At 39.6% G+C, this 576,716-nt stretch overlaps 1 protein-coding gene across 4 annotated transcripts; it reads right to left on the bottom strand.

Annotated features, from left to right (window-relative positions):
• Positions 1-134,055: 134,055 nt before the first annotated feature.
• ZEB1 (zinc finger E-box binding homeobox 1) lies at positions 134,056-438,919 on the bottom strand. Of its 4 annotated transcripts, XM_081100687.1 has the most exons (11): positions 438,795-438,896; positions 366,914-367,068; positions 347,377-347,519; positions 239,064-239,264; positions 180,836-180,895; positions 172,115-172,276; positions 159,153-159,355; positions 152,947-153,052; positions 141,337-143,147; positions 136,722-136,902; positions 134,056-136,588 (listed from the first exon to the last, which is right to left on the bottom strand). In XM_081100687.1, the coding sequence occupies exons 4-11, from the start codon at positions 239,152-239,154 to the stop codon at positions 135,978-135,980; spliced, it is 3,225 nt and encodes a 1,074-aa protein (XP_080956813.1). In that variant the 5' UTR covers positions 239,155-239,264; positions 347,377-347,519; positions 366,914-367,068; positions 438,795-438,896; the 3' UTR covers positions 134,056-135,977. The 4 variants fall into 4 exon arrangements, with proteins under 4 accessions (XP_080956813.1, XP_080956811.1, XP_080956810.1 ...); XM_081100685.1 differs by lacking the exons at positions 347,377-347,519; positions 366,914-367,068 and having other exon boundaries at positions 438,795-438,919; XM_081100684.1 differs by lacking the exons at positions 347,377-347,519; positions 366,914-367,068 and having other exon boundaries at positions 180,836-180,898; positions 438,795-438,913.
• Between the last annotated feature and the right edge of the window lie 137,797 nt (positions 438,920-576,716).

Genomic DNA, 576,716 nt, shown 5'->3' with positions numbered 1-576,716 from the left:
TATCCTGTACAGCCCTGTGGCTTAGCCTCCCCAGTCTCCTGGGCCCTCTAGGTACAACTCTGCATGGGCTGTGAGCACAGTCTTGTTGTAGTTGAGCCTTGATTGCTGTTGGCATCACTGGGAGGAATTTACCTCCAGGCCAATTGGCTGTGAGGACCAGCTGCAACTACGGAGGAAGAGCTGCTATGCAGGAGACACCCCTTTGGAGCAGGACTTGCTTCAGTGGGGCTTTGGTGCTCACTCAGTCTGTTCCTTGAGTGTGTTGCTTGTGGGTGTGTAGAGTAGTAATCTGGTATGGTTTGAAACTGTCCACCGGGCTCACTGGCTCTCAGCAGGTGCTACAGAGCAATCTGCAGATAGCTGCTACTTGTGTCGGGATTGGAAGTGCCCAGGGAAGGCCCAGGTGTGAATCAAGGCAGGCTGTTGCTAGTGCCTGGTCTGGGGCCTCTTATTGATAGGTTTGGGGCATGCTGATGCCAGCTGATGCTTGTTTGAGAGATTTTAGAAAAGTCTGAAGCCTAAGCCAGGCTAGAACATTCATATGGAAAAGATGCTGCAAACAGCTTGGGTGGGGCTGCCAATTGGGTGGGGTGGGGTCTCAGAATTACCAGGGCATAATGAACAGTCTGGGCCATGCTGATGGAAACTCAGATAGGGTTGCCAGTCAGCTCTGTGATGGGGAGGTTCCAGCACAGGAACAATGACTCCTGTGAGCGCTCCTGTCTGAGAGAAAGCTGCTCCAAAGTTCTTGTCCTGATGCCACATAATCCAGTTCCTCTCCAAATGTCCCAGGTTCCTTTTAAGCTTCCTCCCCAGTGCTGAAGCTCAGAGGGATCAAGTCTGAGTAAGCCCATGCGCTGGCCCTTTAAGAGGTATTCCCTGGGGTCAGCAGCCTGGTGTCACTCAATCACAATCCCCACAGGTTTTTATAGCCCGAAGTTATGGTGCCTTCTCTTTCCATCTTTGGAGCCCTGGACTAGGGAGCTGATGTGAGGCTTGGATCCCATGGTTTTCACGGGAGGCCTCTGTAGCAGAGATATCCCTCCTGATTAAAACACACCACATGTGGGTGTTAGACCAGACCCTTTCACACCTCTGCTCCTCCTACCAGTCTAATGTACTTTTGTTACTTCTCTAGTTATAAGGCTTTAATTCAGTCAGATTTCAGTTAGTTCTGGATGATGGTTGTTCTGTATTTTAGTTGTAATTTTGATGTGGTTGTGGGAGGTAGCAAGTACTGGTGTTATGTACATTGCCATTTTGGTTCCTACTCTTCAACATTTTATTTTTTAGAGAGATTGATTGACCTGATCTAAATTTGGCAAAATGTTAACATCTATTATCTCAGGTGTTTAAAATGTTCTATAATTTTTAAAGTATTGCAGATAAATAACGAAAGTTGAGAAAGATGATGTCCTTTATGTTAAGGTTGTTCCTCTGATTCTGACACCAAGGTCACCTGGGTACATGGAATTCTAATTAACCCTGCTCTCCTTAAGGCCATTGACATGGCTCTAGGCAACCATACATAGGTGTTTCTAGTTCTATTTTTTAAAAATTTATCTTTATTGTTGAATGTATCAAAGATGTTCCTTTTTTTATTTATGTTGGAAGATCTAATCCCACTGTATTTTATTTAATCAGGGCTCTCTCTTTTGCCGAGAGTAGAGGGCATCAACTATTGGAAATGAGCCCTTGCCCACAGTCAACCACAACATCATGCAGGTGGGAGAAAATGCAGGCATCTCCTTGATCAGATGATGGGTGTATAATGGGCAAAAAACCCTCCAAGGCTGGTGCAAGCATAGACATTTATTAACACAGATAAGTTTTTATTGAATTAAGAGGGAGCACTTAGAAGGAAGAATCTAGAAGTAAAAGGATTAAGTCACTTTGAAATATTTTTCTTATATCAAGTGAGTCAAGGGAACATAAGTGCAGCTATCTGATTCTGAGTAATTCAAGCCCGTATGGAATGGCAGCCTTCAAAAGCAAAGGAAAGCATTCATGGGCAGTTGCCAAGAAAAGCCTCTATTAGGAGTCAGAAATGATCTATCTAAAGGACATTTCTATGGCCAGAATACAAGAGAATACACTACTCTGATAATAAAGGAAGGTGTTGTGTAAGGTACCATTTTTATTAATAACTAGAGGCCCGGCGCACAAAAACTTGTGCACTCAGGGGGAAGGCGGGGTCCCTCAGCCCGGCCTGTGCCCTCTAGCAGTCTGGGACCCCTTGGGAGATAACGACCTGCTGGCTTAGGCCTGCTCCCGGGTGGCAGAGGGCAGGCCCAATCCCTAGGTACAGCCCCTGGTCGGGCTCAGAGCAGGGCTGATTCGGGGGTTGGGGCACCACGCCATGTCACACTCAAGGCAGGGTCGATGGGGAGGTTGCGGCGCGACCTCCTGTCCCTGTCACGCACAGAGCAGGGCCAATCCGGGGGGTTGGGGCTCCGTACCCTGTCATGCACAGAGCAGGGCCCATCAGGGGATTGGGGAGCTCCCTCCTGTCATGCACAGAGCAGGGCCCATCAGGGGGTTGAGGAGCTCCCCCCTGTCACTCACAGAGTAGGTCCGATAGTGGAGTTGGGGCACCGTCCCCTGTCACACACAGAGCAGGGCTGATCAGGGGGTTGGGACGCCGCCACTGTCACACTCAGGGCAGGGCCGATGGGGAGGTTATGGCTCTACCCCGTCACACACAGAGCAGGGCCCGGGGGGTGGGGGTGGGTTGTGGCCTCACCTCCTGTCACACACAGAGCAGGGCCGATCAGGGTGTTTGGGCGCTGCCCCGTCATGCTGATCCCAGTGCTGGGAGGCCTCGCAGCTCCGCTGATCCCGGTGCTGGGAGGCATATTACCCTTTTACTATATAGGGTAGAGGCCTGGTGCATGGGTGGGGGCCAGCTCATTTGCCCTGAAGGGTGTCCTGGATCAGGATGGGGGTCCCCACTGGGGTGCCTGGCCAGCCTGGATGAGGGGATGATGGCTGTTTGCAGCTGGTCACACACTTTTCAGGGTGGGGGTCCCCACTGGGGTGCCTGGCAAGTCTGGGTGAGGGGCTGAGGGCTGTTTTCAGGCTGGGGGTGACTGAACTCCCAAACGCTCCTTTTTTCCTTTTTTTTTTTTTTTTTTATTCTGGGCCAGCTTTAGCTTGAGGCTTGGCTCCAGTTCTTAGGCCTCCACTCCTGAAAGTAGGTTTCTGGCCTTTGCTTACAATGTTGCGAATCTGCTGGCTAAAATCTGGCGGTATTTGTTAAAATGTTTCAAACTGCAGCTCAGAGGCCTGCAGCCGCAGGCAGGCGGGGAACATTGGTTTCCTCCGTCACTGAGGCAAGCAAGCCTCATGTTAGTTTCAAGCTGCCTGGCTGCCGGCCGCCATCTTGGCTGACAGTTAATTTGCATATCTCGCTGATTAGCCAATGAAAAGGGTAGTGGTCGTACGCCAATTACCATGTTTCTCTTTTATTAGTGTAGATAATATAATATTTTAGCCCTCGCTGGTGTGGTTCAATTGGTTGGGTGTCATCCCATGCACCAAAATGTTGCTGGTTCAACTCCTGATCAAAGCACAGGCCCAGGTTTCAGGTTTGATCTCTGGTAGGGGGCATAGAGGAAGCAGCTGATGGATGTTTCACTCTCGCATTGATTTTTTTATCTCTCTCTCCCTTCCTCTTTTTCTACAAATCAATTTTTAAAAATCTTAAAAAAAAATAAGTACAATGTTTAAAAAAAAGTGTTGATATACTTTTTGTCATTAATAAGCTGCTCATTCTCAGGGTAGAATATAAATATCCATCATCTTTACCACAACCCTATGGTGGTCATTATACCCTCGTTGTGTAGATAAGGCTGTGGAGCTCCAGGGAGGTTAAATAATGCTGGGGTGGGAGAGGGGAGACTCCAAGGTGCCACCACCTTCAATATCTTCACCTCTTTCCACTCCTTCTCTTCCCATTCTTCCTCTCTCTCCTTGTCCCCCTCTTTCCCCACACTCACTTGAGACTCTCTTAAATGCCAAGCATCTTTGGCTCACATTCTGAACATGAAATTGTGTGTGAAAGACTGGTGAATGTGTACTGAGCTGAGGATGCCTGTACAAACTGCTATTTCTATTATTGTATTTCTCTTTTCCAAGATTTCTAATTGGTTCTTTTTCCTATCTATATTTTCTTGATTCATTGCTTCCTAGTTTTTTGTTGTTTTTAATCCTCACCCGAGGATATTTTTTCCATTGATTTCTAGAGAGAATGGAAAGGAGAGGGGAGGGGGAGAGAGAGAAAAAAACATCAACGTGAGAGAGACACATCAATTGGTTGCCTTCCCCATGAGCCTCTAATGGGGCTGGGGAACCTGCAACCAGGGTACATGCCCTTAACCGGGAATCGAATCTGCGACCCTTTGGTCCTCGGGCCAACACTTTTACCATTGAACAAAACTGGCCAGGACAGTTGCTTCCTAGTTTTGTTGCACAAAGTCTTATTAATATTTTTGGTGGCCTTCTAGGGTTTAAACGTGTTAATTTGAAATTCATTTTGAGGTTGCCTCTGTTACCTAAATTCACAGAGAGTGGGTTTTGCTGCTGGATATTGAGTTTGTGGGAGCACTTCTTAGAGCTACATTCCCTGTATCCTTCAGAACTTTGGTTTGCAGGGCCATATGAATTGGGAAGTTTCTGAGTTCCCTCTCCCTGGTTTTGTGGCTTCCTTCGCCAATCACTTGATATGGCTTGTATTCCTGACCTGGGACTCTGTTCCTTGGTGACAGATTCACCCAGGTGAAGTCCTTCTCTGCTCCTCCCCAGCTATGCTCTGCCCTTCCTGCCTCACTCTCTCAGGAACCAGGCTCGGTTTTCTATGGGGAAAGAGAAGCTTTCAGTTTTCAATCCCACTTCCCTCTATAACTGAGCTCTGGCCTTCTCTGCCTGGAGCCCCACAGACCTGTGATATCAATACTCACTACTGCATGTCTGTTTACTTACTAGTCCTTGGATATGTTTATTTTGGTTCTAACTGTGGCCCTGTTTTTTTAATGTAAAGAAAATTTCATTTATAACTGCTATATTTGGAAAGCAGAGGGAGATTTGAAGGGTAAACTCACAATATTTCCTTGACCTGAAGCCCCAAAGCTGCTATTATTATTATTATTATTATTATTATTATTATTTTTACTTTTTGAACAGGAATGAATGTTTTGTATAACTATTTTTCCTGCCCCCTACTATTTTTTTACTTTTACCCAAAAGTAGAATGCAGAATATTCTCCACTCCTGTGGAAAATCTCAATTTCTGAAGATATTGGCAAGATGGTTTGAATTTTTTCATATTTTTATGATCGCACATTCAACTATAATGGGTGAAGTCTGACCCATTCCTGTATTAAGAGGACTAAAAATTGGAGGAAGGGAGAGAGGGAATAAGAGCTGCATTCCATGCCTTATCTTTAGCATTTGCAAGAAACATATAAATCTATTCAAAATCCTGAAAGCAGGAAGAGAGTAGTAAAATCCATGTGTTCATAGGAAAGTCCACGGCTGTTTACTTTGCAGTGTGTCCTGAAAAGGGCCAAGAAGTAAATAGCCAGAAGGGAGGTCACCTGGGGGGGCTGGAGAGGAGCCAGTGGGGCCCACTGTAGGTCCCCTGGGGCCCACCATAGTCAGTTGCCCTTCACATGCTTCTCCAAGTTTCCTGTGTAGAGAGTGAGAAGGTTTGTGAGCAGGATATATAGGTGGTCTGCTCTAGGCCTGATATCTACATCATGTCTGGGGTTTACAGGATCTCAGAGCTGAGGAGTCGGGGAGACTATTCCTACTCGGCTGCTCTCCACTTTCCACAATAAAATAGATAAACCATTGTAGTTGGCCTGTCCAGGGCAGCAAGCAGCATGTGCAAAGGCCAACAGCACAGACCCAGGAATCAGAAGAATGGGGTCAGCACTGAAGCCCTGCCACTTACTGCCTGTGAGTTAGGCCACGCAGTCTCCTTAGGATCTCAGGCTCCTTGACTAACAGTAAAATGGGATTAAGCACCTGGCTTGCGTGAAGGCTTTTGTGAAGATTAAGGGAAGCATGGTAAGCACAAGGCAAATACTCAATACTGTGTTACTCTTGTTTGCATTGTTTTATCACCTGGGATCATAAAGGCATTGCAGGAAAATTAGAAAACCAACATTTTTTCCCCTGGACCAACTTCCAAGAACTGAATTATTCCTGCCTCACTCCACACCCCAACTGGGGCACTCTTTCAAATTAATCTCATGATTCTAATTGCATGTCTGTGTCTCTTAAGGTTTATAGGGTCTTTTTTGTTTGTTTGTTTTAACTTTATTTATTTAAAATATAATGTTACATACAAAAAACATTAATATTTCAAGAAAAACAATTTTAAATATAGTAATGTTACATGCACCAATTATTCAAGAAAAAGGGTCAGTCTCTATGAGGTCTCCACCTTCGGTCCTCAGGTATCAGGGTTCTCTCCTGTGAGTTTTCCGTTGATTATTCAGGAAGACTTTCCATATTTCAGTTGTAATTCCAGCTTGTTCCTGGGAGCATGTCTGTGCCAGGTTTATTGGGTCTTGATTTCTACTCTGAGTCCATCTGAAAAGTTGCTGTTTTCACAAAAGTCAATTAAAGAACCCTTGTCTCCATGGGGTGAGGCCTCTGAATCCCTTAGTGAACCAGAGTGTCACCAATTCCCCACTTTTTCTGCACTGAAAAAAGACCCCACCAAAGGAACCACTAGTGACCTCAGCTCCATGCTGCTGAGGCTGCCAGCCCCATCCCTCCCACCCTTGAGGCTTTATTCAGAAAATGGGAAGTGGGCCTGGCTGGAATGGATCAGCGGTTGTATGTCGACCTATGAAGCAGAAGGTCATGGTTTGATTCCCAGTCAGGGCACTTGCCTGGGTTTCCAGCTTCATCCCCAGTGGGGTTGTGCAGGAGGCAGCTGATCAGTAATTCTCTCTAATCATTTGATGTTTCTATCTCTCTTTCCTTCTCCCTTCTTCTCTGATATCAATAAAAATATATTTAAAAAAAGAAAATGGGAAATCATTTTCTTCACAAATTTTCATGAGCTGTGTGCCACCGTTTTATTATGTGAACCATATTTGTTGAGAAGACTCACACAATACCTCTGTCATGACCCCCAGTGTATAGGTGTGGGAGGGTATATTTGTGGATGCTCGCAAATATATTTCATCTATACTTTCTGAACCCTATGGATGTAAATATGATTAATTCTCAAATATGATTAATCTTATTTTAACTGGTTGTAATTTTTCCATTAGCAAATTATTGCTTATCTGCATTGATTGCCTTTTTTCCTCTTTGACTCAACAAGTCACTTCCCCTAGTCAAACAACATTCAGAATTAATTTTCCTCCAGCTTACTTGAAGTTTCTGTTTTTCTAATTGGACTATGGAGGCCCTAGGGTTCGCAGGACCAGGGCAAGTAGGAAGTGGCCAGGGAGATGAGGTCACCCTACCTCATTTAAATCAAGTCAGCCCAAGTTTTGTATAACATATTGGACTTCATGTTAGATTTCACTTGAAGGAATAATTCTACTATTTCAAAACAGTTGTTCTAGTGCATTGCATGTGTGCCCATACCTCATGGGTTATTAGTGTATGAGTGTGATTAAAATAATGTAACTATTTTAGTGAACTCATGTCAGAGGTTCCCCTTTGAAGTTATCACTTTAAGACACTGCAGACTTATGCCAATGATGTTACACTTTCTCAAAACATTTCTGGCATTCTAAAATCATTGATTTCTAGGCAAATTATATATTCCTTTGTGTATTTTATTAGAGACAAAACCTGTTACATAAAATGGGGACAAAAATAATGTTTCTTCTAGTGTCCTGATGAACAAAAAAATACAAAATTTAATTTAAAAAATGTAAAATACTAAACAAATTTTATATTTAAAAAATTATCTGAGGGTGGATTTAAATTTCTAAAATGGCCCCAAATCATTCTGAACTAAAACTATCATATAAGATGGATAGTCAAGCAAGTACTACAGTAAGTGCTCCAGAGATAGGAGTGAAATGGGGTTGACTTTCTTGGTAGTTTAATGCTAATGCTAAAGACAATTCCATAAAGGCAGCTTTCAAGATTGAAATAATATTTCAGGGCAACAAGGATGACCCACAGTTAGTGAGGTGGAGGTGCTGAAAATGCCCTTGTATGGTATTAAAGAAGAGTCAACATTCTTTAGAGTGGTGACTATTAGAATGAATCTATTACATAAGACCAGGAGGTCTGGGAACTACTGATAGACTCACCAGTGACTGTCTTTTGGGCCATGGTTGATGGGAGGAGATACTGTTTTGGAACTGGATTCCCCATATCAACACATATGACAAAAGTCCATACTTCTGAGTCCAAGTAGCAGCACTTAAACTAACTGCTTGCCTGCCTGATGACCCCTAACTGCCTCTGCCTTGGCCCCTGCCACCTCTGCTTCATCCGGAATGATGTCCAGAAGGTCATTCGGCTTTTATAATAAAAGCGTAATGTGCTAATTAGACCGGATGACCTTATGGACGTCCTTTTAGATGATCTTCTGGACGAAGCCGGGGCTGTGAGGGAAGCCTGGGTACCAGGTGCCAGAGAGAAGCTGGTGCCAGCAGCTGGGGGAAGGAAGGCCTAATCATGCACAAATTTCGTGCATCGAGCCTCTAGTAGATATATAAAGAGAATGCTTTACCCAATAATTAAAAGTAATAAACATTTTTTTCAAGCATATATGGAGTATTTTCAAAAGGTGATCTCACATGAGACCGCCAAAACACCTGAGAAATACTAGCACTCCAGAACTATCCAGCCCACATCTCTCAATATGGTGCAATGAAATGAGCAAACAAATGATAGAATAAACATCTCCAAATTTTCCATGTATTTGAAAATGTTAAAACACTTCACATTAATTTATGATCAAAGAAGAAATCATTTGGAAAAAGGATTGTAAGCGGTAGAGGCAGGGAGACCAGTGATGGTGTAATTGGAGGAGAGAGGGCCTCAAATTTTTGGAGGCTCCACAGGAGGATGAAATATAGTAGATATCTAATTTCTGTGGAATTATTCCTCTGGGTTTTTCAAGTTCCATTTCCCTTAGTTCACTCATAGCAGGAGTGTAGCTAAGGCTTCAGTAGAGCTAAAATCAAAGTCAGTGCTCAGAGTTTCCTTTCCGTATTGGAGCTAAGCCCAGTTCAGCATCCGGCTAGTTTAGTTTGTCTTTCTCCACTGCACTCCATTAGTCTATTGCAAGTGGGGTCCGCATGGCCATGGGCTATAGGGCGAATGCAAGAGAATCAATAGTGCACCCCAAGCAACAAGAGTCCTAAGAGCACAAGAGAGCAAACTCCTTTGTTCAGGGGATTATGTATTCCAAATCTTTGCGTGCTTGTAGAGGCCATGCCCATTCTGGCCAAACATCTCTTTCCCCAGTTGTGATTGACAGGCAAGAATCATCCCCATGTCACCCAAACTTTACTGGGTATGTGTCTATCTTCCCTATGTGGTTTCCTCCCCCAGTGTTTTGCAGGGAACATGCCTATAATGTCTGGCATTCCCTTTGCTCCTTTCCTGTTATTAGTAACTAGTTAATTACAGTGGTACCAAGGGAACAACTGCAGCAGTTCATGAAAGAGATGATGGCAGCTTGGGTTAAAAAGGCCATGAATTAAAGAAAAGAAAATGAATAGATCTGTGATATACTGAGAAGTAAAATTGACAGAAAGGAAACGCTCTGTCTGTGGCTCTCTCCCATCTCCTGACTGAAGCACGAATCTTGTTACCCCTGCCATCTACTTCTAGCTTTCAATGCCAATGGCATTGCAGTTGTGCCCAGGAAAATTCAGTGCTTTGGCATGCAGTGGGGCACCGTCTGACCCACTGTGAGACATTGAGAGGGGCCTGGATCTCTCCCTTCCCCTTGTCCTGCCAAATGGGCTGCTCTGCACAGACCTCCCCACCTCCTCTGAAGCTCTTGAGTCTGAGAAAAGCAAGTGTGTGTGGCCGAATGACACTAACTCTACTCATTTCCATGGAGCATTCCTCTAAACCAGTATGAAGCTGGTTGCTTATAGAAAATCCTTTTCACTGCTGAAGCAATGTTATAATGAAGGATTACATTCTGACCAAGATCTTAGTAGCAAAGAACTCATAGACACGATTCCTCCACCATGTAAATATTATGCAATGAGTTTAGTTACAGAATTTAGAGATTACCTAATCCAATCTTTTTACAATTAGACTAAATGTTCCATAAAGGTAATGGTGTTGGTTTTCTCACCACTACATTTTCAGGTCTTAACACAAAGAATAACATATAGAAGAGGTTTGTTAACATAAAAACATTCAAACCTGTAAATAATTTTTGTGAGTTTATTTGAGCCAAACTGTCCACATATGCTGGGAAGCAGAACCTCAATGGATTGAGATAATGCTCCGGAGAATGGTGGGTTACATCTATATTTATACATTGCAATCAAAGGAAGGGATGTAGGTGGGTTACATGAAATCCATTGGTAATATACTAGAGAGGTGGGAGAAAGCAAAGCGGGGGGGTGGGGAGAACCCCTGGGATTGGATAAAAAGTAAAATGATAGACACATACTTAAGTGGGTGCAGAACAATTAACATGATAATAATGAAGGAATTTGTGGTATCTGTCCTGGCGCCCAGGCACATTAGGTTGTGCCCCAAGCGGTCCAGAAAAAAGGAAGTTACAAGTTACCCAGACATTTCAAGGGTATGTTATTATGGATGCAAAAAGACAGATAGGCTCAGTTAAAGTAAAGGTTGACCTTGTCAGTGAAGATACCGGCTTGGATGTAACTACTCACCTTAACTCTTTTTAGTTAAAGTTTAATTTCAGACCATTTTTTGTGGTTACTTTAGGTCTCTGAGTTTGCAAGACTACCATGCAGGTTAGAATGTGGCCCCTTTCACCCACAGGTTCTAACTGTGTTTTCTTAGATTATGTCTTTGTCTATTTGGTATCCATTGTCACTGGGCCGATTATCTTACTAAATATATTTTCTCCTCCTGGCTCTTTTGAGGTATGATTGACAAAATTATATATATATGACAAAATTGTATTATACACTAGAGGCCTGGTGCACGAATTTGTGCACCAGTGGGGTCCCTTGGCCTGGCCTGTGGGATCAGGCTGAAACCGGCTCTCTGACATCCCCTGAGGGGCCCCAGACTGCGAGAGGGTGCAGGCCAGGCCGAGGGACCCCACCAGTGCACGATCAGGGCTGGGGAGGGACATGGGAAATTGGCCAGCCAGGGAAGGACCACAGGAGGGCTCCAGGGCATGTCCTGCCCATCTGGCTCAATCCAGATAGGCCAGACCCCAGCAGCAAGCTAAACTACCAGTCAGAGCATCTGTCCCCTGGTGGTCAGTGCACATAATAGCAAGTGTCGAGTGGCCTTAGCATATCATTAGCATATTATGCTTTGATTGGTTGAATGGCTGATGGGTTGACCGAACACTTAGCATATTAGTCTTTGATTGGTTGAATGGAACACCAGACTGGACAACTTAGCATATTAGGCTTTTATTATATAAGATAGTAATATTTTGACATATAGGAAAATAATTACCATAATCAAGCTAATTAACACATTTATCATTTCACATAATTACATGTGTGTGTGTGTATGTGTGTGAACATTTAAGATCCTGAGAATTTATTCATATTGCATAACTAAAAGTTTGTATTCTTTGACCAACATCTCTCATTTTCCCACCACTCACCTGCCAGCCATGACAACCAACATTCTCCTCTCTGCTTTTATGAGTTTGACTTTTTAAGATTCCACATATACGTGAGATCATTCAGTGTTTGTCTTTCTGTGCCTGGTTTATTTTACTTAGCATAATGTTCTCCAGGTTCATCTGTGATGTTGCAAATGACAAGATTCCCTTCTTTTTCATGGCTGTGTAATATTTCATTGTATATCTGTACCACACTTTTTTTTATTGCCTAAAGTTTTACATATGTCTCCTTTTCCCCCAATTGACCCTCTCCCAGCCATTCCCACCCCAGCAAGCCCCCACAACCCCAGTGTCTGTGTCCACTGGTTATGCTAATATGCATGCGTACAAGTCCTTAGGTTACTCTCTAACCCCCCTCCCCTGCCTTTTGTCTCTGGATTTATTCTTATTCATCAAATTATGTTGATCATTATATACCACATATGAGTGAGATCATGTGATATTTATCTTTCTCCAACTGGCTTATTTCGCTTAGCATAATGCTCTCCAGTTCCATCCATGCTGTTGCAAATTGTACCACAACTTTTTTATCTGTTCATCCACCAAAATACTAGTACACTTGGGATGTTTCTATAGCTTAGTTATTGTGAACAATATTGCAATAAACGTGGTAGTCTAATAGTTTTTCAAGATAGTGATTTTGTGTCCTTTGGAAATATACCCAGAAGTGGAATTGCTGAATTATAGGATAGTTCTATTTTTAATTTTCTGAGGAACATCCACACCATTTTCCATAATGGCTATACCATTTTACTTTCCTATGAATAGTGTGCAAAGGCTCATTTTCTCCACATCCTTATGTTATATAACCATTCTGAAAGATATAAGTGATATTTTTCTTTGGTTTTGATATGCATTTACCTGATGATTAGTGGTGTTGAGCATTTTTTTCATATGTCATTTTGGCCACTTGAATATCTTCTTTTGAGAATTAATGTTGCAGATAAGCTGTCAGGCAGCACAGGAGAATTAATCAGCAGGCACTCATGAGGATATTCAGAAAAGTAGCCTTTACTGCAGATTGCACTAGTGCCATGACTCAGGGGAGTCAGTCTCCAAATCCTGAGTGATGAATATGGACGAAGCTTTTCCTTTATACCCTTTAGTTCCTTTGTCGCCAAATATGGATCAGGCTTCCAGATCCTTCATGGACTTTGCAGCCCCCCGCTGCCCCCCCCGCCCCCCCCCCCCCCGTGAGTTGGGATGGGGAAGTGCGACCACACCCAGAGGCTTGCCAGAACTGGCGCCAGGCCCTCCAGAGATTGTATATGGTTCATGGTTTATGGCCTCTGTAAAATGGGAGTATTCCAGGAAACAGGTTCTGCAAGGCAGGAATGGAGTTTGATAAGAATGGAGTTTATCTGCCGAAACTGGTTTGGCTCAGTGGATAGAGCGTCGGCCTGCGGACTGGGGGGTCCCAGGTTCGATTCCGGTCAGGGGCATGTGCCTTGGTTGCGGGCACATCCCCAGCTGGTTGATGTTTCTCTCTCATCGATGTTTCTGGCTCTCTATCTCTCTCCTTTCCTCTCTGTAAAAACTCAATAAAATATATTTTTTTAAAAAATGGAGTTTATCGGCAAGCAAGAGTATGCGTCAGAAGGCAGGTTACTGGCACAAATTCAGGTAGCTAGTCCCCCAAATGTCTTATTTTCCCCTTCACTATCTATTCAGGTCCCTTGCCCAATTTTTAATCAAGTCATCTTTTTCTTGCTATTGAGTTGTTTGTATTCCTTATGCATTTTGGGTATGTGGCTTGCAAATATTTTCTCTTATTCCATAGACTGTCTCTTCACTTTGTTGACTGTTTCCTTTGTTGTGCAGAAATTTTCTAGTTTGATTCATTACATTCATTTATTTTTGCTTTTATTGCCCATGTTTTGTTATTATATTCAAGATCATTGTCCAGATCAATGTCAATAAGCTTTTTGCCTATATATTTTTTTCTAGTAATGTTATAATTTAGTGTCCTACATCTAAATTTTAATTCATTTTGAGTTTATTTTTGTACATGGTGTGAGACAAAGGTACAAGTTCATTCTTCTACCTGTTGATATCCAAACACCATTTGTTGAAGAGATTATCCCTTTTTCCATTGTGTGTTCTTGGCATTTTTGTTGAAGATCAATTGATCATAAATATGTAGATTTATTTCTGGGCTCTGTATATCTATTTTTATGCTAGTACCAGACCATTTGGGTTATTATAGATTTGAAACCAGGTGATTTGATTTTTCCAGCTTTGTTTTTCTTGCTCAAAATTGCTTTGGGTAGTCAGCATCTTTGTGGATTCATACAAATTTTAGGATTTACTTTCCCATTTCTGTGAAAAGTGCTATTGGAATTTTGATAGGGATTGAATTGAATCTATAGATCACTTTGGGTAGTATGAACATTTTAACATTTTAATGAGATCTTCCAATCCATGAACTTGGGACATTTTTTATCTTCTTCAGTTTCTCTCATCAATGTTTTATAGTTTTTATTGCACAGATTGCTCACCTTTTGGTTATATTTATTCCTAAGTATTTTAAATTTTTGATGCTATTGTAAGTGGGATTCTTTTCTTAATCTTTTTCAAATAGTTAATTGTTAGTGTATAGAACACAACTGATTTTTCTATGTTGATTTTTTTATCCTGCAACTTTACTGAATTAGTCCTACAGTTGTTTTGTGCAGTCTTTAGGGTTTTCTACATACCAAATCCTATCATTTGCACATGGTGACAAATTTACTTTTTCCTTTCCAATTTGGATGCCCTTGCTTTTCTTGCTTGATTGCTCTGGGTAGAACTTCCAATACTTATTAAATAGAAGTAGTGAGATTTGGCATCATTGTATTGTTACTGACTTTAGAGGAAAAGCTTTCAACTTTTCACCATTGAATATGATATTCACTCTGGGCTTGTCATATGTAGCCTTTATGATGTAGAGGTACGTTCTTTCTATACCTCAGTTGTTGAGGTGTGTTGTTGTTTTTTTGTGATTGAAAGTGTTGAGTTTTGTCAAAGGTTTTCTTTTGTATCTATTGCAATGATCATATGATCTTCCTTCATTTATTCTTCATTCTGTTAATATGGTGTATCTCACATTGATTCGTGTATATTGAAGCATCCTTGAGTTCCAGGATAAATCCTACTTGATCATGATATATGATCCTTTTAATATGCTATTAAATTTGATTTGCTAGTATTTTATTGAAAATTTTTGCATTTATGTTCATCAGGGATATTGGCCTATAATTTTCTTTTCTGATTGTATCCTTGTATGCCATTGGTATGAGGGTAATACTGGCCTTATAAAATGAGTTTGGGAATGTTCTTTTCTCTCCAATTTTTGGAAGAGTTTGAGAAGGTTTGGCATTAATTATTCTTTAAATACTTAGTAGAATTTACCAGTGAAGCCATCAAGGCCTGTGCTTTTGCTTGCTGGGAGGTTTTTGATTACTGATACAATCAATCTCCTTGCTTGTACTTGATCTGTTCAGATTTTCTTTTCCTTTTTTTTTTTCTTTCTTTTTTGTTTGCAGTAACCAACTTTAATTTAAAAAAAAAAAATCAAGGAGAAACTAAGATGGCGGCATAGGTAAACACCAGGAAATTGCTGCCTCCCACAACAACTTCAAAAATACAATGAAAAGACAAAACGGACATCATCCAGAACTACAGAAAGGCTGGCTGAGTGTAAATTCTACAACTAGAAGAAAATAGAAAAGCACACTGAGACTCAGGAGCTGCGGAAGTAAAGTGCAAAGGTACGGAGGCTCCAGGGCGCATGCAGAAAGGGGCTGGTACCTGAGGATGCAGCTGTTTTTTTGAATCAGGAGGGAGTCACAAGCTCCCGACTGCTCTGAACTCTGGTTCTGGGAAGTCTCTGGGGACCCAGGACTCATACGGGGAGAAACTGGACTGTCTGGCAGCAGGAAGAACTCTGAACTTGAGGGCGGCTTTCCCTCAGAGGTGCTTGCAGCAATTATCAGGACACTGAGACACGCGGCCCCTTAGGGCAGGGCTGAGGACCAGCCATAGCTGCTTGCTCGGCCCTTTGATTCTCTGATACACCGCCCCACCCACTGGCAGAGGCTTTTGCATATGAATGCCCTGGCCCTTTGCAACCTGAAAATTACCTAACAAATTGCAGCTGGGCCAGACAGACCCAGAACTTCCAAGAGAAGGCCCAAGGCCCCACAGCAGCTTGCATTGCTTCACAGCTGGGCCTCATCAGGGCACCTCCAAACTCCAAAAAAGGAAGGGGAATCTGCAGTTCTCTTCATAGCTCCTGCTGGGTAACCTCAGGCAGAGGCTAAATTAGCACCTCCTTAGATCCAAGAGCCAGTGTACCCAGTGGTCAGAGAGGGGCCATCCAGATTACAACTCCTCAGATCCATAAGGGACACACTCAGGGGGCAGACTCAGTGAGCACCAAAGCCCCACTGAAGCAAGTCTTGCCCCATAAGGGTGTCTTCAGCACAGAAGTTCTCCCACTGCAGACACAGCTGATTCTCACTGCCAATTGGCCTGGAGGTCAATTCCTCCCAGTGATCCTACAACAATCAAGGCTTAACTACAACAAGACTGTGCACAAAGCCCACAAGGGGGTGCACCAAGAGTGTTCACCTCAGGTAACTGGGGAGGCTGAGCCAATGGACCCTACAGGACACCTAGCACACAAAACCACTCTACCAACACAGGGAAGAATAAAAAAATGCGGAGACAAAGAAACAGGTCACAAATGACAGAAATGGAGGAAAGCAAATGACTGGATATAGAGTTCAAAACCACGTTTATAAAGTTTTTCAAGAATTTTATGGAAACAGCCGATAAATTTAGTGAGACCCTGGAGGATATGAAAAAAGACCGACTAGAAATTAAGCATACACTGACTGAAATAAAGAATAATATACAGAGATCCAACAGCAGACAAGAGGATACCAAGAATCAAGTCAAAGATTTGAAATATGAAGAAACAAAAAATACCCAACCGAAAAAGAAAAAAGATTCCAAAAATATGAAGATAGTGTAAGGAGCCTCTGGGACAACTTCAAGTGCACCAACATCAGAATTATAGGGGTACCAGAAGAAGAGAGAGGGCAAGATCTTGAAAACCTATTTGAAGAAATAATGACAGGAAACTTCCCCTACCTGGTGAAAGAAATAGACTTACAAGTCCAGGAAGCGCAGAGAACCCCAAACAAAAGGAACCCAAAGAGGACCACACCAAGACACATCATAATTAAAATGCCAAGAGCAAAAGACAAAGAGAGAATCTTAAAAGCAGCAAGAGAAAGACAGTCAGTTACCTACAAGGGAATACCCATACAACTGTCAGCTGATTTCTCAACAGAAACCATGCAGGCCAGAAGAGAGTGGCAAGAAATATTCAAAGTGATGAATAGCAAGAAACTACAACCAAGATTACTTTATCCAGCAAAGCTATCATTCAGAATAGAAGGTCAGATAAAGAGCTTCACGGATAAGAAAAAGCTAAAGGAGTTCATCACCACCAAACCAGCATTATATGAAATGCTGAAAGGTATTCTTTAAGAAGAGGAAGAAGAAAAAGGAACTCTTACTATTTGCCATAGCATGGATGGAACTGGAGAGCGGATAAATACCACATGATCTCACTCATTTGTGGAATATAATGGACAACATAAACTGATGAACAAGGACTGATCCAGAGACAGAGAGGCATTGATTGGACTGTTGGGCCTTGGAGGGAAGGTAGGGGAGGGTGGGGGTAAGGGGGAAAGATCAACCAAGCATGTAGGCCTAACCAATGGTCACGGACAACGGCGGGGGTGAGGGCATGAGCAGGTGGGGGGGTGGGGTAGCGGGCAACGTGGGGATAAGGACACATATGTAATATCTTAATCAATAAAAAATATATTTAAAAAAAAATCAAGATGCAACCCAAAGCTTTACTACTGTACTGATTTGGTCTAGAGATCATAGATACGATTCATCATCTCTTAAAGCCTTGTTTTTTATTAGCTACCAAAAATTCTACGGAAGAAACAATTTATTGAACGAAAATGCAGTTATTTTACTGTTCCCCCAAACTGGATTACTACTGTCAATTCCATGTGCAGAAATGAGCAAGAGAATAACCAGATAGTATGCTTCTCAGAAGCTCTCCTCCTCTCCGCTCTTGGGAGAGGCCCTGGAAACAACAGGTGTGTGTGTGGGGCGGGAGGGGGTGGGAGTGGGGAGGGCGGGGGGGGGGGGGAAGGGACGCTCAGGGGCTGAGCTCAGGAACCCCAAGGCTAACTTCTGCTTCAGATTTCTGGGGGCAAGGCCCCAGGGCGCCTGCCTCTGGCTCAGAGGAAGTGTCCCAGGCTGACTCCCTGGCAGGGCCTGCTGGCTTCAGGCACCTCATAGCTGGTCCTGTGCTTCGCAGCTCCCTCTCAGCCCCCCTTTGTCGCCCCGCAGGAAGCCGTGGTGGACTTTGGGGCGCCTGCTGATGGAGGCTGAACAGTGTGGGGACGCCCTTGTCCTGGTTCCTCAACCCCAAGGCCATCAAGTGCCCATTGACCGCCTCGACCTAGCAGTGCAGCCTCATCTCCTGGAGCTGCGCCAGCAGCTGCAAACTAGACTCCTATTTTTGTATGACAAGGCTGTAAGTTTCTAGTAATTTAGTCATTTTTCTAGGTTATCCAATTTGTTGGCATAAAATTTTTCATGGAAGTCTCTTAGGATCCTTAGTATTCTTGTGGTATCAGTAGTCATGTCTCCTCTTTCGTTTATAATTTTGTTTTATCTCCCTTTTATTAGTCTAGCTAAATATTTGTCAATTTTATCTTTATGAAAAAACATTCTTAGTTTCATTGATTTTTTTATTATTTTTCTGATATCTAATTCATTTATGTCTGCTCTGTTCTGTATCATTTCCTTCCTTCTGCTAACTTTGAGCTTAGTTTATTTTTTTAATTCTTTGCAGTGTAAAGTTAAGTTTTTATTTGAGACCTTTCTTAATGTAAGCATTTATTTCTATGTTGTGTTTCATTTTTGTTTGTTTCAAGTTAAGTTTGATTTTCATTTGATTCCTTCGACCCACTGATTATTTAAGAGTGCACTTTTAATTTCCACATATTTGTGTGTGTTTTTCAAATTTTCTCTTCTTACAGATTTGTATTTATATAAGATACTTTATATGATTTCAACCTTTTTAAATTTATTAAAGACTTGTTTGTGGCCTAACATATAATCTATCCTGGAGAATATTATATGTGCACTTGAAAATAGTATGTATTCTACTGCTGTTGGATAGAATGTTCTGTTTATATCTATTAGGTCTATTTGCCCTAACGTGTATTTCAAGTCCAATGTTTGCTTATTGATTTCCCATTGGTCTAGTAGGCTATTGAAGTCTACTTCCTTTATTAAATTCTGTCTATTACTCATTTAATTCTGATAATATTTGTTTTGTATATTCAGATACTCCAATGTTGCATACATAAATATTTACAATTGTTATATCCTCTTAATGAATTGACCTCTTTGTCTCTGGTGACAGTTTTTTTGACTAAAATCTATTTTGTCTTGATATAAGTATTGCCACTCTTTCTCTGTTATTGTTACCATTTGCTTGGAACATCTTCTATCTCTTCACTTTCAGCCTATGTGTGTACTTATAAGTACATGAGGATTCTGCTTCCCATAGGTCTCCCAAAAGCTCCATGTCCTAATACCACCACAGTGGACATTAAGTTTCAACATGTGAATTTGAGCGAAACATAAGCATTAAGATTGTAGCATGTGGGTTAATGTGAAACTTTCCTTTCTACCCTCTTCAATGCATCTTTTTAAAATTTCTGTGCTCAACTCAGGTGCTGAAAACTCTTACCTGGATTCCTTAACTCTCTTGAAGGTATTTTCATTTGTGGGTGGTGGCTCACACTGATGTTTCTGTGAGGGACAATGCTGAAAACTTCTATTCTGCCATCTTGATGTCGTCATGCTTATTAACTGTATTTTCTTATTTTTCTGCATTCTTGATATTCTGGCATTTGTGGATCTTACAAATCCTAAGAGAGACTGACTTTCCCAGGACCAGACAATTCTTAGAGCTAGCAAAGGACTTGGTTTACTAACCATCTTTCATATGCCAACCAAACAACCCCAAGTCTGTAGCTCCGACTACTTCCTCTCATACACCAAGCCAATATTTTCTCTGCTCTAAATCATCCCAGGCCCAGGTACACGGCCATTAGAGACCATTTCCATTGCCCAAAGCCCACTGGAATTAGTCCATTGAGTCAATCCCAAGCTCTTTACCCTTCTCTGTCTTTCCTGCAGAAGCCGCAGTAAAGGCCACTGATTCAAGCTTTCTCCTGTCATCTTCTTTCTGACCATCCTGATGCTACCCTTCTGATCCTGCTTGGAGGCTTATGTCCTTTTCTCTTGGGAAATGTAAGTAATAAATTCTTCTTTCAATGGCATTGACCTCTCTGTGTCATCTCTATAAATTAAAATACCACAGTGCATTTTAGAATAGAAGGTGCCTAATAAATATTTGACTGTCTCAATGAATGAAAGAATGAATTAATGAATTAAAAATAATGTCCAGTGATTTTTTTGGAGGGGTAATTTTAAAAAAAAATTTTATTGAAAGTTTTACATATGTCCCCCTTTATCCCCAGTACCTCTTCTAGCCTGCCCATGCCATGCACCCCAGGCCTTCACCTCATTAATGTCAATGTCCATGGGTTATGCATATAAGCATATAAGTCCTTTGGTTGATTTCTTCCCATCCACCCATCCTTTGCTTCCTTCAGAGATTCAACAGTCTGTTCCATGATTCTGTCTCTGGGTCTATTTTGTTCATCAGTTTATTTTGTTTATTTGAATTCACATATGAGTGAGATCATGTGATACTTACCTTTCTCTGAATGGCTTATCTCGCTTTTCATAATAATCTCTGGGTCGTTCCATGCTGTCTCAAAGGGTAAGAGATCCTTCTTTTTCACTGTTGCATAGACTTCCACAGTGCAAATGTACCACAGTTTTTTTGATCCATTCATCTACTGTTGGACACTTGGGCTGTTTCCAGATCTCAGCTATTATAAATTGTGCTGCTGTGAACATGGGCATGCATACATTTTTTCTGATTTTTTTGTTTTGTTTTGTTTTTGTTTCTTAGGATAAATTTCAAAAGTGGGATCACTGGGTCAAATTGCAGTTATGTATTTAATTTTTTGAGGAAACTCCAAACTGTTTTCCACTGAGGCTGCACCAGTATGCATTCCCACCAACAGTGTACTAGGGTTCCCTTTTCTCCACATTCTCACCAGCATTTGCCACTTGTTGATGGTAGCCATTCTGAGAGGAGTGAGGTGATACCTCATTGTCATTTTAATTTGTATCTCTCTGATGATTAGTGACTTTGAGCATTTTTTCATATGTCTCTTGACCATCTGTATGTCCACTTTGGAGAAATGTCTATTTAGGTCCTTTACCCATTTGTTAATTAGATTGTTTGTCTTCCTTTTGTTAAGTTGTACAAGTTTCTATATATTTTAGACATTAACTCTTTATCAGATATATCATTGACAAATATGTTCTCCCATACAGGGCATTCTCTTTTCATTTTGTTGATGGTTTCTTTTACTGTACAGAAGCTTTTTATTTTGATGTAGTTGCATTTGTTTATTTTCTCCTTAGTTTCCCTTGCCCTAGGAGATGTATCTGCAAACATATTGTTATGAGAGAGATGTCTGAGATTTTGATGCCTAAAGTTTCTTCTAGGATTTTTATGGTTTCATGACTCACATTTAGGTCTTTTATCTATTTTGAGTTTATTCTTGTGTATGGTGTAAGTTGCTGGCCTAATTTCATTTTTTTTTTGCACATATCTCTCCAATATTCCCAATACCATGTATTGAAGAGACTTTTTTTACTCCATTGTATGCACTTGCCTCCTTAATAAAATATTAGGTGAACATAATGATTTGGATCAATTTCTGGGTTCTCTATTCTTTGTTGTATAACTTGAAACCTGGTATTATGGTACCTCCAACCTTGTTTGTCTTTCTCAAGATTGTTGCGGCTATTCAGGGTCTTTTTTGGTTTCATATGAATTTTTGGAGTATTTGTTTTAGATCTATGAAATATGCCATTGGTATTTTTATTTATTTATTTATTTTTTTATTAGTTAAGGTATTACAAATGTGTCCTCATCCCCCCCATGAACCCCCAACCTCCCCCTCTGCCCCGCACACTCATGCTCCCATCCCCCAATTGTCCATGTCCATTGGTTCGGCTTATATACATGTATACAAGTCCTTCGGTTGATCTCTTCCCCTTACCCCCACCCTCCCCTACTTTCCTTCTGGGGATTGATAGCCTGATCGCTGTTTCTCAGTCTTTGGATCTGTCCCTTTTCATCAGTCTATGTTGTTCTCTATAATCCACAAATGAGTGAGATCATGTCGTATTTATCTTTCTCTGACTGGCTTATTTCACTTAGCATAATGCTCTCCAGTTCCATCCATGCTGTTGCAAAAGGCAAGAGTTCCTTCTTTTTTACCACAGCATAGTATTCCATTGTGTAGATGTACCACAGTTTTCTAATCCACTCATCTGCTGATGGGCACTTAGGCTGTTTCCAAATCTTAGCTATGGTGAATTGTGCTGCTATGACATAGGGGTGCATATATCCTTTCTAATTGGAGTTTCTGGTTTCTTGGGATATATTCCTAGTAGTGGGATCACTGGGTCAAATGGGAGTTCCATTTTTAGTTTTTTGAGGTTGCTCCATACTGTTCTCCACAGTCGCTGCACCAGTCTGCATTCCCACCAGCAGTGCAGAAGGGTTCCTTTTTCTCCACATCCTCTCCAACACTTGTTGTTTGTTGATTTGTTGATGATGGTCATTCTGACAGGTGTGAGATGATAATGCATTGTCGTTTTGATTTGCATCTCTCGTATAATTAGTGACTTTGAGCATGTTCTCATATGTCTTTCGGCCTTCTGTATGTCCTCTTTTGAAAAGTGTCTATCTAGGTCTGTTGCCCATTTTTTTATTGTATTGTTTATCTTCCTTTTGTTAAGTTTCATGAGATCCCTGTAAATGTTGGAAATTAAACCCTTATTGGTGGTATCATTGGCAAATATGTTCTCCTATGTAGTGGGTCTTCTTGTTGTTTTGTTGATGGTTTCCTTTGCTGTGCAAAAGCTTTTTATTTTGATGTAGTTCCATTTGTTTATTTTCTCTTTAGTTTCCATTGCCCTAGGAGCATTATCAGAGAAGAAATTCCTTCGGCATATGTTTGCAATTTCGCTGCCTGTGGATTCCTCTAGTATTTTTATGGTTTCCCATATTATGTTTAAGTCTTTTATCCATTTTGAGTTTATTTTTGTGTATGGTGTGAGTTGGTGGTCTAGTTTCATCTTTTTGCATGTATCTGTCCAATTTTCCCAACACCATTTATTGAAGAGACTGTCTTGACTCCATTGTGTACTAGTACTCTTGCCTCCTTTGTCAAATATTAATTGGGCATAGTGGTTTGGGTCGATTTCTGGGGTCTCTATTCTATTCCATTGATCTATATATCTTTTCTTGTGCCAGTACCAAGCTGTTTTAAGAACAGAGGCTTTGTAATACAGTTTGATATCTGGTATTGAGATCCCACCTACTTTGTTATTCTTTCTCAGGATTGCTGCAGCTATTCGGGGTCTTTTTTTATTTCAGATGAATTTTTGGAACGTTCTTTCTAGATTTGTGAAATCTGCCGTTGGTATTTTAATAGGGATTGCACTAAATCTATAGATTGCTTTGGCTAGTATGAACATTTTAATCATATAGATTCTACCAACCCATGAACATGGTATATTCTTCCACTTGTTGATATCTTCTTCAATCTCTTTTTTCAATGTCCAGTAGTTTTCTGTGTACAGGTCTTTTACCTGCTTGGTTAACTTTATTCCTACGTATCCTAATTTTTTTTTGTTGCACTGGTAAATGGGATTGATTTTTAGTTTTTCTTTCTGAGAGTTCATTATTGGTCTAGAAAAATACCTTATTTTTGGTTGTTAATTTTGTATGCTACTACATTGCTGAATTCATTTATTAAATCTAGTAGTGTTTCGGTGGAGTCTTTAGGGTTTTCTATATACAATATCATTTCATCTGCAAATAATCAGTTATACTTCTTCCTTTCCAGTTATGTTTATGATGCCTTTTATGTTTTCTTCTTGTCTGATTGCTGTGGTTAAGACCTCCAGTACCATGTTGACTAAGAGTAGTAAAAGTGGACACCCCTGTCTTGTTCCTGTTCTTAGGGGAAATAGTTTTCATTTTTGCCCATTGAGTATGATGTTAGCTATAGGTTTGTCATATATGGCCTTTATTATGTTGAGGTATGATCCTTCTATTCCCACTTTGCTGAGAGTTTTTATCAAAAATGGGTGTTGCATTTTGTTGAATGCTTTTTATCTATTGATATGATCATATAATTTTTGTCTTTCAATTTGTTTACATGATGTATCATGTTTATTAATTTGCAAATATTGTAGCAGCCTTATATCCCTGGAATAAATCCCACTTGGTCATATTGTATAATCTTTTTAATATATTGCTGGATTCAATTTGCTAATATTTTGTTTTGGATTTTAGCATCTATGTCCATCTATTCTCTTTCTTCGTACTGTCTTTATCTAGTTTTGTAATTAGGCTAATGCTAACCATGTAAAAAGAGCTTCAATTTTTTGGGAATTGTTTGAGGTGAATAGTTTTTAGATCTTCTTTGGATACTTGATAAAACTCCCCTGTGAAGCCGTACAGGCCTGGGTTTTGGTTTTCTGGGAGTTTGTTTGTTTTTTTAAATTACTGCTTCAATTTCATTAGTAGTTATGGGTCTATTCAGGTTTTCTGATTCTTCCTGATTCAGTTTTGGAAGATTGTACTTTTCTAGAAATGGGCTTTTTTAAAGGAATATGTCCATTTCATCCAAATTGTCCAAATATAGCTGTTCATAGTGTGTTCTTACAATCCTTTGTATATTTGTGGTATCAATTGTTACTTCACTGCTTTTGTGTCTGATTTTATTTACTTGTGTTCTCTCTCTCTCTCTCTCTCTCTCTCTCTCTCTCTCTCTCTCTCTCTTGAATCTGGCTAACGGTTCATCAATCTTGTTTATCTTTTCAAATAACCAGCTCTTGGTTTCATTGATCTTATGTATTTTTTTTTCTTTTTCTCTCTATGTCATTTATTTCTGCTCTGATCTTTATTTCCTTCTGTCTACTTACTCTGGCTTTTCTTGTTGTTCTCTTTTGAATTCTTTAACTTGTAGGATTAAATTATTTTTTATTAATTGCCTTGTTTTTTGAATTAGGCCTATAGAGCTATGAACATCTCTCTCAGGACTGTTTTTGCTGTGCTCCAGAGATTTGGGGTTGTTGTGTGTATCTTTTCATGAAGCTTATTTCTTTCTTGATATAATTGGTAACCCATTCATTGATTAATAACATGCTATTTATCCTCCATATGTTTGAGTGTTTTTAAGTGTTTTTATTGTAGTTGATTTCTAATTTCATCCTCTTTTGATCCAAGAAGATGCTTCATATGCTTTCAATCTTGTTGAACTTGTTAGGAGACTTAGTCTATCTCCTAACATGTGGCCTGGCTTTGAGAATGACCCATGTGCACTTGAAAAGAATGTATATTCTGGAGCTTTGGGGTGAAATGTTCTGTAAATGTCAGTTAAATTTTTCTGATCCAGTGTGTCATTTAGAGTCACTGTTGTTTATTTATTTTTTTCTGAAAGATTTATCCAGTGAAGTTAGCAGGGTGTTAAAGTCCCCTACTATGACTGTATTGCTGTCAATCTCTCCCTTAAAGTCCTCCAGAAGTGTTTTTATATATTTAGGTTCTCCTATATTGGGTGCATGTATGTTTACCAGGGTTATATCCTCTTGTTGGATTGATCCCTTTAGTATTATTAGTGTCTTTTATTGTCTCTTGTGGTGATCATCATTTTGAAGACTATTTTGTCAAATATGAGTATTGCTACCCCACCTTTTTTTCATTTCCATTTGCATGGAAAAAAATTTTCTGTCCCTTCACTCTCACCCTATGTGAATCTTTTGCTTTAAAGTGGGTATCTTGTAGACAGCATATGTTTAGGTCATGTTTTTGTATCCATTCAGCTACCCTATAACTTTTGATTGCAGCATTTAATCCATTTACATTTAAGCTTATTATTGCTAGGTACTTATTTCTTGCCATTTTAATTCTTTATGCCTATGTTTCTCTCTCTATATATTTCTTCTTATTACAGTAGTCCCTTTAACATTTTTTACAGTGCTAGTTAGATGGTGATAAACTCCTTTACCTTTTTTTCCCCCCTCTGGGAAGCTCTTTATCTATTTTCAATGATAGCTTTGCTTGATATAGTCATCTTGGTTTCCGATCCTTGCTTTTCATTATCTTGAATACTTCATACCAATCCCTTTTGGGATGTAGAGTATCTGATGAGAAACCTGCTCTATGTAGGTAACAAATTGTTTTTCTCTTTCTGCCTTTAGGAATCTCTCTTTGTCTTTAATTTTTGGCATTTTAATTATGATGTGTCTAGGCTTGGGCCTGTTTGGGTTCCTCTTGTTTGAGACTCTCTGTGCCTCCTGAACTTGTGTGACCTTTTCCTTCACCAGGTTAGGGAAGTTTTCTGCCATTTTTTCTTCAAACAGGTTCTCTATACCTTGCTCACTTTCTTCCCCTTCTGGTACTCCTATAATGGGAATATCTTTACATTTCATGTTGTTCCACAGTTCCCATAAGCTGTCCTACTGTTTTTTAATTGTTGTTTTTTTTTTCTCTTTGGTTCTCTGTTTGAGTGATTTTTTTCTACCCTGTTTTCTAATTCATTGAACTGATACCTGCCTCCCCCTAATCTGCTGTGTATTCCTTTCAATGTGTTCTTTATTAGTGCTATATCATTGTTCTTTTCTTACTGGTCTCTTTTCCTAATTTCTATATCATTTTTCATGCTGTTGAGCATACTTGTAATCATTATTATGAATCTATATATCTGATAAATTTCTTATCTCCATTTGATTTAGATCTTCTTTTGAAAAATTCTCTTGTTCTTTCATTTGGGGCTTTTCTTTTATCCCCCATTTTGGCTACCTGTTTGTGTTTGTGTTTATGTATTAAGTAGGCCTGCTATGACTTCCAGTCTCTAGTGCAGGACAATGTCTGATGCTGTTTGTGAATGGCCCTGGTTACCCTATTTGGAGCTACCAGAAATTTACAGCTGGTAGATCCCTCTGCTGGGGCTGGGTTTCTTTGGAAAGGACCAGGATGTGCACCGTGGTCTGCTTTTCCTAGCCCAGGGCCCAGGAGGAGATGAGGCAAGACAAAGCCTCTGTATTTGACTGCAGTCTGATTTTCATTCAGTCTTGATTAGTCTCAGGCTACCAACTACAGCAAGGCATAGACTCCACAGGGTGAGGTGAGAGGTTTTACAATAGGGTGGGACAATGGCTTCCTCCCCCCAGGCAAAAGCTGTCTGGATGGTAAGGTCTGCCTGAGAAAGATGTCCTCTGCAGTATGAGGGAATTACTGAGCACAGGAAACTGGGGCGGCTGCCTTCTGAGCTCTAATCCCAGAGTCCCCAACCCTGGTTTTCCTCACAGAGCTACAGTCCACTATGCCCTCCCTCTACTGGAGCCCAGGGTGAGTGGCTGCATACAAAATGCTGTGTGGTGGGCTTTTATGTAGGTGCCTACATTTCCAGCCTTCTCTCCCTGGCAGAGAGCAACCCTGCTGATTTTCACAGGCAGCTGTTATGTGGGCACTTTCCTCAGTTCTGGCACTTTTGAATGGGGGTCCCAGCTTGGGCTTTATACCACATTGTTCTCAGTAGGAACACACCACAGCTGAAATCCCTCTGGAACTTCACCTGCTGTCTGTGGGAGCCTGGCCAGCCCTTTGGCACCTCCACACTTCCTAACAGTCTCCACTTTCCATCCTTGGTTATCAGGGTTCTGTCCAGCTAGTTTTTAGTTGATTATTCAGGATATTTTTTCTGTATTTTAGTTGTAATTCCAGTTTGGTTATGGGAGAGTGTCAGTGTAGCTTCCACTTACTCCACCACCATTTTGCCACCCCCATGTCCAGTGATCTTAAGTAGCTTACCCAAAGTCACCCAGCCCAACAACAAACAAAAGCTAAAACTCTTGATCATTACACTTTTATTTATTGCTGCCTTCCTTTGTGCCCTAAAATAATTGTCATATTGATGTACAAGGAGCTGGCTTTAATCTAGGAATACACACAGCCAAGAAAATACTACCCTTTTGAATCATTAGTTTGACCTTCCTAAATCATTCTTTCAGGCTATCACAAATAAAATGAATATTTCTTTCATAATTGTATTTGCTTTTTAGAATTTAAGAGGTTTCAGTGATTTTTTCTTTTTTATGTTTCTTGTTAAAAGTTGTGTCAGGAAGAGTTGAATGGAAGTCCTCTTTTTCTTGTAGTAGTTGCCTTTGAGCAAGCAGGATCCCACGGATCAGTTTTCTCAAAGGCAATTATTGCATCTTCTGAGTTTTGTGTGTGTGTGTGTGTGTGTGTGTGTGTGTGTGTGTGTGTCTGTTTTTTGTTTTTAAAGCTTTGCTGACTAAATTCAGTGCAGAGGGCTTGGGAACAGGGTCTCCTGAATCTTTTCATGTTTTTTCATGTTATTTCTGTTCTTTACCATGTCTCACTACCAAGGGCAGTATGAAGGGTGAAAGTGAAGGGGAGTCAGCAGAAGGAGGAGGAAGGGAGTTAATAGATTGAAGACCTTCTCTTGGGGCATCGCTTCCCCTCATTGTTACCTTTATAGACGAGGCCCACAGGGCTAAACTAAGGAATGACTGAAGGCCTTTAGAACTGCTGTTCTATGAGATAATATGATAGTATTGAAGAATGAGAGCAGTGAAATGCAAGCTAGAAATCACGGACTGTGATTGTTCAGAGAAAAGTCTTCAGGGAAGAGAGACTTGGGTTTGAATTCTTATATATGCTGAGTAAGCATCAAGTATGCTCATATGTAAAATAGGACTAAAACATCCAGTTTTCCAGTTTATTCTTAAAGTTAGATGACATAGAAATATAGAATCAATCTGGTGCTTATAAAAAAGTAGTAGTTGTTTCATTTCATAGGCAAGTCTATGGAGATTTGACAGTTTTGCAGAAAAGGCCTTGTAAGTATGGTGGTAAGTATGGGGGCTCTGGTATCTTCCCAGTGCCAGATAACTCTAAATTTCCAGATTCAGAGACTGCATAGGAGAGGAAAGAATTGAAAATTTGGACACACTTGTAGAGTCTCTCATTCCCTGAGCTGGGAGATCTAGCAGATGTTGATCTTACTCCTGTCTTCCTTGTGTGTGTCCTGGTACATAGGTTGGCTATTCACCAGCTAGCATAACAGTTAATGGGATGTGTTCAATCCCAGGAATTTTATAGTCAACAAACCATCCAGCAAAACACTGAACAGACTTCATTGATCACCTACTATTCTTGTCCCTTCTCATGAACCAAATGAGAAGCTGAACTTTTCTGGAAGCAAATAGACTGGAAACCATCTGCTTTTGTCAAGGGTTGAGATTTTCCTAGAACACTGTGGAAAAGAGTCATTGTTGACCTTAAAGTCAGTGGTTTTTTGGACTTTCCAATACAATTCAACTAAAGGCCATTGAAAAACTTCAGGAGGGATGGTAGAACAATGTGATTTTCAAAGCTATAGATTTTGGAGATTTTAAAAAGGCAATCATCATCCTGTTGAATTATCTACAGCACTTACAAATAATTTTGTCTTATTTTCACAAATGTTTATTTTTAAAACTAAAAATAATATATGTGCTTTTACTTTAAACCATATATAAAAAATAACTCAAAATGGATTAAAGACCTAAACATAAGATGTAAAACTATAAAACGCTTACAAGAAAACATAGGGGAAAAGCACCATGACATTGGCTGTGGCAATAATTTCTTGGATGTGACACCAAAAGCACAAGCAACAAAAGAAAACATAGATAAACTGGACTTCCCCAAAATGAAAACTTTTGTGTATCAAAAGACACAATCAACATAGTGAAAAGGCAACTCGTGGAATGAAAAAAAATATTTGAAAATTATATATATCTGATAAGGGACTAATATATAGAATATATAAAGAATTTCTCCAACTCAACAACAAAATCAAACAACTAAATTAAAAAATGGACTTGAAAAAAGATTCAGTAGTCTTTTATCCAACCAACATATGCAAATGGCCAATAGGCAGGTGAAAAGATGCTCAATATCACTACTCATTAAGGAAATACAAATCAAAATCACAATTTAATACCATTACACACCCATTAGAATGACTATTATTAAAAACAAAATAGCAATTGTTGGGAAGGATCTGAGAAATAAAAATCCCTGTGCATTGCTGATGAAAGTGTAAAATGTTGTGGAAAACAGTTTGGAAGTTCCTCAAGAAGTTAAACATAGAATTACTATATGATGCAGCAATTTCAACCCTAGCAGAATGATTAACAAACATTGGAGAGAAGAGATAATGGGGAGTTATTGTTTAATGGATTTCTGTTTGGGATGATGAAAAAGTTCTGAAAATAGTAGTAGAGATTGTTGTGCAACATTGTGAATGTACACCTAATGAACTATATACTTAAAATGGTCAAAATGATAAATTTTGCTGTGTATTTTTACCACAATAAAAAAGTAGGCCTGGTACATGGTTCCTTGTTGTGTTGTATTTTGTGCCTTTAAATCAACGCAGCAGATCCAAGCAACAGCAACCTCCTGAGCACCACACCCTCTGCTGAGGAACAGCAGCTGTACATGAAACCTCCCCCCACCAGCCAGAAGAGCCACCATAGCTGTGAACAGCACCCACCAGAGGAGATGTTGCCAACTGAAGAGCAGCTGCTACCGCAACCGCCTGAAGAGCAACCACAGACCAAGGAGTCACTGCCACCCAGGGAGCAGCCACTGAATGACTCAACGTCAAGATATGTCAGTGAGATCAAACATGGCTAGACAATGAAACCCCCAAAAGAAAGAGAAGGAGGACTCTCCAGAAAAGCAGCTAAGTAATACAGAGGCATGCAACATGACAGAAAAAGAATTCAGAATAAGGGTCCTAGAGTGCATAAACCGGATGGAGGAAAAAATCAACAACTTCTGCAAAGAGCAAGAAGAAACAGATGAAAAAATCAATAACATATGGAAGAAGCTAGAAGAAACAGATGAAAAAATCAACAACTTAAGTAAGACCCAAGAAGAAATGAAGAGTGATATAGCTGCAATAAAAAACACCATTGAAAGTATCAACAGTAGACTAGGAGAAGCGGAGGACCGATTTAGTGAATTAGAAGACAAGGAAGCAAAACACACCCAAAATGTACTGCAATTGGAGAAAAAAATTAAAAGACAGGAGGAGAACTTAAGGGAGCTTTGGGACAACATGAAACGAAACAACATACGAATAATAGGGGTGCCAGAACAACAGAAAGAGGAACAAGGATTAGAAAACCTATTAGAAGAAATAATATCAGAAAACTTCCCTGAGGTGGGGAAGAAAAAAGTCACACAAGCCCAGAGAGTCCCAAACAAGGTGAACCCGAAAACACCCACACCAAGACACATCATAATTACCATGGCAAATGTTCAGGACAAAGAGAGAATCTTACAGGCTGCAAGAGAGAGATGGAAAGTTACATACAAGGGATCTCCATTAGATTATCAAATGATTTCTAAATGGAAACACATCAGGCCAGAAAAGAATGGACGGAAATTTACAAAGTGATGCAAAGCAAAGGACTGAATCCAAGAATACTCTATCCAGCAAGGCTATCATTCAAACTTGAAGGGGAAATAAGAAGCTTCACAGACAAAAAAAGGCTAAGGGAGTTTATCACCACCAAGCCAGCAATGCAAGGAATGCTAAAGGGACTGGTATAAAAAGAAGAAATAAAAAGCTCAGAAAGAAAACAGCCACACAAAAAAAAGAAATGGCTACAAACAAGTACCTTTCAATAATAACTTTAAACGTAAATGGACTAAATGCTCCAAACAAAAGACATCGAGTGGCTGAATGGATAAAAAAACATGACCCATACATCTGCTGTCTACAAGAGACCCACCTCATTAGAAGGGACTCACACAGACTGAAAGTGAAAGGATGGAAAAATATCTTTCAGGCAAATGGAAAGGAAAAGAAAGCTGGGGTAGCAATACTTATATCGGACAAAATAGACCTCAAAGTGAAGGCCATAACAAGAGATAAGGAAGGCCACTTCATAATACTAAAGGGATCAATACAACAAGAAGATATAACCCTGGTAAACATATATGCACCCAATGCAGGAGCACCCAAATTCATAAAAAAACTCCTGGAAGATATCAAAGGAGAGATCGACAACAATACAATCATAGTAGGGGACTTTAATACACCACTGACAACACTGGATAAGCCCTCTAGACAAACAATCAGCAAAGATACAGCAATCCTAAATGACTCACTAGATCAGATGGACTTAATAGACATCTTCAGAACACTTCACCCCAAAGCCAGGGAATATACATTCTACTCAAATGCTCATAAGACATATTCAAAAATAGACCATATATTGGGTCATAAGCAAAGTATCCCCACATTCAAGAAGATTGAAATCATAAAAAGCGTCTTCGCAGACCACGATGGCATAATATTAGAAATAAACTACAATAAAAACAACCCAAAATACTCAAATACCTGGAAGCTGAATAGTATGCTATTAAATATTGATTGGGTTACCAATGAAATAAAAGAAGAAATTCGAAACATCCTGGAAACTAATGACAATGAAAACACAACAATCCAAAACCTATGGGACACAATGAAAGCAGTCCTGAGAGGGAAGTTTATAGCTCTACAGGCCTATCTCAAAAAACAAGAAAAAATGGTAGTAAATCAGCTAACTCTACAGCTCAAAGAATTAGAAAGAGAGCAACAAGAAAACCCCAGAGTGATCAGAAGGAAGGAGATAATAAAGATTAGAGCAGAAATAAATGACATAGAGACCAAAAAAACAATACAGAAAATCAATGAAACCAAGAGCTGGTTCTTTGAAAGGATAAACAAGATTGACAAACCTCTAGCCAGACTCACCAAGAAGCAAAGAGAGAGGACCCAAATAAACAAAATCAGAAATGATAGAGGCGAAATACCAACAGACCCCACAGAAATACAAATGATTGTTAAAAAATACTATGGACAGCTCTACTCCAACAAACTAGACAACCTGGAGGTAATGGACAAATTCCTAGAAAAATACAACATTCCAAAACTCAATCAGGAAGAATCTAAAAATCTCAACAGGCCAATAACTATGGAAGAAATTGAAGCAGTTATCAAAAAGCTTCCATCAAAAAAAAAGCCCAGGACCAGACGGCTTCACAGGGGAGTTTTACCAAACATTCAAGGAAGAACTAAAACCTATCCTCCTCAGACTACTACAAAAAATCCAAGAGGAAGGAACACTTCCAAGCTCATTCTATGAAGCCAGCATCACCCTAATACCAAAACCAGGTAAAGACAACACAATGAAAGAGAATTACAGGCCAATATCCCTCATGAACATAGATGCCAAAATCCTCAACAAAATCTTAGCAAATCGGATCCAGCAGTACATCAGAAAGATCATACACCATGACCAAGTAGGATTTATCCCAGGGATGCAAGGATGGTACAATATCCACAAATCAATAAACGTGACACATCACATAAACAAATTGAAAGAAAAAACCACATGGTCATATCAATTGATGCAGAAAAAGCATTTGACAAAATTCAACACCCATTTTTGATAAAAACTCTCAGTAAGGCTGAAGTAGAAGGATCATACCTCAACATAATAAAAGCCATATATGACAGGCCCACAGCCAGCATCATGCTCAATGGACAAAAACTAACACCATTTCCCCTAAGAACAGGAACAAGACAGGGATGCCCCCTCTCACCATTCCTGTTCAACATAGTACTGGAAGTGTTAGCCATTGCAATTTGGCAAGAAGAAGAAATAAAAGGCATCCAAATTGGAAAAGAGGAAGTAAAACTGTCCTTATTTGCAGACGACATGATATTATACATACAAAACCCTAGAGACTCCATCAAAAAGCTACTAGACTTAATACATGAATTTGGCAATGTAGCAGGATACAAAATCAACCCCAAGAAATCTGAGGCATTTCTATATACCAATAGTGAACTTTCAGAAAGAGAGATTATAAAAACAACCCCGTTTACCATCGCACCAAAAACATTAAGCTACCTAGGAATAAACTTAACTAAAGAGGTAAAAGACCTCTACTCAGAAAACTACAGGACGTTGAAAAAAGATATAGAGGAAGACATAAACAGATGGAAGAACATACCGTGTTCATGGATTGGTAGAATCAACATCATTAAAATGTCTATACTACCCAAAGCAATCTATAAATTCAAAGCACTTCCCATTAAAATACCAATGGCATACTTCATAGATCTAGAACGAACTCTCCAAAAATTTATCTGGAATAAAAAAAGACCCCGAATAGCTGCAGCAATCCTGAAAAAGAACAAAGTAGGTGGGATCTCAATACCAGATATCAAGATGTATTACAAAGCCACTGTTTTCAAAACTGCCTGGTACTGGCACAAGAATAGGCATATAGATCAATGGAATAGAATAGAGAGCCCAGAAATTGGCCCGAACCAATATGCTCAATTAATATTTGACAAAGGAGGCAAGAACATACAATGGAGCCAAGATAGTCTCTTCAATAAATGGTGTTGGGAAAACTGGACGGATATATGCAAGAAGATGAAACTAGACCACCAACTTACACCATACACAAAAATAAACTCAAAATGGATAAAGGACTTAAATGTATGACAGGAAACCATAAAAATTCTAGAAGAACCCAAAGGCAACAAAATCTCAGACATATGCCGAAGCAATTTCTTCACTGATACAGCTCCTAGGGCACTTGAAACTAAAGAGAAAATAAACAAATGGGACTACATCAAAATAAAAAGCTTCTGCACAGCAAAAGAAACCATCAACAAAACAATGAGAAAACCCACTGTGTGGGAAAATATATTTGCCAATGTCATATCTGATAAGGGCCTAATCTCCAAAATTTATAGGGAACTCATACAACTTAAAAGGAAGCTAAACAATCCAATCAAAAAATGGGCAAAGGACCTAAATAGACACCTTTCAAAAGAGGACATTCAGAAAGCCAAGAGACATATGAAAACATGCTCAAAGTCACTAATCATCCGAGAGATGCAAATCAAAACAACAATGAGGTACCATCTCACACCTGTCAGACTGGCTATCATCAACAAATCAACAAACGACAGGTGCTGGAGAGGATGTGGAGAAAAAGGAACACTTGTGCACTGCTGGTGGGAATGCAGACTGGTGCAGCCACTATGGAAGACAGTATGGAGTTTCCTCAAAAAACTGAAAATGGAACTCCCATTTGATCCTGTGATCCCACTTCTAGGAATATATCCCAAGAAACCAGAAACACCAATCAGAAAGGATATATGCACCTCTATGTTCATAGCATCACAATTCACCATAGCTAAGATCTGGAAACAGCCTAAGTGCCCATCAGTAGATGAATGGATTAGAAAACTGTGGTACATCTACACGATGGAATACTATGCTGCTCTAAAAATAAAGGAACTCTTACCATTTGCAACAGCATGGATGGAACTGGAGAGCATTATGCTAAGTGAAATAAGCCAGTCAATGATGGAAAAATACCACATGATCTCACTCATTCATGGATAATAGAGACCATTATAAACTTTTGAACAATAATAGATACAGAGGCAGAGCTGCCTCAAACAGATTGTCAAACTGCAGCGGGAAGGCTGGGGAGGGTTGGGGGGCAGGAGGTAGGGGGGTAAGAGATCAACCAAAGGACTTGTATGCATGCATATAAGCATAACCAATTGACATAAGACACTGGGGGATAGGGGAGGCTAGGGGACTGTCTAGGGCAGGAGGGAAAAAATGGACACATATGTAATACCCTTTGTAATACTTTAAGCAATAAAATTAAAAAAAAAAAGAAATTCTAAAATGTAAAAAAAAAAAAAAAGTAATATGTGTAAAAGTTAAAAGCATCATTCAGACTAACATATCTCATAGCGGGGTGGCAAGAATGCAAAAAACCAAACAACTTATATTCTTACTAGAGGCCCGGTGTGTGAAATTCATGCATGGGGGTGGGGGTCCCCTCAGCCCAAACTGCACCCTCTCCAATCTGGGACCTCTCGGGGGATGTCTGATAGGGCCTAAACCAGCAGTCAGACATCCATCTCACAATCCAGGACTGCTGGCTCCTAACTGCTCACCTGCCTACCTGCCTAATCACTCCTAACTGGCCCCCTGCCAGCCTGATCACCCCTAACCACTTCTGCCTGCCAAACTGATCACTCCTAACTGCCCCCCGATCACCCTGGTTGACCCCAACTGCCCCCCTGCCAACCTGGTTGCTCCCAACTGCCCCCCTCTGCCAGCCTGGTTGCTCCTAACTTCCCCACACACCAGCATGGTCACCCCTTACTGCCCTACCCCCCGCCAGCCTGGTCACCCCCAACAGCCGCCCCTGTCAGCCTGGTTACCCCCAACTCCCCCCCTCTACCAGCCTGGTCACCTCTAGCTGCACCCCCTGCCAGCCTGGTTGCCCCCAACTGCCCCCCCTGCCTGCCTGGTTGCCCCTTACTGCCCCCCTTGCCAGCCTGGTCACCCCTTACTGCCCCCCCTGCAGCCTGGTTGCCTCCAACTTCCCCCCTGCCAGCCTAGTTGCCCCTAACTGCCCCCTGCTGGCCTGGTTGCCCCCAACTGCCCCCCTGCCGGCCTGGTCACCCTTCACTGCTCCCCCTGCTGGCCTGGTCATCCCTAACTGCCCCCCTGCTGGCTTGGTTACCCCCAACTGCCCCCCTGCTGGCCTGGTCACCCCCAGCTGCCCTCCCCTGCCAGCTTGGTCTCCCCTCAGAGTACCCCTGCTGGCCTGGTCACCCCCAACTGCCCCCCCTACCTGCCTGGTCACCCCTCACTGACCCCATCTGCTGGCCTGGTTGCCCCATGCAGCCTGCTGTTTGGTTTTTTGGTTGCCCCTCACTGCCCCTGCTACCAGCCTGGTTGCCCCATGCAGTCTGCTACTCAGTTGTTTGGTCATCCCTCACTAACCTCCCTGCTGGTCTTGTTGCCTGACAGTCTGTTCGGTCGTCTGTTTGGTTGTTTTGGATGTGATGGCCCCTAGCTCTTTATATATATAGATAGATATGCATAGCCCCTGAACACAGACAATCATGTGATGAAGGCCTAATGAGGGGGTTAGGGTCTGGCTGAGGTAGGGGAAATAGGGGACATCTGTAATACTGTCAAAGAAAAATAAATAAAAGCATCATTTACTACAAAATTGTATTAAATAAGAAGGGAACATCTTTCTTCTTCTTTCTCCCTCTCCTCCTAATAAATACTTTCAATTATTTCTAGTGGTTATGTCCATAATTCTAAATCACCTGCGTATATTTCTATGCCTCAATCCTCCCACTGGAGATAGTATTTGAGGCCTCCTCTCAAGGATGGATGAAGGATTGGGTGTACTTCCACTAACTCCCGCCAATCCTCTGCCTTGGTTTCCTGATTTTTTTTTATTTTATTTTCTAGAGGTTAACTTTTAACTTTAAATAACACACTTAAACTTTCATATTCTAAAGCTTTTTAATATGAAAAATTTTAAACATATACAAAAGTAGAGAGAAGAATAGATTAAGCCCCTATGTACTTAACACCTAGCTTCTCTTATGAACCCAGAGTCAATCTGGTTTCATCTATATCCCCACTCACTCCCTTCTACTCATTATTTTGAAACAAATCTTAGACACTGAATCATTTTATTCTATAAATATTTTAATATGTATTTCTTAAAAATAAGGACTCAAGAACACACACAACATAACTGCAATGCCATTATCACACCTAAAACAATGAACAGTGATTCCTTAAAAGCCAGTTAATGTTGAAATTTTGCTGCCTCATATTTTTTCTCAGTTTGTTCAAATGAGGTTCCAAATAAGTTCCTTACATTGCAATTGGTTGACATATCTCTTTAGCCTCTTTTAATTTATATGTTCCTCAGCCCTCTTTTTCTTACCACTGCAATGTAAGTTGTTGAAGAAACTGGTTTGTTTGACTCGTAGTTTCCACTGTCTGGATTTTGATGATGGTATCTTCATGGTGTCATTTAACATGTTTTTCCTATAAATTGGTAATTAGATCTAAGACTTGCTCATATTGAGATTTGATTTTCTGGTGAGAACATTTCATACATATTTTTTTTAACTTCCACCAGGTACTACATCACATCTGGTTGTATAATTTTAAAATAATTCCAGCAGCCATTGCTGACCATTGCCTAGATCAGGGGCGGGGAATGTTCGGCCTGTGGGCCATGTAAGACCCACAAAATCATTTGGTCTGGCCCTACCAAGGCAGTAGAGGTGAATTAATTAAATGTTTGACCAAATATAGCAGGATAACTTTTAAGTCGATAATTTTTTATGGCCCAGGAATTATGTTATAAATATCCAAATGGCTCTTGGCAGAAAAAAGATTCCCCACTTCTAGCCTAGATCCATTAACTCATTAGGGGTAATGATGGTCTCTCAATCCTTATTCTCTTGATAGTTGGAATGCTTCTGTAAAAAGAAACAACTGAAATGTCCTTTACTAGATAATTGAACAAAGAAAAGGTAGTACATATATACTACATGAATACTACTCAACCATAAGGAAAGATGAAATACTGCTATTTGCAACATGTATGAATCTTGAGAATATCATGCTAAGTGAAATAAGTCAATCAGAAAAAGTTAAGAACCATATGATTTCACTCATATATAAGATATAAAACTGAAAGCAACAAATGAACAGACAAGAAAAACAAACAAAAACTCACAGACACAGACAATTGTATGGTGGTTACCAGAGGGAAGGTGGGTGAAGTAAAAGGGTTCAAATACATGGTGACTGAAGATTAACTTTGGGTAGTAGGAACACAATGCAGATGATGTATCATAGAATTGCATACCTGAAACCTATATAATTTTATTAACCAATGTCATCCCAATAAATTTAATAAAAAAAGAAATTTCCCTATTTGACTATTTGGCTAGCCTAAGATACAAGAAAAAGCAGAAGTAATTTCTTGTGTCTCTTTTAATGATGGTAAAACTTGTTTAATTACTAGTTTTAAAAATAATGAGTTGATTTAGTGGCATCCTCTAATGGGCACCATTGAGTTCCTTTTTCTTTTATGATCACATTGAAACCCATATTTAATGTGTTTCAAGTCATTGCATTTAAATTCTTATGATGTTCAAATTGTCCTGTCTTTGGCCAATAAAGGCCTCTGCAAATTTGCTCCTGAATATTTTGACCCAATTCCAAGGGTCTTTGTTACCTTCCTCATTTTCTAGTATGAGTAGATGTTCCAGGCTCATGTGACACATTTTCTGCCCATGACCAGGATTAAACATTTCTCCAAGGAGTTCTGGTTATTTTTAGTCTACTTTTTTTTTTCTTTGACCATCTCAATTTCTGTCAACTATAATATTACTTTTACACATCTTCAAGATTTGTTAACATTTGGTACTGTGAGCATAATTAATCTTTCTCACTTTGTCTATAGGCTGGTTATAAAAATTGTAAACCAAAAGCCAGCATTTGCAAAATTACAATTATATAAATACCATCTAACCTCATTAAGAATGACTAGATCCATTGCAAAGGAAATAAATGTACTTCTAATACACTACACTGGACCACTGGAAGGAAATCTCATAGCCAAATTGATTCTTTTTACAATTATAATCATTTGCTCAATGTCATGCCACTTTTTATTCTACTTCATATTTGTACTGTGATGTTGTGTGGTTATTTTCCCTGAAATTTCTAGCTGTTTTGTTTTTATTATTGACATATTGATATGCTCTTATCTAACTAAAAATTTATTGGTTTCTAATCATAGAATTGTGTAACGGAATCCACTTGCATTTTTAAGGTATATATGGTAGAGTTTTTTGATATATCTCATTTTATTTATTTTTTTATTTTAAAGAAAACTGCTTGAGCTTTAAAAATAAGTTGTTGCTCATTGGTCAGACTTTATTTTAATTTTTATAAATATTCACCCAAGGATATTTTTTCCATTAATTTCTAGAGAAAGTGTATGGGAGGGAGAGTGGAGAGAGAGAGAGAGAGAGAGAGAGAGAGAGAGAGAGAGAGAAATCGACATGAGAGACATATTGATTGGTGGCCTTCCACATGTGCCCCTACTGGGGCTGGGGAACCTGCAACCAAGGTATATGCCCTTGACCAGGAATCAAACCCATGACCCTTCAGTCCAAAGATGGACACTCTAGCCACTAGCCAAACTGGCTAGGGTTTGATACTTCTCATTTTAATTTTGACCTATTGTTTCCCAGACCTGTTGCAGATTTTTGAGCTAATATTATTGTCATTGAACTCTTAGGTGATTTGCACTTTTCCTGGATCACAGATATTTCTCTTTCTTGGATTCCTAGTTTCTATAATAAAACACATTTTCAAATGTTTTTTTTAATTTTTAGAAAGGTTTATGGAAGATAAACTTTCGGATTCCTTTCTACCTGGAACTATATTATTTTTATTTCCTATTTGATTCATAGTTTGGCTGGGTATAGATTTTCAGGTTTAAAATATTTCTCACCCAGGACTGTTAATGAATTTCTCCATTGTCTTCTAGCATTTAGTGTTGTCAATTATAAATCTTACGTTTACTTTAGAGACAGCTTTTGGTAGTAGACTACCCACCATCTAGCCTTTCCTTCTTCCCTTATTTCTTCACAATCCCTGATGTTGTTCAAGGGTTAAGACCATCGTTTTGAAGAAGAAGGCCTTCTTCCCTACCCAATCATGGAAAATCCATTCTTTTCATCAGTGATTGATTCAGGAATAGGCTTTTTTATGTTTCTCTTTGAGGATTTGAGGATTTGAGGATTCTAAATTGTTGCAGTCATCCTATGACCATGAGGAGAAGAGCAAAATGTCACAGATAGCAGAGCAGAAAGAGTGAAAGAGTTGGAATTATTGATGAAGTAATTGCACAGTTGAATTAACCAACCCTAAAACTACTTTACACTGTAAAATTTTCATTTGTAAGTATATTTTTATTACTTAAAACTCTTATTTTGAATCATTTGTACCTCAACATGGCTGATTTTTGTGTTAAAATTATTCAAGCCGAATTTTTGTGTAATCTCTTCTTCATGAAGAGATAGGGAACTACAAAAAAGGAAAAAAGGCATCTTTACAATAACTTTGATAGGCTTGTAAAGTAGAAAACGCTTTCAAGAGTTAATTTAGTATATTGTCCTGACTCTAAGCAGGCCTGATGAGAAACTGCACCATAAAATTGCTTCATATGCTTTTCATAGACACAGAAATGTCATCACCACCCTTGCTGTAGTGTATTCCAGTATGTCAATGCCAAGGAAGGAGGTATAGTGTCAGAATTTTATCCTGAAATAAATGTGGTGGCATTTTTCCTGCTTGAATAAGTTTCTATTAGTATGTGGAGGCCTTTCTTGCTGTAGGAAAATCAACTAATGTGCAAATTTACAAAGTAGAAAGATTCAGGGAAATGAGAGTTTGAACTGCAGAAATGGCTGTCTCACAAAATGTTTCTAGAATGTTTTTTTAAACTCACCAAATGGATTAAAAATATAACTTAATTTTGAAAATAAAAATCCAAAATACAACAAATGTAATGGGTAATTTCTTTTAAGTGATAATGCTGTCAAATTTACAAACTCATTTATTATGTAGTAGCTATTGGGAAGCCTCTATTTTCGGAGTGGTGTTTGCCTTCTCTCCACAAGTGACCTCCCTAGGGTGGGAACATGCTCAACTACCCTAATTTCTTCCATATGGAGGCCATGGCCATCCGCAGATGTAAACCACGTTTTCTTGACATGCAAATCCCAGATGATGCTTTGAATTTAAGGCCCACTTTACATGCAGATTTCTAACACATGTTGTTTAATTTTTTTTTATTGTTCTTCAATGTACACTCATTGTCATATAAAGGGTAGATAAATTCATAACACAAAGAAAAAAATTATCATAAACCAATGACTGTTAACACTTTGAAAATTATCATTCTAAATGTTTTCTAGGCATATTCAATTATATGTATAACTTTATTTTTTTTCTTACAAAAATGATCTTGTACTCTGTCCTGCTCAGGACTGCTCAGCATCTTGCATGTTCATGCCTTGGATGCTATAGCTTACAAGTACTTGGACGTACCCCACATGAGCTAAGACACAGGAGCCCATAAACCTAACATGATAGTTAATTACTGTTCACCTACATAAAGGGAAGAGCAAGGGGGCTACTGGACCCAGAGCTGCCATGTATTGAGCACCGACTTTTTGCTAGTTGATATTCTACACGTGTTATCTCCACTTCTCACACCTATCCTCAGAAATGGTTCATTACCACCTCTTTGTAGATGAGGAAATTTAGATTGTCTGAGTCAGGATTTAATCTCAAATTTATTTGACTCCAAAGGTAGTATTTTCTATAGCACTACAGTACTTCCAGCTAGGCAGCTGCAATAACCTCCAGATAACAGGGACCTGGTGTCGAGGCAGCAGGGAGGAACAGATGCTGCCCATGGATGAAGATAAAAATGGGGATGACGGTAGTTACCTGTGATGGACTGAGAGGGGGTGGACAGGGGCTGCTTTCGTGGACAGTGGGGGGGGGGGATGCTAGGGGCCAGGATTAAGCCTCAGTGGGAGAAGTAGAGTCTAGGATACATGAGTTGAGAGGCAGAACAAGTTCCTTTGGGCAAGGCTGGCCTGGGGGAAACCACAAGCTAAGAACGTTTGGTTCCCACCCATCTGTAAAGCCCTAAAACTTGCCAGATTCCTGCAGCTCCCTCAGGGCCCCAGACCCCATGCCTGAGTCTCTGGCCTCCTTGGGCAAGACAATCTCAGAGTCTCCTGCATATCACATGAAAACTCCCACATGCAGTAGTCAATCTCTCAGAATGCTTTCTCTGCTAGAGCTAACTCAAGAATTGCATTTGTATTGTTAGGTTAATGGATATTATTGGCTCAATGTATTCTCTCTCCCACATACTTGCATTTTAACAGCATTATTGGTACCAGCTGCTGGAAATACAAAGATGAGCCACCTTCTCTTAAGCACCTCATTATAGTGGGGAGACATAACATATAGTGAGGATAACATGATACAGGGGATATAATAGAAGTAATAGAAGTATGTGCAAAGGTTTTGTTGCCTTTTTTTTTTTGCCCCTGGAGAAAGGTGGTTGAGTGTAGCCCTGGAAGGAGATGTTTGAATGTGGCTTTGAGAAATGAGTAGAAGATGTATACCTAGCAAAGAGTCATGAGCAGGGAAAGTGACATAACCAATGCCTGGAAAAAGTGATGGCTTCTGGCTCTGGCTCGATGAAGAAGGCAGAAGCCAGTGGTCTGGAATGGACTGCAGAGGGCCTCGTAAGACATTAGTATGATCTCTTGTGGGCAGATGGCCCATCAGATTTAAAACTATTTTAATTAGGGGAGAGACTTAATCTGATTTGTGTTTAGGAAAGATAAGTCTTGGTAACATGAGGAGCCTGGATGAATTATTTGGAAACAGAGAGAGACATATTCCTGAAATTTCAGTAATAAGGACATTTTCAGCAGATGATGAAGGTGAGTTTGGATCCAGGAGGCCCTTTCTGATGAGAGAAGGGTTCTGATGAGAGATGACTAGCTCTGGCCTCAGGAAAAGGAAAACAGCTTTGAGGAAGTGGGGGGCTGGGGGGATGGGGGTGGTGTCTGATTCCCAGGAAGGTAAGAGGAGCAATTCCCCTGGCTCAGGAGCTGCAGGGGCTGAAGACCTCAGTTACTCCTGAATGACAATAAACCCTGGGACTGGCCAGTGGGAGGCTGTGGATACTGTTCCAGTGTTTGCTTTTTAATGGCATCCAAGCTTTGTAAAACTCTTCTGTTTCCAGAGATGGGAAACAGCACAGGAAACAGGCTCTGGGGTGATTTTGTCAGGACCTGGGCTGGGAAGGTGCGCAAGTGTGCAGGATGGCTCCATCCAAGAGAGAAGCCAGTCACAGACTCTGGGGAACCTTCCAGGGGGTGAGTGCTAGCATGGGCAGGCTGTGGTCTGCCAAACTCCTCTTGGGCGGAAGTTGGTTTTAAAATGCAGTTAAAGAGACAGTGGCACATCCTGGTTAAGAGCAGGGACTCTGGAGCTAGACTGTGGATTCAAATCCTAGCCCTGCTGCTTCTTTCCTAAGTACCTTGGGAAAGCTACTTTATGTCTCTGTGCCTCGCTTTTCTTATCTATAATATGGGCAATAATGATACACATGCTGCAGGTTTGTTGTGAGGATTAAATGAGTTAATACACCTACAAACTCAAAGCAGTGAGTGCCCTGTGACTAACATGTATGATGAGTTTGCTTTACTAGAGACTCATGGTGACCTGAGCTCTGAGGAAATCACTCTACCAGACTCACCCAGGTGGAAGGCTCTTCAATCCTCCCTCCCTTGGGCAGCAGCTGCAACCTGAAACACCACTCTTCTCTCCCTGCACTTCCTGCAAATCCAAGGACCAACTGATGCCTAGACACACCCAATTAAAGGGCTGGGAGGTGCGGCATGGCACTCTGCCCTTCCCAAAACCCATATGGCCAGGAGAGGAACCAGTGCTACCCAGACTGTCCAGCTGTACCTGGACCCCACTCCTGTCACATCCCCCATTGCCTGGAACTTCAAAGTGGTTTATTTTTCCTCCTGCATTTGGATTCCTAAAATATTTAAAGGGGTGTGTTAGAGCAAAACAGCCATAACTTGCAGTCCTTCTCTCCAGATTAAACAGGTGCATAATCCTTCTTTAGCCAAGCTCGTCAGCTGCAGCAGCTGGGAGCGCCCCATCTCGGTGGCTAGGCTTTCCTCCTGTCTCTGGGGCTCCCCAAATTCTCCTGTGTTCAGAGCTGTGACACTCCCAGCTGTCGTGGCCCAGAGCAAAACATCACACTTCCTCACCCATCTTAGCTGTGAGAGTCTAAGGTAAAAATGAAAAATATTTTCTTGTCAGCAGATGCCTTTGGCTGAATTCACATGATATCCGTGGAGGGCTATCAGTGTAAAACACACTGTGATGGTCATGTGGAGCCAGTTAGGTGAGCTCTCCTCTTTCTTCCCATCTGAGGGGGTCCTGCTCCCACATTAGGGAGTGTTCCCTGCAGCATCTCCTCAGGGACAGAGACCTGCTCAGCCCACTACAGGGCCTTGAGGAGGTTTGGCCTGCACTTGGGCAATGCGGGCTCATGGGTGTGTTTTCTGCCACTCCTCCTATTTCTGCAAGTTTCACAGTCATGTTCTAATGATAACAATATTGTCAGAGAGGCCTAGTGGCCCTTAGGGAATTTCACTGAGGGGTGATGATTGATGGGCCCCAGGATAGAGCCTTGGCCCACATCAGTCACACCTATTGCCTGGCTCTGAAATGGGCCTATTAGCACAGCCTGACTTGGATCATTTGTCTTCAAGTACCAGGGGATTTTTCAAACAGTTGTGGAGCCAACCATTTCAAAAGGGAACACAGTTCTGTTTTAGGTAAGACTGATACATTCCCAATATGCTCCAGAGTCCAGGTTCCCGATTCCTGGAGTGCTGGGCAGGGCCTGGTCCTCTTCAAGCCTGCTGTGTCCCTTCGGTGGGTGGCTTCCTTTCTGCCTCTCCTCTTGCAAATAATTTCATTTAGAGTCACTGAGGAACTCAAACTCAGGGCACATTTAGATGGAGGGCATTTTCCTCTCTTCCTGTCTCCCTGAAGACTCCTTCCTGTCTAACCCTGGTGGGAGTGGAAGAGCAGTGCTTGGTGCCAAAACCTGGGCCAGGACGGATATTTCTCTCCACAGATGCAAATCATTTTCATTTCTTCCTCTGCCCTCTTTTCCCCACTCCCTTTCTCCTGCCTCTTTCTCCTTCTACCTCATTTTATGCTTTTTCCCCCCAGGGAGACCTTGCTCTGAGGAGGGATGAATTTGGGTCTGGAGCAGTTACCTGGCCAGTGGTGTGGGTACCAGAAAACAAGTGCAGGAAGTCCACAGGGTATAAGAGACTGGTAATCAGCAAGACACAATTTCTGGTCACTGAGAATAGAGAGGGAAGTGAAAGTAAGGACTGAGGAACACAGGGACCCTGTGAGAGCCACAGAGAGGCCCAGAGCATGAGTAGGGAGAAGGGGAAAGAGAGGGATGTGGCCAGGGCTCCAGGACCCCACTGCCTGTCCCAGTACCATAGAGCCAAACTCATGCCTCCATGATGGGGCTGGGACTCACCACTGGACCTGGAGGCTGGCACCCCCTTTTCTCCCTTATAGAACTGCCAATCCAACTTAAAGCAAAGGGCCTTCCCCATTCACCCTTCCCACCCTAGTGCCATCTGCAGAGAGAGGGGATCAGCCAGTATGGAGAGCACCCCCCGGCTGCAAGAAGCTCCCCTCTTCTTCTTGCCTAGGATTGAGGCCACAGATGCCTCTGGTAGATAATCAAGGGCCAGAGGAATTTAGGACTTGCCTGGTGTGGTTCTGTAACCGGACAAACAATGGGTTCATGCTGCCTGTCACTACAGAGCCAATTAAGCAGAGGCAGGATTGAATCACATATGAGCGTTTATTCCAATACTGGTGGCAATATGGGAGAACAGCAGGTCCTCCACAAAAATCTGCTCTTCATCCCACCATAAGCCAGTTGCTTATATTGGGTAAAAGGACAAGAGATTACATAGGAAAGTAGCCAAAGGGTATGGCAAATGGGTAGGTAACAGGTAAGCAGAAGGCTGGGGATCTTCAAAGGGCTTAGTGATATGCAAAAAGGGCTGGGGATCTTCAAAGGGCTGCAGACTCTGGTTTCTGCAGCAAAGTTGTTCATCTTTCCATGATAATAGACAGATCCAAATAGGGAGGATGGGCTGCATTTCCAGGTGAGCTCTCAAGTCCAGAGTGTGACTGCCAGCCAGGTTAGAATATGCTTCTTTAATCACAATAAAACAACCATGGTTAACAGAGCATGATTAATATGTCTTACAATTCTAGCTGGTTCCCCAACATTCTATTTCTGCCCCTATCATTTCCCCATTGCTATTTTTTTATCATCTCATATCTATGAAATTAGTTTTAGAAGAAAGACCCTATCCTGTTGGACTGCATTTGAAGTCAATTCCAAAGGAAAAAACCCCTTCCCATTGCTTTACCTTGGAGATGGTTTCCCTAATTGGTTGACTGTTGTTTTCTCTCAATTGAGAATTGTCATAAAGATTAAAATAGCCCATTACTTTAAATTCCTCACCATTATGGTTAGGCCATGACAGCAATAGGTATCCCAACTCCTACTAGGCAAGATGTAAAGGTCCATTCTACATAGGTTCCTCCATTGCCGATTCTCCAGAACAGCCTCCATGACCTGGCTCAGCTCTTGATTTATCCTATGTATAGCCCCGGAAGTGGCATTCAGGGCTTTTACCATGTAACAAGCCAGCTGGGTCACATCTACATTAAGGGAGCCTACAATTACCAGCATAACAAACAAACAAAAAAATAGTTAAAGCAATATATTCAGCAGGGCTCCACAGGTGGAGATCATCTTTGCAGTCTGGTGCCAAAGCCATGAGAAGGTCTCTTTTGGTTTAGACCCTGTGATGTTTCTGAGGCATAAAGACAGTTTTAAGGAAGAACCCCCGCCGCGCCCCTGCCATTTTGTTGGCAGGGATATATGAATAAACAGTTACCCCACATATCAGAAACCAACAGCCTACAGTTTAGTATATCCATTACTATAAGAGAAGGTGAAATTATCAGAACAATTCATATGGTAGTTATTAGATACTCGAAGACAATAACTAGCACACCCAGTAAAACTCAGACATTCACCTCAGGAAGTTACTGCAGTAATCTTTAGAGAAAACATCCCTACATCCTTTTCCCAGACAGTGGCCCCCAACTTATAAAGGACCCAATCTATGACTTTCTTCCCAAAATAAATAGAATAATCCTATCTAATAAAGAGGTAATATGCAAATTGACCATCACTCCAACACACAAGATGGCCGCCCCCATATGGACACAAGATGGCTGGCAGAGTAGGGCAGTTGGGAGGGACCAGGCCTGAAAGGGAGGGCAGTTGGAGGTGATCAGGCTTGCAGGGGAAGGCAGTTAGGGGTGACCGGGCCAGCAGAGGAGGGCAGTTGGGCGCAACCAGGTCTGCAGGAGAGGACGGTTGGGGGGAACCCAGGCCTGCAGGGGAGGGCAGTTGGGGGGGACCAGGCCTGCAGGGGAAGGCAGTTAGGGGCAATCGGGCCAGCAGGAGAGCAGTTAGACATCGATCAGGCTGGTAGGGGAGTGGTTAGGGGGTTATCAGGCTGGCAGGCAGAAGCAGTTAGGGGCAATCAGGCAGGCAGGCAGGTGAGCAGCTGGGAGCCAGCAGTCCTGGATTGTGAGAGTGATGTCTGACTGCCCGCTTAGGCCTGATCCCATTGGGCAGTCGGACATCCCTCGAGGGATCCCATATTGCAGAGGGTTCAGGCTGGGCTGAGGGACACACCACCCTGCACGAATTTCATGCACCAGGCCTCTAGTTCTATATATTAACAATAGGTGTCCCGACTCCTACTAGGCAAGATGTAAAAGTCTGCTCTACATAGGTTCCTCCATTGCCAGTTGGAGTGGTGAGAAACATGTCTCCGGGTCCCATCCATTTCTCCTCTGGTTGGCCCATCATCCTTGCTCTGCTTATGTCTGTGTAACTGCCTAACACATCCCCTCAAGGATCTTGGCTCTGAATTCTTTCATGGAAAAGGGACATAGAGTCTCTCCTGAAACTGCTTCGTGCTGAGGAGGGATGGAGGTTTCTCTCAGAGCCAAGAGATCCTTGCTCTCTGTATGATGAGGCCTGGACATGGAAGGAGGTGGCAATGGTATCTAGAGGTGGTATTCTCTAAGTGCTAGTAGGGCTTGTATGTAACGTGGTGGAAACAAACTGTGTTATAAAATTTAGTATTATTGGGCAAAAGTTAGCACAGCAAGAATTACAACAAATCATCTGGTGGGAAAGAAAAAACATTTCAATTATAATAATCCCTTTTTGAAACACAATTTTTCCCTGTAAAATAACCCTCATTTTTATTAAAGAGTCAAATTAATACTGATTTATTTACTGGATTAAGTCTAGTTGCAATTTGGTCTGATTGTTTGCATGAACACAATAAGGTCATGCTTTTAAAAAGCATGATTATATAGGATTTAAAAAAATATACCAGTATGTGTTTTGCTGGAATCTCCTGGTTAAGCTTTAATTAGTCCCACAGGGCAAAGAAGCTGTGTCACCTAGCTGCCATCAGGCTTGCCTGCAATAATACCTGTATACTTGGGTGAATTCCACAAGTTTGAGGCCCCCAATTATATCTTGAGGTTCCTTCCTTGCTATCTCTCAGGAAAGTAACCTTTGTTCCTTACCTGGAAAGACCACCATGAACCACATGACCAAGCAAAATACCAGGCTTTTTCTAAGGCAGCGGTTCTCAACTTGTGGGTGGCGACCCCTTTGGGGGTCGAATGACCCTTTCACAGGGGTCGCCTAAGACCATCGGAAAACACATATATAATTACATATTCTTTTTGTGATTAATCACTATGCTTTAATTATGTTCAATTTGTAACAATGAAATTGGGGGTCACCATGAACTTGAGGAACTGTATTAAAGGATCGCAGCATTAGGAAGGTTGAGAACCACTGCTCTAAGGTGTTCTTATTGACCTCATTCCCCCTAGAGTGCCGGGGAACAAGATCATGCTCCTCCTGTCTTTCGCCAAAAGTGCTGGGAGCGCTATTGACTTCCTCCTGCAGGGTCACTATTAGATGCTTTATTGACAAATGGCACCTAAGGAAAATCAGCAAAAATGCCTTGGCAATTTTAGCATAGTTCCTAGGATATTGGTTGACACTTAAAGGGTTAAAGCTTTCTGGTGACATCTAGACATGTTAGATATGACATTCCAAAGCCTTAGTTAATAAAACCATAATTGGAAACTGGTCTTGTTCAATTCATGCAAAGAAATGTATGACCATCACTCACTCATCAAGAATTGCCAAATTCTGGAGGGGATCAGGTAGGGTGAAAAATATATAATTTACCAATTTTCTCTAAAAATGCTTCCTCATATCCGAAAAGCAAGAAGTTTAAGAATCAGCAATACTTTCAATAAAAGTTATAAAAGTGATATAATTATTTTCAGTTCACTCTGTCCCATAATCAAAATTTGTTTCTCCTGATTTTTCCTGCCAGTACTTTTATAAATTCAGATACTCTATAGAGTTCTAATAATTTTCATTTAGTTCAAAGGGGATGATCTGAGAATTTCAGAGTCCTCAGATGATGTAACATTTTTCCAAATGCATTATAACAAAAACAGTGACTGTCTCTAAATGACAAGAAATTTAAAATGACATGTAATCTTGTCCATTATGCAAAACACAATATTCCACAATATTATAACTAACTAGTGGCCCAGTGCACAAAATTCGTGCACATTAAAAGGGAATTAATTAGAAGAAATATTTTAATATTGCTATTTGCCCTTTCTCTATAATAGAACTGTCAGAGGTGAAAGAAAATTAGTAAAATGAATATGAAAATCTCCCTCTTGTCAGAGTCTGGGGCATGCCACAGGACCCAGAGTCAAGTCCCTGCCCACCCACGCAAGCCTCGAAATCATGCAAGATCCAGACCCGGCTGACCTCACCCCTGTCAAGCCCCACCGATCGGGGGGCAATGGCCTCAGGTCCCCTGGTGCCAAGGCAAAAGGGCACAAGGGCACAAGGGCACGAGGGCGAGAGAGCATGCTGATCATTTGCATATTAACTCTTTATTATATAAGATAACAAGTAGTGACAAATGAAAGCATATCAGAATCTATATATATAAAACCCTAAGCAACCAGCTGACTGTTCGACTGTCCAACCACCAGCTATGATGTGCACTGACCACCAGGGGGCAGAGCTCAATGCAGGAGCTGCCAAGCTGCAGTGACTTGGCAGCTGCAGTTCTCGGGTGACACACCCAGAATCAGAGAAGAGAGAGCTCAATTCTAGAGTGTGTCACCCGAGAACTGCCCTCTTGCAATCTGGGACCCGTCGGGGGATTCCATCCTGATCCTCGTAGGCCAGGCCAAGGGACCCCACCGATGCATGAATCCATGCACTGGGCCTCTAGCCATTAGCTCCCTACTTTAGGTCTGGCTCCCCACCGGGCCACTAGCCCATTGCAGAGATCATGGGTCTGGCCCTTACAGAAACATTTTTACTCAATTAGCTAAAAGATGAGACATGCAGAACCTACTGGCTGTGGCCCCGACATCTGGCACCTGTGATAGCCCATCTGCTTAATATTGATTTCCAATGGAGGTAGCAAATTTTCCCGCTACCACTCTCGACTGGGAAACCAGCTGCAGCTTCTCTCCTTCTGGATGGACAATAGTACCAGCAGACAACCTTTGGGGAGGGAAGGAGGCAAAAGAGCTACTCAGGTGGGAAGAAGGAGGTTCCTGCCACCACAGGACTCCACCTGGGTGGAAGGACCTGGGCGGGAGCCTGACATTGAGCAGGGTCCTGCCCTAGGCCAACTAGATTCCAGGCTAAGTAAATCCTATTTGCTAAATAATTGCATTTTGCAGCTAAATGCCCACAAGTGGTCAGTTACTGCCAAATTTAGGGTAAAGTTAGATGAAAGAAGTGAGACAAATACAGAGACAACATGACATAATATTGGGAGAAGAGAGGAGGGACCCCGATTATGGGGTGCATCACCTGAGAACCACCCTCTTACAATCTGGGACCCCTCAGGGGATGTTGGAGAGCTGGTTTTGGCCTGATCTCCACAGGCCAGGCCAAGGGACCCCACTGGTGCATGAATTCATGCACTGGGCCTCTAGTCTATTTTAATAAAATGCATATATAAATAGAGCTGTTATTATTTCTTTATTTGACAAAGTTTCCCAAGTACCTTAAGTATAAAATTTCCCTTCATAAAGGGAGAAAACAAATCCTTGAGGCATTCCAGGGCCTATGCAGTGATGGCGAACCTTTTGAGCTCAGCGTGTGAGCATTTTGAAAAACCCTAACTTAACTCTGGTGCCGTGTCACATATAGAAATTTTTTGATATTTGCAACCATAGTAAAACAAAGACTTATATTTTTGATATTTATTTTATATATTTAAATGCTATTTAACAAAGAAAAATCAACCAAAAAAATGAGTTCACATGTCACCTCTGACACGCGTGTTATAGGTTCACCATCACTGGCCTATTGGAATGACCTAAAGCCAATTCTAGGTAAAAAAAAGTTTCTTAAAATTCAAACCCTGGGAAGGTTGTCAAATTTATTTTACCAAAAGGTAAAATATCATCATCATTATTATGAAACAGTATTAGACTGCATATTCATTCAAAGTGACAAAAGGGTATTAAACACAAACATAGGCTAGCAAAACTTTAGTTCCCACAATTAAGATCACTTTTTAAAGTAATTAAATATCTGATTAAAATAGCACAATATATAATTATTTCAATAATTTATAGAACTTTTGCTTCCTAGGCAAATACAGGGAAAACTTTTTCCCTTTTAACAGACTGGGAAAGTACTAAACACATTCTGCATTTGCTTACTTTATATTCACTTATCTAATTTTATTATTCAGATTACTTATAATTTCCTTTTAAGATTTCTCTTCAAAAACCTTCTATTACTGAAACCATATAATTTCTTTCCAATTATTTAGAATTTTTGACTCTTAGAAACCTTAAATTTTAGGTGACAAGTAAGTACTTAGATTTCTTAGATTAGCTATACATTCACATTTTTAAGAGATATAGCATATTTTCCTATGTATAAGATACTATTTTTTTCCAAAATCGTTATACTAAAAATCAAGGGGCGTCTTATACATGGAAGTTAATTGAGGAGGGAGCCATGTGTAGCTGCCCATACCTTGTCAAACAGGCTTTCTCCAATCATGAGCCTTATTGCTACTGACATCAACTGATGCTGTAATTGGAGGTGGAGGTGGAAATTGTGCAGATGCAACAGGGACCAGAGCATTCTGAGCCAATAAAGATGTCAAAAGATAAAAAGATAAATACCAGAAAGCGATTGTCTTGCTGTGCAAAATTCAAACTGAATATAATAAACTCTGCAAAAGGGCATGGAAATAGAGCTGCAGAGAGACAATTTGGACCTCCTCCTCCCACTAAATGTATAATCAGACTGTGGAGAAAACAGGAAGAACAACTTCTTAAGATACCAAAAAAAGAAGAAGGCCTTAAGAGAAAAACCAGCAAAATGGGCAAATTTGGAGCAGAGACTTAAGACTTGGATTATGGAGCAGCGCCAGAGTGGCTTATGTGTATCAACCTAGCATATTCAATGTCAGGCAAGAATGTTTGCAAGAGAAATGAACATTGTTGATTTTATAGGAAAGGCAAAATGGTGCCTCAGTTTCATAAGGAGAGAAGGGTTGGCCATGAGAACATGAACAAAGTTAGCTCAGAAAATGCCACCAGTTTATGAGGATGATTTCACATGTATAAGCACTGACACAGAAGACAGCAGTGATACAAAAGAAGTTGAAGAAACTGATAAGTCTGGAACTAATAGTGATGAAGGAGAGAGCAGTGATGCAACAGAGGCTGAATAAAGTGAAATGTTGCATAATATCATAGTACTGGTATGGAAACATTACCTGAGGTAATAACTAAATAAAAGTGTGTTCTGTTTTATGTTTAAAACTAGTGGCCCAGTGCATGAATTCATGCACATTGAAAGGGAATTAAATAGCAGAAATATTTTAATATTGCTATTTGCCCTTTCTCTATAATAGAATTGTCAGAGATTAATGAAAATTAGTAAAATGTATATGAAAATAATATATAAATTTATTAATAAATAAACAATAACAACATGATATAACAACAACAAAGACATGATATAAAAACAACAAAAGCATGATATAAAAACAACATTGATACAAACAATGACTGATAAATTGATTAAACTCATTCTAATATCTCCCTGAATACCACATTAAGAGTAAAAACACTTGCAGAGTTATTGACTAATTTCCCTTGTAATGAGGTATTTACAACTTTAACTCTAATATCACATGCTCTTGGACCTCGAGAGACAGCAACATATAACTGACCATGTTCAAAAGTGAGTTTAGGTAGGAATATTCCTACTCTGTCTAGAGTTTTTCCTTGTGATTTATTAATAGTCATCACAAATGCTGGCATCATGGGAAACTGGTTTCATATTAATTTTAAATGGGAGGCCAATGTCAAATGGAGACAGATCAATTCTTGGAATCAGAACAGCCTCTCCCTCTGCAGATCCTGTTAATACTTCAGCTTTGATTATGTTAGGTCACAATCTTTTGATAATAAATCTAGTATTATTACAAAGACCCCATTTACTATTAAGAATTCTCAGTAGCACGATGATTGCACCCACTTTCAGTTTTAATTTATGACACAGCATTCCTGAAAGAGTAATACGATTAAGAAATTTGATGGAAAATTTTCCTTTTTGGCATCATCCATTGAATCGATGGAATCATCACTCAAATAGGTGTGAAAATCTCCAGCGAGTATATCCAAAATTTCTTCATTTAATTTATGAATGTGCTCATTTTTTGGACAAAGAATCACACACTTAGATATATTTTTAATATAATCTATAGATATACTATTTCCAAAGGTAGCTTTAATAACAAATCCATTACAAATCATTTCATGGGGGATTGCAATAATATCCATTCCTAAATGAAAATTGCTATCAAGTTTGCCATCTCCAAGTTTTACTAACCATTTGCTATAAGCAGAATCCTCTGATCTCATATTTGTTTTAAGAGACAACTTTCTGAAACATCCCCAAACACTAGAGTACTTTAAACTCTTTTGTACTATGACTGATCGCATAGCATGTGGCACAACACTGAGACATTGTTGAAAATCCCCTCCGAGAAGGAGAACTTTCCCACCAAATGTAACATTCAAATTCATAATTTCTCTTAACAATCTATCTATGGCATTTATAGCATGACTGGAAGCCATGGTGCATTCATCAATAATGAGAAGTTGGGCCTCTTTAATGGTTTTAGCAACTTCACTCTTTACATTGAATCTAGAAATTGAAGTTTCATTTAATGGAATTGGTAATTTATATTGGGAATGAAAGGTTCTTCCACCAAGAAGTAAATTTGCAGCAATTCCTATAGATGCTGTGGGTAAAACAGTACCAACATAACCTCCAATATAATGTATTAAAACTTTGTAAAGATACTATAAAGTATACCATGCACTCGGGGGGGGGGGGGGTCCCTCAGCCCAGTCTGTGCCCTCTTGTAGTCGGGGACCCCTTGGGGAATGTCCATCTGCCAACTTAGGCCTGCTCCCTGGGGTTTGGGCCTACGCTGATAGTCAGACATCCCTCTGGCAGCCCGGGAGCTCTTGGAGGATGTTCAACTGATGGGTTAGGCCGCTCCCCACATGGGCCTAAGCCACAGTCGGACATCCTTAGTCATGCCAAGGAGGCAGGAGAGGCTCCTGCCACTGCTGCTGTGCTAGCAGCCATCAGCTTGTGGCTGAGCAGAGCTCCCCTTGTGGGAGCACACTGACCACAAGGGGAAAGCTCCTGCATTAAGCATCTGCCCCCTGGTGCTCATTGCACATAGCAACCAGTCATTCCTGGTTGTTCCCCTGTTAGGGTCAATTTGCATATTACCCTTTTATTATATAGGACTAGAGGCCCGGTGCACAAAAATTTGTGTACTCGGGGGGGGGGGGCAGTCCTTCAGCCTGGCCTGTGCCCTCTCTCAGTCTGGGACCCCTACGGAGATAACGCCCTGCTGGCTTAGGCCTGCTCCCAGGTGGCAGAGGGCAGGCCCAATTCCTAGGTGCAGCCCCTGGTCAGGCTCAGAGCAGGACCGATTGGGGAGTTGGGGTGCCACCCCCTGTCATGCACAGAGCAGGGCGATCGGGAGGTTGTGATGCCACCCTCAGTCATGCTCAGGGTAGGGCCGAATGGGGGGTTGGGGCACCATCTCCTGTCACACTCAAGGCAGGGTTGATGGGGAGGTTGCAGCACCACCCCCTGTCACGCACAGAGCAGGGCCAATCAAGGGGTTGGGGCACTGCCCCCTGTCACTCACAGAGCAGGGCCCATCAGGGGGGTTGGGGCTCTGTACCCTGTCACACACAGAGCAAGGCCGATCAGGGGGTTGGGGCGCCACCCTCTATCACTCACAGAGCAGGGCCGATCAGGGGGTTGGGGCACCGCCACTCTCACACTCAGGGCAGGGCTGATGGGGAGGTTATGGCTCTACCCCGTCACACACAGAGCAGGGCCCGTGAGGGGGGGTGGTGGTTGGGGCGCTGCACCCTGTCACACACAGAGCAGGGCCCATCAGGGGGTTGGGGCACCGCACCCTGTCACACACAGAGCTGCAGGGCGATCAGGGGGTTTGGGCGCTGCCCCCTGTCACGCTGATCTCAGTGCTGGGAGGCCTCGCAGCTCCGCTGATCCCAGTGTTGGGAGGCATATTACCCTTTTACTATATAGGGTAGAGGCCTGGTGCATGGGTGGGGGCAGGCTGGTTTGCCCTGAAGGGTGTCCTGGATCAGGGTGGGGGTCCCCACTGGGGTGCCTGGCCAGCCTGGGTGAGGGGATGATGGCTGTTTGTAGCTGGTCTCACACCCTTCAGGGTGGGGGTCCCCACTGGGGTGCCTGGCCAGTCTGGGTGAGGGGCTGAGGGCCGTTTTCAGGCTGGCGGGCGACTGAAGCTCCCAACCTTGCCTTTGTTTCTTTTCTTTTTTTTTATTCTAGGATTTATTTACCTTCTATGGCTGTCACTGGAGCTGAGAGCCGGCTTTGGCTCTGAGGCTTGGCTCCAGCTCTGAGACCCTGAGACCTCGGCTGCTGAAAGCAGGTACTGGGTTTGTTTGGGTTCTATAATTGAAACACTGTTGCGGTCCTGCTGGCTGAAGCCCTGCTGGCTGAAAGCAGGTTTCTGGAGTTTGTTTAGGTTCTATAATTGCAACATAGTTGCTTAGACTGCAACTCAGAGCCCAGCAGCGGTAGGCGGGGAACCTTGGCTTCCTCCATCACTGGAGCAAGCAAGCCTCCTGTTCACTTCAGCTGCTTGGCTGCTGGCCGCCATCTTGGTTGGCCGTTAATTTGAATATCCTGCTGATTAGCCAATGGGAAGGGTGTTTGGGTTATGGTCAATTTGCATCTTTCTCTTTTATTAGATAGGATACCCTGATATTTAATAATTTTTATTATTTAACACAGCAAACTTCAAAGTTTTAAGTTATCAGAGAATCTGAAAAACTATTTTTAGGCATAAAATAATCACTGGAAAGCTTTATCATAAATCCTTCATTTTAGTCATATCTATTTATTATGTTTTTTTTAACAACTTGGAGATTTTAAAGCCAATTATTATTACCTAAGGCATTTTCTTTTTTTCTTTTTTTAAATACATTTTATTGATTTTTTACAGAGAGGAAGGGAGAGGGATAGAGAGTTAGAAACATCAATGAGAAACATCGATCAGCTGCCTCCTACACACACCCCACTGAGGATGTGCCCGCAACCAAGGTACATGCCCTTGACCAGAATCGAACCCGGGACCTTTCAGTCCTCAGTCCGGTGCTCTATCCACTGAGCCAAACCGGTTAGGCCCAAGGCATTTTCTTGACAAATTTTGTAACAGGGATAACTCACTGGCCTCCAGTGGTTTTAATGTGAAAGTATTATTTTATTTTTCTTTACAAAAAATCAAGAGTGCCCCCCCTACCCCCAACTGCTGTTTCTGCAACCTGCTAAAGGGCACTTCTGCAGATCTAGTCCTCCTAGGAAAAAGACTTGGGATAAGAAGGTTTTATTTCCCATACTAAAGGCCCAGTGCACCTAGGAAATTCATGCACAGGAAGGGGTGGTCCCCTCAGCCCAGCCTGCACCCTCTCCAATCCAGGACCCCTTGGGGGATATCCAACTGCCGGTTTAGGCCCAATTCTAGGGATTGGGCCTAAACTGGCAGTTGGACATCTCTCACAATCCGGGACTGCTGGCTCCTAACTGCTCACCAGACTGCCTGCCTAATCACCCCTAACTGCCCCCCCACCAGCCTGGTCACTCCCAAGTGCCCCCCCTGTCGGCCTGGTTGCTCCTCACTGACCCCCCTGCCGGCCTGGTTGCCCCCCACTGTAACTCCCCCCTCCCCCCACGAAGCCTGATGCTTATTCATTTGGTTGTCCCTCACTAACGCTCCTGCCAGCCTGATTGCCCCACACAACCTGCTGCTCTGTCATTTAGCCGTCCCTCACTAACCCCTCTGCTGGCCTGGTCACCCTACACAGCCTATTCAGTCATCCATTCAGTTGTTACGGATATGACAGCCCCTGGATCTTTATATATATAGATTTACAGGTGTGCCCAACCTATAGACAAGAGCTTCACACCATGCTCCTTGTCTGTCCAACCACAGAAACCTCAGAAAGCCCTGCATAAAACAAACACACACACAAAAACAAACAAACAAACAAAAAAACCCACAGAGGCCGAGCAATGTCTCTTGCCCCAGAGGGGATCAAGCTAAGGGATCGGAGACCAGGCCAAGGACCACTGGAGGTCTCTTGTCATTTGGAACTAATCAGGCCTGCCCATACAAAAGGCATTACAATGCCTCCTGTGCCACACACAGTACACACAGTACTTCCTTACAAGGAAGCCCAGATGGGAAGCAGCCACTGCTTTTCATGCCATAAAAACACGTTTGATTCCTCCTACAAAAATCCTTGATTCAGCTTGGGTCTTAGATGAGATGATGGGGATTTGCTGAGGCTGCGGCTGGGACGCAGAACAAGAAAATTTCTGGCAGCTCTGCAAATAAGAGTCCAGGCCTCAGCCCTGGAAATTCCCAGTCCAGGCAGCAAATGGAATCCCCAGTACTCACCCCAGGGGAGTTCCTGGTCGCCAGAATATGTAACCAGACAAACAATGGGTCCATGCTGTCTGTTACTACTTGAGCCAATTAAGCAGAGACAGGGTTGAATCATATATGAGTGTTTATTCCAATACTGCTGGCAATATGGGAGAACAGCAGGTCACTCATGAAAATCTGCTCTGCACTCCACCATAAGCCAGCTGCTTATATTGGGTAAAAGGACAAGAGATTACATGGGAAAGTAGCCAAAGGGTATGGCAAATGGACAGTTAACAGGTAAGCAGAAGGCTGGGGATCTTCAAAGGGCTTAGTGATATGCAAAAAGGACTGGGGATCTTCAAAGGGCTGCAGACTCTGGTTTCTGCTGTGAAGTTGTTAATCTTTCCATGATAATAGACAGCTCCATGTAGGCAGAATGGGCTGCATTTCCAGGTGAGCTCACAAGTTCCAGGTGTGGCTGCCAGCCAGGTAGAATGTGCCTTCTTTAATCAGAACAAAACAATCATGGTTAACAGAGCATGATTAATATGTCTTACAATTCTAGCTGGTTCCCCAACATTCTATTTCTGCCCCTATCAGTTCCAGCAGTGTCTGTGAAATTGAATACTGTCTTCTTTATCCCTTCCCTTCCCTTCCCTTCCCTTCCCTTCCCTTCCCTTCCCTTTCCTTCCCTTCCCTTCCCTTCCCTCCCCTTCCCTCCCCTTCCCTCCCCTTCCTCTTTCTTTCTTTCTTTCTTTCTTTCTTTCTTTCTTTCTTTCTTTCTTTCTTTCTTTCTTTCTTTCTTTCTTTCTTCTTTCTTTAAACTGGTTCTGGTTCATCTTACTGGGTGCCAGGAAGCCCTGATGGGGATTAAGCTCTATGTCTGCCTCAAATCTGTCTCTGTAGTGAAAAATGTTCCAGTCTTGGGGATGTCAGCCCAAGCATGATCTTCAAGAATGGCATAAGCAGGCTATCCCTTACTATGCCTCCCTGATCACCATCTAAACTGAGTGACCAGCATTTGCTAAGTCCAGATGCTCCCTTCTCCTCTGCCATCCTTCTACCTGTACCCTTCCAGAGTTTGAAGAACTCAGAACATAAGCACCCTACATAACACACATAGTGGCATGCACACACATGTATGTACAGACATATTCTTTATGAAAGCAATCATAACCACATTGCAGAATATTTAGAAAACAGAGAAGGGGAAAAAATCCTTCATGATCTCACCTTAGAGAGCTGCAGATTATTTGGGAGTATTTCTACCTACACTTTTTCATATGCAAATGCTAATTTAAAACAATTGTAGTTTAAATTCTCCATACCAGTTTGTGTCCTCTTTTTCTCCTTTAACATTTTCTTTTTTAATCCTCACTGAAGGATATACTTCCATTGATTTGAGAGAGAGAGGAAGGAAAAGAGAGAGCAAGAGAGGAACATTGATCTGTTTGCTCCTGTCTGTGACCCAACTGGGGATTAAACCTGCAACCTAAGTATGTGCTCTGAACTGGAATTGAACCTGCACCCTTTTAGTATACAGGACGATGCTCCAACAAACCAAGTCACCCAGCCAGCGCTCTCCTTTAACATTTTTTTCATAAGAATTTTAGATGTTGTTTAGTCTTGAGGAGGAATATAGGGGGCAACCTGTGGGGGAGGGGGTTAGCAATCTGAATCTGTGCCAGTGACCAGTGTCCTAGTGCACATTCTTCTTGGCCTATAATTAAGTCACTGCCCTTTCCTTAGGCAGTAGTCGGTTTTCCTGGGTGCTCCCAGTTTGTCCAGGGACCATGGGCTGGGAATTTGGCAGCTTGACCAGAAAGGGGGTTGCTGGTGCCACCCAGGCCAAGCATTTAGGTACAATCTAACTTCCCCATTCTAAATGACTCAGGAGGGGCTATGAAAGCCCGCTACAAAAGCCCAGAAGTAAGGAAACAAAGAATTTAGAAATATATTTAACAAGTAATCTCATTGTATAAGTTATTCAGGCTTTGGATCTTCTAATCCCCTGTGCAGCGCTGCTTTAAATAGAGGGTTTTTTTTTCCTGAATCTCCAGTACTCGTGTATTTTCTGGTCACCTAGTAACTTCTGCAACAGTCTTAACAGTTATCATTTAAAATGAAATAGTAATATTTCAGGAAATGGATGTACAATGGATAACATTCCCACAAGCTGTTTTAGACATTTAGGTATCTCTATTTTCTCAGTGCTCCAAGTAATACTGCCATGTAGCTTTTACCACATTTTGAATTCGTCTCTTGGAGAGATGAACCCCAAGTTTCATCTTTCTTACATTAGTCCAGCACCACAGACTAGGGTGATTTTTCATCCCTGTGCCATCAGCCACAAGGAAAACTGGGCTAGAGAGTGTGGATGAGTCAGGGAAGGCCCACGGCCACTGCTGGGGCAGCGCAGCCCCTTCCTTTTGAGGGATGCCACAGTTCACTGTGTCTCTGGAGTCCACGCCCACTATTCCCAGTTGGCTGAGCTCTGGAGAAGTGGCCTTAGCTGGGGCTGCCGAGGTGGGTTTTAGAGGGCATTGTGGCACTTTTTAGATGCACTGGGTGCCTCTCAGGGTAGGTCACCTGGCCACCTCCCCCTAGTTCCTCATGACAATGGCACAAGGATTCTCAACATCAGACATTTTGAGCTGGCTAGTTCTTTGTTGTCAGGAACTGTCCTGTGCATTGTTGAGTTATTAGCAACAACTCTTTTAGTAGAGACCAGTTGCATCTTCCCTCTTGAACACTCCCTTCTCACTACACACATATACAAAGTCTCTAGACATTTTGTCTGCCATTGGGAACCAGCCCAAACCCCTGGGCCCATACCCTGGCCTCTGGTTACCCCTGCAGCAGCTCCCTTTCCAGGCCCCATTTCACAAGGTAACCTCAGCATCTGCATCCTCCTTCCCCTCCTCCTTCTTCATGCTTAAATTCTCAGGTAGGGGAAGCCTGCACTCTATACTCCCCTCCCCGTGGTGGTCTTCTCTGTGGTCCCTCACTTCCCTGTGCAGTACCTCATGCTGGTATGTGGAAACCCCCAACTGCTCATGTCTCCTCAATAGCAGGTGAGCTGTCTGGAGCATTAGGGTCATCTTTGAACCCCTCAGGCCTAGGAAGTGGACATGGAAAATACTTCACAAATATTTGGATTGGAAGGAAGGAGGGCAAGTAAAGGGGGGTAAAGTCACTTTGCATAATAATTCAGGACACTTTCATGATCTAGTTTTGTTTGTTTGTTTTGGGATGGGGAAAGCCTGCTTATGACTTGCTGACTCTTTTTTCTTTTGAATTGGGAGAGTGCAGTAGAAAGGAGTCACAGCCAAGCTTGTCTACCAACCTGGGGAAATGAAGAGATGTGATGACCCCGTACCTACAAAAGCAGCTGCCCCTACAAAAGTAGCAGAAGGAACTGCAGTGACATATTCACTACTATAATTGCAGCAGTGTAATACCCAATAAAGGTATATTCCTCAGGCCTCTTCCTCATTGAGTCTCAGTTTTCTAATCTGAAAGGTGAATGATAAAAATGCCCACCTCGGAGATGTCAGTGGGACCAAACATGTGGCTCAGCCAGCAGTCCTGGGTACATAAAAAATGTTTGGCCTATGTAATTGAATCAAAGTCAAAATCTGGTCTTTAACATCTGTGGGGTCCCACTCAGCAGCTGTAAAAAAAATTGGCTATCATGTAACCATGAGCAAGCTGCTGAGGGTTGCATTTCTGGTCCCAGTTCACCTCTGGACAGTAGCTATGAGGACATCCAGTGGGCCACAGCTTGCCCTTCATTTACATTTTCTAATACCTCAGAAACACTTGCCCTTTCTACCTGTTCTCTCCATGGGTTATTCTCTGGTCCATTTAGGAGTCTCAAGTGACTGGACCCTTTCATTCCCTGGCAGATCTCTGACTCAGGCACTACCTTTTGGGAACAAGACTTTCAACAGTGGCACTCCTTGAATGGCATTTTGAAGCCTACCTCTGCTCCTCGTATTCTGGGATTTGGCTCCAAGGAAGTGATAGGAACAGTAGTGGCAATAAAGTTCCTTTGTTCAGCAGGGTATTGTAATGCCTTTGGGTTCCTGCCCTCAGAGAATGCTACTGTTGCTGCTGAAAGTCTGAAATGGCCAGCATGGAGTCCAAGGACATGGAGTCCAGGGTGCCTTTCAGGATGTTGCCAGGATAAATATATCTGAGGTTTCAACATCAGAAAAAGCTGTGCTTCCTCTAAATCATGAGGTTATTTTCTTTTGTCCTGTAAACAACATGGCTCTTGCAACTGATTATTTTCCTTATTGCTTAGGCTGCTAGGTAGCTCAGAGTCCAAACTGTGTCCTGCCTCACTGCACCTGAAAAACAACATTTATTGTGTATTTCTGTGAGGTCATCCAACCTTTATTTTTCTGTTCATGTTTTCCTCAGTCCCTCAGTGGTTTTTACTGTTCCTCTAGAAACCTGCTTTCATTAGTTTTCATCTCCTTTCCTCACCTTTTGCCTCTGAGAAGTGCCTTCTCTGATTTGGGTTTACCTTTGAGGCCTTAGCCCTGGGTCACATATTAGTCTGGGCACCTCCCAGGACTGAACTCTACTGTCCATTCCTTCCTGGGCTTCTTTAATTGTCACTATTTTTAAAAATCTTTATTGTTGAGAGCATTACTGATATTCCCCAGTCCCCTCCCCTACTGTCCCCCCATACCCCTGCCCCAGGTCTTTACCATCCTATTGTCTGTGTCCATAGGTAATGCCTATGTGCATATATAAGTTCTTTGGTTGGTCTCTTCCCTCACCCTGTTCCCCACTTCCCTCTGAGATTCATCAGTCTGTTCCATGTTTTCATGCCTCTGGTTCTGTTTTATTCATCAGTTTATTTTGTTCATTAGATTCTTTGTTTGTTTATTTTTATTTTTAGATTCAATTGTTGATAGATATGTATTTATTGTTCATATTTTTAATCTTTTTTATTTTTCTTCTTATTCTTATTCTTAAGGAAGACCCTTCAATATTTCATGTACTATTGGTTTGGTGGTGATTGGTTTGGTGGTGATGAACTCCTTTAGCTTTTTCTTGTCTGGAAAACTCTTTATCTAACCTTCAATTCTAAATGATAGCTTTGCTGGGTAAAGTAATCTTGGTTGCAAGTCCTTGATATTCATCACTTTGAATGTTTATTGCCACTTCTTTCTGGTCTGTAAAGTTTCTGTTGAGAAATCAGCTGACAGTCATATGAGTGCTCCCTTCTAGGTAACTAACTACTTTTCTGTTGCTGCTTTTAAGATTCTCTCTTTGTCTTTAACCTTTGGCATTTTAATTATGAGGTGTCTTGGTGTGGGCCTCTTTAAGTTCATCTTGTGTGGAATTCTTTGCACTTCATGGACTTGTAAGCCTATTTCTTTCACCAGGCAGGGAAAGTTTTCTGTAATTATTTTTTCAAATAGTTTTTCAATTTCTTGCTTCCTCTCTTTTCTTTCCAGCACCCCTATGATGCGAATGTTGGTGCAGGGCAAGAACTGGGGGGGCAGCTTTCTCCCAGACAAAAATTCTGGCCGAGGTCATTGTTCCTTGGTTGAGACCTCCTCCCCCTCCAGAGAGCCAACATGCACGAGCCATATCTATGTCTCCATCAACCTGGCCCACACTGTTTGCTCTGCCCTGGTGATACCCTGAGATCACCCAATTTTCAGCCCCACCCAAGCTCTTTGCAGTGGCTTTTCCGTATGAATGACCTGTCCTGGTTCAGGCTTCAGACTTCCCTAAAATCTCTCAAACAAGCAGCGGCTGGCCTCAACATGCCCCTGACCTCTCAATATGTGGCCCCGTGCCCCAATATCTCTTGATAAGTGGCCCCATGCTTGGCACTAGCAGTAACCTGCCAAGGTTCACAGCTTGGCCTCTCCTAGGCATCTCTACATGTGCACAACACACGTAGCATCCATCTACAGCTCACTCTGTAGCTCATGCCAGGTGGCCCAAGCAGGGCACAGGCTGTGGCTGTCTCTGCACCTCCCAGGAGGCCCAGAGTCAGTGCACCCAGTGGTCAGCTTCAGACCAAGCCAAATTACAACCCTACCATATCTATGAATGACACACTCAAGGGACAGACTCAGTGAGCACCAAAGCCCCACTGAAGGAAGTCCTGCTCCAGAGGGGCATCTCCTGCACAGCAGTTCTTCCATAGTCACAGCTGGTCCTCACAGCCAATTGGCCTGAATGTCAATTCCTCCCAGTGATTCCAACAGCAATCAAGGCTCAACAGCAACAGGACAGTGCACACGGCCCACAGAGGGTCGCATCTAGAGTGCCCAGCTCAGGTGACTGGGGAGACTGAATCAGCAGGCTCTAAAGGACACCTACTACACAAGGTCTCTCTACCAATTCCAGGAGACATAGTAGCTCTACCGAATACATAGAAAAAACACAGGGAAGCAGATAAAATGTGGAGACAAAGAAACATGTCAAAAATGAAAGAACAGAAGAAATCTCCAGAAAAAGAACTAAATGAAATGGAAGCAAGCAATCTACCGATACAGAGTGCAAAACAATGGGTATAAGGATGCTCAAGAAATTTAATGAGAACTTCATGGAACTTAGAACTTCAGTGAACTTAGTGAAAACTTCAACAACATAAAAAAGGACCAGTTAGAAATGAAGGATACACTAATTGAAATGAAAACTAATTTGTCAATATTTTTATGCAGATCACTACCTAAAGGAGATGGGTCTCAGTATTATATTTGTCAGCCCCTCTATTTTTCTAATCATGAACCAATTACCTTCCATCTCCCTCTCTGCTTTTGTGAACCTGTTGTCTTTCTGGCTCCCACAGGTTCTAAACACCATCATTCAGTGGTGCTATGAGTGATTAATCTGTGGCTCATTTCCTCCCATCTTCCCCAGAGTGTGTGCAGCACCCATTCATCAAGATGCCCAGATAATTGAAGCAATCCACCTTTGTCAGTTCTCTGGGCAGTGAGGCTGTCTGTGAGATCTGTGGTGTTCAATGTAATTACTCCTTCTGAGCCAATCCCTGGGGCTCCTCTCAGTTCCTGCAGATCCCCATCATCTTGAGTTGTATTTCCATAAATGCTTCTACCTCCTCTTCACCAAGTCCTTCTGTGGACTTTAAACCTAGACTGGCTTTAGCAACATTCTTACCCTGATCTGAGAAGAGCCGTTTTCATTAAAAGAATGTTTTCCCGCGAGGCTTGGAGAACTGAAATACGCTACTGAAAGAAAGATGATGAGATTTTTAAAGCAAGTTCTAGGGAAAAGACATAAAGTGGGTCTCTCTTGAGAGACTATTATAGAATTAAATGGCTTCCCCCTATCCATCCCCAGTACAAGGAGAATTCTTGAAAGACACCTTATAAGTCATCTATTTCAACTTTCTTCTCAATTCCTTTTCTGGGATACCATTTCTTAGCATAAATCCTCTCTAATTACACATTCATTCATTCATTCATTTGCTCATTTCAGAGATATCTATGACTCAGGGCATCATATGAGTATAGGCAGCAACAGCAAAGAAGTGTCCCCCCTGGAGGAATGGCATCAATATTGTCTGTAGACTGTCAAGTTAATAAAAACAATAAATATCACCAGGTGTTTTAGGGAAATATTCTGCAAGGGAGGCTTTCAAGGGAACATATATCTTCCAAGCAAGGCCAATCAACAATGGTAATGAAACAAAGAGACATAATCACTGGGATAAAGAAAACCTACAAGTATATAGCCTTATAAATTTACACCATGCAATGAAAGATCTGAAACCGAGTATTAAACTAGGTGTGTAACCCAGAAATATTTTTCTCTAGAGACTCAGAGAATTTGAGGTTGTTAATACCCTGAAGCCCTTTGAACATAAAGACATGCAGAATCTGGCTTCCTCACTTGGAATTCAAGTCTTCCAAAATATGAACCCAACTTTACCTTCTCATAATGGGCTACATTAGCCTTTAGAGGTCTAATTAATATGTTTATGGCATCTCACCTCTGTCCTCCATAGAAGTAAATACAAAAAATTACTAAAAACATAAGTACAAAGCAGTCCAACTTTTTTCTGATTTTTCTCATAATGTTTTTTAAAAAAAATATCAAATCATAAGTTCTTAAATAAAAATTTTTGGTGTCCTTGCTATGTTGATGGCCTGAGTATGTGTTCAGTTTGACAGAGGATAATCAAGCATTGTCCATTGTTTCCCCCCAAGAACCCTCCATTCAATTCAGCCTGAACTTTGTAGGCTCTTGGAATTCCTTTGCATCTAGAATCTCCCTCTTTCTTCTCTGGTTACATAACTCCTAATTTTATCTAAGGTCCTGCTCAATTCCCAGACAAGCAATATCACCAAGCCCTCTGCCAGGTGAGGAAGCCTCCATTGACTATTCCTATTTGCCTCTGATTCCCATAGAAAGTATTGCCATATCATTTAATAACACACAGTTTGTGACATGCCTCACATTGTTACTTCATGCTTATATTTCCTTAATTAAAAAAATTGCTTATTAGATCAGTGGTTTATTATAAAAGGATACAACTCAGGCCCTGGCCAGCATGGCTCAGTAGTGAGAGTGTCAGCCCGTGTACTAAAGGGTCACAGGTTCCTTTCCTGGTCCCGGTTGGGATACATGTGGGAGGCAACCAATTGATGTGTCTCTCACTTGGTGTCTCAGTCCCGCTCTCTCTTTCCTCCCCCTTCCTTCTTCTCTCTTCCTTCCCGCCTTCCTTCTACTCTCCCTAAAAATCAATAGAAAAAAATATCCTCAGATGAGGATTAACAACAACAACAACAACAAAGAGGATGCAACTCAGAAATAGCCAGATGAGAATGATGCATAGGCAAGGTATGAGGAAGGGGCACGGAAATTCCATGACCTCTCTCCCAATCTCTACATGTTTGCCAACCTGGAAATGTATTTATTTTTCTAAGTGTAACTGTATTGTTTTCATAATGAGCCTATGAGTTTTTGAGGGCATGACTCGGGTCTGACATTTCTGTCTCTTTCTTTGGAACTGTTCATGACATAGACAGCACTCATATTTCAAAAATGCTTACTCTTTGAGTCAGTACATCCCAATTTGAGGAACAAAAAAAGACTCACTTTAGAAGCAGAAATGTTCTAAAACATTGAGAATACAGTCCACTTTATAAATATTCCACAGAAGTTGGTGATTACTTGGTGCTAATGGAATGGTAAACTAAAACTTATAATCAAGCACTGATTAACATCAAAGTAAAACTACAAAACTTAAATGTCATAAAAACTTTTAGACCTTCAATTATATATCCCTAGCTCCACTTCTGTCCTCACCCCTCCTCGTCGCCATCCCCTTCCACTATCATCCACATTTGAGAGACACTGAGCTAAGTCTTGCAGAGCTGTTATCAAAATAGCAAAATAGGCCTTAGCTGGTTTGGCTCAGTGGATAGAGCTTCAGCCTGTGGACTGAAGGGTCCCAGGTTCAGTTCCGGTCAAGGGCACATCCCCAGTGGCAGCCAATCAATGATTTTCATCATTGATGTTTCTATTTCCCTCTTCCTTCCTCTCTGAAATCAATAAAAACATATTAAAAAATAAAAGTGAATTCTAAGTGTTTTTTAAAAACAGCAAAATAGTTTACTCATTGATGCCTTAGTTTCTTTCAATTATCTCACTAGATGAGTCATTCCTCACTTAGGAGCGAACCAGGAGAGTGGGCACAGGCCAGTTGCACTTTTATGGGGTGAGAGGAAGGTTGGAAAAATGTAGAGCTTTAGATAAATACTTAGTACCTTTAGATTTGGGCACAGCTTTAGCAGGTCAAACTTCTCTATATCAGAGCACAAACCAGGAAGAAGTTATTAAGTGAAGTGTGAGTTTTAAGACAGAAAAGGTGGTTGCTGATGCCAGGTGCTGGAGCCAAGAAGAATGAATACTAAGAATTGGGCATAGCTTGCAATGCACTGTTCATCAGGAAAGAGGGAACATGAGAGGGAGCTGAACTGCAGCAGTAGGTTGGGTACTATGTAGGAAGTGAGAAATTGCAGGTAGAGAGTTTAGAAGGGACTCTTGAGGAGGAACAAGATGAAAGAAAGCTTTTGCTCTTTTTTTTTTTTCTTTTTGGATAGGAGATGAGCATATTTATAGCTGAAATGACTGAAGATTCAAGAGAAGTGGTGCAATTGATGTAACAAGAATGTCCAGGGTGGGGACTGAACCGAGAGTGCAGGAGGAGAAATTTCCCAGAGGCCAGAGGAAAAATACTTTTCCCTCAGAGACTCAGGTAAATATCCTTGTCATAATGCATTACAGAAGAGGTTTTTGATATAAGTGGGAGAAACCAATTTAAGCCTGTTAAGTAAAAAGAAAACAAAACAAAACACAGAAGCATGGCTAGGCCTCAGAAACATCTAGAACCAGGAGTCTCCATGATGTTCTCAGATCCTCTCCATCTACCAGATTCTTCTCTCAGGCTGACAGGTCCTCAGCTTCTTCCATCTGGAGAGGAAACAAGGCTGACAGATGCAGCCATGGGGAAAAGACTGGACCAAACCTCTTGGCCCCAACCCCAAAATTCTAGGGAAAGGCTTTTACTGGTCTATCTCAAGTCTTTAGGAGCCCAACTGTGGGTCAATAAATTGTTGCTAGGCTATGGGGAGGAGGTCCTATGTAAGCACATGCCAGCACCCATGAGACCACACAGATGGAGTGGAAAGAGGGCAGTTTTCACTGAAGGGGGGGGGGGGTCCATTAATACAGTATATACAGTTTGGAGGTGGAGCAGTTTGGAAAATCTGAGATGTTCATACATCTCAAGTTTATTTTGTTCTTGGCAAAGTTAGTACCTTTGTCAAGCAATAGGGGATAGATGGAGATTCCAGCTAAGAAGGTTTGGAGAGCTATCATGTGAAAAGAGAAAGCTAACAGAACAACTGAGCGACATTGAGAAGCATTCAAGGGTAGAAAGCATAATTGTGTCATGGGGTCAACCAGATTGATTCACTTGAAAAACATTATTGATAACAATCTCTATTATCTCCCAACATCCTGGATATAGTGTTGCCAATGGAAGTAGGGACCTTTTGTGGAGTTGCAAGAAAAACATTTCCAAGTACTATGTATGGGAGGATAAGGTACAGTGGTAAGATTTATTGTAGTGGAAATAGAAGACTGCCTCCAGGTTTCTGGTATCTTATCTCTGTCCATCCCACTCTGGAAAAAGTCCAGCCTTGTCTTCATCAGGCCCAGAAATAGGGCCAGTGTCCAGAAATTCTGTGCCCTGCCAAAGCTTAGTCCATTTCAGCCTCTATCCCTGTCTAGCTAGTGAGTCTCTCTGTTCCTAGCTGCACTGTGCTCCAGCCAGTACTGCATTGCTATACCCAGGCTTGCACTTGGAGTCTGCATTTGGAGTTCATGTGGCTGCTAGGTCACATGGCTGCTAAGGAGAGAGAATGCATGAATGAAGAGGGCTAGCATGCATTATAAGCAAGAGAGAGAGAACTTTGTTAAGCTTTGATTATATTATCTCAGGCTTCCAAAGGACAAGGTTCTTTTTCAAACTAACCAATCAACTTCTCAATCCTTTGTGGGCTGGTGTTGGGCCCTCCCCTAACCAATTCATTTCCTAGATCTCCCAGGGTTCTGTGTCTCTTATCTAATCCAAACCTTTTCCCAGGCTAGACAGACAAGTCCTTATGGTCGCCATCTTGGCTCTTTTTGTGCATGTGCTTACCTCCCCTTCACCCCATAATCCTGGCAAGTGGACTGGTTGTACCCTGTGGAGATTGAAAAGTCAGCCCTGCCTCCCTACATGGGAGAAGTAGGGGTGTTAATCCCCTTGGTGGTGCAATGCTGTGGTCCCCTGGGATGTCTGAAGCTATAAATTCCAGACTTAATCCAGCTTCTTATCTGAGTCAGTTCCCTAGTTGATTAGGCTTCTTAATGTCTGATTCCCTTTGCTTACTTTTTTTGTTAATATCCAGCTACCCATGCTAACAATAACACCAATAAAAACAGATAGCTGGGCTGATCCAAGGTTAGGGAGTGGAAATATAGATGCTTCAGGTATAGAGGGTGAAAGAACTGAAGTAGAGAAAAGGGCTGAGGTAGGTGAAGACATGTCCACAGAAGGGGACCAAGGGCTGATGAATACAGAGAAGTCATCAGGGTTGAGCTAACAAACTCTTATTTCATTGGTGCCTCTTGTGATGGCCCTTCCCAATGGAGATGACCCCTCAGGTAAGGTGAACACAACCTGGTTTGCTCAGGAAGTTCCATGTAATTACCAGTGGCACCTCTTTTCATTACTGAGAAGTCCTAATTTGGATGCTGAATCACTTGGTCAGTCCATACGGGGCCAGGTCTGAAGTGACTGGGGCACATGGTCTCTCAGGGCTGTCTTTTCTTTGTTGGTCATAGCCCCAGGCCTGATGATCTGGAAAGAATAAACCCTGGCTCTCAGCCTGCTTCTCTCCTGATCCCACCAAGGGAAATGGGAACTCCTGGGAGTTTCCAGTGCCTGAAGATTTGGGGTCTACAAAGAAAGAATCAGAGACAGAAACAAAGCTACCCTGACCTATCTTGATGGCTCACTGCAGAGAGAGGCCATATAAGTGGAGGCTGGAGGAAACGGCTTCATTCCTTGTTGGCAGCAGGTGTGGAAATGCTGTTCATATTCAAACTGTATTCCCCAAGGCTCTCTGATATACATAGAATGACTCAGGGCAGGGAGTCCCAGAAACCACTTCAGTTATGACCACCCACTTCAGTTTTTCATGACATGAAAAGAATGCCATGCTGGAATTGTTTCTGTTTCCACCACAGTGCAGACCAACGATGTCTTGAACATAGTTAATTCTCAGTATATACTCACATGATGGAATGGGTGTCCTCTTTAGGGCAAACTGGGGCTGTCCTGTCTGGTGGGTATGAACTTGGTTTGCAGAAGAACTAAATGGGCAACAATATACCAAGGAGATGGAGCAGGTGAGGATAGGGAAGCAAGCTGTCAGGACCTAGGCCAGAATTCTTCCCGATCCCAGCTGGTAATCAGCTTAAACCCTAATGCACAAGGATTAATAACCAGGGCAATTTTATCTTAGTCAGATTGTAACTACAGATGTGGGCTTATTGGTTGAAACATTTCTCTCATTCATGAAACATGATGACTTGGGTTGTCAAAAGCACTATTTCCTCATGAGCTTGCTATTGGGTGCAGCCTCCTCTCTTGGGCTGAGTGGGTAGATGTCTGTGTTCTTGCCTGTTGGGTGAGCTGACATTTCACTTGACCAATGACAGAGGGGAAGGGAAGGTGTGTGTGTGTGGGGGGGGGGTGGAGAAGGAGACTGGGGTGTCAGCGTGGGTGGGCGCAGAGAGGCTGAAGGGAAAAAGACTCTTGGAAAAATTCTAGGATTCATTGCAACCACAAGTCCCTAAGGCTTGAGGGATGGGGAGGCAGTAGGAGGAGGGAAGAAGGCTGAGAAAAGGAGATGCCCCTGAGTGTACACTTGCGCCACTCTGAGACAGCAGGCACCCGCAGACTTAGTGTGGCAAATGGTTGGAGGCTCCAAAGCCTGGAGACTAAAATCATCAAAGTGCTGTTGCTGGTAGAGCAGAGATGAAAGGCTTCCCAAGCCAGTCAGTGATGTGCTTTGAGCTTTTATGTGGGCAGCCAGCATGGGAGTGTGGAACTGGAGACATGGTTCTCTCCAATTGCTGATGTCTGAGTCTGGTGCTTTCCTGATGAGCCCAGTGGACTTTCAGGAGTGGGCAGGGCCTGGGGTGACCGGGCATGGTCCCAGGACAGGTCGGGGGCACATGACCGCACCTCTCCACCTTCCAGCCAGTGTCTGGGCACTTCCTCTTGCCGGCCAGGGCAGATGCCTGTTTTTCCCTGCAGACAGGCCCCCGCCAGTCTCTGCTCCACACTCCAGGCCTAGCCAGGTCCACTCACCTTCACAGGACCTGGGCCAGTTGCTTCCCTTTCCATCCACCCCATCAGCCTTCCCCTCTTTTCAGTCCCAGGCTGAAGCTCCTGCTCCAGGAGAAGTTAAAGCTTCATTCCATGTGCTTCGTTCCAGAAACAAAAAAAGGGTTCTTGGACACCTTGAGAGGAAAGCAAACTGTCTGACATTCCCACTCAGAACCAGAGACAGCATTGGACTCAGGAGTCCTGGAGGGTAGGAGAAGAGGCAGAGAGGCTGGCTGCTTTTAATAAAACTTTCTTATCTTTTTTTCCCTTTCCTTTCCTTCTTACCTAGTGTCTTTAATTGATGTCGCCTCCCCTTCTCCCCCCACTCTCTCCACAGCGCAAACAATCTGGAGCCTAAACCTTACCCCCACAGCACAGGGCGCCCAGAACCACCTCTGAGCTAGGGAGGCCCAGCAGGCTGAGCCTCTGGGGTGGGTCTGGGGTGGGAGGCTCACATCGCCATGGCAACTTCTTCCCGTGGGAATAATGAGCTCCTGAATGTGCAGCAAATTGGAAGGGGACCTGCTGAGTGCCAGATGGGGCTTCAGGCAGGCGCAGGGACAGTGGGGATGTCTGCAGGGCTGAGAGTGGGAGTGGGGGACGCGACAGAACCTGACAAAAGACCTAAGCATGGATGCAGGGCTATGTGTTTCCTCTGAGTCAGAGGGGGCCACACTGGCTGGACACCTGACGCACTGTGCTCACCCATTGCTGCTAGTTACCCCATGGATTTGCTGACTTAGAACAGCCACCACCTAGCATTGGGCTGCGCTAAGTGGGATGGTTTTTTTCTGTGGCTCTGTTCTAATCCGCCAAGGTGGGGAGAGAGACCAAAAGCACTGTTGAGAGAACAGGAATTTGAGCTATGGAATTCAGTTCTGTGTGACTACGGCCATTGATTTCTTTTTATGTGTTTTAAAGTTTGTTTAAATGAAGGAAAAAGTATAATTTTTTTTCCAATTCAGAAAGGTATAAAGAAAAATAAAAGAAAATGACCCCAATTCCCAGTTCTTCCACCCAAAGATAGCCTCTGATAACATTTCGTTGTTATCCTTTCAGGTTCTTTCTGCATACATATTCACGTATCGATGTAAGTATATTTACAAAAGTAGATTACATAGACATGATGTTTTGTCCCCTGCATTTTCACTTAACTTACCACAGACATGGAAATATGGGGGAAAAAAACTACATCATTATTTCTAGTGGCACCATAGAATTACTATAATTTATTAACCAACTAGAGGCCCGGTGCATGAAAATTCAAGCACTGGAGGGGGGCTCCCTCAGCCTGGCCTACCCCCTCTCACAGTCCAGGAGCCCTCAGGAGCAGGAGGCGACCTGGTGATCAGGGGAAGGCGACACCCCATCACACCTCTGCTGCTGCCACTGCCGGCAGTGCAAGCCTCAGCTGGCTCTGGTTACCTGAGCCTCTAGCAGCCCTGGGCAGCTGGGCAGCTGCCATCTGAGGCTTGCCTGAGTCTCAGGCTGGCCCTAGGTGGCTGGGGGATCTGAGGGTGGGTACAGCCGCACTGTGCACTTGCCACCCACCCCCCCTCCCCCGGCAAGGCTGAAAGGACCGGGGACTCCTGTGGGGTTGAGGGGACTGGGCACTGCCATATTGTGGTTATGGGAGCCATCATCTTTGTGCTGGTGTGACAGTCAATTTGCACATTCCCTCTTTATTAGATAGGATTTGCTATTGCTGGAAATTTAAATTGTTTCCTAGTTTACACTCTGCTACATGGTGATAAAGCTCCTTATATATACAATTTTACACACTCAGTCTGTTAGTTTTCTTAAGGTAAACTTCTAGAAGTATAATTACTGGGTCAAAGGATATGGACATTTAAAATTTTGAAGCACATTTCTAAATTTGGGGTCTGTAGATATTTTAGGAGCCAGTAGGCTTTATTTTTTCTTTAATTGGTGTTGGGAAGACAGGGACAGGTCCATAAAATACGGTGTCTTGGTTTATATTTTCCCTAAAGCATCATGTGAAACAAGAATTTGGGTGTAATTAGCTTTTTCTAGAGGTGATCCAAGAAGCAGTCTAAAGGGTAAACAATAAAAGGTATGCTAATGAACAGGTTACTACTCTGGTTGACAGGGACCCCATCCCCCTGGGGACCCTCTGAGAGATCATAGTAGAACATTCCTCAGAACTGACCCTCATTAGTTTCTACAGAGCATTAACTCTCTTCAGATCTTCTGACTTTCTTCACTGTTATTTGAAAAATGTCTTCAGGTAGGCCAAGGGGACATGGCTAGAGAACCTACAGCATCAGTGACACACGAATTATTACTCTTTTCTCTGAATTCAAGCCAAGGGGTGGGTTTAATCCTGGACAAAATTGCATGATGGATTAACATTTTCATCATCACTTTCCCCTTCCATTTCTGTTTCCTTGGTGCCAACCCCTGCTGCCCAAGGCTCCTGAGGTATTTAATTCTCCAAGACATATCAAAAAGGTCTTCTTGGAGATTTACTTATAGTGTTTGAAACAAAATCTGTCACCTTCCAGGAATATTTAAATTTTAAGACAGGAGCCAAAGTGGAGAATCATTCAGAACCAAAGGAATTGGTGATAATGCTGGCATTTCAGGCAGCTGAATGCATTTCTGGCAAGGGTGCCTCAGCCTGCGGCTGGTCCAGCAGAGGAATTCTGCTTGTCCTCTCCTGACCTGCAGCAGGTGAGTGGCAGCAGGAAGTGAAACAGGAAGGGTGAGTACGGAACCTGCTTCCCTTGCCTGGATGATACTCACTGGCTTATGGATTTTAGAAAATGAGACCATTGTTAAGAAGAGGAATGAGCAGGTAGAGAGAATAAAGAAGTATCTCCACTGGTTCCAGGTGAAATGAAGCACTTGAATGAGGGACTTAGAGCCTCAGTGTCCATCTTTTCTTCCTATAGTCTTGTTTGTCCTTCTTATTCTCTGGCCCCTCTTTCTCAGCATGATTAGGGATCCACTATTTTTCTGCCTATCCCCTAATGCTCATGCTACTTAGAGCTCTCTCCTGTACCCCTTTTTCCCCAGCTGCACATGCTCTCTGGGCAGCCAACGTCCTGCCATGGCTTCACTGCTGTCACACACAGATGCCACCCAGATGGCTGTCTAGCTCTCTCGGGTGCTCAGGCCCCACCTGCCCAGAAGCTGAGGGAATCTGGGAAATGGGAGGAATCTTGGGACAGACATGTATTTCTTCCAGTCTGTGTGTTCTCTGATTGAAATTTTTGAAAGCACTTGTTTCCAATTAAGTTGTGAGCTGCATAAATTCAAGGGCTTTGGCTTTTACTTTCCTGATTAGCTACATGCGGTAAACAGCAGACACTGACTGAATTGATTCCTGTGAGAGTTTCTCCATCAGCCCCATTACAGGGATGTGAGAGAATGAGGTCCTGCCCTGTGCAGGCACCTTATTTTTATTGACACAGCCCCCTCCAATCATCCACTTACCAATAACCCTCTCTACTAAATCTAGTAGACTTTCTCAGCTCTCATTCTCCTTGCTTTCTTTGAAGTATCTGTTTGCTAGTTGCACTATCTTGAAACACTATCCTTTCTTGGCCTCCATAACATTTCACCCTCTCAACGTTCTCTGTCCAAAGAACTGTTTCATTTTTTCTCTTAAACATAGTTCTCCCCTCACAGTCCATCCTTTGGAGCAGCATGAGGTAGTGGAAAGAATGCAGGTTTGGGAGCCACGGTGACTCTATTTGATTCTGGGCTGCATCATTTATTAGTTGGGTGACCTCTCTGAGTCTCAATTTTTTCCACTCTAAAATGCAGATAATCATTAGGTCTGAAGATATTGTAGGTTAAGGGTGTAATTCAAAGTAATTGCTAAATGATGGCAGTTATGTGTGTTCTTGTGTGATTCTGCCAAACATTACACAACTATGTGTTGACCCATGGCTCACCTCTGGGCTGAGGAGTGCTAGCACTCTCTCTCTGTCCCTGATTTCTCTCCTGCATCTGGTCCCTGAATCTACATATCTGCTAAGTATTTCCACTTTTGATATCTTGCCACAACCCCAGTATCAGCCTGCATAAACCATCCAAGATTTCTCCTGCCAGGATTTCTATAATTCAAGTGTGTACACTGCTATTTCCCAGACTCGCAGGCTTGAAAATGTTGGAAGTGTCTTTAGTTCAGCCATAACGTTTGCCTTCCATATTTGGAAATAATGATTATTATTGATAGAGTGCCTCCTCTTTGCATTTCTCACTTAACCTTTTGAAGTAAAATATTATACAAATGAAGCCTGGAAAGGAAAAATAATCTGCCAGAGGAGTGAGTGGCAGAACAGGACTCAGATACAAATCCTAAGCTTATCTCATTTCTTGGAGATTTCTTCTGTGGGAAGACTTTTAGCCAGGCTGGCCCCAAGTCCCACTAACTCAAAATGCTTAAGTCTCTCCATCTGAAAAACAAACCGACAAACATTTCCCAATGTTTCCCTCTAACTCCCAGCCTTCTCTCACCTTCTTTTCACAGATAAATCATTGAAAACATGTACAGACCTATAAGATTACCTTATTTTCTTCTCTTTGGTTCCTCAAACACTGTAGTTTAGCTTTCACCTTCCCTGGAATGGGTCTCTCTAAGGTCACTTGGTCCCCATGACACTATAGCCCTCTCCATACACGAGTCTTGCTTAACCCTATAAGAAGGCCTTCTTCCTCACAACAACCATTCCTTTAGTTTCTCTCCTGGATTACTTTCTATCTCTCTGACCATTTTGTCCTAGTATTTTTGGCTCAGTTATTTTCAACCTTTTTCATTTCATGGCACACACAAATTAATGACTAAAATTCTGTGCAACAACAAAATTATATTTTTTTGCTGATTTGACAAAAAAAGGTATAATTTTGATTCATTTACAAATAATAATAATAATAATAATAATAATAATAGTAATTACCTACTATTTTTGCTGCAAAGTGACTTTTTAAAAAAATCAGGTGCCTACCATTAGACCTCACAGTACACCTACTACATAAGGACACCCTGGGAGTCATAGCATATCAAGCTAAAACATAGAAACAAATACAAAGAGGCAGCCAAAATGAGGAGACAGAGATACATGCCCCAAATAAAAGAAGAGGAGAAATCTCCAGAAAAAGAGCTAAATGAAATGGAGGCAAACAATTTATCAGACATAGAGTTCAAAGAAATGGTTATAAGGATGTTCAACGGCTTTAGAAAGTACATAGAAACCATTCTTAAAAAGCAGTCAGAAATGAAAAACATTGAAAAAAATACATAGTATCTTGGAAGCAGTGGATAAAACCAGCGATTTGGGAGATAAGGTAGAAGAAAACGCACAATCAGAGTAGTAAAAAGAGAAAATAATCTACACTAATAAAAGAGAAAAATGGTAATTGGTGTACGGCAATACCCTTTTCATTGGCTAATCAGGGCTATATGCAAATTAACTGCCAACTAAGATTGGCAGTTAACTGCCAACTAAGATTGGCAGTTAACTGCTGACAAGATGGCGGCTAATTTGCATATGTAGGCACAATGCAGGGAGGCGAAAGGGAAAGCAGGAAGAAGTCCCCTGCCACTGACAGTGATCGGAAACCCAGGGGAGAGCTAAGAGCTGGGGGGCAGGGCAAAGGCGGCCCTGGGGCCGCCTTTGCCCTGCCCCCCAGCCATGATCAGAGAATCAGGCCCCTTTGCCGCCCTGGCCAGTGATAGCAGGAGTAGGGGTGGAGCCAGCGATGGGAGCTGGGCACGGTCGAAGCTGGCAGTCCCAGAAGCTAGGGGTCCCTTGCCTGGGACTAAAGCGGAGCCCACGATCGCGGGGCCACTGCAGCTGTGGATCCCCGCTGCCCGGGCCGGATGCCTAGGCCAGAGGTGTTAGGCCTGGGCAGGGGCAGAGCCTGCAACCGCAGCGAGCTGGGGGTCCCCTGCCCAGGCCTGACGCCTGGGCCAGAGGCATCAGGCCTGGGTGGGGGGCAGAGCCAGGGATTGGGGGATATGATGGTCCCCTTGCCCAGGCCTGAAGCCTGGGTCAGAGGTGTCAGGCTTGGGGGGGGGGGGTGGGGCAAGCGATCAGAGGGAGATGGGGGTTCCCTGCCCAGGCCTGATTCCTGGGCCAGAGGCGTCAGGCTTGGGCGGGGGGTGGAGCAAGCGATCAGAGGGAGATGGGGGTCCCCTGCCCAGGCATGATTCCTGGGCCAGAGGCCTCAGGCCTGGGCAGGGGCCAGAGCCAGTGATCGGGGGGAGATGGGGGTCCCCTGTCCAAGCCTGACACCTCTGGCAGAGGCGTCAGGCCTGGGCAAGGGGCCAATCAGGCGATCAGAGGGTGATGGGGGTCAACGCCTGAGGGCTCCCAGTATGTGAGAGGGGGCAGGCTGGGCTGAGGGACACTCCCCCCACACACACACCCAGTGCATGAATTTCGTGCACCGGGCCCCTAGTATTTAAAAATAAGGATAGTTTAAGGCAGTGGTCAGCAAACTGCTGCTCGCAAGCCACATGTGGCTCTTTGGCTCCTTGAGTGTGGCTCTTCCACAAAATACCACGTGCGGGTGCACACATACAGTGCAATTGAAACTTCGTGGCCCATATGCAGAAGTCGGTATTTTGTGGAAGAGCCACACTCAAGGGGCCAAAGAGCCGCATTTGGCTCACGAGATGCAGTTTTCTGACCACTGGTTTAAGGGATCTTTGGAACAACATGAAGTGTAACAATATCCACATCATAAGGGAACCAGAAAGAGAAGAGAGAGAGCAAGGGACTGAGAACCTATTTGAAGAAATAATGACAGAAAACATCTCTTACCTGGTAAGGAAAAAAATACACCCAAATCCAGGAAATGTAGAGTCCAAAACAAGATGAACTCCAAAGAGGACCACACCAAGACACATCATAATTAAAATGGCAAAGGTTAAAGACAAAGAGAATCTTAAAAGCCACAAAGAAAGACAGTTACCTACAAGGGATCTCGTATAAAATTATCAGCTGATTTTTCAACAGAAACATTTCAAGCCAGAAGGGATTGGCATGAAATATTCAAAGTGGTAAAAAGCAATGACCTGCAACCAAGACTACTTTACCAGCAAAGCTATCATTTATAATTGAAAGGGAAATAAAGATCTTTCCAGACAAGAAAAAGCAAAAAAGGTGTGTTTTGTTTTTTTTTAACCACCAAATAAGTATTACAAGAAAGGTTAAAGGGCCTTCTGAAGAAGGAGGAGAAGAAGGAGAAGAAGAAGAAGAAGAAGAAGAAGAAGAAGAAGAAGAAGAAGAAGAAGAAGAAGAAGGAGGAGGAGGAGGAGGAGGAGGAGGAGGAGGAGGAGGAGGAGGAGAAGGAGAAGGAGGAGGAGAAGGAGGAGGAGGAGGAGAAGGAGAAGGAGAAGAATAAGGAGAAGGAGAAGGGGAAGGGGAAGGGGAAGGAGAAAAGAAGAAGAAAGGAAAGGGGAAGGAGTTAGAAAAGAAGAAACAAGAACATTTAAAAAATGGGATGGCAATACATTCATACCTCTCAACAATCAATTTAAATGTATATAGCTTAAATGCTCCAATAAAAAGACATAGAGTATCTGCATGTATAATAAAACAACACCCCCAGCCAGCATGGCTCAGTTTGATTTCTGGTCAGGGCACATGTCAGGATTATGGACTCAATCCCCAGTAGGGGACATGCAGAAGGCAGCTAGTCAATAATTCCTTTTCATCATCGATGTTTCTCTCTCTCTCTCTCTCTCTCTCTCTCTCTCTCTCTTCCTCTCTGAAATCAATAAAAATATATATTAAAAAACAAAAACAAAAACAACACCCATATATTTGCTGTCTACAAGAGACTCAACTCAGAATGAAAGATACAGAGGCTAAAAGTAAAGGGATGGAAAAAGATATTTCATGTAATGAAAAGGGAAAAAAATGGCTGGAGTAGCAATACTTACACCTGAAAAAATAGACTTTAAAACAAAAGCTATCATAAGACACAAAGAAAGGTACTACATAATGATAAAGGGAGCAATCCAGCAAGAGAATATAATCTTGTAAACATTGATGCACCCAACATAAGAGAACATAAATATGTAAAGCAAATCTTGATGTACGTACATAAAGGGAGAGATTGACAGTAATATAGTCATAGTATGGGATTTTAACACCCATTGACATCAATAGATAAATCTTCCAGACAGAAAATCAACAAAGAAGCAGTGGCCTTAAATAACATACTAAATCAAAGTGATTTCATTGGTATCTTCAGAGCATTTTACCCAAGAGCAGCAAAATACACATTCTTTTTAAAAATATTTATTTATTTATTTATTTATTTATTTATTTATTTATTTATTTTATTGTCAAAGTTTTGCATATGCCTCCTTTTTCCCAAATTGGCCCCCCGCACCCCTCCCCGCTCCCGTCCCCCCGCCAGCTATTCCCACCCCGGGTAAGCCCCCACCATCCAGTGTCTGTGTCCATTGGTTATGCTAGTATGCATGCATACAAGTCCTTTGGTTGTTCTCTAACCCCCCAACCCCTACCATTTGTCTCTGGATCTATTGTTCATCAAATAATGTTGATCATTATATCCCACATATGAGTGAGATCATGTGATATTTATCTTTCTCCAACTTGCTTATTTTGCTTAGCATAATGCTCTCCAGTTCCATCCATGTTGTTGCAAATAGGAAAAGTTCCTTCTTTTGTATAGCAGCATAGTATTCCATTGTGTAGATGTACCAAAGGTTTTTAATCCACTCATCTGCTGATGGGCACTTAGGCTGTTTCCAAATCTTAGCTAACATAAATTGTGCTGCTATGAACATAGGGGTGCATATGTCCTTTCTCATTGGTGTTTCTGGTTTTTTGGGATATAGTCCTAGAAGTGGGATTACTGGGTCAAATGGGAGTTCCATTTTTAACTTTTTGAGGAAACTCCATACTGTTCTCCACAGTGGCTGCACCAGTCTGCATTCCCACCAGCAGTGAAGGAGGGTTCCTTTCTCTCCACATCCTCAACAGCACTTGTCATTTGTTGATTTGTTGATGATAGCCATTCTGACAGGTGTGAGATGGTATCTCATTTTTGTTTTGATTTGCATCTCTCGGATAATTAGTGACTTTGAATATGATTTCATATGTCTCTTGGCCTTCTGTATGTCCTCTTTCAATAAGTGTCTATATAAATCCTTTGCCCATTTTTTGATTGGATCATTTATCTTCCTTTTGTTAAGTTGTATCAATTCTATGTAAATCTTGGAGATTAAACCCTTATCATAAATTGCATTGGCAAATATGTTCTCCCATGCAGTGGGCTTTCTTGTTGTTTGTTGGTGGTTTCTTTTACTGTGCAGAAGCTTTTTATTTTGATGTAGTGCCATCCTTTTATTTTCTCCTTAGTCTCCATTGCCCTAGGAGCTGTGTCTGTAAAGATATTGCCACGACAGTGGGTGGGGCAGGGAGTGATCTACTAATAGTGGAGAGCTATGAGCAGTGTAAGGTGGGGCAGTGAGCTATGAGTGGCAATGGGCAGGGCAGCCAGCTGAGGCAAGCGGAAGCAAGCTACTCACTGACGATTTTGTGCGTGCTGGACCTCCTGCTGGTGTATACAAAGACCATAGATTTCTGGGTGTTAATTTTGTATCCTGCTACATTGCTGAATTCATTTATTAGGTCTAGTAGTGTTTTGGTGGAGTCTTTGGGGTTTTGTATGTACAATATCATATCATCTGTGAATAAGGACAGTATTACTTCTTTTCCAATTTGGATGCCTTTTATTTCTTCTTCTCTTCTGATCACTATGGCTAGCACTTCCAGTACCATATCTAACAGGAGTGGTGAAAGTTGGAATCCCTGCCTTGTTCCTGTTCTTAGGGGAAATGAGTTTAGTTTTTGCCCGTTGAGTATGATGTTGGCTGTTGGTTTGTCACATAAGGCTTTTAATATGTTGAGTTATGATCCCTCTATTCCCACTTTGCTGAGAGTTTTTATCAAGAAAGGATGTTGGATTTTGTCAAATGCTTTTTCTGCATCGATTGATATGATTATGTGATTTTTGTCTCTCAATTTGTTTATGTGATATGTCACATTTATTGATTTGTGGATATTGTACCATCCTTGCATTTCCAGAATAAATCCCACTTGGTCATGGTGTATGATCTTTCTAATGTAATGCTGAATCCGATTTGCTAGAATTTTGTTGAAGATTTTAGCATCTATGTTCATCAAGGATATTGGCTTGTACTTATCTTTTTTGTGGTTTCTTTATCTGGTTTGCGATTAGGATAATGCTGGTTTCATAGAAAGAGGTTGGAAGTGTGCATTCCTCTTGAATTTCTTGGAATAGTCTGAGGAGGATAGATTTTAGTTCTTCTTTGAATGTTTGATAGAACTCCCCTGTGAAGCCATCTGGATCAGGTCTTTTGTTTACTGGAAGATTTTTGATCACTGCTTCAATTTCTTCAGTAGTTATCGGCCTACTCAGGTTTTTTGATTCTTTCTGATTGAATTTTGGAACCTTGTATTTTTCTAAGAATATATCCATTTCATCTAGGTTGTCCAGTTTGTTGCAGTAAATTCATAGTTTTTTTTCATAATCATTTGTGTTTCTGTGGGATCGGTTTTTACTTCATCTCTTTCATTTCTGATTTTGTTTATTTGGGTCCTCTTTGCTTCTTGGTGAGCCTGGATCATCAATCTTGTTTATCATTTCAAAGAACCAGCTCTTGGTTTTATTGAGCTTTCTATTGTTATTTTGGTCTCCATGTCATTTATTTCCACTCTGATCTTTATTATTTCCTTCTTGTAGTTGATTTCTAATTTGATGCCATTGTGATCTGATAAGATGCTTGATATTATTTCTATCTTCTTGAATTTGAAGAGACTTTGCCTGTGTCCCAATATGTGGTCTATCTTTGAAAATGACCCATGTGCACTTGAGAAGAATGTATATTCTGTGGCTTTGGGGTGAAATGTTCTGAAGATGTCAATTAATTCTATCTGATCTAGTGAGTCATTTAGGATTGATGTCTCTTTGCTGATTTTTTGTTTACAGGATTTGTCCAGTGTTGTTAGTGGGATATTAAAGTGCCCTATTATGACTGTATTGCTGTCTATCCCCCGCCTTGATATCCTCCAAAACTTTTTTGTAATGTATTTGGGTGCTTCTGTATTGGGTGCATATATGTTTACCAGAGTTATATCTTCTTGTAGAATTGCTCCCTTTAGTATTATGAAGTGGCTTTCCTTATCTCTTGTTATGGCCTTTACCTTGAGGTCTAATTTGTCAGATATAAGTATTGCTACTCCAGTTTTTTTTTCTCATTTCCATTCACCTGAAAAACCTTTTTCCATCCCTTCACCATCAGTCTGCGTGAGTCTTTTGTTCTGAGGTGGGTCTCCTGTAGATAGCAGATATATGGGTCATTTACTTTTTATCCACTCAGCTACCCTATGTATTTTGATTGGGGCATTTAACCAATTTACATTTAAAGTTATTATTGATAGGTACTTGTATGTCACCATTTTTATTCTTTATGGCAGTGTTCCTTCTCTCCTTCTTATTTCTTCTTTTTATAGCAGACTCTTTAGCATTTCTTGTATTGTTGGTTTGGTAGTAATAAACTCCTTTGGTCCTTTTTTTTTTGTCTGTGAAGCTCCTGATTTCACTGTCAACTTTAATGGATAGTCTTTCTGGGTATAGTATTCTTGGATTCAGACCCTTGCTTTACATGACTTTGTATATTTCATTCCATTCCCTTCTGGCCTGATGCGTTTCTGTTGAGAAATCAGTTGATAGTCTGATGAGAGATCCTTTGTAGGTAACTTTCTATCTCTCTCTGTCAGCCTTTAAGATTCTTACTTTGTCAATGGTGTTTGCCAATTTAATTATAATGTGTCTTGGTGTCGGTCTTTTGGGGTTCATCTTGTTTGGGACTCTGTGAGCTTCTTGGAGTTGTGTGAGATTTTTCTCCTTCCCAATATCAGGGAAGTTTTCTGTCATTATTTCTTAAAACAGGTTTTCTATTCCTTGCTAATTTTCTTCTCCTTCTGGCTCCCCTATTATGTGGATGTTGTTTCATTTTGTGTTGTTCCAAAGTTCCCTTAGGCCAGTGGTCAGCAAACTGCGGCTCGCGAACCACATGCAGCTCTTTGGTGCCTTGAGTGTTGTTCTCCCACAAAATACTGACTTCTGCCCATGGGCCACGAAGTTTCAATCCCAGTGTACATGTGCACCCACATGTGATAGTTTGTGGAAGAGCCACACTCAAGGGGCCAAAGAGCCACATGTGGCTCGCAAGCCACAGTTTGCCGACCACTGCCTTAGGCTTTTGTCCTGTTTTTTAAGTTTTTTTTCTAGATGCTTCTCTGCTTGCGTATTTTTTTCTACCTTGTCTTCTAGCTCACTGATGCAGTCCTCCTCTTCTTCTAGTCTATTGTTGATGCTTTCTATTAAGTTCTTGTTTGCAGTGATGTCATTTCTTCTTAGTTCTTCATTTCCTCTTGTTTCTTACACATATTGTTGAATTTGTCTTCCAACCTTTTCAGTGTCCTTATGCCCATTGCTGTTAATTCTTTCTCTGATATATTCCTTGCCTCCATTTCATTTACTTCCTTTTCTGTCGATTCTTCCTTTTCTTTTGTATGTGGGCCTTTTCTTTGTTTCCCCATGATCACTCCTCTCTAGGTGTCTGGTTATGTAGCTCTATCTCTCCTGCAATGACTTATTAGCACAAAATACAACACAACAAGACACAACACACAGGGCACCAAACTCAAATGTATTCATGATACTAAGAACCCCAAATAAAGGTGACCACCAGAGAAAAGAGAATTAGGGGATAGAAAAGAGTGCAAAACTGATATTGAGAAAAGGAAAAATTTTAAGAAAAAGAAGAAAAAAGAAGAGGGAAAACTCTATGTATATGGAGAGAAAACTCAAATAGAACAACAACTAATCAAAAAAATGAAACAACAAACACCCTAATGAATCTGAGGAGGCAGAGGTTATTTCCAGAAGGTAAGGTCAAGGAATTGAATGAATGGGGAAATAGCCACCATTCAATATAGAGGAGGTAGAAAGAGAATGAATGTTTAAGAAGAAAAGTAAAAAAACAAAATACACACACAGAAGAGAAAAAATATATATATATATTAAAATTATATATATAAAAGAAAAAAAACATAAAAATTTTTCCCCTATCTTTAATCTATCTATTGATGTAATTGTCTACTATTGGTAAAGGAGACTAGAGAGTAGATAGGCCTGAGTTGGTGATTGGAATTAATTAGGCTATTAGTAGAAGAGGAGAATAAGCGAGGGGAGGAAAAACTGAAGCAAAAAAAATTAACAAACTATAAACAAACAACAAGACAGAAAGAAAGAAAAAGAAAAAAAAAGGATGAAAAAAATTTGGCTAGTGAAGAAAGAGAAGAGAGAAGTGTGCATGGACTTGGAGCAGGGAAGAGGAAATTATATATATTAGTAAGATCAATTTTTAACAGGGAGTAAAAAGAAAGGATATAGAAAAACTAAGGCAGCAACAGGGTAAGAGAAACAGGGTGAAAAAGGGGGAAAGTGAAGAAGAGAGTGTTGGCATAAAGGAAAAATTGAGATAGAGTAAAATAATGCTAAGGGAAAAATAAAAATAGAATGTAGAACACTAATCCCAAAATAAAATAAAATAAATAAAAGTAAAAATAAATAAAACTTTAAAAAAGGTAAAATAATAGTAGTAATAGTAACATTTAAAAATAAAAATATAATAATAAAGAAGTAAAATCAAGTGAGAAAAAAATTAGTTACTTTAAGTAAATGATAAAAAATAAAAAAGTGAAGTAGTGATGGTTGTTGACTTCCTCTACTGCTCCACTTGGCATGTCTGTTTCCTGTCAGGTAGTCAGCACTGTATTTGACTTCCCTGCTATCCACCGCTCCTCTTTGTCATAAGCCACAACCCTTTTTTCAAGTAGGCAGGATCTGTCTGCTCACTTTGTTTCTCAGTTGTATTTACACAAGAGTCAATTTCTGACACAACCCCTGGGTGGTGGTGTTTCTGTATTAAAATCTGGGGCTAAAAGGCCCCTCTACCCAGAGTTTAGATTGTACTTTCCATGCCGCACTTATACTGGGTTGGAGGGACAGACTGTCCCAGAGCTGTTTTCCTGTTCGTCTCTCCCCACTCTGTTCCCCAGTTTCCACAAAAACAACTTTTCCCTGCAGTCTTCGTGAGTGGTTTTAATTGGAAGAGCCTACGTACTGGTCTTAGCAAGCAAAAGCAAGGAGTTTAAAAAGTAAAAAAAGCCAAAGGAAGCACAGACTTGTACCTTTTCCCCTGGCACTGTGCATGTCTTTTTCCCCTTGCTCTGTGCAGCCAGTACAGAACTTCAGGCTGCCTTTCTGGGCCCAGCCTGAATATCTAGAGTCCCCTTCTGCCAGCAGCCCTGTGGATCCCCTTCCACATTCGAGAGCTACACTGACCCCAACAACCGTGGATTTTGTGGGGTGCAGTCTTCCTCTGAGACTTTAGTCCCACTGCATGTGTTTCTCCCTCCAGCCTAGATCCCAGATCTCACCTTTCTCTAGGTGAGGCAATAACTGACATTTCCGTCCATGGATTACCTCACCAGCTGTGTTTAATTTGCCAATTCCAGGTGGGTGTTGTTTGATTCAGCTGTTCCTTCTTTCTGCTCTGTGAGAAGGTGCAGGGACCACCTGCGTATTCAGCACCGCTTTGTCTTCCCCTGGACAGACTTTTTAGGTGCCTGCAGTTGGGAAGGCTATAGTCCTGGTGTTCATGGGTTTGCAGCTGAGGCAGCTGGTCTCTGGGTGCTGTGGTTGTAGGGTCCCAGGAGGTATCTGAGGTCTCCCTGGCTGAAGGCAGTGCTGGGCTTTTAATTATAGCCAATCTCCCTTTCAAGATGGCGCGGTGCACAGAGCCAGCCACTCCAGGAGAGATTTCAGCAGCAGTAGAGGTTGACCCGCCAAGGGAGCCAAGTCTGCTAGTCCCCAACAGTCCTGTGGAATATAGCTATCCCTCTCTCACAAATATAGACACTGTCCACACTTCCACGCACTCTACTTTCATTTTCTCACTCGCACACTATCTTGCAGCCTGCCATCCCATTGGCTGCCATCTTGGATCTCCTTACACATTCTTTTTAAGTGAACATTTTTTAGGACAGGCCACATGTTGGGATACAAAACAAGTGTCAATAAATTTATGCAGATTGAAGTAATATCAAGCATCTTTTCTGAACATAATAGTATGAAACTAGAAATCAATCACAAGAAAACACAGAAAAACATGGGGGGGGGTAAATTGCATCTTACTAAACAATAAATGGGTTAACAATGAGATCAAGAAAGAAATCAAAACACACCTTAAAACAAATGAAGATGAGAATACAGAAAGCCAAAAATCCAAGGGACACAACAAAATCAGTCTTAAGAAGGAAATTCATAACATTACAGGCCTACCTCAAGAAGCAAAAAAAAAAAATCAAGCAATCTAACTTTACATTTAAATAAAATAGGAAAAAACCCACAAAGTGAGTAGAATGAAGATAATAATATAGAGCCTATTCCCATTCAGGGCCTGTGTTGTGGGCTCGATTCCCAGTGGGGTCATGCAGGAGGCAGCCAATCAATGATTCTCTCTCATCATTGATGTTTCTATGACTCCCTCTCCCTTCCTCTCTGAAATCAATAAAAAAAAAATCTATACATTGCATAAATAAAATGAAGGATAAAAATCATATGATGATATCAATAGATGCAGAAAAAACATTTGGTAAAATCCAGCACCCATTTATGATAAAAATTCTTAGCAAAGTGGGAACAGAAGAAACACACCTCAGTGTAATAATATCCGTATATGATGACCTCACAGCCAACATAATACTCAATAGGCAAAACCTACAAGTGTTTCCCTTAAGATCAGAAACAAGACAGGGATGTCTGTTTTCCATACTCTTATTCAACATAGTACTGGATGTCCTAGCCATGACAATCAGAAAAAAAGAAGAAGAAATAAAAGGTATCCAAATTGGGAAGGAAGAAGTAAAACTGTCATTATTTGAAGATGACATGATACTGCATAACGAGAACCCTAAAGATTCCACCAAAAAATTGCTAGAACTGAATTCAGTAGTTTCATACCATTATGTTCAGATAATGACTTCAGTAGAGTAGCAGGATACAAAATAAATATTTAGCAATCCGTTGCATATTTATACACCAATAATAAACATGCAAAGGAAAGGAAAACTAAGAAAACAGTCTCATTTATTTTTTTTAATTAAATCTTTATTGTTCAAATTATTACATTTGTTCCTCTTTTTTCCCCCCATAACTCCCCTCCTCCCAGTTCCCGCCCCACCCTCCGACCTCACTCCCCACCCACTGTCCTCTTCCATAGGTGCACGATTTTTGTCCAGTCTCTTCCCGCATCTCCCACACCCCTTTCCCCCCCAAGAATAGTCAGTCCATTCCCTTTCTATGTCCCTGATTCTATTATGATCACCAGATTATTTATTCACTTGATTCTTAGATTCACTTGTTGATAGATGCATATTTGTTGTTCATAATTTGTATCTTTACCTTTTTCTTCTTCTTCCTCTTCTTAAAGGATACCTTTCAGCATTTCATATAATACTGGTTTGGTGGTGATGAACTCCTTTAGCTTTTCCTTATCTGTGAAGCTCTTTATCTGACCTTCCGTTCTGAATGATAGCTTTGCTGGATAAAGTAATCTTGGTTGTAGGTTCTTGGTATTCATCACTTTGAATATTTCTTGCCACTCCCTTCTGGCCTGCAAAGTTTCTGTTGAGAAATCAGCTGATGCCGGGAGCTGGTCCATGCTTGCTGTTTCAAGGGACCTGGCATATATGGCATACTGTTCTTAATATGTTTGCTCACCTTCTAGGCACTATGTGTTTTAACCAAGGTCTCTGAGAAAGGTTGTTTCCCCAGGTAGGGATTTTCCCCTGAAGTTAGGGAGGGAATAAAACCTCTTAACTAAGTGCCAGGTGGGTAATTAATCACTTTAACTACGAACAATCATGCTTAAGCTACATAATCTTTACTCCCTGGAATGGAGATAAGAAACGCCCTAACCTTTGAAATAGAGATTGATAGGATTGAATCAACTGGTATAAATACAGATGTAAGAAGACAGAACGAAGAGAGACAGAAATTGTCACAGAACCTACACAGAACGTTCTCTAGAGACAGAAGAACTTTGCTGGAGAGAACATGGCAAAAGATCCTGGACTGAACCTGACTACAGAAATTGGCAAGAGAACCTGACTAGAACCTGGTGACTGAACCTGGCTGGAGAACCTAGCGAGGGAACATGGCTACAGAACCTGGCTGGAGAACCTGGAGAACCTGACTGGAGAACCTAGCAAGAGACCATGGACACAGAACCTGGCTGGAGATCCTAAACAGAACTTCGCTGGAGATCCAGACCAGAACTTGGCTGGAGATCCTGGCTAGGCTGCTGATCAACTGAACGCTGTCTCCGTGTCATTCCTTCTTCGCCAACTCCATCCACACCTTTGGGGACCCCTGGACCTGCTGGGGTTGGACCCCGGCAAGCTGACAGTTGTATGGGTATTCCCTTGTAGGTAACTGGGTTTCTTTCTCTTGCTGCTTTTAAGATTCTCTCTTTGTCTTTTGCTCTTGGCATTTTAATTATGTGTCTTGGTGTGGTCCTCTTTGGATTCCTTTTGTTTGGGGTTCTCTGCGCTTCCTGGACCTGTAAGTCTATTTCTTTCACCAGATGGGGGAAGTTTTCTGTCATTATTTCTTCAAATAGGTTTTCAATATCTTGCTCTCTCTCTTCTTCTGGCACCCCTATAATTCTGATGTTGGTACGCTTGAAGCTGTCCCAGAGGCTCCTTACACTATCTTCGTATTTTCGGATTCTTTTTTCATTTTGCTTTTCCAGTTGGGTGTTTTTTGCTTCTTTGTGTTTTGAATCTTTGACTTGATTCTTGCGCTCCTCTGGTCTGCTGTTGGGTGTCTGTATAATATTCTTTATTTCAGTCAGTGTATGCTTAATTTCTAGTTGGTTCTTTATCATAACATTGAGGGTCTCATTAGATTTCTTGAGGATCTCACTACATTTATCGGCGGTCTCACCAGCCTTTTCAAGGGCCTTACTAAGTTTATTGGCAGCTTCTAGACAGTTCTTGAGAGACCTTAAAAGTGTGGTTTTGAGCTCTATATCTTCCATTTCTGACATTTGCGTCCTGTTTCTTTGTCTCCGCATTTTTTTTATCTTTTCTTGGTGCACCCCCTAGTGGTCTTTGTGCGCAGTCTTGTAGTTAAACCTTGATTGTTGTCGGTAATACCAGGGGTGATTTGACCTCCTGGCTAACTGGCTATGAGAGTCAGCTGTGTCTGCAGTGGGAGAGCTTCTGTGCTGGATCTCTAGGGCGGTGCTAATCTAGCCTTTGCCTGAGGCTATCCGGCAAATGGTGCTGCGCAGGGCTTGGGCGGCGCGGGTCCCCGGGGATCTACAGGGTGGGCTGGAGTGAGCAGTTATGGCTGCTCTCAGTTCCGTCCCTAGGGGCTCTGCCTCTCAGAGTCCCAGCAACTGCTGCAAACCTTGGAGAGAAAGCTGCCTTCGAGTTCTGACCTAAGCCAGACAGTCCCGCTTCTACCGTTTGAGTCTGGGTCCCTAGAGACTCGCCTGGATCTGGAGCTCAGAGTCTGAAACTCCCTCCCGATTGAAAACAACAACCGCGCCCTCCGCCGCCAGCCCGTTTCACGCGCGCACTCCGCTCCTGAGTATTTCACTTCAGCACTGCACCTCCTCTGAGTCTGGGTATGATATTCTCTTTCCTCCTAGTTGTAGAATTTCCACTCAGCCAGCCTTCCTGTGGTTCTGGATGATGTCTGTTCTGTCCTTTAGTTATATCTCAGAAGTGGTTGTTCGAGGCAGCAATCTCCAGCGTTAACCTATGCCGCCATCTTGGTTTCTCTCTGTTTGTGTCAGAAAACAGTCTCATTTATGATTGCATCAAAAATAAAATACCGTCCTTAGGAATAAATTTAAATAAGGATGTAAAAGACCTGTACTCAATGAATTATAAAACACTTAAGAAAGAAATTGAAAAAGGTACAAATAAGTGAAAGCATATATCATGTTCATGGATTGCAAGAATTAACATCATTAAAATGTTCATACTACCTAATGCTATCAAGATACCAATGGTATATTACAAAATTAGAACAAATATTCTAAAAATTTAAATGGAACTACAAAAGGCCCCAAATAGCCACAGCAATCTTGAGAATGAAGAGCAAACTTGGAGGTATCATTACACCTGATATAAAACTATACTACAATCAAAACAGCATGGCACTGGCATAAAAACAGACATAGAGAGCCCAGAAATAAATCCACATCCTTATGACCAATTAATATTTGACAAAGGAGGCAAAAACACATAATGGGATAAAGATAGTTTATTCAATAGATGGTGCTGGAAAAATTGAACAGATACATGCAAAAAGAAAGAAACTAGACCACCTTCTTATACCATACACAAGAATAAGCTCAAATGGATTAAAAATGTAAAATGTAAGACTTGAAACCTAAAACTCCTAAAAAAGAAACATAGTAAAATCTTGAACATTTCTCATATTAATTTTTTTTCTGATATATCACCCTAGGCAAGGAAAACAATAGAAAATTAAACAAATGGGACTACATCAAACTAAAAAGTTTCTGCACAGCAATGTAAATCATCATCAAAATAAAAATACAACCTACTGAGTGGGAGAACATATTTGCCATATTTGTGGAACAAGGTCTTACTATCAAAAATTTATAAAGAACTTATAGAACTAAACACCAAAAAACAAACAAACATTCTAATAAAAAAAGGGGGGGGGCAAAGGAGCTGAATAGACACTTCTCCAAAGAGGACACACAGATGCCCAATAGACAAATTAAAAGATGGTTAATGTTACTAATCATCAGATAAATTGAATTAAAACCACAATGAGATACCATCTTACACCTGTCAGAATGGCTATAATCAATAAATCAACAAACAAGAAGTGTTGGGGAGGATGTGGAGGAAAGTGAACCCTCATGCACTGTTGGTGCGAATGCAGGTTGGTACAGCTACTATAGAAAGCATTATGGTTTATATCAAAATATTAAAAATGAAACTGCCTTATGACCCAGCAATTTCACTTTTGGGAATATATTCAAAGAAACCTGAAACACAAATTCAAAAGAATATATGCACCCCTATGTTTATTGCAATGTTATTTACAATAGCCAAAATTTGTAAAAAGCCCAAGTGTCCTTCAGTAGATAAGTGGATAAAAAAGCTGTGGTACATTTATACAATGGAATATTACTTGGCTGTAAAAAAGAAGAAATCTTACCCTTTGCAACAGCATAGATGGACCCAGAGACCATTATGCTAAGTGAAATAAGCCAGTCAGAGAAAGACAAGTACCATATGATTTTACTCATTTGTGGAATCTAATGAACAAAATAGAATAAGAAACAAAATAGAAACAAACACATAGATAGAAAACAGACTGACAACTGTCAGAGGGGGGATGTGTTGCAGGGCTGGGTAAAAGAGATTAAGCATAACAAAAACAAACAAACAAAAACTCATAGGCCCAGAAAACAGTATGGTGATTTCCAGAGAGAAAGGAGGGACAAGGGAGGCAGAAGAGGGCTTATGAGGATAAATGGTGATGGAAGGAGACTTGACTTGGGGTGGTGAATGGAATATACAGATGATGTATTATCTAATTATACAATTAGAATTGTATACCTAAAACTTGTATACTTTTATTAACCAACTAGAGGCCCGGTGCATGAAAATTCATGCACTGGAGGGGGTTCTCTCAGCCCAGCCTGCCCCCTCTCACAGTCAGGGAGTCCTCAGGGGCGGGAGGTGACCCAGCGATCAGGGGAAAGCAATGCCCTATCACACCTCTGCTGCTGCTACTGCTGGTATTGCAAGCCTCGGCCGGCCCTTGTTACCTGAACCTTGGGCAGCCCTGGGCGGCTGGGTAGCTGTCATCCAAGGCTTGCCTGTGCCTTGGGCGGGCTTTGGGCAGCTGGGGGCTGAGGGGACAGGGGTACTCCAGAGGCAGGCACATGGAGCTGAGAGGACTGGGCACAGCCATCTTATGGCTGTGGGTACCGCCATCTTTGAGGGTAGGACAGTCAATTAGCATATTCCCTCCTTATTGGCTGTGGGTGCCACCATCTTTGAGGGTGGAACAGTCAATTAGCATATTCCCTTCTTATTGGCTGTGGGTGCTGCCATCTTTGTGACAGCATGAGGGTCAATTAGCATATTCCCTCTTTATTAGATAGGATGTTTGTCACCTTAATAAAATCAATTTAAAAAAGGTAAAAATATATTAAAATTTATTTTATTTTATTTTTTTAAAATATATTTTATTGATTTTTTACAGAGAGGAAGGGAGAGAGATAGAGAGTTAGAAACATCAATGAGAGAGAAACGTCGATCAGCTGCCTCCTGCACACCCGCTACTGGGGATGTGCCTGCAACCAAGGTACATGCCCTTGACCGGAATCGAACCTGGGACCCTTCAGTCCGCAGGCTGACGCTCTAGCCAAACTGGCTAGGGCGAAATATATTAAAATTTAAAATCAGGTGCCTGTATTAACCAATCAGATGCAATCTTTTTTATTTTATTTATTTTTTATTGCTTAAAGTATTACAAAGGGTATTACATATGTGTCCTTTTTTTTTCCCCCGCCCTTGACAATCCCCAGGCCTCCCCTACCCCCCAGCTTATTATGCCACATGACTAATAAGATACAATTTTATTATATGACCAAAATATTTATGGTTCAAGATAGGGCATTCACAGTGGATGGTTATTGTTGTGTTGGCTGTTGTCATTTTTTATTTGACAATCTAATGGAAAAAAGGACAGTGTCCCTGTCTAAACAATCAGCTATTACATGTTTTAAAAATTCTTGCAACACACGGGTTAAAAATCGCTGGTCTAGGCCATCTTCTCTTTTCAAACCATGTATTCTCCCTGGTTATCTCATTTATGCCTGTGCCTCCAGTTCTCACAAATGTATTGATGAATCCCCAGTCTTTTTCTCTCTAGCCTGGATATCTCCATATTCTCCTTAATATCTCCATATTGATCTGACTGTGGAGTTTCTACCCTGGATCCATCATGTGTCAATTTGACTGGGTTCAGATATTTCATTAAACATTATTCTGGGTGTGTCTGTGAAGGTGTTTCTGAACAAAAATTAATATTTCAATACATGGAGTAAAGCAGATTGCCCTCCCTAATGTGGGTGGGTCTCATTCAATCAATTGAAGACCTGAAGAGGACAAAAAGGCCTACCCTCTGTCCTCTAAAATGGAACTCCTCCTGCCTAACTGATTGCGTGAGGACACCTGTCTTTTCCTGCTTTGAACTCAAACTGAAACATTGTCTCTTCTTGAATCCTGGTTTGAAATTTACACCATCAGCCCTCCTGGGTCTCAGACCTTCATATTCATACTAGAACAACGTCATTGTCTCTCTTGAGTCTCCAGCTTACTGACTGCAGACCTTGGGACTTATTGGCCCCTATAATCATGTGAACCAATTTCTTGTAATAAATCTCATATATAGACATGATAGGTAGATAATAGATGATAGATACATAGATATATAGGTAGATAGAAGATAGATAGAATCTCCTACTGAGTATGTTTCTCTGGAGAATCCTGACCAGTACCTTGTTCAAGTTACTTCTTTAATCTCTCTATGTCTCTTTCCTCATCTTTAAAATTATTATAATAATATTTATCTCATAGGGTTTTTAGGAAAATTAGTAAAGCAAGTTTAGACTTAGTGCATTAGTATATGATATGATTTCCATAACGCTTTGCTCTGATTAAGATGATGATTAGCTCTATTTGAATGTCTCATAGGCACCTCATACTCAGTATGTTGTAAACTGAACTCATCTTTTCCCCTTCCTATCCTCAATTGGGACTCTTAAAAGAAGGATCTAAGACAGGATATGAGTGTATGAGTTTAATTGAGGGAGCATTCCCAAGAGACAGGAAGTGATGGAAAGAAGGAGGATAGGGCAGGGACAGAGCTAAGCATGGATGAGATCTCAACTGGAGTATAGTTTCATCCTACAGGGAGCTGTGAAGGGTAAAATGTACCACACAGGTGCTTCCACTTTGAATCAAGGGAGGGTCTGACCTTTATACTTCTCTGTCAGTCAGTCATTGGCTATGGATTGCCTCTGTCAGGGGAGCAGAGAAGTTATCTGGAGAAGGGGCAGCTGTGACCCATGAGTAGCCAATTTTCACAACAGGTGTATGCACTGACTCAGTAAAGGGGATTTGGATTGGGGAGCAACAGTGTCCACTACAGTCCACCCCTTTGCATTGCTGAGTCACTTCTCACATTAAATTCATTCCATGGAGAGACAGCTTCTCCAAATTCTGGTTGGTCACAACTTCTAGGAAAACTTAAGGGTTAGAGGGGTAAAATACAGTCTCTGATAGTACAGTTTGTCTAAGGCCAACTGAAACTTACTGTCTTCTTTCTTCAACACTCATTCTAGATTGCCCTCCCCCTTAGCCAGAACTTAGGTGACTTACTTGGCGGGGTGATCCAAGTCTCATCTCTGAGTGGTCTAAGACTCTGGTCCCCATGCTCTTATAAGATCATGGTTGTTATTGTTCTTATCCATTTACAGTTAAAACTGGAAGTGGGACTACCTAGAGACATCTCTAGTAAATAACGTGACTGTCAAACATATTCTTCTTTGCCTCCATTATATAAGTACTAGAGGACCAGTGCACAAAATTCATGCATGGGGGGGGTCCCCTCAGCCCGGCCTGCACTCTCTCTAATCCGGAACCCCTCGGGGGACATCCCTCTAGCAATCCTGGACCACTGGCTCCTAATCGCTTACCTACTTGCCTGCCTGATCGCCCCTAACTGCCCCCCCCCCAACACTGGCCTGTTTGCCCCTCACTGCCCTGTATGCCGGCCTGTTTTCCCCTAAGTGCCCCATCCCCTGTTGGCCTGGTCACCCCTAACTGCCCCCCGCTGCCAGCCAGGTTGCCCCCAACTGCCCCCACCCTGCCAGCCTGGTTGCCCCTAACTGCCACCCCTGCTGGCCTGGTTGCCCCCCAACTGCCTCCCCTGCTGGCCTGGTTGTCCCCAACTTCCCCCCTGCCTGCCTTGTTGCTCCTCATGGCCCCTCCCGCTAGCCTGGTTGCCCCCAACTGCCTCCCCTGCTGGCCTGGTTGCCCCCAACTGCCCCCCTGCCTGCCTCGTCGCCCCTCATGGCCTCCCTGCTGGACTGGTCACCCCACGCAGCCTATTCAGTTGTCTGTGCAGTTGTTTCAGTTGCGACAGTCACTTAGGCTTTTATATATATAGATAATCCCTTCCATAATGGTAGCTCATTTTCTTTAAGTGCTGATTTACATAATAAGGTTGCATCTGATTGATTAATTATTGGTATCAGAAATCCTTATACATAAGTATAGGCACCTGATTTTTTAAAGTCACTTTGGAGCAAAAAGGGTAAGTAATTACTATTATTATTATTTTTTGTAAGTAAATCAAAATTATAGCTATTTTTGGTCAGATTGACAAAAATATGATATATTTTTGGTGTGCCACAGAATATTAGTAATTAGCTTATGTGTGCCATGAGATTAAAAAAACACACAATTGCAAATCACTGGTTTAATGGGTACAGAATTTCTGTTTAGGATGATAAAAATGTTCTGGAAATGGATACTTGTAGTGGTTGTACAACAATGTGAATATATTTAATGCCACTAAATTGTACATTTAAAAATGGTTAAGATGAGCTCTGACTGGATGGCTTAGTTGAACATTCTCACTAATATACCAAATGTTGTGGGTTTGATTCCTGGTCAGGACACATGCCTAGGTTGCAGATTTGATCCCAGGTTGGAGTGCATATGAGAGGCAACCGATTGATATTTCTCTTTCACATCAATGTTTCTCTCTCACATTGATGTTTCTCTCTTCGTGTGTCTCTCTTTGTGTCTCTCTCAAATCAATAAAAAAAATAGGGGGGGGGAGGATGGAAATGGCAGATATCTGTAATATTATCAACAATAAAAAATATATTTAAAAATAAAAAAAGAACAAAAAAATATCCTTGGGAGAGGATTAAATAAATAATGGTTAAATGATGCCATTTAACCATAATGGTTTTATGTTTTATATATTTACTACAATAAAAAAGTTATATAGCAGTTTCATTTTTTAACTTTATTTTTATTGTTTACACTACTACAAATGTCCCCATTTTTCCCTCCATTGGCCCTCTCCACCCAGCCTTTTCCCTCCTCCTCCACCCTGTTCCCTCTGGTCAACACCACACTGTTGTCTGTGTCTATGGGTTATGCATATATGTTCTTTGGCTAGTCCCCTCATTTTTTTTTTCATGTAGTCCCCCCTCTGACAGCTATCTGTCTGTTCTATGTCTCTGTTTCTATTTTGTTCGCCAGTTTATTTTGCTCATTAGATTCCACATATAAGTGAGATCATATGGTATTTGGTCTTTTTCTGATTGGCTTATTTTACTTTGCATAATAATCTCCACATGCATCCATGTTGTTGAAAAAGATAATATTTCCTTATTTTTTATGGCCATATAAATATTCCGTTTTGTAAATGTATCACACTTTTTAATACACTCATCTACTAATTGGCCACTCGGCTGTTTCCGGATCTTGGCTAATGTAAATAACACTGCTATGAATATAGGGGTGCATATACTATTTCCAATTGGTGTTTCAGGATTCTTAGGATATATTTCAGAAGTGGGATCAATGGGTCAAAAAGCAGTTCCATTTTTAATTTTTTGAGGAAATTCATACTGTTTTCCACAGTGGCTGCACCAGTCTGCATTCCCACCAGCAGTTTACTAGGGTTCCCTTTTCCCCACATCCTCACCAGCAGTTGTTTGTTGATTTATTGATGGTAGCCATTCTAGAAGGTATGAGGTGATATCTTCTTGTGATTTTAATTTGCATCTCTCTGATGATTAGTGACTTGGAGCATTTTTTTTTCTCATATGTTTCATGGCCATCTGTATGTCCTCTTTGGAGAAGTGTCTATTCAGGTCCTTTGCCACCTTTTTAACTGAATTGTCTGTCTTCCTTCTGTTAAGTTGTATGAGTTCTTTACATATTTTGGAAACTAACTCCTTATTAGGGTCTATCATTGGCAAATATGTTCTCACAGACAGTTGGCTCCTTTTTCAATTTGTTATGGTTTCTTTTGCTGTGCAGAAGCTTTTTAGTTTGATGTAGTCCTATATGTTTATTTTATCCTTTGCTTCCCTTGCTCTAGGAGATATATTGGCAAAAATATTGCTATGAGAGAAGTTTGAGATTTTGATGCTTATGGTTTCTTCTAGGATTTTTATGTTTTGAGACTTACATTTAAGTCTTTTATCCATTTTGAGTTTATTCTTTTATATGATCTAGTTTCATATTTTTGCCTGTTATCTGTTCAATTTTTTTGATACCATTTATTGAAGAGACTCTTTCTTCCATTTTTTAAAAATTCTTCCCCCCTTTGTCAAATATTAATAGACCATAAAGGTGTGATTTTATTTCTGGGCTCTCTCTTCCATTCCATTAATCTATATGCCTGTTCTTATGACAGTGCCAGACACTATTGATTACAGTGGCTTGGTACTATAACTTGATATCAGGTATTATGATGTCTCCAACTTTTTTTCTTCTTACTCAAGATTTTTGTGGCTACTTGGGGTCTTTTTTGATTCCATGTAAATTTTTGGAATATTTGTTCTAAATCTGTGAAATATGCCATTGATATCTTAATTGGAGTTGTGTTGAATCTGTAGATTGCTTTGGGTAGTATGAACATTTTAATAATGTAATTCTTCCAATCCCCCACATGACCATGGCTTTCCACTTATTTGTGTGTGTTTTAAATTTTACTTTTATTGTTGAGAGCATTACAGCTCTCCCTCATATTCCCCCTTCTGTTCCCTCCTACCCAGTTCCTACCCAACCTCAGGTCTTCACTGCACTATTGTGCTATTGTCTGTGCATATAGTTCTTTGGTTAATCTCTTCCTGTCCCATCTCCCCCCACTTCCCTCTGACATTTTTCAGTCTGTGCCATGCTTCCATGTCTCTATAATTATTTTGCTCGTCAGTTTATTTCATTCATTAGAGTCCACATTTAAGTGAGATCATATGATATTTGTCTTTCTCTGACTGCCTTATTTCACTTAGCATAGTAATCTCTAGGTCCAGCCATGCTGTCTCAAAGGGCAAGAGATCCTTCTTTTGTTCAGCTGCATAGTATTCTATTGTGTAATGTCCTATAGGGACTTTAGGAAAGGCTGATTAATTCATTTGTGTGCTCAGCACCTTGAAGGGCACTCTGTTTTTCTGTTGCAGGTGTTCAGCCTGGGGGGTGAGGAGGTGGTGTCTAATTTTAGGTGAGCCTGAGGGTAACCACACCCCCTCAGGAGTCACTTAGTGCTTCCTAGATTTCTGGAATCTCCACTGCCAAGGTTTCTACCTTTTGGAAGGATGTAGCCCTAGTCCACCACCTCCCCACACATATAATTGTTACCTGCACATATAACATCAACTGACCATTGTCCAAGCAATTTTACTCGCAGATAAGAGAGAATGACCCACACAATTGGAGAGAGGAGGGCAGTTTCTTCCACCTCTGGGGATCTTGTGCATCTTGTGTCTTTCAGCAAAACCACAATTGTCCCAGACAAATCAAAGTTATTAATTTTGAATAACTACAATTCAGGAAACTGTCATCCTCACTTGGGCCTGTCAGTCCTACCTGGGTCCTAAGATTTCTCAGCTTTCCTCCACCTGGGTGTAGTAATCAGCCCAGCCACCTGCACTGCCAGGCCCAGGCCCAGCCTCACAGTTCCTGAATGCCCCTTATTATCTGTTCGTGGCTTTCGTTGTCCGAGGACACCTCATTCCCATCAATCTTCCCTTTGTTACTGAGGAGCTTAGATTTAGCTATTGATTTTCACACATTTTTGAAAGTTCAGACTTTGTGAAGATGAGGCCAGAGCTGTCTTGTATATGTTGCTCAGCAACTCAGAAAGCTGTTGCATCTAAAGATATTTCCGAATTTGGAAAAGGAGAGAAATGAAGCCCTGCATGGTATCCCTGGATTGTTGTGGGGCAAGGACAGGACCTAACTCATCATTTTGGGTAATTGAGTGTGAGCTTCCTGAGGGCATCATTGTGTCTTCTTATTTCTGAATCCCTAGCACCTCTGTAGGGCCTGGCCCAGAAAGTGCTAGATAAACATTACTGGGCAAATGCAGAGAGACCTTGAGCTCAGAGACAGGCCACAGAGCAGCAAAGGCTGTGCCCAAGAGCCTAGAGCAGCGGTTCTCAACCTGTGGGTCGCGACCCCTTTGGGGGTCGAACGACTCTTTCACAGGGGCCAACTAAATACATCCTGCATATCAGATATTTACATTACGATTCATAACAGTAGCAAAATTGCAGTTATGAAGTAGCAAAGAAAATAATTTTATGGTTGGGGTCACCACAACATGAGGAACTGTATTAAAGGGTCATGGCATTAGGAAGGTTGAGAACCACTGGCCTAGAGTCTTGGGTGATAGGGGATCCAAAAGTGGTTGCAGCTCAAGCAGAATGGGTTCCAAGACACCAGCTCAGCCCCTGGGGCAGGACTTTGGAGTGGGGAGCTTTAGCTGAGCATTTGCTCTGCAGCTGCCCAGGCCTGTGTGCCAGACCAGGAGGCTGCAGGTTGTAACAGGTGAGCACTGTGCCATAGAGGCCCCGGGTGCTTTGGGAGAGTTGACCAGGAGCCCTGCACCCGGCAGCTGTCTGAGGCTCTTTATTTCTGTATCACCGGCTCTGCTCCAGGCAATTGAAATGTACTGGCTGGCCCTAGTAACTGTCACCATGATAAATAAACAGCAGAGGAATCCTGGATCACAGCTGGCTCTCTTTGGGGGTGGCTGCGAGGGAGACATGTCCACATGTTGGCACTACAAGGTGGTCTCCTGGGGCTGGGTGGAGGCGAGAGTGATCTTGGAACACCACAGAGATGAGCCCAACCATTCATTGTGTGTAATTAAATTGAGTTAATTTCATTCTGTGACACAGAGCTGGAGAATCAGTGTTCTAAAAAAATGTTATTATATTATCTCATTTTGTGTAAATGTCATCATGATGCAGCTGGAACGGGAAGAAATGACATTTTTGAGATGTTCCTGGTACCTTAAAGGGATTGTATTCTGTTTCTGCAGCATTAAGTCAATCTAATGCCAAGGCCTCAGGAGCGGATGAAGGTAACATGTTACACATACATAATCTTCCACAGACTAATACAAAAGTGCTTTTTCTGGATAAATCTAAAAACTGAGTGAGGGGTGCTGAGAGCTCAGATGAGCACACGCCCCTGGGCTCTGGCATCTCTGCTCATGAACCAGCTGAGCCATTCATCTTGCCAGGTTTGCCCCAGAGGGGAAGTGAGCGAAATGAAGAAATGAATCCAGGCAGCCAAGTTCTCCTTTTCATCATTGTCTGTCAGTGGCTCTGTGAAAGTAGGTGGCCATCAGAGATGTGGCTGGAAAAAAGTAAATGGACAAAATAGAATGACCACATGATTCTTTTCAAGACATGGACACAAGATACACACCAAACCTCGGTACTAGGAGAGGTCAAAATCTGGATGAACTCAGTCAACTCTTCTAAGAGCTCCAGAGAAAAGGCCCATAAAAACAAAAGCAATAGGGAGAGTCTACTTCCTGGGGAGAGCCTTCTGGGTCTTTCCATCTAGGCAGCCCTGCCTTGAAGGATGTGAGCAGGTGTCCACAGCCCCATTGTCTTCCCTTGCTGGAATCCACCCACCACCTCCACCTCTCCTAGAAGTCTCTTATCCACTGAAACAACTCACTGTGTGACTGCCTTCTTCACTGAGGGCATAGTTATTGGAGGTGCTCAAGTGTTCCTCAGGGGCAGTGGTTGCCCTGGGTCAGGCTCCCTAAAATAATAGCCGGGTGGAGGAAGTTTGCCTTTCCCCCAACCGCTGAACCACTGCAGGGGCACCCCCAGTGTGTTGGCTTGTGTGGTCCTGCAGTTTTCTGTGTTAGAACAGTTGATGATGGATTCTTAGATCTTAGCAGTAAATAAGCAAAAAGGAAAATATCCCCAGCTTCCAGAGGAGGTGTTCCAGACCCTGAGGACCACACGTGTCATTTTTGTGATGTGCTTACATTTCCCTGTGTGACCTCATTGCCCCTTGTGATGGCCATGTGCTGTGTCATTGGGAAGATGGCCTGTTGCCACCCAGCTTCATCCTCCCCTCCTCCAATCATGTTCCTCTGGCAAGTCATCAAGCCACTGGATTTCACAGAAACATGTTTTAGGCCTGAAAGGGACCTCAGATAGTAATTTATATTTGTTATGTTACATCATTTTAAATTGCTTTCATGAGGATTTTCTTATTTCAGCATAAAGATTGTTATCTTCCCCACAGAGAGCACAGACCAGGACACTGAGGGCGGAGAGGGTAAGTGACTTGATGAAGGACAACCTGACTCTACTTCATGCTCTCCTTGAAGTTTTAAATCCCAGTGCTCCTCACCCCCAGCTCTCACCTTCCTTGTACTAGCCCCAGCCTAAGAGTGGGTCACATAGCGCTGAACAGGACTGCTAGGGGTGGGGGTGAGGTGGGGGTAGAGAAATAGCATTATGCCTCTAAACTTCTGTAACTTGAACCAGGGTGTTCGCAGCAGCAGCAGCAGCAACAGCAGCAGCTGGTTCGCCTGAGCCCTGTCCCAGCTGGAAAGTCCTGAGGTCTTTGCCTAAATGTCCTACCATGGGAATTCAGGGCACAATCAGCTTAAACACAGACCTAAAATTTAGAAAACCTTGAGTGAAGTTTATGACTCATGGGTGATTTCATTATTTCAAAATACCCAGGAGCTCGTTTGTGCCATGAGTCCTATGGTCCAGATGCTTGGGGCCCTTTAAACCCTTTCAGACAGACAGACAGTCTCTCCCATTGGGTCTCTCATCCCTCCCCTCTTGGAACTGGGTCACATTGAGGATGAAGTGCCCAGGACTATGCTGCTAAGTGAGAACCTGGGTGCTCACCAACCAGGATTAAAGGAAAGTGACTTGTTCCTCAAGCCAGGCCTGACTGACCACCTGCACTGCCTGGTTTGATATGGATTTAATTCATCCTGAACAAATCATCTCAGCCAGCCTCTTGCCTCCTGGAGGAGACTGCAGAAGTCATCGCAGGCAGGCGATTCTGTCCTACTTTTGAAGAGCTGTTCAGTGAGCAGTTGCTTTCATGTGAGGACACAGATGAAAGACACTGGTTTGTGATGCTGCTTCCTGATGTTGTTTGTTGCTAACAGGCCAATGGATGGACAGTGACCTGGCCCAGCCTGGGTGTATTGTGTTACACTGAGCTGCCGTTCAGCAGGATGGTGGTGCGGGTACTAATGCAGAACTCTGGCACAAAGCTGATACATAACCCTTAACTCTAGAGTTAAATGGGAGAAGATCTCAGTGCCCCTCCAAGACAAGACAACTTTGCCCAGAGCAGAGAGATTCAAGCTGGCATTCTCCCCACACATGGGAAGCTGGAGTTTTTACAGAGCCAGGTGTTCTGGTCTACACAACTTGGCCATCTCATAGTAAGCTTGGGTGCTTCTATGGGGGTTATTCAAACAGGGAGACCCTTTTAAATGTTATGCTGATGAAGAGACTCAGCTCATTTTTTAATGGGCTTTGACAGCAGAATTGGGACTGTGGCCATCACCAGTGGCCACAGTGTCTGCAGCCAGCTGGACAGGTTTTGGGGGTGTCAGGCTGTGGGTAGACTCCTTAATGCTCTGGTGGAATGGATGCTCTACAAATACCTTTTTGAAGGGTTCAGATGCACATACACCTCTCCTGCCTCCTTCCCTATAGCATTTTATCAACCCCTACACATGCTGCTGTGCTGGTTCTGACAATTTGTATCTCTGATTTATACAGATAAATTCACTGTAAGAGGTCAAAATCTGGCCTTTATATACTCCAGAAGAAGTCATTCAGGGGGTTTCATATGTAGAAAAGTAAAATATTGTTCATTTTCAGATTTTATATATGCACCTTTGTAAAATATATGATTATTTCTGATTCTATTTCTTTTTTCCCAACTCACTATGTTTTCTAGACTGCCTCCTGTTGTGGTATGCAGGTCTATTTTGTAGCGTTTAATACTGCACAGAAGTCAACAGTATGCAATCCACATGGTTTCATGTTTATTCTCATTGAATAAATACTTCAATTTTCTAGCTTCCTGATACCACAAGCCATGCTGCAAATGCTCTCCACCTCTTTGAGAACTTCTCTGGTTTATGTACACAGAGGTGGGACTGCTGGGTCAATAAGATGGGCAGATTTAATTTTGCTTCGTGAGGCAAGGTGGTGGGACCAGTTTATTTCTCCATCAGCAAAACAGGAGGGTTCCTGGTTTTTTGGTTTTTTTTTCACATTCTCACTATGATCTAATTTGGTCCACCTTAACTACCCTCCTCCCCCAACAGGTGGATGAATGCGATCTCATTGTTTTCATTTGCATTTCTTTAATTATGAATTTGGGCATCTCTTCATATTTTTCCTATTCATTTGTATATCCCTGTCATTTATACAGTGCCTATTCACATCCTTTTCCAAACTTTTCTTCTTGTTGAATTACAGACTTCTTCTTGTATGTTCTGGACATGTCAATTTTAGATATAAAAAATATCTTTTAGTTGGTTATATGTCAATTAACTCCAGTTAAGGTATCTTTTGTGAAAAAGAAATCTTTAATTTTATGTAGTTAAACATTCCATTTTTTATTTTAGGGTTTATTCTTTTGAGTTCTTATTGTAAAACAAGCTAGTCTCATCAGCATTGAAAACCTGTTCTTCCACAAGTTCTTTTCTGCCCTTACATCACAAAGATATTCTACATTTTCCTCCATTAGCTTTATTGTCCCTCTATCCCCAAGTCAGTGATCTTTAATCCCTCTGAAATCAATTTTTATAAATGATATGAATAGGAATTTTATTTTTCCATGTGGTGAATCAGTGTTCTCACCATCACCTACTAAAGAATCTGTCCTTTTCTCGTTTATTTGTGCTGCCTACTTTATCATATGTCAAATGCACACACTATTAAAAGATAAACTGAGCTCAGCATATTGAAAATTTTAAGAGTTTATTTGAGCAAAAATCTATTGGAATTAGAGAGCACCAACCAGGAAGTGGTTAGGGACACTGTGTTAATAGCAACTATAAAGACTTATAAAGTGCAAAGCAAAAAAAATTATTTGTGGCAATAGCTTAAAGTATAGTTGGCTATTTGTGACTGGTTGTCCTTAATGATTTCTTAACCCTGAGACACTTATAGGCTATAGCTTCCTTGTTTAACTATCATATATATATATAATTGATTTATATATCATATATAATATTTTATTGATTATATATAATATTTTTATTCATTTCAGAGAGGAAAGGAGAGGGAGAGAGAGATAGAAACATCAATGATGAGAGAGAATCATTGATTGGCTGCCTCCTGCATGCCCCACACTTGGGATCTAGTCTGCAACTCAGGCATGTGCCTAATGGGGAATAGAACCATGACCTCTGGTTCATAGGTTGATGCTCAACCACTAAGCCATGCCAGCTGGGCTTGTTTATTTTAACAACACACACACACACACACACACACACACACACACACACACACTGGGTTCTCATAATTTATGGCAGTTTTCCTTTGCTATATTAGTGAATAATGCTAAATTAACACAAAAATTGTGAATAGGAAACTATTGTTCTTAGGGAAAATACAAGGTTAAATTACTGTGAATATCAAGTCATAACATTTTTATCTACTAATCAACAAACAACCTTGTTTTATATGTGTTTCTGTTTAAAGACACCTTATTTAACAGATATTTCTCAGAAATAATTAATTTCAGTCTTTGAATAATTTAAAGCGAGGGGCTTTGGAAGCCACTTGAGTTCTACATGTTCATTTGTCAACATCCTTGGAAAACAAGCTAGTCTCATCAGCATTGAAAACCTGCTCTTCCACATATAACCTCTTTCCTGTATAACACTTAGAAATAATTTTAAAATCCTTCCACAGCCTCCTGATCTGCAGAATCTGCCCCTCCTGCAAGTTTAACATTTTTCATGCTGCCTCACCTTTTGAAACTTGTGAGGCAGCCAATACCGGCCAAGAAGTGTTTAGCACTTTCCAGACCCTGGATAACATGAGCGTAATTTCTGTGTGTGTGTGTGTGTGTGTGTGTGTGTGTGTGTGTGTGTGTTTTGTTTTTTTGCCTCACAACAGTGTCTTTTCTTATGGGTCATCATCTCATGAATCCTTAAATGTAGCTGCTTTCCACTTCTGTAATTTCATCATGCCCTCCCTATTAACACTCTACGGAGCAGCCTCATGTACAGATTGGTGAATTTCCTTTTTCTTTTCCTGGATACACTGTATTATTGATTTCTTAACATCAAACTCATGGCCAGCAGCACTATAACTCATGCCTGAAGGAAGCTTATGTAACACATCTATTTTTCTCTGTAAGGCACATCTCTCTGGATGGCACTTCAGCACTATGTTCGGGAACCATGTTAAATACTGAAATTACCAACAGAAAGCACAGAACTGTGAAAAACATGGCACTAAATAGACCATAGCATGGTGCTTGTTAACAATATGAAGCAGAAACACAAGGCAGAGTGTTAGCCTTGCTTGCCTGCAGCTGGCACCATGCACATCCAGCAACTCAAAATTGTCAGCACTCTGCACATGCTGCCAAATGACCCCTAAATTGCTGTGACTCTTGATTTGGGGGTTACATTTTGCCTAATAGCAAGTTCACAAATATGGAACCCACAATTAATTAGGATCAATTATATATGTTTCTGAGCTCTTTTTCTTTTTTCTCCCTTTGTCTATTGACATGTACCTATACCACCACCAAATTTTACTACTGTAGTTTTGGATTGTGTCAATATCCAATAGGATAGATTTTCCAACTCTTTGCTCTTTTTTATCAAAATTGACCTTCTTATTTGTGCATTTTAACTTTTCCATAAACATTTACAGTATAGTTTTTTAACCTCTCAAATAATCCACCTCTGAAAAAAATCCAGGTACATTGCATTCAATTTACAGATTAATTAGAGCAAGCATGTCAAACTCATGGCCCACGGAACCCATGTAGCCCACAATAAATATTTTTAAAAAATATATATTTTATTGATTTATTACAGAGAGGAAGGGAGAGAGATAGTCAGAAACATCAATGAGAGAGAAACATTGATCAGTTGCCTCCTGCACATTCCCTACTGGGGATGCGCCCGCAACCAAGGTACATGCCCCCGATCTGAACAGAACCTGGGACCTTTCAGTCCGCAGGCCAACTCTCTATCCACTGAGCCAAACCAGTTAGGGCAACACAACGAATATTTTTTCAGCCCAGCCAATATAATAGTATATAAGAAACACTTTAAAAAGTTTTGTAACTTAATTTTTATAATATCCTGTTGTACATAATTATTAATAATGAACTACAACATTCGCTAATGACTGATTACTATAATCGTGTTGCATTCATTTCCCTTACATGCCTTATGTGCAGGTGCACCATTTCTCTCCACGAATACTGACAGCGAATATTTTAGCAGCCGACTGCCACATCATTAGTCTTGGACTGACTTGTTTGGTGTGAGCAACAGGAAATATTTCGCTTTTGGAGAACAAGAAAAAAAATAGGTTTATTTGCGTTGCGCTTATTAATTTGTGCAGTAATTCAGCGTTTGGTAAGTTAATGTTCAAGGAAAAATATTAATTTTTATTAAAATGTCCTATTATTTTATGTTCACGATTACTCATTTATTTCAGCCCTTTGTATTCAATATGTCTCTATCAAAATAAACCTATGTTTCTATGAAAATTGAAGCTTTTGTTTTTTTTGTGGCCACATAAATTTAAACCTTGTTTATTTGGCCCGTGTTAGCCTTTGAGTTTGACATACTTGAATTAGAGAATAATTAACTTTATAATATTAAGTCATCCATCTATGAACATAGTATATCTCACCATTTATTTGAATGTTCTTTTGCATAAGTTAATAGTATTTATTTGTTTACATAATTTATTAGAATATTATAATTACTGTAAATATGAATGATATCTTATTTTCTATTTTATTTCTAAACTGGCTATCATAGGTAAAAAAACATTATATTAATTTTTGTGAGTTGATACTTTATCTTGCAATATTGGTAAACTCTCTTATTTTTGTAATGTTTCATCTAATAATCCTGCTGGGTTTTCTACGTAGACTATCAAATCTGCAAATAAAGACAATTTTATGTCTTCTCTTTGAATTATTTTAGCTGTTGTTTTCTTTTCTTGTCTCATAGTGAGTGGTAGTACCTCCAGATTTATATTAAATAGTGATTTTGATGGTAAGTTTTTCCAGTCTTTAAGATTTTCCTATGAAGTATGATATTTTGTTGACTACATTGATTTTTTATTTTTTTTTTGGTATTTAGATTTTGTCAAAATAAGAAAGTACTCTTATATTCCCACCTTTCTGAAATTAAAAAAAAAAATAGGTGTTGAATGTTCTCTAGTATTTTCTGCACTTATTGTCAAAATAACATGATATTTTGCCTTTAGTCCTTAGTACATTAGCCCTTAAAGTGACTACTTTTCTGTTGCATGCATTTCCAGGATAAACTTATATTGATGCTGCTGTGTCATCAATCAACACCCATTGGACTTGGTTAGCTAATATTTTGTTTAGGGTTCATAACTAGAAAGAACTGTTACTTTTCTTGTACTTTCCTGATTCTATTTTAGAATCAAGCATACCAGAGGGATATCTATTACTTGGAAGTTTGATAGAATGCACCCATAATACCTTTGCATAGTTACTTCAAGATGTTATAATAAAAATACCATAGACTAGGTGACTTAAACAACATTTATTTCTTAGTTCTAGAGGGTAGGAAGTTCCAAGATCATGGTGTCAGTAATTCAGTATCTGGTAAGGACCTGCTACCTGATTCATAGAAGGCCATCTTCTTGCTGGGGTGTTTTTAATAAAGAGCACTAATCCCATACATGGCAGCTCCACACTCATGACTTAATCACCTCCCAAAGACCCTACCTCATAATACCTTCATGCTGGGGATTAGGCTTCAACATAGGAATTTCAGGAAGATATAAAAATTCAGTCTATAAAAATACCCTATGGGTCTGGGTACTTTTGGAACATTTAATTCAATTCCCCTAAACATTACTGATCTATTTAATATTTTACTTTCTTCTTGTGGCATTTTAAAGTCATTTTGGTTGTTGCAGTATAACTGACATATAATGTTGTATTAGTTTTATGTATACAACATAATTATTTGATACTTGTATATAATGTGAAATGATCACCACAAGTTTAGTTAACATCCACCACCATATGTAGCTACAAAAATTTTTTCCTTGTGATGAAGACTTTTAAGAACTATTTTCTTAACAACTTTCAAATATCCAATGCAGCATTATGAGCTATACTCACACACTGTGCTTTACTCCCCAGAACTTATTTATTTTACAAGGAAGTTTTACCTTTTGACCCTTTCACTATTTTCACCCATTCCCATTTTTAAAAATTTTATATTTTTCCAGAAATTTACTAAGTTTGTCTAGACTTTCTACATTTGTTAAGGCTAAGTTTTTGATATTTTTATTATTGTTATATCTCTGTTATGAAGTAATTGTCTTTTAATCCAACATTTACTTGATTTGTATAATTTTTATTTATTATGCAATTTTAATTATTATTTAAAAATTCTGTTAACATAGAGTTGGCATACAATATTATATTAGTTTGAGGTGTACCACATAGCAATTCGACATTTATATACCTCATGATGTGATCACCATGATAAGTCTAATAACCATCTGTCACTGTGCAGATTTATTATACTAGAGGCCCGGTGCCCAAAAATTTGTGCACTCAGGAGGGTCCCTGAGGCCAGCCTGTGCCCTCTTGCAGTCTGGGACTCCTTGTGGGATGACCACCTGCTGGCTTAGGCCCACTCCTGGGGGATTGGGCCTAAGATGGCAGTCAGACATCCCTCTGGCAGTCCGGGAGCTCTTGGGGGATGTCCACTTGCCAGCGGGGAGCAGGCCTAAGCTGCAGTTGGACATCCTTAGCGCTGGTGAGGAGGCAGGAGAGGCTCCCACCACCACCACTGTACAGGCAGCCATCAGCCTGGCTTGTGGCTGAGCAGAGCTCACCCTGTGGGAGCTCACTGACCACCAGGGGGCAGTTCCTGCATTGAGCATCTGCCTCCTGGTGGTCAGTGTTTGTCATAGTGACGAGTCATTCCCAGTTGTTCAGCTATTAGGGTCAATTTGCATATCACCCTTTTATTATATAGGATAGAGGCCTGGTGCATGGGTGGTTTGTCCTGAAGGGTTTCCCGGATCAGGGTGGGAGTCCCACTGGGGTGCCTGGCCAGTCTGGGTGAGGGGCTGATGGCTGTTTGCAGGCTGGCCAAGCCCCCCAGCAGGGACCCTCACCCCATGAGGGTGTGGCCAGCCTGGGTGAGGGGCTGATGGCTGTTTTCAGGCTGGCCACGGCCCCCAGCCACCCAAGTTCCCAGTGGAGGCTGGCTGGAAGCAGATATCTGGGATTTCTTTATCTTCTATAATTGAAACTTTGTTGCCTTGAGCAGAGGCCACAGCCGGCCAGGGTAGGCGGGAAGCTTGGCTTCCTCCATCACCAGGGCAATCAAGCCTCCTGCTTGCTGCGGCTGCCATTTTGATAGGGTTAATTTACATATAGTCGCTCTGATTGGCTGGTGGGCATGGCTTGGGGCATAGCAGAGGTGTGGTCAATTTGCATGTTTCTCTTTTATCAGATTAGATTATTGACTCTGTTCCCTCTGCTATACATTACATCTCTGTGCCTTATCTATATGTATAAAAGACTAATATGCAAAGTGTCCCCTCGGGAGTTGGACAGGAAGGTCCGGGAGTTCGATTGCTCGCTATGACATGCACTAACCACCAGGGGATGGTGTGGAACATGGCGGGTGACCAGTGGTAGCAGCAGGGCACTGAGGGAGTGAGCAAAGGAGGAGGTGGGGAGGCAGGGAGGCAGGGAACCTGTTGCGCCCTGATCACCGGCTAGGCCTAGGGACCCTACCCATGTATGAATTTCATGCACCGAGCCTCTAGTTTATTTTATAATTGAAAGTTATTCCCTTTAAGCTTTTTTCTTACACAGTTGTCCCAGAGGTATGTCTACCTGATTAGACAAATTCATTTTCTAATATGCTTCTACTGGCCAAACAAGATTTAGCATTCTTTAAAAATCAGTGAAACCTTTCTTGCTTTGGTAGTTCTTGCTCTCTTTTCAGATTTCTTTGGGGATTTTTCAAACCAGACTTCTCAGAAGTCATATTACAGTGTATACATTAAATATAACTTCATAGCTATGCAATAGAAAAAATATACCAGATCCCTTATTTCTCCACTCACAGAGTTTTGGGAGATTAGGACCCAGGGGAAATCAGGCTACTATCAAATAACCACATAAAAACAAAATTACAATTATGGTAAACTCTAAAGAGTAAAGAACGGCAATGAGAAATGATACAAGACAGTCAAGTAAGGTTTCTCTGAGTAAGTGATAGAAGTTAACCTGGTGAGGAGGAAAAGGAACAGCATTTGATATAGAAGAAACAGCATGAACAAATGTCCTAAAACAGGGAGTCAATCTGATTAAATGAAGAGAAAGACTAAGTAAATACTTTCAGATATTCCCGTACAAGTCTGAAACAGTGGCAATGTCTGTACATTTTAGACAGAGATGTATTGAGAAGAAGTCCTAGGTTGTAAACTACAAAGGATATGCACTAAAGTTGTAAAGAACTGAAAGACAAATTGAAAAATATAAATCTTATTTTCATCTGAAAAATATAACTGCAAAGATATATTTTAAGAACTGATCATACCCTCAGAAAACACTCCTCTCTCACTACAAATGCCATAAAAAATATTGTCCTTGGAAGAATTCATCAAACCCAAGACCCTCCGGTGCTCAGGCCAACACTCCAACCACTGAGCAATGCTGGCCTGGACAATATTAATATATTTTTAACTTACAAAATAGCACTTGCTTTTCATTTGAGTGAAAAGGCGCTGATTAGGAAATTTTCAAATCTGCAACAAGCAGACTTCCCAAAGAGTACAAATTCAGCAGCAACACACCATGACCAAGTGAGGAAGTGGTGTGCACATACTGGCATTTCCGTTTGCATCGTGACACATACCAGCCTTTTCGTTGGAAGATAATACCCACCTGCACTAAATATCTCCTGAAGTGGAAAAGCTTCAGATTTTCTTAAGGAATACAAACCTCAACTGCCCCACATGTGAGTGTAGGCTAGAAATCAGCCAAAACGAAAGAGCCAAGAAATAGAGAGAATGTGATTTGCAGCTTCTGTTCCAAAGAAGTTGATGCAAAATAATTTGTTCGTCCTAAAAGGGGTTTAATAGATTTTTCCCTTGACACTTTTAAGCATGACATTAAGCATGACAGAAGCCTTATTATGACCATAGATTTAGTAATGTGACAAACAAATTGCTTTGGTTATAAAACCTGAGATTGCTTCATTTGATTTTGCAGCATATGGAATTCTTGGCAAACCATTTCACATGCAGCATGCCTTTCTAATCAAAACTAGTGATTCCCTTTGTCACCATTTATTCCATCATTTTCTGGTGGCAAAACCTTTAAGTGTCATATAAAGGCCAAGTATCATAGTCTGAAATACAGCTCCTCCTTCACCGCACGTCCTGGCCTGCTACCCTTCATTATCCTACAGCAACCTCATGGGCAAACAGTGTGTGCTCTTCCCTGAATGCGTCTCCTGCCTCCCTGTCTCTGTAGTTTATGAAATGCAGCCTTTTCTTTCTTCCATCTTGGCCTACTGAAACCTTTGTAATTCTTTCAGCATCAGCTCAGAGAATGGTGCCTCCTGAAAGCTTTACATGGTCTTTCTAATGTTTCCCAAACTGGGTTTCTCACAAAACCAATCATATGATCCTTTGCTTTCTGGGGAACCACAAAACAAAAACAGCACCTTATGTGCTCCCAGAAGCCACACAGTAAAGCGATCTGTTAACGTTTGCTCTGCTCAGCAGTTCCTCAGCTTATTTAACCATGGAATTCTTTCCCCCTCCCAAAATAACAATTGACATCCCAGAGAGCAGGCAGTGAAAAATGTCTCCCTGCTACACTGTTCCCTATTCTCACATCCTTATTTATTCATCCAGTGAACTAATATATATTAACCACCTACTAAATGTAGAAAAGGATAAAAATGACTAAGACATAAGCCTTGACAGAAGCTTAAAGACTGTTAAGTGCCATGAGAGAATTGCTGATAAGAGGCTACGGAGGCTCAGGAGATGAAAACCATTATTTCAACCCAGGTAAATGTGTCCGTCTGGGTTCTTCAGGAAGCAGATTACAAGTCAGAACCGATGTGCAAGGATTCTATTAGGAGGTACCAGCTATGAGAGCATGGGGAGGAAGCTGAGAAAACCAGGAAGAGCAATCAAGCCACCAGAGAGCCCAAATCTGAATGCAGGAAAGAGGGATTGAGAGCTGGGTGGGTGTGTGTGGAGTCCAAGGAAGCTTTGGCCAGGCCTTTGGAGTTCTCCAGCCAAAGCCAGCATCAGAGCTGTCCAAAGCCTTCCAGGAACAGGCCTGCCTTAGTGTTACTGTCACACTCGGTCACTGGCTGGGAGAAGCCCACTGGCAGTGTGGTCGCTGCACAAGTATAACAACGAAATCCAGAGTGTCATGGCATGTGTTTGAGGTGTACTCCCACGGTTGCAGCAGGGAGTCAGGGGAGACTGTAGGAGCTGGCATTGGTGCTTGACCTTGATAGAATGTTAGCACATGGAGTTGGGAGAGAAGAGTGTTCCAGATAAGAGGAGTAGCATGAGCAAACACACAGAAGCAGGAAAGTATATAACTGTCTGTAAAACTGGGAATGCTTCACTTATGGTTGGAACTTCAGATATGGGGCAGCAGTTACAGAATATAAGCATGGATTCTGGAGTCAGGTAGCCTGGTTTAATATCCTAGCAGTTTCCCTAACTTGGGTAAGTCACTTAACATTTCCTTGTTTGTTTCCTTACCTTTTTTATTTTTTAAAAAGATTTTTTATTGATTTTTAGAGAGAGAGAGGAAGGGGGAGGGGGAGAGGGTAACTTCAATGTAAGAGGGAAACATCACTGGGCTACCTCCTGTGTGCCCCTTACTGGGGATCAAGCCTGCAACCCAGGCATGTGCCTCTTATCAGCACTTCTCTCATGGCACTTAACAGTCTTTAAGCTTCCAGCCAGGGCCAATTTCATTTTTTTTTTTTTTTATTGTCTAAAGTTTTACACATGTCTCCTTTTTTCCCGAAGGACCCCCAGCCATTCCCACCCCGGGTAAGCCCTCACCGCCCTAGTGTCTGTGTCCACTGGCCAATTTCATTTTTATTTGTACTTCCCTCCTTACATTTTCACCCATATTTTATGTAGTTGTACTCACACTATTTATATATATTTTATCCAAATTTTCCCACTGAACTTTGTAAACATGTTTTAAATTTCTAACTCTAATTTCTAGATTTATCACAATTTATTTAATCATCTTTCCCTTATTGCTTACAAATTTGTTTACATAGATTCGTTATATATTCCTCTTTAGAAGTATGCTGTAATAATCTCTAATTTATATTAAGAGTTTTTGGAGTCTAGCATTTTTAAAGGTAGATTTAAAAATGAAATTATAGGATAAAAGATCAAGATACTCTTTTTTTAAAACTTTAAATAATATTTTAATCTATGAGTGAAACTGTTATTGATAAGCTCCAAAAACTGCACTTTTATAGAACAATTAAAGAGTGAAGCACTTTTTGTCAGTGAAATGAGGTAGTCATTGTCATTGTCTTCTACTAGGCTTGAGGCTTGATATCTGAAGAATGCTAATGTTTCCTTTTAAAAAAATTATCTTTATTGTTGAATGTGTTATAGATGTCCCCTTCATGTTTTGTTCCCATTGACCCCCTTCACCCCTACTCGTTCCTTCCAAGCCTTCACCACACTATTGTCTATGTCCATGGGCTATGTATATAAGATACTAGGGGCCCAGTGCACAAATTCATGCACCTTGAAAGGAACTGTGGGCCACGAGGCTGCGGTAGGCACAGGGGCAGGTCTCGGTCCATCCTCCAGCTTCCTGCCTGGCCCCTCCAGCCACGGCCCCCGGTCCCCTGTCCCCTGTCTGCCATCAGCCCTGCTTCCGCCACCGCTGCTCCCATGTGCTGATGGTGCTGGCCCCACTAGCACCCGCTGATGGCAAGGAATGATTGGGGCCAGTGCCAACAATAGGTGCTAGCGAGGCTGGTGATGACAGTAGGTGCAAGTGCTAGGTGGGACCATGATGGGCAGGAGCAAAGAATTTTCAGTATCCACCAGAGGCTCGCCCCGATGATAGCGACCAGTGCCCAGCCTTGGCCTGGTGCCCCTGCTCACCTGCTCCACCATCCTGCTGCGGCCAATGCTCACCATGTTCTGCGCATGCCTCCTGGTGGTCAGCACACATTATAGCGACCGATTGCTCAGTTATTCTGGTTGTTCCACCATTCGTCTATTTGCATATTAGCCTTTTATTACATGGGATAAGTTCCCCAGTTAAACTCTCCTCCCCATTTACCCCTACCCCCAACTTTCTTCTGAAATTCATTGGTCTGTTCCATGGTTCTATGTCTCTGGATCTATTTCGTTCATCAGTTTATTTTGTTCATTAGAATCCACATATGAGGGAGGTCATGTGCTACTTACCTTTCTCTGTCTAGTTTATTTGGCTTAGCATAATACTCTCCAGGTCCATCCATGTTGTTGCAAATGCTAAGAATTCCTTCTTTTTTTTTTAAGCCAAGGTGTAGTATCCCATTGTGTAAATGAACCACACAGCTTTTTAAATCACTCATCTGCTGATGGGTTCTTAGCTATTATAAATTGTGCTGTTATGAACATAGGGGTGCATATATTCTTTCTGATTGGTGTTGACAGGCTCTTTTGAATACAGAGGCTTTGTAGCATAGCTTCATACCTGGTATTGCGATCCCTCCAACTTTGTACTTCTTTCTCAAGATTGCTGCAGCTATTTGGGTTCTTTTTTGGTTCCATATAAATTTTTGGGGTGTTTGTTCTAGGTCTGTGAAATATGCCTTTGGTATTTTAAAAGGAATTGCATTGAATCTATAGATTGCTTTGAGTAGTATGGACATTTTAATGATGTTGATTCTACAAATCCTTTGATTTTTTGGTGTTAATTTTTTATGCTGCTACATTGCCAAATTTATTTATCAAATCTAGTAATTTTTGGTGGAGTCTTTAGGGTTTGCTATACAATATCATGTCATCTGGGAATAATGACAGCTTTACTTACTCCTTTCCAATTTGCATGCCTTTTATATTTTCTTCTTGTCTGATCATTGTAGCTAGTATCTCCAGTACTATGTTGAATAAGAAAGGGAATGTCCCTGTCTTGTTCCTGTTCTTAGGTGAAATGGTTTTAGTTTTCTTTTTCTTTTGGTTTTAGTTTTTGTTCATTGAGTATGATATTGGCTATAGGTTTGTCATACATGGCCTTTATTATGTTTTGGTATGATACCTCTATTTCCACTTTGCTGAGAGTTTTTATAATAAATGGGTGCTGGGTTTCTTTTTTATTACAACTAATATTTTTTATTTTATTTTATTGTTTAAGGTATTACAAATAGTAGTAGATATGTCTCCTTCCCCCCGCCCCCATTGACCTCCTCCAGGCCTCCCCACCCCCCCAGCATTTGCCCTCCCTCCTCACCCCCAGTATCTTGTGTCTATTGGTTGTGCTTATATGTATGCATACAAGTCCTTCAAGCTGATCTCTTATACTCCCCACAACCCTCCCCTGCCTTCCCACTGTAGTTTGACAGTCTGTTCAATGCTTCTTTGACTCTATTTTTGCTCAATAGTTTATAATGTTCTTTATATTCCACAAATGAGTGAAATCATGTAGTATTTATCTTTCATTGACTGGCTTATTTCACTTAGCATAATGCTCTCCAGTTCCATCCATGCTGCTGAAAATGGTAAGAATTCCTTTTTTTTTTTTTTTACAGCAGTGTAGTATTCCATTGTGTAGATGTACCACAGTTTTCCAATCCACTTATCTGCTGATGGGCACTTAGGCTGTTTCCAAATCTTAGCTATTGTAAATTATGCTGCTATGAACATAGGGGTGCATTTATCCTTTCTGATTGGCATTTCTGTTTTCCTGGGATATATTTCTAGAAGTGGTATTACAAATGGCAGTTCCATTTTTAATTTTTTGAAGAAATGTCATACTGTTTTCCACAGTGGCTGCACCAGTCTGCATTCCCACCAGCAGTGCAGGAGGGTTCCTTTTTCTCCGAATCCTCTCCAAAATTTGTCATTTATTGTTATGTTGATGATAGCCATTCTGACAGGTGTGAGATGGCACCTCGTCATTTTTAGCTATTCAGGGTCTTTTTTTATTCCAGATGAATTTTTGAAGAATTTGTTCTAGATCTTTGAAGTATGCCATTGGTATTTTAATGGGGATTGCATTGAATTTATAGAATGCTTTGGGTAGTATGGACATTTTAATGATGTTGATTCTACCAATCCATGAACATGGTATATTCTTTCATTTGTTCATGTCTTCCTCTATTGCTTTTCTTAGCATCCTGAAATTTTCTGAGTACAGGTCCTTTATCTCCTTGGTTAACTTTATTCCTAGGTATCTTAGTTTTTTGTTGTTGTTGCAATGATAAATGGGATTGTTTATTCAATTTCTCTTTCTGTGAGTTCATTATTGGTGTATAGAAAAGCCATAAACTTCTGGGTATTAATTGTGTATCCAGCTACATTGCCGAATTCATTCATTCATTCATTTATTTATTTATTTATTTATTATTTATTTATTTATTTATTTATTTATTTTTAAAATATGTTTTATTGATTTTTTACAGAGAGAAAGGGAGAGGGATAGAGAGTTAGAAACATTGATCAGCTGCCTCCTGCACACCCCCCACTGGGGATGTGCCCGCAACGAAGGTACATGCCCTTGACCAGAATCGAAACTGGGACCCTTGAGTCTGCAGGCCGATGCTCTATCCACTGAGCCAAACCAGTTAGGGCCGAATTCATTTATTAAGTCTAGTAGTTTTTTGATGGAGTCTTTGGGGTCTTCTATGTACAATATCATGTCATCTGCGAATTAAGGCAATTTTACTTCTTTTCCAATTTGGATACCTTTTATTTCTTCTTCTTTTCTGATTGCAATGGCTAGTTGAAAGGTTTTTGTTTTAGCACTTTGAATATATGGCCCCCTGTCTTTTGGGCTTCAGAGTTTATGATAAAAAATATGCTTGTAATCTCATTAAGGGTAGCTTGCATGAGATGATGTGCTTTTCTCCTGATGCTTACAAGATTCTCTCTTTGCCTTTATCTCTTGATATTTTGATTATAATGTGTCTTGGTGCAGGTCTCGGATTTCATCTTACTTGAAGATTATTGAGCATCTTGGCTGTTTGTATTCATTTATTTCAACAAGTTTGGGAAGTTTTCAGCCATTATTTCTTCAAATATTCTCTCTGCCCATTTCTCTCTCTCTTATCCTTCTGTGACTTCCACAATGCATATGTTGGTTCAATTGATAGTATTCCATATGTCCCTTAGGCTCTGTTCACCTTTATTCATTTTTTTTCTTTCAGTTTCACAGACACAATAGTTTCCATTGTCCTATGTGGTTTTCTTTTCATTTAATCAAAAGTACATATATATTTTTACATTCTGTATTATTTTGTATTAATTTCAGGAGTACAACATAGTGATTAGACAATCATATACTTTACAAAGTATTCCCCTGATATTCCCAGTATCCAAATGTAACCATACCTAGTTATTACAATATTATTGACTATATATATATCCTATGCTGTACTTTTACATCCCTATGACTATTTTGTAATTACCAATCTGTACTTCTAATCCCATCACCATTTTCACCCAGTTCCCAGCTCCTTTCCCCTCTAACAACCATCAGTCTATTCTCTATCTGTGAGTCTGTTTCTGTTTTATATTGTTCTTTAGATTCCACATATCAGTAAAATCATATAGTATTTGTCTTTCCCTGACTGACTTAGAATAATATCCTCTAGGTTCATTCATGCTGTGCAAATGGTAAGATTTTATTATTGTTTTCTGGCCAAAACTAATATTCCATTGAATATAGGTACCATCAATATTTTATCCACTTGTCCACTGATGGGCATTTGAGTTGCTTCCATATCTTGGGTATTGCAAATAATGTTCATTCATTGCAATGAACAGAGAGGTGCACATATTCTTTCAATTTAGTGTTTTAGGTTTCTTTAAAGATACACCCGGAATGGAATTGGTGAGTCATAAGGTAGCTCCATTTTAATTTATTTTAGGAACAGCCATACTGTTTTCCATAGTGGTTGCATTAATCTGTATTCCCACCAACAGTACAGTTTCCCTTTTCTCCACATTCTGACCAATACTTATTGTTGATTTATTGTTGATCGCCATTATTATAGATTTGAGGAGATACCTCATAGTGGTTTTACTTTGCATTTCTCTGATGATTAGTGACTTTGATCATTTTTTCATCTTTATGTCCTCATTGGAGAGGTGTCTATTCAAGTCCTTTGCCCACTTTTAAATTGAATTGCAAGTTTTCCTCGTATTTACTTGTATGAGTTCTTTATACATTTTGGATATTCACCTCTTATTAGAGGTATCATTGGCAAATATGGTCTCCCATTCCGTAGATGTTTTTTCATCTTGTTGATGGTTTCCTTTGCTGTGAAAAGGCTTTTTAGTTTGATGTAGTCCCATTTGTTTATTTATTTTTGTTTGTTTCCTTTGCCCAAAGAGATATACCAGAAAAATGTTGCTAAGAGAAATGTCCAAGATTTTACTGCTTGTATTTTCTTCTAGGAGTTTTAGGGTGTCAAGTCTTATATGTAAGTCTTTAATCCATTTCAAGTTTATTTTTGTATATGGTGTAAGAAAGTGATCTAGTTTCATTTCTTTGCATGTGTCTATCCAATTTTCCCAACACCATTGATTGAATAGACTGTCTTTACGCCATTGTGTGTTCTTGCCTCCTGTGTCAAATATTAATTGACCTTAAAGCATGTATTGATCTATATATGTCTGTTTTTATGGCAGTACCATATTGTTTTAATTACTAAAGCTTGTAGTATAGTGTAATTTCAGGTAGTGTGATACCTCCAATTTGTCCTTCTTTCTAACATTGCTGTGGTTATTTGGGATCTTTTGTGGTTCCATACAAATTTTTGGATTATTTGTTCCAGTTCTGTAAAACTCACAATTGGTCTTTTGATAGGGATTGAATTGAATCTAAATTTTGCTCTGGGTAGTATGGACATTTTAATGAAATTAATTCTTCCTCTCCATGAGCACACTATAGGCTTCCATTTACAGCCAAACATCGGTTCTTGAACATCTTTCATCTTGAACAATTCATTTCTTGACCAAGTTGTTTGTGGAAAAAATGTCTCAGTTGTTGAATAAAACTTCAGTTCTTGACCTGACAATTCTTTCATGCTGATACCTATATGATCAGTCACGGGTTTCTCAGACAACACAGAAGAGAATGTGTGAGTATAAGTCAGTTTATAGCTAAATCTCACATTGTTAACATCTCAGAAATTTGTACTGTGAATATTTTCATGTTATTTTGCTTTAGTTTCTGCTTATTCTTATTAAACTACAGGCCCAGTGCACGAATTTGTGCATGGGTGGGGTCTGGCCAGACTGGCCCCAATCAGGGAGGATCAGGGCTGGGCCTGTCAGGAGGAGAAGATGGCAGGAGGTTGGCTGGCTGATCATGGCCGGGCCAGCTGGGGGAAGGAACCATGAGCAATTGGCTGGTGGACCCCATCTCCAATTGGGGTTGGGGGTCCGATTGGGGGTGGGCCTGGCCATGGGGAGGGGCTGAGAGTGGTGGGCTGGCCAGCCCCGCCCCCTAAATGGGGTGGGTGGGGGGTGCTGATCAGAGGCCAGTGTCCTGGTAGGGGCCATGTGTGGTTGGCCTGCTGGCCCCTCCCCTGATCAGGGTTGGGGGGATGATCTGGGGTGGGGCTGAGTGGGGGGAGGAGTTGCAGCCAATCAGGATGGTGGGGGCCCATCGGGGGCATGGCTGGCTGGGGGCAGGGACTTCAGGAGGTTGGCGGGCTGATGGGGGTGCAGCTGGTAAAGGGGAAGGAAGGGGGCATTTGGCCGGCAGGCCCCACTCTTGATCGGGGTGGGAGAGTCCAATCAAGGGCAGGCCAGCATGGGGGAGGGGCTTCATCCCCTGATTGGGTCTGTTCACTGTCCACAGTGGGCATCATGGCAACCAGTTGTTAGGTCATTATGGCCGTTACTGTAGCTGCTTTTATATATATATATATATAGATATATATAGATATAGATATAGATATAGATATAGATATAGATATAGATATAGATATAGATATGTACTGTAAGACACCATGGATCCTAAAAAGGTTAGTGATAGCAGCAAAGTGAACAGGAAAGCTGGGAGAACAATGATAGAGCTTAAAAAAGAATGATTGCAAGTAGGATAGAGGTGTTCGCATGTCTGATCTGGCTACCAAGTATGGCATGGTGAAATCAATGATTAGCACAATTTTAAAACATAAAGAGGCCATTAAGACCGCTGATTTTGCTAAGGGTATGAGAGTGCTCATGAAATGATCACAAGCAATTGACAAAGTTTAAAACAGGGAGTCATTTGGGGGATCTAGAAAGAAGTAATTCATATTACAGTATTTCTAATAGGAAAAATGATTCAGTTTTCAAACAAATCAATTCTCAAACAGACTTCCAGAACAAATTAAGTTTGAGAACCAAGGTTCCACTGTTTTTGTATCTCCTTTAATTTATTTCTTCAGTGTTTTAAAATTTTCTGAGTACATATTATTTACCTTCTTGGTTAAATTTATTCCTAGGTAGTTTATTTATTTATTTTTGATACAATTATAAATGGGATTTTAAAAATTTTCCTTTTTGACAGTTCATTATTGGTATATAAAAATATAACTGATTTGTAAAATTAATTTTCTATCCTGTTATTTTACTGACTTCATTTATTCTAGTAGTTTTTTGGTGGAATCTTTAGCGTTCGCTGTATACAGTATCATGTCATCTGCAAATAATGACAGTTTTACTTCTTCCTTTCCAACTTGAATGCCTTTTATTTCTTATTCTTATCTGATTGCTGTGGCAAGGACTTTAAATACTATGTTAAGTAACCATGGTGAAAGCAAACATCCCTGTCTTGGTCCCAATCTTAAGGAAAATACTTAAATAGTTTTTGCCCATTGAATATGATGCTGGCTGTAGGTTTGTCATATATGGCCTTTATTATGTTGAGGTATGATCCCTCTATTCCCACTCTGCTGAGAGTTTTTACCATAAACTAGAGGCCCAGTGCACAAAAATTTGTGCACTCAGGAGGGTCCCTCAGCCGGGCCTGTACCCTCTTGTAGTCTGGGACTCCTTGGGGGATGTCCACCTGCTGAGTTAGGCCCACTTCCTGGGGGATCGGGACTAAGCTGGCAGTCAGACATCCCTCTGGCAGCCTGGGAGCTCTCGGGGAATGTCCACTTGCCAGCGGGGAGCAGGCCTAAGGTGCAGTCAGACATCTTTAGCGCTGCTGAGGAGTCGGGAGAGGCTCCCGCCACCACTGCTGTGCTGGCAGCCATCAGCCTTGCTTGTGGCTGAGCAGAACTCCCCCTGTGGGAGATCACTGACCACCAGGGGGCAGCTCCTACATTGAGTTATGCCCCCTGGTGGTCAGTGTGTGTCATAGTGACCAGTCATTCCCAGTTGTTCTGCTGTTAGGGTCAATTTGCATATTACCCTTTTATTATATAGGATGAGTGCTGGGTTTTATCAAACGGTTTTATTTTGCATCTATGGATATGATAATGTGATTTTATATTTCACTAGAGGTCTGTGAAATATAAAATCACATTCGTACACCAGTGGGGTCCCTCGGCCTAGCCTCCAGGATCTGGCTGAAACCAGCTCTCCGACATCCCCCAAGGGGTCCCGGATTGTGAGAGGGTGTAGGCCAGGCTGAGGGGCCCCACCAGTGCACAATCGGGGCCGGGGAGGGACACGGGAAGTTGGCCAGCCAGGGAGGGACTGCAGGAGGGCTCCAGAGTGTGTCTGGCTGGATTCGCTCATTCCTGATTGGCCAGACCTCAGCAGCAAGCTAACCTACCAGTCGAACCTCTGCCCCCTGGTGGTCAGTGTACATGATAGCAACTGATCGACAGGTCAACTGTATGCTCTCTGATGGTCATTGCATGCCATAGCAAGAAGTTGAATGGCCTTAGCATAACATTAGCATATTACCCTTTGATTGGTTAAACGGATGACTGGACCACTGGACACTTAGCATAATAGGCTTTTTTAAATTTTTTTTTTATTGCTTAAAGTATTACAAAGAGTATTACATAGGTCTCCTTTTTTTTTTTTCTCCCCTTGACATTCCCCCAGGACCCCCTACCCCTCAGTGTCTTATGTACATTGGTTATGCTTATATGCATGCATACAAGTCCTTCGGTTGATCTCTTACCCCCCTTCCCACTCCCCAACCCTCCAAACCTTCCCGCTGTAGTTTGACAGTGTGTTCGATGCTGCTCTGTCTCTGTATCTAATTTTGCTCATCAGTTTATAATGGTCTTTATTATCCAGAAATGAGTGAGATCATGTGGTATTTTTTCTTTCATTGACTGGCTTATTTCACTTAGCATAATGCTCTCCAGTTCCATCCATGCTTTTGCAAATGGTAAGAATTCCTCTTTTTTACAGCAGCATAGTATTTCATCGTGTAGATGTACCACAGTTTTCTAATCCACTCATCTGCTGATGGGCACTTAGGCTGTTTCCAGATCTTAGCTATGGTACATTGTGCTGCTATGAACATAGCGGGTGCATATATCCTTTCTGATTGGTGTTTCTGTTTTCTTGGGATATATTCCTAGAAGTGGGATCACTGGGTCAAATGGGAGTTCCATTTTTAACTTTTTTAGGAAACTCCATAATATCTTCCACAGTGGCTGCACCAGTCTGCATTCCCACCAGCAGTGCACGAGTGCTCCTTTTTCTCCACATCCTCTCCAGCACTTGTCATTTGTTGATGTGTTGATGATAGCCATTCTGACAGGTGTGAGATGGTACCTCATTGTTGTTTTGATTTGCATTTCTCAGATGATTAGTGACTTTGCGCATGTTTTCATATGTCTCTTGGCTTTCTGAATGTCCTCTTTTGAAAAGTGTCTACTTAGGTCCTTTGCCCATTTTTTGATTGGATTGTTTACCTTCCTTTTGTTAAGTTGTATGAGTTCCCTGTAAATGTTGGAGATTGAACCTTTATTGGTGATTATATTGGAAAATATGTTCTCCCATGCAGTGGGCTTTCTTGTTATTTGGTTGATGGTTTCTTTTGCTGTGCAGAAGCTTTTTATTTTGATGTAGTCCCATTTGTTTATTTTCTCTTTAGTTTCCAATGCCCTAGGAGATGTATCGGTGAAGAAATTGCTTCGGCATATGTCTGAGATTTTGTTGCCTTTGGATTCCTCTAGCATTTTTATGGTTTCCTGTCTTACAATTAAGTCCTTTATCCATTTTGAGTTTATTTTTGTGTATGGTGTAAGTTGGTGGTCTAGTTTTATTTTTTGTATGTATCTATCCAATTTTCCCAACAACACTTATTGAAGAGACAATCGTGACTCCATTGTATGTTCTTATCTCCTTTGTCAAATATTAATTGAGCATATTGGTTCAGATCGATTTCTGGGCTCTCTATTCTGTTCCATTGATCTGTATGTCTGTTCTTGTGCCAGTACCAGGCAGTTTTGAGAACAGTGGCTTTGTAATACAGCTTGATATCTGGTATTGAGATCCCACCTACTTTGTTCTTCCTTCTCAGGATCACTTCAGCTATTCTGGGTCCTTTTTTATTCCAGATAAATTTTTGGAGAGTTCGTTCTAGGTCTGTGAAATATGCCGTTGGTATTTTAATGGGAAGTGAGTTGAATTTATAGATTGCTTTGGGTAGTATGGACATTTTAATGATGATGATTCTACCAATCCAAGAACATGGTATGGTCTTCCATCTGTTTATATCTTCCTCTATCTGTTTTTTCAACATAGTTTTCTGAGAAGAGGTCTCTTACCTCTTTAGTTAAGTTTATTCCTAAATATTTTAATTTTTTTGGTGCGATGGTAAATGGGATTGTTTTTTTAGTCTCTCTTTCTGTAAGTTCACTATTGGTGTATAGAAATACCATAGATCTCTTGGGGTTAATTTGTATCCTGCTACATTGCCAAATTCATTTATTAAGTCTAATAGTTTTTTCATGGAGTCTTTAGGGTTTTTTATGTATAATATCAGCTTCCAAGTGTTTGAATTTTTTGGGTCGTTTTTATTGTAGTTTATTTCTAATATCATGCTGTTGTGGTCTGAGAAAATGCTTGATATGATTTCAATCTTCTGGAATTTGAGAAAACTTTGCTTGTGACCCAATATGTGGTCTATTTTTTAGAATGTCCCATGTGCACTTGAGAAGAATGTATATTCCGTGGCTTTGGGGTGAAATGTTCTGAAGATGTCAATTAAGTCCATCTGATCTAGTGAGTCATTTAGGATTGCTGTTTCTTTGCTGAGTTTTTGTCTAGATGATTTATCCAGTGATATCAGTGGTGTATTAAAGTCCCCTACTATGATTGTATTGTTGTCAATATCTCCTTTGATATCTTCCAGGAGATTTTTTTAATGTATTTGGGTGCTCCTGCATTGGGTGCATATATGTTTATCAAGGTTATATCCTCTTGTTGTATTGATCCCTTTAGCATTATGAAGTGGCCTTCCTTATCTCTTGTTATGGCCTTCACTTTGAGTTCTCTTTGTCCGATATAAGTATTGCTACCCCAGCTTTTTTTTTTCATTTTTATTTGCCTGAAAGATATTTTTCCATCCCTTTACTTTCAGTCTGTGTGAGTCCCTTATTCTGAGGTGAGTGTCTTGTAGACAGCATATATATGGGTCATGTTTTTTTTTTATCCATTCACTCACTCAATGTCTTTTTATTAGAGCATTTAGTCCATTTACGTTTAAAGTTATTATTGAAAGGTACTTGTTTGCAGCCATTTTTATTTTTTTGTGCCATTTTCTTTCTGAGCTTTTTATTTCTTCTTTTTACACCAGTCCCTTTAGCATTTCTTGCATTGCTGGCTTGGTGGTGATAAACTCCCTTAGCCTTTCTTTGTCTGTGAAGCTTCTTATTTCCCCTTCAATTTTGAATGATAGCCTTCCTGGATAGAGTATTCTTGGATTCAGTCCTTTGCTTTGCATCACTTTGTAAATTTCCTTCCATTCTTTTCTGGCCTGATGTGTTTCTGCTGAGAAATCATTTGATAATCTAATGGTAGATCCATTGTACATAGCTTTTTGTCTCTTTCTTGCAGCCTTTAAGATTCTCTCTTTGTACTGAACATTTGCCATGGTAATTATGATGTGTCTTGGTGTGGGTCTTTTCGGGTTCATCTTGTTTGGGACTCTCTGTCCTTGTGTGACTTTTTTCTTCCCCACCTCAGGGAAGTTTTCTGATATTATTTCTTCAAGTAGGTTTTCTAATCCTTGTTCCTCTTCCTGTTGTTCTGGCACCCCTATTATTCATATGTTGTTTTGCTTCATGTTGTCCTATAGCTCCCTTAGGCTCTCTTCCTGTCTTTTAATTGTTTTCTCCAATTGCAGTTCAGTTTGTGTGTGTTTTACTTCCCTGCCTTTTAATTTGCTGATTCGGTCCTCTGTTTCTCCTAGTCTACTGTTGAAACTTTCCATGGTGTTTTTTTTTTTTAAATATACTTTATTGATTTTTTTACAGAGAGAAAGGGAGAGGGATAGAGATTTAGAAACATCGATGAGAGAGAAACATCGATCAACTGCTTCCTGCACACCCCCTACTGGGAATGTGCCCACAACCAAGTACATGCCCTTGACCGGATTCGAACCTGGGACCCTTTATTCCGCAGGCCGACGCTCTATCCACTGAGCCAAACCGGTTAGGGCTCCATCATGTTTTTTAATGCAGCTATATTACTCTTCATTTCTTCTTGATTCTTACACAAGTTATTGATTTTTTCATCTATTTCTTCTTAATTCTTACATAAGTTGTTGATTTTTTTCTCTATCAGTTTATGAACTCTAGGACCCTTATTCTGAATTCTTTTTTGACATATTGCATGCCTCTGTTTCACTTAACTGCTTTTCTGGCGATTCCTCATTTTCTTTCTTTTGGGTTTTTTTGTCTACCCATTTTTGGTTTACCAACTGATCTAGATGTCGAGTCGTGCAGGGGGTGCTCCTTGGGTGGCAGTGGCTCTTCAGGCTTCAGTTGCTTCTCAGATGGTCGTGGTAGTGGCTGCTCCTCAATTGGCAGCAGCTCCTTTCGTGGGTGCTGTTCGCAGCAGTGGTGTCTCCTTGGGCTGGTAGGGGAGGCTGCTCGCACAGCTGCTGTTCCTTGGACAGAGGTGGACTGATCACGAGGCTGCTGCTCCTCAGATGGGGGAGGGATGAGCATGGCTGCTGCTTCTTGGACAGGGGCAGGCTGTTCATGTGGCTTCTGCTCCTCAGATGGGCGTGGACTGCTCTCGTGGCTGCTGCTCCTTGGATCGGGGCTGGCTGCATGCTGCTGCAGTTCCTCAGTTGGGGCAGGCTGCTTGTAAGGCTGCCACTCTTTGGACAGGGGCAGGTTGCTTACAGGCCTACTGCTCCTCATATGGTTGCAGGCTGCTTGCTCAGCTGCTCCTCCTCCGATGGGGGACAGGCTGCTTGCATGGCTGCTGCTCCTCGGACAGGAGTGAGCTGCATGTGCAGCTGCTGCTCCTCAGATGGGGGCGGGATGCTCATCTAGCTGCTGCTCGTTGGACAGGTGCAGACTGTGTGTGGCTGCTGCTCCTTGGACCAGGGTGGGCTGCTCAGGGTTGCTGCTCCTCAGATGTGGGCAGTCTGTTCATGTGGCTGCTGCTCTTCAGACAGGGGCGAGCTGCTTGGGTGGCTGCTGCTCCTCGTACGGGGGCAGTCCACTCACCCAGCTGCTGCTCATTGTACAGGTGCAGGTTGTGTGTGTCCTCGGACCAGTGTGGACTGCGCAGGGCTGCCACTTCTTGGATGTGGGCAGTCTGCTCATGTGGCTGCTGCTCCTCGGACTGAGGCAAGCTGCTTGGGCGGCTACTGCTTCTTGAATGGGGGTGGACTGCTCGTGGTGCTGCTGTTCCTTGTACGAGTATGGGCTGCTCACCTCGCTGCTGCTCCTCGTATGCAGGCAGGCTGCTCATGCAGCTGCTGCTCCTCGGATGGGGGCAGGCTGCGTGGGGCTGCCGCTCCTCAACTGTGGGCAGGCTGCTCATGCGGCTGCTGCTCCTCAGATGGGACAGACTGCTCACATGGTTGCTGCTCCTTGATGGGGAAGCGGGCCACTCACACAGCTGCTGCTCCTTGGACAGGGGCATGCCACATGAGGCTTCTGCTCTTAGGCCTGGGGCAGGCTGCTTTCGGGGCTGCTGCTCCTTGGACAGGAATGGGCTGCTCACGTGTCTGCTGCTCATGTGATTGCAGTGCTCTGGGCTAAGGTGTTGGACCAGTCAGAGGGGAGCATGCTTCAGAATTCTCAGGAGCCAGCACCCAGGGTGGCTGGAGACTCGTTGACCATGTGACCACAGCTGAGGTAGCAGGTCCCTGGCAGGGGTGTCTGTAGAGTCCCAGGTGTTATCTGAGGGCACCCTGGGTGGAGGTGAGGCCTGGCTTCCAGTTACAGCAGCTCTCCCCTTAAAAAGGCTAGGCTTCTGAGGATGAGCCGGCCTCCCGGTACTGTTTACAATGGTAGCAGAGGCTGCCTAGTTAGGTGAGCCTGTTTAGCCTGCCCCTGAAGGTCCTGCGGGATCTAACTGTGCCTCACTCACATACACACACACATACTCCACATGACCACACACTCCTCTTTTGATCCTTCACTGACTCATGCTCTCTCCCTCACTGCCACCTTCTTCCTGCCTCTGTAGTTGGGTCTGGAGTGTTATTGACCCGTTCGTGGATGGAATTTCTTCTCCATGTGTCTGGTTATGAGGCTCACTCTCTAGCACCTGGCAAGACAGGATAAAATTCACCTCAATAAGACCCAACACAAAGGGAACAAAGCACGAATATACTCACGACAATAATAACCCCACTATAAGTGACCACCTGAGAAAAGAGAATTAGAGGCGAGAAAAGAGAGCATAAAAGATATATATATATATATATATATATATATATATATATATATATATGCCACAGAACCAATAGATAAACAAAACACACACAAAAATAACAAAAAATATACAAACAATACATACACCAAACCTCCAGCAAAGAGGGTGGGGGCAGAATCTGTAGAGGCTGAGCTTATATACAGAAGATAAGGTTAAGAATTGAATGAATATGGGGAGGATCTCAGTTCAGTATAGGGGAAGTAGAAAGGGGATGGGTGGATAAGAGGAAAGAGAGTGAGAAAAAAATAATAATAAATTTACAAAAAAATTATTTCAAAAATGGTATAAAAATAGCAAATAAAAATAAAATAGAGTGATGGAAAAATAGTGTGAAAAGAAATGGAAAATAAAGCAACGAACAAAAACAGGAAAACAAAGAAAAAAGAAGAAAAAAAGTGATAATAAAATAATAAATAAAATAAAAATAAAAATGAAAAAGTAAAGTGTTCCTTTGGCTGGCTTAAGATCTCAGTCTTCTGTACTGTAGTGTTTCTCAGGTTCCAGTTGCTGGGACTGAAAGTCTCTCTTTAGTCCAGCCCCTTTGTGCTTTCAGGGACTACTTTGGTTTTGTTTTTTTAAACCTTTTACCATTCAGGGTGGAATCTGGGTGTGGCTGTATTAGTTGCCTGGATACTGGAGGGAGGGGCTATCTCTTCAGGACAAAATGGCTGCCCAGGTCCCAGGCTCAGGCATGACTCAGCACCAAACTCACTACCACTTCTCCTGGGCCCCCCTTTCCCCCCAGATTTCACAAGTCCACAACTTCTCCCACATCCCAGCCACAGCTTAAGTGTCTGTATCTGAACTAGGCTAGGCTCAATGAAGAAAGGCACAAGCCACAGAGGCCGGAGAGGCTGCACCTCTGCGCGCTCCTCTCCTGCCGACACTTCAGCCTTTCCTGACTGTGGACCCAGATCTAGAATCCCCTGCTGACCAGCAGTTCTGTGGACCTTCTTTCCACAGTCAGACACTGTGCCTGTCCCAAGGGACGTGGCTCAAGCCGGTGCCATGTGGATTCCCTCTGACCCTCAGGGCTCAGAGGTCTGGCAGATTATCCTTCCCAGAGCCTTGACTTTACCTTTCTCCAGGGGTCCTCTGCCCTTCCTGGCTGCAAACTGTCTCCCAGTTGAGTCTCCTTTGCCAATTTGGGCTGGATGTTATTCGTTTCAGCTGCTCACCCTATCTGCTCCGGGACAAGGCTTGGGACACATCCGTCTATACCACCACCATTTTGTCTCTCCTACTTAACTATTCAGGTTATCCATTTCTTTAGTGAGCTTTGATATCTTGGGTCTTTCAAGAAATGTGTTGTTTTCATCAAAGTTGTCAAATTCATTGGCATACAATTCATAGTGTTTTCTTTTTATTCTTTTACTCTCTAGGATCTGTAAGAATGTCTCCACTCTCATTCATGAAGTTGGTAATTTGTGTTCTCTTTTCTTTGATCTATTTGGGTAGAGGTTTATCAATTTTATTAATCTTTTCAAAGAATCAGGTTCTGATTTCATTGTCTTACTCCACTGTTTTTCTGTTTTCTATGCCATAAATTTCTCTTTTATTATTGCCTATTTCCTGCTTTGTTTTATTATTATTTTTCTAGTTTATTAAGGTGGAAGCTAGATGACTGAGTCTTCTATTTGTTTCTAATAGAGGCATTTGTTATAAAATTTCTTATATGCACTGCTTTTGCTGCACACAAGTTCTGATATGTTGCATTTTCATTTAGTTCATATTTTATAATTGTTATCTTAATTTTTAACCCATGGTTCACTTAGAAATATGCTGCCAATATCTAGTAATTTGGGGGAGGGTTCCAGATATATTTCTGCTAGTATAATTCTTTTGTATTTCGAGACACTTTGTTTGCAATTTTTTTGAATTTGAGAGTTGGTTAATGGTCCATAATATGGTTTCTTTTTATGAACAACATGTGTTGTTGGGGAAAAAAATGTTTTTGAATGGAATGCATAGAGCAGAGGAAATGCCACTTTTTTTTTTTTTTGGTTTCAGAGACAAAGTCCATATTGTGATTGTCCTGATATACACTCCCATTGATCTTAAAAGAAGAAATGTGTTCTAAGTTTACATTTTCATGTTTTCAAGGCAAATCTTAAGTTTTCACATAGATTTAAAAAATCTCATGCCCCCTCTTTTTTTTTTTTCACCACGTTATGAAATGTATATTGGTCTTGCTGACATTTTCTACTCATATTCTTTAAGGCCATATTAGAGATTAGAGTTTATATGTAGATAGTGTAAGGTATTCTTACATGAGATGTGATATAGGGTAGTTAAGAGCATGAATCTTAGAGTCAGATAGGCCTGTGTTAAAATCCTTATTCTGATACTTAAATTATAAGTGTTCATGGGCACATGGTCTTCAAATTCTGTAAGGCTTTTGTGAAAATTAATTTTGATAATAGCAGTGAAGCACCTCTGCATGGCACAAGTAAATAACATATGGCATTGTTAGTACGCATTTTGAGGGAATACTGGGAAGTGTTCACACATTTTACTTTTCAAAAACTTTTCTGATAATGCCTAGATTCCTGTATTAGCCATTTATCCACATGTACTAAGCACTGCCCTCTCTGAGCTTCTTAGTACAGTTATTACAGTATGAATGCCTCCCAAGAAGGAGTATTTATTCTTATTTCCTAGCCCTGTACAATGTATTTATTTATTAGGTAGCTGTCCTTAGTGACAGAAGAAATGAAGCAACCTGACTTTAAAGAGCACTTAGTGTGAAGCTATAAAAAGGGAACTGAGTCCTAAAATAAAGTCTACTAGGACTGGTCTTTCACTTCTGTGGGAGGGAGTCATATCATATATCCACAGGCCCTGAATACCTGTGTCATGTAACAAGAAGAAAAACACCAGAAATACACCTAGAAATAAACTCTCAAATCAGAACAGTCTGACAATAAAAAAGTGTAATTTAGTTTTTGTCTCTTTTGTCTAGTGTAATAGGACCTGAGTAAGAAAATTATTAAATTTCTGGAATCATTTAACATATATATTCTCGATTAGAAGCAGAATAGTAGTGTAAACACAGCTAAGCTATCTTAACATGCAAATTATATTTTCATTCAATGTTGTACTTACTGGTGCCAAGCACTCTGCAAGGCACAGAAGATCTGAGAGTAAATATGGCAGACATGGCCTCTATTCCTAATGGGGAAGAAATATGAATAACTGCCTAAGAGCTATTATAAAAAAGGTACAAGGAGGTGTGGTAGTACAGAGGAAAGGCTTCCCTGGAGTGACCTGAAGGATGAGAAGTCATGGGATAAAGAATTCAGGATTTCAGGAAGAGGGAGGAACCTCTGAGGAGGCCTTTAGTTGTCAACTCTGACCTTCCCAGAAAGAGCCCCAAGAACATCCATAATTTAGTGATGAATGTCTAAAACATTTAGTTTGTTACCCACACTCAGCCCAAGATAAATCAAGTGCAGAATGACAGTGTAATACCCCATTTCACAGAGTTTTCCAAAGAAAATCTTGAAAAGGATTAAAAGATGACAGCAGGTCAGGCTTGTTGATGCATTTTATTGTGAGATGGGGGAGTCTGGTAAAAAACTAGAAAATGATCATGGTGTAACAAGGAACTTAAAAATGAAGAGTCAGATTTTGCAACTTACATACATGAATACAGGAACAAATTGGCACAAAATGTTAAACATTGTTCCCAACACTGTTTATATAAGGTTATCCTAATTTGGCTTACTAAGGAAATGAGAGTTTTATGGTTAGGCTATCTCTTAATAAAACTGCAGAGCATCATGCTATTAGTCACACAGTGAATTTCAAAATTTAAGAGTTTTATATTAAAAACTGGGTAAAGGTAAAATGACTTGATTGTAGTTGTAAAACTAATACATTCTCATTTAAATTCTTTTCTACAGTCCCAAGGCAAGTATAAATGTTAACATAACACTGTTAAATCAAATCTCAATGCAAGAGAACCAATTGCATCTCTACTTTAAATCTTATCAACTTTCCAAATTTTCATACTAAAATATATTATTGTATTAATACAAACTACAGTATTATACACTACACTGTGTAATAAATAAAGAAATATAAAAATAAGACACATAAATATAAAAGTTTTCTAAAACTAAAAGTACATATGTCAGTAAGAAGGGTATTAATACTGCCAAATTTGAAGACATACAGTACAAAAATGTTGCACAGATCTATAAACTAAAAGAAATAAAATAATACTGATAGGTAAAAATCAGCTAATGTTGTTAATAAACTGGGTCCATAATAACTAACATTTGGAAACAGTTATGAGACAAATAACAATGGCATGTCCATGTCAGAAATGCAAGTACATGGATTAAGCAGATTAGAAAATTTCCCTTTCATTTCTGTAGAGAAATTCTGAAAGTCAATTAACGCAAAATGGATACTGAGGAATTAAAAGATGAAATGTCCCAGTGTTTCAGTTTCTCTGACAGTCAGTGGTTAAGTTTTATTTTGGAATTTTGATAAAACAAACAAATCAACAAATGCTAGTTATTGTAGGCCACACTTTGAATGAAGGCGGGTTAGAGCCTTAAAAATACTGATAAATGGCACTTACAGCACACAGGTCTTGCTTAAGGCCAAAGGAGATACAAAGCTTCATATCATATCATATCCTTCATATTTGTTACCACATACTCAAACACAATTACAAACACTGATTGTGAAGACTCTGCTGTCCTTACCAGTATTAACACTGTTAGTCCCTGCAATCAGAACCCAATGACAATCTTTTGAACTCTATTTTAAACCACATGAGTAAGAAACTTCTGTCCTTCTCTACTGGCTGCTTTCTTAAGGCTAACAATACATTTTAAATGAGAATACACTCTACTCTGACATCTAAATATTAGAAAGTACTACCTTTGAGACTGAATTTATAAAAGGTAGTTAGCACAATTTGGAACTGCGTTATACTTCTCTATGAAGGGGATTTTGTAGTGCAGAAGTTCTCACATTAAAAAAAAACATAATAAAATACTGAAGTGGATTCAGCATATGTTTACCAATAAAAAATTATAAAATTTCTCCCAATTGTACAGCTTAAGAATAAACCAACATAAGAGTGATAACTAATACTGATAAAATGAAACAGTGCTAGATGTTTAATCAGTTTTCTTTAACCTGTTACATCTTTGCTTTCTGAGTCATTAAAGTTTTCTAATCTGCTTCACGTTTCAAACTTGTCCCTAACTTTGAAAAATGCACGAAAAATTACTAGGTCTGAGGTTCAGGCACACCTGGATTTTTTTGTGTTTTTTTTTTCTTTCTTTTTTTTGTATTTTTTTTAAATTTTTACTTTACACAGTAGTGAACAGAAATCACAGTATTCAGGTTACTGTGTTTCCATGAAAAGCATGTATAATATAGAACAAACTTCATTACCAATTAGAATTTATTTTCCTTCTAGAAAAACTATTAGGCTTCATTTGTTTTTTCTTCAGACACTTGCTCACTATCCTCACTTACTTTTTGTTCTAAGCTGCACACTTGATTTACAGCTCCATCATCCTTCACGGCACCTTCAGTTTTTGTTTCTTCTCCCTCATTCTCTGCTTCTTCTTCCTCCTCTTCCATCTCTACTTCCTCCTCCTCCTCCTCTACCTCTTCCTCCTCCTCTTCATCCACTTGTGGTTTTTCACATTCTTTTTCTTCCTGCAGTTCTTCCATGTCTTTATCCTCTTCCTCCTCTTCCTCTTTTTCACTGTCTTCATCCTCTTCCCTTGTCAAACTCTCTCTCTCATCTGAGTCGACCTGTGAGGGAGATGCCCTTGTACCAACATGCTCACTCGTTAGGACCTCAGGTCCTGCTTCTTCCTGCTCAGTGCTATCACGTTCCTCTGCTTCTCTCTTGCAATAGGAGTAGCGATGATTCATGTGTTGAGAATAAGACCCAGAGTGTGAGAAACGCTTTCCACATTTGTCACATTGATAGGGCTTTTCTCCAGAATGTAATCGCATGTGTTCAATCAAATGATGTTTGTGTTTAAATGCCTTTTTACAGATTCCACACTCGTGGGGTCTTTTACCTGTAAAAAATATGACAGCTATGAAATAGAATGGTGGTTTTAAGCAAATAAAATCCTTACAAAGTATTTCACTTCAGATTGTGAAAAGGGTTATAGGGTCATTTTTAAAAAACTGTTAGGTTCATCAACATACCTGTGTGTTCATATTTATGTCTCAATAATGAGCTACTCTTCTGGAATATCTTATCACACAAATCACAAGCATACATTCCATTTTCTGTCTTCCGCATTTTCTTTTTGGGTGGTGTAGAATCAGAGTCATTCTGATCCTCTACATTTGATACTCCTTCTGAGCTAGTGTCTTGCCTTTCATCCTAAAGAAAAAAAAGGAATAAGAAAATTTAATTTAAATTTAAAAGATACAAGAGACATAAAAGTATAGGTTAAAGAACTACTTTGATTTATACTTTCAACAACTTGATCAAAGCAAGCACACTGCTTATCACTGAAAATGGGTTCCATCAGTGGGGTTAGATGAGAGGTGGGGGCTGATGTAGATGAAAGTGAAGTTGGGGGCAATACAGTCACAACTGTAAAAAAAATGTGGTTAGGTCAACTGGCACTGAAAGGAAAGGACACCAAAAAGAAAACATGTAAAATGTGTAGTAATAAAATTTACTTAGTTCCCTGTGAATCATTACTTCATCAGAAATTTGCAGAAAATTTTAACTTTAAGTTTGTTAAATAATCACTAATATCTAACTGCATCCTTTACTTTCATCTTTTTATCCTGGGTTTCACTAAGCAAAAATTAAGATTATATTTTTAAAGGTGGTCTTCAAACTGTATCTTTTAGAGCTTCAAAGTCCTGTGAACTAACCTCTATGGTCTCCTTGAAAAGAGAGTTTTACTCTATCATTTTCTAAGGAACAAGAGGAAAAACAATGCAGGCATATTTTTAAACAAGAATACTTGTTAGTCAAAATGAATCTTTAGAATTTCAGTGTAATAAAAACATTTCAGGGAGGTCCAAAGGAGGAACCAAGATGGCAGCAAAGGTAAACACCTGAACTTGCTACTGCGCACAACCACATTAAAACTACAACTAAAAGACAAAACAAATATCATCCATAACCAAGGGAAGGCTGGATGAGTGGAAATTCTACAACTAGAAGGAAAGAAAAAAGCACATTGAGTCCAGTAAGAGGTGCAATGGTGTGGAAGTGTGGAGGTACAGAGGCGCACGCGAAAGGGGCTGGCAGCTGGGTACGCTGTTGTCTTTTTCAATCGGGAGGGAGATACAAGCTCCAGACTGCTCTAAACTCCAGTTCTGGGCAAGAATCTGCGGACACAGACTCATAACAGAGAGAAACCGGACTGTCTGGCATCAGGCCAGAATGTGAGGGCAGCTTTCTCCCAGAGGTGCTTATAGCAGTCATTGTTCCTGCACGGGGTTGTGGGACACAGAGACCCAGGGACCTATCCGGGGGAGGGCTGATGGGCAATCATTGCTGTTTGCTCTGCCCTGGTGATTCCCTGAGATCCAACCCCACCCAATTTATAGTCCCCACACAAGCTGTGTGCAGAGGCTTTTGCATACGAATGTCCTGACCTTTCTCTGCCTAAAAACCTGTCAAACTGCAGCTGGGTCAGAGAACCCCAGAGCTTCCAAAAGAAGGTCTAACGCTCGTCAGCAGCCTGCATTGCCTCACAGCTGGGCCTCATCTGGGCACCTCCAAACCACAAACAAAGAAGAGGAATCTGCAGATCTCTCTGTAGCTCCTGCTGGGTGGCCTCAGGCAGTGGCTAACTTTGCACCTCCTTGGAGATCCAAGAGCCAGTGTACCCAGTGGTCAGAGTGACACCATCCAGATTACAACTCTTCACATTCATAAGAGACACACTCAGGGGGCAGACACAGTGAGTGCCAAAACCCCACTGAAGCAAGTCCTGCCCCATAGGGGTGTGTCCAGCACAGAAGTTCTCCCATTGTAGACACAACTGGTCCTCACAGCCAATTGGCCTGGAGGTCAATTCCTCCAACAGCAATCAAGGCTTAACTACAACAAGACTGTGCACAAAGCCCACAAAGGGGTGCATCAAGAGTGTCCACCTCAGGTAATTAGGGAGGCTGAGCCACTGGGCCCTATAGGACACTTAGCACACAAAGCCATTCTCTCAACACAGGGAAGCAGCCAAAATGCAGAGACAAAGAAACAGGTCACAAATAAAAGAAATGGAGGAAAGCAAACTACTGGATAAAGAGTTCAAAACCATGGTTATAAGGTTACTCAATCTTCTAGAAACCTCCAAGAAATATAGTAAGCCCCTCAAGGATATGAAAAAGGACCAATTAGAAATTAAACATACACTGACTGAAATAAAGTATAATATACAGAGATCCAACAGCAGACTAGAGAGGATCCCAAGAATCAAGTCAAAGATTTGAAATACGAAGAAGCAAAAAACACCCAACTGGAAAGGCAAAAAGAAAAAAAGAATACAAAAATATGAAGATAGTGCAAGGAGTCTCTGGGACAACTTCAAGCATACCAACATCCGAATTATAGGGGTGCCAGAAGAGAGAGAGCAAGATAAAAACCTATTTCAAGAAATAATGACAGAAAACTTCCCCTACCTGGTGAAAGAAATAGACTTACAAGTCCAGGAAGTGCAGAGAACCCCAAACAAGAGGAATCCAAAGAGGACCACACCAAGACACATCATAATTAAAATGTCTTTTGCTAAGGGCAAAAGACAGAGAGAATCTTAAAAGCAGCAAGAGAAAAACAGTTAGTTACCTACAAGGGAGCACCAAACAGTTAGTTACCTACAAGGGAGCACCCATATGACTGTCAGCTGATTTCTCAACAGAAACCATGCGGGCCAGAAGAGAGTGGCAAGAAATATTCAAAGTGATGAATAGCAAGAACCTACAACCAAGATTACTCTACCCAGCAAAGCTATCATTTAGAATTGAAGGTCAGATAAAGAGCTTCACAGATAAGAAAAAGCTAAAGGAGTTCATCACCACCAAACCAGTATTATATGAAATGCTGAAGGGTATTCTTTAAGAAGAGGAAGAAGAAGAAAATGGTAAAGATAAAAATTATGAACAACCAAGTGACAACAAATACATGTCTATCAACAAGTGAATTTAAAAATCAAGTGAATAAAAAATCTGATGAACAGAATAAACTGGTGAATAGAATAGAATCAGGAGCATAGGAAGGGAGTGGACTGACAATTCTCGTGGGGAAAAGGGGTGTGGGGGGTGTGGGAAGAGACTGGACAAAAATCGTATACCTATGGATGAGGACAGTGTGGGGGGTAAGGGCAGGGGGTGGAGTGGGAACTGGGTGGAGGGGAACTATGGGGGGGAAAAGAGGAACAATTGTAATAATCTGAATAAAGATTTATTTAAAAATAAAATTAAAAAAAAAACATTTCAGGCAGTCTCAGGGAGATAATTTATATAGGAGGTCCGCAAGTAGGATAATCCTACAGGGAGCTTGTAGTAGAATTGGTCTCCTAAGATTCTTTTATGTCTTTTCTAATGTCTTCCATTCTGTTACCTCTAAACCCACAAATTTTCTAAAAGTTTAAATGTTTTCCACAACATTTCTTACAGCTTTGTAAGGTAGGAGAAGAGCAGTCATCTGTCTGGGTCATTTCTGAGCTGCCAGTGAGTGCTAAGTAAGTTGGCTTCACTTTCACTGCTACTTGATATAGTCATAATTAAGTGAAATGTTAGTGGTTCCCCATCTATTATTAAAAGGTGTGCATACTATTCTATACACTAAAAATTTAGATGAATTTACTGGTCATATGAAAAGTTTTTTTGAGTTATCACAAATTACAGAAAACCCAACTGGTAGCAATATTTAAGGGGAGGATATTAAACACATTTGAACATGTTTGGATAAAGGATGAAATAACTTTATTCAATAAAAAAGTGATGGGAAAAAATGGAGAGACATGTTAGTGAAAACAAAAGTCTGGACAATGAAATACACCACAATCACACATAACATTTTTATCCAGAACTATCATGAATTTTGGGAGAAAGTTAAAAAGAAAAAATGTATATAGTGATTCACAATCATATTTCCTCATATATATTAATTATTATATAACTGAACATTGCTTAATTATAGGTTCATAAAATGATCAGTAAATTTACTAGCTGAGGTCTTAGTATACTTAATTCGGTTTAATTAAAGCCTTTTAAAACAGAATTCTTAACACAAAAACTGACAGCTAAGTTTGCTTGTTGTGGAATGTCTGTGAATGGGAACATATTTCAATTACTAATGATCATAATCAAGGCAGAAATTAGTATAAAAAGAGAAGTCCAATTAGTGAGTATTCAAATATTTTTCTCTGTCTCTAGCTTCAAACAGTCAAGACTTTAGTTGAGACTTACCAACCATTTTTCATAGTAGACTAACACTTTAAACTTTAGTTGATAACTATACCTTGGATTAGGAAACAACTAAAGACAAGATGCTACTAAGTTAAAGCAAAAACTCATCTATTTACTTTTAAAAGTGAGTTCGTAGCAACCTGCATGGCTCTAAAAAAATTCATTTTCCAGTTTTATTTTGTTCATTTCCAAAATGTACAATATTTCTAAGCTTAAAATTTCCACTTAAATGTTAGAAAAATATCACATTTTCCAAAATTCTGACTGCTGCTTGTTAAAATAAATTTGTAATATTGATAAATAAATTTAAAAAAAGAAATAAGTCAAACTATCATTTTACTAAACAGATTTGGGAGGGAGCCTTTTTTTTTTTTTTTTTTACCTGATTTCCATTTGGCTGGATCACTTTCAAGGGTGGTTCCTGGACTGCAGGGCTGACTGTAGTGGAGTATGTGTAAGCCACCTGGGGAATCAGAATAGTCTGCTTATTGGCAGCTAGTGCTCTCAAGCATGGAACACTGTTCTGGTCAGCAATGGCCACGATTGTGGGTAACTGGGCAGTAACTGTAGGTATAGCAATATTTATGGGGTTGGCACTTGGTGGGATTACATTTACAACTGGTACTGAGTCTGTAATACAACTGTCCTTTTGTGGCTCCTTTTTTGCACAAGACAAATTCAAGGGTTCTTCCTGGACGGAATAAACACTGTTGTGGTAAACACTAGTGACAGTTGACCTTTCCAATAATTCTCCCTGTTGCTTTGGTAGTGAAAGATCAAGAGGTTCTACTTGTGGCTCTTCTTGTGCACCTTCTGCTGTGTACAAGTAACCCTGTGCATTTCTGGATGAAGAAAGGTTTAGAGGTGATGGGGAAGATGTAATACTTCTGGAACCATTGATGGTTGATCCCACTGGTAAAACTGGAGAGTTAGGTATCTTCATAGGACTTTGTAGATTTATTGTGCTGTCCTTAGATTCATTTGCATTTGTAGACTGAGGATGATCATTATTCTTTGCAGAGACATTTACTTTGCCTGGTTCAGGAGAAGATGGTTCAGAAGACTGCACTGAAATCTGTCCAGTTTGCATCTTTTCAAACCACTTTTTTACTACATCCAGTGGTAGGTTTACTGAATCAGCAATTTTTGAGAGCTCTTCTGCACTTGGTTGTGCATTCAAAGCATAATATGCTTTTAGAAGAGACAAGAGGTTCTTTAACGGTGGCTGACTGGGAGACAAATTGCCATCTCCAGAACCTGATGAAGCAGAAGACTCAGGTTTCTCAGCTTCTGGTGTAGGGAGTGGAGGAGACTGAGCAGGCTGCTTTAGGTTATAGTGCTTTAATTCTGGAAGTGCATTAATATCTCCTGGACAATCGTCACACAGAAGGCAAGTGCTATCATTCACCTCTCCTTCAAAGCTTTTGTCCTTCTCAGATTTAACAGTAAGATCTTCTGGTAACTTTTCACTTTTGCAACTGTTTGTTGGGACTGGATTTTCTTTTTTTAAATTTTGAGGAACAACTTGAAGTTGGCTAGGCTGTTCAAGACTGTAGTTAATGATAATTTTGGTTGTTCCATCTTGATCAACCAAAGGAAGACTGATGGCTGAAATAACAGAATGGCCACCTTGCTGTATGGATGAAGCACTGATTGTTTCTTGTTCTTTGGATGCAAGATTGGCTTGATTATTCTCCAAAACTTGCCTTATTACATTGCCATCTACTGCCACTTTAAGTACATTCTGAATATCACTTAAATTGATACTTATGGGAGACACCAAACCAACAGTTGGCAGAACAACAGCTTGCACCACACCCTGAGGAGAACTGGTTGCCTGTAATGGGCCACCACCACTAAAAACCCCATTTTGTAAAGGGGTTGAACAATTGATTCCTGAAGCAACCACTATGGGTTTGAATTCATAATCCACAGGTTCAGTTTTAATTTGGTTTACAGAAAGCTGTTCTTGAAGGGGTTTATTCTCTATCTTTTGTCGTATTTGTGGTCGTGTGGGACTGCCTGGTGATGCTGAAAGAGATGGTGAGGAACACTGAGACGCCTTGAGTCCTGTTCTTGGTCGCCCATTCACAGGCATCAAGCTGATACATTTCTTACTGCTTATGTGTGAGCTATAGGAACCAGAATGAGAAAAACGTTTCTTGCAGTTTGGGCATTCATATGGCTTCTCTCCTAAACAATAACAAAAATATATATATTTATAAATTTTTGTTTCCACATTTTCCGTAAAACAAACATAACCATTTAAAAGGGTTTCCATGTATGCTTGTGGTACAATTTTATTTAAAATCATTTTAAGTTCAAAACCCACATAAATGTTATAAACACTAGTAAAACATTCGTCTGAACTACATGTGCTAATCAATAAGAGAATATTCTCTGCATATGTGTGTAATATTTCTGCTAACCTTTAAAACTTCAAAGCATTCTCAAATACCCAAAATACATTACAACCTACTCTTCCAAGTATTTTTTTCTTATTCTGTTTCACCAATGTATGTAATTTTCTGTATTTCAATCTACTTAACCACCTGTAGGATAAACTATTAGAGGAAAGAAAAGTAAATGAAATATCCCATAAAACTGAACAAGTCTGAATATCTCTGACTGTATGAATCATGTAAATACCTCTTTCCTATATCTATAAGGTTTCATTGAAAAGATCTTTCTCAATGGGAATAAAACTATAAATATAAGGTACTTCTATAAGCTGTAACTTATTAAACTGGGATGTATGTACTCCCAGAGATATAAGGCAATGTTCTAGTGGTTATGCAAAGCAACTTGGATTTCAATTTAAGTGACACTGGTTATGGTAACTTAAAATATTTTTATATTAACACACAGATTATACTATGTTGCACAAATGCAACTTGTAGAGGCCTCCTTTCAAGTTGATTTCCTAGACCTCCCATGGCATTTATTCTTGGCTGTTAGGAATACTTCAGTAGAAAATTTGAGAAGCACTGAGTTAAGTGGACTATTTCATACAACGCTAATTTTGCACGTATTCATTTATAATTATAGTTCATTACTTTGTAAGTTAAAGGCTACACCAGTTTCAGAAGTAAGACAGAAACTTCTGGGTATTGTGTGCCATTTCTACCTTGCACCTATTATAGTGCAGGTCACAAAGATGCATACTAAACCTTTTTTTTTTTTTTAAAGATCAATGAATGGCTAACTATAGAATTATGAAATGTAGTGGTGCTGATTTATCCACTCAATATCAAAGTAAATCTCTTTATATCCCCCCTTTTTAAAAGAATTAAAATAAAAGCAGTGAGAACGTCAATATAAACTCTCCTAGTTATGTGATTTTGATTTGTCAAGTTTAAAAAAAGTGAGTTATGTTTGCTCAGAAATTTGATTACTTGAAGAATCTGATATCAGAATTGAAAGGCATCCCCAATAGAGAGTTTATTTTATATCATACTTGACATTTGATATTCTCTTCTCAAACTCCTTTATTAAGAGGAGGTTACTGCTGCTAGGCAACTCTATGAAGATGGTCCAGTTTGGTCTTGCTGAGGCCCATGGATTTGGGTTCAGAAGCTAGGTCTGCCACATACTATTTTCTTAACCTTTCCAAGCCTCAGTGTTTTGGTGTGTAAATAAATGTAGATATCCCCTCACTGGCTTATTATAGTTATACTAGTGGCCTGGTGCATGCATCTGTACACATTGAAAGGAAATTAAGTAGAAGAAAGATTCATGCGGTAATTATGTTACTGCAAAAAATTACATGTTAAAGTAGTATGTATAGTAGCTATATATATAAAAGGTTAAGTGACTGACCGCCTGTCCGTCTGACCGACCGGCTGACTGGTACATATGACATGCACTGGCAATTTAAAAATAAACGTTGACTCACACAAGGAAAATTTCCCCATCGACTTTCTTAATAGTATTACTCCCTCGGGAATTCCATGTCATAAATTAAAATTGAAAGTCGGTGCAATCATCACGCTACTGAGAAATCTTAATAGTAAATGGGGTCTTTGTACCAGATTTATTATCAAAAGATTGTGACCTAACATAATCGAAGCTGAAGTATTAATAGGATCTGTGGAAGGAGAGGTTGTTCTGATTCCAAGAATTGATTTGTCCCTGTCTGACACTGGCCTCCCATTTAAATTAATTCAAAGACAGTTTCCCGTGATGCCAGCATTTGCAATGATTATTAATAAATCACAAGGTCAAACTCTAGACAGAGTAGGAATATTCCTACCTAAACCCATTTTAGGACATGGTCAGTTATATGTTGCTTTCTCTCAAAATCGAAGAGCATGTGACGTTAAAGTTAAAGCTGTATCCTCCCCTACCTACCCACTGTAGTTTGACAGTCTGTTCAATGCATCGTTGCAGGGGAGCAATGGGGGGGGGGGGTTAGGTAAGAGATCAACCGAAGGACTTGTATGCATGCATATAAGCATAACCAATGGACACAAGACACTGGAAGGGGGCCGGTGAGGGCATGTGCTGGGGGGTAGGGTAGGCCAGGGGGAGGTCAATGGGGAAAAAAGGAAGTATACTACTATTTGTAATACTTTAAACAATAAAATAAAATAAATTTAAAGTAGTAAATACTTCATCACAAGGTAAATTAGGCAAGCACTCTGTTTATACTCTTAATGTGGTGTACAGAAAGATATTAGAATAAGTTTAATCAATTTATTAGTCATTGTTTTAACAATGTTGTTTTTATATCATGTTTTCATTGTTTTTATATCATGTCTTTGTTGTTGTTATATCATGTTGTTTATTAATTTATCAATTATTGTTTTTATCAATGTTTTTATGTCATGTTTTTGTTATTTTTATATCATGTCTTTGTTGTTTTTATATCATGTTGTAATTGTTTATTAATCAATGTATATATTATTTTCACATACATTTTAGTGATTTTCATTCATCTCTGACACTTCTATTATAGAGAAAGGGAGAATAGTGATATTAAAATATTTTGTATTTTAATTTAATAATACTATATTATACATATACTATTTTGACATGTAATGTTTTGCAATAATGTAATTACCACACGAATCTTTCTTCTAATTAATTTCCTTCCAATGTGCACGAATCCATGCACTGGGCCACTATTAGTATTATAAAATTAAAACACCCATGTGATTGGCACCAGCGAGAGCTTTATATGTATTGCGCATGCGTGAGTCAACGTTTATTTTTAAATTGCAAGTGTGCGTCATATGTACTGGCAGGTCGGTTGGTGGGACGGTTGATGAATTAATTGCAATGTGGTTCACATTGAATGTCAACAAAAACAACCAAATTCAGGATTGACAATGACAGATTAAAACACATGTGTGTGACTGGCACCAGTGAGAATTTATATGTTTTGTGCATGCGCAAGGCAGCGTTTATTTTTAAATTGCCAGTGCGTGTCATATGTACTGGCTAGTTGGACAAACGGTCACTTAGCCTTTTATATATATAGACTAGAGGCCCGGTGCACAAAAATTTGTGCACTCGGGAGTGGGGAGGAGGGGGTCCCTCAGCCAGGCCTGTGCCCTCTCACAGTCTGGGACCCCTCGAGAGATAACAACCTGCTGGCTTAGGCCTGCTCCCGGGTGGCAGAGGGCAGGCCCAATCCCTAGGTGCAGCCCCTGGTCGGGCTCAGAGCAGGGCCGATTGGGGAGTTGGGGTGCCACTCCCTGTCATGCACAGAGCAGGGCGGATAGGGAGGTTGTGATGCCACCCTCAGTCACGCTCAGGGTAGGGCCGATTGGGGGATTGGGGCACCCCCCCATGTCACACCCAAGGCAGAGTCGATGGGGAGGTTGTGGCGCCACCCCGTCACGCACAGAGCAGGGCCAATCAGGGGGTTGGGGTGCTGCCCCCATCACTCACAGAACAGGGCCCATCAGGAGGGTTGGGGCTCAGTACCCTGTCACGCACAGAGCAGGGTCGATTAGGGGGTTGGGGAGCTCCCCCCGTCACGCAGAGAGCACGGCCAATCAGGGGGTTGAGGAGCTCCCCCCTGTCACTCACAGAGTAGGGCCGATAGGGGAGTTGGGGCACCGCCCCCTGTCACACACAGAGCAGGGCGGATCAGGGGGTTGGGGTGCCACACCCTGTCACACTCAGGGCAGGGCCGATGGGGAGGTTATGGCTCTACCCTGTCACATACAGAGCAGGGCCTGTGGGGGGCAGTTGGGGTGCCGCACCCTGTCACACACAGAGCCACAGGGCGATCAGGGGGTTGGGGAGCTCCCCCCATCAGACACAGAGCAGGGCTGATCAGGGGTTGGGGTGCCTTGCCCTGTCATGAACAGAGCGCGGCAGATAGGGAGGTTGTGGCCCCGCCCCCTGTCACACACACAGCCACAGGGTGATCAGGGGGTTTGGGTGCTGCCCCCTGTCACACTGATCCCGGTGCTGGGAGGCATATTACCCTTTTACTATATAGGATAGAGGCCTGGTGCATGGGTGGGTGCCGGCTGGTTTGCCCTGAAGGGTGTCCTGGATCAGGGTGGTGGTCCTCACTGGGGTGCCTGGCCAGCGTGGATGAGGGGATGATGGCTGTTTGCAGCTGGTCACACACCCTTCAGGGTTGGTGTCCCCACTGGGGTGCCTGGCCAGTCTGGGTGAGGGGCTGAGGGCTGTTTTCAGGCTGGCGGGTGACTGAAGCTCCCAACCGCTCCTTTTTTTCTTTATTTTTTTTATTCTGGGCCAGCTTTAGCTCTGAGGGTTGGCTCCAGCTCTTAGGCCTTGGCTGCTTAAAGCAGGTATCTGGTTTGTTTGGGTTCCATAATCGAAACACTGTTTCAGCTCCAGCTCTGAGATTCAGGCTGGCTGAAAGCAGGTTTCTGGGGTTTTGTTTAGCTTCTATATTTGTAACAATGTTTCAAACTGCAAGCTCAGAGGCTGGCAGCGGCTGGCAGGGAACGTTGGAGTCCTCTGTCACTGAAGCAAGCAAGTCTCATGTTCGCTTCAAGCTGCCTGGCTGCCGGCCGCCATCTTGGCTGGCAGTTAATTTGCATATAGCCCTGATTAGCCAATGGGAGGGGTAGCGGATGTACAGCTAATTACCATGTTTCTCTTTTATTATATAGGATAAGATAACACAGTGAAACTCAGGGTGCTCTCACTAAATGTTAGTGATTCTTTTAAAAACCATTCTACTGAGATACAGTTTCAGTCAGTTTGGTATGATGCCTACTTACTTCTCTGTGCTAGTTTGTCCTAATGCCACACAGAACAAGTCTGACTACATAAAATACATAAAAATAACTAGAATGTGGATGTACATAGTTAAGTGTTCAATACATGTTAGTTATCATTATTTTGGGGAATACTCTAATATTTTTTTGTTAGAAAGTCTGTAGAACAATTATTTGAAAGCCAAAGTCACTATGTTTGTTAGAAAACTACTTTCTAACTTCATAGCTTTATGGTGTATAGCTAAAGTACATCACTTAATTTATCAATTTAGGTTAGTGTTTGCAGCTATCAAACCCTGGAGGTAAGTTCTGCTGCTTAAAGTTAGATGTACTATGAATATTGAGGTTTTTGTTTGTTTGTTTGTTTTGTGTGTGTGTGTGTGTGTGTGTGTGTGTTTAGGGCAGAGATGGGTGTTCGGTTACATCTGAAGTAAAAATTTTCCAAGCTAAAATTAATATAAGGCTATGGAACAAACCCAAGTTATTTTCTGGGGAGGATCATAGCCCACATGCAGGTGGTATTTTGTCTCACCTCAGAGTAGAGGTGTAGTAGCCTCTTGCTCATTACAGCTTAATTCCCCCATGCAGAGCTCAAATGATGGCTGACTCAGGACTCTATAGAGGGTTCATTTTATGTATATCACAAGATAGCAACAATCAGTATAATTTTAGGAAGTATAATTGAGGACCACGATCCTTAATACTTTTTAAAAGTTTACTGAAGGATATGCAGTTATCCATTATTAGATACTCTGAACAGTGCTTTTAACACTATGATGAAGGACCACTTATGTGTGTTTTTTTCATTTTTTGTTTTAAATTTACAAACTACTATAGATCAACATTGTGTAAAATGGAATGAAATCATCACAGCATTGTCTTGATATATAACAGTTTGTAAATGCTTCCTCTTGTTTCTATATTTAAAGAACTGGTAATAACTAGCTTGCAAATTGCTACCAGTTCTGGGGTAACACTGAGTACCCCTGCTCAACATTTTCTTTTGGAATAAAATAGGCTATCAAAGAGCTGTAGACTTAGATTGTTCAAGTAGCCACCCTGGAGAAATGCTTTTTCCTAATTGTACTTTGGTGAAATATCACTGAATTGTGTTGAAGAATATTATATTAAAAAGAAAATTCTATCAAATTCTCCACTATATTAAGTATATTTCTGAGGATGATATAAATTGTAGTTTGCTCTTTCTTCTTTATGATGCTTCAAGGAACAAGTTTCTCTATAGACTTAGTTATCAGGAAAAAGTGTGCTTTTCCTAGCAACAGATTTCTTTTACTCACAGACACTGGTCTTGCGTTACTGATTGCAGGTTTCTTACTGCCTAACCCTCAGAGTCTAATTTGTGGTCTACTTCCAGGATGTGCAAGGGGTTTCAGAGTATTCCATCACATTTGTTACATGCCTGTTTTACTTCCTTAACTTTATTTTCCTTATACATTTCAAATTAAAATTTGTTGCTGTATTAAAAATATATAAACCTCTTATTAAATAATTTTAAGAACAAGACAGATATTAATATGTAAAGAATGAGCAGTGCAGAGTTCTGTGTTCCATGACATGGCCTAAATCTGCATTAGTTTTTTTTAAGATTTTTAAACTGAATGTTAAAGAGAGAGGAAGGGAGAAGAGGAAAGAGAGAGAAATATTGATGTGAAATGAAATACCCATTGGCTGCCTCCTGCATTCCTCCTACTCAGCCAGGGTTCAAGCCCATAAATCCTAGCATATGCCCTGACCTTTTGGTGCATGGGAATGACATTCAGCCAATTGAGCCACACCACCCAGGGCTGCATTAACATTTTATTTAATTATTTTTATTTATGTATTTATTTTATTATTTATTTTATTTTATTTTATATATTTTATTTTATTTCCAGAGAGGAAGGAAGAGGGATAGAGAGATAGAAACATTAATGATGCAAATCATTTATTGGCTTCCTCTTGCATGCCCCATGCTGGGGATGGAGCCTGAAACCCAAGCATGTGCCCTTACCCAGAATCAAACCATGAGCCACACCGGCCAGGCTGCATTAATTTTTTAAACAGCAGCAGCATATTCTTAGCTTAGATAAAACTCTTGACCATTCAAACTCGTAAAATTTTTCTGTAGGTACTACATACAGTAGCTCCCTACTTACTGCTTGATTGATACTGACTGTTGAATATACCAATGCAGGATCATGTGATTAAATATCAACTTGCTTCCAGACCTGTATTATAATCTTTGGTATGAGCCATGCTTCCCAGCTGTGTATCATCTATAGATTTGACAAATTCTGTTACTCAACTGCAACAGGACCATATGACATTCACTTTTACATAAATTTTACTCTAAGCTTTATTTTCCTTCCTCTTCCCCATTTCAACATTTAAAAAAGCTCTCTCAAATTAGTTGTAACTCTATCAACTTCAAATCACCTCTGGTAGGAAGGGAGGTTTATTAAAAATATACTAGAGGCCCATTGCACAAAAATTTGTGCACTCGGGTGGTCCCTCAGCCTGGCCTGTGCCCTCTCACAGTCTGGGAAACCCTCGGGGGATGACAACTTGCTGGCTTAGGCCCACTCCTTGGGGGATTGAGCCTAAGATGGCAGTCTGACATCCCTGCAGTCCGGGAGCCCTTGGGGGATGTCCACTTGCCAGTGGGGAGCAGGCCTAAGCTGCAGTCGGATATCCTTAGCACTGCTGAGGAGGCAGGAGAGGCTCCCACCACCACCGCTGTACAGGCAGCTGTCAGCCTGGCTTGTGGCTGAGCAGAGCTCCCCCTGTGGGAGTGTACTGACCACCAGGGGGCAGCTCCTGCATTAAGAATCTGCCCCCTGGTGGTCAGTGTGTGTCATAGTGACCAGTCATTCCCAGTCCTTCTGCTGTTAGGGTCAATTTGCATATTACCCTTCCCAGGAGTGCCTGGATTAGGGGCTGATGGCTGTTTGAAGGCTGGCCATAGCACCTTCTATGTGGGGGTCCCCACTGGGGTGCCTGGCTAGCCTGGGTGAGGAGCTAACGGCTGTTTTCAGGCTGGCCACACCCCTTTCAGGGAGGGAGGGTCCTGCTGGGGTGCCTGGCCAGTCTAGGTGAGGGCCGTTTTCAGGCTGGCTAAGCCCCCCAGTGGGGACCCTCACCCCATGAGGATGTGGCCAGCCTGGATGAGGGGCTGATGGCTCTTTGCAGGCTGGCCACAACCCCCAGCCACCAAAGCTCCCAGTGGAGGCTGGCTGGAACCAGGTATCTGGGATTTATTTGTCTTCTATAATTGAAACTTTGTTGCCATGAGCGGAGGCCACAGCCGGCTCAGGGCCGGCAGGAAGCTTGGCTTCCTCCATCACCGGGGCAACCAAGCCTCCTGTTTGTTCCAGCTCTGTGGCTGTCGGCTGCCATCTTGGTTGGGTTAATTTGCATATAGTCACTCTGATTGGCTGGTGGGTGTGGCTTAGGGCGTAGCAAAGGTATGGTCAATTAGCATCTTTGTTTTTTATTAGTGTAGATTATTGATATGAAAACAGAAGGTAAGAAATAGAATCCTGTGGCAGGCTATAAAAGAAAACCTCTACTTTCCAGAAACATTAATGTGTGAAAATAGGTGTTTTTGTAAGAATCTTGGTTTGAGAATTATTAAGTGATGATATTAACATTATTTAGCCCCCAATGAACAATACAGTAAAATTTTCAGAACATTTGAAGTTCCAAAATAATATACAGGTATCACAAACTACCCCTCACAAAGTCACCCAGCTGTACTCTTTTTGTAGGGTGATGTTTGTAAAATGTAAATGTTAATATACCAATTTTCACAAAATAAGCAATGTGCAAATGATTTCCAACTTATTAGCTAACAAATTTTTTCATTAAAATTACTTAAATCTAAAATTGCATATCAAAATTAATTGGGAAACTAACATTTTACAGGCAATGTGGGGTGCTAATTTTTCTCTATAGCTTTTGTTCAAATAGACCCTCTGCAGAAATGCAAATATAGTTATATTTGTTTTTTTTAATACTTATTTATCTTTATTGTTGAAAATATTACAGATGTCCCCTTTGTTTCTTTTGTTTTTCCCACTGACCCACTCCCCCTATCCCAGGCCTTCACCACCCTATTGTCTGTGTCCATGGGTTTTATAAAGTTCCCTGGTTAATCATTCCCCACCCCTCCACTCCTGCCTTCCCATCTTTGTTTTTATGTTTCTAAAAGAGACATATTATTTTATCATATAATCATATTCATTTTGTAAGTAATGATTTAGAAAATGATGTGGAATAGGAAGTTGAAATGATGGGAGACCCATTTTTCTTTTCTGTTCTCATTAATACTGCAGGTTCCCTCTCCCCTCATGCTATCTTCCCTTGCTGACTCCACATCACCCCTCAGCATTTCCTATCTGGAGTTCCATTTCTATTTCTGTTTTGTAAATAATGTCTTCATCTTATTTTATTGTGCAAATTGTACCTCTATATCCTTTTTCATTCTTAACTGTGCAAAAGAGGCCAAATAATTAACATTCATCAGAAAGCTGAAGTGTTTTTAGGTTGTACGTGTATTCTGATAAGGAAATTTTGTGTGAGTCATATTATATTAACTTGATATACCTTAGTCAAAGATTAAACCTCCATTAAAATACCATCTATAAACTGAAAATTTCTCCAGATTCATCTGCATCCTAAAAGAAAGCAAGAAGTTTCTAATCATGTGTGTAGATCACATGTTATAATATTTATTTCCATGTATGCTATAGTATTCAAGATGTAGGAAGATAACAAATATTTACCACTGTGGATTCTTAAGTGCTCTTTTAGATGATGTTTATATTTGAAAGCTTTTCCACATTCAGTGCACTTGAATTTACGATTGCCTCCAGACTGCGTCACATGTCTCTATAAAAAAAAAATGGGTATTTTATTTATAAAGCAAAACCAGCTTTAGACATAAAGAACATCCAATTTGCTAAAATGTTCTAGTGATTATTTTGTTTCTTAAAGGCCTCAAATTATAGCAGTTACAAAAACCTAACACTTGAAATATTACCAAAAAGGAGGGTGATATTGAGAACAGAATTTTGACATAAAGAAAAATCTACACTTTCTAATTTAAAGTATCAGAATCATACTTTATAAGCAATAATAGTATTTGGCAAAAATAATATATACATTATGAGGAACTGCAGAGATTATCTCATTTGCCCTCTAATTTACAGATAAAGAAATTGAAGTCAAGAACATTCAGTAACCTGTCTAAAGCAGTTACTCAATAGAAAAACAAGATCTCCTGAATAGGAGATAAGGCCAGGCTTTTTAAAAAGGATTTTATCCTCTTATATGTTTGATATTTCTAAATTGTACATCCAGGACCCCTCGGGGGATGTCTGACTGCCAGTTTGATCGGGCCTAAACTGGCAGTCAGACATTCCTCTCACAATCCTGGACCACTGGCTCTTAATTGCTCACCTGCCTGCCTGCCTGGTCACCCCTAACTGCTGCTCTCCCCCCCCCCCCACCGGCCTGTCTCTCACTGCCTCTGTGTGCTGGCCTGATTGCCCCTAACTGACCGCCCCCCCCCTCGCTGTCCTGGTCGTCCCTAACTGCCTCCCGCTGCCAGCCAGGTTGCCCCCAACTATCCCCTCCCTGATGGCCTGGTCGCTCCTAACTGCCCCCCGTGCTTGCCTGGTCACCCCTTACTGCCCCCCTGCCAGCCTGGTCACCCCCAACTGCCCCCCTGCTGGCCTGGTCACCCCCAACTGCAACCCCCGCCAGTGGTTGCCCCTAAGTGTCCCCCCCCCCCGCCGGCCTGGTCACTCCATGCAGCCTGCTGTTCAGTCATTTGGTCATCCCTCACTAACCCTCCTGCTGGCCTGGTCATAGGTAGCCATCTTGTAAGGGTGTGGAGGTTAATTTGCATATCACCTCTTTATTATATAGGATAGCTTTCTTTCTCATTCATCAAATCTCCATTTATGTATTAAAAATATATCCTACACCTATAATCTTAGAAAAACACTGCTTGAATTGATTTGAGTTTGAAAAATCCCTAACTTTGTGAATATGGGGGCCTGGGATACAAAAGTGTTAAGAACCTATGGGAACAAATTTCTGAGACACAGCTACTTCCTTCACAGTCACTGCCTGGAGGAGTTGTATAGATTTCTTGTTTCAATATTGCAATCTCTTCTTAAACAAGCTCTCATATCTTGTTTTGGGTTATAAAGCTCTACATAAAAAACAACTGTTCTCCCCGCCCCCGAGAAAACAAACAACCCCAAATTGCTTGAATTGAATCAAATCCTGCTCAGAAACCTCCAAAGGATTCCCATCAACCCCTGAATACAGATTCTGAGTCTACAGATTCCAAGTTCATAGCTCCTGAGTTTGAAGGCTTATTCTTTACCAGTTCTCTAAAAGTTCCTGCCTAAGTCATTTATTGAGTCTGTTTTCTGCACATTCATTGTTCTTCTCTCTCTCCTGGCTTTGATTTATACTATTCCCTATTTCTTGGCTATGTTTCCCTTTAGTTATGACTTTTAAAATTCTACCTATCTTTCAAAGGCTAACTCAAGTACTACTTGCCTCATGCTCACTGAAACTGGAATATCCTTTATTTTGTCTTTCATGTAGGAAGGAAAGAAAATATGTACTTACTATGTATCAGGCCCTACTTCATTCAAACCCGTGGCTTAAAATACTGAACATATGATGACAACTCCCACATTCATATCTTTAGACCTTTCCCTTCAACTCCAGACTCTTATCGTCAATTGCTTCCTCGATATTCCTTGATATTGGAAAGTGATAGGCATCTGTTAACATGACTAACATTAAACTCTTAACTTCTCTCCTGAAAAACAGTTCCTCCTCTAGTGTTTCCTATTTTTGTGAATAACACTTTCATTTATTTATTGCTTAGGCCCTGAACTTTGAAGTAATCCTTGAACCCTCTCTTTTTCTTATGTCCTTATCCATTCAATCGGCAAGCCAAATTAATACATTCTGTATCCAATATCATTAGGTGATAGTCTGTCACCACCACCAAGTTTAAACCATCAACTACCCCTGGCCTGGACTTTAGCAATAGCATCTCCCCTCTTCCATTTTTGTCTCTCTTGACCTATTCTTTACCCAACAGTCAGTGTCCCCTTAAAAAAAAAATGTTAATGCCTGGCTGGTGTGGCTAAGTGGTTGAGCATCAATCCATGAATCAGGTCACAGTTCGATTCCCCATCATGACAGCTGCCTGGTTGCAGGCTTGATCCCCAGTAAGGGATGTGCAGGAGGTAGCTGATCAACAATTCTCTCTCACCATTGATGCTTCTCTCTCTCTCTCTCTCTCTCTCTCTCTCCCTTTAAAAAAACAAATAAATAAAGTTAAAATTCAATATCCTTCAAAGGCTTCCCTATCACACTTTGGAATAAAATCAAAAGTCTTTATTGTGGCCTATTCAAAGAGCTACATCATCTGCCTGCCGGGCCTCACCTTCTTTTTTCCCTTTGTTCACACTGGCTTCCTGACTGTTCTTTGGTGGCATCAGACAGGTTTCTGCCTCAAGGCCTTTTCATGCTTCAGTCTGTTCCCTTTGAGTGAAATGTCCTTCCCCCAATCATTCCATGATTGGCTTCTTCATTTCATTCAGGTTTTAGTTCAAATGGCACATTCTCATAAAGGTCTCCTTACCCTCTAAATATAGTGATTTTCATCACTTTCTATCCTCTTACTCTATTTTTCTTCATACTACCTGTTTTTTATATTTTATATCTGTTTCATATCACATTAGTACGGGGTAGTGCAAAAGTAGGTATCCAGTTGTTCATATGGAAAACACAGTAATAAATAATAATCCTACCTAATAAAGAGGGAATATGCTAATTGACCCTCATGCCATCGCAAAGATGGTGGCGCCCACAGCCAATAAGGAGGGAATATGCTAACTGACTGCCCGCCCTCAAAGATGGTGGTGCCCACAGCCACAAGATGGCTGGCAGGGGAGGGCAGTTGTGGGCAACCAGACCAGCAGGGGAGGGAAGTTAGGGTTGACTGGGCCTGCAGGGGAGGGATGGCAGTTAGGGGTGACCAGGCCTGCAGGGAAGAGCAGTGGGAGCCACCGGGCTGGCAGGGGAGGGCAGTTGGGGGCGACCAGGCCAGCAGGGGAGGGCAGTTGGGTCAATCGGGCTGGCAGGGGAGCAGTTAGGAATCCATCAGGCTGGCAGGGGAATGGTTAGGGGTGATCAGGCTGGCAGGCAGAAGCAGTTAGGGGCAATCAGGCAGGCAGGCAGGTGAGCGGCTGAGAGCTAGTAGTCCTGGATTATGAGAGGGATGTCCGACCGCCCATTTAGGCCAGATCCCTATCGGCAGTTGGACATCCCCTAGGGGTCCCAGATTAGAAAAAGTGGAGGCTGGGCTGAGGGACACCCCCCTCCCACCCCCCGCAGTGCATGAATTTCGTGCACCAGGCCTCTCATCTATAATAAAAGCATAATATGCTAATTAGACTGGACATCCTTTCTTCCAGACAAAGCTGCAGTGGGTAGGGGCCACGACAAAGGCAGCAGAGGCCCCCTGGCTGTGGTGGCAGTGGGCGGAGGCTCTGCCGCAGAGGCAGGGGCCAAAGTCCTTGGACGAATTTCATGCATCAGGCCTCTAGTACAAGAATAAACTCTGTGCTTTGCACACTCATAACTGCAAACCTACTTTTGTACTACCCTGTATATGTTCCCTACTGTCAGTGATTTTGCTCATTCTTTTCACTATTGTGCCTTTAACACCTAGAAAGGGCCTGACACATAATAGAATATTTGTTGAATGAATAAATGAATTCAAATATTTGTTGAATGAATAAATGAATAAGACATGGAAATGCTTACCTTTAAGATGTGGCATGATTTTCAAAGGCCAGCATGCTAGACATTCTACCTCTAGCTTTCTGCCTCATAACTAAATTGTTTCCAAAACCTCCCAATTATATTTCTGTACCTTATTGGTCCCAAAATTTATTACAATTCCTTTCTGACCTTAATTGACCACACACTTTATATATAAACCTACTACCTCTGCCGCCATTAGAAAAATCATCAAAAAGGGGGTTTCATGCTCATCAGAGATCTTACGATTTGCTTTTATAATGGCATCTCCTGCTTTCACTATCAGCTCTGCCTGTCCTTTGACAAAGGCCCTTGGTATAGAGCAGTGATAGTGAACCTTTTGAGCTTGGTGTGTCAGCATTTTGCAAAACCCTAACTTAACTCTGGTGCCGTATCACATACAGAAATTTTTTGATATTTGCATCCATAGTAAAACAAAGATTTATATTTTTGATATTTATTTTATATATTTAAATCCCATTTAACAAAGAAAAATCAACCAAAAAAATGAGTTCGCGTGTCACTTCTGACATGCGTGTCATAGGTTTGCCATCACTGGTATAGAGAGTATATGGGGGCAGCAGTTACAGGATAAATCTGCTCCCCAAATTTCCTTGAATATGCTCTTTTCCCAAGGCCCATCTATACTGTGGTTACCTGAGGAGTCTCAGATAAAAAGAGCACTTGTCTATATTGTTCCTAATCCTATATAATAAAAGGCTAATATGCAAATTGTCCCCTTGACCAGGAGCTTGACCAGGAGTTTGACCAAGGGGCAGGGCTGGCTGGACAACCTTCCACATCCCTCCTCCCGGCCAGGCCAGCCCAGCCTGATCCCCCTGATCAGGGCGGGCAGGCCAGACCCTCCCCCCGCCACCCCCCCCATGCATGAATTCATGCACCAGGCCTCTAGTAAGACTATTACCATCATATGGTAAATAGATGGTGTTTGTGTTCAGTAGTTCCTTCTCTGTACCAGTTTTCTCCTTTTGGTACTCTCTCCCATTTCAAGTGCTTCTTCACAAACTTAATCATTAATCTATCTAAGGCAATCTTGGTCCTATAGTACCTGATTTGCCAGTCCCCAACCCCCAATCTTATTTTGTGAGTGTTGTTGCTCAAGTCCTGAGAAATAGGCTGACCATGTTCAATAATTCTTTTTCTATAATTTTTTTTTGTTTGGTATTTTGGTTTGGCTATCATCTTAGCAAAAGGTCTAATTTGTTGTCTATGGGACATATGATATATGTTAGGTACATTCCTAGGGCAAAGTTCATAGAGACTCATGTATATAGATATTTTCTCTAATATAAGAAAATGGACATGTGCCCCAACCACACATACAGCCTTGACATACCCCATGCAGTTGAATAGTTATTTGATTTTTGAAGTTAGATTTAATGATATTCAGTTGATTGTTTATAGTTGATAGTTATTAAGACCTTATAAAAGAAGTACAACTGGGAAGGTTCTTTTACTTTAATTCTTAAGTATAGAGCCAGCAGTTTACATGCTACTTAATACTTATAGAGTAATCTTGGTTTATACCTCTAGAAATTGAGGTAATGTGACAAAGAAGTAGAATAAACCATATGAAAATTGAGTCTTCAGAATAAAAATATATTGGAATCTAAACTTTAGATTCTTAGAGGAAGCAACTTCCCTTATTTACTAGAGCTTATACTGAGAATAAAGAGTCAGTGGTTCACAAAAAAAATAAAATTTTATCATTATTGTCCTTTAAAATTTGGTCAGTAGTAAGTCCTGTGATTTATGTAACCAGTATTTATTTTCCTGCACTGAACATTTTAATACAATGCATTATGAAATCTAGTTATAAACTTAAGAGAAATATTTGTTATAGTATAAGCAAAATAAATAAATTGAGATGAAAGGGATCTTATCTGAAAAAGAAATACTTAGTTAGCTTTAAAATCATGATCACATGTGATTTATAACTCAGAAGTAACCAGATAATTAAAATAATCACTTTCACTTTTATAAAGCTGCATAGAAGACATTATCTAGTACATCTTTTTAACTTTTAAGTATATTAAAACCCTTTCCTTCTATGGAGAGATGAATTCTCAAAATCTGGAGAGCTAGTGAGCTCAGTTATTTCACTTACTTGATCTCTTCCTGATTTATGTGATGTCATATGACGTTCAAGTTGGGTTCTGTATGCAAAGGTGTAACTGCACAAAGAGCAACTAAAGTTATCTTCGTTCTTTTCATGGCGATATTTAATGTGTTCTTTTAGAGAGGTAAAGCGTTTATAGCCTCTATCACAATACGGGCAGGTGAGTAATTGGGAAAATGCATCTGGTGTTCCTGTAAAAGCAAGATCATAAATTTTAAAAATTGAAAAAAAAATCAGCATATTATATAACTGTCTAACCATTATGCTATATACCTGAAACTCATATAAAATAATATTGGATGCCAACTGTAATTGAAAAATAAATTGTAGAAAAAAAAAAGTTACCAAAGCTACCAGTGAGTCCTCCTTAAGCTCTATGCAAGATATTAGGCTTCCCAGTTTATATGTGATCCTCAGAACAATATAATGATACTCACTTTATTTTATAAGTGCAAACATGAATAAGGCTCAGAAAGATTAAATAACTTAAAAGTCACACAGCCAGTAAATGACTAAGTCAGGATTCAAATGTTTGCTGTCTGACTTTAAAATCCCATTTTTTTTTTCACTAAACTCTAATTCTTTTCCTCTTTTATATGGTCAGACAAAAACAAGAAACAAAAGTAAAATTAGAATGTACGTTACAGTTGTAAATGTACACATATTAATGGACTTGTATACCATAACAGAATCTTTTTATAGGTAACAATGTCATTACTATTTATTTAATGTTCATCCTTTCAAATTTCAAAATGCGTTACTATCTTCAGAGAGTAAGTAGTACATAGCTAGACTATTTTTCTAAGACTCATTGTAGTTAGGAGGCCATATGACCATGTTTAGACTAAAAAAAATGCATGTATTTTGGAGAGGGCGGTGTTAGTAGGAGCCAGATCTAGGCTTGGCCCATAAATATTTCTTGTGCATGATTATTCATCTTCTTCCCCCCTACTGAAATACAATGAAAAATTATCTGTATAATTTTATATGAGTGAATAAACATAGGATAGCTTTCAGAAAAAAGTATTATGCATAAATTGGGCTTCACTAAATGAACAATACGTAATTTTGGAACCGTGTAACCTGACAATCCTAAAATGTAGTATTACTTTGTCAATTAATATTATTTTATCTTTATTGTTGAGAATATTACAGATATCCTTTGCCCCTTGTTCCCCCTTCATCCAGTTCCCATCCCATCCTAGGCCTTTGCCACCCTATTGTATGTGTCCATAGGTAATGCATATATGCATATGAGATCTTTTCTTCCTGCTCCCTCCACCCCGCCTTCAAACTGAGAATTGTCAGTCTGTTGCATTTCTATGCCTCTGATTCTATTTCATTCACCAGTTTATTCTGTTGATTAGGTTTCTTATTAGTTTATTTTGATTTTTAGATTGAATTGTTGATAGATATGTATTTGTTGCCATTTTTAGTTCATATTTTTTATCTTTATATTTTTCTTCTTCTTCCTCTTCCTTTTCATTTTCCTCCTCTTCTTAAAGAATACCCTTCAATATTTCATGTAATACTGGTTTGATGGTAATGAATTCATTTAGCTTTTTCTTGTTGGTGAAGCTCTTAATCTGACCTTAAATTCCAAATGATATAGAGTAATCTTGGTTGTAGGTTCTTGCTATTCATCACCTTGAATATTTCTTGCCACTTCCTTCTGGCCTGCATAGTTTCTGTTGAGAAATCAGCTGATAGTTATATGGGTGTTCCCTTGTAGGTAACTAACTGCTTTTCTCTTGCTGCTTTTAAGATTCTCTCTTTGTCGTTAGCCCTTGGCATTTTTATTATGATGTGTCTTGGTGTGGTCCCTTTGAGTTCCTCTTGTTTGGGGCTCTCTGTGCTTCCTGGACTTGTAAGTCTATTTCTTTCACCAGGTAGGGAAAATTTTGTGTCATTATTTCTTCAAATAGGTTTTCATATCTTGCTCTCTCTCTTCTCCTTCTGATACCTCCATAATGTGAATGTTGGCTATGCTTACAGTTGTCTCTGGGGCTCCTTACACTATCTTCCTATATTTGAATTCTTTTTTCATTTTGCTCTTCTGATTGGGTATTTTTTGCTTCCTCATATTTCACATTGATTTGATTCTTGGAATCCTCTAGTCTTCTGTTGAATCCCTGTGTATTATTCTTTATTTCAGTCAGTGTATGCTTAATTTCTGACTGCTTTTTTTCCCCATGTGTTTGGTATTCTCACTAAGATCCTTGAAAGTCGTACTAAGTCACTTGAAGGTCTCATGAAGATTCTTGAGTAACCTTGTAACTGTGGTTTTGAACTCTGTATCCAGTAGTTTCCATTTTTCTCATTTATGACATGTTTCTTTGTCTCCACATTTTGGCTGCTTTCCTGTGTTTGTTTTTGTGTATTGGGTAGAGCTGCTATGTCTCCTGGAGTTGGTAAAGTGGTCTTATGTAGTAAGGTGTCCTATAGGGCCCAGTAGCTTAGCCTCTTCAGTCAACTGAGCAGGGTACTCTAGGTGTGCCCCTTGGTGGGCTGTGAACACAGTCTTGTTGTAGTTAAGACTTGATTGCTATTGGTGTCACTGTGAGGAACTGACATCCAGGCCAATTAGCTGTGAGGACCAGCTGTGACTACAGTGGGAGAGCTGCTATGCAGAAGACACCCTATGGAGCAGGACTTCCTTCAGTGTGGCTTTGGTACTTACTGAGTCTGTCGCTTGAGTATGTTGCTTATGGATGTGTAGAGTTGTAATCTGGTATGGTCTGATGCTGTCCACCGGATGCACTGGCTCTTGGGTATCCTTGGAGGTGCAAAGTCAGCCACTGCCAGGGGCCACCCAGCGGGAGCTACAGAGAGAGCTGCAGATTCCTCCTATATGTATTGGGCTTAGAGGTTTCCAAGTGAGGCCCAGCTGTGAAGCAAGGCAGGCTGGTGCTAGTGCTGAGTCTTGGGCCTTTTATTGATAGATTTGGGGCTTCCTGACCCAGCTGCAACTTGTTTGAGAGATTTTAGCAAGTCTGAAGCCTGAGCAAGGACAAGCCATTCATATGCAAAAGCCACTGTACACAGGTTGGGTGGGGCTGCAAATTGGATGGGGCAGACTCTCAGGGAATCATCAGGGCAGAGCAAACAGAAATGGCTTCCAGTTAGCCCTGGACCCAGGAGTTCCTAGCACAGGAACAATGACCCCTTTGAGCACCTTCATCTGGGAGAAAGCCACCCTGAGTTCCTGCCCTGATGCCAGACAATCCAGTTTCTCCTTGTATTTGTCTGGGTCCCCCAGAGCCTCTCCCTGACACTGGAACTCAGAGGAAGCAGGACCTGGTAAGTTCAGTTCATGCTCTGGCCCTTTAAGAGGAACACCTGGGCCTCCAGCAGCCTCTATGTCACTAAACCCCTATCCCCACTGGTTTTTACATGCCATAGTTATGGGGACTTCTTTTCCAAGCTCTGGGAGCATGAGCTGGGAGTCTTATGTGGGGCTGGGACCCCTTGCTCCTCATTGGGGGGTCTCCACAGAAACAATATCCCTCCCAATTAAAGAAGTGGCACTCGTGTGTGCTGGTCCAGCGTTTTTCCATGCCTCCACCCCTCCTAGCAGTCTCAATGTGCTTTCTTCTTTCTCTAGTTTTAGGACTTCCATTTAGCCAGCTTTCAGGCGGTTCTGGATGATAGTTGTTCTTTATTTTAGCTGTAATTTTTATGTGGTTGTGGGAGGTGGTGAGTACAGGCATTTATATACACTACTATCTTGGTTCTCCCCAGTTTTTCTTTCTTTTCTTTTCTTTCTTTCTTTTTTTTTTTTTAACCAAGTCTGTTTTATTATGAACTTCCCTCTCAGGACTTCTTTCATTGTGTCCCACAGATTTTGGATTGTTGTGTGTTTATTTTTATGTTTCCAGAATGTTTTTATTTCATCTTTGATCTCTTTGGTAACCCATTAATTGTTTAATGGCACGCTATTTAGCCTCCATGTATTTGGTTGTTTTTTAGCATTTTTATTGTAGCTGATTTCTAATTTCATGTCATTGTGGTTTGAGACGATGCTTGATATGATTTCAATCTTCTTGAATTTATAGGGACTTAGCTTATGTCCTAACATGTAGTCTATCTTTGAAAACGTCCCATGTGCACTTGAGAAGAATGTATATTCTGTAGCTTTGGGGTAGAATTTTCTGAAGATGTCAGTTCCATCTGTTCTAGAATGTCATTTAGGATTGCTGTTTTCTTATTGATTTTTGTAGTGTCTTTATCTGATTTGGGAATTAGGATAATGCTGGTCTTGTCAAAAGATCTTGGAAGTCTTTACTCATTCTGATATTTTTAGAATAGTTTGAGGAGAATAGGTGTTATTTCTTTGAATATTTAGTAAAACTCACCTGTGAAGCCATCTGGTCCAGGACTTTTGTTTGCTGGGAGTTTTTTTAAATTTCAATTTCATTAGTTGTTATTGGTCTATTCAGGTTTTCTGATTCTTGCCGCCATCTTGGTTCCTCAATGAATATTATTCAACTAAGTTTTCCATATTTGATTTATTTCTTCAAAGAAATAAGTTCCTAAGTGACACCTTATTGTAAATGTCATCTCTACCTTCATTTTGATTTTCTTCTAGGAAAATAGACCACCAAAGAAAATTTCATAACAATATAAAAAAGTTTCATAAATATATGTTACCTTTACTGAAATTCAAACTTATATAAATTAAATATCTTGCTCAAATAACAGCCTACATATAATAGACTGAGCACCTAACTCGACAAAGCTAGGTAAATATGCTAATATATGTATCAAAATATGAATATGAATATTTTATTTAATAAATTAAAAATCAAACAACTAAAACTCCCAAAGTTTAGGATGGCATCTTTCATTAGTAAGGCAACTGGTACCAGAGAGTTTTCTGTTGGTGATGACTTTAACATGACCCATTTCTTTGGAGACTAGATTAGCCACATGATGAAATTCTTTGGAATCATATTATGTTTTGTCTAGTATGAATTTCCTATTTGTACTGGCAAGTGAGAAGTCAACATTTGACACATTCTCTTTGCCAGACTGCTAGTCCATCCTATTAACAATGGCAAAAGTCAGAGTTCACTATTTTAAGTGTTCATTATTGGCACCAGAATCACAATGATTTCCATCACTCAAACTCAAGCTGCTTATACTCATAGTGTTAGAGAGCTGTCTGCTCTCATTTTTTATGTCTTTTTGGCCTTCATGATTAACCCCGCTAATTAATAAACAAAATACTAGCCAAAACCGGTTTGGCTCAGTGGATAGAGCGTCGGCTTGCGGACTGAAGGGTCCCGGGTTCGATTCCGGTCAAGGGCATGTACCTGGGTTGCGGGCACCTCCCCAGTAGGAGATGTGCAGGAGGCAGCTGATCGATGTTTCTCTCTCATCGATGTTTCTAGCTCTCTATTTCTCTCCCTTCCTCTCTGTAAAAAATCAATAAAATATATTTAAAAAAAAATAAAAAAATAAACAAAATACTAATATTTTGTAAAATGACAGGCTGCTTATATAGGGTGTCCCCCCCAAAATATATACAGGCACTTTGAATAATTAAAAAGGCAGTTGTTTTTTAAAATACATGTCATTTTCAAAATTGAGCTATCAGCTGTCAAAGTGTGTATACTTGGGACACCCTGTATTTTAACAGCAAGTAATTACCTTCATAAATCAGAATCTATTGAATTTTTTCACATATATAAAATTTGAATTTAATCTTTATGTCACTAGCATGTATAAAACAATAAAAAAGTAAATCTAAATATTTGACATTATAAGCAAGTTATAGAATGCAGGTTTAAAAGTTAAGTGAAAGTTTTGTTTCTATTTTTGAAAATATTGTATTGTTTTTTTAAAAAATACTTTTTTAGGAATAAAGGCTTGTCATATAAGGAAAATACCTTTTAGAATTCCTATAATAAACTGAAGGTAGCAAATGAATACTACTAAAAAGGCAACCTTCTTGGTCATTTTAAAAACTTTCTATAATTTATTTATGCATCTGTGACCATTGATATACTTATCTAAAAAATTAAATGTTTTTGTATCTTCCTCTTTCTTTGGTAGTTAGCATAACATTTCAGACTGATAGTGTTATTTGATATAAAATCTTTGAAAAATCTTGATTTGCTCCCCACTAACTCAGAATTTTTGAAAATCAACCTACTGGAATAAAGTTTGCCTGTTCACAACTTAGGAAGTGAACACGGAGGGCATGTTTAACCTGCTAAACTCAAAGGGCTTGTTTAACGTGCGAAAACTTTAAAAATTGAAGAGTTTCTGAAGATAATAACTTTTTGTATTTAAACAGATGCTACTGGTGTGACAGACTATCTATTGTGAAATACTCTATTAGCAGTCTATATATTATACTATACTAGCAGCCCGGTGCACAAATTCATGCACTGGTGGGTCCCTCAGCCTGGCCTGTGCCCTCTCGCAATCCAGGACCCTTCGGGGGACGTAAGACTGTTGGTTTTGGCATGACCCCTGCAGGACAGACCAAGGAACCCCACTGGTGCACAAATCCATGCACTAGGCCTCTAGTATGCATATAAGATCTTTGGTTAATATCTTCCCACCCTTCACCCACCCCCTTCCCTCTGAGATTCATCAGTCTGTTCCATGTTTCCATGCCTGTGTGTTGAGCGTCTGCCTCCTGGTGGTTAGTGTGCATCAAAGCTACCAGTCGAACGGTCAATTAGGTTTTTATATATATAGATACCTAAAAGTAAGGAATACCTGAATTAAAAATATGTTTTATAATTTAAATGTTGTACTAAACCAGAATGGTTAGGGCCTCAATTTTTATGGGATTTTACTGTGTTGATTTATAACACTGAACTTTACAAGGTTTAACCTTATTTGATCTATGCCAGCAGTCCTCAATATGTGGGTATTGACCCCTTTGGGGGTCGAATGACCCTTTCACAGGGGTTGCCTAAGACCATCGGAAAACACATATATAATTACATATTGTTTTTGTGATTAATCACTATGCTTTAATTATGTTCAATTTGTAACAATGAAAATACATCCTGCATATCAGGTATTTACATTACGATTCATAACAGCAGTGAAATTACAGTTATGAAGTAGCAGCAAAAATAATTTTATGGTTGGGGGTCACCACAACATGAGGAACTGTATTAAAGGGTCGTGACATTAGGAAGGTTGAGAACCATTGATCTATGCAATGGAACATTTCTTTTGTTTTAATTGTTTTCTTTCACCGAAGCTTTTTGAATACTATTTTGTTACATATATATCTTACATATATACATATGGGTTTAAAGATTTTATATTTCCTTTTTATGTTTAAAAACATAACGTTCTGCTTCTATAGGTGAAATGTTAATACATTTTATTTAGGCGAATAAACAACCAAGAAATCAAAATGGAAACAGTGGGGCTATATATCCTATCTAAAAATAGACAAAGATGCAAATTGACCATACCTTCACTACACCCACCATTGGCTAATTAGAGCAATATGCAAATTAACTGCCAACAAATATGGCGGCTAATTTGCATATACCAGCTGGGAGCGAAGATTGAAGACATTGTAGAAGGAAGCCAAGCAACGGAGCCGAGGTAGTGGAGACGTGGAGACGGGCAGGAGAGAAGCAGCAGAGATGGGTGGGAGAGAAGCGGTAGAGACGGGTGGGGTAGGAATGGCAGAGAAGGGCGGGATAGGAACAGCAGAGACAGGAGTGAAGTCCTATTCTTGCAGGAATCTCCCTGCAAATGGGCCTCTAGTATATATATAAATCCTAAGTGACTGTCCGACCAGTAGCTATGATGTGCAATGACCACCAGGGGGAGATGCTCAATGCAGGAGCTACCGAGCTGCAGTGACTTGGAAGCTGTGTTTCTTGGGTGACACATGCAGAACCAGAGAGAAGGGAGCCCGATTCCAGGGTGCATCACCCGAGAATTGCCCTCTAACAATTCGGGACCCCTCAGGGGATGTCAAAGAGCAGGTTTTGACCCGATCCCTGCAGGCCAGGCCAAGGGACCCCACCAGTGCATGAATCCATGCACTGGATCTATTGTCTTAAATAATGAAAAGGTAATATGCAAATTGACCCTAATGGAGAAATGACCAGTCACTATGACACACACTGATCACCAGGGGGAAGATGCTCAATGCAGGAGCTGCCCCCTGGTAGTCAGTGCGTTCCCATAGGGGGAGCCCCGATCAGCCACAAGCCAGGCTGATGGCTGTGAGTGCAGCAGCAGCAGTGGGAGCCTCTCCTGCCTCCTCGGCAGCACTAAGGCTGTCTGACTGCAGCTTAGGCCCCGCTCCCCATAGGTGGACATCCCCCGAGGGTTCCCAGGCTGCCAGAGGGATGTCTTCCTGCCAGCTTAGGCCCGGTCCCCCGGGGAGCTGAGGGACCCCCGAGTGCATGAATTTTCATGCACTGGGCCTCTAGTGCTATCTAATAAAATACAAAAAGGGTAATTAACCGTACCTCCGCTACACTTCCCATTGGCTAATCAGCGAGATATGCAAATTAACTGCCAACAAAGATGGTGGCTGGAAGCCATGCAGCTGAAGCAAGCAGGAGGTTTGCTTGCTCCAGTGATGGAGGAAGCCAAGGTTCTCCGCCTGCTGCGGCCTGCTCTAAGCTCGGAAAGCAACAGCTCCAAAAGCAACAAAGTTTCAATTATAGAAGCTAAACAAATCCAAGATACCTGCTTTCAGCCAGCTACGACCTCAGAGCTGGGAGTGCCAGTGAAGGCAACAGAGTTTCAATTATAGAAGGTAAATAAATCCCAGAATAAAAAAAAAAGAAAAAAGGAGAGGCTGGGAGCTTCAGTCACAGGCCAGCCTGAAAACGGCCCTCAGCCCCTCACCCAGACTGGCCAGGCACCCCAGTGGGGACCCCCACCCTGAAGGGGGTGTGACCAGCTGCAAACAGCCATCAGCCCCTCACCCAGGCTGGCCAGGCACCCAAGCGGGACCCCCACCCTGATCCGGGACACCCTTCAGGGCAAACCAGCTGGCCCCCACCCATGCACCAGGCCTCTATCCTATATAGGAAAAGGGTAATATGCAAACTGACCCTAACAGCAGAAAAACTGGAAATGACTGGTCACTATGACACACACTGACCACCAGGAAGCAGACGCTCAATGCAGGAGCTGCCCTCTGGTCAGTGCGCTCCTACATGGGAGAGCTCTGCTCAGCCACAAGCCAGGCTGATGGCTGCCAGTACAGCGGTGGTGGTGGGACCTTCTCCTGCCTCCTCAGCAGCACTAAGGATGTCCGACTGCAGCTTAGGTCTGCTCCTCGCTGGCAAGTGGACATCCCCCGAGGGCTGCCGGGCTGCCAGAGGGATGTCTGATTGCCAGCTTAGGCCCAATCCACCGGGGAGCAGGCCTAAGCCAGCAGGTGGTCATCCCCCCCCGGGGTCCCAGACTGTGAGAGGGCACAGGCCGGGCTGAGGGTCCCCCACCCCCCTGAGTGCACAAGTTTTTTGTGCACCCGGCCTCTAGTCTATATATATAAAAGGCTAATATGCTAAGTGTCCGACCGTTGGACTGGTCGCTATGATGTGCACTGACCACCAGGGGGCAGGCACTCAATGCAGGAGCTGCCCAGCTGCAGTGACTTGGCAGCTGTGGTTCTCAGGTGATGCACCCTGAAACCAGAGAGGAGGGAGCCCAATTCCTCGTGGGGCTGTGCAATTCCACCTTCAGCTGTGGGTTATGTAGTTCCTGGAGCAATGCCGGCTCCGAATCTGGTTTACTGCACACTTGTGTTTGCGTTCCATACCCTGTATGACAGCAACTTTGCAGAGCATCCTCTTGCACTCGGGATGTTGGAGAGCCATTTTTGGCCCAATCCCCGCAGGCCAGGCCGAGGGATCCCATCTGCCAGCGGGATCCCTCTCACTCTGCAGACGCTGGGGAGATCTGTGGGAGGTTGGATCCAGGGCGTGTCTGGCCCGTCTTGCCCAGTCCTGCCCCACTGGCCATCTTCTAATTAATTTCCTTTCAAGGTGCATGAATCTGGGCACTGGGTCAGTAGTAGGATTATAATGCCAATAACTACAGACTCTCCAAATATACAAATATTGATAATCAGCACACTGTCATTAAGCTGAAATGTAGTGTTCCCAGGGGCAATAATCTATAGTGTTCATATATGTGAACTTTTGGCACAATGGAAAAAAAAGTTCTGAAGTACCCTACTTCTATTTACTTTGTCACTGATTTAGTTACAAAAAATATCTCTATTCTAGAGTTAAACTTCTGTTTGTTCTCTTTTTTTTCATGGTTTATACCTGATTTAAGGAAAGTAGTTGAATTTATGTTGTTTTTCTATACCATCTTTCTCAATTTCCTTCAAAAATTTAAAAGTTGATTGATACAATGCCATTTACATTAGCATCAAGAAATGTGAAATACTTATGTAAAAGCTAAAAAAATGTGTATGAAATTTATATGAGGAAAACAACAAAACTCTGATGAACAAAATCAAAGAACTAAATAAACAGATATTCCAACTTCATTGATAAGGAGACTCAATATGGTCAAGATGTCAGTTCTTCCCAACTTCATATATAGATTCAATGCAATCCCAATATATATCCTAGAGGGTTGTTTTATGGATATTTATAAGTATTCTAAAGTTTATATGGGGAGCCAAGAGGTCCAAAATAGCAAACACAATACTGAAGAAGAACAAAGTCAGAGGACTAACACTACCCAACTTTAATACTTACTATAAAGCTATAATAATCAAGACATGTGGTATAGACAAATGGATCAATGAAACAGAACAGAGAGCCCAGAAATAGATCCCCATAAATACTGTCAACTGATCTTTGACAAAGGAGCAAAGGCAATACAATAGAGCAAAAACAATTTTGTCAACAAATGTAATAAAACAACTGAACATCCTCATGCAAAAAAAAAAAAAATTGAATCGAGACACAGACCTATACACCATTCACAAGTATGAACTCAAAATGGATCACAGACCTAACTGTAAAATGCTAAAACTATAAGACTCCTAAAAGATAAGAGGAGAAAACCTATATGACATTGGTTATGGTTGATGCCTTTTTAGATACAACATTAAAGGCACAATTTATATAAAAAGTAACTGACAAGCTACATTTCATTAAAATTAAATGCTTCTGCTCTAAGAAAGATAATATGAAGAGAATTAGAAGACGAGCCAGACTGAGAAAAAGTTTTGCAAAAAACACATTTACTAAAGGATTATTATCCAAAATATGCAAAGAACTCTTAAACTCAATAAAAAAAGTCAAATAACTAAAAAATGGGCCAAAGACCTTAACAGACAGCTTACCAAAGAAGATATAGATGGCAGATAAGTATGAAAAGATGCTCCACATCGTATGTCATCATGGAAGCACAAATTAAAACCACAAGATACCATTACACATCCATAGAACACCCAAAATCCAGAACACTGACAGCACCAAATATTGGTGAGGACGTGAAGCAACAGTAACTCTCATTCAGTGCTGGTAGGAATGAAAACTGGTACAGCTACTTTGGAAGGCAATTTGGCAGTTTCTTGTAAAACTGAATATATACTCTTAGCATACAAATCCAGCAATTGTGTTTCTTGTTGTTTATCAAAAGGAATTGAAAACTTATGTCCCTACAAAAATCTGTGCATAGATGTTTATAGCAGTTTATTCATTATTGCCAAAATTTGGAAGGTATCCTTCAGAAGGTGAATGGATTAATAATCTGTGGTGCATCCAGACAATGGAATATTATTCAACACAAAAGAAATGAACTATCAAGCCCTAAAATGACATAGAAGAATCTTAAGTGCAGATTTCTAAGTGAAAAAAAGTCAATTTGAAAAGGCTACATATGAATCCAATGGAAACATAAAGATGAGTGGTTGCCAGGGGTAGGGGAGATGGGGAAAGATGAATGAATAGGCAGAGCACAGAAGAATTTTTAGGTTAGTGAAACTACTCTGTATGATATTATAATGATAAATACATGTCCTTATACATTCGTCCAAACCCATAGAATGTACATCACCAAGAGTGAACCTTAAGGTAAACTATGAACTTGTAATGATTATGTTGTGTCAATGTAGGTTCATCCTTGTCAAAAAAGAAAAGTACCATTCTGGTGATTTATGTTGATAATGGGAAAGGCTTATGAATGTGTGTGGGAAAGGGTTATATGGGACATCTCTGTATCTCTGTCTCAATTTGGTTGTAAACACACAACTGCTCTAAAAGCCTTAAATAAGTTGATTATTTGACTTTAAGCTACATATATCCATTAAAGTGAGACCCTGGAAAAATCAAATCAGATTAGGATCTTACAACTTGATATATCCTTAAACATTCTAAGTAATGTCCTAGCATTTGGTACAGATTTTGCATACAACTTCTTAGCAAGCTATTTTCATCTGTTTCCAGTTCATGAAGGAAGGGCAGAACGAATAACAGCTTATTTCTTTTCAGTAGATTATGAACACTTTCTTACTGCATTTTATTACTCTTTATACAGTGGCTGTTCATATCAGAATGGACTAAAGCAGATAGAGAAAAACCCGTTGTCTCCAAATTAGTATGTTTGAACCAGACAACCATGTTTTGCTTGCTAGAAGAAGAGTGGAAAAGAATCAATGGGTAGTAAGGGTTATTCTAATTTCTATTTACACTACTTGCTGCCATGTTAGAGAATGGAAATCAACTTCCAGGCACTGTTCTAAGCATTTCATATGCAGTGGCATTACCACTATATACATTAGATGCCACTAATATTACACTATACTGTTATTATGGACAATGTTCTTAATTAAAGAGATTAATCTCTACAGCCACCTGCAATCAATTCTGGCTTTCAAAAATGTTCTCTATAGTAGGATAGTAGGTTCCTACAGTAGAGTAATAGAAATAATCCTTTAAAGATGAAAACAAAAACAGCTGTGAAGCTCCATTTACCATTTTCATCATGACCACTGGCTTCTGGTGTGCCCTGCCTCTGGTCCTCTTCGGGTGCCTCAGGGTAAATGACAGCAGTATCTTGTTGTTGCAGGAACTCTTCAACATTAGGATCATGGTTTTGTTCATTTTCTGCATCTGAATCGCATTCATCATCTTTTACTAAAATAAATGCATACTTTATAAATAGCAATTTCACCACCAAGTTATTACCAAGATTTTCTAAATGAGGAATTGTTTATCTTGAGAGAATATGAGATTGTTCTTAAATTTGTAGGAAATATTTACTGAATATTAAAAACAATATTCACTCATTTGTTATAATTGATTAAGAAATCATTTTAAGCCTGGCTGGTGTGGCTCAGCGGTTGAGTGTTGACCATGAACCAAAAAGTCCACCTGCCCCCTTTCGATTCCTGGTCAGGGCACATGTCTGGGTTATGGCTCGATCCCCGGTGTGTGCAGGAGGCAGCCAATTGATGTCTCTCTCTCATTGATGTTTCTATCTATCCCTCTCCCTCTAAAATAAATAAAAACTTATTAAAAAAAACAAGTCATCTTTAAAATAAATTTAAAATGTTATAAAAGTATTGACATTTTCACAATATTCCCTTTAAGCTTCAGAGTTATACTTCTATTCCATTTTACTGATAAGCAAGATATGGAGACAGTTAATACAGTTGGCTGAATTTCTAGCTTTTCAGTCAATGTTAAAGCAAGGAAAAAAGGACAAGAGAAAATCTTAGCAACCTACTGTGCCATTTACTCAGTTGTACCTTAAATTTGAATCAGTCTCAATGTAAACCACTCTAAAATATAGTTCAGTTATGTGACTTCTTAGAAAATAGTTTTAATAGTTATCCATATGTAGAAAGAGTTCTAGTAAGAGTCAAAATACCAAGTTGATACAATAGTTTCTAGCATTCATATACAAACAGGGCTATTCATGTACTACTTCTGCCTACATAGATATTTAACTGTGTCATTAAGACAGCGGCATATTTTTTCTTGAGTTAAAAGAGGTTCTAGATATAATAGAATGGTGCTGGCTGGGTGAATCAGTTGGTTGGAGCATCGTCCGGTACACCAAAAGGTTGCAGGTTCAATTTCTGGTTATGAGTTCTATTCCCAGTCAGGCATGTACAGGAAGGCAACCAATGGATGTTTCTCTCTTCCCTCCCTTCACCTCTCTATAAAATCATTAAGCATGCCCTCAGATGAGGATTAAAAGAAAGAAGAGATAATGTTTTCACCTTGAGAAGGTGGCCCAAAGTGCTGCTGAGTTTCTAAAGCAGCACTGCTACACTAGGGATTGCCTCCATTCCCCCTACTGGCTCCAGAGGAGAGAGTGAGTCTCTCTGCTTCATGCTGGTGGTGACTGTAATGGGTTAGGTTGGCTCCCATATATCTCCTGGCTGACTTCTTTATGAACTTCTGGCTAAATTGTCAATTCTAAATTTGTAAAACAGCACTTCCTAGCAGACTAAAATTGGGCCAAATTAAAATGATGATGTATGGGCACTTTTTTTGTTCAGCAGTCATTAAAACTTGCTAAATCTCCTGTATAGTATTAGTAACTGAACTCCTTGGGGTGGTTGCTGTTTAAAACCTTAGAGTCAATGATATAGTAATAATGGTGACACATCATTTCCTGCCCCCCATCCTTTTTAATACAACCAATAGTTATTCATGATTAAGCATCTGCTATATACTACCAGTAGTCACCAATCTGGGGTTACTGGATCCAGGGGTAAGGATCCAGTAACCACTTTAAGAGGTAAGTGGTACTGTTAGTTTTGAGGGACTCTATTTCCAAATCTTCAACTTCCATGTATGCTCTCTTAGAATCCTGATGGTTCATTTTCTATCTTCCCCTTTTCACAGACTAAAAGGCAGATCCCTCCATCAATCCAGTACATAATATGATGCATTGCCTCACAGCATTAAAACCTCCAGGTTTTTAAAGGAAAAAATTAAAAATATTGACTGGGAAAACCTTCTTTATCGCTTAATCAAGGCAACATAAAAGCATGATAAGCCTTCCAATTTCCTGTTTACATGAATATCTATCTGGATAAACACAGAAACTAAAATGGGGATATTATAGTTCTAGTTAGGAAGCTCTGAAATCAGCTATGTAATTAATACAGCCAGAGGGAGTGAGAGTAATTTTCCTTTAATGATATCACCTGTTCCATTCCATATTATTAAAAAATTCATTGCTTTGCAGGAGCCTGGGGAAGCATAGCAAATCATATTCTCAAAAATCATTCTTAACATCTGTCATTGGCTGAAATAAGCCTTTTTTTTTTTTCTGTTAATCCTCACCCGAGGATTCCTTTATTCCATTGATTGTTAGAGAGAGTGGAGGAAGGGAGAAAGCGGGGAGGAGCGGGGGGAAAGAGAGAGAGAGAGAGAGAGAGAGAAAGAGAGAAACATCGATGTGAGAGATACATGGATGGGTCGCCCTTGACCAAGAATTGAACCTGAGCCTGAGACCCTTCTGTGTGTGGGACAACGCTCTAACCACTGAGATCACTAGACAGGGCAACAATAAGCATTCTTTGAATAGCTAAAGCAGTAAAGTCAGTGTCACTGAGTCTTTTCAATGTAACTTTAAGTACAAGTTAAACTAGATAAAATCATGATAAAATTTGTATTTTATGTGATTTCTTATAGATTCATGTAGATTTAACAAGATACAATATTTTTTATCAAATTATAGTATAAAATATTTCTTTCATTTAAACAGTCTTCACTTATAAAATATTTATATTTTCTATATCCCACTAACTATACATACATACACATATATACATACATATGCTGGAATAATGAGTTTTTAAATAGTATACACTTTTAAGAATTACACAATTTGTATTTTAAATATGAACCTTGCATCTTCAGTAAGTTATAAGCTTACCTTTGCCCAGACCGGTTCTATGTAAGTGTGCTCATTTAGAGACAAATATATATATATATATATATATATATATATATATATATATATATATATATATATTTTAAAATATGTTTTTATTGATATCAGAGAGAAACATCAATGATGAGAGAGAATCATTGATGTGCTGCTTTGTGCATGCCCACTACTGGAGATCAAGCCTGCAACCAGGCATGTATCCTTGACCAGAATTGAACCCAGGACCCTTGAGTCTGCAGGCCAATGCTCTATCCACTGAGCCAAAGCAGCTAGGATAGAGACAAATATTTTTATAATTAATAAAAATTAGATTATATCTAAATAATCTTTTTAAAATATATTTTTAATTGATTTTTTACAGAGAGGGAGGGAGAGGGATAGAAAGTTAGAAACACCGATGAGAGAAACATCGATGAGAGAGAAACATCAATCACCTGCCTCCTGCACACTCCCTACTGGGGATGTTCCCGCAACCAAGGTACATGCCCCTGACCGGAATTGAACCTGGGACCCTGGAGTCCGCAGGCTGACGCTTTATCCACTGAGCCAAACTGGTTAGGGCAGATCTAAATAATCTTAACCTCATTGTTTGAATAATCTATATTTAAAATATATATTTATACTTTATACATTCCTCATTATTTTAATTTATATATTCGTCATAAAAGAAATTTAAAAATTATTAAATTTATTGGGGTGACATTGATATTAATAAAATTATGTAAGTTTTAAGTGTATAATTTTGTAATACATCATCTGTATATTGTATTGTATATGCACCACCCAAAGTCAAGTCTCCTTCTGTCACCATTTATCTTTCTTTACCATCTTCTATCTGCCCCCAAACCCCTTTCCCTCTGGTAATCACCATACTGTTGTCTGTTTCTGAGGTTTTTTTGTGGTTTTTTTTTTTACTTAATCCCTTCACTTATTTCACCTTGCCACCCAACATCTCTCTCCTCTGTTCTCTGTATCTTTGAGTCTGTTTCAATTTTGATTATTTTGTTCTCTAGATTCCATATATAAGTGAAATCATATGGTATTTATGTTTCTCTGACTGGCTTATATACTCTTCAGGTCCATCATCAAAATGTATATTGACATATTTATTTGAATTAGAAAAATAAAGAGGCACTTCTATTTTCTGAAAGAATTCCAGATACTGAATGAACTAACTTTCTAGTTATAAGGTATTGATCAAAATAGAGTTAGTTTATGTGGTAAGATAAAAAAAATATAAAAATGTATTGGAAAAAGGTACTAAAGCTAACAATATTTAAATTTCCCCAATCATTTCTGAATATATTAAACAAAGTTCCTCTAAGTGAGGAGAAAAAAGAATAACAAAATCCAAAACCTGATATCATTAGTCCTTTGATAAGTAAGTACTGGTAAAACTTTTTGGTATATATCCCAGAAAATGAAGGTGTGAATGATGCTAATTACTGGGAAACAAATCCTTTATCAAGTTAGGTGACTGAATTTTAGACATTAGAAATATTTGTATTGATAGATAACCATAACTTTGCATGTAATTCTCAAGATGTGTGAAGAACTGAGTAAATCAGTTACGATGAAAACATATTTTATCTTTTTATTTAGGAGAATAAGGTTATCTCAGTGCTAAACAAAAAATAGAAATAGAATTAATGCCAAACTTGCTTTTTTCTAGAAATCTGTGTCAGTAAACTATTGATATATGAACTAATTGAAGAACACTTCAATTCCTTTAACTTCATTTCCAATAACATTTTTCTTTAATAATTACTTATTAAAATGTGTAATGTATTTATGTTGTGGTACTGTGTGGTACTGATAATTATATCATAAATCAATCTATAATTTTAAAAAATCTTATGAGCCTTCTGGTTACTAAATTAAAGAGAAACTTAAATTTCAATTTATATACACATTTTCTTATAAAAATGACAGTTAATAAAAAATACATTCAAACAAGAAATATATACTATGTCGGTACCAAATTCTATAGGCTATGTAGAATGAAAATACGAGTTCAAGGAATAAATATTATGGTATAATTTGTGAGGCAATAAACATTATGATATAACAGTTCATATAATATAAAACTTAGAAGATAATAACAATATTATAGTTGTTGTGAGGATTAAATTAATTTATATAATTTATATAATTAATTAAATTAATTAATTTATATAGTATGTTTTTAGTACAATAATAGGCATTTAGTAAGTGCAATGTAATTGTTATCTATTTTCCTCAAAATAGTTCTGCAAGGTGAACATTATAATTTCTCAATTAAAAATTTTCCCAATAAAAACAGTTAAGGTCAGAAAAGTTAGATAACTTTTCCAAAATCACATAGTAAAAAGCAAAAATAAAAATAAAGAATTAAAAAAAATGCATTTTAAAAAAAGAAAAAAATATTGTTAATTTGGTCTCAGATGTCATTTCAAATTCTGGGTTCTTTCCAACTAAACTACACTGTCTCCATGAACCTGCATTTACCTAGTCAATTTCAAGCAGAAACCAGAAATTCTGCAATTTTATACATAAAATTTAAAGTGCTGGAAAATGCACACTGTGACTAGGTCAATTATAAAACAAAATCCCCAGTTTTAAGACTGATAAACATGTATTTCTGGACACATATGTAATACCCTTTGTAATACTTTAAGCAATAAAAAAAAAAATACTAAAAAAAATACCAAACAAACATGTATTTGAATACTAGAGATGAGCAAATACACAGAAACATATGCTAGCAATGATAATTTGTTTTAACATATAACAAAACTCGGAGCTGACTGTCAAAGTATAGAATTTCAGGAGAAATTCTAGAATCATTTGCAAAAATGTAGAATTATAGGGTTATAATTATAAATTAGTGAGAGCAACAATTAGACAAATGTTTAACATAAGAATAAAAAGTTTTATTTAGCTATTGATATTGTATTAGCATCAGAATAAAATATTTTTAGATGTTCTATCTTTACCTTCAATTTTTGAAACTTTGTGAAACTATTAACTATATAAACACAAAAGGAATGATTAGAAGGAACAAAGAATGTTTTAGGTGAATTTTTTCTCTTCTTATTTTAAATTAAATTTATTGGGGTGACATTGGTTAATAAAATTATATAAGTTTCAAGTGTACAATTCTATGATACAACAGTTGTATAGTACATTGTGTGTTTACTGCTACCCAAAGTCAAATCTTCCACTTTATCCTTTACTACCCTTCTAACCTTCCTTCTCTCTTTTCACTCTCTGAATACTAAACTGAAACTATAGTTCTCTTAACTTCATGAATTGCAAAAGGGAATCAGCTATAGAAAATATCTAACAAAGTTCTGAACTAATTATGGAACCTCTGTACAATGTTTTTGTTTACTTTGTTAGTACATTATTCCCCAGAAGTCAAGGAAGTAGCAAAAGAAAGGCAACACATAATTTTAATGTTGAACTGCTCAAAAGTCTCAAACATCTAATTCCATCCTTCTTTCCTTAAAACTGTACATATGAGGACTTTATTAAAAATGTTTGCTTACTCCTAGTTCCCCACGTTGTAGGGAAATAATGTAGCAGGGATCATCTTCATGTGGGTGGGAAAGATCTTACCTTTCAGGAGCAACTGAGGTTAATAAAAGGTTACTCTAACTTCCAAATGTGATTTTTTTGGGGGGAAGGGGGGGGGGAAGGAAGTTATGTACTCAGTACTTCAAACTGAAAGAATGAATTCACTTTTTGTAGTGAAGAGCAAATTGTAAGGTAAAACACTGTAAACCTGGAACTATGAGTGTCTTTTTTTATAGTATTTTGCCTAAAAGGACAAAATCTTCTGTAACTCTGCTAACACAAGTAATCAAAGTTAACATTAGGTAAAAAAGAAAAACACAGCAGTGTTTTGCATTCATTAACACTATTTTACTAATAAAAAACATCCAAACTAAATATGTTATATAATGTATAAGTTAGCATGACAAATATTTGATAGCAAGCATACCTAAATACCTTATTTATGCATGTTAAACACAACCAAGTTAAATGCAGACTACCCACTCTTAGGCTACAGGCACCATAAATCATCAAATATTCCATTATTAATTTGGAATGCACCTTTAATAACAGCACAAGATTTACTCTGTGTTTCATATAACTGACTGACAAATATGAGTGTTAATGTTTATATTATAGAAGACAATCTGTTTTGACACATTACTATGAAACATACTCATCTTCCATAATTAAGGGTAATTTATAAGTATATATGGAATAGTTCTAAAATGCACTGCAAAGAAAAGAAAGCTATATATGTCAAATCAAAAAAGATAAGGAAGAATAAAAATTTAATTAAAACTAGATGATAGAAATATTTAATTTATGGTTCAATATACAAAATACAATTATAATACTATTAAATATATTGAGAAAATTCTATATAATAAAGAGGTAATATACAAATTGACCATCACTCCAACACACAAGATGGCTGCCCTCATGTAGTCAAAGTAGGCCGCTCCCATGTGGCCACAAGATGGCCTGCAGGGGAGGGCCATTGGGGGTGACCAGGCCTGCAGGGGAGGGCTGTTGGGGGCAGACCAGGCAGAGGGCAATTGGGGGGGACAGGGCCAACAGGGGAGGGCAGTTGGGAGGGACCGGGCCAGCAGGGGAGGGCAGTTGGGGGAGACCAAGCTGGCAGGGGAGGGCAGTTGGGGGCAACTGGGCCAGCAGGGGAGCAGTTAGGCATCGATCAGGCTGGCAGGGGAGTGGTTAGGGGGTGATCAGGCTGGCAGGAAGAACTGGTTAGGGGCAATCAGGCAGGCAGGCAGGCGAGCGGTTGAGAGCCAGCAGTTCTGGATTGTGAGAGGAATGTCTGACTGCCTGTTTCGGCCCAATTCCTGTAGAATCGGGTCTAAACGGGCAGTCGGACATCCCTCAAGGGGTCCCAGGTTGGAGAGGGTGCAGGCTGGGTTGAGGGATACTCCCCTGCACAGTGCACTAATTTCGTGCACCGGGCCTCTAGTTATTTATTAATTTGAAATTCATTTTTGAAGTTTACATTCTAAGAGTTCCAGCTAACTTACATGACAAAATTTAAGTGCCTGGAATTATCATATATAAGATCTGGATTTAAGTTTTACACTTACTTTTTTGCTTCTTAAATATGATTTAAATTCATTATAGAGGCATAACCTTAAGTTTCAGGGAATTTGTATTTTTAGTCAGCTAGAAGCATATAATTTAACTTCATTTTGACCTTTTTCACTAACAGAAATCACAAGAAAAATTTGTGATTCTCTTGTTTGCTGTGACATATTCATTCAACTCATCAATATTAATGATTATCATCTGGTCTACAGCTAACCCATGATATTTGCTTATTTTGTCCTCTTCTGCTTTCTGGCTTATGGGCAATTCAATGCTGATCCTGGTAAATAATAATGAAACTCAAAATAGTTAGATGTGCATTTCTATAACCTTGTTAAAAAATCTGACAGAAGTTTAAATAATTATTTAAATTAGTTTGAATAATTATTCAACACTTTTTTTATTATCTGTAGATTACTTGACATTCAAAATCTGCTCTATCCTATGAATCTGTAAATTTACAACTATATTTAAAGAATACAAACTTTCATCTTTTTATATAGTACCCCATATGCCTAGGTACTTACACATGTAAGGAGGGCAAGATAAAAGAGAAGGAAAAAGACTAAATTCACGACTCACAAATGCAAAAACCAGTGACACAAAGACCTTGTTCAAAGACTGTAGTATGAAAGGAACCAGCAAGAAAGTACCTGTACATCCTGCTTCATCTGCCTGAGCTTCAGGCCCCAGGATTTCTTGTCCTTCCTTTCCTGCTAAAATCAAAGAGCAAAAGATTAAAATACATCAACATGTCACAAACACTTTAACTTATAGATATCTGAAAAGAAAATTTATAGATTATGTTTAAATTTGGATTTTTCCTTTTATAAATATAGTAATTTGTTGTTGAAAAGTAAAGCTTTTAAGAGATCCTTTTTTCTTTTTTTTTTTCTTTTAACAGATGCATCGTTTCCATTGTGTAAATGTACTGTAGTGTTTTTATCAACTCATCTACTGATGGGCACTTGGGCTGTTTCTAGATCTTAGCCATTGTAAATAATGCTGCTATGAACATAAGGGTGCATATTTTCTTTGATTGGTGTTTCAGGCTTCTTAGGATTATTACTAAAAGTGGGATGCTTGGTCAAATGGCAGTTCCATTTTTAAGTTTTTGAGGAAACTCCATACTGTTTTCCATAGTGGTTGTAAGCAGTCTGCACTTCCACCAGCAGTGTACTTTTTCTCCACATCCTTGCCAGCACTTGTTGTTTGTTGATTTATTGATGGTAGCCATTCCAGAAGATGTGAGCTGGTTTTAATTTGTATCTATCTGATGATAATTAATGACATTGAGCATTTTTTCATGTCTCTTGTTCATTTGTATTTCCTCTTTGGAGAAGTGTCTACTTAGGCTCTCTGCACATTTTTTAATTGGATTGTTTGTCTTTCTTTTGTTGAGTTGTATGAGTACTTTATATATTTTACAATATAATCCTTTTACCCTTTGAGATAACATAGAGAGACCTAGAGAGTATTATGCTAAGCAAAATAAGCCGGTCAGAGAAATACAAATATCACATGATCTCATGTATATTTGAAATCTCATGAACAAAAAAAACTGACAAACAAAATAGATCCAGAGACATGGAAACATGCAACAGACCAATGTTTCTCAGAGGGAAGGGCAGGGGAGATTAACCAAAGAACTTATATGCATATATGCATAACCCATGGACACAGACAATAGTGCAGTGAAGGCCTGGGGATGGGCTGGGAGTGGGGAGGAGAGGGTCAATAGGGGGAGGGAGGGGACATCTGCAATACTTTCAACAATAAAGATAAATTTTAAAAAAGAAATATCTGGGGAAAAGGGAGGGAAGTAAAGCTTAGAGAAAAAATTAAACTTTAGAAGAAATTAAGCAGATAGTTTTATCAAACACAAAAAAAAATTAGAAAAGCAAAATTAGTGATTTATATATAATTCTGAAATTATAAATATATTAGAATTGTAAGCATAGTGGGGTATTAGTATTGTTTGTTGTTGTTGTTAATTCTCACCCCAGGATATTTTTTCATTGATTTTTAGAGAGTGGAAGGGTGGTGGAGAGACAGAAAGAGAGAAACACTGATGTGAGAGAGACACATCAATTGGTTGCCTCCACACGCACCCTGACCTGGGGCTGTGAATTGAGCCTGCAACTGAGGTATGTGTCCTTGACTGGAATCGAACCTGAGACCCTTCAATCTGTGGGCTGATGCTCTATCCACTGAGCCAAACTGGTTAAGGCAGATATTAGTATTTTTTTTAGAAGAGAGCTCCACTTATCATTTCTTTCCCAAAATATAGATTTCTATGTTCTAGGCACTCTTCAGATATTCTATAAACTTATTTCCTTTAATTTTCATAACTACCTATTTTATAAGTTAAAAAACACACAAAACTTAAGTCTCAAGGAGGTTAAATAACTGCCCAAGGACATGAAACTTTAGGTGATAGAAGTAGAATTTAAATGAAGGTCTGAATGGCTGCGAAACCTCCTTTTACTACACCCTTGCTTGTCTAACTAGAGTATTAGACAACTAGAAGAAGTTGGGCCCAAATTTCATTCTGCCCAGAATAAAGACCGAAGGCACTATGCCTTTCTTTTATTCTATTCATTATTCTAACTATGGACTAATAGTAGTAAATAATAACAGGGGTACTGATAAATATTTCTAGGTGTCAATTATGCTCCTCTGCCACCTATATGTTTACTTGGTTAGTGCTACCTAAACAAACCACGTAGGCTGATTCTAGTCTTTTACACAGAATAAGATCAGAGAGAGTCAATATATGCATTATTTGGGCAAGCAAAAAGTATGTTTTATATATTCGGGTACATTTTATTTATTATGATTTATTAAGAACATGTACAGATAAGAAAGACATGAAGGAGTTAAAAACTGCTTTTTAAAAAAAATAAGTAGCAGAGTATATGTCATAATTATTAGAATATTTATAAAGTCATACTTGAAACATTATGTACTCATCTGTACCCCAACCAAATCCCACTAAATATGTTAGTCAAAACCTTTATTTAGATTTCCCTAAGTTTGATAATTGAATGGAGAAACAGAACATTAATCAAGTAAAATCTTTGCTCACATAAAAGCAAATATTTACTCATTAACTTAAAAAATATTTTATTGAATTTTAGAGAGAGAGGAAGGGAGGGAGGGGGAGGACAGCAATTTGTTGTTCCACTTATTTATGCATTCATTGGTTGATTCTTGTACTAGTATGTGCCCTGATGGGGGATCGAACCCACAACCTTGGCATATTAGTACTTAAAGATGATCACTGTGTGAAAAAAATAGTTAAAACATGTGCAAGCCTCTTTAGATTAGCATTTAAAAACACTATATAAAGTATATAATAATGATATTAACTTACGCTGAAGAATTCTCATTTTATACTTGCCATAAGCAAAATGACAATATAAAAATCCCTTGTAAAGTGTTTCTAATACTGATAGATAAGTACCAGTGTTTGCTAAGTGTCTGAAAATCTCTAATACCCTTTTCCCTCCTCCCAAAGCATCTACTAAAATGAAAATAGTAAATAGTATAATATTGGGGTAATTATATGATAGTAATATATTATTATTATATATCTATGCCCTCTGTTTTTCCTTAAATAAAAATCAGAACCATCAGAATTGCTTGTTAAGGTGGAAGATAACACTGATATTTAAAATAACATTTTGGAAATTACTATTTTTTTTTTACTTACAGTTATATTATAGCTCATTTAAACACTCCCTGCAATACAATTATTTATTACTTCTTCATTCCTTCATTTCTCCTTGGAATAAAATAATCTAGGCTCCTTCCTTAGATGAGCATTTAACATAGTTCAGAATGTGGTCCCAGACTTATTTACCACAACTTAAAAACTGGAAGTCTCCATTCTTCCCTCATTATTGGGGCTAGAATTTTGGTTCAACAACTAAAAATATATTGATTAATGAAAACAGAAAGATCCTAATGCTCACCTGTAATGTGAACATATTTCTCTCTCTGCTGAGTGCTATTAAGAGATAGCACTCAGATGGAACAGGCTCTTTCCTGCTCCATCCATGACTAGCACGAAGATATTCTGGAACAGAGGTTGTTCTAAATATTTTTCAAGTAGCATTCTCCCTGATGTGCTTTGTTCTTCTATTTTAAGAAATCTAAGAGAAGAGTGTGGTGTTGGCCAGAGGGAAGAGGGGCAGGAGCTGGGTGGAGGGGCTAGGTGGGGGTTGGGGGTGAGGAGGTGATAGGTACATCTGTACTAGTATTATCAATAAAAAAATAAGTTAAAAAAAGCTATACCGCCTGGCCAGTATGGCTCAATGGTTGAGCACAGACCTATGAACCAGGAGGTCACAGTTCGATTCCCAGACAGGGCATATGCCCGGGTTGCAGGCTCCATTCCCAGTGTGGGACATGCAAGAGGCAGCCAATCAGTGATTCTCTCTCATCATTGATGTTTCTATCTCTCTCCCTCTCTATTCCTCTCTGAAATCAATAAAACATATTAAAAAAAAAAGAAATCTAAGAGAAGAAAAGTAGTGTATTATACTTGTACATAAGATTTTCTCTCCTGTAAGACTTAATACATTATGAATGACTAACATGCAATCTAGAAAGGACAACTCGGATGCTCCTAGGTTTTGCTTTTAGTCTAAATTCCAAAGCAAATATATAGATGAGAAAAACTCCTGTTTTTTCAAATAATGGCAAAATATAACTGAAAAAGAAGTCATGAAATTCTACTCAGAATTATAGCTGTAAAAGATCAATCTCCAAGAAATTGTGGAAAGTGAAAAAAAGCCAATCCAAAAACAAATGTTATATATTGTATTATTCCATTTAAATAATATACTTGAAAGGACAAAATTATAAAACTGGAGAACAGATTAGTGGTTTTCAGGGGTTAGGAAAGTGTCAGAGGGGAGGGTGGGTGCATAAAAGGCAACTAGGGAGCCCGCGGTGATGGAATTGCCCTATATCTTGCCTGCATCAATGTTAATATTCTGGTTGTGATACTGTAGTATAGTTTTGCAAGATGTTAGTTACCATTGGGGGAAATTAGGTAAAAGGTACATAGTATATCTGTATTACATGTGAATCTAAAACTACTTTTGAATTATTTGTGAATCTATAATTATATCAAAAGTAAAAGTTTAATTTAAAAAGTCAAGAGAAAATATCACAAATTTAGGTAAAAAGAGGTAGCGCTTGTTCATTCTGCATTAAGATGGAAGTCCTAGTAGGTAAAAACAAAGATGTCAAATGCAATTAATTTTAGTTAAAAATCCAAAAGACTTATATTCAATGGCAGAATAGATCTGCCAAAAATACAAGACTGATTACTCAGTTTAGCACATGTACTAAATTCTAAAACTTGCATTTTTGAAATTCATACCAATGTGTTTCTAACCATTTCTAACCATGTGTTTGCGGGAATATTTTACAGCAATCTCTAATAAGGCAAAGTGGCTAACTGAATCAGATTTTCTTTTCCTGCTTTCATCTCTTCCTCTACAACACACATACACACATGCCATACATATTTGTACCTGCCTTTCCTCAAGTTGTTCCCTCTGTTTAGGATCCATTACCCTTTCCATCTAAATAACTCTACTCATCTAGTTCTTTAAAGGTCAGTTCCTATTTCTCTCATTTTGTGTCTTCTTTGACCCTGCTCTCTGCTCTTCCCACCCTACTGTCCCTGCTATAGAAATACGATACAAAAACAAAATACTTAAAAATTTCTAAAATTTAATAAAATATGCAAATCAATATATTCAAGAAGTAAACTGAATCTCAAGCAGAATAAAGCCTCCAAATTCCAGACTGAAACCATCAATCAAACTCTGAAAACTAAAGTAAAAAAATCCTGAGAAGAGCCAGAGAACATAATACATAAATATGAAGGGACAATGATTCAAAAAGATAGCAGACCCAGACAACAGTATAGTATTGGCCTGAGGGAAGAGGGGGAGAGGGCTGGGTGGAGATGGACAAAGAGGGGGTTAATGGGGACATCTGTAATAGTGTAAACAAACAAACAAAACAGTCCTGGCAGGGTGGCTCAGTTGGTTGGAGCATCATCCCATACACCAAAAGGCTGTGGGTTTGATTCCCAGTCAGAGCACATACCTAGCTTAAGGGTTTGATTCCCTGGTTGGGGTGCTTTTGGGTATGGGATAGAAAGAGGGAAAATTATATTAGAGGGATACTTGAAATGTCAGAAATGAAAGACAACAAGAGAAATTATATAACCCATGTGACAAGTACAACATAAAGTAGAGAGGGTAATGAGACTCATATAGGTTTCTATATTTCACCTGGAGTGGTAAAAATATTAGTTCTAAGTAGAATGAAAATTTAAGTAAGTATTCACATTCTAATCCTTATAAAAACTACTAAAAAATCTATATAAAGAGATAAAGTATAAAGTGAAATAAAAATAGAATACTAAAACATATTCAAATGATCCAAAATAGGACGGGAAAGGAGAAATAGAAGAACAACAAAGCAGAGAGAACAAACAGAAAACAAATACTATATAATGGCAAATGTAACTGCAAACATCAACAGTTACATTAAATGTAAATAGTCTAAAAATCCAATTAGGTACAGAAATTTTAGAATAGATTTCAAAAACCAAGTTCCATATAGAGTTATTTCATATCTAATAATATGGGTAGGTTAAAAGTAAAAGGATGTAAAAAATATACCAATGAAACACTAATTGAAAGAAAGGCAGGGTAATTATCCTATATAATAGAAGGCTAATACACAAATAAATAGACCAAATGGCGGAACTGAACAACTTAACAACCAGTTGCTATGACGTATGCTGACCACCAGGGGGCACGCGTGGAATATGGCAGGAGTCAGCCACGGTGGGATAGTGGAGCAGGTGAGTAGGGGCACCAGACCAAGTTGGGGCACCTGTCACTGTCAGGAGCGAGCCTCTGGTGGTTACTAAAAATTCTTTGCTCCTGCATGTCACCATCCCACTTGGTGCTTGCATCTGCTGCCAACGCTGGCCTCACTTGCACCTGCTGCCAGCGCCTGGTGCCAGCCCCGATCACTCGGCACCATCAGTGGGTGTGAGCAGCAGCTGCCAGCCCCAATCATCTCTCAGGGCTTCTCCACCTTGCCCTGCTCCTGAGGGGCGATTGGGGCCGGCAGCTGCCTCTCGCACCTGCTGACGGCGACAGCCCCGCTTTCACCCACTGCCAGTGCTGGCCCCGCTTGCACCGGCAGCCAGTGCCAGAGCAGCCACTTGCATCTACTGCCAGTGCCTGGCACTGGTCCTGATCCCTTGGCGCCTTCAGTGAGAGCAGCAGCTGCCAGCCCCAATCACCCTTCAGGGCTTCTCCACCTCCCCCTGCTCCTGAGGGGCAATTGGGGCCAGCAGCCACCTCTTGCACCCGCTGCCAGCGTAAGCCCTGCTTGCAACCGCTGCTGGCACTGGAGCTGCCACTTGCACCCACTGATGGTGCCAGCCCCACTTGTACCACTGCTGGTGCTGGCCCCAATCACCCTGCACCTTCAGCAGGTGCAAGTGGGGCCGGTGCTGTCAGCGCATGGAAGCAGCAGTGGTGGGAGTGGGGCTGCTGGAAGACTGGAAACTGGAGGCCATGGTGTGAGGGGCCAGGTGGGGGCACAGAGGATGGCCAAGACCCACCCTTGTGCCCACGGCAGCCTCGCAGCCCACAGTTCCTTTCAAGGTGCATGAATTTGTGCACTGGGCCCCTAGTTTTAATATAAAAGTAGACTTTGGAGGTAAGAAAATTACCAAAGATATGGAGAAACATTACATACTGATAAAGGCCAATTCACCAAGAAGACATAATCTTAAGTGTGTATGCATCTAGTAACAGAGCTTCAAAATAAATAACTGACAGAACAGAGTGTAGAGGCAAATCCATGATTATAATGGGAGACATCAATACAAATTAATGACAACTTAAAAAATTTAAAATAATGGTATCATATAAAGTATGTTCTCTCACTATAATGAATTTAAAGTAGATATCAATAGCATAAAGATAAGAAAATCTCCACTATGGAAATTAACACACTTCTAAAGAACCCCTGGGCCCAAGGGAAAATGAAAAACAACAGATCAAAATTTGTAGGAGGTACCAAAAGCAGTGCTTAAAGGGTAATTTATAGTATTAAACTAGAGGCCTGGTGCATGAAATTCATGCACTGGGGTGGGAGGGGGGTCCCTCAGCCTGGCCTGCATCCTCTTGCAGTCCAGGATCCCTCTCATACTCTGGGACCCCTCACTTCTTACCGCCCGCCTGCTTGCTGCTCCTTACCACTCAGCTGGCTGTTCCTTAGTGCTGCCATGGAGGCGGGAGAGGTTCCCTCCACCAGCCGTAAGCCCAGCTTCTGGCTGAGTGGTGCTTCCCCTATGGGAGCATCCTCACCACCAGGGGAAGCTTCTGCATTAAGCGTCTGCCCCTGGTGGTCAGTGTGCATCATAGCAACTGGTTGTTCCACGGTTTGGTAGATTTGCATATTAGGGTTTTATTATATAGGATGCTTAAGGTATAAAAGAAAGTCTCAAATCAAAATTCTAGCATCTGTGTTAAAACATAAAAAAAGAGCAAATCTGCCCTAGCTGGTTTGGCTTGGTGGATACAGCCTGTGGACTGAAGGTTCCTGGGTTTGATTATGGTTAAGGGCACATGCCCAGGTTGTGGGCTTGATTCCCAGTACGAGGGCGTGCAGGAGGCAGCTGATCAACAATTCTCTTATCATTGATGTTTCTATTTCTCTTTCCCTCCCTTCCTCTCTGAAATCAATACAAATACATATATTTTTAAAGAAGAGCAAAAGAAACCCAGCACAAAGAGAAGGAAGTAATAAAGAGCAGAAAACAATAAAATTAAAAACAAAACAGAGAAAAAAAAATGAAACAAAAAAGCTGATTCTTTGAAGAGATCAATAAAATTGACAAATCTGCAGCAAGACTAACAAAAAAGAGGGATGCCACAATTTACTAATATTAGAAATGAAAAGAGAATACCACTACAAAGCCAGCAGATATTAAAAAATAATACAGGAGCTACTATGAGTTCAAGTAGTAAACATTATAATATGCATTTCTGACTCTTAAAGAAGAGTTTATTCATATTTTAAAAAATGACTGATAGTAAGTATTAAATGACAGATAGTAAGTTTGCCCTCCACCTGAAGTCAACTCGTCTTCCATCATCATATATTTGATATCCTTTACTACCACCCTATATATAGATCATGTATCATAGAAATGAGCACTTGAAACCTATATAATCTCATTAACCAATGCCATTCCAATAAATTTAAAAAGAAAACAATAAATAGAAAAAAAGTCAATGTTTTCAATGTGTCAGATATTACATTGTTTGTAGCTACTTACACTTAAAATGAAAAATTCTATATGCCCACTAAGCAACCTGTGAGTCAGTACATAATCAGTTTACAAAATATAAATCAGGAGGTTTAATAACAGTACCTCTTAGGATAGGTTGTGAGAATTAAATTAATAGCGTATATCCTTAACAGTATACCAGGCACATAGTAAGTACTATGTAATTGTTAGCGATTTTCCTAAAAGCAGACTTGTAAGGTTCACATCTTTACACACATAAATTTGAAAACTTCTAAATGGATCAATACCTCAAAACTAGAAGCTACTAAAACTTATCCAAGATAAAATGGCTATCGTAATTATTCCTATAACTATTTTAAAGACTGAATTTGTAGTTTAAAACCTTCCCTTAAGCCCAAACCAGACAAAACTCCAGACCTAGACACTTAAAGAAGAAATAGCACTAAATATAAAGGATCTTTTCAAGAAAATAAAAAAGAAAGGAACTCTTTTCAATTCAATTTATGAGGTGAGGATTACCTTTATACCAAAGACATATAACAATAGTACAAAAAGGAGAGAAAATTATAGACCAGTGGTTCTCAACCTGTGGGTCGCGACCCCTTTGGGGGTTGAACGACCCTTTCACAGGGGTCGCCCTAAGACCATTGGAAAACACATATATAATTACATATTGTTTTTGTGATTAATCACTATGCTTTAATTATGTTCAATTTGTAACAATGAAATTGGGGCTCACCACAACATGAGGAACTGTATTAAAGGGTCGCGACATTAGGAAGGTTGAGAACCACTGTTATAGACCAATCTCTCATGAACACTGATTCAAAAATCTTCAACCATATATTACATTACCAAGTCAATTTCAGCAATATATGAAAAAAAAGACTAAGTGGGGCTTTCTACTAGGGAACCCAAAGGTGGTTCAATATTTGGAAAACGCATTTTACTGTATTAACAGGCTAAAGAAGCACAAACACATGATCATATCAAGCGAGGAGAAAAAGCATTTAAATTTGAAAACATTTCAGCATCTGTTCAGGATGAAAACTCTCAGCAAACTAGGAATCAAAATTTAGTTTGATAAGAGGAAACTAAACAAATCTATAGCTAACATTATTCTTAAAGGTAAAAAGCTGAATACTTACCCTCTAAAATGGGAAAAAAGGAAAATCTCCACCCTCACCACTCCTGACAACTTGTAATAAATCAATAAAAATATAAGATATACAAATTAGAAAGAAAGAAATCAAGCTGTCTGTATTTGAGAAGATTATCTACATAGAATTCCCAAGGAAATCTACAAAAAAATTCGTAGAACTACCAAATTCACAGGATTCAAGGTCAACACATAAAAATCAGTCATATTGCTTACTATTTAACAACAATGAACAAATGGAAAAAAACAAACAAATGGAAACTAATTAAAAATAAAATATTTCCAACAGTTTCTCCTTCCAAAAAATGAATACATAGGTATAAATCTCACAAAACATGTTCATTATCTTTATTTTGAAAGAGAAAGCACTGAACAAAAAAGACATATGGCAGTATAAAAAAAAAATCAACATACAAAAATAAGCCACATTTTTACACACTAATGAACCACCTGAAAGAGAAATAAACGTCTCATTTACAAGAGCATTAACAACAAAAAAAATACACAGGATAAATTTAACAAGGAGGTTAAAGATTTGTACATTAAGAACTATAAGACACTGATGAAAGAAACTGAAGAAGAGACAAATATATATAAAGATATCCTGTGTTCACGATATTTGGAAGAATTCATATTGTTAAAATGTCTATACTACTCATAGACATTTATAGATTCAATGCAATCCCTATCAAAATCCCAAATGTATATTTTTTACAGAAATAGGAAAAACCTTAAATTTATATGGCATCACAAAAAACCCTGAACAGCCAAAGCAATCTTAAGAGGTAAGAACAATGCAGGATATATCACACTTCCTGATTTCAAACTGTACCACATGACTATAGTAATCAAAACAGTATGTTACTGGCATAAAAACAGACACATAGGCCAATAATAGAAAAGAAGGAGAGCCCAGAAGTAAATTCCTGCATATAGTGATCAACTAATATTTGACAGAGGAGCAAGAATTCTCAAGGGGGAAAAATACAGTCTCTTCAATAAATGGTGTTGGAAAACTGGACATTCACATGCAAAAGAATAAAATTGGACTCCTATCACACAACTCACAACAATTAACTTGAAATGGACTGTAGATTTTAATATAGTGTGAAACAATAAAAATCCTAGAAGAAAATATGGGAAAAAGTACCTTGACACTGGTCTCAGCATTGTTGTGTGTGTTTTTATGGCAACAAATGCACAGGCAACAAAATAAAAATAAAAAATGGGACTATAAACTACAAAGCTTCTTTCTCTACAGCAAAAGAAATAATCAACAAAATAAAAAGGCAACCTATGGAATGGAAGAAAATGTCTGAAAACCATAGATATGAAAAGGAGTAAATATTCAAAATATATAAGGAACTCATACAACTGGAAAGCAAAAAAGCAAATAATCCATTTAAAAATGGCCAAAGGACATGAATAGACATTTTTCCAAAGAAGATATACAAATGGTCCACACATAAATGAAAAGGTGTGTTCAATATTACTTCTCATTAGAAAAATGCAAATCAAAACCACATTGAAATATCACCTCATATCTGTCAGAATGGCTATTATTAAAAAGACAAGAGCTTACAAATGCTGGTGAAGATGTGGAGAAAAGGGAACTCTCATGCACTGTTGGTGAGATTGCAAATTGGTGCAGCCACTATGAAAAACAGTGTGGAAGTTCCTAAAAAAATTAAAAATAGAACTATCACTTTAGTTAGTTCTTCCCCTCTTCCCATGTATATGTTTATTATTTATATCAATATGGATACACGGATATAAATGTCTAATCACTATACTGTATACCTAAAATTAATACATTGTCAACTGTAATTAAAAAATAAAATTAAAAAATTAGCACTACCATATGATCCAGCAATCATACTTCTGGATACATATCTGAAGGAAAAGAAATGACTATATGAATTATTTGCACTTCCCTGTTTATTGAAGAATTATTCACAATAGCCAAGACATACAAACAACCGAAGTGTCCATCCTATATAATAAAAGCCTAATATGCTAAGTATCTGGTTGTCTAATCAGCTGTTCCACCAAAGTGTAATATGCTAATGATATGCTAAGGCTGCTCAACCACTCACTATGATGTGCACTGACCACCAGGGGACAGACGCTCTGACCGGTAGGTTAGTTTGCTGCTGGGGTCTGGCCGATCGGGACTGAGCGAAATGGGTCGGACACACCCTAGAGCCCTCCTGCAGTCCCTCCCTCACTGGCCAACCTCCCATATCCCTCCCTGGCCCTAATCGTGCACCCTTGGCCTGGCCTGCGCCCTCTTGCAATCTGGGACCCCTCAGAGGATGTCGTAGAGGCGGTTTTGGCCCAATCCCGCAGGCGGCTGAGAGACTCCACTGGTGCATGAAATCGTGCACAGGGCCTCTAGTCAGTGATAAATGGATAAAGAAAATGGGATATATATATATATATATATATATATATATATATATATATTCCACTTACCAAAAGGAAGCAAATCCTGCAATTTGCAATAACATGGATGAACCCTGAAGGCATTATGCTAGGTAAAATAAGTCAGACAGAGAAAGATAAATAATATATCACCTCCTTATATACAAAATCTTAAAAAACTTAACTCATAGAAACAAAACATAGATTGTTGGTTGCCAGGTGCTGGAGGGTGTGTGTGGGAAAAATGGCAATCAAAGGGTACAAACTTCCAGTTATAAGATGAATAAATTCTAGGAACCTAATGTACAGTAGTTAACAATACTATATTGTATACTTGGAAGTCCTAAGAGAGTAGATTTTAAATAATCTCACTACACACAAAAAAATGGTAACTATGTGAGGCAATGAATGTGCTAATTAACCTTACATTAATAATAATTTCGCCGAAACCGGTTTGGCTCAGTGGATAGAGCGTCAGCCTGCGGACTGAGAGGTCCTGGGTTCGATTCCGGTCAAGGGCATGTACCTGGGTTGCGGGCACATCCCCGGTGGGGGGTGTGCAAGAGGCAGCTGATCGATGTTTCTCTCTCATCGATGTTTCTAACTCTATCTCTCTCCCTTCCTCTCTGTGAAAAATCAATAAAATATATTTTAAAAAAAATAATAATAATTTCATCATATAAACATACATTAAATCACATTGTATATATTAAACGTACACAATGTTACATGTCAAATATATCTCAATAAAACTAGAAAAAATAAAATAGTTTTTCTCATAAGCACAAAAAACCCTAAAGAAGATCTAAATAAATAGAGAGACATACCACATTAATTAATTGGACAACTCCTAAACATTATAAAGATGTAATTAATTTCAAATTGATGTATAGATTTAAAATATTGAAATAAAGATCCCAGCAGGATTTTTATATAGATAAGATTATTCTAAAATTTACATGGAAAGGCAAAGGAACTACAATAGTCAAAACAATTTTTAAAAAGAAAATGTTGAAGGAATAACATTACTTAATTTTAAGAATTACTATTAAGTTACAGTAATAAGATATGATACTGGCAAAAGGACAGACACACAGATAAATAGAACAGAGTCCATAAATATATCCCCACAAATTTCTAATAGAGGTATAAAGGCAATTCAATAGAGAAAGTGATAGACTTTCAACAGTGTGGAAATAATTGGACATCCATATTAAAAAAAATGAACCTCACCTCAATCTTCTTCTATGTTATAAAAAAAAAAATCTCAAAATAAATCATAGATCTAAATAAAAAAGAGAAAGATATAAAGGAGAAAATTCTGGTGATCTAGGGTTAAGTAAAGAGTTCCTGAACACGACACCAAAAGCATAATAAAAAAAAGAAAAAATTGGTAAAATGGACCTAATCAAAATCTAAAAGTTTTTCTCTGTGAAAAACTAGGATAAGAATAAAAAGGCAAATTACAGACTGGGAGAAATTATTTACTACAACTATAAGGAATGCTGAAAACAACAATAAAATGAAAGTAAAATAAATAACCTGATTAGAATATGAACAAAAGGTATGAACAGACATTTCACTGAAGAAGATATACAGATGGCAAATAAACACATTAAAAAATGTTCAAATTTACCAGTCATTAGGGAAATGCAAGTGAAAACAACACCTAGTCTAAAAAATACCTATTAGAATGGCTGAAGTAAAAACCAACTGGTAAAATCAAACGTTGTGAGGATGTGGAAAAAGTGGATCTTTCATACATTACTTGTGGTATGATATTGCCACCCTAGAAAACAGTTTTGTATTTTCTTAAAACATTATACACTTAACATATTACTTAACACTACTACTTCTATGTATTTACTCTAGGGAAATGAAAACCATGTTTAAAAAACCCCCACATATACACAAATGTTAATAGCAGTTCTATTTATAATCTCCATAAATAACCCACATGTCTTTCAGTGGACAAGTAGCTAAGTAAACTGTGATGTATCCATAAAATGGAATAATAATCATAAAGAGTCAAACAACTGATGCAACATCTTGAATAAATCTCAAAGACATGCTGTGTGAAAGAAGTCAGATACAAATGTTTCATATTATGATTTTGTTCATATGACATTCTGAAAAAGACAAGCTATAGTGACAGAGACTAGATCATGGGTACCAGGGTTTGTGGTGGGATGTGACTAAAAAGGGGTAGCATGTAGGGTCCTCGGTACTACAATGAAAAGGATGTGAAATCTGCCAACAACCAAATGAACAAGGAAATAGATCCTCTCCTACAATCTCCAGAAAGAAATGACACTGTCAACATTTAGACTTTTGTCCAGTGAGATTTGTGAAGAACTTATGAACTACACGGACTGTATGATAATAAATGTGTTGTTTAAGCTATTAACTGTTGTAGTAATTTGTTATGGCAGCAACAGAAAGCCAATAGAGTGGTTAAATAAGTTTAGGGAGAAAAATGAGAACAACTGCCATTTCCTGGTTAACTAATAAGTGTTCAATATTGTTTCATTTTTGCTGTCCTAGTTTTATCAGACATTATACTAGTAAATATGAAAGCCCATTACTGGATCCTATCCTTGCTGGAGACCACAGAAAATTCATAAGGAATACAGGACTTGGTAAACGCTCTGAAGATGTTTACAATCTAAAGGGATATATAAGGAATTTGAGGCTTTTAAATTTAAAATATAAAAATGACACATAAACAGCCCTGGCCAGGTCGCTCAGTTGGTTGGAGTATTGTCCAGTACACTAAAAGGTTGCAGGTTTGATTCCAGGTCAGGGCACATACTTAGGATATGGATTTGATCTCTAGTCAGGGCACAGCAGGGAGGCAACCAATTGATGTTTCTTTCTCTCTAAAATCAATAAACACTATTCCAACAAACTGGACAACCTAGGAGAAACTGACATATTCCTAGAAAAATGCAATCATCCAAAACTCAATCAGGAAGAATGAAAAAATCTGAATAGGCCCATAACTATGGAGGAAATTGAAGTAATAATAATAATAATAATAATAATAATAAAACTTCCAGCAACTAAAAGCCCTGGGCTAGATGGCTTCACAGGGGAGTTTTACCACACATTCAAAGAAGAACTAAACCTACCTTCCTCAAGACTATTCCAAAAAATTCAAGAGGAAGGAATCCAAACTCTTTCTATGAAGCCAGCATTACCTTAATCCAAAAACCAGATAAAGACACTACATAGAAAGAGAATAACAGGCCAATATCCCTGATGAACACAGATGCTAAAATCCTCAACAAAATTCTGGAAAATAGGAACCAGCATTGCATTAGAAAGATCACACAACACGACCAAGTGGGATTTATTTCAGGGATGCAAGGCTGCATATCAATAAACACTAGAGGCCCGGTGCACAAAAATTTGTGCACTTGGGGGGGAGTCCTCAGCCCGGCCTGTGCCCTCTCACAGTCTGGGACCCCTGGGGGGGATGACCACCTGCTGGCTTGGGCCCGCTCCCTGGAGGATTGGGCCTAAGCTGGCACTCAGACATCTCTCTGGCAGCCCAGGAGCCCATGCGGGATGTCCACTTGCCAGCGGGGAACAGGCCTAAGCTGCAGTCAGACATCCTTAGCACTGCTGAGGAGGTGGAAGAGGTTCCCACCCACCGCTGTACTGGCAGCTGTCAGCCTGGCTTATGGCTGAGCAGAGCTCCCCCTGTGGGAGCGTACTGACAACCAGGGAAAGCTCCTGCATTGAACATCTGCCTCCTGGTGGTCAGTGTGTGTCATAGTGACCAGTCATTCCCAGTCTTTCTACTGTTAGGGTCAATTTGCATATTACCCTTTTATTATATACTAGAGGCCCGGTAGACAAAAATTTGTGCACTAGGGGGGGAGGGGGGGGACCCTCAGCCCGGCCTGTGCCCTCTCGCAGTCTGGGACCCCTCGGGAGATAACAACCGGCTGGCTTAGGCCTGCTCCCGGGTGGCAGAGGGCAGGCCCAATCCCTAGGTGCAGCCCCTGGTCGGGCTCAGAGCAGGGCCGATTGGGGAGTTGGGGCGCCGCCCCATCATGCACAGAGTAGGGAAGATTGGGAGGTTGTGATGCCACCCTCAGTCACGCTCAGGGTAGGGCCAATTGGGGGGCTGGGGCACCGTCCCCTGCCACACTCAAGGCAGGGTCTATGGGGAGGTTGCGGCGCCACCCCCTGTCACGCACTGAGCAGGGCCCATCAGGGGGTTGGGGCACCACCCTCTATCACCCACAGAACAGGGCCGATCAGGGGGCTGGGGCGCCACCACTCTCACACTCAGGGCAGGGCCGATGGGGAGGTTATGGCTCTACCCCATCACACACAGAGCAGGGCCCGTGGGGGGGGGGGGTTGGGGAGCTCCCCCCTATCAGGCACAGAGCAGGGCTGCTCAGGGAGTTGGGGCACCACCCCCTGTCACACACAGAGCCACAGGGCGATCAGGGGGTTTGGGCACTGCCCCATCACGCTGATCCCGGTGCCGGTAGGCATATTACCCTTTTACTATATAGGGTAGAGGCCTGGTGCATGGGTGGGGCCGGCTGGTTTGCCCTGAAGGGTGTCCTGGATGAGGGTGGGGGTCCCCACTGGGGTGCCTGGCCAGTCTGGGTGAGGGGCTGAGGGCTGTTTTCAGGCTGGGAGTGACTGAAGTTCCCAACCGCTCCTTTTTTTCTTTTTTTTTTTTTTTTTTTATGCTGGGCCAGCTTTACCTTGAGGCTTGGCTCCAGCTCTTAGGCCTCCACTGCTGAAAGTAGGTTTCTGGCCTTTGCTTACAATGTTGCGAATCTGCTGGCTGAAGTCCGGCGGTATTTGTTACAATGTTTCTTAAACTGCCAGCTCAGAGGCCAGCAGCCACAGGCGGGGAACATTGGTTTCCTCCAACGATCTTCCGTCACTGAGGCAAGCAAGCCTCATGTTAGTTTCAAGCTGCCTGGCTGCCGGCCGCCATCTTGGCTGACAGTTAATTTGCATATCTCGCCGATTAGCCAATGAAAAGGGTAGCGGTCGTACGCCAATTACCATGTTTCTCTTTTATTAGTGTAGAAGAGTGCCTGGCCAGCCTGGGTGAGGGGCTGATGGCTGTTTGCAGGCTGGCCACAGCCACTTCAGGCTAGTGGTTACCCCTGGGGTGCCTGGCCAAGCCTGGGTGAGGGGCTATGGCTGTTTGCAAGCTGGCCACAGCCCATTCAGTGTGGGGGTCCCCCATGGGGTGCCTGGCCAGCCTGGGTGAGGGGCTGAGGGCCATGTTCAGGCTGGCCACACCCCCTTCAGGGTTGGGGGGTCCTGCCGGGGTGCCTGGCCAGTTTGGGTGAGTGGCTGATGGCAGTTTTCAGGTTGGCCAAGCCCCCCAGTGGGGATCCTGACCCCATGAGGATGTGGCCATCCTGGGAAAGTGGCTGATGGCTGTTTGCAGGCTGGCCACGGGCCCCAGCCACCCAAGCTCCCAGTGTAGGCTGGCTGGAAGCAGGTTTCTGGGATTTATTTAGCTTCTATAATTGAAACTTTGTTGCCATGAGCAGAGGCCACAGCTGGCTCAGGGCAGGAGGGAAGCTTGGCTTCCTCCATCACCAGGGCAACCAAGCCTCCTGCTTACTCCAGCTCCGTGGCTGCTGGCCGCCATCTTGGTTGGGTTAATTTGCATATAGTCGCACTCACTGGCTGGTGGGCGTGGCTTAGGGCATAGCGAAGATACGGTCAATTAGCATCTTTGTCTTTTATTAGTGAAGATGATACATTACATAAACAGAGTGCAAGACAAAAATCACATAATCATATCAATTGATGCAGAAAAGGCATTTGACAAAATCCAACACTCTTTCTTGATAAAAAAGTGGGAATAGAGGGATCATACCTCAAAATAATAAAAGCCTTATATGACAAACCTACAGCCATACTCAATGGACAAAATCTAAAACCATTTCTCTTAAGACCAGGAACAAGACAGGGATGCCCACTTCCACCACTCCTGTTCAACATAGTACTGGAAGTGCTAGCCATAGAAATGAGACAAGAAGAAGAAATAAAAGGCATACAAATTGGAAAAGAAAAAGTAAAACTGTCAATATTCACAGATGACATGATATTGTACATAGAAAACCCTAAAGACGCCATCAAAAATATACTAGACTTAATAAATGAATTCGGAAATGAATCAGTATACAAAATTAACAACCCAGAAATCTATGGCCTTTTTATACACCAATAATGAACTCACAAAAAGAGAAACTAAAAAAAAATCCCATTTACCATTGCAACAAAAAATTAGGATACCTAGGAATAAACTTAACTGAGGAGGTAAAAGACTTGCACTCAGAAAACTACAGGACATTGAAAAAAGAGATAGAGAAAGACATAAACAAATGAAAGAATATATTGTGTTCATGGAGTGATAGAATAAACATTATTAAAATGTCCATACTAACCGTAGCAATTTATAGATTCAATGCAATTCCCACTAAAATACCAATAGAATATTTCACAGATCTAGAACAAACTCTCCAAAAATTCATCTGGAATCAAAAAGACCCCTAATAGCTGCAGCAATCATGAGAAAGAAGAACAATGTTGGAGGGATCACAATACCAGGTATCAAGCTATATTACAAAGCTGCTGTTCCCAAAACTGCCTGGTACTGGCACAAGAACAGACATATAGACCAATGGAATAGAACAGAGAACCCAGAAATTGGCCAAAGGCAGTATACTTAATTAATATTTGACAAAGGAGGCAAGACCATACAATGGAGTCAAGACAGTGTCTTAAGAAAAATGGTGCTGGGAAGACTGGACAGATGCATGCAAAAAAAAAAAAAAATGAAACTAGACCACCAACTTACACCATACATAAAATAAACTCAAAATGGATAAAATACTTAAAACATAAGATGGGAATCCATAAAAATCTTAGAAGAATCAATTGGCAGCAAAATATCAGACATATGTCATAGTAATATCTTTACCAACATAGCTCCTGGGACAATGGAAAGTAGGGAGAAAATAAACAAATGGGACTACATCAAAATAAAAAGCTTCTGTACAGCAAAAGAAACCATAAGCAAAAAAAGAAAACCCACTGCATGGGAGAACATATTGCCAATGTTATATCTGATAAAGGTCAAATGTCCAAAATTTATAGGGAACTCATACATCTTAACAAAAGGAAGATAAACAATCCAATCAAAAAATGGGCAAAGGATCTAAATAGACACCTTTCGAAAGTGGACATATAGAAGGTCAAGTGACATATGAAAACATGCTCAAAATCACTAATCATCTGAGAGATGCAAATCAAAACAACAATAAGGTACCATGTCACACCTGTCAGAATGGCTATCATCAACAAATTGATAAATGGCAAGTGCTGGTGAGTATATGGAAAAAAAGGAACCCTCATACCCTTCTGGTGGGATTGCAGACTGATGCAGCCACTTTGGTAAACAGTATGGAGTTTCCTCAAAAAACTAAAAATGCAACTTCCATTTGACTCAGTAATCCCACTTCTAGGAATATATTCAAAGAAATCAGAAACACCAATCAGAAAAGATACATGCACCCTCATGTTCATAGGAGCACAATTTACAATAGCTATGATTTGGAAACAGCCTAAGTGCCCATCAGCAGAGGAGTGGATTAAAAAATGTGGTACATCTACACAATGGAATACTATGCTGCGGTCTAAAAGACCGCAACATTTGCAACAGCATGGTTGGAACTGGAGAGCATTATGCTGCCAGTGGTCGGCAAACTCAATAGTCAACAGAGCTAAATATCAACAGTACAACGATTGAAATTTCTCTTGGGAGCCAAATTTTTTAAACTTAAACTATATAGGTAGGTACATTGTTATTAAGTTAATTAGGGTACTCCTAAGGCTTAGGAAGAGCCACACTCAAAGGGCCAAAGAGTCACATGTGGCTCGCGAGCCGCAGTTTGCCAACCACGGTGCTAAGCGAAATTAAGCCAGTCAGAGAAAGATAAATATCACATGATCTCACTCATTTGTGGAATATAATGAACAACATAAACTGATGAACAAAAACAGATCCAGAGACAGGGAAGCATCGATTGGACAGTCAAACCTCAGAGGGAAGGTAGGGGAGGGTGGGAGTAAGGGGGAGAGATCAACCAAAGGACTTGTATGCATGCATATAAGCCTAACCAATGAACACAGACACCAGGGGGGGGGGGTGAGGGCATAATTGAGGGTTGGGGGAGGGGGGTAATGGCGAGATAAGGACACCTATGTAATAGCTTAATCAACAAAGATAAAAAATGAAATAAAATAGAAAAAGAAAGATTTGGAAACAGCCTAAGTGCCCATCAGCCCATCAGCAGATAAGTGGATTAAAACGCTCTGGTACATATGTCTCCCAAGAAACTAGAAACACCAATCAGAAAGGATATATGAACCCCTATGCTCATAGCAGCACAATTCACCATAGCTAAGATTTGGAAACAGCCTAAGTGCCCATCAGCAGATGAATGGATTAAAAAAATGTGGTATATCTACACAATGGAATTCTACGCTACTGTAAAAACGAAAGAACTCTTACCATTCGCAAAAGCATGGATGGACGTGGAGAGCATTATGCTAAGCGAAATAAGCCAGTTGGAGAAAGAAAAATATCACATGATCTCACTCAATTGTGGAATATAATGAACAACATAAACTGATAAACAATAATATATCCAGAGACAGAAAGCATCAAACAGATTGTCAAACCTCAGAGGGAAGGCAGGGGCAGGTGAGAGAAGGTGGGGGGGGGCGGGGGTACGGGGAGGGGAAGGGAGTAAGAGATCAATCAAAGGGCTTGTATGCATGCATATAAGCATAACCAATGGACACAGACACTTGGGGGTGAAGGCATGGGCTGGGGAGTGGGAGTGGCTGGGGAGTGGGAGTGGCCGGGGAGAGGTCAATGGGAAAGAGACATGTATAATACTTTAAACAATAAAGAAATTTTTGAAAAAATCAATGAACATATAACTGGGTGAGGATAAAAGAAAAAATATATAAACAGAAATGTCAAAAGGAAATATAAAATATAAATATGGAAATTTAAAATAAAATTAAAATTTGGAGGGAAGAATGAAATAGAGAAGAGTTCAGCACTAACAGAAGACCAAAGAAGAGATCTATGTGGATGGGTGCTGATGCTATGAAGAAAATACCTCCTTATTGCTCTGTATGTATATATGTACCTCCGGTAACAATGTTATATTCAGTGTGTGTGTGTGTGTGTGTGTGTGTGTGTGTGTGTGTGTATTTCTACTGGACCTGTACATATAAGAAAATTGTAGTTTGGTTTGAAATCAAGGAGATTTGGGCTTGACTTAGACTTCCATATTTAATGTGTCATCTTGGCAACATATTTAACCCTTATGAGCCTTAGCATTCTTATTTATAAAATGGAGCTAATATCTATCACCCAAAGTTGATACAAAAACGAAAAACAATGATGTATGGGGAAGCAATTAGCTCTAGGCCTATGTTGGTACATTTGCTCAGTATTATTTTTCTTATCTAATATGTAAAAGTTAGAATTACAACTGAATGTTCATTTATTGTATCAGCCTTCCTAATTCTCTAGTTTTTGTTGTTTTCTTTTTTTTTTCTGAAAAAGGCATGTCTTTCAAAGCTACACTAGACCTGACTAGAAAAGTCCTAATGAAAGGTATAATTAGCCTGATTCATCCTTATCCCCAAAGTTCAAGTTATTGAGACCAATTCTGCAATGGTGGAGAAGTAAGCAGTGTAGAGGGAGATCAACAGGATCCTGAGACCTTGTCTGAGTCCGCTTGGGAGCAGATGTCAGACATTCTGTTAGATGGGCTAAGGAATAGGAAGAAGGCCAGAGACCTAACAACATATGCAATTTGTAAACTAAATAATTGTTTCAACATTCTTCCTTTTGTTCCATTATATTTATCAAGGGCAATATTTTTGAAAACCCCAACATTTTTTTTTTCAGATATACTAATGAAACCCAACAAAAGGGGGTTTTGCTTTATTTCAATTAGGATTTTTAAAAATTTTTAACTTAAAATAATTTTAGACTTACTAAAAGGTTATAAACATAGTACCGAATTCCTGTATACCCTTCAACCAGTTTTTTTTAATGAGAACGTCTGACTTAATCACAATACTAATACTGTTATGGAAAGCATTATATTAACATTAATACAATACTATTAACAAATATAGTTGACTTTTGCCAGTTTTCCCACTAATTCTGTGTGTTTTTTTTCTGGATCCCATGGTTTATTTAATTGTCATATCTCCATAGTCTTTTCCAAAATTTGACATTGACTTTTGAAGAGTACTTACCACTTATTTTGTAGAATGTCTTCTATTTGATTTCTCTAATACTAATGATTGGATTGAGAAAATGCATTTTGAGCAAGAACACCACTGAAGTGATGTGCCTTTGTTAATCTATCACACCAGGATTTCAAGATGGCAGTACAGTGGTTAGAAGCTACACTCACCTCCTTCCAGGACCAAACTGGAATCACAACTAAATTAAAGAACAATCACCTCAAATAACCAACTGAAGACTAGAGGAAGAGAAGTCTTATAATCAAGGATTTACAGAAGAAACCACATCGAGATGGTAGGAAGGGTGAAGACATGAAAAGCGCTGGCTTTGCTCCCATAGGTGATGGTTGATGTTCTGGAGGGATATCTCAGCTGTGGGGAGAGGGGAGTGGGTTCCCCTAAGAAGTATGGAGCCGAAACCCCAAGCCAGCTCCCCAGCCCAGAGTACCAGAGCTAGGAAGAGGCACCCATATAACATCTGGCTGTGAAAACCAGCAAGGTTTCTGTCCACTAGGGAGAAATGGAGTGCACTGGAGACAGAGGCATCCTCTTAAAGAACCAATGCACAAAATTTCATTTGTAGCCACTAGCCCTGGGCTCCGGGAAAGGCCAGGAAGAACAAATTAGTCATCTGAGGAGAGTTAGGGCAAGCATGTCAAACTCACGGCCCACAGGCCGCATGTGGCCCAAAACAAATATTTTTGGGCCCAGCCAATATAACGGCATAAAAGAAACGTTTTAATAAAAATTTCATAACTTAATTTTCACAATATCCTGTTATACATAATTTTTTTTAAATTTGCATTTTTCATTTTATTTATTTTTACTTTATTGATTAAGGTATAATGAACTACTTTCACTAATGACTGATTACTATAATCGTGTCGCATTCATTTCCCTTACACGCCTTATGCACAGGCGCACCATTTCTCTCCACTAATACTAGTAGTGAATATTTTAGCAGCCGACTGCCCTATCATTAGTCTTGGACTGACTTGTTTGATATGAGCAACAGGAAATATTTCACTTTTGGAGAACAAGAAAAATAGGTTTATTTGCGTTATGCTTATTAATTTGTGCAGTTATTTAGTATCTGATAAGTTAATGTTCAAAAATATTTTTATTAAAATGTTCTATTATTTTATGTTGATTACTAATTTATTTCAGCTCTTTGTATTCAATATGTCTCTATCGAAATAAACCTATGTTTCTATGAAAGTTGAAGCTTTTGTTTTTTTGCGGCCCACACAAACTTAAACCTTGTTTATTTGGCATGTTTGGTCTAGGGTTTGTGGCTCTGGGGAGAGATCTGGGGGAATAGCTGCCAGGATACCTATGCTGAGTCATTCTCTGATACAGCAGACACCATCTTTCTTCCCCCCACATGTGGCATCAGCCTGGGGAAAAGCAATTACCCCACTCTTGCACTCCCTCTCATCCCACCCTGCAGAGCTTAGGCTCTGAAGAGTTAGCTGACCTGGCCAACGTAGTAGAGATCTGGGCAGACTCAGGGGGTATTGAGTGACTGAGTTGTCAGCTTTCAGGTGGGGGGCCATTCCTTCACTTTCCAGTGAATCTCACTGGTGCCTCCCTCTCATGGAAGATCTGATAGAACCACCCTCCCAGCTTCTGGCAGACCCAACCTCTGGGCTCTAGAAGCCCCACCTGTCCAACTACTAGTGGCTCCACTCTGCTGAGGTTGGAACAAAATCTGGGACAGACTGAGTCTTGTTACTTTGGGGTGGGGACTACGCGCACTATCTTCTCTGAAGCCTGACTGGCACCACCCCCTCACAGGAAATCCATTAGCCCCATCCTCCTAACTCTGCCAGAGGTTCTTTCAGTGACTGAGCCTAAAAGGAAGCTGGCAGGAGGAGGCAGGTGGAGGTGGATTTTGGAATGCTCAGACCCTGTGCTGGCATTGGTGTGCAGCTTGGGCATTGCCATGTGCACTCAAGCCCAGCAGAAGCAATGACAAACTCTGGATTGCTTGTAAATCCAAACAGGTTGCGAGAGTCAGACACAGACAATGACTGATATTGGCCTTCACCAGAATCCTTCCCAAGAGGCCTACAATCAACAAATACCATAGCCAGTTTCAGATAATATCAGAACAGGATCCAATAAGCTTCACAAATAGCATATCCACAGGAGGATCTTGGCAGGCAGCAAACCCTGCTGAGGTGAATTACATTTCATGTCGTCAGCACCTGCATAGCAGTTCGCACACCATGGTCAGGGTTGAACCTCACAGTCAGCACGCCTGAGGGTTGATCCCATGCATGAATGGGCCAATAGCAATCAAGACTCACAACAAGAAGGCCCATATAACCCACATAGGGACATTCCTAGAGCACCCAGCTCAAGTGATCAAGAAGTCTGCACCACTAGGTCCTATAGGACTTCTACTGCTTAAGGCCACCTCATGAAGACCGGAGTCACAGCAGATTTATATAATACATAGAAACAAACACAAAAAGATAGCCAGAATGGGGAGACAAAGAAACAAGCACCAAATAAAAGAACAGGAGAACTCTCCAGAAAAAGTTAAATGAAATGGAGAGGCCCCATTTTATCAGATATAGAGTTCAAAGTACTGGTTATAAGGATGCTCAAGGAACTTAGTGAGAACTACAACAGCATGAAAAAGGACATGGAAAACATAAAAAAGGACCAGTTAGAAATGAAGAAAATATCTGACATCAAGAATATACTAGAAGGAATTAAAAGTAGTTTGGATGAAGCAGAGGATAGAAACAGCAATTTGAAAGAAAAGGTTAAAAACAACAACAATCAGAGCATCAAAGAGAGAAAATAATTTTTAAAAATGAGTATAGTTTAAGGGATCTTTGGGACAACATGAAGCATAACAACATCCACATCATAGGAGTAACAGAAGAAGAGAGCAGAATGGAGAACCTATTTGAAGAAATAATGACTAAAAACTTTCTTAACCTGTGAAGGAAAAAGACACAAGTATAGGAAGTACAGAGTCCCCAAAAAGATGAACCCAAAGAGGCCCACACCAAGACACATCAGAGTTAAAATGGCAAAGGTTAAAGGCAAAGAGATAATCTTAAAAGCCATAAAGATAGCTATCTACAAGAGAGCTCCCATAAGACTGCCAGGTGATTTCTCAACAGAAACATTTCAGGCCAGAAAGGACTGGCATAAAATATTCAAAGTAATGAAAAGCAAGAACCTACAACCAAAACTCTTTTACCAGCAAGGCTTATCATTTAAAATTGAAGGAAAAATAAAGATCTTCCCAGACAAGAAAAAGATAGAGGAGTTTGTTACCACCAAGCCAGTATTACAAAAAATGTTAAAGTGAGAAGGAGGAAGAGGAGGAGGAGGAGGGGGAGAAGGAGGGAGGTCAGAGGGAGAGAGGGAAGGGGAAGGGAAGGAGGAGGAGAAGGAGGAGGAAGAAGAAGAAGAAGAAGAAGAAGAAGAAGAAGAAGAAGAAGAAGAAGAAGAAGAAGAAGAAGAAGAAGAAGAACAACAACAACAACAACAACAACAACAACAACAACAACATAAATGCTCCAATCAAAAGACATAGGGTAACTGAATGTAAAAGAAAACAAGATCCATATATATATTGTCTACAAAAGATCCAACTCAGAATGAAGGATATACACACCCTAAAATCAACAGTAAGGAAAAAATATATTCCATGCAAATGGAAAGGGAAAAAAAGCTGGGTAGCAACACATCTGAAAAAATAGACTTAGAACAAAGGCTATAGTAAAAGACAAAAAAGAACACTACATAATGACAAAGGAAGCCATTCCACAAGAGAATATAACCCTTGTAAACATGTATGCACTCAATATAGCAGCACCTAAAAAATATAAAACAAGTATTGATGGACATGAAGGGATAGACTGCCAATAATTCAGTCATAGTAGGGGACTGTAACACCTCATTGACATCAATGCACAGATCTTCCAGACAGAAAATCAACAAGTAAATGGTGACCTTAAATGACACACTAGATAAGATGGATTTAATTGATATATTCAGAACATTTCACTCCAAAGCAGCAGAATATACATTCTTTTCAAGTGCACATGGAACATTTCTAGGACAGATCACCTGTTAGAACACAAAACAAGTGTCAATAAATTTGAGAAGATTGAATCGTATCAAGCACCTTTTCTGACCATATACTGCTATGAAATATGCAATCAATTACTAGAAAATGGAGAAACACACGAAGACATGGAGGTTAAATAACGTGTTACTAAATAATGAATGGGTTAACAATGAGAACAAGGAAGAAATAAAAATACATCGAATCAAATGAAAACGAGAACACAACAATCCAGAATCTATGGGACACAGTGAAAGCAATCCTAAGAGGGAAGTTCATAGCATTACATGTTTACCTCAAGAAACAAGAAAATTATCAAATAAACAACCTAACTTTACACTTAAAGGATATGGACACAGCCCAAACAAAGCCCAAAATGAGTAGAAGCAAGAAAATACTAAAGATCAGAGCAAAAATAAATAAAGTCTAAAAATACAAAATATCAATGAAACCAAAAGCTAGTTCTTGAAAAGATAAACAAGATAGACAAACCTTCAACCAGACTCATCAAGAAAGAAAGAGGACTCAAATAAGAAATCAGAAATAAAAGCCGGAACCGGTTTGGCTCAGTGGATAGAGCGTCGGCCTGCGGACTGAAAGGTCCCGGGTTCGATTCTGGTCAAGGGCATGTACCTGGGTTGCGGGCACATCCCCAGTAGGAGATGTGCAGGAGGCAGCTGATCGATGTTTCTCTCTCATCGATGTTTCTGCCTCTCTATCTCTCTCCCTTCCTCTCTGTAAAAAATCAATAAAATATATTAAAAAAAAAAAAGAAATAAAAGAGAAGTAACAGCTGACACCAAAAAATAAAAGGATTGTAAAAAAAATATTACAAACAACTATATGCAAAACAAATTGGTCAATCTAAATGAAGTAAATTCCTAGACATACAATCTTACAAAACTGAATCAGAGAGATCAACCGAAGGACTTGTATGCATGCATATAAGCATAACCAATAGACACAGAGCTCCTGCATTGAGTGTTTGCCCCCTGGTGGTCAGTGTGTGTCATAGTGACCAGTGATTCCCAATTGCTCTGCTGTTAGGGTCAATTTGCATATTACCCTTTTATTATATAGGATTATATAGGGTAGAGGCCTGGTGCATGGGTGGGGGCCAGCTGGTTTGCCCTGAAGGGTGCCCCGGATCAGGGTGGGGGGTCCCGCTGGGGTGCCTGGCCAGCATGGGTGAGTGGCTGATGGCTGTTGGCAGGCTGGCCAAGGCTCCCAGCGGGGAGCCTCACACCATGAGGGTGTGGCCATCCTGGGTGAGGGGCTGATGGCTGTTTGCAGGCTGGCCATGGCCCCCAGCCACCCAAGCTCCCAGTGGAGGCTGGCTGGAAGCATGTATCTGAGATTTATTTAGCTTCTATAATTGAAACTTTGTTGCCTTTTGCGGGGCCACAGCCGGCCAGAGCAGGCGGGAAGCTTGGCTTCTCCATTGCCGGGGCAACCAAGCCTCCTGCTTGCTCCAGCTCCATGGCTGCGGGCTGCCATCTTGGTTGGATTAATTTGCATATAATCACTCTGATTGGCTGGTGGGTGTGGCTTGGGCATGGCGAAGGTACAATTAGCATCTTTGTCTTTTATTAGTGTAGATTCTCAGCAAAATGGGAATAGAGGGAACATACTTCAACTTAATAAAGGCCATATATGACAAACCCACAGCTCATATACTTAATGTGAAAAAACTGAAAGTGTTTCCCTTAAGATCAGGAACAAGACAGAGATGGCTGCTTTTACCACTCTTATTCAACACTAGAGGCCCGATGCATGAAATCCATGGAAGGGGCTTGGCCCTCACAGCAGTGGCAGCTTGCCTTGGCTCTTGGAGCCCCGGCTTTGTCCGGATGGTTGTCTGGAAGGTCGTTTGGCTGTCCAGTCTAATTAGCATATTATGCTTTCATTATTATAGACTAGTGGCTCAGTGCACGAAATTCGTGCATGGGGGTGGGTGGGTGTCCCTCAGCCCAGCCTGCACCCTCTCCTATCAGGGACATCCCTCTTGCAATCTGGGACAGCTGGCTCCTAACCGCTCACCTGCCTGCCTGCCTGATCACCCCTAATTGCCCTCCCCTGATGGCCTGGTCTCACCCCCAACTGCCCTCCCCTGCAGGCCTGATCTCACCCCCAACTGCCCTACCCTGATGGCCTAATCTTACCCCAACTGCCCTCCCCTGCTGGCCTGATCACCCCTAATTGCCTCTGCCTCAGCCCCTACCACCATGGCTTTGTTAGGAAGGAAGCTGAACATCCGGAAAATGGCCAGTTGACCCGGTCTAATTAGCATATTACCCTTTTATTAGTATAGATAGATTATATAGGATAGAATTGCTTAAATGCGGGGGGGGGGGGCCTTTTTCAGCAGAAGGAGATGCTCTTGGCAGACAAAAATACATAATCCCTATATCTGGACTGATAGTCAGCCATATGCACTATACTACCAAACCGGTCATTAAAAAATTGAACCACTTTATTATACCTTACACCAAACAGCTGTTGCCCTTAAAACCCCTCCTCAGCCCCCACCTTAGGTTCTGCCTTCACAGTTCACACAGATTAGGTTCTGATTGGTCGGTTTCTATGCCAGTCAGCGTCAAAGCTTTGTCTCCTAGGCAGCCATTGGCTCCTGACACTTCAACCAGATTTGGTTCTGATTGGTCAGTTTCTATGCCAGTCAGTGTCAAAAGATCTGCCATTGGCTCCTCACAGTTCACCCAGATTTGGTTCTGATTGGCCAGTTTCTATGCCAGTCAGCATCTCTGGGCCTGATCAGAGAGGTGAGACTTATCAGTAGCCTCAGCGGAGGCCTGGAGAAAAAGAGAGCCATGCTGCTGGCCAGGCCCAGAGGAAAGAGAGAGGCAAGTGCTGATCAACGGATGCCATGGAGGCTACGGTTCAGACCCTGCTTCTCTCCGGGCCTGATCCACAGCCCCCTTGGCAGTCAGTGCTGGGTTCCTGCACCTGCGGCAATCAGTGCTGGGTCGCCAAGGCATCCCAGCACCGACTGCAGAACTGACTTCTGGTCCGTCGAGCCTTCGGTCATTTTGGACATTACGGACCCTGGATTTTTGTATATTAGGATAGTACTGGAAGCCCTAGCAACAGCAATCTGATAAAAAGAAGATATAAAATTCATTCAAAATCAGTAAGGAACAAGTAAAACTGTCATTATTTGCAGATGACACAACACTGTATATAGGGAACCCTAAAGATTCTACCAAAAACTACTAGAACTGATAAAGGAAGTCAGTAAAGTAGTAGGATACAAAAAGAATCCAGAAACCAGTTGCATTTTTATATGCCAATAATGAACTATGAAAAAGGAAAACAATCCCATTTAAAATTGCTTCAAAAAATAAGTAGCTATGAATTTAACCAAGGAGATAAAAGACCTGTCCTTGAAAATTATGACACGGAAGAAAAAATTTGAAGAAGATACAAACAAGTGGAGACATATACTGTATTCATGGATAGGAAGAATTAACATCATTAAAATGTCCATATTACCCAATGCAATCTATAGATTCAATGCAATTCCTATTAAGATACCAATGGTGTACCTCACAGAACTAGAACAAATATTCCAAAAATTTATATGGAACCACAAAGGAACCTGGATAGCCACAGAAGTCTTGAGAAAGAAGAACAAAGTTGGATAAATCACACTACCTGATATTAAACTGTACTGCAAGACCATAGTAATAAAAACAGCATGATACTGGCATAAAAACAGACATAGAGATGAATGGAACAGAATAGAGAGCCCCAAAATAACCCCACACCATTATAGTCAATTAACATTTGACAAAGAAGGAGAAAAACATACAATGGGGTAAAGACAATCTATAGAATAAATGGTGTTGGAAAAATTGGACAGATACATGCAAAAAATGAAAGTAGACCACCTTCTTACACCATATACAAGAATCCTCAAAATGTATTAAAGACTTAAATGTTAGACTCAAAATCATAAGAAATCCTAGAATAAAATATAGGCAGTAATATCCTGGACATTTCTCATGCAATATTTTTCTGATAGTAGTAATATTTTTCTGATACATCACCTTCAGCAAAGGAAACTAAAAAACAACAACAAATGGTTGGTACATCTACACAATGGAATACTACATTGCTGTAAAAAAGAAGGAACACTTACCATTTGCAACAGCTTGGATGGAACTGGAGAGCATTATGCTAAGCAAAATAAGCCATTTGGAGAAAGATAAATATCACATGATCTCACTCATTTGTGGAATATAATGAACAACATAAACTGATGAACAAAAATAGATCCAGAAACAGAGAAGCATTGAACAGACTGTTAAACCTCAGAGGGAAGGCAGGGGAGGGGGGGGTAAGGTTATGTATGCATATAATCATAACCCATGGACAGAGACAGTAGGGCGGTGAGGGCATGTGCTGGGGGTGGGTGGCTGGGGAGAAGTCAATGGGGGAAAAAGAGACATATGTAATATTTTAAGCAATAAAGAATTTTAAAAAAAGAAAAACAAATGAGACTAAATCAAACTAAAAAGTTTTTGCAGAGCAAAGGAAATCATCAACAAAATGAAAAGACAACCCACTGAATGGGGAAACATACTAGTATTCACTGATACATTTGATAAGGACTTAATATCCAAAATTTATAAGGAACTTAATAGAACAATACCAAAAAACAAACAATCCAATTAAGAAGCAAACAAAGGACCTGTATAGACACTTTGCCAAAGAGGACATACAGATGGTCAATAGACATATGAAAGAATGAATGCTCAATGTCACTAATCATCAGAGAAATGCAAATTAAAAACCACAATGAGATCTCACAGCTGTCAAAATGGCTATCATTAATATAAACAAACATGTGTTGGTGAGGATGTAGAGAAAAGTGAACCCTCATCCTCTGTTGGTAGGAATGCAATGCAGATTGGTGCAGCCAATGTAGAAAGCAGTATGTAGTTTCAAAATATTAAAAATGAAGCTGCCTTATGGCCCAGCAATTCTATTTCTGAGAATATATCCAGAGAAACCTGAAACATTAATTTGAATGTTTCAAAGTGCCCATCAGATGAGTGGATAAAAATGTTGTGGTAGCCCAGCCAGTATGGCTCAGTGGTTGAGGGTTGACCAATGCACCAAGAGGTCACCTATTCGATTTCTGGTCAGGGCATATGCTTGGCTTGTAGGCTCGATCCCCAGTAGGGGGCGTGCAGGAGACAGCTGATCAATGATTCTCATCATTGATGTTTCTATCCCTTTCTCACTCTACCTTTCTCTCTCTGAAATCAATAAAATAATATCTATATTTTTAAAAAGCTGTGGTACATTTACACAATGGTATACTATTCAGCCATAAAAAAAAGGAATGCTTACCTTTTTGAAACAGCATGGATGGACCTGGAGAGTGTTATACTAAGTAAATAAGCCAGTGAGAGAAAGACAAGTACCATATTATTTCATTTATATGTGGAATCCAATGAATAAAATTAGCAAAGTGGAGACACACTCACGGATATATAGAACAGACTGAGAGCTGTCAGAAAAAATGGTGTGTGGGCTAGGTGAGAAGGGTGGAGGAATTAAGCAAATAAAGAGAAGACTCATGGATATAGACAATAGTATGGTGATTGCCAGAGGGAAGGGGGGTTTGGGGAGGTAGAAGAGGGTAAAGGGGGGATAAATGGTGATGAAAGGAGACTTGACTTAGAGCAGTGGTTCTCAACCTGTGGGTCGCCACCCCTCTCGCAGTCGAACGGCCCTTTCACAGGGGTTGCCTAAGACCATCCTGCATATCAGATATTTACATTATGATTCATAACAGTAGCAACATTACAGTTATGAAGAAGCAACGAAAATAATTTTATGGTTGGGTCACAACATGAGGGACTGTATTTAAAGGGCCAGAAGGTTCAGAACCACTGACATAGAGTGTTAAACACACAATACAATATACAGATGAAGTAGACTTGTACACCTGAAACCTACATAATTTTATTAACCAATGTTACCCCAGTAAATTCAATAAAAAAGTCTATCACACCAGTGATATATGATGTCACTATGAATTATTATTAACTAGAGGCCTGGTGAATGAAATTCATGCACTGGGGGTGGGGGTGTCCCTCAGCCCAGCTGCACCTTCTCCAATTTGGGACCCCTCGGGGGATGTTCTACTGCCGGTTTAACAATCCCTCTCACTACTGGGACTGCTGGCTCTCAACTGCATGCCTGCCTGCCTGCCTGATTGCCCCTAACCACTCCTCTGCCAGCCTGATTGATGCCTAACTGCTCCCCTGCTGGCCCAATTACCCCCAACTGCCCTCTCCTTCCTGCCTGGTCCCCCCAACTGCCCTCCTCTGCAGGCCTGGTCCCTCCCAACTGCCCTCTCCTTCTGGCCTGGTCCCCCCAGCTGCCCTCCCCTGCAGGCCTGGTCACCCCCAACTGCCCTCCCCTGCAGGCCTGGTCGCCCCCAACTGCCCTCCCCTGCAGGCCTGGTCGCCCCCAACTGCCCTCTCCTGTAGGCCTGGTTGCCCCCAATTGCCCTCCCATGCAGGCCTGGTCGCCCCCAACTGCCCTCCATTTCAGGCCTGATCACCCACAATTGCTCTCCCCTGCCGGCCATCTTGTGGTGACCATCTTGTAACCACATGGGGGTGGCCATCTTGTGCGAGGGAATGATGATCAATTTGCATATTACCTCTTTATTCTATAGGATGACATTAACATTGATCACCTGGTTAAAGTAGTGTCTGTCAGGATAGGGTTGGGATTATGTAAACATCCTTTTTTTCCCATTATATGTTCACCCACTATTTTTAGCATCCATTCTTGCCTTTAACAATTATTACCATGGTGTTTGCTGAGTGGTGATTTTCCATTTCCCTACTACTTACTATAAGAACTTTCCCATTTCCCTTTATATTTACTTAAGTATTTATATTAATATGGATGAATATATATTTATTTCATTCCATAGTCCAATACGATTATTTTGCTGCTAATATTACTCTAGATTTAGCCATTGGGAGCTCCTTCAAGTTGGCTCTTTTGACATGCTATGATAATTGTTTTTAGAACTTCCCTACTAATTGCTCCAGGCTTACCTTATTTTTTAAATATTTTTTTTTATTTTTCAATTACATTTAACATACAATATTATATTAGTTTAAGGTGTACAACATAGTGATTAGACATTTATATAACTTACAAAGTGGTCACCCTGGTGAATTTAGTACCTGACACCATACTTAGTTATTACATTACTACTATATTCCCTATGCTGTACTTTACATTCCCATGACTATTTGTAACTAGCTATTTGTATATCTTAATCCCTTCCCCTTTTTCACCCATCTCCCAAACTCCTTTTCCATCTGGCAATCATCAAAATGTTCTCTTTATGGGTTTGTGTGTTCATTTATTTTGTTTTTATTTTTTTCTTTTAAAATACTCTAATTTTTATTTATTAAATTTATTGAGGTTACATTGGTTAATTAGATTATATAGGTTTCTATGATACACGATCTGTATATTGCATTCTGTGCCCACCACCCAAGTCAAATCATCTTCTATGAAATCATATGATATTTGTCTTTCACTTTCTGATTTAACTTCCCTTAGCATAATACCCTGTAGGTCCATCCATGTGTTGCAGATGGCAAGATTTCATTCTTTTCATGGCTGATTCATATTCCATAGTATATATGTACCACTTCATCAATTCATGTATCAATGGACGCTTAGGTTTTCTTCCGTATCTTGACCATTGTAAATAATGCTACAATGAACATAGGAGTGTGTATGTCTTTTCAAATTAGTGTTTTGAATTTCTTTGAATAAATATCCAGAAGTGGAGTTGCTGGATCTTTCTTCTGTCTCTTATTGAAGCCTTTGTTTTTCTTTCTTTTTTTTTTTAAATATATTTTTTATTGATTTTTCACAGAAAGAAAGGGAGAGAGATAGTTAGAAACATCGATGAAAGAGAAACATCGATCAGCCGCCTCCTGCACACCCCCTACTGGGGATGTGCCCGCAACCCAGGTACATGCCCTTGACCGGAATCGAACCTGGGACCTTTCAGTCCGCAGGCCGACGCTCTATCCACTGAGTCAAACCGGTTTCGGCTGTAGCCTTTGTTTTAATGTCTGTTTTGTCTAATGTAAGCAATGCTACTCTAGCTTTTTTTTTTGTTTCCATTTACATGAAATATTTTTTTCATCCCTTTACTTTCAGTATGTGTGTCTTCCAATTTGAAGTGAATCTCTTATAGGCAGGATATGTATGGGTCTTATTTTCTTATCCACTTGGCTACCCTATATATTTTTATTAGAATATTTAATTTATTTACATTTAAAGTAATTATTGATAGGTATATAATTTATTTCCATTTTATTATTCATATTTTTTATCTTTCCTTCTTCAAGAAATCCTTTTAACATGTCTTGTAATCCTGGTTTGGTGGTGATGAACTGTTTTAGCTTTTACTTGTCTGGGAAGGTCTTTATATGTCCTTTGATTCTAAATGATAGCTTTCCTTTGTAATCTTTTCTACCTCTCTTTTCTTTCGCTTTAGGTAGAGTATCTTTGATATAGGTCCTTGCTTTTCATCACTTTGAATATTTCTTGCCAATCCCTTCTGGCCTGCAAAATTTCTGTTGAGAAATTAGCTGACAGACTTATGGGGGCTCTCTTATAGGTAACTAACTGCTATTCTCTTGCTGCTTTTAATATTCTCTGTCTTTTACCTTTTCCATTTTAATTATGGTGTGGATATCTTTATGTTCATCTTGTTTGGGGCTCTCTATGTTTCCTGTGTTGCAGCCTTAGCTAATATTTCCCATACCTCTGTTCTAGAATCAGTCATTTACACAAGAAGCTTTGGTATTCGATTGGAAAATGGTATTGAGTCCCAGATCTGGGTACTAGGTATACTCATTCCTACTGGATGTCACAGTTTTCATGCCTTGTCAGCTTGGAAATATATACAAAGATAGATATATCCTATCTATATTTTTATTATCTATTTGTCTATATATACACTAAGAACCATGAGTTCATACTGATACTTCTGAATCCACCTGAATACCAGTGCTTATTCCAGCCTTCTACCTTTCCTTTGTTTCTTTGTTCTCTGATAATGATAAATCTGTGTCTCATTATCTTTAATATATTTACTTATTTGTTCAATTCCTGTGTATACATAAAGTAGTTTCAAAATAACGCATATCTCTGTGAGAAAAAAGTATTATAGAGTAAATGAGGATAGGATTGTAATCATGGGGGGATGTGACACTTCTCTGAGCAGAACTTTTTTGTATAGCTTAATTAGGCAATGGTTTTACACACACACACACACACGTAACTTAAATCACTCAGCAGAGAGGGAGAATAAAAAGTACAAACTATAACAAATACATGTAACTGCATTATAAATAAACTAGGGGCCTGGTGCACGAAATTCGTGCACGGGGTGTGTGTGTGGGGGGGGAGAGTGTCCCTCAGCCCAGCCTGCCCCCTCTCACATACTGGGAGCCCTCAGGCGTTGACCCCCATCACCCTCTGATCGCCTGATCGGCCCCTTGCCCAGGCCTGACGCCTCCGCCAGAGGAGTTGACCCTCATCACCCTCCGATCACCAATCACCGGATCGGCCCCTTGACCAGGCCTGAGGCCTCCGGCAGAGGTGTCAGGCCTGGGCAGGGGACCCCCAGCTCCCCGTGGTTGCAGGCTCTGCCCCTGCCCAGGCCTAACGCCTCTGGCCTAGGCGTCCGGCCCAGGCACCAGGGACCGGCAGTGGCAGCGGGGGGCGCCGCGATCGTGGGCTCCGCTTTAGGCCCAGGCAAGGGACCCCTAGCTCCTGGGACTGCCAGCTTCGACCGTGCCCAGCTCCCATCGCTGGCTCCACCCCTACTTCCTGCTATCACTGGCCAGGGCGGCAAAGGCGCCTGATTCTCCGATCCCCAGGGCCACCTTTGCCCTGCCCCCCAGCTCTTAGCTCCCCCCTGGGTTTCAGATCACTGTCAGTGGCAGGGGGCTTCTTCCTGCTTTCCCTTTCGCCTCCCTGCATTGTGCCTACATATGCAAATTAGCCGCCATCTTGTTGGCAGTTAACTGCCAATCTTAGTTGGCAGTTAACTGCCAATCTTAGTTGGCAGTTAACTGCCAATCTTAGTTGGTAGTTAATTTGCATATAGCCCTGATTAGCCAATGAAAACGGTATCGCCGTAAGCCAATTACCATTTTTCTCTTTTATTAGTGTAGATTATATAACATATTGAAGAAATAGGGAAGATGAAAATAAACAGTAACTTTGAAAAAAAGAATTTTGAATATATACTGTAAGGATAATGACAAAAAGAACTGTACACACTGTACTCTAAGTAGCAGATTTTATTAATATGTTAAAGAGGGGAGAGTGTACAACTAAGGTTCAGCTGTGTGTGGAAAGCCCAAACTTCTTCATTAGTGCTACCTCTTAATACTGAGATACTGAGAGGTACTTGAACTACAAGATCAGAATTTTAAATTTTTATCACAAAGACGTTTTCATTGCATTTTTGTAAACATGCAAATTTCTATAGAGTTAAAGAAATTTTAAGTAAAAAAATACTTAAGTCACCATTACTTGGGATCATTTTTTTAAAATATAGTTTATTGATTTTTTACAGAGAGGAAGGGAGAGAGATAGAGAGTTAGAAACATCGATGAGAGAGAAACATCGATCAGCTGCCTCCTGCACATCTCCTACTGGGGATACGCCCGCAACCCAGGTACATGCCCCTGACCGGAATCGAACCTGGGACCTTTCAGTCCGCAGGCCAACGCTCCACCCACTGAGCCAAACCAGTTTCGGCCATTTTTTAAAATTCATCAATTAAAAACAATAAGACATAGCTAATATATTAAACAATATTTATTTTATTGGATTAGTTTTATCTAATTTTAAAAACCAATATATGAGGGACCTATAAAGCAAGGATCTCAAAAGTAAGAGTGTATATATTTAAAAATGTTTAACTGAAAAAGGCATGAGTGTTTTTTGGCTAAACCACAAGATGCTCTTGTAAGATGAGGATATATATGTTGGAACACTGACAATTTATACTATCTTCCCTACAAAGAAAATTTAAAGTTGAAAGTATTTTGAGACAACAGGATTTAATTCACCAATAAATGTTGCTTAGTTTTGGATGTGAACATGTACTAGTTAATTTAGTATCTACAGTAATAATATTGCTTCTTCTATATAATCCATTTTCTCAGAACTTGAGATTTCATTCACATATAAGAGTAACTTTTTAATGATACTTATAATTAACATTTCAACAGTATATTACATTTTCCAATATAATTCAGACTCTTGATCCACACTGTGCTACAGGGGCATGAATATCAGGTTCATGTGCTGGTCTCTAGTACAACTAAATGCCACAGACCCTTTTCTTCTTTATTGTTTCCCCTTAAAAGTCTTTAAAATAATTATCTCAGATGGTGTTACTTCCTTTAGGTAAGTGATGGTAAAGAGCCTTTGCTTCACTACTCCCTGCTCATCCTCAAGTAACTAGACAAGAAACTCTTTATTAAACAATTGGCCTTCTAAAATTCCATCTGAAAAACCTAAGCTGCATCTACTCTACTTTCTAACCAAACATTGCTAATCTCTTATATTCAGTAGCAGGAAATTTTACATATTTAGATATTCTTACATTTATCAGTTATAATAGTGACATGATCAAGACACCCTACAGGTTTTTTCTTTTTCTTTACATTGGGTAGTAGTTTAATATGACACACAAAAAAGCAAAGAACAACACAAGAACAGCAGTAGAGACAATTTCAATGCAAGAACAGAACCTGAAAGTAACTATGAACAGAGTGAAGCTCCACCTAGTAGGTTGACTGCTCCTTAGAATAAACTCCTCTGTGGTAATTCAGGTTTTCTGATTCTACTTCAGATCAGCTTGGCTTGGTCAATCGTGTCCAATTTTAACAGATACTTTGTCAAATTCAGCCACAAGAATCATCTTGAGGAGCCATAAAGCAATTCAAGGACAGAAGTTTTTTGTTTAGATCCGAAGCCATAATCATTTGAATGCATAATTAAGGGCTACTTATGGTAACCAACAAAGTGAACTATTAAGAATTACTAACCTTAGCCCTGGCCAGGTAACTCAATTGGTTAGAACACTGTCCTGATACACCAAGTTTGAAGTTTTAATCCCTGGTCAGGGAACATACAAGAATCAACCAATAAGCGCATAAGTGGAACAACAAATCAATGTCTCTTTCTCTCTCTAAAAATCAAAATATAATTAAAAGAATTACTAACCTCTAGCCATAGCGATCAGACAAGAAGAAGAAATAAAAGGAATCCGAATTGGAAAAGAAGTAAAACTGTCATTATTCACTGATGACATGATATTGTACATAGAAAACCCGAGAGACTCCATCAAAAAACTACTGGATTTAATAAATGAATTTGGCAAGGTAGCAGGATACAAAATTAACAGCCAGAAATCTATGGCATTTTTATACACCAATAATGAACTCACAGAAAGAGAAACTAAAAAAAAAAATCCCATTTACCATTGCAACAAAAAAAATAAGATACTTAGAAATAAACTTAACTAAGGAAGTAAAAGATCTGTACTCGGAAAACTATAGGACATTGAAAAAGAGCTAGAGGAAGACCGAAACAAGTGGAAGAATATAAAGTGTTCATGGATTGGTAGAACCAACATCATTAAAATGTCCATACTACCCAAGGCAATCTATAGATTCAATGCAATCCCCATTAAAATACTAAAGGCATATTTCATAGACCTAGAACAAACTCCCCCAAAATTTATATGGAATCAAAAAAGACCCTGAATAGCTGCAGCAATCCTGAGAAAAAAAGAGCAAAGTTGGAGGGATCACAATACCAGATATAAAGTTATATTACAAATCCACTGTTCTCAAAACAGCATGGTACTGGTACAAGAACAGACACAAAGGCCAATGCAACAGAACAGAGAACCCTTAAGTCGAATCAAGCCATTATGTTCAATTAATATTTGACTAAGGAGGCAAGAGCATACAATGCAGTCAAGACAATCTCTTCAATAAATGGTGCTGGGAAAATTGTACAGATACATGCAAAAAAATGAAACTTGACCACCAACTTACACCATACACAAAAATCAACTCAAGATGGATAAAAGACTTAAACGTAAAATGGGAAATCATAAAAATCTAAAAAGAATATATAGGCAACAAAATATCAGATATAGCTTGTACCAATATGTTCACTGACACATCTCCTAGGACACTGGAAATGAAGGAGAAAACAAACAAATGGAACTAAATCAAAATAAAAAGCTTCTGCACAGCAAAAGAAACCACCAACAAAACAATAAGGAAGCCCACTACATGGGAGAACATATTTGCCAATTTTATATCTGACAAGGATTTAATTGCCAAAATTTATAGGGAACTCATACAACTTAACAAAAGGAAGATAAACAATCCAATCTAAAAATGGGCAAAGGACCTAAATAGATACTTTTCCGAAAGTAGACATACAATAGGCCAGGATACATATGAAAACATGCTCAAAGTCACTAATCATCCGAGAGATGCAAATCAAAATGACAATGAGGTGCCATCTCACACATGTCAGAATAGCTATTATCAACAAATCAACAAACAACAAGTGTTTGTGAGAATGTGGAGAAAAGGGAACCCTCATACACTGCTGGTGGGAATACAGAATGGTGCAGCCTCTGTGGAAAACAGTATGGAGTTTCCTCAAAAAATTAAAAATGGAACTTCCATTTGACCCAGTAATCCCACTCCTAGGAATATATCTCAAAAAATCAGAAACATCTACCAGAAAGAACATATGCATTTCTATGTTCATAGCAGTACAATTTACAATAGCCAAGATTTGGATACAGTTGAAGTGTCCATTAGCAGATGAGTAGATTAAAAAACTATGGTACATTTACACAATGGAATACTACACGGCTGTAAAAAAGAAAGAACTCTTACCACTTGCAACAGGATGGATGGACCTAGAGTGTATTATGCTAAGAGAAATAAGCCAGCCAGAGAAAGATAAGTATCACATGATCTCACTCATTTCTGGAATATAATGAACAACATAAACTAATGAACAAAAATACATTCAAAGACACAGAATAATCAAACAGCCCTTCAAACCTTAGAGGGATGGCTGGGGAGGTTGGACGGGGGTGGATTAAGAGATCAACCAAAGAACTTGTATGCATATAAGCATAATCAATGGACACAGACAATGTGGGGGCGGTGATGTTCAGGGCTGGGGAGTGTGGCAGGCTGGGTGAGGACAATGGGGGAAAAGGGACATATGTAATACTTACAGCAATAAAATATAAAAGAATTACTAACCTTGATATTCATGAGTTTAAATTAATTTACTGAGGACACTGGTCCAATATTCTACTTTGTTGCCTTGGATTACTGGGCAGTGCTACTGAACTGTGCACATTTCCATACAGATATTTTAAACTCCAGCAATGAAAAAGGATATTTTTTACCTGGTGGAATGCCAGAATTATCTTGATTTGTGGATTTCAGTGGTTGAGACTGATTTTTTACTTGAGTAAGAATAATTTATCAAAGAAACAGTTTTGTGTTTACTGGTTTGTTCTACTTGGTCAGGCAAAATTGTTTTGAACACATACCGATAGATGTAATTTTTATTTTTAAACTAGAGGCCCAGTGCATGAAATCTGTGCATTGATAGGGTCCCTACTGGCTGCTGGCTGCCGGTTGGGGACTCCCTCCCTTCCCCCTGCCAGCCATGCCCCATGGTTGAACCCGATGACCTCCCGGTGTAGAGGACAGTTTGCATACTATGCTTTTATTATATAGGATTAGGTGTAGAAAACTCTAGAATTAGCCCTTTATATAGCTTTAGAAATGTTGTTTATTTATTAAAGAAATGTATCTTTAAATGGAGAGTTCTTTCTTCCTTCCTGATGTTCCAAGATTCATTCTTTTATCTTTTCCTTTTGTTTATGATCACAAAACAGTTGTCAGCATTTTTATCATTAAGTATGCATATAATGTCTGTGCTATATTTTACATAGACACATTTCATTAGATCAAGGAAGTACCCGCGGTTTCTAGTTTGCTACCTTTTATGTTATCCAATCCTAGATATTGAATTTGACTAAGATTTTTTTGTGTCTGCTGAGATGAATATTTGATTATTCTCCTTAAGTTTGTTAAACTGTATTTTAAAAATTGGTTTAAATGTTATTTTCACCTTACATTCCATATATATCTATATCTACACCTATATATATGTATATATATATATATATCTATATCTACACCTATATATATGTATATATATGTATATATATGGAATATATATATATATATACATATACATATATATGTATATGATATATATATACACACACACACACAGAGGCAGGGGTGGGCAAAATAGGTTTACAGTCATGAGTACACAAAATAAAGCTTATTTTGTATTATTATTTATTTTATATTATTTGTATTATAATTGTAAAGGTACTTTTGCTCACCCCTGTAATAATATATAGCTAATACTTTTTTTGTAATTTTTGTGTCTGTGTTCTGAATGAGTCTGTAATTTTCCTTTTTTTATGCTTATCTGATTTGGTATTAAGATTATGGCAGCCTCTTTAAAAGTTGAGGAATATTCCTTCTTATATTTATCTTTGGAAGAGCTGTTTAAAATTGGGATTCTTAGTACCCTCAACTTAGCAGTGGTGTCATCTGGATTAGAGTTTCTCTTTGTAGATGAAAAAATAATATACACACACATATATACATATATAAATTTTCATATAGACAATGTTACTGTTTTTTTCCTTTTGGTGTACAATCTATGAATTTTAATACAGCTATAGATTCAAGTAACTACCACCAAAATCAGGACTCAGAACAATTATATCATTCTCCCAAACTCCCCAGGCCTATCTCTTAGTCACACTCTAGCCCCTGGCAACCAGTTTTTTATCTAGCACATAGTTCGTCTTTTTAAAATGTTATATACATGGAAGAAAGTCCTGCTCCATAGGGGTGTTTCCTGCACAGAAGCTCTTATACTGTAGTAGCAGCTGGTCTTCACAGCCAATTGGCCTGGAGGTCAACTCCTCCCAGTGACACTAACAGCAATCAAGGATCAACGGCAACATGACAGTGCACACTGCCCACACAGGGGCAGACCTGGAGTGCCCAGCTCAGGAGGCTGAGCCACTGGGCCCTACAGGATACCTGCTATACAAGGCCACTCTACCAATTCCAGGAGACATAGTACCTTTACTTAATACATAGAAACAAATACAAGGAAGCAGCCAAAATGTGGAGACAAAGAAACATGTCACATCTGAAAGAAATGGAAGCAAGCAAACTACTGGATACAGAGTTCAAAACCATGGTTATAAGGTTATTCAAGGATCTTCATGAGACTTTTAAGGAGCTTAGTGAGCATGTCAAAGACATAAAAGAGGACCAGTCGGAAATTAAGCATACACTAACTGAAATAAAGACTAATTTACAGGGATTAAACAGTAGAGTAGAGGATTTTGAGAATCAAATCAACAATTTGGAATATGAGGAAGCAAAAAAACACTCAATTAGAATAGAAAAAATAAAAAAAATAAAAAATATGAAGATAGTGTAAAGAACCTCTGGGACAACTTCAAGCATACCAACATTCGCATTATGGGGATGGCAGAAGGAGAAGAGGGAGAGCAAGATATTGAAAACCTATTTGAAGAAATAGTGACAGAAATCTTCCCCTACCTGGTGAAAGAAATAGATTTACAAGTCCAGGAAGCACAGAGTCCCAAACAAGAGGAACTGAAAGAGGTCCACACCAAGACACATCATAATTAAAATGCCAAGATAAAGATAAAGAGAGAATCTTAAAAGTAACAAGAGAAAAGCAGTTAGTTAGCTACAAGGGAGTACCCACATGACTGTCAGTTGATTTCTCAACAGAAACTTTTCATGCCAGAAGGGAGTGGCAAGAAATATTCAAACTGATGAATAGTAAGGACTACAACCAAGATTACTCTACCCAGCAAAGCTCTCATTTTGAAGTGAGGGTCAGATAAAGAGTTTCACAGACAAGAAAAAGCTGTAAGAGTTCATCACTATCAAACCAGTATTACATGAAATGTTGAAACGTATCCTTTAAGAAGAGGAAGAGGAAAAGAAAAAGGAAGAGGAAGAGGAGGAAGAAGAAGAAGAGATAGAAGAGATAAAAAATATGAACAGTAAAATGAAACAAATACATATCTATCAACAACTGAATCTAAAAATCAAAATAAATGAACACAAAATCTAATGACCAAAATAAACTGGTGAACAAAATAGAATCAGAGGCATGAAAGCATGGGACAGACTGACGAATCTCAGAGGGAATGGTGGTGGGTGGGAAGAGATTAACCAAAGATCTTACTTATGGACACAGACAGTAGGATGGTAAAGGCCTGAGGCAGGATGGGTACCAGTGGAGAGGGAGTAATGGGGGAAAAAGGGGGACATCTGTAATACAATCAACAATAAAGATTTAAAAAAATAAAAAATGAAATGTCATATGCATGTAATTATACAGTATGTAACCTTTTGAGACTGACTTCTGTCACTCAGCTTAATGCCTTTGAGATTCATCCATGTTTGTTGCTTTTTTTATTGCTGCATAGTATTCCATTCCATGAATGCCCTATATTTTAATTTTCCTTTCTTCTTCAAACATCAGTGCACATTTTGTGTGAAACTTTTTAAATTGATTGATGAGAGAGAGAGAGAGAGAGAGAGAGAGAGAGAGAGAGAGAGAGAGAGAGAGATATTTGCTGTTTCACTTATGCATTCACTGGTTGAATGTTGTATGTGCCCTGACTGGGGATTGAACCTGCAACCTTGGCCTGTCAGGATGATGCTCTAACCAACTGGGCTACCTGGCCAGGGCTGTTCTTGTTAAACTTTTAAAGAATAAAGTTTTGCCTATTTTGATATTTTATATTGAAGGTTTATTTTCAATTTTATATTACTTACTTTTTTAAACTTTCAAACAGCTCAGTTTTCTAAATTCTTGAGATACTTAGCTCATTAACTTTTAGCCAGAATCCTTTCTAAAATGTGTACTTAAATTTCCTCTAAAAAGCTGTTTTTTTTGCAGATATATGCACCTCTATGTTCATTGCAGCATTATTCATGGTAGCAAAGACATGGAAATAACTTGTGTCCTTTCAAAGAGGATTGGATAAAGAAGATGTGGTACATATATACAATGGAATACTACTCAGTCATAAGAAAATATGAAATACTTCCATTTGCAATACTATGGATGGACCTTGAGAAAATTATGCTAAGTGAAATAAGTCAGTAAGAAAAGCTGCAAGCCATATGATTTCAATAATATGTGGGATATAAGACTGAAAAATCATACACAAAGACAACAGTATGGTGGTTATGAGGGAAGAGTGGTGACAGGTAGAAAAGGGTAAAGGGGGTTGAATACATAGTGATGGAAAATGATTTGACTTTGGGTGGTGGGCGCACAATGCAAGACACAGATTATGTATCATAGAAATGTACACTTGAAACCTATATAATCGTATTAACCAATGCCACCCCAATAAATTTAATTTTAAAAGCACCATATAATCTGTTTTAACCATATTCTACAAATGCAATATATCATTCATTATAAAATTTCTTCATTTTCATTATGACTTCTGAATTGACCCATGAACATGCATTCAAAATGTGTTTCTTAAAATTTCCAAACTTAGTTTTTATTTTATCATTTTCTAGCTTAATTGTATTATGTTCAAGGAACATGTTCTGTATAATTTTATCCTTTACAATTTGTTAAGATTTGCTTTATTCCCCTGCCTATGCTCAAGTATTATAAATGCTCCACAGTTGAAAAAACCATTTACATTGAAATTACTATACACTTTACTCATATTTTCAAATCTTCTATATCCTCATTGATTTTGTGTGATTATGCTATCAATGTCTAATCATGGTATGTTAATTCTTCCACAGATTTGTCTTTTTCTCTTCGTATATTGCCTATTTTTCCTTAATATATATTAAGCCCTATTATTAAGTACAAATACATTTAAAATAATATCTTATTAGTAATTTTAATCTTTCATCATTATAATGCTTTTGTCCTTAAAGTTGACATCATCTGAAATTAATTTTAGCTATATATATTTTTTGCTTAGCATTTTCATGAGAAATACTATGTGATCTTTTCTCTTTACTATATATATTGGCCATTTTCTCTGCTCTTCCATCTCAGACCTCCTATCAAAGATTTCTTTCATCATGCCTAAAATATATCCTTTAGAATTTCCTTTAGTAAGGGTCTACTATTAACAAATTTTCTGTTTTCATTGCCTGAAACTTGTCTGAAATAATTACCTTACTTCATCTTTTTTCTTTAAAAATATTTTTGCTAAGTATAGAATTCTGTATTGAGAGACATCATTTTATTATGTCTGGTCTCCATTGTTATTGAGAATTTTGCTGTCACTCTAACTGCCACTCTCTCAATCACAATCTGACTTTTTGAATTTGCTTTTAAGTTTTTCTTTTTGTCTTGAATGTTCTATTTTACCATAATGTGATTGGGGGTGGACTTATTTATCCTTCTTGAGATTGTTGAGTTTCTCAATTTGTGGTCTGGTGTCCTTCACTGGTTATGAAAAAATCTGAGCCATTATCTCTTCAAATATTGCTGTTTCCTTCTGCTCTCTTTTCCTAGAATTAAGACAAATATTGGAGGAGAAACCAAGATGGCGGCATAGGTAAACACCGGAAATTGCTGCCTCGCACAACCACTTCAAAAATACAACTAAAAGACAAAACGGACATCATCAAGAATCACAGGAAGGCTGGCTGAGTGGAAATTCTACAACTGGAAGGAAGAGAAAAGCACACTGAGGCTCAGAGGAGGTGCAGAAGTAAAGTGCAGAGGTACGGAGGTGCACGTGGAAAGGGCTGGCAACTGAGGACGTGGTTGTCTTTTTCAATTGGGAGGGAGTTTCAAGCTCCCGACTGCTCTGAACTCCAGTTCCGGGCGAGTCTCTGGGGACCCAGACTCATATGGGGAGAAACTGGACTGTCTGGCAGCAGGCAGAACTTGAGGGCGGCTTTCTCTCAGAGGTGCTACAGTGATTACCGGGACACTGAGATGCGGGGCCTCTTAGGGTAGGACTGAGGAGCAGCCAGAGCTGCTTCCTCCACCCTGATGATCCCCTGAGACCCCGCCCCACCCAAGTGGTGCGCAGAGGCTTTTGCACATGAAGACCTGGCCCTTTGCAATCTGAAAATTACCTAACAAACTGCAGCTGGGTCAGAGAGACCCAGAACATCCAAAAGAAAACCCAAGGCCCCACAGCAGCTTGTATTGCTTCACAGCTGGGCCTCATCTGCGTACCTCCAAACCCCAAACAAAGAAGAGGAATCTGCAGATCTCTCCATAGCTCCTGCTGGGTAGCCTCAGGCAGAGGCTAAATTAGCACCTCCTTAGATATCCAAGAGCCAGTGTACCCAGTGGTCAGAGTGGGACCATCCAGATTACAACCCCTCAGATCCATAAGGGACACAATCAGGGGGCAGGCTCAGTGAGCACCAAAGCCCCACTGAAGCAAGTCTTGCCCCAGAAGGGTATCTCCAGCACACAAGTTCTCCCACTGCAGACACAGCTGATTCTAACAGCCAATTGGCCTGGAGGTCAATTCCTCCCAGTGATACCTAAAACAATTAAGGCTTAACTACAACAAGACTGTGCACAAAGCCCACAAGGGGGTGCACCAAGAGTGTCCACCTCAGGTAATTGGGGAGGCTGAGCCACTGGGCCTTATAGCACACCTAGCACAGAAAGCCCCTCTATCAACACAGCGAAGCATAAAAAAATGCAGAGACAAAGAAACAGGTCACAAATGATAGAAATGGAGGAAAGCAAACGACTGGATATAGAGTTCAAAACCACACTTCTAAGGTTTTTCAAGATTTTTCTAGAAACCGCCGATAAGTTTAGTGAGACCCACAAGAAATCTAGTGAGACCCTCGAGGTTATGAAAAAGGACCAACCAGAAATTAAGCATACACTGACTGAAATAAAGAATATTATACAGACTCCCAACAGCAGACTAGAGGATCCCAAGAATCAAGTCAAAGATCTGAAATACGAAGAAGCAAAAAACACCCAACCGGAAAAACAAAAAGAAAAACGAATCCAAAAATATGAAGATAGTGTAAGGAGCCTCTGGGACAACTTCAAGCATACCAACATCCGAATTATGGGGGTGCCAGAAGAAGAGAGAGAGCAAGATATTGAAAACCTATTTGAAGAAATGCTGACAGAAAACTTTCCCTACCTGGTGAAAGAAATAGACTTACAAGTCCAGGAAGTGCAGAGAACTCCAAACAAAAGGAATCCAAAGTGGACTACACCAAGACACATCATAATTAAAATGCCAAGAGCAAAAGAGAAAGAATCTTAAAAGCAGCAAGAGAAAAACAGTCAGGTACCTACAAGGGAGTACCCATACGACTGTCAGCGGATTTCTCAACAGAAACTATGCAGGACAGAAGGGAGTGGCAAGAAATATTCAAAGTGATGAATAGCAAGAACTTACAACCAAGATTACTTTACCCAGCAAAGCTATCATTCAGAATTGAAGGTCAGATAAAGAGCTTCACAGATAAGAAAAAGCTAAAGGAGTTCATCACCGCCAAACCATTATTATATGAAATGCTGAAAGGTATCCTTTAAGAAGAGGAAGAAGAAAAAGGTAAAGATTCAAATTATGAATAACAAATACACATCTATCAATAAGTGAATCTAAAAATCAAGTGAATAAATAATCTGATGAACAGAGTAAACTGGTGAATATAATAGAATTAGGGGCATAGAAAGGGAGTAGACTGACTATTCTCGGGGGGGAAGGGGTGTGGGTGGTGCAGGAAGAGACTGGACAAAAATCATACAGCTATGGATGAGGACAGTGGGGGCAGTAAGGGCAGAGGGTGGGGTGGGAACTGGGTGGAGGGGAGCTATGGGTGGAAATAGAGGAACAACTGCAATAATCTGAACAATAAAGATTTAATATAAAAAAACAAAAATAAAAAGGACAGCGAAGGTATTAAGGGGGAAAGCAGACAACAGTTTGGTGATTACAAGAGGGAAAAGGGGCGCAGAAGGTAAAGGGTGGATAAATGGTGACAAAAGAGATTTAACTAGGGGTAGTGAACACACAATACAATATACAGGTGATGTATTATAGAATTGTACACTTGGAACCTATCTAATTTTATTAACCAATGTCACCCCAATAAATTCATAAAATTTTTTTTTAAAGATATTTGGGGGAAAAAAACACCGATTTTCCTCTGAGACCAAGATAAGCACAATCTCCCTCAGACATTAGACGTCGACAGCCTATCGGGCAGTCCAGTTTCCTTGGTTCATTTTACTGCCATTTACTGAATGCCGGCCATGTGTCAGATGAATAAGCTATGACACCCCTGACATTCCCAAGCCCGAGGTCCAGGAAGGGAACCCAGACATGTAAACAAATAATTGCAATCTGTGTTGGAGGTACGCACTGTAATAACAGTGAAAATAAAACCTACAGGCGCATAAAGGGGAATATTCTTCAGTGCTGTTCCTGGAGACATTTATATTCACTCCATTGGACAGGGACTATTTTATCACTGATGTATCTCAGGCATAAAAGAAAGTGCCCATCACCTGTAATGAGTAGATGCCTAATAAATGTTTGGTTTTTGCACTAAAAAAAAAAAAAGACATATATTGGACCTTTTAACTCTATCCTTCATGTTTACTATTCTTCTTTTATTTTCCTATTTCTGCCTCTCTGAGTTGATTTTAGTACAATTTATCCCACATTTAAATTCATTAATTCTTTCTTCAGTTCTGTTTACTTTGTGGTTAAATCCATTCTTTGAACTTCAATTTCTTTCTTTCTTTCTTTCTTTCTTTTTATTTTATTGCTTAAAGTATTACAAAGGGTATTACATATGTGTCCATTCCCGCCCCCCCACGCCCTAGACAGTCCCCTAGCCTCCCCTATCTCCCAGTGTCTTATATCCATTGGTTATGCTTATATGCATGCATACAAGTCCTTTGGTTGATCTCTTACCCTCCTACCTCCTGCCCCACAACCCTCCCGGGCCTTCCTGCTGCAGTTTGACAATCTGTTTGAGGCAGCTCTGCCTCTGTATCTATTATTGTTCAAAAGGTTATAATGGTCTCTATTATCCATGAATGAGTGAGATCATGTGGTATTTTTCCTTCATTGACTGGCTTATTTCATTTAGCATAATGCTCTCCAGTTCCATCCATGCTGTTGCAAATGGTAAGAGTTCCTTCCTTTTTTGAGCAGCATAGTATTCCATCATGTAGATGTACCACAGTTTTCTAATCCATGCATCTACCGATGGGCACTTAGGCTGTTTCCAGATCTAAGCTATGGTGAATTATGCTGCTATGAACATAGAGGTGCATATATCCTTTCTGATTGGTGTTTCTGGTTTCTTGGGATATATTCCTAGAAGTGGGATCACAGGGTCAAATGGGAGTTCCATTTTCAGTATTTTGAGGAAACTCCATACTGTCCTCCATAGTGGCTGCACCAGTCTACATTCCCACCAGCAGTGCAAAAGTGTTCCTTTTTCTCCACATCCTCTCCAGCACTTGTCGTTTGTTGATTTGTTGATGATAGCCAGTCTGACAGGTGTGAGATGGTACCTCATTGTTGTTTTGAATTGCATCTCTCAGATGATTAGTGACTTTGAGCATGTTTTCATATGTCTCTTGGCTTCCTGAATGTCCTCTTTTGAAAGGTGTCTATTTAGGTCCTTTGCCCATTTTTTGCTTCCTTTTGTTGAGTTGTATGAGTTCCCTATAAATGTTGGAGGTTAAACGCTTATCAGTGATAGCATTGGCAAATATGTTCTCCCATGTAGTGGGCTTTCTTGTTGTTTTGTTGATGGTTTCTTTTGCTGTGCAGAAACTTTTTATTTTGATGTAGTCCCATTTGTTTATTTTCTCTTTAGTTTCCAATGCCCTAGTATCTGTATCGGTGAAGAAATTGCTTTGGCATATGTCTGAGATTTTGTTGCCTTTGGATTCTTCTAGAATTTTTATGGTTTCCTGTCGTACATTTAAGTCCTTTATCCATATTGAGTTTATCTTAGTGTACGGTGTAAGTTGGTGGTCTAGTTTCATTTTCTTGCATATATCTGTCCAATTTTCCCAACACCATTTATTGAAGAGACTATCTTGGCTCCATTGTATGTTCTTGCCTACTTTGTCAAATATTAATTGAGCATATTGGTTCGGGCCGATTTCTGGGCTCTCTATTCTATTCCATTGATCTATATGCCTATTCTTGTGCCAGTAACAGGCAGTTTTGAGAACAGTGGCTTTGTAATACATCTTGATATCTGGTATTGAGATCCCACTTACTATGTTCTTTTTCAAGATTGCTGCAGCTATTCGGGGTCTTTTTTTATTCCAGATGAATTTTTGGAGAGTTCGTTCTAGATCTATGAAGTATGCCGTTGGTATTTTAATGGGAAGTGCGTTGAATTTATAGATTGCTTTGGGTAGTATGGACATTTTAATGATGTTGATTCTACCAATCTATGAACACGGTATGTTCTTCCATCTGTTTATGTCTTCCTCTATATCTTTTTTCAACGTCCTGTAGTTTTCTGAGTAGAGGTCTTTTACCTCTTTAGTTAAGTTTATTCCTAGGTAGCTTAATTTTTTTGGTGCGATGGTAAACGGGGTTGTTTTTATAATCTCTCTTTCTGAAAGTTCACTACTGGTGTATAGAAATGCCTCAGATTTCTTGGGGTTAATTTTGTATCCTCCTACATTGCCAAATTCATGTATTAAGTGTAGTAGCTTTTTGATGGAGTCTCTAGGGTTTTGTATGTATAATATCATGTCGTCTGCAAATAAGGACAGTTTTACTTCCTCTTTTCCAATTTGGATGCCTTTTATTTCTTCTTCTTGCCTAATTGCAATGGCTAATACTTCCAGTACTATGTTGAACAGGAGTGGTGAGAGGGGGCATCCCTGTCTTGTTCCTGTTCTTAGGGGAAATGGTGTTAGTTTTTGTCCATTGAGCATGATGCTGGCTGTGAGCCTGTCATATATGGCTTTTATTATGTTGAGGTATGATCCTTCTACTCCCGCCTTACTGAGATTTTTTATCAAAAATGGGTGTTGAATTTTGTCAAATGCTTTTTCTGCATCAATTGATATGACCATGTGGTTTTCTTCTTTCAACTTGTTTATGTGATGTATCACGTTTATTGATTTGCAGATATTGTACCATCCTTGCATCCCTGGGATAAATCCTACTTGGTCATGGTGTATGATCTTTCTGATGTACTTCTGGATCTGATTCGCTAAGATTTTGTTGAGGATTTTGGCATCTATGTTCATGAGGGATATTGGCCTGTAATTCTCTTTCATTGTCTTGTCTTTACCTGGTTTTGGTATTAGGGTGATGCTGGCTTCATAGAATGAGCTTAGAAGTGTTCCTTCCTCTTGAATTTTTTGTAGTAGTCTGAGGAGGATAGGTTTTAGTTCTTCCTTGAATGTTTGGTAAAACTCCCCTGTGAAGCCGTCTGGTCCTGGGGTTTTGTTTGATGGAAGCTTTTTGATGACTGCTTCAATTTCTTCCATAGTTATTGGCCTGTTGAGATTTTTAGATTCTTCATGATTGAGTTTTGTAATGTTGTATTTTTCTAGGAATTTGTCCATTTCTTCCAGGTTGTCTAGTTTGTTGGAGTAGAGCTGTCCATAGTATTTTTTAACAATCCTTTGTATTTCTGTGGGGTCTGTTGTTATTTCGCCTCTATCATTTCTGATTTTGCTTATTTGGGTCCTCTCTCTTTGCTTCTTGGTGAGTCTTGCTAGAGGTTTGTCAATCTTGTTTATCCTTTCAAAGAACCAGCTCTTGGTTTCACTGATTTTATGTATTGTTTTTTTGATCTCTATGTCATTTATTTCTGCTCTAATCTTTATTATCTCCTTCCTTCTGCTCACTCTGGGGTTTTCTTGTTGCTCTCTTTCTAATTCTTTGAGTTGTAGAGTTAGATGATTTACTACCATTTTTTCTTGTTTGTTGAGATAGGCCTGTAGAGCTATAAACTTCCCTCTCAGGACTGCTTTCATTGTGTCCCATAGGTTTTGGATTGTTGTGTTTTCATTGTCATTAGTTTCCAGGATGTTTTTAATTTCTTCTTTGATCTCATTGGTAACCCAATCAATATTTAATAGCATGCGATTCAGCTTCCAGGTGTTTGAGTATTTTGGGTTGTTTTTATTGTAGTTTATTTCTAATATTATGCCATCGTGGTCTGCGAAGACGCTTTTTATGATTTCAATCTTCTTGAATTTGGGGATACTTTGCTTGTGACCCAATATATGGTCTATTTTTGACTATGTCTTATGAGCATTTGAGTAGAATGTATATTCCCTGGCTTTGGGGTGAAGTATTCTGAAGATGTCTATTAAGTCCATCTGATCTAGTGAGTCATTTAGGATTGCTGTATCTTTGCTGATTGTTTGTCTAGAGGGCTTATCCGGTGCTGTCAGTGGTGTATTAAAGCCCCTACTATGATTGTATTGTTGTCGATCTCTCCTTTGATATCTTCCAGGAGTTTTTTTATGAATTTGGGTGCTCCTGCATTGGGTGCATATATGTTTACCAGGGTTATATCTTCTTGTTGTATTGATCCCTTTAGTATTATGAAGTGGCCTTCCTTATCTTTTGTTATGGCCTTCACTTTGAGGTTTATTTTGTCCGATATAAGTATTGCTACCCCAGCTTTCTTTTCCTTTCCATTTGCCTGAAAGATATTTTTCCATCCTTTCACTTTCAGTCTGTGTGAGTCCCTTCTAATGAGGTGGGTCTCTTGTAGACAGCAGTTGTATGGGTCATGTTTTTTTATCCATTCAGCCACTCGATGTCTTTTGTTTGGAGCATTTAGTCCGTTTACCTTTAAAATTATTATTGAAAGGTACTTGTTTGTAGCCATTTCTTTTTTTGTGTGGCTCTCTTCTTTCCAAGCTTTTTATTTCTTTTTATACCAGTCCCTTTGCATTCCTTGCATTGCTGGCTTGGTGGTGATAAACTCCCTTAGCCTTTTTTTGTCTGTGAAGCTTCTTATTTCCCCTTCAAGTTTGAATGATAGCCTTGCTGGATAGAGTATTCTTGGATTCAGTCCTTTGCTTTGCTTCACTTTTTAAATTCCCGTCCATTCTTTTCTGGCCTGATGTGTTTCTATTGAGAAATCATTTGATAATCTAATGGGAGATCCCTTGTATGTAACTTTCCGTCTCTCTCTTGCAGCCTGTAAGATTCTCTCTTTGTCCTGAACATTTGCCATGGTAATTAAGATGTGTCTTGGTGTGGGTCTTTTTGGGTTCACCTTGTTTGGGACTCTCTGGGCTTGTGTGACATTTTTCTTCCCCACCTCAGGGAAGTTTTCTGATATTATTTCTTCGAATAGGTTTTCTAGTCTTTGTTCATCTTTCTGTTGTTCTGGTACCCCTATTATTCATATGTTGTTTCATTTCATGTTGTCCCAAAGCTCCCTTAGGCTCTCCTCCTGTCTTTTAATATTTTTCTCCAATTGCAGTACATTTTGGGTTTGTTTTGCTTCTTTGTCTTCTAATTCACTAATTCGGTCCTCCGCTTCTCCTAGTCTACTGTTGATACTTTCAATGGAGTTTTTCATTGCAGCTATATCACTCTTCATTTCTTCTTGGGTCTTACTTAAGTTGTTGATTTTTTCATCAGTTTCTCTTGCTTCTTGCAGAGGTTGTCGATTTTTTCCTCCATCCGGTTTATGCACTCTACGACCCTTATTCTGAATTATTTTTCTGTCATGTTGCATGCCTCTGTATTACTTAGCTGCTTTTCTGGAGAGTCCTCCTTCTCTTTCCTTTGGGGATTTCTTTGTCTACCCATGTTTGATCTCACTGACATATCTAGTCGTTGAGTCGGTCAGTGGTTGCTCCCTGGGTGGCAGTGACTCCGTGGTCTGTGGTTGCTCTTCGGGCAGTTGCGGTAGCAGCTGCTCTTCAGTTGGCAGAAGCTCCTCTGGTGGGTGCTGTTCACAGCTGTGGTGGCTCTTCTGGCTGGTGGGGGGAGGTTTCACGTACAGCTGCTGTTCCTCAGCAGAGGGTGTGGTGCTCAGGAGGCTGCTATTGCTTGGATCTGCTGTGTTGATTTAAAGGCACAAAATACAACACAACAAGGCACCACGTACCAGGCACTAAACACAAATATATTCACGATATTAATAACCCCAAAAAAAGGTGACCGCCTGAATTAAGAGATTTAGGGGATAAGGAAGAAGGAAGATAAAAGAGAAAAAAGAAAAGAAAAGTAGGGACCAAAAAAAGGAGTGAAAAAATGAAATTGGGAAAAAGGAGGGGGGGAAATAAAAGCGAGAAAAGAAAAGAAAAAAAAGAGCGAAAAGAGAGAATGAAGTGGAAGAGGGGAAGAGACTTTTTATATGAGGAGAATACTCCTATAGAACCGCCACTAATCCCAATAAATTCCAGCAACAGCTCCCTGGAGATGTATGCAAACTAGAAACAACCAATAATATAACAATGAAAATAGAATGGAGAACACTAATCCCAAAATAAAATAAAGAGAAAATAAAATGGCACTTTAAAAAATGGTAAAATGGTAGCAGTAATAATACTGGTTAAAAATAAGAAGGTAGTAATTGAAAGGGCAAAATCAGGTGATGGAAAAAGGAGAAGAAAGAAAGAAAAAAAAAGAAAAAAGAAAAAAAGAAGAAAAAAAGGGAAAAAATTGGTTTCTTAGTTAAAAGGTGAAAGAAAAAAAAATTGCAGTAGTGAAGTTCCTTCGGTTCTTCTATTCTTCAGTCTGGCTCGCCTTTAGTCCTGCCAGGTATTCAGGAGAGTGTTGAGTTTCCCTGCTATACACTGTTCCTCTGTTTTGTAAACCACAGTCCTTATTTTAAAGCAGGCCGTATTTGTTTCCCAGACTGCCTTATTTTGTGTTTAGCAAAGAGTCAGTTTGTGGCTCAGCCTCTGGGTGGCAGTGTTCTGGGGTTGGCCTCTGAGGCTATACGGCATCTCTACCGCACTTAAAAGTGATTTGGAGAGGTCAACTATCCAGAGCTGGTTCCTTAATAGTTACCCGCTCTGTATTGTTGCTGGGATTCTGAACTTCAATTTCTATTATTTTATTTTTTTATTCTTAGAAGTTTCATTTGATTCCTTTAAAATTTGTCTATTCTTTCTTTAAACATGACAGTCATTTTATAATGTCTCAGATAACTCTAGTAATTAACATCTTTATGATCAGTTTCTGCTCCTTTTATTTTTTATTATTCTCACTCATGTTGGTGCCTTCTTGCTGAGTTTTTTTGGAGACTTCTATAGTGTTAGGAGGAAGGTATTTTCTTCCAAAAGATTTGTATTATCTTCTTGGTACCTATAGGTATTAGCCACAGTTCCAATTTAAAGTCAATCATGGCTTCAGATTTATCAGGCTATCCAATAATGTGAATCTGAGGTGCAAATCAATGCAAGACACTTCATGATTACTACTTCTCAGAGACAATTTTCCACTCCCCCAATCCCTAACCAAGGCAATTTTATCTGCTAACTCATGAGAATGGTAGGGATGAGAGATGGTTTGCTTTTAGTTCATCATATAATCCACGTGTAATCCCATACTATGGGAGAATCTATAATTAAACATTTTGATGGTCCAAGGCTTTGTTTCTTCTCAGAGACCTGAAAACCATATCTTATATTGCCTTGATTAGGTAAATGTCTTTAAGGTCAAAGAATCTACTATGCTGTGCTCTGCTAACCTCTATGGGTTCCTGTGTTCACTTAGATTTTGATCTGTTGTTGTCTTACTGTCTAGTTAGCTCTTTAAAGCTTTCAAGAAGATTTATTTATTTTTGAATATAACATCAGGCAATTAGATTGACATTAGTTATTTTCAGTGAGACAGTTCAAATAATCTATCCCAATATATTTTCAGAAAAAGAACCTTTCAAAGATTTTTCATCTTCTTATCTCCATCTATCTCGTTCTCCTTATCGCCTCCATTTCCATACAAATCATTTCCTATTGCTTCCATAATAAGACTTTGGCTCAACTACACTGATGGATCAATTTTGGCCACAGACAAGAAATACATAAGAAACCTTTGCTCCCAAAAGTTTTGAGCTCAATATTAAATGTTTAACAGGTTAATATCACTGCCATTAACCAGTTGTGATAATAAATAAGCATATTAACTTCTCTGGGTTCTATTTTCCAGAAACCTGGGAGTTATGTCAGTTCTTCCCTCTTAGTTACTTTCCACATAAAATCAACCAAATCTTTTATGTTCTACCTCCTACATTTCTGTTAAATCTCTCCCCTTTATTCCAAGCCCAATGGCTACTATTTCTTTAGTTCAAGAACTCTTATAATTTCCTGAATTCTTATAGCCTCCTTATGAAGGCACTGCCTCCTGCCTGTAGACTCACTCCCTCTAAAATTCTTCTCCATATCGCTACTAAACTTATTTCTAAAGTAAATATCCATGATGTTATTTTCAAAGCTTCCAGAAATAAGTTCAAATTCCTTGATGTAGCACACAGTGCCCTTCCTATTCTTTCCTTTAATTCCTTGATCTCAATTTCTGCAAACATCATTTGTTCAAATCTTAATGGTTTCATGCATGTTGTATCTTCTGCTTGAAGCACCTTCTATTCCTTGTTTTTACCTAATTAACCTCTACTGATGTTTTGTATCTCAAGACCGCTGTTTCACTCAGAAACTCTTCTAGGACTTCTCTCTCAAATTTGGATCTCTCTCTCTCTCTCTCTCTCTCTCTCTCTCTCTCTCTCTCACACACACACACACACACACACACACACACACATACACACACACGTATATATGAAGAGTGAGAGGGAGGGAGGAAAAAAGAGACAGGCTGGCTTACAAACACTAAAAATACTCCAATTATTTATTTGTGTTTGAGATTTTTGTATATTAAATTGTTACAATTTCACTGCACCAAAATATATGTTTTTGGTTTTTAAGTAGATTCTTCATTTGAGGTCACAATATGAAATTAAATATAGGTTCAATTATATTGACAGCATATGAAAAGCTTGATTCTCTTAAAAAATCTACTAGAATTCAAAATTATATGCATTATACATTTGGTCATAATAACTTAATTGTTCTGCTACATAATCTACTTTTTTGGTAAATAGAAGGATAACTTCTATTGATTAATAAACAAATAAAGTTCATTTCAAATTTTTCATTTAATTTATATTTTTAGTTAATATATTTTTTAAAGAATAAAGAGAATAGAATATTACAAAACAAAATTAAACTTGCCATCATCCTCCCAGCAGCTCTTCGCATTCCCTTCCCTTTCGCTCCTCCCTGGTAACACTGTCTGGTCTGTTGGCAGGTCATCTTCTGGCATACCACCTTCACAATCTGCTGCATCTGTAATACTTTCTTCTTCCACAATATGGAGCTTGTCTTCATCATCTGAATCTGAATTTGTTTCTACCACAGTATTATAATTTGTAACTGTAATACAAATAAGAAACAAATAGTCAAAACCAACTAGTGTAAAAATCAGTTTTTACACTTTAGTAAAAATAAATTTTAAAAGTACAACAGATTGTGATTCAATATTTCTTGTAGTAGCTACACTTTTTGAATACTTACTATATGTAAAAGTGATTTATAAATAGTAGCTCATTTAATTCTTACAGCAACCTTATGAAATAGAGAACTATCTACCATCTACTACTTATATCCTTGTTTTACAGAAGTAGAAACCAAGACATATGGAAGGTAAGTAACTTGTTCAAGTAAGATGCAACCAAGAAGTGGCAGGGCCAAGATTTGAACTCTAACATTCTGATTTCATAAGCTGTGCTGTTGAATGCTACATTAAGCATGTTATCCTCTCTAATCTCAGTGAGCTTATTCTATATGATACTGTTCATGCACAATTAGGGCTTCAAATATTTAAAGCATCATAACTTAAGACAAGACTTCAGCTCCTTTATTTAAATAACAATACACAATCAAATTTACCATAAGAAAAAGTATTTTAAAGTTATCAATTAAATTCATGCATTACGGGAGAGAAAGGGGAAAAAAAAGAAGCTTTTCTTTGTTTATATAACTAAGCAATGATTACTTCTAGTTCTTTCCATTTCTTCCTTCAATTTTCCAACCATTCTTGAGAGAATATAATCACCTAAATGCTTAAATGATATGCATATATATCCTCCTTTTCATATGAATACACCCCCCAAAGAACATAAAAGAAGAAATACAATAAAAAGTATGAATGTACACGTTGAGGTGAGTAAAAAGAACCAAAAATATCCAAAGCTCCTCTTATAGACCTTGGTAAGACCCTTCTGTCCAAAAGACTAGTGGAGTTATTACTCTTTTGCCTACTTGAGGAATTCTTCAATATCTCGTGTCATAAGAAAAATATAAAGTTTTGTGTCATTTATACTTTAGTGTGAATACATTTTCCAGATCTTTCCCCAAGAGCACATCATTGTCTAATATTATTGTAAAAGTAATATATGTTCATTGGAAAAAAGGCCAGACAATAAATAACAAGTAAAATTAGTAAAAGCCCAACGCCCCCAATTTTTTCTTCACCTCTCTCTTTAAAGGTAACAATAACAGCAAATTTCATCAATTAATTTATACACTAAGTAGTATGATACTAATCACTTTATATATCTTATTTAACTGTAATACATATCTCACCTTATACACATATGCATTTTATATTTAATATAAATACTATACATAAATGTCTGTATGGATATTTAATAAACATATATAGAATCATATTATATGCTTTGCCACATAGTTTTCTGCCACTGAACATATTTTGGAAACTTTTCTATGTGAGTATATGTGGAGCTTTATCTTTTTTTCTGGATGGCTATACAATATTTCACTGTACAGACATAATTTAACTTATCACCTATTCATAAAATTTAGTTTCTTTCTAGTGTTTAAGCATTAGCAACAATGTCATAATACATTTTCTTATAAATACATCTTTTGTCATTCCTTAAATACACTTGTCAGTAGGGGTGGAACTGCTGAGTCAAAGGGAAAACTTATTAGATAGATATGGAAACATGGGGAAACCTTGTTCCAGCCACACTATAAGCAGGGAAAATTGTGAAATTGTGTGTGGGTGGGTAAAAGGAATGATTCTCAAAGGATGGTCCACAGTTGGAATAATGGTTTCTTGATGAGCCTTTAACAGAGTAAGATGCAAATACATGTGTATGTGTATATGTTTGTGTGCATATACTAGTATATGTATAAATTTTTAGGAGCCGGTCTGGCAAATAATGCACCATGCTATTCACTTTCATTTTTATTTTCAGGATTCCTTATTAGTAACCCACTAAATGATTTACTAAAGTCATTTAGAGTTGCTATGGTATGTATTCATTTATATGCTACATGCATTAGACAATATTTACTCTTTACTGAGGATTAATCAATTCTGTATTCCTTGAGATCTGCCTACCACATTGGCTCATTTCAAAGCTCTCACTATGCATGGATAGTTGAAATTCCTATTTTGTGAAGGGAGATATTAGTGCTTCTTTAGTATCTTGAGTTGACCATCTATCATATCTAATAATAGACAAACATGGTAATTAACCATACCTCTGACACACTTCCCATTAGCTAATCAGGGTGTTATGTAAATTAACTGCCAACCAAGATGGCAGCCGGCAGCCAGGCAGCTGAAGTGAACAGGAGGCTTGATTGCTCTGTGATGGAGGAAGCCAAGGTTCCTCGCCTGCCGCTGCTGGGCTCTGAGCTGCACTCTAAGCAACTATGTTGCAATTACAGAAGCTAAACAAACTCGAGAAACCTGCTTTCAGCCAGCCGGGCTTCAGCCAGCAGGACTGCAAGAGTGTTTCAATTATAGAAGCCAAACAAACCCAGATCCCGGCTTTCAGCAGCCGAGGTCTCAGAGCTGGAGCCGAGCCTCAGAGCTAAAGCGGGCTCTCAGCTCCAGTGACAGCCATAGAAGGTAAATCCCAGAATTAAAAAAAAGAAAATAAAAAAAGGAGAGGTTGGGAGCTTCAGTCACCTGCCAGCCTGAAAACTGCCCTCAGCCCCTCACCCAGACTGGCCAGGCACCCCAGTGGGGACCCCCACCCTGAAGCAACAAGATGGTGGCTAATTTGCATTCTGAAGGCGGGCGGCAGCCGGCAAGGGCAAGGCTGTCAGCGGTCCGGGACCCGGATCTGTGACCCTGCCAGGTGGGGGCAGTGCTTGAGGCTATCCGCGGTCCCGGGACTGGATCTGTGAACCTGCCGGGCAGGGGGCAGCGCTTGAGGCTGTCCGTGGTCCCAGGACCCGGATCCATGACGTGGCGGGCAGGGCGGCAGCGCTTGAGGCTGTCTGTGGTCTGGGACCCGGATCTTTGACTTGGCGGGTGGGGGGCAGTGCTTGAGGCTGTCCATGGTCCTGGGACCCAGATCTGTGGCCCTGCCGGGCGGGGGCAGTGCTTGAGGCTGTCCATGGTCCTGGGACCCAGATCTGTGGCCCTGCCGGGCGGGGGGTAGTGCTTGAGGCTGTCCGCGGTTCCGGGACCCGGATCCATGACCCTTCCTGGTGGGGCGGCAGCTTGCACAGGGGCGAATCGGCCGGGGTTGGGCAGGGCAGGACGCCTGGCTTCTGCCCAGCCCCAGTCACTCTGGGCAGGTGAGCAGTGCAGAGAGCCTCTGGACAGGGGAGGCAGGCCGGTGGAGGGCAGCCTGTACTCCCTACATGGCGGTGGTGACAGCTGTGAGCGCCCCAAGCCAAGCCTGCAGGCTGAGCTGAAGTAGGGCCTGCAGGCCATTAGCGCCCAGGAGTGGCTGCGCAAGATCCGCCTCCTGGCCCAGAAGGTGCAGGATCGCAGGGACAGCCACTGTGGTGGGCCAGACTGACGTCCTCCTGGCCGCACCATGGGGATTTGCGGATCTGCAAAGCCAGAGGCCTCCAGTGTGCACATCCCTTCCTGGCATGCGAACATCTCCCAGCACACTGTCACCCTCCCACGCCTGCAGCAGTTGCAAACCAAGGCTTGCACAAGTTCCCTTCGCCACTCCACCGCCCTTCCATCAACCCAGCATGCCTAACACCCCCACAGGATGTGCACACATCCCCTCTGATGCGCTCACGTCCTTTGGAGAGTGTCTGGGTGTTCTGGGTGCTGAGGGTGGGCGCCTGTGAGATGACAGTGAGAGGGTGGAGTGGTGATGCCCTGTTCCCACGGAGGCCAGTGCAGCTACGAGATCACCTCTGGGGGTTAATGCAGGTGCTGAGGCGGGAGCAGGTGCAGATAGACACACCTGGTGGGCACGGGCGGCCCTCACTGAGATGCCTTCGGTCAGCATTCACGATCAAGAACCCAGAGGCAGAGAGGAATCCCGTCCTCTCAGTGAAACAGTGGGATAGTCGGGGTGACTGAAGAGGAGGAATGCGCACTTTGGGTGCCAGCACCCATGAGCGAAGGCTGCCCTGACTGAGCCTCGCTTGCTTGGGGTCTAGCGCACTCCTGCCGGGCAGCGGGTGATAGGACATGCTTTTCCAAATTAAGGAGAGAAAACGTTGATTTTCCTGCTGCTCACGAAGGTGGAAAGTGAAGTGGGGAGACATGTGGGGAGTGAGCGAGGTTCCCTGTCTGGGGGTTCCAAATCTGCTGTTGGTTTCTTTCACCGCTGACTAGAGATATACAGGGTGTCCCCCCAAAATGTATACACACTTTGAATACCTACTAATTCCAATGGTTTTAAGCATAAGAAAGAAACAACAATGGAGCTGTTATCTGTTAAAAGTGTGGGCACAAACAGGTAGTCGGACATTCCCTGAGGGGTCTCAGATTGGAGAGGGTAAAGGCCAGACTGAGGGGCCCCTTCCCCCCCACCCCCACCCCAGTGCACGAATTTCGTGCACCGGGCTACTAGTGTATATATATAAAAGCCTAATATAAAATTGTCCCCTCGGGAGTTCATCCAGGAGATCAGGAGTTCAATCACTCGCTATGACATGCGCTGACCACCAGGGGACAGTGCTGAACGAAGGAAGGCCCCAGGCAGCAGCTGGAAGGAAGTCCCTGGCAAACAGCTGGAAGGCCCCCATCAGCCCTGATCGCCAGCCAGGCCTAGGGACCCTACTGGTGCACAAATTTCGTGCACCAGGCCTCTAGTAGTTTTATATTGGTGCTATTATTGCATTTAATGACACAATATGGTAAGTTAGCGTTATCATTATCAATTTTGTTAGTTGTAGGTTGTTTGGTTGAGCCTAGATTATATAATGAACACATACATTTAGAGTATTTGGGGGCTTCAAATTTCCCAGTAATTAGGTTTTAATATAGAATATATGCATTATGGTCAAATATTAACTTGAATGCTTCATAATTTTCACTAAGTTTTTTTTTTACTTTCAACTGTAGGTGTTTTATTCTGCCTGAATCAGCTGTAGCTCAAAGTACTCTTTGAGAATACCTGTCACTTTCTAAGGCTCTACTAAAACTCCTTCCAAAGAGATTGTATATAGTATATAGTTATTGTGTGAATTTCCCCGAGCATATTTTGAGTTTGAGGAATAAAACTTGAAGATATATAAAAGCACTACCTTTTATTGGCTAAGATGGGAAAAAGACCAATAACTATTTTCCAACTTTTTCACTGTCTTCTGCTTCACAGTTACTTAACAGAGAAAAAGCAGTGAAAATCACTTATACTGATTATCATCTGTTATATAACAGGCAAGCTACCTAGTGTTTCTGAATCTGCCCAGCTAATTTTAAAAACAGGATCCCAGCATCAAAAGCATAGATAATAATGCAGGCCATTGATGAATTCTAATAGCCAGTGAAAGTGTCAGTTATTTCAATTGTCTGCCCATCTATTGCCATATCTTTATACTGTTTAACCTTTGACTAAAAAATATAACAAAATATAATTTGCCAAAAGAGCAGTATGTTCTTAATCATAAGTGATCAGCAACTTTTGGTCCTGAGATGGTTTTTAAAAAGGTTTTAAAAAATCCTCACCAGGGATATATTTACTGATGAGAGGAGGAGAGAGAGAGGAGAGGGGGAGAGGGGGAGGGAAGGAGAGGGGGAGGGAGGGAGGGAGGGAGAGGGGAGAGGGGAGAGGGGAGAGGGGAGAGAAACATCGATTGGTTGTCTCCAATCCACGACACAACTGCAGATAGAACCTGCAACCTAGGTATGTGCCCTCACCAGGAGTAGAACCCACAACCTTTTTGGTGCATGGGATGATGCCCCAACCAACTGGACCATCTGTCTGGGGCTGGTCCTGAGTTTTAATTAAAATAATAAAATTTCAAGAGAGTAAAGATAAAAGTAAATAGAAAAGGTAAACAGTTTTTAAATCTTTAAGCATAATTTACCATTCACAATATGAATTTAAATTTTAATAGAAAATGGTTAACATTTTCAATTCAGTCTTATGGTAACCAGTTTGTGGTTAAGGACACATTAACTTCTTGGTGGCAGTTCTTGTTGGTATTATTTGCTAACAGTTAATGCCCGATATAACAGTATCCACACTGCATAAGGTAGTTGTGAGGGGCTAATAATTTTAAAGTGTCTTGCACAAAGTAAAGACTATACAAGTGTTTGCTATAATAATCATCTCACTGAATTGAGAGAGAGAGAGAGAGAGAGAGAGAGAGAGAGAGAGAGAGAGAGAGACACTAAGTAACCTGGCTGCGATTATATAGCTACTAGCTGTACCCGGCCACGCGTTGCTGTGGCTCAGTCTGGTTAAATGGAAAAGAAAGAAAAGAGAAAGTGCACGTTTTTACTATGTTTAATTTCACAATGCTTGTGGGTATACAATATTTTTTGTTGTTCCACTGTCTGTGCAGATATAGAGATTGTCTGGTTTGCCGACCCTAGAACATGCAACATATAATTGTCCATGTGAGAAGCAATCCGTGTCTAAATCTAAACCGCACAATTCTAAAGATTGGCGCTGAGCTTTGTTGATGGTGATTGCAAAGGCCAATCGAATTGCGAATTGCAATCTCTTAAATTGAAATGGCATATCCGTTGGAATCATAGGAATGCGAGGAATGAGGACATCTTCACCTTTGAAAGGTCCTGTCAAAATTGTTGCTTCTACAACGTTGCTCATTAATTTTTTTACTGCAAGCCGCGTGCCGTTGCAAAGCTTTGGGTGGTTGATATTTTGCAACATGATAATTGGCATGCCGATTTTCAATTGCAGTACATGCGGTGGCATCCCTGGCAGATCAAGTGAATTCAAAAATTCTGTTGGATAATTAACCGCTTCATCTGCTTCCACAACAGTGTCGACGGACTTGTATGTGACTGCCTCGCTTTGAATGTTAGACTGAATAATATTGTTAAGTTCGTAGACATCTTTGTTCTTGGCCGCAAGAATAGCTCGTTCACTCAGCCAATCGTGATTCTTATAATTGTTTTGAATATTGGGAAATACTTTTTCAACCAATTCTTCTTTTGACGTCACTAAATTGCAGAAGTTATGAGGCAATGAAATTAGTCCTGAGGTCAGATCAACCGGCAACTTTCCATTCCCAATTTCCAGCAATTGATGTGAGAATGTCTCAGCTGATCTATCGTTTTGCAGCTGGACACGCATATTTGTAGCTAATTTTATCTATAATTTATAATTGTAAATAGAAACATTGAAATGGAATCAAAATATTTAGTATAGCATGTGTTGCTTTTACATCCAACAGATGGCGCTGTTTTTCAAAAAAGCATGTTTTTACCTGTCACAGGTGTGACATCTATATAATAGTATGTATATAGGTATATAAAAACACGCACATATTTGAATGCAACGTTGTGTCAAAATTTCAAAGCAATCGGTGAAGAACTTTCAGAGATTTAAGATTTTGAACAAACGAACATTTACATTTTTATTTATATAGATTAAGTTGTAGAGCTGGACTCAAATCCTGGTCTACATGATTCCATAGTCATATTATTTTTTTAAATTAAAATATCTTTATTGTTGAATGTATTACATATGCCCCTTTTTTTCCCCCATTTACCCCTTCTAGCACACCCTTGCCCCTGCCATTTGTCTGTGTCCATGGGTTATGCATATATATGCATACAAGTTCTTTGGCTGATCTCTTCACACACTCCCACCTTCCCTCTGAGATTTGACAGTCTGTTCCATGCTTCTATGTCTCTGGGTCTATTTTATCCATCAGTTTATTTTGTTAATTAGATTCCACATATGAGTGAGATCACGTGATATTTGTCTTTCTCTGATTGGATTATCTCACTTTACATAATATTCTCTAGGTTTCTCCATGCTGTCTCAAAGAGTAAGAGAACCTTCCTTTTTAACTGCTCCATAGTATTCCATTGTGTAAATGTACCACAGCTATTTTATCTGAGGGCACCTGGGCTGTTTCCAGATCTTAGATTTTGTAAATAATGATTCTATGAATATAGGGGTGCATATATTCTTTCTGATTGGTGTTTTGGGTTTCTTAGTATATATTCCCAGAAATGGGATCACTGGGTCAAGTGTCAGTTTCATATTTAAATTTTTTAGGAAACTCCATACTGTTTTCCATAATGGCTGCACCAATATGCATTCTCACCAGCAGTGTACTAGGGTCCCCTTTTCTCCACACCCTCTCTAGCACTTGTCCTTTGTTAATTTATTGATGGTAGCCATTCTGACAGGTGTGAGGTGATACCTCATTGTGGTTTTAACTTGAAACTCTCTGATGATTAGTGACTTTGAGCATTTTTTCACATGTCTCTTGGCCATCTGTATGTCCATTTTGGAGAAGAGGCTATTTAGGTCCCTTGCCCATATTTTAATTGGATTGTTTGTCTACCTTTTGTTAAATTGTATGAGTTCCTTATAAATTTTGGATATTAACTATTTGACAGATGTATCATTGGCAAATATGTTCTCTCAAATATGTAAAGTGGGCTCCTTTTATACTATGTTGATGATTTGTTTTTCTGTGCAGAAACTTTTTAATTTGAGGTAGTTGCATTTGTTTATTTTCTCTTTAGTTTTCCTTGCCCTAAGAGATTTATCCTCAAACATATTGCTACCAGAGATGTCTGAAATTTTGCTGCCTATATTTTCCTTCCTTCCTTCCCATTACCATTTATTGAAGAGACTGTCCTGACTCCATTGTATGCTCTTGCAGCTTTTGTCAAATATTAATTGAGCATAGTGGCTTGGGTCAATTTCTGGGTTCTTTGTTTTGTTCCATTGATCTATATGCCTCTTCTTGGGTCACTACCAGGCTATTTTTATTACACTGGCTTTCCAGTATAACTTGTGATCCCTCCAACTTTGTTTTTTTTTTCTCAAGATTGCTGCGGCTATTTGGGGTCTTTTTTGGTTCCATATAAATTTTTGAAGTATTTGTTATAGATCTGTGAAATATAGATGTGTTGTAGTTGCTGTTGGTATTTTAACAGGGATTGAACTGAATCTATAGATTACTTTAGGTAATATGGACATTTTAATGATGCTAATTCTACCAGTGAATGAACATGGTATATTCTTCTACTTGTTTATAACTTTCTATATATCGTTTTTCAATGCCTGTAATTTTCTGAGTACAAGTCTATTACTTCCTTGGTTAAGTTTATTCCTAAATAACTTAATTATTTTTTCTGAAATAGTAAAAAAGGTTTGTTTAGTTTTTCTTTCTGACAATCAATTATTTGTGTATAAATGCCATTGCTTTCTGGGTGAATTTTATCCTACATTGATGTAATCCTTTATTAAATCTAATAAGTGTTTTGGTGGAGTCTTTAGGGTCTTCTACGTATAATATTATGTCCTTTGTGAATAATGAGTTTTACTTGCTCCTTTCCAATTTCGATGGCTTTTATTTTTCCTTCTTGTCTGATTGCTGTGGCTAGGACTTCCAGTACTATGTTGAATAAGAGTGGTGAGAGTGGGCATCCCTCTCATGTACCAGTTCTTAGGGGAAATGGTTTTAGTTTTTGCCCATTGAGTATGATGTTGGCTGTAGGTTTATCATATATGGTCTTTATCATGTTGCGGTATGATCCCTCTATTCCCTCTTTACTGAGAGGTTTTTTTTTCATTTTTTTGTAATTGGTGTTGGATTTTGTCAAATGCTCTTTCTGCATCTACTGATATGATCATGATTTTTGTCTAATTTGTTTATGTGCTATATCACACTTATTGATTTGCAAATATTGTACTAACCTTGAATCCCTAGAATAAATCATGGTGTATGATCTTTTCAATATATTGCTGAATCCAACTTACTAGTATTTTGTTGAGGATTTTAGCATCTAAGTTTATCAGGAATACTAGAGGCTGGTGCACAAAAATTTGTGCACTGAGGGGGGTCCCTCAGCCCGGCCTGAGCCCTCTCACAGTCTGGGACCCCTTGGGGGATGTCCACCTGCTGGCTTAGGCTTGCTCCCTGGGAGATTGGGCCTAAGCTGGAAATCAGACATCCCTCTGGCAGCCTGGGAGCCCTTGGGGGATGTCCACTTGCCAGCAGGGAGCAGACCTTAGCTGCAGTTGGACATCCTAAGCACTGCTGAGGAGGTGGGAGAGGTTCCCGCCACCACCGCTGTGCTGGCAGCTGGCAGCCTGGCTTGTGGCTGAGCAGAGCTCCCCTGTGGGAGCGCACTGACCACCAGGGGGCAGATCCTGCATTGAGCATCTGCCCCCTGTTGGTCAATGTGTGTCATAGTGACAAGTCATTCCCAGTCGTTCTGCTGTTAGGGTCAATTTGCATATTACCCTTTTATTATATAGGATTGGCCTGTAATTTTCTTTCTTTGTAGTGTCTTTATCTGGTTTTTCAATCTGGCCTCAGACAAAGGTAGGAAGTGTTCCTGTCTCTTGGATTTTTGGAAATAGTTTGAGTAGGATAGGTATTAGCTCTTTGAATGTTTGATAAAACTCCCTGGTGAAGCTATCCAGACCAGGGCTTTTGTTTGCAGGGATTTTTAAATTATTATTATTTCTTCAATGTCATCAGCTGTTATTTGTCTATTCAGGTTTTATGATTCTGAGTTTTTGAAAACTGTATTTTTCTAGGAATATGTCCATTTCATCAAGGTTGTTCGGGTTGCTGGAATATAGGTATTCATCATTTTTTTTTATGCTCCTTTGTATTTCTGGGGGTCAGTTGTTATTTCACCTATTTTGTTTCTGATTTTATTAATTGGTTCCTCTCTTTTTGTTTCTTGATTAGTCTGGCTAAAGGATCATTTATCTTGTTTATCTTTTCAAAGAGCCAGCTCTTGGTTTCATTGATCTTTTGTATTGATTTTTTAGTCTCTATGTAATTTATTTCCACTCTGATTTTTATTATTTCCTTCCTCTGACTTACTCTTGGATTGTCTTGTTGTTCTTTTTCTAATTCTTTAAGTTGAAAGGTTAAATATTTTGTTAATAATTGTTCTTGTTTTCTGAGGTAGGCCTGTAGTGCTATGAACTTACCTCTCAGGACTGCTTATGCTGTGTCCAATAGATTTTTGGTTGTTGTGTGTTCATTTTCATTTGTTTCCAGCAAGTTTTTATTTATTTCTTGATCTCATTATTAACCTTTTCATTGTTTAATAACATGCTATTTAGTCTCTATGTGTTTAAATGCTGTTGAGTGTTTTTACTGTAGTTGATTTCTAATTTCATTCCATTGTGATCTGAGAAGATGTTTGATATGATTTCAATCTTTTTGAACTTAAACTTGTTTTGTGTCCCAGTATGTGGTCTCTCTTTGAGAATGACCCATGTGCACTTCAGGAGAATGTATATTCTGGAGCTTGGGGCAAAATGTCCTGTAAATGTCAATTAAACCCCTCTGATTCAGTGTGTCATTTAGAGTCACTGTTTCCTTGTTAATTTTTTTTTTTGTCTGAAAGATCCATTTGTTGAAGTCAGTGGGGTGTTAAACTCTCCTACTATGACTGTATTGCTGTCAATTTATCCCTTAAAGTCCTCCAATAGTAATACATTCTTCAGTCATTAAGAATAAGATAATCTAAATGCTTTATAAATAGGAAACTCCACCATACACTGTTTACTGTAGCTCTGAGTAGTGAATTGAACTGCATAAGGGAAGAGACTGAGCGACAGAGGAGAGGAAGAGGGGGAAATTTTCACTTTCAGGTCTTTGATTTCTATCAAGTGATAACTGTGGCAAGTGCTGATTAAAGCTACAGACTAAAGCAGGGGTGGGCAAACTTTTTGACTCGAGGGCCACAATGGGTTCTTAAACTGGACCGGAGGGCTGGAACAAAAGCATGGATGGAGTGTTTGTGTGAACTAATATAAATTCAAAGTAAACATCATTACATAAAAGGGTACGGTCTTTTATTTTTAGTTTTATTCATTTAGAACGGGCCGGATCCGGCCCGCGGGCTGTAGTTTGCCCACGGCTGGACTAAAGCCATGTTTCAATGATTTTGGGTGTATAAAGGCTTTTCTTTCTTTCCAGAGGAGAAGTTCTGTTTATATCATGCCATTAACACATGCTTAACTATGTCATACTCATTCCTACCGGACTCCCAAACACACACTTATCTGCATGGTAGAAAAGAAAGATACAATCTGCCCAGCTGGTGTGGTTCAGTAGTTGAGCACAGACTTATAAACATGGTCCAATTCCCAGTCACATTGTGGGCTCCATCTCCAGTAAGGGGTATGCAGGAGGCAGCCTATTAATGATTCTATCTCAACATTTATGTTTCTATCTCTCTCACCCTCTCCCTACCTCTCTGGAATTAATACAAGTATATTTTAAAAACAGAAAGATAAAATTGCTTTTAGGAAAAGACATAAGACTATACCTTAAAAACTATCAGACTGCTTCAAACCAATTGTCCCATATACATCGGAATACCTACTGTCATAATTTAAGAAACATTTCGAAAAAAAATACAGTTTGAGTCATGTTCTCCAGAGTATTGGGGTTACAGATTGATTAAGGAGTGGATATTTTACACATTTACACTATGCTGAAAACAACTTAGGCACAAAGGCTCTGAAATATGAAGATAAAGGTAGAGAAACTGAGTAAGTATTCCATTATTCTTCAACATCAGTTAGGACAAAAATAACTATGTTTTTTATATATATATAAAATTTGTGCACTTGTTGGGGTGGGGGAGTCCCTCAGCCCGGCCTGGGCCCTCTCGCAGTCTGGGACCCCTGGGGGATTCAGCCTACGCTGGAAATCAGACATCCCTCTGGCAGTCCGGGAGCCCTCGGGGGATGTCCAATTGCCAGCAAGGAGCAGGCCTAAGCTGCAGTTGGACATCCTTAGCACTGCTGAGGAGGTGGGAGAGGCTCCAACCACCACCGCTGTACTGGCAGCCATCAGCCTGGCTTGTGGCTGAGCAGAACTCCCCCTGTGGGAGCACGCTGACTACCTGGGGGCAGCTCCTCTATTGAGCATCTGCCCCATGGTGGTCAGTGTGTCATAGTGACCAGTCATTCCCAGTCGTTCTGCTGTTAGGGTCAGTTTGCATATTACCCTTTTATTATATAGGATAGAGGCCTGGTGCACGGGTGGGGGCCGGCTGGTTTGCCCTGAAGGGTGTCCAGGATCAGAGTGGGGGTCCTGCTGGGGTGCCTGACCAGCCTGGGTGAGGGGCTGATGGGTGTTTGCAGGCTGGTCACACCCCCTTCACGGTGGGGGTCCCCACTGGGATGCCTGGCCAGTCTGGGTGAGGGGCTGGGGGCCGTTTTCAGGCTGGCCAAGCCCCCTCTGGCGAAGGAAGCTCCCAGCTTCTCCTTTTCTATTTTTTTATTCTGGGGTTTATTTACCTTCTATAATTGAAACTTTGTTGCTCTGAGTGGAGCTCAGAGCCGGCCACAGCTGGCGGGAAGTTGGCTTCCTCCATCATTGGGGCAACCAAGCCTCCTGCTTGCTCCTGCTCCGTGGCTGCCGGCCGCCATCGTGGTTGGGTTAATTTGCATATAGTCACTCTGATTGGCTGGGGTTGTGGCTTAAGGCGTAGCAAAACAATTTGCATGTTTGTTTTTTATTAGTGTGTGTGTGTGCGTATATATGTGTGTGTGTGTGTGTGTGTGTGTGTGTGTGTGTGTATATTTTAGAGGCCCAATGAACAAAATTTGTGCAAGAGTAGGCCTTCCGTCCACAGCTGCCAGCACCAGCTTCCCTCTGGCACCTAGGATACAGGCTTCCCTCCAGTCACCATCAGGCACTCGGGACCTGGGCTTCCCTCACAGTCTTAGCTTTTGCCAAGAGGACAGAAGGATGTCCAGAAGGATATCTGGTCTAATTAGCATATTACACTTTCATTATTATAGATATACACTGAGTGGCCAGATTATTATGACCACCTGACGTTTGTTGACAAATTAGCTATAATTTCATGCTGAAGTTGCTAGAGGGCCAGACCATTATAAATAAGGAAGCAGGTTGTTTACCATGACAGTAGAAAATATTTTTTTCTTGAGATATGGGTAAATAATGCGATTTAATAGCCTCTGATAATAACTAGGGGCCCGGTGCACGAAATTCATGCACGGGGGTAGGGGGGAGTCCCCGCAGCCCGATGTGCACCCTCCGGGTCACATTCCGGGACCCTGGCCACTCCGGGCCTAGGCGCAGGCCTACAGGCTTGGGGTGTCCTGGCTCCCAAGGATGCCTGTCCTGGGGACACAGGCCTTTTGGCACCAGCATGCATGCAAGAAGCAGCAGAGCAAGAACCTCTCCCGGCACCCATGCATGCACTCCAGTGGAGCGGGAGCTTCCCTGGCATCTGTGCACACCACCCCGACCCCAGCTCCCTGGCGCCTGTGTGCACCACTCCGCCCCGGCTCCCTGGCGCCTGTAAGCGGCCACAGGGTGGGAACTTCCACAGTGTCGCCATGGCGACACAGGGGAAGCTCCTGCCCTGCCCCCAGCTCCTCGGTGTCGGCGAGTGTTGCCCCGCCCCTGGCTCCTTGGTGCCCATGCACGAGCAAGCAGCCGTGGGGCTGGAACTTCCCCAGCGTCACCTTGGTGATGCGGAGGAAGTACCTGCCCTGTCCCCAGTGCCTGTGTATGCAAATTAACCTGCCATCTTTGTCAGGTTAATTTGCATACTCACTCCTCATTGGCTAGTGGGTATTGCTCCTGGGCATTGCAGAGGGATGGTTAATTTGCATGTTTCTCTTTTACTAGTGTTTGTGTGTGTGTGTGTGTGTATATGTATGTATGTATATATGTGTGTGTGTGTGTGTGTGTATATATATATATATATATATATATATATATATATATATATACATACCCACACATACACATACTGAGTGGCCAGATTATTATGACCACCCCATCAGTACTTCATTGGGCCACCTTTTGCCTTCAGTACTGCGGCGATTCTTCTTGGCATTGACTCAATGAGATGTTGAAAGGTGATGCAAAGAATCTGACACCATGCCTGATGAATAGCACTGCCCAGTTCTGTGAGATTTGATGGTTGTGGAACCAGCTGCCTGATGGCTCTTTTAACTTCGTCCCACAAATGCTCAATTGGATTGAGACCTGGTGATTTGGGGGGCCACCTAAGCAAGGTAAAATCTCCCTCATGTTCTTGAAACCACTCCTGCACAATATGAGCACCGTGGCATGGCACATTGTCTTGCTGGAAGAAGCCATCTCAATTGGGATACTCAGTCAACAAGATAGGATGAACTTGATCAGCAATGATACTTAGGTATGTTGTACTATTCAGACATTGTTCCACACAAATTAAAGGGCCCAAATCATGCCAGGAAACATGCCCCAAACCATAACACTGCCCCCACTAGCTTGAGGGTTGTACTCATCCATGTGGGGTGCATGCTTTCATGCTGTTTCCGTCATATTCTCACTCTGCCATCTGCATGATGCAATTGGAAACTGGATTCATCGGACCACATGACTTTTTTCCAATGCTCGACTGTCCAATCCTTGTGTTCCTGTGTGAATTGGAGACGTTTAATCTTGGTAACTACAGACAGCAAAGGTGTTCGAACAGGCCTTCGGCTTCCATATTCCATACGATGCAGATGCAGTGTACGGCTAATTTGCCTACAAACGTCAGGTGGTCATAATAATCTGGCCACTCACTTTCAAATATATCCCATGTTCAAAGGCTGTTAAATCACATTGTTTACCCATATCTTCAAAAAAAAATCACTCCTAGTGTCGTGGTAAACAACAAGCTTCCCTATTTATAATGGTCTGGCCCTCTAGCAACTTCAGCGCGAAATTATAGCTAATTTGCCTACAAACATCAGGTGGTCATATTAATCTGGCCACTCAGTGTATATTTATGTGTGTGTGTGTGTGTGTGTGTATTATATATATATATATACACATATATATATATATACATATATATACATATATATATTATTATTATTATTATTATTATATGTATATAATTTTCTTTTCTTGAACAGAGACCAGGCTTCCACACAGTAATATAGAATTATTTGCTGAATTGAATGTAGGGTCAAACCTCTCTTTTTCTGATTGAAGAAATAAGTCAGTGTACTTAAGAAGTATTACTGATAATTCAAGGAGATAAAGACAAAACTGCCATGATAAAGAGACAAAAAACTTTTGTAAATTAGCACATAAAATGGAAAGAAGTCTTTTGACAATTCATAGGTTCAGAGAAAACTTTGGTAAATAACCCTCCAGGAAAGGGGAGATTATATTGTCCATAAACTCCCACTAACTCAGTGAGCTAATTTTGGCCAGTGTTAGTATAACTCTCAAAGAAGTAGGTACTACACCTACTGTAAATATTTGTTAATTTTGCATCTGATCTAACATATACAATATTACTGTATAATAAAAATAATACTGTATAATAAATATTAGGTAGTAATATACATATTTAATGTACTACATAATATAATAACATAAAATGTGCATATTACCTAATTTTTAATTTAATTCCTTTAAAAATAGGCATCATAATGATTTTCAGAGAGGTCCAAGAGCTATTAACATATTAGGATTTAAAAAATACTAACGGTTCACCAAATTTGGGGCAGGGAGTTCTTTTAATCCTCTATGTAAAATCTTTCTTAATCTAGGGTGCCTATTAAATTAAACAATCACAGCCTTTTTCTTTTTACATTTCCAAAATAATTTCACTTATTATAACTCCAAAGAAGTCAATGATTCTGAAATTTACCCCTGCAAAAGGGTAAGTGTTTTTAATGCCTTCAGTTACAAGCTATTAATAGAATGAAAACTGATAAGGCAAAGGCAGAGAAGAGGGTTGCCATCATGAAAAGAATCCCAGTTTTAATTTTCTCCCCTCTCTCATTACACAAAAATTACTAAGTGTTTATGGTATTTGTCTTTGGTACTATCTCATTCTTGTTCTGGCCTTTTCCCTAATCTCCACAGGTCTTCTATCTATATGCCCCAAACAAGAGCTATCCCAAATTACCTTGTCCTTTCCCTGCCTTATTAACTCCCACTAACTCAGTGAGTTAATTTCGGCCAGAGTTAGTATAACTCACAAAGAAGTAGACAAAGCAATTAAAAAGCAAAATTCTTATCAGATTAAACTAAATGCAATCCTAGGAATAGGTGGTTCTTTTATGTATAGGAGGAAAGTATCTGGACTGACACAATTCACACTAGATGACCAATAACTAATATTTCCTTCATAGATACAATCTGCATTTATAAAAAGGATGTTTTTTAATTTATGTAACTTGTTAGTTATGGAATACAGGAAGTATGACAAACCCAAGTAAAAACTGAAGATGAGATTAAAAATATGAATACAGAAACTGAGTCATATAATTACTAAATCAATCAAATAACCAGATCTTCATAGAATCAATGAAATTGATAAGTTGCCAGCCCTCTTAATCCCAGAAAAAAGTAAGTAGCACAAATATTCAGCATTAAAATGCATATAGAGAAGTAACTACAAAGGAATGTAGAAACTTTATTTATAAATATTTTGTACAAGTCTAAGCTAATACATTTGAAAACCTGGATTAAATAACTTCTTCTAGGAAAATGTAAATGACTATAACTACATTTATTATTGTATGGAATTTATAGTTATAAGAAAGAGATCAAAGGTAGACAGACCATAGAATAAATTTAGGACACTATCAAATAGTTAACCACTCAAAAAGTGGTAATGTTTTGCCAGCTGAATTTCCTCAGATCTTCAAGGGACTTTTAATTCTGCTGCTTTTTAAAGAGAGAAGAAAATTAAAGAGGCCTAAATTTTACAAAGCCAACATAATAACAGTAAAGTTAAATTTGAGAAAGAGCACACACACGCATACACACACTCATGAATTTAGTCTCACTGGTGATCACTAATGTAAAAATCCTAAATAAAATATTAAATGACAAAAGAAAGATGGCAGCCAGCAGGATGGCAAGGAGAAAGGGAGTGTGAGAAATGGAGGGAGTGAAAGGGGACTGTGTAGACGTGTGTGTGTGTGTGTGTGTGTGTGTGTGCACGTGAGTGAGGGACAATTAGATCCTGCAAGACTTTCTGGGGCTGGAGGACTGGGCTCTCCAGGTTCTCATATATAGGGAGCCCTCACTACTGCTGCAAGCACTCCCCTGCGGCAGCACTGGCACAGAAATCACGCCATCTTGAAGGGAAGAGCTGCTGTGAATAGGATCTCAGTCTCAACACCACCCAGACTGGCCTCTGACAAAAACCGAAACCCTATAGCCACTCTGGACAAAGACCTGCTACCACAGCTGCAGAATCACGAACACTGGTCTCAGGCTCCTGTGAGTCTTGGAGAGCATTCCCTTCCTGCCTACCCACCACTGGGAATTGGTCCCATGCTTCCCAAGCCACCCCTGACTGTCGACGTGCAGGACTCCCACTGGCCACGCTTCCAAGGCACCTGCACCAGAACTGTCAGTATACAGGGCTCCCCCTGGCCGTGCTCCTGGGCACCCGAGCCAACACTGACTGTTGGCACACGGGGCTACCCCTCCCCCCACCGCACCTCCCAGGAACCTAAGCCAGCACTGACTGTCTGCACATGCTCCTGTGCACAGCTCTCACTGGCTGCACCTCCAGGGCACGCCAGCTGGCCCTGACTTTGGCGTCCACAGCTCCTGCCAGCCACGTCTCACAGATACCCCAGCCAGCCCCTAACTATCAGTGGCCATGTCTCCCAGGCACCCGAACCAACCTCTGAATCACGGAGCTTGTAGGGTTATTGCTGACCTATGTGGCCGGGCCTCCCAATACCCCAAGACCACCCTTGACTGTCAGGGTATGCTACACTCCTGCCAAGGCTGCCCCACAGCTCAGGCCTTGCTCAACTCGGCAACTGGACCCTTCAGCAACAGCAAAAATAAGGGGGGAAAAAGCAACCCCCAAAGGCAGCAATTCTCAACCTGTAGATTGCAACCCCTGAAAATACATCCTGCATATCAGTATTTACATTACGATTCATAACAGTAACAAAATTACAGTTATGACGTAGCAACGAAAAGAATTTTATGGTTGGGGGGTCAGCACAACATGAGGAACTGTATTAAAGGGTCATGGCATTAGGAAGTTTGAGAACCACTGCCCAAAGGAAAGAAAGGAGGAAGCAACTCACCCCTCCCCGCCCCCACAAAAAAACAAAATGAAACAGAGGCATGCAATATGTCAGAAAAATAATTCAGAATAATGGTCATACAGGTCATAAACTGGATGGACAAAAAAATCAACAACCTATGTAGCAGTCAAAAAGAAATAAAAAATGATATAGCTACAATAAAACACACGATGGAAAATTTCAATAGTATACTAAGAGAAGAAAAGGACCAAATTAGTGATCTAGAAGGTAAGGTAGAGAAACAAGGCCAATCTGAACAGCAACTGGAGAAAAAAATTAGAAAGCAGGAGGAGAGCCTAAGGGAGCTTTGGGACAACATGAAACAAGTAACATACGTATAATAGGGGTGCCAGAGGACAAGAAGAGCAGCAAGGATTTGAGAACCTATTTGAAGAAATAATGACAGAAAACTTCCCTGATATGGGGAAGAAAAAAGTGACACAAGCACAGAGCCCAAAATAAGTTGAACCCCGAAAGATTCACTTCAAGACATGTCATAATTACAATGGCAAACATTAACAACCAAGAGAGTATTTTAAGGGCTGCAAAGGAGAGACAGAGAGTTACCTACAAAGGATCCCCCATCAGATTATCAAATGATTTCTCAAAAGAAAGACTTCAGGTCATAAAGGAATGTAATGAAGTATAAAAAGTAATTCAAAGCAAAGTACTGAATCAAAGAATACTCTATCCAGCAAGGCTATCATTCAAAATTGAAGGGGAAATCAGAAGCTTCACATACCAAAAAAGGCTAAGGGAATTAATACCAAGCCAGCAATGCAAGAAATGCTAAAGGGACTATTGTAAAAAAAGAAAAAGAAAAAAAAAAGGGGGGGGGTGTAGAAGGAACACAGGCACAAAAAAATAAAAATGGTTCCAAACAATTACCTATCAATAAAACTTTAAGCGTAAATGGACTAAATGCTCCAATCAAAGGACATCAAGTGGCTGAATGGATAAGAAAACATGACCCATATACATGCTGTCTACAACAGACCCACCTCAGAATAAGAGACTCACACAGTCTATAAGATGGAAAAATATCTTTCAGGAAAATGAAAATGAAATAGAAGGTGGGGTATCAAGACTTATCTCTGACCAAATAGACCTCAAAGTGAAGGCCATAACAAGAGATAAGGAAAGCCACTTCATAATACTAAAGGGATCAATACAACAAGAGGATATAAGTCTGGTAAACATTTATGCACCCAATACAGGAGCATGAAAATACATAAAAACAAAAACTTCTGGAAGAAATCAGGGAAAGATCAACAGCAACACAATTATAATAGGGGACTTTAATACCCCACTGACATCACTGGATAAATCCTCTAGACAAAAAAAAATCAGCAAAGAAACAGCAATCCTAAATGACTCACTAGATCAGATGGACTTAATCAACATTTTCAGAAGATTTCACCCCAAAGCTACAGAATATACATTCTTCTCAAGTGCACTTGGGATATTTTCAAAGATAGACCACATGTTGGGGCACAGGCAAACTCTCTCCAAATTAAAAGAGATTGAGCTCATATCAAGCATCTTCTCAGAGCACAATGGCAAAATATTAGAAAGCAACTACAATTTAAAAATTCAAACACTTGGAGGCTCAATAGCATGCTATTAAACAATGATTGGGTTACCAAAGAGATCAAAGAATAAATTAAAAACATCCTGGAAAGGAATGACAATGAAAACACAACAATCCAAAACCTATGGGACATAGTGAAAAGCACTTCTGAGAGGGAAGTTCATAGCTCTACAGGCCTACCTCAAAAAAAAACAAGAAAAAAATGGTAATAAATTATCTAACCCTAGAACTTAAAAACTTAGAATGAGAGCAACAAGAAAAGAACAGATTGAGCAGAAGCAAGGAGATAGTAAAGATCAGAGCAGAAATAAATGACAGAGACCAAAACAACAATACAAGAGATCAATGAAACCAAGAGCTGGTTCTATGAAAGGATAAACAAGATTGATGAACCTCTAGCCAGGCTCACCAAGAAGCAAAGAGAGAGAACCCAAATAAACAAAATCAGAAATGAAAGATGTGAAATAACAACCAATCCCACAGAAATACAAACAATTATTAAAAAATACTATGAACAACTCTATTTCAACAAAAAGGACAACCTAGAAAAAAATGAACATATTCTTAGAAAAATACAAGCTCCCAAAATTCAACCAAAATGAATAAAAAATTTCAACAGGCCGATGACTAAGAAGGAAACTGAAACAGTCATTAAAAAACTTCCAGCATACAAAAGCCCTGGGACAGGTGGATTCACAGGGGAGTTTTACAAAACATTCAAAGAAGAAATAAAAGCTATCCTTCTCAGACTGTTCCGAAAAATTCAAGAGGAAGGCACACTTCCAAGCTCTTTCTACAAAGCCAGAATTACCCTAATTCCAAAACCAGATAAAGACACCACAAAGAAAGAACTACAGGCCAATATCCTTGATGAACACAGATGCTAAAATCCTCAACAAAATACTAGCAAATCAGATCCAGCATTATACTAGAAAGATCAGACACCATGACCAAATGGGATTTATTCCAGTGATGCAGGGCTGGTAAAATATATACAAATCAATAAACATGATACATCAAGTAAACAAATTGAGAGATAAAAATCACATAATCATATCAATTGATGTAGAAAAGGCATTTGACAAAATCCAACACCTTTTTTCTAATAAAAACTCTCAGCAAAGTGGGAATTGAGGGATCATACCTCAACATAATAAAAGCCTTATATGACAAACCTATAGCCAACATCATACTCAATGGACAAAAACTAAAACCATTTCCCCTAAAAACAGGAACAAGATAGGAATGCTCAATTTCACCACTCCTGTTCAATATAGTACTGAAAGTGCTAGCCATAGTGATCAAACAAGAAGAAATAAAAGGCATCCAAATTGGAAAAGAAGAAGTAAAGTTGTCATTATTTGCAGATGACATATTGTACAAAGAAAACCCTAAAGACTCCATAAAAAACTACTAGAATTAATAAATGAATTTGGTAATGTAGCAGGAAACAAAATTAACACCCAGAAAACTGTCTTCTTTATACACCAATAATGAACTCACAGAAAGAGAAACTAAAAAAAAAAATCTCATTTACCATTGCAACAAAAAATTAAGATACATAGGAATAAATTTAACCAAGGAGGTAAAGGACCTTTACTCAGAAAATTACAGGATGCTGAAAAAAAGAGATAGAGGAAGGCATAAACAAATGCAAGACTATACCATGCTCATGTATTGGTAGAATCAACATCATTAAAATGTCCATACTATCCAAAGCAATCTATAGATTCAATGCAATCCCCATTAAAATACCAATGGCATACCTCAAAGGCCTAGAACAAACTCTCCAAAAATTCATCTGAAATATGAAATACCCCAAATAGCTGCAGCAATCTTGAGAAAGAAGAACTAATTTGGAGAATTCACAATACCAGATATCAAGTTATACTATGAAGCCACTGTCCTAAAAACTGCCTGGTACTGTCACAAGAATCCTATCTAATAAAGAGGTAATATGCAAATTGACCACCACTCCAACACATAAGATGGCCACCCTGATGTGGTCAAAGATGGCCACCACAAGATGGCCAGCAGGGGAGGGCAGTTGGGGGGACTCAGGCCTGCAGGGGAGGGCATTGGGGGCAACCAGGCCTGTAAGGGAGGGCAGTTGGAGGCAACCAGCCCAGCAGGGGAAAGCAGTTAGGGGTGACTAGGCCTGCAGGGGAGGACAGTTAGGGGTGACCATGCTGGCAGGGGAGGGCAATTAGGGGCAATTGGGCCAGCAGGGGAGGGCAGTTAGTGGCGACCAGGCTGGCATGGGAGGGAAGTTAGGGGTGACCGGGCCAGCAGGGGAGGGCAGTTGGGGGCAACCAGGCCTGCAGGGGAGTACAGTTTGGGGTGATCAGACCAGCAGAGGAGGGCAGTTACAGCAATTGGGCAGGCAGGGAAACAGTTAGGTGTCAATCAGGCTGGCAGGGAGTGGTTAGGGGGTGATCAGGCTGGCAGGCAGAAGCGGTTAGGGGCAATCAGGCAGGCATGCAGGCGAGCAATTGGGAGCCAGCAGTCTTGGATTGTGAGAGGGATGTCCAACTGCCTGTTTAGGCCTGTGGGATTGGGCCTAAACAGGCAGTCGGACATCCCTCGAGGGGTTCCAGATTGGAGAGAGTGCAGGCTGGGCTGAGGGACTCACCCCTTCCCCACCCACCCACCCCCCATACACGAATTTTATGCACTGGGCCTCTAGTAGTACATATAGACAAATGGAACAGAACAGAGAACCAGAAATAGGCCCAAGCCATTATGCTCAGTTAATATTTGACAAAGGAGGCAAGAGCATATAATGGAGTCAAGACAGTCTTCAATAAATGGTGTTGGGAAAATTGGTCAGATACATGCAAAAAAATGAAACTAGACCACCAACTTACACCATACACAAAAGTAAACTCAAAGTGGATAAAGGACTTAAACATAAAATGGGAAACCATAAGTCTTACAAGAAGCCATAGGCAGCTAAATAGCACACATTTGTTGCAGCAATATCTTTACCGACACAACTAGTGTATTGGAAACTAAGGAGAAAATAACAAATGGACTACATCGAAATAAAAAGCTTCTGCACAGCAAAAAAAAAAAAGTAAAAACCATCAACAAAACAACAAGAAAGGCCACTTCATGGGAGAATATATTTGCCAGTGTTAAATCTGATAAGGGCCTAACCTCCAAAATTTGTAAGAAACTCATTCAATTTAACAAAAGGAAGATAAACAATGCAATAAAAAAAAATGGGTAAAAAAGTTAAATGGACACTTTTTGAAAGTGGACATACAGAAGACCAGAATACATATGAAAACATGCTCAAAGTCACTAATCATCCAAGAGATGCAAATCAAAACAATGAGTTACCACCTCACACCTGTCAGAATGGCTATCAACAACAAATCAATAAACGACAAGTGCTGGAGAGGATGTGGAGAAAAAGGAACACTGGTGCACGGCTGGTGAGAGTGCAGACTGGTGCAGCCACTATGGAGAACAGTATGACGTTTCCTAAAAAAATTAAAAATGGAACTTCCGTTTGATTCAGTAATCCCACTTCTAGGAATATATCCCAAGAGAACAGAAACACTAATCAGAAAGAATATATGCATCCCTATGTTCATAGCAGCAAAATTTACAATAGCTAAGATTTGGAAACAGTCTAAGTGCCCAGCAGCAGATGAGTAGATTAATAAATTATGGTACAGGGAAAAAAGATGGCAGCTGGCAGGACAAAGGTGAAGGAGAGGATGTTGGTTAAGGGATGAAAGGAGAGTGTGTGGATGTGTGTGGTGTGTGTGTGAGTGAGTGAGGGACAGTTAAATCCAGCAGGAGCAGCAGAGGCTGGCAGACCAGGCTCTCTTGGACAGGTAGAGAGTAACACCGCTGTGGCCACTCCCCAGACTATAGGACTAGGGCATGGAGCCCACACCATCTTTAAGGGGAGAGTGGCCTCTTCTAGGAACTCATCAGCACCACCACCGACAGGCCTTGGACACTGCCCATGACCCGGCAGCCACTCCAGCCAAAATCCTGCTGCCCCACCCACAGACCCAAGGACCCTAGGACCTCCAACTCCAAAGGTGCACCACTCCCACAGCAGTTAAGTGCAACTCCCCGCCTCCCCAGTGGCAGACCTCCGGAAACCACATTCATGAGTTTCCAGCATGCAGACTTCCAGGGCACACCACTCCATAGGCAGCTTTGGGGAACTACTGTGAGCCCCCACTGGGTGTGAACAGCATGCTGCCCCGCAGTAGAAATTCTGAATTCCTTTTTCCTGAATAACTGCCCACAGACAACCCAGCTGGGCAACTGCAGTGACAGGGCCCCTGAGAGTGCATCAGAGCTCTGAGCCAGCCAAGGCACTGCCATAGTCACACATTTCCAATGAGCAGGCACACTGAGCCATCTATCCACAGGGTGCTTTGGGGAGCCGCTGTGAGCCCCGGGTGGGTGCGATCTTGAACAAGCAGGGACGCACTGCCCTGGCAGTAGAAATTCTAAATTCACTCATACTGGACACCTGTCCACTGACACCTCGATTACGTAGCTTCAGTGCCAGGGCCCTTTAGAGTGCTTCAGTTCGCAGCGCTGGCAAATGCACCTTGGGTGCCCCTTTGAGCCACTACTGGGAGTGCGCGCCTATCCAATCAGAGGTGCAGCAGCAAAAACTGAGTCTTCCCACCGCACAGCTGCAGAACTCTGGACACTACAGTCACATGCTTTTCCAGTGCACAGGCCTCCCAAACCCACCCCTCCACAGGCAGCTCTTGGGTGCTGCTCTGAGCCCCTGCTGGGCACACACTTATACAAACAGGGCACACTGCTGGGCTGTAGAAATGCTGAATTCGCTCTTCTAGGATATCTGTCCACAGACACTGCAATCCCGTGGCTTCAGCGCCAGGGCCCTTCAGAGTGCCTCAGTACACCCTGCTGGCAAACGCATCATGGGTGCCCCTGTGAGCCGCCACTGGGAGCGTGTGTATCCAACCACAAAAGCAGCAGCAAAAGCTGAGTGTGTTCACCCCCAAACTACAGAACTCTGGACTCCACAGTCACGCTTTTGCAGAGTGCAGGCCTCCTGAGCCCCACCACCCCAACGAACAGTTCCTGGGTGCCACTGTGAATCCCCACTGGGCATGCATGATTTCAAACAAGGGCACAAGACAGCAAAAATTGAGACACCCCCCCGCCTCCAAGGCTGCTGACTTCTAGACACCACAGTTGCACCTTTCCAGCTTGCAGAACTATATCAAGAGAACCCAAATAGCTGAAGTAGGGAGCTATGCAAATTACCAAGCCCAGGAGACTTGGGAGATCACACCAGTAGCACCATCCCGAAAAGAACCCGGGTAGCAAAGCAAACGGATCTACAATTACAACGTTACAGCAAAACATGGGAAGACAAAAGAGCAACCCCCAAAAGAAAGAAAAATTGGAATCACCAGAAAGGGAGTTAAATGAAATTGAGGCTGGTAACATATCAGACAACGAATTCAGAGTAATGGTTATAAGGATGCTCAAATGGCTGGATGAAAAATACACACAACTCAATGACAAATACACACAACTCAATGAGAATTATAAGATGAGAATGTCACCAACATGAAAGGAACCAAGAGGAAATGAAGAATGACATAATTGCAATTAAGAACACAATGGAAGGCTTAAAAAGTAGACTAGAAGAGGCTGAGGACCACATCAGTGATTTAGAAAACAAGGTAGGAAAAACACACAAACACAGCAGTAACTGGAAAGAAAATTTAAAAAGCAAGAGGAGAGCCTAAGGGAGCTTTGGGACAACAGAAAACAAAACAACATTCACATAATAGGGAGACCAGAAGGAGAGGAAGAGAAGCAAGGAATAGAAAACCCGTTTGAAGAAATAATGACAGAAAACTTCCCTGATATGGGCAAGAAAAAAACTACCTAAGTCCAAGAAGTACATAGAGTTCCAAACAAGATGAACCTCAAAAGACCGAAATAAGACACATCATATTAAATTGGCAAACAACAATGACAAAGTAAGAATCTTAAATGCTACCAGAGACAGAAAGTTACCTACAAGGGATCTCCTATTAGAATATCAACTGATTACTCAACAGAAACACATCAGGCCAGAAGGGAATGGAATAAAATATACAAAGTGATGCAAAGCAAGGGACTGAATCCAAGAATACTATTCCCAGCAAGGCTATCATTCAAACTTGAAGGTGGAATCAGGAGCTTCACAGACAAAAAAGGGCAAAGAGAGTTTATTACCACCAAGCCAGCAATGCAAGAAATGCTAAAGGGACTGCTGTAAAAAGAAGAAAGAAAAGGCAAGAAGAAACACAAATATTAAGAAGAAAAATGACGACAATCAAGTACTTAATAACATTCAACGTGAATGGATTAAATGTTCCAATCAAAAGACATAGGGTAGCTGAATTAAAATACCAACAGCATATTTCACAGATCTAGAAATAACTCTGCAAAAATTCATCTGAAATAATAATAAAAAAAATCCCAAATAGCTTCAGTGATCCTGAGAAAGAAGAACAAAGTAGGAGGGATCTCAATACCAGATAACAAGATATACTACAAATCCACTATTCTCAAAACTGCCTGGTACTGGCATAAGAACAGACATAGATCAATGGAATAGAATAGAGAATCCCGAAATCGACCCAAACCACTATGCACAATTAATATTTGACAGAGGAGGCAAAAACATACAATGGATTCAAAACAGTCTCTTCAATAAATGATGCAGGGATATTTGGTCAGACACATGCAAAAAAATGAAACTAGATCACCAACTTACACCATAAACAAAAATAAACTCAAATTGGATAAAGGACTTAAACATAAGACGGAAACAATAAAAATATTAGAGGAATCCAAAGGCATCAAAATCTCAGATATATGCCGAAGCAATTTCTTCACCGACACAGCTCCTAGGGCAATGGAAACCAAAGGGAAAATAAACAAATGGGACTACATTAAAATAAAAAGCTTCTGCACAGCAAAAGAAACCATCAACAAAACAACAAGAAAACCCACTGCATGGGAGAACATATTTGTCAATGATATCTCTGATAAGGGTTTAATCTCCAACATTTACAGGGAACTCATACAACTTAACAAAACAAAAAAGACAAACAACCCATTTAAAAAAAATGGGCAAAGGACCTCAATAGATACTTTTTGAAATAACATATAAGGAAGGCCAAGAGACATATGAAAACATGCTCAAAGTCACTAATCATCTGAGAGATGCAAATCAAAACAACAATGAGGTACCATCTCACATGTGTCAGAATGGCTATCATCAACAAATCAACAAATGATAAATGCTGGCGAGGATGTGGAGAAAAAGGAACCCTCGTGCACTGCTGGTGGGAATGAAGTCTGGTGCAGCCACTGGGGAGAACACTATGGAGTTTCCTCAAAAAACTAAAAATAGAACTTCCATTTGACCCAGTGATCCCACTTCTAGGAATATATCCCAAGAAACCAGAAACACCAATCAGAAAGGATATATGCACCCCTATGTTCATAGCATCACAATTTACAATAGCTAAGATTTGGAAACAGCCTAAGTATTCATCAGTAGATGAGTAGATTAAAAAACTTTGACACATCTACACAATGGAATACTACGCTGCTGTAAAAAGTAAGGAACTCCTACCATTTGCAACAGCACGGATGGAGCTGGAGAGCATTATGCTAAGTGAAATAAGTTAGAGGAAGATAAATACCATATGATCTCACTCATTTGTGGATTATAATGAACAACATAAACCAATGAACAAAAATAGATCTAGAGATAGAGAAGCATCGATCAGATGCTCAAACCTCAGAGGGAAGGCAAGCGAGGCGGGGCTAAGGAGGAGAGATCAACCAAGGGACTTGCATGCATGTATATAAGCATAACCAACGGATACAGACACTGGGGGGCGGGGTGAGGGCATGAGTGGGGGGATGGGGGGATAATGTAGGGATAAGGACACATTTGTAATACCTTAATCAATGAAGGGGAAAAAATAAAATAATATGGTCAAAAAATTATGGTACATCTACACAAGGAATACCACGCTGCTGACAAGAAGGAATTCTTACCATTTGCAACAGCCTGAATGGAACTGGAGAGCATTATGCTAAGGGAAATAAGCCAGTCAGAGAAAGATACATATCACATAATCTCACTCATTTATGAAATACTAGGGGCGCAGTGCACGAATTCGTGCACCTTGAAAGGCACTGTGGGCCATGAGGCTGTGGTGGGCACTGGGTCAGGTCTTGGTTCATCCTCCACGCCCCTGCCTGGCCCCTCCCCCCACAGCCCCTGGTCCCCTGTCTGCCAGAAGCCCCGCTCCCACTGCAGCTCTGACACGCTGATGGCTCCAGCCCCACTCGCACCTGCTGATGGTGCAGAGCCATTGGGGTCGGCGTCAGCAGCATATGTGAGCAGGGCCGGCACCATCAGTGGGTGGGAGCAGAGGCAGCTGCCCTGATCACTCCTCAGGAGCAGGTGGAGGTGGAGAAGCCCTGGGGGGCAATTGGGGCCGGCAGCCGCCGCCTGCACCCGCTGACACTGCCAAGTGTTCAGGGCCGACGCTGGGTACCGGCAGCAGGTGCAAGAGGTAGCTCCGGTGCCAATAGCAGGTGCAAGGGGGGCTGGCACCAGCACCAGGTGTGAGCGAGTGCTGGGCAGGACCGTGGAGTGCAGGAGCAAAGAATTTTCATTAACCACCAGAGGCTTGCCCCGATGACAGTGACTGGTGCCCTGCCTTGGTCTGGCGCCCCCGCTCACCTACTCCACCATCCTGCCGCAGCTGATGCCCACCATGTTCCTCGCTCTGCTGCCTGCTGCTGACACCCGCCATGTTCCACGTGCGCCCCATGGTGGTCAGCGCATGTCATAGCAACCGGTTGTTCAATTGTTTGGTTGTTCCACTTTTGGTCTCTTTGCATATTAGGGTTTTATATATATAGATAATGAACAACATAAACTGATGAGCAAAGATAGAACCAGAGTCTAGAAGCACTGAACAGACTGACCTATAAGGGAAAGCGGTGGGGTGAGGGGATAAGAGATCAACCCAAGGACTTGTATGCATGCATATGAACATAACCAATGGACACAGACAGGGAGGGGGGAGGTGAGGGCATGTGCTGGGGGGTGGGGATGGGCAGGGAGAAGTCAAGGGGGGGAAAAGGAGACATATGTAATACTTTAAACAATACAGAATTTAAATAAAATATTAAATCCAATAGTACATTAAAAGAATAAAGCAAACATTTGACATTAAGGAATATATTAGAGAGTTCTCTGTATCAGTGATTTTCAACCTTTTTCATTTCATGGCACACGTAAATTATTTATTAAAATTCTGCAACATACCCAAAAATATATTTTTTGCTGATCTGACAAAAATAGGTATAATTTTGATTCATTCATATTGGACAGCTATTGTGTTAAATATCATTTGTAAATTTGGCATTCTAAGGGAAAAGTGATTAGTGCCCGTGACTAAGTAGTCAGGTATTGCATGTTTTAAAAATGCTAGTGGCCAGCCAGTTGAAAATCACTGCACTATATAGTAAAAAGGAGAAACAATATGACTTCTATATGCCGGAGTCCATTCATTGTCTTCACTAGCTGAGTTTAGACAGAGACCCCCCAAAAGCTAGTAGCCCTTGAAAGTCCTAGTAAAGGTCAGGGCTTGAAAGTCCTAGCAAAGGTCAGGGCTGTGCACCACCCAGTTAATCTAGGAACCACTCAGTTAATTTAGGTAATAATAGTTGAAGCATCCCCACCTTAGTTCCCTTAATTCCTTAGATACTTATGTAGATCCTTGTTGATTATTGTTAATCAGATACTCCCGGAAATCTATTGATGAGTTAATCAGATACTTTGTCTATTCCTGGAAATTGTCTGCTGATCTGTGTGTCATTGAAACCTCCTTACCCTAAGGGCTACTCCAGATCAATAAAAGATTGGAGCGGCCTGAGCATCAGAGGAAGTCCTTCGGAACTTGCTGCCTGGTCCCCCAATATTGCAAAATTATCTCGTGTCTTTTTCTCTCATTTGTTGTGCGGCTCCTCTTTCAGATACCGAACCCTACTCCACGCAGAACATGGAAGGAGTCTTACTCGACATCTACAGACACTGAAAGGCTTTTGATAAAATTTGCTATTTCTCGCTGATACTTTCTTATCAGCATAAATAAAACTGAAGTCACTATCATGATAAATTATCATGTATCAGAGGCATTTATAAAATAAAATGCTTACCATTATCATTATCAGTTAATAGTATTCTAAAAGAACAAGCTAATTTTTAAAAAAGAACAAAATAAAAAGCACAAATATTGGAAAAGAGAAAGGAAAATTATTATTTGCAAGTGATATGATGTTTCTGGAAAATTCAAGGAAAACCCCCAAAAAACCCCAAAACAACAACAAAAAAACCTATTAGGAATTAGAAAATGTGGTAAATGACTAATTCTGAATTTAAAAGAAAAAAATCAATAGCTTTCCAATAAATTGACTAGAATCTGCTAAAAATAACATAAGGAAAAAAGTGTATTAGTAGTAATTCAAAAGTTAATATATATAAAGGCAAAAAAGAACTGACAAACACCAAACGTGGAGGACCTATAGAAAGAAAACTTTAGCACTCTGTTGATCAAATCAATCCTTTTTGGATATAATGATTTCATATTGGTTTATTTATTGATTGATTTCAGAGAGAGGAAGGGAAAGAGAGAGATAGAAACATCAATGATGAGAGAGAATCAATGATCTGCTGCCTCCTGCATGCCCCCTACTGGGAATGAAGCCCACAATCCGGTCATGTGCCTTGACCCAGAATGGAAACATGATGTCCTGGTTTATGGGTTGATGCTGAACCACTGTGCCACACCGGCTGGGCAGAATGAATTCATACTGTAAAGATGCCAATTCTAAAATAATGTATGAATTCAATGCAATTCCAATCCAAATATTAGTATGATATTTAGAGACTTAGACTAAATGATTCTAAGGTTTATAAGGAAAGGTAAGAATACTACCATCTCTGAAGTCAGAATGCCTGGTTTAAATCACAACTTAGCCACTTACTAGCTATGTTACCTTGATGTTACTAAATATTCTCATGTCTCAGTTTCTATATCTCTAAGATGGGGTTGAAAGTATGTTCCTATTTCTTCATAATAAAAATTAATTATATGTGTCAAAAGCTTAATACAGTCCTGTACATAAGTGCTCAATACATATTGTTACTATTATTGTGTGGGAAAACAAACCCAAAAATATTCAAGGAAATTCAGAAAAATAACGGTAATGGCTGTATAGGAGAACATGCCAAGGCATTCCAGATAGAAAATGCATCTCAAAACTATATACATTGGGAAAAAAAAAAAACTATAAACATGGAAACAGATTTATACTGGTACTGGGATAGCAGACAATCAATGGACTTGAATAGAATCCAGAAGTAGATCTTGCTAATTAGATTCCTACCTCATAATTTTAAACAAAATGAAATTTATATGAATCAAATATTTTAATTAAAATAATAAAATTATAAAAATAATAGAAGAACGTATAGGAAAATCATTTTTTAGTCTTGGAATAAGTGTTAATATAAGCAAGACACAAAATCCATTATTCTTCACAGAAAAATTTAAAGTCAAAGTCAAATGACAAATTGTGAAAAATATTTGTAGTACATGATCTATAAGGCTGATTTCTTTATTGTACAGAGAATTCTTAAATATCCATGAGAAAATGACGAACTATTCAGTAAGAATATGCAAAAAGGCAATTTGCACATTCATACACACAAAAATATGAATGCCCAATAAACATAATATGATCAACCTCATTAATTAAAAAAACTACTTTGTTATCTTACATACACTCTCAAATCTCTTGCCTTTCTCTAACTTAAAAACAACAAGCACCTATTCTGACTAAACCCCTGTTCTGATTAAATCTAAATTTTATACCTATTTCCTAAAAAGCTTCTTTAAAAAGCTGCCTACACCTGTCTCCAAGTATACTTGCCTACAGTTTGTTTCTTCCTATTCTCTCTTAAACCCACTCCAGACACACAAAAAGATGTTTTTGCCATGATTGGGAAGGACTTTTACATTATTAAATACAATGACAACTATCAGTGCTCATCTTATTTGACCTCCTAGCAGCATTTGCCATAAACCTGAATCACCATTTCTAAAAACAATCTCTTCTCTTTTCTCTCTAGGTTTTCCTCCTGACTGCTGCTTTTGTTTTTTCCCCTCCATCTCAATCTTTCTCATGGCTCTAAATACCATTTGATGGCTCCCCTGCTGAAGTCTAGACTTGTAAAACCAATTGCCTACTTGATATCTCCACTTGGATATCTAAAGGGCAAGTATGCCATATCCAACAAGTCAATTTTGGATCCTCTTATAGTCATTCCATTTTAGTAAATGGCAATTCTATTCTTTTAGTTGCTCAGCCCAAAAATTTTGGTGTCACTTTTGACTACCCCCCTTTTTTCTCTCCCAACTCAACATCCAAATTAGAGAAAAATACCTTTATGAGTGAATTTATTCGGAATTTACTCACAACTAACTCCCCCTGCACCACCACCACCACCTCTCTGCTCTAAAACCACCTTATTCTCTCACCTAGAATGCCGGGAGCCGGTCCATCCTTGCTATTTCAAAGGACCTGGCATATATGGCATACTGTTCTTAAAATGTTTGCTCACCTTCTTGGCACTATGTGTTTTAACCAAGGTCTCCTCTCTGAGAAAGGTTGTTTCCCCAGGTAGGGATTTTCCCCTGAAGTTAGGGAGGGAATAAAACCACTCAACTAAGTGCCAGGCGGGTAATTAATCACTTTAACTATGAACAATCATGCTTAAGCTACATAATCTTCACTCGCTGGAATGGAGATAAGAGACGCCCTAGCCTTTGTAATAGAGATTGATAGGATTGAATCAACTGGTATAAATACAGATGTAACAAGACAGCAAGACACAGAACTTAGAACACAGAACTTAGAACACAGAACTGAGAACACAGAACTGAGAACACAGAACCTACACACAGAACTTAGAAGACAGAACCTACACAGAACCTACAGACAGAAGAACTTCGCTGGAGAGAACATGGCAAAAGATCCTGGACTGAACCTGACTACAGAAATTGGCAAGAGAACCTGACTAGAACCTGGTGACTGAACCTGGCTGGAGAACCTGGACAGAACCTGGCTGGAGAACCTGGCTGGAGAACCTGGAGAACCTAGCAAAAGAACATGGACACAGAACCTGGCTGGAGAACCTAGCAAGGGAACATGGCTACAGAACCTGGCTGGAGAACCTGGAGAACCTATCAAGACAACTGGACACAGAACCTGGCTGAAGATCCTGAACAGAACTTCACTGGAGATCCTGGCTAGAGATCCTGGCTAGGCTGCTGATCAACTGAATGCTGTCTCTGTGTCATTCCTTCTTCGCCGACTCCGTCCACACTTTTGGGGACCCCTGGACCTGCTGGGGTTGGACCCCGGCACTAGAATATTGTAATTCTCCTACTGGATCTCCTTGCTTCCACCTTTGCCTTTCTACAGTCAGTTCTCAACAAAGCAGGTGAAGTAATCCTTCTAAAGCATTAGAGGAATCCTTTCACTCTTCTGAGCAAACCATCTAATTTAGCTTCCCATCTTATTCACTGTAATCCAAAGACCCTTTGTGAGCCAGCTCATGCTCATTCATTCTCCCTCTGACTTCATCTTCTACTACTATACAGTTGCTCACTCCATTCCCAATACACTGGTGTCTTATCTCAAGGCTCCTATACTTCATGTCATTCCGCCGGGAATGCTTTTCAGGCATGGCTCAACTTCATCTCCTTAGTGAGGTCTTCTATGACCACCCTATTTAAATTTACAGATCTCCCCTATCACAAAAGCACATCCCAATCTCTCTTGTGACCTATTTCTTTTTAAAATACCTATCAACCCCTGCCATAATATTTCATTTTACATTTTATTTATGCTCACTAGAATGTAAACTCCATGTGGGTAGGGTGTTTTATTGTTGTGTTCACTGCTGTGCCCCTGCATGTAGAACACTGCACGTTAAGTACTAACTGCTCAATAAATGTTTTAGTATCATTTAAAATCATATTAAACCATAATGATGTGAAGCTTGAGTTCCTTATATATTTTGGATATTAACCTCTTATCAGATGTATCATTGGCAAATATGTTCTCCTATACAGTGGGTTCCCTTTTCATTTTTAGTCTATTTTCTTTTGCTGTGCAGAAGCTTTTGATTTTGATGTAGTCCCATTTGTTTATTTTTTCCTTACTGTCTCTTGCGCTAGGTGTTAGAAAATTTTGCTACGTGACATGGCTGATATTTTGCTGTTTTCTTCAAGGATTTTTATGTTTTCACAACTTACATTAAATCTTTTATCCATTTTGAGTTTATTCTTGAGTATGGTGTAAGTTGGTGGACTAGTTTAATTTTTTTACATGTAGCTGTCCAATTATCCCAACATCATTTATTTATTTATTTACTAGAGGCCCAGTGCACGAATTCATGCACGGGTGGAGTCCCTTGGCCTGGCAGGCAATTAGGGCCTATCGAGGCGGCTGGCGAGGGGGAGGGACCATGGAAGGCTGACTGTGGGAGTGCACTGACCACCCGGCCAGCCGGGGGAAGGTATTGTGGGAGGTTGGCTGGCCACAGGAGGTTGGCTGTGGGACCACACTGACAACCAGGGGCCAGCTGATGCATTGAGCATCTGTCCCATGGTGGTCAGTGTGTATCATAGCTACCGGCTGGTCATCCAGTCCTAACAGCCACTTAGGCTTTTATATATATAGATTTATTTATTTAAATATTTATTTATTTATTTTCATAGCAGCACAATATTTTTTAAGTTTTATTTTATTGTTTAAAGTATTACACATATCTCCTTTTTCCACCATTGACCTCTCTCTGGCAAACCTCCCCTCCTGCCCCACACATGCCTTCATCCCCCCTAGTGTTTGTGTCGGTTGGTTATGCTTATATGCATGCATACAAGTCCTTTGGTTGATCCTTTACTCCCACTCTCCACACCTCCCCTGCCTTCCCACTGAGGTTTGACAGTCTACTCTATGCTTCTTTGTCTCTGTATCTATTTTTGTTAGTCAGATTATAATGTTCATTATATTCCACAAATGAGTGACAACATGTGATATATATATCTCTCTATGAGTGGCTTATTTTGCTTAGCATAATGCTCTCCAGTTCCATCCATGCTGTTGCAAATGGTAAAAGTTCTTTCTTTTTTACAGAAGTGTAGCATTCTATTTTGTAGCTGTCCCACTATTTTTTTAATCCACTCATCTGCTGATGGGCACTTAGGCTGTTTCCAAATCTTAGCTATTGTAAATTGTGCTGCAATGAACACAGGGGTGCACATGTCCTTTCTGATTGGTGTTTCTGGTTCCTTGGGATATATTCCTAGAAGCGTGATTACTGGGTCAAATGGGAGTTCCATTTTTAATTTTTTGAGGTAACTCCATACCGTTCTCCACAGTGGCTGCACCAGTCTGCATTCCCACCAGCAGTGCATGAGTGTTCCTTTTTCTCCACATCCTCTCTAGCACTTGTCATTTGTTGATTTGTTGATGATAGCCATTCTGACAGGTGTGAGATGGTACCCATTGTTGTTTTGATTTGCATCTCTTGGATGATTAGAGACTTTGACCATGTTTTCAAATGTCTATTGGCCTTCTGTATGTCAACTTTCGAAAGGTGTCTATTTAGGTCCTTTGTCCATTTTTTTATTGGATTTTTTATCTTCCTTTTGTTAAGTTGTATGAGTTCCCTAAAAATTTTGGAGATTAGCCCCTTATCAGATATAACATTGGCAAATATGTTCTCCCATGCAGTGAGCTTTCTTGTGGCTTTGTTGATGGTGTCTTTGCTGTGCAGCAGCTTTTTATTTTGATGTAGTCCCATTTGTTTATTTTCTCCTTAGTTTCCATTGCCCTAGGCGTTGTATCAGTAAAGATACTGGTACGACATACGTCTGATATTTTGCTGCCTATGGATTCTTCTAAGATTTTTATGGCCTCCCATCTTACATTTAAGTCCTTTATCCATTTTGAGTTTATTTCTGTTAATGGTGTAAGTTGGTGGTCTAGATTAATTTTTTTGCATGTATCTGACCAATTTTCCCAACACCATTTATTGAAGAGACTGTCTTCATTTCATTGTATCCTCTTGCCTCCTTTGTCAAATATTAATTGAGCATAATGGCTTGGGTCGATTTCTGGGTTCTCTGCTCTATTCCATTGGTCTATATATCTGTTCTTGTGTCAATATCAGGCTGTTTTGAGAACAGTGGTCTTTTAATATAGCTTGATATCTGGTATTGTGATCCCTTTGTTGTTCTTTCTCAAGATTGCTGTGGGTATTCAGGGTCTTTTTTTATTCCAGATGAATTTTTGGAGAATTTGTTCTATTTCTGTGAAATATGCTGTTGGTATCTTAATGGTGATTGCATTGAATCCAAAGATTGCTTTGGGTAGTATGGACATGTTAATAATGTTGATTCTACCAATCCATAAATATGGTATATTCTTCCATTTGTTTATGTCTTCCTCTATCTCTTTTTTGAACGTGCTGTAGTGTACTGAGTACAGGTCTTTTACCTCCTTAGTTAAGTTTATTCCTAGAAAACCCTAAAGACTCCATAAAAAAACTACCAGATTTAATAAATGAATTTGGCAATGTAGCATAATACAAAATTAACACTCAGAAATCTCTAGTTTTTTTATATACCAACTAGAATCCCGGAGCATGGGATTTTTGCACTGGTGGGGGTGTGGCCTGCGGGGACTGGCCTGCTTTGGGAGCACTACTCATCTCAGTCAGCCAAACAGTGCTCCTACTGTGGGAGCACACTGACGAACAGGGGGCAGCTCCTGCAATGAGCGTCTGCCCCCTGGTGGTCAGTGCATGTCACAGCAACTGGTAGACTGGTCATTCTTTTCATTCTGCCTTTTCATTCTGGGCTTTTATTATATAGGATAATGAACTCACAGAAAAACAAAAAAAAACAATCCCACTTACCATTGCACCAAAAAAATTAAGATACCTATGAATAAACCAACATCATTTATTGAAGAGACTGTCCTGACTTCATTGTATGCCCTTCCTTCCTTTGTTAAATGTTAATTGAGCAAAATAGCTTAGGTTGATATCTGTGGTCACTGTTCTGTTCCAATGATCTATATGTCTGTTCTTGTGCCACTACCAGGCTGTTTGATTACAGTGGCTTTGTATTATAGCTTGTTATCTGGTCTTGTGATCTCTTCAACTTTGTTTATCTTTCTCAGGACTGCTGCAGTTACTTTCGCCTTTTTTGATTCCATATAAATTTTTGGAGTACATGTTCTAGACCTGTGAAGTATGCCATTGGTATTTTACTGGGATTGCATTTAATCTGTATATTGCTTTGGGTAGTTTAGACATTTTAATGATGTTAATTCTTCCAATCCATAAACATGGTATATGCTCCCACTTGTATCTCCCTCTATTTCTTTTTTCAATGTTCTATAGTTTTCTCAGTACAGGTTTTTTACCCCCTTGGTTAAGTTTACTCCTAAGTATCCTAATTCTTTTGTTGCAGTGGTAATGGGACTATTTTTTTTAGTTTCTCTTTCTGAGTGTTCATTATTGGTGTATTAGAATACCAATGATTTCTTGGTATTAATTTTGAATCCTGCTATATTGCCAAAATCCTTTCTTAAATCCAGTAGTTGTTTTTTTTTTGTTTTTGTTTGTTTGTTTGTTTGTTGGAGTCCTTGAGGTTTTCTGTGTACAATATCATGTCATCTGTGAATAATGATAGTTTATATCTTCCTTTTTAATTTGGATGCCTTTTATGTTTTCTTCTTGTCTGATTGCTGTGGCTATGGCCTCCAATACTATGTTTAATAAAAGTAACGAGAGTGGAAACCCCTGTCTTGTTCCTGTTCTTAGGGGAAACGGTTTTAGTTTTTGCCCATTGAGTATGATGTTGGCTGTAGGTTTGTCATACATGGACTTTATTATGTTGAGGTATGATCCAAGTCAACTTTGCTGAGAGTTTTTATAAAAAACGGGTGTTGAATTTTGTCAAATGCTTTTCTGTATCTATTGATATGATCATATGATTTTTGTCTTTCAATTTGTTTATGTGATGTATCATGTTTATTGATTTGCAAATATTGTAGTAGCCTTGCAACCATGGGGTAAATCCCACTTGTTCATGAAGTATCATCTTTTTAATGTATTGCTGGATCTGATATGTGAATATTTTGTTGAGGATTTTAGCATTTATGTTCATCATGGATATGGCCTTTATCTTTCTTTGCAGTGTTTTTCTCTGGTTTGGGAATTAGGATAATGCTGGCCTCATAAAAAAAAATAAGGTTGGAAGTATTTCTTCCTTTTGGATTAAGGAACCCTAACACACTGCTAGTAGGAATGCAGACTGGTAGAGCCACTATGGAAATCAGTGTGGAGTCTCCTCAAAAATTTAAAAATGGAACTGCCATTTGACTCAGTGATCCCACTTCTAGGAATATATCCTAAGAAGCATGAAACACCAATCAGAAAGAACATATGCACCCCTATGTTCATAGCAGCACTATTTGCAACAGCTAAGATCTGGAAACAGAGTAGTGCAAAAATGGCTGCCAATGGGAAGGCAGACTACAGGATGGTGTGTGAGTGAGAGAACGAAAGGAGAGTGTTATACGTACAAAGAGTGTATATTTGTGGGTAAGGGACAGCTATACTCCAAGAGACTGTTGGGGACTGCCAGACTGGGCTCCCCTGAGCAGGGAAGCCTCCACTGCTGCTGAAATCTCTCCCAGAACAACAACCTCTGCCGTGGAGACCACGCCATCTTGAAGGGGAAAGTGGTCGTTATTGGAGGCCTACACATCCTGGGACTCTGAAACCACAACACCCAGGGACCAGCTGTGAACCCAGGAACACCAGATATCAAGCAGTGTGAATACACAGACTCAGAGAAGCTCTGCACCTTCTCACGGAAAAGTCAGATTTCGCCTAGGGAAAGGAGAGAAAGAGCTACACAACCAGACACCTGGAAAAGAGAGATCATGAGTAAACAAAGAAACAGCCCATATATGAAAGAAAAGGAGACGTCACCAGAAAATGAAGTAAATGAAGTGGAGGCAAGCAATATGTCAGAGAAAGAATTCAGAGAAATGGTCATATAGTTGCTGAAAAGAATGGAAGACAAATTCAACAATATGTGTAAGAACCAAGAAGAAATGAAGAATAACTAAGAAGAAATGAAAAAATGACATCACTGCTATAAAGAACTCAATAGAAAGAATCAACAGTAGACTAGAACAAGCAGAGGACCACATCAGTGAGATAGAAGACAAAGTAGGAAAAATACCCAAGCAGAACAGCATCTAGAAAAAAAAAAAAGTAAAAAAAAACAGGAGGAGAGCCTAAGGGAACTTTGGGACAACACAAAATGAAACAACATCCGCATAATTGGGGTGACAGAAGGAGAGGAAACTGAGCAAGGAATAGAAAACCTGTTTGAAGAAATAATGACAGAAAACATCCCTGATATAGGGAAGAAAAAACTGACACAAATCCAAGAAGCTCACAGAGTCCCAAAGAAAATGAACCCAAAAGACCGACACCAAGGCACATTATAATTAAATTGGTAAACACCATAACAAAGAAAGAATATTAAAAGTGGCCAGAGAGAGACATAAAGTTACCTACAATGATCCCCCATCAGACTAACAACTGATTTCTGAAAAGAAACACATCAGGCCAGAAGGGAATAAAATGAAATATACAAAGTCATGCAAAGAAGGGTCTGAATCCAAGAATACTGTACCTAGCATGGCTATCAATTAAAGTTGAGGGTGAAATCAGGAGCTTCCCAGACAAAAGAGGACTAAGGGAGTTTATTACCATCAAACCAGCAATGCAAGAAATGCTAAAGGGTCTGCTGTAAAAAGAAGAAACAGGAAGTGAAGAAGGAATACAGGCATAAAGAATAAAAATGGCGACAAACAAGTACTTACAAACAATAACTTTAAATATAAATGGATTAAATACCCTAATCGAAAGATATGGGTAACTGAGAGGATAAGAAAACATGATCCGAGAAACCAAGATGGCGGCATAGGTTAACACCGGAGTTTGCAGCCTCCAATAACCACTTCAAAAATACAACTAAAAGACGGAACGGACATCATCCAGAACCACAGGAAGGCTGGCTGAGTGGAAGTTCTACAACTAGGAGGAAAGAGAAAAGCATACTGAGTCTCAGAGGAGGCGCAGTGCTGGAGTAAAATACTAAGGTACGGAGTGCATGCAGAGCGGGCTGGCGGCCGAGGGCGCGGTTGTCGTTTTCAATCGGGAGGGAGTCTCAGGCAGTGAGCTCCAGTTCCTGGGCAAGTCTCTAGGGACCCAGACTCATACGGGAGAAGTGGGACTGTCTGGCATCTCTCAGAACCCTAGGGCAGCTTTCTCTCTGTGGGGCTTGCAGCGATTACTGGGACACTGAGAAGCAGGGCCTCTGAGGGCAAGACTGAGAGCAGCCATAACCCCGCCCTGTTGATCCCATGGGACCGGTCCCGCCCAAGCCCTGCAGGGAGACTTTTGCTGGATAGCCTCAGGCAAAGGCTAGATTAGCACCTCCCTAGAGATCCAGGAGCCAGGAAGCCCAGAGGTCAGAGTGGGACCATCTAGTTTGCAGCTCTGTGGAACCATAAAAGACACACTTAGGGGGCAGACTCAGTGAGCACCAAAGCCCCATTAAAGCAAGTCTAGCCCCAGAGGGGTGTCTCCAGCACAGAAGTTCTACCACTGCAGACACAGCTGATTCTCACAGCCAGTTGGCCTGGAGGTCAATTCCTCACAGTGATAACTACAACAATCAAGGCTTAACTACAACAAGACTGTGCACAAAGCCTACAAGGGGGTGCACCAAGAGTGTCTACCTCAGGTAATTGGGACATTTAGCACAGAAAGGCACTCTATCAACACAGCGAAGCATAAAAAATGCTGAGACAAAGAAACAGGACACAAACAACAGAATTGGAAGAAAGCAAACTGTTGGATATAGAGTTCAAAACCACACTTTTAAGGTCTCTAAAGAACTGTCTAGAAGCCGCTGATAAATTTAATAAGGCCCTCGAAAAGACTGGTGAGACCACCGATAAATGTAGTGAGATTTTCAAGACTGGTGAGACCGCCGATAAATGTAGTGAGATCTTCAAGAAGACTGGTGAGACCGCCGATAAATGTAGCGAGATCCTCAAGAAATCTAATGAGACCCTCGATGTTGTGATAAAGAACCAACTAGAAATTAAGCATACACTGACTGAAATAAAGAATATTATAGACTCCCAACAGCAGACCAGAGGGTCACAAGAATCAAGTCAAAGATTTGAAATACAAAGAAGCAAAAAACACCCAACCAGAAAAGCAAAATGAAAAAAGAATCCAAAAATACGAAGATAGTGTAAGGAGCCTCTGGGGCAGCTTCAAGCGTACCAACATTCGAATTATAGGGGTGCCAGAAGATGAGAGAGAGCAAGATATTGAAAACATATTTGAAGAAATAAAGACAGAAAACTTCCCCTACCTGGTGAAAAAAATAGACTTACAAGTCCTGGAAGCACAGAGAACCCCAAACAAAAGGAATCCAAAGAGGACCACACCAAGACACATCATAATTAAAATGCCAAGAGCAAAAGACAAAGAGAGAATCCTAAAAGCAGCAAGAGAAAGAAAGTCAGTTACCTACAAGGGAATACCCATACGACTGTCAGTGGATTTCTCAACAAAAACTTTGCAGGCCAGAAGGGAGTGGCAAGAAATATTCAAAGTGATGAATACCAAGAACCTACAACCAAGATTACTTTATCCAGCAAAGCTATCATTCAGAAGTGAAGGCCAGAAAAAGAGCTTCACAGATAAGAAAAAGCTAAAGGAGTTCATCACCACCAAACCAGTATTATATGAAATGCTGAAAGGTATCCTTTAAGAAGAGGAAGAAGAAGAAAAAGGTAAAGATACAAATTATGAACAACAAATACACATCTACCAACAAGTGAATCTAAATATCAAGTGAATAAATAATCTGATGAACAGTCTGAACTGGTGATTGTAATAGAATCAGGAACATAGAAAGGGAATGGACTGACTATTCTTGGGGGGAAAGGGGTGTGGGGGTGAGGGAAGAGATTGAACAATAATCGTGCACATATGTATGAGGACAGTGGGTGGGGAGTGAGGGCGGAGGGTGGGGTGGGAACTGGGTGGAGGGGAGTTATGGTGGGAAAAAAGAGTAATTAATGTAATAATCTGAACAATAAAGATTTAATTAAAAAAAATAAAATAAAAAATTTTAAAAAAAGAAAACATGATCCATAAATCTGCTGTCTACAGGAAACCCACCTCAGAAAAAAGGACTCACACAGACTGATAGTGAAGGGATGGAAATTTTTTTTTTCAAGCAAATGGAAATGAAAAAAAACCTGGGGTAGCAATGCTTATATCTGACAAATTAGATCACAAAGTGAGTGACATAACAACAGATATGGAAGGCCACTTCATAATACTAAAGTGAGCAATCCAAAAAGAAAAAATAACTCGTAAACACATACGTACCCAATACAGGAGCACCCAAATACATTAAAAAACTTCTGGAAAATATCAAGGGAAAGATTGACATCAATACAGTCATAGTAGGGGAATTTAATACACCACTATCACCATGGGACAAACCATCTAAAAAAAAAATCAGCAAAGAAACATCAATCCTAAATGACTTACTAGATCAGATGGAATTAATTTACATCTTCAGAACATTTCACCCCAAAGCCACAGAATCTACATTCTTGTCAAGTACACATGGGTCTTTTTCAGAAATAGACCATATACGGGTCACAGGCAAAGTCTCTTCAAATTCAAGAAGACAGAAATCATATCAAGCATCTTCTCAGATCACAACGGTATAAAACTAGAAATCAACTACAATATGAACAATTAAAAAAATCAAATACCTGGAAGCTAAATAGCATGCTATTAAACAATTACTGGGTTACAAGAGAAATCAAAGAACAAATAAAAAGCATCATGGCAACAAACAACAATGAAAACACAGCAATCCAAAATCTATGGGTCACAGTGAGAGCAGTCTTGAGAGGAAAGTTCATAGCTCTACAAGTCTACCGCAAAAAACAAGAAGCAATGATAATAAATTACCTAACTCTACAACTCAAAGAGTTAGAAAAAGATTTTCAAGAAAAGCCCAGCGTAAGAACAAGGAAGGAAATAATAAAGATCAGAGTGGAGATAAATGGAATACAGACACCCCCCCCCAAAAAAAAAAATACAAAAAGATCAACAAAACCAAGAGGTGAAATAACAACCGATCCCACAGAAATACAAATGATTGTGAAAAAAATACTATGAACAACTCCATTACAACAAAAAGGACAACCTAAACAAAATGGGCATATTCTTAGAAAAAGACAAGCTCCCAAAACTCAACCGAGAAGAATCAAAGAAACTGAATAGGCCTGTAACTACCGAAGAAATTGAAACAGCGATCAAAAATCTTCCAGCAAACAAAAGCCATGGCCTGACGGCTTTACAGGGGACTTCTATCAAGCATTCAAAGAAGAACTAAAACCTATCCTCCTCAGACTATTCCAAAAAATTCAAGAGGAAGGCACACTTCCAAGCTCTTTCTATGAAGCCAGGATTACCATAATCCCAAAACCTGATAAAGACACCACAAAAAAAGAGAACTACAGGCCAATATCCTTGATGAACATAGATGCTAAAATATTCAACAAAATACTAGCAAATCAGATCCAGCATTACATTAGAAAGATTATACACCATGACCAAATGAAAGTTATTCCAGGGATGCAATGATGGTACAATATTTGCAAATCAATAAATGTGATAGTGAGAGACAAAAGTCACATAATCACAGCAATTGATGCAGAAAAAGCATTTGAGAAAATCCAGCACCCTTTCTTGATAAAAACTCTAAGTAAAGTGGGAATAGAGGGATCATATCTCAACGTAATAAAGGCCATATATGACAAACCTACAGCCAACATTATACTCAATGGGCAAAACTAAACCCATTTCCCCTAAGAACAGGAACAAGACAAGGAAGCCCACTTTCACCACTCTTGTTTGACATAGTAATAGAAGTAATAGCCATCGCTATCAGACAAGAAGAAGAAATAAAAGGCATCCAAACTGGAAAAGAAGTAAAATTGTCCTTATTTTCAGATGACATGCTACTATATATAAAAAACCCCAAAGACTCCATCAAAAAACTACTAGACCTAAGAAATGAATTTGGCAATGTAGCAGGATACAAAATTAACACCCAGAAATCTATGGCCATTTTATACACCAATAATGAACTCACAGAAAGAGAAAAGAAAAAACCAATCCCATTTACCATTACACCAAAAAAAAAAAAATTAAGATAACAGTGGGGCCTTGACTTACGAGTGTCCCGACTAATGAGTTTTTCGAGAGATGAGCCATCTCTTGGCCGATTTTTTGTTTTGAGTTGCGAGCTAAAATTCGGGTTACGAGCCAGCTTCAGATACCCCACCGCTAGTTGGTGCAGCGAACATCACAGTGAACACAACATCAGCCCAGCATCACGTGTCTCACTCGTTCACTGTCGATTTGCCATATGAGTAATTTGAGTTACGAGCTCCGTCACGGAACGAATTAAACACATAAGTCAAGGCCCCACTGTACCTATGAATAAACTTAACCAAGGACATAAAAGACCTGTACTCAGAAAACTACAGGACATTGGAAAAAGAGATAGAGGAAGACATAAACAAATGGAAGAACATACCATGTTCATGGATTGGTAGAATCAACACCATTAAAATGTCAATACTATCTAAAGCAATCTATAGATTCAATGCAATACCTATTAAAATACCAATGGCATATTTTAAAGATCTAGAACAAACTCTCCAAAAAGTCATCTGGAATAAAAAAGACCCCGGATAGCCACAGCTGTCCTGAGAAAAAAGAACAAAGTTGGAGGGATCACAATACCGGACATCAAACTATATTATCAAGCCATGGTTCTCAAAAATGCCTGGTACTGGCACAAGAACAGACATATAGACTAATGGAACAGAACAGAGGACCCAGAAATTGACCCAACCCATTATACTCAATTAATATTTGACAAAAGAGGCAAGAGCATATGATGGAGCCAAAACAGCCTCTTTAATAAATGGTGCTGGGAAATTTGGTCAGATACACGCAAAAAAAAAAAAAGAAACTAGATCACCAACTTACACCATATACAAAAACAAACTCAAAATGGCTAAAGGACTTGAATGTAATAGGGGAAACTATAAAAATCCTACAAGACTCCATAGGCAGCAAAATTGCAGACATATGTCATAGCAATATATTTACAGACACAGATCCTAGGGCAAGAGAGACTAAGGAAAAAATAAATGGGAGTACATCAAAATAAAAAGCTTTTGCATAGCAAAAGAAACCATCAACAAAACAACAAGAAAGCCCACTGCATGGGAGAACATATTTGCCAATGTTATCTCCGATAAGGGTTTAATCTCCAACATTTACAGGGAAGTCATTCAACTCAACAAAAGGAAGATAAACAATCCAATAAAAAAATGGGCAAAGGACCTAAATAGACACATTCCAAAAGTGGACATTCAGAAAGTCAAGAGACACATGAAAACATGATCAAAGTCACTAATCATCCAAGAGATGAAAATCAAAACAACAATAAGGTACCACCACCTCACACCTATCAGAATGGCTATCATCAACAAATCAACAAATGACATGTGCTGGAGAGGATGTGGAGAAAAAGGAACCCTCCTTCACTGCTGATGGGACTGTAGACTGGTGCAGCCATTGTGGAAAACAGTATGGTATTTTCTCAAAAATTTGAGAAACAACCTAAATGCCCATCAGCACATGAGTGGATTAGAAAACTATGGTACATCTACACAATGGAATACTATGCTGCTATAAAAAAGAAGGGATTTTTACCATTTGCAGCAGCATGGATGGAACTGGATAGCATTATGCTAAGGAAATAAGCCAGGCAGTGAAAGGAAAATACCACATGAACTCACTCATTTATGGATAATTAAGAACATTATAACCTGATGAACAAAAAGATAGATACAGAGGCAGAGAAGCATCGAACAGACTGTGAAATTATAGTGGGAAGGCTTGGGAGTGTTGCGGGTGGGGGGTAAGAGATCAACCTAAGGACTTATATGCAAGCATATAAGCATAACCAATGGACACAACACACTGGGGGGTGGGGGGGGTCAGGGAGGCCAGGAAAAGGTCAATGGGGGAAAAAGGAGACATATGTACTATTTTTAATACTTAAACAATAAAATAAAATTTAAAAAACGAAAACAAAAGATCTGGAAACAGCCTACATGCCCATCAGTAGATGAGTGGATTAAAAAGCTGTGGACATTTACACAATGCCAATACTATACAACTATAAAAAAGAAGGATCTCTTACCCTTTGAGATAGTGTGGAGGAACCTGGAGAGTATTATGCTAAATGAAAAAAGCCAGTCAGAGAAAGACCAGTATCACATGATCTCACTCATATGTGGAATCTAATGAACAAAACAGATCCAGAGACATAGAAGCATGGAACAGACTGTCAAATCTCAGAGGCAAGCTGGGGATGGGTGTGTGGGAGGGAAGAGATCAACCAAAGAACTTGTATGCATACATATGCATAACCTAAGGACACAATAGTGTGGTGAAGACCTGATGTGGGGGGCGGGGGCAGGCCTGATGGGGTCGATGGGGAATAGAAGGGGACATATGTAATACTTTCAACAATAAAGATTTAAAAAAGAAAAAAAAAGTCATACATAAATTAACAGTACATGGCAGGTGAGTCCATTTGTATATAATTCGAGATACATAATAAGTTTTAACTGCATTATGTTATTGTTAAAAAATGTAATCTACCTGGCTTCAGTTTTCTTCTTTCTGAAGATAATATGGAATAGTAAACCTTACTTTAACCGGATGTTGTAAGGGATAAATAAAATGGTAAATAAAATAAATTTTATTGCCCCTATATTGTTTAAATGTTTATATTACTTTACAAATTTTTAAAATATGCATTTTAAATGTGCAAGAAAAAAGTCTGAAATAATATTCAACATACAGTTGCTAGTGGTGAACTGTAGAAAACTGAATTGGAAGCAGGGAAAACATTTTATTAATATTTCTGTTATTTGAATTTCCATAACAGTAGGTAGAAGGTATAATTAGAAACTACAATCAATATATTTAGTTGAAATTTTAAAAACAGAGGTTAAAATTACATTTAAAAAGATAATATATAGCATGTTGTAGGTATTTATCTTGTGGGTTCTGAAATAAAATAATTTATTAGAAAAAAATATGTATTTTTCTCATGAATGAAAGACAGCAGTTTGTCTTAAAAGTATGAGTAACATTCAACTTTTCTATTCATAGCTACATAAAGTATGAAGTTACCTAAAATGAAAAGTGACTTCTGCTCCTTCCTATTAATTCTGAGGGTAGCTGCACAAATACCTCACAGACTGCTATATACTGTCCCTTGTGAAAGGTAACTAACATTCCCAAAACACATCTCAGAGCACAAAACACCTACCTAAACTCACAACCATGTTTAATAGCCTCTACTATAGAAGTTGGCATGATTCTAAGCTTTTCTCAACTTACAAAAATTTTTAAGAAATATTTTGTCATTTACCAGCCCCATAAGGTACTTCCCCCCATTTTTGAAACTGATTCATACATGTACTGATTATGAAAAATAAGGCAAGTGGAGAGGACACAAATTTTATTTTAATTCCTATCACTTGGGTTTTTCATATTCCTTAAACTAGAAATACAGTGATGATTATTTGAAACTGTTGGTCATGTACTGGACACCAGTTTTTACAAGGGGAAAGGAAACCACAGGAGAAATAAAAAATAAACAGGTCAAGAACCCCAAGGATGTATGTAATCTGAGGACTAGTCCCCTTTTGTTTCCAGAGGAGTGGTAGTATACAATAATCCAAGTATGGCTTCATGGTACCCAAATAGGGGACCTCCTCTTTTGAAACTTTCCTATGGGCCAAATTTCAATACAAGGTTACTAATTCCTTGAGTCTAGACATGGATGAATAAGAATCATACTAATAAAATTTGAATTTCTTTCTTTTTAAAAATCTTTATTGTTGAAAGTATTACATATGTCCCCCTTCCCCCCCATTGACCCTATCTAGCCTCCCCGCTCCCCCCACCCCAGGCCTTCACCACACTATTGTTTGTGACCATCAGCTATGCATATATATGCATACAAGTTCTTTGGTTGATCTCTTCCCAGTCACACACCCAATGCCTCTTTTCCTCTGAGATTCCACACTCTGTTCCATGCTTCTATGTCTCTGAATCTATTTTGTTCATCCGTTTATTTTGTTCATTAGATTCCACATATGAATGAGATCATGTAATACCTATCTTTGACTGACTTATTTCGCTTAGCATAATACTCTCCAGGTCCCTCAAAGGGTAAGAGATCCTTCTTTTTTGAGTTTATTTCTTAATGAAGTATTAAAGACAAACAATATATAGGTAACTGATGTTTAGTTTTACTGAGACCTTGTAAACGTTACAATATGTTACGAGATTGTGAGTTATCAAATTAGAATGAAAAATTTAGTTCTTTTGACCTAAGTTTTCTAGAAGGTAGGAGAATAAAGACATTAATAGCTAGTCCTGCTTCTACAGATATGCAATATCTATAAAATATGAGTGATATATATTAAATATTATAAAGAGAAATATGACAGTAAATAATTAAATGCTAAATTGAGAGTTATGTAGAAAATAAATACTATAGCAGTCCATACTTCATTGTATCTAATTTCTATTTTATGCCTGGCTAATGCACTAAAGAAATAAAATTTTGAATACTTTTTTTTTTTAATTTGCAATTTTGGGGGAAGTTAAATGAATTTGGATTGTAGCACAAAAGAATTTCTAGTGCTTTGCTTTAACCTGACTTATCAGAGAAGCAATTGGAATGGTAACCATCTTTGGACAGAACTTATTCAGAAAGTAAACTGGAAGATTATGTGAACTCATCACAATTAACATTTTCATATAAATTTTAACTTAGTGGTGAAACAGGTTGATATTTATTAGAAAATCACACATAAATGGAAACTTTAATAGCATACACAGAAACAAAGAAAAGAGTATTTTCAAAGTATTTTAAAGAAATTATGACCTACTGGATTTCTGCTGCTGGTCAAAAGAATTAAATCAATCACTGGTTAGTTTTGCACCCTCCCAATGAGGTACTTACTAAGTAGTCAGTGTTTTATATGCAGTACAGTTATGAATTAGTTAATCCTTCAAAGAGCGAAATGAAGAACTATTATTACCGTATTATAGATAAGAAAACTGAGGTGCAGAGAGGTTACATAACTTGCCAAAGGGGAACCAGTTAGTATTGGGGCCAGGATTCCAATCCAAGTCATGTGGCTCTGGAGACCATGTTCTAAATATACTCTCTCTCCTAAGCAAGTGGAATATTAGAGCCAACAAATGAGTAAAACATCCTCAAAACCAAACCAAATCGAACCAAACCAAACCAAAAAAGAGGTTAACAATAAATTATTAAAGACTTAATTGAGAAGTACTTTAATCTTTCTGAGCTTCTCAGAATCTAAGAAAATGAAATTTAAAATATCCTTATTATTCGTCTTTACATGAGAATGATAATGGAGGACATATATAACTACAAAACCTCAGTTCAGAGATTGTTTTATTTCCTTGATTTGAAATTCTTGTGGCTCTGCATTGCATATACATTGAATTTCAAACTCCAATGCATGGCAAATAAGGGTCTCTAGACTGTGACTATTATGGCCTCAATTACCTTTTTATTTACATATTAGAGGCCTGGTGCACAAATTTGTGCATGGGTGGGATCCCCAGGCCTGGCCGATGATCAGGGCCAATCAGGGCCTTCTCATCAAATCCCGATTGGGGCCGGGCTAACTAGGGCCTGCCAGTGGGGGAAGTGATGGGGGAGAGACCATGGGAGGTTGGCCAGCTGGCCAGGGGGAGGAACTGCAGGAAGTTGGCCGGCTGCGGGAAGGGACCAGGGGAGGTTTGCCAGTCGTGGGAGCGCACTGACCACCAGAGGGCAGCTCCTGCACTGAGCATCTACCTCTTGGTGGTCCGTGTGCATAATAGCAACTGGTCAACCGGTCATTCCAGTTGTTCTGGTCATTCGGTCTTAATGGTCACTTAGGCTTTTATATATATAGATTCTGCTTAATATATTCTATTCCTTAGCATCACTGTAGTTTCATGCTCCCCCTTCGCTTTCTCCACTACTGCCAAACTTCTATGCATATTTCACAACTCGTATCCATCAACAAATCCTGGGTTATAACTCTCCATCACCATGCTACTGCTCTACTTTAAATTGTCAGTTCCCCCCTCTGGTCTACTACAATATCCATATCATTGGTCCCTTGTCTCCATTTGCACATAACAGAGTGATCTTTCAAAACATAAAGTAGAATGTCACTCTCCTTCTTGAAAACTTTCAGTGGCTTTCCAATGTTCCATCATGGCCTACAAGATTCTGTGTGTCCAGGCCTTCACCTTCTTCACTATTTTTATACATTCTCACTAAATGGTCTTTTTGTCTTTTGTATGTGAAAAGCTTTACTCTAAGTTTTTGTACTTAACGTTCTATCTTCCTGGAATGCTCTGTTCCAAGATCCTTTCATGACTGGCTCTTTCTTTTCCTCATATCTCCACCCCAAGGTCATTCAACAGCTCTTACTTTACAGTTCTTGAGGTCGGAAGTTTAAAATGGGTCTCAATGAGCTAAAATCAAGGTGTTGGCAGAGCTGTGTTCTTTCTGGAGGCTCTAGTAGAGCCTATTTTCTTGCATTTTCTAGCTCCAAGTGCAAGGGTGGGGAATGTCCAGACCACAGGCCATATAAGGCCTGTGAAATCATTTGGTCTGGCCAGGTCAAGGCATTAGGGATGCGTTAATTAAATGTTTGACCAAATATAGTAGGCTAATTTTTAAGTTTATGATTTTGTATGGCCAGCAAATGATGTTATAAATATCCAAATGGCTCTTGGCAGAAAAACAGTTCCCCACCCCTGTTGGTGACTGACTGAATTTATTAGCACATGACCCCTTCCACTTTCAAAGCCAGCAATGGCCAGTTTATACTTTCTCACATCACATTATTCTGACACTGACCTTCTCCTTTTACTTCCCACTTCAACTTTTAAGGACCCTTACACTGGACCCAACTGGATAATCCAAAATAATCTCCCTATTTTAAGGTCAGCTGAATAGCAACCTGAGTTTCTTCTGCTATTTTAATGCTCCTTTGTCATGTAATGTAAAATATTCACAGGTTTGAGGATTAGGACAAGGACATCTTTAGGAAGCCATTATTCTATCTGTCATACTTCCCACTAAAACCTTTTGCGACAGCATGGATAGACCTGGAGATTATTATGCTAAGTGAAATAAACGAGTCAGAGACAGACAGATACCATATGATCTCACTTATATGTGGAATCTAATGAACAAAACAAACTGACAAACAAAATAGAAACAGACACATGGATACATGACAGATTGACAGCTGTCTGATCAAGGATTGGATGAAAGAAACATACATATGTAATACATAGACACAGAGATCAGTGTGGTGATAGCCAGAGGGAAAAGGGGGTGGAGGTGGGCAAATGGGGGGAAGATGTGGGTGGAAAGAGACTTTGCTTAGGGCAATGGGCACACAATGCAGTGTGCAGAAGATGTTTTGTTGAGCTGTATACTTGAAACCTGTGTCATTTTACTAACCAATGTCACCCCAATAAACTCAATAAAAATTAAAAAATTAAAAAAATACATAAATCTGTAAGGATAAGAACACTGTCTTGTTCATTATAGTAATCTAAAGTCCAACCAAGCATTATAGGGCTATCAAAGGCACTTAATATATTTGTTGAATTAATGAACAGATTAAAACACTACTGCTTTGGTAATGCTATTCTTGACTTTTAACTCTTGTTCTAATCTTTGTGCTTCTGTACCTCAGCAATAATGTTCATATCCCACAATGTTTTCATTTATGTTTACCTGCTTATCATTACATCTTTAGTCAAGAATAAACTGTTCTAATAATGTCAAGAAAGGATTAAGTGCTGTGAAAAATATGTTGAATCAATGAATTTTAACGTGAAAGAAATATTCTAATTTCCAAAAGTTTATGTTAGAAAGATTTTGCAAATGTTTTTATGGCTTCCTAATAAAGTGTGGACTATTCTGATAATGTGTCCATAAAAGATTACCCTGATATAAAATGTATGTTAAATTAGTGAATTTTAAACCTGAAAAGAATCTGAAGATAAGTCTCAGCCCCATATTTTAAACTTGGAATCCTAAGTAGCTAAGTAAATTGTCTAGTAACCCCCAAAATTGTGAACCTGGCACAAAATCCAGTAGACTTTCTATAAAAATCTACCTTTTGAGGGTGCCATGGAGATTTAATTAATGCATTTAAAAATATATAAGGACAGAGCCTAGCACCAAGAAATGCTCTATAAATAGTGGGGCATAGGTGCTTTAATTGGCATAGTTATCATAAACACTATATATTTCTTATTTCTCAAAAATAAAAATAAATTATGGCTAGTAGGCACTTAATACTTGCCGAATCAATGAATGATTAAACAGTAAAACACAAATAAGCATGGTTAAACAATTTTTAGCATGCTAAATACTTTCCTACTTTTATTTTTATAGAAAAAGTAAGCAGGTAAAAGAGAAGAAACAAAGCCAGGCACGAATGTAACACTGAACTTCATCATGAAGTCTTCCTCTACTTATCTAGCTAACAATTTCTCTCCTCCCTTATTTTCTATATCAGCAAGGTCAAAAGCATTTTTATATCATACTAAGGTGTTACATTATTTGCCTTTTTTCACTTTTTTGATATTTGTGCTGATGTAAAGGCAATGATAGATGAAACTATTGATGCCTTAGCACAATTCACGACTATGGCATCCTTCATTGCTACTTATTTCCATAAAAAATTGACAGTTTTACTTTAAAAAATGATCACATAAAGTAGTAAAAATTACTTAATTAAATCTTGTCCTGTTAGTACACATCTTTTTAATATTCTGTGTGATGGAATGTGCACATAAAACACTTCCACTGGCTATAGAAGCATGCAATTGTTTGAGTTGCCAATTGAACTAGCTGCTTTTTTCATATTACACCAATTTTACTTGAAATAAAGACTATGGTTTTTCAGACTTGAGTATTTAGTAGACATTTTCTAAAAAATAAATGAAGCCTGTCAAGTCAAGGGAAAAGAAAGGCCAATTTGTTGCCAATAAAAAAATTTGAGCTTTCAAGGTGTTAATGAAAATTCTGAAAAACAGTAACTGCCATCATGAGTTTTACAACTTCCCAATTTTATTTTTTATTAATTTATTTTTTTATTTCTTTTAAATTCTTTATTGTTGAAAGTATTACATATGTCTCTTTTTCTGCCATTGACCTCTCCCAGCCTGCACCCGCCCACCAGGCAAGACTTCACCTCCCTATTTTCTGTGTCCATTTGTTATGCTTATATGCTTCCAAGTTCTTTGGTTGATCTCTACCTGCTCCAGACACACCCCCCACCTCCCACCTTCCCTGTGAGTTTTGATAGTCTCTTCAATGATTCTCTGTCTCTAGATGTATTTTTGTTCATCAGTTTATTCATTATATTCCACAAATGAATGAGATCATGTGATAGTATTTCTCTGACTGGTTTATTTCGCTTAGCATAATGCTCTCCAGGTATATCCATGCTGTTGCAAATGGTAAGTTTTTTTGTTGTTTTGTTTTATATATAGCTACATAGTATCCCATTGTGTAGATGTACCATAACTTTTTAATCTACTCATCTGCTGATGGGCACTTAGGCTATTTCCAAATCTTGGCTATTGTAAATTGAGCTTCTATGAACATAGGGGTGCATATATCCTTTCTGATTGGTGTTTCTGGTTTCTTGGGATATACCAGTATTCCTAGAAGTGGGATCACTGGGTCAAATGGAAGTTTCATATTTAATTTTTTGAGGAGACTCCATAGTTTTCCATAGAGGCTGTACCAGTCTGCATTCCCACCAGCAGTGTACGAGGATTCCCTTTTGTCCACATCCTCAGAAACACTTGTCCTTTGTTGATTTATTGATAGCCATTCTGACAGGTGTGAGATGGTACCTCATTGTTGTTTTGATTTCCATCTCTCTGATGATTAGTGACTTTGAGCATGTTTTCATATGTCTCTTGGCCTTCTGTAAGTCCACTTTAGAAGTGTCTATTTAGGTCCTTTGCCAATTTTTTTTATTAGATGTCTATCATCCTTTTGTTAAGCTGTATGAGTTTCTTATAAATTTTGGAGATTAAACCCTTATCAGATGTAACATTGGCAAATATGTTCTCCCATGCAGTGGGTTTTCTTGTTATTTTGTTGATGATTTCTTTTGCAGTGCAGAAGCTTTTTATTTTGATATAGTCCATTGCTTATTTTCCCCTTAGTTTCATTGCTGTGTCCATAAAGATACTGGCACAAGCAATGTCTATGATATTTTGTGGCCTAAGGATTTGTCTAAGATTTTTATGGTTTCCTGTCTTACATTTAAGTCGTTTATCCATTTTGAGTTGATGCTTTGTATATGGTGTAAGTTGGTGGTCTACTTACATTTTTTTGCACATATCTGTCCAATTTTCTCTGAACCATTTACTGAAGAGACTGTCTTGACTCCATTGTATGCTCTTGCCTGCTTTGTCAAATATTAATTGAGTATAGTGACTTGGGTCGATTTCTGGGTTCTCTGTTCTGTTCCATTGGTCTATATGTCTGTTCTTGTTGCAGTACCAGGCTGTTATGAGAACAGTGGCTTTGTATATAACTTGATATCTGGTATTGAGATCCCTCCAACTTTTTTCTTCTTTCTCAGGATTGCTGTGGCTACTCGGGAGGTCTTTATTTCATATAAATTTTTGTAGTGTTTGTTCTTAGTCTGTGAAATATGCCAGTGATATTTTAATAGGGATTTCATTGAATCTATAGATTTCTTTGTGTAGTATGGTCATTTTAAAGATGTTGATCCTACCAATCCATGGACACAGCATATTCTCCCACTTGTTTATATCTTCCTCTATCTCTATTTTCATCATCCTGTAATTTTCCATGTACAGGTCTTTTACTACGCATACGTGTACCCAGATCCGCAGCACAACTTAAAAGGAAAGTAACACGTTAAGCGCCATATCAGTCACCGGTGACTGACAGTATACTTTTTTGTTCAGGCTGCATCAGTCACTGTAGACTGACAATATACAATTAAAAAAAAAGAATATACCTAAATATTGTTACCAAAAAATATTGTTAATGAATATTATTAAAACACGGCATACACAAAAATGGTTGTCCTGTGCAGGATTCACAGAATGTTATAACTTGTTTTGTCAACTTTCTGGCAATATCTCATCCAAATTGTGCTACATTATCTTCATAGCATTTTTTACAGTATCTTCGAACTTTAGAAACTCTTCCAGTTTTTTGCTGCAGTTTGTGACGAGATATCTGAGATGTATTTACAGTACTGCTACTTGAAATTTCTTCATCCCAACAATTTGTTAGATGAACAGCTAATATCTTCCGAAATTCTGTGATACTCATATTCTTCTTGCTAATATTTTTAAATAAAATATGAGCATTGAGAACAGCAGTATTTATTAGAAGCTCAAAGGCTAGCTTTTTATACCATTTCATGGATTTTTCATAACAGATTATTAAAGGCACTCATTTGATCAGATATATCAACTGCTGCTTTTCCTGAATTATAATCCACTATAATTTTTGGTTTCAAGTAGTGACCTGATCTATTTTCAATATTTACCATCTCTGATGTATATTTTGTTGAAAGAAGTAAGATGTCCCGCTTATCTTTCCATTTTACAATGGTTATTCCTTTTTTGTTCTCTTTTGCTATAATCTCTCCCCATTTTAATTCCTTTGACGTTACTTCATGAGGATTTCCCCATCGATTTCATGTAATGTTCCTACTAAATGAGTATTATTATTGAGTAATTTACATGCTAAATCTAAACTAGTGTACCAGTTGTCTGTGTACGTGTGTCCCTTATTGAATGCATCTCTACAAAGAGACATGACAACATTAGTTGGTCTCGTATTTCCTTTTTCTAAGCTTTTCCCTGCATATCCACGAAAAGCATACGTGTACCCAGATCCACAGCACAACTTAAAATAATTTAATACCATATTTGTGGTGTTTTTGTTTTAAATATTTCCTAAATATTATGCAGCCATGAAATGGTATCAAGATTCATCGATACATATAGCTTCAGATGGATCATAATATTTTTTGAAATTTATTCCCATGTTATCTATTAGTTGTTGTATTTTGCATAAACAATTGGAAACATCTGTCTCCCTATTGTTTGAAAAATACAGCATTCGTAATAATATTTCAAATCTATTTGACATTTTTTTCAGGAAAGTTTGCATATATGCAGGTTCATGTGACCAATATAAATGTAAAGATGGTAGTCTAACTAGTCCCATCCATAGAATCAACCCAAAAAATCTTTTCATTTCATTTTTGTCACACTCCACCTACACAAATGCTGCGAGTTTTCAACCCCTAGTTTTTGCGACTTATATTTGAATTGGCGATATCCTCAAACAATTCATTAGGCACAAACAGTTCTTAAGAATTCTTTACTGTTTCACATGACTTCACATTCAAATCTTCAATCCTAAAGCCAGATGGATAGGTGAAAGGCATAATCCTTGGTTGATTACCTTTCGGATCATGCCAGTCTTCAAAATCCTCATTCTCTAATGATGAAAAAAGAACAACTCTACGACGTTTTTTAGGAAAACTAATTTCACTTGAATCGCTTTCACACGCTTCTTCTACTGACATTGTCACTGTTACGGGTAAAATAAAAATTTAAACTGCACTAGAACATGAACCATAGACAACTGACTGAAGAGAAAGCATTTCTAAAAGAATGCAGAGTACAGACTGTGATATATACAAGAAATATATCTGAAGATATACATGCAGTCTTATCGCAAACTTACACGGATCTCTGGCCACCAGCATATCAGTGAAATTGGATATCGTGGGCTAAACAAAACAGGCTTGGTGCTTAAGGTATTAAGTTTATTCCTAGGTACTTTAATTTTTTTGTTGCAACTGTAAATGAGATTTTTTTTTCAGTTTCTCTTCCAGTGAGTTCATTATCCTATATAATAAAACCCTAATATGCAAATCGACTGAATGGCAGAACGACCAGTGGAGTGACCAGTTGGTATGATGCACACTGACCACCAGGGAGCAGATGCTCCATGCAGGAGCTGCCTCCACCCCACAGGCCCTAGGCCAGCCAAGTAGGGTGCCAGCGGGGGGCCTCCCTATCACCCCAAAGGTCACCTGTGGTGGCAGGAAGGGGGCCAGCGAACAGGCAGCACCAGGCCAGCCACAGCAGGTGCCAGTGGGGGCCCCCTGATCGCCCTGTCAGTTGCCTAACAGATATGCCCTGATCACTGGCCAGGCCTAGGGATTCTACCCATGCATGAATTTTGTGCACCAGGCCTCTAGTTGGTGTATAAAATTGCCAAAGATTTCTGAGTGTTAATTTTGTATCCTGCTATGTTGTCGAATTCATTTATTAAATCTAGTAGCATTTTGATGGAGTCTCTAGGGTTTTCTCTGTACAATATCATGTCATTTGTAAAAAAGTTTAACTTCGTCTTTTCCAGTTTGGATGCCTTTTATTTCTTTTTGTTTTATCTCAATAGCTAGCACTTCCAGTACAATGTGGAACAGGATGGGTGAAAGTGGCCATCCGAGTCTTATTTCTGTGCTTAGGGGAAATGTTTTAGATTTTTCCCATTGAGTATGTCATTGGCTGTAGATATGTCATATATGGCTTTTATTATGTTGAATTATATCCCTCTTTCCACTTTGCTGATATTTTTTATCAAAAAAAGGGTGTTGGATTTTGTCAAATGCTTTTTCTGCATCAATTGATATGATCATGTGATTTTTGTTTTGCAGTCTGTTAATGTGCTGTATCACATTTATTGATTTGCAGATATTGTACCAGCCTTGCATCCCTAAAATAAATCTCACTTATTCATGGTGTGTATGATCTTTTTAATGTATTGCTGGATCCGATTTGCTAATACTTTATTGAGTATTTTAGCATCTATGTTCATCACAAATATTGGCCTGTAATTCTCTTTCTTTGTAGTGTCCTTGTCTGGTTCTGGGGTTAGAGTAATGCTGGCTTTATAGAAATAGCTTGAAAGTGTTCCTTTCTCTTGAATTTTTTGTAGTCGTCTGAGGAAGATAGGTGTTAGTTTTTCTTTGAATGTTTGGTAAAGCTCCCCTATGAAGCCATCCAAATCAGGGGTTTTGTTTGTTGAAAGTTTTTTTTTATTACTGCTTCAGTTTCATCAGTAGTTATATCAGCCTATTCAGGTTTTCTGAGTCTTCCTGATTGAGTTTTGGAAGCTTGTATTTTTCTAGGCTTATGTTTATTTTGTCTAGGCCAGGGGTGGGCAAACTTTTTGACTCGAGGGCCACAATGGGTTCTTAAACTGGACCGGAGGGCCGGAACAAAAGCATGGATGGAGTGTTTGTGTGAACTAATATAAATTCAAAGTAAACATCATTACATAAAAGGGTACGGTCTTTTTTTTTTTAGTTTTATTCATTTCAAACGGGCCGGATCCGGCCCGCGGGCCGTAGTTTGCCCACAGCTGGTCTAGGCTGTCCAGTTTGTAAGAATAGAGTTGTTCATAGGATTTTTTTACGATCCTTTGTATTTCTGTGGGGTTGTTTGTTACTTCACATTGTTCATTTCTGATTTTGTTTTTTTGAGTCCTCTCTCTGTTTCTTAGTGATCATGGTGAGAGGTTGATTGATCAATTTTGTTTATCCTTTCAAAGAACCAGTCTTGGTATTATTGATTTTTTTGTATTTTTTTATGTCTGTCATTTATTTCTGCTCAGATCTTTACTATTTTCTTCCTTCTTCTTACTCTGGGCTTTTGTTGTTATTCTCTTTCTAATTCTTTAGGCTGTAGCCATGGTCGGCAAACTGCGGCTCGTGAGCCACATGCGGCTCTTTGGCCCCTTGAATGTGGCTCTTCCTAAGCCTTAGGAGTACCCTAATTAAGTTAATAACAATGTACCTACCTATATAGTTTAAGTTTAAAAAATTTGGCTCTCAAAAGAAATTTCAATCGTTGTACTGCTGGTATTTGGCTCTATTGACTAATGAGTTTGCCAACCACTGGGCTGTAGGATTAGATAATTTATTACCATTTTTTCTTTTTTTAAATAGGCCTGTGGAGATATGAACCACCCTCTCAGAATTGCTTTCACTATGTCCCATATGTTTGGATAGTTATGTTTTCATTGGCATTTGTTTCCAGGATGCTTTTTATTTCTTCTTTGATCTCTCTGGTAACCCAATCATTGTTTAATAGCATGCTGTTTAGCCTCCATGCATTTGATGGTTTTTGAGTGTTTTTATTGTAGTTTATTTCTAATTTCATGCCATTGTGATCTGAGAAGATGCTTTATATGACTTCAATCTTCTTGAATTTGTAGAACCTGTGTCCTAACATTTGGTCTATCTTTGAAAATGTCCCATGTGCACTTGAGAAGGATGTATATTCTGTAGCTTTGGGGTGAAATGTTCTGAAGATGTCAATTAATTCCATCTTCTCTAGTGAATTGTTTAGGATTTCTTTTTCCTTGTTAATTTTTTGTACAGAAGATTTATCCAGTGATGACAATAGGGTATTAAAGTCCCCTACTATGATTGTATTGATCTCTCCCTTAATATCTTCTAGACTTTTTTAATGTATTTGGGTGCTCCTATATTGCGTGCATATATGTTTACTAGAGTTATACCCTCTTGTTGTATCAACCCCTTTATTATTATGAAGTGGACATCCTTACCTCTTGTCATGGCCTTCACTTTGAGGTCTCTTTTGTCAAATGTAAGAATTGTTACCCCAGCTTTTTTTTCATTTCCATTCATGTGAAATTTTTTTTTTCCATCCCTTCACTTTAAGTCTGCATGAGTCCTTTCTTCTGAGGTGGGCCTCTTGTAGATAGCATATATACAGGTAATCTTTTCTTATCCATTCAGCCACCCTATGTCTTTTGATTGAAGCATTAAATCTGCTTACATTTACAGTTATTATTGATAGGTATTTTTTGTTGCCATTTTCATTCTTTATGTCTGTGTTTCTCCCTTGATTCCTATTCCTTCTTCTTACACCAGTCCCTTTAGAATTTTTTGCATTGCTGATTTGGTGTTAATAAACTCCCTTAGCTTGCTTTTTGTCTGCAAATCTCCTAATTTCACCTTCAATTTTGAGTTATAGCCTTGATGGATAGAGTAGTCCTGGATTCAGTCCCTTGCTTTTCATTACTTTGTATACTTCATTCCATTCCCTTCTGGGATAATGTGTTTCTGTTGAGAAATAGTCAAACTGGAAATCCCTTGTAGGTAACTTTCTGTCTCTTTTTTGCAGCCCTTAAGATTATTTCTTTTTGTCCTTGACATCTGCCATTTTAATTATGATGTGACTTGGTGTGGGTCTTTTTGGGTTCATCTTGTTTGGGACTCTCTGTTTCATGGACTTGTGTGACTTTTTTCTTCCCCAAGTTAGGAAATTTTCTGTCATTATTTCTTCAAACAGGTTTGCTATTCCTTGCTCAGCTGTTTCTCCTTCTGCTACCCTTATTATGTAATGCTTCATTTCATGTTGTTCCAAAGTTTTCTTAAACTCTTCTCCTGATTTTTATTTATTTATTTTTTTTCCAATTGCTGTTCAGTTTGGGTGTTTTTTTCTAACTCACTGATTCAGTCCTCAGCTTCTTCTAGTCTACTTTTGAAAGCCTCCAGGGGGTTCTTTATTGCTGCTATGTCATTCTTTATTTCCTCTTGATTCTTATCCATGTTGGTGAATTTCTCCTTCAGCTCCTTATAGTTCTTCTTGAGCTGCTTGTAATCCTCAGTGATATGTTTGAGCATCTTTATAACCATTACTCTAAATTCTTTATCTAACAAATTACTTGCCTCCATTTCATTTATTCCTTTTCTGGTGATTCTTCCTTTTCTTTCCTTTGGGGATTGTTTCTTTGTCTCCCCATTTTTGCTGTCCCTTTCTGGCCCTGTGCAACCTGATTGGGGTCCGAGAAGATGAAGCCCCTAGCAGTCCAGTGGCCATGGAATCCTTAGCACAGAAGCTGGGTCTGCCTTGAGTCTCATGACTTTATTTTCTCTACTCTGAGTTGTACTCCCTTCCCCCATAAATCTGGTTTCTCAGGTGTCCACTGCAGATGTTCAGGGTGGGGGGGTAGGAGAAGAGGGGGTGTGCACCATTTTCCTAGTAGGCAACTCCCTGTAAGGTCCCAGAGCCCTCTGGCATGCAATTCACTGTGCTTCCCTGGGGCCCGTGAGATCCCTCTCATGCACATTCATTATGTACTGTCTAGGGGCCCAGGTGCGGTGGCACACTATGAACCTCTGGCATGCACTCACTACATGTGGGCAGGGTGTCAGGCAAGGTCCCTCTGGCATGCACTCAGCATAGGGTCCCAGAGCCCGGCCTGACAGGCACACAAGGTACCTCTGGCATGCACTCACAATGTGCAGTCTTGGGGCTGTGGTGAGTTATCATGCCAGGTCCCTCTGGCATGCACTCACAGCGCAGTGCTCTGGAGCTCAGGGTCCTGGAGCCCAGGTGAAGAAGCTCAGGCAGTCTCTCTAGCGTGCACTCACTATATGCACCTGGGAGCCTGCAGCAAGGTAGCGCACCACTCACTGCAAGGGCAAGGCAGGTGTTGCTTGCAAGTTATGGCTGGTAAGTGGCTCACTACATAGGTTCGAGTTGGTGCCTGAGGCAGTCTGGGTGTTGGTGTGGCTGGGTCCGTAGCCTCCACTGCTCCCTACTTCAAGATACTGTGGTCTCTGTGCCAGAGCTCCACCGGCCTGGGAGTGGCTGAGGCCATAGCAGGGGCTCCCTGTCCAGGAGCGCCTGATCTGCCAGCCCCAGAGGCTCCTGCAAGACCTAACCGTCCCTCAATCACCCCCACACACATCACACATGTCCACACACTTCCCTCAGTCATTTACTTACACTCTCTTCCTCACTGCTGCCTGCCGGCCACCATTTTGGGGTCTTCCTACAACTGCACAATTTTAAATACTTTTCTGAAGAGACTGGTGCTAATATTGATGATTTTTTTTGATGTGGTAAAATTACATGTATCAACATTTGGAAGATCTATACAACGCAGTGAACCAATATATTTCAAATGACTAATGTATGTTACAAATTTATGATGTAAAATTCAAGGCATACCAATATATTTTAATGTAACAAACTATGACATTCATTATATGATTTCATATTACACCTTACAACTAAACATTAATACCTGCTACTTAAAGAGATTTGGCCTCTCTTGTCCCAATATACAATGTTCAAAAACAACAACAACAACTCTTAAGGCAAATAATTATAATCTAGAAGAAATGCTAACTGTTTTAAGACCAGCACCACCACCACATGTACTTGATAAGTTTGGTGTAGTAAACAAAGAATACCCACAATTATCTGAAAAGGCTAATTCAAACTATATATCTGTATGAGGATAAGTTTTAATATATTTCAACAAAAATAAATTACAAGATTGAAGGGAGAGAAGATATGAGAATCCAGGTGCCTTTATTTTTATTAATAATCAATATTTTTAAATTAATTTTTATTAATAAATAGTATTATTTGTATATATTAGTAAGTGTTAATAAATATAACCCACATGATCAAAAGCACTTTGGGGTCTTCAAGCATTATTAAGAGTATAAGGAGATCCTGATATTTTAAAAATTTGTGAATTGTGCTATTTAATAGGGTAGCCACTAATTACATGTGTCTATTAACATTTGTGTTAATTAAAATTATAAATAATATATAAAGTTTAGGCTCTCATTCATACTAAACATATTTCAAAAGCTCAATAACTAAATGTGGTTATGGTTCTTAGAATAGATATAGAACATTTGTTTCATTATAGAAAATTCTTCTGGAAAGTGCTCATCTATATAATATTTAGGGAGAAGTTAATTGGCATTTTACTAAATGTCACTGGTATAATTCTTTCAGTATTTTATCATACTTGTTTTAACGCTTTAAAAACAATATATGCCTTTTGAGGACAGGGACCAGAACGCTGATATTTATATTTATGTATATACGACATGATATTGTATCCCATAAAAATGCCATATACAGGGCATTGTCCCCCCAAAATGTATGGCTCAATTTTAAAAATGACATGTATTATAATAAACACTGCCTTTATAATTATTCAAAAGTGTGTGTATACATTTTAGGACACTCTATATATACATTATTGGGAATAAATATGATGAAAAAATCCAGGGTTTTACATAAGACATACAATTTGACTATGTTTATTATGGTTCATATATATTCCTGTCCAACTTTACAATCACTAGATCTCACCTTTTTCTGTTCCTGAGTTTATAATGAACAACTTTGCTAACAGTCAATTTATGTTGCTTTACTTCACAATTTCATAAAGATTTAAAGGCAATCTTTCCTCTTATTATCTATTGGTTAAACTAAATTGTGTCTGCTATTTTTGCTGCAAGCATCTTTGCTATTGACATCTTTATTTACCAGAAGCATTCATGCTGCAAAAATTCTCACCATATAGTTATTGGACATAAGACTATTTAAAATGTGTGTAGATTCATGGCAATACTGCACAAATAACTAATTTTATTTTGTGGATTGTACCTAAGTACTGGTCTTTGTTCTGTGAGAGATTTGAGTTCAACTCTATACCTTCAAAGAGAGATTTCTGCCTCTCTTTTCCCAATATACTATGTTCCAAAATAAAAAACACAACTCTTAGGGCAAATCATTATCATCTGGAAGAAATGCTAACTGTTTTAAGACCAGCACCACCACCACATGTACTTGTCAATATATAGACCAGTTATAAGGACTACCTAAAATTTAAATATCATGTAAAAATGGAAATACCTGCAAAAACTTCATCAATGGAGAAATGAAACCAAAGTAAAAAATACACCTCAATCTGTCAAACAGTTATTTCATGTATTCTTTACAGCAAAATTACCTTACAGCCAATTAGTTATGCAGTGAAAATGTCTGTGGCAAAATGTCTATGACAAGAATGCTACAGCGAAAATACATAGAACCATACTAAACAGGTCTTATAGTTCACAGTCATGGACTACTAATAATGACTTTCAAGTTTTCCAAAGATTTATGTATATGTAGTTGAAATCAATGTTTTAAAAGTTACACTAAATCAACTTTAAGCAATAAAAAAATAAAATAAAATAAAATAAAAGTTACACTAAATCTGTAAAAAATGAAATAATTAAATTTGTTTTGTATGAATTAAAATTACCTAGGGTTTACAGAATGATTTAGACCCATAAAACTTTGTAGGATTCCTAACCTTTTAAAATTTTAACTCTATCTATAATCTATCTATCTATCTATCTTTCTATTTTCCTCACCTGAAGATATGTTTTTTATTGATTTGAGAGAGAAAGGGAGAGAAACATCCATGTGAGAAAGAAACATCGATCAATCATTTCATCATATGCACCCAGAATGGGTATCAAACCTCCAATCCAGGTACGCGCTCTGATGGGAAATCAAACATGAAACCTTTTGGTGTATGAGACAACATTCCAACCAACTGAACCACCTGGTTAGGGCTTACCACTTATTACTTTGATTGAATAATCCCTATATCCTACTAAAAGTAATGAATAAAATTTATAGACACTTGTTAAAATTAAAGTATAAAATAAATTTGTTTAATTACACTTCTAAAATTTTTAACCTACCAAAATAACTGCTAGGGTGAAATACTTTGAGATACCAAAAAGCTAAGGCCAGCCTGCAGTGTTCTATTTGCCCTGTTATTCCTTATACAGTAGTTAGAGATTTATAGCATAGAGAATGCTGCTTTTTTCCGGTTTAGTTTCCTGGCATGCAAAACCACATTCACAGGAAGAAGAATAGCAGGAGAGATATATGGGCTTTTGGACAGGTACTTTTCTGGTCAACAACTAAGACATGTAACCTGGAACTAGGTGAGAGATTAACTACTTATATTAGCCCTCTATCAATTTAGGACTATGCATCAATCCCTAAAGATTCCTTTTGGGAAAAGAAGAACATATTTCTTCTTAAATCTGTTTTTTGGGGTGAGAGAAGTAAAACCATAATCCACAAACTAATATGCTATGTATACAGTATGATGTAGGTACTGATTTGGTCCTTACAAAATTACCCTTACTCCATGCAAAAGAATGTGTATCATAAGTTGAATCACTGAAATTTATTTCCTCATTAAAAGCAAATAAAAATGATTGCTATTTAAATGAAGTAATTTTTGTGAACTATAAACTTTATATTATGCTTGCTTCTAAAGCCTGTGTTCAATTTTGTCTTGCTAATTAAGTTAATTCTAAACAATGTTTCTGTAACTAAATAAGAGCTAACTTATTTTCATAAACTTTTATTTTCTATATAAATTGTATCTGTGCCTGTGCACCAATATATGTTCCAAGTAACATTAATCAATAGGTAAGGGTAAATTTCCTACTATATTTGTAGTGGTAGAAATTTTATTTTTAATATGTTTTTATTTATTTCAGAGAGAGGAAGGGAGAGAGAAAGATTGATGGGCTGCCTTCTACACACCTCCTACTGGGAATTGAGCCTGAAAGTCAGGCATATGCCCTGACTGGGAATCGAACCAGCAACCTCCTGGTGTATGGGACATTGCTCAGCCAACTGAGCCATACTGACTGGGCTGTAGTGGCAGACATTTTTAGAAATCAGAGTTTGTGGTTCAAATTGTTTTGTTAAATTTTAACATGGTAAATTTCAGAAATTTAGATAAAAGTCACATGGCTATCTAAATAATTACTAAACGAAAAAGAATTTTTAGTAATTTCAAGTCATTTATGTAAATAGTAGCAATATAAGATACTATATTAAAAGGTTGTATTTGGCTTGAATAAGAAGGTGCTTTATTAGTAGATGCCATTAATGTATAATCTAACAATGTAAGAGAGTCTTTGGAGTCAGTCTGATTTGAATTAAAATTATGGGTCACACACTAGATGATTGGTTGTTCTTGGGTAAGTTTTCTTACACATAACATGATAGTAATAATCACTTAAAAGATTGTTTTAAGGATTGAATTAGGCAATTTACATAAACTGCTTAGCATAGCAAATGATAATATAGTAAGTGATTAATAAATGACCCTACACCACACACACACACACACACATACACACACAGTTTCCCCAGAACACATATATGTTTACAAGCCTTACACCTTGATTCCTTATAGTTATCTATAGTAAAAAATTTAAAATAGACTATTATTTCAAATATCATTTACAAGTTTAAGAAAATTAAAATATTTATATACCAAAATTATATGCAATTGTATACTAAGAGCATAAAAAAACAAAATCTGTCAAAAATACTTACTCCTCCCCTCAAGTAAGTATTTTTGATAGAATCACTGACTTTTAAAGCAACCAATTCAAGTCCTTTATCTCTCAGATGGGGGATGAGGAAAGAAATCAAGAGAGTTTGAGAGAGTTAGAGAGAGAGTGTGCTATCGCTTGCAGAGACACAGAGATTAAGAAAGAGATTGAGATTAAATCTTGATGATATAGTTTGAGCCCCTGGATTGATCAATATTTAAAGCCATCACCTCTTGTACTTTTGAGTTATGTTAGCCAATAAAATCCATTCCTTTTTTGGCTTATACCTATTGATTGAGTTGGGTTTCTGAAACTTGTAACTAAAACAGTCTTTAGTAATATATTAATTATGGGTGAGGATAGAGCATTTAGATAAAAGGATTTTTCCCCATCACATGCATTAGAATTTTTATTAAGTGATGAATTTAGCACTTAGAATACTGATTCCAAAACTTGTGTCCTTAATCGCGATTTGATAAATGGCAGCATAATGACATTTCAGTCAACCGACCACATACATGTCAGTGGTCCCATAAGATTATAGTGAAGCTGAATTTCCTGTAAGAAATGGAAGGGCATGTAGTTCAAGAGGAATTTTTTTTTCTCTGACAGGAGCAATATCTGTGGGGCTTGGCAATAGATTCCCTCTCATAGCAGACTGCATCCTAGTCAGTCAGCCACTGGCCTGTTTCAGCAGAGGAGCCTGTCCTCTCAGCCACTACATATTCAGAGGGTGCTACAGCCCACTCCTCTGTAGCTTAATGGTCTTCAGAGTACATTGTTGTAGACCTAACATCCTGTACAAGGACACAGTCCACAGGAACTACCTTAGCAAGTATTTAGTGCCACTACCACTTTAATAAAAGCTCTCTGTGGTAGAATGAAACAAGTCCGTCCCTGTACTTTGGAAATATTTTCAGGTTGTAATGATGAAAAGCATAGATAAGTATTCTTTCCTCCACCAATTCTATTATAGAGAGAGCTCTTGTGTCAGATAAAATGAAATGGAAAATTTCCAGAAAAAATGTGAGGCTTAGTGCTACATCTTCTCTGTGTTAAATAGCCTTTTAAAAAATGAATACCACAAAATTCCTTAATCTGACCACTGCTCCAACATGCAATAGTCAAAACCACATTGCCATGGCAATTCCTGATGTGCCTTTATCACTCCATCTTGATTTCTTACTCATACTGATCTTCAGACCACCTTTTACTCCCTCCTGACAGTAACTACTATGGTGATCTACACCTCACCCAGTCAATTTCTCCTTGATATTTCTAATCAATCCAGCCCACATCTATGCTCATGGAGCAGCACTGACAACTTTGATGTACTGTTTCTGACCCTATGGAAAAGAAGCCAGGGGAGGGCTTATAAGATGGACAGAGTTTATAAGATCTACAGTAGGGTACAGTAATGTCCTAGGCCTTTACCACTCACCACTCACTGATTACCCAGAGCAACTTCCAGCTCTGCAAACTCCATTCATGGTAAATGCCCTATATAGGTGCCCCATTTTGAAAATAAATCTTATACCATATGTTTTCTATACCTTTCCTATGTTTAAATATGTTTGGATACACAGATACTTACCTTTGTGTTACAACTATCTACAGTATTCATTACAGTAACATGCTGTACAGGTTTTAGCTTAGGAGCAATAGATTATACCATACAGCCTAGATGTGTAGTAAGTGATAACTTCTAGTTTTGTTTAAGTGCACACACACTCTATGATGTTCCCACACAACAAAATCACCTAACAATGCATTTCTCACAATGTTATCTCCATCATTAAGTGACATGTGATTGTACATATATCCTTGAGATGTAACAGAATTTTTTCCTGAATTAAGGCAAGGTTGCATACATGTAAATGCCTGTTTTTAACCATATGCTTTGTCATTTTGTAAAGAGAATCGAAGAGCAACAGACTACAATGCTGCAAGTTGTATTTTCCTATGTTTAAAAATTTAGATAAGAAGATAAATTCTTTTGCCGGAACCGGTTTGGCTCACTGGATAGAGTGTCGGCCTGTGGACTGAGGGGTCCCGGGTTCGATTCAGTCAAGGGCATGTACCTGGGTTGTGGGCACATCCCCAGTGGGGGGTGTGCAGGAGGCAGCTGATCGATGTTTTTCTCTCATTGATGTTTCTAACTCTCTGTCTCTCTCCCTTCCTCTCTGTAAAAAGTCAATAAAATATATTTTTTTTTAAAAAGAAGATGACAAATTCTTTTCCCAAAAAATATCTCCTCTATAGTCATAGGAATAAGTGTACAATTCAAAATTTATTTCTTAAGTGATACAGAAAGATGTCAGCCCTGTATTTATACTTTAATATATTTTGATTTTTTTTTTATAGAGAGGAAGGGAGAGGGATAGAGAGCTAGAAACATTGATGAGAGAGGAACATCGATCAGCTGCCTCCTGCACACCCCCCACTGGGGATGTGCCTGCAACCAAGGTACAAGCCCTGACCGGAATCGAACCTGGGACCCTTCAGTCCGCTCTATCCACAGAGCCAAACTGGTCAGGGTTGTATTTATACTTTAAATGTCTTCTATCCAGATCAATGGGAAGTGCAATCCAAAGCACCATTTTGGAGACATAACTCTATGTTACTAGATAATATTGACCTTTTAAGCAAAGAGACTCGCCTACTAGAGGTGTTTGTTTAACAACAAGAGAAGGTAAATAAACACTGAGATATCTGTTGTAGAGGTGCCATATAATCTGGCATTAGAATTTCCAGGCATCCATCCAATTAGTCACAAACAGGATACCAGTGGGATAGCTTGTGTACTAGAAAGAGATCACAGAAAATCCCCAGTTGTAAAACCTAAACAACGCAAGAGTTATCTACACTACGCTAAAGTTATAGAGTTAGACTGACTCTATAATCAGAACACCTTAGTATTCTAAAGACTCTGGAATGAAGAAATAAAACTATCTTTCAAGAAAAGTGTTTCAGAAGTCCAACTGGAACTAGAAGTCAAAGAAGATCCATAGGGAGCTCCCCAAACTGTCCTATATTTCTCAATCATCTCTTAACTAAGAATAGCTGTCAACCTGAGTCATGCTGGGGAGAGGAGTCATGTTTTCTCTAGGGAACTTGTTTTATATTCAACTTGAAACTTCAAGTTGACAAGGAATAAAACAACAAAGTCAAAAAACTTTACAATTCTATTGAAATCGAGAGGAAACCAAGATGGCGGCATAGGTAAACACCGGAAATTGCTGCCTCCCACAACAAATTCAAAAATACAACTAAAAGACAAAACAGACATCATCCAGAACTACAGGAAGGCTGGCTGAGAGGAAATTCTACAACTAGAAGGAAAGAGAAAAGCACACTGAGACTCAGAGGAGGTGCAGAAGTAAAGTGCAGAGGTACAGAGGCGCACGTGGCAAGGGCTGGCAACTGAGGACGCGGCTGTCTTTTTGAATCGGAAGGGAGTCACAAGCCCCCGACTGCTTTGAACTCCAGTTCTGGGTGAGTCTCTGGGGACCTAGACTCATATGGAGAGAAACTGGACTGTCTGGCAGCCGGCAGAACTCGGAATTCGAGGGCGGATCTCTCTCAGAGGTGCTTGCAGCAATAACTGGGACACTGAGACACAGGACCCTCTTAGGGCAGGGCTGAGGATCACCCATAGCTGCTTGCTCCACCCTGTTTATTCCCTGAGGCTCCGCCCCACCCAAGCTGTGGCAGAGGCTTTTGCATATGAATGCCCTGGCCCTCTGCAATCTGAAAATTACCTAACAAACTGCAGCTGGGCCAGACAGACACAGAACTTCCAAGAGCAGGCTCAAGGCCCCACAGTAGCTTGCATTGCTTCACAGCTGGGCCTCATTTGGGCACCTACAAACCCCAAACAAGGAAGGGGAATCTGCATATCTCTTCATAACTCCAGCTGCGTAGCCTCAGGCAGAGGCTAAGTTAGCACCTCCTTAGATCCAAGAGACAGTGTACCCAGTGGTCAGAGTGGGACCATCCAATTACAACTCCTCAGATCCATAAGGGACACACTCAGGGGGCAGACTCAGTGAGCAGCAAAGCCCCACTGAAGCAAGTCTTGCCCCATAAGGGTGTCTTCAGCACAGAAGTTCTCCTATCGTAGACACAGCTGATTCTCACAGCCAGTTGGCCTGGAGGTCAATTACTCCCAGTGATACCTAGAACAATCAAGGCTTAACTACAACAAGACTGTGCACAAAGCTCACAAAGGGGTGCACCAAGAGTGTCCACCTCAGGTAATTGGGGAGGCTGAGCCACTGGCCTTATAGGACACCTAGAACACAAAGCCACTCTATCAACACAGGGAAGCATAAAAAATGCGGAGACAAAGAAACAGGTCACAAATGACAAAGATGGAGGACAGCAAATGACTGGATATAGCGTTCAAAACCATGGTTATAAGGTTCTTCTAGAATTTTCTAGAAACCGCCAAAAAATTTAGTGATACCCTGGAGGATATGAAAAAAGACCAACTAGAAATTAAGCATACACTGACTGAAATAGAGAATAATATACAGAGATCCAACAGCAGACAAGAGGATCCCAAGAATCAAGTCAAAGATTTGAAATCCGAAGAAGCAAAAAATACCCAACCAGAAAAGCAAAAAGAAAAAAGAATCCAAAAATATGAAGATAGTGTAAGGAGCCTCTGGGACAACTTCATGCGTACCAACATCTGAATTACAGGGGTGCCAGAAGAAGAGAGAGAGCAAGATATTGAAAACATATTTGAAGAAATAATGACAGAAAACTTCCCCTATCTGGTCAAAGAAATAGACTTACAAGTCCAGGATGCACAGAGAACCCCAAACAAAAGGAATCCAAAGAGGACCACACCAAGACACATCATAATTAAAATGCCAAGGGCAAAATACAGATAATCTTAAAAGCAGCAAGAGAAAAACAGTTAGTTACCTACAAGGGAGTACCCATACGACTGTCAGCTGATTTCTCAACAGAAACTATGCAGGCCAGAAGGGAGCGGCAAGAAATATTCAAAGTGATGAATACCAAGAACCTACAACCAAGATTACTTTATCCAGCAAAGCTATCATTCAGAATTAAAGGTCAGATAAAGTTCTTCACAGATAAGAAAAAGCTAAAGGAGTTCATCACCACCAAACCAGTATTATATGAAATGCTGAAAGGTATTCTTTAAGAAGAGGAAGAAGAAAAAGGTAAAGATAAAAATTATGAACAGCAAATATATATCTATCAACAAGGGAATGTAAAAACCAAGTGAATAAAAAATCTGATGAACAGAGTAAACTGGTGAATATAATAAAACCAGGGTCATAGAAAGGGAGTGGACTGACAATTCCTCGGGGGAAAAGGGTGTGGGGGTGCAGGAAGAGACTGGACAAAAATCGTACACCTATGGATGAGGATAGTGGGAGGGGTAAGGGCAAAGGGTGGGGTGGGAACTGGGTGGAGGAGAGCTATGGGGGGAAAAAAGAGGAACAACTGTAATAATCTGAACAATATTTAATTTTTTAAAAAACACAATTCTATTGAAATCTACAAATTACAAAGCACTTTAACAAGAACATCCCCAGAACGATATTGTGAGACTGGTAGAGTTGTTATTACCATCTCTTTTTGAGGAAAAGGTATATAAAGTTTAGTGAAGTTAGGCAAATTACTTAAATTAATCTATAGAGTAATAATTAGGAAAGTAAGGATTAAAAACAGGTCTCTGCAATGCTCTCCAAAGTATCATGGTATTCCAGGAATAAATACAAGTCTCTTGCTAGGTGCTTTGAATATATCATCACATTTAATTTCAGAAAATCTTTGGAGTGTTTACATACATGCATATATAATTTTGTTATCTTCAAATGATTATTCCATCATATGGTAAACATTTGTATCCCAAATTCTCAATATATGGGTAGATGTTTGGTTATAGAAAAATATGCTGTTAAGTACCATCAAAATACAAGCTATTACTCAATAAATTTTTAGACTTGCAAAAATGAATAAAGAAATAATCAAGTGAAAATTTAGGTTTCCAGCCAGATAGTTTAAAAACTAAAAATAGGTACAACTGTCATAATTCTAAATTTGTAGGAGACTGATGCTACAAAGCACAACTGAAGAAAGTGGGTAAAGGAATGAGTTATTTAGTGGAAGAAGTTTGTCATGCTGAGAAATGTGGTTTATTTTAGATAATTTTTTTAGATTAAAAAATTTCTCAGCTTTATTGCAGATTATAAGCATATGGTTATTTCCCTAAACTTTATTTTCTCTGAGGCTTGCATTTCTCTGCTGCAGTTTTACCAACCTCATTCTTTTTAGAAATCTAACCTCCTGGCTGGAGTCCTAAAATTCTTCCAAAGTAACAACTGCTGAATATCAACCTACCAAATGTTTTGAGTTGGAATATTAAAATGCATCTTACCACTATATCTTGAATTTAGGGTGGTAGCAATGACAAAGTACTCTGAACCTATGATAACTATCAGTGAAAAATCATTATGTTAATTAATTACGAATTTACTTAAAATAACTCAAAATTTAATATTTGTCTACATTTTCTTTTATTCTTAGAAATATTGTCTAATCTAAATTTTATTAATTTAAATTCAAGTTCTTATGATCCTTGTATTTAAAATTAATAAAGGTTTACTGACATACCAAGTAGAAAACTCTTACATTTTTTTGAGGTGTCATGCTATCCCAAATTTATTCAGGACTCCTAAAATTCTTCCAAAGTAACAATTGCTCAATATCAACAAATTACCAAATGTTTTAAAAATTTTTGTAAGACACGTATTTTTTCAATTAAAAAAAATATAAACTTGAGCCCTGGCCATTGTGGGTCAGTTGGTCATCCCATACACTGAAAATTGTGGGTTTGATTCCCAGTCACAACACATACCCCAGGTTGCCGGTTCGATCCTGGATTAGGGCACAAGCAGGAGGTAACTGATGGATGTTTCACTCTCACATTGATGTTTCTCTCTCCCCCTTCCCTTTATTAAAAAAAAATCAATAGAACACACACACACACACACACACACACACACACACACACACACACACATATATATGGTTATTTCCCTAAGCTTTCATATATATATGAAAGCTTCAGACAGAAAGCCAATGCTGTGTTTAAGGACCAATCCTCTGTCTATATTGATTGTCTGATTGATAACTTATACTAAGATTATTATTAATAAGCATAAAGTGTTGATACATTAAGCTAAAGAAATAAATCAACAAAATCCCATGATTTGGTAAACCACTTTAAAGAGAAAAAACCTATGGGATATATTATAACAATAACCCACATGTCAAAGGACAATTTCCACCTTAGAAAAATACAGTACATCTGAGCAGCATACTGTTCTAACACTAGTTTAACAATCCATGAGCTGTCAAGTTCCAATGACCTATTATTCACACCTCTTTAATCACTGCCACAGTGTCGATTATAAATAGCCTCATACATTTTTAAATAAGGTCATTCTGAAATGAAACAAAGAAGGTAGTAAATACTCTTGTATATAAGGAATTCAAATCCTAACACAAGACAGAACTGTGTATTGCTCAAATGTTCAATATAAAGAAGGCTAACAAAACCTTCTATTAACTATGTTGAGCATGCACTCGAAGTGAATTCAGTGGAATAACTAAATTGGGGTGCCATTTAAACTCAGCAGCTTAAAACAAAACAAAACATTTCCCCAATAAATTTCACTCACATGACTGAGACCTTAGGCATAATTCATGGCATAATAAAAGTAAAATATAATAATCAATTTGTTGATCTACCTGGAACAATGCTATGCAAAGTCATGGTGAAAAGACTATCTAGAAGGAAAGCTTATAGTCTCATTGATGATGCCATTGGCTATTAATTACTCCAGATAGCTGGTAATCTAAATTATTTTTTCAACATGAATGAACTTATGAAAACTTGTTAGAAGTAGTAAAATGTTTTAATGTAGTGGCAGAATAATTATCAGAAAAAAATTAAATTAAAATTGAGAATGAGGGGATAATGTACTACAGAAAAGGCAAAGATCTCAAATAATAAGCTGAAACCAACCAACCAAAATAAAACAAATACAACACAAGCAACAATGACCAAACAAAAGTAGCAATTTGGTTTTGTATAAAGGAAGAGTCCTTTATAACAACTGATCTTTATGAAATCGCTACAAAAATCTAAACTCTCCCAATTATTCTCAGAGCAATACTGTGAGACTGGCAGAAGTTCATTACCTGTTGAAATGGGAGTAGTAGCACTACCAAAATTTCTCGTTTTAGAATTTTAAGACTAACAGAATCAAAAGACTGAGCCTGAAGAACATCTGATACTAAGTGACTACAATCAGATTTTCTTTTAATTAACAATTTTAAGATTTCCTATGAAGTTTGCAGACTTCATGAAATTTTCAATCTTGAAGTTTTCTGGATGTACATATTTGCTACATAACTGACTCTCTCCCATTTTTCCATTACTTCTTACAAGTGTATCTGCTTACAGATAAAAGATAAAAAACATTTGGGGAACGGATAAACTAGAGGAAAATAGAAAAGGCCAAAATTAGAAGAAAATATATAAAAGAAAAACAGTTCACCAGTAAAGGCAGACATACAGTAAAGGTAGTAGACAAACCTCTTATAAAGCTTGTATGAAAACAATTAAAATGGTAATACCTATATACTTATCAGTAATTACTTTAAATGTAAATGGACTAAGGGCTCCATTCAATAGACACTGGATGGCTAAATAGATTAAAAAAAAGAAATACACTTGTGCTGCCTATAAGAGACTTATTTTAGATCTAAAGACACACAGAGTCTGAAAGTGAGTAGATGGAAAAAGATATTGCATGCAAACAGAAATGAAAAGAAAACTTGGGTAGAAATACATAGACCAAATATACTTTAAAATAGACTGTAACAAGACATGAGTATAGCATAATAATAAAGGGGTCATCCAAGAAGAGGATATAACACTTGTAAACATCTACGCACCAACATAGGAACACCAAAGAGAGAGACTGATGGTAATATCCTATCTAATAAAAGAGAAACATGCAAATTGACCATAACCCCGACACCCTTCCCATTGGCTAATCAGAAGGATATGCAAATTAACTGCCAACTAAGATGGCGGCTGGCAGCCATGCAGCTGAAGCGAACAGGAGGCTTGCTTGCTCCAGCAATGGAGGAAGCCAAGGTTCCCCGCCTGCCGCAGCCTGGCTCTGAGCTGCACTCTAAGCAACTATGTTGCAATTATACAAGCTAAACAGGCTCCAGAAACCTGCTTTCAGCCAGCTTCGGCCTCAGAGCTTAGAGCTGCTGTGATGGCAACAGAGTTTCAATTATAGAAGCCAAACAGACCCAGAACCTGCTTTCAGCCCTCAGAGATGGAGCCAGCTCTCAGCTCCAGGGACAGCTATAGAAGGTAAATAAATCCCAGAATTAAAAAAAAAGAAAAGCCGAAACCAGTTTGGCTCAGTGGATAGAGCATCGGCCTGCGGACTCAAGGGTCCCAGGTTCGATTCCGGTCAAGGGCATGTACCTGGGTTGCAGGCACATCCCCAGTGGGGGATGTGCAGAAGGCAGCTGACCGATGTTTCTCTCTCATCGATGTTTCTGCCTCTCTATCTCTCTCCCTTCCTCTCTGTAAAAAATCAATAAAATATATTTAAAAAGAAAAAAGAAAAAAGAAAAAAAGGAGAGGCTGGGAGCTTAAGTTGCCCTCCAGCCTGAAAACGGCTCTCAGGCCCTCACCCAGACTGGCCAGGCACCCCAGTGGGGACCGCCACCCTGAAGGGGGTGTGACCAGATGCAAACAGCCATCAGCCCATCATCCAGGCTGGCCAGGCACCCAAGCGGGACCCCCACCCTGATCTGGAACACTTTCAGGGAAAACCAGCCGGCTCCCACCCACGCACAAAGCCTCTATCCTATACTACAGGCAGGGCGGGATAGCGCGAGCTGCCATCCAGGCCCCATGTGCAGCCCTAGGCAGCGGGGCATAAGCTCCATCCCCAGCCTGGACCCCTGTGTGCCACCTGAGCCCCCAGCCAGGATCTCCGTGCTGCCTAAGCCCCGCACCGCTAAGCCACACCCCCAGCAGGGACCCTATGACTATTGGAGAGCAGGAAAGTGCCACTGGGTCCTGGGTCGCTGTGGTGATCTGGCCATCGGTAAGTAGAAAAGTGTGACCTGTAGGCAGCCCCCAGCTGCACCTGATTCAGGAGCAGGAAAGCAAGCCCGGCCTGCGGGCAGCCCCCAGTTGCGCCTTCTCCCTGGTCGCCATGAGGATCCGGGAGCAGGAAAGCAAGCCTGGCCTGTGGGCAGCCCCAAGCTGGGCCTGAAACGTGAGCGGGAAAGCCCGGCCTGTGGGCAGCCCCCAGCTGGGCCTGCTCCCCAGTTGCCATGGCGATCCAGGGGCAGGAAAGCCTGGCTTGCAAGTAGCACCCCCCATCCTGGCCATAGCTCAAGGGAGAGTACAACATGCAGTGGAGGCCAGGAGCCTGAGAGATCAACACAGAGGGGCTCCTGCTCCAAGCCTCCATGGTGTGGCTGGGTACAGGCCCCCAGCAGACAGACACACACACACACACACACACACACACACACACACGATGCCTGCTCCGAGCCTCTGCTACCAGACTGTGGCCATCAGTAGGACAACCACTGAGGGCTCCCGGACTGTGAGAGGGTAAGGCTGGGCTGAGGGAACCCCACCCCCCGGTGCATGAATTTTGTGCACCGGGCCTCTAGTCCTTTATAATAAAGAGGTGATATGCAAATTAACGTGCACACCCTCACAAGATGGCTGTCTACAACCAGGCCAGCAGGAGGGCTAGTGAGGGACAACCAAACGACTTAATAGCAGGCTGCATGGGCAACCAGGCTGGCAGGGGGGGGTTAGTGAGGGATGACCAAACGACTGAATAGCAGGCTGCATGGGGCAACCAGGCTGTCGGGGAGACCAGACTGGCAGGGGGGCAGTTGGGGGAAATCAGGCCAGCAGCGGGGACAGTTGGGGACAACCAGGCTGGCAGAGGGGGACAGTTAGGGTCAACTAGGCCAGCAGGGGGGCAGTAAGAGGTGACCACGCTGTTGGGGGGGGACAATTAGGGGAAACCAGGCCAGCAGGAGAAGTGCAGTTAAGGGCGACCAAGCCAGCAGGGGGGGCAATTAGGGGCAACCAGGCCAGCAGGGAGAGGGCAGTTGGGGGCAAACTGGCTGGCAGTGGGGTCAGTTAGGGGCAATCAGGCTGGCGGGGGTGGAGCAGTAAAGGGCAACCAGGAAGGCAGGCAGGTGAGCAATTAGGAGCCAGTGGTCCAGGATTGAGAGAAGAATGTTCAACTGCTGGTTTAGGCCCAATCCCAGAGATTGGGCCTAAACCAGCAGTTGGACATTCCCTGAGTGGTCCTGGATTAGAGAGGGTGCAGGCTGGGCTGAGGGGAACCCTCGCCATGCACAAATTTTGTGCACTGAGCCTCTAGTAATAAATATAATGTAATGTAATATAATATGTTAAATATAATATAATCCTATCTAATAATAGAAAAACATGGTAATTAACCATACCTCTGACACGCTTCCCATTGGCTAATCAGGGCGATATGCAAATTAACTGCCAACCAAGATGGCGGCTGGCAGCCAGGCAGCTGAAGCGAACAGGAGGCTTGCTTGCTCCAGTGAAGGAGGAAGCGAAGGTTCCCCGCCTGCCACTGCTGGGCTCTGAGCTTGCACTCTAAGAAACAATGTTGCAATTATAGAAGCTAAACAAACCCCATGCTTTCAGCCAGCCAGCCGAGCTGGAGTTGAAACAGTGTTTCAATTATAGAACCCAAACAAACCAGATACCTGCTTTCAGCAGCCGAGGTCTCAGAGCTGGAGGTGAGCCTCAGAGCTAAAGCCAGCTCTTAGTTCAAGTGACAGCCATAGAAGGTAAATAAATCCCAGAATAAAGAAGAAAAAGAAGGAGAGGTTGGGAGCTTCAGTCACCCACCAGCCTGAAAACGGCCCTCAGCCCCTCACCCAGACTGGCAAGGCACCCCAGTGGGGACCTCCACGCTGAAGGGGGTGTGACCAGCTGCAAACAGCCATCATCCCCTCATCCAGGCTAGCCAGGCACCCAAGCAGGACCCCCACCCTGATACAGGCCACCCTTCAGGGCAAACCAGCCAGCCCCCTCCCGTGCACCAGGCCTCTATCCTATATAGTAAAAGGGTAATATGCCTCCCACCACTGGGATCAGCGGAGCCGCGAGGCCTCCCAAACCCAGGATCAGTGGAGCCGCGAGGCCTCCTGAACCTGGGATCAGCGGAGCTGCGAGGTTTCCCGAACAGGGGATCAGCGGAGCCACGAGGCCTCATGCCCCTGGGATGAGCGGAGCTGCAAGGCCTCCCGGTACTGGGATCAGTGGAGCGGCGAGGCCTCCTGGCACCGGGATCAGCGGAGCAGCGAGGCCTCACTGCCCCTGTGTCAAGCAGAGCTGTGAGGCCTCCCAGCACTGGGATCAGCGGAGCTGCAAGGCCTCCTGGCCCCTGGAGCAGCGTGACAGGGGGCAGCGCCCAAACCCCGATTGCCCTGCGGCTCTGTGTATGACAGGGGGCAGGGCCACAACTTCCCTAACCCCCTGACCGGCCCTGCTCTGTGAGTGACAGGGGAAGGCACCCTAACCCCCTGACCGGCCCTGCTCTGTGCCTGATAGGGGGTAACTCCCCAACCCCCTGATCGGCCCTGCTCTGTGCGTGACAGGGGGTGGCGCCACAACCTCCCCATCGACCCTGCCTTGAGTGTGACGGGGGCGGCGCCCCAACCCCCCAATAGGCCCTACCCTGAGTGTGACTGGAGGTGGCATTGCAACCTCCCAATCCACCCTGCTCTGTGCATGATAGGGGGCGGTGCCCCAACTCCCCAATTGGCCCTGCTCTGAGCCCAACCAGGGGCTGCACCTAGGGATTGGGCCTGCCCTCTGCCACCCGGGAGCTGTCCTAAGCCAGCAGGGTGTTATCTCCCGAGGGGTCCCAGACTGTGAGAGGGCACAAGTGGGGCTGAGGGACACCCCCCCCCCCTCACCAGTGCACAAATTTTTGTGCACTGGGCCTCTAGTATAATATAATATATACTAATAAAAGTTAATATGCTAATTAGACTGGATAGACCGAACGTCTTCCTGACATCCTTCCTGACAAAGGCAGGGCCCGACCTGGGGGAAGCCACCCATGACCCTGGGTGCCTGTGGCTAGCCCAGGGAAGCCGCCCATGGTGCTGGGTGCCTGCGGCTAGCGGGAGGGAGGGAAGCCCAGGTCCCAGGTGCCTACAGCTGGCCAGAGGGAGGAAAGCCTGTGTCCCAGTTGCCTATGGCTGGAGAGAGGAGGAAAGCCTGGGTCCCAGGTGTGGGGGCTGAGGCAGAGGAGGTTAGGGGTGATCAGGCAGGCAGGCAAGTGGTTAGGGGCGATTAGGCAGGCAGGCAGGTGAGCGGTTAGGAGTCAGCGATCCTGGATTGCGAGAGGGATGTCCGACTGCCAGTTTAGGTCTGATCCCACAGGGTCTAAACTGGCAGTTGGACATCCCCCGAGGGGTCCCAGATTGCAAGAGGGTGCAGGCCGGGCTGAGAGATCCCCCCCCGCCATGGACAAATTTCGTGCACTGGGCCTCTAGTGCAGGGGTGGGCAAACTTTTTGACTCGAGGGCCACAATGGGTTCTTAAACTGGACCGGAGGGCCAGAACAAAAGCATGGATGGAGTATTTGTGCGAACTAATATAAATTCAAAGTAAACATCATTACATAAAAGGGTACGGTCTTTTTTTTTTTTTTTTTAGATTTATTCATTTCAAACGGGCCGGATGCAGCCCACGGGCCGTAGTTTGCCCACGGCTGCTCTAGTGTAATATGATACGGTATAGTATAGTATGGTATGATATGATATAACATAATATAATATAGTAATAGTAAAGGACTTACATCAATGGATATATTATCCAGACAAAATCAACAAGGAAATACTGTCCTTAAGTGACACATTAAACTAGATGGATTTTCTAGATATGTATAGAACATTCCATCCCCCAACAGGAGAATGCACATTCTTTTTAAGTACACGTGTATATTCTCCAGGATAAATCACGTCAGGCCATAAAACAAGTCAATAAATATAAGAAGACTAAAATCTTATCAAGTCCCTTTTCTAACCACAATGGTATGAAATTAGAAATTAATTACAAGAGGAAAACTGGAAAGAACACATGTTGAGACTAAATAACCTCCAAACAACCAATGTGTCAATGAAAGATAAAAATAAAAATACCTTGAGATAAATGAAAATGGAAATGTTACAAAATCTATGGGATGAAGCAAAAGTTATTCTAAGGGACGTTTATAACAATTCAGACGTACCTCAAGAAACAAGAAAAGTCTCACATCAGCTAACCTTAAAGTAAGTAGAAAAAGAAGAGACAAAGCCCAAAGTTAGTAGAAGAAAGTAATGGTGACCAGAGAGGAGGTAAATAAAATTGAAGTTGAAAAACTCACTCTTCCTGGTTTCAAACTATACTACAAAGCTACAGTGATCAAAACAGTATGGTACTAAGACAAACACAGACACACAGGTCAATGGAACAGAATAAAGAGCCCAAAAATAAACACAGGCTTATATAATCAATTAAATGTACAACAAAGAAGGCAAGAATATATAATGGGCAAAAGTCTTCAATAAATAATGTTGGGAAAACTGGATAGCTACATGCCAAAATATTACACTGGTCCACTTTCTTATGTCATATATAAAATAAGCGCAAAATGAATTAAAGACTTAAATTTAAACCATGAACCATAGAACTCTTGGAAGAAAACACAGACAATAAAGTGTGAAATGTTCTTATATATTTTTGGATGTGTCTTCTTGGGCAAGGGCAACAAAATAAACAACTGAAACTCCACTAAACCAAAAAGCTTTTGCACAGCAAAAGAAACTATCAATAAAATAAAAAGGCAAACTACTTAAGGGCAGAAGATATTTGCAAATGATATATCTGATAAGGGGTCAATATCCAAAATACATAAAGAACTTATAAAATTCAGCATCAAAAAAAACAAAATACAATTTAAAAAATGGACAGGAAACATGAATAGAAATTTCTAAGACATACAGATGGCGAACAGATTCATTAAAAAAAATGCTCAACGTCACTAATAATCAAGGAAATGCAAGTAAAAACCATAATGATATAACATCTCACACCTGTCAAGATGGCTATTATAAAAAATACAAGAAACAAAAAGTGTTGGCAAGGATATGGATAAAAGGGAAACCTTATGTACTGTTGTTGGGATTATAAATTAGGACAGACACCATGGAAAACAATATGGAGGTTCCACAAAGAATTACAAATAGAACTACCATACAATTCAGCAGTTTCAGTTCTGGGCATTCATCTGAGGGGGAAAATAACTGCTAATTCAAGAAGATATATGTACTTCTATGTTCACTACAGTATTATTTACAATGGCATGATATAAAAGCAACCTAGGTGTCCATCAATAGATGAATGGATAAAAAATCGTGGCATATATATATATATGCATGTACATACATGTACACATATACACATACATATGTACATATGTGTACATGTGTATACGAAATGTAATATTACTCAGCCATAGAAAATAATGAAATCTTGCCATTTGTGACAACATGAATAGACATAGAGGTATTATGCTAAGTGAAATAAGTCTGAGAAAGACAAATTTTGTTTCATTTCACTTATATGTGAAATCTAAAAAACTAAACATATAAACAAACTAAACTAAGAGACTCATAGATACAGTATGAACTGATAGTACCTAGAGGGTTGGGCAATGGAGAAATGGGCAAAAAGTTGAAGGGGATTAGAGGTACAAACTTATAACATAAACAAGTTCAGGACATAATATACAGCATAGAGAATATAGTTAATAATATCAAAATAACTTTGTATAGTGATAGATGATTACTAGATTTCTTGTGATCATTTCATAAAGTATATAAATGTCATATTACTATGTTGTACATCTGAAACTAATATATTATTATATGTTGGAAACAGAGCTGCTTGAGACTAGGATCCTGGCCTCAGCACCACCCAATCTGAACTCAGACACATACCAGGACCCTGCAGCCATTGGGGACAGAGACATGTGACCAAAGCTACAGAACTGCGGACACCAAAAGTTCAGAAATCCCCACGGCAGATCCTTGAGTAACAGAGCCCATTCCCCCTTCCCGCAGGCTCACGGGCAGCGCCAGAGTAACTAACTGATAGACCCATCCCTTGCCAGGGCCTCAGCGCTGCAGGAACTTTACCCTGGAAGTGCGCGAGCACCTTGGAACTGATCCAGTGTAGGGCCAGGTTCAGGAGTCCTGGGCTGGGAGCAATCACGGGAACACCAGGAACTGGTCCTGCTCGCACTGCCTGCTCCAGGAGCCCTGGGCTGGGAGCAAATGCGTGAATCCCAGGAACTGATCCTACGCACACTGCCAGCTTCGGAGCCCTGGGCTGGGAGCAATTGCCTGAACACCAGGAATTTGTCCCACATAGCATAGGCCCAGGGACACCAATTCTCTGGGCAGGAGGCAGCACCAAGCACCAGTGACTTGACGGTGTTTCTTATCACCTGCGCCTGAGATCCTGATTTCCTGTGCATTCATACTAAGAGCCAGTGACTCCAATTCCTGGTGCAAGGGCACCCAGGGACCCTGATTCTCAAGGCAAGGTCGCGCGAAGCAACAGAGACTCTGATACTGGATTCTGGGGAACTCTGACTCCTGGCGCACGCTAGGGGGCTCTGGTTTTCAACACACTCCAGGGGGGTCTCTGTTTCAGCACGGTGCAGGCAGGGTCCCTGATTGTAAGGGTGCGAACGAGGCCACATTGAGCGCCGACAACACTGACTCTGAGCGAGCCTGGTTCCCACCAACCCACAACAGCCACACATCTTAGTGTCAGAGCTCTTCAGTGACACTAGGGTGGTGGGAGGCTCCCACTGCACACGGCCCAGGCCCATGCAACTCGACGTTTGAACCATAGGGAGATAATCAGAATGAAGAGATGACACAACACACAGAGGAAACACAATGAGGAGTTGCCAAGAAAGGAAATTAATGAAGTTGAAGCATGCAACATGACAGAAAAAGAATTCAGAATAATGGTTGTACAATTCATTCACCGGATGGATGAGAAAATCAACAACCTATGCAAGAATCAGGAAGAAATGAAAAGTGATATAGCTACAATCAAAAACGCCATGGAAAGTTTCAATAGCAGAATAGAAGAAGCAGAGGACCGAATTAGTGAGTTAGAAGATAAGGCAGAGAAACAAGCTCAATCTGAACAGCAACTGGAGAAAAAAATTAAAAAGCAGGAGGAGAGCCTAAGGGAGCTTCGGGACAACATGAAACGAAGTAACATACGCATAATACGGCTCCAAGAAGGACAAGAAGAGCAGCAAGGATTAGAAAATCTATTTGAGGAAAGAATGTCAGAAAACTTCCCAGATATGGGGAAGAAAAAAGTTACACAAGTACAAAGAGTCCCAGGCAAAATGAACCCCAAAAGACCCACACCAAGACACGTCTTAATAACGATGGCAAATGTACAAGACAAAGAGAGAATCTTAAAGGCTGCAAGAGAGAAACAGAGAGTTACCTACAAAGGATCCCCCATCAGATTATCAAATGATTTCTCAACAGAAACACATCAGGCCAGAAAAGAATGGACAGAAATTTACAAAGTGATGCAAAGCAAAGGACTGAATCCAAGAATACTCTATCCAGCAAGGCTATCATTCAAAATGGAAGGGGAAATAAGAAGCTTCACTGACAAAAAAAGGCTAAGGGAGTTTATCACCACCAAGCCAACAATGCAAGAAATGCTAAAGGGACTGGTGTAAAAAGAAGAACTAAAAAGCCCAGAAAGAAAAGAGCCACCAAAAAAAAAAAATAGTAATGGCTACAAACAAGTACCTTTCAATAATAACTTTAAACATAAATGGACTTAATGGTCCAATCAAAAGACATCGAGTGGCTGAATGGTTAAAAAAACGTGACCCATATATTTGCTGTCTACAAGAGACCCACCTCATTAGAAGGGACTCACACAGACTGAAAGTGAAGGGATGGAAAAACATCTTTCAAACATTTCAAATGGAAATGAAAAAAAAGCTGGGGTACCAATACTTATATCGGACAAAATAGACCTCAAAGTGAAGGCCATAACGAGAGATAAGGAAGGCCACTTCATAATACTAAAGGGATCAATACAACAAGAGGATATAACCCTAATAAACATATATGCACCCAATGCAGGAGCACCCACATACATAAGAAAACTCCTGGAAGATATCAGGGGAGAGATCGAAAACAATACAATCATAGTAGGGGACTTTAATACACCACTGACATCACTGGATAAATCCGCTAGACAAAAACTCAGCAAAGAAACAGCAATCCTAAATGACTCACCAGGTCAGATGGATTTAATCGACATCTTCAGAACACTTCACCCCAAAGCCACAAAATATACGTTCTTCTCAAGTGCTCATGGGACATCCTCAAAAATAGACCACATATTGGGTCACAAACAAAGTCTCCCCAAATTCAAGAAGATTGAAATCATACCAAGCATCTTCTCAGACCACAAGGGCATAATATTAGAAATAAACTACAATAAAAACAACTCAGAATACTCAAATACTTGGAAGCTGAATAGCATGTTATTAAATACTGATTGGGTTACCAATGAGATCAAAGAAGAAATTAAAAACATCCTGGAAACTAATGACAATGAAAACACAACAATCCAAAACCTATGGGACACAATGAAAGCAGTCCTGAGAGGGAAGTTTATAGCTCTACAGGCCTATCTCAACAAACAAGAAAAATATGGTTGTAAATCATCTAAATCTACAGCTCAAAGAATTAGAAAGAGAGCAACAAGAAAAGCCCAGAGTGAGCAGAAGGAAGGAGATAATAAAGATTAGAGCAGAAATAAATGACATAAGGACCAAAAAAACAATACAGAAAATCAATGAAACAACGAGCTGGTTCTTTGAAAGGATAAACAAGATTGACAAACCTCTAGCCAGGCTCACCAAGAAGCAAAGAGAGAGGACCCAAATAAACAAAATCAAAAATGATAGAGGCGAAATAACAACAGACCCCACAGAAATACAAATGACTGTTAAAAAATACTATGGACAACTCTATTCCAACAAACTAGACAACCTGGAAGAAATGGACATATTCCTAGAAAAATAGAACGTTCCAAAACTTAATCAGGAAGAATCTAAAAATCTCAATAGGCCAATAACTATGGAAGAAATTGAAGCAGTCATCAAAAAGCTTCCATCAAACAAAAGCCCAGGATCAGACAGCTTCACAGGGGAGTTTTACCAAACATTCAAGGAAGAACTAAAACCTATCCTCCTCAGACTACTACAAAAAATCCAAGAGGAAGGAACACTTCCAAGCTCATTCTATGAAGCCAGCATCACCCTAATACCAAAACCAGGTAAAGACAACACAATGAAAGAGAATTACAGGCCAATATCCCTCATGAACATAGATGCCAAAATCCTCAACAAAATCTTAGCAAATCGGATCCAGCAGTACATCAGAAAGATCATACACCATGACCAAGTAGGATTTATCCCAGGGATGCAAGGATGGTACAATATCCGCAAATCAATAAACGTGATACATCATATAAACAAATTGAAAGAAAAAAAACACATAGTCATATCAATTGATGCAGAAAAAGCATTTGACAAAATTCAACACCCATTTTTGATAAAAACTCTCAGCAAGGTGGGAATTGAAGGATCATACCTCAACATAATGAAAGCCATATATGACAAAACCACAGCCAACATCATACTCAATGGAAAAAAACTAACACCATTTCCCCTAAGAACAGGAACAAGACAGGGATGCCCACTCTCACCACTCCTGTTCAACATAGTACTGGAAGTATTAGCTATTGCAATTAGACAAGAAGAAGAAATAAAAGGCATCCAAATTGGAAAAGAAGAAGTAAAACTGTCCTTATTTGCAGATGACATGATATTATACTTAAAAAACCCTAAAGACTCCATCAAAAAACTATTAGACTTAATAAAAGAATTTGGCAATGTAGCAGGATACAAAATTAACACCAAGAATTCTATGGCATTTCTATACACCAATAGTGAATTTGCAGAAAGAGAGACTAAAAAAGCAATCCCATTTACCATCGCACTAAAAAAATTAAGCTACCCAGGAATAAACTTAACTAAAGAGGTAAAAGACTTCTACTAGGAAAACTACAGGACGTTGAAAAAAGATATAGAGGAAGACATAAAGAGATGGAAGAACATACCATGTTCTTGGATTGGTAGAATCAACATCATTAAAATGTCCATACTGCCCAAAGCAATCTATAAATTCAATGCACTTCCCATTAAAATACCAATGGCATATTTCACAGACCTAGAACGAACTCTCCAAAAATTCATCTGGAATAAAAAAGGACCCCGAATAGCTGCAGCAATCCTGAAAAAGAACAAAGTAGGTGGGATCTCAATACCAGATATCAAGCTGTATTACAAAGCCACTGTTCTCATAACTGCCTGGTACTGGCCCAAGAACATACATATAGATCAATGGAATAGAACAGAGAGCCCAGAAATCAGCCCCAACCAATACGCTCAATTAATATTTGACAAAGGAGGCAAGAATATACAATGGAGTCAAGACAGTCTCTTCAATAATGGTGTTGGGAAAATTGGACAGATACATGCAAGAAAATGAAACTAGACCACCAACTTACAGCATACAGAAAAATAAACTCAAAATGGATAAAGGACTTAAATATACAATGGGAAACCATAAAAATACTAGAAGAATCCAAAGGCAACAAAATCTCAGACATATGCCAAAGCAATTTCTTCACCGATACAGATACTAGGGCATTGGAAACTAAAGAGAAAATAAACAAATGGGACTACATCAAAATAAAAAGTTTCTGCACAGCAAAAGAAACCATCAGCAAAACAACAAGAAAGCCCACTACATGGGAGAACATATTTGCCAATGCTATCACTGATAAGCGTTTAACCTCCAACATTTATAGGGAACTCATACAACTCAACAAAAGGAAGATAAACAATCCAATCAAAAAATGGGCAAAGGACCTAAATAGACACCTTCTAAAAGAGGATATTCAGAAAGCCAAGAGACATATGAAAACATGCTCAAAGTCGCTAATCATCCGAGAGATGCAAATCAAAACAACAATGAGGTACCATCTCACACCTGTCAGAATGGCTATCATCAACAATTCAACAAACGACAAGTGCTGGAGAGGATGAGGAGAAAAAGGAACACTTGTGCACTGCTGCTGAGAATGCGGACTGGTGCAGCCACAATGGAAGATAGTATGGAGTTTCCTCAAAAAACTAAAAATGGAACTCCCATTTGACCCTGTGATCCACTTCTAGGAATATATCCCAAGAAACCAGAAACACCAGTCAGAAAGGATATATGGACCCCTATGTTTATAGCAACACAATTCACCATAGCTAAGATCTGGAAACAGCCTAAGTGTCCATCTGTAGATGAATGGATTAGAAAACAGTGGTACATCTACACGATGGAATACTATGCTGCTGTAAAAAAGAAGGAACTCTTACCATTTGCAACAGCATGGATGGAACTGGAGAGCATTATGCTAAGTGAAATAAGCCAGTCAATGAAGGAAAAATACCACATGATTTCACTCATTTCTGGATAATAAAGACCATTATAAGCTTATGAACAAAAATAGATACAGAGGCAGAGCTGCCTCGAACAGACTGTCAAACTACAGCAGGAAGGCTGGGGAGGGTGGGAGGGCAGGAGGGGGGGGGGGGGCGGTAAGAGATCAACCGAAGGACTTGTATGCATGCATATAAGCTTAACCAATGGACATAAGAGACTGGGGGGTAGGGGAAGCCAGGGGATTGACAAGGGTGGGGGGAAAAAAAAGGAGACATATGTAATACTCTTTGTAATACTTTAAGCAATATATATATATATATATATATATATATATATATATATATATATATAATTATTATATGTCAACCATACTTTAATTTAAAGAAGTTTTACATCCAGAATGAAAAATATTAATTCTACTTCTAAGAAAACAAAAGTTTTAAAATCACCAATTTAAGGGATTTAAAATGAATTTTAAATAAATATTTAAATAGTAAGAAAGTATAGAACAACATTTAAAAAATCTGATTAATAAAAAGTAGGAAAAATAATCTAAATTGGGCTCAGAATAATTCTAACAATAAAATATAATCATGTCACTTTGGCTTAAAACCTTCCAGTGACTTCCCATTGCCCTTATAATAAGAATTCCACTTCCTAGCATGGACTGTAAAGCTATTTTCAATCTAGCTCCTGTTATGACCATCTCCTCCTAATCAATACCCTCCAACCAAATTTATGCTCTGGCCTTAGAGTACTGCTTCCCCAACTTGCCTTTGCTCTCCTTTTACCTCTGGGACTTTGTTTATGTTCCCATTACAGGTCTCCTTCAGGATGACTTCTACTTGCCTCGGTTTAGCTATCCCTTCCTTTCAGTGGTAGCTCCAGAATTTCTATATGGAAAGGCTTAGTGAAGGCATTCTGGAGGGAGAAAATGCCAGGGGTTTGTCTTACAGCTCTATTTGCATAACAAAAATATACTGCTACTTTGATTATAAGGTTCATTTGGTGTAGTTTGGGGAACTGAAGGAGTGATCAGAGACTAAAATGTCCTAATTCCTTCCTTGCTGCTGTCACTGCTTCCATTGGAAAGTTTGCTTGCTACCCTCAGAACAAACTAGGTACCACATATTTTGTGTATTTACTTCTATTACAGAACTTACATAGTATTAGGCTTGTCTGTTCACCTATCACTTTCATTAGCTAGAGTCAAGAGCAAACACTACCTTTTCATGGCTGTAGTCTTAGAGTCCTGGTACACAGTAAATGCCCAATAAAATTTTTTTACAAAACGAATCAAGTATTCTATGAAAACTTATGATGTAGAATGTACTTTATTAGGAGTTAAGAGTGGGTGGTATAGTTACTATGTAGTTAAAAATATAAAATATTTATAATAGCTTCAAATAGATGAAACATCAACAAATATGAAACAATAAAAACTAGAAACCTCTATTAACCAGCATTCCTATACATCTACATTTCTAAGTGAAATGCCTTCTATATCATCAAAGAAACATTATTTTGCAGTATATTTTCATATGATATGAATTTGACTGAATAAAGAGTTCTTAGCATTGTTAACTTATGATAGCCCACTAATTAACTACAATCTCAACTTCCTGGTGATGCCTTCAGTATACAGAAAGAATGATCCAGATGAGATGACTAAAATCAACTAAAACCTCAAACATCACAAGGTACTCTTGGCTGTGTTTTTCAAAAATATTAAGGAAGAGAAGTAGGTATATCCATAAAGAGAAAAGATGAGGTACCAAGACAAGAAGAGGGAACAGACACATACTATGCTAAGAATAAATATTACCATAAAGAGACTGTGTTGAACAACAAAAATGAGACTTGAAAAACTTTACATTCTAGGCTGAGTTTGGCTTTGATTTGGTAAATAATTAGAAACTATTTAAATTTCTAACTTGGGAATGTAAAATATAAAAACATTGCTTAAATAAATAGTTGGCATATGGTAGGTTCTCAAATGTATACGCAACAAATACATTCATTATTGAATGTATTTGAGCAGGTGGGACTGAGGCATGATTTCCAATATGGAAGCTATATTAAAAAACAGGTGTAAAAGGATGAGAGCCAGGACTTGGGGAGCAATTGCAAAGGTGGACTGTAATGGTTTTGTAAATATTCTAACAGCCCAAATATTTGCACTGGAATTGATTTCAATAGTCAGAGTAATACCACAAGTAAAAATTTTCAGGCTGTTATGGTACAATCAAGAAAATGTCTGCTGCCCTGGCTGACGTGGCTCAGTGATTAGAAGATTGGTGTGCACACCAAAGAGTCAGGTAGAGTGTGGGAGGCAACCAGTCTATGTCTCTCTCACACTGCTGTCTCCCTCTCCCTCCCATACACATCCTGACTGGCGCAGGGATCTAACATGTAACCCAGGTACATGCTGATACTCTAACCACTCACACACTGGTCAGGACCAAATATATACTTTGAAATTTGCTTAATATCATTTTGTTTGATTCCTTCTGTTAAATTTTGTGTATCTATTGGAAGTTTTTCCTTTGTGGTTACTTTGAGGCTCATATAAATCTTGTACTTATAACTATCAATTTTAATTTGTTAACAGCTTAAGTTCATCTGCATACAAACACTCTGTGCTTTTATCCCCATAGACTTTGTGTATTTGAAATAAAATTTTATTTATTTACTTTTACATTGTGAATTTGTCATCCAATTTTGGGGGTTATCGTTATTTTATTTATTTTTTTAATATATTTTATTGATATTTTACAGAGAGGGAGAGGGATAGTTAGAAACATCGATTAGAGAGACACATCGATCAGCTGCCTCCTGCACACCCCCTACTGGGGATGTGCGCACAACCAAGGTACATGCCCTTGACCAGAATCGAACCTGGGACCTTTCAGTCCACAGGCCGATGCTCTATCCACTGAGCCAAACCGATTAGGGCGATTATAGTTATTTTAAATACCTTTGTCTTTTAATTTTATATGACAGTTACAGTTAATTTACATACCACAATTACAGTGTTATATTATTCTGCATTTGTCTATATATTTACCTTCACCAATGAGATTTATACTGATAAGTTTTCATGTTGCTATTTAACATGTTTTAATTCCATTTAAAGGACTCCTTTAATCGATTTCTTTTATCGCAGGTCAAATGATAACTCTGTTTTGGTTGGTCTGGGAGAGGCTTTACTGCCTTCACATGTTAAAGGATACCTTTTCAGGTAATTATGGTAGTCTCAGAAAAAGAGAGAAAGGGGCAGAGAGTTTATTTAAAGAATAAAAACTGAGAACATCTCAAATCTGGGGAGAGAAATAGATATTCAGACACAGGAAGTCCACATGACTTGAAATAGTTTGAACATAAATATAGCTACACCAAGAAACATTATAATTAAACTGTCAAAAGTCAGAAAATTTTGAAAGCAAGAAAAAGGTTATTCATCACATACAAAGGAACCATCTTAAGAGTATTAGTGGTGTTCTCAACAGAAACCTTTCAGGCCAGGAGAGGATAGGCTGATATAGTTCATAGTACTGAAAGGAAACAATTGTCAACTAAGAATAATGTACCCTGAAAAGGTATCCTTTAACATGTGAAGGCAATAAAGCCTCTCCCAGACCAACCAAAACAGAGTTATCATTTGACCTGCGATAAAATAAATCATTGAAGGAGTCCTTTAAATGGAATTAAAACATGTTAAATAGCAACATGTACTCCAACAAACTGGACAACCTAGAAGAAACTGGACATATACTTATAAAAATACAAGCTTCCAAAACTCAATCAGGAAGAAAACAAAAACCTGAATAGAATAACTACTGATGTGATTGAAGCAGTAATCAAAAAACTTCCAGCAAACAAAAGCCCTGGTCCAAATGGCTTCATAAAGAGTTTTGCGAAACATTCAAAGAACTAAAACCTATCCTCCTAGACTATTCTAAAAAATCCAAGAGGAGGGCACACTTCCAAACTCTTTCAATGAAGCCAGCATTACCCTAATCCCAAAACCAGGTAAAGGCACCACAAAGAAAGAAAATTACAGGCCACTATGCCTGATTAATATAGATGCTAACATCCTCAACAAAATTCTAGCAAATTGGATCTAGAATTACATTAGAAAGATCATACACCATGACCAAGTGGGACTTATCCCGGGGATGCAAGGCTGGTACAATATCCTCAAATCAATAAATGTGATACATCACATAAACAAATTGAGAGACAAAAATCACATAATCATATCAATTGATGCAGAAAAAGCAAGTGACAAAATCCAACACTCATCCCTGATAAAAAAAACAAACAAAACAAAAAACAACAACAACAACAACAAAAAACCTCTCAGCAAAGTGGGAATAGAGAGATCATACCTCAACATAATAAAAACCTTATATAACAAACCTATAGCCAACATCACACTCAATGGGTAAAAATTAAAACCATTTCCCCTAGAACAGATTGATGGTTGCCAGAAGGAAAGGGATTTGGGGGACTATAATCTGACTCAATAATGACTATCAATGAGGAAACCTGGTTTTATGTTCATTGGCAGAAATAAGTTTAAATATTTTGTATTGGTTGACAGAATTTTGTCCTAAAACATATGCTTTAGAGTCTTTAAAACTTGTTTAATGTTTATACCAAAGGTCATACTCTGCAAGGTATATGTGTAATAGTTACACAGAGAGTGAGATCTAAACACACTAAGGGCACACAGTGAGACAACACAGGATTTAACTAAAACACGAGTCATGGGTCACACTGTAAGTGTTGTCAGGTGTTTATTCTTGTTATTGTAATATATTTTCATGTGTTTTGTTTTCTAATTCTCTCACCCCGTTGTCTGACTGAACTGCTAGAAATGTTAAATTTAATGTAAATAACCCTAATTGGTTTTGCTTAGTAGTTAGAGCACTGGCCTATGGACTGAAGGTTTGTTAAGTTTGATTCAGATCAAGGACAGTCTTGATCCCCAACCCTAGGTCAGGGCATGTGTGGGATGCAACCAATCCATACGTCTCTCTCACATGGATTTTTCTCTCTGTCTTTCCCGTCCCTTCAACTCTCTCTAAAAATAAATAAATAATACACACACACACACACACACACACACACACACACACACACACATCCTATATAATAAAAGCCTAACATGCTGTCTGGTTGTCCGTTCAACCAATCAAAGTGTTATATACTAATGATATGCTAAGGTTGCTCAACTGCTTGCTATGATGTGCACTGACCACCAGGGAGCAGACAGTTGACCGGTCAACCAGTCACTATGATGTGCACAAGGGGGCAGATGCTCTGACTGGTAGGTTAGCTTTATGCTGGTGTCTTGCTGATCTGGACTGAGCACGACAGGCCAGACACGTCCTGGAGCCCTTCCATGGTCCCTCTCTGGCTGGCCAACCTCCGGTGTCCCTCCCCAACCCCGATCATGTACCAGTGGGGTCCCTCGGTCTGGCCTGTGCTCTCTTGCATCCCTTCAAGGGATGTTGGAGAGCTGGTTTTGGCCCAATCCTGCAGGCCAGGCCAAGGGACCCCACTGGTACATGAATTCATTCACCAGACCTCTAGTTTTTAATATAATTACTCTACCTGCTGTATTAAGAATGGACTGAAGTAAATCAATGGCAGAAATAGAAAGACCAATTATAGGAGGCTTTTGCAATAATACAAGCAAGACAGGAAGGTGACTTGATCAGAGATATAACAGTGGAAATGGTGATCAGTGATTAAATTTTGGATATATCTTAACTGTACAAACAAGACAATATGATGACAGAGATGTGGGGAATTATCAGATGTGGCGAGAAAGAACTCTATGTATCAAGGGTAACACCAAGGCTGATCAAAAGAATGCAGTTGCTATTTTTTGAGAAGGGGAAAGCTGAGAAGGAGGTTTTGGTGGGGGGGAAGATAAGGAGTTTAGTTTACTATATTACATTCTGAGAACAATAAATGACTTCTGCTCATCAGCAAATGAATGGACATCTAAAGCTATGATACTGGATAAAGTGACTTAGGGAGTAAATGTGAACAGAGAATTCCCAATGTTGGAGCATTCCCAATTTAAAGGTTGGAGAAGTGAGAAGGAATCAACAAAGGAGATTGGAAGTAGCAGCCAGAGACATAGGAGGCAAAACAAAGAGAGTAGTATTTGAATGCCAAATAAAGAAAATATTCAATGCTGCTGCCAGGTCATGTAAGATGAGGACTGAGAAGTGACCAGCCTGGGGGACAGTAAGAAGGGCAATTCTAATGCAGTGGCAGGGCTTACAGAAACTGAATTTAGAAATTATAGACAACTCTTTCAGAGATTAGTTGTAACTGGAAAGATGGGAGAAAGAAACTGTATTATTTGTATGTTGATGGAAATGATTTAGTCAGTATTGAGAGAAAAATTAAAGATACAGAAGAATTAAGTCAGAATTGCCCAAAGTTTTTGAGACTCACTAATTATGACATATAATTCTCCATTAATAAACATATTTCAATATTTATCTGAAAGAATCACAGTATCTTGGCATTAATAATATAAAAAGTAAAAATATATTTAACAGTTCCATAAATTAGTATAAATGTTGAACAAACCAATGAATAACATCTTTTCAGCAACTGCCTTGCCCAGCACTTTATTAGTTAGATGTATATTTTCTCTTGCCTTTATCTCATATACTTGTTTCAGGTAAGTGGTATCTTCAAAAGTAAAGATTATATTTTTATATTAAATATAAAATTATATTTTAATATTCATCAATAGATCTGTATTGTGGTTGCTACATTATTAATTCATGAAGAATAAGATCTATTTTTATATTCATATAGATATTTGAAATAGAGCATTAAGTTCACATTTTGCTCATACACTTCCAACTCCAGAATCTGAACTATTAGCTGAATACCCAGTATGGAAAACAAATTACCTTATCTAATCAACTTTGCTTGAATGATACAGATGTATATACTCAACTTCCAAAATATCGATCTACAAGCAATACATCATCTGGTAGAATAGCATGTATTTTAGAGAGTTTAAAAACTGAACTAATTTAAACTAATGGTTGCCAAAAAAAAAAACAAAAAAACAAAAAAAACAACACCCAAAACAAACAAAAAACCAAAGCCAGACAGTAAATGTTTTAGGCTTTGAGAGCCACATACAGTCTGTCGCATATCCTTCTCCTTCTCCTTCTCTCCTTCTCCTTCTCCTTCTCCTTCTCCTTCTCCTTCTCCCCTTCTCCTTCTCCCCTTCTCCTTCTCCCCTTCTCCTTCTCCCCTTCTCCTTCTCCCCTTCTCCTTCTCCTCCTCCTCCTCCTCCTCCTCCTCCTCCTCCTCCTCCTCCTCCTTCTCCTTCTCCTTCTCCTTCATAATTTCCAGTTTTAAATGTGAAAACAATTCTTAGCTTATGAGCAATATAAAAACAGGCCTAAAACTAGATTTGCCCCATTGACTATAATTTGTTGTCTTCTGCTTTAAACAGTTGGATACAAGATTAAACATGATTCAGGTGAGCCCTATTTCAGGATTGAAGTTGGATTATTTAGTTCAAATGTTTTATATTCTGTAGCAAAGAGATATGTAATATGTTTGTCCAAAAATAGGAAGAAATTTCTACTTGATATAGTATATGCAGCAATGTGCCTGAATCTAAAAAGGCAATTTAGTGTTCTCTTACTGAAAGCCATGGAATTGAATTCATAAAAAAGACACTACCTCTGGTTACATAATCAATTCAATTGATGCACTTTTCAGGATTATCTCTTAAATACTGTACCAGTGAGAGAAAGGGAAAGCATCATAACATTATAAAATATAAGGACATTTTTATCCCCTATATTAAATACACACACACACACACACACAAAGGAGTTAGATCAAAAATATTTTTTAAGTCAGGAGAGCAAGAGCTGTTTTATTAAGTTCTTTTGTATTGTCAGATCCCTTAAGACTCTGAAAAAGGCAATGGACTCTTTTCTCCAGAAAAAAATATACATCCAAACTTTAGCCTTAATTTCAGAGACTCAAACTCCCTGAAGCTAATCCACAGCTCCTATGTGAAGATTCTATGAACTTAAAAATCACAAGCATTTCATTCCGTCAGGTGATTTCACATAGGGTTTCTACAAAGATAAAAATATAAATAATTACATTATGACAAGTAAAGTAAAACTATACTTACAGATAATCTAAAAATCAAGATAATAATCCATGCTCTTATGTATGATACATTTTGAGTAATTCAAAGCTTACACATGGTCAAACCTTAATAAAACTCTCTCCACACAGTTGTGCTTTCTGCTGCAGTGTGGCCCATTTCTCACTGTGACTAGTATATGCCATATTTTTTTTCTGCTCTTGTTCTCATGTTACCCTTGTCTACAGTGCTCTTGCCACACCTATTCAAGTCTTACGTGTCCATGAAGACCCAAATTAAAGTCTACCACCTCCATCATTTCTTCTTTGATATCATAGCCTATAATTTCCTTCCCCTGGTTTCCCTGCTCTTTCAACACTATTCAATCAATTACTCTTATAACAATTTGTATTATATCAATGTTTTTGTATGTTCTAAGTCTCCCAATTATAGTGCAAGTAGCAAAAGGCAGAACTACTTCTTTGCATCATCACCTTAGGCTATATAACACTATTATAAATATGATATATATTTCAATGTGTTTGTTAACTAAATTAATTAAGTGGGTTCTGAAAGTACTGGTCTGATTTCACTATGTCAATGTACACTATCGGCAAAAATTTGGAAAATACCCTCCAAGAAATAAAACATTTAATTTTTTAAAAAAACTATTATCTGGTGACAAGGCCAAAGATGGTAAAATTCTCTTAACTGGAAATCATGAATAAAATTGCTGAGTTTTTTTTTTCATGGACATGATCTTTAGTTCAAATTTTATGGTCTAAATACAGTGCTGAATCATAACTGATTGGTGTAAACTGGGTAAACTGCTGAGTTTATCTAGTTTACTAGTTATGTTCTAGGCATTCATTTTATTCAGTGCTATACCTTTTATTTCTCTTCCCATAAAATTTCTCAAGGGCTCCAACAGTCCCAGGCAGCATTGTAAAGTAGGCGAAACTCCTTGTTCACAGTTCCAGTTCCAACCCTTTGGTACCTTTTAAAGGAGGTGCTTTCATCCTACTCTCTAACACTCAGGGTCTCCCTGTGGCACCCTGCTTAGGCTGTGCTCAGGCTGCAGGTTTTAACCCATTATTATATTTTTTTCCTTTTCCTTATCAAAATTTATTTTAGTCACTTTAGGTCTTGCCATGTAACTAGGTTAATCATTTTAAATAAAGTAAATGTAAGGTGTGGTTACTGTGCTAATTAAAGGAAAGACTATGATGATAGAAATAAGTTCTAAAGTTTGAAAGTATATCATATACATCAGAAGGCAACTTTGCTTGCATATAAAGTTAGTGATACTTCGGAGGAAGTACACTCTACAGGATGGGGCAAATGTAGGTTTATAGTTGTGAGTATATGAAATACAGAATTTATTCTTGTATTATTTATTAACTAGAAGCTCAGTGCATGAAAATACGTGCACTCGGAGGGGGGTGGGGGTACCTCAGCCTGGCCTACACCCCCTCTCGCAAATCAGGAGCCCTCGGGGGATGTCCCAATGATGGCTATCTGGTGACAAAGCCAATGTTCAACTAATGGCTATCTGACCCCCTTCTGCAGAAGGCAATTGTGGGCCAATGTCGCCACTGCCCACCTCATCCCCCCAATTGCCATCCCCTCCCTCTGTCTACTGGCACCTGCCTTGGCTGGCCAGGCACCGCCTGCTCACCAGCCCCGCCCCCCACTGACCAGTCATTCTGCCGTTTATTCGATTTGTGTATTATGCTTTTATTATATAGGATTATCGTATTACTTTCTATACAAACAAATATAAACACACTTTTGCCCTTTCCTGTGTGTGTGTGTGTGTGGGGTGATATATAAAGAAAAAAAAAAAAGATGTGATGAAACCCTTCCTACTAACATTTAGAAAAAGAGTATCTGGTGAAATTTAGAGGTGAATAATAGTCAAAATTTACAACTTTCCATATGCAGAAGAGCTCTTTATTAGCACTGTTATTAATGAATGTAAAATCATGCATTCAATCAATATGTATTTTGTTGTATAAAGCAGACCTGTGTAATGTTTCAGAAGTACCTCAAATATATCATATATTGAATTAATTATCCTCCTCTATCACTAAAATTCAAACAATAAGCCATTCCTCTCCAGTGTTTGGACTTAATAAAGGGCACCCCATCCACTTCTGCCCAGTCAGAAATCTGTTGAGTTATCCTTGCTATTTCTGTATTCTTCATTACCTCAGCTATTTAATCCCATGTCCTATAAATTCTAACTCATAAATTTTCCTCTAATATGCCCACTTCTCTTCATCCTCACTGTCATGACACTCGCTCAAACCCCATTATCACTCTCCCAGATGTACGCGAGGCTTAACCGACTTCACATCAGATGTGGCAATCTCAGAAAAATATAAATCTCATGGTACAAATGACAGAACATTATACAACCATGAGAATGACCAGCAACCACACTTGATAATATGGATGAATCTTATAATCATGTTATGGTCTGGTTTCTTTCTTTCACTCAAATGCGCATATACTGGATGACCCCATTTACATAAAATACAACATGGAGCAATATCATCTATGCAGTAAGAAGTCAGGCAAGAGTTCACCTTAGAGGATGGGGGTGGGTAGGACTGACTGAAAGGAAAGATGAGAGGAAACTTTTGGGAAGCCGATAATGTTCCGTTTCTTCATCTAGGTCAGTGATGGCAAACCTATGACATGCGTGTCAGAGGTGACATGCGAACTCATATTTTTGGTTGATTTTTCTTTGTTAAACGGCATTTAAATATATAAAATAAATATCAAAAATATGTCTTTGTTTTACTATGGTTGCAAATATCAAAAAATTTCTATATGTGACACAGCACCAGAGTTAAGGGTTTTTCAAAATGCTGACACGCCGAGCTCAAAAGGTTCCCATCACTGATCTAGGTGATGGTCATACAGGTATATTCAGTTTGTGAAAATATACTTACAATATGCTCATTTTTTTAGATGTACATGTTAGGCTTTAATAAAACATTTTAGAAAACATACAAATATGATGTTCAATATCTTCCACTGCTCTTAAGCTAAAGGTCAAAGGCCAAATATCTATATATACAAAAGCCTAAGCAACCAAACAACTGGTTGCTATGACACATGCTGACCACCAGGAAGCAGACGCGCAATGTAGGAGCTAAGCCCTGGTGGTCAGTATGCTCCCACAGCCAACCTCCTGCAGTCAGCCAACCTTCCACAGCCCCTCCCCTTGGCCAGCTGGCCCCCCCGATCGACCCCGATTGGACAGGCTGAGGGACTCCACCCATGCACAAATTCGTGCACTGGGCCTCTAGTCTAATAACTTAAAAATATTTTACCATGCAGTCTTATCTTTCCATCTCTCCATAGTTTCTTAACTTGAATATGTCTTTCTTCCTTCAGAGCCCTCACATATATGTTTATTCTGCCTTCCCATTTTGACTAATGCCTAATAATGCCTCAGGTTCAGTTAAAATTTCAGTTTTGCAAGGGAGTTATCTCTGACCCCCAGATTAGGTTACCAATGCTATCTTCCCTTTGCACTGCTCCATCACACATCTTTAATATACTATAAATTCTAAAAGGACAGGAAATGTCTTTTATTTATCACTCTATTTGCATAGTTCTCTATATATTTGATGGCTGATTGAATAAATTTATTTCCCATACTAGAACATGGCAGGTATTTGTATCAAAGTTTCAAAGTCTGTGTACTGCAATACAAGCAGTGAAATTGCAAAAAAAAAAAAAAAATTGATATATGAGGCTTAAAGAGTTAAATGCTGAATTGTTTATACACAGAAAAATAGAAGCCATCCATGCATGTAGGCAAACAGAGAGAAGTCACTTTTCATAGTTCTTATTTGAAAAGTTCTGTTTTAAATAATCTATATATAAAAGCCTCAGCGACCGGTCTCTATGATGTGCACTGATCACCAGGGGAAGATGCTTAATGCAGGAGCTGCCCCCTAGTGGTCAGTGCACTCCCACAGTGAGGGCACCACTCAGCTAACTGGCAGGCGCCAGATGCAGGGCTCACGGCTGGCCACTGCAGCCCAGAGTCTGCAGCAGAGCAGCAGTGAGCCTACCAAGCGGCAGTGGTGGCAGGTGCAGTGGGGCCGGGATGAGCAGGAGCGGCAGGCGGCATTGGACTGCCAGTTTCAGCCCGATCCCTGCAGGCTACGCCGAGGGACCCCACAAATCTGTGCACCAGGCCTCTAGTTCTGAAATAAAATTGATTACAAATTTCCATGTCTCTATATTCAGATGCTTGATTACTTTTAATCTTCCATGAAAACCAAGGCAATGATTTAGTAAATTGACTGAGTAGGTCAATTGCTACAGTGTGCAAACAGAACATTTAACATCTGTCTAACTCAACTTAAAAATATGTATTTATATATATTTGCAAATGTTCTTAAGAAGAATTTAAGCTTTTATGAATAATTTGATTAGCTAATAGTAAAATAAGTTTTTGTTTAAATTCAACACCAGATAAGTAACACAGGGGTTTACTGAGTGGTATTCACAGACTGTTCTTCCTGGATAGAAACAAAATCTGGCTTATTTAAAAAGCAGAAGAGCATGAGTGATAATTAACTTGAGTGATAATGTCCAAAGGAGACAGAAGTAACAAAACTGTAATCTCTTTTAGAAACCAATGCCATTTTCTATAATGAGCTTTATATACTACACATTTTAGAATTTTTTTTTAATATATTTTATTGAGTTTTTACAGAGAGGAAAGGAGAGAGATAGAGAGTTAGAAACATCGATGAGAGAGAAACATCGACCAGCTGCCTCCTGCACACTCCCCACTGGGGATATGCCCGCAACCCAGGTACATGCCCTTGACCGGAATCGAACCTGGGACCCTTCAGTCCGCAGGCCGACGCTCTATCCACTGACCCAAACCGGTTTCGGCCACATTTTAGAATTTTTAAGAATAATTAAATTTAAATGAAAAATATAGGTAGTACTGTAAGTTGTCTCATTTTTTCTATCCCTTTTTGGAAACAACTGCTTTTTTTTGGTATCATTCCTCAAATTTATTTATATTCTAACATTCATGGTATAAATTCATTAAATCTTGAATTAGGCAGACTTCACTGGCAAATACCAGGAAAAGGGAAAAAATATTTCTTTTATTTTGAGAAAGAAATTAGTCTCCTGTCCTAACCAGTTTGGCTCAGTGGATAGAGCGTCGGCTGGTGGACTGAAAGGTCCCAGGTTCGATTCTGGTCAAGGGCATGTACCTTGGTTGCGGGCACATCCCCAGTAGGGACTGTGCAGGAGGCAGCTGATCTATGTTTCTCTCATCGATGTTTCTAACTCTCTATCACTCTCCCTTCCTCTCTGTAACAAAAATCAATAAAAAATATTTTTTAAAAAAGAAATTAGTCTCCTTAATTATAGAATTAGCTTACTTACCATTATTACAGTATTACTGTAATACTGAAACATATACAATCTACTATAGAATTTCTTTAACAAGGGCTCAGAACCAGAAAGTGTCCCAACAATATTCAGTTTGTTTATTAATGTTTATTAATAGGCAATTCATTGCTTTTCTAACACTCTGAAAATAACAAAAATAATGTTATTCACCTATTTTCTTGGGTTTTGGTAATTATTTTGGAGGTAGGATTTTAAAAAGAGAAAAATAGATAATTCTTTTTTTAAAATCTATCTATAAGAATTTGTCACAAAGGTCATTATTTTATGTACCATCTGACAAAGGATAGAACAGAAGAAACTATAAACAAATGAACTGCTTTCATTTAGGCTGGTATTCTCAAGTTTAATTAATGCATGTTAAAACCTTTTCCTTCTAAGAATATGCAGAATGCATTTTAGAAATAAACTTTGCTGTTTGCAACTATTACATTTCTAATGAATGAAGGCAAGTAATTTATATTCTTTGAAACTCGGTTTCTTTGTCCAAAAAGTAATATTAAACTAGGTCAATTGTGGTTCCCCAAATCTTTTGTTATAAAACCCTTCAAGAATATGATGAAAATTATGGGTACTCTTTGCAGCAAAAAAAATATACAGACAAAATTTGATTATATAATTTCAGGGGATTTACAGACCCTCTGAAGCTCATCCAAATTATCACTGGGCAAAAAAACAAACAAACAAAAATAAAAACAAAGCTAGAGTATAGTTTAAGTATTTTGTAGCTTTAAATTTTGGTTTCAGAAATAATAAGTTTAAAGCCTTTAAACAAAAGGAAGTCAGTTTTGAGAATAAAAGTAAAAACCCAAATAATCCGTTAATTTACTCATTGCTGTTACAGATATTAGCTTGGAAAGGCTGAATGCCTTATTTATATATAGACTACAGGCTCGGTGCACAGATTCATGCACCAGTGGGGTCCCTCAGCCTGGCCTGTGCCCTCGCACAATCTGGGACCCCTCAGGGGATGTCGGACTGCCGGTTTTGGCACGATCCCCTGGCCTGTGGGGATTGGACTTAAACTGACAGTCCGACATCCCCCGAGGGATCTAGTAGGGCTCAAAGTGGAAGGTGGCAGGGGAGGAGCCTGCGCTTGGCCCACTGTGCCTGCCACCGCTGCTCCGGTAGTGCTGACACAGAGGCAGAAGAGACTCACACTGCCGCAGCTGCGTTTGCCAGCCAGCCATGAGCCTGGCAACTGATGCCTGTCGGTCAGCTGAGTGGCGCTCCCGCTGTGGGAGTGCACTGACCACCAGGGGGCAGCTCCTGAGTTGAGCATCTGCGCCCTGGTGGTCAGTGCACATCATAGCAACCAGATGATCAGTCGTTTAGGCTTTCATATATATAAATGTAGGTGATAATTTGACAAAGTAATTCATATCTTAGACATTAGAAGTTAGGCAAATTAAGATTCTGACAGAAACCTAAGTTATTTATAGACATGAAATACGTGATATTCACAGCTTACAAATGACAATAAGTTGTCTCCTCCCAATTCCACCACCACCAAGTTAATTTCCTTCTTAGAGTGAGGAAGAAAAAAACTATGTAATGTAGGCTATATTTGAGAACTTTAATGTGACTGTTTTGGAGAAAGGGAAATACTTTCAGATTCGTAAATTTCTTATTTAACAATAATTGTTGGATAAGTGCCAGAAAAAGTAAAAACTTACCTATAATTCTTGTTCTCTGAAGGAAATGCAGTAAGTATAAACATATCCACACTCTTGGGTACATTCTCCTAAGCATGAATGGATTTGGAATGCGCCATGGCTTAAACTGAACTGCTAAACTGTCAAACCACACTGGCAGCTGGATCTACCTACCTATTTGGTAATGAAGCAGCATTGTCACCTGTAGTCATCCATCTGGTAAAGGCAAGTGTTTTCCCTAGAGGAAGTGTGGAATTGGTGTAACTGCTGTCCACAGAGAACATACATTATAAATGATCTCTTCTCTAGAGCTTAAGGGTGATAAAATATTACTAAAGAACTACTGCTACATGCTTCAAAAATGGTCCTAACATTTGAACATTAAAAAATGTTTAAAAAGAAGAATGGACTCTTTGTGAAAGAGTCCTTAGGAGGAATTAGAGACACTGATATAAGAGCTGGCAGGTTGCTTACTGGATTGGGATCCACTGGTCAACACCAGAGCAGAGAATTATAAGTACTTAAGTACTTATAAAGTAAGCCTTATCATGGCATTCAGCAATTTAATATTTTGTGTTAATGCTTGCCAACTTGAAAATTATGTGATAGCAGCAGTGGTAAACAATGGTAGGAAAATAACTTGAAATAGCCAGGATCTTGAAAACTGCTAAGGTTATCACCAAGGGTGAATTGATTTTCATAAGATGTTATACTAGTAATGTGCTACTAGGCAATTTATATTTTATAAACTCAAGTAACTAATCATTTAATTTATAAAATTTCATAAGCCTTACAGCTTAATGTAATAATTTAGATTTAAAATGTTTAAATATGTAAGAATTGAGTCCCTGTTTTGTAAGCCCCTTTTTCTGTCTTAAACATCTTAGAGATTTAGGAAGAAATGGGCCACAGTTTCTGGTTTGCATATTGATTTTCAGAGGGTTATCAAAATTCTCCTCATTGGAAGAGATTCTTTATCGTCTAGTGTTATAAGATTCCATGGTAGGATTACCAGATAAAATACAAGACAATCGATTAAATTTGCATTTCAGATAAATGATTTTTATAGGTATGTTCCAAATACAGCATGAAACATGACTACACTAAACTATTATTTGTTATTTAACTGAAATTCAAATTAAAAGGGGCATCCTGTCTTTTTGTTGCTGTTTTTTGCTATATCTGGGCACTCTAAACCAGGGAATTCAGAGGGATACCCAACAGACTTTACATTCGATGATGCTAAAATGGGAGCTTCACTCTTGGTTTATATTTGCACTGTCTAATAAAACAGCTACTAGCTACATGTGGCTCTGAGCACTTAAAATGTGGCTAATTAGTTCAATATGAAATGCTCTATAAATGTAAAATATACTCCAGACTTTGAATACTTAGTATGAAAAAAAGTAAAACATTTCATACATTTTATACTGATTATATGTTGAAATAATATTTAGATATAATAGGTTAAATAAAATTAATTAAACTTAATTTTGCCTGTTTCTTTTTACTTTTTAATGTGATGACAACAGGACATTAAAATTACATACGTGGCTTGCATTATATTTTTACTGGACAGTGCTGGTCTACATGGCTACAAGGAGAGGGTTGGGCTAGAATTTCCTTGTTCTTTCCCTAAAAAATCAATATTGGTAAACATAGGGCTGCCTCGGAACATGAGCACACCAACAAAACTAAATTTCTAGTAGGGACTGTTTCCATAGATTAGCTATGATCCTTTAAAAATAAATAAGCACTAATATGTATATGTGTGTATAAAGTATGTCTAGGCATATATTTTTTAAAAATCTCCCAGATAGTAGTTCCGATAGAAGAATCCTTCAGTACCATTGTGTTGGGTTTTCACTCCTATATCTCATCAAAATCATAGAACAATACTTTACTTTGTTGCCTACTATGAGTTGAAGTGATATAAACTATCAATAAGAACTGTTGGAAAAATACCTAACTTTTGATACTCTAGTCCCAGTGGTCCCCATTTTATATATTCATGCTACATTACAGATTTGAAATTATAATATGACTTTCAGAATGGTGACATAAATTTTCCTTTTTACAAAATATGTTGCCAATACTATCCTAAGACAGAGCTTATTTTTAAAAGGGGCAGGATTTTTAGAATAAAAAAATTCAGGTATAATAAAGCTTTAGTTTAGGTTACATTTTCAGTAGGTTTGGCTTTTTATTCAAATTTTTTTCTCAAATGGCTGAAAGAGCGAAGGCATTCATCCATTCTGTTCCATGCTATTGTAAAGATTAAAAATATTTAATATGCTCTCACAAATAAAAATTCAAAAATTACAGAGAAATTAAGTATCTAGTAATCTTTATTTCTTCAGTACTATAACTTATATAATCTCTACTTTGAAAATCTAAATCTTTTAAAGTTGCCTACAGTTACAATAAGCAAGACTAGTTCTAACTTCCCAACTACTAATATACAAAAAAGTAAATTGGTTCTCAAGGTCTTTTCAAAAAAGTTCGTAGTTTTTCTCATTTTAAGAGCAAGCACAAAGGGTTTTTACCCTTCTTAATATCTTTTATAATACAAATATTGGAAGAATAACTGTTTTAAGAGATCATAAAATTTATTATTAACAAAGATAGGGCTGCCAGACAAAAATCAGCCGATATCTCCCAAATTTTATTTTTCATAAGAATTTCACATCTTGTAGAACTAAAGTTTCCAATATCAGTTGGAAGGATTTGATGTCTTCATCAGCAAATGACCATTTAAGTTAGAATTGGTCACTTTGAGAGGTGTCAATAGATTGTGCAAAAGAACAGTAAGGTTTTCTGATGTTAGAGTTTAACAGTAAAGATGAGACATTAATTTATACTTCATTAGGTTTCCTTGTGGAATCAATGTATATATTTATTTCCTAAAGACAGGAAAAAGTTGCAAGATAGGAAAAAAGCTGCTGATTTTTTTTCAATTAGGATCTGGCATAAGAAATTTTAAGATCATATACCCACTAGAGATTAAAGGCTTTTGCTTCTATTATGTTCTGAAGCTTAATACAGATTAAAAATGATTTGAGGGACTTACTTTGAAGTAAAGGTAAGATACAACTTCAAAAAGACACGAAAAGCAATTCTTCAAAGCTAGTTATATAAATTTAAACTGTTAAGTCACCAGACTGCTTAAATGATGTCACTGTTTCAAAATTCTTGAATGCAAATTTCAAAATATCTAAGAGAGTTCTTAATGAGGAATCAACCACAGCATTCACTAAACTTATTTAAGATGTACACTGAATTAAAAGGCAAGTTTTACTATAATTGGGATTTTAAAAAAACCATCTATACATTTCAAGAACATGCTTCCCTTCTAAACAATGAAAACCATCTCTTGATTGATGTATGTGATGTCCTGCCCACAAGTGGCTGCCTAGACCCCCTTCTGTGAGAAAGTGTGATAGTCTCAATCCCTCCATGGAGCATTCCAAAACCAGTCCTGCTTTCGGAGCTTGGGCCCATGAGTGTGCATTCACTACATAGCGCTTACCTTTAGAGAACAAGGTGGTTGACACAAACTGATCAAGTTCTCACACCCCACACCTCCAAGAACACTGAAAAAGATCTGCAGATCTTTCTTGGTGCAAGAGGAACCTCTTATTAATCTTCTTGAGGTGGAAGTTTAAAATTTTCCTAAAGAAGGAAAGAAGAGTAAACGATTATACTGAGATTATACCATTTGGTTCAAATTTATCCATATTACAGAAAGTAGGCTCTGAAGAAAATAAATTAGATAAAATCTTGAGTATTTCAAAAATCACATTCTCTTCTTTCAAAGAAAAAGTTATCTCCCTTAAATAATGCTGTATGCTTCAAATATTACTTCTTAAATCCCAAATCTAAAGTGACTAGTTCAACTTCTACCCCAGCACTGAACTATCATTTGGGAAGTTGAGAAAAATATGGACAAATTTTGGGTTGCCAAATTATCACAGTTGTAAATTCCATTTAAAAAAATAGCAAAGCTAAACTCATTAAAAAGCAAACAGCTAAACAGAGCTAGAAGAAATGTTGTCCTGTCTCTCTATATATCTCTAAATTTCTAAATACTCCAATAACATGCATTTCTTGACAAAAGTAGCCCTTTGAGTTGTGTTAAATGTTACAGAATCATATATGAAGTAACCTACTATAATGTAAGCTCCCAGAGGAAATGAATTTTTTAAAAATAATTACTTATAGAGCCTCAACTAGTTCCTGGTACATAGTAAACACTAAAAAAAAAAAAAAAAAAAAAAAATGGGAACAATAGAAATAATATTAAGCAATTAGCGAATATTCTCTAGGTTGAAATGTGCATAAAATAAAACAATTAGTCCTGGCCAGGTAGCTCATACACCAAGTTTGTGGGTTCAATCCCAGGTCTGGGCACATAAATCAATGAATGCATAAATAAGTGGAACAGCACATCAATGTTTCTCTCTCTCTCTCTCTCTCTCTCTCTCTCTCTCTCTCTCTTTAAAAATCAATTAAAACTTTAAGAAACCAATTAGCCTACAAATGTTCTGAAAAATTTGAAAATATTATATAAAATAATATTAACAATATCAAATTTTAATCACATATTAAATAATTTAATGTTTTTGATGTGCTATATCATAAAATATTTATGAGAAAATGCTATACAAATATTATAACCCAAACTTCAGAAAAGAAATGGAATACTTTAAGATCAAGAAATCATACACTCTACCTTAAAAATACATTATCAAATATAAGAATAAAAATCTTTAGATAAAATGTAACATCCCTTCTTAATATTTTATTATTAATTAATTTTCACCTTTTGAAAAGTAGGTCTATATAAGCCAAGTGGTAATATGGTTATCTATATCTATAATTCTGCCTAAATAAATCATTCCCATAATATTAAACTGAAATCAGAAGATTTTATCAGTATGATTGTCATATTTATTTTAAGTAAATATATACATTTTTTCAATCTTAAAAAACAAAATTTAACAAGAAATGCTGAATATCCACTTATTTTTCTGTTACATAATTACTAAAAACAGAGTAATTTCCTCCAACTGTGTTCCAACTCTTTCCAAATTTGATAAATTATGGAGAAAAGAAAGAAACACTGAAATTAGGAAGAGATAAGTCAATAATACTGATAAAGGACTGAATGTATATATATTTTAATAAAAATGTAAGGCCAGTAGAATCAGAACTGTTATAGAATACCTGATTCCATTTGACCTTAAATTCTACAAAGAAGAATCAGTTCTCAAAAAAAACCCGAACACTAGGTGTATGGAGCATTTCATTTCAGAGTATAGAAACCATGTAATGTAGAGCCAAAACCACAATAAGGGAACAGGTAGTAAATGTAGAATTTATGCTTACCCCGTATCATTAAAATAATGCTATAGCTGACACATTAGGCCTTAATTATAGTAAAAAAAACTGTCTACATGTTACAAATAATTCAACTTAATATCTTGTATCAGGGAATTAAGCTTAAAATGTGAAAAAGAATATTTTAAAACAAAACTGTAGAAGCTCACTTAATTTAAAATAATGTTCCTATTTGGGACATTTTGCAAACCTTTGAAACTAACTTTGGGGGTAAGGGATGAAAATAGTTGCAATGAACTAAATGCAACAATATGCCAAAGGAGTTTTAAAAAGGTAAAGACAAATAAAAAAAATTGGAAATTTTGCTGAAAGGAAAGGATGCCACTAGATCAGTGGTTCTCAACCTGTGGGTCACAACCCCTTTGGGGGTCGCCTAAGACCACTGGAAACACCTATACAATTACATATTGTTTTTGTGATTAAACACTATGCTTTAATTATGTTCAATTTGTAACAATGAAATTGGGGATCACCACAACATGAGGAACTGTATTAAAGGGTCGCGGCATTAGAAAGGTTGAGAACCACTGCACTAGATGGTTCAATCTCCTAGACCTAGGAGGGTGACAAAGGAAACAAATTCCCCAAGGTAGAGGCACTAACTAGGAACTCCTTTAAAATTCTTACTCACAGTGGTGGATAATGAATCTTTTGCATCATTTTCACTAGCAGGAGGGCTGAAGTCTAAGTTTACCACATTCAGAGATTTAGTGTTCAATTTTTAATTTCACTCGCAAGTATAGATTATTAAGCTATACTAACAACTAATTTAAGTCCCTTACAAAACTGCCCTGAATAATCTATTTTCTCTTTTTCATCTTGATCAATGTTTCTCATACTGTGAAGGACTGTTTTTATTTCCAGTGTGGATGCATGCTCACAGACTATTGCTCATACTACAAAGAACTCTCTCAGCAGTTTTTTAATAATACCAGTCTCTCCTTAGTGAGATAAGATAGGTGATGTACATGGATGACACAGAAATATCACTTTGCTATAAAAATACACAAGTTTGTAAACATGTATTGAAACTGAGTAAGCATTATTCACAGACTGATATAACCAGCACTAGTCTGCTGCCCATACTTTATGAAATTCTAATCTAGCTCACAAGAATAGGGTCTTATATTGTTCCGTACACTTCTTGGCTGAATCCAACCTCCAGTTTTAATTCATTTGTCCTTGGAAATTATTGACTAATGAATTATCAATGATTTGTTCCAGTATATTGCTTTCATCAGTTATTTCTGCAGCACTATACAAAAGAACGTTTTATGTTGGTAGAAATATTCAGAGCAGACTCTGTGCAGAGTGGACATTAACCATGTGTGGCTGTTGACCACTTGAAATATAACTAGCGTGACTGTACTAAAAAAAATTTTTTTAACAGGAGAAAAAACAATTTAATATGTGTGTATGGGAGAATCATAATATGATGCTTAGATCATAAAATGAGGCTCAAAGAGATCACTGAATCAGGCAGCTTTTTATGCTTTTTACAAAAAGAAACATCTTTACTTGGTAAGTTCTATTAATGCTTTCATTACCTAAGAAATTGACAGGACAAAAGAAAGTTAGTACTCGTTAGAAAGGAATCTAAGAAAGGTTTGGGTATCATTAGTGAGGAATCTAAAGAGTTTGGACTTGGGTAGTAAATTAGTAAAGGTGTTAATAAGGCTTGTTTACACCAACTTTCCACTCTTAATTCTTTTAATTCTTGTGATAATGTTGTCTCTTAGCACTCTGAGGAACTAAATTTTAAATTTTACTTGATTTAAACTTAAATTGCCATATTCAGCTAGTGGCCACCATATTGAACAGTACAGTGCTGGAGCACTGCATTATTTTCACTTGATCTTTTGTTGTTGTTTTTTTCTTATTTTATTTTTTTAAATTTCATTTTATTATTTTTATTGTTGAAAGTATTATAGATGTCTCCCCCTTCTTTTCTTCCCCTTGTCCCACAGCACAGTGTTCCTGCGCTGCGCCAGGCCTTAACCACCCTATTGTGTGTTTTCATGGGCAATGCATATATGCATATAACTTCTTTGGTTAATCTCTTCCCACGCATTCCCCACCCCCTTCTCTCTGAGATTCAACAGTTTGTCCCATATTTCCACCTGATCTTTTAAATAACATTTTTAAAAAATGACCCATTCCATTCAATATTAACACAAGTATTTTAATTATATCATTTTCTGTATGTACATATAAATATTTACATGCTTGTAGTAATGACATATAAATGTACTAATTATATTTTCCACATACACTTAATATTTCTAGAGCTGCACTGTTCAATAATGTGGCCACTAGACCCATATATTTAAATTATATATTTTTTTTATTGATTTCCAAAAGGAAGGGAGAGGGAGAGAGAGAGATAGAAACATCAATGATGAGAGAGAATCAATAGCCTCTTGCACACCTGCCACTGGGGATCAAAACCGCAACCCAGGATGTGCCCTTGACTGGAATCGAACCCCGGACCCTTCAGTCCACAGGCTGACGCTCCACCCACTGTGCCAAACCAGCCAGTGACCCCATGTATTTAAAATTAAATAATGTTAAATAAAATTTAAAATTCAGTTCCTCAATTGCCCTAGCCATACTTCAAGTGCTCAGGCGACCATTATTGGACAGTGTAAATTACAGAATATTTCCATCAATACAGAAAGTTCTATTGGACAATTGTTCTGGCGCCTTCAAAAATGATCATTTAAGACAATATACTGTTTTACATTAATGTCTATATTAGTCTCTAAATTGAGCATTTTTCTACATATATTTATAATAGGGAAAATATTTATACCTAAATTCCTACAAGTGAAATATCTGAACATTACTGTGTCTCTCATCACATATTCCTATATTTCTTCCCAAAAGTTTGCTATTACTTCTTATCTTGACAATATTAGATTTCTTTTTTAAAAATTTGGCTCCTTTAAAAGAATGAAAAAGCTGTTTCTCAAAGTCATTTTATTTTGTAACTTATAAGTACATGATTAAATGTTTTCCCTCATACTTTTTTATTATTCATTTTTCTTTATTTTCAAATCTTAACTGTCATATTTTTCTTATTTATATATTAGGATCTTGATCCTAAATTTGCATATTCTGCAATAATATAAATTGTTATAGCTAGTATCATTTTCTTTATAATATTTGATGTAGATATGTTCCATAACTTTCTATAATCCTTTTAATTATAATATTTTAGCCCAACAAAAAATTTTAATATTCAAGTACATCTTTACCTTGGTTCTACTAATGCTTCAAATATGAGATGAAAAAGTAGTTTCTATGCTACTTTTTAAATATTCCTATGGCTATATAAAGAAGAAGGAAAACATTTATTTGTCCAATCAGTCTTGCAGTTATACCACTGAATGCTACTACCTAATACTACTGAATGAATATCCTGCAAGTGGCCTCTCCTTTAGAAAATAATATTTCATCATATATTAAGGTATTATATATAGATGGAACTATTTTTGGGTTCCTCATAATGCTCCAGTAATCTATGTTTTACAAGACGTAGAAAAAGATTTCTTTTCAGACTTTCCTTTAAGAAGGCAACTGTAATAATTTAGGAAAGTATTGAATAGAAAAATAGCATGGATATGGACAGTAATGTTTTACTCAAAGAGGAAGAAAAACATGTGCTGGTTTTATTACTACTCAGTGTCTTTGAACTCATATAATGCTAAATAAATTTTTGAAATTACTAAAAAGGTTGATTTCACATCTGTACTTGATGTTGGCAGAAATTAGGGTGGCATGCAAGCAAAGGCAAAAGGAATTTGCATAAGTCACAGGAGGACAAAGGGGCCTTTCTCTTTACACTGACTAAGAAGTCAGTGGTTCAAGAAAAATTTGTATTTAAATATCTGAGGGTAGAAATTTCCCTCACAGTACCTGGATATACATCTATTTCTGTATCATTACCACTGTTTAGACACTATTGCTTCAAATGTTTCTGATGTGTGCCCTGGCCTGGTAGCTCAACTGATTGGAGTGTGGTCCCTTGCACCAAAAAGGTTGCTGATTCAATTACCAGTAAGAGCACATACATAGGTTGAAGGTTTGATCCCTGGTTGGGGCAAGTACAGTAGGCAACTGATTGATATTTCTCTTTCTCTCTTCCCCTTCCTCTCTCTCTAAAAATCAATAAAAATATATCCTCAGGTGAGGAATAAAAAATGTTTCTGATATGTAGTAGGGTGAGACTTCCCCTCATTGTAGAATCCCTATAAAACAGTGATTCCCAAAGTGGGCGCTACCGCACCCTGGTGGGCTCTGCAGCGATCCCGGGGGGCGGTGATGGCCACAGGTGCATTTGTTTTAACTTTTTTTTGTATTACCTTTCTATTCTGAGTTCAATAAATAGTTTCATAATTTCAAACTTCAATGTTTCTAATTTACACCTTTCTTTACTATATTTTACGAAAAAGGTAGAAACATTAATACATATATCTTTCTGTTTAATTGCTATTAAAATTTAAAAAAAATTAATTTCCAGGGGGCGCTAATATTTTTTCTGGAAAGGGGGCGGTAGGCCAAATAAGTTTGGGAACCACTGCTATAAAATAAATCACTAGAAATTTTGAAAGTTATAAGTAAATCTAAATGTCCATAAATTACTTATAGTCAAATAAATTCCTAATATTCTCATGATTCAGAGACAGTTTATCTCCATTTAATTGAATCTTAAAAAATGTTTTCCAATATGTTGTTTTCCCCCCCAAAGTTCTAACATCTTTCTCAAATTCATTGCTAAGTACTTATTTTGTTTGTTACAATTCTGAGTGGATTCTCCTATTATGTTTTTTTAGCTGGTCTAAAGATATGGTATATACAGCACTTTGTTATTACAATTTTGTTGTTTATAAGTTTATAAATGGTTTTAAAGTTGACTACCACAGATTTTCTTAATCCATCATGTCATCTCAAAATAAACTATCATGGCTTTTCTTCTGCAGGGTTTGTTCATTAACAATATTAAATAAAATGAAGTTAGTTGTGTTTATTGAAAAAAATAATAAAAACATGTAGCATGTAATGGAATACTGCTCAGCCATAGAAAAATGAAATATTGCCATTTGTGACAACATAGATGGATCTTGAGAGTATTATGCTAAATGAAATGTTAGAAAAAGATAAGGACCATATGATTTTCCTCATATGTGAAATATTAAAAAAAGGAACAAACAAACAAAAACCTTAAACTCATAGGTACAGACAACAAAATCATGGTTACCGGATGGGAAGAGGAAAAAGAGGGTAAAGATGGTCAAATATATGGTGTCTGAAGGAGACTAGACTTCAGGTGGTGAGCACAATAGTGTAAACATATGTAACGTCAAAAAGTTGTACACATGAAATTTACATAATGTCATTAGCCAATGTTATCCTAATAAATTTAATAAAAATGCTGACTGATCATTACTGAATTTAAATTTATGATTCTAGCAATATAAAATAATTCCCACCTAAATGCTTTTACTCTCCTAGGTGATGTTCAGTTGCTGACCTAAGAAAAAATCCTATTCCTTGAAGCTAAACTCACCACCAATGACTCATCACAAAGCAGAATATTTGACCAAGTAGGACCAGGAAAAGGTGCTCAACTATTATATGACCAACATTGTACATACTGACTATATACAGCTATCCTAATACTGATAATGTTCATAGAAATCAAATAAGAAATATATTTCATAAAAATCCTACAATTACATGGGTACTTAAATGCTATGTGCTCCTTGTATGCAAAGTTACTCTTGGATATTAACTAGGTATTTAAGAGATATTAAAAGTGCCAGGTTTCTTTCTAGGCTGGACTATTTCAGGGAAATAAAAAAGTCATAGTTTATGAGAAAAGATTCTTCTTTATAGAATTCCCACTAATAAGTGTAGAAAGGGTGGCTGATTCGTTATTTTTCAAACCCTAATGACAGAACTGATTCAGAGAACAGTTAGCAATGAATGAAACCATGAAAGGAAAGGTTAATGGAAAGCTCTTAGTGGCGAGACTGCACTGTCACCACTGGTCAATTTTAGCACTGCTTTGAGTGAAGCAGTAAATGCTGTGTGCTCCCTGATGTGATACAGTATAAAGGAATAGCCCCATGTATGAATTATTCCTATCAATCCTCCCCCACCACCAAAATCAATGCTTGAGTCTAGTATTTTAAACTAACTTCTAATTTACAGGAAATTTAGAGGATAAATAAGTTAATTAGACAAACAAACCAACATAAAAATCCAAAATGGGAAATTTTATATGGGATAGCCTACCCAGTTTCTCATAATAAGTCATGAACAGGAAGGACAAGAGAGGAAGAGAAGGGAAGGAAGGCAGAGGTGGGAGAGGTAGAAGAAAGGTACACTGGTGAAGGGAAAGAAAGACATTTTAATTATAGAACAGTCCTAACAACCAAGTCTGTATGAATCTTGTTTGGATTCTGAATGAACAACCCAAATGTAAAATGAGATTTTTAATCCAATAGGGGAAATTAAATAGAGAAATATCAGGTAATAAAGAATTACTGTTTACTTTGTTTGATGTGAGAAGGTATAGGTATATAAAAATGTATTTTTTTTAAAGAGATGCATACTGAAGAATGTAGGAGTTAAAAGATGAAGTCTGGAATCTGTTTTAAAATACTTGAGAAAAAAGGAAGAAGTAGATGAAGCAAATATGGCAAATTTTTGCCAATGTTTTATTTGGGCCGTAGATATAGGGAGCTTACTACACAAGACCCTCTTTTGTGTTACGTTAGAATTTTTCACAATAATTTTTAAATAATCAGGCCCCTGGAACATGATCTATTCATCTAAACATATACTAGTACAAGTAAAAATAGAACAGTTACCTACAACCCTCCTACATACCAAACATTCACACCTAGACAAAGGAGGCGAAAGATACGACAGATTGAACTGTGATTGGCACAGATGTGACGACATTCTAAATGATTCATTTGAAAATTAAACTTGACTTGCACATATTATTACTGTGTATATGTATATTTGTAAAGAAAAAATTTTGTAAATTTAAATCCAACAGTACTTTAGGAAACAAAATTTCATAAAAATAAAATAAGTTGTTCCCCTACGCAGGTATTCAAATGAATGACAGATAAAAGTTTAACATCAACAGATATATTTATATTTATATGCTCCTCCTAAAATATAAATGGACTTCTAATAGGTAAAGTATATGGCAGAAATATATTTCAAACCAAAACACTTCCTTATGCCCCTTGCATATTTCACCATCTACACTTCCCCCACATAAGTCATCACTTATTCCTTCCCTTATAAAAACATTATTTTACAGTATAAATCCTGGAAAAAGTTTTCTTTATGTTCATTTTATTTCTTATAATTTTCAATCTTTTTTTTTCATATGGTTGCATGATAATATTTCCTGACTAACTCATAAATTAAAATACTATTATCTGTGTCCAAAAAATGTTTGCATTCAATACTCTTGTAACACTTTAACATTTAATATATAGTAGCTCACAATACAGGTGTTCTTAAATCTTCTGTTATTTTAACTTTAATTTTTATATGAAAAATTGTTCTAGTTAAGACTATAGTAGCACTTAATAGTTCAATAGGCAGACCAACCAACTTCTTATGGATATATATATATATATATATATATATATATATATATATATATAGTATTTTCCACCCAATATTCACTTGACTTGAAACCTATCAGGGCACAGACCTCTACAACACTAATGCAGAGTTGGATAACATAGTGGAGCTTCAATTAGCAGTTCCCAATCAAGCCTCTCCTCTTTAGTAAGAGTATAAATGGTGTTTAAATAATTTAAGAAGACCATTTGTTAAAGCAAACAGGAGAGACACAGACACACTGGGGGGCGGGGGGAGAGAAATACATAAATTATGCTAGTGTTATTTTCCCCTTAAAAAACTATAATCTGTAATGAATTAGTGAATTAATCTGAGAACTCATGACACTATTTGCAGAACTACAAATGCCGTATAGTGTTGTAAACTGAAGAGTTGCTAAGACTTCTGTAGCTACTTAAAGCTAGTTTATAAAAAAATTAGTCCAAAGGTATAAAAAATAACTTGGTACCTGCTGAAAATGTTTATTAAAAATGTTAATCTTATAACAAGAAAATCAGTTTGAAATTAGACAAACTAAAGAAATTTTTATTTCTCTTGGAAGTTAAAGAACAGTACATAATTTATATAGGGGTATTTTAGAAGTCTTGAAACAGTATGCATAAAAATCAATAAGGTATTTTCACTTGAAGGTATTATATAAAATACTTTCTGGAATAGAATTCTTAACTTAGTATATTTTGACATTAAAAAACAATGAATTTTTAGCATTTTGTCTCAATTTGGAGCAATAATTTGGGATAAATATATACATATGTGTGTATATATTTGCACACATACGTACACACATGTATAATGAGGAGACTGAGATGCTAAGATGGCCTCATAATTTTAGTAGGTGCATGTATCTACAATTCCTCCATTTATTAGTGGCAGTGTAGCATCTAGATTTTAGATTTTCTGCTTCATGTCTAAGTGTTATTTCTATGGTTCTAGTCTTCAAAAGGCCTAAGTAGAGTAATAGCATAATTCTTTTAGGCTATGACAGTAGTATTATTAGTAAGTTAAAATGAAAGAAACAATTCCACATTACAAACAAAAATAAACACACTAGGTTATAAAATACCTAATTCTAGATTTAATTCAAATATTTCACCTAAAAACAATTCATTAAAGGTGCACTTATGATAATTAACCTACAAATAAATAAATCATATATATATATATATATATATATGCATATATGTAAGCCATAGAATTATAGTTCAAAGAAAATGTCAAATATAATTATACCCTGAAATTGTTTTCCAGCAAAAATTATTTAGCAAAAATTATTTAACTCTTAAAGCATTTTGCTAAAACATTGCACTAGGATATAGTAAAAGTATAGATGAAAGTATTTTTTACAAATTTAAAAATATTTACACAAACTATATATAGAAGTAGATAATGTAATATATGATTCTCTTGAGACAGTTGTTTCCTACTAAGGTAATAAAGTAAGTAAAATAACAAGTAGTGTTATTTATGATTAAGTTTACTAATATAATGTAGACCTATTATAGAAAGGAACCTTTTGTTGAGGTTTCTACAGGAAAAAGAATTCTTAATACTGACATAGTCATTTCCTTTCTAAACTTATTCTTAACTGGTTTGGGCTTACCTTCATGGAGAAGGTAAGAGAAAATCTTTCCTATTTCGTTTCTTAAACAAGAAGGATCAGTTCCATAATGAATGGAACAGACTAAATCTTGGGTTACATCAATATGCAATCTATGGAGGCCTTTGAGTAACTCCTATATTGTTTCTTAAAGAGGTCCTAAAGCTTCGGTGGGTATTTCAGTGACCTTTTGTTTAGCGATAATAAAGAAAACAGCTCTTTGTTGTATGTACACGTATATGTATATGTATATGTATATGTATATGTATATGTATATGTATATGTATATAGATATAGATATATATAGATACAGATAGATATATCTATATCTCTATCTATATATCTATCTATATATACATACATATATACTGAGTGGCCAGATTATTATGACCACCCCATCAGTACTTCGTTGGGCCACATTTTGCCTTCAATACTGTGGCGATTCTTCTTGGCATTGACTCCATTGAATCCGAGATGTTGAAAGGTGATGCGAGGAATCTGACACCATGCCTGATGAATAACACTGTCCAGTTCTGTGAGATTTGATGGTTGTGGATCCAGCTGCCTGATGGCTCTTTTAACTTCGTCCCACAAATGCTCAGTTGGATTGAGATCTGGTGATTGTGGGAGCCACTTAAGCAAGGTAAAGTCTCCTTCATGTTCTTGAAACCACTCCTGCACAATATGAGCACCGTGGCATGGCGCATTGTCTTGTTGGAAGAAGCCATCTCCATTGGGATACGCCATCAACATGATAGGATGAACTTGATCAGCAATGATACTTAGGTATGTTGTGCTATTCAGATGTTGTTCCACACAAAATAAAGGGTCCAAATCATGCCATGAAAACATGCCCCAAACCATAACACTGTCCCCACCAGCTTGAAGGGTTGTACTCATGCATGTGGGGTGCATGTTTTCCTGCTGTTTCCGCCAAATTCTCACTCTGCCACCTGCATGATGCAACTGGAAACGGCATTCATCGGACCATATGACTTTTTTCCAATGCTCAACTGTCCAATCCTTGTGTTCCTGTGCAAATTGGAGATGTTTTATCTTGGGAACTGCAGACAGCAAAGGTGTTCAAACAGGCCTTCAGTTTCCATATCCCATATGATGCAGTGTATGGTGAACAGTGTGTTCAGAGATCATTTGAGAGGTTCCCTGATTAATATCTGCCATTTTTTGATGCACTGTTGCCCTTCTGTTGTCTTATACCAGTGGTGCCACTCTCCATTTTGCCCTAACATTGACTAGTCACTGACGGCCACAACCCGCACATTATGACCCAGATTTTCGGCTGACAGTCCAGTCTTTAAACACTTTAACAACAGCTGCTCTTGAACATTTAACAAATTCAGCTATTTTGCAGATACTTGCTCAATGGCTGAGTGCCAACAATCATCCCACATTTAAAGGCTGTAAAATCGCGTTGTTTACCCATATCTTCAGAAAAAAAATCACTTCTACTGTTGTGGTAAACAACCTGCTTCTCTATTTATAATGGTCTGGCCTTCTAGCAACTTCAGCATGAAATTTAGCTAATTTGCCTACAAACGTCAGGTGGTCATAATAATCTGGCCACTCAGTGTGTGTGTGTGTGTGTGTGTGTGTGTGTGTGTGTGTGTGTATCCTATCTAATAATAGAGAAACATGGTAATTAACCTTAACTTCGCTACCCTTCCCATTGGCTAATCAGAGAGATATGCAAGTTAACTGCCAACCAAGATGGGAGCCGGCAGCCAGGCAGCTGAAGCGAACAGGAGGCTTGCTTGCTCCAGTGATGGAGGAAGCCAAGGTTCCCCACCTGCTGCTGCCGGCCTCTGAGCTGCAGTCTAAGAAACAATGTTGCAATTATAGAAGCTAAACAATCCCCAGAAACCTGCTTTTAGCCAGCCGGCCTCAGACCTGGAGCTGAAACAGTGTTTCAGTTACAGAATCCAAACAAACCCAGATACCTGCTTTCAGCAGCCGAGGTCTCAGAGCTGGAACTGAGCCTCACAGCTAAAGCCGGCTCTCAGCTCCAGTGACAGCCATAGAAGGAAAATAAATCCCAGAATAAAATAAAAAAAAAAGGAGAGGTTGGGAGCTTCAGTCACCCGCCAGCCTGAAAACGGCCCTCAGCCCCTTACCCAGACTGGCCAGGCACCCAAGCGGGACCCCCACCCTGATCTGGGACACCCTTCATGGCAAACCAGCTGGCCTCCACCCGTGCACCAGGCCTCTATCTTATATAGTAAAAGGGTAATATGCAAATTGACCCTAACAGCAGAAAGACTGGGAATGACTGGTCACTATGACACACACTGACCACCAGGGGGGAGACGCTCAATGCAGAAGCTGCCCCCTTGTCGTCAGGGCGCTCTCACATGGGAGGAGCTCTGCTCAGCCACTAGCCAGGCTGAGCTGCCAGTACAGCAGTGGTGGTGGGAGCCTCTCCTGCCTCCTCAGCAGCTCTAAGGATGTCCGACAGCAGTTTAGGCCTGCTCCCCGCTGGCAAGTGGACATCCCCCAAGGGCTGCCAGGTTGCCAGAGTGATGTCTGATTGCCATCTTAGGCCCAATCCCCCGGGGAGCAGGCCTAAGCCAGCAGGTGGTCATTCCCTGAGGGATCCCAGACTGCGAGAGGGCACAGGCGAGGCTGAGGCCCGGTGCACGAAATTTGTACACTGGGGGAGGGGGGCGCTGTCCCTCAGTCCAGCCTGCACCCTCTCCAATCTGGAACCCCTCAGGGGATGTCCCTCTCAACTTCCGGGACTGCTAGCTCCCAACCACTCGCCTGCCTGCCTGCCTTCCTGACTGCCCCTAACCGTTTCTACCTGCCAGCCTGATCACCCCCTAACCATTCCTTGCCAGCCTAATAGACACCTAACTTCTCCCCTGCTGGCTCAGTCACCCCCAAGTGCCCTCCCCTGCTGGCCCAGTTGCCCCCAACTGCCCTCCCCTTCAGGCCCGGTCCCCCTCAGCTGCCCTCCCCTGCTGGCCTGGTCGCCCCTAATTGCCCTCCACTGCTGGCCTGGTTGCCCCTAACTGCCATCCCCTGCAGGCCTGGTCACCCCCAACTGTCCTTCCCTGCAGGCCCCGTCACCCCCAATTGCCTTTCCCTGCTGGCCCAGTCACCCCTAACTGCCCTCCCATGCAGGCCTGGTCACCCCCAACTGCCCTTCCTTGCTGGCCCAGTCACCCCTAACTGCCCTCCCATGTAGGCCTGGTCCCCCCCCAAATGCCCTCCCCTGTTGGCGATCTTGTGGCAACCATCTTTTGACCACATGGGGCGGCCATCTTGTGTGAGGGTGTGATGGTCAATTTGCACATTACTTCTTTATTATATAGGATATATATATACACACATATTTGATAATAATTCTAAAATTATTTCAGTTGGTCCAACTTTGTGAATTAACTAGGACATTTTTGAGATGAGGAAATTATCATCATGATTATTATTGTTAACTATATAATATATAGAGCCCTTTCTATAAGCACTTTCTGTGTGCCACATACAGTTTTAAGAATTTTATATGCATCAAATAATTTTTTTCTATAAGATATGTACTGTTATGATCCCCATTTTAAGGATGAGGAAACTGAAGCACAAAGGAGTTACACAACTTTCCTAAGACTGCAAAGCTTCTGTCAAGAATTAGTACTCAAACCCAACAGGCTTGACTCTAGAGCCCAATTTCTTAACCACCACGACTCAGAAATTACTAATGTAACAGTGCTACATATAACTTTATTAATGATCTGTATAATACAGAATATACAAGATAGGCAGTATGAGTTTGTTCTGCTAATATTCACATTGCTTGGTACTTCAGAAACTTGAAGACCTTTCCATAGCAGTTTCTTGTTTATTTTTAAATATTTTTTTATTGATTTTAGAGAGTAAGGGAGAAGGAGAGAGGGAAGCATCAATGATGAGAGAAAATCATTGATCAACTGCCTCCTGCATGCCCCTACTGGGGATTGAGCCCATAACCTGGGCATATGCCCTGACTGGGAATCAAACTGTGACCTCCTGATTCATAGGTCGACACTCAAACACTGAGCCACACCTGCTGGTCTAGCAGTTTATTATTTTAAATAAGCTATTTTAAAAGACTATTTCAGTCTCTGCTAGTTTCTAAGATACATTCTCAAAGAATTTTGTCCAATTTTTATGTAAAAAAAAAAACCACCCTCATTTCATGAGGAAAGTAAACTGATTAAATGATTAGCAATTCTCAAAGTATCCTTAAGAAAGGTATTCTTTGTTATTATAATATCACAAGCTTCTATACTTTATTATAGTTAATTATTTAATACCTATCTTCCTTGGCAGACTATAATTATCACATCAGTCTTATTTGTGTCTATGCCCCCAATGAGTACAATGACTGACATAAAACAGACTGTCAATAAGAATTTACAGAATAAATGAATGGGACTTGCTCTTTTATCTATTAAGTTTATTTAGTAAAAAATCCACTATAAGCAGTAACTTAATTTTTCTAGTAATACACATTTCATATAATAGTAAAATATTTTATATATTTATATCATTATTATGAATATATTCATTTTTAAGATGTGCCACAAAGTTCCTTCAAAAAATGTTGTGCTTTATATCAGCAAGAATTCCTTCCTGATAAACTTTTGTCACAGATTCTTAAAATAATGAACCTTGAAAGGCAATCCATCTTATTTTCCATATTTATAAGCTTCTTTCCTATTCTAAACTTAAAACGTTCTTTTATTTCCCACAACTATCAATAATAACTTTCATTAAAATTTTCCTTTCTCTCCCTGGCCAGTATTGCTCAGTAGTTAGAGCGTTGGCCTGCTCACTGAAGGGTCTCAGGTTGGATTACCCATCAAGGGCACGTACCTGTGTTGCAGGTTCGATCTCTGGCTCCAGTTGAGGCATGTACAGGAGGCAACCAATTGATGTATCTTTCTCACATCGATGCCTCTCTCTCCCTCTCTCTCTCTCCCCCCCTCCCTCCCTCCCACTCTCTCTAAATATCAGTGGAAAAAATATCCTTGGGTAAAGATTAACAATAAAAAAAAATTTCCTCTCTCAAACTTGCAATTTCATACAATTGGTAATCACCATTTCTTTTTATAGTAGTAGCCTCAAAGTTAAAAAGAGAAGCTATTATATTACAACATACACTAACCCAATCAGATACCACATTGTCTGTTATACGAAAAATTATATAGTTAAAAACTGATGACTATTGGTAAACCTTAGTTTGCTTAGAATTAAGGGTCATTTTTCACTCTTTTCAGTAAAGGAAATGCTACATATCAATCCGTGATGTTTATACTAGTATACTCTATGTTTCAAATACCTTTATGTAGTTAAAAACCTAATTCTCCACCTGACATCATGAACCAATAAAAGCTAATAGCACAGACCTAAAAAGAGCTGTCACAGAAACAAGGTCATGGACACTGAACTCCAACTGGGATATATAGGAAGGACATCTTTCTCCCAGACATGACAAGTGTAAATGCTTAGGTATCTGACCTTAGATCTTCAAAGCAGAACACTTAAAAGTGAGGTTGGTGACCTTCTTTTGAGTATAGCCAGAAAAAAATTTTAGAAGTCACCATAGAGATTAAATTAAAAATAATAATTTTGAGGAAAAAGTTAACAATGGAGTTAATTTGAATTTTGCCATTTGAAAAAGATTCATGTTTACTTATATTTAAATGGTTTAAATATTTTAGTAGTAAAGTTCATTTCTATTATAAAAAGCTTTTCTGATTTTAGTTTCATATTAGATTATATAGTTTGATTGTTTATTCACATGAATAATGAAAAGCTAGTCTTCAATGTGAGTGCTGACCGATAAAACAAAAATAAAAACAACTAATTTCATTTTTTTTTTCAAAATTCTGTAATGTCTCTCCCTTAAACAAGATTCTGTGTCCTACAGAAAAAGTGTAAACATTTAGGTATCCAAATGCTCTACCATTTTATTTTTTAAAATGTAATAAATATGTATGTTCTAGAATAAATTTATTTAAAAATATACATTTTACATCTCCTTTCAAAGTGATAAAAGTGGATTAAGGAAATCATACTACCATTAAAAGAAATCTGCATGGCCCAGGCCAGTGTGGCTCAATTGGTTGGCGTGTAGTCCTGTGCACCAAGTAGTTGAAGTTTACCTATGGGAGGCAACCAAACATTGTTTCTCTCTCACATCAATGTTTCTCTCTTCTTCTCTCTTCCTCTCTCTCTCAAAAAAATCTATTAAAAAATTTTAAAGTCTATATGTAACAACTCAATGATAAAAAATGAGTGATAAATAAATCCCTGTACTAGCTTGATTCTAGAATGGAATATAGTTGCAAAGAAGAGGATAGCAGTTATTTTATGGTTAACTAAAGGTCTGGTACACTAATTTGTGCACGGGTGGGGTTTGGCCAGTTCACCCCGATAGGGGTTGGGGGATCTTTGGGGGTTGGGACCAATCAGGGGGAGGGGCCGCAGGCAGTTGGCCAGCTGGGCCCACCCCCTGGTTAAACTCCCGGTCGAATTCCCGGTTAAGGGAACAATTTGCATATTAACCTTTTATTATATAGGATATCCTTTAACTAACTTAAATTCAGTTGAAAAAATCAGGGTTATCATTCATTGCCTTTAATCCTGAAATGTTAAAAAGGATCCTATAAGATTCTCTCCCATAAGTGAAATTCTCACATAAGAATGTTATTTTGACAAGGCTTTGTTATAAGAAATCTAAGAAAATAGATTAGTAGCATAAAATTTTTTATTTCTCCATGGTTAGAATTTAATCTTTCAACATGCCTTGCTCAAAGATATTAATTTAGTAGAAGTATAAACCTAACTAAAGTAAAAAAAAAAAAAAAGTGTTATCAATTCACTCTGAGAAATAAATGTGTTGGTCCTATGCTTTATTTATGCAGCAACCACATTGCTTCTATACTCATGGTAACATACCTTTCCATTGTATTGGTTCTAGTTACAATTTTACATTTGTTTGTGTAACTTTATCTACACTACAATTAACATCTACACTCTAAGTTCAAAAGCAATTAGGAAAGATCTGTTTTTAATTGCACCATATTATCCTCAGCAGCTATATGAATGAATCACAAACAGCAGACAATCTATAAAAATTTGAATTACTAGATAGATGGATTGAAGGACAGATGTTGCCAAGTAGAATACTGAGTTCTCTGTCAATGTTTGAATGCTTATAGGATAACAGATGCTATGCTACCTAGGTACTTGTCACATGTGCTATTCCTGATGTGTGTGTTATTTGGCTCTAGAAAACAGTTCAGAGTATGGTCACATTGAATTAACATCATTTAGACATCTTTGAGCAAGAAAAATTACTCAAACTCTGTCAATCTAAAAAATTATAAGTTTCACAACAGAATCACAATCTATTACTTATATTTGACCTTCATGACCCATTATCCAGTTATCACAAAGCTACTATGTCCCTGGAGACACTAGAAAAAGCTCTGATAAACAGTGATTTTGAATTTCATTCTTTAGAAGCTACTATATCCACTACTGTCTAAAGTTAACTAATAATGGAACTGATAGGACACCAAATAAAGGGATAAATAAGAACCAAATACAATGAGAACAAAAACATTAAGTTTAAGGCCACTTGAAACATATAAAAATTTAGCCGAATTTGAATTATTTTCTCTGTGCAAATGGGTAAGGCGGGAGAGAGCTGTCTGATTTTACCACCAAAATTTGATACTTTGCTATGTTATGAATACCCATTCCACTCTATTTGGGGTATATAAACATCTAATCTTAAGAATTTAATATTTTCCACAGAAGTATTGTATCAATAATAAATTCTTAAAAAGTTGATATTAAACTAAGTGATATTAATATGTGATATACTTTCTTTTCCCTATATCATTTTGTAATGGAAGTAAAAACAAAACAGAAATCAACAGACTGTTGCATGATTTATGACATTTACTTTAAGTAAGAAGTATCTATGCAACTAACAGATAAATTCAGATTGGTATAATTTTTTAAGTTAAACTTTTCTCAAGCAATATTTATAATATGCTCTTTTAAAAAATAACTACAGTAGAACTACAAAGAACTGAAGTTCTTATACTAGACATGAACTGTATAACTGATTTTTCACATTTTTATTACTATTTTATCAATATTAAGCATATAAAATATCTTATATATAAAACCATTTTTTTATACATTTTATTACAAATGTAAGTCATTGACCTATAAACTCAGACATTTGGAATTAATTACGTCCTAAATTTTCAAGTTCTAAAATCTTAATTCAAATATAATAAATCGGTATGCTTTACACACACACACACACACACACACACACACACGCACACTTTATAATTTAAGTGAAAACTCTTACCATTGATTTTCTTTTGATAGTCACTCCATTTGGTTTTCTTGATAGGGCCTTGCTATGTCAAGCAGATAGTAGACAAATCACAGAATGACATTTGGATGCTCACTTCTTCAGATAGGAGTTTTCGGCCAATTGCCAGTTGAGAATTTAGACTGAAACTAAATTACCCAAGCTTTATTAAATTGTTTCCACATCCACCAACTGATAATGTGCAATGACAACTCAAAACAAAGTGAATGATTTTGATTTACCTCTTTTCAAGCAGTAATAACATTATGTTTAAGAAGAAATGCTAGGATAAAATAAAACCAAAAACTCTCTAAAATTCGAATATCTACAGAGAACAGTTTTAAGTAATCTTTGAAGCTTTCAAAAAAAGTTGACTCTATTATTCTGTAACCAAAATTAACACATAATAAAGATGGTATTTATACAATGATGTATCTATTATCAATTACAGAGTCACAAACTTAAATTCTGTCAAATATTGACTTAAAACTAACAATAATACTTGGATACACTTTGACAGTATCACCCATATTCATAAAATATTTATTACATCATCAACTAATTACAGTAGCATATACCATTAGAGTTCAAGGTTATACTGAAGAGACATGCCCTGACTGCAAAGATCATTCTTTGTATTGAGACAAAATTTATGATTACAGACTTCTAATTATAACAGCTCAACCCCTTTTCTGCACCAATTTGGGCTCTTTTTCTCTTAATTATTATTTACTAGAAGCCCGGTGCATGAATTCATGCACAGGTGGGGTCCAATCAGCCAGCACCCAGATGGGGGCCAATCGGGGCCAAGCCAGCCAGGGAAGAGGGGCAGCGGGCGATTGGGGGTGGTGGCTGATCTGGGTCCCCATCGGGACAGCTGGCCGCTGCAGTGCATGTCATAGAGACAGGCTGTTCCAGTCGTTCCGCTATTCCAGTCACTTGGCTTTTATATATATAATCTTTGTAGTCTGTCAACTATATATGACTTTCAGCCATTATGCTTTATGATAGTTGACTTTTATTCTAGATAGTCTCTGTTTTGCTACTTTTAAAATATTTTGCATAGTAAATTTTCCCCAAAATGTTTCGATATACCTTGGAGCCTCAATATCATTTCTGCCCAGCTGTAAGTTAGTCCATTTCAATGACAATTTAAATCCTTGACAATTTAAATCTTTGGTAATATAGAAAAAAGTAAAACATGCCCTAATCTTCCTAAGTTATCAGGTTTACCACTGATTAAAAACTTCCTCACCGTAACCGGTTTGGCTCGGTGGATAGAGCATCGGCCTGTGGACTGAAAGGTCCCAGGTTCGATTCCGGTCAAGGGCATGTACCTGGGTTGTGGGCACATCTCCAGTAGGAAGTGTGCAGGAGGCAGCTGATCGATGTTTCTCTCTCATCAATGTTTCTAACTCTCTCTCTCTCTCCCTTCCTCTCTGTAAAAAATCAATAAAATATATTTTAAAAAAACACTTTCTGAATGTCAACTACAATATCTCCAATATTCAGTGCATATAGTTATGTAAGATTCAAATTAAAATGCTAAGCATAAGATGTACCCAAATTCTCATATTCTGTGTGCCTTCTCTCATACATACATAGGAGTACTTGTGTACGTGCACATAAACTTCTATCCACATGAACCTGACAGACTTTCCCATATTAATAACCTGATATCATGGTATTATATGAAAAAGAATATAAGGAAATAATCAACTTATGGTTAAATCAAGAGAAGCTGACTTCAGAACAAAGCCTAGAGCTTAACAAAACTACTATGTCTTCAAGTTAATCACACTGACCCCAATAATTTGAATGCAAAACCCTCAATATCAATAACATTTTGAAAGTATTCAGAGACTGAGAGAGTTCCCTCCTGGGTACTATGACATACAAAGGAAAAGTTAAACACTTTCCTCAAAGAGTTTATAATATAAAACTTGACATGGAGTGTGTATGTGAAAGGGAGGGGGAGGAGAACAGCTCATAAAGATATATAAATGGTTAGATTATCAAGAGAAAAACAAGTACACTGGAGCAGTTTAAATTCTTTGAATATATTTGTCACATGAGGGGCTGACCTTAAACTTTATATCAAGGATCATTTTTAGGGAGGAACCAAGATGGCAGCATAGGTACATACTTGTACTTGCTGCCTCGCACAATCACATCAAAACTTCAACTAAAAGACAAAAGGGATATCATCCAGAACCACGGGAAGGTTGGCTGAGTGAAAATTCTACAACTAGAAGAAAAGAGAAAAGCATTTTTTGAAACTGATAGGAGGTGCAGAAATGCGGAGGTACAGAGACGCAAGCGGAAACGGTTTTGCAACTGGGTGTGTTGTTGCCTTTTTCAATCAGGACGGAGATACAAGCTCCCAATTGCTCTGAACTCCAGTTCCGGGTGAGACTCTGGGGACCCAGACTTAAATGGAGAGAAAATGGACTATCTTGCATCGGGCCGGAATGCGAGGGCAGCTTTCTCTCAGAGGTGCTTGCAGCAATCATTGTTCCTGCACGGGGCTGGGGGACACAGAGACCTTGGGACCACTCCGAGGCAGAGAAGACTGACAGCCATTGCAGTTTGCTCTGCCCTGATGATTCCCTGAGACCCCGCCCCACCCAATTTACAACCCCACCCAAGCTGTGACCACAGGCTTTTGCATATGGCCTGTTCTTTTGCAATCTTAAGCCTAACAAACTGCAGCTGGGTCAAAGAGCACCAAAGCTTCCAAAAGAAGGCCTAGAGAGCAGCCTGCATTACTTCACAGCTGCGCCTCATCTGGGCACTTCCAAACCCCAAACAAAGAGGAGGAATCTGAAGATTTCTCTGTAGCTCCTGCTGGGTGGCCTCAGGCAGTGGCTGACTTTTCACCTCCTTGGAGATCCAAGAGCCAGTGTACCCAGTGGTCAGAGTGAGACCATACCAGAGTACAACCCTTCACATCCATAAGCAACACACTCAAGGGGCAAACTCAGTGAGCACCAAAGCCCCACTGAAATATGTCTTGCTCCATAAGAGTGTCTCCAGCACAGCAGTTCTCCCATTGTAGACACAGCTGGTCCTCACAGCCAAATGGCCTGGTGGTCAATTCCTCCCAGTGATACCAAAGAGCAATCAAGACTTAACTACAACAAGACTGTGCACACAGCCCACAAAGGGGTGCATCAAGTGTCCACCTTAGTTAATTAGAAAGGCTGAGCCACTGGGCCCTATAGGACACCTGGCACACAAAGCCACTCTATCACCACAGGGAAGCAGCCAAAATGTGGAGACAAAGAAACATGTCACAAACGAAAGAAATGGAGGAAAGCAAACTACTGAATATAGAGTTCAAAGCCACGGTTATAAGATTACTCAAGAATTTCTAGAAACCTTGAGAAATTTAGTGAGACCCTCAAGGATATGAAAAAGGACCAATTAGAAATTAAGTATACACTGACTGAAATAAAGAATAATATATAGAGACCCAACAGCAGACTAAAAGACCTCAAGAATCAAGTCAAAGATTTACAATATGAAGAAGCAAAAAATACCCAACCAGAAAAGCAAAAAGAAACAATAATCCAAAAATATGAAGATAGTGTAAGGAGCCTCTGGGACAACTACAAGAGTACCAACATCTTAATTATGGGGGTGCCAGAAGAAGAGAGAGAGCAAGATATTGAAAACCTATTTCAAGAAATAATGACTGAAAACTTCCCCTACTTGGTGAAAGAAATAGACTTACAAGTCCAGGAAGCATAAAGAACCCCAAACAAGAGGAATCCAAAGAGGACCACACCAAGACACATCATAATTAAAATGCCAAGGGCTAAAGACAAAGAGAGAATCTTAAAAGCAGCAAGAGAAAAACAGTTAGTTACCTACAAGGGAGTAACCATATGACTGTCAGCTGATTTCTCAACAGAAATTATGCAGGCCAGAAGGGAGTGGCAAGAAATTACTCTACCAGCAAAGCTATCATTTAGAATTGAAGGTCAGATAAAGAGCTTCACAGATAAGAAGCTAAAGAAGTTCATCACCACCAAACCAGTATTATATGAAATGCTGAAGGGCATTTTTTAAGAAGAGGAAGAAGAAAAAGGTAAAGATAAAAATTATGAACAATAAAGTGACAGCAAATATATATCTATCAACAAGTGAATCTAAAATTCAAGTGAATAAAAAATCTGATGAACAGAATAAACTGGTGAATATAATAGAATCAGGGGCATAGAAAGGGAGTTGACTAACAATTCTTGGGGGGAAGAGGGTGTGGGGGGTGAGGGAAGAGACTGGACAAAAATCGTACACCTATGGATGAGGACAGTGGGGGGGGGGTAAGGGCATGGGGTAGGCTGGGAACTGGGTGGACGGAAGCTATTGGGGGAAAAAAGAGGAACAACTGTAATAATCTGAACAATAAATATTTATTTTAAACAAGCATTTTTAATGCAGAAAATATAGCACCATTTTATTTTCATTTAGCATGATGAAACCCACAAAGCAAAAATTAATTGAATATAGAATGCAGCACTAGAAATTGTCATGTCCTCACTCTGGAAGATCAAAAGATCGAAGATAAATTCCTTAGCCAAATGAAATTATAGAGGACCATATTTTTATCACGTTTTCAGTACAAGAGAAGCAATTCTAAATTTGTTCATGTCACTCATCCTAATGATTCCAATCATCATGGCAGTCATTTAAGTTTTAACACAAAAAAATAATCCTGAAAAGTCACTATCAGATTAACAAAAATCATGAATCAAAAAGCACAGAACAATTATCTTGGTGTGAATAAGATTATCAGTAATGCACCTACACAGCAAAACTAGTTTCATATTCCAGCAAGGATGAGCAGCAAATCACTTGTGAATGTGTTTATATATAATGTTAAATATATTCTACTAACCCTATATAATAAACGGCTAATATGCAAATCGACAGAACGGCTGTTCAGAACAGCCAGTCACTATGATGCGCCCTGACCACCAGGGGGCAGATGCTCAATGCAGGAGCTGCCCCCCCTGGTGGTCAGTGTGCTACCACAGGGGGAGTGCCGCTCAGCCAGAAGCCCTGAGCCAGGTTCACGGCTGGCGAGTGCAGCAGCGGTGGCAGGAGCCTCTCCCACCTCTGCAGCAGTGCTTAGGATGTCCGACTGACGGCTTAGGCCTACATCCCTGGGAAGCAGGCCTAATCTGTCAGTTAGACATCTCCTGAGGGCTCCCAGACTGCAAGATGATGCAGGCTGGGCTTAGGGATCCCCCCCTCAAGTGCATGAATTTCATGCATTGGGCCTCTAGTCCATTTATAAGAATCTTATAATTTAGTACTATCCCTCATATTATAAGTGAAAGAACAGGTCTAGTACTAGGACATTATTTGTCCAAAGTCACACAGCAAGTCAGCAGCAAAACCAAGACGCCTTAAGAAGAAATGCTTTTTGTTGTTGTTAATCCTCACTCAAGGATATGTTTTCCATTAATTTTGAGAAAGAGTGATTGCTTTTTAAAGAGAATGGAAGGGGGAGGAAGGAGGAGGGGAAAGGAGAAAGAGAGAGAAAGAGAGAGAGAGAGAGAGAGAGAGAGAGAGAGAGAGAGAGAGAGAGAAACACTGATGTGAGAGAAACACTGATGTGAGAGAGACACATCATTGGTTGTCTTCCGCACCTGCCCTGATGTGAGCCAGGGAATGAACCTGCAACCCAGGTATGTTCCCTTGACTGAGAATCAAACCTGTGACCCTTTGGTGTGTGGGCCGACACTCTAACCATTTAGCCCACCAGCCAGGGCAAGAATAAATTCTTTTTAACTATAATCAAGGAAATAAATAGCTATATCTCCAAAAGAGATACACTTTTATTAGAAAAATTTCAACCTTTTAACCTCCATGCTAATCTCAAACATTCAGACCATCAGCCCCAGAAAAATGCAAAGAACCAACTCATAAAGTAGGAAAAGAAATGTGTGTGATTACTTTAAACCAGATACCTCCCTCTTTGTAAGTGTTCAGGCAGGCATTAAGTCTTGCACCCAGCTCTTCCAGACTAAAATGTGAGTTTGAAGATTATATAAAATTTTATCAAAACTTTCTATTAAAAATACCCTAGAATTTTTCATGGCATCACATCTATTTTTCTTTCATTTCCTAGCATCCTATTTTATACATTTTTTTCATAGGATTGTCTAGTAATTCAAGCATGCCACATGGATAGTGAAAGAAATAAAATGTTTAATCTTGACTGCTTTCAGTGATATAACTCATCCCAACCATACATAAATAGTCAGCAAGAGGAATTCAGATAATTTGTAAATAGAAAATACTTAAAAAAAAATAGTTGAAACACTGTTTAGATTTCACTGTAAGGATAAAAGATGGCCACTAACTCAATTTAGATTTCACTGTCTATTCAGTCATAACTCATAAGATGTTTCTAATAAAATGTAACATACTTTTTAGTTCTACTGGTCTCAAAAGTCAGAGAACTCATTAGCAACAGCTAAAATCACTCACCAAAACTCTTTTGAACAGGCAACGATGCTAAACAAATTAGTTCTACCCCACCACCATCACAACCATCACACATTCCCCCAAGACCCTACTGAGTAGTCTATGGGCCAAAAGGCATAAAATATTCATACCATTCATTATGAAAATAGAATAAAATATTTTATCACATAAAAACTCAAGATTTATCTTATGCTAGTAAAGCAAAAACTATATGGTTAAGGAGTTTTACTTATATTTCATTTGTTCACAAAAGTAATATCTCAATATAATATATATGTATGTACATAATACATATGTAGTAAACATTTATGTATGTGTATAAATAGATGTGTATGTATACATTAAGATAAGGGCAGTTGTCTTAAAAATCATATGAGTTTATTAGAAATTATAATAATTTAATGTCTTCTTCAATGTGCTAAGTTTGTGTGTGTGTGTGTGCTTACTTTTCACCTAGAATTGTGACTGGCTTCCTAAAAGAAATATAGGGTATATTTAGTTGTAGTTGAGGTACTCTATCTTGAATTAGCATATTGATATGCCAATATATTATATAAAAAGCAGTTTATTCATTATCATTCATTAGAAAGTATTATGAGTTTATTTTGTTATGTTTTTATTGATTTCATAAAGGAAGGGAGAGAGAGACAGGAAACATCAATGATGAGAGAGAATAACTGATCGCCTGCGTTTGTGGGGTTTTTTTAATCAACCAAAGAAATGTGCCTCACCTTTTTCATGGATTTTACCATGTTTTTAAGAAAGTTATTTTGGGAACAAGTTATCTAATTTATCTCTCTCTGCCTTAGTTTCTCCACCTGAAAATGAATATAATAGTATTTACCACATACGCTTGCTATGAACATTAGCTAAGTTAATAGTTATAAACTGCCTAGAAGAGTGCACAAGGCACATAAAAGCCTTCAAAAGTAGAATATCGCATTCATTATCATCATTACTCCCATTATTACCATCACTACCACCACCACCACCACCAAACACCTTCATAAGCACCTCAGTGAGTTTTAGTTATGATGCAGAGTCCTAGGCCACACTTCCAGAGTTTCTAATTCAACATCACACCAAAGTTTTAAATACTGTAATAAAGAGAAGGGAAGCTAAGTATGCTTGCACCAATTCAATCCCATGAATACAGTAACAAGAAGTATAACACTTTAAAACAGCAAAGGCAATGGTTTTAAATGTCCAAATAATAGATTTACTTCCTTCTCCAAAACTCACACAACCCATCCCAAACTCCAATAGTTATTTTCCAATGACCAAACTACATACTCAAGAGTAGTTAGAAACTCAGAAGGAGGCAGCCCTGGGTTTAATAAACAGTTAAAGAAAGTTACACAGTAATTCCTTCTTTGAGTAGAGAATACCAAGCAATTATATTAAAAAATTCATGTGAGTAAACCAATTATCAAATATTTGCACACTCACTATATTTGCTACATATACTCTGCTAAAGAGAAGCTCAAGACATGAAACTCTATTGGAATCTCATTGGTAAAATAACCTCTCACCATCTTCTAAGTATCACAGAAGTCTTATTTCAGCTCAAGGAGTAGTATGAGCTAGGAGCTTAGAGAATGGATTTAAATTAGAGTTGATAAGCAAGACTTTAAGAAGGAAAAGATCTTTGCTAGACATTATAGTAACTAATAACTAAGATTTTTTATAGGTAAAAAGAAACTGCATTTCAGGTCAAAGACAATAGTGTAAAAAGAAAGCAGAAACCTGGAGCACTACAGGCATTTTAGGATAGTGCTATATACTGCACAGTACATATTATGCATCCTGGAAAAGATTATTCTTCCCCTTCCCCTCACCCTTTCCTTCCCCCTTTCTCCCCATCCCTCACCTCTCTCCTCTCAAAAATCAGATCAGTTCTCAGAAAGACTGCTTTGGCAATGGCATGCATAATGTGGTATGTTATGACAGTCTGACCCTACACAGGGACAAGAATCTAAAGGATTATTTTAATCAACTGGCTGTAAGGAACAAAACAGATTTTAGATGATTTAACAGTTAAGCCTGTTTTTTTCTGGCAACTTTTTATTCTGCCCTGTTAATTCAGGATGAAGGAGATGGTAGACAATAGAAGCTGTCAAAGGTGGGTTTGAATGGGGTCTTAAAGATCTTAGAGCCGAGGAAGAGGAGTAAACCTGCAGTAGCAAAGATAGAGAACAATTGAGCAAAGACTTGGCAGTAGGGAAGTACAAACATCTTCAAGTCAATTAACTCTCTTTTGCTGGAGCCAAACAGCTCATAACTTTTTCTTTATGATACATCAAAAGACCTTAAAGGTGTTACTGAGGAAGAAAGAAAAGGCAAAAACAGTTTAAAACACGGAATGCCTCTTACTGATTATAATCTACAGTTTAACAATTATGTTCCCTGTATTTAGTAGGAAATAGAAATGTATTTTAATACAGTTTACAATACCAAATATTCACAATCTCAGCTTGTGCAATAACACAGATCAACAATAAAGCTTTGCTATATACAATACAAATAAACATGTCAAGTTCTTGTGAATAAATCTTAATAACAAACAAAGCTCATTTATTTTCTTTGGAAATGAGAATCCTTGCTTTGTTAGAGTGAACTTACCTTTAAATTTAATGTCATTATTCTTAAACACAAGACAATTTTAAATTGTATCTTTGATTCTCATTCATACCCTGCCTCCACTCCACCTCCACACCCCTCTTGCCTTTTGGAAAGTTTTTTAATAGGCAATTTTTGTAGAATTCCATTATACTATGTGTGTTAATCTTCTCAATCAAATAGTTCACATTACTGTGAGACAGCTCCTTAAAAGCAGAGGCTATGCTGTTTTGTTTTTTTCCCTCAGGTATCATCAAAACCTAATAGCACTATATGTGTACTTGGTATACTTATTAAATAAAAGATATTCTATCATCTGACCTGCAAATGGTTAACAAAAAGTTAAGAACAATTATAAAATTTCATAACAAGAAATACATGGCTTACTTGTGCACCTATGCAGTATTGTTTCAGGTTACTCAAGCTCACTGCAATAGGGAGCATAACTGATATGGCACTAGTAAATGCAAAATGGGATAGGGAACTCTAGGTTTTTTAAGATTGTATACATGGGTATAGAAGTTAACATTTACCTTTGCAATAAAAAGTAGCACTTACTAGCTTATAAACTCCTTAGAGAAATTACTAAAATATTTCAACACAATTTAGTCTTACTGGCTGAAAAAGGATGTTTTTCCCATTTTATTAAAAATATTTTTCTTGAGGAGAAACTAAGATGGCGGCATAGGTAAACACCGAAATTGCTGCCTCCCACAACAACTTCAAAAATACAACAAAAAGACAAAACGGACATCATCCAGAACTACAAGAAGGCTGGCTGAGTGGAAATTCTACAACTAGAAGGAAAGAGAAAAGCACACTGAGAGCCAGAGGAGCTGCGGAAGTAAAGTGCAGAGGTACGGAGGCGCACATGGAAAGGGCTGGCAACTGAGGACACAGTTGTCTTTTTCAATATGGAAGGAATCTCAAGCTTCCAACTGCTCTGAACTCCAGTTCTGGGTGAGTCTCTGGGGACCCAGACTCATACAAGGAGAAACTGTACTGTCTGGCATCAGTTGGAACTCGAGGGCGGCTTTCTCTCAGAGGTGCTTGCAGCAATTAAATTACCGGGACACTGAGACGCGTGGCCCCTTAGGGAAGGGCTGAGGACCAGCCATAGCTGCTTGCTCCGCCCTTTGATTCCCTGAGACCCCGCCCCACCCAGACTGCAGCAGATGCTTTTGCATATGAATGCCCTGGCCCTTTGCAACCTGAAAATTACCTAACAAAAGGTAGCTGGGCCAGACAGACCCAGAACTTACAAGAGAAGGCCCAAGGCCCCACAGCAGCTTGCATTGCTTCACAGCTGGGCCTCATCAGGGCACCTCCAAACTCCAAAAAAGGAAGGGGAATCTGCAGCTCTCTTCGTAGCTCCTGCTGTGTAACCTCAGGCAGAGGCTAAATTAGCACCTCCTTAGATCCAAGAGCCAGTGTACCCGGTGGTCAGAGGGGGACCATCCAGATTACAACTCCTCAGATCCATAAGGGACACACTCAGGGAGCAGACTCAGTGAGTAGCAAAGCCCCACTGAAGCAAGTCTTGCCCCAGAAGGGTGTCTTCAGCACAGAAGTTCTCCCACTGCAGACACAGCTGATTCTCACTGCCAATTGGCCTGGAGGTCAATTACTCCCAGTGATCCTACAACAATCAAGGCATAACTACAACAATACTGTGCACAAAGCCCACAAGGGGGTACACCAAGAGAGTCCACCTCGGGTAACTGGGGAGGCTGAGCCACTGGGCCCTACAGGACACCTAGCACACAAAACCACTCTACCAACACAGGGAAGCATAAAAAATGCGGAGACAAAGAAACAGGTCACAAATGACAGAAATGGAGGAAAGAAAACAACTGGATATAGAGTTCAAGGCCACGTTTATAAGGTTTTTCAAGAATTTTATGGAAACAGCCGATAAATTTAGTGAGACCCTGGAGGATATGAAAAAAGACCAACTAGAAATTAAGCACACACTGACTGAAATAAAGAATAATATATAGAGATCCAACAGCAGACAAGAGGATCCCAAGAATCAAGTCAACGATTTGAAATACGAAGAAACAAAAAATACCCAACCGAAAAAGAAAAAAGAAAAGAGATTCCAAAAATATGAAGATAGTGTAAGGAGCCTCTGGGACAACTTCAAGGGTACCAACATCAGAATTATAGGGGTACCAGAAGAAGAGAGAGGGCAAGATATTGAAAACCTATTTGAAGAAATAATGACAGAAAACTTCCCCTACCTGGTGAAAGAAATAGACTTCCAAGTCCAGGAAGCGCAGAGAACCCCAAACAAAAGGAACCCAAAGAGGACCACACCAAGACACATCATAATTAAAATGCCAAGAGCAAAAGACAAAGAGAGAATCTTAAAAGCAGCAAGAGAAAAACAATCAGTTACCTACAAGGGAGTACCCATATGACTGTCAGCTGATTTACCAACAGAAACCATGCAAGCCAGAAGAGAGTGGCAAGAAATATTCAAAGTGATGAATGCCAAGAACCTACAACCAAGATTACTTTATCCAGCAAAGCTATCATTCAGAATTGAAGGTCAGATAAAGAGCTTCACAGATAAGAAAAAGCTAAAGGAGTTCATCACCACCAAACCAGCATTATATGAAATGCTGAAAGGTATTCTGTAAGAAGAGGAAGAAGAAAAAGGGACTCTTACCATTTGCCACAGCATGGATGGAACTGGAGAGCGGATAAATACCACATGATCTCACTCATTTGTGGAATATAATGAACAACATAAACTGATGAACAAGGACTGATCCAGAGACGGAGAGGCATTGATTGGACTGTCGGGCCTTGGAGGGAAGGTAGGGGAGGGTGGGGGTAAGGGGGAAAGATCAACCAAAGGACTTATATGCAAGCATATAGGCCTAACCAATGGACACGGACAACGGGGGGGGGGGGGGCATGAGCGGGGGGGGGGGGGTAGAGGGTAACGTGGGGATAAGGACACATACGTAATATCTTAATCAATAAAAAATATATTAAAAAAGTATTTTTCTTGCTTCTGAATTTGAATTTTTTCAGGCTTTAAAAATATTCCACCACATTTCATTCATATGATCCAATTAATCAACATCTTGTCATATACCATCTATTTCTGAATAAAGTGATCTTCAAAAAACTATGTATTTTAGAGATAATTGACTGATTAATCCTTATGGTATTATGTTAAAATAGGCAAATGTCATTTCCAAATTAAGTGGGTCACTTACCTTAAAACATAAGGAAAGGAAACTACATGTTAAAATACCTCAATTTAAGATGCATTATTTTTAATCCTCACTCACAACCCTGGGAGATAGGTACTACATACCCATTTTATTGTTGTGAACTTGCCTAAGATTTCCAAGTTATTGAATGACCCAGCTATAATCCCCATCACTGTTTGTCTAGCTCCAAAAAATTAAACTTATCTTTCTTACAATATAACTATCTGGAACACTGTCAAGTACCATGCTATCTATCTATCTATCTATTTATTTATTTATTTAAGGCTAGGGCATAAGGGGGCGGAGTCCTGGGGCAAACAGTAGGAACTAAGTAAACATCATAAAGTCCCAGTACTTTCCTCATTGATACTCTTCAAGCCTATAAGAAACTTCTTCCTCTTACTTTACTCAGATACCCTTGTTTGTATGCTAGCAACCATATGACTTAAAATCAAGCTGTGAAAAGTAGAATCACTATTTACAAAATCTCAAAGCAAAAATAGCTACTGAACAAATGGCTCTATGACATACTTCAGTAGCCCCTGAAGACACTGCATTAACAAATATTCATCAATAATCCAAGATCATTAAAATATATAGAGCTTTCTAAGATATTTTAAAGCAAGAATGGTTGAGATGAAATGTTTTAGCAATCAAGAAGATAAATGCTGTTCATCTGGAAAATGTACTAATTAAATGTCCAATAATTCTAAATGAATACATATTAATTTCATTCAAGAAGTATACATGCTATCATTTTATGCTTGCAAAAAAGGTACAGCTGTATGAAATCAAGTCATCTAAATTTAGCAAAAATATTAAAAATTCCAAAAGGTATAAAGTTGTTGTTTTTTTTTTAAACATACTCTATTGATTTTCCACAGAGAAGATGGGAGAGGGATAGAAAGTCAGAAACATCGATGAGAGAGATCGATCAGCTGCCTCCTGCACGCCCCTCAGTGGGGACGCGCCCGCAACCAAGGCACATGCCCCTGACCGGAATCGAACCCGGGACCCCCGAGTCCGCAGGCCGACGCTCCATCCACTGAGCCAAACCAGCTTGGCAAGTTCTTAATTTTAAGAAAAGGAATATTGTATTAACACAAGCTGCCAGTAAACTACCCCCTTAAAACACCCCCTTAAAAAAGTATTTCAAAATAGAATTTTACATTCTATAGTACTTCAAAAGTAAAGGTAAAAATTTTGATGTTTCAATTTACTCCTCTCTTCTTTCCCTCTCCTTCTCCTAATCTCAATATCATAACATTTAGGACTTCTCATTTTACTTGAAGAAAAATGCTATAGCATCTAGTATGATAAGATAGAACAGGTTTACATTTTAAAATTTTGCAGTGTATTTAGGAATTTTGAGGCCCTCAATAACAAATTACATACAGGTTGAGTCTTTAAGAAATGTTGCAGTTTCTACCCCAAAACACAATTTCTCTAGCATTTTAAATAAGGTTTCACACAATAATTAGCACTGCAGTGTGTAATTTAACATGTGTGACCCTTTGTATAGCAACAATTCTAAAACATAGCAGCCAAGAGCACAATTATTTATTTGCTCTGTTACCTTGCTTGATTCAGGAGAAAGAAAAATAAAAGACACAATAAGACCAGTTATATACAAAGAACTAATAGAGTACTTTGCAAAACTAAGTAAACAAAGTTTAGATGAAATAGAACCAAAAAATGAACATTAGAGCATGGTAGAATGAAAACTAGGCTGGCAACTGAGAAGGATAAACCATTTTGGCCTACATTTGTTTGTAATGACTGTGTGACCCAGATACTAAAATATTCGGCTAATATTTAGAAATCTGAAAACTGTAAAAATGAAACACACAGCCAGCTGGTTAAATATTTTAGTTAAAACAATAGGTACTTAAAATATGTAATTAGGGAGATTATATTTGCCAATGATACATCCAATAAGGAATTAAGTGCCAAAATATATAAAGAACTTACACAATTCAACACCAGGAAGAGAAACAATCCAACTAAACAATGGGCGAAGGACCTGAATAGACACTTCTCCAAAGAGGAGATGTTTACAGATGGCCAATAGACATGAAAAATTCTCAACATCACTAATCATCCAGGAGATGCAAGTTAAAACCCCAATGAGGTATCACCTCACACCTACCAGAATGGCTATGATCAATAAATCAAAAAACAGTAAGTGCTAGCCCGGATGTGGAGAAAAGGGAGCCCTTGTGCACTGTTAGTGGGAATGCAGACTGCGGCAGCCACTATGAAAAACAGTATGGAGTTACCTCAAAAAATTAAAAATAAAACTGCCTTTTGACCCAGCAATCACACTCCTGGGAATATATCCTAAGAATCCTGAAACACTAATTTGAAAGAATATATACATTCCTATGTTCATTATAGCGTTATTTACAACAGCCAAGGTCTGAAAACAGCCCAAATGCCCATCACTAGATGAGTGGATAAAAAATTCTGTGGCTGCCTTGGCCAGTGTTGTTCAGTGGTTGAGCATCAACCCATGAACCAAGAGGTCAACAGTTCAATGACAGGTCAGGGCACATGCGAAGGCTGGGGGCTTCCCAGTAGGGGTATGCAGGAAGAGACAGCTAATTGATGTTTCTATTTATCTCTCTCCCTTCCTCTCTAAAATAAAAATAAAAAGTAAAAAACATTTTTTTAAAAGCTATGGTACATTTACACAATGGAATACTACTCTGCTGTTAAAAAAAAAAAAAGAAATCTTACCTTTGGGGACAGCATGGATAGACTTGGAGATTATTATGCTAAGTGAAATAAGCCAGTCAGAGAAAGACAAATTCCATATCATCTCACTTATTATGTGGAATCCAATGAACAAAATAGAAACAGAAGCATGGATACATGGAACAGACTGACAGCTGTCAGAGGGAAAGTAGGTTGGGGGGCTGGATAAAAGAAGGTGAAGGGATTAAGCAAAAACAACCAACACATAGACACTGATATTACTGTGGTAACAGCCAGAGGGAAAAGGGGGTGAAGAGGTATGTTGAGATGGGCAAAGAGGGGAAATGAGGACAAAAGAGACTTTGCTTGGGGCAATGGGCACAGGATGCAGTGTGCAGATATTTTATTTAGTTGTACACTTGAAACTTGCACTCCAAAAAATTCAATAATCCTATATAATAAAAGTCTAATATGCTACATGTCCGGTCCTTCGGTTGTCTGTTCAACCAATCAAAGCGTAATATGCTAATGAATACTAAGGCTGCTCAACCACTCGATATGATGTGCACAGTCTACCAGGGGGCAGACACTCTGACTGGTAGGTTAGCTTGCTGCTGGGATCCAGCCAATCAGGACTGAGCGAGAAGGGCCAGACATGCCCTGAGGCCCTCCTTCAGTCCCTCCCCAGCTGGCTAACCTCCTGTGTCCCTCCCCGGCCCCGATCCTGCACCGGTGGGGTCCCTCAGCCTGGCCTGCACCCTCTCACAATCTGGGGCCCTTTGGGGGATGTCAGAGAGCCAGTTTCGGCCAGATCCCGCAGGCCAGGCCTAGGGACCCCACTGGTGCATGAATTTGTGCACCAGGCCTCTAGTCAATATGTAATTAGCATTTTCTATACAAAGATTTTTTAAACTTTAAAAATAAGTATTTATTTTTGCTTTGTAAATAACCCCATAAATTGTACTTAATCTTTATAACCAGATATTAAGGATGACACTACTATAGAGATTAGGGTACACAAATTCTTTGGAGAGGAGGAAAAGAATATATATTATTTTTAAGTAAGGCTTATTTAAGGAACTGCATTTTCCTAAACAAACTCTATTCTATTTATGGCCCACATAGTTTATTCTACAGATAGGGGCCTACTAAGTGACAAGAGAATTTTTGGACAAAAATATCTTCAATTCAGAAGCTATAAAAGTTTTGCTAATGAGTGTGCTAAAACACAGGAAACCAAGAGTAGATTCAGCAAGGACTCACTTTATACTTTCTGGGATTGAGAAATGAAAGTGGCATTTCGTTCAAGTAAAAATGTCAGGTAATATGTACTCTTCATAAATCTGCAATGTACAATGTTTAGTGCCTACCCAAAGCTTCCTCTTTGATAATTATCCATGATTTGATTTCCATCCAAATCTCTCCCAAAATTCAATGTGCCTTAGGGGAAGCTGACTGACCCTGAGGTACAAAGGTAGACCACAATTACTCTAATCTATTATGATAAACCCATTCATCCTTGCCAATGATTAGTTTAGGAATTTTAGAATTAGGCAAATTTAAGCCACTAAGAAGCAAACTAGGGGTGGGGTGAAAGGGAACTGCTTAAGGGAAAAAAATAAAGCTATCCTAAAATAAAGCTATATAAAAAGCCAGGGGCCGTCACGACCAAAACAACCAGATGGACAACTGAACTGCATGGGGTGACCAGGCTGGCAGGCGGGTAGTGAGGGACAGCCAAACGACTGAACAGTAGGCTGCATGGGGCAACCACCAGACCAGCGGGGAGGGGGGGGAGGTGAGGGGGGGAGGGGCAGTGAGGGATGACCAAACGAATGAACAGCAGGCTGTGTGGGGTGACCAGACCAGCAGGGGGGGGCAGTTAGGGGCAACCAGGCCAGCAGGGGGGCAGTTAGGGGCAACCAGGCTGGCAGGGGGGGCAGATGGGGGTGACCAGGCTGGGAGGGGGGGCAGTTAGGGGCAACCAGGCTGGCAGGGGGGGCAGATAGGGGCAACCAGGCTGGAAGGGGGGAAGTTAGGGGTGACCAGGCCGGCAGAGGGGGGCAGTTAGGGGAAATCAGGCTGGCAGCGGAGGGCAGTTAGGGACAACCAGAACGTGCTCAACTAACTTTCTGGTACTTTCTTATATGAGCCAAATAATACTTTTAAAATTTAAATTACTCTAATTTGAAAACTAATTTGTTATTAGGAAATTAATAAGTCCCAAGCTCTATTTATATACCTTTAGAAAATTATAAACTTGATTTTATCTATTCTTGGCTTTTAAAAAAAAAGTGCTATATTACTTTTTTGTATTTTCTTAATTGCCTATCATGATTGTGTATTATATGTATTATTGGGGATGGGAGTGTTTAAAATATCAGAGTACACCAAACAATGTGATCGCTTCTCAATCATTTATATGAGTTAAATTATGCTTTTAAAACAGTAAGGCTTTCATGGGTCCATAATATATTCAGATTGCTATGTTCTTACAGTCTGATTTCTCTGTGATATCAACTACCTCTTATTTCCGCTATACTTTATTCCTGTTAAAGAGAGACCACTAAACTCTCATCTATATAGTTAATTTACATTTACTTTCTAATCCTACATACTCCCATCCCACTCTAAGTTCCCAATTACGCACATTCAGATAGTTGAAGGTTCTAGAAAGATACTGTGAAGCATATAAAAATTATTCTAGAAACAATGAATTTCTCTTTGAACTCAGTTTAAACTAAAAATACAACCTGGATAGTTTTGTACTTCTTATTTTAAAAATCTTTTTTTCTCTTTTCTTTCCTCCTTTCCTTCCTTCTTTTGACATTTTATCTTGCTTAGAAATAATTTTGACCTTTTACCTTTATAAAGTAACTAGGGGCTCAGTGCACAAATTCGTGCACCTTGAAAGGAACTGTGGGCTGCAAGGCTGCAAGGCTACAGTGGGCACAGGAGTGGGTCTTGGCCCATCCTCCATGCCCCCACCTGGCCCCTCCCATCACACCTCAGTCCCCTGTCTACAGGCAGCCCTGCTCCCACCCCCACCGCTCCCACACGCTGATGGTAAACAGAATGTTAGCAGTCTCCCTCCTCAGAAGACATGCATAAACTCTCTAGAATCCCAGTCTTCATATTACTTCCCTAAATGGTCTAAATCTTCACAGTCAAGCCCTTAGAGCTATTTGACTATGCTACCCCTTATAAAACAGACTAATAATGCTGTCTGTTGGTTAAGTAAATAAAGTAGTTCATAAGGCATTTAAGAAAGTATGCTTCTAAAACTCTTTCCTCCTGAACCTTCTAATTTAACAAGAAATCTATTTCTAAAACCAAAGATCCAGCAATAGATTCTTATCACAATAAAGGAAAATGTTTATGTTTTAAAATTAAGGTTTTTGAGGCAACAGTTGTTAACAAAACCATACAGGTTTCAAGTGTACAACTTAACAAAACATCTGCATACTGCATTGTGCAGCGATCAGCCAAAGTCAAGTCTCTTTCAGTCCCCATTTATCCCCATTGCCCTCTTTTACCTCCCCTTTCCCTCTGCCTATCACCATACTCATGTGAGTGTGTGTGTGTGTTGTTTGTTTCTTTAATCCCTTCACCTGTTTTTCACACAGCTCCCCAACCCCCCTCCCCTCTGACAGCTGACAGTGTTCTATGTATCTATGCTTTTGCTTCTATTTTATTTGTTATTTTGTTCATTAGATTCCACATGAAAGTGAAATCATATGATATCTGTCTTTCTCTCACTGGCTTATTTCACTTAGCATAATATTCTCCAGATCCATCCATGCTGTTACAAAAGATAAGATTTCCTTCTTTTTTTATGGGGGAAAAAGTTTCTTAACAGAATGCTATTTGAAACCAAATGGGTTACACTACTCATCTAAGTTTTTACCAATCAACTAAGAACAGGAAAGTCCTAAATATTCAGTCAGCTTTCAAATCTGTACTAATAAATGATTTGGCTCAGTAGTTAGAGCATAAGCCTGCTTGACTGAAGGGTCTCGGGTTAGATTCCCAGTCAAGAGCAAATACCTGGGTTGCAGGTTCCATCCCAGGCCGGGCTGGGGACCATGTGGGAAGTAACTGATCGATGTCTCTCTCACATCAATGTTTCTATTTCTGTCTCCCCCCATCCCTTCCACTCTCTCTCTCTCTCAAAAAAAAAATCAGTAGAAAATATAAGCGCAGGTGAGGATTAAAAAAAATAGTGATACAAACAAAATGCACTATATCTGTACAAATCATGTATGTACAAATTTACTTAAAAGCTTTACCGTGTAAATAAAGATGCCACATTCTCTTTTGAAATTAAGTTCTCCCTATACCATTTAATGGAATCTATCACATAAAAGAAATTTGCTCAATTCACAAATTATATTTTAAGGAATAATACTTTCTAAATTATATTCTATAATATAGTTATTTCCTAACATTAAGCAAAAGTTACTGAAAGAATTGAGATGAAAGTGCAATCAAATTTTACAGATGGAACAGTAACAATATTACTTATACATTCCTGTCAAATCCTTAGGTTTTGTCTACTTCCAAAATTTCAAATCTAGACCCTTCCTCCAACTCCACCACTGTATCCATAATCATCAACCTTTTCTACAGAAACAGCTTCTAACTACAGGCTTCTACATTCAGTGCAGTAAGATTCATGTTTTTCAAATGAAAATTTAACTATGTTACACTTTTGCTTACAACTTTTCCACAGCTTCCCAATATCCTTTAGGATAAAGTCTAAAATCCTGAGTAAGATCACAATCAGTTCCTAATTCCTCTCCACCTTTATTTCTTCTTTTCATGGCTCAGCCACATTGGAGTCCTTTCAGTTCTTCCTTTTGCTTTTGCAGATGCTATTTCTGCTACCTGCAATGCTCTGACTCATGCTGATTCTTTCTATCTCAGCCTAAAAGTTATTTCTCTTATCCTTCCCTGATTTCACCATCAAAACTGACTACCATTCCAGGCCCGGTTAGGTTAGGTTTGCTTCTTATATACTCGCATATTGCCTTATAATTTCTACCTTAACATTCATCTTAGTTTAATTATTCATTTAGTTTAGTCTTTTGCAAAAATTGTTGGTTACATGAGGACACAGACTTTACCTATCTTGCTTACTGTCTTATATACTAATTAACATAATACCTGACATAAATAGCACTTATAAGCATATGTTGAATAAATAAATCTCATTAAATTGAAATTAATCCATTACTAACTTATTGTTGAAAGAGTAGCATAGTACAGTCATATATCTGGAAGTTTAGAAGACCTGGTTTATAATTCTAGACCTACCACTTACTGTGTGACCCTATGTATCAGACACTCAGATTCTTTACCTTAATTGAAACACTATACAATGCCTACTCTGTCTTGTTTACACAGTTGTTAGGAGGGGAATAAAAAATAATTCATTTTATCAACTTTAAAATGCATATTTTTTCACTTTAACATTTTTTTAAAATTAAGAGGAATCTTATTGTAGGTATCAAAAGAACTCTGCCAGTCATTTATATAGGTTATACCTTGTCACTGCCTATCCATGTATAAACTTAGACATAACTAAGAATTTATTTTTTGCCTTGACCAGTGTGACTCAGTTGGCTGGGCATCGTTCCATGCACTGAAAGTTGCTGGTTTGAATCCCAATAAAGGCACATGCCCGGGTTTCAGGCTCAGTCCCTGGTAGGGGTCAAGCAGAAAGCGGCTGAACAATGTTCCACTCTCACAGAGATGTTTTTTTCTCTCTTCTTCTCTTTCTAAAAATAAATTTAAAATATAAAAAAAGAATATGTCTTTCATCTGTCACCTGTTATCCATACTGCCAGAACCATATACAATTCAGTTTGAATTTAACGTTAAATTCCTAATTATTTCTTGAAATGCCTTTATAAAGACTATAATGCAGCACTGAAATAAAAAGTTATGTATACAGAATTGCCTGTGACACGTGATTCATTTATGTTTAAAAGGTTTACCAAGTGATAACTCTGAGCAGTTACCAAATACCTGCCTGTTGAATTCTTCTGTTTAACTTTCAAGAGTAGTTAACTTCCCCCAGCCAGTGTTGCTCAGTGGCTGAGCATCAACCTATGAACCACAAGGTCACACTTCCATTCTTAGTCAGGGCACATGCCCAGGTTTCAGGCTCAGTCCCCAGTAGGAGGTGTGCAGAAGGCAGCCGAACAATGATTCTCATCATTTATGTTTCTATCTCTCTCTCCCTCTTACTTCCTCTCTGAAATCAATGAAAACTTATTTTTTAAAAAGAGTAGTTAACTTCTAATAATATATAACATAATTAGTAAAAACAAAAACCTCTAAGTTTAATAAATTAATTAGAAAATAGAAACCAAACCAAAGTAATTCAAGGATGGGCCTCAGAATTATGCTATCAATCCTAGAAGTGCCAGAGGTCAACAGCAACATGTGGCTGTAAAAACCTATAACTAAAAGTTATTCAGAATAATACTTAGGTAGAATAGATAAAATGTTCCTCCCTTCCCCAAGAAAAGTATTTGTTTTTCCCCAAGAGAGAAAAGTTATTAAATCAAAGGTGTATCTAACAACTGATGATCTCTTAGAATAAAATAAGTATAGTAATATGCATGAACATGTTCTGAAATTAAGAGCTATACAAAAAGGTAATTTTAAAAGTTCCTATTGTGTCTTGTATACAAAAAACAAAAGTGCTTTACATAAAACATAAAAGCTACTCCTAGCCCTGGCCCAGTGCATGGGCCGTCCTAGTTACTCCTAGGACGGCCCACGCACTTAAGGGTCACAGGTTTGATTCCCAGTCAAGGGCATGTGGCACATACCTGGGCTCGATCCCCACCCAGGTAGGGGCATGGACAAAAGGCAATCAATTGATGTGTCTCTTTCACATAGATGTTTCTCTCTTCTTCTCTCCTCCCCTCCCCTCCTCCCATCCCTTCCCCTCCCCTCCCTCCTCCTCCTCCTCCTCCTCCTCCTCCTCCTCCTCCTCCTCCTCCTCCTCCTCCTCCTCTTCTTCTTCTTCTTCTTCTTATTCTTCTTCTTTCTCTCTCTCTCTCTCTCTCTCTCTCTCTCTCTCTCTCTCTCTCCCCCTCCCCTGGCCTTCTACTCTCTCTAAAAATCAATAGAAAAATATCCTGGAGTGAAGACAAACAGGAAAAGAAAAAGTTACTCCCAAAAATAACTTATAATGTCAAAGCCCCAAAATAAGAAGATAGAACTGGAGGCCGGGAAGGGTAGGAGGGCAGGAGGGGGGTGGGTAAGAGATCAACCAAAGGACTTGTATGCATGCATATAAGCATAACCAATGGACATAAGACACTGGGGGGTAGGGGAGGCCAGGGGATTGTCAAGGGCGGGGGGGGGGGAAGGAGACATATATAATACTCTTTGTAATACTTTAAGCAATAAAAAAATAAAATAAATAAATAAATAAATAAATAAATAAATAAATAAATAGAAAGAACTGGATCCTAATGTCATTCATTTTTCCTAGAGGAAATAAAACATTTCCCCTAACTTTCAATAGACAGAATTGACAAAATAAACTAAATCCACTTATTTTCTCTATTCTCACTTTCTATAACACTGTTACATGTTCAATTCTTTAAAATATTCTCCTGGGAAACCTATTCTAATATCAAACCACTATTACTATTGTTCAAAAGTTCTTCCTTGTATCTACCTCCATTGTTTCAATTATCTGTTAATTTAATGTAATATTTTGTTTTTGTCTTTTCAGATGTTTTTTATTTTTACTTAATTTAATGGGGTGACATCTATAATAATAAAAGCATAATATGCAAATCGACTGAATGGCCAAGCAGAATGGACCATTGGGATAACCAAGCTATGACACGCACTGGTGCCAGGCCAGCCAAGGCAGGTGCGATGCGATTGGTCGGGGGGCCCTGCCATCGCCCTATGATTGCCCCAAGGAGGGAGGCCCAGGCCACTCTCTGTGGGGTGATCGATCAAGGAGCTCTGTGGAACTGGGGAACCAGAGGCATGTGGTGGCAGATGCGGGCAGCGCCAGGCCAAGGTGGGTGCGGGTGGGGCAAGGGCAGGGCTGGGAAGCTGGGGCCATGAAGCTGGCAGCTAGGGCTGGGAAGCCAGCAGCTGGGGGAAGGAAGGCCTACCCTTGCATGAATTGTGTGCATCGGGCCTCTAGTTGGTTAATAAAATCATATAAGTTTCAAGTGTACAATTCTATAATACATTATCTGTATATTGTATTGTGTGCCACCATCCCTGCCTGTTTTGACCAATAAAATGGGCAGAAGTGTCTCTGGTTAACTCCAGAATCTGGGCCTTATAAGAGCTGCAACTTCTGCTTTGCATTTCTTCTTGGAATCTAGCTATCATACTGTGAGAAAGCCCTATTAACTTCACAAAGAAACAAAGGTAAGGAGAAACAATGATCCAGGGGTCAGGCAAAGCTGTGCTCACAGCTGGCAGCCTGCATTCATTTCCAGTCACATGATTAAGGCCATTTGGACTGCCCTGACATCCTAGCACCTGAAGAAGACCACTTTATGCAGAAGACTCACCAAGTCAATCCTCAGAATTATGAGAATAAACTATTATTGTTTTAACCCACTAAGCCTTAAAATGGTTTGTAATGCAGCAACTGGTAAGTGAAATACTCACTGTCCTCCTTAGAAATGTGTCTCAACACTACCAGTGTCAGCACCTAAATAGTTAGTAAAAACCAAAAATATTTGGTTTCTGTGACTACTGAAATAAAAATGTGAATGACTGTAAAGCCTGTTTTAATAATTACTAAGGATTACACTTAAGTTTAGATTAAAAACAACAACAACATGGGTCAGCACTTAAAATTAAAATGTGCCACAAAATCATAATGACTATATGTATGGATAAAGTTGTACTGACTGAATCATAAGTTGTTGTTTTTAAAGTTCCATTTATTTACTTTTACTTTATATATTATTTTGTATTGGTTTCAGGTGTACAGCTTAATGGTTAGACAATCATATAATTCCATTAGGTCTTACAAGAAAATAAAAAGGCATCACTTAAAGAAAGGTAACAGAAGAATTTGGTTATCAAGATAGAGCATCTAGATCAAATTTATTAGTCTATGTATTATGGATTATTGTCATATGAAGAATAGCATAAAATAAAATATACAACACTGAATTATACTAAACATAACATTTTATCTTATTTAGAAACTTCTTGGTGAAGTGTAAGTACAATGGAGAAGCAGAAAGTGTCAATTCATAAAGATTTCCAGTTAACAAAAGTCTAAGATCTTACGTTTTACTTTAAATTTCTGTTACATAAATACGAAGCATTTTTATACCATGAAATGTGATGAATACATACATATTTCAAGGAATATTTTAGGTAATTTCTTAAGGATATCAGATACTAATTTATTACAAAAAATAAGGATGTGACTAATTTATGAAAGATAACCATATCTCCAGTGGTATCATGGTTAGAAACTACTGGGCTAGAGACAATTGCTTTGATCCAGTAAAACAGTTAGTCTATTATGACTTAAATAACATACAGAAAATGATCTGGCATAATTCCTACTTTGGGGTTATAGTAAAAGGTAGAAAATATGAAATTCCACATATTTAATATAATTTTCATACTTCTTAGAAAGTTCTAAAATACCATTTAAAGAATAAAAAAATTCTCATGTTTTACCAAACTAGCCCTAACAATATCATTTAATCTAGTAAAAAGCTTTCTGAAAAACTAGATAAAATTCAATTATTTACTCAATTTTAAAACTCAGTTTTGCTTTGAGTGAGACACTATGAAAGACACTAGATCCAAAATAATTTTTTAAAATGTATTTTCCTTAAAGAAATCCCCAAAGCAACTTTACCATAAGGGTAGGGCCTAACAATTTATAACAACTATCTACCTTTTCAATTGCTACTGAAGAATACATATTGAAGGCAGAGTTTTTATTTTGTTAAGTGACCCCAGATGTTTAGCTAACACTGAGGCTGCAACTATGCCCAAGCCCTTGCACATTCACACAAAGTTACTATTTGGCTGGAAAGAATCCTTTTAAAAGACAGAGAGTGAATATAATGGGGAAGAAAGGAGCTAAGGGAGAAAGAAAAAGCTGCTTTTGTGCCATATGAATTATTTATTCAGTTAAGCAATGAACTCACTATTATTTCTAACTCTAACAATCTATCAGGGAACTCTAAATAGTAAACTTGAAAACTAATAAAGTTTTAAAACTATCACTATTCAGCAAACTTTTTTTTTTCTATTTGAAAACATTTTAACACCATAAATTATATTTACACAATAATTTACATTTATAATTGATAAATTTTATAATGAGATCAAAAGTCTCAATTTTTGAAACAAACAAAAAATACCAGCTTGTAACTTTCCTCACAGAATACTAAGAAAAACAAACTATTTTTTAAATATATCTTTTAATTTCAGAGAGGAAGGAAGAGGGAGAGAGAGATAAAAAATATCATGATGAGAAAGAATCACTGATTAGCTGCCTCCTGCATGCTCCCCACTGGGGATGAAGCCCGCAATCTGGGCATGTGCCCTTGACCAGAATTGAACCTGGGACCCTTTAGTCCACAGGTCAACACTCAATCCACTGAGCCAAACTGGCTAGGGCAAGAAACTATTTTTTATTATTCTTAATTTAGAAGGCGATTTTCAAACATGCTAATTTATCAATCTTTTTATTATTAGTATTATTTGTACCTGTTTAATATTTCAATACCTTAAACTGGTTCAACAAAATCTCTCTCCACTGGCAACAGTACCATTGAGGTTTTTTTGTTTTGTTTTTTATTTTTACAGAAGTCTCTGGACTAGATGAAGGCTAGAGTCAGATTTCTCTCACAGCCATTAAAGCTGTCTAGTTGCATAAATTATTAATAGAGATTAAGTCTTCTTTGAATAAAGGCAGATAAGGTCCTTGATTCTTGGAAAGAGAAATAACTATCTTCATCTACGCCCAGGTCACCTTTTCCTACATATTTGAGACGATACAAAATTTTTGTCTCCTTTCTCATCACAAAATAATTTACATTAAAATATTTTGCCTTTTGTTTAAATGTCTGAATCTTAAACTTTTTTTGGCTTTGAGTCATCATTTTGTAACCCACACAAAACACAACTTCTTTGGAAGAGCTACATGAATGTCTCCTTATACTTTCATTCTCTATTTAAAATTGTTTGAAATCCTTAAGTCTCAACAGAAGTGTTTATAAAACATAATTTGACTGGATTCTATTCTTTCTCAGATAAAGTAATGAAAGAGTAAAACAAATGTCTTGTTCATTTAGCCTATTTCCTCCCTTCTAGGTACATATAATTCTCCCTGCTTTTCCTTTCCTTCCAAACAAATCATCAGGTAAGATATCAACACTGATTTTTTCTTTAAACCCATTTTATAAGAGAATGAGAAATAGAGCAAAGACAGTAATTAAAATTCATCTAAGCTTATGGTCAGAAAACTGGGGCTCATACAAGTTATTTTACTAACCCAGATACCCTACAATTAGTTTGGCACAGCAGAGACTAAAAACCGTGTTTCTAGATACCATCTGGTGCTCTTTGCTACATGTCCTCACCAACCTCCCAAAAGGATCCTGAAATTCACATTTGAGCGTAAAAACTGACAAAGCCTTTTGGAAAGTACTTTAGCGAGATCTATGTGAGGTTTAAAAGGGTTTTCCCAATAATTTTACTCTTTGGACTCTCTCCTGGGATAAATTGTAGGACAATATTTATGTCCAAAACTTATAAGAAAAAATTTTAAATGTAACACATGTCCAATAATAATGAGATGGTTTATCCACTAAATGAACTATAATGGAACAATATGCAATGTTTATGAGAGTTTTACAATAGTTTTATAAAAGACACCTTCCTGTGTTAACTGTTTTGTGTGTGTGTGTGTGTGTGTGTGTGTGTGTGTGTGTGTGTAGGGGGACAAGTTAAAAAACTCATGGATGTATGTAAAACAAATGTTTTCAATTAGATTAATCTTAAGCTCTTCAATGAGTAATATTCTTACAGCTAAGAGAGGAATCATCCTATATAATAAAAGCCTAATATGCAAATTGTGCCCTCAGGCGGTCGTTTGACCAAGAGTTCGACCAGGAGACCGAGAGTTCAACTGCTCGCTATGACATGTGCTGACCTCCAGGAGACGGCACAGAACATGGCAGGCATCAACCATGTGCTGCGACCTCTTGCCAGCTACCTGGGGGCGGGGGTGACAGGGACGAAGGTGCGGTGAGAATGTGGGATGTCTGCTGAGCTCACTCTCACTTTCCCTGCTACCATCCCTGGGATGCCAGGGCTCATGTGCCGGGGAAGCCCCACGCTCAGGTGCCAGGCACCCATAAGAAGCCCACCTGGCACCCAAGGAGTTCCTTCCAGGTGAGCCAGGCCACAGCCAGCGGGACCACAGGGGCCAGTCAGGCTCCCTGTAGGTTCGTGCAGGAGCCAGTCTATGAGGCCAGTGGGGAGAGAGTGTGCTATTCACCTGACTTCCGTGCAGCACCACTGGGCAGCCCAGAGGCCCACAATGTGCCCTGGCCTGCGGCGTCCAGCCATGCTCACCACATCTCCGTGTGGGGACTCGGGTGCCGTGACTCAGGCAGAGGGGGGATGCATGGGGAGCCGGTGGCCCAGGTGCTGCCCAGGGCCCAGAGGTCAGCTGGGACCTGCCCTACCATGCCAGAGGCTTGTGCTTCAATCAATGGCCAGGCCTAGGGACTGCACCCATGCTCAAATTTTGTGCACTGGGCCTCTAGTTTTAAATAAGAGGTTATGGGAAAGAGAGAATGATCTTTCTCTAAGAAATACATTTGTTTTAATTTTTTAAAATTGGTACTGAATAATTCATTTTCTTTCTCTGGCACTTTATAGGGAACAAAAACCTAATCAATCACCTTAGAATGGAAACTGAGGTTCTTAAACCCCCAAAACCTCAAGATCCTCCTCATCTAAAGTTGAACAGCATTTTACTTAAGAGAATTGGAATAAATATCTTCCAAGTGTTTTTGAGAGATTTTTTAAAAGTCCTTTTTTTAAAGCACTAAATCTCACTTATCAAAGCTTCACTCTTCAGTAGTTGAAGGCTTTAAAAAATCACCATTTTAAAAAAAGAATCTGCAAACCTTGGCCAATCTTAACCCCAAGGAAAGAACTGAATTAGCAATCTGAAGATGGGAAAATATTTTGTTCATCTATCATCAAACAAGCAGAGCAGAAAACTGTGAAAATGATATTCATATTATTTAAGGCTCAAAGTTTTGATAACAAATTTATTTTGTAATCTATAGTGAGAGACCTGAGACTGACATCATGAAATATGTATGGTTATTACTCTAAGACATAAACAGGAATTATGTGTAAATTGACAAAATTTATTAAGTTTTTTTACACAATAAAGCATACCCATATAAAAAGTCAGCAAACAAAAAGCCAACATGTTTATTTTTTCTAACAGGATTTTTTTTCTATTTGAGTTACTATTTCATTACTTTCTTCAACAAGTTATCTGTTCTTGACTTTTCAAGACATAATAGGTAAGAACATTAAAATGCCTTATTTGCTTCAGAAAGAGAAAAGAAAATGGATATACAAAAGTTTCATTTATGTATTAATTTTTTCCCAAAAGAAATATTACTCCCAACCCAATCTAGTTTATGATAAATTCTTAAGAACAACTGCTAAAACACTTCAAAAAGGTATTGTTTCATTCAAATTTTAACATATTGACATCATTCTACCTTTATTTGGGACCTGAGGTTACCATATATTAAGAACTCTTATGCTATTAAGTCTCCCTAACTGGCATTCTTAAAAACTGTCCAGTTCCTATAAATAACTGAAGTAGTTTAAATACCCAAGTTAGCAAGAAATTCCCTATAATTCATGTTTGTAGAAAGGTCAGAGTCTTTCACACAAGTCACTGAATAGAGTTTTTTCTTCTGAAACAAAGTGGATGAGGTACCGTGAATAAACTGTAAGCTAGTAGTTCTTTCATCATAAGGTCCCCTATAATCTCCTTGCATTTTAATGACTGTTCACACTTTTAAGCAACCAAACCCAGTAAGGAAACTATAGCTTCCACTTCAAACTAGCTCTATGATTTACACTAAATCACATAACATTTTGAGGTTCTCAGTTCCTATATCTCGGCGCTCCCCTATGGGAGCACACTGTCCATAGGGGGCAGTTCCTGCACTGAGCGTCTGTCCCTGGTGGTCAGTATTCATCATAGCAACTGGTCATTCCACCTTGGGCCGAAACTGGCTCTCCGACATCCCCCAAGGGGTCTCGGATAGCAACAGGGCACAGGCCAGGCCAAGGGACCCCACCAGTGAACAATCAGGGGCAAGGAGGGACGCAGGAGGTTGGCCAGGCGGGGAGGGACCGCGGGAGGGCTCCAGGGTGTGTCCAGCCTGTCTCACTCAATGCTGATCAGCCAGACCCCAGAAGCAAGCTAACCTACCAGTCAGAGCGTCCACCCCCCCGGTGGTCAGTGCATGTCAAAGCGAATGGTTGAGAGGCCATAGTATATCATCAGCATATTATACTTTGATTGGTTGAACGGCCCACTGGACAATCGGACATTTAGCATACTAGGCTTTTATTATATAGGATAACCAGATCAAATGGATTTCTTAATATCCCTTTACATTTAAAAAAATCTTTATTTCATTTATCTCAGTCTTATTCAAGTCATTTTCAAAAGTGGTAAGGCACTTAGAGTAAAAGAAAGTGATAGTCTCCACAGAAAAGTTTTCTAGGCTCTCCCAGCATTTTCAAAACTCTCCTTAAGGTTTAGAGTAGCTGATTTCCCTTGTAACATCATGATTGCTATGAATACATTAGGCTGTCTTTGCTAACAGCCTCCTTTCAGACGACTGGTCCCCATAGGTATTCTGCTTCCTCAAGATGAGCCTCATAGCCCACTAAAAGGTGTAGAGTTTCTCTCCACTAAGAGGCGTAGGATTTTGTTTTGCTTTGTCTTTATAACTTTACTAGAGGCCTGTTGCAGGAAGAGATTCGCGCAATAAGCCTTCCTTTCCCCTGGCTGCTGGCACCGGTTTTCCTCCAGCACCTGGGACCCAGGCCTTAGCTCTGGCCGGGCTCTGGCCGGAGCCACCCCGGAGCCATTAGACTTCGTTCCTCTGCTGGGAGCCTATGTATGCAAATTAACCGCCATCTTTGTTAGGTTAATTTGCATACTCTCCTGATTGGCTAGTTAGCATAGCGAAGGTACGGTCAATTTACATGTTTGTCTAGTATTAGGTAAGATGAGAAAAATCAAGGGTTCTGGAAAGTAGTTTTGTGCAACTGGACAACTTACATAGGGTCTATATTCAACAGTGTCCCCAAAACATGTATAGACTCTTTAATTGCAGGTAGTTAAACTGATGTTTCTTTCTTTTCAGCCAGACTAAGCTTTGAACAAAGGAAAGTCATCCTAAAATGCTTACTGGAAGTTTGAAAACACAGTTGAAGTAAAAACACTGCTTTTATTGTTATTCACAGGTGACCCCCCTCCCCCAAATGTATACACACTTTAATAGCTGATAACTCACTTAATTTTTACTCCTTTTCAGGTTTAACTAATTTGAAATAATGGGTGAAGCCAGACTAAACTTTGAACAAAGAAAATGTATCCACTAGACTTTTCTGAGGAGAGATATAAAAGAAGTTTACAGTACAAAACCAGCAACAGTTGATGAATTGAGGTTGCACAAATACCGGAGGAAATGATTCTTAATGCTTGCAATTCCATTGCTTTACATTATCAGCAATGCCTAGACCAGAATGGTCATCAATTTGAAAAAAGGCATTAACTATATATATATATATATATATATATATATATATATGCATTTCTGTAGATTCTTTTAAATTTTGAAAATGAATTGTATGTTAATCAACACTGACTTCATAATCATTCAAAGTGTTATACCTTTTTGGGACACCCTATATTAGCTAAAGAATGTGACAAACTAAGATGAAAATATAATTTTAGATTACCAGTCTACCTTTCTGTTCCTATAACAATTCTAAGAGTAAAATTTATATTTTAAGCAGCTTTAAAAATTATTATATAATACAAACACCCCCCCAAAATTTGTTTTCATCTATTACAACATATGTTTTAATTTTCAGCTAAAAAAAGCTATGAATAAAAAGAGTGACTTCAGAGACCTGAAATGAAAAGACTAGTCAACAAAAATGCTCAAAACGTAAGTGGTTTAGTGAAATACCTATGGGTGTGGATATTTAGCATATTAGTGGTTAATCTGGGCTTAACCACCTCCCAAATTCCCTTCCCTCTCCCCAAATTGTTAAAATCAAAACAAGTTCTTCTGGTAGAAAACATGTACTTTCTTCTATTACATCTTACTAGAGGCCCAGCACACGAAACTTGTGCACTGGAGGGTGGGAGTCCCTCAGCCCAGCCTGCCCCCTCTCATAGTCTGAGTGCCCTCAGGGATGTCTTACTGATGGCTTAGGCCAGCTGTGGGCAAACTACGGCCCGTTTGAAATGAATAAAACTATTGAAAAAAAAGACCGTACCCTTTTATGTAATGATGTTTACTTTGAATTTATATTAGTTCACACAAACACTCCATCCATGCTTTTGTTCCGGCCCTCTGGTCCAGTTTAAGAACCCACTGTGGCCCTCGAGTCAAAAAGTTTGCCCACCCCTGGCTTAGGCCCACTCCCCACTCTGCAGAGGCTCGGAGCAGGCGCCCCGTGTGTGTGTGTGTGTGTGTGTGTGTGTGTGTGTGTGTCCGCTGGGGGCCTGCCCCCAGCCGCACTGTGGAGGCTCAGAGCAGGCGCCCCTCTGTGTTGATCTCTCAGGCTCTGGGCCATGCCTGCGTGTTGTTCTTTCAGGCTCAGGGCTGTACCCGGCCCCTCCTCCTGAACTGGTCGTGACCATTATGGAGTCCCGACCTCATTTGCATATTACTTCTTAATATATATAGATGATCTAGACAAAACTTTTTTCCGTATTTTGATTTCCTATGTCCTCCCATATCAAAGTATTGAACATCTCTATGTAATACTTTTTATTAATTAATGTCTTTATTAAATCTGTTAAAGAGCATACGCTTTTATCACTAAACTATTGATTCAGCACAGCAAGAAAAAATAAAGTTCTTAACCATTCCAGGACTCCAGTTCAATATGTTCAAAATAACCTTGAACAAGTAAGTTGAAATGTCCAAGTTAGCAAGAAATTTCCCACAATCCTCCTTGAAAAGGAAGTAAAGGTCTTTTCATTCAAAGCACCAATATAGTTTTTCTTCTGAAATAGTGTATGAGGTACAATGAATAAACTATAAAGGTAAGTAGTTATTCTGTCAGATGGTCCCCTACAACCTTCTTAACAATTAATGACTCTTTGCAGCTTCTAATGAGTAAGGACACAGCAACTTCTGCTGCTAAAAGTCACATGAGCCTAAGCATATTTCTGATTTTTTAAATAGATTATCAGAACCTAAATCAGAAAGCTTAAAAAGTAAAATCAAGAATTTTCAATTTTCATTAAAGTTAAAATAGTAAATATTAAATACTTCTTAAAGTAGTTTATATATAAGTATCTTATACTTAAGGGGTGACAAACTGATTAAATTACCAGGTCTACAGAAAATCAAGAGAGAGAAACATAAATAATTTAATTTTTAAAATCCTCAGCTGAGGACATTTTTATTGATTTGGGGAGAGGGGGAGAGGGAAGGAGGGAGAGAAAGAGAGAGATAGGTTGCCTCCCATACTCACCCCCTGACTGGAGTCCGAACTAACAACTAGGTTTGTGGCCTGACCTGGCTCGTGAATCAAATCTGCAACCTTTTTTGTTTTCTTCTTTTGGTGGATGGGATGACGCTCAACCAACTGAGCCACTCGCCTGGGAACAAATAATTTAATATATACTATACGTATACCTGAATACATGAAAAACCTCTTGTGATATTAACTACTGTGAGAAATGTAATCTATTTTACTGATAAAGAAAAACTGAGATACTTACAAATACAGCACCTTAACGCATCAGTTAATGTGCTCATTATATAACAGAGAAACTTGAATCAAACTGGAACCACAAATACCAACAAGCAACCCACATAGCCTGCTTTCTTTTAATGTATGGAAATCACTAGGGTCCAGTGAGACTGCTGAGAAAAGTATGTAGAAGCCAGTAACACTCAGCTTGCAATTTCTCTCAGAAAGAACTGTTGTCACCCTACCTATTCCCCAACAAAACTCTAATAGAACAATATGCCTCGCTAACCCCAAGCTCTGTTCTCCTCAAGACACATTCAGTAAAAAGATCTAAACATACATCTGATTAGAAAAGCAAGCATTTAGGTTTACAAAGAAGGAGGTGGAAGCGAAATCATACTTGGGGCCTTCATGGGTTCTGTGACAAAGGTCATTTAGGAGTATTTCAGCTGCTCCTTATTAAGATATAAAGTGGGCAGGGCATAGAGAACCCCAAAATCATAGTACATCTGCTCTAAAAGGTACCTCCTCCAACCTTTTCATTATATAAACACATTTTACAACATATTTGATTACCTTTAATTTCCAAAGAGCTATTCATAAGCTGATACTCATTTGTGGGAAACACACACACACACACACACACACACACACACACACGAACAAGCAAGCATAACTATACAAAATAAAAAAAATTCTAAAATGTTTTAAATTAATATGATAAATAATAAAATTTTAGGTTTAACAAAATCCTATAATAAATTACTGCATTTTTATATTTTTCTGAAGGGAAATATTTAGGACAGAAATTACAGTGCTATCAAAATGTATGAAAATGAATTAGAGCCTTTCAAAGCAATAGAAATATCTTAAAAAATAAAAGGAGATTGCTTATGTTATCAAAACAATCTGAAAATGCTCAACATAAAATGTTAACTATAATTTAGTGCTGAAATAAATTTTACTTTTTTTCTGTGCCACAATGTAATGTAGAAAGTTCTCAAGAGCTTCTTGAAACAAAAGCATTCAAAACACAAACTTGGGAGAGGGGGAGGCCAATCAGCTGGTCAGTAGCTGAGGATTTAGAAGAGCAAGTGCATTTTGTTTGTAACACCCTTGGGATGTGTACTCAACAGCAACCAAAGGAGAGGTGAGCCATGCTGCTATACTAGTAAACACAAAAATTATACTCTACTACTATATTTAAAAAGAGTACAGGCTTTTTGCAGAAAAGAAATGTAACATTTAGAATTCATACCTTAAGTATAGCTGGAATATCAGGCAAAACTTAAAACTTTTGTATTTATATTCTGAATATTTTTAAAGTTTTCAATAAGATTAGCCATATTCATTAGGAAAAAAATAAATCATATTCAGCAAACTCAGTTTATTCATGTCTTTTCAGCAAACTAGATCTAACCTTAACCTATGTTAAAATATGTAGATGATGTATTATAGAGTTGTACACTTGAAACCTGTATGGTTTTATTAACTAATGTCAATAAATTCAATAAAAAACAAGCTGGAACTCAAAGAAAGATAATGACATTCATCTATTTCATTATCTATGCTTCCTCATCTATGTACCTCCATACAATTGCTCCTCATTTATTAAGGACTGTATCATAATCTTCCTCTCTACCCAAACTCCTATAATAACCTTAAAATCTTTCAATATCTACATAGGTGCCCACAGAGCTTCAACATAACATTTCTATTCCAATCCATCCCTAAGACCTGACCCTTTGTCATCATCCAGAACAACTCCATCTCAAATAACTGTAAACTCCAACATATTTCCTCTGACCATATTTCCTCCTCTTCTGTATCTTTCATGCTTTCATTTCTACTTAACCTCATGGAGATCGCCATTCCTAAAGTCCCTCAATTTTCTACCAGCTCCCTCTCTTAGGCTCACTTCCTTTCCTATTAGCTCTATCACTAAATAGCATAAATTACTTAATCTTTCCTTGACCAATTTCTACATCTGTAAAACAGAAATAATAATATGTATTTCATATTCACTAATTTATTGAACAAGTATATTTGATCCCATTCTGTATGTTGGGCACAGAGAATACAACATACAAAACATACCTTCCTGCCCTCATTATAGAATCTTCTGTGGAGAGCATTAAATTATACATATACTAGAGGCCTTGTGCACAAAATTTGTGCATGGGTAGGGTCCCTAGGCCTGGTTGGTGATCAGAGCCAATCTATGGGGCAACTGGCGGGGTGGTCAGGCGGGCCCCTGCTGGCCCCACCTTGGCCAGCCTGGCACCACCCACTCACCAGCCCTGCCCCCTGCCACTGCCACGGGTCACCTTCCTCTGTGGAGTGACTGGAGGGGTGATCAGGGTGTCCCTGCTGGCACCTGCCTTGGCCGGCCTGGGGCTTGCAGGCTGGGGGCAGTTCCTGTGTTGAGTATCTGCCCCCTGGTGGTCAGTGCACGTCATAGTGACTGGTCGTTCCACCGGTCGTTTGGCCGTTCGGCCGATTTGCATATTAGGCTTTTATTATGTAGGATACTTTGCATATTAAATTATATATTTAATATTTATATATTAAATAATTATATATAATCATGCAAACATAATATGCAACATTTGCCACAGTTTATCATCTAAACCAGGGGTCCTCAAACTACAGCCCGTGGGCCACATGCAAATACAAATATTGTACTTGTTCCCGTTTTGTTTTTTTACTTCAAAATAAGATATGTGCAGTGTGCATAGGAATTTGTTCATAGTTTTTTTTTAAACTATAGTCCGGCCCTCCAACGGTCTGAGGGACAGTGAACTCACCCCCTGTTTAAAAAGTTTGAGGACCCCTGATCTAAACTGTTCTAACTTCAACACATTAGTTTCCCTAAGCTCATAACCTCAACACTAGATTAATGCTACATTCTGATCTTCATCACTCATTTTGGCTACAGAAGGCATTTAAGTAAATCATAGCTCTGTATAACAATTTGTTTCATTAAAAAATGTGCAGGTTCTAGTCTCAGTTGGATTAGCAGGTCAGCTCAATGATTATTTCATTTGCTCTTGGTTAGCTCCTCTCCTTTGTGGGCTTCTTTTTCTCTGCTTGACTCTGAAAAATTGATGCTTCCCAATATCCTGTCTTCTGCCCTCTTATTTTCTCCTCAGCCCACATATGCTCCCTATATGGTCCCATGGTTTCAATCACCTCTCAGCCCAGAGCCCCCAGTTACATCCCACAGCATCAAATTAAAAAATTCAATTGCCTTGTTTAACTTCTACATTGGTTATTTCACTACCATCTCAGACTCAAAATATCCAAAACTGACTTCCTTAGCTTCTAGGTTGATCCTTACCTAAATTGATGAGATTATCATCCATGCAGTCACTGCAGCTAGAAACTACGGTGTTAAACTTGTCTATTTCTCCTCCATTAGCTATTTCCAAACATCAAGTCCTGCTGAATTTACTATTTATCAACAACAAATGTAGAGTCTGAAATTTGTTTCTTTTCCATTTCTATTAACACAGCCCCAGTTTAAGCCCTCATCAGCTCTCATTAAACCAACTACTTCCCAATGTTCTCCCTGCCTCCAATCTTTTTTCCCTTCAAATTTATCATCCATAGCAGCTAACCAAGTAATCTATTAAACTTAACTACAAATACAAAAGGCCCTGCTTAGACCTCTTGAATGACTTTCCAAAGCACAGAATGAGAGACAAAATTCAAGCTCCTAAAAACAGTATAAAAAACTTCCCATAATCTGGGTTTCATATCTCTCCATCACTCTGTTCTTTTTTTAATACTCTTACCACAGAACATACATCTAACTTGCACTTGCAGAACACATCATGCCTTTCTCACCAATTGGCCTTTGCTCCTGCTTTCCCCCGGGTGGGTCCTCTGCTCCCATTCCTGTGTCTTCCTCACTTAAATTCTACACACACACACACACAACACTCTCTCTTAGTCAATCTCTCTCTCCTTTGATACTCAATTTAAGTATTATCTCTTCCATTAATGCTTTCTTTGGCCATTTTTTCTATTTCTCTAAATTAGTGACTGAACTGTATTACAGATGTTTTTTGTGATTCTTCTGTCATTTAACTATGAAGTCTGTAAGTGCAAAACCAAATTTTATCTATCGCTGTATCACCAGCAATTACCACAGTGTCTATACAGTGCAATAGGCAGTCATTAACTGTTTGTTACATTAGACTACCTAATCTCATACCACGAACAGCAAGTAAGTGATTAAGCACCAAACTGTAAAATTATATAAAACTGAAAATAAAAACTTAGGTGATTTTTCCCTTTCTGAATGTTAGTGCCATTACCAAAATGTTAACAATGGGTTTTAAAGATTAACCATAGCTCCACTCAACAGAAACCAGACTTTTAAGTTGCTATAGTTTTTCCTCCAAATAATTCCAAGTCTACACCAAAAAAATGAGTTAATTATTCATAAAATGTATCCCTAAGTATTTTGACATTTGAAAGAAAGATATCCTGGTGGTTGGTAGAGGAATGGAGACTTGAAGCTACCGATTAGACAATATAATCATTCTAGAGAACTCATGTGACCCAATTTTTAAGGGAAAAATTTAATGCAAATTTCTGTGGTCTTTAAATTAACACACAAATAAATTGTAAAGTAAAGAAGCAATTTTGCATTAATATTTCTCATTTTCTAGAAATATTTCTTGAAGGTTATACTCCCAAATCTGCCAGGGGTGTAATTTACTCTCCTGTACTGTGTTGAGGTGAATTAAACAAAAATAATATAAAATACCATATATTATATGAGCTAGCTAGCCTCACCAATAGAGAAGTGGGCAAATACCACATTTTAATGGGACACTTCATAATTACCCTGAATTCTTTGTGAACATCCTAAATTATCTAATGGTCGGAGCTATAAATTGCTGTACATTTACATGTGTCCTTAAAAAAAATGTCTTTATTCAGCTGCAAGAGCTTTCTTTCTAAAAAAAAAAAAAAAAAAGAAGTAAATAACTGCTTACAATATACTACATATATATGTAATTCACTTGAGTGGCCTGTTTTTCTTTTCTGAGATTAAGTAGGAAATGCTGTCTTTTGAAGAACCTCTGAAAGTGAATTTACATAGTTTCAGCTCAAATGGAAAAATCACTATCTAGTGATCCCACTTCTAGGAATCTATGTAATAAAAGCCTAAGCAACCGTTTCGGTGGAATAACCAGAAAGACTGGTCACTATGATACACACTGACCACCAGGGGGCAGATGCTCAACACAGGTTGAGCACCACTCAACCAGAAGTCGGGCTCAAGGCTGGCAAGTGCAGTGGTGATGGCGGAAGCTTCTACCACCTCTGCAGCAGTGCTAAGGAGCAGTGAGCCGAGAGGTAAGGAGCAGTGAGCAGGCAGACGATAAGGAGCGAGGGGTCCCAGAATACAAGAGGGCCCAGGCCAGGCTGAGGGCCCCTCGCCCCCACCATGCATGAATTTCATGCACTGGGCCTCTAGTATATACTAAGAAGCCTGAAACACCAATCATAAAGAACATATGTATCCATATCCCTATGTTCATAGCAGCAGCATTTACAATAGCTAAGATCTGGAAACAGCCCAAGTGCTGTGGTAACCCCCTGGCAATGGGCAAGGAGACACCTGATTGGTGGTGTTGCTCTTATATCAATCAGGGGCAGAGCAGACATGCAGTCCTTAGTTCATCCTAGCTTGATGCCTGTCTTGGTGGCCAGAGCTGTTTCATGCCTGAGGCACATTAAAAAAAAAAAAAAAAAGCTGTGGTACATCTACATCAGGGGTCCTCAAACTACGGCCCGTGGGCCACATGCAAATACAAATATTGTATTTGTTGCCATTTTGGTTTTTTACTTCAAAATAAGATATGTGCAGTGTGCATAGGAATTTGTTCATAGGTTTTTTTTAAACTATAGTCCGGCCCTCCAACGGTCTGAGGAACAGTGAACTGGCCCCCTGTTTAAAAAGTTCGAGGACCCCTGATCTACACCATGGAATACTAGGCAACTGCAAAAAAGAAGGACCCCTTACATTTTGAGACAGCATGGAGGGCCCTGGAGAGTATTATGCTAAGTGAAATAAGCCAGTCAGAAAAAGACAAGTACCACAAAATTTTACTCATATGTGAATTCTAATGAACAAAATAAACTGATGAAGAAAATAGATCCAGAGACATAGAAGCATGGAACAGACTGTCAAATCTCAGAGGGAATGTGGGGGTGGGTGGGTAGGAGGGAAGAAGTCAACCAAAGTACTTGTATGCATATATATACATAACCCATGGACACAGACAATAGTGTAGTGATGGCCTTGGGCAAGGAGCAGGAGTTGGCTAGATGGGGTCAATGGGGGAAGAAAGGGTGACATATGTAATACTTTCAACAATAAAGATTTTAAAAAAAGAAAAAATCAGTAACAGTCACATTCTAATAAAACCACGTGTCACTGAAAATTAAGCTATTTGAAGTTTAACAAAGAGCAACACAAAGAAAATCTGAAATTCTTCATAGACAATGTACATATATCATGAGCATACAGCTATAAGATGAGATCTCTCAAGACCCTGTAAAGGCTCTAAATGGGAATAGGGTTAGGAGTTGACCCATAGAAAGATTTTCATGTAGTCATAAAACCCGTGACTTTATATGGAAATTCCTGTAAGCTAATCAGATTCTCAAGAGTATGTTCATCAGTGGATAAAGAGCCAATGCTCTAAAGCAGAGATTTTTCAACTGGTGTGCCGAATGAATTTTAAAACATGCAATACCTGACTATTTAGTTAGGGACACTGACATATTTTCCCTTAAATTGTTAAATAAAAAAATGACCCCTCTTTTCCCTTAGATTGTCAAATAAAATAAAGTAAAAAAAGAACATCCAACATAACAATAGCCGCTGAGCATGAATTAATCAAAAGTATACCTAATATCTATTTTTTGTTAGATCAGCAAAAAATATTTTTGGTGTGCCACACAATTTTAGTAATTAGTTTATGCATGTCATGAGATAAAAAAAAAAAAAGGTTGAAAATCACTGATCTAAAGCTGTGGTTGCCAACTGGTGGTCCACGGGCCACTGATGGTCCATGAGGTTGGCGACCGCTGCTCTAAAAGATGTCAGATCTTTTTCTCTTTTTACCTTAGAGGCCTTGCTTTTAAATATTACTATTAGCTTCTTCACAAATCACTTATAATTGCCCAATTTTCTCTTTCCACATTTTACTGTAAGATTCATCCCTGAATCAAATATTGCTTTCTAAAATTTATACTTAAACTTTCTGATTTTAAATTATTATTTCATCAATTCATTTTTGGAAGAAGAAAGGTCACCATCATCATTACTGCATATGGGCATATCAGCAATTAGACTAAAAGGTACATTTTTACCTATCTACTTTTTTTTCTCATGAGTATATAGATACAAATTTCATTTAAGAGTAAATTTAAGCGATGTCTAGAAATACATCTTTTACCAATATTACTTTTAACATTCTTAAAGGAAAGGGAATTTATCATAATCTGACAACATGCTTGCAATCTTCAAAAAGAGTACCCATTTATTTAAAAACATTGAAAAGATGGCATATTACCCTTAGAGAGCTACTCAATATTCTCCTATTTTATTTTTTATTCATTTAATTTTTTCTTTATTATTACATATGTGTCCTTATCCCCCCCATTGCCCTCCCACTCCCCCACTCATGCCTTCACCCTCTGTTGTCTGTGTCCATTGGTTAGGCTTATATGCATGCATACAAGTCCTTTGGTTGATTTCTCTCCCTTACCACCACCCTCCCCTACCTTCCCTCTCAGGTTTGACATTCTGATGGATGATTATCTCTGGATCTGTTTTTGTTCATCAGTTTATGTTGTTCATTATATTTCATAAATGAGTGAGATCTTGTGATATTTATCTTTCTCTGACTGGCTTATTTCACTCAGCATAATGCTCTCCAGTTCCATCTATGCTGTTGCAAAGGGTAAGAATTCCTTCCCTTTTTACCTCAGCTCCATTGTGTAGCTGTACCACAGTTTTTTAATCCACTCATCTGCTGATGGGCACTTAGGCTCTTTCCAAATCTTAGCTATGGTGAATTGTGCTGCTATGAACATAGGGGTACATATATTCTTTCTGATTGGTGTTTATGGTTTCTTCGGATATATTCCTAGAAGTGGGATCACTGGGTCAAATGGGAGTTTCATTTTTAGATTTTTAAGGAAACTCCATATTGTTCTCCACAGTGGCTGCACCAGACTGCATTCCCACCAGCAGTATACGAGGGTTCCTTTTTCTGTGCCTCCTCACCAGCACTTGTCATTTGTTGATTTGCTGATGATAACCATTCTGACAGGTGTGAGATGGTACCGCATTGTCGTTTTGATTTGCATCTCTTGGATTATTAGTGACTTTGAGCATGTTTTCATATGTCTCTTGGCCTTCCTTATGTCTTCTTTCAAAAAGTATTTATTTAGGTTCATTGCCCATTTTTTTGATTGGGCTGTTTATCTTCCTTTTGTTAAGTTGTATGAGTTCCCTGTAAATATTGGAGATTAAACTCTTACCGGTGATAACATTGCAATTAGACAAAAAGAAGAAATAAAAGGTATCCAAATTAGAAAAGAAGACGTAAAACTGTCATTATTTGCAGATGACATGATACTATACATAGAAAACCCTAAAGACTTCATTAAAAAATTATTAGACTTAATAAATGAATTCAGCAATGTAGCAGGATACAAAATTAACGCCAAGAAATCTATGGCATTTCTATATACCAATAGTGAACTTACAGAAAGAGAGACTAAAAAAAACAATCCCATTTGCCATCGCATGAAAAAAATTAAGATACCTAGGAATAAACTAAGGAGGTAAAAGACCTATACTTGGAAAACTACAGGACACTGAAAAAAAAAAATAGAGGAAAACATAAACAGATGGAAGAACATACCGTGTTCATGGACTGGTAGAATCAACATCATTAAAATGTCCACACTACCCAAAGCAATCTATAGATTCAATGCATTTCCCCATTAAAATACCAATGGCATATTTCACAGACCTAGAACATACTCTCTGAAAATTAATCTGGAATAAAAAAAGACCCCGAAGAGCTGCAGCAATCCTGAGAAAGAAGAACAAAGTAGGAGGGATCTCAATACCAGATATCAAGTTGTATTAAAAAGCCACTGTTCTCAAAACTGCCTGGTACTGGCACAAGAACATACATATAGATCAATGGAATAGAATAAAGAACCCAGAAATCGACCCAAACCACTATGCCCAATTAATATTTGACAAAGGAGGCAAGAGCATACAATGGAGTCAAGATAGTCTCTTCAATAAATGGTGTTGAGAAAATTGGACAGATAAATTCAAAAAAATAAAACTAGACCACCAACTTACACCACGCGCAAAAATAAACTCAAAATGGATAAAGGACTTAAACATAAAACAGGAAACCATGAAAATATTAGAGGAATCCACAGGCAGCAAAATCTCAGACATATGCCAAAGCAATTTCTTCACTGATACCACTCCTAGGGCAATGGAAACTAAAGAGAAAATAAACAAATGGGACTACATCAAAATAAAAACCTTTTTGTACAGCAAAAGAAACCATCAACAAAACAACAAGAAAGCCCACTGCATGGGAGAACATAGGTGCCTATGTTATCAATAGGGTCTTTTACAGCTTGTGGTTAAACACATGGTATGGAGCCAGGCTGCCTATCTAGATTTGAATACAGGCTCCACCTACTAGTGACCTTAGGCAACAACATCTCTGCCTCAAGTTTCCTTACCTATAAAATGATAATAATATCTTCTTCATAGGGTTTTAATCCATATTAAATGAGGTAATATATCTTTTAATCTTCATCCAAGGATATGGTGTTTTTTAAAAATTGACTTAAGAGGAAGGGAGATAGGTAGAGAGGGAGAAAGAGAAACATTGATTGCCTTCTTTACTTGCCCAAATCAGAAATCGAACCTTCAACCTTTTGACGTACAAGAGGATGCTCCAAACAACTGAGCCACCCAGCCAGGGCATGAGTTAACATTTTTAAAGTGCTTAGAATATTGTCTGACACACAAACACTATTAAGTATTTGGTAAATAAAACAAAGTGGTAATATTCTGAAACAAAATGTTATATCCACAAATGCAATTTTAAAAACAGACATCACATATATCTTAAGTTAGAAAAATATAAGGCATGGCAATGCTTTTCTCAAACTTCTTACAACATGGCCAATAAACAAAAAAATTATTAAGGTAGAAAATCATGCAAACTTAGTATTTAGAAAAATGTTGAATTATTAAAATTGTCTGTACCCCTTGAAATAAATGAATACATCTTGGAGCATCTCATACCCAGGAGTAGAATTATGTTTTATTAAACGTAATGTGATTACTAATATTAGGTATTAATAATTCTACAAAATAAGTTTAAGGTACAAATAAACAATAAGTATAAAGTTACTCTTACCTCTTCCATCTACTCTGTGTCCCTCCTTATTTGGGACAAGATTTTCTCATGTTATTCACTCATCCCTAAATTTTATATTTATCATTTTCTTTGAACTTGTATGGTATTTGTATCATCAAACAATATATGACTTCATTTTGCATGTGCTTGAACTTTATATAACTGGAACCATGCTATATATTCTTCTATAGCTTGTTTTGTTCCAACATTTTATTCCTGGAATAATTCAAGTTTTTAAGCATAGCTGTAATTAATTCATTTTTGGTATTTATGTAACATTTTATTGTATGAATATACCAGTATTCATCCTACTGTTGACAGATATATGAGCGTTTTGTTATTATGAACAGGCTGTATGAACAATCATACATCACCTGATATTTCTGTAGAGAGGCTTAAGACATACTTAGCAATGAAGATACTGGATCATAATGTATGTGCATCTTCAATTTTTTTCAATAATGTCAATATTTTTCTAGTGGATACACCAATTAACATTACCACCAGCACTGCTTAAGTGCCCTAGTTCCTCCATATTAAAATGAACAGCAACATGTTTGGCTTTTAATTTTTGAAAAGGTAGGAGGCATGAAATGTCTTCTCATTTGGTTTTAATAGGGGTTTCCCTGATTACTCACTGGGTTGAATATCTTATATTATGCTTATTGGCCAAATGAATTTGTTCTTTTATGAAATGAATATTAGAGTCCTTTGCCCAATTTTCTATTAAATTGTCTTTATTTGAGTGTGACAGAACTTTGTATGTGCTAAATACTAATCACCACTTCCTTTATGTATCAGTTGGTGAAAGACGTTATTAATTTTGATGCATTCATATATACCAATCTTTTGCTCTGTTTTATACATTTATTTCACATTTACTGAAAGTCATAAGAATATCAAACTCTACTATCTTTAGGAAGTGTTATAGTTTTACCTCAACTATACCTTTACCTTATGTATAGATTTAGATTGATAATCCAGCCCAATGGATTTCTCTAAATAATATGAGGGAGTGATCCAACTCATTTTTTTCCATTTAATTAACCAACTACCCCAATTATTGAAATAGTCATCCTGTCCCCAGTGCCATTATAGATCAAGTTTCCTTAATGAGGATCTTGCTATTATCACTTGACTATTCTGTAGAACCTGTGATGGAACTGGTATTTTTCTTTGTGAGAACATTTTTCCTTTATATTTTAAGATTATTCAAGTTTGTATTCCTTTCTGAGCCAATGTGAACTATATTTTTCGAAGAACTTGTCCATTTTATCTAAGCATTTAATTATATTAACTTAAAGATGATCATTCTTGAAACAGTATAACAACATCCCCTTTGTCATTCCAGATACTGCTTTGTGATCTCTTTCCCATGGTTAATCTTGCCAGCGATTTTCAGTTTTGTTAGTCTTTTCATAAAATCTATTTTTAGCTGAACTATTTCCTCTCTGATTTACTTTTGTTTTCTATTTCATTAATTTATATTTACTTCCTTTTAAGTTTAATTGAGGAGTGTTCTCTCATTTTTCTAATTCTGAAGGATACAGTTATTTTCAGCATTTGTTCCTATTATATAAGCATTAAACACTCTAAGTTTCCATAAAGTATCACTTAAGCTATATCACACAAGTTCTGATATATATTATATTATTACTGTTAAATTATAAATATTTTCTGATAATCCTTACAGGTTTTTTGAGTCAAGTTATTTGTAGATAATAATTTTGAAACATACAAAAAAAGTATATTGTTACTTACATAGTTGATGGCATTACAGAGAATTCAGTATGATGCCAATCCACTGAAATTTGTTAAAACAAGATGTATTTGACAAAAATGTTATCATGTTCTGTAAATGTTCCTTGTGTGCTTTAAAAACGTTTTTAAAGAATTTTTAAAAATAATTCTGAGATGTGCTGTCCCATAAATTACAGTGGTAAATGATGTTATTAAAATACTAGAGGCCTAGTGCACGAATTCATGCTCTGGTGGGGTCTGGCCAGCCCACCCTGATCAGGGTCAATCAGACTGGGCTAACCAGGGGGAGGGTATACAGGAAGTTGGCTGGCCGGCTCCACTCACGATCAGAATGGGGGGACTGGTCGGGGGTGGGGCCAGCTGAGGGGAGGGGCCACAGGTGGTTGGCCGGCCAGCCCCACCCCCGTTTGGGGGGTGGGTGGCCAATCAGGGGTGGGGTTGGACAGTGGGAGAGGCCATGGGCAGTTGGCAGGCTGGCCCTGCCCCCAATCAGGGTGTGGAGGCTGAGCCAGGGTGTGGCCAGCCAAGGGGGAGGGGCCACGGCTGGCCCCGCCCCTTGGACAAACTCCTGTCAAGGGGGACATTTGCATATTAGCCTTTTATTATATAGGACTAGAGGCCCGGTGCAAAAATTTTTGTGCACTTTGGGGAGAAGGGGGGTTCCTCAGCCTCGCCTGTGCCCTCTCACAGTCTGGGACCCCTCGGGAGATAACGACCTGCTGGCTTAGGCCCGCTCCCGGGTGGCAGAGGGCAGGCCCAATCCCTAGGTGCAGCCCCTGGTCCGGCTCAGAGCAGGGCCGATTGGGGAGTTGGGGCACCGCCCCATCATGCACAGAGCAGGGCAGATGGGGAGGTTGTGATGCCACCCTCAGTCACGCGCAGGATAGGGCCAATTGGGGGGTTGGGACACCGCCCCGTCACACTCAAGGCAGGGTCGATGGGGAGGTTGCGGCGCCACCCCGTCTTGCACAGAGCAGGGCCAATCAGGGGGTTGGGGCGCTGCCCCCTGTCACTCACAGAGCAGGGCCCATCAGGGGTTTGGGGAGCTCCCCCCTGTCACGCACAGAGCAGGGCCCATCAGGGAGTTGAGGAGCTCCCCCCTGTCACACAGTAGGGCCAATAGGGAAGTTGGGGCACTGCCCCCTGTCACACACAGAGCAGGGCAGATCAGGGGGTTGGGGCACCGCACCCCGTCACACACAGAGCAGGGCTCGTGGGGGGCGGTTGGGGCACCACCCTCTATCACCCACAGAGCAGGGCTGATCAGGGGGTTGGGGCGCCGACACTGTCACACTCAGGGCAGGGCCGATGGGGAGGTTATGGCTCTACCCCGTCACACACAGAGCGGGGCCGATCAGGGTGTTGGGGTGCCGCACCCTGTCATACACAGAGCCGCAGGGCAATCAGGGGGTTGGGGAGCTCCCCCCTATCACGCACAGAGCAGGGCTGATCAGGGGGTTGGGGTGCCTTCCCCTGTCACGAACAGAGCAGGGCGGATAGGGAGGTTGTGGCCCCGCCCCGTCATACACAGAGCCGCAGGGCTAACAGGGTGTTTGGGAGCTGCCCCCTGTCACCCTGATCCCGGTGCCGGGAGGCATATTACGCTTTTACTATATAGGATAGAGGCCTGGTGCATGGGTCAGGGCCGGCTGGTTTGCCCTGAGGGGTGTCCTGGATCAGTGTGGGTGTCCACTGGGTTGCCTGGCCAGCCTGGATGAGGGGATGATGGCTGTTTGCAGCTGGTCACACACCCTTCAGGGTGGGGGTCCCCACTGGGGTGCCTGGCCAGTCTGGGTGAGGGGCTGAGGGTTTTTTTCAGGCTGGCGGGTGACTGAAGCTCCCAACTGCTCCTTTTTTTCTTTATTCTTTTCTTTATTCTGGGCCAGCTTTAGCTCTGAGGCTTGGCTCCAGCTCTCAGGCCTCAGCTGCTGAAAGCAGGTATCTGTTTTGTTTGGGTTCTATAATCAAAACAGTATTTCAACTCCAGCTCTGAGATCCCAGCTGGCTGAAAGCAGGTTTCTGGGGTTTTGTTTACCTTCTATATTTGTAACAATGTTTCAAACTGCAAGCTCAGAGGCCGGCAAGGCAGGCGGGGAACGTTGGCTTCCTCAGTCACTAAAGCAAGCAAGCCTCATGTTCACTTCAAGCTGCCTGGCTGTGGGCCACCATATTGGCTTGCAGTTTATTTGCATATCGCCCTGATTAGCCAATGGGAAGGGTAGCGGATGTACAGCTAATTACCATGTTTCTCTTTTATTAGTGTAGATTCTATATTTTTGTAGATTTTTTCTGCTTGTTCCAACTTTTTTTTAAAAAGTATATTTTATTGATTTTTTTCAGAGAGGAAGGGAGAAGGATAGAGAGTTAGAAACATCGATGAGAGAGAAACATCGACCAGTTGCCTCTTGCACACTCCCTACTGGGTATGTGCCCGCAACCAAGGTACATGCCCTTGGCTGGAATTGAACCTGGGACCCTTGAGTCCGCAGGCCAACACTCTAACCACTGAGCCAAACCGGTTAGGGCGCAACATTTATTAAGAGAGATTATTTTCTATGTTACAATGTTGATGGATTTGCCTATTTCTTCTGAGGTCCTATCTATTTTTTGCTTAATAAAAAGTATATTATTAAATATATACAAATATAAAAGTGTCATCCCTTTTATCTTTATTTAGTGACCTTCAGTCTCTGGTATAGATTTCCCCCACCCCCCAAATTCAACTTTACATGAGATTAATATAGCCACACAACACAACCTTTCTTTAGTATTATCAGGTATATCACTTTTTATCCTTTTTATTTTCAAATTTTCTATATCCCTTTTAAAGGTATGCTTTTTATAAATAGAATATAACTAGATTTTGTTTTTTTATCCAATATGACTATCAGTTTCTGTTAACTAGAGTATTTTGTCAATTTATATGCACTGTAATTACTAACATCTTATTCTGTGATACTTCTCTTTTCTGTTTTTCTTCTTGCTTGTCTTTTTTTGATTGAGTATTTTTCTCATTCTATTTACCTCCCTATTCGTTTAAAAGATATACACACTAGATGGGATTAAAAATGCTGATGGAATAAATAGATGCTGCATGAACATGCTCCTAGGACCAAATGGGAACTAACGTACAGGAAAACTTCCTGAATAAACAACAGAGGACTCGCTGGAGAGAATCCAGATAACCAAGGATCGAAAGTGGAGACTACATAGAGAATGGTAGAAGGGGCAGAGGTATGAAAGGGCTGGTGGGTTCCAACAGACAGCAATTGAAGTTCTGGAGAGATATCTCAGCTGTGGCGGGGGGTGGGGGGGTGACACTGAGAACTCTAGGTTCTAATTCCCAAGCTGGGCCCCTCAGCAGAGAGCACCAGAACTAAGAAGGATACCCACATAACATCTGGCTGTGAAAAGCAGCACGGGTACTATCTGTCAGGGAGCAATGGCTCAAAATTCAGGCACCCTCTTAAAGGGCCAACACACACAATTCCCTGTGGAGCCGCCCATCTTATGCTACAGCAGAGGGAGGGAAGAGTGGACTAGAGCTGTGTGAGCAGAAGCCAGAATCAGTGGTTCTAGGGCTATAGTTCAGAAGGCAGACACCCTGGTTTCCTGTGCTGAGTCATTCCCTCATGCTAAGGAGGTCATCTTTCTCATGCAAACATTTGTTATACAGGTGCCCTCGTGTGTGTGTGGGGGGGGGGGGCAGGGGGAGAAGACAGTTGATCCACCCTATTGGAAAACACCTTGCCCCAAGGTGCAGAGCTGCTCAGGCCCATGAAGAGATGGAGAATAACAATTAGCCTCCAGGCAGAAGCAATTGCCCCACCCTGTTGGGAAAAAAAACTCTGCCCACGCCTGTGGATGATTGCCTGAGGACAATTTAAGACAAAATCATAACAGTCTGTCACCAGAGGCAGTCTCTGGAGGCTTTGGAACTGTCTGATCTTGTGAGTCAGAAATAGCATTTGACACTGTCCTGCACTAGATGAGAAGCTTAACAGATCTACCCAAACAGGCAGCCAAAATGAGACAAAGTAACAACCCCCAAATGAAAGAACAAGAGAATTCTCCAGAAGAAGAGATAAATGAAATGGAGATAAAAAACTTATCTGATAGAGAGTTCAGAATAATGATGGTATAAATGCTCAACACGATGAGAAAAAGATACAGTAATTATGAAAACAGAAATAAAGAATGACATAGCACAAGTAAAGAACATATCGGAAGGAATAGACAGCAGATTCAGGGAAGCTGAGGATCAAATTACTGAATTAAAAACAGGGTTTAAAAAGTCACTCAATCAGAGAACCAAAAACAAAAGACAATTAAAAAACAGGAGAACAACTTAAGGAAGCTGTGGGATAATGTGAAACTTAACAATATTTGGATAGCAGGTATGCCAGAAGAGGCAGAAAGGGAGAAAACGATAGAGAACGTGTTTTAAGAAATAATGGCAGAAAACTTCCCTAACCTTGTAAAGGAAAATGTCATACAAGTCCAGGAGGCACAGAGAACCCCAAGCAATAAGAACCTATACAGGCCCACTCCCAGACACATCATAATTAAAATGCTAAAAATTAAAGACAAAGAGAGAATCTTAAAGGTAGCAAGAGAAAAGAAAACTGTTGCCTACAAAAGAGCTCCAATAAGGAAGACACCTGATTTCTCATCAGAAACCCTAAGGCCAGAAGGGAATAGCATGAAGTACTCAAGGTAATTAATAGCAAGCAAGGAACTGACACCAAGATTACAGTATCCAGCAAGGCTATCATTCAAAATAGACTGTCAAATAAAGGAGTACATCACCACTAAGCTAGCATTACAAGAAATGCTAAAGGGACTGCTGTGATGAGAAGAAGAAAGAGAGAGAGAAATTTAGGCATACAGAATTAAAATGGGAATAAATAAGTACCTATCAATAATAACCTTAAATGTAAATGGATTAAATGCTCCCAACAAAAGGCATAGGGTAGATAAATGGATACAAAAACATGACCCAACTATATGCTGTTCACAAGAGACCCATCTCAGAACACAAGACACACATAGGATGAGAATGAAGGAATGTAAAAAACTTATCCATACAAAAGGAAAAGAAAAAAAAAGCTAGAGTAGCAATACTCGTATCTGACAAAATAGACTTCAAAATGAAGACCATCAGAAGAGACAACAAGGGTCACTACATAATACTAAAAAGATCGATCCAACAAGACGATATAACCCTAGTAAACATATGTGCACCCAACATAGGAGAACCTAAATATATATCACTTCTAGAGGACGTTAAGGGAGAGATCGGCAATAATACAGTCATGACAGAGAATTTTAACACCCCACTGACTTCACTAGATAGATATTCCACACAAAAACATAACAAGGAAACAGTGACTCTAAAGGACACACTGGATCAGATGGATTTAGGTGACATTTATAGAATATTTCACCCCAAAGTTGCAGAATATACATTCTTCTCAAGTGCATATAATCATTCAAAATGATAGACCACATGTTAGGACACAAAACAAGTCTCTACAAGATCAAGAAGACTGAAATCATATCAAGCATCTTCTCAGATCACAGTGGAATAAAATTAGAAATCAACTACAGTAAAAACACACCAAAATATTCAAACCAATGGAAACTAAATAGCATGGTATTAAGCAACGAACGGGTTACCAAAGAGATCAAGCAATAATTCAAAAATTTCCTGGAAACAAATGAAAATTAACACACAACAACCCAAAATCTCTGGAACACAGCAAAAGCATTTCAAAGGATAAACAAAATTGATGAACCACTAGCCAGACTCTTCAAGAAACAAAGAGAAAGGACCCAAATAAAATCAGAAAGGAAAGCAGAGAAGTAACCACTGACATCACAGAAATACAAAGGATTTTAAGGAAAATATAATCAACAGCTATATGCCAACAGCTGGAAACTGAGGATGAAATGGACAAATTTCTAGAAAAATACAATCTCCCAAAACTGAATCAGGAAGAATCAGAAAACCTGAATAGGCCAATACAAATAATGAAATTGAAGCAGTAATAAAAAAAAAAAAAAATCTGCCAGCAAACAAAAGCCAGGGTCCCGATGGCTTCACAGGGGATTTTTAGCAAACATTCAAAGAACAATTAACACCTATACTCCTCAAACTAGTCAAAAAAAACCCAAGAGGAAGGAACACTTCCAAGTTCTTTTTATGACACCAGCATTACCCTAATCCTAAAACCAGATAAAGGCACTACAAAGAAAGAGAATTACAGGCCACTATCCCTGATGAACATAGATGCTAAAATCCTCAACAAAATTTTAGCAAATCAGATCCAGCAATATATTAAAAAGTTCACACCAGGATTTATTCCAAGGATGCAAAGGTGATACAATATTCACAAATCAATAAACATGAAACATAACATTAAAAAATGATATTTAGAAATCTGATGTGTACATAAGACTATTTTTTTTAACTTAAGAATTATTAACTTAGTGGTTGAAACATAACAAAGTGTATTTCCTCAGCACGTGGTGTAGAAAAAAAGGCACTGGTTTTGATATGTTGATCTTGCAGCATATAACTGGCCTACCCAAAGAAGCTTGACTTTTTTTATTCAGTAAGGAAAATGTATACCAGGCTTACAGCTATTTTGAATAAGAAACATACAGGTAAGCAAAGTTTAATTTTACTTGCAATCTGCAAGTATTTTAGATGCCTAGTTATTTCAATGTAGACAATAAAATACCCAGTTTATTTACTAGCCTTATTTATCATTGGCAAGCAGATACCGAATCATTCCATCCAAAAGAATTGCAAGGATCATCTAACTCAGTGGTTCTCAACTTTCTGGCCCTTTAAATACAGTTCCTCATGTTGTGACCCCAACCATAAAATTATTTTCGTTGCTACTTCATAACTGTAATTTTGCTACTGTTATGAATCGTAATGCAAATACCTGATATGCAGAATGGTCTTAGGCAACCCCTGTGAAAGGGTTGTTTGACTGCCATAGGGGTCGCGACCCACAGGTTGAGAACCGCTGATCTAACTCTATTTTATACAACATCTGTAGTAGAAAACCATTATCAAAGTACATATAACAGAGCTCTGCACATTAGTAAATGCCAGAAACAATCTAGAAAACTACTTAGTAATATTGAACACAGAGGATTTTATACCTCTGGAAAACCATAATTAATGGCAGTAAAACAATCTTATTATTTAGGACTTTTAATTCCACAACACTTTTGAATGGCTTGTGACTATTGATTTGGAAAGAAATAAAAAACACACTATTCCTCAAAAGACTTCAAAACTTAGAAGTGCAGAGCTAACTTGGTGCATGTATTTCAGCAACTAGTTCTAACCAAGACCACTTCTGACTCTAGTAAAGTAATCCTTTTATATTGATACTAATTATAATGGTAGAAATGATAGTAGTGATGGTGATGGTAGTGGTAGTACCATTTTAGAGCAAATACAATGTGAATCTACTAGCATTATAGTACATATAAGCAAAAACTCAGAAAAAACTGGGCAAATCAGCTTTACTTTTACAGCTTTTCTCACTTTTAGTAAAGCAAGCAGATATATTCTTGAATTTTTAATCATTTAACATTTAATACATAGTTATCCTATATAATAAAAGTGTAGAATGCAAATTGTCCCCTTGAATGGAGTTCTTCCGGTAGTTTGATCAGGGGGCAGGCCAGCCACGGGAAGGGAGGGAGGCCCTGGCACTGGCAGGTGGCTGTGGGAAGGGAAGGCGGCCCCGGCCAGTAGCCAGCAGCCACTAGGGACCCTACCAGTGCATGAATTTCATGCACTAGGCCTCTAGTATAAATATAATTATGTCACTCCCTAATCAAAGACTTTTGGCAATTCCCAACTACTTCCAAATAAAATCCTATCATGGCAACATGAAGCATTTTTTCTTAGCTTGTTTCCTATCTAATTCTTCAGCCTCATCTCTAGCCATTCCTCCACTCACTCCTAGAGTTCAAACAAACATGACTTGTATGTCTCACAATATATATGTGTGTGACTCTCATGTTTGCGCACATTCTATTCTGTCTGGAAAGTTCTTTTTCCAAATTTTACTAAGATAAGCCACACACATCCTTTAAAACTTGTCCATCCCCTTTATGTATATGGTATAGAACAGCTGTGGGCAAACTATGGCCTGTGGGCCAGATCCGGCTGGTTTGAAATGAATAAAACTAAAAAAAAAAAAAAGACCGTACCCTTTTATGTAATGATGTTTACTTTGAATTTATATTAGTTCACACAAACACTCCATCCATGCTTTTGTTCCGGCCCTCCGGTCCAGTTTAAGAACCCATTGTGGCCCTCAAGTCAAAAAGTTTGCCCACCCCTCGTATAGAATATCACATCAGTTACCAAACTACATTCTAAACGTTTATTTTCCTATTTTTTTTTTCTGCTACACTGTAAACTCTCTAGGGCAAGATACTACATCTTTTATGTTCAGAGTCTCATTGCCTGGCACACAGTAATCTATCATATTCACACTACAGTTGAACAAGTGCAGGCCCAAATAAATTGAATTATTTTCCCAATTTCATAGGCCAATTAATGGCAGATTTAATATTAGAATCTAAGACTTTTATCTCCAAGTTCAATGCTCTTTCTATAAATGCACCTAAAGATACCAGACCAGAAGGAATTATGCAGTAATATCTAGAATATTCAAGCCAGACATGGAGCTAAATGCAGTATAAAAAAGTGAGAGCTTTAAAAACAAAACTTGGACACAGTTAGTTATAATGGATTTTCAAGGAATGGGAACAAGTGATAAAAATAAAGAGAAAAGTCAGATAGAAAAAAACTATTTTAAAAATAAGAATTGCATGGGAATTAGTGTCCTATCTAATAATAGACAAACAGGGCAATTGACCATACCTTTGCTATGCCTCCCATTGACTAATCAGCATGATATGCAAATTAACCGCCAACAAAGATGGTGGTTAATTTGCATACATAGGCTCTAAGCGGTGGAGCAAAGCCTGACGACCTGGACTGGAGGGGCAGCGAGGCCTCACGGCTCCAGGGCCAGTGGAGCAGCGAGGCCTGACGTTTCCAGGGAGGGGAACCGGCCAGAACTTGGCCAGAGCATAGGCCTGGGCCCCAGGTGCGGGAGGTAAACTGGTGCCAGCAGCCAGGGGAAAGGAAGGCCTATTGCACGAATCTCTTCCTGCAACAGGCCTCGTGTGTGTGTGTGTGTGTGTGTGTGTACACACACACACACACACACTAGAGGCCCGGTGCACAAAAATTTGTGCACTGGCAGGGGTGGGGTGTCCCTCAGCCCCACTTGTGTCCTCTCACCGTCTGGGACCCCTCGGGAGATAACGACCTGCTGGCTTAGGCCCGCTCACGGGTGGCAGAGGGCAGGCCCAATCCCTAGGTGCCTGCCCCGCAGCTCCTGGTCGGGCTCAGAGCAGGGCCTTTTGGGGAATTGGGGCACCGCCCCCTGTCATGCACAGAGCAGGGCGGATCGGGAGGTTGTGATGCCACCCTCAGTCACACTCAGGATAGGGCCGATTGGGGGGTTGGGGCACCACCCCCTGTCACACTCAAGGCAGAGTCGATGGTGAGGTTGCGGCACCACCCCCTGTCACGCACAGAGGAGGGCCCATCAGGGATTTGTGGTGCCACCCTTGTCATATACAGAGCCCGCCGATCAGGGGGTTGGGGAGCTGCCCCCTGTCACACACAGAGCAGGGCCCATCAGGGGGGTTGGGGCTCCGTACCCTGTCACACACAGAGAAGGACTGATCAGGGGGTTGGGGAGCTCCCCCCTATCATGCACAGAGCAGGGCCGATCAGGAGGTTGCGATGCCACCCTCAGTCACGCTCAGGGTAGGGCCAATTGGGGGGTTGGGGCACTGTCCCCTGTCACACTCAAAGCAGGGTCGATGGGGAGGTTGGGGCGCCGCCCCGTCACCCACAGAGCAGGGCCAATCAGGGGTTTGGGGCACTCCACCCCGTCACACTCAGGGCAGGGCCGATGGGGAGGTTGCGGCTCCACCCCGTCACACACAGAGCAGGGCCCATGGGGGAGTTGGGGTGCCGCACCCTGTCACTCAACAGAGCAGGGCCAATCAGGGGGTTGGGGAGCTCCCCACTATCAGGCACAGAGCAGGGCTGATCAGGGGGTTGGGACGCCTTCCGCTGTCACGAACAGAGCAGGGTGGATAGGGAGGTTGTGGCCCCGCCCCCTGTCACACACAGAGCCGCAGGGCGATCAGGGGGTTTGGGCGCTGTCCCGTCACGCTGCTCCAGGGGCCAGGAGGCCTCACTGCTCAGGTGATCCCGGTGCTGGGAGGCATATTACCCTTTTACCAAATAGGATAGAGGCCTGGTGCACAGGTGGTGGCCTGCTGGTTTGTCCTGAAGGGTGTCCTGGAACAGGGTGGGGGTCCCCACTGGGGTGCCTGGCCAGTCTGGGTGAGGGGATGAGGGCCGTTTTCAGGCTGGCGGGTGACTAAAGCTCCTCCCAACCTCTCCTTTTTTCCTTTTTTTTTATTCTTGGATTTATTTACCTTCTATGGCTGTCACTGGAGCTGAGAGCCGGCTTTAGCTCAGACTTCGCCTGCTGAAAGCAGGTTTCTGGCTTTGTTTACCTTCTGTATTTGAAACTTTGTTGTGACTCCAGCCCTGAGATCACGGCTGGCTGAAAGCAGGTTTCTGGGGTTTTGTTTAGCTTCTATATTTGTAACAATGTTTCTTCGAGAGCATCTCAGAGCCCAGCAGTGGCAGGCGGGGAACACTGGCTTCCTCCATCACTGGAGCAAGCAAGTCTCCTGTTCGCATCAGTAGCCTGACTGCCGGCCGCCATCTTGGTTGGCAGTTAATTTGCATATCGCCCTGATTAGCCAATGGGAAGGGTAGTGAAGTTACGGCTAATTACCATGTTTCTCTATTATATAGGATACACACACACACACACAATATATATCATGAAAAAATAAATATAATAAATAAATGTATCTGTAATAAACTTTAACATTTTTTCTTTGGTCATAACAAAATGAGGAGTAATGTACATAGCTAAAAATCAACAAGATCAAGCATTTGTGCCAAGGTAATTGGCAGAATAATGCCAAGGTAGGAGTAGGTTTATTTGGTGTATAATTTACCTTTTATGGGGAAAAAAGTTAAAGGAAATAACCTTTTAATTTAAATTAAAAATCACCCACCTAAGAATAAACTGGGGAAAAATCAATTTACAAATAAAAATAATATATAACCAACTGAGCTGTATATGCTTTTGAATATTTATGAAATACAAGAAAAAGAAGCCTCACCATGTCTTACCAAGTCTTTCATGCTATCTTTAGGGCAAAGGGTATCAGCTCAGTAAATTTTTAAATCATTCATTCAACAAGCACTAAATGCCAACAATGTGCCAAGGGCACTGAGAAGCAATAAAGGGCAGTGGCTAAGAGAACAGACAAGCCAGACTAAATAGGTTCAAATCCCTGTTCTACTGCTTATTAGCTGTCTGACCTTGTGCACATTATTTAATCTCTCTTTGCCTGTTACCTCATGTGTAAAATGGGCCTAAAAATAATAATAGGATTACTATGAGACTCAAATGAGCCAACTAACGTAAAGCACTGAGAGCAGTACACTAATATAAGTATAGTAGGTGCTAGATGTACCATGCTATTACTACAGTGACTACCACCAAGTGGCAAGGCAGAATGACTAAGACAGTCTCCATTCTAAATGAAACCACAGTGGGGTAGAGAAAATAACATATGAACAAATCATAATACAATAGAATAAGTACAGTTATATATATATGCCTAATATGCAAATTGTCCCTCGGGAGTTCAACCACTCAATATGATGTGTGCTGACTGCCAGGGGGTGGTGCGGAATGAAGGAAGGCCCTGGCCGGCAGCCGGCAGCTGGCAGCCTGGTAGAAGAGGCCCCAGCCGGCAGCCAGAAGGCCCTGATCGGCCCTGATTGCTGGCCAGACCTAGGGACCCTACAATGCTTGAATTTCGTGCACCGGGCCTCTACTACAAGTATAAAAGACAGATTCACAGGTATAACATAAGACAGCTAACTTTCTAGGGCAAATGGAAAAGAGATTAGAGAAAGCATTTTGGAGGAAGATAAACCTAAGATGAATTCCTGTTCACCTTTCTAAAAATGCTGGAAACGTGGTGAAAAAGAAAGCATATTTCAGTAATAGGGGACAAAAATATATTCAAAGGCCTGGAGGCAAAAGCTTATAAATGCAGGAATCTATGGGTAAATAGGTAAGAGGTGGCAGGTGGTCAGCAAATAGATGGAAGTAGCAGCAGGAATGGGATCATAAATCAGGGCATGTTTGTCATTCTAAGGATCTAAGTGTTGTCCAGTAAGTTCATAAAGAACCAAGAAAGGATTTAATTGGGAGAATATTTAAATCAGACTTTTTTTTTTTTACAAAGATAATTTTGGCAGCAGCCTAAATGACAGAGAAAAGTGGGGAGAAATAATAGTCTAGTATATGAATTTGGGTGAAAAAGGAGGATCCTAAAGCAACAAAAACAAAAATGGAGAGCGAAAGACTTAGTTGAGAGATATTAAGAAGGCAGAAATGACAGATTTAATAATGAGAGGGAAAGTTAACCTTAGATTTTAACTTAGGAGCATAAATCATTGGTGGTGGCACTAACAGGATAGTGAATGCAAAAGGAAAGCAAGACCAAGTGGGAAATCAAAGAAATTAGTTCAACTTTGGACATACTAAGTTTGAGAATCCTGTAAGACAGACATATAGGTAGAGAAGGTGCACAGACAACTGTATTTGGAGCTCAGTCTAGATCTGAACTCCAAATAAAAATCAAGATCTTGAAAACATTAGCATACAGGTGATAGCTAAAATTAAGAGTTGAATTGGGTCAGACTTATGGCATATCCTGTGAGAAGAGAAGCAGCCCTAGGTAATACCAAAGAAAAAGCTCTAAGAGAGAAGAATGGGAGCAGGTGAGAAAACAAGAGTAATAATATGGAAGCAAAACTTTTCAGCAGAATCAACAATATCAAATACAGGGAAGTCAAATAAGATAAGATTGAGAAATAAGAAAGGTTCATGAGATTTTGAGATAACTAGAGACCTTTGCACTGCAGTTTCAGGTGAACAGCAGAGTGGAACCCTTATGCAAGAAACTTAGAAATGGTTAAAAAAATTTTCATTAACCAAAAGAATATAGTTATGTCCCTTAATAACTAAAAAAAATTTGGGAGATCTAAAGAAATTTTCCATGTAAAGATAAAAGCTATGGAATTTAAAAATAATTGGTACAGTGCTCAAGTAATTAAAACCATGGAGGAAATAAGAGACTATGAAGATAACATTTACATTCTACTTAACTATGGCCACTCCCTTTGGGCATCTTTCACTGAAACTTTAGTTTATTGAAGTATGTCTACATGAATTAAAAATGCGGCAAGGACATAAATAAAATCATAAGTTGGACTTCATCAAAATTTGTAACTTTTTCACTTCAAAGATACTATTAAGAAAATTAGGTGAGCCACAGAAAGGGAGAAAATATTTTAAATACCTATATCCAAAAAATAACTTGGATCTAGAATATATTAAAAAAAAACTCATAATCCTATCTAATAAAAGAGAAACATGGTAATTGGCGTACGACCGCTACCCTTCCCATTGGCTAATCAGGGCAATATGCAAATTAACTGCCAGCCAAGATGGCGGCCAGCAGCCAGGCAGCTTGGAACTAACATGAGGCTTGCTTGCTTCTGTGACGGAGGACACCAACGTTCCCTGCCTGCCGCTGCAGGCCTCTGAGCTGAAACTCTAAGCAACTATGTAACAAACATAGAAACTAAACAAAACCCCAGAAACCTGATTTAGTCTGCGGGCTTCAGCCAGCAGGATCGCAACATTGTAAGCAAAGGCCAGAAACCTACTTTCAGCAGCGGAGGCCTAAGAGCTGGAGCCAAGCCTCAAAGCTAAAGCTGGCCCAGAATAAAAAAAAAGAAGAAAAAAAGGAGCAGTTGGGAGCTTCAGTCACCCCCAGCCTGAAAACAGCCCTCAGCCCCTCACCCAGACTGGCCAGGCACCCCAGTGGGGACCCCCACCTTGAAGGGTGTGTGACCAGCTGCAAACAGCCATCATCCCCTTACCCAGGCTGGCCAGGTACCCCAGTGGGGACCCCCAGCCTGAAGGATGTGTGACCAGCTGCAAACAGCCATCATCCCCTCACCAAGGCTGGCCAGGCACCCCAGTGGGGGCCCCCACCCTGATCCAGGACACCCTTCAGGGCAAACCAGCCGGCACCCACCCGTGCACCAGGCCTCTACCCTATATAGTAAAAGGGTAATATGCCTCCCAGCACCGGGATCAGCAGAGCCACAAGGCCTCCCAGCACTGGGAGCAGCGTGACAGGGGGCAGCGCCCAAACCCCTTGATCGCCCTGCGGCTCTGTGTGTGACAGGGGGCGGGGCCACAACTTCCCTATCCACCCTGCTCTGTTCCTGACAGGGGAAGGCGTCCCAACCCCCTGATCAGCCCTGCTCTGTGCCTGATAGGGGGGAGCTCCCCAACCCCCTGATCGGCCCTGTGGCTCTGTGTGTGACAGGGTGCGGTGCCCCCCCCCCACCCCCCGCCACGGGCCCTGCTCTGTGTGTGACGGGGTAGAGCCATAACCTCCCATCAGCCCTGCCCTGAGTGTGAGAGTGGTGGCGCCCCAACCCCCTGATCAGCCCTGCTCTGTGCGTGACAGGGGGCAGTGCCCCAACCCCCTGATTGGCCCTGCTCTGTGCGTGACAGGGGGTGGCGCTGCAACCTCCCCATCGACCCTGCCTTGAGTGTGACAGGGGACAGTGCCCCAACCCCCCAATTGGCCCTACCCTGAGCGTGACTGATGGTGGCATCACTACCTCCTGATCCGCCCTGCTCTGTGCATGACAGGGGGCGGCGCCCCAACTCCCCAATCAGCCCTGCTCTGAGCCCGACCAGGGGCTGCACCTAGGGATTGGGCCTGCCCTCTGCCACCTGGGAGCAGGCCTAAGCCAGCAGGTCGTTATCTCCCGAGGGGTCCCAGACTGCAAGAGGGCACAGGCCATGCTGAGGGACCCCCCCCCCCCGAGTGCAAAAATTTTTGTGCACCGGGCCTCTAGTTCAATAATAAAAAGATAAACAACCCAATTAAAATGAGACACATGATTGCAACAGTCATTTTACAAAAGAAACTATATAAATGGCCTCCTATAAGTACGTCAAAGATAGTCAAACATCATTAGAACCAAAAAATCTAAGTTAAAAACAAAAGGATGTAACCACATACCTTCTGGAATAGCTAAAATTAAAAATATGGACAAATGTTTGCAAGGATTGGAACAAGTAGAGCTTTCAAGCATTGCTGGCAGAAATATGAAGTACTTTAGAAACCAGTTTGTACTGGTTTCCCAGAGTGCCTTGTAAGTACTTTAGAAACCAGTTTGGCAGTTTCTTACACAGTTAAGCATACATTTATTATGACTCAACAGTCTCATTCTTGTGTATTTATCCAAAAGAAAGAAAGTATATTTCAAAACAAAAAATTTATATGTGACTGCTCATAAAAGCTGTATTCTATAGCAAAGAACCACAAAACCAAACAGTAAGTCCATTGTCATTATAAGTGAATGGATAACAAATTATGATATATTCATGCAATGGAATACTACTCAGTGATACAAAAGCAATGTGCTACTAATATATGCAACATGGATGAATCTCAAAAACATTATGCTATGCAAAAAGAAAGCAGACAAAAGAGTACCTACTTTATGATTACATTTATATAAAACCCTAAAAACAGTAAACCCAATCTTTAGTAGTAAAAAAACAGATCAGTAGTTGCTTGGGCCAGAGGTGGAGAGGACTGATTGAGGGAATTTGGGGGGATGATGAAAATGTTCTGTATCTTGAATGTGGTGGTACTTACACAGAGTATGTTAAAACTTATCAAAATATACATGCATAATGGTGTATATAAATTTTACCTCAAGGAAGTTTAATAAAACACACACACACACCAAATAGGGTACAACTTTAACTTCTGCCTTAGGATTGCCCTGATCTGTACCACAAGGACATAGTAAGACAACCATGGTCTTATATATTCCAAACCAAATGAGTGTATGAGAAGCCATGGACTCCACACTTCTTAGGCCAATGGTTCTCAACCTTCTGGCCCTTTAAATACAGTTCCTCATGTTGTGACCCAACCATAAAATTATTTTCGTTGCTACTTCATAACTGTAATTTTGCTACTGTTATGAATCCTAATGTAAATATCTGATATGTAGGATGGTCTTAGGTGACCCCTGTGAAAGGGTCGTTCGACCGCCAAAGGGGTTGCGACCCACAGGTTGAGAACCGCTGTCTTAGGCTATTCAAATATAGAATACTAGAGGTCCAATGCACCAAATTTGTGCAAGAGTGGGCCTTTCTTCCCCCGGCTGCCGGCACCGGCTTCCCTCTGGGACCCGGGACCTGGGCTTCCCTCACAGAGGGAGGCCCCACCCAACCACCACAGCCCGCCAGTCTGGGCCTCCATCTGTAGGGCAATCATGGGGCGATGGCCAGGCCCCCGACCAATAGCATCACACCCACCTTGGCTGGCCTGGCACCAGTGGGTGTTATAGCGTGGTCATCCAGAAGGTCATCCAGAAGGTCGTCTGGAAGGTAGTTCAGTCTAATTAGCATATTACACTTTTATTATTATAGAGGCCCAGTCCTCGGCCTGGCCTATGGGGATCAGGCTGAAACTGGATCCATGCACTGGTGGGGTCCCTCAGCCTGGCTGTGCCCTCATGCAACTCAGGACCCCTCAGGGAATATTGGACTGCCAGTTTTGGCCCGATCCCTGTAGGCCAGGCCAAGGGACCCCACCGGTGCACAAATGGTTGAATGGTCGCTTAGGCTTTTATATATATATATATATATGATATAGATTATGTTTAACTTCCTTGGGCTTCAGTTCTTTGTTTTATGCAACAGAATAACACTAGGACATGATCCTTGAAGTTCTTGTCAATCTATTCGTGCACCAGTGGGGTCCCTCGGCCTGGCCTGTGGAGATAAGGCCGAAACCAGCAGTCTGACATCCACCAAGGGGTCCCAGATTGTGAGAGGGTGCAGGCCAGGTCGAGGGACCCTAGTATTAGACATAAAAGAAATATGGTGAGTCCTCTCACTATAATGTCCTTAATAGGAGGTAAATGAGCTCTGGCTCAGCTTGTTGTACATTGCCCTATACACCTAAAGGTCTCTGGTTTGATTCCCAGTCAAGGCACGTACCCAGGTTGTGGGTTTGATCCATGGTCGGGTGTGTATGGGAGGCAACCAATCAATGTTTCTGTTTCTCTATCTCCCTTCCTATCTCTCTAAAATCAATATAAATATTTTTTTGAAAAAGGAGACATATATCATAAATAGCATTAAGATGTATATTACTATTCTATTACTGATTTAACAAACAGCTTTGTCCTTTGGACTAGAACAACTAAGCAGTTTAAAATCAAAGCTATAGGAACAATGAATAAATTTTACAATGTCCTTTTAGATGGCAGATAGAATTAATATTAAGCAAGAGGGTAAGAAATTCAGTGTCAACTGATACAAACTATTTAAAACAACTTAATCTAATGATGTAAGTAAAATTTTAAACATTTATCGAATGCTTAAAACATGAACTAGGCAGAGTGCTTCACATGTCTCATTTAATCTTCCCAACTCTGAGATTATCATCCCTATTTTACATATGGGGAAATACAGGCATTAGGAGACTAAGTAACTTGGTAAAAATGACTCCGCTAGTAAATTACAATACCAATCCAAACTCTTAACCACCATTTTTTTCCTCTTGAGAAAGAATTGCTTAATTCAAAAGGTGCACCCATGATGTATTAAAGACCTAAATATAAGAGGTAAAACTACAAAACTATTAGAATAATATATTTACAATTTATGGATTAGTAAAGTCTTCTTGCTAAGCAAAAGTCAAAATTTGTTAAATATATCACAATTAAGTATTCCTGTACCATAGTCAAATCAACAGATGAATGACATTGGGAAAATATTTGCCATGTCTAAATCATGGTATTATTCTCTCAAATCCACAAGGCACTCTGGGAAATCAACATGAAGTGGAGAACCAACTAAAAAGAAGTGCAAAGGATATGACTAGTCCAAACATGGAAAGAGAGACCCAAATGGCTAGCAAGGATATGAAGAAATGATCAACCTCCCTGGCAAACAGAGAAACATATATGAAGGCAACCATGAGATACCATTTAACAACCGTCAAATGAGCCAAATGTAGGATGTTGTACAATACCCCAAACTGGCAAAACTGTAAGAAAATACATTGTTGGTAAAAGTAAAAATTCGTGTAGCCATTTTTAGAATAATCTGGCAAAATTTAGTGATATTCAATATGAGACTAACCTATAACTCAGCAATAACATGCCTGGATATATGTCCCCAGAGGAATTTTTCCACAGCTATTAGCAACATGTAGGAATTATTACAGAATTATTTGTACCCAAGAGTTGGAGACAACCTGGGCATCCATCATTAGGGGAACTGATAAGTAATTTGTGATAGATGCAAACCATGAAATACTGTATAGTTAGAAGCAATGTATTCCCATGTACATACAGCAACATGAACAGACCTCAAACATGCTGAATGAAGAAAGTAAAATACAGAGCAAAACAGCAGTTATATAGATGCAAAACACACATAATTTTATAAAGATAGAAACAAGTACATATACAAAAACACATTAGATTGTGTACAAGTGAGGGTTTAGAACAGGGGTGGGCAAACTTTTTGACTCGAGGGCCAGAATGGGTTCTTAAACTGGACCGGAGGGCCGGAACAAAAGCATGGATGGAGTGTTTGTGTGAACTAATATAAATTCAAAGTAAACATCATTACATAAAAAGGCACGGTCTTTTTTTTTTTTAGTTTTATTCATTTCAAACGGGCCGGATGCGGCCCGTGGGCCGTAGTTTGCCCACGGCTGGTTTAGAAGGATAGAAGTTGAGATTGGAAATGAAGAGAAAGAATTAAAATCCAAATAATGAGAATATGCTTCTAAGTAATAGTAAACTATCTTCCTCAAAAATGTTTTAAGTGGTATAGTCACATCAACTATTACATTTACAGATTTATGCAAATGATTACAAATCCCTTTTTCTGAGATGATTGAGCATTCTGCAGAATACATTTTGGTTTTAACTATGATAAATTTTAAAATTCATGGCATCTAGTCTTGGTAGTCACTATCATAGGTAAGTATGCTCCAAGTGGTCTAATATTGAGCTATGAATCTGAAAAGCTATAACTAGTCCAAGCTACCAGTAATTGAAACTTGGCAAAGTCCTTTTACCTCTTTGAATGTGTTTGCTTATCTGCAAAACTGGATTTGTATGATTATCCCAAACCTCTCCACCTCCAAGATTATTTCATTTATTTTGTTTCATATTTATCCATATTAAATTATATCCCCTATCCTTCAACTAGCCCTATTCCTCCCACATCCACTCCCAAAAGTAAAAACAAAAAGTATATTAATATATTTAGAAAAGTTATGTAGCAATAGGATCAAAGAGCAACTTACTTTTTTAGGATAGAAAGGTGAAAATATTAAAGAGATACAGTAATTTTCACAACCTTTTCAAGTATCTAAGGCAGAGTCAGGTGGTTAACTTGAGCCCAGATTCAGACAATTTACTTCGTAAAAGATTTTACATGTCACTATTACCCCTTCTCAAAACATATGTTAAAGTGTCTTACCTAGTTTCTACTTGAAGGCAGTACATTTCAGCTTATCTATATCAGTTTTCAGAAAAAATAATCTCTAAAGGTCTCTTCTGTATTAAAAGATGTAATATTCCAAAAGAATGGCAATTTTTTAAATTAATAAATTAATCACACTTGGTATTTAAAAAAAACAACAATGTTCAATTAGAATTGTGGGTTAAATGAATATAAAGACCTTAAGAAAAGGGGAAATTAGAATACAGTATATTGTAGGTTAGTGCACATGAATGATAATGAAATACCTAAGAATAGTGGTGTCATAATTTATAAAAAGAAAATTCAAATCAGAGCACTTAAAATAGCTAAAAAACTGAAATTAGAATATTTAAAATACCTAAAAGTTTGAAATTAGGATATTTTAAAAGAGAAAATAGAGGATTTTCTTAGAATAAAACAATAAACATAAAAAACTGACATCATTCCCATGTTTATCTTCCATTCACATTTAATTTTAAATATGACTGAGGGAAGGTATGGGGGGGGGGGAGTGAGAATTGAAAGGCCATAAAACATCTGTTACTAATAATTCTAGCACAGATGTATTTCTTACTGCAAGAGAGATGATAAAGGTTTTCCCAGATTGCCATACTATAAGATCATCTTCCAAAAGCCATAGTTTATACCTGAAACTCCACATGTTAAGTTTCAGTAAATATATAAAGTTGATTACGAGGATAAACGTGTATATGGACATATAAATGTTATCCCTATGAATGCAGAGAACATGTATTAAATAATAGGAAGATGACTGAAGAAATAAGTAAGAGAAAAATAACTTCTTAAAGGGTGAAAAATCAAGAATCTAATAACGTTTCATAGCTATAATACAAGTATATAGACTTAAACTTGGCTCTTTTTGCTCTTCCTTTTTGGAATTTTTCAATTAATCTACACCTAAATGATATACTCAAAAATGCTACTTTTTTCTCTGCAGATATTACTTATCAGATAGTGTTTTGTTATTTAAGTAATATTGTATATTGCCATATTTGAAAGCAACCCAGTTTCTTAAGCTAACAAAAGCATAACCCACCTCCATCAAGGTTAAAATGTAGACATGCTCTCACCATACCAAAAACTTTTAGAACATTCATGTCCTAAAAATATTCCCTTTTAGAAATACAATTCTCAAAATCCTGTCCTATCCAAAGGAAAGATATTTTCCTATAGCAGCACCTATATAATAGGATCACCTTTACTTTTAACTTGGGTTACTACAAAACTTTTTACTATACGTATATCCATTAATTTTCTTTTAGCAGTTTCATAATTATTTTAGCAAGTAGTATATATAACATGTAGCCTAATATTTTTAAAAGAGATTTTATTATATTTCCTAATCAAGAAACTTTTCTATTTTAAAATTTTAAAAAATTTTCTTTCAACACTAAATTTTTATTTTAGTTTATGTCTCTATTAAAAATGAACATATATTTCCCCATAAATTAGTGATCAAGCCACAATGAGTAAGAAACCTTTTCAGCCTGACTGGTATGGCTCAGTAGTTGAATATCAACCTATGAACCAAGAAGTCAGAGTTAAATTCCAGGTCAGGGCACATGCCAGGGTTGTGGGCTCACCCCCCAGTAAGGGGTGTGCAGGAGGCAGCCAGCCAATCAATGAGTCTCTCTCATCATTGATGTTTCCATCTTTCTCCTTCTCACTTCCTCTCTGAAATCAATTTAAAAAAATGTTTAAGGAAACTTTTCAATCCTAAGTACTATTTCTACAATTTCATCAAGTCCTCTAATCTCTCGTTGCACTTCTGCACACTAATGCATATCTTTTTCCAACATTTGTATGATTTTTTTCTTTACTGCAATTCAATACAGATAGTTAAAAGTAGCTAACAATATAATTCCACATGATAGTGCATCTGTGTTTATATCTGGCTCTAATCACATACTTAGAAGTGATTTATACAGGAGAAAGCAAAAATGAGTAGAATAACACAACTATGAGAAATAATTATGCTAATGTTTTAAAAATATTCCCAATTGATACAAGTTTTTCACCACATGCTTCAAAGTGACTAAAATTGCAAACACAGGTATGGCATTTTCAAAAATACTAGATACTAGAGAAACAAAATAAAGTACTAATCAAATATTTCATATGCTTTTATAAATGGTCATACTAATAAATAATTGAACCTTTCACTTTGTAAGGTACTTTTAGTTTTGCTCCATGCTACAACTATGTATATGTCATGTTTTTGTGGTCAAGTTCCTCAGTTCATTAAAAAAAGTGAATCACACCTAGTCACTCTGAGCTCTAGGAATTAGGAGACCATCAAAATCAAGAAATATGTCAGGAAATGTAAAACTATATTTAAGAACACAAACCAAAAAGATATAACTAAATTCATGAAGTCTTGTGCAATTATTTATATGTGAAAGTTATATTAATATACATTGTTTTAAAGACTCCTTTTAATACAAGCATACAATAATTAACAAACATTAGACTTTATCCATTGCATTGAAATCCTCTTAAAAAACTTATATTCTTTAATTTACAATTGGTAAATGTAAAATTATGTATACACTATCTGATTTTGATTAATAAAAGGGAAAGGAAAAGATATAATCTAAATATCACTAACATCTGAGTGACTGCTGCTTAAGACCTTCATTAGTAGTTGTCTGCCAACCCATGCATACTTTAAGTATATCTAAGTTATGGGAAAATAATTATACAGTATTATCAATCAATTAATTGCATTTTTCTTACCATACCTACCATTAATATCTTTTAATGCCTAAAAATCATTTTTTCAGGGCTCTTACTATGAATAAAAATGGTTAAAATATAGTAAATATGCAAAATAAATATGGGCCAATCATTACATGGTCTTCCCCAAACATAATAACATAAAACACTTTTTAAAAGCAGTAATATGACTGGTCTAGAGTGAGACTAAATCAATAGCAATCTCAATTTCAGGATTTAAAAAGCTCAAACTTAAAAAATTTTCAATTTAAAACATTACTACCTCTTTCTAGTCTCAGTAGATTAGAAAAATGCTTGTGCCTAATTTACCCAGGGCTGGTTGAAATAACAGACTCGGAATTACATGAAAGATCCCTATCAACATAGAGGTCTTATTCAACAGGAGATAAACAGACTTATGGTACTACTACACCAATAAACATTTTTGTTAGCATCCTCTACTGGTGGTTTCCAAAGACAGCAAGTGGTGCAAATGACAGAAAGATATGTACCTGCTATTCCATCTAAGGTGAATTAATCAGCATGTGGTTGTTAGTAGCCAGAACACATTTCTCCAAAATAAATACATATATAAGAGAATCACACAAAAAATATAAGTAAAAATTGAGAAGACAGGTGTTTAAATTACAACACACAAAACATTACATTATAAATGATAAAAAATAGATTTAAGTAATTCTAATCCTGCTCCTTTAACATCATTACCATAAAGTTACTACGTAAGGTTTGATGCTTTGGCCACACCTTGCTTAATTGGTTTACCCCTGTCAGATTATATTACTTGATTCCCCTATTAATATTCTACTCTGAAGATATTCTAGAAAGGAAATTAAAATATTTTACTTGAAGCTCATCATCAATTAAATATGCATACCTTATTTTAAAATAAACAAAATTTATATATAAATAACAGTATAAAGTATCTCTATGACTACCTGCCACTAGATACAGCATTTATTTCTTCATTTAAAAAGAGTTAAGAGTTCACATTTTTCCAAGCAATCCTCTCCAATAAACAATTGCAACTTAAATATGACTGCGTTGTTAAGAAATAACCAGCACCTACCCTGAGGTTTCACCATACAATAGCATATAACTTCATTTTCAATTTGCAAATTTTAAGACTTAATCAAATAGCATGGTGACAATCATCAGCAATGGATGAGATGTATTTAAGAACAAAAAGAAATACAAGGACAGAACCAAAAGTGATGAAAATGGAAGATACCTATAGTAGTGCAGTGCTATCTTAAACACCTTTTGTTTTCTCAGAATAATGCATACTGCAGACAAGACATTTTGTGCTAAACAGCCCCAAAATCTGTTTTTCTAATATTAAACACAAAGGAAAAACACTGACAGCAAGCCTGGTAATAAATCCGTCCCTTGAGAATGAAAGTAGCAGACAGGAGGGGGCTGACATACATGCAGGAGAAAACTAAACACCATCTTTTTTTCTACCTGCACAAGTTGCCATTTGCTGCAGCGACGGAGAACCTCCTTTTTCCTGTTGATTTCAAGTACCTTTCAAAATAGCTTTCCCCCCTTAAGTCATCTGTTGATATGCCTTATGGGTCATCATATTCATATCACAGACTCCTTGGGAGAAAAATCCATTCTTTCCTGTTCAGGTAAACATGTTTACAGCAGCTGCACAGACGCTGGGTGGTTCAGTCTCACATGTCATACACATGTCGTCAGCAACAAGAAAAACCCCTTTCTATGGCGATGAACATTTTACATAAGATAAAAAGCGAACAGCCCTTTCCGAACCAACTTACCTTTCATAAAGCCACAGCAGCAACAGCTCAATATAGAACACACTATTTGACGCTAAAACAGGAAATTAAAATTGCAATAGCCTATGTTCCGCTCTTTGCTGTAACAAGTCATTTCTCCACAACGAAGATACAAAATATTAGTTATCAAGCATAGCTGATAGACGCTTTTAAAAAAATGTTTATTTGAATAACTAAAATTATTTGAAAGCGGTGGTTTTAATATAGGCTCAAATATATTAAAAATATGTTTACGATTGGAAGGAAACGTCTTGGAACGGCTAAAAATCTTCGTATCTGCTCCTAGACAGGAAATCCCACACAAAATCTAAAAATGCCTGGAAAGGTTACAAAACCTCGCGTTTCGCATCCGAGAGGGGAGGGAGAAAGGGAGCCCAGGCGCGGGGGTGGGGCAGGAGGGGGGAGCGCGAGAGTGTTTCCTTATACACGTATTTCCTCGTTTTTTGGAAGATACTGTGATCCCAATATAGGCGCATGTATTTCCCTATTCTTAAAAACTAATTTTAAAAATAACGCAGGAACCCAGAAGAGCCCCTCGGCCCTAAATGTACGTGTAATTCCTTATATAGCCTGGGCCGCAGCCGGCAGCAGGGCCGTAGCCGCCCATTATTATACAAACAGGTACCCGGCCAGCGGGCGGGGGCCTCTCCACGCGCTCACGCCGCCCCCGGGCGGACAAGTATCGCCCCTCTCGCCACAGGAACTGTCCAGACAATAACAATCAGCAGACATTTCGCTGCTGAACAAGAGGGAGAGAAAGCACAGAATCGCCCCCGAGATAAGCAGAAATACAATCAACTTACAACGTCTCTCCAAACTGGAAAAAGCAACTGTGCAACAACCACATGTTCGGGTCTTGCTCTCTGTCTCTCTGATTTATTTATTTATTTATTTATTTATTTATTTATTTATTTATTTATTTATTTATTTTAAACTCTCTCGCCAGACCCAGGGTTGTGTGTTTCCCCAGCACAAATCAATAAACACTGCAGTTGCAGCGCGAGCAGACGACCCGCGCGTCCGTCGGTCCGCCCGCCCCCTCCCCCATCCCCTTCCACCCGAGACCGTGAGCGCCATCCAAGCTCCATTATCTGGCTTCAGCACTTGGAGCGTCTGGCCCAGGTAACAACTTCCCCAAAAACCGAAAGAGAACAAGAGAGGCGTTCGCAAAGGGCCCCATCCCACCGCGGAGAGTCTTCCCCGGGAAGCTCTGCCTGTGGTGCTTCCCAGTCTCTAACCAGGTAACTAGACAAACACACCGCTGCCCCACTCGCCGCCATCCACAGATCGCCCCCCGCCGCAGGCAGGCGCCCACTGCCGCCCCCGTCGCCCCACCAGCGCCCCACAGGACGTGGACCTCACTAGCGGGGCTCGCCGTGGTCGCCGGGCGGGAGAGGAGGGGCGTTTAAGGACCTGCGCCTCCGCCGCTAATCCCCACTCCGCGAGCGCGCCGGCAGGTCCTAACTTTACCGCCGCCCGCCGAGCCCCGTCCGCCCGCGGCGCGCCCCGCCGGCGCCCGCGCACACGCGCGCACGGACGACACGCAGCCGGGCTGCCGCGTCCCACCGCCGGCCGAGCCTCGGAGCCCGAGCTCCAGTGCGGGCCGGGGCCGCGGCGCGCAAACGCCACTTTGCAGGGTCAGGGCCGGCACAAGTTAGTTCCCAGCTCTAGGGAGCCTCCACGCCCAGGGAAAATACAGCGAAGGGGGCTGAGGAGGGGGCGGGGGGCAGGGCAGCGCGAGAGGCAGAAGAGTGGGGAAAAGTGCGAAAAGAAGCAACAGCCGCTCCACCCGAGACCAGAAAAGTGAACGCCGCGTCCCGGCCGCCTGCCCAGAGCCGGGGATGCGGAGGCGGCGGCTAACGGTCCAGGGAGGCGGCAGCGGCGGCAGGAGCCGCTAGGCGGAGAGAGACCAGGTAAGAGACATAACGGTTCAGGGAGAGCGAGCGGCCGCGGCGCGGCTCCGGCAGCTGAGGGGGGCAGAGAGCACTACTTTCTACTTTCCCACTCCACTTTCCCCGTCCCTGCCCCGGCCGCCCCCAGCCCGACTCGCCCCCCTCACCCTCGGGACGCCCCGGCTGCCCGACTCCCCCTGACTCCGCCGCTCCCCGGTCCCCTCCGCTACTCACCGTTATTGCGTCGCGGGTTCGCCTGCTTTCTGCGCTTACACCTGGGGCCATCCGCCATGATCCTCTCGCTTGAGTCTAAATGCTCGAGTCACCTCCTCCCCCTCCCTCCCCCTTCCCCCTTCCCCCCTCCCCCTCCCCCTCTGCCTCCACCCCTCCCCACCGCACCTGGTTTACGACACTCAGGGCTTTACGACATCACCTTCCTTACACCTAGCGCCGCTCGCTCTACGGCCGGAACCTTGTTGCTAGGGAGAGGACGGTTTGCGGCCACCGTGGAAACAGCCGAGTTTGAATTGAGGGGCGAGGGAAAGTTTTCCCGCAGTTGTCACGGCGTCGGGGAGGGGGACACTAGGAAACTGGGGATGGGGTCAGAGAGCGCAGGCTGTCGGCGTGAGAAAGGTCAAGTAGGAGGCTCCCGGCTTTCTTCGTCGGACTGGCCACACCCGCCGCGCGACCGGGGGCACTTATGTGGGTCTGGCTAATTCTCGGGACCCTGTGCCCTCAGATTAACTTGAGCAACCTGTCCTCCCTCTCCCTCAAGGTTGGGCCCTGCTCCCACGCAGCGTTCCGACGCTCTGCGCCCCTGGGGCTCCGGAGCGGGTCCTGCTCGGGGCACCCCGTGAGTTCCCGGATTAGGGGAAACGCAGGTTGGAGGAACCCGCGAGGAACTAATTTGGGAAGCGTGGCCTCTGACGACGAGGACACTCGACGTCACCAGAGAGGCTACCTGACCCCACTGTCCTGACTCTCTTCCCACACGGGCGCATGGTTTCCCCCCCAGCGAACGGGATGGGAAGTGACTTCAATTAGATGGGAGTTCAGCTGGATCGAAAGAGACTAGAAGTTCCGCTTGAAAGCCACTTTGGCGGTGAAGCGGCGTGAGCAATGCCCACGCCGTCCCTGTCTCACTTCCTCCTCAGTGGCAGGCTCACCTGCTGCGCCCGGGCCTGCCCCGCCCGCCCGACCTGCTTTCTGAACTCCTCCCAGCTTTCCCCTTAGTCTCAGGAGCTGGGGGCTCATGGGCATCAAGGTTCAGAGTTTAGGTGAAAACAGGCCACGATTTACCACCTAAATGGGCAGTTATTGCTGTATAGGTCCTTAATGCAAGAAGCACGACTGAAAAATGTGGTCTTTGAGACAGATTGCTGATTTTATCTCAAGTCCCTGACTTGGTATGATTTTGGGGGCTTTCTGAAAGACCATATAGATAACACCACAAATACCAAGGGAAGTCCTCTTAAGCAGTCAGTAGTAGTTGGCTTTTCTCTCCTCTCCAATGGGGAAATGTTTTTGGGACCATATGGAATAAATGAGCTGAGCTGCATTTCAAATAATATAGTTGTAAGTTAACAATATAAGAATTATTGGTAGAGAAATCGAGAAAACCAAAAGGTGACATATAGATGATTAGAAATAACATAGTTGCCCAGCAGAGTGCTGTCACACAGTAGGTACTCAACAAATTTATGCCTGCAATTTTTGTCATACCTATGGCAGGATTCTTTATTATGTTAAAATAATATTTTAAACACTCTCCAGAATTTTAGAAGATTCATTAATAATCTCTTCAAACCTTTCAACTGAAATAAATTTACAGCTGAAGTCCATAATTTAAAATTAGAAAGTCTAATCCTGAATATAGGTGAAAATTTTCTCACGTTTACTTTGGCATTTTGAGAAGTGAATACATTATTTATTGGTTTGTGCCATGGGATTATAAATATGCTTTGCTATCCAGTATGTCTATGTATTAACTCTCACCTTCAATGCCAAAACTAGAATTATTCTTGATGATCATTTTTTAAAAATATATTTTAATTTACTTTTTACAGAGAGGAATAGAGAGTTAGAAACATCGATGAGAGAGAAACATCAATCAGCTGCCTCCTGCACACCCCCTACTGGGGATGTGTCTGCAACCAGGGTACATGCCCTTGACCGAAATCAAACCTGGGACCCTTCAGTCTGCAGGCGAAGCTCCATCCACTGAGCCAAACCAGTTAGGGCTCTTGATGATCATTTTAAGTACAGGCAGTTCTTGCTTTCCTCAACACATTGTTAACTGAACTTGTGTGTGTCAGAACCAGAACTGAGTCCATGCTTTGCTCGATTCAAGTGGTAAGTTTCCTACCCTAATTCCTACTTTCCAATCCAAAAGGAAAAAAAATGCTCTCTAACTTTGACACACATCTTAATTATTCTTAAATTTAGGAAATATCACACATACTATTTGCTCTTTATGAAATGTCTGTCCTGTACCTCCCTCCTAAGTTTCCTTCATTGTTCATCCTCACCTTGAAATCAGAGACAAAGTGAAGGGACAAATTAATAGAAATCATTTTCTCCCTTTAGTGCTTACTGATTTAGCTAGCTTGGGCCAGTTGTATTTAACTCCATGCGGAAAGATACCTTTTTTTTTTTTTTTTTTTTCCTGCTTGTTCATGTCTATGCCCTCAGCACCTACCAGAGTGCCTAGTCAAGTAGTAGGTACTCAGTATTTCCTAAATAAATTAATATTGTTAACCTTTTCTATATCTGTTCTTAGCTAAAGTAAGGATTGTTTACCTTCACATTAGTTCTTAAGAGCAGTTGAAAAAACGGATGTAAAAGTCATTTACTGTCATTTATATCCTGTTTTATTTTGAAACAATGCTCTTAATTTTAGTTTCCCCATAATCATTTTCCCCAAATGATTAACTCTTCTCATATTTTTAAATATGCACAGGAAATATTGGTATCCCAATTCTTCTAATACAAAATTTCAATTTTGTAAAATCCTGCAATAATTATGTATATTATAAATTGAACATTTGATTACTATATTTTCTTTAGTGTAATTGTTCCCAAATTATTCAAATCTAGACTGGAAAGGAAACAAACAAAAGAAAATATCAGAATAAATTGCTGGTTTAAACCTGATGCATATGTGATGGTTCTTGCCTCAATTATAATTAAAGAATTGGAAAAAGTCTTTAGAATCAATTTAGAAAAGGAATACATTTACTAAAATTCAGGTTTATTTAAATCAAATATGGGGATAGTAAGATTTTGACATGTATTCTGTATTGTTGGTTTTTAATAATTTTAGTTCATCATACAATATATATTCAATATGTGCTATATTTAGGAAAAAAATGTTAACACTGCTTCTAGTGAGCAGTGGGAATATATACTGAAAGAGGAATTCTGCTGAAAAATTTTAAATGTACAGGAAAAAAATGTAAATGGACAGAATATTTTCAATATTGAGTTCTTTTCTATACTTTTTTCATGAACCCTTTGCACCTACTGTTTGCTTTGTTTTATTATATTCATGTATAAGTGAGTGCAAAATTTGACATAAAATTATTTTAAACTTAAAATATAAGTATCTCATGATTTTCCACATGGAGCCTATGATTTCCACGTACCTAAGTTCCTGAACACGTTTGAGAAGTATAACATATTTCTACAGTCTTCATCAGAACAAAAAATTGATTATTTTCATGGAAGGATAAAATATTAATTATGTTAATTTAATTAAATGTGTTTATATGATTTTAATGTTAAACATTTGAAGGAAAAAGAATAAATTTGAAACCATCAGAGTACAGAATTTAGAATCCCCTAAAGTTGCTCCTCAGTCCTTGGCTCAATAGTGACTCTGGTATGTGGTTCACATACAGAGCAATGCTCATTTTACTGCCTGAAGTTCCACCAAATTCTACAATGACTGAGTCAGGTTGGAAACATGACTACAGGGTGATGCAGAATCGACAGTTTTCTTTAGGACCTATGAATAAAGCCTCCCAGGAAGGAATAATAGGGACAAACGTTTTCCCTAGACCTTCATGTGATTTTATTATTTATTGTACCACAAAATGGTATTTCCCTCTCTGTGGAATAAGGCTTCTATTTTTAATATGTGAGTGAAATGGAGCTTCTTATTTTGGGTACAATATTTCAGGAACATGTCTAATATAGAGAAATATAAGTATATACATAGAGGTTTGAAGGATGTTAATGAACATCCAAAAAGTAAAATGAATCTTTTCCATAAAATCACAATAAAAGATTACTTTAAAAGGCCACTTCCACAGAAGATATATTATAGTTGCTAATATTGATATCCTCTATGAACATGAAGAACATTTTTTCTCTACTAAACAGCTATAGGTAGGTAATTTGTACTAGAGAGAGAGCAACATGCATATTTTGAATTTGAATGTATTTTTAGTTAGTTATCATATCAGAAGTCTGATGTATGGTTTCTACTGTTTTCCCCCTTTTGTCTCCATTTATTTATTTTTTTATGGCATTTTAACTTATTTTAGAAGCTGACTGGTTCTCTTACAGGGTATTTCTGCTGATCTACAGTCCTGACCTTCTATATTCCACAGGTCTGCAGTTACAATCACTGCCACTATTCAATCCTTGGAGTGTATGTATTTAAAATATGTTGAGTGGCCCTGGCTAGTGTTGCCCAGTGGTTAAAATGTCCATCCTTGCACCAAAGAGTCGCGGGTTCGATTCCCGATCAAGCGCACGTACCTGGGTTGCAGGTTTGATCCAATTGATGTGTCTCTTTCACATTGATGTTTATCTCTCTCTCCCCCTCCCCCTTATCCCCTCCTCAGCCCTTCCACTCTTTCTAAAAACCAATGGAAAAAATAACCTTGGGTGAGAATTAACAAAATATGTATATATTATTCAGTGTAAATTCACATAAAAAGTTGGTAATAAGACATACCCTGCTTTTCTTTCATTGGCCCTGACCAGATGGCTGCCCAGCTGCCCATGACCTGCCAGAAGGGGCAAGACAAATTCAGTAAGCCATGGGGCTGTTTGGAAAAACCCAAACAGCTGGTGATGAGTGGTCATTGAAGATAAGAAAGGAAATGAGAGTTGATAGGGAAATAAGAGATATTCAAAGAGAAAAAGAAAAAAAAATGAAATGACCTGTGAAAGATACTGCCAAGAAGGGTCAGAAGAACCTCTGTGTGGTCCTGGCCAAGAAGTTGATTAGGTCAACAAAGGCTGTAAGCAAGCTCTATGCATCCAAAGCTCACATGAACTCATGCGAGTGACTGGTTCCCTGCAGAAGAGCACAGAAGTGATGAAGATCATGCAGAGTCTTGTGAAGATCCCAGAAATTCAGAACACCATATGGGAGCTGTCCAAAGATGATGAAGGCTGGGATCATAGAAGCGATGTTAGAGGACACCTTTGAATGCATGGATGACCTGGAAAAAATAGAAGAAGCAGCAGAAATGGAAATTGACAAAAGTTGTTTGTAATTATAGCAGGAGTCTTTGGGCAAAGCACCTAGTGCAGTGGTCGGCAAACTCATTAGTCAACAGAGCCAAATATCAACAGTACGACGATTGAAATTTCTTTTGAGAGCCAAATTTTTTAAACTATACAGGTAGGTACATTGTTATTAACTTAATTAGGGTACTCCTAAGATGGCCTTTGCTAAAAACGTCCTCAATCTGATTGAGGTACATTCACTGAGGTCGACCCCTTCCAACTCTCCCATCCTCAACTGGTGCATGAATTGCGCGCGCCTCCCCCGCGCTGTGTATCCCGAGGTCGGCCCACCTGCACCTCATCTCCTGTGGCCCCACCAGCCAACACCCCCCACTTCTTCTAACGCCACTTCTTCAAAATAGACTCGCCCAGGCCGAAAACCGACTTCTGCGCATGGGCCACGTAGTTTCAATCGCACTGTATGTGCGCGCCTGCATGTGGTATTTTGTGGAAGAGCCACACTCAGGGGCCAAAGAGCCACATGTGGCTCGCGAGCCGCCATTTGCCGACCACTGACCTAGTGAAGTGACTGGCACCCTTCCAGAGTGTGAACCTCTGGGAGTGAGAGCTGCCTCAGAAAAGGAGGAGGCCCTGGAGCCCATGTTCCACAACTACATGCTGCCCAGCTGGGCCCTCAAGCTCTTCTCATGGCCTGTCAGATGTTCATGCACTCTTCTGAAATGGCCGCCATTTATGTAATCCTTGCACTATACCTTTGTGAGAAGGCTTTGCATTCTGGAGGTTTTCTTCATTCTGCAGAGATTTGGGGATCTCAAAAGATTGTTCTTGAGACCTGGTGTAATAAATGCGTCATTTTTCAGGAGTATAAACAAAAGTATCATTTTGGAGGGGATGCAAAGAATTTGGTCTTCTCACAAAACACTTCCGAGTATAGAGTTCATTGCCTGAATGTTGAGGACTCTGTACATTTTTTTTGGTCTATAAAACACTATAAATGGATTCTAATTTCTGCTTTAACAACAACAAAAAATGACATACCCTGTGTCAGACCCTTCTAATTCTTTCATGCCTCTATTTTATTTGACTTTTAATTTCTTTATTGATTAAGGTATTACATATGTGTCCTTATCCCCCCATTACCCCCCCCCTGTTGCCCTCACCCCCCTGTTGTCTGTGTCCATTGGCTAGGCTTATATGCATGCATACAGTCCTTTGGTTGATCTCTCCCCCTTAACCCCACCCTCCCCTACCTTCCCTCTGAGGTTTGACGGTCTGATCGATGTTTCTCTGTCTTTGGATCTGTTTTTGTTCATCAGTTTATGTTGTTCATTAGATTCCACAAATGAGTGAGATCATGTGATATTTATCTTTCTCTGACTGGCTTATTTCACTTAGCATAATGCTCTCCAGTTCCATTCATGTTATTGCAAATGGTAAGAATTCCTTCTTTTTTACCACAGTTTAGTATTCCATTGTGTAGAGGTACCACCGTTTTTTAATCCACTCATCTGCTGATGGGCACTTAGGCTCTTTCCAAATCTTAGCTATGGTGAATTGTGCTGCTATGAACATAGGGTGCATATATCCTTTCTGATTGGTGTTTCTGTTTTCTTGGGATATATTCCTAGAAGTGGGATCACTGGGTCAGATGGGAGTTCCATTTTTAATTTTTTGAGGAAACTCCATACTGTTCTCCACAGTGGCTGCACCAGTCTGCATTCCCACCAGCAGTGCACGAGGGTTCCTTTTTCTGTGCCTCCTCGCCAGCACTTGTCATTTGTTGATTTGTTGATGATAGCCACTCTGACTGGTGTGAGATAGTACCGCATTGTCATTTTGATTTGCATCTCTTGGATGATTAGTGACTTTGAGCATGTTTTCATATGTCTCTTGGCCTTCTTTCTGTCTTCTGTTGAAAAGTATCTGTTTAGGTCCATTGCCCATTTTTTTTACTGGGTTGTTTATCTTCCTTTTGTTAAGTTGTATGAGTTTCCTGTAAATGTTGGTTTTTTTAAAATTTATTTTTTATTTATTTGCTCACTCTCTTTATTCTACTTAAATAAATAGATCACACACTGTGCCCCTCTAGTGTTTTACTGTTTAATCACTATTTTCCTCCATCTTTCTTTGTCCCAGGTTTGACACAGCTCTGTTTGGATCAATTCCTTTTCTCTTTTTGTTTGGGTTTTTGAATTCTTCTAATTTTAAAAAGCCTTGCTTTTTCATACTATGCTGGTTATTCTCTGTCCTTCAAAGTCCATTCTCTGTCTTTCCATGCTCTGGGAGGTTGATTTCTGTGAACCACATCACTTACGTTACTTTACCCTCTTGTTTCCATTTGATTTCAGCCACTTTGGAAACATTGCCAAATGATCAGAGGAAGAACATAGAGAAGTCAGAATATTTATTTCACCTTTCCTCATACTCCCTCCTGCTTGTCTGTATTTTGACAGTAACTTTATTCCTCTGTCTAAGGCCATGGCTCCAGTAAGGCAACCCTGTCCCCTGGCTGCAGTTCTTAGAAAGTTTTAGAAATGGCTTTTTCCATTCATCCCTTCAGGCTTAGGAATGATAGTAGTTTCCTCCGGTTGTGAGTCCTTGGGTACTTTATACCTTATTGGTTCCCTTAATGCCTACATACAAGTCTCTTCATCAGAGTCTTTTCAGTTTACCCTTTGAGTGTGTCATCTGTCTCCTGCCAGGACCCTGAGTAATACACATATATAAATAAAATGTATTTTTTACCATATTTATTATCAGCCAAGAATTATACTTCCATTAATTACAACACTAAATTTAAATGTGATGTAAATGCCATTCATTGACCAAGTATATACTCATGTTCTGATGTGTGTATGTGCGGAATCTTGCACTTAGAAAGTTGTCAGAGTCTATTATATAGTAATTATTTTATTCAATAACTATTTGTGGAATGAAGGTCCCTGCCCTAATTGATCTAAAATCTAGATGAGGCTGCAAAGGTAGGGAAGAAGGCACCTAATCATATACAGATGCTTAGAATTTGGACCTTATTTTGAAAGCAGTTGTAAGCCATGAATTTTTTTAAGTCAGAGGTATCCACATTATGTAAGATGTCAGTATTCTGTGACAAAAAAGAAAAAGTGAGCGTCCAACATTAAGATAACTTTTTTCTCTTGAATGATCATTTCTAAAGGAATAACTCGGCAAGGAAAAGCAATACAGATAAAAGATGTGGCTCTCCAAATGAAGCACAGATGAAGAACAGCCTTTCCAGATTATATTGACAAGTAGTATGATACGGCTGTTAAGACTTCAGCAGTATAAAACGGTATTTCCAATGTTTAAAATAATTAAGAAAATTGTTTCTGCCTATACATTCTGGTAATGGTTTTTCAATGTCCTAGAAACTACCTTAGTAAATGGCTGGCCCTCAAAATTATGATAAATGAAAGAATATAAAAAAGAGTCTTCAATATGTTTTTTAATACTTGCTGTGTTTTTCCCCCCCACTATTATGTTTACCCTAGCCCAGTGATGGCGAACCTTTTGAGCTTGGCTTGTCAGCATTTTGAAAAACCCTACCTTAATTCTGGTGCCATGTCACATATAGAAATTTTTTGATATTTGCAACCATAGTAAAACAAAGATTCATATTTTATATATTTTATATATTTTATATATTTTATATAGTTAAATGCCATTTAACAAAGAAAAATCAACCAAAAAATGAGTTCACGTGTCACCTCTGACACGCGTGTCATAGGTTCGCCATCACTGCCCTAGCCTAATGCATAAAAGCTAACATACTCCCCATTCAGATTCTAATCTGTCCTCCAGATTACCTTACATACAGGGTGGAGCAAAAGTAGGTTTATAGTTGTGAGGATGAGAAACAGTTTATTCTTGTATTATTATTTATTAATTATTGTGTTATATTCCATATGAACAATTGTAGATCTACTTTTGCCCCACCCTGTATATGCACTAAAAATATGTGAGATTTCGTGTCCCCATGATTAAAAATTTTTGAAAATTAGTAGCTTATTCACACTGATTGAAAACATATGAATTGCTCTAAATTTTAGAATATGTATATAGGCAAACAATGAAATGGACTAATGAAGAACATATATAAATACATAATAAATTCCATATTGGATTAAACCAATAACCATTCCACCTCTGGATCTTGAGTCCTGTTCAAGTTATTTCGTGCCTAGTATAACAAAAAACATATAAGTGTGTGTTTGTTTATTTAAAATTCCCTTATTAGGAAAAGAACAGATTTTGTTTCATTTAGGTTCTGATTAAGCTTGTAACTGGATATTTTACTAGTAAATGACTAATAGTATTTTGAATTTTTATGAGTTTAAATTCTTGCTTGCTCTTAATCAGTCAACTGCAAGGATACCTTTTATATATCCTCTCTTGAACTCACTTTCTCCAGACTTTGCATATGTTATGGTCATAAAAAGAAACCACTAAAATCCACTTTTATTGGTTGATATTGGTTTTAAAGCATATCCCCGTTGCATCTGCTCCCCTTCCAATTGCTAGTCAGCCTCGAACTGACCAAAAGGCTATCAACCAGAAAGAAGCATGTGGTGCAAAAAATTTGACAACCCATTAGCTAGAAAACTATCCCCTGAACAATTCACAATTGATAGAAGTTCCTTCTCCCCATATATAAAATTGTTTTGCAGTTCTATTCATTTTTGCATTTCTCCTTTGTATAGCCTTAGAAAACTTAGATCAGTGAAATAGCAGCAAAAGACATCATGAAACCAAATAGAAAATGAGGACTTAGAAGGTGCTTTGGACCTCTTAATTTCCAGGCCACTTCCTAGCAGATACAGTTCATTACACAGGAAAATTGCTTGATCTTGGGAAAAGAAGGTCCCAGAGGTGAGGGAAAATGAGTTAGTCACCAATACAGTTGACCTTGCAATTCAGTCATTTGGATCTACTAGAGAATGATTGCTACCATTTCCAGATAAAGAATGAAAGCTGTTTTCCACAGTAAAATGATGAATCATGTATCCCCTGTGTTTAGATTCTAAAATAAAAAAGAAGCAAAAGGAAGGCTATGTATGTTAATGCACACTCACCAATTTAATAGAGAATGTGTCATTTGTTGAGCCTTATAATCTACTATCACATGGTTTTATTTGAGCTTCGTTAGAGCACTAATAGTTATTATTTCCATCTCATGTGTAGGAACATTTAGAGAAGCTGCAGTCACACAGTTCATATGGTGTAGGCTGGGACTCTCAAACCATGATCATACTAGTAACTATAACTCCCGTGTCAAATAGTATTGCACTCACTCAATAAAAATAAAATCATATCTAGGGGTGTGCTAAGACAAAATTCTAAAGGATAAAGAAAGTGTTAATATTCATGAACAGAATTATGGACAATTCCTCCCTATCTGCCCTTATCCCCTAGCCTTTGACCACCCAATCCAAGATTTTATCATCTTTACCTCATAATCAATTGTTCAGTGTCTTGTTTCTCATGCTCTATTATAAACTCCTTTATGATAAGACAATGGCTAATAATAACTCTTGTTACAGTGATGAACATATCTAGAAAGTGTGTATGTATGTGTGTGTATATATATATATATATATTATTATTATTATTATTATTATTATCTTCTATGATAAATTCTATCCCAACTAGATGCTAATATGGAAGGAGTTCAAATTATCTTAGAGTACTTAATAACTTGAACTTTAACCTGACAGGAAGCAAAAATGCTGAAAAAGCAATACCCCTTTTTATATGATCCAAAGGATTCGCCTTCATATTTTAGTATCATTACATATGGTAGTTGTGTACCTGAGTTCTGAGAGCCAAGGAAGAAAAGATTGCTTTTTGGTGCAAACATCTTTAACATGAGTTTGAAGAAAAATAGCAATCAAGATAAGCTCTTTATTTTGATGTAGTCCCATTTGTTTATTTTCTCCTTAATTTCCATTATCCTAGGAGATGTATCTGTAAGCATATTGTTATGAGAAAAGTCTGAGATTTTTCTGCCAATGGTTTCTTCTAGGATTCTTATGGTTCCATGTCTTACAGTTATGTCTTTTATCCATTTTGAGTTTATTTTTGTGTATAGTGTAAGTTGGTGATCTAATTTCTTTTTTTTGCATGTATCCAATTTTCCCAACACCACTTATTGAAGAGATAGTCTTGACTCCATTGTGTGCTCAGATTTGGAAACAGCCAAGTACACAGCTATAAAAAAGAAAGAACTCTTACCATTTGCAACAGCATGGTTGGACCTGGAGAGCATTATGCTAAGCAAAATAAACCAATCAGAGAAAGATAAATATCACATGATCTCACTCAAGTGGAATCTAATGAACAACATAAACTGATGAACAAAAATAGACCCAGAAAAATAGAAACATCAAAGATACTGTCAAACCTCAGGGAAAGCAGGGGAGGGTGTAGGGGGAGAAGAGGTCAACCAATGAACTCATATCTGTATATGCATAACCCATAGACACAGACAATAGGGTGGTGAAGGCTTGGTAGGAGGAGAGGTCAATGCGGGGGGGGGGGGGGGAAGGAACATATGTAATATTTTGAACAATAAATATTTCTTTTTAAAAAAAGTTGATAAGTATCCACCATCCAAAACAAGTTGCATTCTGAATTAGAATTTTGTAGCCCTGTACTATAAAAGGATCTAGATTAGATTGTCCACGAATGTGAGGCTACATGGCAGTATGTCTTTGGAGTAATGAAGACAGAAAAGGTCAAGATGTATCTTAGTGAATACCTCATGTGGGGAAAACTAAGAGTTTGGAGAAAATCTAATATTAGTTTTAGGTATAAGCCACGAACATAATGAAAGTATTATTTTGAAACATAATCTAAAAGTTCTTATGTTAATATAATATATGAAGCCAAGAGGACATAATTATAGTAGTTCCTTTTTGACCAGTATAAATTGTCAACCAGATACAAAATTAATATGTATAACAACTCTCAAGGTATTGTGCCTTCAATATGCAAATTTAAAATTACCCAGTAGGAACAAAATTAAGAAATGGCAGAAACAGAAGTGGGAGAAGAAAAGTTTTTTTAAGATGTCACAAGATGTAGTTGCCATAAAAGGAAATTTAAGCAGCAGAGCAAGTTCTCAAAAAGATGCATTACTCACGATGTCATGGTAACCTAGTTTTTCAAAGTATCTGTAGTAAAAAGCAAGTGACTGCAGGGTAGGAAGAAATTTCAGAAGCCTACCAAAAAAGTTGTAAAATTTACACAGTTACAAACATACACATAAGATTCAGTGATTGAGAATTTTGAAGAATAAGATGAGAAAAAAATAACTGAATATTTGAGGGAAATTATGATGATAAAAAGAGAAGGGACTAGGTACACTATCCAAGAAAAAAAAAAAGCTAGAAAGAATGTAAAATAGATACAGGTAATAACAAAGTATCACAAAGAAATCCCCACAGAGAAAGAATACCTTTCAAAAGTCATCCTAGTCACCCTGGCTGGTGTGACTCAGTTGGTACGTCATCCCATAGGCCAGAAGGTGGAGGGTTTGATCCCTGGTTAGGGCACATACTGGGTTGTGAGTTCCATCCCAGGTCAGGGTGCACGTGATTGATGTTTGTCACATCAAGGTCGGTCTCTCTCTCTCTCTCTCTCTCTCTCTCTCTCTCTCTCTCTCTCTAACACAGTAATAAAAAAAAGAGGCATCCTAGTCATTAACAAAGATCATAGAACAAAAGAAATCATAGTAAAATAGAGGATTCTTTACGTAATTTTTTGAATGTAGCCAAATATTGGTTTAAGGCAATTATTGTTCTTTCAGTAGTAATGAAGGTCATTATGGTAAGATCAGTACAGAAAACATTGCTGGATTGTTTGTAGAAAACTGGACATAGATGTGTACCTAAGTAAGATAAAACTCAGATCAAATATTAAGCCAAATGTTATTTAACTTTATAAACCTAGTGTGGAACCAAATCTTTATAAAGAAGGACACATAAGAAGTCATTTATTTGACAAATATTTATTGATCTGCTACTATGTGCCAGGCATTGTTCTAAATTCTTGGGATACATCAAGGAACCAGATAGACAAAATCCCTTCCCAGCAGAACTTATATTCTAGTGGAATGAGGCACATAGTTAGAAGATAAATAAGCAAGTTATATGTTCGAAGAGCATTAAGTGCTATGGAAAAATAGAACAGGGTAAGAGTGATTGAAGATGCAAAGGGATCATGTTTCCTCCTTTAAATTACAAAATTCCAGTGCTCTGTAACATGTTCTCTGAAAAGGGGCATGTTAGTATATTGAGGAGGAATTTGGTAGAACTGGGCACTTAGGATGTGTCCAATAAATGATTATTTGATTTTAACTACTCAGTAATTCTTGTTTTGTTCAAAGCAGTTGCTAGAGCAGAAAGTAAGTTGTGAAATTCTTGTAAAATCTGTATGTTTTTATGAATGCTATAATAAACAAAATCTGTGATGTCTCCCATTAATTGAATCCCTAACACCTGTTCTCTTTACTTACCTTTTGTTTTTCTTTTTGTTAAATATTTTTTCACTACTGTTTTAAAACAAAATAATTGAACGTATGTGCAGTTTTAGTCAAAACATTTACATTGTTTCCATCAGTGTTAATGATAATATAATTATATGTTTGTATGTTTAAGACCATAGGGATAATTTCTTTACCACAAATGAGTATGTACAGCTCATCTGTTTTCACTGGGATGTGAGGACTATGAAAGGATTTACTAATTTAGGGATAAACTAGTGAACTTTGGCTTCATGTTTCTTTTGATTAGCTCTTTTTTTAAAAAAATATATTTTATTGATTTTTTACAGAGAGGAAGGGAGAGAGATAGAGAGTCAGAAACATCAACGAGAGAGAAACATCGATCAGCCGCCTCCTGCACATCTCCTACTGGGGATGTGCCTGCAACCCAGGTACATGCCCTTGACCGGAATCGAACCTGGGACCTTTCAGTCCACAGGCGACGCTCTATCCACTGAGCCAAACCGGTTTCGGCTGATTAGCTCTTTTAATGTTATCCAATTACATTATCAATGACACTGAAGTCCACATAGATATAGAAATGTCTGCCTCCTTTTTGCAATCCTTAAAACATCATTAAACTTCTAAGTTTTTATGTTTAAGTGACTTTGTCTTCTTGTAACAACTGGAAAAGTATTTAGTATAGCTTACCAAATCTGGATATTGTATTATCTAGGTAAGTGCTGTTAATTTAATGACTAAGCATCTTCCCTCTCACTTCATGGTTCCTGCTTCTTTGCCCCAGCCAGCAGTTCAGCTCACCTCATCTCACACTTACTTTTTATCTTAGCATATTGTTTGTGGGTAGTTCTTATCGCTCACTAACAGGTGGCGTGGGCCATTTTTGCTAATTTTTTGCGCAAATGGCAACATTCAGTAAAATTACACAATAACTTTAGTTTACGTATTTATACGTTACCCGCATTCTACCACTAGTCTATAAAAAACGTATTAATACGTGTCCCGAGCTCTACTACACTAGTAGAATGTATAAATACGTAAAACGTATAAATACGTTTCCCGCATACAATGTGTTAGGAGGGTAGGAATAGAACTGTTATAATCCTATATAATAAAAGGCTAATATGCAAATCTACTGAATGGCAATATAAACGATTGCTATGACATGCACTGACCTACGGGGGCAGAAGCTCAATGCAGGAGCTGTCCCTTGGTGGTTAGTGTGCTCCCACAGGGGGAGCGCTGCTCAGCCAGAAGCCCTGAGCTGGGTTCATGGCTGGTGAGCGCAGCATCGTTGGCAGGAGCCTCTCCTGCATCTGTGGCAGTGCTAAGGATGTCCAACTGATGGCTTAGGCCTGCTACTGCCAACTTAGGACATCCCCCAATGGCTCCCAGACTATGAGAGGGCACAGGCCAGGCTGAGCCCCCCCGCCCCCCGGAGTGCACGAATTTCATGCACCGGGCCTCTAGTCTTCAATAAAGGAAGCAACCAAGTGTGTACTGGAATTTGAGTTGGCTGATTTTTAACATTATGCTCACTTAGGATACAAATTGTAGAATTTTTGAAAAGTGAAACAATATCTCTTGTACAGTAATTCTTAATTCATGATTTTTTAACATAGAAAAAATATCAAACTGGATACTGTAAAAATTATTTTAAAGTCACTTTTTACTACTTTTTATGTAACTTATAGATCAAGCCAGATTTTTTAGAATTTAAATATGTGAAATGTTCTGGTCTCAATGAACTCATATTATTACTAATGTAGAATTGTTAAACATTGGATCGTTTTAATATTTTACTGTATATTAATGTCTTGAACATTAACTGCCATAGGCTTTGCTTTCGGTCTCTCTTTCCAACTTGGTCATTAAGCTGACAAAAGAATAACCTGTCACAATTTATTTTATGAAAAAGTGACAATAAAAATATTACTACCTTTTAAATCTAAAGGTTGTGGGGGGGGTGCTGTTCAAAAATATTCTTAGAGGAATTTGTGGATGTGGAGGGGATGTGCATTCTACTAAGGGATTGGCAAGCAAGTTTAATTGTATATTGAATAATGGGATGAAATTTAACATTATCTAACAGGAGTGGCCTATCCAACTCCCAGATTAAAGGTGTAATACCTTAATCAATAAAGAAAAAATGCAAAAAATAAAAAATAAAAGTATTATTTTATTTAGTGTCTCTAAAGATTGAAATAACTTCCCAGGTAAGGACACAACCTCATCTTGAATTTTTATAGGCTCATTTTGCCTTATTGCATAGAGAGTTTACTACTTTTGCATGTTTAGATTTTATTTTGGTTTTCTTCTTAACTGGAAATGAGGCAAAATGAGCCTTTATATTTATATACTGAATCCCAGAAACTCTTATCCACTCAAGAAATGAAATTACCACCCTTTTCCTGCATTGATATTCTCTTCTGTAATCCTATCTAATAAAGAGGGAATATGTTAATTGACCCTCATGCTGTCTCGGAGATGGCGGCACCCACAGCCAATAAGGAGGGAATATGCTAATTGACTGCCCCACTCTCAAAGATGGCAGCACCCACAGCCACAAGATGGTGGTGCCCAGTCCCCTCAGCCCCGCCGGGGCGACAGGCAGGCCTGGCCACTCTGCACGCCTGCCTCCAGAGTACCCCAGTCCCCTCAGCCCCCCAGGGCTGGCCGCGGCTTGTGCTGCTGGCAGTGGCAGCAGCAGAGGTGTGATGGGGCGTCGCCTTTTCCTGATTGTCAGGTTGCCTCCCGCCCCTGAGGGCTCCCAGACTGTGAGAGGGGGCAGGCCGGGCGGAGGGCCCTCCCACCTCCAGTGCATGAATTTTCCTGCACTGGCCTCTAGTAACAATAGACTATTAGATCCAGTGTTAGTTCACAGTCCTCATATGTCTTGTGATAGCAAATTCTCACAGTTGATCCTCCGTCCTCGTTGAAGTACTTCCTGCTCTTGGCCTTTAGGACACCATATTTGCCTCATTTACATATTACATTTCCCTATTACTCATTTTCACTCTCTCTTACTTGTTTATCCTCCTCTTCCCCATCTCTAAATATTGAGTGCCAGGGGTCAGTTTACGGACGTCTTTCCTTCTGTCTACATGCCTTCCTTAAGTGTTATTTTCCATTTTTTTGTCTAAAATTTTTATTTTCATGCCAATGGCTCTCAAATATCTCTAGCCTGGACCTAAAATGTGAATTCCACCCTTATTTGGCCTCTCCATTTGGATGGCTAATGGACATTACAAACTTAAACTGCCCCAAACTGAGCTGCTTATTAACCCCTCTCTCCAAATCTGCTCCTTTTGCAATCTCAATTTCTTATTTCACACAATAGTAATTCCATCCTTCTAAAGGCCTAGACCAGTGTTCTGCAAACTGCGGCTCGCAAGCCACATGCGGCTCTTTGGCCCCTTGAGTGTGGCTCTTCCACAATATACCGACTTCTGCACATGGGCCACGAAGTTTCAATCGCACTGTACATGCGTGCCCACACGTGGCATTTTGTGGAAGAGCCACACTCAAGGGGCCAAAGAGCTGCATGTGGCTTGTGAGCCACAGTTTGCCGACCACTGGCCTAGACCAAACCTTTGGAGTTAGTCTTGATGCCTCTTTTCCTTAAAACTTATGTTCAAATTTTCAGAAAATATATATGTTCTACTTTCAAAATACATCCAGAATTTGGTCATTTTCATCAATTCCCTTGCTACCATCTTGTCCCAACCACCATCATTGCTCACCTGGACTGTTATTATAATTTCCCTCACTGGATTTCCCTCTTTCTTTTTTTTTATAGTACTTTAGTATGAATTCATTTATTGTTGGGGTCTAGCCCCAACAGGTCCAGGGGTTCCCAAAGGTGTGGATGGAGTCGGCAAGGAAGGAATGACACGGAGGCAGTGTTCAAGTGATCATCATAGCCAGGATCTCCAGCCAGGTTCTGTGTTGGGTTTCCCTATTTCTTCCTTTGTTGCCCGTCAGCCTATTTTAATAGAGTAGCCAGTTATCCTGTTAAAACACAAGTCAGATCATGTTGTAGATCAAGTCAAATCAGTCTTTGCTCAAAGCCTCCAATGGCTTATCCTTTTAATAAATTAAATCCAAAGTCTTTACAATGGTCTTCAAAGTCTACATGATCTGCCCACACCCACCTCTCCAATCTTATCTCCTATAGTCCTCACCCTTTACTCTGTTCTGGCCTCCTCCATGTTCCTTGAATATGCATGTTCCTGCCTTAGAATACAGGTTAGACCCAAGGTCTCAAATTGCAAAGCCTATTCCTAAAACTAAATAATTTAACAGAGTCTCTAGAAATCCTAAGAGAATAATGTCAAAGAAACATAGGACCTACGTTAGATACTAATTTTAATGGCCTCATTTAAATGAATTCTAAACATATTACTTCATTTTGCTGGGATATTTCCTAAAATCTGATACAATTATAAGACTGAAAAAAAAAAAAGATCTATCAGAATTCTGTGACATAGGACATTTACAGACTGTCTAATTAAACTAAAAGCATCTAGATACTATCAACACATGTTTACTTAGTATCTATTAAGTGCTAGCATCTACAATGAATTCATGGGTGTCAGGCCCCATGTTGAGGAAGGATATGCAGTGGTGAATAAGAGAAACAGAGAAGCAGAAAGGGAGAAAAACTGGAAAAGACACAAGTGATTTTTCAAAATAGACTATAACAGTGGTTGGAAAACCGCGGCTCATGAGCCACATGTGGCTCTTTGGCCCCTTGAGTGTGGCTCTTCCACAAAATACCACGTGCGGGCGCGCACATACAGTGCGATTGAAACTTCGTGGCCCATGCGCAGAAGTCGGTTTTCGGCCTGGGCAAGTCTATTTTGAAGAAGTGGTGTTAGAAGAAGTGGGGGGTGTCGGTCGGTTGGGCAACAGGAGACGTGGCCAGGGGGGCCGCGGGATACACAACGTGGGGGAGGCGCGCAATTCATGCACGAGTTGAGCGAGCCAGTCAGTCACCAGTCTCATTGTGCAGTGGTTAGTGCTAGCCGCGTCCACAAATCACGCGCGAGTGACAAAAGTACCTACTCGAAGCATAAAGTTACCTGTATTTTTCCAATCAGCTGCAAATCCTACAGGTATTTTTGTCATCAGTTTAAGAATTGTAATTCTTTTGTGTTGGTGGCTTTATTATTATAAAATTAAACGTTTTTTTAGGTGCCCTGTTTGACATGGCTACAAAGAAGCAGCAAGGAAAAACGGAAGATGAAAACCGTGAATTTAAAGTTGAATTTAAAGTTGAATGAACCTACCTATATAGTTTAAGTTTAAAAAATTTGGCTCTCAAAAGAAATTTCAATCGTTGTACTGTTGATATTTGGCTCTGTTGACTAATGAGTTGCTGACCACTGGACTATAAAGTGCACCTGGGAATGCAAATCTTATTCAACATTATAATATTGGTTAATGAACTAATCGTATTAACATCATTTTAAAGAAGAAAAGCTATAAGATATCAGGTACAGAAAAAGCATTTGATGCAATACACTTATTCATGATTTTAAAATTCTCTTAAGAAAGTTGGAATGCAAGGAAATATACTTAATCTAATAAAGAGTACCTATAAAAAACATATCGGCCGAAACCGGTTTGGCTCAGTGGATAGAGCGTCGGCTTGCAGACTGAAGGGTCCCAGGTTCGATTCTGGTCAAGGGCATGTACCTGGGTTGCGGGCACATCCCCAGTAGGAGATGTGCAGGAGGCAGCTGATCGATGTTTCTCTCTCATCGATGTTTCTAACTCTCTATCTCTCTCCCTTCCTCTCTGTAAAAAATCAATAAAATATATTTTTAAAAAAACACAAAAAAAAACCCCAAAAACTAAAAAAAAAAAAAAATATATCAAACATTGTATTTATTGGTAAAATGATGAAAATCCTCTCACTAAGATCCGGGTGAGATAATGATGCCCAATATTAATCAATAGTGTAATGAAGGTTCTAGCCAGAGCAATAGGCAACAAAAAGACAAGAGCCAGGTCCATGTGGTTCAATAGGTTGATCATTTGATGACCAGGACATGGCCAGTTGCATTCTTGGTCAGATCACATGCCCACTTGTGGGCTCCATCCTCAAGATGGACATGCAGGAGGCAGCTGATTGATATTTATCTCTCATTTATGTTTTTACCTTTCTCTACCTCTCCTGTCCTCTCTCTGAAATCAATAAAAACATATTTTTTAAAAGACAAGGTATATATAAGGATTGGAAAGTAAAACACTGAAGTTCATTGCTCACGGATTATATGATTTGATCAAAGAAAATAAAAAAAATCTTCAGGTAAATGTTTAGAATTAACAAGAGCATAAGCAATAAGATTGAGCCCACAACCGATATACAGAAATCAATTGTATTTTTCTATACCAGCAATAAATAGGAAAAGAATTAAGATACCATATAGGATAGTTTTAAAATGCATCAGATACCTAAGAATAAGCTGAATAAAAGATGGACACTTCTACACAGAAAACCATAAACATTATCAAAAGTATAGAAGAACTTAGTATGTTTTCATTGAAAAACTTGGTATTTTAAAGATGTTAGTTCTCTGTAAATTCGATGAGTTTATGTAGTGAATATATTAAAACAAATCCAGTAAAAATTCCATCAGGCTTTATGAAAACTTACAACCTGATCTAAAATTTATATGGAAATGTAAAGGTCCAAAAGCAGCAGAATCTTAAGGAAAAAGAAGTATGGAGAAATTCATCTATCAAATATCATGATTTCTTGTAAAGCAAAGTAATTAATAGTGTGAATTGGCAAAAAGATTGAGAAAAAGACCAATAGACCAGAGAAAGATTTCAAATCTGATATATATACACACACACACACACACACACACACACACACACTCTTGGTTTATGACAGGTGACAACTTTTCAATAAATGGTATTGAGTCAATTGACTATCCATTTACTAATATGGTAAAAGATTAAACTGGACTCTTAATACCATACACAAATTTATTATAAGCAGATTATGTAAATATGAAATATTAAACTTAAATCTTACGGAAAAAAAGGATTATTTTCAGAGCATTAGGATAGGCAAAAGGTTTTTTAAACAGAAGACAAAGAGCACTATCTAAATAGAAAATGATAAATTAGATTACATGAAAATTAAGAACTTCTACCACTCAAATAAATCATTAAGAGAGTAAAAATGAAAGCCACAGGGTAAAATGTTTCAACCTGTATAACAAAAAAAAAGTTTATATCCAGAATATGTGAAGAACTTGTACAAATCCATAAGAAAAAGATAACAAAAAGACAAGTGGGCAGGACTTGAAGAGACACTTTTCAAAAGAGGATATCCAAATGACCAATAAAGATATGAAAGATGACAGTATTACTCTTCAGGGGACTTGAAATCAAAACCACAAAGTAATATCACTTCAAATCCACCAGAATGGATAAGAGAGAAAAGCCTGACAGTATTATATGAGGACTAGACGCCCAATAAACAAAATTCGTGCAAGGGGCTCGGCCCTTATAGCCATGGTGGCTTGCCTTGGCCCTTTCAGCCCCGGCTTTGTCCAGAAGGACATCCAGAAGGTCATTTGGTTATCCAGCCTAATTAGCATATTACACTTTTTTTATTATAGACTAGAGGCCCGGTGCACAAAAATTTGTGCACTCGGGTGGCGGGGGAGAGGGGGTCTCTCAGCCCGGCCTGTGCCCTCTCCCAGTCTGGGGCCCCTCAGGAGATAACGACCTGCTGGCTTAGGCCTGCTCCCAGGTGGCAGAGGGCAGGCCCAATCCCTAGGTGCAGCCCCTGGTCAGGCTCAGAGCAGGGCCGATTGGGGAGTTGGGGCAACGCCCCCTGTCATGCACAGAGCAGGGCGGGTCAGGAGGTTGCGATGCCACCCCTAGTCACGCTCAGGGTAGGACCGATTGGGGTGTTGGGGCACCGCCCCCTGTCACACTCAAGGCAGGGTCGATAGGGAGGTTGCCGCGCCACCCCCTGTCACACACAGAGCAGGGCCGATCAGGGGGTTGGGGCGCTGCCCCCTATCACGCACAGAGCAGGGCCCATCAGGGGGGTTGGGGCTCTGTACCCTGTCATACACAGAGCAGGGCCGATCAGGGGGTTGAGGAGCTCCCCCCTGTCATGCACAGAGCGGGGCCCATCAGGGGGTTGGGGAGCTCCCCCCTGCCACACACAAAGCAGGGCCCATCAGGGGGTTGAGGAGCTCCCCCTTGTCACTCACAGAGCAGGGCCAATAGCGGAGTTGGGGCACCACCCCCTGTCACACACAGAGCAGGGCGGATTAGGGGGTTGGGGAGCTCCCCCCTGTTACACACAGAACAGGGCTGATCAGGGGGTTGGGGCGCCGCACCCTGTCACACACAGAGCCCCAGGGTGATCAGGGGGTTTGGGCTCTGCCCCCTGTCACGCTGATCCCGGTGCTGGGAGGCATATTACCCTTTTATTATATAGGATAGAAGCCTGGTGCATGGGTGGGGGCCAGCTGGTTTGCCCTGAAGGGTGTCCTGGATCAGGGTGGGGGTCCCGCTTGGGTGCCTGGCCAGCCTGGGTGAGGGGCTGAGGGCCGTTTTCAACCTGGCGGGTGATTGAAGCTCCCAATCTGTCCTTTTTTCCTTTTTTTTTAAATTCTGGGCCAGCTTTAGCTCTGAGGTTCAGCTCCAGCTATGAGACCTCCGCTGCTGAAAGCAGGTTTCTGGCCTTTGTTTAGCTTCTGTATTTGAAACAATGTTGCGGTCCTGCTGGCGGAAGCCCGGGGTTTTGTTTAGCTTCTATATTTGTTATAATGTTGCTTAGAGTGCAGCTGAGAGGCCGGCAAGGCAGGCGGGGAAGCTTGGCTTCCTCCGTCACTGAAGCAAGCAAGCCTCCCTGTTCGCGTCAGCTGCCTGGCTGCTGGCCGCCATCTTGGCTGGCAGTTAATTTGCATATCGCCCTGATTAGCCAATTGGAAGGGTAGCGGTCGTACGCCAATTACCATGTTTCTCTTTTATTAGACAGGATTACGTGGGATAATGGGAACTCCCATATTGCTGGTAAGAATGTAAATTCGCACTGGTAATTTAGAAAATGATTTTATATTATCAACTAAAACTGAACAGATTCTTACCTATGACCCAGTAATTCCACTCTGTGGTGGAAATGCATACATTATGTGTACATGCCCCAAAAGGTATGTAGAAGAATGTTTATAGTAGCATATCTATAATAATAAAAGTGTAATATGCTAATTAGACCAGACAGCCAAACAACCTTCCAGACGAAGCTAGGGCTGTGAGGGCCAACGCAAGCCACCATGGCTGCTAGGGTCAAGCCCCTTGCATGAATTTCGTGCATCAGGCCTCTAGTATGTAAATAATATTGTAAAATGTGCATTCAAACAATGAAAATGAGCCATTGTTTTCCTATTTATGAAAAATTCAAAAATAGATAAAATTAATCAATGGAGATACAAACCAGAATTTCAGAAGAGGGGAGGATGTAGAAATGGAGAGAGGGACCAAGATGAGGATGTGGGGTACTGAGAATATTCTATTTTTTTACATGGATGGTGGTTATAAAGGTATATACTTTGTAATATTTCATTGAGCTTATGATCTTCACTTTAATATATGTCTGTTAAATTTCAATAAATTTAAAAAATATTTTTAAAATACCCATTGCATATAGCAACTCTTATTTACTAGGTACCATTTTTATCTATTTTATCAATTGATTTGTTGTCCCATCTATAGGTATTGGGAAAGGTATTATGTGAACTAATACTAAAATTTTTCTTTTACATTTTTAAAATTAATTTGTTTTTTTCATTTACAGTTTACATTTACTATTATTTTATACCAGAGGCCAGGTGCACAAAAATTTGTGCACTCGGTGGGGGTGGGGGCGGTTTCTCAGCCTGGCCTGTGCCCTCTCGCAGTCTGGGATCCCTCAGGGGATGACCACCTGCTGGCTTAGTCCCGCTCCCTGGGGGATTCGGCCTAAGCTGGCAGTCAGACATCCCTCTGGCAGCCTGGGAGTCCTCAGGGGATATCCACTTCCCATTGGGGAGCAGGCCTAACTGCAGTTGGACATCCTTAGCGCTGCTGAGGAGGCGGGAGAGGTTCGCACCACCACCGCTGTCCTGGCAGCTGTCAGCCTGGCTTCTGGCTAAGCAGAGCTCCCCCTGTGGGAGGCGCACTGACCACCAGGTGGCAGCTCCTGCATTGAGCATCTGCCTCCTGGTGGTCAGTGTGTGTCATAGTGACTAGTAATTCCCAGTCGCTGTGCTCTTAGGATCAATTTGCATATTACCCTTTTACTATATAGCATAGAGGCCTGGTGCATGGGTGGGGGCCGGCTGGATTGCTCTGAAGGGTGTACCAGATGAGGGTGGGGGTCCCGCTGGGGTGCCTGGAGAGCCTGGGTGAGGGGCTGAGGGCCATTTTCAGGCTGGCCACACCCGCTTCAGGGAGGGGGGTCCTTCTGGGGTGCCTGGCCAGCCCTGGTGAGTGGCTGATGGCTGTTTACAGGCTGGCTACAGCCCCTTCAGGGTGGGGGTCCCCACTGGGGTGCCTGGCCAGCCTGGGTGAGGGGCTGAGGGCCATTTTCAGCCTGGCCACACCTCCTTCAGGGTGGGGAGTCCTGCTGGGGTGCCTGGCCAGTGTGGGTAAGGGGCTGATGGCTGTTTGCAGGCTGGCCAAGGCCCCCAGTGGGGACCCTCACCCCATGAGGGTGTGGCCATCCTAGGTGAGGGGCTGATGGCTGTTTGCAGGCTGGCCACAGCCCCTTCAGGTTGGGGGTCCTCCCTGGGGTGCCTGGCCAGCCTGAGTGAAGGGCTGATGGCTGTTTGTAGGGTGGCCAAAGTCCCTTCAGTGTGGGGGTCTGGCTGAGGTGCCTGGACAGCCTGGGTGAGGTGCTGATGGCTGTTTGCAGGCTGGCCACACCCCCTTCAGGATGGAGGGTCCTGCTAGGGTCCCTGGCCAGTCTGGGTGAGGGGCTGATGACTGTTTTCAGACTGGCCAAGCCCCCCAGCAGGGACCCTCACCCCATGAGGGTGTGGCCATCCTGGGTGAGTGGCTGATGGCTGTTTACAGGCTGGCCACAGCCCCCAGCCACCCAAGCTCCCAGTGAAGGCTGGCTGGAAGCAGGTATCTGGGATTTATTTATCTTCTATAATTGAAACTTTGTTGCCTTTTGCAGAGGCCAAAGCCGGAAAGGGTAAGCAGGAAGCTTGGCTTCCTCCATCGCCGGGGCAAACAAGCCTCCTGTTTGCTCCAGCTCCATGCCTGCTGGCCACCATCTTAGTTGGGTTAATTTGCATGTAGTCACTCTGATTGGCTGGTGGGCATGGCTTGGGCGTAGCAAAGGTATGGTCAATTAGCATCTTTGTCTTTTATTAGTGTAGATTAGTTTCAGGTGTACAGCATAGTGGTTAGACAATCATGTGCTTTAAAAAATGTTTCCATGATATTTCTAGTACCAATTGACACCATTCATAGTTATTATAATATTATTGACTATATTTCCTATGCTGTACTTTACATCCCCATGACTATTTAGTAACTACCAATCTGTACTCCTCAATCACTACTTTTTTTCACCCAGTCCCCCAAATCCCTTTTCTTCTGGCAACCATCAATCTGTTCTCTGTATCTATGAGTCTATTTCTGTTTTGTTTATTTTGTTCTTTAAATTCCACAAATAAGTGAAATCATATGGTATTTGTCTTTTTCCAACTGATTTATTTCATTTAGCATAATACCCACTAGGTCCATCAATGCTATCACAAATGGGTAAGAGTCTATTTTTTTTATGGCTAAGTAATATTCCATTGTGTAAATGTACCACAGCATTTTTATCCACTTGTCTATTGATGGGCACTTGGGCCAAGCTCCCAATCAACATAGGCATACATATATTCTTTTAAACTAATGTTTTGGTTTTCTTAGGATATATGCCCAGAAGTGGAATCACTGGGTCATAAGACATTCCATTTTTAATTTTTTGAGAAACCTACATACTGTTTTCCACAGTGGCTGCACCAGTCTGCATTCCCACAAACAGTGCACAAAGTTTCCCTTTACAACCACATTCTCACCAACACTTGTTTGTTGATATATTGATAATAGCCATTCTGACAGTTGTAAGGTGGTATCTCATTGTGGGTTTTAATTTGCATTTCCCTGGTGTTTAGTGACATTGAGCATTTTTTCATATGTCTATTGGCCATCAAATATGTCCCATTGGAGAAGTATCTATTCAGGTCCTTTGCCATTTTTTAATTGGATTGTTTGTTTTTTTGGTGTTGAATTGTATGAGTATTTTATACATTTTCAGATATTAACCTCTCAGAAGATGTGTCATTGACGAATATATTCTCCCATTCAGTAGGTTGTCTTTTCATTTTGTTGATGGTTTCCTTTGCTGTGCAAAAACTTTTTAGTGTGATATAGTCCCACTTTTTATTATTATTGTTGATACTATACAGATGTCCCCTTTTCCCCCTCTTTCCCCACTTCTACCAACCTTCCCCCCACCCCTCTGGCCTTTACCACCCTGTTGACTATGTCCACAGACTATGCATATATTTTCTTTGGCTAATCTCTTCACCTTATTTTATCCAGTGCCTTCCAAAATACTCCCCTCTGACATCTGATAGTCTGCTCCATGTATCCATGTCTCTGGTTCTGTTTTGCTATGCAGATGCTTTTTAGTTTGATGTAGTCCCATTTGCTTATTTTTTCCTTTGTTTCCCTACAGTGGTTCTCAACCTTCCTAATGCCGCAACCCTTTAATACAGTTCCTCATGTTGTGGTGACCCCCAACCATAAAATTATTTTTGTTGCTACTTCATAACTGTAATTTTGCTACTGTTATGAATCATAATATAAATATCTGATATGCAAGATGTATTTTCAGGTGTCGCGACCCACAGGTTGAGAACCGCTGGATATTGGCATAAATATTGCTTTGAGAGATGTCTGAGGTTTTACTGCCTGTGTTTCCTTCTGGGATTTTATGGTTTTGAGTCTTACAGTTAAATCTTTAATATATTTTTAGTTTATTTTTGAATATGGGGTAAGAAGCTTGGTGAACTAATAAATTTAACAGCACCCAGGAAATGACTGGCTATTTTACCAATTATTTTAAGTTAGCAAGATGGGAACAAATAAAGCTTTAAGAGGCACTTTATCTAGTAGATATTTTTTCAAATATTTTGATTCCAAATAAATACATTTTTCTATAGTATTTTTAAAATGAAAGTGATCATAACTTATATATCATTTTCTGATTTATTTATGTTTGAAATCACTCTTTTTATTTATTTATTTTTAATAATGCTAAGTTATTCAAACTCAAAATTGACTATAGAACAGAAAGTAAATTCTTCTTTATCCCACCCCTCTGCCATCCCTACTTCCTGGAATTAAGCATGTTCACTGATTTTTTTTTCACATTCTTCCATAAATTCTCTGTGTATGCCAGTGTGGTTTTTCTTTGTTATTGTTTTTTACAAGGTTTAAGGCCATATTCTAGTACAGCTTTATTTTTTATTAATATTATTTCAGCAAATTTACATATTTGCATATCAGTGCATAAATATTTATATCGTTCTTTAAAATCTAGATAATATCCCAACATAGGGAAAGTTCATAATTTATTTAGCCTTTCTCACACTAATAGGTATTTAGATTGTTTCCAGTCTTTTTTTGTTGTTATTTTTAATCCTCATCTGAGGATATTTTTCCATTGATTTTTAGAGAGAGTGGAAAGGAGGGGTGGAGACAAAGGGAAACACCACTGTGAGAGAGACACATTGATTAGTTGCCTCCCACATGTGCCCTGACCAGGGCCGGGGATGAAGCTGCAACCGGTAAGTGCCCTTGACCAGGAATTGAACCCGGGACCCTTCAGTCCATGGCTGATGCTCTATCCACTGAGCAAATCCAGCTAAGGCCCCAGTCTTTTGTTATTACAAAAATATTACAACAAATGTCTCTCTCTCTCTCTCTCTCTCTGTGTGTGTGTGTGTGTGTGTGTGTATCTTTATGTATATGAGAGAGTATCTGTATAGGAATTGCTGGATCAAGAGTATAGATATTTTTGACATTGAATATGACTCGAACCATACTTTAGTTTTATTAGTAGTCGCTGAAAATTAGATACATCATCATAGCAATAAAACTAATTTAATAAAGAATTAAAGGAATGCACAAAATGGGAACCAATGAGTCTTTTAAAGCAGCTAGAATATATTAACTGTTAATGGTGTGGGGTTTTAGTCAGAAGACAGACATATGGGAGATAATTTGCCCCTGCCTTAACCCCACAACCATAGAACTTATTTAAAGTCAAAAATAGAATGGACAAACAACGGAAACAAACTATAGCCAGTATTCACAAACAAATTCCAATACAATGTTTGTAATTAGACCACCTATTTATAATAGTAAGTAAAATATTTCATTTAAATTCCTTAAAATTAGAAATTGTCTTCTTGTGATTAGGTCACACTTACTCTGAACAGCCTTCATCCTTGAGTCATGCTGTTCTAAGAATTGAATTTTTCTTCTAATGGAGAACTGTTGATCATTTAAGTCTGTGCCTACTGCTGATAGTGATTCTTAGTTTAACACCAGGAAATGAAGGCTTCCGAATCTCTTAGAAATGCAGCTATGGACATTAGATGTATTAATGTGCTCTAATATAGTTTAATTTACAGAGAAACAAGTAAAATTTCTTCTTGACAGGAAGAAAATTAGTAACCTGGTTCTTTGCTGTTTACCTTCATCATGCATAAAGATACAACCTTTCTTTGCCATGATACAAGAATATTATTAAGAGCAAGAGAACAGGAGATATGGTGGAAATCTAAACACCTGAATAACCTTTAGCCTTTGTGGATAATCCTAGCTAATATTTGAGTGCTTATTATGTACTTGGTGCATTGTAAGGGCCCAATTTGTATTATTCCATTTATCAGTCATAACAACACTATGAGGTGGATGTTTTAATAAGCAGTTTCACAGTTTGAGAATATGATGGGTGCAAATGCTAAGCAAGATAGACAACTGATAAGTAGCCGAGCCAATATTCAAACCAGGTAACATGGGTACAGATCCCCTACCCTTAACCATTTCACTAGAGCTGGAGCTCCATTTGGTTCTGAGTGTGTGCAGTCCACACCTTCACATCTGTCTGTCTTTTCCCAATTTGGAGCACAGTCTCAGTTGGTCATAGTTTTCCCCTGCCATTGGGAAGAGGAGCTGGGCAAGGGCAGCTGTTTTTTTGTGTCATTTGTAAGACTGGTGTCTTCAGCTTGTCTTGCCTTTCAGCATGCCTTGGTGAAAGCCAGATATGGTATATATGGTAATAGGAGTTGAGGTAATTGGGCTTTTAGTGTGAGGTATTATATGTTAATACTAGAGCCTCGGTGCACGAAATTCATGCATGGTGGGGAGGGGTCCCCTCAGCCTGGCCTGTGCCCTCTCACAGTCCAGGAGCCCTTGGAAGGTGTCTGACTGATGACTTAGGCCTGCCCATCAGCCATTTCTACCACAGTTCCCAAACTGCACAGACAGGCCCTGGGGTACCACAGAGAACTCACAGAAGTACTGTGAGATATTTTAAATTTTCAAGAAACACTATGACATTTGTTGAATACTACATGGACTGCTATTACTAAGTTGTTTGGACCTGACTACTTAATAGAATGAGTAAAAAGGACCTATTCAGTATTTCTTTTGACCTAGAGGCACCATGAAAAATTATTGAGGCACTAATGGTACTGTGAACAGAAGTGTGGGCACCTCTGCATTATCCCCTTCCCAACATCTCTTATTTCTCTTTGAGGATTCATGTGGATCTGAAACATTGGATTCAGCTCCAGATCATGAGATGAAGTATATGATGAAGCTAAGATAATCAAGGCAGTCTATTCCTGGCCTTGTTAAGAGGTGAAAATGTGTCCTAAATCAGTCCAATCAGTAAATCTCAAATATCATGTTTGGAATGCATGAAAGGTTTTAAAATCAGTCTCTCTTTTTCTCTCTCTCTGACTGACTAAGCATGTAGCCACTGGAGATGTTGACAATCATCTTTTGAACACAATGAGAGAGCTTTTAGATCAGTGGTTCTCAACCTTGGCTGCACATTAGAATCACCTGGGAATCTTTTTAAAATTATGATTTCTGGACCTCATCCTCTGGAAATTCTGTTTCTTTGTTATGTGGTGAGGCCACAACATTAGTAACAAAGAAACAGAATTTCCGGAGGATGAGGCCCAGAAATCAGGATTTTAAAAAGATTCCCAGGTGATTCTAATGTGCAGCCAAGGTTGAGAACCACTGTTTTAGATGAAGTTGATACTGAAAAAGGTATAATGGAGAGACTGAAAGAAACTAGGTCTTTGGTGATATTCATGAGCCCTGGATCAAGCCCTGCCTGAAGCCTGCTACTTTTTATCATTTATGAATATCCACTAAATATTGTTTACATAAGTGTCCATCAGTTATCTTTTTTTGAGTCACAAGATTTTTGTTATATTCTGATTATTAGTCAGATATAATATTTAAAAAATCTTTATACTTTTCTTGATTATTACATTAACTAGTATCTCCAATACAATTTTGAATAGAAATGGAAGTATTGGGCATCCTGGTCTCATTCTCAATCTCAGGCAGAGAGCTTTCAATAATTCACCATGAAGTATTATGTTTGCTATAAATTTTGTTTTGTTTTTATAAATATTCATTAATCAGGTTAATGGAATTTCTTTTTATTCATTGTCTCTAAGAGTTTAGATCATTAATTGAGTGTTGGATTTTATCTCTTGGGGAAGCAGCCATTGCCCAACCTGCTGCAGCTCTCCTAGATTGCCCAATTAATGTCCTGGGCCTGGAACATTACCCTATGGAATCTGGGTTCCAAACTTTCACTTGGCCACAGATTCTTTTTTCTTATTAGAAGAACCTTTTCCCCTGTTCTGGGTATGCTGTGAACTTCCTTGTAATGCTGAAATGTGTGTTTCATATGTCACCTGGCCAGCCACACCAGGATATCTGGCTACCTTCCTTGGGAGATAAATGGAATATTCACCTGCAATCTTCCCCAGCAGCATGAGAAGGATTTGTGCAGTCCATAGCCCTGCATCAGCTATCAAGATGGGCATGCTGGCCATGGGAGATCATCATGCACTATAGATGCTGATACTGCTATATATTTTCTCCTTTCTGTGAGTTCCACCCACTACCATTGTCCACACAGTTCTTTTTGTGTTGGATCCTTCTTGGTGATTTCCAGCCTATGAAAGTTGAAATGGCTGAGGTCTATTGGCTCCGACTTCTAGTAGTTGGCACAGTGATGATATGGGCCGCCTTCCGCTCTGTGGAAATGCTCATTTGGGATTGGTACTTGCATCTTACATTATCAGATGTTTTATCTACATCTACTGAAATGACCATACCATTTTTTCCGGTTTTTCTGTTAATGGGGTAAATTACATTAATTGATTTTAAAATGTTATGTTTTTGCATTCCTATAATAAACTCCACTTAGTTGTAGTCTATTATTTTTATACATAGCTGGACTTGACTTGCTATTGTGTGGTTTAGAAATATTGCATATATGTTTAAGAGAGAGATTGGTTTGTACTTTCTCACACCTCCTGATAATTCAATTACATATTTGTTGGAGCTTTTCACTATGCTCCACATATATTTCATATTCATTTCTGCATCTCCCACTCAAATTTGACTCTCTAGTATTGATGTTTCACACTGACCTGTTTTGGGGTTTACTTAATCTTTTATCTGTAATCTATTGTTAGATCCATATGTTAAGTTCTTAATTTCAATTCATGCCTTTTTCAGTAGTTCAGTGTGTTTTTGTCCTATTTCATTGAACATGTTAATCATAGTTATTTATAAGTTCTTGTCTACTAAGTCCAATCATCAGATCATATAGAAGTCTTTTAATCTCTTAAGTATTGGTTTAATGATCCTTTTTTTGGCATGCTAAGTAATTTTTTAATTAATTCTGGACATTGGATATTAGAAATCATACAATCTCTAGATCGTGTAATCTTTCTCTAGAGAGGTTTCACATTTTACTCTGCTCGGCAGGTAGAGTAAAGATAGATCACCTAAATCCAATCAAGAACCAAGCTTTGTTCACAGGAGGTGAGGCTCCATTAACCTTTCCAGGATGTAGCTCTTCAGGGCTTCCAAATGGAGGCCTGGTGTGTTCACTGGAGCCTATTATTCTGTCTAGTTTTTAACTTTATTATTTTTATCCTTAATCAGGAATTCAGATCTTATTTTTCTGGTCTTTGTTCTTAGGTTCTTAGTTTCCACCTCATGCAGCTTAAGAATTCAGTAAAAATCTTGGGAAGAACCTACTGTGTGTGAACTCTAGTTATGACTTTGTTAAATTAACATTTATTAAATGAAACACAGTGATACACTACTTAATGATGCGGATACATTCTGAGGGATGCATCATTAGGCAATTTCGCTGTTGTGCAAACATCACAGAGTGCACTTACACAAACCTAAGATGGTATGGACTGCTACACATCTAGGCTATTTGGTATGACACTATCACATATACAAGCCATTAACTGAAATGTCATTATGTGGGGCATGGCTGTAGTTGATGAATCTCAGATATTAGCATTGAAATGGAATTTTTAAAATTACAGAAATAGAGATTTTCCTACATGTACTAGTAAGTAGAACCATTTTATCACATAAGAATTAGGGTATAACACTTTATGTGTAGGCTCTCATGGTATAGGAAGTGAAATCTAAGCACTTTATGAATTTGCTCCATAACCAAATGTATGGTTGAGTTGCTAAATAACTTAATTTCATTATACTTCGGTGAAATTTTAACTATATAAATTAACCAGTCTCCAACCTGAAGTTTTCCAAATTCAGAAATATTTTATATAGCAAATCTCTATATAAATTTCTCATATTTTATTAAAAACATCTTACAAAATTGGCACACAAGCACATGTCTATAAAAAGAAATCTATTTTCACAGTGTCTTTCCTTCCCTTGGTGTCTTCCTTGCCAAAGTACATTTCATGTGAGTGGGGTATTCTATATGTTTAGCCTAGTACTAAATCCTCAGCATCCAGAGAAGGTTCTCAATGGATATCTGTGAATAATTGTACTTTTTCCTTCATTTTATTGGAGAGGTCTTCCCATGGAGGTAAACTAAAATTGACTGAATTGCCTGAACATCTTCTATGTATAGAGGATCATTGGCCATTTTAGCAAGTTCCAAGCAAGAACACAGTCTGGGATTTAGTCAAAATAGTTATATAGATAGCATGCTAACTAAATTTACAAAATTTAATTCAAGCTTCTTGTCTTGTAATCAGGGATTTTCTAATGTATTCCAGAGTATCCTATCTAATAATAGAGAAACATGGTAATTAACCATAATTTTGCTACCCTTCCCATCGGCTAATCAGCGAGATATGCAAATTAACTGCCAGCCAAGATGGCGGCCGGCAGCCACGCAGCTGAAGCGAACATGAGGCTTGCTTGCTCCAGTGACAGAGGAAGCCAAGGTTCCCCACCTGCCGTAGCCCAGCTCTGAGCTCCGGTTGCAACAGTGTTGCAATAATAGAAGCTAAACAAACTCCAGATACCTGCTTTCAGCCAGCAGTGGGCTCAGAGCTTAGAGCGCCAGTGATGGTAGCAGAGTTTCAATTATAGAAGCTAAACAAACCCAGATACCTGCTTTCAGCCAGCCACAGCCTCAAAGCTGGAGCCAGCTCTTAGCTCCAGTGACAGCTATAGAAGGTAAATAAATCCCAGAATAAAAAAAAGAAAAAGAAAAAGAAAAAGGCTGGGAGCTTCAGTCGCCCGCCAGCCTGAAAACGACCCTCAGCCCCTCACCCAGACTGGCCAGCCACCCCAGTGGGGACCCCCACCCTGAAGGGGGTGTGACCAGCTACAAACAGCCATCAGCCCATCATCCAGGCTGGCCAGGCATCCCACTGGGGACCCCCAACTTGAAGGGGGTGTGACCTGCTGCAAACAGCCATCAGCCCCTCACCCAGGCTGTCCAGGTACCCAAGCGGGACCCCCACCCTGATCTGGGACACCCTTCGGAGCAAACCAGCCGGCCCCCTCCCATGCACCAGGCCTCTATCCTATGTAGTAAAAGGGTAATATGCAAACTGACCCTAACAGCAGAAAGACTGGGAATGACTGGTCACTATGACACACACTGGCCACCAGGGGGCAGACACTCAATGCAGGAGCTGCCCTCTGGTGGTCAGTGCGCTCTCACTGGGGGGAGCTCTGCTCAGCCACAAGCCAGGCTGACGGCTGCCAGTACAGCAGTGGTGGTGGGAGTCTCTCCTGCCTCCTCAGCAGCCCTAAGGATGTCTGACTGCAGCTTAGTCCTGCTCCCCGCTGGCAAGTGGACATCCCCCGAGGGCTTCAGGGCTGCTAGAGGGATGTCTGATTGCCATCTTAGGCCCAATCCCCCGGGGAGCAGGCCTAAGCCAGCAAGTGGTCACCCCCGAGGGGTCCCAGACTGTGAAAGGGCACAGGCTGGGCTGAGGGACCTCTTTTTGTGCACCGGGCCTCTAGTGTGTATATAGGTGTGTATCTAAAGGAAATGCATTTTATATACTTTTTATATTCAGGTTTATTTTTAATCATATTAAATGAAAATGAATTAATTTATATAGTAACTTTTGAAATAATTAGCCCCCAACAGGCTATTGGCAGAGACAACCTTTCTGAACCAGCTGGCCAGTGGGTGAAGAGCAAACATAAGACAAAGCTGGATGTGGGGGCTTGTGGGAACTCCAAGAAAGACTTAAGGAGTAAAAAGAATACTCCAGACCAAGGCTGCCTGCATTCTTAGAATTCTTATGAATATATTAGAAATAATTTAAAACTAAATTACTGTATGAATTGTGAAACTGGACGTCAGTGTCTACACTTGCCTTATAAAAAGATAATGCAATTTTCTTCTTTTCTCGCTGATTAAAGGTCTTTAAATCTAGTGTGCCATAAATAATGGTGGCATCAGAATGGCATTTTCTGTTTTACAATGATTTACCTGTGACCTACAGTGTCCATAGTATTGCACAAACTTTCAAATCTCACAATGCATTGCATAATGGAAGTGAGACTTTAAATATCATTTTATCCAGAAACTCAAAACATTTGGAAATGTATGCAGCACAAATAGTTATTGAAGTATAGAAGATGGAAAGGAGTCTTAATTCAGAGTCAAAACCAGTTTCTAATTTTGGGGTGGAAAAAAATCTTTCTGAATAGCTTTTTTCTCAGATCTTCATTTGCCCTCTGTCCCCTCTGTCCCAAAGAAGCCTGCTTTCCAGCATGGGAATCCCTGTTATACCTGGAAAGAACTTTTAGCCTCTTTTAGATACATTTTTCATGGGTCTCTTTTCTAAAGCTCAAAACAACAACACTTTAAAGTTTTTAGTAACTAGTTTCAAATCAATTACTAGTAATTTAAAAATGGCGTTAGTTGCCTGCATTAAATCTTTTCCTTCAATTGCTTTCTGTTTGTCCCTGTGGGTGGCCAGCATAGGTCTCTGAGATCTGACTTCTTTCCCAGTTTCTACTGAATGCATGAAACTGCACAATTCCTGAGCTTTAAATGTTTACTTCTTTTTTCAGTTCTTTTTTTTCTAATTGGTGTGGTCTTCTTTCACTTTCCTCTCTTCCACTATTGACTGTCTCCTACCCTTAATTTTTTCTGCTTCTTTTCTATATGTTTGGGGCATTAGATTTAACTTTCTAAACTGAGGATTGTTTTCAAAGAAAATGTTTTTTATTTATTTCAGAGAGAGGAAGGAAGAGAGAGAGAGAAGCATCAGTGATGAGAGACAGTCATTGATCAGCTGCGTCCTGCACACTCCCCACTAGAGATGTAGCCCACAACCTGGCATGGACCCCGACTAAGAGCTAAACCACGACCTCCTGGCCCATGGGTGGACGCCCAGCCACTGAGCCACACTGGCTTGGTGAGGATGTTTGTTAAAGAGCAAATTGTAATCTTTAACCATTAGGTTGGAGTCACTTAATAGGATTCTAGAAGCAGCTTCTAAAAGATAGTAGCATCTGATCAACTGTCTACCCAAGATGAACCTTTTTAAAATATCTTACTTATCTTTATTTTTTATTTATAAAGTAGTACATGACCATATGTATTTTGAAATTAAAAATACCTTAAAGTCTATACACCTGGAACTAATAGAATGTTATATGTCAATTACATCTCAATAAAAAAAGTCTCGTTGAATAACAACATACCTCTCATTCCTCTTCACCCCCAAACTGATACTAAGAGGCAGCCAAATTAAATTCTTCTATTTGCTTCTTCACTTAGTAATATATTTATAATAGTTTCTTGGGTTATGACTTCTAGACAATGTCAACTTGATATCCACTCGACCTCTTCCATCTTCCCGAGTGAAATTTCTATTTGTGCTCATTCAGGTAGAATGCCTTGTTTCCTTTTTTGTACAACTGTTTATTTTTTCTAAAATTAATAATTGTTTTTATTATTTTATTTGTGTATCTATCATATATATATATAATATGTATTATATATATATATGTATTTGAATGCTATAACATATCAAACAACTAAAAAATAACTTTTCCAAAAGTTAAATTCAGCAAATCAAACAACTCCCTATTCCCCTCTCTGAAGATTTCTCTCCCATGGCTCAATCTTCTTGCTCAAATATGGACTTGGTATCCAGGGCTCCTGCACAGCTGTCATTCTGGAGCATTCTTTCATTAACTCTTGGGAATTTCCTTAGTCTCCTAAATCCTCTATTTCCTGTATCTCAAGTCTTCCTTTTTCTTCATTTACTTCATTATTTTTGTGGAGTAGATTTTCTAATAGTTTACCAAGAAAGAATATACATAGGAGGTAAAATTTTTCAGCCTTTGTATATCAGAAATAATTGGTACTCTTTCTGGGTGTAATGTTTTAGATTGGAAATAATTTAGCTTCAGACTTTTAAAACATTTCTCCATTGCCCTCTAGTTTCCTGTGTTACTGTGAGTTTGATGCTATTTAACACTTGACTCTTTGAAAGCAGTTTTAGTCTGCTTGTCTGTTTTTTTGGAGATTTTAGGATCATTTCTTCTTTCTGATGTTACTAAATTTCACTGACAATCTGACTTTGTGTGGATCTTTTCTTGTTGGTGTGCTAGCCCCTTTCAATCTGGAAATCCTTATATTTTTATTAATATATTTTTATTTATTTTATTTGAAAATATGTTTTACTGATTTTTTTACAGAGAGGAAGGGAGAGGGATAGAGAGTTAGAAACATTGATGAGAGAGAAACATCAATCAGCTGCCTCCTGCACACCCCCTACTGGGGATGTGCCCACAACCAAGGTGCATGCCCTTGACTGGAATCGAACCTGGGACCCTTTAGTCCACAGGCTGACGCTCTATCCACTGAGCCAAACTGGTTAGGACTATTAATATATTTTTATTGTTGATAGTATTACAAATATCTCCCATTTTCCCCCTTACCCCCCTCCTCCCATCCCATATGCCCCACTAGGTCTTCACTACCAGGTTGTCCCTGTCCATGGGTTATACATATCTATATATTTAAAAGCCAAGCAACCAGAACAGTGGAATGACCAGAACAACTGGAACGATCGGTCGCTATGAGGCACATGGCAGCAGCCAACCAGCCCAATGGGGGCCCTGATTGGCCCTCCCAACCACCCACAGCCCCTCCTCTTGGCCAGCCCTGCCCCCAATCGCCCCACCCCCACCCCTATTGGGGGTGGGGCTGGTGGCCAACCTCCCACGTCCCTTCCCCCCAACCGCCAGCCCAGGCCTGATCAGCCCCCATTGGGGTGGGCCAGCTGGACCCTACCTGTGCACAAATTCGTGCACCGGGCCACTAGTCTATGTAATAATAGAGGAATATGGGAATTATCTGGGATGCCCTCATGGTAACAACCAGCAGGAGTGGGTGGGCGTGGCTGCTTGCTGCAGGAGGCCAGGGGATGTGAGGCTGTGTCAAATAAAATGCATTCACATGCTCTAAAGCTTACACAATAAACTTATTTTCACTGAAAAAGAAATAACATCTTCATTTAAAGATGCCCCAGTAAGGTTGCTGAGGCTTTCATCTGTCCCTTTCTACACCAAAGATGACAGGGTTCAAGGAGGAAGGGCACCCATTTTGTTTTCTCAGCACCCAGCTGGGAGGCCTCCCTGGGGCAGCTCTCCCCTCTGAGCCCTGCACAGGACCCGTGCTCTGCTCTGGCCCAGGAGTCCAGCATGGAGGGCGCTCTCCCTGGGAACCTGGAAATCCACCTCCCAGGGCGACTGTGCAGCAGCCAGGCCTGGCGAGCCGCAGAAGGGTGACCTACCCATGTGGATGTGTGCGCTGGCGGAGGCCATGCAGCTGCCATAGTTGAAGTCATCCTCAGTGGAGGACCAGGGGTAGCGGGGATCGGAGTCGGCCATGTCGGCAATGGAACCCCAGCTCCCCGTGGAATGACTAGCACTCGGACCTCAACAGTCCTCGGTCACTTCCTGAGCAGCAGGTCAGCCCCCACCGGGAATCAAACCTGAAACCTAAGTAGGTGCCCTGACAGAATGGAACCCAAACCTTTGCTGTGGCAGAGGAGCTCCGGCCCACAGCAGGGGCCAGGGAAGCCAGAGGGTTTTGTTGAGGGGCCCTGACAGGCAGCCCCCAGTGCTGTGGGTTAGAACCTCCTGCTGATACAGCAAGGTTGTGGGTTGGATCCCTGGTCAGGGCACAGACAAGAAGCAACCTAAGAGAGAATAGTAAGTGGAACAACACACTGGTGTTTCTCTCGCTCCCTTCCTCTCTCTAAAAATAATCAATATAAATTAAAATAAAAAATAAACCTTTTGGCTTGCAGAGTTGCTAAAACAATTGAAAGCAAAGTCCCATCCCTTCCTGTTCATTCAACAAATACTTCATATGCTCCTTCAATAATCACACTGGGGATGGGTGTTTGTTTGTTTGTTTGTTTGTTTTGGTTAATCCTCATCTGAGGACATTTTTGCATTGATTTATTTTTTTAACAGAGAGTGCAAGGGAGGGAGAAAGACAGAAACTAATGTGAGAGATATCAATTGGTTGCCTCTTGCTGAATCCCCAACCAGGGCCCTGGATTGAACCTGCAACCCAGGTATGTGCCCTTGATCAGAATCCAACACAGTACCCTTCAGTCTATCTGCAGAAGCACTATCCACTGAACCAAACCAGCATTTTTTTTCTTTTTAAGTCCTCCTCTAAGGATATGTTTTTTTTTCATTGATTCTAGAGAGACAGGGAGAGGGAAAGAGAAAGAGAAACATCAATCCGTTGCCCAAGCAATCCGACAGGGATGGAACCCACAACCTGTGTATGTGCCCTCACCTGGAATCAAACCCATGACCCTTTGGTGCATGGGAGGACACTCTAACTACTGATCCACACCAACCAGGGCCTGGAGGTACATTAAAATTTTTTTTTTTCAGATCTGCCCTGGCCAGGTGGCTCAATTGGTTGGAGTCTCAACTTGTACACCAAAAAATTTCCTGTTGGATTCTAGGTTAGGGCACATACTTAGGTTTAGGTTAGATCACAGTGGGTCAGGAAGTGCAGAGGCAGCCTACTGGTATTTCTCTGTCACGTGGATGTTTCTCTCTCTAAAAATAAATTTTAAAAACATCCTCAGTTGAGAATTTTATATATATGTATATAAAATTTTTCAGATCTAATTTTTTTAATTTTATTTTTCATTTACAGTTCATATTCAATATCCTATCCTATATAATAAAACCCTAATATACAAATCGACCAAATGGTGGAATGACTGGTCGCTATGAACTGACCTCCAGGGGGCAGACGCTCAACATAGGAGCCACCCCCTGGTGGTCAGTGCACTCCCATAAGGGGAGCGCTGCTCAGCCAGAAGCTGGGCTCACAGCTGGTGAGTGCAGTGGCAGTGGCGGGAACCTCCATGGCAGCACTAAGGAGCAGTGAGTCGAGCAGTAGGGAGCAGCAAGCAGGAGGGCAGTAAGGGGTTCCGGACTGTGAGAGGGCACAGGCTGGGCTGAGGGCCCTACCCCGACCCCCAGTGCATGAATTTCTTGCACTGGGTCTCTAGGAAGTATATCAGTTCTTTGGTTTATCTCTTCTCATGACCCCACCCCCACGTCAAGGTATGTCAGTCTGTTCCATGCCTCCATGCTTCAGTTCTTATTCTGTTGATCAATTCATTTGTTCATTAGATTCCACAAATAAGTGAGATCATGTGATATTTGTCTTTTTGTTTGGCTTCTTTAATTTAGCATAATATTTTCCAGGTCCATCCATGCTGTCCCAAAGGGTAAGAGATCCCTCTTTTTAAAAGCTGCAGAGTACTCCATAGAGTAAATGTCCCATAGTTTTTTTATCCATTGATCTACTGATGGGCATTTGGAATGTTTCCAAATCTTAGCTACTGTAAATAGCAATGTTATGAACATAGGGCTGCAAATATTCTTTCTGTTTGGTGTTTGGGATTTTTAGGATACATTCCCAGAAATGGGATCACTGGGTCAAATGGAAGTTCCATTTTTAATTTTTTGAGGAAACTCCATACTGTTTTCCATAGTGGCTGCACCAATCTGCATTTCCACCAGCAGTGAACTAGTGTATCCTTTTCTCCACATCCTCTTGAGTACTCGTTGTTTGTAATTTTTTGATGATAGCCATTCTGACAGAAGTGAAGTGATATCACATTGTGGCTTTAATTTGCATTTATCTGGTGTTTAGTGACTTTGAGCATTTTTTCATATGTCTCTTGGTCATTTATATGTCCTCTTTGGAGAAATGTCTATTCAGGTCTTCTGCCCACTTGCTACTTAGATTGTTTTCTTTGTTTTGTTGAGTTGTATGAATACTTTATATTCTTTGGATATTAACCCCTTATCAGATGTATCATTGGCAAATATATTCTCCCATACAGTGGTTTCCCGTTTCATTTTGATGGCAGTTTCTTTTGCTGTGCAGAAGCTTTTTATTTAGATGTTGTCCCACTTGTTTCTTTTCTCCTTATTTTCCTATGCCCTAGGAGATGTATCCATAAACATATTGTTATGTGAGATGTCTGAGATTTTACTGCTTATGTCTCCTCTTAGATTTTTGTGGTTTCATGCCTTACATTTAAGTCTTTTGTCCACCTTGAGTTTATTCTTTTTTTATGGTATAAGTTTGTGGTCTAGTTTCATCTTTTTGCATGTGTCTGTACAGTTTGACCAACACCATTCATTAAAGAGACTGTCTTTACTCCATTGTATATTCTTGCCTCCTTTGTCAAATATTAATTGACTGTAAATGGTGTGGGTCATTTTCTGGTATCTCTGTTCTGATCCATTGGTCTATATGCCTATTCTTGTGCCAGTGCCAGTACCAGACTGTTTTGTTTATAATGGCTTTGTAGTATAATTTGATATCCATTAATGTGATCCATCATACTTCATTCTTCTCAAGGTTGCTGCAGCTATTTGGGCCTTTTATGGTTACATATAAATTTTTGGAGTATTTATTCTAGCTCTGTGAAGTATGCCATTGGTATTTTAGTGGGGATTGCATTAATGATGTTAATTCTTCCAATTCATGAACATGGTATATGCTTGCATTTATTTGTATCATCTTCTATTTCTTTTTTTTAAAATTTTTTTATTAAGTTATTACATATGTGTCCTTATCCCCACATTACCCATTATCCCCTCACTCATGCCCTCAACCCCCCTGTTGTCCGTGTCCATTGGTAGGCCTATATGCTTGCATATAAGTCCTTTGGTTGATCTCTATTTCTTTTTTCAATGTCCTATAGTTTTCCAAGTACAGGTGTTTTACCACTTTAGTTAAATTTATTCCTAGGTATCTTATTTTTTTGTTGTTGAAACGGTAAATAGGGTTATTTTTTTTTAGTTTCTCTTTCTGAGAGTTTTTTATTGGTATATAAAAATGCCATCAATTTGTAGATGTTAATTTTGTATCCTGTTACCTTGCCGAATTCATTTATTAGGTCTAGTAGTTTCCTGGTGGAGTCATTAGGGTTTTCTGTGTACAATATCATGTTATCTGTGAATAATGAGTTTCAATTCCTTCTTTCCAATTTGGATGTCTTTTATTTCTCCTTCTTGTCTGATTGTTGTGGCTAGCACTTCCAGTACTATGTTGAATAAGAGCGGTGAAAGCAGACATCCTTGTTTTGTTCCTGATAAGGGAAATGCTTTTAGTTTTTGCCCATTGAGTATGATATTGGCTTTAGGTTTGTCATATATGGCCTTTATTATGTTGAGATATGATCCCTTTATTCCCACTCTACTGAGAGTTTTTATTTAAAAAGGGTGCTGTATTTTGTCAAATGCTTTTTCTGCATCTATTAATATGATCATGTGGTTTTTATCTTTCAGTTTGTTTATGTGATGTATCACATTTATTGATTTGTGAACATTGTACCAGCCTTGCATCCCCAGAATAAATTCCACTTAATCGTGGTGTATAATCTTTTAATATATTGTTGCATCCGATTTGCTAATATTTTGTTGAGGATTTTAGCATCTGTGTTCAGATATATTGGCCTGTAATTTTCTTTCTTTGTAGTGTCTTTGTCTGATTTGGGAATTAGGCTAATGCTGGCTTCCTAAACCGAGCTTGGAAGTGTTCCTTCCTCTTGAATTTTTTTGAATAGTTTGAAGAGGATAGGTATTAGTTCTCCTTTGAATACTTGATAAAATTCATTCACCTGTAAAACTATCTGGTCCAGGACTTTTGTTTGCTGGAAGTTTTTTAATTACTGCGTCAATTTTGTCAGTTGATATTGGCCTACTCAGATTTTCTGATTCTTCCATGATTGAGTTCTGGAAGATTGTATGTTTCTAAGAAATTTTCCATTTCACCCAGGTTGTCCAGTTTGTTGGCATAGAGTTGTTCAAAGAACAAAACAGGACATAGTTACAATCCTTTGTATTTATGTGGTGTCCATTATATTAGCTCTTTCATTTCTGATTTCATTTATTTGGGTCCTCTCTCTTTTTTTCTTGATGAGTCTGGCTAGGGGTTCATCAACTTTTCTTTTTGAATATCTGGCTATTGGATTTATTGATCTTTTATACTGTATTTTTAGTTTCTATGTCATTTATTTCCACTATGATCTTTATTATTTCCTTGCTTCTTCTTCCTCTGGGCTTTCTTGCTGATGTCTTTCTAATTCATTTAGTTATAGGATTAGATCGTTTATTAGTCCTTTTTCTTGTTTCTTGAGGTAGAGCTGTAGTGCTATGAACTTCTTCTCATGACTGCTTTTGCTGTGTCCCATAGGTTTTGGGTGGTTGTTTGTTAATTTTCACTTGTTTCTAGGAAGTTTTTCATTCCGTGCTTGATCTCATTGGTAACCCATTCCTAGTCTAATAACATGCTATTTAACCTCCATGTATTTGACTCTTTTTGATTTTTTTTTTATTGCAGTTAATTTCTAACATCATGCCATTGTGTACCGAGAAGATGCTTGGTAATATATCAGTCTTCTTGAATTTGTATAGACTTGTTTTGTACCCCAACATATGGTCTATCTTTTGAGAATGTTCCATGTGCACTGGAAAAGAATGTACATTCTATTGCTTTGGGGTAAAATGTTCTGTAAATATCGGTTAGATCCATCTGATCTAGTGTGTCATTTAAGGCCTGTTTCTTTGTCTGGAAGATCTATTCAGTGATGTCAGTGGGCTGTTAAATTCCACTACTATGACTATATTGCTGTCAATCTTTCCCTTAAAGTCCATCAAGAGTTTTTTATGTACTTGGTTTCTTCTATATTAAGTACATATATGTTTATAAGGGTTATATTTTCTTCTTGAATCATTCCCTTTAGTTTTATGAAGTGGCCTTTTTTGTCTCTTGTTATAGCCTTTGTTTTGAATTCTATTTTGTCTGATATGAGTATTGCTACCCCAGCTTTTTTCCTTTCCATCTGCATGGAATATATTTTTCCATCTTTTTACTCTCAGTCTGTGTGTATCTGAGGTGGATCTCTTGTAGACGGCATAAATATGGGTCATGTTTTCTTATCCATTCAGTCACCCTATATCTTTTGACTGGAACATTTAATCCATTTACATTTAAAGTTATTACTAATAGGTATTCATTTATTGCCATTTTTATTTTCTTTATGCCTATGATCCTCTCTCTTTCCTTTTCTTTTGCTTAAAGTAGTCCCTTTAAAATTTCTTGCATTGTTTGTATGGTGGTAATGTACTCCTTTAACCTTCGTTTGTCTGGAAAGCTTTTTATTTCACCTTCAATTTTAAATGAGAGCCTTGCTGGATACAGTAGTCTTAGATTTAGGCCCTTGCATTTCATTACTTTGAGTACTTCATGCCACTCCCTTCTGGCCTTTCTATTGAGAGTCTGCTGACATTCTAATGGTAACTCCTTTGTAAGTAATTTTTCTGTCTCTCTCTTGCTGCCTTTACAATTCTCTCTTTGTCTTTAACATTTGCCATTTTAATTATGATGTACCTAGGTATGGGTTTCTTTGGGTTCATCTTGATTGGGACTCTCTGTGCCCCCTGAACTTGTGTGAAATTTCCTTCACCAGGTTGGGAAAGTTTTATGTCATTATTTCGTTAAACAGGTTTTCTGTTCCTTGCTCTCTCTTTTCCCCTCCTGTTATTCCTATAATGTGGATATTGTTAAGTTTCATGGTGTCCCAGATCTCCTTTAAGCTATTTTCCTGCTTTTTAATTATTTTTTCTATATGCTGCTCTAATTGGGTGTTTATTTCTACTTTGTCTTCCAAATCACTGATTTGATCCTCTGCTTTATCCAATCTACTTTTAATACCTCCCATTGTGTTCTTGATGTCATATTATTCTTCATTTCTGTCTGGTTCTTGTTCATGGCCTCTGTTTTTCTTTTCTTACTGTTGTAATTTGCACTAAGTTCCTTAAGCATCTTTATAACAGTAGCTTTGAACTCTATATGTCAGATAGGTTGCTTGCCTCCATCTCATTCAGTTATTTTTCTGGAGATTCCTTGCTTTCATTTGAGGATTGTTTCTTTATCTTCCCATGTTACTGTCTCTTTGTATTTGCTTCTATGTATTAGATAAAACTTCTATGCCTCCCAGTCTTTGTGGGATGACCTGATGTAGAAAATGTCTTGAGGGGCCCAGGGGTGTAGTCTCTTTGCTCACCTGAGTTGGATACTCTAAGAATGCCCCTTGTGTGCATTGTTTGTGCTCTCCAGTTGTAATTGGGACTTGATTATTGATGTCCTGTTTGTGGGAGGGACCTCCCCTCTGACTTGCTGCCAGTGAGGTTTAACTCCAATTTCATCATGCCAGCTATTACACAGTTTCTTTGGATCCACTATTTGTGGGGTCTTCTGCATTTTGCTCTGATGTTGTTGAATATGGTCCCTTGGTGTGTCTATCCTGGACCTCCTGGGATCTTCTCTAGTGCAAATGAATGTGATTCACTGTCCCTTTCTGGCTCTAGACAACCTGATTGATGTCTGAGAGGTTGAATACCCTAGTAGTCCTGTGGTCAGGGACTCCTTAGTTCAGAGGCTGGATCTTCTTTAGTCTTACACCTTATTGTCCCTGTTCTGAGCTATACTCTCTTCCCCTAGAGATGGTCCCTCAGGTGTCAGCTACAGGTACTTGGGGTCCTGCTGGCCTTTGCCTTGCTGAACAGCACAGGATGGTGTCTGTGGCGGGGACCCAAACTGCTGTTTCTGACTAATTAGATCAGGCAAAGACTCAAAGCCTCCAGAAACCTACCTCTTCCTGCAGACTGATTGGATTCAGTTTGGAGTAACCTCAAGCAATCATCTACAGGTAGGGTGAGAGTTTTTTCCAACAGGGTGGAGCAATTGCTTCTGCATGGTGGCTAATCTCAGTCTCTTAATGGGCCTCAGAAACTCCACAGGGTGGGGCAAAGGGATTTTATACTAGGGTGGGTCAACTGTCTTCCCCCCAGGCAAGAACTGCCTGGATAACAAAGGTTTGCCTAAGAAAGATGATTTCTGCAGGGAATGAGTCAGCACAGGAAACTGGGGTATCTGCCTTCCAAGCTCTAACCTCAGATCCCTCAACCCTGGCTTATGTTTAAACAGCTCCAGTCCAGTTGCCCTCCCTCTGATGGAGCCCAAAGTGAGTGGCTGCACACCAAATTTTGTGTGTTGGCCCTTTAAGAGAGATGGCATGTCCAGCCATCTCTCCTGGGTAGACAGCAGCCCTGATGCTTTTTCACAGCCAGATGTTATGTGGGCACCTTTCTCAGTTCTGGTGCTCTCTTCTGGGGGGCACAGCTTGGGGATAGATCCCAGAGTTCTCAGTGGCAACTCCCCACAGCTGAGATTTCTCTCTGGAAATTAAGCTGCTGTCTATGGGAACCCGGCCAGCCCTTTCACATCTCTGCCCTACCTACCAGTCTCAATACGGTCTCCTCTGTCTGTCCTTGGTTATCAGGGTTCTCTCCACTTAGTCTATAGTTGATTATTCAGGGTGGGTTTTTGTTTTTGTTTTTGTTTTGCATTCTAGTTGTAATTCTGGTTTTGTCCTGGGAGTGTGTGTGGAAACTTTTATCTTTTAATTTGGGGACTCTTTTGAAATTATGTGTTTATACTTTCCCCCATTTTCTCTGTTCTCTCTAGGACTTGCAAATGATTTCAGTTTCTAAGCACATCTTTATAGAGTGGTTTACATCATAAGGCTCATTTATGGGCAAGTGGTTTTCATGACTCCCTATCATTTTGGAGAAAGAACATGGGGCAAAAATATCAAATGTAAATCTAAAGAATTATTTATCTTTCCCATACTCAGTTTTTTTTATACAAATCTTGCTTTTGTAATATACTTTTAAAGTGAAGAATTTCTGCTGATGTTAATTTTTTATTGTTAGCTATTAATGCTTTTAAATGACAACAGTATTAATGAAATCATGATTATAAGTAGTAATGGCTCCCGTTATGGCTATTATTGTGCCTTGGGTTTCACATTGAAAAAAAATGGGACCACAGTAGAATATATCCTTTAGTATTGTTGTGAATATTAAATGAGTTATGACACAGAAAGTGCTTGGGCCAAATACTATACTTAATAAGTGCTCAATAAATAATAGTTGCCTATTACTGGTTCATAACTTATGAATCAGATTTTGTAAGATTAGTATTATACCCATTTTACAGATGTGGAAACTGAGGCTTAGAAAGGTTGTACAGGGTGACACACCTAGCAAGTGGGCAGAGCTGGAACCAGCTTGTCTGGCTCTAAAGCAGTGGTTCTCAACCTTCCTAATGCCGCGACCCTTTAATACAGTTCCTCATGTTATGGTGACCCCCAATTTCATTGCTACAAATTGAACATAATTAAAGCATAGTGATTAATCACAAAACAATTTGTAATTATATATGTGTTTTCCGATAGTCTTAGGCGATCCCTGTGAAAGGGTCGTTCGACTCCCAAAGGGGTCACGACCCTCAGGTTGAGAATCGCTGCTAAAGCCTATGCTCTTTCTATTCTGCACACTACTAGGGATGGCATTCCCCTTTCTTTCCATGTCCTTTTTTCTACCCCTGGATACAATTCACTCACCCTTTCTAAAATATAATAATATTCGAGGTCAGTGTTGGATCACTAAACACTGGAAGCTGTGGACTTCCTTGAGTACCTCAGAAGCACAGAAAATACTCTGCCCAGACACATTAAATACTTGCATGAAGGCAGAGAATGGAGCAATGCATTTTCCACACATGCTATTCAATGTCATTATGGAGAGGCTAGGATTTTTCTCAGTTCAGGCTGTGATGATTTTCAGTTGGTGGTGCACTGAGGACAGTGCTAACGATGCATGCACCATGTGTTAAAACAAGCAATTCATGGGATTCTCTCCAGAAGAAGTAAACAATTGGCCATTCATGTGCTTTATGATGCTTTTCCAACATAAAAGGTTCCATTTGTGATTGTAAGGTAATAAATACATTTTTCAAGTCAGTCACACAAAAGTTCAATTCCTTGAAGCAATTGTGGCCAGTGAGCAACGGAATGCCTTACATTGAGAAGAGCAGTGAGAAGAGCAGTGAGAACGGAATGCCTTCCAGAATTTCAGACTTTGTGCTGACAGAGCTCTGTCCCGTGCCGAGGAGTGTGGAATGCTCAGCAGAGCTGGCTACAATATGTTTCACTTCTAATTTTGGAACCGAAAAATGTCCTTTTTTTAATAAACTTGGACACACTTTTGGACAGATCCATTGCATTAGATAACTTTTGAACTAGAAATAACATAAATTACCTTAAGTTGAAAAGGATCATTGCCTTTCTCATTATTCAAAACCCTCTTAAAATTCTTCATAAATAGAAAATAGAATAAACACTGAAGGGGTTATGGGCTGTGATATGCCTGTGATCCGGAGCATGAGTACTAGAAATGAAAATGCCCAGGACAAACAATTCAGATATTGGGCCTACAATAAATAAAAATATGCAACAAATTTTTAAATATTGGTCAATCTGTTTCTCATTGAAAATTCAGTTCCTTAGGACTTGCATTTATGTTTTTGACACTAATGAAACACGAGTTTGGAAGCCAAAGAATCAGGCTGAAAAGAGCAAATTTCTGTCATGTATTCTAACTCTTCTTGTCTTTTAAGGTTTACATAATGAGAATAGACAGGCCAGATCAGCCAGATTACATAATTGGATCTGAAACAGAGGGAAGAGAAGGTATAACTTAGGTTGGGCACCTACATGCTTTCCATACATTTCCTATTTAGTTTTTCAAACTTGGTGAGGCAGTCATTTCTGTTCTCATTTTATAGGAAAAATAAGTCATTTAGAACTTGTCAAAAGCTACAAATCGTATAGAGGAAGAGCTGGGATTAAACCGAGTCTTGTTCTCTTTCCACTGTACCACATTACACACACACACACACACACACACACACACACTCAGTTATTGTAGACTAGCTGATCTTTAGAGACAGTATAATGTAGTTAATACAAAACAGGCATTGAACCAGGCTGTCCCTTTTAAGTTCCTGGCTCTCTTAGTTACTACCGTGTAGCAATGGATACATGATTGTACTTAACCTCTGTGACTCAGTTTCCTCATCTGTAAAATTACATATCAGAACCTACCCCATAAAGCCATTGAAAGGTATAAGTGAGTTTCATATAAAAATATATTTTTATTTATTTCTTCATTGTTTAAAGTATTACATATGTCTCCTTTTCCCCCCTTTGACCTCTCTGCAGTCATTCCCATCACTCCAGCGCATGCCCTCACCCCGCTACTCTCTGTGTCCATGGGTTATGCTTATATCCATGCATACAAGTCCTTTGGTTGACCTCTACCGCACCCCGCCCGCCCCCGGTTGCCTTCCCTCTGAGGTTGGATGGTCTGTTCAATGCTTCTATGTCTCTGGATCTATTTTAGTTCATCAGTATATGTTGTTCATTATATTCCACAAATGAGTGAGATCATGTGATATTTCACTTTCTCCGACTGGCTTATTTTGCTTAGCATAATGCTCTCCAGCTCCATCCATGCTGTTGCAAATGGTAAGAGTTCCTTCTTTTTTTTCAGCAACATAGTATTCCATTGTGTAGATGTACCACAGGTTTTTAATCCACTCATCTGCTGATGGGCACTTAGGCTGTTTCCAAATCTTAGCTAACATAAATTGTGTTGCTATGAATATAGAATTGCATGTATTCTCTCTGATTGGTATGTCTGGTTTCTTGGGATATATTACTAGCAGTGAGATTACTGGGTCAAATAGGAGTTCCATTTTTAATTTTTTGAGGAAACTATATACTGTTCTCCACAGTGGCTGCACCAGTTTGTATTCCCAGCAGCAGTGCACAAGGGTTCCTTTTTCTCCACATCCTTGCCAGCATTTGTCATTTGTTGATTTGTTGATGATAGCCAGTCTGACAGGTGTGAGATGGTACCTCATTGTTATTTTGATTTGCATTTCTCAGATGATTAGTGACTTTGAGCATGTTTTCATATGTGCCCCTTAGCCGTCTGTATGTCCTCTTTCAAAAGGTGTGTATTTGCCCATTTTTTAAATTGGATTGTTTATCTTTCTTTTGTTAAGTTATATGAGTTCTCTATAAATTTTGGAGATTAAACCCTTATCAGAAATATCATTTTCAAATATGTTCTCCCATGCAGTGGGCTCTCTTGTTTTGTTGATGGTTTCCTTTGCTGTGCAGAAGCTTTTTATTTTGATGTAGTCCCATTTGTTTATTTTCTCCTTAGTTTTCATTGTCCTAGGAGACAGATATTGCTATGACACATGTCTGATATTTTACTGCCTATGGATTCTTCTAAGATTTTTATGGTTTCCCGCCTTACGTTTAAGTCCTTTATCCATTTTGAATTTATTTTTGTGTATGGTGTAAGTTAGTAGTCTAGTTTAATTTTTTTTTTTGCATATATCTGTCCAATTTTCCCAACACCATTTACTGAAGAGACTGTGTTGACTCCATTGTATGCTTTTGCCTCCTTTGTCAAATATTAATTGAGCATAATGGCTTGGATCGATTTCTGGGTTCTCTGTTCTGTTCCATTGGCCTATATGTCTGTTCTTGTGTCAGTACCAGGCAGTTTTGAGAACAGTGGCTTTGTAATATAGCTTGATATCTGATATTGTAATCCCTTCAACTTTTTTCTTCTTCCTCAGGGTTTCTGTGGCAATTGGGGTCTTTTTTATTCCATATGAATTTTTGGAGAGTTTGTTTAAGGTCTGTGAAATATGCCATTGGTAATATAACAGGGATTGCATTGAATTGCTTTGGGTAGTATGGACATTTTAATAATGTTGATTCTACCAATAAATGAGCATGGTATATTCTTTCATTTATTTATGTCCTCCTCTATCTCTTTTTTCAATGTCCTATAATTTTTCTGAGTACAGGTCTTTTACCTCCTTAGTTAAGTATATTCCTACGTATTGTATTTTTTTTTGCAATTGTAAATTAGATTTTTTTTTTTTTTTTTTTTTTAGTTTCTCGTTCTGTGAGTTCATTGATGGTGTATAAAAAAAATCCATAGATTTCTGGGTGTTAATTTGATATCCTGCTTCATTACCAAATTCATTTTTTAAGTCTAATGGTTTTTTGATGGGGGGTTTTCTATGTACAATATCATGTCATCTGTGAATAATGACAGTTTTACTTGTTCTTTTCCAATTTGGATGCCTTTTATTTCTTCTTCTTCTCTGATCACTATGGCTAGCATTTCCAGTACTATGATGAACAGGAGTGGTGAAAGTGGGCATCCCTGTCTTGTTCCTTTCTTAGTGGAAATGGTTTTATTTTTTGCCCATTGAGTATGATTTTGGCTGTAGGTTTGTCATACAAGGCTTTTATTATGTTGAGGTATGATCCCTGTATTCCCACTTTGCTGAGAGTTTTTATCAAAAAAGGGTGTTGGGCTTTTTACATGCTTTTTCTGCATCAATTGAAATGATTATGTGATTTTTTTCACTGAATTTGTTTATGTGATGTATCACATTTATTGATTTGCAGATATTGTACCAGACTTGCATCCCCAGAATAAATCCCACTTTGTCATAGTGTGATCTTTCTAATGTAATGCTGGATCTGATTTGCTAGGATTTTGTTGAGGATTTTAGCATCTATGTTCATCAGATATTTTGGCCTGTAATTCTCTTTCTTTGTAGTGTCTTTATCTGGTTTGGGGATTAGGATAATGCTGGCTTCATAGAAAGAGCTTGGAAGTATTCCTAATCTTGAATTATTTTGAATAGTCTGAGGAAGATAGGTTTCAGTTCTTCTTTGACTGTTTGGCCCATGGCTTTGTTTGCTGGAGGTTTTTTGATTACTGCTTCAGTTTCATTGGTAGTTATTGGTGTATTCAGGTTTTTGGTTCTTCCTGATTGAATTTTGAAAGATTGTATTTTTGTAGAAATATGCCCATTTCATCTAGATTGTCCAGTTTGTTGGAATAGAGTTGTTTGTAGTATTTATTTTTAATGAACCTTTGTATGTCTGTGGGGTCGGTTGTTACTTCGCCTCTTTCATTTCTGATTTTGTTTATTTGGGTCCTCTCTCTTTGTTTCTTGAAGAGCCTGGATACAGGTTCATTAATCTTTTTGATCCTTTCAAAGAACCAGCTTTTGGTTTTAGTGATCTTTTGTTTTTTGTTTTGGTCTCTATGTCATTATTTCTAATCTGACTTTTATTATTTCCTTCCTTCTGCTTACTCAGTGCTTTTCTTATTACTCTCTTTCTAATTCTTTATATTGCAGGGTTAGATCGCTTATTACCATTTTTTTTCTTTTTCTCTCTTTCTTTCTTTTTTTCTTTATTTCTTTCTTTTCTTTCCTTTTCTTTTTTTTTTTTTTTTTTTTTTTAGGTAAGCCTGGAGAGCTGTGAACGTCCCTCTCAGGACTGCTTTCACTGTGTACCATAGATTTTGCATTGTTGTGTTTTCATTATCATTTGTTTCCAGGATGCTTTTATTTCTTCTTTGATCTCTTTGGTAACCCAATCATTGTTTAATAGCATGCTATTTAGCCTCCCTTGCTTGATTTTTTTCATTGTTTTTATTATAGTTGATTTCTAACCTTATGCCATTGTGTTCTGAGAATATGCTTGATATGATTTCTATCTTCTTGAATTTGAAGAGATTTTGCCTCTGTCTCAATCTTTGAAAATGTGGTCTATCTTTGAAAATGTCCCGTGTGCACATGAGAAGAATGTAAAATCTGTTGCTTTGGGTTGAAATGTTCTGAAGATGTTAATTATTTCTATCTGATCTAGTGATTCATTTAGGATTGCTGTTTCTTTGCTGATTTTTTGTTTATGGGATTTATCCAGCAATGTTAATGGGGTATTAAAGTTCTCTACTATGATTGTACTGCTTTCAATCTCTTCCTTGACATCTTCCAGAAGTTTTTTTATGTATTTAGGTGCTTATGTATTGGGTGTATATATGTTTAGCAGAGTTATAGCCTCTTGTTGAATTGTTCCCTTTAGTATTATGAGTGACCCTCCTTATCTCTTGTTATGGCCTTCACTTTGAGGTCCATTTTGTCAGATATAAGTATTGCTACCCCAGATTTTCTTTCATTTCCATGGCCTGAAATTTTTTTTTTTCCATTCCTTCACTATATGAGTCCTTTGTTCTGAGGTGGGTCTCTTCTAGACAGCAGATATATGGGTCATTTTTCTTACCCATTCAGCTACCCTATGTCTTTTTCATTGGAGCATTTAGTCCATTTACGTTTAAGGTGACTATCAATAGGTACTTGTTTGTTGTCATTTTATTCTTTATGCCTGTGTTCCTTCTTCCCTTTCTATTTCTTCTTTTTCCTCAGCAGTCTCTTTAGCATTTCTTGCATTGTTGGCTTGGTGGTAATAAACTCCCTTAGCCTTTTTTTTTTTTTTTTTTTTTATCTGTGAAGCTTCTGGATTTCACCTCCAATTTTGAATGATTGATAGCCTTGCTGGGTATAGTATTCTTGTATTCAGTCCCTTGCCTTGCATTACTTTTTATACTTCTGTTCATTCCCTCTGGCCTGATGTGTTTGTGTTGAGAAATCAGTTGATAATTTAGTGGGAGATCCCATGTAGGTAACTTTCTGTCTTTCTCTGTCAGCCTTTAAGATTCTTACTTTGTCATTGATGTTTGTTAATTTAATTATGATGTCTTGGTATGGGTCTTTTGGGGTTCATATTGTTTGGGACTCTGTGTGCTTCTTGGACTTGAGTTTTTTCTTCATCAAATCAGGGAAGTTTTCTGTCATCATTTCTTCAGACAGGTTTTCTATTTTTTACTCTGTTTTCTCTCCTTCTGGCTCCCCTATTATGTGGATGTTGTTTTGTTTCAGGTTGTCCCAAAGCTCTCCTAGCCTCTCCTCCTGCTTTTTAAATTTTTTTATCCAGTTACTGCTCAGCTTGAGTGTTTTTTCTCCCTAGTCTTCTAACTCGCTGATGCGGTCCTCAGCTGCTTTTAGTCTACTGTTGAAGCCTTCCAATGTGTTCTTTATTGCAGCTATGTCATTCTTCATTCATCTTGATTCTTTTTCATGTTGGTGAAATTCTCATTCAGCTCCTTATAATTCTCATTGAGTTGTGTGTATTTGTCATCCAGATGTTTGAGCATCCTTATAAACATTACTCTGAATTCTTTCTCTGACAAATTACTTGCCTTCATTTCATTTGATTCCTTTTCTGGTGATTCCATTTTTTGTTTCCTTTGGGGATTGTTTCTTTGTCTCCCATTTTTTACTGTAATGTTTTAATTGTTTCTATGTCTTAGATCCAGCTGCTTTGCTACCCAGGTTCTTTTGGGGGTGGTCCTATGTAGTTGGTGATTTCTGGGACCCAGTGGTGCACTCTCTTAGATCTCCTGAGCTTGATATTGTAGTGGAGCCCCCTACTTGAGCTATTGGATTCTCTTCATGCAGTTGGTTCTTGAATGTTATTTTCTTGTTTGTGGATGAAGTCTCGTCACAGGTTGTCTGACAATGTGACTCACTCCCATCTTCATCGTGCAAGTTGTTGTGGATGTGCTCATGATGCCAGCTTTTGTGGAAAGAGTTGCCTGATATCTCTCTGGTGTGCGCTCACTGTGAGACTCTGGAGTCCACAGCCTGGGAGGAAGGAGTCTTGGGGCCTGAGGCTTAGGTAGTGTGACTCTGGCCCATGTGGTGTGACTCTTGCTAGGGTAGCATCACTCTGCAAATCACTGTGAGGGTTCCGGAGCCCGTGACAATGGGAGGCAGGTGTCCCGTAGTCTGCGGATGAGAGTGCGGGACTCTGGCCAGGGTGATTTCACTCAGAGAATCATGGGGTATCGGGGGGTGGGGGGAGGGTTCCAGGAGGCAGCAGCTTGGGATGTGAGAGTCTCTGAGTCTGTTGCTGAGACAGCATGACCTTGGCCAGAGAGGTGAGCCCTCAGTAGCTCACCAACGTGTCTAAGAGGTGGCAGCCAGGAGGTGGACATCCTGGGGTCTGCAGGTTTGTGGATGAGGCAGCATGACTTTGGCTGGAGTGGCTGCAGGGTCCCAGGCAATGTCCAAGGCCAGTCTTGGTGGTGGTGAGCCTAGGTTCCTAGTGGAGGCCTCTCTTCACTCTAATATGGTGTGGGCTCCATGCCTGAGCCCTGCAGCCCAGGGAGTGCCCACAGAGGTGGCAGGGGCTCCCCATCTAAGAGGGCCTGGTATGCCAGCCTTTGAGACTCTTGTGAGATCTACCTCTCCATCACTCACACATGCACACACCCCACATGTCCATAACATGTCCCTTTCACTCCCTCACTCACTCACACCTTTTCCCTCACCACTGTCCTGCCAGCCGCCATCTTCCCCAGTCCATATAAAAATATGTTAAATGATGCTTGTACAAAGGAAGCATTCAATAACAAAAATTATTTCTAAAAATCCAGTGTGGGGGAAGGAGTATGATAGATGGCTCAGGCAGAGAGATCACTAGACTATCAGTATTAAAAAATCTTATTCTTCTAAGCAATCTCATTTTTAATGTGACTAATTAGCATATGTGTTTTTTAATTTAATGTTTTAAGTATAGTTAGTATGCAATCTTATATTAATATATTAGTTTCAGGTGTATAATATATTGATTCAACATTTGTATACCTTGCAATATGATCACCCCACTAATTCTGGTAATCATCTGTCATCATGTAAACTTACCACAATATTATTAATTCTGTTCTCCTTCCCCTTTCACCCACCTCTCACCTGCTGGTAATCATCCCTTTGGGCTCTGTTTCTATGAGTCTGTTTTTGTTTTGTTTAGTTTGCATTTATTTGTTTTTTTTTATTTTACATGTAAGTGAAGCCATATATTATTTGCCTTTCTCTATTTAACTTATTTTACTTAGCATAATACCCTTTAGATCAGTGATGGCGAACCTTTTGAGCTCAGCGTGTCAGCATTTTGAAAAACCCTAACTTAACTCTGGTGCCATGTCACATGTAGAAATTTTTTTATATTTGCAACCATAGTAAAACAAAGACTTATATTTTTGATATTTATTTTATATATTTAAATGCCATTTAACAAAGAAAAATCAACCAAAAAAATGAGTTCGCGTGTCACCTCTGACACACGTGTCATAGGTTCACCATCACTGCTCTAGATCCATCCATGTTGTCACAAATGGCAAGATTTCATTCTTTTTTATTGCTGCATAATATTCTATTGAATGGAACATTTATACATTTATCTATCTAAGTGTATTCTATATCTTGCCTATTTTAAATAATTCTGCAATGAGCATAAGGGTACATATGTCTTTTTTAATTAGTGTTCTGGGTTTCTTTGGAAAAATAGCCCAAATGGGTCTTATGGTATATCTATAGGGTGTCCCAAAATTCACACAAGATTTGAATTTTGCGTGAGCATTAACAACAACAACAAAAATATTAAAAGCCTAATTTTACTTGGTTTATGGAATCAGATTCTAATATCTGTTGCCCTTTGATTTCAATCCCTTCAATTTGATAAGCATTACCAAGTACCAATTATGGCCCAGGAACAGAGACAATGAAGACCAATGAAGACCACGGCTTTGCGTATGTGCCACAAAGTCGTGGAGGCCATTTACCCGATTTCCTATTCCATACATAACCCTATACTATATACTTTATGAATCAATAAAAAATTTACAATTTTTAATTATAAAACTGTGTTTTCTATCATAATTACTTCTTGCGTGAATTTTGGGACAACCTATATTTTTAGTTTTTTGAGGAATCTTCATACTGTTTTATATAGGGGCCGCAATCCCTCCAACAGTGTACAGGATTCACTTTTCTTCACTTCCAAGTCAACACATTACTTGTTGACTTAGATAGAGCCATACTGACTGGTATGAGGTGGTATCTCACTGTAGTTTTGATTTGTATTTCCCTGATGATTGGTGATGTTGAGCATCTTTTCATAAGCATGCCTGTTAGCTATCTGTCTGTCTCTTTTTGGGAAATGTCTTTTCATGTTTTCTATTCATTTTTCTATTGAGTTATTTTTTTTTGTTCTTGAGTTGTAGGAGTTTCTTTTATATTTTGGGTATCAACCTTTTATCAGATATGATTTGCAAATATCTTCGCTGTACATTTTTTTGTATTGATGGCTTCCTTCACTGTGCAGATGTACTATTTGCAGATGACATGATGCTATCTATAGAAAACCCTAAAGCATCTACACAAAAATAGAGAATAAAATAATTCAGTAGAGTAGAAGGATACAAAATTAGTATACATAAATATGTCACATTCCTATATACTAATAATGAATAATGAAAAGAAGAAATGAAGAAAACATCCCTTTTACAATTGCATCAAAAAGAGTAAAATACCTAGGAATAAACTTAACCGAGGAGGTGAAAGACCTGTACTTTGAAAATTCTAAGATGTTTAAGAAAGAGGTTGAAGAGGACATACAAATGGAAAGATATATTGTGCTAATGGATTAGATAGATTAATGTTGTTTAAATGACCATACTACCCAAAGCAATTTTCAGATTCAATCCAATTCTTATCAAATACCAATGTCCTTCTTCTGAGAACTAGGACAAATAATCCTAAAATTGATATGGAAACACAGAATAGCCAAAGCAGTCCTGAGAAAGAAGAACAAAGTTGAAGGTATCAGATTGCCTGATCTCTGTAGATTTTTATACTACAACGCTATAAAAATCCAAGCACCATGGTACTGGCACAAAAAACAGACATAGATTAATGTGACAGAATAGAGAGCTCAGAAATAAACCCTCACTTTTATAGTCAACTAATCTATGATAAAGGAGGTAAAATATACAATGGAGTAATGACAGTCTCTTTAACAAATGGTGCTGGAAAAATGGACAGATACATGCAAAAAATTTATACTCAGCCACTTTCTTATACCATATACAAAAATAAACTCAAAATATGTTAAAGACTTAAATATAAAGCCTGAAATCAGAAAGCTCCAAGAATAAAACATAGGAAATAAACTATTTGACATCAGTCTGAGTAATATCTTTTTGGATGCATCCCCTTGGGCAAGGGAAACATAAGCAAAAATAAACCATATGTATTTATTAATAATTAAATATATACATTTCATAATTTGCAGATGATAAATGTGGGAAGACCTGTTGGTAGTAAGGCTAGTGCAGGTGTCAAAGACAACACTACTACAGAAGGAATTGTGGGGGGAAATGGACTCCTGCAGTGCCACATTTATGAAGACTGTAATAGTGGTGGTGTAAGAATTAACCCTTCTAACCAGAGGAAATATCTGAGCAAAAGGCCTCTAGATTTATTATTTTTATTTTGTAATCACAGTTTTATAACATGCCTAAGTGATAGTAATTTCTACACATCATCTTTTCATGGACCCTAAGATTTCTTTGTCCCATCCCCTTGCTTGCCAAATGGGTTACAGTGAAGAGGCAAGGAGACACAGATTTGGAGAAGGGGAGGTGAATGATTAAAAGTCCAGAACAACCTTTCTCAGAAGGCCTGAGCCGGGAAGCAGAGCATGTAATGATTATGTCTCATTGTCACCTCCCCACTGGCTCTGCTGCTCTTGGCATGAATGCAGAAGGAAGAGAGGGCCTGAAGACTGGAACCATATTATGAGCATTGTGCACCATGCAAGGACATAGACTGGAGTCATGATACTCAGATTCCCATTTCAGCCACTTGTTCTCTGTGTGATCTAGACAAGTCACATGAAATATCTGGCCTCTGCATATTACAGCAATAACATCCTTAGTTTTTTTCACTTCTCACATCCTGTGACTCTGTTCTATGATTCTTTTGCTCTTTGGGCCTGGAATTAATCTGGTAGACCCAAGAAAGCATCTGGTTCTACAAAGATACACAGATGACAGTCTGAGAGTCAGCAGCCACCCATCATCATCCTTAATCCCTTTTGTCAGTTCCAGGTGGTGTGTACTACCCCCAAGACATTCTGTCCCTCTCAGCCAGCTGGAATACTGAAGACGATGTTTTCATCTTGACCTTATATCTCCCTTCATGGCATATTTTCATTATTCCCATCCCTTCCAACCATTACTCATCTTCCTCTTTCCCACTCAAGGGGTAAGTAGAATTAATGACAAATAGAGGAAGATCTTTTTGCTATAATTTATTAAATTTCACAATAGTTTTCCAAGTCTCTGTGACCCAAATTCAAGAAAACTGGCTGAGTCCCTCACAGGAAAATATAATACTAGGAAAAATGCTATCCCAAAGGTAGGTAGAAGGGATAAAAAGAAATTTCCATTTTGGTTTATAAATTTCAACTAATCATTCTAGCTTTATTTTTAGGGCAAATAATCATTATTTGTTGAAATTTTTCTGCAAATAACAGTTTATTAAGACTTTTGGGGAGAAATTATTTGGGGAATGTATTTAACTTACTTTCTACTTGAAATTCACATTAGACCAACTATTTTAAGTACAATAAAATGCTATTTTAATAATTTTATATAATATTTTAGTGATGGATTGCTACTTTAAATTTACATGCCAGCTATGTAAATGGCCTTAAGTGAATTTTTTATTATCCTAAATGAAACAATGATAAGTAGTTTGATATATCAATGTGAGTGCAATTCAGTCATATCATTTATAGTGCATTAAACTAGAAAGATGCTAATCAGTCTCTATATTTAAAACAACACCCATTGGGGAAAGAGATTGATTTGGGAAGATAAAAAATGATATTTTAGAGTTAGAATTTACAAATACTTATCTTTAATAAGTAAATCGGTGGTAAGAATATGCAATTATAATTGCTAAGAATTAGTTTGACCTTAAAAATAACTGCACCCTTAGAGCTGAGTGTGGTGAGATGTGGTAGAATCTCTTTATAGGATTTCCTAATAGATGTACTAGCAAATGCATAGCTTCTCTGGCATAAACAAGACATTGACACTTCACAATAGTGTAAGTGCTGAATTCAATGTTTGCATATTGATGTCTAGACTCTATATTATATTTATTTGGTTTTGCATAAAAAAGGCTTTTCAATAAAGCATTAATATCAGAACTGACATCAAAGTAGAACTAGTTTCGCTAAAAGTAAGCAACACAACCTTTTAAAATCTTATTTGTGAAATACATGTTGATTGATTGATTTTTGCTATAAAAAATTTGACCTAGGTCTTTAATTGTAATGGCTAGATAATGGGCTAAAATTTTTGACACATTTATTTTTCACTAAGGTATAATTGATAAACATATATTAGTTTTAGGTGTACAACTTAATGATTTGATATTTGTATATATTGCTAAATCCACACCACAGTAAGTCTAGTTATCATCCATCACCACACAACTTTCAAATGTTCAATGTAATATTATTAACTACTAGAGGTCCAGTGCACAAAATTTGTGCAGGGGTGGGGGGGGGTGTTCCTCAGCCTGGCCTACACCCTCTCACAATCTGGGACCCCTGGCTCCTAACCACTCACCTGCCTGCCTGCCTGATCGACCCTAATGCTCCCCTGTCTGCTTGATCTCCCCTAACTGCCTCCGCCTCTGCCCCCACACCCGGGACTCAGGCTTCCCTCCCTCTGGCCAACTGCAGGCACTTGGGACCCCCAGTGGCTCTGCGACCCCTGGTGGCTCGTGCCCGGGACCGCAGGTGGCTTCGCCTGGGCTGGCCACAGCCACAGGCACCCAGGACCACAGGTGGCTTCGCCCAGGTCCAGCTTTGTCAGGAAGGACGTCCAGAAGACATCCAGTCTAATTAGCATATTATCCTTTTATTAGTATAGATAGTCAACATGCTTGTACATTTCATCTCTTGATTATTTATATCTGGAATGCTATATTCTTTGATCACCTTCACTCACTTCACCCAACCCTCCACCCCTCCACCTCTGGCAATCACCAATCTGTTCTTTGTATCTATAAGCTTGGTGTGTGTGTGGGTGGGGGGGGTGTTTGTTTTAGGGGGGTGGTTGAGGAGGGGGTATTCCACATACAAGTGAGGTCATATAGTATTTGTCTTTCTGTCTGACTTAACTTCACTTAGCATAATACGCTCTAGGTCCATCCATGCTCTTGCAAATGGCAAAATTTCTTTTTTATGGATGAGTAATATCCCATTTTATACATGTATCACATTTTTTATTCATTTATCCATCAATGGACACTTAGGTTGTTTTCGTATTTTGGCTATTATAAATAATGTATTCACTTTCTTTGGATAAATACCCAGAAATGGAACAGCTGTATCATATGGTAGTTCTAGTTTTAATTTTCTGAAGAACCTCCATAATGTTTTCCATATGGCTGCACCAATTTAGAGCAAGAGTGCACAGGCTTCCCTTTTCTCTCCATCATTGCCAACACTTATTTCTTTTGATAATAGTCCTCTTGACAGGTGTGAGGTGGTATCTCATTGTGATTTTGAGGTACCTGTGATTTCCCAGGTACCTGTTGCCCATCTTATATCTTAATTTAAAAAAAAATACGGTTTTATTGATTTTAGAGAGGGAGGGAAAGGCAGAGAGACATAGAAACATCAATGATGACAGATAATCATCGATCGGCCACCTCTGGCATGTGCCCTACTAGGGGTCGAGCCTGCAACCTGGGCATGTGCCATGATCGGGAATTGAACCTCAACCTCCTGGTTAATGGGTTAATGCTCAACCACTGAGCCACACCAGCCGGGCCTGTGTATCATCTTTGGAAAAATGTCTACTCAGGTCATCTGCCCACTCTTTAATCTGATTACAGTACTTTTTTTGTGTTTTTTTTTTTCTAGTGAGTTATATCACATTTTTAAAGTAATTATATTTTTCACACAGCTAATTTTTCCAAGGAATGCAGGACATATTTACTAATTGTTTTGACGAGATTTTGTCAGCATGGAATCAGGGTTATTTCAGTGGGGAATCAAGCTCCTTGATTCACCTTGGTTACCTTTTATGAAACACATTTCCAATTAATTATTATAGCAATGTTGAATCTGATTTGGAAGTTGGTAACTTTTCTTAGAAAGGAAAAAATATAAATTTGGATGTAAAATTAGTTTAAATGGTTAATCTGTCTGTACTACAGTGGAACCTCAGTTCTCAAACTTAATTCATTCTGGAAGGCTGTTCGAGAAGTGATTTGTTTGAAAACTGAATCATTTTTCCCATTAGAAATGATGTAAATTGTATTAATCTGTTTCAGACCCACAAATGATTCTGTTTTAACCTTTCTTATATACAGTACATGTCTATGTATTGTTTAATCTATAAATAAACACTTTTCTTAAATTTATTGAACCACCTTCTACTAGCCTCAAATGAATCATTTCCAGCACTCTTTCCAGGGGTGTTTTTCAGGTCAGTATGCAGCATCTTTGTTTTTTCACATATCACTGCCTCCAAAATGCTGTCCTAGGCTAACTGCTTTTTGTTTTTTAATTTATTTTATTTTATTTTTTATTGAGTTATTACATATGTGTCCTTATCCCCACTTTACCCCCTATCCCCCCACTCATGCCCTCACCCCCCTGTTGTCCGTGTCCATTGGTTAGGCCTATATGCTTGCATATAAGTCCTTTGGTTGATCTCTTCCCCTTACCCCCACCCTCCCCTACCTTACCTCCGAGGCCAACGGTCCAATCAATGCCTCTCCATCTCTGGATCTGTCCTTGTTCATCAGTTATGTTGTTCATTATATTCCACAAATGAGTGAGATCATGTGGTAACTGCTTTTGGTTTATCCAAATCAAAAACATTTTTTCTATTCCTTAAGTTGCCTGTGATCATTGTTTCTTTAATATTGTTAGCAACATTAGCACTCTTGATGGCCTCTTTATGTTTTAAAATTGTGCTAATCATTGATTTCAACAGCAACAAAAGCATTCTTTCCCGTTGTTGCCCAGGAGATATTTTTTGTTATGATGAGGTCTTAGCATGAAAGGGTTTTTAGGTCGAAAACTGAAGTTTTGTTCCACAACCGAGACATTTTTCTGTGAACACCTTGGTCAAGAACCGAATTGTTCAAAGTGGGAGACGTTTGAGAACTGAGGTTTGAATATAGTTTAAAACTGAAAAAATAAAGCATTATTATATAGGTGTTATCTGTAAGACTCATTCTGTTATCGGAACATTGAACAGATGGAATGTCTCCATTGATAGTGGGAGTGGGGTTCTTATGCTACCTTGAGAAAAATAATTTTCTAAGACTCACATGAGTGATTTTTATTTGTGTTATATCCCTCAGTTTCAAAAGTCCCATTTCCCTTAAACTAGTCCTAGAAAATGTGCAACTAGGGATTCAGCAGAGCTAAAAGCAAAGGCAGCGTCCAGAGTTTATATTCCATGGTGGAGCTGAGTCTGGCAAAGCATCAGGCTAGTTGTAGTCCATTAGTCCATTGTGTGTGGGATCCACATGGCTGTGGGCTATGTGGGCAAATACAGGGAAGTGTGCCTCCTGTAAGAAGAGAGCCAGGAGCACAAAAGGGCCAAGAGAGGGAACTCTTTGTTCAGGAGCTTATATATTTCAGATTTCACATCCTTGCACTGTATATACCTATTCTGGCCAATGACCTGTTCCCAGGTGTGGCTGACTAACAAACACTTTCCCACCTTAGCCAGACCTTACTGGGCATGCATCTGTTGTCCTGTCCCTTACCCATTGATCTGTGGGGAACAGACCTGGAGAATGTTAAACTGCAACTTCCTAGCACAAATGGCATGTCCATATTATCTGGCCTTCCCTTTCCTCCTTTCCTATTAATTAATAATCAGGTTATTACAACAGTATTGATTTCATTTTTGTACTTTTTACATTACCAACTTTAATTTTAGGCATATTATGATGTGTCAAGGTCAAATCTGGCAGAACATATTTCACCTGATACCACTGAAAAAATAAATGTTACGTAGGATTTTAAGTTTTAAAATATTTCTCCAAGGGCTAACATTGCTCACAGATGGAATACATTTATCCATTTTTTCAATATTCATCCCAGTAAATAGCTACTGAAAGTTTACTCAATCTAAACCACTAAGCTAAGTCATGGTGAGGTTACAGAGATTAATTAAAAAATACCCTCTGCTTCATGGGGAGTTCATTTGTTAGGCTAATTACTTAGCTACTATACAAAGAGATCCAAAATTCAGAGGCTTAAGATAGAAATATGTTTATTTCCCCTGTAGCAATCCATCAGTGAGTGTGTCCAGGGCAACGGGATGCTCTGCCACTCTAAACATGTGGCTTCCATGATTGCTGTAGTCATCACATTTTGCAGCCATCAGGAAGAAGAAATTCAGCATGACTTGCTATTAATAGCATATTTTATTTTTGCCCACCTCTTGTTGGAGTAAATTTAATTTTGCAGCCACCCCTGGAGAATGTTATCTCTAACTGGTCTGTGGGTATACAACTAGAATTCGGGAGACTCAGTACTGACAAGAAGGGGAACTCTGCAATTAAAGAGATCAAAATATTGATATGTGCAGCAACATGGATGAATCTCAAAACCATTAGGTTAAACAAAAGAATTTGATCATGAATGATTATGTATGATGTCATTCCATATTTATGAAACTCTGGGAAAGGCCAAATAGAGTGTAGCAAGTCAGTAGTTGCCTCAGGAAGGATTTTGGGAAGGTAATCAACACAAAATAGCACAAAGAAACTTTTTGGGGTGATGGAAATGTTCTGGATCTTGATTGTAGTTACATGACTATATACAATTACCAAATTCATAGAGATGTACACCTGAAGTGAGTTAGTTATTGTTGTTGTTGTTATTGCTGCCATTGTTATTAGTGCCTTGAGTGGGGGTCATAGAATTTCAAGGGAGTTAAGAAAACAAAAATCACTGACTAAATTTGGAAATGTTGAGCCAAAAATCTAACATACATTTATTTTGTTTGAATTAATTTTTATTTTTAAAAGTGAAAAGTACATATATTAAGATAATTAAAATAACAGTTATACAAACAATCCTGAATCTCAGTAGGTTCAATGAGAAATAAATATAATAAAGGATTTATTTATTTTATGTCATGGTCCTACTGGTTGGTTGCTCTTCTAGCAGCAACTAGGGATTTAGGTTCTTTCATCTAGGGCAGTGGTTCGAACGACCCTTTCACAGGGGTCGCCTAAGACCATTGGAAAACACATATATAATTACATACTGTTTTGTGATTAATCACTATGTTTTAATTATGTTCAATTTGTAACAATGAAAATACATCCTGCATATCAGATATTTACATTATGATTCATAACAGTAGCAAAATTAAAGTTATGAAGTAGCAACGAAAATAATTTTATGGTTGGGGGTCGCCACAACATGAGGAACTGTGTTAAAGGGTCGCGGCATTAGGAAGGTTGAGAACCACTGCTCTAGAGGCTCCACTGTCTCCTGGGGCCTTGGAATCCTTTGGGACGTTGGATTCATCTGCCAGATCCCCTGCAGTCAGCCAGAGCCAGGTCTAGAAGTGGCAAACCTGCTGTTGCCCATATTCCATGGCCGGAATGAATCACATGACCAACCATACATGAAAGAGTCTACATGTCTGGAAATGCAGGCTTCTTGTGTACCCAAGAGCAAGAGTGAAATGATTAGTGAACATATAGCATGGTGTCTGCCACAGTACAAAAAGGTAAAGAGAAAGAGAAAAAAAGTTGTCCTCAATTCCAATCTGGAAACACCTAAGAGTCTGCTTTATTTTCTTCTAATTGTTTTATCTATGCATTTTAACATTTTATCATCTGTGTATTGTAAATATAATTTATATTTTATTTTTTACTAAATATTACTAAATATTTTTCTATTATTAAAATGCTCAAATCCTGCCTCTGCAACATACTAGTTGGGTGAATCTGGAAAAGTCTCTAGGCCTTAGGTTGTTTAATTTAGAAAATGATGACATAAATGATACCTACTAAACAGGGTTATTGTGAGGATTAAGTGAGACATTCATGTACAGTGCATAGTATGGGGCCAGACACACAGTAGGCATCTAATTCTGAATTACTCTATTTAACTGAATTTTCTGCTTAGTTTTCTTTGCATTAAATACATACTAATTCAATCACTGCCATTTTACAATATGCTAATGTTTGATTGGGATAGCTCTTTATCATGTTTTATATTCATAAAAGAATTAAACACTATTTATCATGGCTTATGCTTCCAAGGGAACTACAGAATGTTTTTCCTAGAAAATTGTGTTTTAGCCTGGCTTTTCAGGAAAAGTAGAAACCAAGATGAAAGACTTAAGCCTATTAGGGAGTGCAACCCCAGGAAGCACTGTGGGGGACAGGGGGAGTGAAGCAAGGAAGGAGAGAGAACCAATGCAAGGTGTTACCGAGTTCTGTGATGCTCTGTGCAACTGCTTGTTTGATCCCACAGTACTGTCCTATGAGGTGTATGAACAGCATTTCAAGCCAGTCAGTCCAGGGGAAGAAAGTGGATCAACCTCCTATCTCATTGGTTAAACTTTCACCCCACTAGGGAGTTCATTCCACATATTTCAGGCTTGAACGTGACTCAGCGGCACTCAGAAGGTCCCATAGTGGTCAGGCCTGGGTATCAGAAGCCCCGGACAGAGCCAGGCAAAGGCAGCACAGGACAGTTGGTGAAACTGGAACTAGAAGAGATCCTGAGAGTTTGTAACTATGGAATAAGTTACCCAGTTTTCTATCCTGGGACATAGCAATAATATTTGCAAAAGAGAGCTATCCCATTTATTCCTAAAGGCCTGTTTCTCTGTTCTCTTTGATTTGCTTCCACTAGTATCAAAGTAACAACAACAAAAACAAAAACAAACAGCTATATTATAAAGCATGGAGGGAGAGAATTCTAAACTCAAAGAAGAAATGCTGCCATCTGATTAACCTCAAGTCTGTGTGGTAGCCTGCCTTAATCAAAGAAGAAAGGCAGTGAAATTGGGTCTATTTTTAAAATCAAAAGAATTTGCTAACACCTTTGGGAAAGGAATCTTGCTCATTCCCTGGCAAAAGAAAAAAAAAAAAAAAAGCCTGGCGATTAGAGGGTCAATTAGCATCCTATGGCCTCACCACAGTCATTTCTGATCTGCTTCAGGAAACTTTTCTTCTTCCCAGATGCTTATTAAAGTTCCTCAGAGCCCCTTCCTTAGGTATAAGTTATTCTTGTTTAAAAAAGAAATGTTTGTGCACTGGCATGTCACAGACCTCCTCCAAACTACCCCCTCTGTTTCATCTCTGCCCACTAAAACGTAAACTTTTCCTGGACCAGAATTAATATCCTGGGCATTGTAAGCGTCTTCAGTGGACATGTAGAGGGAATTTGCCCCATATTTTGACAAGCTATGAGTCTGAAAGTCAGTTATAAGTGATCATTTGCATTCAAGAGAATAGACTGTATGGACCTGGTTTTCCCTCTTGTTCAAAGGATTTTTAATGAGAGCCAGGTGGAAAGTTTCTAGCCTGTGACTATGAGCTGTACCAGGGGATCTAATATATGCAACCCATTTCAGCTCTTTGTCAGGATTATTTTGGAACACTGAGCTTTGAGTTGGTCCTCATCTAACCACAGAATTGCTGCATGCCCTTTGGAGGTATTTCACTACAATCCTCGATGTCTAGATGTGATATTATGTAATATCACATTTCTCCAAAAATGCCATTGCCATTGGCTATTTATTTGTGTACTCCAACATTCTTATTTATTGCACTTAGCCCATTTTGTAGTAGTTAGTGACCTTCACCAGAACTTCAGCATTCTTGGCAGACATTTCCCCACTTAGCCACAGAGGAAACCGTATTCCTCTGGTTCCTTTCAAGAGATGGAAATGCAATGGCAGCAGCTGAAGATATGAAAATAATTAGAAGCAAAATAGACATTATATTCAGAAAAATACTGAGAAAAAATTTTCAGCAGAAGCAGTTATTTTTTTTTGACAATGAACATTCTATAGGATTCAGTGATAAGTTGGCTACCAATGGCTATTTTGAATAGGAATAAAGAACTGTATGTATATAGACATGTTATTTCATATTTAAATACAGATGATAGAATTCTGACTATAAATTTTACTCTTAAACTCATGTGGGTGATTGATGTAATATGTTAAAATACATGGATATAATGAGAATAGAACAGAGACTTCTAATATACTTCCATTTTTAACCAGGCACAAATAAAACTTTAGGACTTCACAAAATAATGAATCTAGCAAGTGGATGGTCAACACCTAAATTTATATTAATACTTTCAATGGGTACTTTCATAATGTCAAAAAAATGTTCCACTGATTGGAACATCTATGTTCCAATACTCATCGAGACACACAATGTCTCTGAGTGAGCATTCCAAAAAAATGAGTATCTCCTTCTGGCGTGGATTGTTCTTTTTTCAGCATTCCTAGCTGACACTACCACATTTTTTCAGTTATATGTTCTGTTACAGGACTCCTAGGCAGTCCCACCCAAAAGCATTAACACTGCTCTGTTGCCATAAAAGTCTGCCCTGTGAGTGTTATTTTAAAAACAAAATAAATGGGCTGCATTAGAACAAATAGCAGCCTTCCCTCCTGGATTGAAGAGAGCACACTTAACACTGTGGTTGCTGGAGTTTTTTTCCCCAGGGGGTGGTGATTGCCCCCAGTGAACAGAGACTTCCAAGATCATTGTTTTTGCTTTTTTCTTTTTACTTTCTCCGGAAGATATTTTAATGCATAAAAATTGCACATTTAAGGCTGTCTTTGTGATAGGGGAGAAGTATTTAAACATTTATGCATTCATCAGAGATTTATTTATAATATAAGACTGTTGATTTTGGGACACCTAACTCTTGCATTTAAACTGCTGAACTGACTCATGTTTGTGGGAGGCAATTACTACCAGAAAATACAACTAACTTGTAAGCTGCTCCTTAAAATGTCTACTCACAATCTACAATTACTGTAAATAACAGGCTACCAGAGCTTTTGCTCTGTTGTGCAGCTTTATATATTTATTACTAGTGCATTAGTATATCCAAACATACTTTTGTCAGACAGGTTCTTTGAGGATATATGAATCCCTTTACTAAAGTATCAATATAGATTTCTGAGGATGTAGGATTAAAAATATATAATTTCAAAGTCTCCCTTCCACTATAGGGAACAAAGCCCACAGGACAGCTGGCTCAAAAGAGAGATAATAGATTCCAGTTGGTGGGAAATGTATACATATGATTTGAGCATCGCTAAAACAGTGGATCCAACCCACTGAAATTAGAGCAGGTACTACTTCTTTAACAACTCAGTACTTTCTCGGGCTGATGTTGCGTACTCCTGGGAGGTGCTCTGGTTCTCCACTTAGTGATTGATGAAACCCACAACCATTTGACTAGTAAAAGAGTAGCTTCTTGTGGGCAACAATGCCAGAATTTCTGAGAACATCCTGCAGTTAAAATACATGACTCCTTCTTACCAGTCAGTACCTAAGATTTCACAGATAAGATGTCTAGAGAGCTGGAATTGTAGAAAGGAGAAAGAGTAGGAGGGAATTTGTTGTCTGGAGTCAAATTAAACCAGGGACTTCCACAACTGGGTTCGGGGAAAACATCAGAAAGGGAAAGCTGGATTTTCCATAGACAGACCGGCTACTTGACCGTTTTACCCTGCCATAACCTTAACCTGCCTTTGTCTAAACATTACTAAACAGAGCTAAGCATGATACCAAGGCCTCCTGTTCTCCCCTGACTCCTGAGTCAAACACATACCCTTTCTTGTAGGTCTGAGACTTTACTAACTGTATAATCATGCCTCTTTAGGCTGCCTATAACTCAGATGCCTTCTTGGATCTGTTCACATTCATTCATCTGGCACTCATTTACTCATCATTTATTCAATAACCATTTACTGAGTACCCTCTATGTGTTAGTTGTTGTGCTAAGTGCTGGAATACATCTGTGAACATAACCCAGACTCTGTCTTTGAGGATCATACCCCTTAGTTGGGGAGATGACCATGAAAAGTGGCAATTTCAAAACTGTATGATAAATACTAGATAGGGATAAGAAGGTGCCAAGGGACACATCAAAAAGGTGTCCTATCTGATCGTGGGAAGCAGAGAACACTTCCTTTGAACACCCAGATTTAAGCAAAGACCTGAAGGAAAAGTAGGAGAAAGGCAGGAGACTTAAGGGGGGGCAGGGGTGTGTGATAGTCCATGCTGAAGAAAAGGAGCAGGTGAAAGCCTGTAAGCAATAAGAAAATCTAGTTCAGAGAAGTGTGATTAGTTCACAATGGATGGAATATGGAGTAGAACAAAAATGGAATGATTATAGAGAGGCTCATTGTAGAGACCAGAAGGTGAAGGGCCTTGTCTGCCATGCTAAGGAGTTTGGATGTAATAGAGGTTTGTCTTAGGATGAACCCTATATACTGTGTTTCCATGTGAGTAGTCATCTACCAGATTATTTATATGCTTGTAGCTAAGCATCCAGACTTAATCCTGATTGTGTTAGTAAACTCTCAACCTTTTGGCTAGCTTTCTTACTCTATCTTTCCACAATTAATCAAAGCTGTGATGAGAGCAAGTACACGGGTTGGGTCCTCTGTTTGGTAGTATTGTCTAATTTGCAACCATCTTTAGTCACACACTCCACTCCTCAATCTCTATCATCCATCTGGGCCCAAAACATACCTACAATGCTTCTATTTGACATATTTTTATTGTCTTGCTCAATTTTAACTCAAATTAAAATCTGGAACATATGAAAATATATGAGCTTACACTCATCAAATGTTTAACTACTATATGCAAGGAAATTTTTCAGTGATACAGTAATAACCAAAAAAAAAAAAAAAAGACTAAACCTCCAATTTCATGGATTTAACATTTTAGAGGAAAAAGACAAACAGTATATCAGATAGTGATAATTGATGTGTAGAAAATTGTTATGAAATAATTGTTGAAAACTTAAGCAAATAAGAGCTGCTGGAGGGTGTCATTTTACTGTAGGATTGTAATATAAATGTATATATACAATAGAATCATACTGCTGTATTGTAAGCACGTATCTAGTTTATTAATGACTTCAGGATTGAAAAGGTAGAGAATTCACATAACTAGTTTGAAATCATAGTCTTGGATAGTAATGTTATTGTCACATAAATATTAGATTTCAATAATTTTTATGATTTTTAGTATATTAAATTCTACGTGTGATTATATTTTTAGCCTTATGGTATAATAAATGGGATTTTGCAGTAATCTTATCATCTAAATGCTCCTAGTTTAAATAATGTTATTCAATACATTTTTTGATTTAGGATTTGCTTTATTTTTTTTAATTTTTATTTTTTTTTCACTATTCATCAGATTATTTATTCACTTGATTTTTAGATTCACTTGTTGATAGATGTGTATTTGTTCTTCATAATTTGTATCTTTACCTTTTTCTTCTTCTTCCTCCTCTTAAAGGATACCTTTCAGCATTTCATATAATACTGGTTTGGTGGTGATGAACTCCTTTAACTTTTTCTTATCTGTGAAGCTCTTTATCTGGCCTTCACTTCTGAATGATAGCTTTGCTGGATAAAGTAATCTTGGTTGTAGGTTCTTGGTATTCATCACTTTGAATATTTCTTGCCACTCCCTTCTGGCCTGCATAGTTTCTGTTGAGAAATCCACTGACATTCGTATGGGTACTCCCTTGTAGGTAACTGATTGTCTTTCTCTTGCTGCTTTTAGGATTCTTTCTTTGTCATTTGCTCTTGGCATTTTAATTATGATGTGTCTTGGTGTGGTCCTCTTTGGATTCCTTTTGTTGGGGGTTTTCTGCGCTTCCTGGACTTATAAGTCTATTTCTTTCACCAGGTAGAGGAAGTTTTCTGTCATGATTTCTTCAAATAGGTTTTCAATATCTTGCTCTCTCTCTTCTTCTGGCACCCCTATAATTCGGATGTTGGTACGCTTGAAGCTGTCCCAGAGGCTCCTTACACTATCTTCGTATTTTTGGATTCTTTTTTCATTTTGCTTTTCCGGTTGGGTGTTTTTTGCTTCTTCGTATTTCAAATCTTTGACTTGATTCTTGCAATCCTCTGTTCTGCTGTTGGGAGTCTGTATAATATTCTTTATTTCAGTCAGTGTGTGCTTAATTTCTAGTTGGTTCTTTATCACAACATAGAGGGTTTCACTAGATTTCTTGAAGATCTCACTACATTTATTGGCAGTCTCACCAGTCTTTTTGAGGGCCTTATTAAATTTATCGGTGGCTTCTAGACAGTTCTTTAAAGACCTTAAAAGTGTGGTTTTGAACTCTATATCCAGCAGTTTGCTTTCCTCCATTTCTGTCGTTTATGTCCTGTTTCTTTGTCTCAGCATTTTTTATGCTTCGCTGTGTCGATAGAGTGCCTTTCTGTGCTAAGTGTCCCAATTACCTGAGGTAGACACTCTTGGTGCACCCCCTTGTGGGCTTTGTGCACAGTCTTGTTGTAATTAAGCCTTGATTGTTGTAGGTATCACTGTGAGGACTTGACCTCCAGGCCAATTGGCTGTGAGAATCAGCTGTGTCTGCAGTGGGAGAACTTGTGTGCTGGAGACACCCCTCTGGGACAAGACTTGCTTCAGTGGGGCTTTGGTGCTCACTGAGTCTGCCCCCTGAGTGTGTCTTTTATGGTTCCACAGAGCTGCAAACTGGATGGTCCCACTCTGACCTCTGGGCTTCCTGGCTCCTGGATCTCTAGGGAGGTGCTAATCTAGCCTTTGCCTGAGGCTATCCAGCAAAAGCCTCCCTGCAGGGCTTGGACGGGGTGGGTCCCACGGGATCAACAGGGCGGGGCTAGCAGTTATGGCTGCTCTCAGTCTTGCCCTCAGAGGCTCTGCTTCTCAATGTCCTGGTAATTGCTGCAAGCCCCTTGGAGAGAAAGCTGCCCTCGAGTTCCAACTGATGCCAGACAGTCCCGCTTCTCCTGTATGAGTCTGGGTCCCTAGAGACTCGCCCAGAACTGGAGCTCAGAGCCTGAGACTCCCTCCCGATTGAAAACGACAACCGCACCCTCAGCCACCAGCCCGCTCCACATGCACCTCCGCACCTTCGTATTTTACTTCCGCACTGCGCCTCCTCTGAGTCTCGGTATGCTTTTCTCTTTCCTTCTAGTTGTAGAATTTCCACTCAGGCAGCCTTCCTGTGGTTCTGGATGATGTCTGTTCCGTCTTTTAGTTGTATTTTTGAAGTGGTTGTGCGAGGCAGCAATCTCCAGTGTTTACTTATGCTGCCATCTTCTTAGGATATGCTTTAATAAAATAATAGTTAAGCACTTCACTATTTATATTTATCTTAATTTTCACTATGAATGATGGAGAAATATTAGTACAACCTTGTGGCCAGTAGTAGGGATTTTTATAGGGAGTGGCACAAGTTCCCCAATACATGCCTAGTAGGAGTGACAACAGGGGAATGGAGGAATAGTATTTGAAGAAAGAGGAGATGAGATTTCCCAGTATTGTAGGGTAGCATGATTCCTCAGAATAAAAGTAAACTATGTACAAGTAGGATGAATAAAAATTAGTGTACAATGTAGCAAAACTGAATATCAAGAATAAAGAGGCAAATATTAACAGCTACCAAAGATTAGAGGCAAATTCAATGCAAAGGAGCACTAGAGACTGCAGACTTGTCATTATTACAGTGGATGGTAGAAAACAGAATTGTCTTTGTGACCTGAGAGAAATTAACTCTCAATCTAGAATTTTATTCTTGGAAAAACTATTAAAAGGCATAAATAGACATTTTATAATTAGAAAGAAGTAGGGTAAACTTTCAAAAAATGGACCCAGAGGATTATGGAATGCAAGATAATAGTGAGTACAGATGTTGACAGAAATAAAAGATAGTATATTAATTACTGATATTAGAAAAGTTTTTAGTGTTATAAAAGGTAACATTGAGGCTCTAAATAATAATAGGAAGTATTCAGTGGGAGGAGGTTAAAACTCTGAGCAACTTTAGGCTTTGCTTTAAAAATGTATATTGGTAATCATTAAAAGAATATGATTGTCAAGGGTGGGGGAAAAACAAGGACGTATATGTAATACCCTTTGTAATACTTTAAGCAGTAAAAAAAAAAAAAAAAAGGAATATGATCTATAGCTTCCAAACAAGTGGAAGGGTGAAACAGGAGGATCAAACACTTTATTAATCCAGTAGAAGACCAAAATAAGGAGAAAATTACAAAGGAAATAATAAGAAATTAAAAATACAAATGTTAATATTTGCAATCCTATCTAATAAAAGGGTAATATGCAAATTAGCCATCACTCTGTCACAAAGATAGTGGCGCCCAGTCCCCTCAGCCCTGCTGGAGTCCCTGGTTCTGTCAGCCCCACCAGTGGTGGGGGGGGGGTGCCAGGGGGGCGGTGGGCGAGCAGCGCGTACCAGAGTCCCAGGTCCTGTCAGCCCTGCTGGAGTCCCTGGTTCTGTCAGCCCCACCAGTGGTGGGGGGGGGGTGCCAGGGGGGCGGTGGGCGAGCAGCGCGTACCAGAGTCCCAGGTCCTGTCAGCCCTGCTGGAGTCCCTGGTTCTGTCAGCCCCACCAGTGGTGGGGGGGGGGTGCCAGGGGGGCGGTGGGCGAGCAGCGCGTACCAGAGTCCCAGGTCCTGTCAGCCCTGCTGCTGGAGTCCCCAGTCCTGTCAGCCCCCTGTGGGAGCCGGGGGGGGGGGAGGGGGGCGCAAGCAGCGTGTGCTGGAGTCCCCAGTCCTGTCAGCCCCCTGTGGGAGCCGGGGGGGGGGAGGGGGGCGCAAGCAGCGTGTGCTGGAGTCCCTGGTCCTGTCAGCCCAGCGGGGGGGGGGGGGTGGTGGTGGTGGCGGCTGGAGTCCCCAGTCCTTTCAGTTTCTGCAGCCCCTGGACCGGAAGTGGAAGCTGAGAGCACGGAAACCACCAGGAATGCTGGGAATCATGGTTCTGGTGGTGGACACGTTGTGCAATCTCCTAGACACTTGAGGGAAGTGAGCCTGGAGCAAGTTACTGTTGCGGGTGGGGGATGGAAGGAAAGCAAATGTGAGAGACATAAGTAAAGTCAGAGTGTCAAGAAAAAATTAAAAGGAAGATATCCTGCAACTTATAGGAAATCTCCACCAGTGGAGCAAATTTAAAAAAAAGAGCTCTATTATTCAGTGAGCACCAAACCAGACTGGGCTGTTGTCTCATACAATTCGCTCATATGATTGCAAAGACAGACAAAAACTTCATTCTTTTATGTACCCAGGCAGATACAATGTATGACATGCATGATTTCACAGAAGAGGACTTAACAGCATCATTTGCTCTATACACCCTGTGGTAAGTCACCTTTTTGGTGGCCATCTGTGTTAGTTAATGTGGGGAGCAGCTATAGGGTTAAGCCTCGGACTGACCTGTTGGCAAAGTCACAAACAAGTCCCAGCTTAGAGGGTACAGTCCTCTTAGCATAATTAAGCTTGACCTTATGACGCTCCTTAGATCTTATCTGGGAAGCTAATGGGCTGAGGGAGGTGCAGGAACTGCTGCCAAAACAAGTGAAACTCACAAGAACAGTGTAACTATGGTAACCACTACTTTGTTTACCTCTGACTATAAAATAAAGGCTCAGCTTGCCTCTGGATCTCTCTATGTGGCCTCAGTCAGGCACAGGAAGATCCACAGAGACTAAAGAGAGCTATGCTGATCATCTGAATGCTGTCTCTGTGTCCTTCATTCTTCACCGACTCTGTCCACACCTTTGGGAACCCCTGGCCCACTGGGGCTGGACCCCAGCATCTGGTGCCCGAACAGGATTCCCCTAGGTAAGCCCCCCAGCATTGGGAACCCCCACACTCGGGACGGATAGGACTCCACCGTAGGGTGCTGCAGACCCCCCCTATAGAGGATAAGTAGGGTAAGAGGGTGGATAGTACAGAACTTAGATTGAGAAGATGGGCCATACTGAGTCTAAAGAAAAAAGACTCTGTATTGATCTTTTAACACATACGCTTGCTAGCAGAGGAATTAAGGTTACTCCCAGTCAGACAGAATGTTTTATAGAAGAAGTATGTCCATGGCTTCCTGAGGAAGGAACTGTTAATTTAGAAACTTGGACTAAAGTAGGAGAGCAATTAAAGACTTATTATAGCTTCCCTGGACCTGAGAAGGTCCCAGCAACCTTTTCCCTCTGGAATTTAATTCGTGGCACCTTGGCACCAGAGGCAGACACGGTTAAACTTTCTCAAACTTTAAATAGTCCCTCGGCTCCACCTAGAGAGGACACATCATTATCATCTCCAGCTCAATTTAAGAGCAATTTAGCTATGCCTACTGATCGGAAGGAGAATAAATACAATGAGCCTCATTTCCTTTCACCCCAAGATCAGAAAGATTTGGAGGAGACAACAGTGCAGTATCATAAACATGACCCTTGGTCCTTTCCAGTCAATAGAGAGGAGAAAAGCCCTCCTCTTCAAAACAGGCTCCCTAAATTAGGAAGGAAGCCTAAACCAGGTCCTCTGTCTCCTATGAGCTCCATGTCTAAATTGCAAAGGGTGATTAGAGAAGCTGAAGCTAATGGAGATCTTGAATTCTCACTCTGCTTCCCAGTTGCATATGAGAATGAGTTTGGTGAGGATGATCCCACATGGGAGCCTATACCTTACAAAGTACTTAAAGAATTAAAATCAGCCTGCTCTGAATATGGACCTCTAGCTCCTTAAACACAAACCTTGGTTGAAGCCCTAGCCAGTAAATGGATGACTCCTTATGATTGGTCACAGGTTTGTAAAGCCTGTCTTTCAGGAGGCTATTACTTATTATGGAAAACTGAATATGATGATCCTGCTAAGAGAGCTGTAGCCACTAGCAAAAAATCCAGAGGAGGAATAACCCTAGACATGATATTAGGAGAAGGCGATTTTATCACAGCTCAGGAGTAAATGTATATGCCAAAAGAGGCACTTATTAAAGTAACCAGTTGTGCAGTAAATGCCTGGAAATCCCTACCTTGTACAGCAGGAAAAACAACTATCCTTACAGAGGTTAAACAGAAGGTCGAGGAACCATATCAGGATTTCCTTTCTCGCCTCATACAGATAGTCAAACAAGAAATCACTAATGAAGAGGCATCTGATATCCTAATCAAACAACTGGCTTTTGAAAATGCTAACAACACCTGTCAGGCTTTATGAAGGCTGATTCGCAGAACAGGAACTATAAATGATTTTATAAAACAGTGTGCTGATGTAAGTCCTGCATTTATACAAGGTGTAGCTAGAGCTGCAGCCCTCAAGGGGGAGACATATCCTCAATATGTACAGGGCATAGGACAAGCCAGCAATAATACGGATAATAAAAGAAATATGAACTGTTACTCTTGTGGCCAACCTGGGCACTTTGGCAGAGAATGCCCAACTAAAAATAATAATACTCAGGCCAGATGGCAAGCTCCTCAACAGCCTGGAAATACATCAGGGAACAATATTAATCCTCCAAAAACTGTCCCCGATGTCAGAAAGGATTTCATTGGGCAAAGGAAAGATCAAACTACAATAAAAATGGTCAGCCTTTAAATTCTCCAAACCTCTCCTAAGGAGGTTCTATCCCATCACCTCAATTGGGAAACTTGAGAGGTGGCCAGCCCCAGGTCCCTGCAATAATAGGGGCATCAACCCTCAACCCCTTTGTAAATTTCAATCAGTCAGTGACCTCTTCAGGGCAATCCAGGCAGTGCAGGATTGGACCTCCATTCCACACCCATGCATACTAACCCCAGACTCGCAGGTAGCAGCCATTCCTATAGGTGTGTCTGGGCCACTGCCTGAGGGAATTGTAGGTTTAATATTAGGACGGAGCTCCACCCCGTTACAGGGGATCTTAGTCATCCCAGGAGTTGTTGACTTCTCAGGAAGTTGCAGACTTGTTGTTGCAGACTTCACAGGAGAAATACAGATTTTACTTTCCCTGCCCACCACAACTATACAGATTCAGCTCAACCAGAGAATTGCCCAATTACTCCTATTACCAATACATAAAATAGGAACAGCTGTTACCCAGGAAGCCAGAGGGGCCGGGGGCTTTGGATCTAGTGATGCAGCATTTTGGATACAAGAAATCCACGCTGCTAGACCTACAACAATTTTACAAATTCAGGGAAAGCCAATTGAAGGCCTATTGGATACAGGAGCAGATGTTTCCTGCATAGCAGGGAAGGATTGGCCCTCTTCATGGCCCACCCACACCACCCCCACTTCCCTAATAGGACTAGGCAAGGAATCTAATGTAAGAAAGAGTTCTCAGATTTTAACTTGGGCTGATGAAGATCAACATTCAGGAACATTCTGTCCCTATATAATTACAACCATCCCCTTTACATTATGGGGAAGGGATATCTTGTCTCAAATGGGAGTTCTATTATATAGCCCTAGTGATAGAGTAACATCACAGGTGCTAGACATGGGATTTAATCCAGAAAAGGGAGTGGGAAGAGAAGAGCAAGGAAGACTATATCCTATAGAAGTAATACCTCACACTCTTCGACAGGGACTTGGATATCGGGGTTTATAATTAGGGCCATTGCCCCTAGGACTGCTGATCCCATAGTCTGGAAATCATCACAACCAGTATGGGTCGAGCAATGGCCTTTAACATCTGAGAAAATATCAGCAGCCTGACAATTAATTGATCAGCAATTAGCAGAGGGACATATAGAGCCATCAAATAGTCCCTGGAACACACCCATATTTGTAATAAGAAAGAAATCAGGCAAGTGGAGACTTTTGCAAGATCTTAGAGCCATAAATGCCACCATGGAAGATATGGGCTCCTTACAACCTGGATTTCCCTCCCCTGTGGCAATTCCACAGGAGTATTGTGTTGTTGTTATTGACTTACAGGATTGTTTCTTCACCATACCTCTTTACCTGGCTGATTGTCAAAGATTTGCATTCAGCACACCATCAGAAAACTTTAAACAGCCTTTTCAGAGATATCAATGGAAGGTTCTCCCACAGGGATGGAAAATAGTCCTACATTATGTCAAAAGTTTGTAGATCAGGCATTGCAAGCTATTAGAAAGAAATTTTCAGATCTATATCTTACTCATTATATAGATGCTATTTTACTAGTTCATAAAGATCAGGTTAATTTACAGGAAATTCTTACACAGACCATCCTTGCTTTAGAAGAACATGGTCTAAAAATAGCCCCAGAAAAGATTCAGACTGAACCTTCTTTTTCCTACTTAGGCAGAATATTACATACCTCTACTATCACCCATCAGCCTTTACAATTAAGAAAAGATTATTTAAACACATTAAATGATTATCAGAAACTATTAGGTGATATCAACTGGGTCAGGTCATATCTAAAAATAACGACTCTTGACTTAAAACCTCTATTTGATATTTTAAAGGGAGATTTTAACCCTAAGTCTCCCTGACAATTAACTGTAGAAGGAGAAAAAGCTATAGCAAAAATAGAACAGGCCATCAATAAACAGCAACTACAGTATCTAAATTATTCCAAATCTTGGACCTTAATCATTCTAACCACTAAATATACTCCTACAGGATGCTTATGGCAGGAAGGACCATTAGAATGGATACATTTACCTGTCACTCCTAGGAAGATTGTAACATCCTATCCCTTCCTAGTGGCCACTCTCATTATCAAAGGTAGATGACGAAGTATCGAACTCTTTGGAAAAGAAGTTACTGAGATAATAATACCTTATAAAAGAGAACAATTAGACACATTATTACAATTTGAAGAAGAGTGGCAAATAGCTATAGGTAACTTCCCAGGACAAATTTTACATCATTTGCCAAGATCACCTATATTGCAGTTTCTCTCCCTGCATCTATTTATATTTCCTATTAAATGTTCAAAAGAGCCATTATCACCTCCTGCTTCCTTAGTATTCACAGATGGTTACTCTAATGGTAGGGCAGTAATAATCATTGATTCAATAACCCATGCACAACAAACCCTAGCGATGTTAGCGCAGAGAACAGAGCTTTTGGCAGTCATTTATGCTTTTGAACAATTGCAACAGGTTCCCTTTAACTTGTACACTGACTCTCAATATATAGTTAAATTATTTCCTCATATTGAGACTGCATCTCTCCCACAAGGAAGAACAGCCATTTTCTCTTTGTTAACTCAGCTACAAACTTACATTCATAGACGAGAAAAGGGTTTCTATATTGGACATATTAGAGCTCATTCCTGCCTACCAGGACCCTTAAGCGAAGGAAATTATCAGGTGGATTTATTAACTCGCCCAGTAGTTTGTACAGCTCTAGAAGAAGCCCGGCAGTCTCATGCCATTCATCATCAAAATGTTTCTGCTGTCCGACTATATTATTGCATATCTAGAGAAGCTGCTCGAGGTATTGTGTGTGACTGCGGCCATTGTCCTACTCATTTTCCTAGCCCTGCTACTGGAGTTAATCCAAGAGGACTTAGACCCTGTGACTTATGGCCGATGGATATTACTCATGTCCCATCTTTTGGCAAACTTTGCTATGTGCATGTTTGTATTGATACCTTTTCTCATGTTATCCTTGCTTCTGCACGTACAGGAGAAGCCTTTAAAGATGTAAGTCAACATTTATTCCAATGTTTATCCTACCTAGGAATACCAAGGGCACTTACAACAGACTATGGGCCTGCCTATACCTCTAGAGCGTTTAAAAACTTATGCTCTACATTCGGCATCGCACATACTACAGGAATACCCTACAATCCTCAAAGCCAAGTAATAGTAGAAAGGGCTCACCAAACTTTAAAAATACAAATTAAAAAATTACAAAAAAAATGAGTTTAAATATTCCTCTCCTTATCATGTTCTACAACATACTCTATTTGTAATTAATATACTAAGTGTAGATTCTGACGGAAATTCCCCGATCTACAGACATTGGAACCCTGATCTAACTAAACCTAAAGCCCTCGTCAAATGGAGAGACTTACTTACAGGAGCCTGGAAGGGACCTGATGTACTTTTAGCCTGGGGGCGAGGGTATGCTTGAATATTTACACAGGACACAGACTCACCTGTGTGGATTCCAGTCCATCTAATCTGACCCCATGTCACACCGCCCTCCTCCTCCGCCTCACCTTCTTCCTCCCCCATATCATCCACATCGGCCGACCCAGAGGGCACAGCTGACTCCTCCCCGGATGCCGACACCACCATCAAGTGCGGCCCTGATGGACCCATTGATCCAGCCGTTCAATGTGCTGACACTTAGGGAAGCCCATCGCCAGCGACCCTGCGCACTAGCCAGATCAACGAGGACAACCAAACCACCGACTTGGGGTAAACTGAAGAAGCTAACAACTGAGGCCCAGCAGATGGTAGAAAAGCAAGAAGTGGAAGCTACGCCCTCAACCACATTTCTGGCTATGGTAGCATTGGTTAGCTGCCAGTCTTGCGCAGCCAAGTTCGAGGACTCTGAGTAAATCAGCAAAAGAAACTTTCATTTAGTAGAAAAATGTTACCGTAGTTTTATTTCTCACTTATTACTGTTTTGCATTGGCAATTTTTGTTATTCTTACTGGTTTTAAAAATGTTAACACATTGGCATTATTTTGTTATTGTTTTAATAGCCAGAGTTTTGTTCTTGATGCTTAAGTTTTACTTTCATTATGGTAGCTTAAAAACTTTCATTATAGTAGCTTAAAAAATAAGGTGTGGGGAGCAGCTATAGGGTTAAGCCTCGGACTGACCAATTTCCTTTCAATGTGCACAAATCTGTGCACTGGGCCACTAGTCCTATATAATAAAAGCCTAATATGCAAATCATCCCCTCTACTGGGAGTTCAACCCGGAGTTCAGCTGCTTGCTATAACATACACTGACCACCAGGGGGCTGTGCAGAACATGGCGGGTGTCCGTGGCATGGCGCTGGCAGCAGGTGACAGTGGAGGGGCTGCTGGCCCCAATGGGCCCTGAGGAGAGCGGGACCGCGGCAGGATGGTGGAGCAGGTGAGCGCTACGCCAGTCGCCCCTGCAGACAGCAACCAGTGGCTGCGGTGGGTGGCAGGGCTGCTGTCTAGCTCCCAGGCTCTGAGGGAGCCTGGTGGGTGCCCAGTCGCCCTGCTGATTGCTTCGCAGACAGTGACCAGTGGCAGCTCCGACACTTCCATTACAGAGAAAGGGCAAATAGCAATATTAAAAGATTTCTTCTAATTATTTTCTTTTCAATGTGCACGAATCCGTGCACTGGGCCACTAGTATGTCAATAACACAATAACTATGAGTGGATTAAACCAGGAGTTGGCAACATTTTTTTGTAAAGGATCAGATAAATATTGTAGGTGTTGTGGGCCAAATACAGTTTCTGCATTTGTCCTTAAAAACCTGAAAATCATTCTTAGCTTGCAAGTCGTACAAAAACAGATTTCAGGTCAGATTTGGCCTATGTGAGTAGTTAGTCAATACTCTGGACTGAACTTTTAACAGACAAAAATGTTCAGATTGAAGTTTTTAGGCCAGCTATATAGTTCTCACAATAGAAGAGCCTAACAAACATAAAAGGCGTATAATAAAGGATGGGGAAAGAATACTAATGCATCTATTGACCAAAAGAAAATCAGCTGGCAGTCCTGGTGACAAGGGTCATTGTTGAGTGCTAGCTCTGGGGCTGTCTCTTTTGGCTTGCCTGTGGATAAGTAGAATTTTCTTCTTTGACTGGTGTGGCCCCGTTGGTTGGAGTGTTGTCCTGTGCATCAATGTCATGGGTTTGATTCCTGGTTTGAATATATCTTTCTCACATTCTCTCTCTCTCTCTCTCTTCCCTTCCTCTCCCCTACTTCCCTCTCCCTCCTCTTTCCTCCCTCTCTGGAGTCAATAAATAAAGTAGAATTTTCTGCCATGGACAGAAAAATAATCCCTCAAGCAGAAAGTCACAGGTTTTTGCAGCAAGCTGTCCTTTCAGGTAGAAAGATGAGTGCATTCTGTTACACTAGTGCAACAATATAAATATAAGTAAAAATTGAATGTAGGACAAAGGGCACTAGTAGGAGTAAAATGGGAAATTACATAATAATAGAGGAATAATCAACCAGAAATGCCAAAGTATGAATTATCTCAAGGCAGCATGGAAATACGAAAGCAAAAATTGACAGAATTATATGGATAAGTTGACAAATCTACAGTCATAGTTGAAGATTTTAATAAACGTCTATTAGAACTTAACAGATCAAGCAAACAAAAATTAGTAAGGAAAATAAAATATATGGTGGGAAATATTAAATTGTGATAACCCATAATAAGAATGAAAATGTGAAAAAAAGAAACCACAACATTTCTGACTGAAATGGGTTACACTGGGCTAAAATCAAGGTGTTGGCCGGGCTGTGCTGCTCTGGGGGGCTCTAGGGGAAAATCCATTTCTTTACCTTTCTCATTTTCTAGAGGCCTCATGCATTCCTTGGCTAGTGGCCCTTTCCATCTTCAAAGCCAGTTGCATGGTACCTTCAAAACTCTGACTCTCTTGCCTTTTTCATAGCTAAGGGCCCTTGTGATTATATTGGGTCCACTTGGATAATCAAGATAATCTCCTTATCACAAAATTCTTAATGTAATCATATCTGCCAAGTCCCTTTTACCATGTAAGGTAACAAATTCACTGATTCCAGATTCCAGGATAAGCACTTGGACATCTTGGGGTGAGGGGGGAGGGCTTGTGTGGCATCATTCCACCTACCATACAAGCTATATAAAGTTTTGCCTTATGAATATTAGACACAAAGAGGCACATATCCAAGGCTGATTTAGATTCAGATAATTTTATACCACATTCTTTCTCCAGATGGTTTATTGGAGTTCTGTTTTAGTGCTGTAGTATAAATTTCAAAATAAAGATTAAACTAATTGTTAAATGTAACCAACCATAGAATGTATCGAATAATAGAACCTAAAAGTTGTATATAAGAGGTGATCTGAAGCCTTATTTCAGAACCTACTTCATATTTGTTCTCTCCTACAATATTATAGAATGTACCTTTGCTTACAAAAAATCTGGACTAGTAATTTTTCTATTATAAAACAAATTAATATATTTGATCTAATAGTTTTATATAGAATGCCATAAAAATGTTTTCTTTAAAAAAAATAGAATGCTTCCAAATATTGTTCATGTACTAAATAACAAATGAAACAATACATTTTAAAGAATTGTTGATACATAGTAAAATTCTCCAACCAGAGAATAAAGTTGTTAAAAATTGAGAGTATAAAGACAGGAAAATAAAGCTTAAATAACATAGGAAGGTTGAAGAGAAGATCATAGCAGAGATTACATTTGGCACTAAACATCTACATATATAAAAGGCTAATATGCAAAGTGTCCCCATGGGAGTTCGGAAAACCAGGAGTTCTATTGCGCAATATGACATGTTCTGACCACCCGGAGGCAGGGGGACTGAAGGAAGGCCCTGGCTGGCGGCCAGCAGCTGGGGATGGAAGGCCCTGGCTGGCAGCCAGGGAAGGGAGGCCCCAGCCAGTGGCCTGAAAGAAGCCCCCAGCCGGCAGCCAGAAGGCCCTGATCGGCCCTGATTACTGGCCAGGCCTAGGGACCCTACCTGTGCACAAATTTTGTGCACTGGGCCTCTAGTATAATATATAATTAGCAATACTGCTGGTATGTAGAGGTGAATTTAGAGCACAAAATACCTTCAATTAGAAAAAGTATATTAAAAATAAGCTAGTGATTGGATTAAGAAGCTAGAAAAAAAAGAAGAAATTAATTCAAGAAATGTAAAATAAAAATAACATAAAAATTAAGTAAAAATATCAAGGGACAGTAGAGGGAATAAACAGAACCAAAAACTAATAATGTGAAAAAACTTATAAAGGAGAACCAAAAAAAAAAGATACAAAAGGCACAGATTTATATTGTTAGTATCCAATAAGAGCTTTCTACACATAGAGAGTTTTTAAACCATAAATGATTACTGTGCACAAATTTATGTCCAAAATTTAAATATTTAGATAAAAATTTTCTTTAAAAAAAATCACAAAAAAACCCTGAATAAAAATGTGGACAATGTAATTAGTCTAACAGTCATTGAAGAACCTAAAGCAGTAGTCAGCACTCTCTTCCTCATAAAAAAAAAAGACCAAGTACTGATGATTTTATAGCTGAGTATTATATCTTTAAAGTCTAGATAATCTCCAATTTATACATGTTATTTCAGAGAATTGGAAAAGTTGAAAACCCACAAGATAATTTTTTAAAACTAGTGTACCCTTGAGATCAGGGAAAATATAAGAAAACTATAGATTCATTTTATGAGCACAGAGGCAAAACATTCTAAATAAAATAGTAGCAAATAAAAGTTTATAGTATTTATCTTCAAGCTGGGTTCATCTCAGGAATGCAAGGCTGGTTTCAGAAGGGATTAAAAAAATCTTTTGATATAATATACTACATTAAGAGATTAGGGGAATGTTTATGATTATCTCAGTAATTCCAGAAGAACCATTTGATTAAAATATCAACATTTGTCATGATTTTTAAGCACCTTAGCAAACTAGGAATACAGGAGAAGGTTCTTTACCTAATATTCAAAACCTATAGTAATCTTTTTATTGATGAGACTTTAGAGGCATTCTCATTAAAGTCAGGGACAAAATTAAATATATTTCATGCTACCACTTCTATTCAACAATGTACTAGAGGTTCTAGGCAATTCAATAAATAATTAAAACATAAAAGGGAAGGAGAAAAATGGCAGCTGGAAAGGCAGCAGTGTCATGCATCTCCTCCAAGGCCAGGCCAGAAAAGCAACTAAATCGGAGAATATACACCCTGAATTAACAAATTAGACACAGCTGAGGAGACAATTTTCAATAAGGAAGGGTAGAGGATTCCTAGAGAATGCTGCTTGCCAGACATAACCCGCATGGAGCCACCACTGAGCTCCAGCAGTGAGCGGCGCAATACCCCCAGCAAGCTCATAGAAATCTGCAGGGAGCATACCCCACCAGAGTGAGCTCCTGCATCAGGCCTCCTCACCAGCCCTCTGGGACCCAGCATCCTAGGATATGGCTCCAAGAGCCCACAGTGAGTACAAGCCAGAGGAAACCCTGTGTCCCACTCCCTTCCCAGACCCCAGAACCATGCTGCTAGCCTGACCCTAAGCCACCCAGCACCTGCTCCGCCCAGAGCCCAGGGTTTTGCTTCTGGGGTAACCTGGAGTAACCGAGCGTGTGCCCCACTCATGCCACAGGGAAGCATGGACTGAGCAACCCAGGGCAACCTGTCCCCACTCCACACTGAAGAGGGGTGAACTGGAGAAACTCAGCACACCTCACTCTGGGCTACAAGAAAGCAGAGACTGTGCAACCCACACCCACTTCTTGCTGGCCCCTGGGACAGTCCTGCAGGGGCTACCAAGAGCAACCCAGCACATGCCGCACTCCAGGAAATAGGAAAGCACTGCTAGGGCAACCTGGAGCAAACTGGTGTGAATAGCCAGTGGTCACAGGACCATGCCAAATGCACTGCCAGAGGGACCTAGGATGCTACCCTGCCACTGGTGCCGGGGCCGCACAGTGAATTGCATGACAGAGGGCTCTGGATCCTCACAGGGAATAGCACATCAGAGGAACTGTGCACATGCTCCCACCACCCTGAGCATCTGAAGCAGACAACTGAGAAACCAGATCTGTGGGAGAAGGGGATACAACTCAGAGAAGAGACAATAAAGGCTTGAGACTCAAGGCAGACCCAGCCTCAGGGCTAATGATTCCTGGACCATTGCCCTGATAGGGTCTTCAACCTCTCAAACCCCAAGCAGGGTGCCCAGGGCCAGAAAGAGTCAGGAAAATTGGGAGACAAAAAAAACCCCAAAGGAAAGAAAGGTAGGAGTCATCAGAAAAGGGATTAAATGAAACGGGGGCATGCAATATGTCAAAAAAGAATTCAGAGTAAGGGTCATACAGTTCATAAACCAGATGGATGAGAAAATCAACAACTTAAGAATCAAGAGGAAATAAAAATGATATAGCTACAATAAAAAAACATGATAGAAGGTTTCAATGGTAGATTAGAAGAAGCAGAGGACCAAATTGGGAAGTTAGAAATAGGGCACAGAAACATGCCCAATCTGAACAACATTGGAGAAAAAATAATAAAAAGCTGGAGGAGAGTGTAAGGGAGTTTTGGGACAACATGAAATGAAGTAACATGCATATAATAGGGGTTCCAGAAGGACAAAAAGAGTATCAAGGAGTAGAAAACCTACTTGTAGAAATAATGACAGAACACTTTCCTGATTTGGGGAAGAAAAACTCACACAAGCACAGAAAGTCTCAAAAAAGTTGAACCGAAAAAGACCCTCACCCAAACATGTCTAATTGCAATGGCAAACGTTAACAACAAAGAGAGAATATTAAAGGCTGCAAGAGAGAAACAGAGAGTTACTTACACAGGATCTCCCATTAGATTATCAAATGATTTCTCGACAGAAAAACATTAGGCCAGAAGGGAATAGAATAAAGTATACAAAGTGATGCAAAGCAAGGGACTGAGACCAAGGATACTATATCCAGTAAGGCTGTCATTCAAAATTGATGGGGAAATCAGGAGCTTTGCAGAAAAAAAAAAGCCTAAGGGGTTTGTCACTACAAAGCCAGCAATGTAAGAAATGCTAAAAGGACTATATTGTCAAAAGAAAAATAGAAAGGGAAGCAGGAACACAGGCATAAAGAATAAAAATGGCTACAAACAAGTACCTATAAATAATAAGTTTAAACCTAAATGGACTAAATGCTCCAATCAAAAGACATCCAGTAGTTGAATGGATAAGAAAACATGATCCATATATATTCTGTCTACAAGTGGCCCACCTCAGAGTAAGGCACTCACACAGATGAAAAGTGAAGGGATGTAAATATATTTTAGGCAAATGAAAATGAAAAAACAAAAATCTGGGATAGCAATACTTATATTTGACAAAATAGACCTTAAAAGGAAGGCCATAAGAGATAAGGAAAGCCACTTCATAATACTAAAGGGATCGATACAACAAGAGGATATAAATCTGGTAAACATATATGCACCCAATACAGGACCACCCAAATATATATCCATACTTCTGGAAGATATCAAGGGAGAGAATAACAGCAATACAATTATAGAATTATAGTAGGGGACTTCAATATCCCATTGACATCACTGGATAAATCCTCTAGACAAAGAATCAACAAAGAAACATCAATCCTAAATGACTCACTAGATCAGATGTACTTAATCTACATCTTCAGAATATTGCACCCCAAAGATATGAAATATACTCTCTTCTCAAGTGCACATGGGATATTTTTAAAGATAGATTACATATTGGGACACAGGCAAAGTCTCTTCAAATTCAAGAAAATTGAAATCATATCAAGCATCTTCTCAGACCACAATGACATATTAGAAATAAACTAAAATAAAAACAATAAAAAATTCAAACACTTGGAGGCTAAATAGCATATTATTAAACAATGATTGGGTTACCAAAGAGATCAAAGAAGAAATAACAAACATCCTGGAAAAAAATGACAATGAAACACAACAATCCAAAATCTATGGGACACAGTGAACGCAGTCCTGAGAGGGAATATCATAGCATTACAGGCCTACCTCAAAAAAAAAAAAAAAAAAAAAAAAAAAAAAAAAAAAAAAAAACAAAACAAAACAAAACAAAACAAAAAAACAAGAAAAACTGGCAATAAATTATCTAACTCTACAATTTAAAGAATTATAAAGAGAGCAACAAGAAAATCCCAGAGTAAGCAGAATGAAGGAAATAATAAAGATCAGACCTGAAATAAATGACATAGACAACAAGAACAATAAAAACAATACAAAAGGTTAATGAAACCAAGAGCTGGTTCTTTGAAAGGATAAACAAGATTGATGAACTTCTAGCCGGGCTCAACAAGATGCAAGGAGACAGGACACAAATCAACAAAATCAGAAATGAATGTGGTGAAATAACAACAGACCCCACAGAAATACAAAGGATTATAAAAAAAATACAATGAACAACTCTATTCCAACAAACTGGTCAACCTAGAAGATATGCACATATGCCTAGAAAAATACAACCTTCCAAAACTCAATGAGGATGAATAAAAAAATCTGAATAGGCCAATTACTATGGAGGAAATTGAAGCAGTAATCAAATAACTTTCAGCAAACAAAAGCCCAGGGCCAGATGACTTCACAGGGGAGTTTTGCCAAACATTCAAAGAAGAAATAAAACCTCTCCTCCTCAGACTACTCCAAAACATTCAAGAGGAAGGAGCACTTCCAAGCTCTTTCTATGAAACCAGAATTATCCTAATACCAAAACCAGATAAGGACACTACAAAGAAAGAGAATTACAGGCCAATGTCTCTGATGAACATGGATGCTAAAATCCTAGCAAATTGGATCCAGCATTACATTAGAAAGATTATATACCATGACCAAGTGGGATTTATTCCCAGGATGCAAGGCTGGTACAATAGCCACAAATCAATAAATGTTATACATCACATTAACAAATTGAGAGAATCATATCAATTGATGCAGAAAAAGGATTTGATAAAATCCAACACCCTTTCCTGATAAAAACTCTTAGCAAAGTGGGAATTGAGGGATCATACATCAACATAATAAAGCCTTATATGACAAACCTACAGCCAACAGCATACTCAATGCTCAAAAACTAAAATCATTTCCCCTAAGAACAGGAACAAGACAGGAATGCCCACTCTCACCACTCCTATTCAACATAGTACTTGAAGTGCTAGCCATAGCATTGAGACAAGAAGAAGAAATAAAAGGCATCCAAATTGAAAAATAAGAAGTAAAACTGTCATTATTTGCAGGTGACATGATATTTTACATAGAAAACCTGAAAGACTACATCAAAAAAGTATTAGATTTAATAAATGAATTTGGCATTGTAGCAGGATACAAAATTAACACACAGGAATCTATGACTTTTTATACACCTAAATAGACACTTTTCGAAAGTGGACAAACAGAAGGCCAAATGACATATGCAAACATGCTCAAAGTTGCTAATCATCCAAGAGATACAAAAAAAAAATGACAATGAGATACCATCTCACACCTGTCAGAATGGCTATCATCAATAAATCAACAAACAACATGTGCATGGTTTTAAAAATGGTGGTACATCTACACAATAGAATACTACACTGCTGTAAAAAAAAAAAAAAAGAACTCTTACCATTTGTAACAACATGAATGGGCCTGGAGAGCATTATGCTAAGTGAAATAAGCCAGTTGGAGAAAGATAAATGTCACATGATCTCACTCATTTGTGGAATATAATGAGCAACATAAACCGATGAACTAAAATAGATCCAGAGACATGGAAGTATCAAACAGACTGTCAAACTTCAGGGGGAAGGAAGGGGAGGAGGAGGGTAAGAGATCAACCAAAGGACTTATATGCATGCATATAAACATAACCAATGGACATAGACACTGGGAGGGTAAGGGCATGTGCAGGTAGGGGGTGGTTGGGGAGAGGTCAATGGGGAAAAAGGAGACATGTGTAATATTAACAGTAATACTTTAAACAATAAAGAATTTAAAACAAAAACATAAAATGTAGAGGATTGAAAAGCAAGACATAATGCATATTAAATAACTTAAATAACATAAGAAGTAATAGTATTCCCAGTAATAAACCAGTATAAAATTCTAAAATTTGAATGTCTAGATTTTTGGGTCTGAGCACAACATAATCAATAACATTTCTAATAACCTATTGGAATAGCAATATATTTTGTGAAGTGACAAGAAAAAATATAGTTTACCTACAGATAAATCCAACAAAGATATGCAAGATGATTAGAAAAAATAAAGCATTATTGAAGGAATTGAAGTCTTACGTAAATGGAGAAGTCCTGAATAACAATCATGTTTGGGCATTGTAAGATTCACTATAATAAAGATGGCAATTGTCTCCAAATTAATTTATAAATACAATTTAAAATTCCATTCCATTTAAAATATCATCAGAGTTTTATATAGAAATTGAAAATCATATGATAAAGCACAGAATAACAAAAAAATCTTTAGAGCAGAACAAGGTAGAGGAGAACAATACTTAAAAAAATATATAATGGTGAGTACAATATGACTTTGGCACAGATATAGGCAAGGTGCCCAGTGGTTAGAATACAGAGCTCAGTCCCAGGTATGCAGGGAAACTTAATATTTGTCAGGAGTTGCATTAGTGATCATTGGGAAATAAAATGGTGGTGGAAAAATTAGTTATCCATAGGGAAAAAGATAAAATTTAATTTTTACCTCAGTTTCCAGGCTGGATTAAAAACTAAATGTGTAGAGCAGCATTTAACAAATTTAGAAGATAGCATATAAGAGTTTCCTTAAGACCTGAGGGTGGAGAGTTTGTTCTTAAACAAATATTCAAAAGCAATTAAGGAAAGAATTGATTAATTAGACTCCTTTAAAATATTAAACTCCTTTATTAAAAAAAAGACTACCCTAATTAAGTTAATAACAATGTACCTACCTATATAGTTTAAGTGTAAAAAATTTGGTTCTCAAAAGAAGGTCTTTCAATAATTTTCTAGAAACTGCCGATAAACTTAATGAGATCTACAAGAAATCTAATGAGACCCTCAATGTTGTGATAAAGAACCAACTAGAAATTAAGCATACACTGACTGAAATAAAGAATATTATACAGACTCCCAACAGCAGACCAGAGGAGCACAAGAATCAAGTCAAAGATTTGAAATATGAAGAAGCAAAACACACCCAATCAGAAAAGCAAAATGAAAAAAGAATCCGAAAATACGAAGATAGTGTAAGGAGCCTCTGGGACAACTTCAAGCATACCAACATCAGAATTATAGGGGTGCCAGAAGATGAGAGAGAGCAAGATATTGAAAACCTATTTGAAGAAATCATGACAGAAAACTTCCTCTACCTGGTGAAAGAAATAGACTTACAAGTCCAGGAAGCGCAGAGAACACCAATCAAAAGGAATCCAAAGAGGACCACACCAAGACACATCATAATTAAAATGCCAAGAGCAAAAGACAAAGAGAGAATCTTAAAAGCAGCAAGAGAAAGAAAGTCAGTTACCTACAAGGGAATACCCATACGACTGTCAGCTGATTTCTCAACAGAAACTTTGCAGGCCAGAAAGAAGTGGCAAGAAATATTCAGAGTGATGAATACCAAGAACCTACAACCAAGACTACTTTATCCAGCAAAGCTATCATTCAGAATTGAAGGTCAGATAAAGAGCTTCACAGATAAGAAAAAGCTAAAGGAGTTCATCACCACCAAACCAGTATTATATGAAATGCTGAAAGGTATCCTTTAAGAAGAGGAAGAAGAAGAAAAAGGTAAAGATACAAATTATGAACAACAAATATGCATCTATCAACAAGTGAATCTAAGAATCAAGTGAATAAATAATCTGATGTACAGAATGAACTGGTGATTATAATAGAATCAGGGACATAGAAAGGAAATGGACGGACTATTCTTGGGCGGGGGGGCGGGGGGGGAAGGGTGTGGGAGATGCGGGAAGAGACTGTACAAAAATCGTGCACCTATGGATGAGGACAGTGGGTTGCGAGTGAGGGCGGAGGGTGGGGTGGGAACTGGGAGGAGGGGAGTTATGGGGGGAAAAAAGAGGAACAAATGTAATAATTTGAACAATAAAGATTTAATTTTAAAAAAAACACATTTCAATCGTTGTACTGTTGATATTTGGCTCTGTTGACTAATGAGTTTGCCAACCACTAGCTTAGTGGATACACCATTGGCCTGTGAACTGAAGGGTGCTGGGTTCAATTTTCATTAAGGGCACGTACCTCGGTTGCAGGCTCCATCATAGCCCAGGCCCTGGTCAGTGTGCATGCAGCAGGCAACCAATCTATGTTTTCGCTCACATCAATATTTCTTTCTTTCTTTTTCTCCCTCTTTCACTCTATTTAAAAGTCAATGGAAAAATGTTCTAGGGTGAGGATTAAAGTAAAAACAAAAGAGCTCTGGCCAGTTTGGCTCAGTGGATGGAGCACTGACCTGCGGACTTGGGGGTCCCAGGTTTGGTTCTGGTCGGAGGTACGTACCCATGTTGTATGTTCAATCCCCGGTGAGGGACATGCAGGAGGTGGCTGATCAGTGGTTCTCTCTCATCATTGATGTTTCTATCCTCCCTCCCTTCCTCCCTGAAATCAATAAAACTATAGTCAAAAAATAAAAAGAAACTGTGGATGTTGGGTGATAATGTAGGATCAGTGTAGGTTCAGCAAGTGTAACAAATGTACCAGTTTTATTGGGAGGAGGGGGTGTTAATAATGAATGTGTGGTATATGGGAAATCTCTGTACCTACCCCTGGATTATGCTGTGAACCTTCAACTGCTCTAAAAAAAATAAAGTCTTCATTTTTCTTTAAATAGGCAAAGTTATATGAGATGGAAATTTAGAGAAAAGGATTGCCTGATGACAAAAATGAAAAACTATTCAACTTTTACTAGTAATCAGAGAAATGCAAAATAAAAATAAGTTTTGGGACACAATCCTGCACCAGTGCAGTGAGCTGCAAGCCACCAGAACCTCACAAGGGCCCCCTCCTGCCACAGTGAGTCACACACCACCATGGCCGTGGACTCAGGGACCCTATAGTGAATCACAGAGTCCCACGCCTCCCCCGCCCCAGGTTCTGGGACCATGCAGTGAGTCACACACCAGTGAGACCTTATAGGCACCCTTGCCACAGCAGGCAGGACCCCACACACATCCACAACAGCTTGTACGACAAGGTCAGGGGTGAGCCACATAGTCAGACAAACTATGATGGGACCATATACCAATGGAAAAATAACATTCAACACCCAGCTACACCAGTAGAACCCAAATAACTCAAGTAGGGGGCTTTGCTTTAACACCCAGCTCAGAAGATCTGAGCGACTGGGTCCACTGGGTCCACTTGGTCCCACAAAACACCTACTACATAGGACTACCCACAAAAAATCTAGGTGGCATAACATTTTGATCTAAGACATAGAAGCAAATACAAAGGGACAGCAAAAATGGGGAGACAATGAAACAATCCCCAAATAAAAGAAAAGGCGAAATCTCCAGAGAAGGAACTAAATGAAATGGAGGCAAGCAATCTGTCAGATAAGGACTCAAAGTAATGATTATAAGGATGCTCAAACATTTGACTATGAACTATAAGCAACTTAATGAGAATTATAAAGGCCTGATTGAGAAATACACCAGCATGGATAAGACTCAAGATGAAATGAAGAATAAGATAGCTTCAATAAAGAACACCTTGAAGGTTTCAGCAGTAGACTAGAAGAATCTGAAGACAGAATCAGTGAGTTAGAAGATAAGGTGGGAAAAAACACCAAATCAGAGCAGCAACTGGAAAAAGAAATTTAAAAGGAAAAGAGTTTAAGGGAGCTTTGGGACAACATGAAACAAAGCAATATCTGCATAATAGAGGTGACAGAAGGAGAAGAAGATGAGGAAGGAATGGAAAACCTGTTTGGAGAAATAATGACAGAAAACTTACCATACAAGATGAATCCAAAAGACCCACACCAAGGCACATTACAATTAAAAAGGCAAATGTTAAAGATAAAAAAGAACCTTAAAGTTTACAAGAGAGAGACTAAAAGTTATCTACAAGGGATCTCCCATTAGACTGTCAGCTGATTTCTCAACAGAAACACATCAGGCCAGAAGGGAGTGGCATAAAGTATACAAAGTAATGAAATAAAAGGGAATGAATCCAAGACTATTATATCTAGCATGGTTATCATTCAAAATTGAAGGGGAAATCAGGAGCTTTGCAGACAAAAAAATAGGCTAAGGGAGCTTATTACCACCAAACCAGCAATGCAAGAAATCCTAAAAGGACTGGTGTAACAATAAGGAATAGAAAGAAAGGGAAAAACACAGACATAAAGAATAGAAATGGCAACAAACAAGTACCTATCAATAATAACCTTAAACTTAAATGGATTAAATGCTCAAATCAAAAAACATCAGGTAGCTGAATGGATAAGGAAACATGACCCATATATATTCTGTCTACAAGAGACCCACCTCAGAAGAAAGGACTCAGACTAAAAGTGAAGGGATGGAAAAAAATTCCTCAGTCAAATGGAAATGTCAGTAGCAAACTTATATCTGAAAAAATAGACCTCAAAGTGAAAGCCATAACAAGAGAAAAGGAAGGTCACTTCATAATACTACAGGGATCCATACAAAAAGAGGATATAACTCTGGTAAACATATATGCATCCAATGTAGGAGCATCCAAATACATTTTTAAAAGTCTGGAAAATATCAAGGGAGAGATCAACAGCAATACAATCATAGTAGGTGACTTTGATACCCCATTGACATCACTAGATAAATCTTCTAGACAAAAAAAAAAATAAATAAACAAGGAAACAGCAATCCTAAATGACTTACGAGATCAGATGGAACTAATTGAAATCTTCAGATCATTTCACCACAAAGCTATGGAATATACATTCTTCTCATGTGCACATGGGACATTTTCAAAGATAGACCATATGTTAGTACACAGGCAAAGTCTCTCCAAATTCAAGAAGATTGAAATTATATCAAGAATCTTCTAAAATCACAATGGCATAAAATTAGAAATCAACTACAATAAAAACAATAAAATACAAGCAAACACATGGAGGCTAAACAGCATGCTATTAAAGAATGAACGGGTTACCAACTTATTAGATTAAAGAAGAAATAAAAAACATCCTGGAAACAAATGACAATGAAAACACAACAATCCAAAATCTACGGGACATAGTGAAAGCAATCCTGAGAGGGAAGTTCATAGCACCACAGTCCTACCTCAAAAAATAAAAAGAAAGAAGGAAAAAAAGAAAGAAAGACTTGTAATAAGCCATCTAACCCTATAATTGAAAGAATTAGACAGAGACAACAAAAAAAGCCCACAGTAAGTAGAAGGAAGGAAATAATAAAATCAGAGCCAAAATAATGACATTGAGACCAAAAACATAATACAAAAGATCAATAAAACCAAGAGCAGCTCTTTGAAATGATAAGTAAGATTGAAGAACCTCTAGCCAGGATCACCAAGAAACAAAGAGAGAGGACCCATATAAACAAAATCAGAAACAAAAGAGGTGAAGTAACAACTGACCCCACAGAGATACAAAGGATCAAAAAAAATATTATAAATAATTATATTCCAACAAATTGGACAACCTTGATGAAATAGACATAGTCCTAGAAAAATACAACCTTCCAAAACTCAATCAGGAAAAATAAAAAACCTGAATAGGCTGACAAAATAGATGCAGAATAAAAAAAAGAAAACACACACACACACACACACACACACACACACACACACACCTCCCAGTAAACAAAAGTCCTGGTCTTGATAGCTTCACAGGGGAGTTTTATCAAACATTCAAAAAAGAACTAACACCTGTCCTCCTCAAACTATTCAAAAAAATTCAAGAGGAAGGAACACTTCCAAGCTCTTTCTATGAAGCCAGCATTAATCTAATTCCAAAAACCAGATAAAGACACTACAAAGAAAGAGAATCACAGGCCAATATCTCTAATGAACATAGATGCTAAAACCCTCAACAAACTTTTAGCAAATTGTATCCAGCAATACATTAAAAATATCATACACCATGACCAAGTAAAATTTATTCTGGGGATGCAAGACTGATAAAAAATCTGCAAATAAATGTGATACAGCATATTAATAGACTGCAAGCCAAAAATCACATAATCATATCAATTGATGTAGAAAAAGCATTTCACAAAATCCAACACCCTTTTAAAAAAAATATTTTTATTGATTTCAGAGAGGAAGGGGGGGGAGAGAGAGAGAGAGAGAGAGAGAGAGAGAGAGAGAGAGAGAGAAAGAAACATTAATGATGAGAGAGAATCATCCACAGGCTGCCTCCTGCACGCCCCCTATTGAGGATTGATTCTGCAACCCAGGCATGTGCCTCTAACCAGAATTGAACCCGGGCCCCTTCAGTCCGTAGGCTGACGCTCAATCCACTGAGCCAAACCATCCAGGGCTAACACCCTTTCTTGATATAAATTCTTATCAAAGTGGGAATATAGGGATCATACATCAACATAATAAAAGCTGTATATGACAAACCTATAGCCAACATCATACTCAATAGACAAAAACTAAAACCATTTCCCCTAAGTGCAGGAACAAGACAGGGATACCCACTTTCACCACTCTGATTGAGATAGTACTAGAAATGCTAACCATAGCTATCAGACAATAAGAAGAAATAAAAGGTATTCAAATTGGAAAGGAGAAATTAAAACTGTCATTATTAGAGTACATAGAAAACTCTACAGACTCCATCAAAAAAAATTACTAGATAATGAATTCAACAAGGTGGCAGGATATAAAATTAACACCCAGAAATGTATGGCATTTTTATACACCAATAATGAACTCCCAGAAAGTGAAATAAAAAAAAAAATACCATTTACCATTACAACCAAAAAAATTAAGATGCATAGGAATAAACTTAACTAAGGAGGCAAAAATCCTATACTCAGAAAACTACAGGATGTTGAAAAAAGAAGTAGAGGAAGATATACACAAGTAGAAGAATATACTGTTCATGGATTGGCAGAATCAACATCATTAAAATATCCATACTATTCAAAGTAATGTATAGATTCAATGCAATCCCTATCAAAATACCAACAGCATATTTCATAGACCTTAAAAAAAAACTCTCCAAAAAGTTATATGGAATCAAGAAAGACCCCAAATAGCTGCAGCAATATTGAAAAAGAAGAACAAAGTTGGAGGGATCACAATACCAGATATTCTATCTAATAAAAGAGAAACATGCAAATTGACCATAACCCCAACACCCTTCCCATTGGCTAATCAGCAGGATATATGCAAATTAACTGCCAACCAAGATGGCGGCCGGCAGCCAGGCAGCTGAAGTGAATAGCTCCAGTGACGGAGGAAGCCAAGGTTCCCCGCCTGCTGCTGCCGGCCTCTGAGCTGCAACTCTAAGAAACAATGTTGCAAATATAGAAGCTAAACATTCCCCAGAAACCTGCTTTCAGCCAGCCAGGCTTTAGCCAGCAGGATCGCAACAGTGTTACAATTATAGAACCCAAACAAACCCAGATCCCTGCTTTCAGCAGCTGAGGTCTCAGAGCTGGAGCCGAGGCTCAGAGCTAAAGTCGGCTCTCACCTCAGTGACAGCCATAGCAGGTAAATAAATCCCAGAATAAAAAAAGAAAAGAAAAAAAGGAAAGGTTGGGAGCCTCAGTTACCCGCCAGCCTGAAAACAGCCATCATCCCCTCACCCAGACTGGCCAGGCACCCCAGTAGTGACCCCCACCATGAAGGGGGTGTGACCAGCTGGAAACAGCCATGACCCCTCACCCAGACTGGCCAGGCACCCCAGTGGGGACCCCACCCTGAAGCAACAAGATGGCGGCTAATTTGCATACTGAAGGCAGGCGGCAGTGGGCAAGGCTGTCCGCAGTCCAGGACCCAGTCTGTGACCCTGCTGGGCGGGGGGCAGTGCTTGAGGCTGTCTCCAGTCCGGGACCCAGATCTGTGACCCTGCTGGGCGGGGGGCAGTGCTTGAGGCTGTCCGTGGTCCCGGGACCCAGATCTGTGACCCTGCTGGGCAGGGGGCAGTGCTTGAGGCTCTCCGTGGTCCCGGGACACAGATCTGTGACCCTGCCAGGCGGGGGTCAGTGCTTGAGGCTGTCCTCAGTCCGGGACCCGGATCCGTGACCCTGCCAGGCAGGGGCAGTGCTTGAGGCTGTTCATGGGACCAAGACACGGATCTGTGAGCCTGCTGGGCTTGGGGAAGCACTTGAGACTGTCCACAGTCCCAGGACCTGGATCCGTGACCCTTCCCAGCCTGGCGGCAGTTTGCACAGGGGCGGATCGCCCGGGGTTGGGCAGGGCAGGACGCCTGGCTTCCGCCTAGCCCCAGTCACTCTGGGCAGGTGAGCAGCGCAGAGAGCCTCTGGTCAGGGGAGGCAGGCCGGCGGAGGGTGGCCTGTACTCCCCACATGGCCGTGGTGAGAGCTGAGAGTGCGCCAAGCGGAGCCTGCAGGCTGAGCTGAAGTAGCGCCTGCAGACCATCAGCACCCAGGAGTGGCTGCGCAAGATCCACCTCCTGGCCCAGAAGGTGCAGGATCGCAGGGACAGCCACCATGGCGGGCCAGACTGATGTCCTCCTGGCCGCACCACGGGGATTTGCAGATCTGCAAAGCCAGAGGCCTCTGGTGTGCACATCCCCCCCTGGCATGCGAACATCCCCCAGCACACTGTCACCCTCCTGCGCCTGCAACAGTTGCAAATCAAGGTGTGCACAAGTTCCCCCCGCCTCTCCACTGCACTTCCATCAACCCAGCATGCCTAACACCCCCACAGGATATGCACACATCCCCTCTGATGCGCTCACGTCCTTTGGAGAGTGTCTGGGTGTTCTGGGTGCTGAGGGTGGGCGCCTGTGAGATGACAGTGAGAGGGCGGAGTGGTGATGCCCTGTTCCCACGGAGGCCAGTGCAGCTATGAGATCACCTCTGGGGGGTTAATGCAGGTGCTGAGGCAGGAGCAAGTGCAGACAGACACACCTGGTGGGTGCAGGCAGCCCTCGCTGAGGTGCCTTCAATCAGTGTTCAAGATCAAGAACCCAGAGGCAGAGAGGAATTCCGTCCTCTCAGTGAAACAGTGGGATAGTCGAGGCGACTGTAGAGAAGGGATGTGCACTTTGGGTGCCAGCACCCATGAGAGAAGGCTGCCCTGACTGAGGCTTGCTTGCCTGGGGCCTAGCGCACTCCTGCTGGGCAGCGGGTGACAGGACGTGCTTTTCCGAATTAATGAGAGAAAAGGTTGATTCTCCTGCTGCCCACGAAGGTGGAAAGTGAAGTGGGGAGACATGTGGGGAGTGAGCGAGGTTCCCTGTCTGGGGGTTCCAAATCTGCTATTGGTTTCTTTCACCACTGACTAGAAATATACAGGGTGTCCCCCAAAATGTATACACACTTTGAATACCTACTAATTCCAATGGTTTTAAGCATAAGAAAGAAACAACAATAAAGCTGTTATCTGTTAAAAGTGTGGGCACAAACAGGTAGTTGGACATTCCCTGAGGGGTCTCACATTGGAGAGGGTGAAGGCCAGACTGAGGGGCCTCTTTCCCCACTACCCCAGTGCACGAATTTTGTGCACCGGGCTACTAGTCAAGTTATAATACAAAACCACTATACTCAAAAGAGCTTAGTACTGACAGAAGAACAGGCATATAGACCAATGCAACAGAACAGAGAACCCAGAAATTGACCCAAGCCATTATGCTCAATTAATATTTGATGAAAGCGACAGGAGCATACAATGAAGTCAAGACAGTCTCTTCCATAAATGGTGTTGGGAAAATTGGACAGATACATGTAAAAAGTGAAATTGGACCACCATCTTACACCATACACAAAAAAAACCCTCAAAATGGATGAAAGACCTAAATGTAAGTTGTGAAACCATAAAAATTCTAGAGGAAACCAGCCAAACCAGCCAGGGCTAAACCTCAGACATCTCTCATAACAATATTTTTACCAATATATCTCCTAGGACAATGGAGACTAAGGAGCAAATAAACAAAAGAAATTATCAACAAAATAACAAGAGAGCCCACTGTATGGGAGAACATATTTGCCAATGTGACATCCAATAAGGGTTAATCTCCAAAATTTATAGGGAACTCATATAACTTAACAAAAGGAAGATAAACAATTCAATTAAAACATGGGCAAAGGACCTAGAGTTCTAGACACTTCTCCAAAGTGGACATACAGAAGGCCCAAAGGCATATGAAACAATGCTCAAAGTCACTAATCATCTGACATGCAAATCAAAACAATAATGAGGTACCACCTCATACGTGTCAGAATGAGTATCATCAACAAATCAACTAATGGCAAATGTTGGCAAGGATGTGCAATGGTTCTCAACCTGTGGGTAGTGATCCCTTTGGCGGTCAAATGACCCTCTCACAGGGGTCGCCTAAGACCATCACAACATGAGAAACTGTATTTAAAGGGCCAGAAGGTTGAGAACCACTGATTGTAGAGAGAAGGGAACCCACTGCTGGTGGGAATGCAGGCTGATGCAGCTTCTGTGGAAACAGTTTGGAGTTTTCTCAAAGAATTAAAAATGAAACTGTCACCATATCTGGTTTGACTCAGTGGATAGAGCATTGGTCTGCGGACTGAAAGGTTCCAGGTTCGATTCCGGTCAAGGGCATGTACCTTGGTTGCGGGCACACCTCCAGTGGGGAGTGTGCAGGAGGCAGCTGATCGATGTTTCTCTCTCATCGATGTTTCTCACTCTCTATCTCTCTCTCCCTTCCTCTCTGTAAAAAATCAATAAAATATATTTTAAAAAATGAAACTGTCATTTAACCTAGTGATCCTACTTCTAGGAATATATCCCAAGAAACCAGAAACACCAATCAGAAAGAATATATACACCCCTATGTTCATAGCAGCATAGTTTACAATAGCTAAGATTTGGAACCAGCCTAAGTGCCCATCATCAGATGAGTGGATTAAAAAACCATGGTACATCTACACATTGGAATACTACGCAGCCGTACAAAAGAAAGAACTCTTACCATTTGCAAGAGCATGGTTGGACCTGGAGAGCATTATGCTAAGCAAAATAAGCCAGTCCCAGAAAGATAAGTATCACATGATCTCACTCATTTGTGGAACCTAATGAACAACATAAACTGATGAACAAAAGTACATATAGAGCCATGGAGTCATCAAACAGACTGCCAAACCTCAGAGGGAAGGATGGGGATGGTGCGTGGGTGAGAAGAAATTAACCAATGAACTTTTATGCATATATACATAACCCATGGACACAGACAATAGGGAGGTGAAGGCCTATTGTGGGGGATGGGGGCAGACTGGCATAGATCAATGTGGGAAAAGGGGGACATATGTAATACTTTCAACAAGGAAAAAAAAAATGACATTTGATATCATGATATTAGAAATGTATTTAAAGCCTGACAAAACCAAATGGTGACTTAGATGTGGAGCAAGAACTTTTAAATATTTTTGTTGGAAATATTAATTTGTACAGATTATTTAAAGAATAATTTGACAATGTCTGTAGAGATCAAATGCTCTTAATTTTATGTCCCAACTTTCCAGCCCTCATGCAGGTCCTTCCTAGAGGAACTTTTGGGAGACTGTGACACAGCACACCTGAATATTCAGTATAGCCATGCTAGTAATACTAAAAGTCTGGAAATCACTTGAATTTTCATCAATAGGAGAATGGAAAAGCAAATCATGATACAAGCAAGCAAAAATGACCATTATATAACTTAAAATGAACTGTAGCTACAGTTATAAACATGGATCTGTATGAAAAACATAATGTAGAAGGAAATAAATGTAGGGTGATTATGTAGAATACTAGAGGCCCAGTGCACAAAATTCGTGCACTGGGGGGGGGGTGTCCCTCAGCCCAGCCTACACCTTCTCCAATCTGGGACATCCCTCTCACAATCCAGGACTGCTGGCTCCCAACCACTTGCCTGCCTGCCTGATCACCCCTAACCACTCCCCTGCCAACCTGATTGACACCTAACTGTTCCCCTGCTGGCCTGATCGCCCCCAACTGCCCTCCCCTGCTAGCTTGGTCACCCCCAACTGCCCTCCCCTGCCAGCCCGATTGCCCCCAACTGCCTTCCCCTGCCTGCCCAGTCACCCCTAACTGCCCTCCCCTGCAGGCCTGGTTGTCCCCAATTGCCCTCCCCTTCTGGCCTGATTGCCCACAACTGCCCTCCCCTGCAGGCCATCTTGTAGCGGCCATCTTGTGGCCACATGGGGGTGGCCATCTTGTGTGTTGGAGTGATAGTCAATTTGCATACTGGTCATGATTAATTAGCATATTAGGGCTAATTAGCATAGCCCTCTCTTATTGTGTTGGAGTGATGGTCAATTTGCATACTGGTCATGAATAATTAGCCTATCTGGTCATGATTAATTAGCATATCTGGTCATGACTGTGAGGGCATCATGACCAATTTGCATATTACCCTTTTATTAGTATAGATAGTGTCTTGAAAACAGTGCTATTATTATTATGGGGTAAATATGTCGTAGAGCACAAAAACTTCCATGACAAAGATAAATACCAAATTACTGACGGCAACAATAGTGTTAGTGATGGAGGGAGGTGAATAGGATCCAGGGAGTGTGCCTAGGCGGCTTCCACATTATCAGCAATATTTAATTTCTTAAAAGAAAACTGCAATTATTGAGGCTCTTGGAAGATGGCGACCGGCAGGAAGGTAGGGAGGGAGAGAGTGTGAGAACACGAGGGAGTGATTGAGGAGTGTGTGGACGTGTGTGCTGTGTGTGTGTATGAGCTAGGGACAGTTAGATTCTGCAGGTCTTCTAAGGGGCTGTTAAACTGGGCAATCTCAGATGACGGAGCCCAGCTCCCAGCGCGGACACTCCTGGGTGGCCAGCGTGGGCACAGAGACCATGCCATCTTGAGAAACAGAGCTGCTTGAGACTAGGATCCTGGCCTAAGCACCACCCAGTCTGGTCTCAGACGCAAACCAGGACCCTGCAGCCACTGGGAACAGAGACCTGCGACCACAGCTACAGACCCATGGACACCAAGAATCCAGACATCCCCCACGGCAGATCTCTGTGAGTAACAGAGCCCATCCCCCTCCCTGCAGGCTCACGGGCAGCGCCATAGTAACTGATAGACCCACCTCTCGCCCGGGCCTCAGTGCTGCTACAGGAACCTTAGCCTGGAAGCGCACGAACACCAGGAACTTGTCCCCCACAGCACGGGCTACAGGAACCTTAGCCTGGGAGCTAACATGCGAACACTGGGAACTTGTCCCCTGCAGCACTGGCTACAGGAATCTTAGCCTGGGAGCAAACATGCGAACACTGGGAACTTGCCCCATGCAGCATGGGCTACAGGAACCTTAGCCTGGGAGCTAACATGCGAACACTGGGAACTTTTCCCCTGCAGCACTGGCTACAGGAATCTTAGCCTGGGAGCTAACGCATGAACACTGGGAACTTGTTACCTGCAGCACGGGCCCTGGGACTCCGATTCTCTGGGCGGGAGGCAGCACCAAGCACCAGTGACTTGACTGTGTTTCTTATCACCTGCGCCTGGGATCCCTGATTTCCTGTGCATTCACACTAAGAGCTAGTGGCTCCAATTCTTGGTGCATGTGAACACAGGGGCCCTGATTCTCAATGCGAGGCCATGTGAAGCAACAGAGATTCTGATACTGGATTCTTGGGGAACTCTGACTCCTGGTGCATGCTAGGGGGCTCTGATTTTCAACACACTCCAGGGGGGTCTCTATTTCAGCACAGTGCAGGCGGGGTCCCTGATTCTAAGTGCGCACAGGAGGCCACATTGAGTGCTGGTAACACTGACTCTGAGCGAGCCTGGTTCCCACCAACCCACCACAACCACACATCTTAGTGTCAGAGCTCTTCAGTGACACTAAGGTAATGCAAAGCTCCCAGGCCACATGGCCCAGGCCCAGGCAACTCGACGTTTGAACCATCTGGAGATAGTCACAATGGGGAGATGACACAATCTCCAGAGGAAAGAAAATGAGGAGTCACCAAGAAAGGAAATTAATGAAATTGAAGCATGCAACATGACAGAAAAAGAATTCAGAGTAATGGTTGTACAATTCATTCATCGGATGGATGAGAAAATCAACAACCTATGCAAGAATCAGGAAGAAATGAAAAGTGATATAGCTACAATCAAAAACACCATGGAAGGTTTCAACAATAGACTAGAAGAAGCAGAGGACCGAATTAGTGAGTTAGAAGATAAGGCAGAGAAACAAGCTCAATCTGAACAGCAACTGGAGAAAAAAATTAAAAAGGAGGAGGAGAGCCTGAGGGAGCTTTGGGCCAACATGAAACAAAGTAACATACACATAATAGGGCTGCAATAAGGACAAGAAGAGCAGCAAGGATTAGAAAATCTATTTGAAGAAATAATGACAGAAAACTTACCAGATATGGGGAAGAAAAAAATTACACAAGTATAGAGAGTCCCAAGCAAGATGAACCCCAAAAGACCCACACCAAGACACGTCATAATAACAATGGCAAATGTACATGACAAAGAGAGAATCTTAAAGACTGCAAGAGAGAGACAGAGAGTTACCTACAAAGGGTCTCCCATCATATTATCAAATATTTTCTCAACAGAAACACATCAAGCTAGAAGGGAATGGAAGGAGGTATACAAAGTGATGCAAAGCAAAGGACTGAATCCAAGAATATTCTATCCAGCAAGACTATCAATCAAAATTGAAGGGGAAATCAGGAGCTTTGCAGACAAAAAAAAAAGGCTAAGGGAGTTTATCACTACCAAGCCAGGAATGCAAGAAATGCTAAAGGGAATGCTGTAAAAAGAAGAAATAAAAATGTAAGACAGAACACAGGCACAAAAATAGAAATGACTATAAGCAAGTACCTTTCAATAATAACTTTAAACGTAAATGGAAAAAATTCTCCAATAAAAAGACATCGAATGGCTGAATGGATAAAAAGACATGACCAATATATATGCTGTCTACAAGAGACCCATCTAAGAACAAGGGACTCACACAGACTGAAAGTGAAGGGATGGAAAAATATCTTTCAGGCAAATGGAAATGAAAAAAAGCTGGGGTAGCCATACTTATATCTGACAAAATAAACCTCAAAGTGAAGGCCATAACAAGAGATAAGGAAGGCCACTTCATAATACCAAAGGGATCAATACAACAAGAGGATATAACTCTGATAAGCATATATGCACCCAAGGCAGGAGCACCCAAATACATAAAAAACCTCCTGGAAAATAACAAGGGAGAGATCAACAACACAATCATAGTAGGGGACTTAAACACACCACTGACATCACTGGATAAATCCTCTGGAAAAAAAAAATCAGCAAAGAAACAGCAATTCTAAATGACTCACTAGATCAGATGGACTTAATTGACATCTTCAGAACATTTCACCCCAAAGCCACAGAATATACGTTCTTCTCAAGTGCACATGGGACATTTTCAAAAATAGACCACATATTGGGTCACAAGCAAAGTCTCTTCAAATTCAGGAAGATTGAAATCATACCAAGCAACTTCTCAGACCACAATGGCATAATATTAGAAATAAACTACAATAAAAACAATCCAAAAAACTCAAACACTTGGACGCTGAATAGCATGCTACTAAATAATATATTGGGTTACCAATGAGATCAAAGAAGAAATTAAAAACACCCTGGAAACTAATGACAATAAAAGCACAACAATCCAAAATCTATGGGACACAATGAAAGGAGTCCTGAGAGGGAAGTTTATAGCTCTACAGGCCTACCTCGAAAAACAAGAAAAAATGGTAGTAAATCATCTAACTCTACAACTCAAATAATTAGAAAGAAAGCAACAAGAAAAGCCCAGAGTGAGCAGAAGGAAGGGGATAATAAAGATCAGACCAGAAATAAATGACATATAGACCAAAAAAACAATACAAAAGATCAATGAAACCAAGAGCTGGTTCTTTGAAAGGATAAACAAGATTGATGAACCTCTAGCAAGGCTCACCAAGAAGCAAAGAGAGAGGACTCAAACAAAATCAGAAATTAAAGAGGCAAAATAACAACAGACCCCACAGAAATTCAAAGAATTGTTTAAAAATACTATGAACAACAAACTAGACAACCTGGAGGAAATGGACATATTCCTAGAAAAAATACAATCTTCCAAAACTCAATCCGGAAGATTCTAAAAATCTCAATAGGCCAATAGCTGTGGAAGAAATTGAAGCAGCCATCAAAAAGCTCCCAGCAAACAAAAGCCCAGGGCCAGACTGCTTCACAGGGGAATTTTACCAAACATTCAAGGAAGAACTAAAACCTATCCTCCTCAGACTATTCCAAAAAATTCAAGAGGAAGGAACACTTCTCAGCTCATTCTATGAAGCCAGAATCACCCTCATACCAAAACCAGATAAAGACAACACAATGAAAGAGAATTATAGGCCAATATCCCTCATGAACATAGATGCCAAAATACTCAACAAAATTCTAGCAAATGTGATCCAACAATACATCAGAAAGATCATACACCATCACCGAGTAGGATTTATCTTGGGGATGCAAGGATGGTACAATATCTGCAAATCAATAAACGTGATATATCACATAAACAAATTGAGAGATAAAAACCACATAGTCATATCAATTGACACAGAAAAAGCATTGGACAAAATCCAGCACCCTTTCTTGATAAAAACTCTCAGCAAGATAGGAATAAAGGGTGTCCCAAAATTCACGCAAGAAGTAATTTTGATAGAAAAAAAGAGGTTAATAATTAAAAATTGTAAATTTTTTATTGAATCATAAACTACAGAGTATAGGGTTATGTATGGAATAGCATATCAGGTAAATGGCCTCCACGACTTCTCTAAATGTCCAATTCTTGACCACGGTGCCGAATTGATGTCCCAGGACTCTCAGCAACACTCTCATGAACTGCTTCAATGTTTTGTGTTGAACAATTTGTTGAAGGATGGCCAGAGTTTTTAAGATCACTAATTGATCCAGTCTCCCTAAATGTTTTAATTAATCTCTTTACAGTTGATGAAGTTGAATCATTATTCTGACCATATTTTGCACGAAAATTGTGAACTGTAGCTGCCAAACCTTCATTATTTTTAAAATATTGCTTAGCAATGAAAAGGCGTTGTTCTTTCACGTAGCACTCCATTTTTAATAACCCTGAACTGTCACCTGTCACGCTATCTTTTCTTTTCGTTAGCAACATTATGGCACAAATGGCGTAAAATTCAAATCTTGCATGAATTTTGGGACACCCTTTAGAAGGATCATACCTCAACATAATAAAAGCTGTATATGGCAAGCCAACATCATAATCAATGGGCAAAAACTAAAACCATTTCCCCTAAAAAAAAGGATCAAGACAGGGATGCCCCCTCTCTCCACTCCCGTTCAACATAGTACTGGAAAAGAAGAAGTAAAACTGTCCTTATTTGCAGATGACATGGTACTATACATAGAAAACCCTAAAGACTCCATCAAAAAATTATTAGATTTAATAAATGAATTCGGCAATGTAGCAGGATACAAAATTAATGCAAAGAAATCTATGGCATTTCTTTATACCAATAGTGAACTTACAGAAAGTGAGACTAAAAAAGCAATCCCATTTACCATCACACACAAAAAATTAAGATACCTAGGAATAAACTTAACTAAGGAGGTAAAAGACTTATATGCGAAAAAATACAGTGCATTGAAAAAAGAGATGGAGGAAGACATAAACAGATGGAAGAACATACCGTGTTCATGGATTGGTAGAATCAACATCATCAAAATGTCCATACTACCCAAAGCAATCTATAGATTCAATGCAATGCCCATTAAATTACCAACGGCATATTTCACAGATCTAGAACGAACTCTCCAAAAATTCATCTGGAATAAAAAAAGACCTCGAATAGCTGCAGCAATCCTGAGAAAGAAGAACAAAGTAGGTGGGATCTCAATACCATATATAAAGCTATATTACAAAGCCACTGTTCTTAAAACAGCTTGGCACTAGCACAAGAACAGACATATAGATCAATGGAATAGAATAAAGAACCCAGAAATCGACCCAAACCACTATGCTTAATTAATATTCGACAAAGGAGGCAAGAGCATACAATGGAGTCAAGACAGTCTCTTCAATAAATGGTGTTGGGAAAATTGGACAGATACATGCCAAAAGATGAAACTAGACCACCAACTTACAGCATACACAAAAATAAACTCAAAATGGATAAAAGACTTAAACGTAAGACGGGAAACCATAAAAATACTAGAGGAATCCACAGGCAGCGAAATCGCAAACATATGCCGAAGGAATTTCTTCTCTGATACTGCTCCTAGGGCAATGGAAACTAAAGAGAAAATAAACAAATGGGACTACATCAAAATAAAAAGCTTTTGCACAGCAAAGGAAACCATCAACAAAACAACAAGAAGACCCACTACATGGGAGAACATATTTGCCAATGATACCACCGATAAGGGTTTAATCTCCAACATTTACAGGGAACTCATGAAACTTAACAAAAGGAAGATAAACAGTCCAATAAAAAAATGGGCAACAGACCTAAATAGACACTTTTTGAAGGAGGACATACAGAAGGCTGAAAGACATATGAAAACATGCTCAAAGTCACTAATTATACGAGAGATGCAAATCAAAATGACAATGTGGTATCATCTCACACCTGTCAGAATGGCTATCATCAACAAATCAACAAACAACAGGTGTTGGAGAGGATGTGGAGAAAAAGGAACTCTTCTTCACTGCTGGTGGGAATACAGACTGGTGCAGCCACTGAGGAGAACAGTATGGAGTTTCCTTAAAAAAGTAAAAATGGAACTCCCATTTGACGCAGCGATCCCACTTCTAAGAATATATCCCAAGAAGCCAGAAACACCAATCAGAAAGGATATATGCACCCCTATGTTCATAGTAGCACAATTCACCAGAGCTAAGATTTGAAAACATCCTAAGTACCCATCAGCAGATGAGTGGATTAAAAAACTGTGGTACATCTACACAATGGAATACTATGCTGCGGTAAAAAAGAAGGAACTCTTGCTTTTGCAACAACATGGATGGAGCTGTAGAGCATTATGCTAAGTGAAATAAGGCAGTCAGAGAAAGATAAATACCACATGATCTCACGCATTTGTGTAATATAGAGAACAACATAGACTGATGAACAGGAACAGATCCAAAGACAGAGAAACAGCAATCAGACTGTCAATCCCAAGAGGGAAAGTAGGGGAAGGAGGGGGTAAGGGGAAGAGATCAGCCAAAGGACTTGTATGCATGCATATAAGCCAAACCAATGGACACAGACAACAGGGGATGAGAGCATGAGTGTGTGTGGGGGGGAGGTTGGGGTTTATGGGGGGATGAGGACACATTTGTAATACCTTAACCAATAAAGAAATTAAAGATAAAAAAAAGAAAACTGCAGACCAAATATGGTAATGTGTCCAAATTTGATAAAGCATATAGTACAAGCATGTTTTCTATTTTAATTTGTGTACTTCTCTATGTCTACTTAATCAAAATTAATATCTAGCATGTGCCACACTGTGTTAAGAACTAGGAATATGAATCTCAGAGGGAAGGGGGAAAGAAGGGGTAGGAAGAGAATAACCAGAGAATTTATATGCATATATGTATAATCCATGGACACAGACAATAGTGTGGTGAAGGCAAGTTTGGGGTGGAGGGGTTTAATGGGGAGAGAAAGGGGAACATCTGTCATGCTGTAAACAATAAAGATAAATTTTTAAAAATTTGTTTTAATTAAAAAAATAGCTAGGGATAGAACATTGGACAAAAAAATCTTTTGTTTAAAATATTTTATATCTTTTAAAAGTGGGAAAAAAGTCCCTGTCCAGTTGGTTAGATCATTGTCCTGATAAGCTAAGGTTGTGGGTTTGATCCTCGGTCAGGGCACATACAAGAATCAGCCAATCAATTCATAAATAAGTGGAACAACAAATTGATCTCTCTCTCTCTCTCTCTCTCTCTCTCTCTCTCTCTCTCTCTCTTTAATAAATAAAATAATTTTAAAGGTAAAAAGGAGTAAGAGGAAAATGAAGAAGTGTATTTAACTTTTTAAAGAAAGAGTGGTTAGAATTGTGTAGGTTTCAGTAGGTTACCCATATATTCAGTAAAATGATTTTCTGTAGTGAAATTCAACTGTTTGATTGAAAGCAAGTAGAAGAGAAGCAACTGGATTGGTCCAAAGTTGAAGTGTTGCCATGTAGAGAAGTGTAATTAAAAAGCAAAGGCACAGAGAGGATTCTGGGAAAATTGCAGTGTAGGAAGCACTAGAAATCTGTCTTCTCACCTAGACAAAAATTACACTAAAGGAATTTGTTCAATATACCTATTTTGTAACTTTGGAATCTAGCATGTTCCAGGAGAAGGCCTAGATATTGTGGTTAAATTCAATCAATTTCAGCTCATAGCATGGTATCATCTACCTATGCTCTACCTCCCTGCCCCCCACATCCTACCCTCCCTGGCAAGCAGCTTTGCTCAAGATCCTAGAACAGCTTGAGCAGCTTGAGAAGCTTACAGGAGCCATGATGGGCAATACTGGGGATTTGTGATCTGATTGCTAATTGCTACTTCTGATCACAGAGGTACAAAGACCAGGCAGCCATTGTAGCAAGCCTCTCTCTCTTGGGCTGAAGTGATTTTCAGGGCATTTGGAGAGCCATTGCCTCCTCCCATTTTATTTTTATCTTTTTCCCCCTTTGGGAGCCAGACATTATTGAAAATCAACTGTGCATATATGAGGACATGCATATGTACATATACCACACATACCCAGAAAGAGGCACCCAGAAAAAGGTACAGACTCAGAAAAAATCTAAAATCCCCCTGGGGTAGGGAGGGAATCTGATTTCCAGAGTTACCACATTATTAGATGTAAATGTCAGGTTTTTAAACAACAAATCACAGGGCATACAAAGAATGGGAAAGTATCACTCATTCAAAGGGAAAAAATTAAAATAAAAGCAGTCCCAGAGAAACACCAGTTGGTAGACTTAATAGTTTTAAAACAACTGTCTTAAAGATGTTCAAAGAACTAACAGAGAAAGTCAAGAAAACAATTTATGAACTAAATGTAAATATCAATATATCAATAGCTATATATCTATCTGTATATATTATGGAAAGAAATAAAAGAATAGAAATTCTAGATGACACATGGAAGCAATACAAGTGTCCAGATTAGCGAAGTGTGGTATACACATACCATGGACTATTATTGAGTCTTTAAAAAAAGGAAATTCTGACACATGCTACATTGTGGAAGAACCTTACTAAGTGGCATGCTAGTATGGAAGTACAGTGTTACTTTTTTTTTTTTTTTTTTGCTCAGATTTTTAAAGAAATTGAGTCCTTTCAGTGTGATTTTTTCTTTATTTTCTAAACTGTATTCCTATTCCCTCCTAAGGTATTCCTCTTTGTATTGTCTACTACATATTTTTAAGTGTTTGAGGCATTTCTTTAACTTATAACCCAAAATGTTGGTGTTTTATATGGATCAGAATTCCTTAATTCTTTCTGTTATTTATCACAATTATATTTTGTCACAATTATATTTAAAGAGCCAAATATGTACTACATGAAAACATTGTAAGCTTTTTCTCATACTTTAATTCCAAGGTAACTGGGGGAAAACTATGCTAAATGTAATAAGTCAGTCACAAAAAGACAAATACTATCTAATTGTACTTACATAAAGTACCTAGAGTGCTCACCGTCATGGAGATGGAAAGTAGAATAGTGATTGCCAGGCACAAGCAGGAGGGGGACATGGAAAGTTAGTGTTTAATGGGTTCAGAGTTTCAGTTTTGCTATATGAAAAGAGTTCTAGGGATGGATGGTGGTGATGGTTACACAACATCACAAATGTACTTAATGCCATTGAATTGTACATTTAAAAATAGATGGGATGGTGAGATTTATTTATTTTTCAACAATTTAAAAAATGGGGGGGAGGGAAGCAAAGGTACAAGGGTCAAGGGAGTTTCACATATTTGCAATAGAATTGTTGAAATAATGGTCATGGATTCCAAATTGGATATGAGGAAAGTTGCAAAAAATTGGGAGAAAGTAGAGAGATCTGTGGACAGAAAGTTCAATTGAATTTGCAGAAAGTCTGTGGTAGTAGGGTTAGCTGAGCAGGCAAACTGGAACGACAAAATGCTGTTGGAGAGGTTTGAACTGGTAATGATTTTTGAGTGGAGCATTTTCCCCCACTTAATGATATACCCTGGATGTTTTTCCATCTTAAAAGGCATAGTTCTATCTCATGAATTTTAAGATAGCATTCCATTTTATAGATGTGTCATAATTTAATTTACCAATATCATGCTGTACTCATTATTTTAAATTATGGTATCATATTATTTAAATTAATAAGTTATGGTCCTTACAGAAATCCTCACCCAGAAGCCTCTGACCTTGTTGAGAACAGGGGAAGAAAAGAAGCCCTGAGGTTCCAGAGAAACTCAAGACCAAAGCTACTGACTCTAAGGAGAAGGCCCAACCTTGAGCTGGACAGCCTGGAATTCTTCTGCACTCAACTGTGTGGGGAGAGAGATCAGGTTACACTAGCTTTCCCATTAGTGTATATGAATTACTTAGTTAACGCAACAAAATTCTCTGAGTTGCTTCTATGTGGAAAGAACTGTATCAAGAACTGGAAATATGAAGATATTATGAGATAAATGCATAAATTATTATAATACAAAGTTAAAGCAGAAACAGATTTTGAAGTTATTGAAACTCAGTGTCAGTGCTCCTCACTTATGTGTGCTTTGGGAGAGACTCTATGAACATAGTTACATGGTCACACATTTTTGTAAAATTTGCAAAAGTAAGATTTAAAATAACCTGCAGTTAGTTATACTGTTTCTTTCCTCTCTTACTTTCTCCACTATTGGCATGGCTAAGGATATTTTTGAGATGTAGCAAAAGAGAAATTGTATTGAGAATACACTTAGATGAGAACACACATGTTAAAATATATGTATGGGGCTCATGAATACTTCATTTTAGAATGAACTGAATATCAGCTGCACAGGTGTAGGAGTGATTTCTAGAAACATCTCACCATCCCATGTGCGACTCATTGTGTGGTCATGGAATGAGTGTATAGAACAGAATCTTTATTATGACAGAAACATGCCCTGTGGCACATAGGTGGGTAGTGGAGGGGACACATGGTTTGAAGTCTACGGAACCAATCTGTGGAAATTCTTCTAATCAGATATGGAAAACTGTAAACAGGTGGTTTGATTCTTGGCAGTGCCTGGTCAAAACAGAACTGTCCAAAGTCAGGAATACTCTCATAACACAGAATAAATAGTTAAGCAATTATATATATACCATAAATTTTTTTCCTTATCATTGGCAACTGCATAAAAACACAGAATGTATAGGTATCTGGTGACAACTTGGTGGCAGTATGACAAAGAGTATGTGTATATTAAAGATGTATGTTTTATTTTTTTCAATTACTAACAATAAAACAATTGTGACCAACTATTAGAGAGAGAAGTCTGAATTGTCTTTTCATTTTCTCTATAGAAAGTATTACAACAAATAATTTCAACAGGTAATTACTTAATGAAAATATTGTTTTCTAGATTTTGTGATTTCCTTGTTTTAAATAAATATTCACGTTCATATGAAATTTTTTACTAATCACTTCCCCTTATTTTTTCTAAAGAGGTCCCCTGCAGTGTTTAAACTTCAGGCGTTACTGAACTTGGATCCACCCCTGTAAAAAGTAATAAATGTGATAAGACAAAAACATAAGAGGGACTAAGGAACTTCTGAGAAGGAAAAAATTATTAACGATGATTATGGAAGGGTTTTATCTAAGCTCTAGTCAGGTGGAAGAACTCAAATTCAAAGGTTTGGCAAATAGTGTTCTAAATGAAGATGAGAATTCTTCATAACTTTTTAATAATTTCTATTCTGGATCTACCACTCAAATATTTTCCCTTCTCTGCTTTTACATACTTTCTGACTTCATATCTAAAAACCTTTTCTACTGGTGTTTTGTGGACCTGGGTTCAAGTAGAAAATAAGTGGGAGCTTACTTGGTGGCATTCAAGAAAGCAAATTTCCTAGGGTGGATGCTGGGTAGGAGTTCAAACCTAGAGAAATGTGATGATTCTGTAATGCCAACCAGGCTCTATTGCATTAATTATGTAGAAACAAAGCAAACTTTCTACCCTGCTCTTCAATTATGGCATAATTAGTGAATAGGAGTCAGAGAAAGTATGTTTTTTAAACTCTAGGCTCTATGTCTGCAGTCACTTCCTTCCCCATGTGGAGCCACTTCTCTCACTAGCAGCTAAGCCTTCCATAGGTCTGGTGACTTATCGAGCAGTTCAAAGGGCCCTGGACATTGGATGACCTAGCTTTGAGTGAGCTTACCATTGAACCTAGCTGACATCAGCTGGGAGAAGAGAGCACCTGAGATAGAGAGGGTCAGTCCATGGGATCTGGGAAACAAGGCTGGAGACAGGTGCAGACAACTGAGCAGTTGCTGAGTGGTGGGAGGAAGAGCTGAGAGCCATAACTCCTAGAGATGGGAATACAGGGGCATGAATTCTGACAATGACTTTCCTCTTGGCAGGGCTGATGCTACAGGCTCCTGATGAAATGCAGCAATGCTCTTGTCATCTGACAAGTCTTTCCCTAACCTCGTGCCTCAGTTCCAGTGACTGGGCTTCTGCTTTGTGCTAATGACTAATCTTCTGCTTTCTACTCACCCCTGGCTTGGTTTTCCAGGCCCCTCAGGATTGGTGGCTGAGCCTGGGATTTCTGAGGCATGTTACCTGTGGCCAGAATGACCCACACCAGTTTTTCTCAGTGCATGGATTATTGTATGTTATTCTGGCCAGGCCCCATCCTTGTCCTCTGTAGCCTTTCTCATATGCCTCTTGTAAGATTTCTGATGGTAATATAGAAGACACACTTCGCAACACTTGCCTGTTGTTAAACCCTGCAGTATAGACTTTCATATTTACCATTTAATGCAATTTCCTCCTTACAACTATTCTCCAAGACAGGTATCATTTGTTTTACAGGTAAGTAAGCAGAGACTCAGGTAGTATCTTACCTAATAATAGACAAACATGCAAATTGACCGTACTTTCACTATGCCTTAAGCCACACCCACCAGCCAATCAGAGCAACTGTATGCAAATTAACCCAACCAAGATGGCGGCCGGCAGCCACGGAGCTGGAGTAAGCAGGAGGCTTGCTTGCTCCAGTGATGGAGGAAGCCAGCCTGCCACCGGCTCTGAGCTCCACTCAAAAGCAACAGTTTCAATTATAGAAGGTAAATAAACCCCAGATACATGCTTTCAGCAGGCCGTGGCCATGGAGCTGGAGCGAGCAGGAGGCTTGCTTTCTCCAGTGATGGAGGAAGCCAAGCTTCCTGGCAGCTTCTGCCTCCTCTCAAGGCAACAAAGTTTCAATTATAGAAGGTAAATAAACCCCAGATACCTGCTTCTAGTCGCCATGGCCACAGAGCTGGAGCGAATAAAAAAAACAAACAAACAAAGGAAAGGCTGGGAGCTTCAGTCACCTGGGGGCTTGGTCAGTCTGAAAACAGCCATCAGCCCCTCACCCAGGCTGGCCAGGCACCCCAGTGGGGACCCCAGTCTGAAGGGGGTTTGGGCAGCCTGAATACAGCCATCAGCCCCTCATCCAGGGTGGCCAGGTACCCCAGTGGGACCCCCACCCTGATCCAGGACACCCTTCAGGGCAAACCAGTTGGCCCCCACCAGTGCACCACGCCTCTATTCCATATAATAAAAGGGTAATATGCAAATTGACCCTAACAGCAGAACGACTGGGAATGACTGGTCACTATGATACACACTGACCACCAGGGGGCAGACGCTCAATTCTGGAGCTGCCCCCTGGTGGTCAGTGCGCTCCCACAGGGGGAGCTCTGCTCAGCCACAAACCAGGCTGACAGCTGCCAGTACAGTAGTAGTGGTGGGAGCCTCTCCCGCCTCCTCAGCAGTGCTAAGGATGTCCGACTGCAGCTTACGCCTGCTCCCTGCTGGCAAGTGGACATCACCTGAGGGTTGCCAGGCTGCCAGAGGGATGTCTGACTGCCAGCTTGGGCCCGATCCCCCAGGGAGCAGGCCTAAACCAGCAGGTGGACATCCTCTGAGGGGTCCCAGACTGCAAGAGGGCATAGGCAGGGCTGAGGGACCTCCCCCCCACCCCAATGCACAAATTTTTGTGCACTGAGCCTCTAGTCTCATATAAGTCCCATGTATGATCATCTTCACTCTGGCTTTATTCCTCTTTATCCTACTTTCATGAAATGCACAACTTGACATTCTTCAGAACTGGGGATAATAATGTCTACAGGATTGTTTTGAGGGTTAAATTAATTCCTCAGTATGAACGTGCATGGCATACTTCACAAATAGCAATTTCCTGGTTTTATCCTATTCTGACTTCTGTGTAGAAAACCATACTTCACTGACAGTATTTGGGTCTGGCACATGTCTAGCCTAGCACTGGAGCACAGAAAGTTGTAGGAAATGTTGGATGGATGAAGTAGTGGATAGTTAATGGAAGCTTTAAAATTCCATTTAGGGTTTGCAAAAACCTGTAGACCATCATTTTATCCCTACACTGTGCTCCTCCTGACTGCCTACTATTTGGGTCTATAATCTGAACATCAGATAGGCTTTTTTTGTTAGATTTCTCTTCACTTATAGCTGAACCTCCTCAGCTCATCCTCACATGTCCACAAGAATATGCTTCTCCTTGTTGCATGTACCTACTCATCAGGTCCCAGACTCTCCTAGTTTATCTGTACCCTTACTTTCCAAATCACCACTATGATATTCTGGACTAAGGGGGCTGAAAAATATGTTTAGTTGTGTGAGCGGTCCTGAAGGGGCTGGTCTTCTAAGACATAGACTTGCATATACCCAGACATCACTCTGCTGCTGTGTGGTTAGATCTGGGCTGAGCAAGGCCAACTGCTGGCTCAGCACCTTTCCAAATGATTAAGCAATCTGCTGAAAGCCTGGAGTTTGGAATAAGAGAAAAAATATTTGGATAGAAGTATAAGTAAGAATTCTATAGATGTATTTTCCCTAGCCAACAGTTCCATTAAGGAAATTTATTTTAGTGTTTTGGAAGTATGACGATCATAGTTCAGTCATGGACACTTCCAGTCACTATTTAGTCTTCAGTCAGCAGATTAAAACCCAGGGACTTCCAGTCATTACTTAGTCCTCAGTCAGAGAGAAAACCCAGGGTTCTGGGCCATCTGTAAGGTGTAGGCAAAACTGAAGCCATGCCAGGAAGGGGATGTGTGGCCCCTGCTCTAACTCTGCTGAACATCTATTATGTGTCAGTGACTAAACAATTCCCTTCTCTTAGAGTCCTCCTTTCCCACAACTGGGACCACTGAGTGATTACTGGAGACTCAGCCTTGCCCCATGTGCTACGATCAATTTCATTTCTGATCAGAGTGTAGGAAGCCTTTGGAGATACATTTGGGTGTTCAGCTTTAAGTCAGCCTTGCTCTAATGTCCATACTGATGTTGCACTCCTGACTCTGGTAAAAATGCATTGTCACTGTATGCATTTTTATCAGATTGAACCTGTGCCTCATAAGTTCCAGATCTCATCCTTATCTTACTCCTGCACACCTGAGCTCCTCCCTGCCTCTGTATTTTCAAGGCCAGAAGCTTGTCTTGCTATCACAAGAACCTGCAGGAATCAGACTCTTCTGATGCTTGTGAAGTCTAAAGTATATTTAACCTGTGCAGTGCTGAAATCTAAATCAACATGTTCTACCCCATTGGATTAGTCAAGTTTTGCACCAAAACCCCACCTCAGTTCCATCTACCCAGACCTGATGTTTGGCTGCTCTCTGAACATGAATGAGTGTAGTTAGATGAATTAACCCATCCCTGCCCAACATTCCTATCTGCATGTGCAAACCGGGGGCATGGGTGGAAGCTCATAAAGTAGCAACATACCCCAAAGTCCTGGGGATATCACTAAGCATGAGAGGAATGACCTCTTCTACTTCTGAGCTAAAACCTCCCAATCATTCTGGGAAGCCCAGCTTCTAGTACTGCATGTGTTCATTCACACCAGCCTTCAAGGCCTTGGTATTGGACCAAAAGCCTCCATTTTAAAAAAATGTCCACTTAAGCAATAACATTTTTCCTAAATAATAACTACAGAGGATCACTTTCAAGACTGAGACTTTGTTATTTCAGGAGTTCTAAATTAAGCCCTGGAGAAACACTTTACTGCTAATAAATAATCTCTTGTTTTAATATGCATTATTTCTGAGATAATAGACTACATCAAATATCTATTCATGTTATTGTAATTGGGAAATTGTACCTGAGCCTACTACTTTAGGGGCTAATATTGAGGGAAAACAAATATTAATTTTCATAGTGTCATTTTTGGTTTAAATAACCTATTAAAAATTATAGGATTTTGTTGAATGCTTTTTCTGAAAGCCACTGTACTCAGAACAGCCTGGTATTGGCACAAGAACAGGCTTATAGACCAATAGAACAGAGCAGAGAACAGAAATCGACCCCTGCCATTATGCTCAATTAATATTTGGCAAAGGAGACAAGAGCAACAATGGAGTCAAAACAGTCTCTTCAATAAATGGTGTTGGGAAAATTGGACAGATACATGCAAAAAATGAAACTAGACCACCAACTTACACCATACACAGAAATAAACTCAAAATGGATAAAAGACTTAAATGTAAGTCATGAAACCATAAAAATCCTAGAAGAAACTATAGGTAGCAAAATCTCAGACATCTCTCATAGCAATATGTTTACCGATACATCTCCTAGACCAGGGGTCCTCAAACTTTTTAAACAGGGGGCCAGTTCACTGTCCCTCAGACCGTTGGAGGGCCGGACTATAGTTTTTTAAAAAAACTATGAACAAATTCCTATGCACACTGCACATATCTTATTTTGAAGTAAAAAAACAAAACGGGAACAAATACAATATTTGTATTTGCATGTGGGCCGTAGTTTGAGGACCCCTGTCCTAGACAGTGGTTGGCAAACTCATTAGTCCACAGAGCCAAATATCAACAGTACTTCTTCAAAATAGACTCGCCCAGGTCGAAAAACGACTTCTGCGCATGGGCCACAAAGTTTCAATCGCACTGTATGTGCGTCTGCACGTGGTATTTTGTGGAAGAGCCACATCAAGGGGCCAAAGAGCTGCATGTGGCTCGCGAGCTGCAGTTTGCCGACCATGGTCTAGGACAATGGAAAGTAAGGAAAAAGTAAACAAATGGACTACATAAAAATAAAAAGCTTCTCTACATCAAAAGAAATCATCAACAAAAAAACAAGAGAGCCCACTGCATGGGAGAACATATTTGCCAATGTGACATCCAATAAGGGGTTAAACTCCAAAATTTATAGGGAACTCATACAACTTAACAAAAGGAAGATAAACAATCCAATTAAAACATGGGCAGTGCTCACTTCGGCAGCATATATATGAAAACATGGGCAAAGGATCTAAATAAACACTTCTCCAAAGTGGACATACAGAAGGCCCAAAGACATATGAAAACATGCTCAGTCGCTAATCATCCAAGAGATGCAAATCAAAACAACAATGAGATATCATCTCACACCTGTCAGAATGGCTATCATCAACAAATCAACAAACGACAAGTCCTGGTGAGGATGTGGAGAAAAGGGAACCCTTGGACACTACTGGTGGGAATGCAGACTGGTGCAGCCACTGTGGAAAATAGTTTGGAGTTTCCTCAAAAAATTAAAAATGGAACTGTCATTTAGCCTAGTGATCCCACTTCTAGGAATATATCCCAAGAAATCAGAAACACCAATCAGAAAATATATATACACCCCTATGTTCATAGCAGCGCAAATTACAATAGCTAAGATTTGGAGCCAGCCTAAGTGCCCGTCTACACAATGGAATGCTATTCAGCTATAAAAAAGAAAGAACTCTTACCATCTGAAGAGCATGGTTGGACCTGAAGAGCATTGTGCTAAGCGAAATAAGCCAGACAGATTTCACTCATATGTGGAATCTAATGAACAACATAAACTGATGAACAAAAATAGGTCCAGAGACATAGAAGCATCAAACGAACTGTCAAACCTCAGGGGGAAGGCAGGGGAGAGTGGGTGGGTGAGAAGAGATCAATCAATGAGTTTGTATGCACATATACATAACCCATGGACAGAGAATAGGGTGGTAAAGGCCTGGGGTGGGGGAGGGGGTGGGCTTGGAGAGATCAATGGAGAAAAAAGGGGACATATTTTATACATTCAACAATAAAGATTTAAAAATTAGAAATGTATTCACCTTTAATGTAATGGATTCATTTGTTTCTCAGACATATTGATTTTATCAAATTTCTCTCCAAAACAATTTTATACAATAAGAAAAAAACAGCTCATGACTTATCATTTGATAAATAACACATTGAAAGTAATTAAAAGAAAATGTTGATGAAATATTTACATTTTTTAAAAAAGGAGCTTTAAAATACACTTTAAAATATTTATCTTGAAGGTTTAAAAAATATTAGCTCAGATTCTGGTGTGTTTCTTCCTTGCTGGGCTGCATTTCAGAATGTGTAGATTTTTTAAACATTCTGAATCTTCTATATATTAAAATTTTTAACAAATGTAATCAATTTTCCAGGTGGAAAGTCATAGCCTCTGATTGATTTCTAAAGTTGGATTTGAGTTTTTAATCCACAAAAAGGGATTGCCGGAGAGGTAACCTCCCCCCACCACTCCCCTGTGTCATTAAAGCTTAATTTAAAATGACATTTGTTCCAAGAGAAACTTAAATCACAGAGTCTCATGAAATAATTGATTTTGGGAAAATCTAAAACTACTCCAAGTCTTTTGTTTCCAATATAATGACCAAGCACCTCTAAAACCATATATATCTGACACAGGATTAATAGGGAGACACTTGGCCATAAATAATTAATGAAAAAAACAATTTAGTAAAATGATATTAAATCTGAGTTAGTTTTCCCCACAATAGTAGTCCAATGAGTTTCATAGTGGTTAAAATATTAATCTCTACTAAATAAGCTTTCTAAAACAAAACTAAACCAACTACATTCTAGAACTTGTGATATTAAATAAAAAAGACCTTGAGTTTGGAGAACTTTGTAGTGATGGGACAGGAAAAGCATTAATGAAAATCATCCTTTAAGTTTTGGATTTTCTTTTCAAACAATATAGCTGATTAATGCTTCCACTGAAGTGGCCAGGACTTGAAGGACCAATATCCCAGAGGAAAATAATATTGAAGAAAGCTCAACATTTGGCATCAGTTTGGTGTGTTTTTTTCTGTGAAACATTTAATGAATATTAAACTTTGCAGGGCAAAGTCTAGGAAACTAAGCAGAAACAGCTGAAACAGTGGAATTTTTGATAGTCTCATGGAGCCTGGGAAACAATCGTTGCATTTAATAATCTTCCAAAAGAGAAGAGGGCTCTAGTATACACTCAGGCTTTCACTTGGGAATCCTTGGAGGCTACTCCAGGCCTGTATGTAAAACAAACCTTGTAAGATTATAACTTCACTTTGATCAACTTAGCTGCTGATTGGACTCACCTGAGCCCATTATCTAGCTGCCTCACAGAGGACAGGGGAAAGTCTCTTTGGAGAAAAATAATAGCATTAAAAGCCTTAATTTTTTTTAGTCACAATATTTATCACTAAATAAAATAAGAGGCATACCAAAACATAGGACCCATACACGACTCAGATAATCAGAATTGTTAGAGATGTACTTAAAAATATAGTAATAGAGATTATAATGTTAGAAAAACTTTAAAGTCACGATGGAGAATTTTACCAGAGAACTAAATCTAAAAGATAGAACAAATGGAAATTCAAAAACTGAAAAATATAATAATGTAACTTAATCTATAAATAGATGTACTTTAAAATTACTTATAAACAACTAAAGAGAGGATTAAGAAATGTGAACAATATAATTAACAAAATTAACCTAATTAACAGTGCACTTAACAATAATAGAATACATTCTTTCTCAGATCACATTTGCTGAATGCTATCAAAATTGATCATTCACTAGGCTATAAAATAAGTATCAACAAATTTCAAAAAATTGAAATCATGTTCTCTTACACAGTGGAATTAAACTAAAAATAAAACAAAAATAATCACTAGAGAATCCTCAAATATTTATAAGCTAAGCGATTTATTTAAAAATAAACCTTGGAGAAGTGTCTATTCAGGTTCTTTGCCCATTTTTTACTTGGATTATCTTCTAGTGTTGAGTCATATAAATTCTTTCTATATTTTGGAAATTAACCCCTTATCAGATGTTTCATTGGCGAATACGTTCTCCCATACTGTGGGTTCTCTTTTCACTCTGTTAATGGTTTCTTTTGCTGTGCAGAAGATTCTTAGCTTGATGTAGTCCCATTTGTTGATCTTTTCCTGAGTTTTCCTAACCCTTGAAGACATGTCAGCAAAAATATCACTGCGAGATATGTCTGAGATTTTATGGCCTGTTTTCTTCTAGAATTTTTATGGTTTCATGACTTACATTTATGTCTTTTATTCATTTTGAGTTCATTCTTGTGTATAGTATAAATTTGTGGTCTAGTTTTTTGTTTTTGTTTTTGTATGTATCTGTCTAATTTTCCCATCACCGTTTATTGAAGAGACTGTCTTGACTCCATTGTATCCTCTTGCCTCCTTTATCAAATTAACAATAATGGTGTGGGTTGATTTGGGGGCTCTCTATTGTGTCCCATTGGTCTACATGCCTGTTCTTGACATATAGATGGCAATGGACATATGAAAATTTGCTTAAGGTCACTATCATAAGAGAGGTGCAAACAAAAACTACAACGAGGTATCACCTTATACCTGTCAGAATGACTATCAATAAATCAACAAACAAGTGCAGAAAATGACAAAATATCAAAGAAACAGATTAAAGCTATCTAAAAAATGGATATGTATACCATGGTCATATATTGGAAGGCTAATATTGTTAAGCTATCCAGTCTCCACAAGTTAGTCTATAGAGTAAATGCAGACACTTTTTGGAGGAAATTAACAAGCTTATGTGAAAATTTATATGGAAGTAAAAGGTCTACAAATAGCAAAGATAATTTTGATGAAATACTAGTTTGAATAACTTATACTATCATACATCAAAACTAATTATAGAATTATAATAATAAAATCTGTGTGCCATTTGCACAAGGAGAGACAAACTAAGAAATGAAAAAGAAACAGACCAAAATATATAGTCTTTGATTTATGACAAAAATTATACTTATGTGCACTGAGAAAAGGATGGTCTTTTCAATTAGTGATGCCATGTTGAAAAAAATCATGTTCAAAATCAGTTCTAGGTGGATTGTAATCTAAATGTAAAAGCAAAATCAATAAACTTCTGGAATAAATCACAGGAATATACCTTAATGCTTTGGGGATAAGGAATAACTTTTAAAAAGCACAAACATAATGGATAAATAGAACATAAACAAATCACATATACTAATTGATGCATAGGACTACACAAAGTTAAGAAACTGTTGATCTAACAACATTAAGGAATATAAAGGCAAGCCAAGAAGTTGTGAGATGACTTTTGCAATACATATAACCTAAAAGAGACGCACATGCAAAGGTGTAAAGACATTTAAAAATATATAAAAACTCATAAAGAGAGTTAACCAATAAATAAATAGGCAAAATACATAATCATGCACTTCATGAAAGAAGATATCTAAAAGGCAAATAAACATGTGATGATGTACTTAAAATAATTTGTTATAAGATAAATGGAAATTCAATTCATGGCTAAAATAAAAAGGACTGACACTGGGCAAGAATGTGGACTTACTGAAAATCTCATATACTGGTTGGTATGTAAACTGGCAAAATCCATTTAGAAAACTGGCATATCAATAAAAGTATAACAGACTTATTACACCTTGGGGTCCAGCAATTTCACTTCTTAGAAGATTAATTAAATTAAAAATGCCTAGGAAGCCCTAACTGGTTTGGCTCAGTGGATAGAGCATCGGCCTGCGGACTGAAAGGTCCCAGGTTCGATTCTGGTCAAGGGCATGTACCTTGGTTGCGGGCACATCCCCAGTAGGAGGTGTGCAGGAGGCAGCTGATCGATGTTTCTCTCTCATCGATGTTTCTAACTCTCTATCTCTCTCCCTTCCTCTCTGTAAAAAATCAATAAAATATATTAAAAAAATAAAAAATGGTAGCATTTAAAAAAAATGCCTAGTAAAATTAAGAAATAGATACTAGCCATTTTTGTAATGAAAAAAGACACAACCAAAGATATTTTCAGAAATTAAAATTAGTATTTCAGGATGTGAAAAACATTTATGTCCCCCAAAATAAAAAATTGAGACAAAATGAACAGACTTCTCTAAAAACACGACTTTTTAAAACTCATAAGAAATAAAAAATCAAAATATGTTTATAAGATATTAAATCTGTAATTAAAAACTTTCCCACAAACAAAACTCTAAGTCCATATGGCTTAACAAGTGAATTCTACCAAACATTTACTATTATTTTGAGAAAATTACAGAATTAAGAAAAAATCCTTTTGCTCTTACATGATGTTAGCATATTATCTTTTGAGGCAAATGGCACTGTGATCTTAGAACAGGAGAGAAGGAATTTGACCCTAGAATGAAGAATAATTATAAAACCCTGATAAAAACTGTTTTATTGATTTCCAACATTAGAATCAACACATATAACTTTCTATAGAGGCAAATTGTACATAACCTTGACAACAAAAAATAAGATATATCAAAGGTAGAAGTTAAAAATTTTAAGAAAGGGCATAGCAGTAATATTCTCATATTGCAAAGCAGGCAATCAAGATACACTGTTGAAGTTGATAGAACAGAAAATAGAAATTTAAATATAGTGTTTTCAATCACAAAGATAACCAAAAAAGAAGGGAAAAACAGTAATAAAACATTAAAATATAGACAGCAGAGGGAAAGGAGATAAAATAGTATAAATGTGCTAAATCCTGATCTATCATAGCAGGAATTCAGTAGAAAATTACAAGGGCTGCACTTTATTATTTAGCAACATATAGATAATGCTAGAAAAAATTAAAACAAATGGCTAAAAATGTTTCTGAGGAACAGGGCTATCAGAGTAAAGGAAGATTGGAGGGCTGTTATTTGTATTATTAACACATTCTCTACATTCTGATTTTTTAAAATGTGTGCCTATATTACAATAAAATATTTTAATTAAAAAACAATTGGTCTGGTATGAGAATAAATAAACTAAAAGAATGCAAGTTTATGTAAAAATCTGGCATATGAAGAAAAAGCACAAATCAAAACAGTAGAGAAGGAATTTTTAAATAAATGACGCTGTAACTATTTTTATCTACTGAATTGTGCTCGCCACATACCATGGTCCCAAATAAATTCCATGTGTGTTGTTGAAATACAGGTAACAATGAAATCATCAAAAACTAGAAGAAAACAAAAGTAAAGGTGTCTTTTTTTATTTCTTCTTAAACATGGAAGCAAAGCAAAAGATTTAAGAGCAATAATTGATGGGTTTTAAAACATAAAAATGTAAAGTTTTGGTGTTGGCAGAAGGGGACTCTAGATATAAGCCCACAGCCATGGGAAACTGCCCAGAAAGACTGCCTGAAGTTCTATACCAGCCGGGCAGTGCCGGGAAGGAGGGGGGGGGGGGGGGGACGGGACGCGAGTTGACGCAGTTCCTTTGTCTTTTTATTTTCTTTTGTACCTCCATGCTTTTGCTTGCTAAGTCCAGTACATAGGATCTTCCAATTAAAAACACTCACCAAGACTGCAGGGGAAAGTTGTTTTTGTGGAAACTGAGGATCAGAATAAGGAGAGAAGAGCAGGAAACCAGCTCTGGGTTAGTCCATCCCTCCAATGCAGTATTAAGTGCGGAAGGGAAAGAAGAGTCTAAACACTGGGTAGAGGGGCCATTTAGTCCTGGAAATTAATACAGAAACACCACCACCCAGGGCTTGTGTCAGAAATTGACTCTTGTGTAAATACAATTGAAGGCAGGCAGAGAAACAAAGTGAGCAGAGAGATCCCGCCTGCTTGAAAACCAGATTGTGGGTTATGACACAGAGGAGTGGTGGATCACAGGGAACTTCAACACTGTGCTGACTACCTGACAGGAAATAGATGTGCCAGGCAGAACAATAGAGGAAGTCAAGGACCTTCACTACTTCACTTTTTTATTTTTTATCTTTTACTTAAGAAACTAAAATTTTTTTTCTCACTTGATTTTACTTTTTTATTATTATATATTTATTTATTTATTTATTTATTTTAATATCTTTATTGATTAAGGTATTACATATGTGTCCTTATCCCCACATTTCTCTCCCCCCCCCCACTCATGCCATCACCCCCCTGTTGTCTGTGTCCATTGGTTAGGCTTATATGCATGCAGACAAGTCCTTTGGTTGATCTCTCCCCCTTACCCCCACCCTCCCCTACCTTCCCTCTGAGGTTTGATGGTCTGATTGATGCTTCTCTGTCTCTGGATCTGGGGTGGGAATGGGAGGCGGCGGTCAAACAGGGAAAAAGGAGACATATGTGAAACTTTATACAATAAAAAAAATCAAGACAATGAAATCAAGCTTTATGTTTTCTCAACATTTTAATCTTTACTAGTCTTTCATAGAGAAAGTTCACAACATTACAAGAAATATATTACAAAAAACACATTTAAAAAAAGAACAGTCATGGCAGCTTTATTCATACCAGGGAAAAGCTAAAGACAACTCAAATGCCCATCAGCAATACAACGAATATTACATGTATTATAATATACTAGAGGCCCAGTGTATGAATTTGTGCATGGGTGGGGTCCAACCGGCCCTCCCCAGTGGGGGCCGACCAGGCTGGGCTGGGGAGGAGGGGCTGCCCCGGCAGTACATGTCATAGCAACAGGTCGTTCCGGTCGTTCCAGCATTCCAGTCACTTGGCTTTTATACATATAGAGATTCATGCAGTGGAATACCCCCACAGCAATGAAAATAGAACTACTGCTATATGTAACAACATGCATGAATCTCACAGACATAATGCTGAGAGAAAGAAATAAACAAATCAAGCACTACAGGCAAATCTATCTCTACTGGTATAAGTCAAGTGGCTTTCCACCTGATTTCCAGTTACCATTGTTTAATAATCAGGAGATAGTCTAATTGCACTTTTTTTGGTAACTGATGTATATATTTTTTTTTTCTGGCTGCTTGTAGGATTTTCTTTGGTTTTACTGTGATTTTTCAAAAATTTATTTTGGTTGGAATTCTTTGAGCTTGCTGGTTCTAAGGAAAAATTCTCTCTGGACAGTGCCTCTTTTAAATTCTCTCCGTTATATTCCTCTGAACTCAAATTAGACATATGATAAATCTTCTCACTTTATCCACCTTGCCTCTTAATCTCTGTTTCACACTTTCCATCCCCCTTTTTCACCAGATTTTATTCATTTCTTTGGCCTATGTTCCATTTGCTTTTTTTTTTTTTTAATACCCTCATCAGCTGTGTCTAATCTGCTAAATAGGCAGTTCAATGAGTTTTTAATTTCACTTATTGTACTCACTTTAAACATATTACTCACTTTAAACATATTAAATGAGTTATTCTTTGCCAAGTATTTTCAATATCTCAAGTATTTGGGATTTGTTTCTGTTTTGTGTTGTTTCTACTGAATTTCACCCATGACGTCATTTTTCCTTAAGTGTTTTGTGAATTTCACTTGGGCTTTTGGGAAGTTATTGTGCAGGAATTCTCTGAGCCTAATTTGAAGCTGAGTTCCTCCACAGAGGATTTGCCCTAGCTTCTCAGAGACACCAACCCCAGACCATTTTAAATTAAATTTTTAGCCCAAGTTTTTCTGTACCACCCAGGTAGTATGAATTTAGACTGCTGGCTTATGGTTACACACTCTTAAGGGGAGGAGGGAGATTTCTTTTCCCTGCCTCCACATCAAAATGAAACAAGTTTCCTTTCTGCCCACTTCTTAGTATCTGGGTTTCCTCCTGTTAGGGTCCCCGAAGGAGGAACGCAAGAGGCCAAAAAGCGTACAGAATTATAAGTTTATTAGGTGATCTGGAAACCCAGATGGGCTGAGCCCCAAAAATGGTGAAATGTTTATGGTCACCAAAGAAGAAAAGCACGAGGTCAGAATGGTGAGAGATTTCGAATTTATTCAATCATCCACACACCAGGTGGCTGAGCCCAAAATGGCACCAACCCCCAGTGATGGGAATCAGGGTTTTTAAAGGACTTTTGGTGATCTTTTTCTGGGTGGAAGAATTCTCTGTGCAGGTCTAGAGGGGAGAGATAATGGTCTTAGCAAGTGGAATGTGGTTTCAGCAAGCAAAATGTGGTCTCGGTGAAAGGGAATGTCCGTTGTGAAATGACCTGAAAGTCAGTTCCCCGGGGAAGGGCTATCAATTCAATTGCTCAATCAAACCTAGCACCTTCTCATTCCTTCTTTAAAACTATAGCCTAGAGCAGTAATGGCGAACCTTTTGAGCTCGGTGTGACAGCATTTTGAAAAACCCTAACTTAACTCTGGTGCTGTGTCACATATAGAAATATTTTTTGAGCCCTAACCAGTTTGGCTCAGTGGATAGAGTGTCGGCCTGCAAACTGAAGGGTCCCAGTTTCGATTCCGATCAAGGGCATGTACCTGGGTTGCGGGCACATCCCCAATAGGGGGTGTGCAGGAGGCAGCTGATCAATGTTTTTCTCTCATTGATGTTTCTAACTCTCTATCCCTCTCCCTTCCTTTCTGTAATAAATCAATAAAATGTATTTTAAAAAAAAAGAAAGAAATATTTTTGATATTTGCAACCATAGTATAAAAAAGATTTATATTTTTGATATTTATTTTATACTAGAGGCCTGGTGCACAAAAATTTGTGCACTGGCGGGGGGCAGTGTCCCTCAGCCCCACTTGTGCCCTCTCACAGTCTGGGACTCCTCAGGAGATAACGACCTGCTGCCTTAGGCCCACTCCCGGGTGGCAGAGGGCAGGCCCAATCCCTAGGTGCCTGCCCCACAACTCCTGGTTGGGCTCAGAGAAGGGATGATTGGGGAGTTGGGGCGCTGCCCCCTGTCATGCACAGAGCAGTGCGGATCGGGAGGTTGCGATGACACCCTCAGTCACGCTCAGGGTAGAGCCGATCAGGGGGTTAGGGCGCTGCCCCCTGTCACACACAGAGCAGGGCCCATGAGGGGGGTTGGGGCTCCATACCCTGTCACACACAGAGCAGGGCCAATCAAGGGGTTGGGGAGCTCCCCCCTGTCACACACAGAGCAGGGCCGATCAGGAGGTTGTAATGCCACCATCAGTCATGCTCAGGGTAGGGCCGATTGGGGGGTTGGGGCACTGCCCCCGTCACACTCAATGCAGGGTCGATGGGGAGTTTGGGGCGCCACCCCCTGTCACCCACAGAGCAGGGCCAATCAGGGGGTGGGGGTGGCTTCCCCTGTCACGAACAGAGCAGAGCAGATAGGGAGGTTGTGGCCCTGCCCCCTGTCACACACAGAGCTGCAGGGCAATCAGGGGGTTTGGGCGCTGCCCCCTGTCACGCTGATCCTAGTGCCGGGAGGCCTCGCGGCTCCACTGATCCCGGTGCTGGGAGGCATATTACCCTTTTACTATATAAGATAGAGGCCTGGTGCACAGGTGGGTGCCGGTTGGTTTGTCCTGAAGGGTGTCCTGGATCAGGGTGGGGGTCGCCACTGGGGTGCCTGGCCAGCCTGGGTGAGGGGCTGATGGGTGTTTGCAGCTGGTCACACCCCCTTCAGGGTGGGGGTCCCCACTGGGGTTCCTGGCCAGTCTGGGTGAGGGGCTGAGGGCCGTTATCAGGTTGGCGGGTGACTGAAGCTCCCAACCTCTCCTTTTTTCCTTTTTTTTTTATTCTAGGATTTATTTACCTTCTATGGCTGTCACTGGAGCTGAGAGCCGGCTTTAGCTCAGACCTCGGCTGCTGAAAGCAGGTTTCTGTGCTTTGTTTACACTCTGTATTTGAAACTTTGTTGCGACTCCATCTCTGAGATCTGGGCCGGCTGAAAGCAGGATTCTGGGGTTTTGTTTAGCTTCTATATTTGTAACAATGTTTCTTAGAGAGCAGCTCAGAGCCCAGCAGCAGCAGGCGGGGAACCTGGCTTCCTCCGTCACTGGAGCAAGCAAGCCTCCTCCTAGTGTCAGTAGCCTGGCGGCGGGCCGCCATCATGGTTGGCAGTTAATTTCCATATCGCCCTGATTAGTCAATGGGAAGGGTAGCGAAGTTACGGCTAATTACCATGTTTCTCTTTTATTATATAGGATATTTAAATGCCATTTAACAAAGAAAAATCAACCAAAAAAAATGAGTTCATGTGTCACCTCTGACAGGCATGTCATAGGTTCGCCATCACTGGCCTAGTGGGCTTCAGACAATTAGAGGTCTGCTATTGGACTCCCCCTTGGGCAGTTTCAGCTTTATCTTCTGTCCCCTGAACTCCACAGTAATCAAAGCAGAAGCACATCATCTCCAAGGTTTGTCCCTCCACCTTCAGGGCATAAGTGTCATTTGGTATCAGCATGCCTCCCAAAATGCCCATGCTTACTTCCTTTGGGGTTCTGCACCTTCCTTAATTTAATGCCAGTTCAGCAATGCATTTAAATTCATGAGGGATGTCTTTTCAGCATTTAATATAATATTTTAGGTTTTAGTTAGGAGGGTCATTAGGAGGTCTCAACCATACCTCAGGAAACAGAAGATTCAAGAGCTATTCTACAGAGATTGGTTATTTTGTTCTAGGTGCTAAGCACAGAGTTTCAATATCACCACTTAGTTCTGTGCATTATCTACAAGTTACTATTGGAAGAAATTATTCTTTCTTACCTCACATCAGAACTTAAGATGGCAGGTGACCGGAACTTATTGGGAGGAATGTTTGAGTGGTAGAGAATCTTGATGATACTAGAATTAAGTCTCCCCATCCTATCTAATAAAAGAGAAACATGGTAATTAGCCGTACCTCCGCTACCCTTCCCATTGGCTAATCAGTGAGATATGCAAATTAACTGCCAGCCAAGATGGCGGCCGGCAGCCAGGCAGCTTGAAGCGAACATGAGGCTTGCTTGCTTCAGTGATGGAGGAAGCCAATGTTCCCCGCCTGTCACTGCCGGCCTTTGAGCTTGCAGTTTGAAACATTGTTACAAATATAGAAGCTAAACAAAACCCAAAAATCTGCTTTCAGCCAGCTGAGACCTCAGAGCTGGCGTTGAAACAGTGTTTCGATTATAGAACCCAAACAAACCAGATACCTACTTTCAGCAGCCGAGGCCTCAGAGCTGGAGCCAAGCCTCAGAGCTAAAGCTGGACCAGAATTAAAAAAAAAGAAAAAAAGGAGTAGTTGGGAGCTTCAGTCACCCACCAGCCTGAAAACAACAACTCAGCCCCTCCCCCAGACTGGCCAGGCACCCTAGTGGGGACCCCGACCCTGATCCAGGACACCCTTCAGGGCAAACCAGCCGGCCTCCACCTGTGCACCAGGCCTCTATCCTATATAGTAAAAGGGTAATATGCCTCCCAGCACCGGGATCAGTGGAGCCGCGAGGCCTCCCGGCACTAGGATCAGCGTGACAGGGGGCAGCGCCCAAACCCTCTGATCGCCCTGCAGCTCTGTGTGTGACAGGGGGCAGGGCCACAACCTCCCTATCTGCCCTGCTCTGTTCAGGACAGGGGAAGGCACCCCAACCCCCTGATCAGCCCTGCTCTGTGCCTGACAGGGGGGGGGGGCTCCCCAAACCCCTGATCACCCTGCGGCTCTGTGTGTGACAGGGTGCGGCGCCCCAACTCCCCCCCCACGGGCCCTGCTCTGTGTGTGACGGAGTTGAGCCATAACCTCCCCATCGGCCCTGCCCTGAGTGTGACAGGGTGTGGAGCCCCAACCCCCTGATCCACCCTGCTCTGTGTGTGACAGGGGGCAGTGCCCCAACTCCCCTATCGAACCTACTCTGTGAGTGACAGGAGGTGGCGCCCCAACCCCCTGATTGGCCCTGCTCTGTGCGTGACAGGGGGCAGCGCCCCAACCCCCTGATTGGCCCTGCTCTGTGCATGACAGGGGGTGGCGCTGCAACCCCCCAATCAGCCGTACCCTGAGCATGACTGGGGATGGCATCGCAACCTCCCAATCCACCCTGCTCTGTGCATGACAGGGGGTGGTGCCCCAACTCCCCAATCGGCCCTGCTCTGAGCCCAACCAGGGGCTGCACCTAGAGATTGGGCCTGCTCTCTGCCACCCAGGAGCAAGCCTAAGCCAGCAGGTTGTTATCTCCCTAGGGGTCCCAGACTGCGAGAGGGCACAGGCTGGGCTGAGGGATCCCCCCTCCCACCCAAGTGCACAAATTTTTGTGCACCGGGCCTCTAGTCTATCTAATAAAAGAGTAATATTCAAATTGACCATCACTCCAACACACAAGCTGGCTGCCCCCATGTGGACACAAGATGGCCAACAGAGGGGAAGCAGTTGGGGGCAACCAGACCTGCAGGGGAGGGCAGTTAGGAGTGACCAGACTGGCAGGGGAGTGGTTGGGAGACAGCAGTCCTGGATTGTGAGAGGAATGTCCAACTGCCCACTGGGATCAGACCTAAACGGGCAGTTGGACATCCCTTGAGGGGTCCCAGATTGGAGAGGGTGCAGGCTGGATTGAGGGACACCCCCCTCCCCCATACACGAATTCATGCACCGGGCCTCTAGTTTTAAATAAGCCCAAACATTCTTCACTATTCTCATTGTTGGAATAGTGGGGAGCCTAGAATGGGTTACATAATGCAATCATTCTTCCAAATTCATGACATGGCACCAGTCCGAGCATTTGAAAACATCTCTGAAATGCAGAATGAACCCACATTCTACTGTCACTGTCTCACCTGTGGGAAAATGATGTGTTGATTTATAGGGATGGATGAAAGACCATTAAAATTATTGTTCAAGTTTGTCCTTCCCTTCTTCTCTTTATTTCTTACTTATTTTCACAGTATATTTTTATAAAAGTCACTGGTTTGGAAATTCCATTTATAGATTGATAACAGCATTCATAAGTCAAGCAAGATCAAACAATAGATCCCAGATAGTTATTTTCCAGAATTAAAATTTTATCTTTTATAAGGAATCTGCTTTTAAACAGTTATAAGTCTAGAGGGCAATCAGATTAGAAATAATGAAAAATAAATATTTCATAATAATTCTTTTTAAATGGGATATGCACAAAACATAATTAATGTTAATAGTAGTCTTTTAAAATATTTTTTTCTTTTTTATTCTCTGGACACAGGTGAATTCACTGCCAACCATTGCTTTCCCATCTCCCAAAATCACAACTATCCTGAATTTTGTGTTAATCCTTCTCTTGATTCTTTTAGTTTGCAGTTTTATCAAATACCTGTGTATATTTGAATAATATGTTATTTAGTTTCATCTGTTGTTGAACATTGTTAAAAGGAGATACAGCCTCCTGACTTGTTCTTCATTTAACATTGTTATGAAGATAAACCATGTTGTTGTGTGAGGCATTCATTTTTATTGCTATATAATATCCTGTTGTTTGAAAATTCCACAGTGTATTTATCTATTCTCTTGTCAATGGTTATTAGTGTTGTTCCTAATTTTTTTTTTTGCTATCTTGAACAGAACTAATGAAAACATTTTTATATTTGTTTCTGAACACATATGCGCAAGAGTTTTGGGGTGTTCTACCTAGGAGTGTAATTGCTGAATTCTAAAATGTGTTAATATACGACTTTACAAAATAAAGCCAAATTGTGTTTCAAAGTGGTTGCACCAATTTCTGTTCTAATGCTCAGTGTGTAAGAGATCCTTTTCATCTGCATATTATTCAATATTTGGTATTGTCAGACTTAATTATTTTTGCCAATTGAGTTGATAAAAACAATATCTCCTTTGTGGTCTTGATTTGCATTTCTCTTATTCTTGAAAGTTGAGCATAACTTCATATGCTTATTAGCCATGTACATTTCTTTGTGAAATGCCTGATTATTTATGTCTTTTGCTCAGTTTTATAGTGATTCTGTCTTTTCATTATTATTTTAATTGTTTTGTAGAAGATTTTTTAATATATTTATCATAAGAGACCTTTATTTGTTATGTGTGGCAAATATAGTCTCTTAGATTGTAGTTTATATTTTCATTTTTTTTAAGTATAATCTTTAATAAACAAAATACTGAGCTCCTCCCCCCAAATGCGAAACATCCATTCAACAAATAATGGACATTCATTTTGTGCCGACGGCTGCTTAGGTGCCAGGGATATCGCTGTGAACACAACAGACCAAGACCTTTTCTTGTTGGAGCTGACTTTTGGATAGGCTCATTCTTGCCTTTACCACCCAACTATCTGTGGGAACTTTCCAAGCTATTCCAGTTTTTGCCCCTATAAAATGGAGTTTGAGAATCTCACTCCTGCCTTCCAGATGGGCTCTGGCAGTAAACCAGAAACTTTCTGATTTAATAGAGAAGGGGAGGACCACCCCTCATTGTCTTATGGTGTTGTCACAGGCCTTTCCTTCGGGTGGTGTGTTCATTTCAAGGGACTGGTTAGCTCTGCATTCTAGTTCACCCAAGAACGTATGAGATGTATTACAATAGGAATTCTCTACAATGCTCTATAGGCAATCTTCAAAGAAACCAAGCACTCTTAGATAAATTCAACCTAATACTCTAAATACTGTTTCAATGTTTGTCTGTTGTAAGTTCTCTAATGGAATATGGCTCATTTAATATCTTGATTGTCACACATCCACAGATCTCGCTGGACTCAGAGGTCCTCCCGGTCATATATGTGCATTTGTGCACATGTGCATCTGAATGAAGTAAATTATGACAAACTCTGGGGCTGGCCAACTAGGAATCTTAGATTTTCTGTTTTCTTAGGAAATGATCACAAAGTTATTATCAAGGGAAAAATGTCTTCTTAGCTTTGGCCATCTAAATATCTGCCCTTCAGAATAAAAGGTAATGCTCCTCAAGAAGCTTGGGGTGTCAGTGAGTTTTCCATAGTTGACTTAATTCACCAGCCTTCCAGAGGTCAATAGCAATGACAGACTTTCTCATAAGTAAGAGTCACAAACTACAGCTACTGCTAATAGTAAACATTTATTAAACATCTACCTTTATTCATAAGTATTAACCCTTTTTATTTTCACAATAATCATAAGAGGCACTGAAGCAAAAGAGGTCAAAGCTGTGCAGTTTGGAATCTTGGGGTGGTAAGGACGCCCTCCTCCTGCCTCCTGGCCCTGAGGGAAGTCATTTTACAGTCCCCCTGACAGTTCATCACAGTTGGACTCAGCCTGCAAACTTTAAGGACAGAACTCTGGCAGTGCCTCTTGGTGGGCAAGTGAGGGCACCTCTGGCAGGACACTGCTTATGAGCAGTTTAGCATATGCCAGTGGACAGCTACTGGCTGAGCAGGAAGGACCCTGACTACCAACTCTCCCACCCTTCTCCACTCTCTAAAAGATGAAAAGGATGTGTAAGTGACCAAGTTTTTGTAGTTTTGTATTGTTTTGGTTTTTTGTTCTTTAAAAAACAAGCAACAAAAAAACAACTCCTTTCAACCAATACTAAAAGAGCACTGGACTCAGCCAGCTCACCTAGGGAAGCAGGTAAAGATTGGGCCGAGAGGAAAAAATGAATCAGTTTGGCATTGCCCTGATTGGATGTCACATTTTCTGTAGGACTAATTGCCCAGGCCCTTTCCCTGTGCACTCCTAGCCAGAGGGTGACAGCTTCCCTGGCTGGTACCAGGTACCGCAGCACTCACGGAAATGCAGTGTGCCCTACATGGAAGCTGAATAACGGTCACGTAAGCCCCTGACCAGGAGCTGCAGTCATCCTCATGTCTGATTTTTCTCAGACACTGTCATCCACTTGCTTTCAGACATGCTGTGCTAAGCAGATTTACCACAAGGCAGTAATAACAAAGAAGAAAAGGAAAATATCTTTGCTTAAAAGCACTGAGAAACTCCCCACTTTCATTCTTCTTTTTATTAGTCTTTCAAATGTTGTCATCTTTTACTGTGAATAAGATTTTCTATTGTGAATAAGATTTTCTATAGTAACTGACAGCCAGGAGATCAGGGCCTATACTTAGAACTAGTTTACCTTAAATGCAACATTTTGACTGTCAATTTTACTGCTTTTGGACCAGAGTGCTAGTTTTCTTTGAAATGTGAACTTAAAGTCGAGGCTCTAGGAAGGTGCTTTCACAGATGACAAGTCTATGCAGCTGTACGTGCAGTGGCCAGGAGTTCCATAGGACTTTCCCTTTCGGTTTCCTAGCCTCATCAACTGAGACTTACTAAGTTCTGTCTGCACGTGAGGCTGCTCCAGATGTTAGCTTTACCTTCCATATAGGAGAAAGTACCAGAGTTGGGTTTTTTTGTAATATATTTTTTATTGAATTTTTACAGAGAGGAAAGGAGAGAGATAGAGAGTTAGAAACATCAATGTGAGGCAAACATTGATCAGCTGCCTCCTGCACACTCCCCACTGGGGATATGCCTGCAACCAAGGTACATGCCCTTGACCGGAATCGAACCTGGGACCCTTGAGTCCACAGGCCAATGCTCTATCCACTGAGCCAAACCAGTTAGGGCCCAGAGTTGTTTTTTAGGAACACTCATTTGTAATCTATTTGCTGAAGATAATAATACAGGAATTTGCCAACAAGTGATGGTTAAGAAATGGTGGGTAGAGATGTCTTAATTAAGTGATCTGGAAAATAAATTTGGCATAACCATTCAAACTAATTTGCAAAGAATTAATTTTCCAGACACAGCAAAATGGTGCCAAAAACCATGCAACCATTCTTTGATGGAATCTGGAATCATTTGAGGAGTTTATTGTAAGAAGCAGCTCTTTGTGCACATTAGTGTAGTTGAGGAAGTGGGGCAAAATGGAGCAGGGGAGTTGGTATTGCCTGGTAAATTGATGAGATGTGGGATGCTCAGGAAGTGAGTACATTCCTAGAAAGGGGCCCAGCAAGAGCAGGTCCACAAGTACAATGAATTCAGGCCTGACTTGGGGGAGAGCTTATGCTATGGGGTGCTGTTGCCCGAGCTTCTCCCACCGGGGTTGAGGGGTTTCAGCTGCTGGAATTGGACAGCAGTAGGGTAAGAAAATCAGGCAAATCATTGCAGAGGAAAGGACATCAGTCACAGCCTATGGTAGGGCTCACAAACTCAAATGTCTGCAGAAGCC

Source organism: Myotis nattereri (genome assembly GCF_964212035.1).
Source record: "Myotis nattereri genome assembly, chromosome: 1".
NCBI lineage: Eukaryota > Metazoa > Chordata > Mammalia > Chiroptera > Vespertilionidae > Myotis > Myotis nattereri.
This window is presented reverse-complemented; position numbering and strand designations above follow the sequence as displayed.

What these genes read in the sequence shown, in the direction of transcription:
- ZEB1 (XM_081100684.1), bottom strand. Translation starts at nt 438,852, where the DNA reads ATGGCGGATGGCCCCAGGTGTAAGCGCAGAAAGCAGGCGAACCCGCGA. An exon ending in GAGCTGCTGGGAGGATGATG is followed by an intron (nt 180,899 to 239,063) that starts GCAAGTTTAATT and finishes CTTTGATTTTAG; the next exon opens with CAGGAAAGGAAGGACAAGAA. An exon ending in CAGTGGTCATGATGAAAATG is followed by an intron (nt 159,356 to 172,114) that starts GTAAATGGAGCT and finishes TTGCTTTTACAG; the next exon opens with GAACACCAGATGCATTTTCC.